Below are 576716 nucleotides of genomic sequence, written 5' to 3'. Positions count from 1 at the left end.
TAGATTAATAAAAATAACCATAATTCATTGAATGCTTAATTATTAACAACTAAAATGAACACTTTTGATACATAACCATATTTAATTTCAAGTACAACCTTGTGGTACATATTATTATTCTCATTACAGAGGTATAAATTGAGGATTAGGAAAATTAAGCAATTTCTAAAATATTATATAACATTAAATATCAATATCACCACCACCACCATAATTCCCTTAAGGATGAAACATTTCCATCTTACTGGTCACTTTATTTACAGCTTCTAGCACAGTCCTTTGTTCATAGCAGGAATTCAATAAATATTCATTAAGTAAATGAATAAATGTTTGGGAAAGTCTCACCCATGTCAAATTCCAAAAGCCACACTCTTAAATTACAAAGGTAAGTAAATACTAACACTCAGAAGTTATTATTATTGAATGTTTAATGTTTGCTAACTGGAAATATAAAATGCTTTCTAAAACAACTAATAGGAAGATGAAGTTTTACTGGCAAAAACAGACAAGAGAAGGAGAAAAGTGAAGAGAAATAGTGATCAGGTAATAGAAATGGTGCCCTAAATTAAATCTGTTGGCAGAAGTGATAGCTAAAAACAGTGTGGCTCATCGGCAGTCAAGGTTCTCAGAAGCAGGGATCAAAGAAAAGATGATCCAGCAATGAATAACCAAAAGTTAGAAATATTTGCATAGAGAAGTAAGGCAAGAGGCCTCTAGGAGAATCAATATTCCACCATAAAGACAAATCAATAATAGAAGACTTCTGTAATATGTGATATGTGGAGTGGGGAGAAGGATGAAGAGGTGATAGAAATGAATTACTCTGACTTTTGGGGAGATATGATATATTACTTGAAAAAAACATACATCAGGATCTTTTTCAGTAAAATAAACTACAGGGCCTCCTCTGTACTTATTTATTTCTCTGTACCTAAAGTTATAATTATAAACATGTCTATAATAGTATGTCTGAGCCATCCAGAAAGTGTGTGTGTGTGTATTTGTTTTTTACCTTGGACCTGAATTTTTGAGGCAGGTATTAAGTTATATTATTTTATGTTGAATAGGTTGAGAAGTCTGAGGCACATATTATATATTTTAGAAAGATTTATATTAAAAATTAAAATAAAAACATTCATGCTCAGAAATTTCAATTAGCATTTAAAAGAGTTCTTGTCCTGTGTCTATAAAACTCAAAAACTCAATTCACTAGACTATTATTGGAGACACACACTTAATAGCTCTGAATATCCTGAATTCCAGGGTGACCTAGAGAAGCCAGAGCCACTCTGTCTGAAAGAAATCTAGATATATTTCTTGAACTTCCAGTGTTCACCAACACCATGGAAGCATTGGATGGAACCGTTAAGTCCAGCCAAGTGAATAAACTGAGACACAGGATAGTGCAAATCACATCTGTTTGACGTTTGAAGTCTTCTTCCAGTTCAGTCTCCATCTCCTTTTTCCATTACAACCTTCATGCCCTAATAAGTAGGGATATTTCATTAGAGATTATATAAAAAGACTGTTTTGACCTTCCCCTCCTTGATTATATGGAGATCTCATCCAATGATTTTTTAGATATTAACATTTCTTGTGTGAATAATTTATAGACTAAGCAATTGCAAATGCTTGAGAGTTATTAATGCACTCTCATTAATGACTTGGGGAATATAGGCCAACCTGGCTAACCACAGACATTGTCCTTCATCTTGGTAAGAAAACTCAGCTCAAATCCAAATCTAAGTCCAAATATATTACCTTTTAAAAATAATTCTGGTGTGATTTGCTAGCTAATTTGATATACTAATATTTCATTGAAGATTTTTTACCACTATGTTCGTGAGGAATATTAGCCTGCAGTTTTCTTTTCTGGTAATGTTCTTATCTGGTTTGAGTATCAAAATAATGCTGGACTCATAAAACAAGTTAGAAAGAGTTCTGTCCTTTCCAGTTTACACAAATGTTTTAAAGAATCCATCAGTGAAGCCATGGATGGGTAGAGCTTTCTTTGTTCAACGTTTAAACTACAAATTCAATTTCTTTAATCAGTGACTCCTATTTGGGTCTCTTCTCCACTTCTCCAGATTTTTACTCCCTTCCACAATCAGCCTATTCTTTTTTTTTTTCTTTACTTTTATATTCAGAGTCTTCAGTTATTTTTCTGCTGGCGCTGCAACCCAGTTTTTGCTGTTACCACAACACACTTTTTAAACTGGAAAAAAATTTAAATGAAAGAAGAACGGAGGCAGAAGTTACATATTATTTTCTGAATTCCTATTATGAATCAAGGCCTTATATAGATTATTTCATTTACTCTACACGAAAAACCGTTTATTTATTTGTTATTATCTCCAATTTGAAGATGATGATGTGGGTTCAAAAAAATCAAATAACTTGACCAAACTCCTTCAGTAAAAAATAAAAAGAATTAGAATTTGAGCACAGGTTTCTGGCCAACAAGGTCCATCTATATTTTTACCAACAATCAGAACCATTGGAAAATGACAATAAACGTTTCATATAATTAGTCTTTAACCACTTTCACATTTTTCAGAATATAAGCTTAAACCAGCAGATATTCTTGAACTGATATATTTGAGAACATCTAAAGAGTTTTCAAATACTATTTGACAATAGTTTTAAAATTCTTACATAGATTAGTAACTAATGTTTTCTCTTGAAAATAATTACTAGCGCATTCCAAATAAAACCTTAACTATCCATAGTAATTTTAGGGTCATGTTGCTTCAAAGACCCCTCATTAACTTCTTTAAAAATCATATGACGGGAACAATATGGCAAAAGGGAAAATTACATAATTTTAATGATACTCATTAATACAGTGATATTTTACCCATCTGGGAGGCTGATATAAATACCAAATTCTTATAAATAAAAATCACTAATTATCACTCAAGTATTCTAAAAACAAAATTTTATAAAGGAGTTTCTTATTTTATGCAACAGATATTTAGTATCTCCAGTCATGTCCAATGTTCTTTATACAACTATATTAGTATAATATCTAAAATAATAGTCAGCATTTAAATTGCATTCCCAACATGTCATATTTTCTTACTGAATTATATGACATGTCTGTAAAAGCTTTAATTTTTTTAGTGGATCTCCGTTAGTAATAATGTCTAAAACATTGTTTCTCTGTGATCAACAAACATGTCAGTGCCTAAATTGAAGAAATCACCATCAATATGTCTCAAATTCCAAAATATGACTTCTGCCCTAAAGAGAAATCTCCTTTTGTAAACAGTATTTTTTTTCATATATTTGCTTTTAAAGTATGCATCTTCTTAAAGTAAGGGTTTTTTTTAAATTTCAAGAAAAACATTCTCATTTCCTCTTATACTCAGGTTGTCAAATACATGTAATATATTTCAGGCTCAGATTCGTAAGGGCAGCACATGAGGTAGTTACTTTTAGCATCTGCTTGTTATAAAGCTCAGTGTACCCTCCAGACATACCCTTCATAATCATTAAACATGAGAAACACTGTTCATATTAAATTGGGCTGCATGAATAATACAGAAGTCATGAATTTAAATTATTACTAGTATCCAGAGGAAATGGTAGAATTTCAGCCTTTAAATAAGAACTCCACTTTATTTCTAGAAACTGAAGTTATTAAGTTGTAAATCAGTACCGTGCCAGGGTTCCGAGCCTCTCCTGATCCTTGAACCACTCTAAGGTATTTCAGAAATACTGTTCTACATTCTATGTCCCCTCAAAAGACTGTTAAGTTTACTTTCACAAGATACTGAAAGCTTTTCAATGATTTGTTTTGCATTTTCTTATTTTTATAAAAAGGCAAAATAAAATATGTAGCAGGTGCTGAAATATGCCCCTGACCTAGAATATGTGAGTAGATGGATTCACAAACTACCATCAAGCACTATAATTCAGCACCGCTTCAGGGCAAACTATGCTTTTTTAATGAAGTTGCCAAATTTAAACAACTTTTTTCTCTACCTCAAATGTTCCCACTATGCTTTTTGCTACCTTGGAACCTGAATAGTACAGGATTCTGTGAGTTGTACTTATAAGAAGTCATCGGGGTCTGGAAAACATGATGTTAGAACCATTGCTTACATGGTTAACCCTGCCGGTAATGTTTTCTTCCTTCTTCTTTTCTATCTGAATTGAAATAACTGCTTAGCAGCTCAGTTCAGTGTGGGAATATGGAAAGCACTGCAGGTTTTTAAAGTCAGAGAAACCTGAGTTTTGATTATCTCTTTGTGATTTGCTTGCAGTAAGTCCAATGCAACCTTTCTCCCCCTTCTATTTCTGTGATAATGAAACATGCTGCATCAGAGAAGTGAGGGCAAGATTGTAGGAAAAATAGTGCAACAAGACAGGTGTCAATTCCCTTACAACTTCTCAGAGCATAGCCAATCAAGAAATAAACTTTTATTTTGCTTAATCCATGAATATTTAAGGTCTGAATGTTGCAGAAATTGAGATTAGATTCTAACGGGTATGCTTATGTTCTTGTATACATTATGTAGATACATACAGTACAAAAAGCTAGTCTTACACATAATAGGAAAAGACTGCAGCAATCTAATTAAAGTCACAAACAAAACAAGAATGTACCCTAGCACCACTTTGTTTTCAGTGTTGTGGTATAATCACCACTGTAATTATGTTAGAGCAATATTTCAAGGTATAAAAATTAAAGAGACAAAATATAGTTATATTTACTTGCCAGTTCTATGATTGTAATGTATAACAGTCAAGACAATAAATTGGAAATATAAGTTTAAAATATATTTTTAATTTAAAAAGATAAACATCAAAGCAAAAGCATTTATTATAGGTTAGTAAGTACTTAATGTCCAGTACTTCTAATGATAATTTAACATTTTATACATGAAATTTAATTTAGAATTATAACTCATATTCTTGTTTTCTTAAGAAACTTAATACTTCTTAAACAGAGTTCTTGAAAATTTATATTAAAAGCCTATTTAATTCTTGAGTGAGCTCGGTTTCATAAAGGAGCCATCAATTCTCATCATTCTTTGTGACAGTTAATATAGTGAAACATTACACTCAGTCAATATCACTCATGTTCTTTACAAGTGGGAATTAGAAGAATTTCAAGAAATGTTTGGTTGAATTTTCTGGCAATCTAATAAATATGCTGTCAGTTTCCAAGTAAATATTCTGGCTGGAGTATTTTACAGGAAGAAAAATTTGATTCATAGAATCATTGGCTTAAATTATACTTTATTACAAAGTATTGGGAGACTAGAGTTGTTATTTCTACATAAAAATTTAATGTAGAATTTAACTGATAGTAATATATTTCTTATACTGAAAGAACATGTATCAAAATTTCTTCTTACACATTTCTTATAAAGAATTTTATTGAGTTTGTTTTGATGATAGCAAGGTAATTACCTTATGAAAATCCAAGACAGCTATGAGAATATATAGTTTAGCTTTTACAATCTCCCACTTACTTTTGCTCCTATTTAATAGGGGACTTCAGTCTGTTTCATGGATTTTATATCAAATAAAACAGTGAATGTAATTGGTGTCATGGAAATAGCAATAATTAATAATAGTACATCTAATTCAGTTCTCAGTATAAAGTTATTTATTTCTATTTACATAGCTAAAACTAATTTAGATTCACCCAAATATAAGACTTCAGAAGATCAGTTATTTATATTTTCAATAACAGGATGACTTACATGGCGGTACAAGTATGCTTTGATAATATAAATTCTAAAATTCCATGGCTAAAAAGTGATTTAAGGTTTACGCTTTCCCTCTTTCCCCAACCCAACCCTTCAGGCAGGTCAATATTTAACACTATCTGTCAGTTATGTTCCTTTCTTTTTTCATTCCCATATAAACTACACATGTATACAATGGACAATTAAAATATTCTTCTAATGTATCTGCTGTATCTTTTTCATTCCATACAAATTGCATGTCCAAACTAATCTCCATAAAACACTTCTTTAATTATATTACTCATCCACTCCAAAACTTTTAATAAATTGTCATTATCCATAGGGTGAAGTCTATACTTTTTACCTTGGCATTTAAAGCTCATTTCATTCTGCCTCTAAACTACTTTTTAGCATTATCTTTAATTATCCTCCAACATGAAGCCTTAGTCTACTCAAAATAGCAGACAGGATTTCAGTAAAACAATTCTTACTACGAAACTTTGTCACTAAACAAGTAAAAAAATCCTTCACATCGTATCAGATGCCATGTAGAAAACTAAATAGGGTAACATAATAAAGAATGAATCAAGCAATGCCAGGCGGAAACATTAGATATCTAATGAAGAGAAGTATCCATATGTAGAGTGTTTGGAACAGTCTTTGCTTCAAAGTCCATGAAAAAAATCTCCCTTTCTTTGCCTTGGTGGAGGTTCTGTTTAGTAAGACTGTCATATTAAGGTAAACAGGAACTTTTACTTTTGACAAAAGAATATTAAAATAAATTATGGATATTTTTCTTGATATTTCTCTAAAATGTAATCTGATCATTTATTTCTCATTGAGATTTTTATAACACTGAGTTAAAGTAAAAGGCTGTTTTAAGATTACTCTTATAATTGTCATGATCATATCTTTCATTAACATTCAATTCAACTCTAAGAATTCTGTGTACTGCAGTCCACATAACTGAAATACTCACTCCCAGGGAACGGAAAAGATAGGTTCTACTGCTATAGAAATCATAGTGACATGCAAAAGGTTTTCAGTATCTTTGCATATGAAAGCAAAGATGACAGCATATGGTAATTTTATCTCCAGATTATTTGATACAATATTAAATCATCTATTTTGGTATTGTCCTTTTGTTCAGAACTGCAATGTATTCGTGAGCTTCACTTTCTTTATAGAAAGATTGAGTTACATATTGGAATGAAATTTTAAAATTCCTTTCCATCTGAGTGCTTTGATCCACCTCTGCAGTGACAAACACCTATTGATAAAGATGAGCTTCGGAGAACAGCCATTTGAAAAAATTAATTATTCTGAATGTTTGTGAATATTCAAGTGATTCTCTTATATGGCTGAGGTGGAGTAATACAGAAAAATTAGAAGCTATTTATAAGAAACTGTAAAAGTATCTTGATGCAACCTTGAATACATTCATTTTTGTGAGTTGAAAATTAGGCTTGAAACATATATAATATCTCCACAAAGTCTGGAAGCACAAAGAATAGAAGTTGTTGATTTTATGCCACACGATCCAACTTATGGTTAAAGAGAAAAGAAGCAATGAATTGTGTTATAGCAGGAAGTATCTCGAATTTGAGTAAGAAGATTTGAATTTTTAGGCCTGGCACTGCCATTCTATAGCTATGTGACTTTGGTGCAAGGCCTTGAATTAATGTCTCTTTATAAGAGTCTCTAAGATTCAGCAACTCATCTGTAAAATGTGTGTGTGTGTCTATGTATGTGTATAAACACGTGCTCGGACTTCGATTCTGGCATCAGCTCCTACATTTAAAGAGAATGGAAGTTGCCATGTCATCCTTACAAGAAAAAGCTTGACAAACTGAAAAAAAAATAACTTCTCTTAGATCCATCAGAAAACTGAGGTTGCAAGCAAACTGCCACACTGAAATCTGGAGGGACAGGTGAATGTAGAGAGTCTAGTCAAGATCTACATATCTTGAGCAGGAGCTGCTGAAATCATAAATTGATAGGAACACTTTCATGGTAAGTTTTACAATTTACTGGAGACTGAGTCAAGACTAACTTGAGACTGAGAAACTCCTCTAAGCCACAATCTTAGAGGAGCCTACAAACTTTTGTTTGTCACTATGAAGATCTGAGAAAGATTTCCTGATGGTTCTGGCTGGGAGGAAATAAACAACCGTTGTGAAATATGTTCAGAACCTCCTCCATAACAAAGGATTACTTTCCAGGAAAAAGACCTTTACCAGAACCTTCTAGAATGGGGAGGAGCACCCTCTAGCTTTGCTGTCTCACCTATAGATGAAAAGAATTCAACAGAAGTCAGGACTTTTCAGTAGACTGAAAATATTACAACCAGATAATGAAGTAGGGACAAGGGAAAGAAAGTTATCCCACTGGAAGAATACTTTGAATGTCACAGCCCAGATACACAGACCCATGAAAACACTGAGATTTAATCTGAAATTACAGAATGCAAAAAGGGAAAAGAACAGAACATAGAGGGAACAGAACAGAACAGAACTGTGGGACAATAACAAAAGTTATAGCAGAAAAAGACTTGAAATAGTAATGGTTAAAAATTTTCTAAAATTAATGACAAACATCAAACCACAAATCCAGGAAACTTAGAGAATGCCAAACAGAATAAACACAAAAAAACTTACCCATATCATGTCATATCAGATTCAAACTGAAGAAAACCAATGAAAAAGAAAAAATCTTGAAGGAAATCAGTAGTGAGGAAGGAGAAAACATCTTACCTGTAGAGGCACAAGGATAAGAACTTCAGTGGATTTCTATCTGAAACCATACGGTAAAGAAGAGAGTAACATAAAATATTTAAAATAATGAAAAGGAAAAAGCAAAAGCCACCAACCTAGAATTATATATCCAGTAAAATTATCCTTCACAAGGAATGAAAGATAAAGACTTTCTTAGACAAACAAAAACTGATGTATTCAATGCCCATGGATGTGCCTTTCAAGGAATGTTAAAAAAAGTTTTTTAGGAAGAAAGAAATGATAACAGGATTCTCATTAAAAAAAGGAAGAGTGTCAGAGAAGGAATAAGTAAAGATAAAACCTTTTGTTTTTCTTATTCTTAATTTAAATGATAACTTTTTATAATAATAAAAATAATAATGTATTATGTGATTATAGCATATGAAAAAACAAGTGTGTGACAGCAATATCACAAGAAATGGGATGGTAAAATTGGGAATACTCTGATATAAGGTACCTGCATCACATGGATGGCAGTACAATGTTATTTGAAGGTGGACTAGACTAGCTTAAAATATTTATTGTAAACTCTAGGGCAACGATTAAATATTTTTAACTAAATTGATACACGAAGAGAGGAGATATAGTAAGATCATATAAATTGTTCAATTAAAACCAGAAAAGACAGAATATGAGAAGGCACAAAAGAAACAAAGAACAAATGCAGCATACAGAAAATAGTTACAAAAATGGTGGATGTTAATCTAACTATACAGATGATCAGTTTAAATTTGAATGATCTAAATGCACCAATTAAAAGGCAGAGAATATCAGAATAGATTTAAGAGCCAAACTATACATTGTCTACAAGAAATCCACTTAAAATAAAAGACTCAAACAGAAAATAAAGGGAAAGAGAGAAGATATACAGTGCTAGCACTAATCAAAAGAAAGCTGGAGTAGCAATATTAATTTCAGACGAAGCAGACTTCAGGATAAAAAGGAACATTATATAATGACAAAGGGGTCAATTCTAAAAGAAGACATGTTAATCTTAAATGTGTATGCACCTAACAACAGAGCATCAAAGAGTATGTGAAGCAAAAACCAACATAACTGAAAGGAGAAATAGATAAATACACTATTATAGTTGGAGTCTTCAAAATATCTCTGTCAGTAATAGATAGATCAAACTTGCAGAAAATCAGTACATGACAGATAGATAGATAGATAGATAGATAGATAGATAGATAGATAGATAGATAGATAGATAGATAGATAGTAAGGATAACTGCTACAGTAGTCAGGCCACTTACTAGTTTTATTGATACTATCTATGTGATCTTATGTTATCTAAATCCAGTACTGCATTCATATAATTGGAATAATAGTAGTCCCTAAGGACTCATAGGGTTGTTTGAGGGTTAAATAGATTTTTATTTTTTATTGCAGGTGAACTTATCAGAGTGTTTGACATATAGTAAATTCACAATGAAATATAACATCATTATTTTACATTTGGATATTAATTTTGGATTAGACTTCTTTATAAATGTTTCCTTAAAACTCATAAAATTCATGAAGCTGTCAGAATGAATTTCTTATTTTTGTACTGCCTGAATAATGTAGTATTCTCACGACATTTTATATTGACAAAATAAGTACATTTTGATAAATACTATAACAATCAAATAATCTGCTTTTAGTAACGTCTACAATGCCTGAAGGTGAAGTAAAAAGCATTGTATATCACTAGATAAATATAACAGTCAACAAGTTGTATTTACTGTTCAGCTGTTAGAGAAATATATTGATTTAGATCTTTTTTCTCCTAAATGCCTTAGTAAACTTTCTTAAGAATAGCAAATTCCATTCACTCTCTCTCTAATCTACCATTTCAAATTATTCATTTGCCTCTCATTTTCTGGCACCATAATGCATAATTTCTTTATACTTTCCCTTGCAATTCTGACAGGCACACCATGATTTTTGTTCAAGATCAAGAATAAAAGGCTAAGAAATGTCATTATAGAGTCAGAGCCCATACAAAAGAATGTAGAAAGGAGTAAGCTTGTGGATGATGGAAATGCCAGTGGGATTTTTGTCTATGATCCAGAATTCTCAAGAAGAAGAATCAAATATTACTTGCCTTTCAAAACTGTTTCCTCCTTTGGGAAGAAAAACAAACCATGTAAATAAAGAGTTCACTGATTTTGATCTTTATTAGTAAATTAAAATGGACAATTTCTATTTTCAACTATATTGAAGAACTGTAATAATGTTATTGAATAGTTACATTTCTGAATAGACATTAGGAGATGTTTGAAATACTATATATTTTATTCCAATGACTGACGCTTTCTCTGCCTGGGAAAGGTGTCTTGACACAAAGTCAAACTATAATGTAAATTTTACAACCAAAAGAATTTTTAGAGTTCTACTAGGCACACAAAACAATACGTATTAATAAGAATATAACATTGACAAAATAGGTAGTGATTTTTGAGCTGAGAGTAGAATTTCTGAGTAAAAAATATGTGCATTTTTCAAATTTACCAGATATTACCAAATTACTTACCAAGTTGTGCTGATTACACTCCCATTGTCATGGTTTAGAAATGTTTGTTTCTCCACAAAAAAACAAAAGCTTGATGTTAGCAAATATTTTCATTTTTCCATTCTGATAAGTGTAAAATAGTACCTTATTATTGTTTGATTTTGCACTTTCCCAAATATTATAAATGATATAATTAAACATGTATTTATATAATTTATTTATATGGTTCACTAGGATCTTCTATTACATATTTTGCTCACTTTTCTATTCTGTTGTTAATTTTTCTTTAATAATTTAGAAACATTGATTACTAGTCCTCTGTCAAATATAATTGTTGTGATTATTTTCTCCCAGTCTGTGGTTTTTCTGTTAATTTTTATTATATATTTTATAAAAACATTTGTTGATATAGTCAAATTATCACAAATTTTATTTTAGGTTTTATGACTTTGAGTCTAGTTTAAGAAATGCTTAACTACCAGGAGGTCATTTATTTTCTTCTAAAAATTTTAAAACTTTGTTTTTATCATTTAGCTCTTTTACCCATCAGGGATTGTTTTTTGTATGTTTGCTATGAGGTAGGATTTTAACATTCTTTTCCACATAGAAAAACATTTCCTGCACCATTGAAGAATCCATCCTTTCTGCACTGATCGGCAGTGCTTCTTAGTTCATGGGATTAAAGTTCCATTTGTCCATGGGTCTGTTTCTGAGGTTTCACTAATTAAATTGTTCTAGCAAACATTTCCCTGTGCCAACACCAGCCTACCTGATTTGATATAGCTTTAGAGTATATCTTGATATCTAAATATCAAACCATTCCTCAAATGCTGGATATATTTCATTTACCCTTCCACTACCACTCTCCACCCTTTTCTGCCCTATTCTATGCTTTTCATACAAATGCATATTGGATTTGTTTTTTCACTTAGCAGACTCATTTGTTAGAATGGTTTTGAATTTACAGAAAAGTTACTAGATAGTACAGTACAGAGAGTTCCCATATATTGCCCTCAGTTTCACTTATTAATAATGTTTTCATACAGTTTCACCTATTACTAATGTTTTCATTAATATGGTATATTTTTATGTTTAATTAACCCAATATTAATACATTATTGTTAACTAAATTCCATAGTTAGCATTAAGGTTCACTCTTTGTGTTATAAAGTTCTATGCGTTTTGACAAATGCATAATGTCATGTATCCACCATACAGTATCATACAGAATAGTTCCATTGTTCTAAAAACCCCCTGTGCTCCACCTAATCCAACCCTCCTCATAGCCCTGAGCCCCTCGAAGCCACTGTTGTTTTTTTACTGTCCCTAGAGTTTTCCCTTTTTCATAATGTCATACAGCGGGAATCATACAGTAGCTTTTACAGACTAGCTTCTATCACTTAGCAGTACACATTTAAGGTTCATCTATTTATTTTGTGTGGCTTTATAGTTAATTTTTTAGATCACTGAAAGCATTCCATTGTATAAATAGAACACAGTATGTTTAGTCACTTACTGAAGGATATTTTGGTTGCTTTCAGTTTGGGGCAATTATGAATAAAACTACTGTAAAGATTGTTGTGCAGGTTTTTGTGTCGACAGTTTTCAACTCAACTGAGTAAATAACCTAAGCAGAATGACTGCTGGATCATACAGCAAGACTACGTTTAGCTTTGTAAGTAACTGCCAAACTGTCTTCCAATGTGCCTGTACCATTTTACATTACTACTGGCAATGGATGAGAATTCCTATGGTTCTGCATTCTTGCCAACACTGGGTATTTTTCAGGTTTGGTGGGGTTTTTTTGTTTGTCTGTTTGTTTTTTTGAATTTTGGCTATTGTAATAAGTGTGTAGTATTGTGGTATCTCGATGTTGTTTTAACTTGCAATTCTTTAATGACATATAATTTAAAACATATTTTCATATGCTTACAAGCCATCTGTGTATCTTTGAAGAGGTGTCTTTTCAGATTCTTGACCATTTTTTAATTGGGTTGTTTGTTTTGTTATTGTGGAGTTTTAACAGTACTTTGTATATTTTGAATACCAATACATTAACAGCTATGTGTTTTGCAAATATTTTCTACCAGTCTGTGTCTTGTTTTTTCATTCTCTTAGCAGTGTCCTTCAGACAGCAGAAGTTTTTAATTTTAATTTTTTTAACTTGTCAATTTTTTCTTCTGTGGCTAGTGCTTCTGGTGTTGTATCTAAAAAATCATCAGCAAAGCCAAGGCCACTTCGATTTTTTCTATGTCATCTTCTAGAAGTTTTATGGTTTTGCATTTTACACTTAGGTCTACAATCCATTTTGAATTAATTTTTGTGAAGGTGTAAAATCTGTGACTAGCTTCATCTGTTTGCATTTTGCATTCCCACCTTTGCAATATATAGTTTTAATGGTTTGTATAGAAAAGACATTATCAGTTCTTTGAAGCTTTCGTAAATTTAACCTGTAAAGTTGCCTGGTTCTGTTGCCTTTGGGGTTAAGTAGTTTATCTTGATTAATAATTAAAATTTTTAGTGCTTAGGGGACTTTAAATCTCTCTTTTCTTGAAATAATTTTGGTTATTAATTTTAGTAAAAGATACATTTCATTGCATAGAATTTTTCAAATTTATTGACGTGAACTTTTTCATGATATATATATATATATACACTTGATCTCTATCATATCCTTTGTAAAGAATCAGCTTTGGTTTTGGTCATCATTTTATGTATGTTGTGTATTTCACTATTTTATATTTTATTAATTTCTGTCATCTTTATCATGTTCATGCTTGTGTTTTCTTTAGGCTACAGTCTTGTCCTTTTACGTTTCCTGCATTAGATTCTTAGTCATGAAATTGCAGTTTTTCTTGATTTAAAACACGATTGAAATTATGGTGGGAAATGTTCCAAAATATTGCCATGCCTTTAATACATTCAACCATTCCGTTTTATTTTGTAATGTCCATTGATTTTTTTTTCCCTCAAAGCCATGGTATTTTTTTTCAAGGCATTTTAAATTTTACAACATATGCAGTTGACCCTTGAACAATGTTGGGGTAGGGATACCAACTCCCCACACAGTTGAAAACTGCATATACCTTTATAGTTGGCTCTCTGTACCTGTGGTTCTGCATCTGTGGATTCAACCAACCATGGATCATGTAGTACTACAGTATGTATTTATTGAAAAAAAACTGGATATAAATGGGCCAGTGCAGTTCAAACCCATGTTGTTCAAGGGTCAACTGTAGGGATTTTGTTTTATTATATTCATTATTCTTGCATGTCTCACTTAACTGCATTACGTCAAAAAATGAGGTCTCTGTAATATTTATTTTTAAATTTCTAGAGACATAATTGTGAAAATGTGCATGTTCTTTTTTGTAAATATATTTTTATGTAAAAATAAATGTATTTTTCATTAAAAATAAATGTATATTAGGCTTTAGGGATTAATATATTTCTATTAGATGAGTCTGTCTTAAAACTTTATTCATAACTTCTTTATTTTTATTAGAAATATACTGAAATCTCTCCAATGACTCTGGATTTAAGAATTTCTCTATTATTTTTTTAGTTTTGTCTTATAAATGTCAAAGCCAAGTTATTAGGTGCAAGCAAATTCAATAGTACTATATCTTCTTTGTATATTCATTGATTACTAAATTGTATTTTCTTTATCATCTTAGTCTGATAGAAATACTGCAACATCAGGTATTTTTTGGCTAATATTTTTCTGTTTACCCTCTCCTTCAACTTGGATTCATTTTCTTCATGCTCAATTAACATCTTTACTAGTTCTTTCTGTGAGAGTCTAAGAGGAGAAAACTTGCCTACTATTTTATGACTCACAAATGCCTTTATTTTTCTGTCTAAGGGATGACAGTTTAGCTATCATAAAATACTAAGTTGTCTAAGTTTCTTAGAACTTAGACAATATCCTGGTAAAGTATTCTGGTATTTATTGTTGTTAATGAGACAAAATCTTTTAATCAAGTTGTCATACTTTTGCAGAAAATGTCATTTCTCTTTGACATATTTTAAAATTTTCATTTCACCTTTAGTATTTTACAATTTCACTCTGATTTGCTGAGTATGGCTTTACTTTAGTTTAATTGGCTTAGTACACAGAGTATACATTTGATTTGGGGACTCATAACTTCCTTCAATTGTGGAAGATTCTAAGTTGTTGTCCATTTATATATTTATTTTTCTCATTTTCTTCTTCTGCAATACCCTGTGTTTAGTGTACTAAATATTCATAACATTCACAATATTCTGTGGAAGGCTTATTTATCTCTACCACATTATAGTCAGGCTTGCCCATGGGACTTGCTTTGGCCAACAACATTTAAGTGGGAGTGTGGCATGTGCCACATTCTGAGCAGATGCATTAAGAGCAATGACATGGTGGCATCGTGCTTTCATGGACATGTTCTGTGAATGAGAACTCAACATTTGTTATTTTTAATGCATTTCAGTCATTTTTACTTAGGTATGTATTAACAGAATCTGCTTTATAAAAACCTATGAAAACAAACATCAAATTTCTCAGTCTACCCTCTTTTAAACCTTCTATTTATATTTTTGATTTTTTTCCCCCCTCTGGGAGTATTTCTCAATACTTACTAATGTTTCAGTGAAAGCTTCTCTAAGAAACTGATGGCTTATTTCAAGTCTTTAACTGAAAAGTATTTAATCGATCAGCTATTTTCAGAAGTGAGGCATGCCTAAGGAAAGTAGGAATGATGAAACACTCAGTGAGCAGTAATAGTGGGAAACATAATTTGAGGCCTGAACAAACAAAGGAAGAGAACGGTTTTAGGAAACAGAAAGTGCTGATGCTGTAAAAGAAGGTAAGGTCTGTAGGAACAATAAGCACAGTCATAGAGAAATGCAGGCATTGCCAGAACTGTCATGAGGCTTAGAAAGAGGAGAGAAAAAAAAATTCCCACTTTGTCTATCCTAATAGCTTACATTCTACTGCCAGAGACTCCTTGTGTCTAGGCCCAACTAGAAGTTAAAATGGAAGAAGCCCAGATGATGCAGTCCACAGAATTCAGTCTGTAAGAGCATAGAATATGGCACAAAATGGCAGGTTTGGGGGAAGAGGAAAAGGAAGAATAATCAAAACACTTTTAAAACCACAAATTTCTCTGTTTCCCTAAGTTCAATAAAGAAGTTATCTCATCTATGGGCATTTTCATTTCATTTTCTTTTTTACTGGATGACATTTTAGGTTGCAAGGAACAGAAGCTGAGTCTGCATAACTAGACTATTATTAAAAGAATGAGTAGACTTTAAATCTGGCTGTTAGAGAATAACTTGTGTAAAAATAACCCGTCTGCCAAAACAACTCTAAAAACAATAAAACACCTATTTGAAGGCTTTGTAGATTAGCCAACACAGTCAGAACTCCAGGGCCTGTAATCCTCGAGAGAAAGGAAATGTGTGGATATGAGCTCCGTGTTCACCTTTGTTTCTAACTTGAGGGCATTTGCCAATTGTCAGTGAAGGACAATACAGCATGAACAGAAAGACCCAGTCCCACTGAGCTAAGGCAGCAGAGATATGAAATCTAGGATTTCCAAAGAGATGAAAATGAAGGTGAGGAAACTGTTGAAAAGTAAACCCAAAAATTTGCATGAAATTTTATTTAGAAAAGTTTGGATGCCAAAGCTGCTCAGGGGAAGGACATGTCTCAAAAAACAAACAGATACACACACAAAAAAAATACCAGAAAGCAGCAGCTGAAATGCTAAAGAGCTGAGAAGTTTTCCGAAGATTTACAGTTCTGGGAAAACAGAAGTTGAAGTTCAAGAGACTCTGGTAAAGACCTCAGGCTTTCAGCAGAGATTCTTGAAGGTTTATGATCCCTTCCTATGATATAGTAAGAGGTAACCAATATCACTTATGCGGTAATTTTGTCAAAAATATCTGAACTAAATCAAGCCATAAACATACTTATTAATATGACAAGACAAAAGGCTTGGAATCTTCAATGAATCAGATATGAAGAATGGCAGGAAACCTAGAATTTTTACAGATGAGAAAAACTGAAGGGACATAACCAATGATAATTCATCAATCTTGACAGAATCCTCAGCGGGGTAAAACAAACCCTTCACAGACATTTTTGCTACAACTGAGGAAATTTTGCATGTTGCATCATGATTTTGAATTAATGCTAATTTTCTTAAGTGTAATATTATTGTGGTTGGGTAGGAAAATGTCCTTGTCTTGGGTGATTCATGCTGAAGTAGTTTGGAGTGAAATGTCTTGATGTTTGCAGCATCCATTTGGACAGAGAAAGGGGAAAATGGAGCAGATGGATAGGATTTTAGTAATTGGTCAACACTGGTGATGATACCACAGGTTTAAATTTTACTCTTCATTCAACTTTTCTGACCTTTTGCAAATTTTCAAAATAAAGGACAAACTTTTTAAAATTTCAAAGCCAACCTCTAAATTAAAGCATGTTTTATTTTTGAAAGCTGATTTCTCACTTAAGTGAATTTGACACAGGTCCAAACTAATTATCAAAGCCTGAGCCTTTTGAAGGGTACCATTAATTGAAATTCAGAGCTGAGATACTAACTATTCAGAGTGAAGTAGCTATCTTATGAGCAACTTGCTTTTTTTCACAAAGTCTGACCCATATTATTTTGAGTGTTTTTCTTTTTTGATTGAAAACACCAAGGTTTTATTTAATTGTATAAATTATGCCCTTGGCTTTAGAAACTCTAACAAAATAGATGCAAAAAATTAATTACAATATTGTCAGAATCAACCATTAAACAGCAGGATACAAGCATCATAAAATTAGCATTTTCATCTAATCATTCTAGTGTCATCTGCTAATTTCAAATAGACCCTATAAACAGACATTATTTTTCAAAGCATCCTTACACAAACCCTTAATTCATATTGAACCTTTGGAGTGACAACACTTGGAGTCAGTCAAAGTTCTGAAAGAGATGATCCTTACTTTTCAAAAAGAAATTAGGAGAATCATGGTTTATTTACTTTCAATCCATATTCACAAAGAAGGTGAATACTATGCAAAACAGATGTTATGTGCCTTAATTCTTATGACTGGGAATGCTTCCAAAGACTAACAACTCAAATTGCTCAATATAGAACTCCTTTAGTGAAATCTTGTTAGAATGTATTTCTTTTCTTTCTTCTCATTCCATTCTCACAAGTATTAAATAAAATGTTTTTGTTATACTAAGAAATGTGTTCAGTTTTCCACCTTTTGTGATGGTGTAGGTTGAATTTTCCTGACAATCTCTCAAATATTCCTTTCCCTAATATGCAGCCTACAAAAAGAGTTTCATCACTTCTTTGTAACCACAATGTCTATCATTTTAGTGGGTGCTTAATAAACATGTGTTATTAAAAATGAATTCTGTACCTGAAATACTTTTCTTAATATATTGTATGTACCTCTTTTAACCTCCGTATGGGCAAAATTTCTCTTGATTGGTTCATGATTCTTTCAATCTCTCCTTCAACAAATATGTATTGAAAATCTGCTACATGTTAGATCCTATGTTAGCATCTGGATTTACAAAAATCATAAAGGCATGTTATCTGCACTTTAGGGGATCTTAAATCTATGGGGGAGAAAAACATGAAAATACAATCTTATAATAGCAATAAAGAAATTATCTGCAAAGTCACAAGACCAAAATGATAAGTGATAATACGTTTGTCCTCATTCCAAATGGTTGATTCCTCTTCTTTTGTATAAGAAGAGAAATATATACTAAGGCAAGAGCAGACAGACCCTTAAAATATACAGCTCTTAATTATTAGAGATCAATCAATGTTTGTTACTCAAGATAAATAGTAGAGCTAGAGGTAGTTGATGAGAAAAAAAGATTATTGCAATCCATCATTTAATAATCTACACTTATCTCAATCTTAGTTAATTTGTTCCTGTTTTTGTCACAGTTTATTAATAGAAATTTCTGTTGAAAATTGTGTTGGAAACTACTGAGTTCCTTTAATCCTTGCATTTTCTTGAAAAGTAGATTTTTTTTTCTATTTTATTTAACCCTGCCAATATTACTGTACTAGTGAGTTCAGGTGTAAAGCAGAGATCTCTGATCATAAAAGTTGTTTAGGACCTGTGAAAACATCAAGTATTCTCATCATAAAGACATACCTCTAGTAGAATAAATAATTGTGAATGTAACATTTACATGAACTGGATACTCAGAAGAGTATATTTAAAAGCTTGGATTAAAAGGAAATTCTTTGGGCTGAAATATTGGGTTGTAGGAGAGAGCTCTGCTATTACAAAACTTTAAGCATTTGAAGAAAGAAAATCGATCATGATTATTAAAGATTCTATGGGAAGGCAGGTGCTCAACTTCTGTCATTGCCTCTAGAATTTTTTTTCTTGTCTCAGAGAATGAAGTATCCATAACTCATCTGAGGACAATCTTCACCTGTGTTTGGAATTCCATCACCACCTGCCCCCTCAGGGACCTTAATTCTAGTAGTTTAAAAGTCAAATACTTATCACGGTGAAATCTACTCTCTTGATCAGGATTTTTTCAAGAACTAAGACCCATGAATCCATACTTCCTATTTGACAATTCTAATTGTATATCCTACAGTCATCTAAATTTAAATTATTTGAGTAAGAATCAGTAGTTGCAAGCCACAGAAGCTGACTCTAGGTCATTAAAATGTCCAACAAATTTTTTGAGAGGGCCAAAGAACCTGGATTGAGACTAAACACCCAGAAATAGTTACCAAAACAGTGGTGTAGAATGATTCCTCTGCCAACACAGCTGAGCACTAAACACCAGACAGTTTTTTTTTTGCACCGGGCAATTGACCTTGCAAGTTTACCCTATATGACGACTACTACTATTACTACTATTACTACTGCTGCTGTTAGTGTTGCTGCTACTACCAGCACTTGAGAGAGGGAAGAGAGACAAGGAGAGAGAGAGATCAACCCCACCACTAACCAGCTTGTGTCACCAGTTTTAGAATCAAAGTCCATTGCAAGAAATCGCTGGAGCCAAGATCACATGTCTGCGTCCTGGTTCACTGAAGCTGGGAAAGTGTCTACTCCAATGTCCAAAGCCGAATTCATTATCTTTCCTCCTATTTTCACCCTATATTTTATTTCTTTACACGCCATCACCTCCCAGTCACTCACTTAAGCTACAAACTTGGAACCCATCTTTGAATCCTTACTCCCCCGTTTCCAGTCATTCCTGGTTGTATATGTCAATCTTCTTAATATCTGTTAAATCTATCTTCTTTTCTACATTACCACTGTTGTCTTAATTCAGGTCCTCATAATTTCTTATTTGGATTATTGCAAAAACTTATTAGCTTGTCTCCCTGTTTAGTTATCCTCAACTATTGGCTCTCCACATGATCAGAATTCTCTTTCTAAAACGAAAATCTTTTCAAGTCTCTCACATGTTCCAATCCTTTAGTTTCTCTACTAGCCTTCAAGACAGAGACTGAAGTAACTAGGATGTCTATATTCAAAGCCATTGCTATCTGGCTCTTACTTGTCTCTTCAACCCTGTTACTAACCTAGTGCATCCAAACCACCACCACCAACAATTTCAGTACCATTTTCATCATCATTACCATTACAGCCATACATTAGTTAAACGCATATGGGAGTACATACAGTTTTATTACCATCATGGGAAAACTATAGCAAAACAGTTTGAAGCTAGATTTAGATTTTTTTAAATGACAAAGTTAAAAATAATAATCACAATTAAATAATTCAGATAACTGTCTATGTCTTAATTCGTTTCTAGAAGGTTAGTGGCTGTAGAAGCCTCAAGCAATGAGCTGGAAAATCCAGAAAAAAAAATTCTGATTTGCTTTGATAGGGGGTTAGGCTCAGCATATATTTTCCATTGTATGTTTGTTTTACTTTTAAATAGAAATTATCAATAAAATAATCTGGCATCCAATCTTGATGAATATAAACTTGAAACTTAAAGCTTCACTAATAAATATGAGAAAATAGTACTGTGGATGGTTTTCTTATATAGAGAACAAATTAAAGGTTAGGGGTCAGAGACACAAAATTTGGAGTTCCAGATTTACTATTTACCAATAATCTTAGAACATTAACTTTCTTGGAGCCTCAACTCTCAGAAAGTTACATAACAATGCCTACCTCAAAGAATAAGATCATGAAAGCATGCTGTATAGTGTTAGACTAATAGTAGAAGCTCAGTAATCGTTAGTTTCCCTATTTTCTATATGTGTCTAGGCATGAAAATTTAATGTGGATGTAATTATAATAATGATAATAATAGTAATCAATATTATTGAACATTTCCCTTGTGCCATTAATCTAAGACCTTTATGCATATGATCTAATTTAATCCTCAATAACATTTCAAAGGTTGAATCAAGGAAAGGACTAGTTACAAATGATCTTTTAAATATATTAGAAGTTTATGTTATTTTCTTATATGTAGTCACAAAATTATAAACTAATTTTGGAAGACTAATTCTGTTCAGTAAAATCAGTTTCCAGTTTGTATATAAATTCACCTCCAATTGTAATATGATAGGCATACCTATACATTTTTAAGGTGTGGTTCTTGTTAAGTGACATGATGTTTCTCCCATCCAGAACATAGGCCAAGACAGACAAATCTCTTTGTAGTCTTATTTTGCAGGCAGGTAGATTTATTCTCATAGTCCTTTTCAATGAGGGAGGTCTGAAAGATCCTAGCTTTATGTAGTGGTCTCAGTTTCAAATTCACCCATCGTTCACAATTAAGAACTAAGACTCTTGATTACTTAAAGAGACCAACAACCTCAGGCTGACAAGTTTAAGAGACTAGGGCTATAATTCTGCTTTCCAAGTTTTTTTCTTTTCTTTTTCTCTATTGTCTATTTTTTTTTTCTTTTTTTTGTCATATGTGTTACATGTTTTCCTTCACTGGTATCTCCTAGCTTTTCATTTTTTTTATAGTGTAATATTTTATTGAGGTATAATTGATATATAATGTTATATTAGATTTGTGTACAACTTATTGATTCAATATTTGTATATATTAAACAATGATTATCACAATAAGTTTAGTTAATATCCATCACCATATACTGTAACAAAAATATTTTCTTGTGATGAGAACTTTTAAGATTTACTCTTAGAAACTTCCAAATATTTGATATAATATTAACTATATTCATCATACTATACATTACATTCCCATGACTTACTTATTTTACAACTGAAAGTTTGTACCTTATGACCCCCTTTACCCATTTTGTCCACCCTCCATCCCCTAGTAATCACCAATATGTTCTCTGTATCTGTGAGCTTATTTCACTTAGCATAATGACTTCAAGGTCCAAACAGGTTGTCACAAATGGCAATAGCAAGATTTTATTCTTTTCTTATGACCGAAATATATATACATATATATATATATATGTATATATATATAAAATATGTCTTCTTTATCTATCCATTCATCAATAATTGATGGTCAATTAGATTGTTTTCATATCTTGGCTATTATAAATAATGCTGTAATAAACATGGCTGTGGTTATATCTTTTTGAGTTAGTGTTTAGATAGATACCCAGAAGTGGAATTGCTGGATCATATTGTAGTTCTATTTTTAATCATTTGAGAAACCTCCATACTGTTTTCCATAGTGACTGCCCCAATTTATATTCCCATCAACAGGGCAGAAGTGTTCCCTTTTCTCCTCATCCTCTTGAACACTTGGTATTTCTTGTCCTTTTGATTATAGTCATTCTAACAAATGAAGGAGACATCTCATTGTGGTTTTGATTTGCATTTCCCTGAAGATTAGATATTGAGCATCTTTTCATGTACCTGTTGGATATCTGTACGTCTTCTTTGGAAAAACGCCTATTCAAATCTTCTGCCCATTTTACATCTAATTGTTAGGACTTTTTGCTATTGAGCTGTATGACATTTTACATCTAATTGTTAGGACTTTTTGCTATTGAGCTGTATGACATCTAATTGTTAGGACTTTTTGCTATTGAGCTGTATGACTTTTGCTATTGAGCTGTAGGACTTTTTTGCTATTGAGCTGTATGAATTTTTTTTAATATATATTTTGAATATTAACCCCTTATCCAGCATATAGTTAGCAAATATTTTCATTTGGTAGGTTGATTTTAATCTTCTTGATGGTTTCCCCTGCTGTGCAGAACATTTTTAGTTTAATGTAGTCCCACTTGCTTATTTTTTTGTTGTTGTTGCCTTTGTTTTGGTGTCAGACCAAAAAATTATCACCAAGTATTAGTGCAATATTTTGATTTTCCATCTGCTATTGTGTATTCCACAATCAGATTGAAAAAAGACAGTAAAGGGGGTTTTATCTTATTAATTCACATAAATCCTGATACTTTTTAATAATCAGTAATTTAGGCAAATAAATGTAATATAATAAGATAGCTCTTAGAGCTATCTAATAACTAAGAGTTAGCTCTTAGAGCTAAATAATCTTCATATGCAATACTTTTGTTTACAATTTGTATTTTTATTAACACAAAGATATTGAAGCTTTAAGCAGTTTTTATCCCATAATTTTCTGTCTCCTCATTTTGTTCCTCCCTTCCTCCTCTTTTCTTTTCTCATTCTCTGTATCAGTCTCTCTTCTTTCTCTCCTTCGGTAAATACCTCTATCCATAATTTTATGAAAGCAGATATAAGTTTTTGGTAGTCAGTTCCTTTGTAATTTCAATTAAAATAATCTTGTGAGGGGATTTTGTTGTTAAGCATTTAAAGACCCTGGATGATTATTTAGTATTTAAGCAAAATTCAGAACAAAATGGCTGCATTCCTTTAAAACAACTATTCAGTTAAAGGATGAGTAAGTTACAATGATCCATTCTGCTGGGCAACAGGACAGAGATGTTATAAATAAACACGAATCTCCCAACCTTTTATGGAAACCACTAGGTTTGGCTTACTCAATCACTTCTCTAGATAAATAACTTGATAAGTAACAATATTGACATAAGCATTTTATTCTTTCTTCTGTTTCTGAGAGATTCTAACAGTCATGCAAAGGTTACTAAAAGTTTGAGAAAAAAGGGATTGAGAGGCAAACACATATGATTATATTTCTGATTTGATCTTTCTGAGTGTGTGTTTAGTTAAATGCATTGGTCTTAGAAACTAAGATCTTTTAGTATTGCTCTAAGTATAAATTAACTTGAAAAATTATTTTATCTTCTCAATCAATTGTTCGGTAAACTCCTGCTCATCAGCTCTTTTTCCCCCATTAATTGATCTTCCCATGGCTAGGGTAAAAGAAGAATAAAAGAAGTATAAGGTAGAATACCTAACTTAAGATTTGTATAATCCAGTTACATGGACCAAAAACACATACATACACAAATACATACATACATAAGCAAGCAAGTAAACAAGGCATTTGTTGTGATGCTCCTCACACTACCACGATCATCAGCTTATCTCTATTATGGGTGTCCCATATTCTTTTTTTTTCTTAAACATCTTTATTGGAGTATAATTTCTTTACAATGGTGTGTTAGTTTCTGCTGTATAACAAAGTGAATCAGCTATATGTATACATATATCCCCACATCCCCTCCCTCTTGTGCCTCCCTCTCACCCCTCTAGGTGGTCAAAAAGCACGGAGCTGATCTCCCTGTGCTATGCAGCGGCTTTCCACTATATATCTATTTTACATTTGGTAGTGTATATATGTCAAAGCTACTGTCTCAATTCGCCCAGCTTTCCCTTCCACCTCCCCAGGAACTTAAGTCCATTCTCTATGTCTGCGTCTTTATTCCTGTACTGCCCCTAGGTTCATCAGAACCATTTTTATTTTTAGACTGCATATATACATGTTAGCATACGGTATTTGTTTTTCTCTTTCTGACTTACTTCACTCTGTATGACAGACTCTAGGTCCATTCACCACACTACAAATACTTCAATTTCATTTCTTTTTATGGGTGAGTAATATTCCATTGTATATGTGTGCCATATCTTCTTTATCCATTCATCTGTCGATGGACACTTAGGTTGCTTCCATGTCCTGGTTATTGTAAATAGTGTTGCAATGAATATTGTGGTACATGTCTCTTTTTGAATTATAGTTTTCTCGGGGTATATGCCCAGTAGTGGGATTGCTGGGTCATATGGCAGTTCTATTTTTAGATTTTTAAGGAACCTCCATACTGTTCTCCAAAGTGGCTGTATTAATTTACATTCCCACCAACAGTGCAAGAGGGTTCCATTTTCTCCTCACCCTCTCCAGCATTTATTGTTTGTAGATTTTTTGATGATGGTCATCTGACTGATGTGAGGTGATACCTCATTGTGGTTTGGATTTGCATTTCTCTAATGATTAGTGATGTTGGGCATTCTTTCATGTGTTTGTTGGCAATCATATACTTTCTTCGGAGAAATGTCCATTTAGGTCTTCCACCCATTTTTGGATTGGGCTGTTTGTTTTTTTGATATTGAGCTGCATGAGCTGCTTGTATATTTTGGAGATTGCACCTTTGTCAGGTGCTTCATTTGCAAATATTTTCTCCCATTCTGAGGGCTGTCTTTTCATTTTGTTTATGGTTTCCTTTGCTGTGCAAAAGCATTTAAGATTCATAAGGCAGCATTCATTTTTGTTTTTATTTCCATTTCTCTAGGAGGTGGGTCAAAGGGATCTTGCTGTGATTTATGTCATAGAGTGTTCTGCCTATGTTTTCCTCTAAGAGTTTTATAGTGTCTGGTCTTACATTTAGGTCTTTAATCCATTTTCAGTTTATTTTTGTGTATGGTGTTAGGGAGGATTCTAATTTCATTCTTTTACATGTAGCTGTCCAGTTTTCCAGCACCAATTATTGAAGAGGATGTCTTTTCTCCATTGTATATTCTTGCCTCCTTTATCAAAGATAAGGTGACCATATGTGCGTGGGTTTATCTCTGGGCTTTCTATCCTGTTCCATTGATCTACATTTCTGTTTTTTGTGCCAGTACCATACTGTCTTGATTACTGTAGCTTTGTAGTAGAGTCTGAAGTCTGATTTCTCCAGCTCCATTTTTCTATCTCAAGATTGCTTTGGCTATTTGGGGTCCTTTGTGCTTCCACACAAATTGTGAAATTTTCTGTTCTCGTTCTGTGAAAAATGCCATTGGTAGTTTGACAGGAATTTCATTTAATCTGTAGATTGCTTTGGGCAGTATAGGTATTTTCACAACGTTGATTTTTCCAATTCACAAACATGGTATATCTCTCAATCTGTTTCTATCATCTTTGTCTTTAATTTCTTTCATCAGTGTCTTATATTTTTGCATACAGGTCTTTTGTCTACCTAGGTAGGTTTATTCTTATTTTCTTTTCTAATTCTGTTGATTTGAGTCTCGTCCTTTTTCTTGATGAATCTGGCTAATAGTTTATCAATTTTGTTTATCTTCCCAAAGAACTAGCTTTTAGTTTTATTGATCTTTGCTATTGTTTCATTTCTTTTTCATTTATTTCTGATCTGATATTTATGATTTCATTCCTTGTGCTAACTTTGCGTTTTCTTTGTTCTTCTCTCTCTAATTGCTTTAGGTGTAAGGTTAGGTTGTTTGAGATGTTTCTTGTTTCTTGAGGTAGGATTGTATTGCTATAAACTTCCCTCTTAGAACTGCTTTTGCTGCATCCCATAGGTTTTGGGTCGTCATGTTTTCATTGTCATTTATTTCTAGGTATTTTTTGATGTCCTCTTTGATTTCTTCAGCGATCTCTGGGTTATCTAGTAGTGTATTGTTTAGCCTCCATGTGTTTGTATTTCTTACAAATTTTTTCCTGTAATTGATATCTAGTCTCATAGCATTGTATTTGGAAAAGATATTTGATACGATTTCAATTTTCTTAAATTTACCAAGGCTTGATTGTGCCCCAAGATGTGATCTATCCTGAAGAGTGTTCCATGAGCACTTGAGATGATGTGTATTCTGTTGTTTTTGGATGGAATGCCCTATAAATATAAATTAAGTCCAACCTGTTTAATGTGTCATTTAAAGCTTGTGTTTCCTTATTTATTTTCATTTTGGATGATCTGTCCATTGGTGAAAAGTGGGGTGTTAAAGTCCCCTACTATTATTGTGTTACTGTTGATTTCCCCTTTTATAGCTGTTAGCATTTGCCTTATGTATTGAGGTGCTCCTATGTTGGGTGCATCAATATTTACAATTGTTGTATCTTCTTCTTGGATTGATCCCTTGATCATTATGTAGTGTCCTTCTTTGTCTCTTATAATAGTCTTTATTTTAAAGTGTATTTTGTCTGATATGAGAATTGCTACTCCAGCTTTCTTTTCATTTCCATTTGAATGGAATATCTTTTTCCTTTCCCTCACTTTCAGGCTGTATGTGTCCCTAGGTGTGAAGTGGGTCTCTTGTAGACAGCATATATATGGGTCTTGTTTTTGTATCCATTCAGCCAGTCTATGTCTTTTGGTTGGAGCATTTAATCCATTTATATTCAAGGTTATTATTGGTATGTATGTTCCTATTACCATTTTCTTAATTGTTATGGGTTTGTTTTTTGTAGGTTTTTTCCTTCTCTTGTGTTTCCTGCCTAGAGAAGTTCCTTTAGCATTTGTTTTAAAGCTGGTTTGGTGGTGCTTTACCACCAAAAGTTAAGGAGTTCTCTTAACTTTTGCTTGTCTGTAAAGGTTTTAATTTCTCTGTCAAGGTTTTAATTTCTCTGTCAAATCTGAATGAGATCCTTGCTGGGTAGAGTAATCTTGGTTGTAGGTTTTTCCCTTTCATCACTTTAAATATGTCCTGCCACTCCCTTCTGGCTTGCAGAGTTTCCTCTGAAATATCACCTGTTTAACCTTATGGAGATTCCCTTGTATGTTATTTGTTCCTTTTTCCTTGCTGCTTTTAATATTTTTTCTTTGTATTTAATTTTTTGATAGTTTGATTTATATGTGTCTTGGCATGTTTCTCCTAGGATTTATACTGTATGGGATTTTCTGTGCTTCCTAGACTTGGGTGACTATTTCCTTTCCCATGTTAGGGAAGTTTCCAAGTATACTCTCTTCAAATATTTTCTCAGACCCTTTCTTTTTCTCTTCTTCTTCTGAGACCCCTATAATTCGAATGTTGGTGCGTTTAATCTTGTCCCAGAGGTCTCAGAGACTGTCTTCAATTCTTTTCATTCTTTTTTCTTTGTTCTGCTCTGTGGTAGTTATTTCCACTATTTTATCTTCCAGGTCACTTATCCCTTCTTCTGCCTCAGTTATTCTCCTATTGATTCCTTCTAGAGAATTTTTAATTTCATTTATTGCATTGTTCATCATCATTTGTTTGCTCTTTAGTTCTTCTCGGTCCTTGTTAAACGTTTCTTGTGTTTTCTCCATTCTATTTCCAAGATTTTGGATCATCTTAACTATCATTTTTCTGAATTCTTTTTCAGGTAGACTGCCTATTTCCTCTTCATTTGTTTGGTCTGGTGGGTTTTTACCTTGCTACTTCATCTGCTACATATTTGTCTGTCTTCTCATTTTGTTTAACTTACTGTGTTTGGGGTCTCCCTTTTGCAGGCTGCAGGTTCATAGTTCCCATTGTTTTTGGTGTCTGTCCCCAGTGGGTGAGGTTGGTTCAGTGGGTTGTGTAGGCTTCCTGGTGGAGGAGTCTGGTAACTATGTTCTAGTGGGTGGGACTGGATATTGTCTTTCTGGTGGGTAGGGCCACATCAGGTGGTGTGTTTTGGGTGTCTGTGAACTTAGTATGATTTTAGGCAGCCTCTCTGCTTATGGGTGGGGTTGTGTTCCTGTCTTGCTAGTTGTTTGGCATGGGGTGTCCAGCACTGGAGCTTGCTGGCCGTTGGGTGGAGCTGGGTCTTAGTGTTGAGATGGAGATGTCTCGAAGAGCTCTCGCCGATTGATATTATGTGGGGCCAGGAGGTCTCTGGTGGCCCAGTATCCTGGACTCGGCTCTCCCACCTCAGATGCTCAGGCCTGACACCTGGCCAGAGCACCAAGACCCTGTCAGCCACATGGCTCAGAAAAAAGGAAGAAATAAAAAAGGAAGAAAAAAATGAATAAATAAAAAATTTTAAAATTAAAAAAAAATAATAAAAATTTTTAAATAAATTTAAAAAAAGAGAGCAACCAACCCAATAAACAAATCAATCAATGATAACAAGCACTAAAATCTAAACTGAGATAAACATAAAAATCAAAGCAAATCAGTCACAGACAGTAAACCCCAAGTCTACAGTTGCTCTCAAAGTCCACTGCCTCAATTTTGAGAACATTCGTTGACTATTCATGTATTCCCCAGATGCTGGGTTCATCAAGTTGATTGTGTAGATTTAATCCGCTGCTCCTGAGGCCGCATGGAGAAATTTCCCTTTCTCTTTGTTTTACAGCTCCTGGGGTTCAGCTTTGGTTTTAGTCCTGCCTCTACATGTATGTCACCCTCAGGCATCTGTTTCCCACCCAGACAGGAGGGGGTTAAAGCATAGGCTGATTAGGGCTCTCTTGCTCACTCAGGCTGGGGAGAGGGAGGGGTACGATTGTCATAATTGGAATGGGGGGTGAGCCTGCGGTAGCAGAGGCTGGCATGACATTGCAACAGCCTAAGGTGCACCGCCTCTTCTGGGGAAGTTGTCCCAGGATCTCGGGACCCTGGCAGTGGCATGCTGCACAGGCTCCCGGCTGGGGGTTGTGGGTAGTGACCTGCATTTGCACACTGGGTTCTTGGAGGGAGTGGCCACAGTGTTAGCGGTTCATGCCCGTCTCTGGGGTCCAAGCTGATAGCCGTGGCTCACTCCTGTCTGTGGAGCTCACTTAGGCGGTGCTCTGGCTTCTGTGGGCACATAGGGAAGGAATCCCCTCTCCTCGCACACCCCAAAACAATGGTCTCTTGCCTCTTTGGCAGGTCCAGATTTTTTCCCTGACTCCCTCCTGGCTAGCTGTGATGCACTAGCCCCCTTCAGGCAGTCTTCAGGCAGACAACCCCAGTCCTCTCCCTGGGGTCTGACCTCCGAAGCCCAAGCCTCAGCTCCCAGCCCCCACCCGCCCTGGCAGGTGAGCAGACAAGCATCTCAGGTGGGTGAGTGCTGGTCGGCACTGATCCTCTGTGTGGGAATCTCTCTGCTTTGCTCTCTGCACCCCTGTTGCTGCTCTCTCCTCCATGGCTCCATAGCTTCCCCCCTTGCCCAGGTCCCGTCCCCGCCAGTGAAGGGGTTTCCTAGTATGTGGAAACTATTCCTCCCTCACAGCTCCCTTCCAGAGATGCAGGTCCCATTCCTATTCTTTTGTCTCTGTTTTTTCTTTTTTCTTTTGCCTTACCCAGGTTATGTGGGGATTTTCTTGCCTTTTGGGAAGTTTGAGGTCTTCTGCCAGCATTCAGTAGGTGTTCTGTAGGAGCTGTTCCACATGTAGATGTATTTTTGATTTATTTGTGGGGAGGAAGGTGATCTCCATATCTTACTCCTCTGCCATCTTGAAGGTCCCCCCCTGGCTTTTCAATTGTCTTCTTGTCTTTGCTAAATCCAGTGACAAATAGATTCCATGACAAATCCCACTCGCAGTGGACTATAATGGCTGTTTGAAGGGCTGTGTAGAGATTGTTCTAAGATCAATTTCAGTGTAATAGAAAAGAGTTCTGGAGTTGATTAGTGATTCTTGCTGTGCTGGAGGAAATGGGTAGTCTGGGGAAACTGCTGTGTGTTTGTTGAAACTGATCCAAACTTTTCACTCCAGACCATAAACTCTTCTCTATTTAACCTTTCCTTATTTTTTATCCCCCATCTGTGATGCTGACTTGTTTATCTAACTAACAACAACTTTCTTTATCTCAAAGTGTAAAGATATGATATTACCTTACTTACAAGACAACTGCATCATGTGTAAAACATGGGACAATACTTCATTTGCCTATTCCAGAAAATATTTGTGAAAATCCAATGAGATAGTATGTATAAAAATGCCATGCAAATTGCATATTGATAAATTATGACATGTTTTTAAAGCCCAAAATATGTTATTAATCTCTACTTTTAAGAGGCAGTACCTAGAGCAAAGGTTTGCATGTAATAGATATACAATAAATGTTTTTTCAAATTGAGTTGTGCTACTCATTTGCTCTTGAAATTCTTTTCCAATTATTTTGACCTGGATATAATGTGTGTGTGTGTGTGTGTGTGTGTGTGTGTGTGTGTGTGTGTGTGTGTGTTGGTAGCACTGGAGGACTATAACTTTACTAGGTCAAAATCAATAAGTTATCATTTTGAAGAGTCACGCATAATTGATAATGGTTTGGGGCACTTCGATTTTGCAATATAACCTCCATGGGGGAAAGGAATTGTGCGTCTTCCTATCCAGCAAATTATGTAATAAAATGTCCTGTACTGTAGATATGAGATAAATAATAATTAATGTTGGTGAAGTAGCCTGATGAAACAGTCCCTAAATAGCATCCTGTAAGACTATGAAATATGACTTGTTCTGAAGTTAAAAGTAAAGGCTGTTAGCTCATTAATTCACCCCCACATTTTGTTTTATCTTGGGGTAACATGGTTTTCAGGACCCTTAACCTATTTTGCAGAGTTCCACTTTGTTATTTGCCAGCTTCTATACCTGGATTTGTTGTAAAGCCATGCTCATTCTACCAAGTTTATAGCATTTCTACCAGAATGCTCACCTTAGGACTTATGATATAATATTAAGAATGATAAAAACAACTTTCCAACTGTTTCACTGGGGAGCATAAAACCACATGCATATTTAAACTATGACTAGATTCCCTGATGTCTCCCTAGCTCAAATCTGCTCCACTTTCTGCATTTTCAAATCACTCACACTTTATTCATTCATTCAAGCAAGAAGGCTTCAAACCATCCTATTTTGCTTCTCCTTGGCTACCATATTCAGTCATGTACTAAGTAAGAGTACTCAGTTTTACCTCCTGTGTGCTTTTGACTCTCTTCTCTTCAACTCCACTGTCATTGACTTCATTAGGTCATTATGAGTTTAGGAGACAATAGTCATAACATCTCAGCTGCTCTCTCTCTCCCTCTCCTCTCTTCAAATTATTGGCAATGCTGTGTCCAACGTCCAACTTATCTTTCAGAAATAATAGTGTCACGCTCCTACATAAGAACCTCTAATAAATTATCACTGCTCACAATATAAACAACACATACCTGCATAAATCTGGCCTTAATCTATTTTATTAACAATACCCATACCTGTTTTCTCTCCTTTCATGATAGCCAGTGTCCCTGCCATGCTGAACATTTCCGCATCTGTCTCTTTTACACTGTTGTTACTTGGCATGGAGTACTCTCTTTTCTTGCAATGCCTTTCCCTTTCCGTATTCATTGTGGAACATCTATTAATCCCTCAGAAGTTTCAAACTGGTAGACACTGAGCAGACACAGTAGATGTTACTTGTTTGGATGGAACAAGTTCAAAAAGAAAACTAAATCTGAAGGCCTTTAGATACACTTTTGCTCTCTAGTGCCTTCAATCCCCACTATTACCAAGCATCTCATTTTATCCTGATTCACACATTTATGCTACCTGATGAGCTTCTATATGCCTGTGTTTCCTTGCAATAGGGAGATAATAATTGTCTTTATAGCACTGGATGGTCACATTAGTTACCATAGAACAATATCTAGCACACAATAAGGCTAATTATTATTAGACAAAATAATACAGTAATTATTACTATTATTATTAAACATTTATTGTCAAATGTATATTCTTACTGAACAATTTTCCAATTTAGGTTGACTCACAGTCCTGATTTATCCAGACTGTCCTGATTTTTAGCACTGAAAGTTCTACATCCAGGGAAATCTCTCAGTCCCAGACAAACCACAACAGTTGTTGGCCCTACCAATATACCCAAACAGAATCAATCATTTCCATCTCAGGGCTCCTTTTGTACAGTATTCACACTTCTTTTTTTATAGAACTTTATACATGTTTGGTGTTGTGTAACATTTGTCTGTTTCCCCAAATTCCAATTACTTACAATTTTTTTGTGCCCTCAATTTCCAAAGCAGTACCCTATTTTAGGGAAAATATAACTAAAGGAACTCCATAGAAGAATTCAAGTACCAAATTATGAGCTGTTGGCCTGGAAAAATATATATTTGTTGAATCAATAGTTACTTTTAATGGGAGGACTTTGACAAGTAATCTGTTGAAAAAATGGGGGAAGTGGAAAATTACTTGGGTTTATGTTCCTCCTGTTGATATGGAGTAAAACTGGATGGACCTAAGACCTGCAGAGCTTTTACTCCAAATTCATACTCTAGGCCCTAATGTATTAAATCCCCCCTAGACATATGAGTCATACATAAACTCTTCTTTCTTTCCTGTGTATTATATATTAATTAAATTTTGCTTTTACTGCAAAGGAACTATACACCGTAAGATGATGTATCCAAATTGTCAGATGCTTTTTCATTACTGATGACATAAGTTTATTAGTTGTGTGGTTGAAAAGATTCCTGGAGAAAAAAATTACATATTTATAATTCATATATGTCAGAAGTATTTGTTAGAAAATATTGTGAAAGACTAATCTGTACAACTCAAGCTGCCAAAATTTGTAATATTAATGAAATACAACAATACTGAAGCTAGGAGTAAGGCACAATAATCATCTTTTTCTGCCAAACTTAGTCTGAGGGCAGAGAAAAATTTCCATACTTTTTTTCTGAGGGCAGGAAAGCACAGGAGTCAGGTCTGGAGATAATCCTGACATGAATGTGAATTTAAAGACTTACAAGCTATGTACCCTTCAAAATTTGATCATCTCAGTAGCTCATTTAGCTGTGAAACAGGAATAACATCTAACTGTACAGATTTCTGTGAATTAAATAAGATATCACTAATTAAGCATTTGATACCTTAAATAACATGTGGCAGATCCTTGATAGATTCCAGTAGTTCTTGCTGTAGTCATTTTATATGAATTTGTATTTCCAGTGTCTGGATAGATGTATGTAACTAAAAGGTCACAAAATGTGCACTATGTTCATATTCCTATATCTGTTTCAAATATCTAAGTCATTAAAGGTATAACATATATTGTCAGATCTAAAATACCTGACAATTTAAATTTAAATTCTGACTAAGTTGTTTAAAATTTTATACATTGGAATGAATTTGATACTTGGGAACAGTGAGGATTGAAAATGCTAGAGAATAGAAAGATGTCTAAGGGCATTCAAATTTAGTTTTTATTTTGCTGTTGAACTTGTTCCATCCAAAAACAACTTAGGTGTTTCCAATTTTTATTCATTAGAATGAATAAACATAACAATGGTGATTGTGGGGAAGTCCCTGGTGGTACAGTGGTTAGGACTCGGTACTTTCACGGGTTTGAAGGAGGTTTCAATCCATGATCTCTGGTTGGGGAACTAAGATTCCGCAAGCCACGTGGCACAGCTAAAAAATAAACTGGTGATTGTGATAACATGTATCATGTTACAGATTAAAAGGTGTATTCGTTAGAACAAATACCACCTTTACTTTCCCTGACACATTTGCAACTGATTGAAAGATACACGAATGAGAGAGACGAAGATCAAGGTACAGTTTTCTTGATAAATTGGTGCATACATCTTCCATGTAGAGCTACAATGCTCTTCCTAATATTTCATTCTAGAATTCACTTACTCTACCAAACTGCAGACCTCAACCTCGTAGGGACAAAGCCCATCCTACTACAGTTATCATACGGCAGGAAAACCAGATCACAGTGTCTCCTCAGTACCTACAGAGCACTAAGTTAATAGCTCACCATTATTCCCTTGGCAGGAGGGAGTGAGAAAGTGTAGCAAAGATGAAGGAGTCCCGTCCAAGCTTTTCCCTCTTGGAAGCAGAATGGAAATTCTCCCCCCTTATGCAGATATAATTACTGGGGAATAAGTGTTTGCCCCTAATAATCTCTATGATATTATTTGTACATCAGTTGATTCAAAAAGGATGTCTTTTTTAGTAATAACAATATTGCATGATTAAAGGCAGTTACTAGCACCAAAAAATATCAATATGATCAATTACTTACACTAATTTTTATACAATCCTAATTACAAAACAAAATAGGAAAACGGGGAGTTTCATAAACGATTTGAGGCTCTGTGCTCACTATAATGTTAAGAAAGTTTATTAAGTTTGTCCAAAAAATACTAGTAGTTTAGATAGCCCATAATTACGGTTTGCTCCCAGGACAAAATATATCAATCCAAAGCATACTGTTTGGGGAATTTGAAGAAATAGTGTGAAAATTTCTATCATCCGGATAAAGGAGAGATAGGATCAGGGGGAGTGGATGAGAGGACTGATGGTCTTAAAGAGGGATGAGAACATCTGCCTTGTGTGCAGTGTGGGTTTCTTATAAGTGCTGACACAGGCAAACACTCCAGGGATCAGGGGAAATTGGTGATCTAGTAAAATACGGTCTTTAGCTAAAGGTCAAATGAAATTATACTGAAAACCTTGGGGATACTTTAAAGTGGGAGCTAAAGATGGGGGCTGCTCATTAGAGCTTGTGCTTAAATACCAGTTTCACTTTATCAGGGAAATTGTTCATTTGTGTGAAAATGTGACCTCTGTCAGTTTGCCAAGCAGGCTGGGCCCGGGGGTGATCTCAGGCTCACATGTGCTGGCAGAAGTTAAAGCTACCCGGGGACTACTTTCAAAGGACATTGCCAAGGTTAGCAGACCCAAAATCTGACCTTCCTCTTCTTTCTTTCCATTTATATCTGTTTGTAAAGTTCAAACAGTTCTTTTTTTTCCCAAAAAAGAAAGCGCTTCAAATGCAATAAAATGATAAAAGATTCCAAGGGGATGAAGCTATAAAAAGAGAAGTTGAAATAAAAATGTTTCATTTAGGAAGCCTGGTTATTTAGGGAAATATAAGTCAGATAGCTTGGTAACAATTACCATATTTCTTAACCTAGACTAGATTTAGCCTTAAAATTTTATGGTGCTACCACCTTTTAACCAGAGGCAAGTATTATTGCTAATGTATTAATGAAGAAAAAGAAGAGAGAGGCTTTTTCACAGGATGTTTGTTATCCAGAGAAGCTAATAATTCAGAATTCTTTGAATTCTCCAAATTTACAGACCATCTTATCACATATCCGTGTAAATTAAGCTACAAAGGAAAGGAATGATGGGCTGAGATTTAATGGTATGGATATGCAATGATTAACAAAAAGTTGAATTGTAAAAATCTATGTTAAGTACCTACTACATGCTAAGATTTTAATTTTTCTTTCATATCTCTATATGCAATTATTAGGTTTTTGAATGTATCTACTTGATTATCGGTCTCCACTTACTAGTGTATATTCCTCCAGAGAGAATGGATTTTGTCATATTAACTGCTGTATTCCCGACATCTAGAACAGTACCTGACACATTTTGTTTGTACTATTTCTACATAATACCTATTTGTACTACTTTACTCTTTCTTTACTGAATAAATACACAACAGATATGCTCATATATACAGTCATTTTAACAATCACATGAACTAGTTTTTTAAGAAATAACAATGTTGATGTTCACTCTCATTGTTAATGAGTGGTAAAAAATGTAACTATGATTTCTAATTGTATAGACTTCTCACCTCAGTAGAGGGTATGTTTATTTGTAATAGAGTGTTTTTATTTATGTTGTTAACATACAGCTCTGAACAATTTTCCTAGTATAATTAAAATTACTTTCAGTCAAGTACTTTATTGGGAGCTTTGCATATATTAATTAGTCATATATATGTGGGAAGGTAAGGCTATTCTTAGCCTGAATCAGAAGAAATTTTCAGTACTCCACTATTTTTAACCTGCATAAATAGCAATTTCATGTGGTTCAGTAGAATATGATCTCCATTTTACAAGGGGTAACTGAGGTTTAGAGAAATTAAATACACTGTACAAAGCCCAATACCAGTAAGCAATAAACGTACGATCTGAACTTATATTTAATTACAAATGCCATTTTCTATCTCTTGCTTCTCAAATATGGCTTTGGCAGTGGAATCTCAAGAGTACTGAAGTCAGAGATAAACATCACACAGTATTTTGGATATTCTCTTTCTTTTAAAACAAAAATGGAATTATATAAAGTACAATGCAAAATTAAATGAATTCTTAAGACTACAAGAGGCTAAGCTCTACATAGCTTTCACACTATGTGGGATCACTCTGTGTTAGGAGTACTCCACTAGAAAATGGTAGGAAGCAGAGCCCACTCACTCCCAGAGCCCCCTCCCATACCACTATCTTAGAGTAAATGCCCACTGATCAGCCACTGATCAGTAGAGTTGTATAATCTGCTAAGGACAAGAAAAAGGTTATTTTCTTTAAAGGAAAAAAATCTACCTCTTATCAATGTCATCTATATGCAATGATTCATTTAAGATAGAGCAGTCAATGTTAAACATTAACATATTTTCTAGTACTTCAGAAATGAATATGAATGGATGTGGAATATACTTAGGTAAAATATACTTTTTTTGGAAAATTAAGAAAGATATTTTCTCCTTTTTAAAAGTACTTTCTAGACCCTGAATGGACTGGCTCAGTTTGGGGCCCATGCCCACCCCTATACCCAGACAGGGCATAACAGATGCAAAACTTCCACCAGGAACACATGATACAAGTGGAGACTGGAGACATTTCCAAAAGGAAGAGGAATACTATTCCAGAAGTAGGGAGGGCAGTGGGGTGGAACTGTATCATCATATTCTAAAACTTGGATATAATAAAAGGAATATTATGCATTTAAAATTAACCTCATGTACTATCCAGGAGATTATATCTGGATTTCAATTTTTTATTTTTTTTTTTGTTTGTTTTGTATTTTGTTTTGATTTTTGTTTTGTTTTGTTGTTTTTTACCATTCTGCTATTAATCCAGGCAATCAAAACACTGCCGACTAAGCACCTTATAAGCACAAAATAGAATCTTTAAAAAGTAAATAAATAAGCACCCCCCCAAGAAAAGAAGAAAATTACTTTCTATATGCATTACTTTCTTAATAGAAAGTATAGTTTCTGCATTTCTATTATACATCATGAAAATGAAAGACAGTATTTCTGAAAACTTTTATCTAGAAGGTAATATTTAATTTCTGATTGTAATTTCAAAACTTATGAAATCTGCAAACACATTTGATTTTCTATTTAAGCAGTTAATGAAAAAGATTCAAAAACACAAAGTATTCAAATATACTAAAAAAAGACTACAAATAGTTCAGTGACCCAGGTGTTATTTATATAGGTACTTATCTCAATTGACTTTAAATGAAATGCATTCCTTTTCAATTAGAATTCTGAGTGGGATCACATAATTATTTAATGAACTGATTATCAAGGTTATAGTCATCAAACACAGCTTTCTGGGCAGACTCACTTTCCTAAAATAACATGCAGTCTCTACAGACATATGAAAACAACTTTGACTTCTGAAGGGTTTTTTCCTTTTTTAATTTGGTTTTACCTTGAATTCTCATTTAGTGAGCAAAAGATTATGTGAAAGAAAATTAAATTTGGATGAGACTTTTTATTTAGCTGATTTCTATACTGTCATTCAAACTCTTATATATCTTTTATTAAAGCAATTAGAAAAAAAATTCCCACACAGAACTCACATTTCACACTAGCACCTCATTAGCTTTCCAGGGTGTTTTATCAAGAAGTAATAAGGAGGGCAGAAATGGTGTTTGTTTTTAAATAGGGTATAATGTGACTGGGGATAACTTCTATAACCCTCAAAAGAGATAGAAGAGTTTATTTTTACCCTTAAGAAGGTGGAAAAGTCAAAGTCATGCTGAAAATTAAGATTTGAAATAGGTAAGCAAAGCACCAGCCAAGATGCAGTGCCATTCCCTGTCACAGCCAGCTGGAGCTAATTGTATTAGTTATGATAATAGTGCCCTCCAGAGGAATTCTGCAGGAATTAGAAAGGCACATGGAAAATGAAAGGCTATGAAAATGAGGAATTTAAATACACACTTGTAAAGTAAATTAACATATTAATCTTACCTAGATAATTAAAATATGCATTAGTTTAAATTTAGTGCTGAAAGACAACACTACATTCATAACAAAAATATGTACAAGCATACACTTTTTAATATTTTAGGCTGTGAATCTTTACTTATATATTATATTCTTGGTGTATGCTAAAATATTGACATGTTAGAGCAAATATAATTTCAAGAACCAGTAAAGGACTGAGATTAAGGAATTTAAATTTATGATCCAGTTGTTACTTTTCTTTCATGGTATTTCTTTTGGCAAGTCTTTAGAATTTAGTGTAAATAGAGTTATATTCTTAACATTAGTATCGCTGAAATGAGACAAAATTATAAACAAGCATTATCAATCACTGAAAGTCAATTAAAATGGGGGACTCCAAAGCACCAGGTTATAGATACTAAACCCCATTTAACACCACAAAATGTTAACAAGTTAAAAATAGGTAGTAAGTACACAAAATGAAAAATAAGAGGCCTCCTTATGTTTGTCATTTAAATATTTACACTTTCTTAATTTTAGAGACTGCATAATGATTATTTCACATGATGATTTATTGTCATTATCATTAAAATTGCCATTTTATCAAGCTAGGCACTGAGGCAAATGCTGGGAAAACGGAATTCATATTTAAGGATTTCACTGCTTTTTACCTCACTCACCATTGTCAGCCACCAACATAATGATTTTCTGCATTTGAAATCTTGGAGGATAAAACAACTCATCAGAAAGCAAATTCCTTTCAGTAATTTACTAAGATAGCTATAAAGAGTTGAAATTTTTCTCTTAAAATTTAATACCAGAAACCACACAAAGAAGAAAAGGAGTGGAAGACAAAAGTAAGAAAAAAGAACAGGGGCAACAAATAGAAAACAGTAACAAATATGGTAGGTAAATTAATCCAACTATATCAACATTCACATTAAATGTCAATGATCTAAATGCACCAATTAAAAGACAGAGATTGTTAGACTGGATCAAAAAACAAGACTCAATTATATGCTCTCTATAAGAAACCCACTTTAAATATAAAGACACATATCAAAAGTAAATGGATTTGTAATGTCACTACAATATATCTGCATATATACTGTCCTATTTGTCTAACCCTGTTCGAACACTGTATCATTTATAATAATTCTAGAGACCTGAAGGGTTAAGTTTTTCTTACACTGCTCTTACTTTTTTAATAGATCTTTATTGGAGTATAATTGCTTCACAATACTGTGTTAGTTTCTGTTGTACAACAAAGTGAGTCAGCCATATGCATACATATGTCCCCATATCCCCTCCCTCTTAAGCCTCCCTCCCATCCTCCCTATCCCACCCCTCTAGGTCATTGCAAAGCACTGAGCTGATCTCCCTGTGCTATGCTGCTGCTTCCCACTAGCTAACTATTTTAAATTCGGTAGTGTATATATGTTGATGCTACTCTCACTTCGCCCCAGCTTCCCCCTCCCAACCTGTGTCCTCAAGTCCATTCTCTATGTCTACATCTTTATTCCTTCCCTGCAACTAGGTTTATCAGTACCTTTTTTTTTTTTTAAGATTTCATATATATGCGTTAGCATACGGTATTTGTTTTTCTCTTTCTGACTTACTTCACTCTGTATGACAGACTCTAGGTCCACCCACCTCACTACAAATAACTCAATTCCATTTCTTTTTATGGCTGAGTAATATTCCACTGTATGTATGTGCCACATCTTCTTTAATCATTCATCTGTCGATGGGCATTTAGGTTGCTTCCATGTCCTGGCTATTGTAAATAGTGCTGCAATGAACATTGTGGTACATGTCTCTTTTTGAATTATGGTTTTCTTAGGGTATATGCCCAGTAGTGGGATTGCTGGGTCATATGGTAGTTCTATTTTCAGTTTCTTAAGGAACCTCCATACTGTTTTCCATAGTGGTTGTATCAATTTACATTCCCACCAACAGTGCAGGAGGGTTCCCTTTTCACCACACCCTTTCCAGCATTTAATATGTCTAGATTTTTTCACAATGGCCATTTTGACTGGCATGAGATGATACCTCATTGTAGTTTTGATTTGCATTTCTCTAATAATTAGTAATGTTGAGCATCTTTTCATGTGCCTCTTGTCCATCTGTATGTCTTCCATGGTGAAATGTCTACTTAGGTCTTCCCCCCATTTTTTAACTGAATTGTTTGTTTTTTTTGATATTGAGCTCCATTAATGTTTGTATATTTTGGAGATTAATCCTTTGCCTGCTGTTTCATTTGCAAATATTTTCTCCCATTCTGAGGGTTGTCTTTTTGTCTTGTTATGGCTTCCTTTGCTGTGCAAAGGCTTTTAAGTTTAATTAAGTCCCATTTGTTTATTTTTGTTTTTATTTCCAGTACTCTAGGAGGTGGGTCAAAAAAGATCTTGCTGTGGTTTATGTCAAAGAGTGTTTTTCCTATGTTTTCCTCTAAGAGTTTTACAGTGTCTGGTCTTACATTTAAGTCTTTAATCCATTTGGAGTTTATTTTTGTGTATGGGGTTAGATAGTGTTCTAATTTCATTCTTTTACATGTAGCTGTCCAGTTTTCCCAGCACCACTTATTGAAGAGGTTGTGTTTTCTCCATTGTATGTTCTTGCTCCTTTGTCATAAGTTAGGTGCCCATATGTGCGTGGGTTTATCTCTGGGCATTCTATCCTGTAACATTGATCTATATTTCTGTTTTTGTGCCAGTACCATATTGTCTTGATTACTGTAGCTTTGTGGTATAGTTTGAAGCTGGGGAGCCTGATTCCTCCAACTCTGCTTCTCTTTCTCAAGATGGCTTTGGTGATTCAGGGTCTTTTGTGTTTCTATACAAATTATGAAATATTTTGTTCTAATTCTGTGAAAAATGTCATTGGTAGTTTGATAGGGATTGCATTGAATTTGTAGATTGCTTTGGGTAGTATAGTCATTTTCACAATATTGATTCTTCCAATCCAAGAACATGGTATATTTCTCCATCTGTTTATATCATCTTTGATTTCTTTCATCAGTGTTTTATAGTTTTCTAAGTACAAGTCTTTCACCTCCTTAGGCAGGTTTACTCCTAGGTATTTTATTCTTTTTGTTGCAATGGTAAATGGGAGTGTTTCCTTAATTTCTCTTTCTGATTTTTCATTGTTTGTGTATAGGAATGCCAAAGATTTCTAAGCATTAATTTTGTATCCTGCAACCTTACCAAATTCACTGACTAGTTCTAGTAGTGTTCCGGTGACATCTTTAGGATTTTCTATGTATAGTATCATGTCATCAGCAAAGAGTGACAGTTTTACTTCTTCTTTTCCTATTTTCATTCCTTTTATTTCTTTTTCTTCTCTGATTGCTGTGGCTAGGACTTCAAAAACTATGTTGAATAAGAGTGGTGAGAGTGGACATCCTTGTCTTGATCCTGTTCTTAGTGGAAATGCTTTCAGTTTTTCACCACTGAGTATGATGCTCACTGTGGGTTTGTCATATATGGCCTTTATTATGTTGAGGTAGGTTCCCTCTATACCCATTTTCTGGAGAGTTTTTATCATAAACGGGTGTTGAATTTTGTCAAAAGCTTTTTCTGCATCTACTGAGATTATCATATGGTTTTTATTCCTTAATTTGTTAATGTGGTGTATCACAGTGATTGATTTGCATATATTGAAGAATCCTATCCTTGGGATAAATCCCACTTGATCGTGGTGTATGATCCTTTTAATATGTTGTTGGATCCCGTTTGCTAGTATTTTGTTCAGGATTTCTGCATCTATATTCATCAGTGATACTGGCCTACAATTTTCTTTTTTTGTGATATCTTTTTTTGGTTTTGGTATAGGGGGATGGTGGCTTCATAGAATGAATTTGGGAATATTTCTCCCTCTGCAATTTTCTGGAAGAGTTTGAGAAGGATTGGTGTTAGCTCTTCTCTAAATATTTAATAGAATTCAACTGTGAAGCCATCTGGTCTTGGAATTTTGTTTGTTGGAAGATTTTTAATTATGCTTTCATTTTCATTACCTGTGATAGGTCTGTTTATATTTTCTAATTCATCCTGGTTCAGTCTTGGAAAATTGTACCTTTCCAAGAATTTGCTCATTTCTTCATGGTTGTCCATTTTATTAGCATATAGTTGTTTGTAGTAGTCTCCTATAATCCTTTGTGTATCTGCAGTGTCAGTTGTGATTTCTCCTTTTTCATTTCTAATTTTATTGATTTGTGCCCTCTCCCTTTTTTTCTTGATGAGTCTGGCTAAGGATTTATCAATTTTGTTTATCTTCTCAAAGAAAGAGCTTTTAGTTTTATTGATCTTTGCTATTGTTTTCTTTGTTCCTATTTCATTTATTTCTGCTCTGATCTTTATCATTTCGTTCCTTCTACTGACTTTGGGTTTTCTTTGTTCTTCTTTTTCTAGTTGTTTTAAGTGTAGGGTAAGATTTTTTATTTGAGATTTTTCTTGTTTATTGAGGTGAGATTGAATTGCTATAGACTTTCCTCTTAGAACTACTTTTGCTGTGTCTCATAGGTTTTGGGTCGTCGTGTTTCGTTGCCATTTGTTTCTATGTATTTTTAAATTCCTTCTTTGATTTCTTCAGTGATCTCTTGGTTATTTAGTAGTGCACTGTTTAGCCTCCATGTATTTGTGGTTTTTACAGTTTTTTTTCCTGTAACAGATTTCCAATATCATAGCATTGTGGTCAGAAAAGATGTTTGATATGATTTCAATTTTCTTAAATTTTCCGAGGCTTGATTTGTGACCCAAGATGTGATCTATACTGGAGAATGTTCCGTGTGCACTTGAGAAGAAACTGTATTCTGCCACTTTTGGGTGGAATGTTCTATAAATACCAATTAAATCTATCTGGTCTATTGTGTCATTTAAAGCTTGTGTTTCTTTATTTATTTTCTGTTTGGATGATCTGTCCAGTGGTGTAAGTGGGGTGTTAAAATCCCCTACTATGATTGTGTTACAGTCGATTTCTCCTTTCATGGCCGTTAGCATTTGCCTTATGTATTGCCTTATGTTCTCCTATGTTGGGTGCATAAACATTTATAATTGTTACATCTTCTTCTTGGATTGATCCTTTGATCATTATGTAGTGTCCCTCCTTATCTCTTGTAACAGTCTTTATTTTAAAGTATTTTATCTGATATAAGTATTGCTACTCTAGCTTTTTTATGATTTCCATTTGCATGGAATATCTTTTTCCATTCCTTCACTTTCCGTCTGTATGTGTCGCTAGGTCTGAAGTGGGTTTCTTGTAGACAGCATATATATGGGTCTTGTTTTCTATCCATTCAGCCAGTCTGTGTCTTTTGGTTGAGGCATTTAATCCATTTATATTGAAGGTTATTATTGGTATGTATGTTCCTATTACCATTTTCTTAATTGTTTTGGGTTTGTTTTTGTGGGTCTTTTTCTTCTTTTTTGTTTCCCACCTAGAGAAGTTTCTCTACCGTGTGTTGTAAAGTTGGTTTGGTGGTGCTGAATTCTCTTAGCTTTTGCTTGTCTGAAAAGCTTTTGACTTCTTCATTGAATCTGAATGAGATCCTTGCTGGGTAGAGAAATCTTGGTTGTAGGATTTTCTCTTTCATTACTTTAAGTATATCCTGCCACTCCCTTCTGGCCTGCAGAGTTTCTGCTGAAAAATCAGCTGATAAACTTATGGGGATTCCTTTGTATATTATTTTTTGTTTTTCCCTTGCTGCTTTTAATATTTTTTCCTTGAATTTAATTTTTGTTAGTTTGATTAATATGTGTCTTGGTGTGTTGCTCCTAGGATTTATCCTATATGGGACTCTCTGTGCTTCCTGGACTTGGATGACTATTTCCTTTCCCATGTCAGGGAAGTTTTCAACTATACTCTCTTCAAATACTTTCTCAGAACCTTTCTTTTTCTCTTCTTCTTCTGGGACCCCTATAATTCGAATGCTGGTGTGTATAGTGTTGTCCCAGAGGTCTCTGAGATTGTCTTCAATTCTTTTTATTCTTTTTTCTTTATTCTGCTCCTCAGCAGTTATTTCCACCATTTTGTCTTCCAGCTCACCTATTAATTCTTCTGCCTCAGTTCTGTTATTGATTCCTTCTAGTGTATTTGCCATTTCAGTTGTGTTGTCAATCTCTGTTTGTTTAATCTTTATTTCTTCTAGATCTTTGTTAAACATTTCTTGTATTTCCTCAATCCGTGCCTCCATTCTGTTTCCAAGATTTGGATCATCTTTACTATCATTACTCCGAATTCTTTTTTAGGTAGATTGTCTATTTCCTCTTCATTTATTTGGTCTTGTAGGTTTTTACCTTACTCCTTCATCTCAAAACATACTTTTTGTTGTCTTTTTTTTTTTTTTTTTAATGAGTGGTATTGTGTTCCTGTCTTACTAGTTGTTTGGCCTAAGGCTTCCAACACTGGAGTTTATAGGCTGCTGGGTAGAGCTGGGTCTTGGCGCTGAGATGAGGACCTCCATGAGACCTCACTCTGATGAATATTCCCTGGGGTCTGAAGTTCTCTGTTAGTGCAGTGGTTCAGACTCAGAGCTCCCACTGCAGGATCTTCGGCCTGACACTGGCTCGTGAACCAATATCCCACAAGCTGAGGAGGGTGGCAAAAAAAAAAAAGAGAGAGAGAGAACAATAACAAAGTAAAAAATAAAATTAGAGTAGGAAACTAACAGATATGTTAGAAAGAATATAAAAATAAAAATATAGATGAGGGCTTCCCTGGTGGCGCGGTGGTTAAGAATCCACCTGCCAATGCAGAGGACATGGGTTCGAGCCCTGGTCAGGGACAATCCCACATGCTGTGGAGCAACTAAGCCCATGTGCCACAACTACTGAGCCTGCACTCTGGAGCCCACGAGCCACAACTACTAAAGCCTGTGTGCCTAGAGCCCATGCTCTACAACAATAGAAGCCACTGCAATAAGAAGCCCACACACAGCAATGAAGAGTAGCCCCCACTCACCGCAACAAGAGAAAGCCTGTGCAGCAATGAAGACCAAACACAGCCAAAAATAAATTACAATACATATATAGATGAATCAACATCCAGAAGGTACATCAGTACCATAATAGTAAAAAAGAGGAGGGAAAAGAAAAAAAAAAAGAGAGAGAAAGAAAAAAAAGGAGGGAAAAGGCCTTGGCTGTGGAGGGCAGGGCCTAAGCAAGGGTGAGGTTTGGGCAGTGGGCAGGGACTACGTTTAGGACCCACAAGGCTGGAAAAGGCACTGGGGGCTATCGGTGGTGGGGTTTAGGCTCAAGGAACAGAAGGGGCCCAGGCATGCCCTGCACCAGTCGTCTCAGAGGGCAGGGGACCTCACCTGGGAGCCCCGCAGGCTTCCTGGGCTCGAATTGCAGGGGTAAACAACCTTCTCTCCTCTCCTGCTCCTCTGGAGCTGGAGGGCCCCTCCTGCCTGTCTCTCCTGATCTCCCCATCCTCCCTCCTATACCCCCAGGACCCATGCAGCCTTAAGGGGGCTTTGGAGGGAGGGTACCGGCCTGGGAGCTCAGCAGGTTCCCCGGACCAGGTGGGCCAGGTGATAACCCTCTGCTCCTATCCTGCTCTTCCCAGAGGGTCCCTCCCACCTGCCTCTTCTGATCTCCCAGGCCTCAGGAGCACTGATCCAGTCTGGCCTCCACTTCTCCTCCCCCTCAGTCCCTCCACTTCCTACCGGTTCACTTGGGGGTCCTCCCATCTCCTTGGATGTCAGGGTCCCCCACCAGTGGCTGGTCGGTGCTCTTTCAAAATTATCTTAGTCAATCTTGTTCCTTTGCCCTTCCAAATGAACTGTAGAAAAGCTTATCAAGTTTCACGAAAGAACATGTTGAGATTTTAAATAAGAATTGCATGCTCTTAATAGTTTAATTTAAGGAGCATTACTATCTTTAAGATATTGTGTGTTGAGAGATAGCTTCAAGATGGCAGAGGAGTAAGAGGTGGAGATCATCTTCCTCCCCACAAATACATCAAAAAAACATCTACATGTGGAACAGCCCCTACAGAACACCTACTGAACGCTGGCAGAAGACCTCAGACTTCCCAAAAGGCAAGAAACTCCCCACGTACCTGGGTAAGGAAGAAGAAAAAAGACAAAACAGAGACAAAAGAATAGGGATGCGACCTGCACCTCTGGGAGGGAGCTGTGAAGGAGGAAAAGGTTCCACACACAAGGAAACCTATTCATTGGCAGAGGTGGGGGGTGGCGGGGGGGAAGCTTCGGAGCCACGGAGGAGAGTGCAGCAACAGGAGTGCAGACGGCAAAGCAGAGAGATTCCCAAACAGAGGCTCGGTGCCAACCAGCACTCACCAGCCTGAGAGGCTTGTCTGCTAACACCCCAAAACACACCACCGGACATGGTCCTGCCCACCAGAAAGACAAGATCCAGTCTCATCCACCAGAACACAGGCACCAGTCCCCTCCACCAGAAGGCCTACACAACCCACTGAACAAACCTTAGCCACTGGGGGCAGACACCAAAAACAACGGGAACTACAAACCTGCAGCCTGCGAAACGGAGACCAAAAACACACTGAATTAAGCAAAGTGAGAAGAGAGAGAAATATACAACAGATGAAGGAGCAAGGTAAAAACCCACCAGATGAAACAAATGAAGAGGAAACAGGCAGTCTACCTGAAAGAGAATTCAGAGTAATGATAGTAAAGATGATCCAAAATCTTGGAAATAGAATGGAGAAAATACAAGAAACGTTTAACAAGGACCTAGAGAACTAAAGAGCAAACAAGCAATGATGAAGAAAGCAATAAATGAAATTTAAAATTCTCTAGAAGGAATCAATAGTAGAATAACAGAGACAGAAGAACGGATAGGTGACCTGGAAAATAAAATAGTGGAAATAAATACCACAGAGCAGAACAAAGAAAAAGAATGAAAAGAATTGAGGAAAGTTTCAGAGACCCCTGGGAAAACACTAAATGCACCAACATTCAAATTATAGGGGTCCCAGAAGAAGAAGAGAAAAAGAAAGGGGCTGAGAAAATATTTGAAGAGATTACAGTTGAAAACTCCCCTAATACGGGAAATGAAATAGTCAACATTCTCCAGGATAGATCATATCTTAGGTCACAAATCAAGCCTTGGTAAATTTAAGAAAATTGAAATCGTATCAAGTATCTTTTCGGACCACAACGCTATGAGACTAGATATCAATTACAGGAAAAGATCTGTAAAAAATACAAACACATGGAGGCTAAACAATACACTACTTAATAACGAAGTGATCACTGAAGAAATCAAAGGGGAAATCAAAAAATACCTAGAAACAAATGACAATGGAGACACGACTACCCAAAACCTATGGGATGCAGCAAAAGCAGTTCTAAGAGGGAAGTGCATAGCAATACAACCTCACCTCAAGAAAGAAGAAACATCTCAAATAAACAACCTAACCTTACAGCTAAAGCAATTAGAGAGAGAAGAAGAAGAAAACCCCAAAGTTAGCAAAAGGAAAGAAATCATAGAGATCAGATCTGAAATAAATGAAAAAGAAATGAAGGAAATGATAGCAAAGATCAATAGAACTAAAAGCTGGTTCTTTGAGAAAATAAACAAAATTGATAAACCATTAGCCAGACTCATCAAGAAAAAAGGGAGAAGACTTAACAGAATTAGAAATAAAAAAGGAGAAGTTACAACTGACACTGAAAAAAATACAAAGGATCATGAGAGATTACCACAAGAAACTATGTGCCAATAAAATGGACAATGTGGAAGAAACGGACAAATTCTTAGAAAAGCAAAACCTTCTGAGACTGAACCAGGAAGAAATAGAAAATATAAACTGACCAATCACAAGCACTGAAATTGAACCTGTGATTAAAAATCTTCCAACAAACAAAAGCCCAGGACCAGATGGCTGCACAGGTGAATTCTATCAAACATTTAGAGGAGACCTAACACCTATCCTTCTCAAACTCTTCCAAAATATAGCAGAGGGAGGAACACTCCCAAACTCATTCTACGAGGCCACCATCACCCTGATACCAAAACCAGACAAAGATGTCACAAAGAAAACTACAGGCCAATATCACTGATGAACATAGATGCAAAAATCCTCAACAAAATACTAGCAAACAGAATCCAACAGCATATTAAAAGGTTCAAACACCATGATCAAGTGGGGTTTATCCAAGGAATGCAAGGATTCTACAATATATGCAAATCAATCAATATGATAAAATATACTAAAAAATTGAAGGAGAAAAACCATATGATCATCTCAATAGGTGCAGAAAAAGCTTTCGACATAATTCAACACACATTTATGATAAAAACCCTCTGGAAAGTAGGCATAGAGGGAACTTACCTCAACATAATAAAGGCCATATATAACAAACACACAGCCAACATCATTCTCAATGGTGACAAATTGAAACCATTTCCACTAAGATTAGGAAGAAGACAGGGTTGCCCACTCTCACCACTATTATTCAACATAGTTTTGGAAGTTTTAGCCACAGCAATCAGAGAAGAAAAAGAAATAAAAGGAATCCAAATTGGAAAGGAAGTAAAGCTGTCACTGTATGCAGATGACATGATACTATACATAGAGAATCCTAAAGATGCTACCAGAAAACTACTAGAGCTAATCAATGAATCTGGTAAAGTAGCAGGATACAAAATTAATGCACAGAAATCTCTTGCATTCCTATACACTAATGATGGAAAATCTGAAAGAGAAATTAAGGAAACACTCCCATTTGCCATTGCAACAAAAAGAATAAAATATCTGGGAATAAACCTACCTAAGGAGACAAAAGACCTGTATGTGGAAAACTATAAGACACTGATGAAAGAAATTAAAGATGATACAAACAGATGGAGAGATATACCATGTTCTTGGATTGGAAGAATCAACACTGTGAAAATAACTATACTGCCCAAAGCAATCTACAGATTCATTTCAATCCCTATCAAACTACCAACGGCATTTTTCATGGAACTAGAACAAAATATTTCACAATTTGTATGGCAACACAAAAGACCTCGAATAGCCAAAGCAATCTTGAGAAAGAAAAACGGAGCTGGAGGAATCAGGCTCTCTGACTTCAGACTATAATACAAAGCTATGGTAATGAAGACAGTACAGTACTGGCACAAAAACAAAAATATAGATCAATGCAACACGATAGAAAGCCGAGGTAAACCCACACATATATGGTCACCTTATCTTTGATAAAGGAGGCAAGAATATACAATGGAGAATAGACAGCCTCTTCAATAAGTCGTGCTGGGAAAACTGGACAGCTACATGTAAAAAAATGAAATTAGAATACTCCCTAACACCATACACACAAAAAAACTCAAAATGGATTAAGGACCTAAATGTAAGGCCTGACACTATAAAACTCTTAGAGGAAAACATAGGCCGAATACTCTGTGACATTAATCACAGCAAGATCCTTTTTGACCCACCTCCTAGAGAAATGGAAATAAAAACTAAAATAATCAAATGGGACCTAATGAAACTTAAAAGCTTTTGTTCAGCAAAGGAAACCATAAACAAGATGAAAACACAACCCTCAGAATGGGAGAAAATATTTGCAAACGAAGCAACTGACAAAGGATTAACCTCTAAAATATACAAGCAACTCATGCAGCTCAATATGAAAAAAACAAACAGTCCAATCCAAAATTGGGCAGAGGACCTAAATAGACATTTCTCCAAAGAAGATATACAGATTGCCATCAAACACATGAAAGGATGCTCAACATCACTAATCATTAGAAAAATGCAAATCAAAACTACATTGAGGTATCACCTCACGCCAGTCGGAATGGCCATCATCAAAAAATCTACAAATGATAAACGCTGGAGAGGGTGTGGAGAAAAGTGAACTCTCTTTCACTGTTGGTGGGAATGTAAATTGATACAGCCACTATGGAGAACAGTATGGGGGTTCCTCAAAAAACTAAAAATAGAACTACCATATGACCCAACAACCCCACTACTGGGCATATACCCTGAGAAAACCATAATTCAAAAAGAGTCGTGTACCACAATGTTCATTGCAGCTCTATTTACAGTAGCCAGGACATGAAGCAACCTAAGTGTCCATCGACAGATGAATGGATAAAGAAGATGTGACACATACATACAATGGAATATTACTCAGCCATAAGAAGAAATGAAATTGAGTTATTTGTAGTGAGGTGGGTGGACCTAGAGACTGTCATACAGAGTGAAGCAAGTCAGAAATAGAATAACTAATACCGTATGCTAACTCATATATATGGAATCTAAAAAAAAAAAAAAAAGTCATGAAGAACCCAGGGGCAGGATGGGAATAAAGACGCAGACCTACTAGAGAATGGACTTGAGGACACGGGGAGGGGGAAGGGTAAGCTGGGACAAAGTGAGAGAGTGGCATGGACATATATACACTACAAAATGTAAAATAGATAGCTAGTGGGAAGCAGCTGCATAGCACAGGGAGGTCAGCTCGGTGCTTTGTGTCCACCTAGAGGGGTGGGATAGGGAGGGTGGGAGGGAGACACAAGAGGGAGGAGATATGGGGATATATGTTTATGTACAGCTGATTCACTTTGTTATACAGCAGAAACTAACACACCATTGTAAAGCAATTATACTCCAATAAGGATGTTTAAAAAAAAGGTATTGAGTGTTTATATCCATGACAGTGATAAGTCTCTCCAGTTACTTATGCCCTGTTTTATGTTCTTCAGTAGTAACTGCTTTCTCTGTAAAGATTACATCTTTTGTTACATTTGTTCCTAGGCATAGTATTGTTTCCATGTTAGCATAAATTGTATCTGTCTTTAAGTTACATTTTTAATTGTTAATTACAAATATTGGAACACTATTCATTTTTAAAATTATTTATTCCATAACCAGAAAATTTGTTGAATTCTCTTATTTGCTCTAAAAGTTTATCTGTAGTCTCCTGGCTTTTCTACATAGACTATCACATCATCAAAATAAAGCTATTCTTCTAATCACTATCATTTATTATTATTATTTTTTATTTCATTGTGCTAGCTAAGACCTCCACTGAAAGTTGAACAGAATTGGTGTTAATAGTTCTTTTGCCTTATGAAAATATAATTGTTCTAAATACATCATATTTGATGAAGAATGATGACGTACATTTCTGTTAGGTACTCTTAATTAGAGTGAGGATTTTCCTATCTAGCCCAAGTTCGTTAGGACTTTTTATCTTGAATCAGTGTAAATTTTTAATTTAAAAATATTCTACATATAATGAGATAATCATATAGTTTTCCTCTATTTGACTGTTAAAATGGAAAGAAATCTTAGTAGATTTCCAATGGTGAAAGAGTCCTAGGTTAAAATCAACTTGGTTATGAGTCAGCGTTTAATTCTAGGTACCTGTTTGCTTTTTAACATACTGTTTTAGGATTTTTGTTCCTATGTTAATAAATAAACTTGGATTATAATATTTTCTTCCCTTATCTGTTTTTCTGAAGTGGGGGTTTGTTTTTCTGGAGGGTGGTTTTGGCAATTCAGGTTATATTAACCTCATAAAAGAGTCAGTAAGTTTTCCATACTCCGATAAAGTTTACGCATAATCAATTACTTGTTTCTTCAAGGTGTTGTATATTCAGGAAAACCAAAGAGAGGAACAAAAAAACTTGTATTCTATGTTGGAGGCATGTTCATTTGATCAAATTTGTTTTCATGATTGTTGTTCAAATATTCTCTATCTTTCTATTTCTTGTTTCCTTTAGTAAATTTTTAAGAGTTGCACTAAAATCTCAAAATATTAGTATTATTGTGGCTTTTTAAATATTAAATTTTAATTATTTTAACTTCTGCTCTGCAAATTTTGAAGTTATGTTGCTAGGTGTGATCAGGTTAAAGATTTTTATGTGTTTCTGTAGAATTTTTGTATCATATCTACAGAATATCTTTATTCACTATAATTGTTCAGCTTTCAGTTTTTCTCATACTAATATAGATATCACAATTTTCTTTCACTAAGTATCTGCTGACATATATTTTATATTATTTACTTTAAACCTTCTCTGTGTTCCTAGTTCATATGTTTCACCTTTTATATAATGTACTTACTTACTGCTTATTTTCCCTTTCCCACTAGAAACTGATTTCATGAGGGCAGGAATATTTGTATGTTTGATTCAATGATGTACTGAAACATCTAGAACAACGCCTGGCACATAATAGGATCTCAAAAGATACTTGTTGAGCAAATTTTATGATGTTGCTTATAATTTATATTTAACTGGACATCTTTCTTTTTTTTGTTGTTGTTTTTTTTTTTTTTTTACTGTATAGCACAGGGAACTATATTCAGTATCCTGGAATAAACCATAATGGAAAAGAATTTGAAAAAGAATATGGAAAATAATATATATATGTAAAACTGAATCACTTTGCTGTATAGCAGAAACTAACACAACATTGTAAATCAACTATACTTTAATAAAAAAATAAACAAATGAAGGCATTTATTGCTTTCATCTTTGAATTTGATCTTGAAGAAGACTATTTAAAATTCATTCACATATATTAATATGTCTTTGCCAGTTGATATACACCACTAAGATATTCTTTTCTCTCTAGTGATTTTCTCTTTCCCTGTGGAAAATAAGAGAATTCAAGACACCACTTCACTGCTAGGAAAACCTTTGTCATCTTTTGTTCTTGTACTTTTTCATCACACACAAGCCCTAATTATTATATTTTTTTTTCACACACACACACTGTATTTTATTTTTACAAGAGATAAACTGACACCAAGCATTGTAAATGGATGACCACATCAAAAGCAACAATGATTGCAATTACCAAACACGAAACACACCCATACTATGTCATAATATTGACATTCGGTCCAGTAATCCTCCACTGTAACAGCTCCTTTACTTTGCAGTGAAAATTGATTTGTATATTTTTTGCCTCTGAGTCCTTGTGGGATTTCTTTTTTTATTCAAACAGAAAGTCACAAAAATTATAACCATCTTCATCAGTTCACTCAGTCCCATGTAATTAATTTTTTTTTCATCTTGATCTTTTGTTAGCACTTTTATGAATTCATCAGTTTTCCATTAGAGTTCTGAAAATGCTTATTCATTCAGTTCAGCAGTATAATCAGTTACCAGAAACCTGTACTTGTCAGAGTCTTTTCCATGAATTCCTTGAAGATGAAACCCTTTTACAGGAACATTTTTGCAAAAGCATCAGAGTACACCCAGAACTGTCTGTAAATGACAAAAGACTTAAAAATGACCACAGTTAAAGATTTGGTGAAAGCTCATAATAATGCAATTGACAAGGAAATTTAGTTATTTCTGATATACATTTTAAAGTAATAACTAGAATTATGACTTATAACATTATACCAGAACATATAAGATTTTTAGAAATTTCGTGTAATATCTGAAACATTTATATTAACATATTTCCATACAAATAACCCAAAGAAAGTTTAGTATTAGTTGTTTGTTTGTTTGTTTGTTTTTTTATACTGCAGGTTCTTATTAGTCATCAATTTTATACACATCAGTGTATACATGTCAATCCCAATCACCCAATTCAGCACACCACCATCCCCACCCCACCGCGGTTTTCCCACCTTGGTGTCCATACGTTTGTTCTCTACATCTGTGTCTCAACTTCTGCCCTGCAAACCGGTTCTTCTATACCATTTTTCTAGGTTCCACATACATGCGTTAATATACGATATTTGTTTTTCTCTTTCTGACTTACTTCATTCTGTATGACAGTCTCTAGATCCATCCACGTCTCAACAAATGACTCAGTTTTGTTCCTTTTTATGGCTGAGTAATATTCCATTGTATATATGTACCACATCTTCTTTATCCATTCGTCTGTCGATGGGCATTTAGGTTGCTTCCATGACCTGGCTATTGTAAATAGTGCTGCAGTGAACATTGGGGTGCATGTGTCTTTCTGAATTATGGTTTTCTCTGGGTATATGCCCAGTAGTGGGATTGCTGGATCATATGGTAATTCTATTTTTAGTTTTTTAAGGAACCTCCATACTGTTCTCCATAGTGGCTGTATCAATTTACATTCCCACCAACAGTGCAAGAGGGTTCCCTTTTCTCCGCACCCTCTCCAGCATTTGTTGTTTGTAGATTTTCTGATGATGCCGATTCTAACTGGTTGGACATCTTTTTACTTTAATCTAAACCAGAGTCTCTGTCTTTTAACTTGAAAGTATCTTCCTTTGTTATGTACCATAATTATCAACATATTTGGATTTATTTCTACATTTTATTTTGTGCTTTCTATGCTTCAAAGCTATTCACTGTGCTTTAAAAAAAAAAATCCTTGCTTTTCTAAACCCATTTTCCTTTCTTCTCTTATTTTACCTGATTTTTCTTTACTTCCTTTTACTAGTTTGGAAATATACATATTATTTCTATTTAATTAAGGATTACAGTAAAAATTTTTTAAACGTATATGTCATTCTTTAAAATTAATTTTATTGGAGTATAGTTGCTTTACAATGTTATATTAGTTTCTACTGTACAGCAAAATGAATCAGCTGTACATATACATATACCCCTTCATTTTTAGATTTCCTTCCCATTTAGGTCACCACAGTGCATTAATTAGATTTCCCTGTGCCACACAGTATGTTCTCATTAGTTTAAAGTCACCAATAAATCAGTCACTCCACCCCAATATCAAACTTTAATCACCTTTTCATCTTTTATTTAACTTTTATCTACTATATTAATTTACCTTGCCTTTAAACCTCCCAAAGTTGGCCCCATTATTATTTTTTACAGTCAATGTTTATTCTTATAGATGTGCACATCACTAATTTATTCTCCCACCTTTTTTTTTTGCATGCTACTCCTTCCTGTGTTTGGTTTTCTTCTTCCTGCAATATACACTTCAATATTTCTTTTGGTGACAGTATTTAGATAGTATATTCCCTCAAAGTTTCTTGAAAATGCCCTTATTTATCCTCTAATTCTATTTTAAATTTAATTTTATTTATTTTTTTATACAGCAGGTTCTTATTAGTTATCTATTTTATACATATTAGTGTATATATGTCAATCCCAATCTCCCAATTCATCATACCACCACCAAGCTCCCCTGCCACTTTCTCCCCTTGGTATCCATATGTTTGTTCTCTATATCTGTGTCTCTATTTCTGCCATGCAAATGGGTTCATCTGTACCATTTTTCTAGATTCCACATATATGTGTTAATATACGATATTTGTTTTTCTCTTTCTGACTTACTTCACTCTGTATGACAGTCTCTAGATCCATCCACGTCTCTACAAATGAGCCAATTTCGTTCCTTTTCATGGCTGAGTAATATTCCATTGTATAAATGTACCACATCTTTATCCATTCATCTGTCGATGGGCATTTAGGTTGCTTCCATGACCTGGCTATTGTAAATAGTGCTGCAATGAACACTGAGGGGCATGTGTCTTTTTGAATTATGGTTTTCTCTGGGTATATGCCCAGTAGTGGGATTGCTGGGTCATATGGTAATTCTATTTTTAGTTTTTTAAGGAACCTCCACACTGTTCTCCATAGTGGCTGTATCAATTTACATTCCCACCAACAGTGCAAGAGGGTTCCCTTTTCTCCGCACCCTCTCCAGCATTTGTTGTTTGTAGATTTTCTGATGATGCCCATTCTAACCTGTGTGAGGTGATACCTCATTGTAGTTTTGATTTGCATTTCTCTAATAATTAGTGATGTTGAGCAGCTTTTCATGTGCTTCTTGGCCATCTGTATGTCTTCTTTGGAGAGATGTCTATTTAGGTCTTCGGCCCATTTTTTGATTGGGTTGTTTTTTTAATATTGAGTTGCATGAGCTGTTTATATATTTTGGAAATTAATCCTTTGTCTGTTGATTCGTTTGCAAATATTTTCTCTCATTCTGAGGGTTGTCCTTTCATCTTGTTTGTAGTTTCCTTTGCTTTGCCAAAGGTTTTAAATTTCATTAGGTCCCATTTGTTTATTTTTGTTTTTATTTCCATTACTCTAGGAGGTGGGTCAAAAAAGATCTTGCTGTGATTTACGTCAAAGAGTGTTCTTCCTATGTTTTCCTCTAAAAGTTTTATAGTGTCCAGTCTTACATTTAGGTCTTTAATCCATTTTGAGTTTATTTCTGTGTATGATGTTAGGAAGTATTCTAATTTCATTCTTTTACATGTAGTTATCCAGTTTTTCCAGTACCACTTATTGAAGAGACTGTCTTTTCTCCATTGTATATCCTTGCCTCCTTTGTCATAGATTAGTTGACCATAGGTGTGTGGGTTTATCTCTGGGCTTTCCACCCTATTCCATTGATCTATATTTCTGTTTTTGTGCCAGTACCATATTGTCTTGATTACTGTAGCTTTGTAGTATAGTCTGAAGACAGGGAGTCTGATTCCTCCAGCTCTGTTTCTTTCTCTCAAGACTGCTTTGGCTATTCAGGGACTTTTCTATCTCCATACAAATTTTAAGATTTTTTGTTCTAGTTCTGTAAAAAATGTCACTGTTAATTTGATAGGGATTGCACTGAACCTGTAGATTGCTCTGGGTAGTATAGTCATTTTCACGATATTGATTCTTCCAACCCAAGAACATGGTATATCTCTCCATCTGTTTGTGTCATCTTTGAGTTTTTTTCATCAGTGTCTTATAGTTTTCTGAATACAGGTCTTTTACCTCCTTAGGTAGGTTTATTCTTAGGTATTTTATTCTTTTTGTTGAAATGGTGAATGGGATTGATTCCTTAATGTCTCTTTCTGATCTTTTGTTGTTAGTGTATAGAATGCAAGAGATTTCTGTGTGTTAATTTTGTATGCTGCAACTTTACCAAATTCATTGATTAGCTCTAGTAGGTTTCTGGTGGTTTCCCCTAATTCTTGAAAGCTAATTTAATTTGCTATAAAATTAAAATTTTCTATTATTTCCCTGAGCAATTTAAGCATATTGTTTCATTAATTATGTGCCTTATTTTGTTACTTTATATAAGTCTTCTGGAAGTTCATTTTTTATTTTATTTAAGATTGCTATTAAGATTTTTCTTCCATTTTGGTATTATATATATCTGGATTCATTTTTATTTATAGTTCTTGGCCCTGATTTGCTTCTACAAAGCCAGATTTCTTACTTTTCATCAAGTCTGGAAAAGATTTGGCTTTATATTTTTGAAAATTTTCTGTCTCTATTCTTTCTTAAGGACTCTAAATGAGTCCTATAATCTCCTGAGATATATTCTAATTTCATATCTCTTAACTGTCTTGAATTTTTCTGTTTTTTTATACATCTGTGCTACCATTCTGGGCTATTCCCTCACAACTACGAATCCAGATTACTAATATTTGCTTTAGCTGAGTTTAAGGTACTATTTAATCCATTTGATAAGTGTTTATATTTTTTCAATTATTTTTTTCTTTTAATTTCAAATATATATATACTCTTTTTAAACCTGTTTCTTCCAGATTATATGTGTGTGTGTAATTTTCTGCTTTTATTTTATTTTGTCTATCCTTACAGTATTTTGTTCTATCCCATTACAGGTTTTATGCTTTCCTTTATTGCTTTAATCATTTTAAACATATTAGCTTTATTATTTTCATTTAGTCCTATTATCTCAAAATTCTGGCTTCTTTTTGCTAGAACTGATGCTTTGTTCATGACACTTTGTTCATTCACTTGTGTTGTGATTTATTTTTAACTGCAAGCTGCTTTTTAGTGAGGCTTGTATTTTTTCCCTACTGAATTCTTTCCAGCTTTGATTATAAGAGGGTGGCTCTAGAGTGGTGCTACAGGTTTTTCAAGGGTAGCTCTGGACCAGGACAACTTATTTTGCTAATCTCTTGGACTGAGGACTTCGGCACACAGTCAGCGCCTTTTATTCATACTTGATATCACCTGAGACATAGACCTCAGGTCTTGATTTCTCACAGGGAAACATTTCTCCTTAACTAACAGGGAAAAGTTTTGATTTTCTTTTCTCCCAAAACTTGTGGGGCAGATGTTTATGGGTTCAAGTCTTATTGCAAGAGTCTGTTTAAAATCACACCTCAAAGTAATCATAGGGTCAGCTTAACCCTAGTGCTCTTAACCCTAGTTTTTCTCCCTTCTCTCTGTGTACCACTGGGGGTTTCTTCTCTTTTGTAAGAAGTCAGATGAGCGATCCACATTATTCAGTACTTCCAATTTTTTGTAGGGATAAAGGATAGGTTTTTTGCATTAGTTTAAGTGGCAAGTTTATGGAAACAGTTTTGTTTCTGTAATTTACTACACTAATACTTGATGTGAGCAGTTAGGAAGCTGCTCAAACATACATCTTGGTTGCCATGGTACAGAAAAGAGAGAGCACTGCAACTGCAGGATTTCGTAAGTGGGAGTATACAAGAATATCACCAATATTTATGAAAATATTGTAGAGTTTTGTATATTCACAAGGTAAATATTGGGAATTCAACCTAATTTTACTTATCAAGACTAATTATAGCTCTATAAAGTGATTTAAAAAAGGCCTCCAAATGATGCTTCTGAATCAATGTGTGTTTTATAATATACTAGAAAGGGAAAAAAATGATTATTAACTAGATCTATGAAAGAGAATGGTAGAGGTGCACTGTTAACAAGGACAGAATTTTTAGGAATTATTTTTTAATAAAAATCCTTACTTAGGAACGGAATTCAATTAACTCAAAAATGATACTACTACTTTTTAAATAGCCTTCAAAGTATTTTAGGTATAAATTTCCCTAATTTTTTAATTAAACAAAAAATGGAAAAATAGAATTGTACCTTAATGTAATCACATTTCTAATTATACTAATATTGAATTAATGTGAAGTTATCATGTAGCTATAACGAACTCACACTATACTAAATTTCATATAACTTTTTAGTATTCTGAGGGACATGAAAAACCATTAACCCTTTAACTTTTATAGATTTTATAGATGAAGAAATGAAAATTAAGAGATTAAGAGTTTAAGAAATTTACCTCAAGTTATAAAATAATTTCAGCAAAGCTGAGCTATCCATTTGGTTTCCTAACTCTGGATGGAAGCTCTTTTCACTAGACCAATAGTCCTCAAAGTATCATCTATAAACCTTGAGGTTCCAGACTCTGAGGAGGTCCATGAGGTCAAAATATTTTCATAAAAATACAAAACGTTATATTCCTTTTACACTTTGTTGGCATTTGCACTGATGGTACAAAAGTAATTGCAGGTAAAACTGCTATCACAAAACAAGGAACTGGTATAAATTGTTCTAGTAGTTACTATGCTCTTTACTGAAACCGAGGGACAATAAAAAAAAAAAAGTCAGTTTCATTAAGAATAAAATCAGTAAAAAATATTTTTTATAAAGTGTGATGAAGCTGTATTCATTTATTTTATAAAACCTCAGCCTTTGGATATGAGTTATTTTCATATTCTGGATAATTAAATGAGAATTACACAAAGCATATTTGTTACATATCAAAGTATAATGATTATCTTGAAGAAAAGCAAATGTGCAATTGTTTGAACTGAAAGGTGAACTACGCCCCTTTCAAAGGAACACCATTTTTACTTATAGGAATTACTGACAGAAACCGTGGCTAGTCAAACTTGGGTATTGGGCATTTGCTATTCTAAAAACTAAATTAAGTGTGATTGTCATTTAAAAAAAAAAAAAAAGAACTATTTGCTGCCAACAACCAAATTCAGTATTTGAAACAAAAATTTAAATTTTCAAAAATTTGTACCCACCACTCAGCTTAGTATATTGCAACACCTGAAGACTTAGGTGAGTGGTGATATTAACAAATGTGATTTGTTTTTGGATATTGTTTAATGAAATGTGTCACCACTTGAAACATACACATAACTCAGTAAATCAGTACTTTCCAAATAAAAAAATGCATGACATTACAAAATCATACATGAGTAAAAGATCCATTGAAAGATAAACTCATCAATTTTAATGTAAATTTTTATTAATAGGGTTTCAGATTCCATATTGCAACTAACATTTAGGAAACTACTACCTGATGAGTTTTGTTTTGGTATCAAAGAATAATGGCCACAATGATGTGAAAGGGCTGTAATTTACTACACTAATACTTGGTGTGAGCAGTGAGGAAGCTGCTCAAACATATATCTCAGTTGCCATGGTACAGAAAAGAGAGAGCACTGCAACAGCAGGATTTCGTAAGTGGAAGTATACAAGAATATCACCAATATTTATGAAAATATTTATATTTTTCCCTTTCCAACTACATATCTGAGTGAGGCTAAGGGAATGCAGAAGCATTTACCAGAGTCCATCAATTTTCTATTGAACCAGACACTAAGAAGTTTTGCAATAATGTTTTTAAAAATGCCAATTTTCTTTTATAGTTTTTGGAAAATATAGTTTTTTAAATTAAAATAAATATGCTATTTGTCATTTAAAAGTATATTATTACTGTTTTAAAATAAATTTATACACTTACAACTGATACCACACAAATATAAAGGATAATAAGAGACAGTTATGAACAATTATACACCAACAAATTGGATGACCTAGAGGAAAAAAACAGATGAATTCTTAGTAATATACAACCTACCAAGAATGAATCATGAAGAAATAGAAAAAATAAGCAGACCAATTATGAGTAAGGAGATTCAATCAGTAATCAAAAACCTCCCAACAAACAAAAGTCCGGGACCAGATGGCTTCACTGGTGAATTATATCAAACGTCTAAAGAAAAGTTAATACCAATAGTTCAGAAACTATTCCAAAAAACTGAAGAGGAAAAAGCATTCCCAAATTCATTCTACAAGGCCAACATTACCCTGATACCAAAACCAGACAAGAAAAGTAAATTATAAGCCCAGAGTAAATTATTACAAGAAAAGTAAATTACAGGCCAATATCTCTGATGTCATAGATGCAAAAATCCTCAACAAAATATTATCAAACTGAATTAAACAATATATTGAAAGAAGCATACATTATGACCAAGTGGGATTTATTTCAGGGATTCAAGGATGGTTCAACATCTGCAAATCAATGTGATACACCTCATTAATTAAAAGGATAAAAATCATATGCTCATCATAATATATGCAGAAAGATTTCTTTCTTTCAAGTGGGTTGACAAATCCACATCCTTTCATGATAAAAACTTCACAAACTGCGAACACACATGGTACAGAGGGAACAAACTTCAGTATAATAAAGGCCATATATGACTAGCCCACAGCTAACATCACACTTAATGGTGAAAATCTGAAAGCTTTCCTCTAAGTTCAGGAACAAGACAAGGATGTTCCCTCTCATCACTTTTATTCAAAATAGTACTAGAAGTCCTATCCAGAGCAATTAAACAAGAAAAATGAGATGGATTATATATAGAGACTCCACCAAAAACTGTTAGAACTAATAAACAAAATAGGTCACTTAGAAGCATACAAAATCAATATACAAAAACCACCTGTGTTTCTATACACTAACAACTATCAGAAAGATAAAAACCAACCCTGTTTATAATAACATCAAAAAGAATAAAATACTTAGGAATATATTTTACCAAGAAGGTGAAAGATCTGTACACTTAAAACAATAAGACATTGATGAACAAAATTGAAGAAGGCATAAATAAATGGAAAGATTCCATTCTCATAGACTGAAAGAATTAATATTGTTAAAATGTCCATACTACTCAAAGCAATCTAGAGATTTAATGCTATCCCTATCAAAATTCTGATGTCCTTTTATACTGAAACTGAACAAAAATCCTAAAATCTATATGGAACCACAAAAAACCCCACATAGCCAAACAATCTTGGAAAGAAAAACAAAGCTAGAGGTATCACACTTCCTGATATCAAACTATATTACAAAGCTATAATAACCAAAACAATGATATTGGAATAAAAACAGACACAGAGATCAATAGAACAGAATAGAGAGCACAGAAATAACCCCATACGTATATGGTCAATTAATTAATGACAAAGAAGCCAAGATATACAATGGGGAAAGGATAGTCTCTTTAATAATTAGTGTTGGGCAAACTGGATAACCATATGCAAAAGAATAAAACTGGACCCCTATCTTACACCACACACAAAAGTCAACTCAAATCGGATTAAAGACTTGAATGTAAGACCTGAAACCATAAAACTCCTTGAAGAAAACTAGGGGGTGAGTCTTGACATTAGTCTTGCCAATGATTTTTTGTATTGACACCAAAGCAAAGGCAACACAAGCAAAAATAAACAAGTGGGACTATATCAAACTAAAACGTTTCTGCACAGCAAAGGAAACAATCAACAAAATAAAAAAACAGCATACCAAATGGGAGAAAATATTTGCAAGTTGTATATCTGATCAGGGTTTAACATCCAAAACACATTAAAAACTCACACAATTAATAGCACAAAAACCAAACAATCTGATTAAAAAATTGACAGAGGAACTAAACATATATTTTTCCAAAGAAGACATACAAATGGCCAACAGGTACATGAAAAGATGCACAACATTACTAAATATCAGGGAAATGCAAATCAAAACTACAATGAGATATTACCTCACACCTGTTAGAATGGTTATTATTAAAAAGACAAGAGATAAGAAGTGCTGGCTAGGATGTGGAGGAAAGGAAATCCTTGTGTACTGTTGTTGAGAATGTAAGTTGGTGCAACCACTATAGAAAACTGTATGGAAGTTCCTCAAAAAATTAAAAATAGAATTACCATATGATCCAGCACGTCCCACTTCTGGGTATATATCCAAAGGAAATGAAAAAAAAAATCTCAAAGAGACGCATGCACTCTCCTCTTTACTGCAGCATTATTCACAATAGGCAAGATACACACACACACACACACAATGGAATATTATTCAGCTGTGAGTAAGGACATCCAGTCATTTGTGCAATATAGATGAGTCTTGAGGGCATTATGCTAAGTGAAGCAAGTCAGACAGAGGAAGACAAATACTGTATGATATCACTTGTATGTGGAATCTAAAAAAGCTCAACTCATAGAAACAGAGAGTAGAGTGGTGGTTACTAGGTCCTGGGGAGGGGGGGTGGGGGGGCAGGGGAATGGGAGATATTGGTCATATGGTACATACTTCTGGTTATAAGATAAATATGTTCTAGAAATCTAATATACAGCACAGTCATGATAGTTAATAATACTGTATTATATACTTGAAAGTAGCTAAGAGATTAAATCTTAAATGTTCTAACCACAAAAAAGAACTAGCAATTAAGTGACATGATGCAGGTGTTAGCTAATACTAGGTGGTTATCATTTTGCAGTGTATGTGTATTAAATCAACTTGTCGCCCACCTTAAACTTGCCCAAAGTTATATGTCAGTTATATCTCAATCAAGCTGGGAAAAATAAATTCAAAGAAAAAATTAATTAATATATATATATTAAATATTTCTCAATTATCATTTCTAATATGATGTTTTAATACACATAAACTATATGAACAAAAGTTATTCAGTGGTTCTTATCTTTAGGAGGATAAAATATTCTTGAGACAAAAAAGTTCTGAGAATTGCTCCATTAGACTGAACTCGATTCTTCAAGAGACAAATGAATCTAGTAATTTCTTTATAGGGAAGAAATACAATTACAAAGCTATAGCACACTTTTAATTCCAACTCCACTAAATTATCAATGGAACTTTTAGATTTTATATGGGTGACAGAAAAATAATAAAATTTCTAAAAAAAGTTTATAGAAGTCCTTTCAAGCCTTGATCCCCCTGTCCAAGCCTTGGGAGTTAGTGAAAGAGGGAGTATTAAACAGCTAGATTGTTACTGGTAACTGTTTAATTATATAAATTAAATGTGTCAACAGTAACAGTTAACGGAAGAGATTGGAGAAAATGATTTTGATAGGGGTCGTGCCAATCATTCAAGGTGCTCAAACAAAGCATGGGAACATGTAATTTTATTTGTGTAGCAACTGATAAGATAAAATCAAGGGTGAACAAAACTCCTTTCATAATGTGTAGTGAATCATTAAACATGAAATGAGCTTCTGAGCTCACCCTGATTGCCTTGAGAGAGAAATAAAATGACGAGAGAAATAAAATTAAAATAAAGAAGAAATGATAAGGTAAGTAATACTGATGTACATTGTGTTGTGAAATATTATCTATATTTATATATTCATAGAAATGCCTAAATAATTATAAAAATTATTAATTCATAAATGGCATTAGAATTCCCATAAGCAAAGTTTTCTACGATGTACATTTATTTAAGTTTCAGGGATAGTTTTTCTGGGTAAAAATAAAACGAAATATAGCAAGAATACTTTGTTTAATCATTTAATTGTTGAGGATTTTGGTTCAAAACTCTTCTTTTAGAGATGGGACTATAAAACCCAGAAAGGTTAAATGATATGGTCAAGGTCAGTATTTGATTTCCACTTGGTCCAAAGAACAATTCAAATTCAAAGAAAAGAGGTAAAATAGAAACTTTAAAAACACAGATAGATCACTCTAGACATTTTAGTCACAAACAGAGTGTGCAGTTGAAGAACAGCAGTGAGAGTGCTGAACCCTTAAGAAACCAGTGGCAAGATAATAAAGTCCTTATTACAGAGCTATCACTTTGGATTATTTTTATCTTCTAGTTTATGAAACTAGCTTTCATTTTTAATGTGTACATTCTTTTCCTACAGTTCTTGCATTTTTAAATAGAATTTCAAATTCGGAAAATCTAAATGTGACACTAGGCTTCACCCTGAATCTCTCATTGTAACAATATTTACAGAGCATTCTCACAAGCTCATTAATGTAATATTCTGAGTATTTTTATTGTTAGATATTACTACAGATAAAAGAAATATTGAGAAAATTATGACTGAATCCCTGCTTTGAAGATCTTATGTTCAGTAGGAGAGAACAAACTGAATTATATTTCAAGGTACCGTGTGCTAATAACTATGAGACACAGAGGCTCTAATACAAGAGTTTAGTGTAAAAACAGCGATAGAAGAGTATTGGCTGCCACAGTGATCTTGGTAAATTAAAGATATGGAATCAAGCAAAATAACTTTATCTGCCAAAGAAAATGTCTGGAAGAAAAGGACATTTTCCCCAAATTCCATAATATATAATAAAGTAGAAAACTAACTGCCAGTAGAGATAACAAGATAATCAGAAGTTAATAACAGAACCTAAGAAGAAAATAAAAGAATATAAAACCTAAGATAATTCCAGTATAATCAGCTCTGGTCAAACCCTTTGTAGAAGGAGACATAGATTCTAATAGTTAGGCAGTATAACACATTGGGATTCTGGAGGTTCTTAGTGGATTGCTAAAAGAGTATAATAAAACAGAGCACTTGGTAGGCATGAATTTTACATTACTTTTGGTGGAATTCTGAGCTTTTGTCATACCTAATTTCTGGGTCTCTGAGAACCACCTTAATCCAGAAGACCCATGAATCAGGTAATTTTCTCTGATATCTTACATTATCATTCTAAAAGTGATTTAAAAAAAAATTTTATAGATCTTTATTGGGGTATAATTGCTTCACGATACTGTGTTAGTTTCTGTTTCACCAAAGTGAATCAGCCATATGCATACATATGTCCCCATATCCCCTCTCTCTTGACCCTCCCTCCCACCCTCCCTTTCCCACCCCTCTAGGTCATCGCAAAGCACCAAGGTGATCTCCCAGTGCTATGCTGCTGCTTCCCACTAGCTAACTATTTTACATTCGGTAGTGTATATATGTCTCTGCTACTCTCACTGCGCCCCAGCTTCCCCCTCCCCACCCGTGTCCTCAAATCCATTCTCTATGCCTATGTCTTTATTCCTGCCCTGCCACTAGGTTCATCCGTACCATAATTAAAGTGTTAACCAAGCCAAAAGAGTACTAGGATTCCCAATCATTATTGGATGAGGTACATCTTAAGCACCTCTAATGCCATCAAGTTGCTTAGAGCTGTGGAGAATAGCTAAGAAGACATAGTCTTGTCCTCAGGACATTTATATAGCTTTTTAACAACAAACATTAATTTAAAAAACAATTCAGAAATGATGTATGAGAAATGGAGTTAAATTCAAAACGTAAGTGTGTAGTATAGATAATACATAATATTGATGGTGTCTGGGAAGGAAGAAAGCAAAATATATTTTAAAATTTAGCAAGGTAGATTATAATAAAAGATTTGTTTTGAAGTCAAAGATTTGGGTGAGATTTCCAGATTTATAGTTTTTCCATGTGCTGTCATAGAAGTGCTACATTCCTTCTGGCTCTCAATTTTTTATAAAGGGAATGTATTTTCATATGCCCAGACTTTTTCAAGAATTTTTGTGAATATCAAGAGATAAAACACAAGAACTGAACAGTACTATAAGACATTAATTGGGCATATGTATTTTAAGGTACTCGATTAAGGAGGTGCTGTGAGCCAAAAAAAATAGGGAAAAGCTTATGGAAGAAGAAAAAAGGCATATTCTATAATATATAGTTCAAGTTTGGGAGTATTTATTACTTAACAAGCACAGTGCTTTATTCTTTATATTTTACTATCACTTATTTCCAACGAATTCTCATTTTAATTCAAAGTTAACATCTGCACTTTATACTTTTTGATATTGGTGTAATATAATCACTGAGAAGAATCCTACTTCACAGTGAAAGATTTACTTACATTTCAGTATTATATCATAAAATAGTTGCAGCATTCCATTACATCATTGATGTATAAAGCGGAGTCCAATTTACTAATTTATCATTAGGAATATGACTGTCACGCAGATTGGAATTCTCTGATGGTCAAAACTAGGACATACTCCCCCCACAGGCTGACCTATATAGAAACTCAAATTATGATTATAATCAATTGTTTGCTTGGCAGAATCTGAAGCAGAAAAAGAGGAATGTTATAGTTTGAATATTTAATGGCAATAGACTAAGATGATGAGAATCATTTATTTTTATGTTGGAGACTGTCTATTCCTGAACTTCCCAAATCATATCACAATGGGCTGATAAAGAAAAATGATATGCTGTGTAAAACATAATGTGTACTCAACAAATTCTAGAAATTCTAAACAAATTAGAATTTGCTTTCCTGGAATTAGTGTTCCAGGAAACCCAGGTTCAGACTATGGAATTGTAATACTGAAAAGGTTCCAGTTTCTTCTCACAAGATGTGTGGACATATCTTTTGTGGCATGCCCAACATCTATAGGGAGGGAGAGCCAGGACAATCAGAATCAGTGAGAATTCAATTTGTGAGAACTGGTGGGAAGCAGAAATTAACTTCCTGGATTGTGAGCTATGGAGGTGGTACCTGACAGCTACCAAGGGCACCTGAAAATAAGGCAGACACAGAGGAAAGCAAACGTGAGACAGGAAAAAAGAAAGACCAAGTTCTGATTATAGTATTGAATTCTTACATCAAGCAGTGTCTGAAGTCAACTGTACCTCTTAATTTTTAAGTTATATAAATTTGTAAATTCTCTCTTTCCTCCCCCCCCCCCACTTCTAAACCAAACTGCAACCAAAACTAGCTTTACTGATTAACATGGGCAATATCTGGATAGGTTCCCCCAATTTTGATTCCACAGCTGCTTTCTGTATGTTCCTATTACTGTACAACCCCTCTTAAGATCATCATGTTCTTTGTATCTATCAAGGTCATACATTATATAAAAGACAATACTTTGGGGCAGCACTTGCCCTTGTTATTAATCTCTTTGATATGATTTATCCCTTCTCTGACTCATTATGTTGGTCTTAAATTTATTTCTCAAGGGAATTTTGTTTTATTTGCAAGTTCTACTCAACTTTTTCCCCCTGTACCACTTGCAGGAATAATAATGAATTCAATGAAATAGTTCCAACCATCTTCTTTTATGTCAATCTCTCTGACTCTATAGGGCACTTTAGGACTCTAGCACATATTCTCTGTATCTTAAGCACCATAACCAGTATCTAGCATCTAATAGGTTTGAAGGTTGTTGGACTTCATCCTAGACAAAATAATCAATCTACTATTTTCTCTTGTTTTGGCTTTTGCTCTCCTTGGACTGCACATGTACTCAAACATTTGGTCTGCCTCTCTATCTTCTCCTCCCCGCAAGAACAGATGTTCCTGTGATGACTGATGTTTTTAAGAATATAGTAAAATTGTTAATGACTGGTATAGTATTATGGTTTTGACTTTTCAATAGTCATTCCTATTGAATAAGAACTACTTTCAAAAGAATGAATATATAGTGGTGAAATTTAATTGAAGATAGTTTAAGACTATTAGCACTATTTGCCTACTCAAATTATATCATTAAAGCAACTGTCTTTCCACCTTTTCCTTAAAATTGATATTTCTCTTGCTCATCTTTTTTTCCCATCCCAACTGCAAGTATTTTACTGTTCATCCTTCTCGTGGTTCCTCTAGGGCCTCAATAATCAGTAAGTTTCATCTCATAAATAACTGTATTCTACTGAGGGTAACCGTCTGGAGCAAAGCATTGTATATACTGTTTCCTGGATTTGTGAAAAATAGGGCTGAGTTTAGTTAGTAAAATCTGCTGTGGGCATGAGTGGTTACTCATGTACGATAAATTTGCTCTTCCAGATTTAGCCAATGTTTGTATGAAACCATTAAGATGATCTGACTACCATATATCTACATAGTCTTCAAGTGGCCAGAATTAGAAATTAAGACAGGAACTAGGAATTTTTAAATCTTCAGCAGATTTTTTTATTTAAAGAGTGAAACCTCAGAAACATATTTTACAAAGTTGAAATTTCAGAAATAAAACTTCCATGTAAAAAAATCTGTTTATACATACCTCTACCCCAATAAGTTTCCAATAGAGAAATACCAATAGTTTCTTTTAAAAGTTTTAATACTATCACAGTGAAAATATCATTTTTTGGAGGTGGCAAATGTGGGATGCCCTGCACTTAAATATGAATTCCAGCTACTTAAAAGTTTAACTAGCTTTAGGTAGTTAGAATTAGTCAGAAAAAGGCTGACTGTCTTGTGTCTTATGGCAAACAAAATGCATATTCATTAACTAGCCTTTAGAACATATTTAACTGGAACCGCTAAGGCTTAGCTCATTCTTAATGGTGTTAACAATGGTGTTACTTATTTCTATGTCCTATTACTACATGTAAAAATGCAACATGTTACAGAAGCAGAACAACTTTGTTTTTGGTTCTAACAAGGGAAAAAAGTAAATAAAATAGAATTTTATTCCTAATACAAGCAGTCAAAAACTTTCACTTATTCTGCAATTGTCATACATCAGTGTCTTTCCCCTGGGCTGGAGGTGGGGAATATTTGGTTGAAAGGAACATATGTTCCTGATGACGCCTGAGTTTTCTCAGTACAAAGTCCTAATTCTACCACAATCACAATGAACTGCTTCTTGACATTTAAAGAAGAATTTCATTTCCAGAAGGTGGCGTTCTAGAACAGTTGGAAACGGGTTTGCTTCCGTTTCAAACAAAGCAGAGGTGCATTCAATTAACATTTAAGTTATCCGAAATTCTGGAAACACAGAGTGGCTATTCAAACCAAAAAAATGTCCTGCTGTCCTTTCTTTGATAGCATTTAAAACTCCAAGTATTTTTCTATGTCCATGACCTAACTTATTGTCTGGGAAAACTAGCAACGCAACAGTTTAGATATTGAAGCATTAAAACAAAATGAATGAACAAACATAACAAAACAGAAAGAGTTATATAAATACAGAGAACAAAGAGGTGGTTGCCAGAAGGGAGGGGAGTTGGAGGAGGAAAGAAATAGGTGAGAAAGATTAAGAGGTACAAACTTTCAATTGCAAAATATATGAGTCACAGGTATGAAATGTACAATGTGGAGAATATAGTCAATAACTATGAAATACCTTTGTATGGTGACAGATCGTAACTAGACTTATTGCGGTGATCATTTTGATATGTATAGAAATTTCGAATTACCATGTTGTGTAACAGGAACTAACATAGTGTTGTAGGTCAATTATACTTCAAAAACAAAACAAACTCATAGAAAAAGAGATCAGATTTGTGGTTACCGGAGACAAGGGGTGGTGGAAGGGGGAGTTGAATGAAGGTGGTCCAAAGGTACAAATTCCCAGTTATAAGATAGGTGAGTGCTGGGGATGTAATGTACAACACGATTAATATAATTAACACTGCTGTACATTATATGTCAAAGTTGTTAGGACAGTGAATCCTAAGAGTTCTCATCGCAAGAAAAAAAATTTTTTTCTATTTCTTTAAATTTGTATCTACATGCGATGATAGATGTTCACTGAACTTGTGATAATCATTTCATGATGAATGTAAATCAAATCATTATGCTGTGTACCTTAGACTTATACAGTGCTGTATGTCAATCATATCTCAATAAAACTGGAAAAAAAATAGACAAAGATATAAAGGGACATAGAAAACTAGGCCAGTTTTACATAAGAGTATACCAGCTTCTGTTTTCACTTTTAATAATATTCATTTATAAATGTATTTGAATAATATTTGATGCCACACAATTATATTATATGAAAAATATATGCAAAACTATATAATTAATTATGGATATTTTTGATTTCCCAGTGATTATTTAAAATATACCTGAAATTATAAAATCCTTGACCTGTAATAAGCATATGGAGAAGCTGAAAAAGAGTAAAAAATTAGAAGAGACATAAAAAAAATTTCTTCAGGGAAGGAGATTTCTGTTAATTCTTGAGTTTTCTAAAGAGAGATTTTAAAAATCTTTGCCTGGTGAGAATGTATGTAGCATCACAGAGGTAATGAAGTTTGACTACATTAAATTAAATAAATACAGTAAATTGATCCATTTTCTATGCAGAGACAATTTGGGAACATTTGTGATCTTGCCTGAAATTATGAATATTTCCAGCACTTTTATTTATTTCTATCAGCAATAAGAATTTATTCAATGGTCAAAGGAAAATTATGTTTAGAGTGTCAAAGTTCATTTAAACTGTCAGCTAATAGTTTTCCGAAAGAATTGGAAGTTTTAATCATAATCATTTATATCCTGAGAACTATTTGTCTCTTTGAGTATTGTTGTTTGCCAGTTGTTACATTACACAAGCCACAAATGCATCATTAATATAACTGTATGTGACCATATTACAGGCTTACTAGAAAGCATATTTGAAATGCATCATGTAAAATGTATTTAGTAAAGCAACTAGTATCACAATGAATTATAGAAGTATACACATCACACCCATTTGTAAAGATAATCCATCTCTGAATATGATAAACTAGAATTTACCTTAAAATAGGGTTGTTCCCAGAAAAATGGATGTAAGAAACATTCAGTTAAAAAGCTATGAAACAAAACTCTTTCAAATATTAACATTTGGAATTAAGTATATCAAATATTCAGATTCAAATCAGTGTTTCCAGTTTTCAGACAAATATGAACACACATTACAACAATTCTCTAGGCAGAGTACAACTACTTATGTACAGGCTACAACTGAAGCTATAGAACTAGTACAGTACAAATTTCTTAATTTTGCTCCAAGATTGAAGTGAGGAGGGAACATTATATTTTCATGAAGTTTAACATAATTATACACTGCATAATACAATTTTAAGATAAAATGTAACACCTTAAATAAATTTTATACTTGCTATAGACCAGTACAGACTCCCTTTGTCAATAAGGTACTTTAATGGAAAAGTTTGAGAGAAATTGATGAGTGTATTTTATTCCCTAAATTATATTATTTTTCAGAATTGCATTCTCTTTCTTTACTTAAGTCAATTTAACATACAGTGTGTATGTTCATAAAGTTATGACATTAATTATATTAAAGAGTTACACTAAGAGTTAAGATTTTAAATACTCTTTAGTTATATCATGTATGGAGAGAGCAGTCTTTTTCAAGAAGTATTTTAGTTGCTCCCCAAACAACTATAGAATATTGATATGGAATGCATTATTTTTACTCTATCTTTAAAAAGAGGCAAATCAATCAAGACAAAATGTCCCCCCCCCCAAAAAAAAAGTAAAAATTAACCTGATACGGGACTTTCACTTCTGGCTATGATAGAGTAATGTTCACCAGCATTACAATTCTGCTGCAAATAACTCTGAAACCGGACAAAACTGGAATACAGAGAACCCAGGGCTATGATCATTGAGAGAAAGGAAATACACAAAATGAGGTCTACATTCATCCTAGCTTTTGTTGGGGATCACTTTCCAATTTAAGAAGTGGAGCCAAACACAGAACAGTAACCTCCCTCAGTAGAAGAAATAAAGACTGGAGTTCTGGGCCACCAAGGTAGCTGTTATTTTCAGGAAAAGGGTACCAGAGAGAAGGCAGCTGGACAGAGAACTTTACAAATCTGAGGAAGTGTCCTCAAGTCTTTGTGTAAATTCTAAGCTGTATGTGCATAGAGAAGAGATCCACAGACCTAGTGCACTGCTACTGTAGAGCTATAAACCCAACAGAGACTGGGCCCGGCAGTGCTAGGATACATTATAGATCTCATTAGCCAGAGGGGAGAGGCATTGTTGAACACGCCAGGAATTCAGTTGAAACTCCAGAATTGCCAGAACTTAGAAGCAGAGCTAGTCTATCCCCCTACTGTAATAAACCCCAAAATGATCAAGTTGAGACACCAGTAAAGTCCCTCGGCTGCCAGAGCAAAATTAAAGACTCTTCACAGTCTTATGGCATAATCCAGAAGATCTATAAAGGTGGAACTAATCTATTGTGATAGAATTTGGGACCGTAATTGTGTCGGGGAGGAGAGGTGGGGATTGTTTTGGAAGGGCCGTGACATAACTTTCCCTGCGATGATGAAAATGTCCTATATCTTGACAGGGCTTTGGGTTAAACAGACCTACCAGTTCTTCAAAACTCATCAAACTGTGCAATTAAGATCTATACATTTCACTGCATGTAAATTATGTCTCAAAAAAGATAATGTTAAACAAGGTAATAGGGAAAAAGAGAGGGCAATTTTTAAAGTTGTGCTAAAAATTGTTATGGGATGGAAAAGGAATTTCCTGCATTGCTGTATTAATTCTGGTTTCAGAAGGTAACAAAATGAATAAAGGAATAAATGTCAGTAACTGAAAAAACACCTTTTTTATGAATGCACATAGTTAGTAGAAATAATACAATAAAAGTATGGAAATACAAAAAGACCCAGAAGCAGGATCAAGATCTATTGACAATGAATTCTTAAAATAAATGTATTGGTGCTTAATATGTTCAAAAACAAGAGGATGTGAATAAGACAGAGACTCTATAATATAGGAGAGTAAATATACATACATACACATTATAATACAAGGCAGAAAGTAGTAAATGCCCCAAAAGTTGATGATATGAGAGCAATGCAATTTCAGAAGAACAAGAGAAGATATCAAGAAGGGTTTGGATGACAAAAAGGTAAATAAATATAGACTCATAAAGGAAACTAGCCACCCTGATGTCCATGGCCACTGTCCTCTGTAGTTGTAGCACAACGATACCCTCGAAGCCCTAAAAGTATCCATGTATTTCCCAAATGCCCACAATGTAATTCCAGTTTGATGATCACTAACCCTTATGCTTCAAATTCTAATCAGCTACCATACAGTAAAAGATAACAATTAGTAAAAAAATTTAGCTAAAACCAGTCTGACAACTTCAACTAATTTACTTTGCTTTCAAAAGAACAGTTTAGCCAAATTTTGTCTTCTGGTCTCCCCTCCTCAGGCTTCATCCTTGAGCTCTGCTCTCACCCTGGCAGCCCTATTAGCCGTAAGGCAGAATTTTCTCAGGCTGCTTCGGAGAGACAAACCCGAGCAACAGAAAAAGAGTGCATATTACGCCCTTTGGTCTTGGATTTAAGAAAACGAGCAATTTACTTTAATTGACAAATTTGGGAATAGAGATGGAATACATGTTTTGGTTTTGTTTTTATTTTTTTTTTAATGTAGAGGAATCTTCTCATCATATTATGCTGAGGGGAAATAAAAGTCTGAATTCCTTTTAAAGTCAATCCACTATTTCTTTTTGTGCACTCTATACATACTCTGAACATTAACTTTACATACACTTAACAAGCTAAGATAGTTTTTCAGTTGTTATTGTTTTATTTTGTTTTTTCCAGAATGGAAATTAGACTTTATAAAATGACATTTCAAGTAGTCCATGTATGGACCATATTTCTCAGCTTTATACCAAGCCACGTGAAAAGTTGTAGTAGTCTAATGTGTGAACCTGTGATAAAATGTTTATTAGAATGAATTTAATGATTATTGGCATCAATATTCAATGGATGAATTCTTCATTGTAAATATTCTCTGGAAATAATAATTCGAGAACAATTAAATTTTTATTCTAAATTTGTGGAATATGAGTACTTTGTGCAATTTTTATTTTAAACATGCACCTAGAAATAGTGTGAATCTCTGATTCGATTTTTCTAAGTAACGTTAAGTAAAATTTTAGGGAAAATAATCATTTCAATCTATGTATACTGTGGTAGTTAATGTAGTATTAACTTAAACTCTATAACAAAGACTCAAAATACAGCAGTATAAACAAGATAGAATGTTCTCTCTTGTGTTTTCTCTCTCTTCTTTATAACTAAGGTAAGAATGAGAACCAGCAATTCAGCTTTACCATTGTCAGGAGCAGGTATCCGTTTCCAAGGTGGCTACTCTATCCATTGTCATCTCCCAGGTGTGTGTGTGTGTGTGTTTTAAGAAGGAGGGGCAGACAGGAAGGTCCACACACCATCCTTTTATGGGCACAACTGGAAGAATCATATATTTCACATTTCATTGAATAGAACCAGTAACTTGCCCACATCTCATTGAAAGGGAGGCTGGGAAATGTGGCCTTTGACTGGCTGGCCGTTTACTATGGGAGCGGAAAAAGACACTGGGACATAACTTGCAACCTGCCACCAAAAATCCAGGCGTGCACTTCTTCCCACTTACCTACCCCCTCTACACACACATACATCCAATATTATAAAGTTCCATTTGAAACAACAAAAAAAAATGGAACAGTACAGTGTTGGAGGTATAGTGGTGAGCACAGCTGCCTTCCAAAAAAATGGAATAGGAAAATAACAGCTGTCATTTTTCAAAGCAATGATCAAATCCTACCAGATATGAATTTTAAACATTCCCTGCTCTGGCAGTTAAATAATTTCCTTGACTAGGTCCTGATTATATTATCTGGAAGAAATTTCTTTGTCCCTTGTCATTTATAGTTCCTGTTTTCTTTACTTTGGGATGTTTTTCTTTGTCCATTATTTCTATTACCATAAGGACTGGTTTGCTTGTGACAGTTCTGATTTATATGCATTGTCCTGGTGTAATATCAATATTGAATGAATGAATTATTTGTTCTAAATATGTGTCCCTTTCTCTCTTGAAAGTGTCTGAATACCTTACAATTATCTCTTTAAGAGAGAATTGCACTCTATTCTCTCCTTGGAGACTGTACAGATTTCTGGGCTATATTCTGCAAGGCCAGTTGGGAGGCTTCTGGATTTGCTTTAAAGGTCAAACATGCATTGGTTTTTGCAGATCAATACAATCCCTAAAAAACTCAGTATGCTTTTGTTCTACTGACAGTCAGATCCACAGGCACATAACCATAACCAGAGATCTAATCTAGAGAATGTTCCTATGCTTACAGACTATCCTCTTATATTTTCCGGTTTCTTTGTTCAGAACATTTTTGCTTTCCCTCAATTTAGTAGTGTCTACTTTGATGCTCTCTGAAAATATTAGCTGAGTTAAGAAAGCATCACCCTTAATCTAACCTTTGAAACTAGAATGGACCCCAATTAACAGAGATGTTTTAATGTAGGCACTTGAGGACACCAGAGGTTATTTACTAGTAAAGCTGCTTCTTTAAAATCACGTCTTATAACCAGCCCAAGTACATCTTGTCACAGAACTTTGCACGACAAGAAAGAGCCAACATATATAAACATTCTGTGTTTTTTAATGTTCTGAGATTTTCAAACAATTCACAGAGGTTACATGTTCTTTTGTCAAGTAGTCTACCTTTTTAAGGATTAGAAGTGACAGTTTTACCAAATGTTTTATCATGACGTAAGGATCACTGTCTTTCCAGCCTGCAATATTGGTATTCTTGCCACCCACTACCCAACTCTTAGACCAATGCCTCATTTTTTTTTATTTTGGTAGAATTCCACTTCTAGTTACCGAATTACGTTTTATTTAAGAATAAGATGTTAGTTTTTAAAAGCAAGAGAGAGTCTAAAATCCAGCATTCTAAACAGGATAGAAATGTGTGTCTCATAAAGTAATTCAAAGGTAGGTGGTTCATTACTGGCAGAACACTCTACACTTTCAACATGTGACTTCTGTCCCTAGATTCAGGGAAGGTATTCAACTTTTGCCATCTCATAGCAACTAGAAAGTATCAGAGTATTGTATAATCTGTCATTTTAAGGACAAAAACCAGAAGTACCAAATATAATACCTGTTTAAATTCTATTATCTAAAAAACAGACACATGGTCATACCTTTCAATAAGGGAGGCTGAGAAAGGCAGTCTTTAATTGTATATGTGACCAGTTGAAACTCTACTATTAGAAAGAGGTGACCAGATATTGGGCAACAACTCACAGTCTGACACACTATTGTGTTATTCAAAAACAAATCTAAATATTTAAAGCAGGGAAGAAAGATTTAATACAGAGAATAAAGTACTTTCAAAATTAATAGCAGGAAGAGCCAAAGTTGTGGGCTCTGGACTGGAACACAACACTACAGAACTGACACATCCAGGGACTGAGGCCACCACTGGAACAACTGAGTACAAACATTCCACTTTAAAAGCAACATTCCACTTTAAAAGCAATTCCATAATCAGAAAGCTGGGAACTAGCTGTCATCACTACTTTTGCAACAGCTGCCTCTCAACATGGAGGGAAGTGGATAATGTACACTGGAGTATTGCTTTAGAAACCAAGATTTTGCTAGTAGAAAAAAAAAAAATCCAAAGCAATGCCAATATTCTTTGCTTCCACCTTCTAAAATGTGTGCAAATACATTTTATTGGTAGAACCTAATTCTCTTCCTGACTCTTGGCTGCAAAGGCACATGGGAAGTATCACTTTAAGCTTTTCAGAAACTTCAGTCAGACACACACACGAAGAAGAAGGTTGGAATGGTGTTTAATGAATCAATCCATGGCACCACCAGTGCTATTAATCAACAACAGGCACTCCAGCAGCGCAGATATTGTTAAAATGTTATTTTATTCCAACTGAATACTCTAAATGAACCTTTCATCTGTGTCTATCCTTTAGTAACTGAATCATCATTTAAAATAAAATAATTGGATTAATTTCTCCAAAAAAATGTCAAGAAACTCAGCTTGTGTAAGGTTTGGACATATCAATATCAATTTCTCACTCCTTTATACTAGATTTTAAACAAATACTATTTTTAAAGGTCTGAAAGTTCTATCTTTATAAAGACTTCATGTTCTATTAATTCACTTTTTCCCTTCTCCCAAGCTAAAGTGAATGAAAGATAAGCAATTTACTTTTAATATAGTAGCAATGCAGCTAGCATTTAATTTCAAAAAAACTTAATAGACATTTCCCTTTATTTGTCAGTTTCCTAATATTTGAACTAGGAATATGCAAATAACTTTATCATATCTGCAACTGCCTTTATTTGTTCTTCAAAGAGGTGCTAGCTAGATTCAGGTCACTCTACTAGGAAACAAAGTGAGGGGTAGAAAGTTGTTCTATACCCTCCATGATAGCAGGGACCTTGCCAGTCTTGTTCATCACACTATACCCAGCACCAAGCACTGCTAAGCACCCACTAGATACTTTTTAAGAATTCTTGACTTAATAAGTGAGGTCCTACTTTCAAACCGGTTTATACAAATAATATTAGGAAGATAATGAGGGGTAAGGAAAACGCTGAGCATATATAAAACACACATGTAGCTAGTCTCAAGGTTCTGGATCATAACTCTTTGTAGTCATTTTCAAGATGACTGTTAAATTTTATCCTGCTGGTAAGGTCACTGTTGAAGATTCTTTCTCAGGTCTGAGGCAAGACTGCAGACTGACCAGCAAGGACACTTACAGAACTTATCTTGGAATGAGTGTTCTGAAAATTAAGTCATTTCCAACAAATAAATTATCTTTACTATAGAGTGGGGGGAAACAATAAATTTAATCAGTTATATGTACTTGGACATTGATTTCTTAATCCAACAAGCAGGAAAGTTTTAGGAGGCTATTCACCAAGCCACTTAAAACTCTTGTTTCTAACATTTTTTAAACTTTGCCTCAAAACAAAATGCATAAACAAAATAACCTAAAGTAATGTTAACACAACACAGAGAAAATGAAATAAACTGACACTGTAAAGATTGTCTTTTTTTCCTGAAAGATGTGCAATTTCAGTTTTGAAGGCTGATCACTTTGTCTTAAATGTTTGTCTAGAAAATGAGTAGACTACTATGTAGAAGAGAAGGCTTTACTTGTTTAAGTAGTAGGCATAGAACAAAGTCATGGAAAAATAAATTGTAGAAATGGCATAGTTGTCCATCTGACTTTATTTTTAATTAAAAGATCTACTAAAATAGGTATGCATACATATTAAGTAAGGACATAGATGGTATTGAAGGGCATATTTTCAAAGAAGTCAAAGTACAGGGAACATTTTGGTACCCTTTCTTGTTAATAAATAATGACTATCAAACTGTGTTAACACTAATCTTTCAGTTTTGCCAAGATTAGATTGTCCCTTTTCAAACAGTCTAGCTATCTTAGCTTCTCCTCCAAAATGCACATGAGTCTACCATAAGAGATTTGTAGGTACAAAAATTTCCGATTTTTCAAGGGTTTATTTTCTTAAAAATTAGTGGTATAGTTTAGGAATTAATTTAAAGAGAGACTAAATGTTTAGCATAAATGTATTGAAAAAACTCACTACATGTAAAGTGATTTTTAAGCCCCTCTACCTCTCCAGAGTTCCAAAGTTAAGAATTACAATCTAGGCTATTATTAAAATATAAAGGTACAAACATTTCCATGTATCACCACTGTCCATTTCTACTTAAGCTTCCACTCTGTCTTGACCTCTCACACCTGTGTTGCACTATAAGGAAAGGAGTGCAAGGGGGAATGTACAATTTTGTGACTTTCATGTTATAAATAGCTTTTCCTAAGCAGCTCTGAAAGTGAATGTAATTTTTAATTTTCTGTTGTCTATCCTTCCATTCAAGATATCAATCTCAAAAAAAAAAACACTAATATAAAATTAAAAGGAAGGAAAAAAGAGAAAAGGATGAGGATCCTATCATTTATCTTAGTAACAAAAAAGTTACCTGATACATTTTTGGTTCCTAAAACTTTCCCCAGTGAAGCAAACACGCTTCTGGCTGAACCTAGTTCCTGGATCCAACTAGGTAATTTTACGTGTTGCCCCGAAATCTCCACACATTGTTCATTTTCAACAGCAACATATCAAAACAACAGCAAACTATCCACATCTGCTTTCTTGCTAACCTTGTAAATATTCCTTTTTATTTCTGTTTATTTCAAATATGTTTAGATAATAAAAATTATTTTTTTTAAGATTTTTTTTGATGTGGACCATTTTTAAAGTCTCTATTGAATTTGTTACAATATTGCTTCTGTTTTAGGTTTTGGCTTTTTGGTCACGAGGCATGTGGGATCCTAGCTCCCCAACCAGGGATTGAACCCACACCTCCTGCATCAGAAGGCAAAGTCCCAACCACTGGACCACCAGGGAAGTTCCCTAAAAATTATTTTTAAGTTGAAATTTACTATGGATTCTGAGCTCCAACCAAAAGAAATTGACATTTTCCTAAACTAGAAAAAAAATGAACATATTAAATCCTAATTAAGTAAAGAAAATAACTTAGCAGTTAAACTCACAGAAGGGCTAGAGTAGCATTTTCAAGGGCTCAACTCTGCTTCTTCTAACTGAAACCACTGGTCCCCCTGTCCCCATCCACTCCCACATTCAAAGGCATGATAACATGAGCAAAAGCACTTTGAGGGGAGATATGTTCACCCTACACAGTTTTTTTCAAATACATATTTTTGTTTGCATATTGATGTTCAATGTCTTCTCGCACAGAATCTGTTTAGCACAGAGAAGCTAATTCATTGTTAGGTTTTTGGCTTAAATCCTGTATTCATTATGTAAACTCCTTTTTTCCACATAACCCTCCAAGGTTTGATGAAAATAGATTCCTAAACATGTCTAACCTGCCAAACAGGAATAAAAGCTTCCAGTGGAAGCATAATGCTCCTTTAAAATAGGAGTGTTGTAGCTTGTATAAGCATATTTCACTCTTGGAAAGAAATGAGATCATGTTTCATTTCAGGAAGATGTATGCTTCAGGTAAGAGACTGAAACAAACTTTCTATACTTAACTCAATACATAGGAGAATATTTGAATTCAAATGTATTGCTGAAGTGAAGTAGCTCTTTAATTATATTGTAAAACTTAAATGGTAGATGAGTTTCAATTCTCAGTAGGTTTGTAAATATTTTCCAGAAGATAGATCTTCCCTGAAGAACTGACTGCACCTTGATTATGCCTTCTCTCCCTCTCTCCTTCCCTCTCTCTCTCCGACTGACCCCACAGACTGCATTGAGATCATTTCCTTTATAACATCTCTTAACTGCTCACTTTCATGTCTGTCTGAGTCTTGGGCCAATTAGTCATGTCTGCTGGGAGATTTTTTCTTTGTGCACATTTTCTTCAATGTCTTGAGCCACTGCCTGTAGTCTATACACTGTGTGCTGCTGATGACTCCAGAAAGAAATTCTTACTAAATGAAGGGTGGATATTCTTAACAAATGGGCTCCAAACTGACAAGAGTTCCTGCTGAGGAAGCAGCTGCTTTCTTTCTGTTCTGTTACTCCATACTGGGCTCCTGCCCTGTTCTGTCTGCCTATCTCTGTACTGGAAGCTTATGAAGACCAATATAAACAGGGTATGGGACCCAACTGTCCCCTTACATTCTTACCTGGCAAACAATTACATTTCTGATACTTGAGTTTGAAGATAGAAATGATAGGCCCCACTTAAAAAAAAAAAATCATAATATACATGTGATACCATTTAACTTTTAAAATGAATTATCTAATTATCTAATTGCAATATTGTATATCCAGTAACAAACAGAGAGAGGTTCAAGAGCACATTGCCTACGTTATAAATAACATCATCTACGTCATTAATAGCATCAAGAGCTTGGATTCGAATCAAGGTTTTCTTATTCCAACTCAAGGGCTCTTTCCATGACGTGTTACTCATACTGCCATTTACACAACGTACAAAGCAAGTTTGTGAAATGAGCATAAGGAAAAGAGTATTGTGACTGAGCTGGGAAAATAAAACAAGATAGCTTTCTTCATCCAGCTCCTATAGAAAAGGATCATATTAAGTAGGTGAGTTCACAGATGGAATGAACAAGCTCTTATGTTGCCAGGATGAAACTTCAGGCCCTGATTTCACGTTATTTTCTGTCGGAGCTGGAATTGCTTTGGTCGTGAGGAGGCCTTCTTTAAGTAAGCAAAAAAGCAGAGTATAATTCTCTTGGAGCTTAGAAAGAAATAGTCATTTCCTATATAGAAAAGCATTGCATTGTATTTCTAACTAAATTACTACCTTTTTTTCTTAATTTATGATCTGATGAAATGATACACCATAATCATAGCAGAAAATGAATAATTATTTAGGTATAAATCAATTTTAACTGTTATCAGCCATTAGCAATAGTCCTTTTATGACACAGTTTTCCATTTTAAGTTATTATCCTTTATTTTTTTGTTGGATGTAATATTTTCAAGAATTATTTTCAGCTACAGAATAAGGGTAATGTGTATCTTTGAACTTCTCTTACACAAAATGCTTTTCTTGACCACTTTATTTTGTATTTCTAAATATTTTCCAACTTTATTGTGATTCTTTTTCTTCTTGAGTTATTTAGAAATGTTTTTGAAGTTGAAAACATGAGTTCTTTTGTAAATTATCTTCTTTTTACTAATATTTAACTACATTAGAGTCAGAGAGAATAGTCTATGTCATACTGACTTTGAATTATGTTAAAAGTAGTCAAATATACCGTCAGTTTTCTTAAGTTATACATGTCCTTGAAAAGAATATGTAATTTCCATTTACTGAATGCAATATTCTATATATGTTCATTACATCAAGCCTGTTAATTTTTTTCAATTTTTTATATGCCTAATGATATTTTTGTCTAATTGATCTATAAATCATGTGGGATTTTTATTAAATCCTTCCATTATGAAGGTGGATTTGTCAGTTTCTCTTGTATTGATAGAACTGTAATGTGTCGTGTTATAAATTTTGAAGGAATTATTTTTAGTACATATCTGAGATACCCATCGGGTGAATTGAATCTTTTACTTCTATAAAATGCTCCTCTTCACCTCCAGATGTTTTTTTTGGGGGTGGGGTTGTTTGGTTGATTGATTTGTGGTTGTTTTTGCCGGTAAGCCTGTTTTAAATATAACTTCACCAGGTTTCTGTTGTTGCTGTTCTTACTATTAATATTTGCCTGGGATATCTTTTTCCATCCTTTTAATTTTAAGCAATACTTATCCTTGTGTTTCTGGTATGTCTCTTTAGCTTTTTCCTCCCTTTTAAAAACAATGTAACAATCCAGAGATTTTATATAATATATTCAGTCTATTTACATTTATGGATTTCTGAAATACACTTTTTCATTCCTACCATCTTAGAGAATGTTTATATTTGTACCATTTCCTATGTTTTTCCTGTCACCATTGGACCTTTTTCCTAATTGATCAAGTGTTGTTGCTGGTTTTTTGGGGTTTTTTTCATTTGTTTTTCTCTTTCTACTTGCAGAAAGATACACCCTCTATTATCTTAGTGGTTATATCTAAAAATTTAACATGAATTCTTGAAAAATCTAGCTATCTATATCTATACTTCCTCCTAGACAATACAAGCAACTTAAGAAATCTGGATCACCCGATCCCAATTTATATAGCCTTGTGGTCTAGTATTTAATTATATCTAATTTATTTTGATCTCTATATTAGAAATTATTACTATTTGTACAGCCAATATTAGTTTAGAATTATCAACATATTTAGCACAATCTGTATTCACCATTCCTTTCTGAGAACATGATCTTATTTTGCTCTGCTTCTTGAAAGACAGGCTTACATTCCTCATCAGATTTTTTTCCCGATCATGCTGGCTTCCTCTTTTGTTGTGATATTTTTGCTTAGTTCGCATTCTAATTACCTTCTTAAAATTATGCATCTTTGAATAGGAGACAAAGATGATTCTGAGACAGCTACTTCTTGAAGGACTGTGTGTGAGGGAAACCAGGAAACTAGCTGTGTGAGCAGTTAGCCTGGATTCAGATCTGTGTTCTACACTTTCTTATTAACAATCTACCTCTTGGGTAGGCATCCTCTGGGACAGAAAGACATCTACCTGTCTCACAGTGAAGGTCGGAATGTCATGGTCAGATGGACCAAAGGCGTTTGTTTGTCTTCAACTGATTGAAATCAGTGTCACCACATTTTTCTCCTCTATCTTTTCAGACTAATATTCTCTAAAAGCATGCATGGTGGCGGGGGGAGGCGGGGTCTGCACACTTGCTCCCTCAGCAACCCTTGTCCTCAATTACTTGGAGAATTCTCTTTCTTAGGGTCTTCAAGATGATGTTCTTCTCCCACAGTATTAATTCTATAAGCATCAGATTGGTTACTTCTTCATTGTGTGTGTGTGTGCACACGGGTGTGTGAGTCTATATGTTTGTGTATACACATACAAGTCTGTCTATTCTACCTTCAAGAAGAAAAAGGTGAGAAATGAGTGATATGTGTGTTTTCCTTTGATCTATCCTCTCACCATTTGGGCTCTGTTTGAACCCCCTCAGATGTGCCTTGACTATTTTCTAGCTTCTAAGGAGCTTTCAATTTATCCAAGTTTAAGGAACTAAAATGGAATAATTCCATACACCCATACCTAGTTTTAGATTATCAAAATACATTATTACACACACATACATGCATGCACACATGACCATGCATGCTCACATATGTGCGCTCACACGTGAGCGTGCGCGCACACACACACACATCCTTAGCAAAATCTTCTGTCAGGAGGTTTTTTCATCTTTGTCTCAAACTTATGGTGATTTTTATATAAGAATTCTGTACGCTCTTCGATGCAATTCACCATTATTAGCCACATTCTGCTACTATTTTATAGCTCATTATTTTCACTTGGTTGGAGCCTCAGACTTGAAGAAGGAAAAAAAGCATCTTTTTCTAACATGCGTATAACATTCAAAATTACCTGCCTATATGGTTTTTAATACTTTCAGCACCATCCACAGACATATCGCCAGTATCTACCATGGTGACTGATCTAGTAGAATATGTATTCAATAATCTTTTATTTTATGAATAAAAGGACACAAACTCTGATTGCCCCAAAAAAGCAGAACACACACACAGAGGCACAATTTTTTTCTGATCTTAGAGACAGAAAGTAAGGTACAGATCTTTCCTATACCTTTCATAAGACTTACCTTAATTTTCCCTTTCACTGAGTGTTCCCATAGCTGGCCTTTTTAAAGGTAGGAAAACAATCAACTTTAGTAAATTGTAATTTTGCTGTTTGTATTAATTTTCATTAATTTGTATTAATTTCCAATGACTTTGCCAACTAAGCATCTTTGCTATTTCAAATTATTTTTAAACTTCTACTTGAGAGTTACCAAATAGTTTTCCACTGCTAAATGTAACAACTGAATAATACATATACTATTTCTTAAAATCATAAAACCATAAGTAGCATCCAAAATAAAAATCAAGACTAAAAACCTTCCTGATATATATTTTGAAAGAACAGTGCTTGGTTTGCTAATCTTTATATTTCAATACCATACAATCAGTTTTCACCCCATGCATTAATTTTACGAGTTACTACAAATCAATAATGTCTTATACTAGTTTTCTAAAAGATTACATCAAAATCATTGGCATCAAGAGTGGCTTGTTGAGTTGATCCTTAAAATATAATAATCTTTTTCTGATGAAAAGAGTTGATTCCAACTCTTCCACTTCCTATTTATATAGCAACTCTGCGAGATGTTTACATTATTTGTGCCTCAATTTCCTCTAAAATGAAGATAATAATAATGCCTATTCAAAAGACTGTCATGAGGCTTATGTTTTGTATGAGGATTAAAGAGGTTAAAAGTAGAAAGCACTTAGAGAGACTAATACTTTGCACATTCTAAGTTAGCACTCAATAAATGTTTGCAAATGTAATTATTAAATTACATTTTTTCTTCCTATTCAGCATTTTCTGGAACATATTCTAAAGGACAATCTTCCAGAAAATATTAATGAGTGTGACTGGAAGAGGTGTGGCCATGTCTGGGCTTTCATTCTTCTGTTAACAGGACATAAAGTTAGGTTCATGGTTCAGTTTGTGCTAATCCTAGTACTTCATCCTCTGCCTACCACCGACCCCTGGGATTTACCCAAAGGATGTGCATACAATTCAAGCTAGTCAATCAAATTCCTGCTTAAAATTTTTAAACGTACGTCATTTGCTATGCAGGAAGAACATGTTTCCCAGAAGCCTCTACCCATATTCCCCATCCTGGAGGAAAAATCCATTTACTGTAGAAAACACAGAAGCCAATATACTGAGAAAGGAAGAGAATCAAGAGAGAGAAAGAGAGGCTTCATTGTGACAGTGTTCATGTCCTCAATTCACATCACATTCCCTCCTGTATTGACTTCTGCCATTTGTGACCAAGAGTCCTTACCAAAACAGAAAAGCTCTTAAAAAGTATCCTGAGTAAATTAGTTTTAAAAGTACTGCAAACTATAGCCCCTTCTTGAAATTCTACAAAGCACACTATGTTATCACAAAGCATAGTAAAACCTCTATATATCAATACTTTTAGAAGAATTTTTTAAAAGGCAGGCCGACCTTAGCATAACTCAGCATCTCTCAAACATACCTGGACATTTTTCCTGACAACTTCTTGTAACAAATGACAAACTTGTGTTTCACAGAATAAACCTGTGTTTCACAGTGGTTTTGAGACCACAGATATAGGAGTCTCATGATTCCACATTATAGATCTTTATTCCCTATATAAAGATAGTTGTGGCGAGCGGGGGCTACTCTTCGTTGCAGTGTGTGGGCTTCTCATTGCAGTGGCTTCTCTTGTTGCGGAGCACGGGCTCTAGGCGAGCGGGCTTCCATAGTTGTGGCACGCAGGCTCAGTAGTTGTGGCTCACGGGCTCTAGAGTGCAGGCTCAGTAGTTGTGGCGCACGGGCTTAGTTGCTCCGCGGCAGGTGGGATCTTCCCGGACCAGGGCTCGAACCCGTGTCCCCTGCATTGGCAGGCGGATTCTTAACCACTGAGCCACCAGGGAAGTCCCCTTGGCAGGTGGATTCTTAACCACTGAGCCACCAGGGAAGTCCCCTTAGCAGGCAGATTCTTAACCACTGCACCACCAGGGAAGTGCCCCTTTATTTTGTTTGTTTTTTGCTGTCAGAAACCAAGAAAGAGCTAAAGAGGATTATCCTTAATAATAAGAAAGTCAGGTGCATATTGTGGGGCTGGACAGGCACACAAGGACAAAGTGGGGGTGTCCTTATGACGGACTGACGAGCCTGGCAAACAGTCCCTTCCTGCTCCTGAGCCTCCCCTGGTGGTTTTGAGGAAGAGGGTGTGCAGGTTCCTCTGAAGTGGTCCTTGGCTGGGAGGATTGTAATTCGTACTTAATGGTGCTAAGATTCTTTTTTATCCAAATGACTAACCAGGTGTGCCTACGCCATCTATTAAGTAACCCAATATTTTCTCCATGTCTAACTTAAACTAAAAGTGATATATGCTAGGGTTTGTTCATGTATTTTCTCTTCTGCTTCTTTGATGTGTAAGTCTAAAACTGCTCAATTTCTACACTGTTTTAATTATTGTGTCTTTAAAAGGTGTATTATTTTTCAAATCCCACCAATATTTTTTCTATCCTTTTCTTTACCAAAAGTGCCTTAGAATCAGCTTGTCAATTTCCCAATTAAGGGTTTTGAATTAAGTTTATAAATTCTTCCAAAGTTTATTTATATTTTTATAACTTTATACCTTCTCATGTTGAATATTATGTCTCCATATATCCTAAGGATTTAACACATTATCCATACATAAATATATCATCTCTACATAATAATGCTATTCTCCTTTCTAATGGTTACATCCTCATATATCTTTTTTATTAGCTAGAAGTCCTAAAATAATTTGATAGAAGGAATAATTATCCTATTCTTGATTTGAAAGAGAACACTCATAAGCGTTTCCTCATTAAACAAAATTTGGTTGTTAGTGTCTACAAATTATTTTTTGTGTTTTTTAAGTATGTTCTATTCATTCATAGTTCACCATTTAAAAAATCATGAATGGATAAAAAAATTAGATCCAAAAAAGTTTTTTGCTGCTATGATTTATTAATGAACTATTTATTAGAAGATTCAATCTTGGAAAGATGAAAAGGAAAAACATATAAAATATAAGTATAAAATTTAATAATAAATTGAGTTGGTTACAAAATCCCAGAGGTGTCCATTAATTCACCATTAAAAAAGTATACATGGGGGGGACCTTCAAGATGGCGGAGGAGTAAGACGTGGAGATCATCTTCCTCCCCACAAATACATCAAAAATACATCTACATGTGGAATAACTCCTACAGAACACCTAGTGAACCCTGGCAGAAGACCTCAGACTTCCCAAAGGCAAGAAACTCCCCACATACCCGGGTAGGGCAAAAGAAAAAAGAAAAAACAGAGACAAAAGAATAGGGACAGGACCTGCACCTCTGGGAGGGAGACGTGAAGGAGGAAAAGTTTCTACACACTAGGAAGCCCCTTCACTGGCGGACGGGGGGTGGCAGGGGGAAGCTTCGGAGTCACGGAGGAGAGCGCAGCAACAGGGGTGCAGAGGGCAAAGTGGAGAGATTCCCACACAGAGGATCACTGCCGACCAGCCCTCACCAGCCCGAGAGGTTTGTCTGCTCACCTGCTGGGGTGGGTGGGGGCTGGGAGCTGAGGCTCAGGCTTCGGAGGTCAGACCCCAGGGAGAGGACTGGGGTTGTCTGTGTGAACACAGCCTGAAGAGGGCTAGTGCGCCACAGCTAGCCAGGAGGGAGTCCGGGAAAAAGTCTGGACCTACCTAAGAGGCAAGAGACCATTGTTTCAAGTGCGCTAGGAGAGGGGATTCAGAGCACCGCCTAAATGAGCTCCAGGGATGGGTGCGAGCCATGGCTATCAGTGCAGACCCCAGAGATGGGCATGAAACCCTACGGTTGCTGCTGCAGCCACCAAGAAGCCTGTGTGCAAGCACAGGTCACTATCCAAACCTCCCCTCCCCAGAGCCTGTGCAGCCCGTCACTGCCAGGGTCCTGAGATCCAAGGACAACTTCCCCAGGAGGACACATGGCAAGCCTCAGGCTGTTGCAACGTCATGCCAGCCTCTGCCGCCAGAGGCTCGCTCCGTGTTCCATACCCCTCCCTTCCCCCGCCTGAGTAAGCCAGAGTCCCCTCTCAGCATCTATTTAACCCTGTCCTTTCTGGGTGGGGAACAGACGCCCTCAGGAGACCTACATGCAGAGGCAGGACGAAATCCAAAGCTGAACCCCAGGACCTGTGAGAACAAAGAAGAGAAAGGGAAATTTCTCCCAGCACCCTCAGAAGCAGCGGATTAAATCTCCACAAAAACTTGAGGTTACCCTGCATCTATGGAATGCCTGAAGAGACAATGAATCATCCCAAAACTGAGGGGGTGGACATTGGGAGCAACTGTAGACTTGGGATTTGCCTTCTGCATCTATTTTTGTTTCTGGTTTTATGTTTATCTTAGTTTAGTATTTACAGCTTATTATCATTGGTAGATTTGTTTATTGATTTCATTGCGCTCTTCCCTTTTTTTCTTAATATATATATATTTTTATCCTTTTTCACTTTTTGTGAGTGTGTATGTATATGCTTCTTTGTGTGATTTTGTCTGTATAGCTTTGGTTTTACCATTTGTCCTGGGTTCTATCTGTCCGTATTTTTTTTTTTTTTTTTTTTAGTATACTTTTTAGTGCTTGTTAACATTGGTGGATTTGTTTTTGGATTGGTTATTCTCTTCTTTCTTTCTTTCTTTCTTTTTTATTACTCTTATTTTTTTTTATTTTTAATGATTTTTAAAAATTTTTTATTTTAATAACAGTTTTATTTTATTTTATTTTATTTCTTTTGTTTTTCCTCCCTTTTCTTCTGAGCCATGTGGCTGACAGGGTCTTGGTACTCCAGCCAGGTGTCAGGCATCAGCTCTGAGGAAGGAGAGCCGAGTTCAGGGCATTTGACCACCAAAGACCTCCCAGCCCCATGTAATCTCAAACAGCGAAATCTCCCAGAGAACTCCATCTCAACACTAAAACCCAGCTCCACTCAACGACCAGCAAGCTACAGTGTTGGACACCCTATGCCAAACAACTAGCAAGACAGGAACACAACCCCACCCATTAGCAGAGAGGCTGCCTAAAATCAGAATAAGGTCACAGAAACCCCAAAACACACCGCCAGATGCAGTCCTGCCCACCAGTAAGACAAGATCCAGCCTCATCCACCAGAACACAGGCACCAGTGCCCTCCACCAGGAAGCCTACACAACCCACTGAACCAACCTTAGCCACTGGGGGCAGACACCACCAACAACAGGAACTATGAACCTGCAGCCTGCGAAAAGGAGACCCCCAAAACAGTAAGTTAAGCAAAATTAGAAGACAGAGAAATACACAACAGATGAAGGAGCAAGGTAAAAACCCAGCAGACCAAACAAATGAAAAGGAAATAGGCAGTCTACCTGAAAAAGAATTCAGAGTAATGATAGTAAAAATGATCCAAAATCTTGTAAATACAATGAAGAACATACAAGAAATGTTTAACAAGGACCTAGAAGAACAAAAGAGCGAACAAACAATGATAAACAACACAATAAATGAAATTAAAAATTCTCTAGAAGGAATCATCAGTAGAATAACTGAGGCAGAAGAACGGATAAGTGACCTGGAAGATAAAATAGTGGAAATAACTATCTCAGAGCAGAATAAAGTAAAAAGAAGGAAGAGAATTGAGGACAGTCTCAGAAACCTCTGGGAAAACATTAAACGCACCAAAATTCAAATTATAGGGGTCCCAGAAGAAGAAGAGAAAAAGCAAGGGACTGAGAAAATATTTGAAGAGATTATATTGAAAACTTCCCGAACATGGGAAAGGAAATAGTCAATCAAGTGCAGGAAGTACAGAGAGTCCCACACAAGATAAATCCAAGGAGAAACATGCCAAGACACATGTTAATCAAACTATCAAAAATTAAATACAAAGAAAAAATATTAAAAGCAGCAAGGGAAAAGCAACAAATAACATACAAGGGAATCCCCATAAAGTTAACAGCTGATCTTTGAGCAGAAACTCTGCAAGCCAGAAGGGAGTGGCAGGACATATTTAAACCGATGAAAGGGAAAAACCTACAACCACGATTACTCTCCCCAGCAAGGATCTCATTCAGATTTGACAAAGAAATTAACCTTTACAGACAAACAAAAGCTAAGAGAATTCAGCACCACCAAACCAGCTTTAAAACACATGCTAAAGGACCTTCTCTAGGCAGGAAACACAAGAGAAGGAAAAGACCTACAATACAAACCCAAAACAATTAAGAAAATGGTAATAGGCACATACATATTGATAATTACCTTAAATGTAAATGGATTAAATGTTCCAACTAAAAGACATAGACTGGCTGAATGGATACAAAAACAAGACATGTATATGCTGTCAACAAGAGACCCACTTCAGACCTAGGGAGACAAACAGACTGAAAGTGAGGGGATGGAAAAAGATATTCCATGCAAATAGAAATCAAAAGAAAGCTGGAGTAGCAATTCTCATTTCAGAACAAATAGACTTTAAAATAAAGAGTATGACAAGAGACAAAGGACACTATACAATGATCAAGAGATCAATCCAAGAAGAAGATATAACAATTGTAAATATTTATGCACCCAACATAGGAGCACGTCAATACATAAGGCAAATGCTAACAGCCATGAAAGGGGAAATCAACAGTAACACAATCATAGTAGGGGACTTTAACACCCCACTTTCACCAATGGACAGATCATCCAAAATGAACATAAATAGGGAAATACAAGCTTTAAATGATACATTAAACAAGATGGACTTAATTGATATTAATACGACATTCCATCCAAAAACAACAGGATACACGTTCTTCTCAAGTGCTCATGGAACATTCTACAAGATAGAACATATCTTGGGTCACAAATCAAGCCTTGGTAAATTTAAGAAAATTGAAATCATATCAAGTATCTTTTCCAACCACAACACTACGAGATTAGATATCAATTACAGGAAAAATCTGTAAAAACTACAAACACATGGAGGCTAAACAATACACTACTAAATAACCAAGAGATCACTGAAGAAATGAAAGAGGAAATCAAAAAATACCTACAAACAAATGACAATGAAAACACGATGACCCAAAACCTATGGGATGCAGCAAAAGCAGTTCTAAGAGGGAAGTTTATAGCAATACAATCCTACCTCAAGAAACAAGAAACGTCTCAAATAAACAACCTAACCTTACACCTAAAGCAAGTAGAGAAAGAAGAAGAAAAAAACCCCAAAGTTAGCAGAAGGAAAGAAATCATAGAGATCAGATCAGAAAGAAATGAAAAAGAAATGAAGGAAATGAGAGCAAAGATCAATAGAACTAAAAGCTGGTTCTTTGAGAAGATAAACGAAATTGATAAACCATTAGCTAGACTCATCAAGAAAAAAAGGGAGAAGCCTTAAATCAACAGAATTAGAAATGAAAAAGGAGAAGTAACAACTGACAATGCAGAAATACAAAGGATCATGAGAGATTACTACAAGCAACTCTATGCCAATAAAATGGAAAACCTGCGAGAAATGGACAAATTCTTAGAAAAGCAGAACCTTCCAAGACTGAACCAGGAAGAAATAGAAAATATAAACAGACCAATCACAAGCACTGAAATTGAGACTGTGATTAAAAATCTTCCAACAAACAAAAGCCCAGGACCAGATGGCTTCAGAGGAGAATTCTATTAAACATTTAGAGAAGAGCTGACAACTATCCTTCTCAAACTCTTCCAAAATATAGCAGAGGGAGGAACACTCCCAAACTCATTCTACAAGGCCACCATCACCATGATACCAAAACCAGACAAAGATGTCACAAAAAGAAAACTACAGGCCAATATCACTGATGAACATAGATGCAAAAATCCTCAACAAAATACTAGCAAACAGAATCCAACAGCACATTAAAAGGATCATACACCATGATCAAGTGGGGTTTACGCCAGGAATGCAAGGATTCTTCAATATATGCAAATCAATTAATGTGATAAACCATATTAACAAATTGGAGAAAAACCATATGATCCTCTCAATAGATGCAGGAAAGGTTTTGACAAAATTCAACACCCATTTATGATAAAAACCCTCCAGAAAGTAGGCATAGAGGGAACTTACCTCAACATAATAAAGGCCATATATGACAAACACGTAGCCAACATTGTTCTCAAAGGTGAAAAACTGAAACCTTTCCACTAAGATCAGGAACAAGACAAGGTTGCCCACTCTCACCACTATTATTCAACATAGTTTTGGAAGTTTTAGCCACAGCAATCAGAGAAGAAAAAGAAAAAAAAGGAATCCAAAATGGAAAAGAAGAAATAAACTTCTCACTGTTTGCAGATGACATGATACTATACATAAAGAATCCTAAAGATGCTACCCGAAAACTACCAGAGCTAATCAATGAATTTCGTAGAGTAGCAGGATACAAAATTAATTCAGAGAAATCTCTTGCATTCCTATACACTAACGATGAAAAATCTGAAAGAGAAATTAAGGAAACACTCCCATTTACCACTGCAACAAAAAGAATAAAACACCTAGTAATAAACCTACCTAAAGAGACAAAAGACCTATATGCAGCAAACTAAAAGACACTGATGAAAGAAATCAAAGATGATACAAACAGATGGAGAGATATACCATGTTCTTGCATTGGAAGAATCAACATTGTGAAAATGACTATACTACCCAAAGCAATCTCCACATTCAATGTAATCCCTATCAAACTACCAATGGCATTTTTCAGAGAACTAGAACAAAAAATTTCACAATTTGTATAGAAACACAAAAGTTCCCGAATAGCCAAAGCAATCTTGAGAAAGAAAAACAGAATTGGAGGAATAAGGCACCAGGACTTCAGACTATACTACAAAGTTACAGTAATCAAGACAGTATGGTATTGGCACAAAAACAGAAATATAGATCAATGGAACAGGAGAGAAAGCCCAGAGATAAATCCACGTACATATGGTCACCTTATTTTTGATAAAGGAAGCAAGAATATACAGTGGAGAAAAGTCAGCCTCTTCAATAAGTGGTGCTGTGTAAACTGGACAGCTACATGTTAAAGAATGGAATTAGAACACTCCCTAACACCATACACAAAAATAAACTGAAAACGGATTAAAGACCTAAATGTAAGGCCAGACACTATAAAACTCTTAGAGGAAAACATAGGTAGAACACTCTATGACATAAATCACTGCAAGATCCTTTTTGATCCACCTCCTAGAGTAATGGAAATAAAAACAAAAATAAACAAATGGGACGTAGTGAAACTTAAAAGCTTTGCACAGCAAAGGAAACCATAAACAAGATGAAAAGACAACCCTCAGAATGGGAGAAAATATTTGCAAATGAAGCAACTGACAAAGGATTAATCTCCAATACTTACAAGCAGCTCATGCAGCTCAATAACAAAAAACAAACAACCCAATCCAAAAATGGGCAGAAGACCTAAATAGACATTTCTCCAAAGAAGATATACAGATTGCCAACAGACACATGAAAGAATGCTCAACATCATTAATCATTAGAGAAATGCAAATCAAAACTACAATGAGGTATCATCTCACACCGGTCAGAATGGCCATCATCAAAAAATCTAGAAACAATAAATGCTGGAGAGGGTGTGGAGAAAAGGGAACACTCTTGCACTGTTGGTGGGAATGTAAATTGATACAGCCACTATGGAGAACAGTATGGAGGTTCCTTAAAAAACTAAAAATAGAACTACCATACGACCCAGCAATCCCACTACTGGGCATATACCCTGAGAAAACCATAATTCGAAACGAGTAATGTACTACAGTGTTCACTCCAGCTCTATTTCCAATAGCCAGGATATGGAAGCAACCTAAGTGTCCATTGACAGATGAATGGATAAAGAAGATGTGGCACATATATACAATGGAATATTACTCAGCCATAAAAGAAACGAAATTGAGTTATTTGTAGTGAGGTGGATGGACCTAGAGTCTGTCATACAAAGTAAAGTCAGAAAGAGAAAAACAAATACCATATTCTAACACATATTCTAACGCAGATGTAGAGAATGGACTTGAGGACACGGGGAGGGGGAAGGGTAAGCTGGAACGAAGTGAGAGAGTGACATGGACATATATACACTACCAAATGTAAAATAGATAGCTAGTGGGAAGCAGCTGCATAGCACAGGGAGATCAGCTCGGTGCTTTGTGTCCACCTAGAGGGGTGGGATAGGGAGGGTGGGAGGGAGATGCAAGAGGGAGGAGATATGGGGATATACGTATATGTATAGCTGATTCACTTTGTTATACAGCAGAAACTAACACACCATTGTAAAGCAATTATACTCCAATAAAGATGTTTTAAAAAAGTATACACACAACACACTTTTATTTAACACATAAATGTCCACATCTATTATAACGTCTCTAGAAATTGCAATAAGATCACCTTGATGCTTTTTTTTTACCCTATATTCTGTTTTCTGATACTAGATACTTACATTGCCTATTCTGCTTCATTGCGTGTGTGTGTGTGAGAGTGTGTGTTTTCTGTGCTTGAGTTATATGCTTGGCAACACTTTTCTCTTAACTTTGCTTTGATACTTTTCACGTTTCTGTTACAAAAACCACACAACTAAAAATTAAATATTTGGATAATGTTTTTTATTCCAATTGACCATTTATACTACTGTCATCAGAAATGCCACTGATCTACAGAGTGAAGTAAGTCAGAAAGAGAAAAACAAATACAGTATGCTAACACATATATATGGAATCTAAGGGAAAAAAAAAAAAAAAAAAAGAGGTCATGAAGAACCTAGTGGCAAGATGGGAATAAAGACACAGACCTACTAGAGAATGGACTTGAGGATATGGGGAGGGGGAGGGGTGAGATGTGACAGGGTGAGAGAGTGTCATGGACATATATACACTACCAAATGTAAAATAGATAACTAGTGGGAAGCAGCCGCATAGCACAGGGAGATCAGCTCGGTGCTTTGTGACCACCTAGAGGGGTGGGATAGGGAGGGTGGGAGGGAGGGAGATGCAAGAGGGAAGAGATATGGCAACATATGTATATGTGTAACTGATTCACTTTGTTGTAAAGCAGAAGCTAGCACACCATTGTAAAGCAATTATACTTCAATAAAGATGTTTTAAAAAAAAAAAAAAAAAAAAAAAAAAAAAAAAGAAATGCCACTGATCTTACTTGTCTCATTCTGGTTTTTATTCTTAAAACATACTTTTCCCATTTTCCTGATGAGTATAATGCAAATGTTACCAAATTTTGATTCTTCTGGTAGTTTGGAAGTTATACACGCTGCTCTTCTTCAACTAATAAGTCTCTGTGACACATTACAATTATATATTTGTACAAATATTATATATGAATTTATTTTTTCTTAATCACTGTTGAAAAGGAAATAGCATACTTAAATCCCCTTTCTTCTTTTAAGGCAGAAAATTTAGCATGCCTTTCAGTTTTGGAATGGTCTATGATTTCTCATCTAGCTTATTAATACCAAATAATTTTTGCAATTATTATATTTAAAATTATGTTTTTAATAATTATTTAGACTAAGTCAATATTAGCTGATTTATTAAAAATTTTTAATAGATCTTTATTGGAGTATAATTGCTTCACAATACTGTTTTAGTTTCTATTGCACGACACAGAGAATCAGCCATATGCATACACATGTCCCCATATCCCCTCCCTCTTGAGCTTCCCTCCTATCCTCCCTATCCCACCCCTCTAGGTCATCGTAAAGTACCGAGCCAATCTCCCCGTGTTAATACCTACTCTTAGGTCCCTAATCTTGAGTTCTTATTTTTGATTAAAATTTTGTCAACTGGTGCACCTTTTCCATTAGAAGGGTACAAAGATTTCTGAGCACTTACATACATGCAAATATGTTTTAGCTGTTTTCACATATAAATGGCAAACTGAATGACTGACACAAAACATATTTACTCTCGAAACTATGTAGCTACTGTCCCCTTGTCCTGGGACAGTTAGTGTTTAAAGGTGAAGTCTATGTCCAGACTAACTTTCCTTTATTTTTCTTCCCTCCTCTTCCCCTCCTCCTTTAAAAAGTTTACATATTTTACATATTTCCTTAATTTTTCCTGGTTGTATGTGTGTCATATACGTATTCAGGTTTGATATGCATATGCAGAGCTTTATTCAGCCCAGTTATATATTTTTTTGGCAATCTTCAATGTTACTTCTGTTTCATTTCAATAATATGATGTCAGATGTCCTTTCTTTGACTTTTGCAATTTCAAGAGTACCTCTCATTCATTTCTATCACTAGTTCCTTTTCCTCTGTATTCATAAAGTGGTTCTCAATGTTCATCTCAAAATTTCATTTTCTGCTTTGTCAATTCTGCTTTTAATGAATATTTGAAACGTGTCACTGAATTTTTAGTTTCTTTACATCTTAGTAGCTCATTAAGCCCCATTTTCGTTAACATATCCCTTTTATCCATTTCCTCCATATCTTTATTCTTCATTTTATTGTTATATTATTTAAAATTTTATTTTTATATCTTATTTCACTGAACACATTTCTTAATTTTATAAAAACAAAAATGCTTATGTTTTTGTAAAATTTACTTAGGTGTACTATAGCATATATTTTTCAAAAATGACTTCTTTTGTGTATTGTTAGTCATTTTACTTCTTGCAGAATATTTTCACATCTCTAATTTGATTTTTTTCCAACTACTCATCCTTTAGGAATGAAGATTCTCTCCACTGATTACTCATAAATAATGTTTGTAGCTTCTTCTGGTTACTCTCGTTTTCCTGGTTGCTGTTAAAACACGTTTCTCAGATTTTTAGCTAGAGCAATGGTAAATGTGAACAGACTTAGTCTAATTACTGGTCAGTGGCAATCACTTAATTTCTCTAAATTCTGTACTTCACCAGTCTTGCTTCTGTGGTCTAGTTGACTACTTTGAGAAGGTAAGCATTTTTCTAGGTAATTCTAAACAATGTATAGTTCTGTTGCCAGAAGTGGTCTACCTTTGTACTTTCTTATGGCACTTTCTTTTCTCACATTCTCAGATGCAGCAAACCAAATGCTTAGCCACTGTAGACTCTGAATATTTTGCATTAATACAAATTTTAGTCTTAGAAAACATGTAGAAAGGGGGATGGTAAAGTGGCCCTGCCTGCAGATACCCTTCTTTGGGTGGTGGGGAGAGTTGATCCGACACTAGGTCTCTGAGTCAGGCAGTAGCAGGGAAATTGGTCATCTCCTTAACACTGTTCAGACTGGGAGATCTATTCTCCTTCAGATAATAAAGCAAGTCATATCCTTAAGATAATAAAGAAAGTGCCATCCAGTTTTTTTTTTTTTTCCTTCTATTTCAGATTGATCTGCTTTGTCTTACATATGGTAGGAATTTGGGTAATCAAATGAATGGTTGCCAGTCTTTGTTGCTGGCAATGTTATACAATGAATAGACTTTGTTTTTTCATTTTTTTAATATTTGGTTAATTTTTTAAGTCACACACTACCAGCCAGATTCCATTTAAAGAAAGTCAACTGGACTGATTTTAAAAACCTCAATGTATTTTATTATTATCATTAAAGATTAGGGAACTGAACTCATTTACTAAGCTCACAGTCTGTCAACCAGCTTTCTTTTTTTATAATTTACAAGCTTTTTCAGGTTGTTTTAAAGTTTTCTGATTTTGCCTGTCTGTTTTTTTCATTCAGCTTTTACACACTAATTCATTTAATTCTTACACTATATTGATATTTAGTTGCATTCCTATTGTTGTAGCTCTTATGCAGTGAATCATATGATGTACACCTTTCAGATGTATGTTTTATTTTATTTTATTTATTTTTTAAATTGAAGTATAGTTGATTTACAATGTGCTAGTTTCAGGTGTACAGTAAAGTGATTCAGTTATACACACATATATCTATATTCTTTTTCATATTCTTTTTCATTATAGGTTATTACAAGATATTGAATATAGTTCCCTGTGCTATACAGTAGGTCCTTGTTGTTTATCTATATTATATACAGTTGTGTGTTTATGTTAATCCCAAACTCCTAATTTATCCCTCCTCCCCTTTCCCCTTTGGTAACTATGAATTTGTTTTCTATGTCGGTGAGTCTGTTTCTGTTTTGTAAATAAGTTCATTTGTATCATTTTTTTAGATTCCACATATAAGTAATATCATGTGATTTGTCTTTGTCTGACTTACTTCACTTAGTATGATAATATCTAGGTCCATCTACATTGCTGCAGATAGCTTTATTTCATTCTTTTCTATGGTTGAGTAATATTACTTTGTGTGTGTGTGTGTATATGTATATGTGTGTATATATATATATATATACACACATATACATATACACACACACACACACACATTTTCTTTATCCATTCACCTGTCGATTGACACTTAGGTTGCTTCCATGTCTTGGCTGTTGTAAATAGTGCTGCTATGAACACTGGGGGGCCTGTGTCTTTTCAAGTTAAGAGTTTTCATCTTCTCTGGATATATATCCAGGAGTGGGATTGCTGGATCATACGGTATCTTAATTTTTAGTTTTTTAAGCAACCTCCATATTGGTCTCCATAGTGGCTGCACCACAGATCTATGTTTTAAATGATGAAAATAAAATATGGTTATTCAAACCATGTATATATGAGCCATATATCTGACAGGAATGCCTTGTCGTATATCTCACTGCATGAGCTGGTACAATAAACATGTCCTTAGAAGCACTGAAGTTACCAATATATTCATATTATCATTGGTTTCTCCTACACTTGGCTTATAAAAAATTTCTGGGATCTTTCTCTCACTCATATTCAAATCAAATTCATCATATCAATGACTTTGTCAAAGATTCAGTTAAAACCTAGATTTCTTGTGAACTTATACCTTGTGCTAATGATTGTTAAGTATCATTAAGCAGAAATCTCTTCGTATCTGTGATATTTTGAATATTTAATTCACCCAGAAGTTTAAATTTATTCAGTGAAGAACACGGACACGTTTCTAGCTACTAGAATAGGATGGATACCACGTGGCGTGCCATGCCTCCTCCCCCTCCTGCATCCACGCCAACTGCAGTAATGGAGCATCACTGCTCCCTGAGTTTTGCTCAGCTGCACAATTCTCAAACCATGTCCTGAAAAGCCACTACCAAGTAATGAGATTTCACTTATGAGATACTATTTACCACTTCAGTTTCAGATCCATATTAGGGTTCCCCCGAAGAAGAAACTGTTATTGACTTGTTTCTGCTACTAATTTCCATTCTCAGTCAAATATAACAGAAAGAATAACCTTTTGCATGTATGGAAAATTTTGTAAATTATATTAGTATAAAACAGTGAAGCATCTCATATTCTAAACCGGTAACTTTGATATGCCTCAAGTTATTTACTAAAAACATACTAATATTTGCTGTTATTTTAAAAAATTAAATATTTAAATTAAACAGATAATTTTAAGAACTAGAGCTGAACTGATTAACTAATGTTTTGTATTCCATATCTCCTCAAAGTAAAAGGAGTGACAGAAATCCCAACTTGTAAAATGTGGGAGGTGTTTGTCCGGTTGAGATTTAATCTATGCAAGACTCATTGTTGATTTCTTTAGCCCTCTTCACTTCCTTTTCTGAAAGGGAACCCTGGCTCTCCAAGGACTCTGCTTCTTTGTAGCTCTCCTGTGGAAGCTGTTCATTCTCCCATGCCCCTCATACCAAGGAACAGGAGGCAAGGACAAGCAGGGTCCAATAACATCTTGCTCTCCTACCGGTGTCCCTTCTACTTACTGACATCCTCTGACCTTGTTCCTCCACATCCATTAAGGACTTTTGCTCCTAGTTGCACCTGGTTCAGCATCTTCATTTCCCATTCCAACTCCAGGCCTCCCAGAGAACTTCAAGTTCTCCATTATTTCTTCCTTTTAGTAATACAACATCCGTGTTTCTTCTGGTCTCCTGGCAACACAATAAGGAACTACATTTCCCAGTCTTCCTTACAGGTATATATTCAGGCCAATGTATGTGAGCAGAAGTGATATGTGCAACTTCATAATCAGGTTCTTGAAAGGAAGCCACTTGCCTTTCACTTCTTTCCCTCTTACCAGGAACAGAAGTGGACAAAGTGAAGTGATAGTGGCTTATAGTTCCTCTTCCTACATTTCAGGTTATTTTGTACTTTTTCTTTTTAGATTCATTCATTAAATATTGGTTTTCTCCCAAACTGGGATTCAAGTGGGATTCACTGGATAGCAAGAAATCAAGCTATCTATTCCTTTTAAAAAATTTATGATATTACCAACTACATAAAACAAATGTACAGCTTAATGTACTATTATAAATTGAACAACCTTCTAACCACCCTCCATGTCAAGAGATAAACCTTTCCTGCCCTCCAAAAGCCCTCCACTCCCCCCTTACAATACCTTTCCTCTCCCCAAGAACAATAGCTCTTCTGATGTCACTTCTATACTTTTCTATATAGTTTCATCATTCAAGTGTGTATCCCTAAAGTGCATGGCTTTGTTTTACCTTCTTTTTTTGGGGGGGGGGGTGTAGGTGTGGGTTTTTACAGTCTTTTTCAATTGATGCATTTCATCCCCATTTCTTTTTTTTCCCTTCTAATTTATTTGTTGAAGAAGCCAGCTTATTTTTCTATATCAATTTCCATCCTGATTTAGTTTAACATGTTTCCTCTACCCTGTGTTTCTTGTGCATGGTGATTGGATCTAGAAGCTTAATCAGATAGATTAAGGTTAGATTTTTTGGCAAGACTTCTTCATCATAGTTTTGAATTCTTTATCAGAAAGCACAAAATGCTGGCTGCTCCACTTTTTGTGATGTTAGCAACCACCAATGCTTGATGCCTAGATTTTACAATTCATGACTTACTGTAAAATATTGATAACCCAACTTCATCATTCTTTCTTTACTTATGTTTTGCAATACTTGTACAAAGAGAAACTTTGCCTCATCTATTACTTAGTTATCCAGAGTTCATTTCATATAAAAAAGACAAAACATGTTTTATTGTGTATTTTATTAACACTGTGTTGTACAAAAGCAATTAATTGTACGTGTGTATGTGTATCATTATGAATTCATGCATTTAACATGTTTGATATGTTTTCATCCATTTCAGTTTATTATACTTTTAGGCCAATGTGAGCCTTTTCAAGCTGGCGCTCAACTTCTATTGGTGCATCATTGTATTCTGTGATAGCTTCCTTATTAACTAAAATAATAGGATATCCTATGCTCATCTTACATTAGCTGTCCTTTTCTCAAAATCAGGTGGTACTCCAAGTAGGCTTCTTTCTTTTAGGAGGAAGTGGTATTTCAAACAGTCTGGATGGTAGGGATGCTCACTGCTATTAAGATGGGCATTATTTCTAGGCCTTTCCAAGGAAAAAAGCTATGGATAGATAATTATAGATTTTTTTTAAAACCTGATGAGTTCATTCTGATACTTTCAGGTATAATTTTATACTACTAAGAATACTGGTTCTTAAGGGCACTGGGGATGCCAGAATTACTCATTTGTTTTACCTAGCATTACATACAAGTATTCTAAGGATAACAATTCTAACACAATCACCCATATGATTAATAAAAAGTTTTCAAAAAATGTGTATATGTTCTCTTCATTTCCCCTGCCTTTTATTAAAGCTGAACCCTATCTACATTTTCAGTGCAGACAGCCATATTAAACTGTCTCCATATCCCTCATCTATTTGAGTTCTTCAAGAAAATATGTATATATTCAATACACATCGATAGTCTTAATGTTGATGTATCTCTGTCATTTTGATTATCTGAAGCTCATTCTCCAGTAGCTGATTAATAAATAGTCCATAAAAACAATATTCCCTAAGTTCTTGTGTGGCCATGGCAGTTTGAGGATTTTAATTTGGAAGTCAGTTTAAGTGAACACATATTCTTGGTTCACAATTTCTTTTCTTGTATATCTTAAATATATAACTCAATTTTCTTCCGGCACAAGGTGTTGCTGCCAAAAAATCTGATGACAATTCTCTTTTCCATTAGGTTACAAGACTATGTTAGTCTTTTCACTGCTCTAACTGAGCAGCTAGTACTCTGTTCCCAGCAGAGTACCTTTTCACGTCTTCACCTTTCTACCATCTTCTTCATCTTGCTTCTTCTGGATTCCACAGTTTCTTTATCTCATTTTTCCTATTCTTGTTTTTCTTTCTTCTTATTTTTCTCCTTGACTTTTAACATATAATAGTCTCTGTCTGGAAAACAAAGGATCTCCTCTTCCTTGTCCCAAACCTGTCCGGAAAATTGCTACTCTTCCTTCTATCAGTTTAGGAATCTTCTCTTCCTGAAACCTTACCCAACTCACTTTGATAAATTGCAATTGTCTTTTCCTAATGCTACTGCTTAAAGGTTTAATGTAAAGGATTTCTCTGAAAACCAAATAAATTATCGAAAATAACTCTCTAACTTACCCATTCATTACTAATAGAAAATTCAATAACAGAAACTCAAATAGGGGATGGGGACCTACATATTGGTTGCAGTAGAAAAAGAAAACAGCAGCCACTACTGCTTCGATCACATAAAAATTCTCATAGTCCTGATTTTTCAGAATAGATTTGTCTGACAATAGGTGAAGCACTGTTGGTTCTTCCCAAATACCACTAGGCTGCGTTTATGGAGCCCCCAGGATTGGGTCTGAGGACCTCCTCCCTTAAGAGTTGATGTCATATTCCTTGACTGTGTGTGTCCTCCCCTGAAACAGGTTTCATTCCCACTATATCATTTCCCCCAAAGTTGTTACATCAGAGCTGGAGGCTGACTTTCCATTGTCATATTTACTCCTAAGACACATTCAGAGGAACTGAATGAATTACTGTTTCAACTGCTTTATCATGTTTGGGGCTGAAAACTTAACAATACTTAGGAATCAAAGTATTCTTGAAACCAGGTTTCAATGACCTGCATAAAATTATCTCTGATATATTGCACATTCTAAACAAGAACATACCCAATACATAAACCTTAAATGTCCTTCATGAATTTTACTTCTGCTTTTTCTAAGGCAAAATAATCTTAACAATGTTCTATATGAAATTCCCCCAAACAAAATGAAGACTGCATCTGTTAAAGTCATTGTCATATAATACCGTATTATAAATTTATGTCTGTGAAGTACTTGAGGTCAAGAGCTGTGCTTTATCATTTTTATATTCCCAGTGTTTTGCACAGTACTTGACACAAAATATTTTAAAATAGGTACTGAATAAATAAATGTGCAAATGAGTAGAGGTATGAATAAATGAATTGATTTATTCAAGTCAATATCTCTCAAACATAAGCATAAGTGACAGCTTCAAATTTTCCATATACCAAGAGCTTTAGGCAGTCTAATAGGAAGTGAGTCTTCTATAGGATTATACATGATTAAGAAAACGTCAATTGTTCACACAAAAAGGCACCTGATAGAGACTCCTTGGAAATTAATGTTTTTTCCAAGCATCTCTTGTTTGCACCTAGGTGAAAATAATTAGAGATCATGAAAATAATATGTTTACCTTACCACTCAATTCCAAATTAGAAATGGAAAAAGTAAGCTAGTGCAAATTTTATACATAATATGGATTAATTATATATACATTTCATTAAATTATATAAACACTATATATATATATATATATATATATATATATATATATATATATATAGTTGTGCTCGTCTCTGTACTCATTCAGCAAATTGAGCTGAAAAAGACCATACTTATGTCTATCTAAAATACGAGTGTCTGCATGATACATAAAATTGGCTCAGAAGATGGAGAGATGGGAATTTCAGGCCATGTGTCCAACTCAGAGTCTTCTCAGGACCCAGCTTAGCTGCTATAGATATATGGACTTACCCTCCACCTTACCGAAATACAGACGGTTTAGTTTGATTAGACTTTGACATGGCTTATGTTGGCATGATCTTTACCTCCCATGACATTAATATATATTGTAAAAACTGGTCAGTTTTCAATGCCTACAACTTGTTATCTGAAGAAAAAGATCACTTTTCTTCAATCTCATAATTTATTCCTTTCACACTCTTCTCATCTCACCCCTGCAGATATACTTATTCAGTAATGTAGCCAGGACTTTTTGGATCAAGAACAGACATTTTCAGAAAAGTTCTTTGTTCTTTTGTAAAATAAACATTCTGAACACTGGGGCTATTTGGATGATATTTGCAACTTAGTAGATTTAGAAAGTGGAAGCAGCTGGCAGGGGCTGCCCTTTCTCTGATAGGTACCCAAATTTTGTCTCTACTTTTTCTTTGAAGACAATTCAGCAATTAACCCTCAATAAAAACAGATCTTTTGAAAGCTGAACTGAATAGAAAGTTATAAGCTATTGCAGAATACTAAGTTGTCATTACTAATACCTTTTAAACATCCCTGTTCGAATTTAGCTGAATTGACCAACGAAGAATGGAGGAGTGTTTTTGTGTGGTCTGCTATCCTTCTACTGGTCCCTGATTTTCCAGTCCATTCAGGAAGTAGATTCCAGTTTTCATGTTGTATTGATTTTCTATTGCCACTGTAACAAATGATCACAAACTTAGTTACTTAAAACAACACAAATTATTATCGTATAATTCTGTAGGCCAGAAATACAACACAAGTCTCACTGTGCTAAAATCAAGGTGCTATAAGGGCTGTGTTCCTTTCTTGATGCTTCTGGGGGAAATCCATTCCCTTGCCCTTTCTAGCTTCTAGAGGCTGCTCACATTCCTTGGCTCATGGCCCCCTTTCTCCATCTTCAAAGCCAGTAAAAGCAGGTTGAGTCCTCCCTGAATATCTCTCTGACCTCTTCTGCCTCCTTTTCTAGTTTTAAGGATCCTTGTGATTATACTGAGCCTATTCAAATAATTTCCTATTTTAAGGTAAGTTGACTAGGAAACTTAATTCCATTTACAACCTCAATTCTTCTTTGTCACTTAATCTAACATAGTCACAGGTTCCAAGGATTAAGATATGGGAATATTTGGGGGGGGGCATTATTCTGCTTACCACACAGATTTTTTTCTATAGTTTTGCAGTCTTATTTAAGTCAGGAACCAATAGCCATGCCCTCTCAATTATGACATATTTGCTACCATGTTGTATGTATAGTTCTGCCTCAAAGTCAAGGTATATGACTTTTACTATTTCATGCATTACTTCATAATGCAGAGTGCACACATTTACCAGCTAGCATTAAATCACATTTTTGTTTGTTTATAAACTAAGAAATAGTCTAGCTTCTAGATTGTGATGGTAAAGAGGAGACGTAAAATTATTAGAAATCCCTTAAAATCACCAAATTTAATATTGAAAAAAATGAATCTGGATTGTTTTATTACATTTTCAATATGAATAAGTATTTCTTATTCATTATAATGAGATTTTTTCAGACAGGCCTCTAACCCATTTCAAGTAACAGTGCTGCAAGAAATGCATGGAAAAATATTATTAATAAAAATTTTAAAGTTTTCAACTCTTTTCAGCAAAGATAGTTTGAGTTGAGTTAATTCTGTGTTTCAGTACCTAAATTCAGGCATGTTCTAGATGTCATATTAGTATGGCGTTATCACCCAAATGCTGTCTTTAATTCCTGTTTAAAACAAATCTGTGAACACAAACCCTCAGACCTTGGGTAAGTTGATTCACCTGTCTGTGCCTCAGTTTCCACATTTGTTAAATGGCAGTAATAATATCACAGGTTGAGATGATATGTGAATATATGTAAACATGTTCATGTATATAGAGCAGTAGCTCAGAGCAGGTGCTCAAAAAATGTTAAGTATCATTATTATTAATAACAAGGTGGTATAGGTTAAGTGAATCTTTAATTTCAGCATTAGACCACTCATACTTCATTTAAAGACCTCCTTTATGGCTCTAGACAATTTTAAAATTAATTTAAAAACGCTCAGTTCTCTTGAAACCACAAAAAATTTAAAAGTCAATATAATATAGCCATATGTACTGTATTTAAGCTAAGCCAGAGCAGGCTAGGCTAAGGAAGACTGGAACAGGATATTAACTATGGTCGTCAGAGTAAAGTCACACCTGCTGACAAATTCTGAGTTCCATGACAGAGATAGATTAGAGTATAATTTGCTACAATGAAGCAGAGCTTTCACTACTAACGTGGAGGGGAAAAAATGGCAATTCCTGAAAAAGGGATTATGGCTAGATAATGTATCTATGTGACCCATGGATTAGAATAGTTTGGAATAACATTTTATACATTAATTTTCTAGTTACCACTTCTTTTTTTAAAAATATCTTTAATGGAGTATAATTGCTTTACAATGGTGTGTTAGATTCTGCTTTATAACAAAGTGAATCAGCTATACATATACATATATCCCCATATCTCCTCCCTCTTGTGTATCCCTCCCACCCTCCCTATCCCACCCCTCTAGGTGGTCACAAAGCACAGAGCTGATCTCCCTGTGCTATGTGGCTGCTTCCCACTAGCTATCTATTTTACATTTGGTAGTGTATATATGTCCATGTCACTCTCTCACTTCGTCCCAGCTTACCCTTCCCCCTTAAGTCCATTCTCTCGTCTGCATCTTTATTCCTGTCCTGCCCCTAGGTTCTTCAAAACTTTTTTTTTTTTTTTAGATTCCAATATATATGTTAGCATACGGTATTTGTTTCTCTCTTTCTGACTTACTTCACTCTGTATGACAGACTCTAGGTCCATCAACCTCACCGCAAATAATGCAATTTCGTTTTTTTTTATGGCTGAGTAATATTCCATTGTATATATGTGCCACATCTTCTTTATCCATTCATCTGTCAATGGACACTTAGGTTGCTTCCATGTCCTGGCTATTGTAAACAGAGCTGCAATGAACATTGTGGTACATGACTCTTTTTGAATTATGGTTTTCTCAGGGTATATGCCCAGTAGTGGGATTGCTGGGTCGTATGGTAGTTCTATTTTTAGTCTGTTTAAGGAACCTCCATACTGTTCTCCATAGTGTCTGTACCAATTTACATTCCCACCAACAGTGCAAGAGGGTTACCTTTTCTCCACACCCACTCCAGCATTTACCGTTTGTAGATTTTTTGATGATGGTCATTCTGACTGGTGTGAGGTGATACCTCATTGTAGTTTTGATTTGCATTTCTCTAATGATTAGTGATGTTGAGCATCCTTTCATGTGTTTGATGGCAATCTGTATATCTCCTTTGGAGAAATGTCTCTTTAGGTCTTCTGCTCATTTTTGGATTGGGTTGTTTGTTTTTTTGATATTGAGCTGCTTATAAATATTGGAGATTAATCCTTTGTCAGTTGCTTCATTGGCAAATATTTTCTCCCATTCTGAGGGTTGTCTTTTTGTCTTGTTTATGATTTCCTTTGCTGTGCAAAAGCTTTTAAGTTTCATTATGTGCCATTTGTTTATTTTTCTTTTTTATTTCCATTTCTCTAGGAGGTGGGTGAAAAAATATCTAGCTGTGAATCATGTCATAGAGTGTTCTGCCTATGTTTTCCTCTAAGAGTTTGATAGTGTCTGGCCTTACACTTAGGTCTTTAATCCGTTTTGAATTTATTTTTGTGTATGGTGTTAGGGAGTATTCTAATTTCATTCTTTTATATGTGGCTGTCCAGTTTTCCCAGCACCACTTATTGAAGAGGCTGTCTTTTCTCCATTGTATATTCTTGCCGCTTTTATCAAATATAGGGTGACCATATGTGCGTGGGTTTATCTCTCGGCTTTCTCTCCTGTTCCATTGATCTATATTTCTGTTTTTGTGCCAGTACTATACTGTCTTGATTACTGTAGCTTTGTAGTATAGTCTGAAGTCAGGAAGCCTGATTCCTCCAGCTCCGTTTTTCTTTCTCAAGATTGCTTTGGCTATTCGGGGTCTTTTGTGTTTCTATACAAATTGTGAAATTTTTTGTTCTAGTTCTGTGAAAAATGCCAGTGGTAGTTTGATAGCGATTGCACTGAATCTGGAGATTGCTTTGGGCAGTATAGTCATTTTCACAATTTTGATTCTTCCATTCCAAGAACATGGTATATCTCTCCATCTGTTTGTATCAACTTTAATTTCTTTCATCAGTGTCTTGTAGTTTTCTGCATACAGGTCTTTTGTCTCCTTAGGTAGGTTTATTCCTAGGTATTTTATTCCCTTTGTTACAATGGTAAATGGGAGTGTTTCCTTAATTTCTATTTCAGATTTTTCACCATTAGTGTATAGGAATGCAAGAGATTTCTGTGCATTAATTTTGTATCCTGTTACTTTACCAGATTCATTGATTAGCTCTAGTAGTTTTCTGGTAGCATCTTTAGGATTCTCTATGAATAGTATCATGTCATCTGCAAACAGTGACAGCTTTACTTCTTCTTTTCCGATTTGGATTCCTTTTTCTTTCTTTTTCTTCTCTGATTGCTGTGGCTAAAACTTCCAAAACTGTGTTAAATAATCGTGGTGAGAGTGGACAGCCTTGTCTTGTTCCTGATCTTAGAGTAAATGGTTTCAGTTTTTCATCATTGAGAATGATGTTGGCTGTGTGTTTGTCATATATGGCCTTTATTATGTTGAGGTAAGTTCCCTCTATGCCTACTTTCTGGAGGGTTTTTATCATAAATGGGTGTTGAATTTTGTCAAAAGCTTTTTCTGCATCTATTGGGATGATCCTACGGTTTTTCTCCTTCAGTTTGTTAATATGGTTTATCACATTGATTGATTTGCATATATTGAAGAATCCTTGCATTCTTGGGATAAATCCCACTTGATCACGGTGTAGTATCCTTTTAATGTGCTGTTGGATTCTGTTTGCTAATATTTTGTTGAGGATTTTTGCATCTATGTTCATCAGTGATATTGGCTTGTAGTTTCCTTCTTTTTGACATCTTTGTCTGGTTTTGGTATCAGGGTGATGGTGGTCTCGTAGAACGTGTTTGGGAGTGTTCCTCCCTCTGCTATATTTCCTTCTATACACATTTTATTTACAGCTCTTGAAAATCTTTCTCAAACCTATCAGTTCAATTTCCTGAGTTAAGTATAATAAATCTAATTCACTTATTTCTCAGGTGATCATGAGTTTTAAGTAAAATTTTGGTGCCAATATAATAAAAATGAATTGCCATTGTAAAACACATTGATAGGAAATAATATTTGATAGGTAACAATTATCATAATTATCCTTTAAAATATTTTTGTCTTTAACATACAATTGTTAAGTGAATTATTAAATCCATAAAATAACACAAATACTTTTCAATTTTATTTTCTTATAATTCTATTATAATTTTTCTAATTTATTAAATCACTTGATCAATAAATATAAATGAGTAGTCTGAGTAAAGCAAAGTACTAGGTACTGAGTTATAAGTGAGAAAAACTAACATGGCCTAATGATCTAATGGGAAAGAGAAATCTTACATATGTAACATCTATACATGTTATCTGAGGCAGTAGGAAACCACTGAAAAGCTATATCCAGGAGCGATACATGGTTAGTCTCTTAAACATAACACTATAATATTAAAAAATGGACTACAGGACACAAGAATGAATTGCAGAAAATGTAGAAGCAGTTTCAGAGACAATGTAACATTGCAGGTAAGAAGATGAAAACTATAGACTAGGATTGTGGCAATGGTAGACAGAGAAAGGAAGAAAGACTTCCTACAGGAACTTGTGGTTTATTGGATATAGAAGAATAAAGGTGTGGGAAGATTCAAAGATAAAACCCTGGTTTCTGGGCTAAACAACTGAGTGAATGGCTGGGTTATTTTCTGTCACAGAGGACACTAGGATAGGAGCAGGTTCTTGGGTGAATTTTGATTTAGGCTTTGGACTTTCTCTTAGAGGTTAAAAAAAAAATTCAAAGTGGAGACACTGAGTAGATAATAATAAGAATGGTCTAGTTTGGAGTCACTGGCATATAGATGGTAATTTAAACCACAGGAGGTATGAAATAACTTACAAGAGGAGAATAATTGAGAAGAAAAGAAGCTCTGACAAGGGTCAGGTAGAAAATGAGTAATAGACAAAGGAGTCTTGAGAAAGAGCTAACAAAGAACTCAGAGAGTACAGCGTCACAGAGAACCAAAGTAGGACACAGCAAGAAATTTTAAAATAAGAAGGATAGTGAATGAACGGACTCAAATTTTGCAGAGAGATAAAACAGAGACTGATAAACATCAGTTGAATTTACCCATTAGTAAACTTAATGAAAGTTGTTCTGGAGAAATGATGAAAGAAGTTTGCAATTATTTAAAGAAGTTTTGGGGAAGAGACAAAAGGATCTAGCCAACCTATAAGATGATTGGTTATGGAGAGAAGAAAGAAGTTAAGACTGTATCTAGGGATGGAATAACTGCTGATCACTAAGAGACTTTTAAGATAATAAAAAGACTTTAGCATACTAGCATGCTGATAGATGACTGAATACTGAGGGAGATAATGCTGCTGTCGGCAAGTGGATTTTCAGTAGGAAAAGGAGTCCAAAGGGGAATATTGTCTTTGGATTGATTCATGAAACTCCTGTCACAATTGAAGTGGACTTATTTTTCTATCACAGGAGTTTCATGAATGTCTCTGAAGTCAATACTCCCCCTCGGACTTTAATATTGTGAGCCCCGATGGAGTTTTATATTACTCATGGAATTATTTCATTTGCTAAGGAGAAACTTCAAAACAATTGTTTGTATTTACTCAACATATTTCTTTTTTGCAAGCTCTTTTATTTCTAATTAAAGTTTTTTTGTTTCCTTGTATGCTTTTTCTAGGAAAATTCCTATCATCTTTTATAATATCATCTAGGAGATATTTGGAGCAGAGTCAACCCTCTCAGTTACATAAAATAAAGAATGGCATATTGTTGGAAAACAGATCTAAATCCCAGTGAATCACATGAAAAGCAGCAAAAACACCAAGAATTTCACTCTGTAAATCAACCTCTTTTTCCTAGCCATACCGGTCTGGGTTTTGATCATGTAGTAGATGAGATCAGTAATAAAATCCCACTCTATCAGCGAGAAATTGAAGAAAACACCATTTTTGTGCCCAGTGCACCACACTGGGACTCAAAAAGGCATTCATTAGATGAAGCAGACCAAATATCCTTGAATGAATTCACTTCTAAAAGCACAGAACTCTCCTGTCACCAAGTTAATAAAGCAGGAGTAATTGGTTTTAGGCATTCCACGCTACCAAATCCTCAAAACATAAATAAAGAAAGCTCTTGGGGAAACCCCATAGGAAAATACCATGGTGCTGATGATTACGGATTCAATATTTTACCTCCATCATCCACTAGTGTGGATGAAATTAATTCACGGAGTGAACTGGACAACTACCATAAAGGATTTGAATGTAGCATTCCTCCTATATATCCATCCTTCTCAACTGACTTGATGCCAAAAGAAGAAAATAAAAGCAGTAGAAATATGAACATTGTGGAACCATCTCTGATGCTCTTTAAAGGTTCTTTTCTACCCAGGACCTGGGAAAGTACATGGCCAAAGAACAAAGAGGTATGTGTCATATATGTCAACTTAAAAATACGAATCTGAAAGAATCATTCAATAATGTGCTGGGTTAATTTGGTAATGAAAGTAACTAATCTTAATTAGGGGAATGTATTAATATTATCAATACTTTTGGGGAAAAAAAAACTTATTCACAAATTCCGTGTTCCTGAATTAATGATTTTTTCTAAAGAAAGAGAAAATTTTTTATAATATTTTTAAAGTTCTGGTTTCATCAAAACTAAATAAAATGTTATAGTATTTACATTTTGTTAGATAAAAATATCATAGTTGGAGGTTTAAATGATAGTATTTTCTATTCTTATTGTGTCATTATGCACACATAGAAACATACATACATTTCATTACATTTATATTTTGAGTTATATTACCATGAATTAAAACTTCATATCATTATTGGTAGGAAAAATGTCCCTTTACTCAGAGGCTACTAAATTATACTGTTGGCAGGCAACTTCTTTTGGGAACATTCCAAGAGTAGGAAATTAAGTAATCATTGTGCAATTCATCCTGATGGTTTCATTAGTAGTTTTCCAATCATTTAGTAACCACAGAGGTTCTTGTATAATATTTGAACATTTCTCTGCTTATACGGAGTCTAGACACAAGTGAAACCAGAATTAAACAGTAAAATGATGAAACATTATTTCAGCTGTAATTTACAGGGTTAGACAAGAGGATTTTTCATTTATTCAACAACTATTTATCATATTCTTAAACTATATATGATTAGGCATAACAAATGCAAAGAAGAAAACGCATAATACCTGATTTCAGCAATAGCATATTGCTTAAATTAACCTGTAAACCAATAATGGCAACACAGTAAAATAATAGAGAGGATGAGTTCATAAGAGAAGAAACAACTAATTGTGTCTGAGGCACTTGCAGAAGAGGTAATACCTCAAATGATCTGAATTAAAAGTGCATGAATTGTAGGAACCTTTACTTCTGATCATGACAATGTAACAAGTATTAAACTTTCCCTTACCACTGAAAACAACTATGAAATTAGACAAAATATATGAAGCAACTGATTTCAGGATTGAACAACAGCCAGTATAGACATCAATCCTTAAGAGAAGGGAAACACCAAAGTGTTGTTATGATCATCCTGGTGTCTTCAGGGCTCTTTCCTGCTGCTAGGCAGACTAGTGGAGCCCAATTTGAGCAGCAGTATCACTAAACTGAGGAGGCAGAGACTGCAGTTCCGGGCTGCAAAGGAAGCTGTAATTCGTAGGGCAGACAGCAGAAGGAACTACGCAATGCATGGGGGTCAGGAGTCTATGTGAGATTTACTGCAGATTGTTGGCCAAGAGGTTGTGTTCACCACACACAAGTAGAAGTTATGCAGTGCCAAAGTTCTGACCCAGCGAGAGAAGACACTGAGCTGAGAACTTCAGGCATTCATTTGAGATCACACAAAGCTATCTCTTAAGAGTAAAAATTCTGCTCTAAAGTAAATGTTCTACCTATTAACTTACATGTGGCCCCACAAAACATAAAATCGAGGCTGACAAGACCAAAACGATCTTAACTGCCTGCCTACTAGAGAAAAATTGCATTTTGTAAAAACAATTCCTAATGTGTCATCTACAATATCCAACATTTAATAACAAACGCACAGATGCATAAAGAACAGGGAATTCTGAACCATAGTCAAGAAAATAACCCAGTGAATAGAGATTCTGTGATAGAACAGATGTTGGAATTAACAGATGGGGACTTTAAGGCGATTATTAAAAGGATGTTCAAGAAGATGAAGTAAAGATGAACATAATGAGTAGACAAATGAGGACTCTCAGAAGGAAATTAGAAACTATGAAAAAACAAACAAAGACTAATGGAAAATTTAGTAATATAAATATATTATCTGTAGTTAAAAAGTCACTGGGTATGCTTAAAAACAGATATAAGATGACAGGGGAAAAACAGTACTTGAAAGAAAAAGAATAGGGCTTCCCTGGTGGTGCAGTGATTAAGAATCCACCTGCCAATGCAGGGGACACGGGTTCAAGCCCTGGTCTGGGAAGATCCCACATGCCACGGAACAACTAAACCCATGTGCCACAACTACTGAGCCCATGAGCCACAACTACTGAGCCCATGTGCCACAACTACTGAAGTCCGTGCACCTAGAGCCCGTGCTCCACAAGAGAAGCCACCGCAATGAGAAGCCCGCACACTGCAACGAAGAGTAGCCCCCGCTCGCCACAACTAGAGAAAGCCCGCACGCAGCAACGAAGACCCAATGCAGCCAAAAATAAATATAAATAAAATAAATAAACTTATTAAAAAAAGAGAGAAAAAAAAGAAAAAGAATAGAAATTACCCAAACTGAAGAAGAGAAAATAAAAGAATTATATAAAAGTGAGCAGGGCCTAAGAAACTTAGGAGATAAGGAGCCTAATATATGGATAATTTTGGAATGCTAGCAGGAGAGGAAAGGAAAGAGAGAAAAATTCATTTGAAGAAATAATGCTCTGAAATTTTCTCCAACTCTGGTATAAAATATCAAATTACAGATTTAAGAAACTCAATAAATCCCAAACAGAATAAATGCAAAGACAACCACATGTAGACATGTTATACTCAAACATATAAAGACCAACGTTGAAAAGAACATCATAAAAGGTGGCAGAGAGGGGGAAAAAAATTTCATGCAGTGGAAAAACAATCTGAATTAAAGCATTATCTCATCAGAAACGATGGAAGCCAGATGACAGTGGAATAGCATTTTTAAAGCTCTATAAAAAAAGAAAAGAATCCATACTTCTATAACTCATTGAGTACATGCTTGAAAATTTAAAATAAATATATTATCATATAAACAAATGTTGAGAGAAATCAGTCAGCTCACATGCACACAAAAAAAACTGAAGTCAGTCTTTGGATGCAAAGAAAATGATACCAGATGGAATCTAGAAAGGAAAAAAGAGCAGCAAAAATGGTAAATATGTTAGTAAATATGAAAAACTACTTTTATCTTAATTTTTTGAAAGACAGCTGACTGTTTAAAGCAAACAAACAGCATTTCATTGTCAGAGTTGTTGTATATGTAAACAAAAGATAAAAGACAACAAGAGAATAAAAGATGAAGGGAGGGTAAATGTTATCTGCTATTGGAAATTCTTACATTTTAAATGCAGTGGCACAATATTAACTCTAAGTAAACTGTGAAATATTTACGATGCATATTGTAAGTTCTAAGCTAGTATAATCACTAAAAATGTAGTACAAAGAAGAAAAACTAAAAATCCAACAGAGAAATTAAATAAAACGGGATAAAAAATCAAACTGCAAAAATCAGGGAAGGAGAAATAGAAGAACAAAATAAAACAGAAGAAACAACTAGAAGCACATATGAACATGGCAGTCTTAAATCTAACAATACCCATAAATATACTAAATATATTCCAAATAAAAGGGAGAAATTGACAAACTAGATAAAAAAGAAAGGCTTTATTTTTTACAAGAGTCAAATTTGAAAAACAAAGGCACAGACAGGTTGAAAGTTTAAAAAAAGTAAAAATATTTAACATTCAACCAGCAAAACAAATCTGTGTGTGGTTATTAATATCAGAAAATGAAGCTTAAGGCAGGGTATTATTAGAGAAAGAAAAGGGTCATTTCATAATAATAAAACAGTCAATCAGGAAGACTTAATAAATTTAAATGTAGATGTACCTAATAATGGCTCCAAAATGCATAAAGCAAAATTATTTCTTTAACTGAGCCGTTTATGGATTTATTCACAAGAAGTGAAGCACATGTCCAAAACACACTTGTATATGAAAATTAGTAGTTTTCTTTACAATACCCCAAAACTACAAACAACACAACTGTTTATCAACAGGAAGACGGATAAACAAACTATGGAATATTCATGCAATAGAATACTACTAATAGGCAATAAAAAAAGATGAACTATTGATACATATGACAACATAAATTTTAAAACATATATCATTTAAATGAAAGAAGCCAGGGGCTTCCCTGGTGGCGCAGTGGTTGAGAATCTGCCTGCCAATGCAGGGGACACGGGTTCGAGCCCTGGTCTGGGAAGATCCCACGTGCCGCGGAGCAGCTGGGCCCGTGAGCCACAATTACTGAGCCTGCGCGTCTGGAGCCTGTGCTCCGCAACAAGAGAGGCCGCGATAGTGAGAGGCCCGCGCACCGCGATGAAGAGTGGCCCCCGCTTGCCACAACTAGAGAAAGCCCTCGCACAGAAACGAAGACCCAACACAGCCATAAAATAAATTTTAAAAAATAAAATAAAATAAATTAAAGAAGCCAGAAACAAAAGAGCACATTCATTAATCTATGGTGATAGAAATCTGAATTAACAGTTACCAAATAGATGTTCAGATTGACAGGAGATATGGGGGAACTTTCTAAAGTGACAGAAATGTTCTATATTTTTTGATTGGATATTAATAGTCACAGTTGCATATATTCCTCAAAACTCAAATTATATATTTAAAATTTATGTATTTTTCCATATGTATTGCTTCAGTAAATTTTTTAAAAATAAAATTAAAAACATAATGGCTTTTTAAAACAAAATAAAAATTTTAGAATTGTATTAATCTTTTCTCCACACCAAGCTATTTTAACAGTTTTTATTTTAAGCTGACAGGTTGTTCCATTCAGCTGGTTGAAGTACCTCAGGGCAGTAATAGAAGTCTGGCCTCCTTTTGCAACAAAGTAAAAAAGTAAGTGTTGCTATTCCATTAAACTTAGAAATTTCTGTACCTGCATAAATTTGTCTATTTTAACATCGCTGAACTGATTAATCTTGCATATAAAATGTTAAAGCTCTATAATTTTTTAACATAGTTAAAAGTATAAATTTATGACAAATTAGTTCATTAATCAACTTCTGGTATTGCTTTTGTTGTTTATAGTCAAATAAATTTTTCCCCTGAAAATTTGGCTACAGACGAATGTTTTATAATTTCAGTCGTGCCCTTGCTGTTTGTTGATAGCTTAGTTTGCAGTGAATTAATTTCTCATTTAATGGCACATAAGTGACTGACTTATTTGGCTCTGTCCCAAATTAGCATAGATTTATCCTTCTTACCTGGGATATACTATTTAGAATGATGAGAATACCTTCTGCTTAATAACTCAATCTTACCCTGAATGGGCTGCCAGAATGTTGAACAAGTGCATGGGTGTTTGTCCACTGAAAAACAAATTTGATCACAAGGGGATCCCAGATCCGCTTTTTGCTAATCTAAAAAAAGAACTTACAAAGGTAGACGCCTCTTTTTTAAAGACCAATCTCTCATTATCAATTAAAATTTATATAATGCCATCTCTTCTATTGCTAAGATTCCTGAAAATTCTGAAAAATTAATGCACTTACATTTTAGTTATCTTGATTTTTATCCTTTTTGGGCTGTTTTAAATATAATAAATATCCATATAAATAAACATTAGCTTATTTATCAGCTATAGCAGCGGCCTGCTAAAGAATCATTTGGGATTAAAGATTTGAATCATTTATTTAATCACTACCTTAAAAGGCTATCTGAATGCCTAATAACTAGTCAATGCATGACAGATATTCAAATGAAGAACAAGCAAGCAAACAAAAAAGCAAAGTCAAGTTAAAAAACTTGTCACCATATTGGAAGAACCGAAAGGCACACATACAAAATACAAAACAAAGCGGTTCAAATCCATGAACCTATATTCAATCTTTAATTAATTTCTTGCTCCAGTTCACAGAAGAATATTTTAAATGGCACTTTGGATTCCTAATTAGGATCTTTACAGATATAAATATTGATTCTGTCAGGAATGAGCTACCCACTGTAACAACCTGACAAGCATTGCCAGGAACTTGACACTTTAAATCTAAGATGTGATAATTTCTACCCTCTAAGTGTAAGAAATAGCTCTCTCAATATCACAAGGTAATACCTGGTATAGCTCCATCAAAAAACACTTATTATTAGCCTCTCCCATCACTTTTTTTTTTTCAAGAGAATGTAATATTCTTTGATGAAATCTTCTTGTGAATGCAATAGTGACATGAAAATATTTTATATGATGGTTTGTCAGTAGCTCATGGTACATTTTTAAATTCTTAAATGGAATTTTTTTCCAATGGTTTCTTTCAAAGTAACCATGAGTACTAAAAAAGACAACCAAACAATAATAAACTTTAAAGTAGTAAAAAGAAGATAATGGTTATATTTATACATTTTTTTGGTTTTCTATAATTTTTGTTGACAAATACTCATATAAAGATAATTAAATTTATATATGCATAATTATTTTGTACACAAACACACTATTCACTCAATAGCAAATATTTTTGAGGACCTAATATGTGCTAGGTGCTATCCAAAGCTCTTAATTCAAAAGAAGACAGAACTGAATTTGAAAGCCAAGCTTCTTAAGAGGGTCTCCAAAATTTCTGGAAAGCCATATAGAATGGATTTATATATCCAATTTCATCAGTGTTTTTTTTTCTAACATTTAAATAACCTTACCTAATTCCCGCCATACACCCTTAAAGAGGCTCTCTAATTTGTGGGATTTGGTTTCTTGTTGTGACATACTTTTAAGGCACATCTCTCAAGAAATATGTCATATTTTTATTAAAAATACAATAAAATGTCATAGCACATGAAAAAAGTTTTTGGCCCACAGTAGATGCTCAGCGAAGGTTTAGGAAAGAATGAGTCATGAATTTACATTTTAAATTTAATTCTCCAAAATGGTAGAAGGTTAAATCATGTATGTATACATTGAGTAGTACCTTATCATATGGTTGAATGCTAGATCATAAAGCTCCTCAATTCAGAACTGGAGTCCAAACCTTTGTTGTAGGGTATAACAAGGAAGAGTGGCCCATACCTTTATCCTAAGCAGTGGTTCTTGAACTGCAGTTCTGGAGCAGCAGTAGTATTGGCTTATCTGGAAAACTGCTAAAAATTGGGTGGGGGGGGGAATCCTCCACATATCTACTGAATCAAAAACTTTGGGGATGGAACCCAGACAAAAAGGTGATTTTGATACATGCCAGACCCATTGGGTGAATACACACTTTTCCATTTGTGAGGACCCTCAAGGAGGGGATGTTTTGGTAGAGTTTAAGGGCATAGAGACAGAGCTACTTCAATGGGCCTACACCACTTTAATGCTGCAAAAATAGTTAGAATAAATGCCAAGGATGTAATATATATGATACATTACATAGAATGCATACACAGAATGCATAATTTTTCATTCAGGAAAAGCACTACAAAGTTTAGAGGTCTGCAAAATTAACAAAAAAAGAAAAAACCCTAGGACTTCATATTCATCATCAAAAACATTTTAAATATCTAGTTACAAATAATTTTATGCTAAATTCTACATGTGGGCATAAAATATGGCTCTACAGGGATTCAGCTGTAATAATATAATGATAATTATGATACATTACATGGATATATTGCTTTACATTCTACAAAAGTCTTTTATATGCCTTTTCTCTCATAAACCTTTAAAGTAGATATAAATATCCTCATTTGTGCAAACAAAGAAACTGGTCATATAACTTGCCTCTGACCATAAAACTACTGAATAAAAGGAGGAGTTATGGGGATATATGTATATGTATAGCTGATTCACTTTGTTATAAAGCAGAAACTAACACACCATTGTAAAGTAATTATATGCCAATAAAGATGTTAAAAAAATTTTTAAAAATTAAAAAAGAGTCAGTATTCAAACTCAAGGCTTCTGACTCCAAGGATAAACTATTTTCCAATTCTCTAACTTTCTGACGCAGTAATTGTTCAGAATGTACAAATGACTTCTGGGCTCAATTATTTACGTAAAAGCCAAAGATTTGTGTAAAACCCCAAATTTAAAGAAAATGGGCTGCCAAGAATGGTATTTACCAATCTGACACAAACAAGAGAATTTATTCATCAATAAATGAATAAATAATAAATGAGTGACTTCTGCCTTGACAAAGGCATGAGCCAAAACCAAGGGGAGGAGTTCATGCTTCAGAAGGCAATGTCAGTGAAGCAAGCAATCACTGTTCAGAGTGAATTTTCATGTTTTATAAGTGACAATGTATTCTTAATTGCTTCAAATGAGGTGTCCCAGGGAAAACGTAAAGACCAGAGCTTTACAGTTGCTTTTGGTTTAATTGTAATCTTCACCAATCTAGCCTAGCTAATAGCACTATACCACAAATCAGCTGCTGGTTATTTTCATATTTCAAATCTTCTATAGCAAACCCTGCATGAAGTTTCTTAAAATCTTGTCCTAAGTATTTTTTCATATATATTTTTCAGAATAAGAGAAACATATCATGCAGCTGACATTAATTCCAATTCGGGGAAGATCTGGAGCATGACTACAGCATTTCCATACAAGTTCTTTTCTAATACTAAGGTTAATATAAATATTTTTACTGATGACTCAACACAACAACTTCATTTTATGCCATATGGTAAGCAATCTTGCAAATAAGTATAAAAATCTACATAAAGCTGGTATAAGCTGCCTTGAGTCCACAGACTGAAGTCATTAAAAGAAGCAGTATTAGCTAGTATTTTGCCCTGAAGTGAAGTAAGAGGAAAACGGCTGGAAATCTTTTAACATTTGTTTGGCTATTGTTTTTTAGAACTCTCTTCAGAGCTCACCCCAGGACACCTTATTTTCCTGCTATGAAATAGCAAGTATAGCAAGTTTTTAGCATATTAAAAATAAAAGCTAAATTTCAAAAAGATTCTAGATAAAGACTATATGTAAGTGAAAATGGCTGTTACACAGACTCTATCTCCACAGTGAGAACTATAATAGCCCTGTACAGCCCAGCATAGTTAGCAGCTCTACTGAATCGAAGTCTCTGGATGGATCCCAGGTACCTGTATTTTATCAAACTCACCAGAAGATTCTCATTTCTCTAAAGTTTTAGAATCTCTTTAAAGTTGTTTAATATTTATTTCACCGTTACCATCAACCATTTTGCAAAACAATATTAGTTCTTCACACATTAGTTGCTACCAAGTTTCTGCGTATCAACTGTTGTTTCTTGACAAATAATGGTCCAATAAATTTTTTTCATTATTATTATTATCACTGTATTTTGCTTTATTTTCTTTCTTACTCTAGCCAAGGCTCCGACTTAGTACAGATGACTGCAAACATAACAATGTTATGTAGGAATATTAGTTAGGACCATCTGGTTTGAAACTAACAGAAACCAACTCCTGCTGATGTAAGCAGAAAAAAAAAATTAAAGATTACAGGGATTTCTTATAGAATTTAAGAGTAGGAATTCAGCAAAGATTTGGGAATAAAACACTGATGTACAGGCAGTCCAAAATTCCAGTATGTCTCTCACCTCATCTCCTCTCTGTGTAATTGCTTCTTATGTTTCTCTTGCTTTCTGCTGACTCATTTCCCTTACTTTTCTGCAACACATGGAAAGCTAAGCTTTCAAGCTTAAATGCTATTTGGCCAGCGATCTAAGAAAGATAGTTCAACCATCCCATTGGATCTGTTACCAAACTCAGGTTTGGCTGCTCCCTGCTCAAAAACCAATAATCAAGAGGCAAACGTCAATACAAAGGAAAGGTGTTTTAATCAGAAAAGCCAGCAATCTGGGGAGAAGGTAGACTCATGTTCCAAGACCAACTCCAAAGATTCTGCTCAGCCATGACAGTTCTTAAAGGGAAAAAAGGGGAGGAAGAATCTCAGTGAATCGTGGAGGCAGGAGATTGGGTTATGCATTGTTCTCCATTCTGTGAAGGCAGGCTGACTCTCTCTTCAGATGTTATCTTGCCTGTGTGATATGCCTGCAGGATTGCTAAGGAGGCCATTGCTGGTAGAGAACTAGTCATTCTTTAACTACTTAATTCTTTATCTTACTTCTTTTTATCTAGGAAAAGAATCAACAGGTTAATTAGGTTCTTTCAAGGTTAGAGGGGAATAGAAATGGGCAAACAGGAAAGGGGCAGAAGAGCTGCTTTCAGATCCACTTTCAAATTTCTAAAACCAGAGTTCTGATTGCACAGCCAAGATCAGTAGTGCTGTACCTTGATCCAATCAGAATGGCATCTGGGTTATGTCGACTTCAGTTGCTGGAGAAGAGGAAATAATTATGAACGAGGGAGACCACTCCTAATCTTCCAATTTATAATATTTAATTTCCAATATTAGATTTGGCAAAACAGAGGCCATTTTTGACTTTTATAAGAAGTTTCAGTAAAGTGATTAGGTCATTGTGTTTACTGTTAGACATGTACAGTGGTAAAGAGGATGTCTGTGGCCTCAAAGATAGTAAAAGGGTCTATAAGAAGACGGGGGAGGAAGGGATGATTAGAGGGGAAGAAGGAAAAAGCAGAGGAGGGGAGAGGACACATTTATGAAAATATACAGAGTAGCATATGCTGCTATTAGGAGGAAAACTTGTCTTCTGCCCATTTAAATTTGAAGAGGGGTTAGGCTGTGACACAACTGACAATAGAGAAATTAACAGGACAAAAGACAAGGTTTCCTTATACATACATGCAGGGGTTACTCAGTAATGAGTAACCTGCTGAAACCCAGAGGTAAAGGTTTACAGAAAAAGTTAATGTAAAAGTGTGTGTGAGGAGGGGGGTGTTTAGAGCTTCAGTAAGGAAATACATAGATATCTTTTTACGCTAATGGATGGGCAGTTGGTCTCCTTCCCAGAAGTTGCAGGAAACTCTCTCAGAAGAAAGTTGATAGCACCTGTATTAGGGAGTCTTGGCTATAGTCAGATAAGAAAAGTGAAGATAAGTTTTCAAATGTTTTCACTTTAAGATAATCTTTATGCCAAAACTGTGATCCCTTCACCACTTTATATGAGTGTTTTACTAATAATATAGATGTGCTCTAGAGAACAAAAGTCTGAAAAGCATTTCAAGAATGACCAATAAGTTGCTAGAAACTTAAGGAATAATGAAATCTAGATAAGCAAAGAGGAGGAGACAATGAGAGGATTTCATCCAAAGAGAATTCTGTTTCTCCCAGAGTGAGAAAATAGAATCCTTCTGGAAGAGCAGGTGTTTTGAACAAGGACTTCTCTGTTCTACAGTCTTCAGCTATCACTTCAGTGAAGATGATTGCCCTGTCCTTTTTTCCAATTCCAAAGTTACTCTAGAGCCAGTGTCTTTATTCTCAACTACCTTCTAGATTTAGATGACACATAGTTGGAACAGTATTAGGAAGCTGTTTGTGACCTGCAAAGTGGTGGAAGTAGAAGTCAGTTTGCAAGATTAAAGAGTAATTGAGAATTATTTGCAGAAGTTATCTACACTTTAAAGAAATCTGGCAGTAATGAGGAGGTAAAAATAAATTAAATAAATAAATAAATAAGATACTATCTTAAGGGAATAGAATGGAAGAGGAGTGATTTTACTGGAATATTAAATAGAAACAAAACATCCTAAAGAAAAGACAAAAGCATCTTTAGAGTGGAGGATATTAAATATATAAAAGAGAGGGGCTTTAAATTGCTGGAACTGGAAACAGTGATGGAAGGATCACATGTGAAGAAGTAAGATGCAGTAAAAAGCAGTGATACTTATGAATCAAGAGGTGTAAAGGGATAGAGAAGGATGCATAAAAAAACTAGATTTAAGGTGTAGAGTAGCATAATTAAAGAATCTCAAATGGGCCTTAGTCTTTTCAGTATGGTAGGCAATACGGTCAACAGATTGAGAAGGATTGTATGAAGTTGGAGACTAGGAGAAACTGGAAAAAGGGTTATATTAGCTGTCAAATTGAAGATACAGGTATAAAGTCTACTTAAAAGAAGCCATAGTACTTGTTGGCTTACAATATGGATGAGAAGTTTAACTCACAGACACTTAATGCTTGGGTTCAAGGAGAAAAATGATAATTTCAGATTTAGACATGCTGAATTTGAAGCAATAATGAGAAAACCAAAAAGTAACATGAAGCAAATAGTAGGAGATATCACACCAAAGCACAGGAGAGGAGTAATAGCTAGAAACTGGATTATGGAGTCTTTCATGTAAACTGCAAAGATGACTGTAGTGAAATAATGAATGCATGCATGCCCCAAATAGCACAGGGGACACAGTCCTGGAAACAGAAAAGTCAAATGAATTAAAATAAACTGGTGTCTTCAGAGATATTTTCCTGCCATCTTATACTGGCAATGCTCTCCCCTTCTTGTCAAAGCCTTTATAGTCATGATTTTGCCTGTGGCCATATTTTCTTCTAGCTTCAATTCATACTATTTCAGTTAATATTCCCAAGCAGTAGCATGTCTAATATACTCTCTTCTGTGTCAGGGCATTTCCACAATCTCTAATTCCTATGATGATCTTTACCATTTGTTTCTCCAACCGTTTTATTGGTAACAACTTGATCTACCGTAAAACCTACACTTTTAAATCAGACATTATAATACTCTTCAGTTTTTTTCTTCATGGCAAGTCCAACAATATCACTTGCACTATTTTTTATGAGCCAGTCTGTGTCAAAAACCTTTCCCAAACAAAAAGGTGTGGCAGTAAAAGAAGTCACAGCAAATTAAACACATAATTGCCAACAAAACGCAACTCAAATAAATGCAAATGAGTGTTTGCAGTATGTTGTTCAAGTCCTCATTAAGGATCATCAGTACAATCTGTTGCACTAACTTTCATTCAAGATCATGTTGAAAGCATGGAGATATAGATAGATAGATAGATAATACATATATAACAGATAATTTCCATTATCACATATGATAATAAATGAATCCCATACGATTTATCATTTACAATTAGAAAAATATTTCACAGACAGATATAATCGTACCAAGTCAGCATGGTTCTGGCCACTATTAAATGGCATATGCATGTAAGAGTTTGGTAGGGGGATATTATGGAATGTGAATATGAGAAGGCAACAAACTTTACCCTATAATATGCTGACACTTTGAGTCCCAGAGAAGGTGGAGAAAGAGAGTACATGTTCTTCAAGGTTATTATAACATTGTCCAAGACAGAACCTGGGGTGATTCCTACACAGGAAAGGAAGAGTGATGAGTTGTGAAAACGTGGAATTATTAAAAGCACAGGCTTTGGAAGATGACAGATTTAGATTCCTGGCTTGCCACTTAGCACTCACTGTGTAATCTCTTTGGCATTTCCCAAATCCCTAAGGGTAATCACAGTAGAATATTTTTTATGCAGAGCTACAATTACCAAAGATTTTAGAATGAGGAATGAAATACCTAGCTCTGTTCGGTTATTTGAAGACAGATTGATCACAGAAAACGCAAAGAATATTTTTTTAAAAATCTCGAAATCTAACCAGACTAATAAATGAGATGCATCTCATTTTAACTCCTCTTGATGGAGCTAGAAACTTATAATAGTTCATAAAGCATGTATCACTTTTTGTGCTCAAAATCTTTCTCCCAGCCAATATATAATATGCTCTTATTAACATTTTGTTATTCAACTTTGTTTTCAGCTAATTATCTTGTCAAAGACCTAATAGCAGAAATTCTACATTTTTGTACAAATGACCAGTTATCACCCCAAAATTATCTTCTAAGTATATGTGGCTATGAAGAATTTTTACAAAAGTAAGTATCTTATTAAGGTAAATTTGGATCATTGTTATAATCTATATTTCTTTTAGCACTTTCTTTTCTTTTAAACAGACTTTGTATAAACACTATACTCTTATAATCAATTTTCCTCCCTTTAAGGTGAATTTAAAATGTCATGTCATATTGACAGTCTTATTCTTCGTTTTCTTTTGTATTTTGTGTATTTATGGCAACACGTATTTAAGTAACCTGTAACTAGGGTGACCAACCATCTCAGTTTGCCCAGGACTGAAGCAGCTCCCAGGACATGGGACTTTCAGTTTTGAAATCAAGAAAATCCTGGGCAACCCAAGTTACCTTACTTGTAACGAAGCTTAGTAGGACTGATCACAATTTAAAAAATAAATTCTTTTGTAATAAGTAGTTTTTTTGACTTGGAATAATATCAGCATGTTGATTAAACACTGATTTTTCAAAATCACAGAGGGTTTGAGTATTATATTTATAACATTTTCATAAAAGTCTAAGTTTTAAAACACCGTCTTCAATTCTTTATTCAGGCAGCTCATTAAAACAATTAGAAAAGTTTGTTCTCATATATGTCAACTGCAAATATTTATTTGATAGAAAACTTACTTAGTGTACCACAATAACTCTTATCCTAAAATTCCTTAAAGACCATCTTTGAAAATATAATACAACTTTAAGAAAGGAAATATTTCTCTCCTGCTATTGCATATTTCTCTCCTGATATTTACATTTCCTCTTTGTGTTTCTACAAGTACCTAAAGATTGCCAACAGTCTTATGAAAGTAAAAATGTATTTCTTTTGAGACATCCATTGTTACTGTCATTGTTATTCCACCATGAATGTGCTTGAAAATATCGTCGGTAATTTTCTTTTATTGTGTAATGTTAACGATGAGTGACTTTTAAGACTGATTTTCTCCTTTTTGTGTTCTCAGTTACAACAAAATCATTTCACTCTTTTTTTCTTGTTAGTATAAACATAATAGATTTCTGAAATGTTTTTATACTCATTTATTTTTATTAACATTCATTTACGTGAGTTTATTAAGTTAGGAAAGTTGCCAAGTATTAGTGTAGATTAATTACAGTCAGTTATTATCTAATGGAAATTGAAGGATATGTACATATCTGGAATTTGCTTACTTTTTAAGAGTAATAGTTTATCAGTATTGATGTATATTAATAAGCAGAATATTCATTACTATTCTTTCTAATATCTAAAGGAATATATATTTTATTCAGATTTTTTTCATTTATTCCTATGTAATTTGTCTTAAAAATATGTCCTTAAAGACTTGGATAATCTGTTCATATTTTTCTTTAGAGGGAACACGGGTAACATGTAATAAGTTAATAATGTAATAAGTAATAATTTAAACTCTAACAGTTACAGTACTACACTTCATCTGAAGTACCCAACTAACTTTGATTGCAATGATAATAATAATAATAGTTGTCACTTATTAAGTGCTAATTATTTCCTAGTCTCAAATTGGGTAAACATCTAAGTTTTACAATATATCAATGAGATAGATACTATAATAACCCATTTTACAGATGGGCCATCTGAGGCTTTGTTCAAGGTGACACATCTAGGAAGCTGGTAGGGTCAAGCCTGAACTCAAACCCAGATTTGGCTGCCTGCATAACCTTGGCTCTTAACTATAAAACAATACTAAAAATCCCGTAAGCAGGATTCAGAAAATAGCAAATGGTTCTTCATGCTGGAGCATGGGGTGGAAATTATACACAGTTGTGCAGGGATTATAACAGTCCAATTCAACACCTACTAAGCGCACACGTGTGCAAGGGATTTGGTTTATCACTGAGAATACAAAGACGATTTAGATATAATCCTTGCCTTTTTCCTTGGCTAAGGAATTCATAAAGCCATGTCATCAGTTATTACAATGCCCTATTGTGAGTGCAGTATTAGTTTTATTATACACCAACTACCTGTAGATCAAAGAGAGAAGGATTAACAGCAAGAATAAGGAAATGGTGCAAAGGAAAGTCAACGACCAATATATATTTAAACTGTAAATACTGAGGAAAGAAATAAGTACTTAATAGCTTAAATGTTAATGTTAATAGCTTTAGAACATATAAAATGTGCATAAATTACAAAAAAATAATTATCAAGATTAAAAAACAGGCTAAGAACGTGAATAGCAATTCAGTGGTCAAGAAATTACTTAAAGAGTTTAACGACAAACATGCAGTTAAAACAATGAGATGCCATCTTTGCCTATCAAATTGTTAAAATATTTATTATGATGAAATTCAGTGGGAAAATGGACAAAATCCAAACAGCTGCTAGCAATTTAAACTGATATAGCATTCTCTAAAGGGAATTTTGTCAAAAATGTGTCAGAAGTCTATAGAAATGTGTCGAAAACATATATGTGTTTCAGCAATTCTACTTCTACAAATATTTCTAAGAAACAATCATAATTTTACAAAAAGACTTAAATACAAAATTCTACATTCACCATAGCATAATTTCTAATACTAAGAAAAAACTAACTCTCCAATAGTACTCAAAAATAGTGGTAAAATTGTGAACATAATTTCATTATAATATGCCACAGAATTTATAAATTAATAAAAATACAATATCATATATCTTGATATGAAAACACGTATCATAGTTTTTAAGGGTGACAAGATATATTTTCAAACCACATTTTAATATATTAATATTTGTTAAAATAAGTATATTACTATTTGGAAAAGAAATAAAAATCCTATACATGAAAATGTAATCCTATACACTAAATGAAATCCTATACACTAAAATGTTGGAGTAGCCAATCCTTGAAAAAGAACTACAGTACAGATAATATTTATTCATTTCTTTTTTTACTTATAAAATGTCTACAATAAATATGTCTTTTTTTGCTATCAGGAGATTAAGGAAATAAATTATTTTGGAGGATGGGAGAAGCATTTAAGTGATCATATGAACAGTAATGTATGCTTAAAAAGAGTTAAAAACTCGAGTTAGGAGACCATAACTGAACATATGAAAGATGACAGAGCTTGCACTAAAGTAGCAGCAGTGGGGCTAAACAGGAAGTATTAAATCCCTGGAGTATTAAAACAGTGGAATTAATGGAACTTGGCAACTAAATATGTGATGTCAACTGAAATAAAAACGCACAACGTGAAAGCTGTGCATTACAATTTTTGGGGGGGACTTGATGAGGACTATAGCCTCTCAGCTATCTCTGAGGAACTGCTCTGAAGAGTTATGGTGGAGAGATCAGCTTATATGTGATTTTGGAGAAAGGGTACATGCAATCAAACACATCTCAGTAGAAGGTTATTGGTAGTCAGGAGGCACAGATATCTTAGTTAATGATTTTCGTGCACTTCTAAGTATGGAAAGATGCAAGAAACTGGAATCATAAAATTTTCTCCTGAAAATATCTAACTATCTGAAAGCCAGCTCTGCCAGTTTTCCCAGAGCACAGAGTGTCTCATTCCTGATCTCTGCCCTGAACTCCTTTCACGGTGTGGAGGTCAGCAACTGCAGTGGCTAATGACTCAATCCTTGTAGAGCCATATGGTGAGCAACATTCTTTAGTTGACAGCGGGATTGCCTGGAGGGAGTAGAAGATGATGACTAGTTTTGATGTGAGTTCAGTAACGACGATACAGTTATCAGAGAAATGGAAGTTTGAGGGTATACAATAATTAATCAAGTTTGAAACACATTGAGTATGTGAGTGCCAAGGGTCATCTGTTATTGAGAAAATAGCTCAGATTTTAGGAAATCTGGTGTGGATTAAGGAACTGTTAGCTCTAAGAAGGAATGGAAGTCTTAGAGACAGATGCAATCACGTAGGGAAAGTGACAAAAGAAAGGATCCTGAGAACATTAACATATAAAAGACAGAAGGAGGAGGAGCAGAAAAAGGAAAATGGAAAAAAGCAATTTAAATTGTAGGACACCTTGGAAAACGTGCCTTTCACAAGGGAACAGAAAGTTTCAATTACTAAGTAAATAGTGTCAAATACTGAAAATAAATTAGATGAGGATTGAAAAATCATCATTAAATATGGCAATTACAAAATGAGTTGGTGATTCAAATAAGAACAAGTTTAGTAAAACGGAGGAGAAAAAAGCAAGATTACAATGAGCTAAGGAGAATGGAAGGTGTTAAACAGAAACACATAAGCAGACTACTCTCTCAGAAGTAATGTGTGGTGATAAAAGCCTGGAGAAAAATGGGGTTTTAGATGCTGAGGAGAATCAGTCTGGAGATTTGGGGAATGTGGATAAGAGAGATTTGAAAATATTCATAAGCTGAAGGGAAAGAACCAATGGAGAGGGAAGTATTGAAGGCAGAGAATATATCAATGGTGAGGAGTTGAGAGAAGATGGGATCAAAAAGACAGATGAAGAAGTTAGCAGTGCCCTGAAGGAGGACCTTTCCTTCCCTGAAAGATCAGCAGGAGTTCAAACAAATATAATTTTTTTTTAATTTTAATAACCAGAAAGATAACTATGCATTTGGAAAACTGGATCTCTGATAAAAGCAGGAATGCTTAAGCAAGTTGCATAGAAATGAAAATAATAATATTATAACAATAAAAACAATAAGAAAATCGATTTTACTTATTAAAAGCCTCTTATGGGCTAGAATTTTCACATGTAATACCACCCATTCTCATATAAGAAAGGCATAATTATTCCCATTTTGCATACGGGAAAATTGAGGCTAAAAGAAATTAAATGACTTGGTAAAGGTCATAAAATTGGAAGCAGCAAAGTCAGGATGGCACAGGTTTATCTGACTCTGAAGCCCACAGTCTTTCCACTCTATTACAAAGCCTCCTTTCATGATAAAGGGCCACTTGAAAACAAAAATTACAGGATAACGCTTCATTAAGAATAATGACCATATATTGTGCAATAAACACAATATATGTTGAGCTTATAATTCAACATACAGCGTTTAGGTCAAACTCAAGGAAAAGATACATAACTTACAGAACACTCATTTTCTGACGTGTATAAAATTTTTTAAAACTTTTAATCAGGAAGTGTTTAGAAATGCTTTGACTAAAATAATGTTAAATCCTAATCACTGAAGATGGACTTTCTGTCATTTCCAAATTTCTGATTAGGTAAAAATTGACTTTCTTTTTGGTATCTTTAGACTGTTTAAGCAAATGAAGAATATGAAAACAAATCCTTCCCACTATTTGTAACACTACTCTCTAACACTGTTGATTTGGCAAAATGAGTTAACCTCCTTTAACTTCAAATTCTTTTCCTGTTAAAAACTGCATTTTTAATATATTTTTCTACTGTAAAAAATAAGCTGTAGGATTATATTTTAGTATTTTTTAATTCCAAGTGTAAAATTTTATTAAGCCTCTACTAGTCCTTTCATTATATATGGATTGCTATGAGCTCCTGTGAATCATAGTTCTAAATCAATTAAAAATATTATATGGTTGTTAAAATATAATAAACTAAAAAATGGATAAGTATTCCCCCTCCAAAAACACCCCACTATTACTGTTGTAGAATGATGTAGAAAGATTTTTCATTTTAAACTCCCTTATGTTATCAGAACTATGTTCCTTAACCTGTTTTATGAAGATAGTGATAAATTATATTTATCTACTTCTGCAGTTTCTCATCTACTTTGGATTAGATAAGGGCAAATCCTTAAAATTTAAACTCCTTGGTTTCTTCCAGAAGGTGTATCAGTCTGTTAAAAGAGTCACAAAAAAGTAACTACTTGAACTAACCAAGTTTTGAGGAAGTAGCTAAGACCTTTCATCATCAAAATTAAATGTCAATGGTCAGGATACTTTTTCATATACTACTACTTTGCTAGTAGTATTTTTGTGATTTTCTATTTTTTAATTTCCTCCTTAAGTCATATTTTGCTATTTTATTGAATTCATCTGTCTTAACCAGGGTTAGTCAAGTAATAAATAAAATCCTGGAAAGGAGGGAAATGTAAATAAAGAGGAAGATAGATAGACATAAATTACACATAAATCTATATTTATATTGATATGTTAAAACAGTGTTCTCAAACTTTAATTTGTATATGAGTCACCTGAGGATCTTGTTAGAAAACAGATTCTGACTCACTTGGTCTGGGATGGGGAGGAGACTGCATTTCTAACAGACTCCTGGGTGATGCTCATGCTAATGGTTCATGGTTGACATTTCAAAGTAGCAAGATATTAGAGACCAGGGATATTAGTGACCTAAGAATTTTGACTCAATGAAAAAAAAATTTACACATTTTTTTAAAACCAGTACCTTGTACAAATATTGAATTTAATCAACAAAATAAGATGTTATACTTCATAGCATATTTAAAAATTAAGAAAGATAACTTTCTTAGCAAGCCAAAATTCCCCTTTTTAAAGGTCAACTATATTATTTTTACAGCTCATTAAATACTCATTTTAATCTAGTACGACAAACTCTTTCTGTCAATTAAAATATTCCATTCTCACTCTGGCTCTTGCTCTGGCACTCCCTCTCCCTGTTAAACGCTTTTATAAATCCAGTAACTCACTCTAATAACACATCTCCATAACTCTTCTCTAAATGAGAAAGTTCCTGACCTCTTATACCTGGATATCATGCTAGTCTTATGAGGTACTTCAATTACCATCAAAAAGAGTTTCATTAAATATCAGTCTTCTCCTCAAAAACAGCTTTACGAACAGGGTTTTTAAATTATAAGCAAAGAGTAAATGAAAGCATTAGAACTTAATCAGTTTTATCACAGGCTGTTGGCAGCTTAAAACAAAGTTGTGAGCAATATGAAGCACGGATACTGAATCAGCAAATCAGAATAAATTAAACTGAGAAATAATAAAAAATATTAGCATCTTCCATTACATTCCTGGTTTTAGCCCCCAAGTTAACTGCCATGGTAGGAGTGTCCTTGGTAATCCCATTTCCCCAGTTCTCATGACCTTACTGAGTAGACACACCCCCTCGGGCTGAGGCAGTGGCAGACGTGAGGACAGGGACTGTAACTTCCTGTCTTTTCCATGAGATGCAGCACAGATACAAAGGCCTAGGGACAGAAAGACTGTTTCCTAGAGTGTTCCTGTGTCTGCTCTCTTTCCAGAGAGTAAGAGTAGTTGTACCTTCTCCTAGACTCATATATTTATAATACATGAAGTATAATGCTACTTCATAATTTTATCCTTTATTATCTAAGAGCCTGATATTTACTAGGAGTGCAGGTTTTTCTGTTTCTTACTCCTAATCTATGTGATTTGAGTAATTTGTTTTCTCAAAAGTCTTGGGCTTCCCTGGTGGCGCAGTGGTTGAGAATCTGCCTGCCAATGCAGGGGACACGGGTTCGAGCCCTGGTCCAGGAAGATCCCACGTGCCGCGGAGCAACTAAGCCTGTGTGCCACAACTACTGAGCCTGTGCTCTAGAGCCTGCGAGCCACAACTACTGAGCCCGTGTGCCATAACTACTGAAGCCCGTGTGCCTAGAGCCCGTGCTCCGCAACAAGAGAAGCCACTGCAATGAGAAGCCCGCGCACCACAACGAAGAGTAGTCCCCACTCACCACAACTAGAGAAAGCCCACGTGCAGCAAGGAAGACCCAACACAACCATAAATAAATATATAAAGAAATAAATTAAAAAAAAAAAAAAGTCTTGCTATAAGTCTTACTTTCTAATTCAACTTAAAAACAATTTTCCTTACCAGCTTCTGTACTGCAGAATAAATAAAATGTACTGCACCTAAAAGCTATAGTTGAATAAATCATGACTGCATTGTCAGTAGTAAGCCGCATAAGGAGAAAGTAAATAATCTTTCTTGAAAATTCTGCTTGGGCCTATTGCTTACAGTTATGGCCACGTTTTACATCCTTGACTTAAACAAGACAAAACAAAACTTTTCTTTATAATTTAATTGACTCTTGTCAAGGAATTCTAGAACTCAAAGAGTACCAAAAAAATGTAAAAGAAAAGAAAAAGAAAACCTATGGTAATTAAAAATCTTACTTTGAAATTGTCATATATATTCTTAAATCTAAATTAAGAAACAGTATCTACCTCTTGATTCACCACCAGCATTGATTAGTCTGATCTGGTTATCTACTCTGGAGTCCCTTTTCTCTCTCCTGACCTCTCCTAGGAGAGAAAATGTTGAATTCCTTTGATTAGAGTAAGAAAATCCTCTTCAAAAATTAAATCTAATTAGAATTTTTAAATAATCTTAAGAAAACTTCTAGGTTAAAAAATGTTTTAGCTAATCCCAATACAATTAGTATTAATTTATTCTTTAAACATTTGATTATAAATTGGAATTGTCTTTTATTCAAAGTAAAAATCAGACTATTAATTACCAGTGAGGAAAAGGCTAGGTAATATTTTATAAAGTTTAAGGTAACAGATTATACTCATTAGCAGTAAAAGCTCAGTTACATATATTCCTGGGGTGGTGTGGAATGAGTCTTTTTATTCTCAATGAAATTAAGGATTTCATTTAGCAAACTTGAACAAATTGATTAGTTCCAGCACATTCAGAACAGCTAAGAATTCCAATATTATAATCTAATCTGTTGTAACTTTTTAGATTTACTTTGAGCAAATAAATAGATTAAGGTGTGTTTCTCTTTTACATAACTTTGCTTTCTTCTTATAAAATCACAGAACCATGTCAGAGCATAGGAAAGAACATCATCACTTTGAGAGCTCTCACACACAATAATGAAAACATGTTCTGCTAATAAATCATTCATTAAGAGTATCTTGAGTTACTTCAGTTTAGTTTTGGATCTCCTTCAAAGTACTCTTCCTAACACTTTAATATTAACTTCGGTTGCTATCTTTAATAAATAGTTAACTAAAAATTAATAATAGTAATATATACAAACTTGCATTTGGTTCTAGCCAATAACTGTACTAGAACTAATGTCCCAGTACGTGAATACTCTATACATATCTTCCTTTGAAAGCAATTCCCCAAAGGGCTTACACTAAATAAAGATGTTTATTATTGAAAGAAACATGTAAAAATTATAGCATATTTCAGCTCCATGCTTTTTTTAAAGCTCTGTGATTGTGCAAGCATCATTAACCAACAGACTTGATAAAAAGAGTCACAAAGCTGTTGCATGATTTTTCCATGAAGACAAGGCAAATCAGAACTAAATGCAGGTATATAATTTAATTTCATTATACCTAAAACTATAGTAGCCAACATGCATCTATCAAGTTATTTTTGCTTACTCAAGTCTTGTTTACTTCTAAAAGCTAAGAATTAATTAATCCCCCTAATTTTGAATTAATTGAGCTTTAAATAGCCTAGTGCTCTATTTATCTTAAATAAGGTAAAGAAATTATTAGCTAAGAATACCTGAATTACATAATATTTCAAATTAGCTAATATCACTTTAATAAGGCCTACATGTGCTATTTTAATCTTAGTTCTTGAATGTTTTGTATTAGGAAAGTCCACAGAATGTTTCTTCACTGGACATTTGTGGGAAAAATAATGAAACTTGAAATGGAATAAAATCTATATTTTTGATCCTCCAAGTTGGTGACTATATTACAAATTTTACATAAAATAACTCAAAAAAAACCTCCCTGGAGCTCAGTATATATTTTTGCAAAAGATACAAAGTTCCAGCTTCACTGCTGTGTTTCTTTCTTATTGACCCTATTTTTTTTTCTTTTTTTTTTTTTTTGCCTGCATTGCGTTTTCATTGCTGCGTGCGGTCTTTCTTTAGTTGCAGCGAGCAGGGGCTACTCTTCGTTGCGGTGAACGGGGCTTCTCATTGTGGTGGCTTCTCTTGTTTTGGAGCACAGGCTCTAGGCACGCAGGCTTCAGTAGTTGTAGCACACGGGCTCAGTAGTTGTGGCTCACGGGCTTAGCTGCTCCGTGGCATGTGGGATCTTCCCGGACCAGGAATCAAACCCGTGTCCCCTGCATTAGGCAAGTGGATTCTTAACCACTGCACCACCAGGGAAGTCCTGACCCTCTGTCTTAATTAACTTCATTTATATAGGTTGTTGTTACTTTTCTTTTTTTTTTTTAATTTTTTTTTTTTTTTTTGGCTGCATTGGGTCTTTGTTGCTGTGCATGGGCTTTCTCTAGTTGTGGCGAGCGGGGGCTACTCTTTGTTGTGGTGCACGGGCTTCTCATTACAGTGGCTTCTCTTGTTGCAGAGCACAGGCTCTAGGTGCGCAGGCTTCAGTAGTTGTGGCTCGCGGGCTCTAGAGCACAGGCTCAGTAGTTGTGGCGCATGGGCTTAGTTGCTCCGCAGCATGTGGGATCTGCCCGGACCAGGGCTCGAATCCGTGTTCCCTGCACTGGCAGACGGATTCTTAACCACTGCACCACCAGGGAAGCCCTACTTTTCTTTTATGCATACATAGCTTAATAGAGAGGGCACTGTAAAATTGGAAGTTGTTATAAAACTTTTCCTCTAGATTAAAAAAAAAAATCCCTTGCAATATGTTCAATTTCATTTTATTTTTGAATTTAAAAAAGTATGTATACTATATATGTAAAGGAATACAGCCATATTCAAGTGAAGAAGCATTAGGGATAGTTGCCTTTTTACAGGCTGGAGGGAATTAAGAAAAATGGGGCAAGATCTTTTAGGTCCAGTTTTCCCTTGAGTAGTTGCTGTTGGTATCCATTTATGCTCCATCGAAGGCCTCTGTTCAAAACCATGACCCTCCTCTACTAACCATCTCATGGCTGTGAGCTATAGTTTTAGAATTTCACCTATGCTTGTCTCTCCAAGTCATGAAGTTTAACTTTCTTACTCAAGGTTCCCCTGAAAGCAAAATAACTATAAATGAGAGGAGCACTGGTTGAGGAAAACAACATATCGCTGATATTTATCTATGCTGAGCCAGCAATAAATACCACTTTAAGCATAAAATCCAGGTCATTTCCGCTAGTTACAAAGCTCACTGGAACTAAAGATATGGTAGATATCAATATAACATCATAGAAATTTTTAAGTGGCAAATACCAAAGGAATGTGTGGGTGTGCATGTGTGTGTGTTCATGTGTGTGTACATAAGTACCTGAAAAATGCTCTGTGGAGTACTATAGTATTATTAATATTTTAATGTCTTGTCGTACTCACCTTACATTTCTTAGTCAACCAAAGTATTAAAAGTCAGCTTAATTACTGAGTTTTCTTAAAGAAACATATTTAATAGCTGTCAGCAATCCTGGCTCTCAATATTTGTAAGATAAAATTAAAATACTTTTTTCGACCAATGACTATAATATTTCACCAAACATCTGTGACTACTTCCTATACATCAGAATGGAGAAAATTTAGATCTAGTGATCCTATAAAATAAGAATATGTATTCATCCTGATGAAAGAGTAATGTTGATAAATGTGAGTTTTCAAGGAGTTCTTAGGCTGAATCAGTATTCATAGGTTGGACATTATTTAGGATGTCTTTTTTGCCTGTAGGACAAATTTAAAGTATCTGCATGCGACTTTTTGGTGTTAATGTTATTAATCTCTTAATATATACATACTGCCATGTATAAACTGCTCATGTGATAAACTTTAAAATAATATGAGCTACTTATGAATAGGAAATAGGAGTAATTATGTGCAAGGATTCAGCCTTTTGGTGTTCATCTTAAATGACAGTCATATTCAGAAAACAGTTCCTAAGATAGCAACAAGCACATAGCTGGAATCAAATATTTGTTGAGAGAATAAATAAATGGATGTGCAGAATTTTTATTTATGAGTATATATGAAGAAAAAACTAAACTTTTGATTGTATCATATTGAGTTCATTTAACAGCTGAAGTTTTTTACATTATTATTAAATAAAACTACTAAGCACCCACATTTGAAATGTTACCAGATTGAGAAAAACACCTGGTGTGTATAATCTGAGATAGAAAATACCAATGTTCACATTATAAGCATAGTAATACCTGCTGTGGCCTGTTCTCTCAGTGCTCGAACTCTGCTCTCCACGTTACCCATCTTAGCAGCAATATTTTTAATATTTTTCATTTCTCCTTCTCTTGGTGTGGTAGTCTTTCTTCCTATATTTTTCCAATACCTAGAGTCCTCAAACAGAAATTTAATTTTCTTTATCCCATTTACTAACTAAATTCTACCTACCACCTTTCTTTCTATTCTTTAATGCTTTATTTTCTTTTTCTCTCTTCTCTTTCATTTTCTGTAGATCAACACTGTCTAATAGAAATATAATGTGGGCCACATAATTGAGTTTTCTACTAGCCACATTAAAAAAAATAATAAAAAGAAACAGGTGGAAATAAATTTCAATGTAATTTTTTGGTTTGTTTTGGCCATGCCACCTGGCCTGCGGGATCTTAGTTCCCAGACCAGGGATTGAACCTGCACCCTTGCCAGTGAAAGCACTGAGTCCTACCCACTGGACAGACAGGGAATTCCCTAATGTAATATTTTATTTAGCTCAATATACCAAACATATTATCATTTAACCATGTAATCAGAATTAAAAACATATTGAGATGTTTTATATTCCTTTTTTATGCTAAGTCTTCAAAATTCAGTGTGTATTTTACGCTTACAGCACATCTTAATTCAGATAGCCACACTGCAAGTGCTCAGTAGCCATAAGTGTCTAAGAGTTACAATACTGGATAGTGTAGCCCTAGATCATCAAAGACAAATTAATCAAAATGGTGGTCTTGCCAAATAGAGTGATGGCAAAGTGGTGAACAGTAGTTTCCAGCTCTTAGAAAGTGTGAGGGTTATTGGAGGATCTGTAGTCCTTTCAATAACATCAGAGACTTAATCTTAAGGGACATAGCACAGTAATAGTTTTTGTTATTGCTAACACACACAAAAAGGACTGTTCAGTATTTTAAACGTGATACCCCCAAAAAAGATGTACCAAATACAAATTCTTCTGCAATATGACATATTTCTGTAACATGAATTAGTTTATTCAGAGTAGTCACCTTCATACAGGTAAATTTTTCTGGCATATGAATGTTTTGCTCCACTAAGTAACAGTGGCTGAATGCAAAGTACACATGAAGCTGCTGAGGGCGACAGTAGTATACCAGTGACCAGTGACCATTCACCCAACATGCATTTTTTTTCTCAACTTGGCCTCAGGCTCTGTCTTGAAAATGTTTATTGAAGAATTCTCCAAAATTTTTGTACATTTTGCCCTCATCTCTATATTCAGCAGCATCAAAAAACTTTCTTATAGCCTCTTCCACCAAGCTAAAGACATTTTTAAAAGCCAGGTCTGTTATTTACTATAGTATGTCTTTAAATTTTTGAAATTAGATGTGTCTTTTTGTACTAAGGGGTGTGTGTGTGTGTGTGTGTGCACAAGCGCACACACTCTGCTTAGAGACCTGTATTAATGTGAGTGGTCTCTTCCAGCCCTATTTTCCCATGAGATCTTTTATTTTTAGTCCACAATTTGCAGAACACCTCAATCCCCCCTTTTACAAGAAGAAACACATGTATCACATTATAACAGGAATGCTTGAATCTATAAATAAACTTCAAGTATGCTATATTTATTCCAAATATTTATGTTCTAATCTCTGATCTTATTTGGTTGAACCCAGTGTCCTTACTTGCAAAATGAGAGAGTTGGACCAGAAAAGTCCTTCCTTTCCAGTTTTTGAGCTCTCTCGTCATGCAAAATTATTCCCATAATTAAAATGATAATTATATATATCTTCAGAACTGGATTAATTCATTAGACTGAAAATGCGAATACACCCACCAGCCCACCAAAATTCTCATGAAATGACAGGAAAAAATATTAATAAAAAACCTTCTGGTAAAACAAGAAAGAGTGATAGCACACAAAGGACAGAATGATTGCAAGCGGATTGTAGAGCTCCCAAGTAAATGTCAGAAGATATTTAAAATAGAAGGGACTTGGGACATCTGTTTGACAGCTTTATAAAAAAATAGACAATTTCCTAAGGAATCATGAATTTCAAAATTAGCTCAAGAAGTATAAATGTGAAATACAACAAAGAGCAGTGGGGAGCAGAAAATGAAGTTTTAGGCAAATTGCACCAAACTTTGAGGGAATAGATAATTCTCAATTATATGAACTGTTCCAGGACTGAGAAAAAGGTGTATGCAGTTTACAAGGCTAGTTTAATTGTAATGCCTAAAACAAAGATTAAACACAAAACATTAAGATTATAGGCCAATCTAAATTTTGCTATGTAGAAAAAAGAAACTTTAAAAACTGCAAATTAAATCTACCAGTGGACGCATCTACCCAAGAATGTAAAGATAATTATACTTGGAAAAATCTACTGATACAATTAATATATTAACATATTCAAAGAAAAAATGATCTTCTCAATATGATGTATCCAGTAGATGCAGAAAACTCATTAAATAAAATCTGAAGCTTATTCATAATTTTAAAAAATCATTAACAAAACAGACAACAAAAGTATGTACCAGGGACACAGTAAATATCGTATTTGTTAATCATTCTATGCATTCTCTATAACGTCAAGAAAAAGAGAAGGATGTCTATTTTCATTACTACTATTCAACAGTGTGCCAAGCATCCTAGACATCACATTAGGATAAGAAAGTTAAAGGAAGCAAAAATATTGGAAAGAAATAGATAAAGTTGTCCAGAAACAGATCAGATATTTATGAAAATTGTTCATGTGATAAATATAATAAGTCAGAGCTGAAAAGATGTCCTCATTAATTAGGGATGTTCAGGCAAATTGTTATTATGTTGAAAAAAATGTCTAAAATTGGAGCTGTATATCCCTCTTTACTCAACAAATGCATTCCAGATAGATCATTAAAAACTACTACTGCCGAATTAAGTGTGGAAGAAACAACTTCAAAAGATTAGAATATTCAGCAATCTAAACCAATTCTCCATTCAGGTTGTTCCTCAACTTCAAGTATATGTTCCTCATTAAAGAAGCTGCAGCTGGAAATTAAAGATAATTACTTATAGGTATGACAGAAAGGCACAAAATTGTAATCAACAGACCCTTCACCTATATCAACAGCTTTCTTTATTCTAGCAACAAAACTTTGCTTACTGACAGGCTATTTAACTATTTTTAGTTTAAAAATAAAGTATATTAAGATATCTGTCTTTTTTATAATTCTCATCTCATAACTTTTTGGATCAACTGATCTACTACTTTTCTCGATTTCATCAGGTAAATTATAAAAGAATCTGGAAAAAAATTGAAATGATTTCTACTTGGGCAATTGTAGCATAATGAAAGAGAACTGAATTAAAGTCATATTAAGCTCTAAGATTTATTTGAGAGTGTGATATAAATAATGATTGAGGTTGCAATGGAAAAGATTTAAGATATGTTTTACTAGAAAAAAATTAGGTAACCAGTAGAAGATTAAAATTAATTATGTCTCCTAAGCCTCTAAAGATAGAGAAAAAAGAGACTCAGGACTCAAATAATCCCAAAAAATGGAGGAAAAAAATTTAAAAACAAATATGGTTAATACAAACCTATAATAACATAGCAGATGGTATTGCTATGAATGGAGTACTTTAAATTTTCTGATTAGGAAGCAAAGTCTCAGAAAATAAGTTAAAAGAAGTTTATCTAAGGTTAGAGACACAGCTAAAATAAAATTGATCTCATTTTTAACATAAATGTATGTGTGGTTGGCCATTTATGTCAGCCTATATAAAAAAGTACAATAAACTCTTGGTAACCGTTATTTTGGAAAAAGGGAAAAAATTTTCAAACCTTTTTTGTTTTGCACAATTTAGTACAATTCAAGTGTTTTCCCTTAGACTATATTCCTATAATGTAACTTAAAAAAAAAAAGAAAATTTATAGAGGAAAAATTCCTTCCAAAGTCTGTTAATTACCCAAAATCTGATAATTACCCAGACCCTACCCCTGCCACACACCCACAAATATAGAGTGAGGCAAAGATAAGGGAAGAACTAGGACCTACTTTTAGAAGGGAGTTGAATTGGCAGATTCAGCAAATAAAAATATAGAATGTTCAGTTAAATTTGAATTTCAAAAATTCCAATTTTTCTTAGTATAAGTATGGATCGAATATTATACAAAACATATTTATACTAAAAATTTTTATTCATTGTTATCTGAAATTCATATCTATTGGACATCTATTTTATCTGGTAAGCCTACTAAGGGACATACATACAGGTGGGTAAAATAAGGTAGTTCAGGAAAGCAGTAGCCATATCTGAGGCTGAATTCACTGTACTGGGGTCCAGAGTCCAGACTTCAACACATTGAAGAAAAGGAAGCTTTGAGAGCAAGGTGGGTCACTGCTCTTAAAGTGGTTCCCAGAATAGGAAGAGGAAAACAGAACTCTAAGCATGGAAAGAAGAATTAGGGTTGGGGGAAATGAAACGAGAGGAACCTGAGTATATGTGATAGAATATGAGAATGGCCCTTGGAGGAAGGCAGGAATCAATGATTCCAGAAACTCAGGGAATACACTGGCCATGTCTTATGTCTGGACCCACAGTAGAAATAACTCAAGGAACCATATAAGAGCCCTATGGATAGCAATGGAACAGGAATCTAGTTTAGACTAATGGAAGGAATGGGAATAGAAGGGGAAACACATGCTGTGAACACTAACACTCACCAAAATGGATAGGTGTTGGATTTTCTTAAAAAATAGCAGTTGTCAAAATAACATTTACAGAGAATATAGTAGATATCAACAGAGTAATGCTCTATTTGTCGGACATTGTTAGAAATAGGTGGTCCCAAACATCTAATGGGTTTTCCAGATAAATGAATACATCACCTGAAGGGCCCCAAATTTTTAATGAGTGGTTTTTTTTTCCCTGAAATCTTTCATGTATTTAACCAAAATCCTTAAAGTGCTACATTAACATAATTCATCCCTTTTAATGACTAAGTCACTATAAATATCAAAATTTAAATCTATAAAGGAGATCATATAATAAAAGCCTTTCATTTAAAAGAAGTAGAATCAGATTGTATTCCAAACACTATGTGGTGAATCAGTAATTCATTCTGCTCATCATTTAATTTGTGATTAGGAAATATTTACAGAGAGAGGAAGGAAGGAAGGAAGGAAGGAAGGGAGGGAGGGAGGAAGGGAGGGAGGGAGGGAGGGAGGGAGGGAGTGGGAAAATATAATTACACCATTAAAATTTCTGAAATGTGTAAGGATATTTTTTGTTTAATCTGCTTGTCAAACCTTTGATGTAGACATTAATATCCCAAATCTAAAAAGGAAAATATTGAGTTTCAGACAGTTTAATTGGCCTAAGGTCACAAAGCTAGTAAATCTGTCTCTAAAGCCAATGACATTTCTACCACACGGCTCTGCTTCCTTGATACAGTGGTCCCCACAAACACTTTGTGGCATCACTTAGACCTCCCAGAAGCATGTTGTCCTCAGCTTTGCGATGGCTGGGTGAAAGTAACTTTGAATATGTTAAGTATTCTTTATTATGTCTATTCTAAATGTGTCTAGTCATTTTCTAATGTAATGCATTTGAAAATACGTGTAATATCTTGTCATTTAAAACAGTATGAGGAAGGATCTTCCTGGTGGTCCAGTGGGTAGGACTCCGAGCTCCCAATGCAGGGGCCCAGGATTCGATCCCTGGTCGGGAAACTAGATCCCGCATGCATGCCACAACTAAGAGTCCACATGCTGCAACTAAGAAGTCCGCATGCCGCCACTAAAGATCCCGCATGCCGCACTTAAGACCCGGTGCAGTCAAAATACATAAATAATAAATAAATAAATAAAATATTAGAAAAACAATATGAAGAGATATATATCTATATACATATATTAGATGATAGATAGATAGATAGGTAGATAGATAGATAGATAGTAGATAGATAGGTAGATAGATAGATATAAATAAAACTAGGGATAGATATAAAACTTTTAACCAGACTAAGTTTCAAAAATAAAAGGAAATGAAGTCAGGGAGGAGAACATATACTTGGGGAAATTATAGGAGGAAGTAACTGTATTTTTTTTTTCTCTTTCAGTGATCACTATTTGGGAAGCCACAGAATATTTCAGAAAAATAAATCTGTTATTCAACTTAATCTACAGAAAAATAGGGAATCTCCAGGAAAGTTATCTCGAAAGGTAAGACTTTCTTAGCTTTGGTTTCAATTAGCAAATGTATTATTTTAAGGACAGTATTCCCATCCTTATGGATTATTGCCATTTTGTGATTAAAATATGTTTAATGAATACATATTTGAGTATATTTACTGAAACATAATGAAATATTTATCTTTATGTCTGTTAACAATTTGGACTGAAGCAATTACATGAACACACTACTGCAACCTCAGTATGATAAATCTACTAGTCTCTTGAAAAATCATTTATGAGTAACTTATTAATGTTATCTTATTCATACTATCCATGAATCCACCAGGAAATGAATGGAATAGAAAAAGTGAAGGGGAAACCACGGAAGGAAGAAAAATAACACAACTCTTGTTCTATCTGAAGACTACGGTGGTATCAACACAGTTTAAATCAGGACAGATTAATATTCATAATATATATAATAAAACTACTTAGAAAGGGATTACTGTGCTTTAATGACAGTTTCATGGTGTTAGATATAAATTTTATTCCCTGTGTGATGTCTTGAGTTACTTCAAACCCAAATTGCACAGTATGCAGTAAACTTTGATATTTTAGCAGTTTTTATCTGTAGACTCTTCCAATTACCTGCTTTAGGCAAAAATCCCATCACCCTGTCATTTACATCAGATAACAGACTTGCAGTGCATGACTTTTTTTTTTCTAGTCTGAGGTGCTTCATCATAAAAAGTGTCAGGTGGTGCATTAGGTTGCAATATATCTATGTGGAACATAGCATAATGAGGCCAAAAGAGGGTTGTTTAGAAATGTCTTTTGGAACTGGTACCCAGCTCAGCCAGTGTTGACAGCTCCAGGGCCATGCATCTGAACTCTCCACAAAGAAACATTATAAAGTACAACTAATACCCTCAGTATTAATAAATCTAAGAGTCTTCAAATTGTCCTCAGTGTTGATGAAAAAGCTGAAATTATCATGTTTCATTTCAATGGGGGGTGGGAGAGAAAATGTATAATTCAAATTTCTACTCTTGTTTAGAAGTTGCATATTGCTAAAGAAAAAACAAACTATCTCATTGGTAGTAATTCACAAATCATACATATTTCAGTTTCATGTAAATTAAGGTTTATTCTGAAATGCATATAACTCCACTACTTTGATGTAATATGTATCCAGCATATATTTTACATCTGAAATTTTAATATTTCTATCATATTTACTCTTTACAACAATTCCATGTGTCAAATATTATTAAAAATAAGGACACTGAATCCCAGGGCGCTCATGACTTTCCTCAGGTCACATTCATGGAACTGGTAAGTAGAGGACCTTGGATTTGAGCCCAGTCAGTGAGTCTTCACATACCTTATGCTACCAATTTATATTACAAAAACACTTAGAACTTATGGGCTACACTCAAAAGTCTTAGATGTGGTTTCCGAGCAATTAGTCAAAATTCTACCTTTATATGTTTTTTTGGTGTTGTTTTGTTTTCCACAGCTTTATCCACATACCCCAAAGTCTGGGCCATGATAGGTATTCAATGATAATTAACCACATTAAGTATATATTAGGTGCCAGGCACTGTTATTAGGGCTTTACATGTATTAATTCATAACAGCACTAAAGCAAAAACAATAGGATGTTAGACTATATGATATTTTAGTCTTTTACTATTAAAAACTCTAAAACTTTATTAATGTTAGTTGAGACACTTAAAATTTCAAAAATTTACTCATGATATTGAAAATATTGAGGAGCATAGACACTGGTGTGTTATGTCAAAATGATGTATATGTTGCAATCTGATGCATCACACTTTTTGTTGTTAGCTTTTAATACCCATTGAGTAGATTAGATTATAATTTCAATTGAAAACCTTGTATTTGAAGAAAATTAAAAAAAATAATAATTGCCTTGTTTTATAAAATATTCTTTCAGGAATAGACATAGTATGCTGATTAATTTAATATAACCGAGAAAGTTTATCAATTTGTGACCCTCCTTCATGGTCTGAATTGCTATATTTAAAATAAATGACCAATGATTTTTTTTCTTTTATATATCTATGATAAGGGAATGGTGAATGGTCTTCTCTCTTATTATTTAAAATAATGTCAAAATTATCTATGATTTTCATAATTTCAGCTGTAAGCTAAACATTTATGAATAATTAAATTTTCTTTCTAGTAAAACAACATAAAATTGGCTTGATAATATTCTTTTTATATAATATTAGGAATATAATGATAGCTATCATTCTATTAAATTTATTGACACCATCAACTTTCAGTAGATATTTCAGAGTACTCTAATTGTAAAAGGCATTGCAAAGCTCAATTCATCTTAGATGGGTTTTCTATTTTAAACTCACTTCTATTACACTGATATATAGTGATTTAATTCATGTTCCATGAGATTATTCATAAAACATGTTGAAAGTCTTTAGAAATCATCCTATATTTCAAAATTTTTAAATTCCTGTCTTGATTAGAAGTGATGTGAATGGCTGAGACTTTTTAAAAATTTTTTTCTTCCTTTCTCTCAAGTTTGATCAAAAGTATTGCCAACATTGTAGACATTAATCGTAAAATTAAGATTTCTTTCTAGTTCAAGAAAACATTCACAAAACATTTACAGCAATAGATTTCTGTATGAAAAAAAGGAAAAAAATACCTTAATGTTTTTCTTAAGACAAAGGTATGGCCCTCACCTTTGGAGAAAAGTAAATTGCACAATATATTCCATGGACAACTGCTCAAACTTTCCTCCAACCCTTTGAGATCCTTTAGATAAAATTTTTTTCTTGTAAGTCACTGTATGACAATGGACAATTCCCCCTCCCCCAAAAGTATCTCTGGAAGCCAAGTAAAGTGGTTTTTAAATGAATATGATTATGTTATTCAGAAAGATGCAAATAAGTCATATTATTTATATGCTGCTTTGGTTTTAACTTCTGAAATAAGGCAAATGCCAAATACTACACCTCAAATCTTACTACCTCTATTCTGGCTCTGGTTTTCACTCTCTATTTTCCCTTCCCTTTCACTGTCCTCTCCATGCCTAAAGTTTTGCTTTCTCTACTGCAAAAAAATTTGTCTTAACCACTATGACACTTTCAGATTTCATCAGCCAGTGACTCTAGACGTAAATTCCTACTGAGTAAGCCTCATGTTTTCAAGTTCCTTAGCATTTCTACAAAGCATTCTTTTTTCATAGCATGCACTCAAGGTATTATAACAATAACCTTATTCTTTCCATGTTACTTAGCTTCCTTCTTCTTTCTCACAATACAACCCAATATAAAAATTAATTCACCTCTGACCTTAAGCCATGTAAAGGTTTTCCTTCTGATGTTTTCTGTCAGAAATTCTAATAGGCAGTTTTAAAAATACATTGTGTGTGTACTGACATACAGGATTACATGCATCCCAGGCATGGAGGAATTCATTCAGCTGTCAAACTTAACGTCACTGTGTGGTGAAAAAGTGCAATTATGATGGAGTATATTTGCATTTTCTGCAGACTTGCATAGGGTTTTCATGGATGCCCATTCCAGAAGAGCTAATCAAGGAGTTATGATGTGAGAGTGTGTGTGTGTGTGTGCATGCATACATGTGGACCAGAGGACTCATATTTTAAGATGAGTAGTTCCTGCTCATCTTGCGAGAAAACTACAGTGCCATCTGATAACTTCTGGAATTTACACCTATCAGTAGTTGTCTTTCATTAGCATAATTGAATATTCATGAGATGGAAGGTTCTCTTACGCTGACGTTTTGGTGGCAAGGTATGGAAAATCTGAAAAAAGGAGGAGTCCATTCTGTGTCTGCCGGCCAATCTGGCAAGCTGTCAAGTCTTATACTGCCACGGATTCGTGGCCTAAATGTAAAGAAAATGTGCACGTATGTGGGAGAACTGGTGTCTGAAAAACTGCCTTCCTGCTGGGAGAAATTAATGTTTGACCTTGGTGATGGCAGTATGTTTTTCAACTATCCTTGGGGTTTATCCTCAACCAAAGCTCAGCTTTCTGTTTTACTTTTGAAAAGAATGCTTATACAGTTGAGGAGAGTCTTATAAGGTCTTTAAAACAAAGTATTAAAATGATAAATGAGAGTTATCAAAAGAGGTGAATAAAATGACAGCAGGAAGTTATGGACCTATTTTTATCTGGTATTCGTTCCTATTCACTCTATAAATATTAATATATTCTGCTGTCTACAGCCTGAAGATGACCACAGTCAGTTTTATCTGAACCAACTTCTAGAATTTATGCATATTTGGAAAGTATCCAGGTAAGACATTTTATTCCTGTTCCAAGACTACTTTCTGACTGAGTTCTCAAGTGCCAAATCACAATATTTTTCAGCCGATTGTAATAACTGTCCTTTCACTAGTACTGTGGAAGCTATTGTACTTTTAATAGATATCTCCCTTTGGCAAATTCTGTTAATAATTATCTATTCTTCGCAGCCATTCAGATACATCTGAAGAGCTGCTAACACCTTCCAGAACAATCTAACATTCATTTAAAAATATCTCTGCTACCGGTTATTACATTTTCAAGGATTTTTTTCCTCATTCATTTCGTAAATTTGATTGTGCATGTGTCACTAAGCTCTTTGTATAACTGAATTCCCATAGTTTGAAAGTCACCATCTCCTGCTTTAAATTCCTTTCTGGAACACCCTGAAAATAATTGGTACATTATAAACAGAGGAGTGTGACTTCAAATTGGAAAACTCAAGTGACAGCAAATGAACATATCCTAATTGAGTCTGATATCTCAACGTATGCATGTATTATTTGAAAGAACAGACCTATCAGGAAGCTAACCTGGGAGAAGATATCAGTGCTACAGGGTGCCTTTATCTGGAATTAAAGTTGTTCTGAGCTGAATGAGCAAAAAATGGAGTGTGGGAGGTATATGTCATAAATCTCTAAAGCACAGCCTGATATAAGAATGAGTTTAAATTGTTTTTAGTGACTATTAATAATAGCTATCACTTCCTGGAGTTCTAATACATTTTGTATACATCGTCGCATCTAATTCTCCCTACAACCCCATAACAATACATATTATCTTACTTCAGAATCAAGGAAACTGAAGTTCTGGAAGGGTAAATAACTTGCCTGGGGTCGGCCACTCAGTATGTTAGCAGTAGGATTCAAATCAGGGCTGTCTGCAATTTGCAAAGGCCACATTCTTTCATTAAACTATCATATCTTTCCATTTTTTTTTCCTTTTTTGTGTCTTTCTCTCCCCCCCTCCCCCCACCCCAGTATTCGGCCTCATACCATAAAATCATAGAATGGGTAAAACTTAGGAGGACTTTTGATATAATTTAATCCAAATTTTTACTGTATTGCTAATTACATGCCTCAGATAGGTCCCCATCAAAATGGCATATTAAACAAAGGTTGTATTCCAAAATAAATTTATAAATCAACAACTACCACAACAACAAACGCAGAGAGAGGCATCAAACCTGACAAATTCTTTAAAAACTCGGGAATCCCTGGGAATCAGAGACCTGTTTTGAACTGTTCTGTGGAGGGCTGTGACTTGTAGGTGGCTGCTACCTGGGGCACAGAGAGACAAAAGGAGGCTGTGAGTCCCATAGGATTTATTCGCTCACTTTTCTTTTTTACTGTATTTTTTTTTTTGAAGTATAGTTGACAGACAACATTTCTTCATTACTTTTCTTCTTTTTATTGTTCCTCCAATTGGGTAATTTCAAGAAATCTGTCTTTGAGTTTACTGAGTCTTCTGCTTGGTCTGGTCTATCAAATTCTTCAGCTCAGTCATTGTATTCTTTAGCGCAAAGATTTCTGTTTGGTTCTTTCTTATGTTTTCTACCTCTTTGCTGAATTTCTCATTCTGTTCTTGTATTGTTATTCTAAGTGCATTAAATTCTTTTTCTGTGTTCTCTTGTGGTCCTCTGAGCATCTTTAGGACAATCATTTTGAATTTTTTGTCAGACAATTCTTGTATCTGGAAGTTTACTGTATTCTTTTGGTGGTGTCATATTTCCCTGATTCACTGTGATCTTGTAGCCTTGCATAGCTGTCTATATACAGGAAGAAGCAGTCACCTCTTCCAGACTTTATGGGCTGGCTTCAGTACGGAAAGACCTTCACCTACAGGCGAGGGCCAACTGGAACGTGCTGTGACCCTGGGCCTAATGATGCCAGGCACCAAGTGCAGGGTTGTGAGACAACGCCAGGTCGGGGGGTCGGGGGGGCACGATGTCTCCTCAGCTCAGGTCACTGGGGTCCACAGCATCGACAACCGTGTGGTCCTTGGTAAGCACTGTGGGGGGATCTGCAGTAGCTGCAAGGGCTGTTGTGATGCTCAGTGGTGCCTCCAGGTCCAGCAGCTAGGGACCAGGGCAGGCAGCACTGCTGCTGGAGCTGGTGGTGTACATACTCACAGCTCTGGGGGCCAGCTGCAGGCGCCTGTGGAGTGGCAGGGGCTGGCTGCAGACACTCATATAGTTGGCGGGTGGGGGGCAGGGCCAGTCTCAAGAGTGAGGACTAACTGTGGGGGCACTGGCAGCTGCAGGGATCCTGGCTGTTGGTGTGCACTTCTGTGGCTGCAGTCTCTCTCCATGGGCACGTGCATGGCAGTGAAAGCCAGTGACGAGAGTCAGGACAAGGGTGTGCAGGTGCACAGCTTGGGGGCTAGCTGCAGATGAGCCCAGTGGTGCAGACCACTGACAGGAGAAAGGGCCAAATCTGCCCCAGACACAGCTGTGGGGATCTTGGCTGTCAGTGTGAACTCTCATAGGTGCCAGATCTCACCACAGATGTGTACATGGCAGCAGACGCCAGTGACAGAGGTCAGGCTAGTGGCATGCAGGTGCACAGTTGGAGGGGCTGTTGGAAGGGGTCAGTCATGGGGAATAGACTTGCACCTTGCACTTGAGCAGCCACTGAGGCCTGGGCTAGCTGCAGGTGTGGATCTCAGGGTCTGGCAGGGGCGGTGCAGTGGAGGAAAACAAAACCAATGAAATCTACGGGGGGTCTGTGGCAGCTGTGTTGGCTGTTGGTTTCTTCAGTAGTGAAAGCTACTGAGACTTTCTGCAGAGCAGGTGGCTGGGAACCATGGTAACTCCCACTGCATGGCTGATGCTGGTAGCCACTGCCCTTCTTCCTTGTTCTAGCCACCTTTATCCGTCTCAGCTTTGCTGGTCTCTGGGTGAGGTGAAAGCAATGCAGGTCCTTCATGCAGTGTCCCAAAAAGCTGGGGAAGCTGCTCGCTCTCCCCACTCCTCTTTTCCAAGAGAGGGGAACTCGTTCTAGCAGGGGATTTCCCTCTTGGCACTGAGCAGTGCTGGCCTGGAGGATGGGATGATGCAGGCAAAATGAAGCTATTCTCTCTTCCCTCTTTATGGAATTATTCTCAGGGGTTTTTGTTTCCCACTGTGTTGTTGAAGTTTCTTGGGTGGTTTCCTGAGCTCTCCCCAGAGCTGTTTTTGTCCGTGGATAGCTATCCGTTGATCTTTGTGAGGAGAGAGAGGCTGGGATCTCTTATTGTGCCATCTTGGTGACCCCCAGGACTTTGCTTTCTGAAATACAATGCTACTCTGCCTGCCTTCCTCAGACCACTTTATGATGTGATGAGACCAAGCACTAGAGGGCACAAGCTTTGATTTCAGTGTCCCTCTTCTCTGACTCGACTTCCTCTTAGAAGTTGGGCAAATCACATACCTTCATTGGTTCCTAGGAGTTTTCTATAAAATAGATATAATACCTAATAGAAAGGTGCTGAAGCAGGTGAATTCTTGAGGGTTTTTTCTTTTTAAATTTTAGGATCAGGTTTTATATAAAAATCCTCCATAGCCAAAATCTTTCACAGTTCCTTTCCTACATCTCCATGGACTTTTACATATTCTATGCATTTTGTCTAACTAAAGTGGTAACTTAATAAAGACTGAGAAAGCAGCTCCTGTAAAATATATTGGTGTGTTTTTAACACTGTGTTTTGTGTTGTATGACTGATTATTCAATTCAATTCAGGAGTTTTCAGGACAAACAGGAAGGGAAAGTTAATAACATTTGGGAAAATAATTTTGAACAGTGAAGCCAAAAGAATCTCTGCTCAACTCACGTCTATTCCACCTAAGTATAGATAAAGCTGAAGCATTAAGAGAAGCTTAGAGAAAAAAGCAAAAATACCAGAAAACACAGAGGTTTGGTGTCAAAGACAACACCATCTATGATAAGTATATGTCATTAATTCTAAAAGCAATTCTCTGAAAAGTTTTGCATATTTAATATTTCTCAATTTATTTGTCATTATCTGCTTATGAATCCCTTTGCAACTTATATTTTAAATTGAGAGTAGTTTGATATAATGAACAGTCTTTCAGAGGTTTGGTTAAGTTGTCATGGATTTCTCTGGAGTTCTAAAGTTTTCAAATACGTTTGTAGTCTATCAAGTTATACCAAGTTTATAAGGCATCCATCTGAAATTACATTTAAAAGTACGTCAACAGTAATCCTTTTTAAACCATATTTGCTATAGAAACATGGACAAAGCAGAACTTGTGATAAATGTGCTAAAGTTAATATAAGTTTTCCTACCCAACTTTAACCAAAGTTCTTTTTTTCTTTCCAGACAATGTCTCTCAACAGTAATCAAAAAATATGACTCCCACCTGAAATACCTATTAAAAACCCAGGTATTAACTTTTGTAACTTCTTTAATTAATTCAATAAGATTTTATTAATTTTCTACTCTTTTTTCTAAAGCTTTGCAAGTTTCTGAAGCTACAAAGATGAATAAAGCAGGGGGTCTACACTTGAGTGACTTTCATTCTATCATGGCAAAACAGACAAGTAAACAGATGTGTGTAATAAAGTGTCATAGGTACTATGAAAGACCTATGTGTATACAGGACACACAAAAGAGGGTTATCAATTTTACTTATTTGATCTGAGTGTTGAAAAATAAGTAAGCCAGCCAGAGAAGCAGCGTGGTAAGGAAAGTGGGAAGTAGGGATAACTTTAAGCATACGACAACATGAACAGAGCAGGTAGCAAACAGCCTGGTGTGATTAGGAAACTGTATGTACTTTGGAATGGCTACAATTAGGGTTCAAGGTGAGAGCCTGGAAAAAAGACCAGATGAAAGGGACAAGCAGGAACCAAGTTACGTAGGGTCTTAAGGACATTTCATGGACAATTTAATGATTTTCTAATTTATCAGCTGATGACATAGAGCCATTATGCAGGGCGGTAGAATGACAGATGGGTGATTATAGGACATTTCATTAACCCAAAGAAATGAGGAGGGCATGGACAAAAGCTCTACTATAGGGAAGGACAGGAGGAGACAGATTCACAACAGGTGAAAATCTGTAATTTACATGACTTGCTGAAAAACTGTGAGCAATGAAAGAACACAGTGTTTAGAATACCTCCAGATTCCTGGCTTCTGACTGACTGCATGGAGATGTCAATTAACTAAAACAGTGAAGATAGGAGAAGCTAGCTTGGCAGGGAACATAATGGATTCAGTCCAAGACTACTGAGATTTGGCCACCTATTGGGCATCCAAGTTGTAGTCACCATTAAGCAGATCATTTCTTATAGCTTGTTCTTCCAGGGAAGGATCAGTCTTCCACAGATAAAACATTGTATGATTACAGAAAATGAGGTAAGAGAATGTATTGAAAACAAGACTCCTTTTTCCATTAAAAAAAATGACCTTGATATATATAAAAGGATACAGATCTTAAGTAACTACTCCTAATATTAAAAAACAGTAAAGGGTTCTGAAAATAATAAGTTATATTTGATGTAGATACCAAACTCATACGTGAATTCCACATAAATATGTAAAGATATGGTGGTGACAAATACACAGCTCATATTCCTTCCCAAATTGTAATCCTCTCACTCTAATTCCATTTTTCTTTCTTGAGCCTGGCCTGAATCTGGAAGTTTAAAATGTGGAATGTGAAAAGAATTCACAATTAAATTAAGTCTCATAAAAGTGTCACAATTACTACTTCTTTGTCATAGTCATTCTTTCTAGCATAGAATTTGAAATTTACCAGGTACCCAGGGCACATTAAGACTTCATTCCTAGATCATTTATGTCTCTTGACTAGACACAGATATACTTTTGAGGTTATCATAACTTACTTATGGATGAATTTTAATTATCTAAATGTCTCAGTACTGCTCATGTATCATAGATATCTTTTTACAAACACACAAACACATGCACAAATTGTTGAGAATCTGTAACAGTTCTTAATTTCCAAATATAGAAGTTTGATCATACCACTTATATATGAAGGCTTCAATGTTTTCACTTTGAAAGAAACCATTTTTGAAAGAAACCAATTGTTCCAAAATGACTGAAAAGTTGGCAAAACATCAAAGAAATACTGTCTTTATATTATCACTGGCAAATAGTTATTATCACCCACATCTGAATTATTTTATAAATAGGCCACAGTGTCTGCAACTTTCCACATGAACTCCCCCCAAAACAATGAACTTTTTAAATGACATTCTTCCTACTAAGCATCAACAGCTAAATATCTAAGAAATGAGGACAGACTGTGATATTATCAATTCACAATTTTGCACTTTCTATTTGTTTGACAAGTGCATTAAGTAGCATTTCATCAGCCTTGAAAACAGTACCAATTTGAAGAATAATTTTTATATTTCTCAAACTTGGATTATTACATGATTTGAAAAAAAATAACAAGCAGGCTAAATAAATATGCCATTAATATTATTGAATAACATGGATAACTTAAATTTCCAAATATTTTATTTCCCCAGCAATGGCTATTAACATATTTTAGGCTTGACTTATTTCAGATTGGGCATCCTAACTATTATGTTTGTTAAATGGCTGATTTTGTAAGTAATGTACATAGAGCTTTTTCTTTGGGCATTTTTTTTCCTCTCTTCTATTCTACTCATAATTAAGGAATGTTTTCTGTATTCATGCTATATTCTGAATTCATCTCTAACATTTAGGAGAAATTAAGAATAGAAGAAAGAGAAAGAATTTTCCCCTAAGGTATTACTTAATGCTTACTTAGTACAAATTACTGAACTATTTATTCACTGGAATCAACAGAAATCAAAGTCAGAACCATGCTCTGAAATTGCTGATGATCTAGTTGGAAAGACAGCATGTTCACATAATGCACATAGAGCAGTGTATGTACAGGACAAAGCAATGTAAAACCAGATTTCAATCTAGATGGAAGAATCAGCTTCTGATTCAAAGTTGCTTTTTCCTAGTGGCCTCTAGTGCATTGTCTCCAAAATTTTATTTAAATGACAAGTAGGACCTTTAGAGACAGTTAGCAATGCCTACCACTGATGACAAACCTACACTAGGATCTAGTAACTGATGAACTAATTGTAAACCAGATGGATCTGGATTGAGAAAAATCTATTCATGCTTCAAAATGTAGTTTGGCTTCATGAAACATCTGCCTGGTGTGAAATGAGCTAAAAGCCTCCAAACCCTTTACCATCAAGCCCATGGCTCAGAGGATGTACCAACTAGATAATCAGAAAAATATGGCATCTCTATTATTCAGGTATAAGTAATTCAATGAGGAAGGCAGAATAATTCTTAACTCACACTTTCCTCTCCTCAAGACAAAAATCCAACAATATTTAGACTCTAGAGAGAGACCAAAAATTCCATTTATAAGGAGAAAGAAAGGGGGCACATAGGGATCTGATAATATATATTTACTTTTTTAGAACTGAAGCTTTCTTAGTAACAAGCAGATCAACTGTTGGATTTTCAGAAGTTTCGATATCAAACATAATTTAATCAGAGTGGCAGTAAAGACAGAATTTAGGAGCAGAGATTCTAAAGTCAGGTAAACGTATTTGCAAACCCTCTGCCACTAGGGAAGCTTTTATTCAGCCATCCTTGAGTTTATATTATTCATCACTAGAGTGAAGATAATAAAATAATGTGATGTTTTTTAAAATTAACTGAACAGTAGATGTAATGTGTTTAATATTATATAGTGGCTGGAAGATAAAAAATGTTCAAGAAAAGATAAGTACAAGTGTTATTTTATTGCTATTAGAGTTGTTATTTTTAACACTATTACTAAAGTAGAGGATTGTATAGGATCTAGAAGAAAAATGTCACAAAACTGATTTGCATTCACAACAGAGTATAAGAGGTGGGAAAGGAGTAAAAAAATCATAAGAAGAAAATAGGGTGAAATGAATTGGTAACAAGGACCAGCTGAAAGGTCACAAAAGGAGAAGTCAAAGACATGAAGGAGATAAAGTCAGGTTACAAGGGAAATAAAACACCTTTGCAGAACTGGAACCTACCTTAGCAGAAATAAAGGGCAGATTGAAACTACTAAAAGTCAAACCTATGTATAGAACACTGCCAGACATGAAGAAGAAGAAAACTGAAAGATCTTCAATAAGGAAGATAATCACTAACCAACATAATCTGCATTCCTAGTGAGATACAGAATTAAAGCTTTTTGTCAAAAGAATAACATGATCTGATGATTTAAGATTTGTGCAGTGAATTATATAATATACGAAGAACATACACACACACACACACACACACATGCACACACACCCATTAAAGAAGAAGAACTAAGCAGACAATCTTATTACACAATAAGTTTGGTACAAAATATTGCCAATATCATAGGATCTGCTTTTACACCACTTCATATCTCTTTTCTTCTACATAAGAGATATCCTTTGGTGAAAAGCCATGTTGTAGCTTTTCTTTGCCATTTCAGCACCAAAGTATGCATCCATTATCAATAAGGACACCTCAAAGATATTTCAGATTCAGTTCCACGCCACCACAATAAAGTAAATATGGCAATAAAGTGAGTCACATGAATTTTTTTGGTTTCCCAGTGCATATAAAAGTTATGTTTACACTATACTGTAGTCTATTAAGTGTGTAATAGCATTATGTCAAAAAAAACACAATGTACATACCTTAGTTAAAAAATAATTTATTGCTAAAAAAATGTCAACCATCATCTGAGCCTGCAGTGAGTTGTAATCGTTTTTGCTGATGGAGGATCCTGCCTTGATGTTGACGGCTGCTGACTGATCAGGGTCGTGGTTGCTGAAGGTTGGAGTGGCAGCAGCAGTTTCTTAAGATAACAATGAAGTTTGCCATATTAATTGACTCTTCCTTTCATGAACGATTTCTCTGCGGCATGCAACGCTGTTTGACAGCATTTTACCCACAGTAGAACTTCTTTCAAAACTGGAGTCAATTCCTCTCAAACCCTACCACCGCTTTATCAACTAAGTTTATTTAATATTCTAAATCCTTCATTGTCAGTTCAACAATCTGCACAACATCTTCACCAGGAGTAGATTCCATCTCAAGAAACCACTTTCTTGGCTCATCCATAAGAAGCAACTCCTCATCTGTTCAGGTTTTATCATGAGATTACAGCAATTTAATCCCACCTTCAGGCTCCACTTCTAATTCTAGTGCTCTTGCTATTTCTATCACATCTGCAGTTACTTCTTCCACTGAAGTCTTGAACTCCTCAAAGTCATCCAGGAGGGTTGGAATCAACTTCTTGATTCCAACTCCTATGAATGTTGGAATCCTATGTTGATATTTTGACCTTTTCTTTTGAGTCACAAATGTTCCTAAGGGCATCTAGAATGGTGAATCCTTTCCTGAATGTTTTCAATTGACCTTGCCCAGATCCATCAAAGGAATCACTATCTATGGCAACTATAGCTTACAGAATGCATTTCTTAAATAATAAGACTTAAAAGTCAAAATTACTCCTTGATCCATGGGCTGCAGAATGGATGTTGTACAAGCAGATATGTAAACAACATTAATCTCACTGTACATCTTCATCAGAGCTCTTGGGTGACCATATGCATAATATCAATATTTTGAAAGGAATCTCTTTTTCTGAGCAGTAGGTCTCAACGGTGGGCTTAAAATATTCAGTAGACCATGTTGTAAATAGATATACTGTCATCCAAGCTTTCTTGTGCCATTTATAGAGCACAGGCAGAGCAGATTTTGCATAATTCCTAAGGGCCCTAGGATTTTCAGCATGGTAAATGAGCATTGGGTTCAACTTAAAAGTCACCAACTGCATTAGCCCCAAACAAGAGAGTCAGCCTGTCCTCTGAAGCTTTGAAACCAGGCATTGACCTCTCCTCTTTAGCCATGAAAGTCCTATGTGGCTTCTTCTTCCAAGAGAAGGCTGTTTTGTCTACATACATTGAAAATCTGTTGTTTAGTGTAGCTACCTTCATTAATTACCTTAACTAGATCTTCTGGATACCTTGCTGCAGCTTCTACATCAGCAATGCTGCTTCATCTTGTACCTTTATGTTATAGAGACAACTTCTTTCCTTAAACCTCATGAACCAAGCTCTGCTAGCTTCAAACTTTTTTTCTGAAACTTCCTCACCTCTCTTAGGCTTCTTAGAATTGAAGAGTTAGGGCCTTGTTCTGGATTAAGCTTTGGCTTGAGGGAATGCCGTGGCTGGTTTGATCTTCTATCCAGACCATTGCAACTTTCTCCATATCAGCAATAAGGCTGTTTCGATTTTTTATCATCCCTATGTTCACTGGAGTAGCACTTTTAATTTCCTTCAAGAACTTTTCCTTTGCATTTACAACTTGGCTAACTGTTTGGTGAAAGAGACCTAGCTTCTAGCGTGTCTCTGCTTTCGACATGCTTAATGTCAAATGATATCCTCACTAAGCGTAATCATTTCTAGCTTTTGATTTAAAGTGGGAGATATGCAACTCTCCCTTTCACGTGAACACTTAGAGGCTATTATAGGGTTATTAATTGGCCTAATTTCAAATTTTTGTGTCTCAGGGAAGAGGGTGGCCCAAGGAGAGGGAGAGAGATGGGGGAACAGCCAGTAAGCAGAGCAGGCAAAACAATATTTATAGATTAAGTTTGCCATCTTATATGGGTGAGGTTCATGGTGTCCCAAAACAATTACAATAGTAACATCAAAGATTACTGATCACAGATCACCATAACAAATACAACAATGAAAAGTTTGAAATATTGCAAGAATTACCAAAATGTGACACAGAGACATGAAGTGAGCAAATGCTGTTGGAAAAATGGCACCGATAGACTTGCTCAACGCCACAAACTTTTAATTTGTAAAAAATGCAATATCTGCAAAGTGCAATAAAGTGAAACATAATAAAATGAGGTATGCCTGTTTAAGGTTTAGGTTTCCTTTTTAATGTACCTAAATGGAATCAAACTATATGTACTTTTTGTGCCCCGTATTTTTCACTCAATATCACTTTTGTGATCTATCCACATTATTCTATATATGCTTTTGAATTATTTTCATTGCTGTACATTACTCAATTAGATTAGCAAACTTCAACTTATCTATTCTACTGTTGATGTACATTCAAGCTAATCTCAGGGGGTTTTCTAGGGTACATAACTAGGGCCATAGACTTACAAGGTAATACCAAACACTTCGTTTGGTCATACACATTTCACAATATATAAGAGTTCCCATTGCTTTATTTTCTCACCAAAGTGTGGTATAGTCCAACTTTTAAAAATTTTGCCTACATGAGGTATATGTAATGAGATATTATTTCAGTTTTAATTTTTATTTTGCTGACTACTAATGCCTTCATAATTCTTCACTCTTTTTAAACATAACATCAAACTGTTTACTTTCTATCTTACTTTCATTATGATGTCACATTTATTAAATCAACTTTCTTGAAGTTTAATTTATATATATAAAATAAAATACACTCATGTAAACTGTATACTTTGACTAGTTTTGAAAATGTATATACCTATATAACACCCATGGAAAACAAGATATAAAACATTTCCGTTACAAAAAAAGTGCCCCAGTACTTACCTGCAGTAAAAACCCTGCCATCCTAGACATCATGGAACTAAAGATTTACTTTCTGTCAATATGTATTTCTTTTACCTGATCTCCAGTATAATTTTACTAGAAGTGACAAGTGGTAAGAGGAGAATCCTTGCCTTCTTGTTAAACTTAGAGAGAAAGTTAGTCTTTCACCACTGAGTATGATGTTATGTGGAAGTTACATGGTTATGGCATGAAATTAGTTGCTCCTTGCTAGGCTGAAGAAGTTTCCTTCTATTCCTAATTCGCTAAGAGTTTATACCATAACGGGGTGATGAATTTTATCAAATGCTTTTTCTGTATCTATACAGATGGGCATATGATTTTTTTCATTTATTCTTCTCAAATTTTAAAAATATCCTTGCATTACTGGGATAAACCACACTTTGTAACAATTTAGAACCCTTTCTACATATTTCTGGCTTCAACTAGCTAATATTTTGTTAAGGATATTTGCATCTGTATTTATGAGAGACATCAGTCTATACTTTTCTTATAATGTTGTGGCTTGATTTTAACATTGGAGTAATGCTGGCTTTATAAAATAAGTAGAGAAATATACCCTCTGACTCTGACTCTGTATTCTGAAATAATATGAGTAGATTTGGTTTTACTTCTTCCTTAAATGTTTGATAAAAATCACCAATGAAACCATCTGTTTGGAGTTTTCCTTATAAGCAGGATTTTATTATAATTTCACTTTGACATAGAATTATTCAAATTTTAAAGCCATAAATTTGCCTCTAAATTTTAGTGGCATCCCACAAATTCTGATATGTTGGCCATCATCTCTTTAAATATCTCTCTGCCCCATTCTTATCTTTCCAGAACTCCAAATGCATGTATGACTATAACAGGTATTAGATGGTATGTTCTGGTTTTTATTCCCACTCTTTTTCCCCTTTGGTTTTGGTTAGGATCATTTCTCTTGACCTACCTTCAATTTCACTGATACTTTCCTTAGCTGTGTTCAATCTGCTGGTGAGTTCATTGAAAGAGTTCCCCATCTCTAATACCAAATATATTTTTATATTTCTATGATTTCCATTTGACTCTTGTATATAGTTTCCATATCTCTGCTGAAATTCCCCACATGTTCATGCATGTCGTCCACATTTTCCACTAGATCCTGTAACATGCTTATCATAGTTACTAAAAGTCCTTGTCTGACTGATTGTTCTAACGTCTGGGTTATATATTCTGCTTATGCTTTTATTATGTAGATAGAGTTGATAAATCTAGTCAAGATTTGAGCTTTGTGCTTTGTTGTTGCTATCATTATCGTCAGGGCACATCAAGCTTCAAACTCCTCCAGTGATTAGTTACTATTACCTGTACTTATATAGGGGGCCTGCAGTACTAGCGTCTTTTTCTCTGTTCCTGCTTCACCCTCAGCTTTCAACAGTCCCCGATTGCCTATGCTGCAGAGAAGATCTCTCGCAATACTTTTTTGTCTCTAAGTTCTGTGGTAATGATCAACCACAGCCTTAGGCAGACTGTTTTTGAGCCTCAAGATTGGAACTTTCTTAGCATTTCTGCCTCAAGATTGGAACTTTCTGGCAGCCAAACTGTACCTTATATCTGCACTTAGTCTTGTACAGGAGAGAGTTTTCTGTCCCTCCTCCATGGTTTCTGACTGCTGACTGGTATCCATGTAGGATCCTGGACTCAAGAGAGGTCTCCTGCCCCTACCCCAGGAGCAAAAGGTTTTTGCTTCTACCATTCTCTCATCAGCAAAGGATCTTAACCCATGTCTTACCTCTCCCCCAGAAAGGTTTTGCTTTTTCTCCCCTGCTCAAAAAGCAAGAGATTTTTGCCTGGGGTCAGGGTCACAGAGGATTTCTCTCTCTTCTAGTATCATCATTTTTTCTAGTATCATAAACCAGCAACTTAGAGCTTTTCCTTCTTATGAGAGAAAGATCTACAGAATGAGATCTTTCATACCTCTCTCCCAGAAAGCTGATCACCTCCCACATACTGCACCGCTGAATGGACCTTCAGCTTCCTGCACTGTCTTCATTATTTCCCCTGAACAACTGGTAGGTGTTCAGAAAAGAGCTTACAAATGATTGGTAACTCACCTTGTGTCTTGGACTCCCAGATATTCCAAACTGACGTGCTTACTCTAGCCTTTAAGAATTTTTAAAATTTTGGCTGATTTATTCTTACCCTCGTATATAGTGGCCGCCTAGTTTTCCTGTGCTCTACCAAAGGTCAAATGTGTGCTCCATCTCCCCTTACCACTCTTTGGAATTCAGTATACTTGGTCACCTTTTGACCTCAGATCTCTAGTGGGGTCAGCAAAAATTATGATTTTTGTATATTATCTGCCTTTTTTCATTGTTACAGTGGCTCCAAAGTTCTACATTTTAAGCTGAAATGAAAATCCAAAGACGATTCTTAATCTTTAAGGAGCAGTTTGTGATAGCACTATTGAACCTGGAATAAAAATAATTCTAAATTCTCAATTTGTCTCTAAATTCATTAACTGAATTTGATAATTTTCAGTATGTAAACAGAAATAGAAATTCATTAAGGTTTATATAAAACTTGGAAAATGGCAAGTTGTTATGTGGCTGTTTTCAACACATATTACTTTGGTCTCCATCACACCTAAATGAAGGGAATGGGGTAGCAGGGGAACCTTACGCTCTTTTGTTTTGTTTTGTTTTCCAGAAAGATGCAGATAAGAAAAGTTTGTTACCAATCTTCACCAATGTTCAAAATATTTTAAAAATATCCTTAATATCTGAAGTATTAGAATGTTGCTCCTTCAGTCTCTATGACACGTCAAATATTTCTAAGATAAGCTTGGAATATAGCACATAAAATAACATCACAGCATTATTGTTAGTTTTTGTTAACCCATAGAGTTAGAAAGAATTTAGAGGTAGTCTAGTCCAAACTCCTATTTAATGCAAAAATTTCCTCTAAACATTCCTGATTGCTTGCATACTTATAATGTGGAAGAACTCTCTACTCACAGGGCAGCCTACTCAATTTTTGGAAAAAATAATTTTTACAAAAATTATTGAGCCAAAATGAATGTCTCTAAATTTGCAACCATTTGTTCTAATTTATCATTCCAGAGCTACTTACAGTAAATCTAATCCCCTTTTCAGTTGAAAGATCATCATATACTTGAAAGTGATTATGTTTCCTTTTTCTTCTTTTTTTCCAAACTGAAATTTCCTAGTACCATCAACTATCTTTCCTTTATGCCCATTAAACTGTAGTTTTATGGCTTATGCCTCAGTACTCTGTGTGCTCCAACTGTGACCCATACTTCCTCCCCCATCATCTAAATATTAAATGTTCTGAAATGTTATATACCCAGGTTTCCATTTTTCTTTCCTCTATCTATATTCTCCTTCTGGACAATCAAATCCAATTTCTTGGCCAGGTATCACCTCTATGAAAATAATGCCCAAATCTAGCTTTGATATCTCTTGAAATCGGGACTAATCCTGTGTTTTGTGTCTGTAGAATATCTCATATGATGGATCAGCCATCATAGGATTTGTAAAGTTTAGGCTGATTATTCCCCACCAAACATGATGTATGTGTATGTGTGGGTGGGTGTGTGCACACATGTGTGTATATTTGGGGGGGAAACCTAATGATGTGGGGTCAGAAAAGTTCTGCATTTGCTTTTGCCTGAGTCCAAAATAGTAACAACACTCTGGCACTATTTCTAGCATAACTTCCTGCTAAGGGTAGTGTAAATTAATACTCCACAACTACACGTAACACGATTTCTCAGGTAATCATTTTCCTCATTCAAAGCCCCAGGGTAGAGAGAGGATTCCTCAAAAGTTCTCTTGATCAGTAGGCATTGTTTTTCTTCTCCCACCTTTTGCAGGTGACAATCTATCCAGTGTCAGGGGTTTATTCCGGGATCTCAGCTCCAGGTCTGCCCCTTCCCTACCTCAACCAATTGGTTTAGGTCTAAAATTTCAGCACTTGTCCCACTGTAAGCAGTAAACACCAATCTCTAAGCCCGCTGACATTTTCTTCAGGCCACTGACATATCAATGTTGAAGCTACTGCTCAGGCTTTAAGCTCCCTCCTTAAATTTCTGTCAGCCAGAGATTTATCCTATCTTTGTTTTGGGCTAAAGTTTGCATTTACATTTTTTTCTATGGTTCAGCTAATGTTTATGTGAGCACACACTGTGTGTGTGTGTGTGTGTGTGTGTGTGTGTGTGTGTGTGTGTGTGTAAGGTGTCTATGTTTTCTCAGTCCAACAATTGCCAGAGCTAGAACCCCACTGCATTTTGGATGAAGGTTGAGTCTACTTGGTTGTCCCAATGGCAACTCAAGCTCTGTGTATCAAAAAATACACGCATCACAATTCCACCAAAACTCTTCTCATTTTGCCTGTGTTTCCAGCCATAATTAATGGCACTCTGTCTTTTGGTTTTCCGAGTATGAAGTTTTGGAATCATCTTAAATCCAGTCTTCTGTTGGTGCTCAATCCAATTAATCACCAAGTTAATTCTACAACTGCAAAATTTCACTTAACATATTCTAGCAAACTCAGTGACTCAAAAATGAAGTAAATATTTATCTTTCAGAATTTTTATGTAGATCAAATGAGATAAAGAGATCAAATAAGAAGCACTGCAAGACTGCAGTAAGAGATGGAGCAAATTAGCTGAGTGACCCAAGTCAACCCAGCATTTGCACTTTAGCAATATTTTACGGATTCCTACAAATTCACATATATCACATATCTACTAAGAATGTACGAATGAACACTAAACTCAGCACCTAATACATACCTCTCTCATAGTTTTAATGATTTTTAAATTTTCATCTTATTTGTTATCTGGGCACGTACAGTGTCTGATTTCTCTTATAAACTGAAAAGTCTGTGTGAATGGATTAAAAGGAATTAATTAAAAATGAATTAACTAAAATTTAGCCCTTATTCTCTGCCAGGCACCTTTTCTATTTTACCTTACTTAATTTTACAACAAACCAAAAATCAATTATTATTGTTCCAATTTTACAGAAGAGGGAATTCAGGCCCATGGAAGTTAAATAATTTGATAATGGTCTTAGGTAGAAATGGGGCAGAATCAGGATTTTATCACACATAACCTTATTGCAGAGCTGGAAACAGAGTTTCCTATGCTGTTGTGAATGAGTATATTAACATTATATTAATAATTGGGTTGCTCTCTTTGGGGAAAGCCCTATTTGTTAACAGTTCAGTCTCAAATGTGGTACTCAACACTAATCTCCAGTTCAGATTATATACATGTGCTGAGCTCTAACTTTCTGGTTATGGAGAGTACATGTCTTCTAATTTAATTTAATAATAAAGTAGCTCTTCTGGCAGCCACGTCACAATGTTGACTCATTGAATTCACACATAAATAAAACAACTGAGCTTTTTCCACATGAATTACTCATAAATTTTTCTTCCCATGTTATAACTGAGTAGTTGTATTTTCTTAATCTGTGAAAGATTTAAAATGTAACCCAATTAAGTTCATTTTTTTTTTACTTTTAGCTCATTAATCAAGTCTGTTGACAATTCTGGAGTCCTGACTGTGTCTTTCAAAGTATTAGTTAGCCATTCTTCGTAGGTTTTGTCATCAGTTTTCAGTGTTTATAAAATCTTATAAAAGGTACTGACAACATATTAAAAAGTTTTTTTTTCCACAAAAGACACAAAATGATGTTCCTTAAATATAATACCTGTTTTCTGTCTTTATATTGATAATGTTTTGCTAAGAAAATGCTCTAGAATAAGTAGAGTTGAATTCTTTTTATGTTATGAATTCATATCTTTGTGTAAAAAAAAGGAAAAATATTTTTCCACCTCTTCTGAAATAAACTCCATTTTGAAATCCTCCATTGGAATGACTGTGATTCTGGAATTGATAGAGCTGATGTGTTTTGAAAAGCCAACATTATTAATGATACAGATAAAATACATTAAAATATTATAGAGTGAAAGGTGATTAGCACAGGATTAAAGAAGAAAGGATACTTCTCAATATAGTTACTGGTAAAACACAAAAAAAGAATAAGGACAAAATAGGGCATTTTTTTTAATGAAAGCTAATTTAAGAACATGTGAAAGCTGAGAAATAAAAAATAAAACGATGAAAAGCTCTTAGAACTGTGACCACAAAATCTGTGTATAACTATCTTAAGCAAAGCCAGCAATTTTGATTTTAAGAATAGCTGGTCATTACTGTAGACCGTACTTGTCATCAGTGATTTTTTTGAAACATCAGTTGCTTAAAAGACAATACAATCAAATGATTACCAAACACCCCAACACCAAACTTCACTGTCCCAAATTTGTTCTGAGATCGGATTTTTAATAATTTTGCCCTCCTGTACACTGCTTACAAACACAGATGCATTCTGAAACTCTACATAGGTCTGCCATCAATTGTCTTGCTTTCAAAGTATTTTGCGGGAGCCACAGACTTTCAATCTCTCTCTCTCTATCTCTCTCTCTCTCCCCCTCCCTCCCATTTTATATCAGATAATGTTAAATTAGAGTTGATATATATAAAATACTAATAGTCCTACTTTCCAGCATTTACTTAATGCAAATTATGGCTTAGGCCACAGGATAATCAGTCTTGAGAACACGCTACATGGAAACAACCACATTGTATTCCATTTCCTCTTCCTGGAAAGAGAGGTAGTTTAAAGATAAATTAGTGTCCCCTTGATTGCAATAAATTCTAAGATGTCAATCTTTTCATCTACAGCAAAATGTGGATAATATTATTGAAGATGTTAAAAATATATGCATTGTTCTGGGATGTGTGGAGACCAAACAAATTACAGATGCTGTAAATGAACTAAATCTTATTCTTCAGAGAAAAGCAGAGGTAAGTACACTCATTTATTACACAGTAATTATTTTAAACCTAAGTTCAATAATTAATTAAAGAGAGTGAAAGACTTTTGACTAACTAGCATATATGTGGTGTGTGAGTGTGTGTGGGTACATGTACATTTCAATCATTTGCGGGTAATAGAAATTTAATTCTATTATACCAAAAGGATTTAATTAAATTAAAAGGAAATTTCTTATACCTTTGAAGTGTAACTACAATATAACCTTCAAGTGAGACTGAAATCAACTCTACAATCCTACCTAGATGAATATGCTTACATAATAATATTCACAGGCAAGCGTCTGTATAGTCTATTAATGGCTCTCATGCACACCAGAGTATGCAGATGTAAGCACCCATGCTTGCATGGACAAGCACATATGCAGGAAAGAAGAGATCAGTTCATGTGGTATTTTTTGCTGAATCTTCAAGGCACACTGCTTCTATGATCTCACATTCTGTGATGATTTCCTGGTTTTTCAGTTTAAAAAATGAGTATTATGTGATTGTTTTTTTAAAATCTCAGAAATATGATGTAGATTACGTGTGATTATTGCCCAAGAAAAAGATTAGGACATCTGGTTACAACAAATCATTCAATCTTGTTATTAGTTTAGCACGTGATAAAGCCAAAAGATATGATGCTGCTGATAATAATAACTAATACTTGATAGTGCATTGCAATAATAGTTTCATTTACGTATTACTTCATTTCACTTAATTTTTATTTTATTTCAATTCATCCTCACAGCAATACCTTGAAGTTGGTATTTTAAAGTTCATTTTAGTATTAAAATCTGATGCTTAGAGTGCTTGTGTACAGAGGATTAATAAGTGGCAAAATAGAGATTTGAATCCAGGCCTCTATACACACTCCAGTACATATGAAACTTCATGAGAGAGTGATTTCATTCATTCCTTATCTGGATGGATAGGAAGAGCAGAGATTATATTACCTTGAATGTGCCAGCCTTGAAATTTCAAAAAGATAGATTTAGAAAGTAGACAATTATACTAATATATATAAATCGCCATGCTTATTTTTTCAAATAGGTGACTGATAAAAATCAGTAATTTCTTAATGTTGGACTTCCTATGTCTTATTATAATTAGAATTGTGGGTTTTTGCGATTAGATGTAATAATGAATATAGAAATTCAAATACCTTATTTGCATTACATGAACAGTGATAGTGATAACTAAGGAGCAATAGAGTTATACCACCAAAAGATTTTCCAACACTTGAAGTTAAGCCAGGATACCAAGGTAGTGAGAATTAACTTTCAACAAGGCATTTGTTTCTCTTAGATTATCACATTTTGGAGATATTACAAATACCTAGAGCTGATAATAAAACACAAAGAGCACAGGGTCACACAAAGATGATTTGAATTCAAGATCTACAACTTTCTAGATGAATATCCTTTGGAAAATTAATTCATTTCTCTAAGTTTCAGTTTTCCTCATCTCTAAAACAGAAAAAGAAAACAGAATTTGAAGGGTTCTTGTGAATATTAGAAATAACGTTAATAAAGGGGCCAGATGATAGTGCATCTTGAATGAGAATCATTATTATTACTGGAAGTTGTAGGGCTGATGGTGGTGGTAGTTTTTTAGACTCTTCCTCATGAGGACAAGATGAAAGTTTTAATTCACACAAGCACCACTTTGGACCCTCTTATCTCAGGGCCATTGGTTACAGCCAGCTTCACAACAAATATGAGCCTTTGCTAGAGTAGGAGACCAGATGTATGAATGTGGACACATGTCTTTCCATCTGTTAAGACCACTTGGTTGTTCTTCAATTGTTATGTCCTGCTCTTGGTGAATCAGTAGAAACAAACTGATCAAAGAAGGAGGAAAATCTAATTTTAGGATGAAGCACTTCAAATGCTGTTAAACTAGTACTAGCTATAAAAAGCTTTACCTTTAAACATTCATTTTCTGAAACTCCCTAAAAGAATGAAAATGACAATTTTCTCAGAAATATCAAACTTTCAATATATCTGAAGCCAAAAGAATCCTTCAAGGAGAAATTAAGTATTGATATTTCCTACGAAAGCTATGAACAATTACAATTATCAAGAGAAGCTCATATTCACATTTCACATTTCTTATATACTTATGAGCAATAAATTGTATGTGATTATTCATGCACAGAAATGAAGAAAAAAGTTGACAATTAACAGTTTTATTCCATATATGTCAATGGTCAAAGTAAATAGTTCAATATCTCCAAATAAATTTCTACTCCAGATTCTACTTATTTTGAGGACACTTTAAAAGTTCACATATGTCACATCATTCAGATTTTTTTCTCCATCCATTTTTCCATCCTATCTTAACTATAGGCCCACCTATATAAGAAAATTGGCAAGAATAATAAGTACCTTTTACAGAATTTGTGCATTAACCAACTGCGGCTAATAATGCCAAAGTAGTTCAATCTATCCACCCACCATAACCTAAGATTAAAGAAATACTGAGAAATATGTCATCTGCCAACAAACTCAAAATTCAGAAGCTTTCCTTTTTTCTTGGCTGCATTTTTTGGTCAACTAGCAAGAGACTATTTCCTGCCATACATGGAAGTAATTAAGTATTTATTAAATGTAAGTTTTGGCAAAATGAAAAATTGTATCACAAATGCAGTTGTACTCTGTCTACTGCATGCTCCCACTCAGCACTGGAAACAATTTTCCATCCTTCAGAATTATATTCCAGAAGCTCACATATTTCCATTAAATACACAATAAATGAACTACAAAATAAAAAATACGGTCTTACGCATTGTGCTGTAGGTGGATGTCATGGTGATCTTAAAATACAAGTTTACATTTCTGAAGAAACTGAATTCTAGTTAAGTCATGCTGACACGTTTAATAGTCGCACCCACATGGCTGGGGTAAAGATCTTATGTGTAGTTGTTAAGCCCTGTGGTTGAAACTATGCTCAGATGAAATATTTTACCTAAGAGAAATGCTTCTGAAAAGGTTCATGTGAATGATGCTTTTAAGTGAAAAGTTGTATATAAATTTAATTACATTCTAAACACTACAGAAGTGTTTTCTCTCTAAAAGGAATACTGTAGCAAGTTCTTTGTTACAGGAAAACGATTATTCCCTAGTTTATTTGTGTGAAAATTCAGCTTTTCATTAATTGGATTTCCTTAAAAGCAAGCTTGTCAAAGCAAAATATTAAAAAAATTTAGTGTCAATTAAAATGGATCTTATTAGAAAACTGAATTTGCTTTTGGACTGAAACGTCATTTCTCATGAACCTGTAAATCACCTACCTTATATAGTTTTCATGATAATAAAGTTATAACCAGTAAATCCTAAACCACTAAAGTAATTCCAGGCCTACAATAGAGATAAACATAAACAAACAAGCAAACAAATAAAACCACCAAGCTAATGTATATGAACTTAAATGACAACAAAAATTTCAGATAGTATTTTTTTAAAATTCAGGATATGATCTCAAGTGTTTGACTATCATTTTTTTTTAATCCTAAAAAATAAAGGAAACTATATAGTGAATCTGTATGATTTTGCACCCTTCCATCCAGCCTTCTTTCTGTGCTGCCCAAAGCGTGTATCTGAAGTGACAGCTAAAATAAGAACTGGACACACTAAACAAAGAGAATTACAAATCTTTTATATTAAAAGTTTAGTCACTGTTGTGGAAGGGGGATTGAGTTTAGGCAATATCTGGAGAACTGTTCTAATAATACTAAGAAAAGGCTGAGCTTATGCTAGAGATTTCTTTTTTTTTTTTTCTGAATCAAATAACCTAGATTGCTGATTACAACAGTCAGAAGGCTTTTCTTTCATGTTACAATTTAGATTTCCTCTGTTTAGCAAGCAACATTGATATATGACACCAAGAAATACATTTCCTTTTTATCATGCCAGAGAAATTTCTGTATGTAGATTTTGGATATTATTGGTTTGGTTTCCCAAATTTGTTTTCTGAATAACAAGTGTATCTTTGGACCTGTTTTTCTTTTTCAGAATTTTCATCAAAATTCAGAAACTTCAGCAAAAGGTAAAACACACATGCATACTAAACAAATTATAAAACCAAAAATAATTTATATTTTTCAATTTTTCTCCAAATATTATAACACACACACACAAAATACTTTTGAGGGAAAAAATGCTTTGTTAAAACTTTATTTACTGATGGAAGTGATTATTCTGCAAGCGAATAAAAATCCACATTCCCTAGACTTTTGGCCTGAGATTTTTTTAACAATAGGGAAAGTCAAGAGAGCTATAAAAATTAAAGGAATACTGAAAATATCCTTACAACAATTCAAAGAAACTATAAAATTTTATTTAGCTAATTATATTTTGAAGTAAGAGAAGTCAGAAATGTAGCAGATGTCTTTCTTCAAAGTCACAAATTTCAAATTTAAATTCAAGCTCTATTTGAAAGACCAATTTAACATAACAGGTAGGAGGATTCGGTTCTGGAATAATTAGTATTCACAGAAGCTCTGAGCCTACAAAACTGCAAGCCACAGGAGGACTTTGCCTCTGTAGAAAAGAGCAGACTGTGACAGTGTGGTGTAGAGCAGTCTGGTTTCTGGAATCAGGCAGAACTGGTTTTGAATTCCCACTCTGCCCACTTTTTGACTCTGATCGTAAAGAAGTAAACTCTTTGATCCCCAGTCTTCCTAATATGCATAAAAGGTAGGATAGTATGTAAAGTGCAGGGTGTGGTCAGGGTTGTTCTTGTTTGCACAGGCAGATGGTATTTGGCTTATGAACACTTATGATTATCTTTAAGGAAATGGTCTGACTCACAGATGTTCAACTAACACCCTTGGATTCAAAGGTGACAGTGAAGCACAAATGATAACCCCAATCTGCCCTCCATACCCTTAGTGGTTTTCAGTAGAAAGATATGTACAGAGCGATACCCCCTCAACTCTATTCTCACCACTGAAAAGAAGACATTCAATTACATAGGAAGAACTCCCCCACTTCACATCATAGAGGAAAATGGGACAGCAAAGGATATGGGACAAAAAAACCTGTGCTAATGCAAAAATCTAGGCATTCATAAAACTCCAGAACACCACAGAATAAGGGGAGAGATAGACACCCCCTAACAATATTTCTAACATAGAGTCCAAGTGAAAGTGTGGAGTGAACAAGCTGGAGGTATGCCTATATGAAACTGGCCCTTTCTTTCTTTCTATTAGGAATGCTGGAACAAAATCCCCTCATCCCATGTTCCTCAGGGGTTGGGATATGAGATCTCACAAAACTGGACAGAAATGTTCCCAGGGACTTATATTCTATGCTAAGTCATCACAGAGAAGGAATTAATTCTATGGATTAAAAATTCCCATCCACAGCTCTCATAAGCTTTTGATAAATCAGAATTCTCATTCTGCAAGATAAATATATTTTTTCTAATATTTTATTATGTAGAAGCACCTTACAGCAGTTTATGGAGCAGAAAGGAAGAGTTTGCTGAAATGACAGCAAAATGAAATGAACATTTGCCAGCATATACATGCAGTTGCTTTCTATTCGGGTACTCTGAAATAAAAGTCTAGAACACTCTTTACACAAAATTTTGATCCAACAATAAGCCACTATTATTGATGATTCTTATACTTAATATTCTTATTGATTAACCTCAATATACCTTGAAGCTGAGAGGTTTGATCATACCTGTGCTCTACACCAGTGGTGAACAAATCTGGCATGCTGCCTGTTCGTGTAAACAAAGTTTTTTTTGGAACATGAAAAAAACCCAGATTTTAATGCAGACCATGTTTGCAAGGAAAGTACAGCCTTCATTGGACACAAGAAGCATTGGACATAGGATGTGACAAACAGCAACGCTGCAGAGACCATTTTCCTTTCAAGTGTACACTAGAATAAAGTCATATACTCTTACCCCTTCATTTCCAAAAAAAACAAAACAGATTCTAATTAATGCATTTTAATTGCCTATATATTGTCATTGTTTCTTTATTTCCTGATAACTATAACTCTTTTCTCATTGCAAAATCAGGTGTGATAAGTATTATTTCTCCATATTTCACCACCAAGCCCAGTACTTTGAGTCCTTAATACATTTCTGATGATATCTGAAATGCATTTTTCACCCAGAGTTCTGGAAGTAAAGCATAATGCATAAGCACACATCCCTATACTACCTCAAAGACGCAAATTATAACCTAAAAGTGTATTTCAGCACAAAAAGTAGAGTAGAGTTTGAGTAATTATCCAAATAATTAAGATTCTCCAAAATGTGTGCTGGAGCTTGAATTAATGAGATCTCTCACTCAAGTTTATGATTTGTGTATTCATTTGCACAAGACTGGGAATTATTAACGAGAAGTTTGTGCTTCCTGCTTCAGAGTACCAACAGTACAATCTGGGGACCAGAGAAACAAGATGTTTCTATAAATTTATAATTCTCTGCCTCCTGTTGTTCAGGAGAATCCCTGTTGGTTGGCCTCCAGAGTCTGAGGAGGCCTCTTTAAAGACTATTTTTATGCTGCTTTACTCTTCTGTTTCATTAATTGCTACTGCTGATTTCTCAGAGAATTTTAATTACAGCTCTTTCACTCTGCTTGTCACCTCAGGGTGTTTCAACAAAGGACACAATTTTAGAAATACAGCAAATAAGGAAAATTTGGCCATCTCATGAATTTTGTACAAATTTATAATAACGGAATAATAGCATGTGTTGAACAACAACATGTTTAATTAGGGGCAGAGCTACTGAGGGACAGGATGTGGGAAGAAGCTTCATGCTGAAGCTGGCCTCTTTCCTGAGTATCCAAACGCCTGGGCACTGGAACACTGCAGACTGTTGGAGGAAACATCAAGCTCTTCCTACTATTTTCTTTTCAAACCAACTAGGAACCGAAAAGCAATTTATGCTTGTAAACTACTTACGAGAAAGTGCACGTGTTTGAAAAAACAGCAGTATCGTGTGACTTGACACTGAACATGACTACGCCAAATCTGTGACCTGTTCCATTCCTAATCTTAATGGACATTTCTGTTTCTATAACTTAAAATATGAAAACCTTTAAATATGGTACAGTGAATAAACACGTTATGTGAATTAAAAAAAAAAAACACAACAGATCTTAAGAACATAAGTTTTAAGGATGTGCTTACTTGTTCTCTCAACGTCTCCTCAGCTTCCCAGGGCTCGGCCACCTCGCTCTCCTGGGCTGTGGCCCCCGGGGGCCTCGGAGCTGCACGTGGCCCAGCCTCCCGCGGGGTTGGGAGCGGAGCGGGGCGGGGCGGCGGAACCCCGTCCCGGGCCTGGCGTCGAGGACCCCACCTGGGACAGGTGAGCACCACCAGCCCTGCTCAACCTGTGGAAGAAGAGCCTGCAATCTGGAGAAGAACTGGTGTTCAGGCTGGACCACTACGAAGCCAAGGCCACGCGGCACATCCTCCTCACCAGACACTCCCAATACTACGCTGACGCCTCCCCGGAAAGAACCGCGCTCTGACCCCCCGAGTCGTGAACCGGAAGAACTAACTGACCTGGGACTCACAAGCTTGGAGTTGAAGTTTAATAAAATCGTCCGTCCGTCTGTGACCAGCGCTATAGAAACCTCCAACATCATCAGCTAACACCTGCCAGGCGTCTGGAAAGTCAGCACAGCCCTGCTGGGTGGGAAGGCGGCCCGTCGAAGCCGACCCGCCCGGGTCTCGCGGGAAACGGAGGCTGCGCGGAATCACGAGACGGAGCTCGGATGCAGGCCGACTTCTGGAGCTGCATCCACGGGCGGACGGCGAGCATCTTCAGCCGCTACTCCTGGAGCGGGGGCGGCCGTTCCCTCCACAGGCGGGCCCCCATCCCTACGCCTCGGCCGCTTTACCCACCCGGTGCTCCCGCCCGAAGGCCGAGGAGCTGTCCGGACGCTCGGGGACACGGGCTTCAGGCCTCCAGACGAAGTGTCTCCCTCTGAGGGCCGCCTCGAGGGGCCGCTCTCCTCCTCAGACCTGCGCCCAGCTACCTGCGTGGGAGCCGCCGATGACACGGTTTCTCCCCTCTGACTTCCCCGCATGGGCTGTACTGCCGTTTCGTTTCATTTCTCCACGACAAGGCGGCGGAAAAGTAGAAATATCTAAAATTCGGCATATCAGTACATATTTCTGGCCCAGGATGGAAAAGGGAACGTTCAGGTCGTATCTTTCGCAGGGTTTTCTGCGTCACTCTCATCTATCAAGACGCACCTGTGGGGTTTAAGGAGGCCTTTCGGGGGGATTGGACGAGGCCTGAGGTATCAAGGGGTCTTGGTCATGACCACAGGAGCCTTGCGACCCCCGACCCTCGAGACTTCGTCAGCAAAGTCAGGCACGGGTGACTCAGAGGAGCAGGAGGGCGCCAGAGCTTCCATTCATGACACTTCGCTTTATACATTCACCTAAGACCCTTTGTCACTTAAATATGTGTCAATTAAAGATTTTCCTCTTCTAGGTTAAAAATAATTTTAAAATATAATTTTTATATTTGAGGTTATTCATTTAACTTCTAAAACATTATAGTTGAATATTAAAAATAATTACAAGTCATGAGCGTATTATGATTATCGGCCTTCACTCATTCACTACTGCATACAAAATACCAGCAGTGAGTGTTATTCACTGGCCCCATTAAGAGTCTGACAGTGACTCCTACCCCAGGATGACGTTCACCATCCTCATAACCTTCTCCATTGTCATGGTGCCATCTTTCCTGACTTGGATCCGAGTCCGCCAGTTCTGCCTGGTCCATTTCATCAGCCTCTTCTGCTTCCTTCCCCTCAGAGAAGAGTTTTTCCAGCAAAGCGTCTATTGGGAGAGAGAACACCATTCTCAGAAAAATTTACCTTAAATTCGATGATTAAGGGACACTTTTCATGTGCTCTACAGTAAATTGGCATGCCTTCATTTAGCAGATGCTTGGAAACTCCTGGCCTCTGTACTTAAACAGTTTTCTTCATTTATTTTTTCCTTCATGACAAGTCACTTCTGGGAATAATCAATAGACTCCCTTTAAATAACTAATGGTAAAACTCAAGTAAGGCTGTGATTTTGAAGAAATGTAGTAAATATCATAAATCTTTCACTTTAAACTTATTTCAGATCCCAGCCATGTACTAATACCATTCTCATTTTATAGCAGCACAATGTGTATGATTAGTGTTCAGTTAATGGCAAACATCATAGCATAATCAAACTTATTATGATTAATTCTTTAGATGGAGTTTGTTTAAAGTACTTATAAGCCATGTAGATAACATGTTCCTTGTCTGAAAATTAATTCTAAACAATAATAATCTAAAACAAAAATATTGCAAATTACAGTTGATCAGAATGCCAAATTAATAACCCAAAACTCTGATTTGTGATTAAAGGTTGTGCTTCCCAAATTTCTGCAACTAAAGATATGAAAGCTTATTAACTATCTGTACTACTAGCAGCTAACCCAGGCTGCATACAGAGGCACAGATGGCTAATTGGCTTCAGTTGGTAGAGGGTCATTTAAAATAAATTTTCTTTAAATTTTGTTATAAAAATTTTCAAAGCTGTAACAGATGATTTTATGATAAATATTGCCCTTCACAGATGACCTGATTTCTATCCCTTTCCCCACCTAGGTTTGATAGAAAACGTGACAACTGAACTATCCACCTCCATCTACCACCTAATTGACATCTATTGCAGCAGCTTTTATGCAGATTTCCAACCTCTAAATGCACCTGTGCGTAGTGTTTCCTGTGTAAATCTTGGGCTCCATTCCCACCTTAGCTTCACAGTGTATGCAGCTCACAATATTCCAGAGACCTGGGTGCACAGGTAAGTAATGATGAGTTTTTTGCAAAAGGGTTAATTAATTTTGTGTAGCTTCTAATTGAGTATAATTTGCCTTGTTCTTATTTGCAGGAGCAAATATTTTATTTTGAAATTTAATCAGCATGGATTTATCCATATTCTTAAAATCATTTACAACTTTATTTCCAGTGCACATTCCTTTTCCCTCAAGTCTTCTCTCATTCTCCATATTAAAAACAACTGCCTGTTGTCCATGTATCATTATGGAAACAGAAAATGCTCATCCTACTTAGTGATTGCCCTAAATTTTTCATTTTTTTTGTTTGAGTTTAAATGACTAATGCCAATTAACACAGAGCAAGATAGCACACACACATACAGGGTGATGGAGAGTATTTAAAAATAGAAAAAAAAAATCACTTTGATCCCTATCAAGTTGTGAGCAGTAAATATTTTGTGAGATTAGTACATTGATAAAGTGGGAATTAGCCAAGAGTTATTTGAGTTACAATAGAAATTAAGCACATTTATGCATGGAACATTGCCAGATTTTAGGTTGACTCTGTTATATAGTATTTTCTTGAATAACATAATTAGAGTAATATTATAATAATTATTTTAAATTCCTTATGGATTAAATCTATAAGAAAATACTGATTAAATCAATTAAAGTTGATAAGAGAATAGTAATTTTCTAATGGATTTATTGTACCCACTGCATTTAGCATTCAAAGAAAGGCTAAAAGAAACAATTTTAGTAAAAAGAGAAATAATTTTTATCTTGGACTGTATTTTTGCAAATAACAACTGTAAGAATATTTATAGAGTTAATTATAAAGGAAATTTTACCTTCATATGTAAAAAAGAAAAACTCTATCATCTATCTGTCTCACATAATGCATTTCTTTAAAACCCATGGGAAGATTGTCTTACGCTTTTTCTTAATTTTATGAAGAATTTTAAGAGGCTGATGTATAATCTAACAAATTGCCACTCTAATGAATGTTCTCATAATTTTTAGATCATTACTGTATCCTTATTAATTTTAATTCACATGGAAAAACTATGTAGCCAGATAAATACAGATAAAGCTATATGCATAGAGCATGTATTCAGTATTTATATATGGTGGGAAATTTAGTTCTGTTTATTTTTTCTATTGTTTTTCTATTCTGTTTTATTTATTTCACATAATCTTTATTATTTTCTTTCTTCTTTTAGCCTCGGGCTGAGTTTGTTCTTCTTTTTCTAGTTCTTTGAGTATAAATTTAGGTTATTTGTGATCTTTCTTCTTTTTAAATTTTTTATTCTTTTTTTAAGACTTTTTAAAAATTTTTATTGAAGTATAGTTGATTTACAATGGTTTGTTAGTTTCTGCCGTACAGCAAAGTGAATGAATTATACATACACATATATCCACTCTTTTTTAGATTATTTTCCCATATAGGTCATTACAGAGTATTGACAAGAGTTCCCTGTGCTATACAGTAGGTCCTTATTAGTTATCTATTTTATATATAGTAGTGTGTATATGCCAATCTCAATCTCCCAATTTATCCCTACCCCCCCCCCCCCAGCTTTCCCTCCTGGTAACCATAAGTTTGTTTTCTACATCTGTTTGTTTTCTACATCTATTTCTGTTTTGTAAATAAGTTCATTTGTACCATTTTTTTAGATTCCACATATAAGCGATATCATATGATATTTGTCTTTCTCTGTCTGACTTACTTCACTCAGTATGACAATCTCTAAATCCATCCATGTTGCTGCAAATGGCATTATTTCGTTATTTTTTATGGCTGAGTAGTATTCATTGTGTATATGTACCACATCTTTATCCATTCATCTGTCAATGGACATTTAGGTTGCTTCCATGTCCTGGCTATTGTAAACAGTGCTGCAATGATCATTGGGGTGCATGTATCTTTTCAAATTATGGTTTTGTCTGGATATATGCCCAGGAGTGGGGTTGCAGGATAATATGGTAGCTCTATTTTTAATTTTTTAAGGAACTTCCATACTGTTCTCCATAGTGGCTGTGCCAATTTACATTCCCAACAATATTCCCTTTTCTCTACACCCTCTCCAGCACTTATTGTTTGTAGATTTTTTGATGATGGCCATTCTGATTGGTGTGAGGTGATACCTCATTGTAGTTTTGATTTGATCTTTCTTCTTTTAATGTAGGCATTTATTGCTTTAAACTTCTTTTTTTAGTACTGCTTTTGCTGTATCTCCTAAGTTTTGGTATGGTGTGTGTTCATTTTCATGTCTCAAGATATTTTCTAATTTCCTTTTTGATTTCTTTTTGACCCATTAGTTGTTCAAAAGTATTCATTTACTTATTCATCTCACTTATGTGGAATCTAAAAAACAAAACAAAACAAAATGAAAACAGACTCTCAGAGAACGAGTGGTTGCCAGAAGGGAGGGGTGGGGATGGGGGTGAAATAGGTGAGGGGGTAAAGTGGCATAAGCCTCCAATTATATAATAAATAAGTCACTGAGATGTAATATACAGCATAAGGAATATGATCAATAACATTGTAATAACTTTGTTACCCATACAGATGGTTACTCAACTTATCATGGTCATCATTTCATAATGTATGCAAATATCAGATCATTATATATTACACCTGTAACTAACATAATATTGTACAACTATATTTCAATAAAATAAAAAAGAGAAACTAAAAAGTGTTAATTCCCATTAATTTGAGAATTTTCCAATTTTCTTTCTGCTACTGATCTCTACTTTTATTTTATTGTGTTCAGAAAATATACTTGGTATGATATCAATTTTCTCAAATTTGTTAAGACTTGTTTTGTGACCTATTTTGTGATCCATGTGCACTTGAGAAGAATGTGTATTGCCCTAAGCTTGGGTGGAATGTTCTATAAATATTTGTTAGGTTCATTTAGGCTATAGTATTATTCAAACCCTCTGTTTCTTTATTGGGCTTCTGTCTGTTTGTTCTATTCATTATAACCAGTATTGAGATCTTCTGTTATTATTTTGTTGTTGTCTATTTCTCCTTTTCATTCTGTCAATGTTTGCTTAATATATTTGCTTCAATTTGGGGTGCATGTATATTTACAACTGTTGTATCCTCTTGATGAGTTGACCCCTTTATCATTATATAATGTCCTTGTCAGTTGTGACAGTTTTAACTTAAAGTCTATTTTGTCTTATATAAGTATGGCCACTGCTGCTCTCTTCTGATTACCATTTACATAGAATATCTTTTTCTGTCCTTTCACTTTCAGGTGTGTCCTTAAATCTAAAGTACATCTCTTGTAGACAGCGTATGGTTGGATCTTGTTTTCTAATTCATTCAGTTATGCTATGTCTTCTGATTGTAGAATTTAATGTATATTTAATGTAATTAATGATAGGGAAGGACTTTCTATTGCCATTTTTTTCATTGTTTTCTATCTTGTAGCATTTTTGTCCCTCTTTTCCTCTCTTGCCGTTTCCCTTTGTGTTCTTCTGAGTTTTTGTAATGGCATACTTCAATTCCTTTCTTATTTTCTTTTATCTTGTATAGGTTGGTGTTTTCTTTGTGGTGACCATGGGCCTCACATAAAACATCTTATATTTAAAACACTGTTTTAAGCTGATAACAACTTCAATCAGATACAAAAACTCTACTCTTTTCTTCTCCCCTCACCACACTTTATGTTACTGATATCACAAATGGCATCTTCTTATATTTTATATATTTTTATAATTAAAGTTTTTCCATACTTTGTCCATTATATTTTATCCAGAGTTAAAAGTTTTTCATGGACCACCATTACAGTCTTACAGTATTCTGTATTTGTCTGTATATTTTCCTTTACCAGTAAGCTTTTATACTTTCATATGCTTTTGTGTTGCTGTTTAGCATCCTTTCATTTCAACTTGAAGGACTCCCTTTAGCATTTCATGTAAGTCAGGTCTAGTGCTGATGAACTCCCTCAGCTTTTTACCTGAGGAAGTATTTATTTCTCCTTCATTTTTGCAGGACAGCTTTGCCAGATATAATTACATTTTTTTCTTGCAGAACTTTGAATATATCATTTCCACTCCATCTGGCCTTTAAGGTTTCTGCTGAGAAATCTGCTGAAAAACTGATGAGATCTCTTTTATGTGGCAGATCACTTTTCTCTTGCTGCTTTCAAAATTCTCTCTATGTCTTTGACTTTTGATGTTTGATTTTAATGTGTTTTAGTGTGGTCTTTTTTGGGCTCATCCTAGTTTGGTCTGTTGGGCTTCTTGAAACTGAGTGTCCATTTCCTTCCCCACAATTAATAAGTTTTCAGCCATTATTTCTTCATATCAGCTTTCTGCCTCTTTCAGTCGTTTCCTCCTGGGACTCATATAATGTGTATATTTGTCCTGTGTGTCCCATAAGTCCCTTAGACTTTCTTCACTCTTCTTCATTTTTTTTCTTTTTGCTTCCCTAACTGAATAATTTCAAATACCTATCTTTGAGCTCACTGATTTTTTTCTTCTGCTTGATCAAGTCTGCCCTTGAACCTCTCTACTGATTTTTTTCAATTCAGTTATTGTATTCTTCAGCTCCAAAATTTCTGTGTGGTTCTTTTTAATATGTTTATCTCTTTCTTGATGTTCTCATTTTGTTATATATAAAATTCTTTGTCAGGTAGTTCATATACTTCCATTTCTTTAAGATTAGTTTCTGGAGATTTATTTTGTTCCTTTGGTTGGACCACGTTTTCCTCTTTCTTCGTATACCTTTGTTTTACTTTGTATTGGGATTCGAGCATTTGAAAAAAACAGCTACCTCTCCCAGTCTTTATGGAGTGGTTTCATACAGGGGAAGAATGTTACCAATCAGTCCAGCTAGAGATTTGGGGGGCTTTTCAAATCTTTTCTGTAGATGCATATTCCCTGGGCTTCTGTGTGTAAATTCCCAATCAGAGAGGTTTTTCTTCTTTCTTCAAGATGTTATATTTCTTGTTTCATCTAGGGTTGACCTGTGGTACTGCTGGTTCTTTGGTGCTCCATAAGCTGCCCAGCTCTTTTTTGTTCTCAGTTGCTCCCAGGCATCCATAATATGCCAGGTCCCATCAGTGCTCTGTTGCATAAGACATAAACCAGTTCCTCATACAGCCCCCTGAAAAAGCCAAAATGTTGGATGCACACTACACTTTCCCTGCTCCCCTCTCTTCCTGCCAATGCAGAGACCATCAAGCTGCATCAACCTCTGTCTGCTGCCCCACATATCCTCTGGAGTGGCAGCAAGCCTCCCAGCTCTTCTTTGTTCTCCTAAGTCCATGGTCCCCAGGCATCTAGAGTGTATCATACCCTGTCAGCATTCTGAGACAGAAACCAGTCCCTCAGGCAGCACCCCCCAAAAAAGCTGCAACATTGGAATCACAATCCAAATCTTTCCCAAGGGAGAAGCTGGGAGTTGGGGGTTTTCTCCTATTCATTTTGCACTGAGCTGGGGGGAAGTGGTGAGTGAGTTTGTGCTAGTTCAAACCATTGCCTTTGTTCTCAGAGTCCTCCAAACTGACACCCATTCCTATTCTGCACTTAGATGCAGCAAGAGAGAAACCAGTCCCTTGGATAGACCCCTAAAAAGTCTAAATGTTAGGCATATGTTCCAGTCTTCTCTTTCCCAGCCAAAGGAGAAGCTGGGAGTTGGGAGTTTCCTCCTGATCCCACAACACTCTGCTGTGAGGAGGAGCTCTGGAAAATGAGTGCCATGAATTTTCCTACTGATTTTTATGTGGCTGGTTTTGCACTTGCCTGTGGTGCAAGAGCCTTTTAACATGTTTCTGGATTTCTCTCAAAGGAAATTGAATTGGTGTCTCCAGGGGGGAAGGAGGGTCTAGGGCTTCTTATTCTGCAATCTTGCTGAAGTCACCAAACATAAATTCTTAGTAATTTTTAAAGTACACTCTATACAAGCAAATAACACTTTACCATTTCATTTGACTTTTAACTATAAAAGTAATTGACCCATATAGAAAACTGGTTCCTTTATAGCATTCAGCTTATTGAATCAGTGTTGTTTCTTTTTAGGTATAAAGCATTTTCTTTTTCCTGTTGGCTTACATATGCTGGAAAGAAACTGTGCCAAGTGAGAAACTGCAGAAATATTCCAGTCAAAAAATTGTTTTTTTTCTTGGTCAACTGGAATGAAACGTAAGTTTAATCTTTATTCTGGCAGGATCATTTGTCTAATAAAGATCAGGATTTTTTTCCCCCTATTCTTAAGTGAAGGGTATGATTTTTTTTAAATGTTGCCAGTTGATTTGATTCAGTGATGTGATAAATATGCTAGGCATAATAGATAACTGATTTCAATTCAGCAGATTAAAGGTCCATTTAAAAATCTAGATAAGTGTCCAATCTACGTGTGTTGAACTGCTCAAAGAGGGAAATTGGGAAAGGGAGAATTATTAATCATTCACAGACTGTGGATAAAAGGAATGGCCTCTACTTGGGGTTAGAGGGAGGTAGAGTCCAGATATAACAAAGAAGAAAGAAATCACCTAATAACATATGTAATCTCCATTTTTCCCCAAAAGCCAGTTATAAATTTGTTTAAACAATCAAGTTTTTGAACAGTAATTATCTATGCATTGTGTAAACTGTCACCTAATTTGGGGTAATCAACTCCTACTTCTTCATTTTATAGAGATTTGTTAAATCAAGAAGGAAGAGTACCTTCTTGACACTATCCATGCCTTCCTCCTCTTCTCTGCCTCCCACCTCAAGCCTTTGCTTTACTCAGAATCTCAGGGGGCTCCTAGGCTCCATCTATGGCTTTTATATGGTTACCGTTGCTTTTCCTTGCTATTCCCATGACACTGCTCTGCTCTCCTTTCTCTGGGGTCTCCACTGATCCACTGAGAGCCAATTTTCTTCCCACCACAAGTAGAAGAAAACTCCCCAACCTACTATCCATCAGCCCTTTCAGAAGGTCAGGCTTTCTTAGGAGATAATTTGACTCCCAATATTGTACTGTCCTATTGATATATATGAGCCAAAATTTCTGGGACTCTGAAGATGGTGTTAGAATAGTACCATCTATCCCACTCTTAGTGTTACCACAATCAATGGAGACTGAGTCCTGAGACATAACATGTGTTCCTCAATTCTTACATACTCCAAAGCAAATCCTCCTTCTTCTAGGACTGTGACAACCTTTATCTCTTCTTGAAAACCTGACCTTCAATTACAAAATCCCCTTCCATTGCACAGAATCATTTCTGCTTGTAAAATTCTTTAGTGGCTCCCCAATTCCTGTAAGGTAAAATACAAGTAATTTAGCATAGCACACAAGGCCCTCTGTGGTTTGGTCCCTGCCTATCTCTGCACTTTCATCTCTGGAGTTAGCCCCACTGTCTGCCCGTGCACCCAGCCACTCTCTGCATCTAATCTACTTACCCTATGAACTGAGAAATCACGCCTCTGCTAGGGGTCATCCATCTGTCAGGAGAACATTGTCTTCACTGCCTACTTTGGGAACTCCCAATTATCTTCCAGAACACTCCTCCACCTTCTCTATAAACCCTTTCCTGTATCATTCTTTAAAAATTGGCCACCTTTTCTTTTTTCGTTTGGTCTGAACCTCAAAGTACTGTCTTATGGTCTCTTACTGAATGTGTTTGTTTACATTTCTGTTTGCTTCTGCTAAAGGATACAAAGATTTTTATTTTTTTATTTTCAAATTTTCAAATTTTATCCCTAGCAGCACCAGACAGAGTAAGAGTCCAGGAAGTGTAGCTTGGCAAGTGAATGAATTTTGTATAATAAGTGATTCCTCAAAAATGCATTAACCAGCTCAATTACTAGAATTATTCTTCTGACTTAATTAAAACTTATTCCTGGTTGTTTCAAAAAGTCAGATTCATTTTCAACTGACAGATATGTGCTATTATTTAAACAATTCAAGGGAAAAATCTACTAATTCTAAAGTCAAAGAAAAAAAATCTCAAAATAAATTGAAAATCATTAGTGTTGTTGGAATAACTTCATTGATATACTTTTCTTCTCTTCCTTCAAGAGTGCATGAGTGTCTCTCTCCCACCCTCCCTATCCCACCCCTCTAGGTGGTCACAAAGCACTGAGCTGATCGCCAAGAGGGAGGAGATATGGGGACATATGTATATGTATAGCTGATTCACTTTGTTATAAAGCAGAAACTAACACACCATTGTAAAGCAATTATACCAATAAAGATGTTAAAAAAATAAAAATAAAAATAAAAAATAAAATAAAATATAAGTAAAAAATTTTAAAAATAAATTAAAAAAAGAGAGTGCATGATTGTTATCTTTCCTATGAGAGTTTCTTTGATTCCCTCAAGAGTTAGTTACTTTAACCCAGAGTTCTTCTCATTTTATTTCCATTAAAAATATTTATTTACCATTTTTCTAGGTGCTTGGCCTGTAGCATTCTTTATATACTTTATTAACATGTACCCATTACTCTACAGTTGATCATACATTTTATTACTAGACTGTAAACTTAAGGACAGAAACTTCATTTAACAATAATATGTTACATAGATTTTGACCACTTATTGTATTCCAGTCATCAGAGTATACCCCCCAAATATATTATCTCATCTAAACTTAATAACAAAAATCCAGAACAGATACTGTCGTCTCCATTTTACAGATCAGAATATTAATGTTTATGAAATTTAATTAACTTGCCCCAGGTCCCACAACCAGTAAGTGGCAGAACTAGTGCTCAGACCCACTCTGACTCCAAAGCTGAGGTTTTTACTGTGATTTTCATACTGTTTCTTATAACATATAAAATCTTGGGCTGAGTATTTATATTCTACAAATAGTTCTCACATCTTAAATTAAAAAACAAAACAAACTCTACTTCATTTTTTCAACAGCAACCATGCCATTTTTCCCTCTACTTTGCAGCAAAACCCTTCCGAAGAGTCGTCTGTATTCATGTTCTTCCATTTTTTTCCTCTGCTCTCATGCATTCTCCAATCAGGCTTTCATCATCTCTGCTCCACTGAAATTGACCATTAGAGTCACTCATGACCTGCAAAGCTAAATCTGATGTTTGTTTCTCAGTCTTCATCTTACATGATCTGGTAGGAGCTGGCTCCCACATTCTTTAAGCTTTTCTCCTCCCTCACTGGGCATTCCTTCTCCATATTCTTTTCTTCTCCCAAACTGGTCATAGTCTTAACCTAAAGCCTCTTCTGTTGTATCTATCTTTACTCCTTAGTTTTCTCTTATAGTCACATAGCTTTAAATGCCATCTATATGCCAACAACTCCCAAATTTATATCGCCAACACAGGCATCAGTCACAAACTTCACACGTACTCACTCAACATGTCTAAAACTAAACTCTTGATCTTACACTCCAAACTTGTTCCACCCATGGATGGCCACTCTGGATGATCATTTCCAGTATCGGTTGTTCAGGTCAAATCCTTAGCCTGAATTTCCTTCTCTCAGAACCCAATGCCCAGGAATCCTACTGTCTCTCTCCTCAGAATATTTCCAGAACATTACTTCTTATCACTTTCACTGGTCTAGGCCACCATCATATCTCCCCTGTATTCCTACAGTAGCCTTGTAATAGTCACCCTACTTCCCTTGCACCTTTAGAATCCTTCTCACACAGCAGTTAAAGTAACCTCTTTTAAAATGTAAGTCAGGCCACATCATTCTTCTGTTTTATAATCCTTCAATGGCTCCCTTTTTCACTCAGATAAAAGTCAAAGTCCTTACAATGGTCTGTTATTTTATATTAGTGTTAATAAGGGAGTTCTATACAATGTGACTTTTTAAATCTTCCATTTTCACTATCAAAAACTTATTCTGATTTTAGAAAAGCTGTCTCATATAGAAGAAAAGAATGTTTAAGAAAAATTTCAGTGTTTACTCATTTTTAACAGCAGAGTAAGGCAAACATCTGGTTAAAACTTGAGGTCTGTGCCAACAGCTTGGATATAAAGAAGCAATCTGACTTCACTTATTGAATTGTCTCTTAAAGTATTTTTTTCCTTTTTTTGTGTAAAAGTTCATTCCTTTGATTTTTCAATAGCCATGTAGAAGTTAATAAAAAAAGATTTCTCAGTGACTCAGATTATTCTGGCTTCAAAAATCCATATCTATTCAAGAAATGAATAAATAACTATTTGTAAAGCATATATTCTTACCCTAGAAGAATTTATCTTTATTAATAAAAATGACAGAATGGAGATTGGCAGTAACTACCCACTGTAACTTATCGAATTTTTTGTCATTCTTGATATGAAAAGCTCACTAATAAGTGAAGTTATACATGAAGAAGCCAGACTCAATGGGAAAAAGAACATTCCAGATTATGTGAGAAATAAAGTGAAATTATAGCTTCCATCCTACCACAGCAATATGAAAACTGAATAGAAAGTCATTTACAGGTAAAAGAGAGAATATTCAAGAAATTACTGTGCATTCCACATTCTATGTTGAGTTTCACAGCTTCTTTTAAGCCGAGAAATATGCTCACATTACATTGAATGAATATTATGACCATGAAGGAATATGAAAGAAAAGAGACTTGTAGTTTTAGATATCTAAATGTGTAATAATTTAATTTTCAATAGTCTAAATTTCGCTAATCTTGAAAAATATTTTTTTTTACTCTAGTCTTTATTTCCCTTCCTTACTTTTAACTAGAATTATATTTTATCTGTCTACAATGGCTAATATAAGTTATTACATTGTTGATAGAATACTGAATATAAGGCTGATATACAACCTACCATTTGCCACATACTGTGTTATGTAATATTCGTTCCATTTATGGATAAGAAAAACAAGGCTTAGAAAGGTTAAATTCATCACTCAAAGAAGAACATCTGTTCAGTCATGGGGCCAATATTTGAATGCACATGTATGCAAATCCAAACCTCTGATTCATCTCCACTCATAGCTTACATATTGACATCTCTGAGTTATTATTAACTCAATGACATCATGCCCTAAACTGCACATATATCCCCTATCCCATACTCCTCCTCTGTGTTTTCTATCTGTTAAAGGTAATCCACTACAACATAATCTGGAAGCCTGGAATTCATCTTTAATTCTTTATTGTCCTATTCCATTAATATGCTGTTAGTCAAATATCCATTCAAACTCTAAAATAGCCCTTCTGTCTTTCCTTTTGTTAGATGTCTTACTACCACCTGGGTCTGGACCTCTCCATCTCAGAGAACAGCATGTTGAGGGGAGAGATGTGTACTTCCTCAAAATCAGTTATGATCACTGGGCTGAATTAACTCCTCCTCATTCCTAAGGCTGAATGCTGCCTAGCCACACACAAAAGGAGGTCACCAAAGTCTTATTTTACACCCTGAGTAAGGACTGCTCCCCATATCCAGATTAGACAGCCAACTTCTTGTGTGAGAAGACACTCGATACTACCTGAGGCCTCACCTGGGCCAACCTCAGTAAGCACTTTCCAGTTGGATAATAGACTTTGGTCACAATCAGTCCTCTAATAATCACCCACTGCTAAAACAACTTGACTTCAAAGTTCAACTGGGAATTACAAGGCCAGTGGATTCTGTTCATACTCCTCATACCTAACGGCATCAGATATTATCCAATACAAACTGCGCATTTGCTCTTCCAGTCACTTTCCTTTTACTTCTTCCCATTTCTTGGTGAATCAGTTCCCATTAATCGTCCCCTACATGCTAACGTCTGTTCCAGTTTTCCCATTTCTTCATAGCATTCTCATCTTCTAGTAAACATATTCCCCCCATCTCAACTTTTTGAAAAATGTCTTCTTGTCTCATAAATAGATCTCTCCTAAACCCCATACTTCTCTTGAGGCTCTTGTATCCTTCTTCCTGTCCATGATTAGGGACCTCAGATCACACTCTCAACTTTCTGTCAAAAGCCCTTTCTTCTTAGATACTTCTACCACCCAGGTGTACCCCTCCCAATCTTACAGTATCATTTATAACCTTCTAAGCAGTCTCATATATATTGATGGATTCAATGCCCCAATTCAAGTTTTTTTCCACTATTAACAATCTTGTGTTTATACTTAGCCACTTTTTTTGTCCATATCTACAATCCATCCAGGGTCTGAGTTTGATTCACCTTGACATATCCAGGAATTGTATTGTCTATTACATCTCAGCAATCAGCCCCAAATTCCTGGAATCTCATTATCACCCAGAATAGTCCACATTTAAAATTATAAACAACTTTCTATGCTTTTAGCTCTTTCATTTAAACATTTCCTTTTGCCATTAGGAAAAATCTCAGATCCCTTTGCCTAGCATACAGAGTTCTTAAACATCCTGGCAACCACCTGTCTTTCTAATTGCATCCTCCATAACTTTCCAGATCAGCTTGACTACATTCTGTGTTCTAGCCACAATGAGCCGCTCACCACTCCTCAGCTACATGCATATATGCCCTTGTCTATGCACTTTTCTCTTCTTGGAATATTCTTTTGCAAATCTCCATCTGATTGTAACCAACTTACTCTTTAAGACCCATTATGAGTTATTTCCTGCCCTCCCCCCATTCCCTAAGACAATGTTAATCATTCTTTTATTATGCTCAAGTTATTGTAATTTAAAAAATAAGCTTATATATCAAAATTACAGCAATCCCCATAGAGTAATCAATCTCATTACTCTATGTACTTCTGCTATATTTCTACTTTTACAAGATACAACACAAAATTTAAGAGGATGCCTCGAGTCAAATGGTTAAAATATTTTTGTCACATGACATTATATTACAAGGAAATATTTATGAAAACATCGTTGCAATTGGGTAGATAACCTACTTCTTTCTTTTATTTTAAGAATCAATTTTCCTCTTGAAATAAAGTCACTTCCAAGGGAATCCATGCTCACTATAAAACTGTTTGGGATTACCTGTGCAACGAACAATGCAGATTTATTGGCCTGGACTTGTCTTCCACTGTTTCCAAAACAGTAAGTATATCATTTGTGATTAATAAAACTTCCATCTCAATAAAAACCTCCTTGGAACTGGATAGTGAGCCGTATATGGCATAATGAGAAAATCAAGAAGACGTTTTATTCTAAAATTGAGGTAGCTCAATATAAATCATGACTATTGAAAGCGGGACTGAAAAGCAAAATGTAGAAGTGGCTTTAGAAACAGGCCTCATGCTCAGCTTGTCAACTGGGTCATGAAAAGGTATTGGCATGACCAATCTCAATTTCTTTTCCTTATGTGACCAGCCAGTTTCTCTGGAATTACTAATTTAAAATGATTTAGATCAGTACTGTCATTTAGAAACAATATAAGTCATGAAATTCTGGCTGAAGTAAAATTATTCAATGTAATTGGTTTACTGACCTTTTATTGCCAAGAAGAAATATATGTCAACTTTAAGAGGATATTTTTCAGAAAAGTAAGCCAAATAGGAGTTCTGATATTCTATCAGAACTAATTGCCATTGAAAAATTAACTGTTGATTTAACCATAAGGATTTGGAATTATTAATACTTAGAATATTTGATAAAGTCAATTACATGATTTTTCAGTGTTATTAAGGAAAAAATATTTTAAATAAAACATCTTAGTTACTTTTCCATGGCAAGACTTGCTTTAGAATCAAATTGTAAAATACATGACTTTCGAAGAAATAGAACCTATATTGTTATTTTAATATTATTATAAAGGATGTTTCTGCCCCTGCTCTTTTAGAAAGATTTGGTAATATAAAAATGTTAGGAAAATTCATCAGCTTTTAGTTCCCACATTTAGTCAATATAAATAAATTATCATCAAAGCAACTGTGATACATTTTTAAAATCATTTTTTAGTAGGTTAATTATGACATGGTGTGTGTGTGTGTGTGTGTGTGTGTTGCTCTTTTAATAGTTTTCATGTTATAGCCAATTTCCACATGTATGAGGACAGGGAATGTATTTTCTTTGTAATTTCTATCATCTAACATGGTACCTCTTATAAACAGGCAATCAGTACAGGTTTGTTTATTAAAGTGAATTGGAAAAAATATCAATCTCTGTAGGAGATTTAGAATGAAATAAAATTTCAAAAGTCTATAAGAAACAGTTCAGCCCTAAAAGGAATACCAACTGCTGTTAGCAGATATTTCAAAAATCTGATTTGTGGGCTAAGAACTTTCATTACTTTCTCACTAGGAGCAGCTATGCAGGTGCCCTTCCATCTCATGAGTGAGTTTCTTTAAAGTTTCAACTGCAGTATTTGTAAGATCTAGCATGTTTGTAGAATATATTTCCAGCTATTCACTGAAAAAGAATTTAATCCATTTTATGCTCTCTCATCATCTAACATACTACTTTTTCACATAACAGGTAATCAAAAAATGTTAAACATATAAAAAGTTCGGAATATTTTTGTCTTTCAAGCTATTCTTCAAAGCTTTTTTCTACATGGTTATGATAGTAAAACACTGCCTCCATGTTGTTTTGTCATCTGTCACTTAATCTCTGATAAACATTTTATATGCGAGTGATCGTGGACAATGGGCATCTTTAAGAAATGCCATATGGGACTGATACTAAATGGTTTTCCTAAGAGAAAGTGGCAAAATTGTGGATGATGAGACATCACAGAAACACAACTTACTTCAAAGAGAGCTTCAATAAGGATTTGTAAATGTATTTCCAAAAGACTATTTCTTATGAAAATCAGAAAATCTGCCTCTCTCCTGGGCTAAACAACTTAAATCCAGATCTTTTTAAGACATCAGAAATCCATCATGTGGGCCGGTTGGGGAGATGTAAAAACTCCCACTGTGCTCATTGCTTTGAGTTACAGAGATTCTAACCCAATTTATTTGATGGAGATATTTCCAGATCACAGCAAATAAGTCACTTAATTTCATTTTCTTTCACGGAATGACCCCTGCCCATAAACATTTGGTATTGAATCTATCATTTATTACAGCTTGAATTTCTCATACCCAGCCATGTGGAGCTGTAATGAGCATTTATGTCTCTATTTTTTCCAAGATACACACAACCTGAAAATATGCAGAATTAAAGGTTTCCTATCTATTTGTGGTTTCCAGAAGTGGTTTTCAGAAGAACCAATGAAGATTAAACTCAGATATATTGGTCATAGCTGCATCGAGAGTGTGTACAAATAAAAATAAACTTCAACATTTTCAAGCACACAAATTCACCTTCAACCCTATTAAAAAATATGTTTCAAAAACAAAGGTAAAATTTTGCCCACGAAAGTTTTATAATCCTCTCCTTTGCAGATAGGACTTATACCATATCTATATTCACAGTGCCTCCACACTGCAGCAAGAAAGTGTTATTCTCACCTCAATAATTTCTATGACCTACCTTCCCTACTTAAATTCAAAACAAATAGTATGGTAGTTACTTAGCATTTCTAAATTGTGGTAAACTCCTTCAGTGCAGAGATTATCAACCTTTATTGAACAATGGAATCTCCTGGGGAGATTTAAAAATAAACCCATGTGTTCCCAAAGATTCTAATTTAACTGGTCTGTGGAGGGGCCAGGCATCAGTATTTTCAGAGCCCCTGAGATGCGTTAAAGCCCAGGAAAATCAGAATCTTTAGCGGAATTTCAAAAGAGGCCTAAATAAATCTTAATCTTAATAAAATTTTATTCCTTAGACTGTTGTCTGAGTAACCAACCCTGATCCCACTATAAATGATCATTTCAGGTATATCCTTAAAATCAAATAATAGAAGCAAGTTGTGGATGAAAATTCCTTATCATTCTTCCATCCTGTATAAGAAAGACCCTCAGAGCTCAACTAATTCAAATATCTCATTTATATGTGAACATCTTTATGATGAAGGAAGGTTAAAGGGGCTGGCTAGAGGTCACTGGGCTACTTAGGAATAGAACAAGAACCAGAATGAAGGGCTGACTTCTCTCCTCTTCACACATGTTACTACATCAAGCTGCCTCCCTTCCTGCCCTTATGTGTCATGCCCTGCTCCATGAATGCACTGTGAAAACCTCACTGCCTGTCTCAGCCTTACCTGGGCTCTGCTCTTGGGCATGAAACCTGTTAGACCTATGAGAGTCAGAGTCCCAAAGAGTTTTACAGTATGAGATCTTCTGGAAGTGCTGGTTCCAGAATGCCAAGCCATGGTTGTATAGAATCCTAGCTAAAAATGACAATAATTAATGTATTCAAACCACTTTTTTATTGTCTGAGGAAACAGGGACCCAGAGAGGGTAAACCAACCCATCTGTTCTCCTGGTGCCACAGATTTTGGTTTGGTTTTTCTAGGCATAGGAATTTGTACAATATTGAAATTAAAAGGATCCTTAAGAATAGAAATGCTATATTTATCAGCGTGGTCCTTTTCTAATGACATCTTATTCAAAATCTCCACGTATAAGATCAATGAACAGTCTATATACATGCTAGATGAGGGGGGGGGCAGGGTGGCATTTGAAATTCTGGAGTCAAATCTATTTGCCATCTCCTCAACACCTTTCTAAAGTCTACTCCCCCAACCACCAAGCCATATAAAAACAAATATAAAACTCTTGAAAACCACTGATTTTGTGCAAGAAGCTCAAAGAACTTAAGGTAATTAAGGCTAGTTAATGAAGACAGGGTACAGATGTTCTGATATAACGTCTGGTGCTCTTTCCACTATATGAAACTGTTTCTGGCATGTTTTGCTTTTGCCATGTTTTTGTTTGTTTGCTTAATTTCAACTGACTTAATAAACCTTTTCACAACATTGTAAGCATAGGAAGCTCAGCTCGGTGCTCTGTGATGACCTAGATGGGTGGGATGGGGGGCAGGGTGGTGGGAGGGAGGTCCAAGAGGGAGGGGATATAGGTATACATATAGCTGATTCACTTCATTGTACAGCAGAAACTAAGACAACATTGTAAAGCAATTATACTCCAATAAAAAAAAAAACTACTGGTGAACCCCACCAACTTGAGTATTAAAAGTTTCCATTTTCATCCTCTTTCTGAGACCATCAACACTCTTAGATGCATCCTTTTAACATCTTAATTCCACTGATCATCTTCCTTATCCTCGTGTTTTCTATTCACAGAAGTCTATGGAAATTTAGTCCCCATCATGCTTACAATATCGAAAAAGATGTTTAGATATAGTCCCTTATCAGAATATAAATTAGCTAATATCCAACACACAGAGAACCCAAAGAATGGTGCCAAACATCCTTTCCCCCAAATTGCCTTAAAGTATGTATTATGTCAACCTCAGTTGGACAGCTAGAAGCTCATTCTCTCTATGCCCTATTGCTTGATACATCCTTTCATACACATACTTGAATCAAGAGTTCTGACTTCACTCTGCCCTGTATGCTTCAGGGTTAAGGCCAGGGTGACTGTTGATCCAGACTCCATCAAAGGAGAGAAATGAGTCCCTTCATTTTTGTAGGAATCAGCTTAGGTCATTCAGATTTTCAGAGTGAAATATGGCCAAGACGTATAAATATAGTAAGGCCATAAATATAACTCATTACACAACTTAAATGTGAAGAAAAATGCACTTAATATATCACACTTTTCCTCATGAGCTCCTACCCTGTAACTAATGAGAAGAAAAAAACTTTACATCAATTACAAAAAATTAGTCAATTCAATAATTTAAATAGTCCTTTTAGAATTATGCAGTCTCCCTCCTTCGGATAAAATGCTCAGTCACTCAGATAGCTTCCCAGCACCTTCTCTTTCTAAGAGGATATCTGGATACAAAGGATCAGAAAAGAAACAGATTATTTGAACTAGTTACTTATGATATCCAAATCGAAGGCATTTTTAAGCTGGTGGTTATTTGTTATATCTTGTGTAGCTTGTGATTGGTGCTCTCCCACCTTCACCAGGGCTTACTGACACTCCCTGGGTGACTTGGGCTCTCGCAGGCACCGTAGACCCATATGGGACATCCAGCTGACCTCAGCTCAGATGGTTCAATCAGATGCCCTTATTACAGAGGCCCTTTGTCCCCACCATGTGACCCCCTTTATGAAAACGCCCTCACACAGATATTTTTAGCTGTGCCTAGACTCCATCTCTTCTGTACAGAAACCAAAGAAGACCCAATAAAGCTAAACACAGGAGTTCCTTTTGCCTGTATGTCACAGGGCCCGAAGTTTAAGGTCACTCCACAAGTTGGTACAAGAGCAGCTCAATAGGTGACTTTCTTCCAGGATCTGAAGCATGGGGTACAGAATGGAGTCCCCTCTGCCTTCATCATTAGGCTATGCTCACTTATCTAACACTCCTCCCCATGGGTCTTCTTATAGGCAGAAGAGGGGGAAATTGGGATACCTCTGTCTACCATACTCACTCTGTCCCTCTTTCTCTGTCTTCTGCTTCCCACAATCTCAAATTGCCAGAAAGTAGTGGCTTTTTCTTTTGCCACATTCCCCTTCCAATATGCCACATCCTCCCTCCTCACTCCTGTTGATTCTACTGTGGATAGGAATATTTTCTGTAAATACTGTGGAGGACATTAACATCTGAGCCCTCCAAACTTAGTGTTAGACCTTCTTTTCGCATTCTGGCTGAAACTAGGCCAAAACTTTTCCCAAGAGGATGGATGCTTCAGACCATTTAGGGCAAGGTTATATACTCTGAAAAGTAAAAGAGAAAATCACAATCATAATTTTCTAATCTCTACCTCATTGAGTTAACTTTTAGCTTGCTAATACTGGTCCCTGGTATTGTTATACCAAAAAACAAAACAAAACAAAAACAACTTTCTCCAGATGAGGAGGGAATAGAACAAAGGGGAAAAAAATGACTTAAAATTCATTCTGCTAAAAGAATATTCTTGGGTTATTTAAAGATATCTGCCCAGAATGTTTAAAATTATAAATGTTTAAAATGTTTAAAATATATCCCTTGGGCAGATACTTTTTAATAATATCTTTAGATATGAAAAATAAAGAAGCCAAGCCTCAGGAAGCCTCAGGATTTAAAAACTTTATTTGTTGGATTTTTTCTTTCATATTTTGCATATTTGTCCATTAAATGGCAAGGTAGAATTCTATGTTATTTTCAAAAAGGCTTATTTTGCTTTAAAGTTCTTTATAAACTTAATTTTATTGACTTTAAGTTCTACAGTTTTAATTTGGTATGTTGATCAAAGACTGTTCTTAGTGATCATGGAACATTTTGCCAATAATCTTATTCATATATACAGGCCAGGTGTAGCTTGTTTTTTAATTCCTATAAGCCTCTGTGGATCTGGATGTTACTGAAGCTGTTAAAAGTATCCATGAATTCTTCCTGTCTAAAGTCTTTCCTGTATTCACTCTCATTTACTATGGTAATTTACAGCATAGTTTTAAATATTCAAAATATGAATAATCTTTCTATTTATGCTTAAAGAATCATTTCCTCTATGAAGTCCCACAACTATTTTGATTCTGCAAATCATACGCTAATTTAAATCTTTTCTTTCTATAAGTTTAGAGCTCATATCTTTAAAGATGCCCAATGAATTTAGTCACCCCGGAGCAAAACAATGTGCTTAAGAGTTAACATCTTTATTGATTTAAGGGAGTCATAACTCCAAGAATATAAATTTGAGATTCTTAGTCCCATCTTATAATCAACATTGTTGGAAATTAAGAGTAAATGCTACCTGTTAGAAACCATTGTGGAAACAATTTTCTTATGTGGAAAATAAATGTAGGTGTCTATGGACATAGCCATGCATGCAGTATATTAGAAATGAACCACTGATCAGTACCTAGGCTTGAGGAATATTGTATTTATCTTTTAGCTACTGAATGAAGCTACTGAAATAGCTGATTATGTTTATACTCCAAAAGAAATTTATAGATAATAATAGCTTCCCTTTTGAAGTGACTTCTGCCTGTCCATATGTGTTGTCTTTTGCAGCAAATCAATTCTCAGGTCTATGTTATTCAGCACAACATTACAGAGTGAGCCTCCCAAAGAACTGATAGCTCCAGGAGTGTGGGATATAAGTCAGCCATCCCCAGTGATCCTGCAGGTAAGTGTCAGGCTATGAGATTAAAGTACACACAGCAAGTACTGGTTGATAAGTAGCTTGTTGTCAATTATAGAAACAATTTTCTTCCAGGATCACACATTTTAATAGTCTTCTCTTTCTCCAGCCTTCTGGGATTTGTAAAATCTCTATTGCTTTTATTTTGCATTCAGTATTCTCAAAGCACTTTTCTCTCAGCTTACATAATAGCAATTTCAAGCCATTCTCTATCAAACACAATCATGAAGGAGAGGGATGGAGTGTTGCCATGAATCTACTCATTATACGTATTCATTTTTCTTTCCATTGTCTAAAAACAGTCATTAGTATATATTATTAACTTGGTACCTTATTCACACCTGCCTCTTCATTGTGTCATGTTTCCTTAAAATTTCTTTTGTTGTGTGTTTCCTAAATGACTAGCAATTAGCTGGATAGTGGGAGAGAAACTGCAGACAAAAATCCTTTCCTTTTCCTTAAAGGCTCTCTACTTTCTGCTATTTGTAATCATGAATGAAAGGTGGTTAATGATTCCAGGCTTTGGTCCTTTCTACTCAGAGGATTTTTTTCTCACTTTCCTCATTTTTTCATGATTATAAGTGATCAGATTCATCAGATACCTGAAGCATGGACACTCCCATACATGGCAATACAGGGAATATGGACTTTCCATCTCCATAGGGAAAACTGGGCAGCATTCTGTAGAACAGGATTTTTCAACCTCGGTACTATTGACATTTTGGACAGGATAAGTCTTTGTTGTGGGGACTGTCCTGTGCATTGTAGGATACTTGGCAGCATCTTTGACTTTTACCCACTAGGTGCCAGTAGCACTTCCCCAGTTCTGACAATCAAAAATGCCTCCAAATATTGTCAGATGATCTCTAGGGGTAAATTTGCCTTCAGTGAGGATCACTACACTAGAGGGAACTAGTGAAGTCCGGAGGTTCGTAAAATTTCCAGGTTTGGGGTGAGGGGTGTGAGGGACAAAGTTTAGCAAAATGGACAGCAAGATGTTAAAAACGGTAAAGAAAAATAACACTAATAAAAATGTGGCTTTCACTCTGAAGGATGGAGGATGTCCCCCCCAGACAGTAGCCAAAAATCCACTTCGAATCCATGGACATGATGATAAAAAAGAGTGGTTGTTCAGGGTGGATCTCGGCACAACATCCTAACACTCAGCATGTGATGGCTTACTGATTAGCAGATGTTTCCTCGTAACAGGACAGCTACCTTTCTTTGAGAGGATGAATGCATTTCTTATCAGACTATTTCTTGTCAGATCCAAACCACCTGAGCTTAACCAAAATCTTCCAAGTCTGACCATTGCCAGAGCTTTGTGCATATAAATTTATGAGTATCTGGGCCTTTAGCAGCAGCGGTGGGGTGGAGGATGTAAGGGAGACTATCAGATGAGACTCGCCTTGATTCTTCTCAGATGAGGGGAACAGCTGCTTTAGGAACACAGATCTTGGAAGTGGAATCTGAAGCAAAGTTTCGAGCATTCGACAGCAGCATAGATTTCGAAGCAGAGACCTGGAGCCAGGACAGAATTTATCTTACAAAAAAAGGAGAGAGGGCATGGAAATAATTCAACAGTATGCAAAAACATTAAATTATCTGCTTTTACAAAATAATTTCAAATGGTATAGACATAGAGGGAAACGTCTCAGATGTTTTTAATTGATGATGAAATATACACAATAAAATAGGAGTTACTAAAGTATTAAAAGCCTTAATAACCAGCATCACTCTAATTACACACAGCTAAATTTAGAGCAGAATTTTCAACCTAAAGATTATGAGATGGTAAGGAAATTAGAAGCAAGTTCTGCAACCAGTGTTGTTAAGGAGTCAGGGTGGGTCTCAAGGGAAAGAGGTCAGGCTGAGAGTTAGGAAATCTGGAGTCTAGTCTTAGCTCTTTAACAGTAAACTTTATGACTGTGAACAAGTCATTTAACCTTCTATTTTCACCTACGTGCAATGAAAGAATTGTACAGTACTATGCCTGTCCAACTTCTTTCAGGTCTGTACTTTGCTGACTGTCTACATTAGATGGACAATTACTGCCACACTGTTGCCACCACAGTATGATAAGGGATATATGTTACAGAACTTGATTCCTTCAAGTCAGTCTTGTTTTTTTCATGCTGTGCTGCTGACTGGAAGCAGTGGATAGAGTGAAGTAGATCTGAGTTCAGACATGGAGGCAAATTGTTATATGATTCCATCAACCTGTATCTCCCTCAACTTCCTCCCTCTCTCTGTATACAATCTAGTAGAGTGACTCATAATTTAAGCCCTAAGAGCAGAGCTGTTTTAGTTAATGTTGCTCTTGTTTTGTTTTTTGATTCTCTACTTATTCATCTTCTCATTCATGTCTAAATTCACTATATTTTGGTTTATTTGTCCTCACCACACTGAACTATTGTCAGGCAAGCCGCTAATTTCTAGTTGCCAAATCCAGTGCTTGTTCTCATTCCTCTTCATACTAGCCCTCTCTCTGCAATTTTTGGCACTGTCTCTTCCCCATTACAGAACACTCTTCCCCTCTGTTGCTGCCCTAGGTTTCTCTTCACACTCTCTCTGGTTATTCTTTCTCTGTCTTCTTCAGCTAGTCCGCACTGTTGCCAGTTCTCAAGGATTCCATCTGCTGCCCATTGCTATTCTCAGTAGACATATTCTCCCTGAGAGAATTTCTTTAAAGCTGTATTGAGATATACTTCACATACCATACAATCCTCCCATTTAAAGTGTGCAATTCAGTGTTTTCTAGTATTTTCGCAGATATGTGCAACTAATCTCACCAACGTCAATTTTAGAGCATTTTCATTTTTATAAAGAAATCTCATAACTTTTAGCTATCACTTCCTAGTGCCAACTCTAAGCAACTACTAATGCACTTTCTGTCTCTGTAGATTCACCTATTCTGCCCATTTCATATAAATGGAATCATACAATGTGTGTTCTTTTGTGGCTAGATTCTTTTACTTAGCATAATGTTTCAAAATTCATCCACTTTGTAGCATATATCAGTATTTATTTCTTTTTTTATTGTTGAATAATATTACATTATATAGATATACCACACTTTATCCACTTATTAGTTGATATGCATTTACATTGTTTCCACCTTTGGCTATTAAGCATAGTGCTGCCATGAACATTCATATACAAATTTGTGTGTGAACATACGTTTTCATTTATCTTGGGTGTATACCCAGCAGTGGAACTGCTGGGTCTCATTCATTCTTAAGGTTTAATTTACAGTATCTTGCAGGTTCACTGCTAAGTCTGTATCTTTAGTTCAGACTCCTTTACACCACATGCTTCAGAGAAATATAAGCACGTGCCTGCCTAGCTTCTCACCTGGATATTCTGTAGACAGCTTCAAAGACAACACATCCCAAACTGAGCTCACCATCCTCTTAAAGTGCTTTCACTCCCTGAATTATTTATGTCTGTTCATGCCCCAGATACACCGAGCTGTTTCACTTGTCTCCTCCTTCTTTCTCGCTACTCATATTCAGTCCACACTATATTCTGCCAACTTATCTCCATGTGTTCCTCATGTCTGTCCTCACAATTCCCCACCTCATCTGCCCTAGTTCAACAGTTCCCTCCTAGGTTACAACGGTTTAGATGTTTTTTTTTTCTTGTCTTTAGTTTTGTTATTCTCTAATCCAAAATCCACAAGTGTGATCCTTCTAAAACGTAAATCTGAACCTGTCACTCTCCCATTTATACTCTTCAATAACTCAGCGCTACCTAGAGAATTAAGGACGAGCAATACAACGTAGCCCCCTCCACTGTTTCCCTTGCCACTCCTTGACTGACAATGTTGCTCCAGCAACACTGAAAGAGTTATAGTTTCTGACATGCACTGTCCTGCTTTTACCTTATGTGCATTTATGAATACTATTCCCTGCCTGCAATGTATCTACCGTCTTCCCTTCACCGTCTACTGCCCACCTCTGAGGCTTAGTGTCTGTAATTGTTATTACCTTTTAGGATCCATGGACCCTTCTCTAGGGATCTCTCCCTTACCCCCTCCTCTCTTTCCACTCCAAGCAGGGTTAAGTGCCCTTCCTCTATATTCACATAATAGCCAATAAGATTTTTATCAACACATTTACATTATATTTCTTTCTCAAGAACTTCTTTCCCATTGACTTCTTGATTTTTGAGGACATTGACAGTGTTTTATCCCCAGAATCTAGCATAGCACCAGGAATACAGTATTTGTAAATTACTGATATGTGTCCATACATCTGATCACTACAATAATCAAACCTACAGATATTTCTAAACTTAGCACTTTGGCCGCTTGTTAGAATTCTGGTAGATACCACTATGTTCAGTTTTTCTTCTTGTGTGAGCAGTCCTTCTCTTTAAACCATAGTTCTTACCTACTCATTCATGCAAAGTATTTTCCTTTGCCTAACATTTCATTACCTGCTTATCCTTAATTATCAGCAATGTCATGGGGAGGCAACAGTCTTATTATTGGTACCTGGTCCTTAGACCACAGTACATTTTGTGTCCTAATGTAGCATAGGTTCTTTTCACTCCTGAACCACTATATGGGTCCCTCTTTTACAACTCCTTCCTTGAGACTCACAGCAATTGCCATCCAGTTAGTAGGCATCCTTCCCTCCCTTGAACTGCATAGAACTTATGGTCCAATATTTGTGTGCCTTATAATATCCAAGCTACATCTACAGTCAGGCTGCATCTCTTTGAACAAACTGACAGAATCATGGGAGTCTGAGCAAGCCCATGGACACCTTATTGGCATGGTTGTGGATCACGGACACTAGGGACATTCACAGCAGCTCCTTCAAGGAATTCCAAGACATGAAGTCATAGTAGAAACCTTGGTGGCCAAGTGTAAGTGGAAAAGGATGAGGGAGGAAGTAAGGTAAGATGGATAAATGGAACACAAGAAGATAATATTCAAATGTTTAAGGAGGTATGAATTAGAAGTTTGGATGACTGGGTCTGAGTATTTGCCTGTACCCCAGAAGAAAGAGCCTCATAATTTTTTTTGCTTGAAAACAGGAGTCTATCTTCAACACTTAACAAATAGGTGTCATGGCACATGCAGTGCACACATTAAAAGAAGGCTCCTGGAGCACTCCATTAAAAAAAAAAGACTGAGGCCAAGGCCAGACTTAGTGGGTCATGACCACAGAAGGAGAAGAGTCACATGTTTGCCATTAATAACTTGAAACACAGCTTTGGGGTGCTATATACATATTGTACCCTATTTTAATTGTTAATGTTTACCTTTCTCCTCCTCCATAATGCATAGTACTCAAAAGAATTCTAGGGCAGCTGTCGGCGAACTGTCAGGGCAGGAGGAGCCGTGAGCACGAGCTGCACGCAGCGGCCCGCACGGCAAAGCAGAAAGCCAGCTGAACAGAGTGTGCAGAGTGGCACTGGCAGCCGTGACGCAGGCAACCCAGGCAACCCAGGCGGCCCCAACAGCCTCACAGGAAGCCTTCGTGACTCCAACTGCTCCGCGGACTGTGAGCTGTGGCGGCACGGCCCCGCTACAGCAGTCGCAGTCTCTGTGGGGCTAGCAGAAGCCTTTTCACTTCTTTAATTACCACCTCATTTCTACTCTAGTGGCTTGGACAACAAGCTGTGTGACTGACAGGGTTTTGGTGCTCCGGCTGGGTGTCAAGCCTGTGCCTCTGAGGTGTGAGAGCCAAGTTCAGGACACTGGTCCACCAGAGACCTCCAGGCTCCACTTAATATCAAATGGTGAAAGCTCTCCCAGAGATCTCCATCTCAACGCTAAGACCCAGCTCCACTCAACGACCAGCAAGCAACAGTGCAGGACACCCCATGGCAAACAACTAGCAAGACAGGAGCACAACCCCACCCATTAGCAGAGAGGCTGCCTAAAATCATAATAAGGTCACAGACACCCCAAAACACACCACTGGATGCGGTCCTGCCCACCAGAAAGACAAGATCCAGCCTTATCCACCAGAACACAAGCACCACTCCCCTCCACCAGGAAGCCTACACAACCCACTGAACTAAGCTTAGCCACTGGGGACAGACACCAAAAACAACAGGAACTACGAACCTGCAGGCTGCGAAATGGAGACCCCCAAACACAGTAAGTTAAGCAAAATGAAAAGACAGAGAAACACACAGCAGATGAAGGAACAAGGTAAAAACCCAGCAGACCAAACAAATGAAGAGGAAATAGGCAGTCTACCTGAAAAAGAATTCACAGTAATGATAGTAAAGATGATCCAAAATCTTGGAAATAGAAAGGAGAAAATACAAGAAACGTTTAACAAAGACCCAGAAGAACTAAAGAGCAAACAAACGATGAACAACACAATAAATAAAATTTAAAATTCGCTGGAAGGGATCAATAGCAGAATAACTGAGGCAGAAGAACGGATAAGTGACCTGGAAGATAAAATAGTGGAAATAACTACCACAGAGCAGAATAAAGAAAAAAGAATGAAAAGAATTGAGAACAGTCTCAGAAACTCTGGGACAACATTAAATGCACCAACATTCCAATTATAAGGGTCCCAGAAGAAGAAGAGAAAGAGAAAGGGACTGAGAAAATATTTGAAGAGATTATAGTTGAAAACTTCCCTAATATGGGAAAGGAAATAGTCAATCAAGTCCAGGAAGTGCAGAGAGTCCCATACAGGATAAATCCAAGCAGAAACACACCAAGACACATATTAATCAAACTATCAAAAATTAAATACAAGGAAACAATATTAAAAGCAGCAAGGGAAAAACAACAAATAATATACAAGGAAATCCCCATAAAGTTAGCAGCTGATCTTTCAGCAGAAACTCTGCAAGCCAGAAGGGACTGGCAGGACATATTTAAAGTGATGAAAGGGAAAAACCTACAACCAAGATTACTCTACCCAACAAGGATCTCATTCAGATTTGACGGAGAAATTAAAACCTTTATAGACAAGCAAAAGCTAAGAGAATTCAGCACCACCAAACCAGCTTTACAACAAATGCTAAAGGAACTTCTCTAGGCAGGAAACACAAGAGAAGGAAAAGACCTACAATAGTAAACCCAAAACAATTAAGAAAATGGTAATACTAACATACATATTGATAACTACCTTAAATGTAAATGGATTAAATGCTCCAACTAAAACACATAGACTGGCTGACTGGATACAAAAACAAGACCTGTGTATATGCTGTCTACAAGAGACCCACTTCAGACCTAGGGAGACACACAGGCTGAAAGTGAGGGGATGGAAAAAGATGTTCCGTGCAAATGGAAATCAAAAGAAAGCTGGAGTAGCAATACTCAGATCAGACAAAATAGACTTTAAAATAAAGACTATTACAGGAGGCAACGAAGGACACTGCATAATGATCAAGGAATCAATCCAAGAAGAAGATATAACGATTATAAATATTTATGCACCTAACATAGGAGCACCTCAATACCTAAGTCAAATGCTAACAGCCATAAAAGGGGAAATCAACAGTAGCACAATACTAGTAGGGGACTTTAACACCCCACTTTTACCAATGGACAGATCATCCAAAATGAACATAAATAAGGAAACACAAGCTTTAAATGATATATTAAACAAGATGGACTTAATTGATATTTATAGGACATTCCATCCAAAAACAGCAGAATACACTTTCTTCTCAAGTGCTCATGGAACATTCTCCAGGGTAGTTCATATCTTGGGTCACAAATCAAGCCTTGGTAAATTTAAGAAAATTGAAGTGATATCAAGTATCTTTTCCGACCACAGTGCTATGAGACTAGATATCAATTACATTAAAAAATCTGTAAAAAATACAAACACATGGAGGCTAAACAATACACTACTAAATAACCAAGAGATCACTGAATAAATCAAAGAGGAAATCAAAAAATACCTAGAAAAAAAATGACAATGAAAACACGATGACCCAAAACCTATGGGATGCAGCAAAAGCAGTTCTAAGAGAGAAGTTTATAACAATACAATCCTACCGCAAGAAACAAGAAACATCTCAAATAAACAACCTAACCTCACACCTAAATAAATTAGAGAAAGAAGAACAAAAAAAACCCCCAAAATTAGTAGAAGGAGAGAAATCATAAAGAACAGATCAGAAATAAATGAAAAAGAAATGCAGGAAACAATAGCAAAGATCAATAAAACTAAAAGCTGGTTCTTTCAGAAGATAAATAAAATTGATAAACCATTAGCCAGACTCATCAAGAAAAAAAGGGAGAAGACTCAAATCAACAGAATTAGAAATGAAAAAGAAGACGTAACAACTGACACTGCAGAAATACAAAGGATCATGAGAGATTACTACAAGCAACTATATGCCAATAAAATGGAAAACCTGGAAGAAATGGACAAATTTTTCGAAATGCACAATCTTCCGAGACTGAACCACGAAAAAATAGAAAATATAAACAGATCAATCACAAGGACTGAGATTGAGACTGTGATGAATAATCTTCCAACAAACAAAAGTCCAGGACCAGATGGCTTCACAGGCGAATTCTGTCAAACATTAGGGAAGAGCTACACCTATCCTTCTCAAACTCTTCCAAGATATAGCAGAGGGAGGAACACTCCCAAACTCATTCTATGCGGCCACCATCACCCTGATACCAAGACAAGACAAAGATGTCACAAAGAAAACTACAGGCCAATATCACTGAAGAACATAGATGCAAAAATCCTCAACAAGATACTAGCAAACAGAGTCCAACAGCACATTAAAAGGATCACACACCATGATGAAGTGAGGTTCATCCCAGGAATGCAAGGATTCTTCAGTATACGCAAATCAGTCAATGTGATAAACTATATTAACAAACTGAAGGAGAAAAACCATAGGATCATCTCAATAGATGCAGAAAAAGCTTTTGACACAATTCAATACCCATTTATGACAAAAACCTTCCAGAAAGTAGGCATAGAGGGAACTTACCTCAACATAATAAAGGCCATATATGAGAAACCTACAGCCAACATCATTCTCAGTGGTGAAAAACTGAAACTATTTCCTCTAAGATCAGGAACAAGACAAGGTTGTCCACTCTCACCACTATTATTCAACATAGTTTTGGAAGTTTTTGCCACAGCAATCAGAGAAGAAAAAGAAAGAAAAGGAATCCAAATTGGAAAAGAAGAAGTAAAACTGTCACTGTTTGCAGATGACATGATACTATACATAGAGAATCCTAAAGATGCTACTAGAAAAGTACTAGAGCTAATCACTGAATTTGGTGAAGTAGCAGGATACAAAATTAATGCACAGAAATCTCTCGCATTCCTATATACTAATGATGAAAAGTGTGAAAGAGAAATTAAGGAAACACTCCCATTTACCATTGCAACAAAAAGAATAAAATACCTAGGTATAAATCTACCTAAGGAGACAAAAGACCAGTATGCAGAAAACTATAAGACACTGATGAAAGAAATTAACGATGATACCAACACATGGAGAGATATACCATGTTCTTGGATTGGAAGAATCAGCATTGTGAAAATGACTATACTACCCAAAGCAATCTACATATTCAGTGCAATCCCTATCAAACTACCAATGACATTTTTCACAAAACTAGAACAAAAAATTTCACAATTTGTATGGAAACACAAAAGACCCCGAATAGCCAGCAATCTTGAGAAAGAAAAACAGAGCTGGAGGAATCAGGCTCCCGGACTTCAGACTATACAAAAAGCTACAGTAATCAAGACAGTATGGTACTGGCAGAAAAACAGAAATATAGATCAATGGAACAGGATAGAAAGCCCAGAGATAAACCCTCACACATATGGTCACCTTATTTTTGATAAAGGAGGCAAGAATATACAATGGAGAAAAGACAGCCTCTTCAATAAGTGGTGCTGGGAAAACTGGACAGCTACATGTAAAAGAATGAAATTAGAACACTCCCTAACACCATACACAAAAATAAACTCAAAATGGATTAAAGGCCTTAATGTAAGGGCAGACATTATAAAACTCTTAGAGGAAAACGTAGGCAGAACACTCTATGACATAAATCACAGCAAGATCCTTTTTGACCCACCTCCTACAGAAATGGAAATAAAAACAAAAGTAAACAAAGGGACCTAATGAAACTTAAAAGCCTTTGCACAGCAAAGGAAACCATAAACAAGACCAAAAGACAACCCTCAGAATGGGAGAAAATATTTGCAAATGAAGCAACTGACAAAGGATTAATCTCCAGAATTTACAAGCAGCTCACGCAGCTCAATATCAAAAAAACAAACAACCCAATTTAAAAATGGGCAGAAGCCCTAAATAGACCTTTCTCCAAAGAAGATATACAGATTGCCAGCAAACACATTAAAGGATTCTCAACGTCACTAATCGTTAGAGAAATGCAAATCAAAACTACAAGGAGGTATCACCTCCCACCAGTCAGAATGGCCATCATCAAAAAATCTACAAACAATAAATGCTGGAGAGAGTGTGGAGAAAAGGGAACCCTTTTGCCCTGTTGGTGGGAATGTAAATTGATACAGCCACTATGGAGATCAGTATGGAGGTTCCTTAAAAAACTAAAAGTAGAACTATCATACGACCCAGCAATCCCACTACTGGGTATATACCCTGAGAAAACCAGGCTATTATCAAAAAAATAGCTGATTCACTTTGCTGTAAAGCAGAAACTAACACACCGTTGTAAAACAATTATACTCCAATAAAGGTGTTAAAAAAAAAAAGAATTCTAGTGCAAATACATTAACACATACTTTGGGGGATTTTCTCTTTTGTGAAAAATTAGAACGAGAGACAATTGGGGAAAATCCTAATATTTTCTATAAGTGGCTCAAGAATCAGTAACTGTTTGCCTTCATAATATATGAAGATATGCAGTTTGTATAGGGCCTCATTCCTGTATCAGAAATGAAAAAAATTTTTCATAATTGAAATATATCAAATAATTTATTATGGATTGTTCACAGGGAACTCCTGTATTCTCATCTACTACCTTTAGTTTCTCATCTACCCTGCCTTTACTTAGGACCAATATAAAATTGAATTAGCTCATTAAATACTATTTCTAGTATTTTTGTTTTATGTGTTTAAAATATTTGGATACATAAAGAGTAAAGTGTAACATGCTAATACTGCAGGCACTTCCCTCCAAGGCATCAAAATTACTCTTTCTGTCAAGAGGCAAAATTTACTGTAATATTGCTTTGGTTTAGCATTTCTGTTACTCAACTCTTTTTTCATGTTGGAATAATAAGTGATAATTATAACAAATTTATATTGATAATTATAACAAATTTATAATAAGTGATAATTATAACAAATTTATACCAAAATTATAACAAATTTGTTTTTATTTATATCAAAACAAATTTTGCAACAAATTTCAAAGGTTACAGAATAAAATTGCTAAGACTTTTTCAAATAAGAGCCCAAATAGATTAAACTGCATCTCACATTCTACCTTATAATATTCTTCCATTTTTCTCGGAGATCACAACCTAAGATAGTTCAGCAGGGAAAAATAAATTCTTTAGATTTTCCAATATGAAAATGAAAAATAATATATGATACTCTTAAGCAAATATTTTGGGCCGTAAAATATTTAGCTCATTTACATACTTGGAAACTATTTTTTGTTAACAATTATTTTATTTACAAGAATCAGATTATCACTTAAACATGGTTTAGTGGAAAGCATGTTGAGCCAGGAAAAAAGAAGGCCTGCATTCTACTTCTGTCTATAAAGCTGAACTATAGAGCCACAGCAAAAATATTCTATTTGGTTTTATACTCGTGAAACAGATCTTTACCAGAGAAGATTTCACTATCATGTCTACAGAGTGGTTCACAGACTTACAGATTTCAGGTAGTAGAGACCAACATAAAGTAACTCTTTTTATTTTATCAAGTGATTATATGAAAAAAGTGTAATTACCATCTATAATTTTCATCATTTAATAATAGAAAGACATTTTAGTAATGAAAATTGGAAAGGATGTAATTTCAGCACTAAACAAAAATGTAACATTTAACTGTATGAAAAGTTCATATGTTATTATTTTTCTCATTTTTTCTAAGATAATGTTACAGTCTACTAATTTATATACCATTTATATAAATAATTGAGGATTTGCCAAATATCATGTATATTTAAACACCAAGTCCAAACCGTAATGATTCTTTTAAAATTATTTTTAAATAATAAAAAGCACAGAAAATATAGGGTATTTATTTTACTTTAGTTTCTATAAATCTAAGATAGAAATCATTAAATTAATAATGCATTTTTCAGGCATTTGATACATGGCAAACCATTTTATTTATTTCAGATTGATTTTCCAGCTACTGAGTGGGAATATATGAAACTTGATTCTGAAGAGAATAGAAGTGATCTTGAAGAACCACCAAAAGAATGTTTAAAGCATATTGCCAGACTTTCACAGAAACAGTCTCCCTTGCTGTAAGTGACCCAGTTCTTGGGAGGGAATTTTGCCTGCTGTTCATGATACCAGCAGTCATACTAGAAGCACTCATATCTTTCAAGAGTGAACCTTCCTTCCCACGTAACTCCTTTCATTTCCTAAAATCATGCCTGTTGGATGATCAACTAATGTTTAGGAACTAAATTAGTAATTTTTCATGTTTTTTTAAAGATTTTTTTTTTCCCTTGGGGCATTTAGCAACTTTAAGTTTGGTCAAAGGAAAAATAAAAGGATTGGAGATCATTCAGTTCAAAACAACAAAGCAGAGACTGATATAGATCAGCATTTAACAGTGATAAACCATTGCTCAGTCCTTCAAGTAGGTAGTAAACAGGAAAATGCAAAATTTAATTATAATGGCAGATTAAAAAAGAACAGAAATAAATCGTGTTTTAATAGCACTAAATTAGTAACTAAGGAGTACTTAAATTTTGTCAAACAGTAATTCTCTGGGGAAAAAAAAATACCAGGAAGAATTATAAGAGAATACTAATTCTCTCTTTGTAATTACTGCTTGACTTTAATATTTGGTAATATCTAAGCCACAGCTTATGGTTCTCATTACTAACATGGCAAAAGCATAAAACTAAGAAAGCAACTCTTTATGTGTGTGTGTGTGTATATATATATATATATATATATACATATATTTATGGTGATAATATATATATAACATAATAAAGCATTTTATTCCAAGAATAAGAAATTATTTAAAGGTTTTGAATGGGATAGTCATGTGATCTGAATAATCTTTTTGAGTGATTCTTTTGACTGCAAGTTGAAGAATGGATTGGAGAGGAAGAAAGAGTGGAAGCAAGCAGTACAGCAGAGTAGCTTATGTAATATTTTAGGCAGGAGGTCATGGTCACTAGAACTAGGGAGATGGCAGTGGACACTGGTAGTAATGGCTAGATTTGGAGCATATTTGGAAGTTGAGAAGATGTGACTTCATGATTATTAGTAAATAGGAGTTAAGTCAATCGAAAAACCAAATAATCAAGTTAAGTCCATGGAGAATCTAAGGGTTTTGAATTGATGAACTGGGCAGATGTTAGAGTCATTTTCTGGAGGAGGAATAAGTTTGAGACCGTCCAGACTGAGGTGTTGAATGTGATCAAGCATTCCATTTTGGGTAATCTTGTTACTCCCCTGATCCCTAATTTCAACTTGTCTTACTCTTTTCCTCATTCACTTCAAGCCGGTGACATCAGTTTGCTTCACATACTTCACATGTGCTATATTTCCTCTCCCATCTCAAGGCCTTCTTATTTGGTGTTTCCTCTACATGAAATACTCCTTCCTAGTTCTTCACATGACTGAATCATCTCACCCTGTAGGTCTTCACTTAATTGTGATCTTCTCAAAGAGCCCTTCTTTGATCACCCTACCTAATGGAGTTTTTCTCTCTTTACAATCAGTCTTATTACCTTTTATGTTATCACACTTAGCAAAATCTATTATCATCTTGTTTATTAATGTGTTTTTTCTTATTAGCTTGTAAGAACTGAGAGAACAAGGAACCTATCTATCTTGTTTATCACTACATTTCCAGTGTTCTACACTGTGCCTGATAAATAATATATGTGAAATAAATGTTATAATGAATAAAGTTCCTTTGCATAGAATTTGGTATAAAAATTACCTTAAGGATTGAAAATGTTGAAAGACTCTCTTAGTCCTCAAGACACATATTTTGATGATCCATTTTTATACTAGACTATTGTCATCTTAACTAGGTGAAGCATCTTTTTATACTCCTTAATCAAAAATATAAAACCTTGCATTTAACAAGTGTGTCACATATCAGAGGCTAATATATTTGTAATGAGAGATTTTTAATATATAAAAAAGATACTATACATTGAAATTTTAAAATATTCAAACAAAAAATATCAAAACCAACAAATAATAATCACAGTAACTGCCTTTAAATATTAAAGGTTTGTGTTTTTAAATTAACCCCAGTGATTTCTAACTGGTTTTATACTTCAGTTTCTATTTAAGAGAATAACTTATACTATAAAATAAGTAACATTTTCCTCTGTTTCACCCACTCAAATACAATTATCAATGCTCAGTAGAGTACAATTTCATTCTGGACTATGAAAACAGATGGAGACCAGCCTTCAGTGTGATAAAACTTGTGTTAGAAACAGATTAAATTCATTTTCAAAATACCACATTTTATCATTTAGTTGGTGACTTAATTATTCCTTCTTTCAAATTGATCAAATGTAATCAGTCAAAAAGTTCAGACTCAATGAAATTCAATGAAAATGTGCCTATAATATTTGTAAAAATAAGAAAAACACCTTCTTGATGACAGCTAAAAGAATATGTCAAATATAAAGAAAATCCTGGAACATAAGGTATAAAATAATTTGGTATGAAAGAAATTATGCTTCCACTTCTAGCCATGAAGATTACCTATTACTAGACTAATCCTCCTGAATTAAAGAAATATGACACAAGAAAAATACATATGAAACAACTGCTCTCAGAAATTGAACAGACAGGCCTTGAGGTGAACCCATTAATAAAGTGACTTTCAGCCCAGAGGCATTTTCTGTACCATAGATCTGGGAGATATAATTCAAGAAGAGCATGCAGGTCTTGCTGAGATTTAAAAAAAAAAAAAAAAAGACAGAGATCGGAGTTTAATGATGCTGAGGCAGCTGGAATTTACAGAGCATAATAGTAGAGAAAAGGAAGGTGTACAGGATAGAAGCTATAGAAATATGTATTGGTGTCCCCTTATATATTTAGCTGAGTACTAAGCTACTCTTGAGCAGATAGAGATTTTGTAGGGACTGCAAAAGAACTGCTACAGGGAGATGTGAAATAAATGCAGATTCTAGAGGTTGCCCAATTCTGGGAGACATAGAAATTCCGACTAGTAATAATAGAGAAAGATCACCACACCCCAGCATTCAATAAAGAAATCAGAAAGGTGCATATTAGGAGTAAGTGTGCCCTAGCCCAAGATTAAGGACTATACTTGGCCTAGCCTAACAAATCGTAAAAACAAGCCTCAAAAGGATCAAGCTGATCTGCTAGTAATTAAACGGACTACTAAAAAAATTGAAACATTCAACACTCAAAAGATAGCAAAAAGCAGAATTTTAAAGGTTTAGTGTACAATCAATAATTGCTAGACATAGGAAGAGTCAGGAATATATAACCATAGCCCAAGATGGGGGAAAGCAGTTAACAGAAACAGATCCAAATATTTTACAACTATTATAAAGACTTCTGTGGATTTAAATAAAAAGATATGTATGAGTGAACAAATGAAGTCTCAGCAGAAAAATGGAAACTTAGGAACTGAAAAGCACAATATCTAAATTTTTAAAAATCACTGGAAAAGCTTAATAGATTGCATAATGAAGAAAAAAAGAACAGTGAGCTTGAAGAATGGGCTATAGAAATTATCCATGTTGAAGTACAGAAAGAACAAAACCTGAAAATAGTGATAGAGCCTTGTGACCTGTGGGGCAATATCAAGTAATATAATATGTGTGTATTGGACACACAGGAGAGAAGAGAGAGATTGAAGTAAAAAAAAAAAAAAAACTGAAAGAAATAATAGCCAAAATTTTACAACTTTGATTAAAAAAAAAATCAACCCACAGATATAAGAAGCTTAGCAAATCCCAAGCGTGTGTGCATGTGCACACACACACACCACCTAAGCACATTATAGTCAAATTTCTGAAAACTAAAGATAAAGATAAATTTTTTCTAAAGCATCAGAGAAAATCAACAAATTGCATCCATGGGAACAACTATAATTCAGCAGATTACTCATTAACTGAGGATTTCTCATTAGAAGCAATGGAAGCCAAAAGACATTATAACATTATCTTGCATTTTGAAAGGGGAAAAGAAAAAACATCAACTTAAAATTATATAACCAGTAAAATTACATTTCAAAAATTAAGGCAAAATTAAAACATTTTCAACTAAGCACAGCTGAGTTAGTTATAAGCTCATCTGTACTATAAGAAATCTTAAAGAAAATATTGCATGCTAAAAGAAGTGATAAGTAGATGGACACTCAAATCTACAAGAATAAATGAAAAGCACCACAAAGGGAAAATAGGTAGATAATAAAAATACACATTTTTTACACATTTATTAATTTATTTTAAAAAATAATTGTTTAAACAAAAATAATCACAATATACAGCTGGGTTTGCAATATATGAAAGTAAAATGTGTAACAACTACAATAAGAATGAGAAATAGAAAAATAAAAGCATAGTGTTCTAAGATTCTTATACATAAGGTAGTGTAACATTAATTGTGGTTGGCTGTGATATGCTAAAAAAGAATATTATAATCTTGAAAGAAACCACACCCCCCAAATTTTAAGAGTACATTTAAAAGTCAAAAAGATGACAAAAATTAAATTTAAAAAAATCCAAAAGAAAGCAGGAAAAAAGGAGAAATAGTTTGGACAAAAAAATTAGTAACAATATGGTTGATTTAAACCCAATCATGTCAATATTCTGTTAAATATAAATTAATAAAAACCCCAATTAAAAGGCAGAAATTGTTAGCCTACATTACAAAAGTAATATCCAACTTTATGCTGTTTACAGGCATATATTTTAAATATAAGAATTCAGCTTGATTATAGTTGAAAGAATGGAAAAAGATATACAAGGAAAATCATACCATCTTGAAATATTTGGAAAAAAACATTTGACAACATTCAACACCCATTTTGATAAAAACTCACAAAACTAGGAGTAGAATGGAACTTCTTCAGACTTCAACTCCTGAGTTGAGTCTAGATCTATGGAAAAATCTAGAGTTAACATCGTATTAAGTGGTGCAAGAATGAATGCTTTCCCTCTAAATTGGGAACAAAGCAAAGATGTTTGTCTAAATATTCCTCTTCAGTGTTGTACTGGAAATCCTAGCCAGTGCACTATGGCAAGATAAATAAGTGTTAAATGTATAGAAATTGGAAAGAAAGAAAGAAAACTGACTCTATTTTCATGAGTGATTATGTAAGATCATAGCATTTGAGGTTAATGTGCAAAATGCAATTGTATTCCAGTAAAAAATAGAAAATAAATTTTATTTTTCAAAATTCTATTTATAATATCAACATCTCTACATTAAAAAGTACAAAACTTTGCTAAGAGAAATTAAAGAAAATCTCAGTAAATGGAAGGATATATCATGTCATTGATTAAAATAACCCCTTTTGTTAAGATGACAGTTCTAGTCCTCCCCAAATTAGTGATAAAGATACAGTTGCACACCCATTAGGATGTATATTTTTTTTTCAAATTATCAGTATGCTTTTAATTAAACTCTGAAGACTTGGATAATATTTTTAAATGGGCAAAAATCAAGTGTGGGCAAGAATGCCATGCAGTTGGTTCTATCATACCCTACACATGATAATGTAAAATATTACAACCACTTCAGAGAATAGTTTGACAGTTTCTTCAAAAGTTAAACAAAAATGTGACATACAACCAACTCATTCCCCTCCTTGGTACTTTCTAGGAGAAATGAAAAATACACCCATATGAACACATGCACACAAATGTTCTCAGCAGCTTTATTCATAATATCCCAAAACAGGAAACAACACAAATGTCCATCAAATATGAGAAAGGATAAGAAATTGTGATATATTCATACAAAGGAAGAGTACTCATTAATTAAAAGGAATAATCTACTGATACACTCAACAATATGGGTAATTTAAAAAACATTATACTGAGTGAAAGAAGCTATAACTAAAAGAATATTTACTCTATGATTCCATTTATATGAAGTTTGAAAATAGGTAATATTAGTCTAAAGTGAAAGAAATCATACTAGTGCTTGCCTTTGGTGGCATAAGAAAACTGTTTTATATCTTGAAAAGCGTGTAGTTTTTACTTGATATATGCATTTGGCAAAATTTAATTAACTGAATCCATGCATTCTCTTTTATGTAAATTATGCTTCAATAAAAGAAGGTAAAAGAGAAAAAAATCACTGTTCAATATTGAAAAAATGAATTCAGTTAGGAAAAAATAACTTGTTTTAATACCATAGAAATAATTTGGTTATGGAATTTTTTCTTCCAGGACTTTCTGGTGAGGAAGGTAGTGACAAAACAGAAAAGGAGCCTAAATGTACCTCAAAAATCATCCTCTATAATCCAGTTCTTTCACTTTGCAGATGAAGATGGCTTCAGAAGAAATTGTAGAGAAATATCGATATTTAAAATCTTTCAATAATTCTTATTATCCTGCTTGGGAGTTTTAGTTAATTTAAGCTGAGCAACAGAGTATCAGTTTGGAGGAGACAGTGTTGAAAAGCTGTCATTGTCATGTGAGAAATGCTGTCCTTCAGCTGAACCATGGTCTTGAATGCTTTTGGTCGAGTGTAAGCAAAACATGGTAAACTGTCAGTGAATCAATGGCCCTTGTCCTAGACTTAAATCTTCTGTTAGGACCACTCTCCAGAGGGAAACACTTGAGCACTTAAGGAAGTCCTATTCACTGGCATTTTAACCCCAAACTTCCAGCAAACTCTGAGAATTTAAAGCCAGAATCCAGGGATAAATTGAGATCTTTGTTTTTGAAGTTCAGAGCAAAAAGTTTTCTGAACTCTGATTGAAACTTGCTTTGAAATGAAGGAATATGGTCTTCAAAATATGCCATTTCTCCACAGGCCCACTTGGGTCTAAGTTAATTTATAAAGAATGTAAGAAAGTAAATAGTTAAGCAACTTTGTTCTAAGTAGTACACGCTGCAGGATTCGGATAAACTTGGTCTGCCTTAAAGGAGACAGAGACATTGCCAACCAAAATGACGTTTTTTAAAAAGTGGCAAGCATAAGAGTGAGGAAAAATAAATGTGAATTATCTGAACTGAAGTTTATTTCATTTTATTTTTCTATAAAAAAATAAATTTAGTGGGAAATAAGCTGATAAAATAACCTATCAAACTGTCCCAAAAAGATAAAGGACTTGTTTTCCAAAATAAACTAAAATAAAAGTCAAAGAACTAGACTAACATTTTGTACTGTGTATTTACAGCAAACATTTGTTAGTGTAGCAAACTCCAGTAAATTATAGTTTCCAATCTGGTTTTGCAGACTCTCTGAGGAAAAGAGAAGATACTTATGGTTTTATCGCCTCTACTGCAATAATGAAAATTGCTCCCTTCCTTTGGTCCTGGGTAGTGCCCCTGGATGGGATGAAACAACTGTTTCAGAAATGCATACCATTTTGAGAAGATGGAAATTTTCTCACCCTTTGGAGGCACTTGGACTTTTGACTTCCAGGTAAGAATTGCATGACAGGCATGACATTACTAATGAGAAAAATTTGAAGAGAAAAGCTGTAGGACTATATGATTAATTCAATAGTAATTCCGTTTGTTTCCAATTTCAGTAGCTATGAATATTAAATTTAGATAAATGTAAACTATGAATACAAATTTTAAACAAATCTAAACTATAATTGTGTCTTCTGTACTAAACTTGAAGTATAATTAATGGCCATAGTATCTTAAATGGAGAGTCTAGTTGCTCTTAGAGAAATAACAACAAAAAATATTGAATAGGGAAAAATAAAATTCTCTACTTGTCCCCCTCTCAAAAGAAAAGTCCTTAAAAATTAAAACAATATCTTTTACTACTGAAACATGCAAAGCCTGGCAAAATACCCTGCTTACAGTAGGTTTTCAGTTAATAAGCCAATGATGATGACAAGAATAAAAGGAAAAGCTATCCCTTATATATTCTCCAGATCTTCCCTCAGAATAAAATGCATGGGGGTAGGGGATCGGGTGGGGCAATGATGTCATCTTCTAGTTAAGGAGAAGCATGAGGGAACAAGTGTGGTGTCTGGCTCTGGTTTGGGGAAGCAGCTCTTCCTTGGCTTCTGTTTCATATTCAAAGCCAAGAAGAGATATTTTAAGTCTGTCTTGATGGCATCAGCTCACTGATGCCATGAAGAAAGTCTGCAATCTCTAGAGTCAGAGAAGAATTGTGACACCCAGTTCTATTCTAAATTCTCTCTCAAGATCCTGATGAAGGAGAAAGGAGGGAGAGAAAGTGACACAAAGGACTTTTCAAAGGATTTATTTAGGTTTATTTTAAAATTTGTGTCTTTTATAAAACTTCTAGCATGGGAAAGGAAGAGAAAGTGTTTTCTTTTTCTATTATTTGTAAGAGTTAATAGGTTCCTCTCAATCTTCCAAGCTCAAAATTCACAAATTATCTTAAAACCCTACATGTTTTGTGCCTCTCACGTTGAATATTTTATTCAGTTTTCTGATGTCTTCCATTAATTACTGCATGCCCAGATGCCCACTCTTCCTTGATAGATGATAGATTGATAGATAGATAGATAGATAGATAGATAGATAGATAGATAGATAGATAGATAGATAGATAGAGAATTTTTCTTTTAGTTGAGCTTGCAGCTTTTCCCCTTTTTATAAGGCTTCTAAGTGGATCCTTCCTTGATCTTGCCAAGTAAAATTGACCACATCTTCCTAATACAGTGCTTTGTTTCTTTATGAATTACATTTTATTGCAATGTGTTTACATGCAACATGTGAAACATGTAATTTGCCCATATTGGACTGAGAGCTAGTTAAGGCAAAACAGTTCATCATAGTGTTTCTGTTTCCCAAGGGCTTAATAATACCTGGGACATAGTAATTACTCAGTATTGACTCAATCACTCTCAAAAATACATTATGATTATTTATACTACTTTATTTTAATATTTAAATTATATTATTTGAGGGAATCATCAATTATCTTTATTTCCTACATCTCCTTGTACAGGTGAATGAATTAATGAAATAATGCTATGATAAGAAAATCAATTAACAATTGATTGGTTTCATTGGAATTATTTACAGTTCATACTTGTATTTCAAGAAACTTCTGGAAAAAAATAAGTTCTCATTTCCACCTTACTCCTAACATCTTTTTCTGATTTAGATAGATAAGAATGGCCAATATCTACCAAAATTTTTTGCTAAATTCTAGTTGTTTTTGGCTCAAGTAAGACTTAGAATATTAGCACAATTATTATTTTGTCATTCCTGAACTGATTAGCTCTTAGAAATTTGGCTCAAAATGTGAAGGTTAAAAAAAAAAAGTGAAGGTAACAATTCACAGAGTAAGAGAAGATTTAGCAAATCATATATCCGATAAGGGAATTGTATTCAGAATATATAAATACTCTTACAACTCAATAACAAAACAATTAATAACCCAATTTTTAAATGGTCAGAGGGGGACTTCCCTGGTGGTCCAGTGGCTAAGACTCCCACTCCCAATGCAGGGAGCCCGGGTTCGATCCCTGGTTAGGGAACTAGATTCCACATGCGGCAACTAAGAGTTTGCATGCCATAACTAAAACATCCCACGTGCCGCAACAAAGATCCCGCACACGGCAACGAAGATCCCATGTGCTGCAACTAAGACCAGGCGCAGCCAAATAAATAAATATTTTTTTAAATAAATAAATAGTCAGAGGATCCAACATTTCCCCAAAGAAAATATACAAATGCCCAGTAAGCACATGAAAAGATGCTCAACATCATTAACCACTAGGGAAATATAAATGAAAACCACAATGAGATACCACTTCACACTAACTAGGATGGCTATAATCAAAAAGACAATAAGCATTGGCAAGGATGTGAAGAAATTGGAAATCTCATATGTTGCTCAAGGGAATGTAAAATGGGGCAGCCACTTTGGAAAACAATTTGTCAGTTTGTTAAATATTAAACATCAAGTTACCATATGACCCAACAATTCCACTCCTAGCTAATACTCAAGATAAATAAAAAGTAGGTTCACTCAAAAACTCCTACATGAATGTTCAGACCAGCATTATTTATAATAGCCAAAAAGTAGAAACAACTCAAATGGCCATCAGCTAATGAATGGATAGATAAAATGTGGTCTATCCATGCAATGTAGCAGTATTCAATAATAAGAAAGAACGAATATTAATATATGTTACAACATGAATGAACCTTGAAAACATGCTAAGCAAAAGAAGCTAGTCACAAAAGACCACATATTGTATGATCCATATATAAGAGATGCCCAGAATAGGCAAATGGATAGAGACAGAAAGTAGATTAGTGATCACCTAGGGCTAGAGGAGGGGGAAAATAGGGAATGAGTGCCAATGGATATGAGGTTTCTTTTTGTGGTTATGGTTCCACAACTCTGGAAACATGCTAAAAATCATTACATTGTACACTCTGAGTGAATTGTATGGTATTTATATCTCTATAAAACTATTAAAAATATTTAAAGAGTAATTGTAAAGGTAAAAACTATGACTATATCTCTAAAGCATAATTTTCTTACGGGACAACTTTCTAAAGTTTCTAAAGCATTAACTGGTGGGGTTTTTTTTGGTTTTTTTTTTTTTTTGGTAACTTATTGTTTTATTAAGATGTACCTTGGTCTATTTTAAAGACATTTAAATGTGTTAACTAATATTTTTTGTTAAGTTCATGTAATATTTCTTACAAAAATCTTTGTCAGAATGAAGCCTGTAAGACTGATTAGTTTTCTTGCTTATAAAATAAGAGGATTCACTAGATGGACTTCAAAATTCTGATTCCTGATAACTAAGCATAATTCTGTTTATAGGAGCCTTCTCTACTTAAAGAGATGCTGAACATCTATTTGATTCACTTAATGTTTTAAATATAAAGATCAGATTTTTCCTTAGTGCTCCTTAATACTACCTCATTTTATTATCTACAATAACCTTAAGGCAAATGCTATTATTATTCCAATTTTACCATTGAGGAAACTGAGGCTTACTGGGGTTAAGTTGCCCAACTGACATTAGTAAGTTAAGGAGCTAGAGTTAAATCCAGAGATTTGGAGCTTGCAATCTTAACACTATTGACTTACAGCCTTCCTACATAAATACATACTATTTGTTTACATACTAAATATGTAAATAAAACTATCCTAAAGTAGTTTGATTATAGTAAATAGCAGTACTTACCGTCTTATGCTTGGATGTTTCTACTTCACTGTGTAATTTCTTTTTTTCTGAATAACCAGATTTTTAGAGGTTATAGGGACTGGTTTCAAAGTAGAGTGCTGTTTATTAAGTGTCATTCAGGGAACTTAGTAGAAACTGGATTTATTTGCACATTGAACAGTTCCTTATCATGCATCAAAACAGGTCACTGCAAAGGTTGGAGTATTTCCATTGTACTTATCCTATGACTCCCACTCTCAGTTTAACTGAACTATTAAAAAACTTGAGGACAAGCTGTTTCCAGAAATGAACCTTTCAACTTCTCTAAATTCAAAAGCTGACTTCTCTGAGAACAAACAGTTTGTGCTTGTTAAGTGAGTTGTCAGGGTGAGTTCTTCAGAGGTCTGTATTTTTTCTCCTTTGAATAGTCTTATTTTTTCAATGGCTTAACCTCCTGAGAACTGGTGTGCTCCATTTCTAGCTTGAATAATTTTTACTATTGTTGATTACTTAATCCTGTTTGAAGGTTCACCACCTCCTTTTGGCTTATTTTTAGCAAGAGACATGTTGAGATTTGATTTAGCTCATGTGGGCCATAGGGTGTTAATATTTCCATGACTGAGTGTTAGCAGTGTGTTCACCAGGTACTGATACTTCCATTAGAGAAGGCAGTACTGTCAGAATACCAGAGACCAAGGGCTAACTAAGGTCTGTAGTTCTTGGCAGATGGTTGCTGTTTTCTTGAACCCTGGTGCCCAGGTGCAACTATTCAACTACTAATAATAAGCAGAAATTACCCAAGGAATTAGAAGGCAGTTCAAGGGAAGTATTCATTTAAAAATAGTAACTCTAAATTGGCATCAGAGGATTACATCAGAAGCTTAAATAAAAATTTGACAAGGTACCAGAACTTGCCATCCTACATGATGTGAAATTATTGTTTTGCAGGAAAAAGAGCAATACTTAATAGGCAGTGCCTTAGCTTTCAAAATCAGTTTCCTTGGAAAAATGTTCCACAAAAATGTTTGCACTAAACCACTATATTCTTTATTGTAAAGATTAATTAATGTATGCTAAAACCATTCTTAACTAGCATTGTAAGCAGGCAGAATAGAATATGGAAAAGGTAGACAGTTATAACTTACACATCTGACTAAGTAATCAAGTGATGGACGATGGTGTATCCTTTCTATTTATTTATTGAGCAAAAATATGTGTACATGAAAATTGGCATGCAATGAATCAAAGAAGCCGAATAGGTCATAATGACTGTCTCTAAACAGTTTAGAGGGAAAGACTCAAACTGAAGATCACACAATATACTCTATACTATAATCAAAGTATTAAGTGCTGTATGCCCCCAAGGAAGAGAGAGGCAAATTCTCTCAGGGAAAGTAAGAAAAGCTTCACAAAGGAATAAAATTCTGACTTGAAACATTCATAGGAATTTCCTGAACAGAGAAGAGAGAAAATGGCATTCCAGGAAGAAAGACTAGCATGGTCACAGTTATGGAGGTTCAGAGAATAGTAATTTAATATAATATTAGAAGGGAATTGTACTGGGAGACAAGGTTGAAAAGAGTGGTTCAGTTTAGGTCATTTGGGGCCTCATGAGTCAGGTAATTACTAGGAACTAACTTTACTGCAGCCCATGGAATTTTAAGAATGGGAGTCATACAATCAGATTTATTTTATACAAGGATAATTCTGTGAATTATTGTGAAGGGTGGACTGAAAAAAGAATAGAATAAGAGCAAGGATATTAGATAGATGCAAGTATTGAAATAGTCTACTTGAAAAATGGTCTGGGCCTGATCAAGGCATCAGTAGAAATTTACAGAACAGATTTGAGAAACATTTCAGAGGAAAGTGAAAAAGAGAGAGGAAATAAGGAAGACTTTGAGCTTTCTGATTTGGGTAAATGATAAATAATTATATCATTAACCAAGACGAATTATAGAAGAAAGAGCAGATTTGGGTAGTGAAGTTGGATGCCATACTTCAAGGCTTGAAGAGGAAATGGAGAAAAATAAATCGTGCCTCTTGGAATAGGATTGCTAGTAAAGGCAAGAAGATCACTAAAGTTGGAGGAGGTAAGAAAAAGATTTTGATGTTTGGGGTTCATATGTTTGTTGAAATAAAAGAGCTTCAAGCATGTTTAAAAACTGAGATGAAAGATGCATGAAGGGAAGATCAGAAAACAGGGATGGGTGAACTGACAAAATGAGATGGCACCAACAGCCAACAACCTGGACCAAAAATACAAATGGAAATTTTATCAAGGAGAGGAAGAGAGTAACTTGTTCCTCTCAGTTGGGAGGGAAGGAAAAATATGAATATGATTTTAGATAACTATGGATATGGAAGAGAAAAATGTGAAAGTTTCAGTATTCTCCATGAAGGGAGAGTCAAGGTGATATACTAAAAATGAAGAACATAGACGTGCATAAACCCAAAGATATGTATCTTGCCTTTGTGTACTTTTGAAGAGTTTCTGGAGTTGCGTCCATATTTCATGGTTGATAATATAAGCTTTGAAATCAAACATATCTGTCTCTGTCACTTATTACTTGAATGACCTTGGACAAGTTTTGGGAGTAATAAGCATCATGTACCTTACAGGATAAAGTACTTATGAGAGCTTTCAGTAAATGCTGATAATCATTCTTATCATCATTATCCTCTTCATCATAACTATACTTTTAAGAGAGTTTAGAGTTTTCAGATTTTTTCAGTGTCAAATTGTAAATATCAATAAATTCATGGGAACAATTTCATTTCTAGTAAGCTTCAGTAAGCTTAAATTCACTTGTCAAAATGTATATGTTAAAAGAGTTAGCAACTTAATAAATATTTGACAATGGAATAATGACTTATAGCTTACTTATTAAGCTCTTTTACAATATGTTATGTGATTCGACCTATAAAACAATCTCTTTAATATTGTTACCATCATCTACAAATTCCATTTTACTGATCCCCATTTTACAGATGAAGAAATTGAAACCCAATTTGTCTATTCATTCACTCAATATGTACTTATTGATGGCCTACTTATGCTTGGCCCTGAAGCAAGCATATTAAGCAAAAAGATACATAATCTTGCCTTTATGGAGTTGCAGTCTACTGGAGGTGGGGAGAAATAGGCCACTACCAAATTATAAATGTAAAATAACAGGTGTTATAACAGCTCTGAGTGAAAAGCACATGGTTCCATGATAACATAAAGGAACCAAATCTTTTCTCCAGAGTGGGAAAATTCTTCCCTGAGGAAGTTATGTTTGATTTCAGATCAAAGATGAGTGGGAATGAATTGGTGAAAAAGGAGAGTAAGAGAAGAGCTTCCTGGGAAGAGGGAATCTATGAAATGCAGAAACTCTGTTTAAGAAACGGGAAGACAGCCAGTGTGCCTGGAATCCAGGGAAGGAGTGTGTGATATAAGATGAACAGATATGTTCAGATGGAACTAGAAGATCATGTTAAGGTCTTCTAAACAGGACCATGTTAAGCAACTTGGTCTTTATTCTGATAGCAACAGGAAGGCCATAAATGATTCTCAGTGAGAGAATATTTTGAATTGATCTTCATCTTTCAAAGATTCCTCTGGTTTCTGAGTGAAACATGGATTTGGTGAGGGAAGCAAAAGTAGATGAGAGAAGATGAGCTAGGAAGCTACAGAAGTAGTCCAGGTGTCTGAGAATGGCAAGTCAGCCTTAGAAGGTGGTGGTGGTGGTGACATAATAAAATGAAGAGAATCAGAACATTTAGAAGTAAAAATGACAGGATTGAATGGGGAGGAGTAGTGAAAAAGAGGGGTGTCAAGGATTACTTTTAGGTTTCTGTCTTATGTAAGTAGGAGGATAATAGAAGCATTCCCTAAGATGGGGCACGCTGGGTGACAAATAGATTATAGAAGAACAAGAACCCTGCAGTTCAGGCTTTGTATGTTGGCTTTGAGGTGTGCTTGAGATGACTGGTGGTGGTTCAACAAAGATATCTAAGCTAGAGACCCCGATCTGGAAATCATCCAGAGAAGAATGGGAATTAAGTTAAGGGTGCAGATAAATTTGTTTAGAGAGAGAGGGTGTAAGATAAGAAGAACCTTTATATTTAGATTCAAAATCCCTATTTTTTTTCTTAACATCATGCTGCTTTTGCATGTAACGTCTAATGCATCCAAACACAAAATCTCTCCATTGTGCTTTCAATGCACCACTTGCTTAAGATAGGACCTTTCTAAGCTTGTCTATAAGTAAAATCAAAATGCAATCATAAAGAGGAACAAAATCAATAACTATTCTTTAATTTTAAATAATAATTTTAATTAATACCATGACTATATAGTTAATTCCCAATATCCATGCATAAGACCATAGACTATCCATCAGGAAATGTCTGTACAGTTCCTATGTCCCTTTGGGCCTATGATACATTCTTATTCCTTTTGGTTCATGACTGGATCAATGCCCCGATCCAAACAGACAAATTACACTGCTCACTATTATATGTCTCTTTGATCCACTTAGAATGAAATAAAATTAAAAATACACCCAAATTAGTCTTGTGCATATCATATAAGCATATATGATAATATCTAGTCAAAAGATTAGAAGCCCTTGCTAGAAAAACTGACCTAGTATTCTGGATATTTGGAGTCTAGTTGCAGTGTCACCATGAATGACCTTAGGAAAACAGCTCAGACTCTCTTGAATTTCAGTTTCTTCATCTGTACAATCACGAGGTTGAACCAGGTCTCCAAGTTACCTTGAATTCTAATATTTTGTAATCATGTGAAAATTTTTGAAGGAACATGAATTATTCAGTAGATAGAAGTTGACGATCATCTTAAAGAAGCCTTATTCACCATTTTTCCCAGAAAAAAATTTCTTCTGTCACTTCTGATTGTTTTTTGAAAAATAGCAAAGATATTCATATTGACATATTTCTTCCAAGTTGATGCTGAGTGTGTCATCAGACTCAAAACCTGTTGGAAAAACAGTTCTGTACTTCTGATGGTTTTCTAATTCTAACCTGACATTGGGGTTTTTAACTGTGAATAGCCTCATGGCGTTCTGCCTGAATTCTTAGTGTGTTTTCAGAAGTCTGACATTTCTGTTACACTTAAATTTGACCTCAGATTTCTTTGCTTTTCAGTTTACTCCAAGCTGCTTTTTTTAAAGGTCATTTGTTACATTGCATTTGGCTTTCACCTGTCACTTCAAAAGTTCTTTGAGTAAGGTATTGACCCTATATCGTTTTTCAAACTAGAAAAAGAACGAAAGAGAAAAAGAAAGAAAATAAGAAAGAAGTAGAAATGACAAAATAACAAGTCAAATGGAAAAAGTTGAAAGATGTATTTTTCTGTTGAAATTTCACTTCACAATTCCACTGGTCCTGTTGAAGCTTGTCTGAATCCTTTGTGATATTCCTATAGCCCTCTGAGATGAGAGAAATTATAAATGTTTGAGGGAAAAGAGGAGGAATGACAATTCCCAAGTCAGATGACTGCAAAGCCAATTTTTCATTCAGGGAAGACATAAGTTGATGTGCTGCTATCTTAGAAACAGGGCACAAGTGCTGATTCCTTGACTTATGGCCCCACTACAATAACACATGCCAAAACTATGTTGTATATCCAAAGTTTTCAAAGTGATGTCTATAGTCCTAAGGATGTTTACAGCGATGTCACAAGATTGAAATTATTTCCATAATAATTCTAAGATGTCATTTCTCTTTGTCACACTCATTCACTCATGAGTGTAGAGTGGGATTTTCCAGAGACTACATGACATGCGATATTGCAACAAAGTTAACGCTGAAGCAGGTAGAGAATTCAGCTGTCTTCCATTAAGCCAGACATTAGAGACAAAAATGTTAAACAAGATCATTCTTCTCACTAAATTTTTTCTTTGTGAAAATATAGACATATTTCATAGAAACATAATGTTCATGTTAGCCAGTAATGGGTTTATTAATGTCATATAAAATGAATTGATAAATATTTCTTAAATGTCCTGGTTTTATTTCTAATTGGTTATTGTTGATAGACATAACTCACATAAACAAAAACTCTTTGGAATCTTCCGTAATTTTTAAGAGTGTAAAAGGGTCCGGATACCAAAAAATAAATTGGAGAACTTTTATTGTACAGCAAATTCTAACCACTGGTCAGTTTCTGCTTCTACCTTGAGCCAAAAAATTACCTAAGTACTTGATACTCTTCCTTTCCTGCCCATGTAAAGATTCAATTCCAACTTATTTCTCTGCTTGACTTTAAACTTTGTGTTTACCCTACATTGTTGGCAAAATATAGAGTTGATATTTCACTGAAGTTTCTTTGAAAAATGTTTATCTTGAAGTTGTTTTAATTTTACTTAATTTTTTCACATTTTGAAGGTTTTTGCCACATCTTAGATTCTATCAACTTTTACAGTCAGTCTTCAAGGAGTATTTTTTCTTTGTGTCCAAATGTCGTCATTGGACAGTAAGCTATTTTTAGGTAATTCCTTAACAATTACCATACACAGTTATATTTACCTTAGCTATGGTATCTTGTCCTTTTAGAAATCCCAGAGATGCAATTGTTAGCTCAATTCGGAAGCAACTAAACCCTGAATATATAGAATCACTGCTCACAAAACTCATATAAAACTGAATAGTAAGCCAGTCTTGATGTTTTTGCTTTTGACCATAATTGTTTTTTTGCTCCTCTATTCAGAGATGCTTGGGAAACTAAATTAGATAGCGTAAAGTTACTTAAATGGACATTTAAAAAATTATGAATAACCTTAAATAAGTGATTATTTCACTGGACTCTTGTTATGCCTAATTTTTTTAAATTTCATAATAAATGAAAATATGTTTCACCTTACATTATCTCCTCCCCAACAAGTAATGGAATTTTACTGATCTTGTATCCTTTTAATACCTCAAAACAGATCTCCATTTATTACATTTTAAATTATCTATTTTCTTATTGATTATAAGGAAGTTTCTTATAAATATAAACAAGGACCTAATTGACATAAGCCTGATGAATCTTCTAACGAGACTTTTGTTTATTCCCCAGACTCAAGGTGTTATGTCCATGCCTACAGTAATTAGTAATCCCAAGGTTAGCAGGGTCACTAGAGAGTGGCTCCGGTTTATTATCAGCAAAAATTATACTTATTTTTCAAGCAAATCAGGTCATTGGAAAGTACAACAACCTGGCTTGTGGAAAATTCAAAATAGGTTGCAGTTCTTCTGATACATATGACATTTCAGTGTGTAAATATCACACCACAGTCAGAGAACTAATATGGGTAGCCCTCACCTCATTGAGGAGCGAGTTACTGAGCATGAAATGCCAACAACTATATCCCCAAAGAATGTTTAAATAGTTTCAGACAACATCACAGGAAAGAAATGCCAGGATTTGTGGAACATGTTTGTCCATTGATCTGTGGCTAAGTTCATGGCCCTGAAAAGGTATTAAGCATAAATTCTTCAGGGGCAGAGATCCCTATTTGGGCCTATCATGTTAAAAGAATATTCTCAATCAACTACAAGATATGAGGCTTGTTCTTTTACTCAACAATGTGCACTCTTAAAAGGACATATGATTTGGATCTTTTTTCTAGTGGTAATATATTTGCAATTATTAATATATTTTCATAGTTAATTGAATGAGACTTACTTTAAAAATTATTATTTTTTAGTAACCAATAGAACTTTCATATAGAAAACTTGAAAAACTAAGCATAAAAAAGAAAACTAAAGCCATCCATGACATTTCCATTCAGAAATTTTGTATTCATATTTTGCTCCTTCCTTTTCCATCTTTTTTGTTAAGCATATGGAAAAATGCACACATTTTTCTAAATGGTATTATACTGCACAAATTGCACAATTTTTTCATAATATTCTCATTATTAAATATTATTTTAATATTTTAATGACAGCATGTATTTTATCATATGGTCATAGCACATTTAACTTAACTGCTTATTTTTAGATATTTATATTATTTCCAATTTTGTTTGCATACATATATCCTCACACACACCTTTGATTATTTTCTTAGGAAAAATTCCCAAAGTAGAATTGCTATATCCAGGAGTAAGCACGTTTTAAAGATTCTTTTCAAATACATGTTCCCGTATATTGCCAGCAATATATGAAAGAGCCCATTTCCCAGGAACTTCACCAACACTGCCAGCGTCTCTTTTAATGTGGCCAACTCTTCCTAAAATAGTCAAATTCAAGTTATATTTGGATATGTTTTAATGTCGTTAGGCCTTAGTCACATCTCAAGATGTCTTGTGGTTCATTTCCAGGCAATTTCTCTTCCAATTTCTTCCTGAACTTCAAGTAACAGTAATGAATAAAAAGAGACATTCCTTTCTATGAAGGTGCAAAAACATTCTTCCCAGCATTTGCACATGTTAATACAATATATAATTTTCCTTTTGGACTATACTATACAGATATTACTAGTTTTTTGTTCTCCTGTTCCTGAGGAGCCTGAAAAAAAAGAAAATAAACCCTTCTTTTCCATTACCTTCAGATTTGTTTTTCTCTTACTGTTTGAGAGGAAAAAAAAAATCTGGAATTTGTATGAGTGGTGTTTGTGGAATTAAGCCTATTGCTACCAATGTAAATTATCTCAGAGCACAAGAAATAAGATGGGCTCCATAGTATGATTTTCTTCATTATTATCTTCATGGCCAATGCATTTTTATTAATCACTCAACATGTATGGAGCATGGTGCTAAATTCTAGAAATAAAAAAAAGATAGAACAATCTTTATCTTCAGTTTATATATTCACTAGCTGAGGAATGAAGATACATATATATAAAATGATAAATCCTAATACACACTAGCATATCCTAATTGCCCTGTGGATTTAACCACTCAAGGCCCTTGGAGTTCAGAGAAGTGATTGCTAAAGATTGGCGTAGTGGCCTTCAAGGGGATTTGATCCACATTTTGAAGGAGGACTAAAACTTTAAGAAGAGAAGGGAGGGTGTTCCAAGCAGAGGTTACAGTGCTCACAAAGGTGAGAATGAGCATAGCATTTTCAAAATAAAAATAACATGCAATGAGCCAGAGCAGTTTATTCAGTATTACAGTAGTAGAAAAATCTGGAGTGTTCAGCCAGCCTTGAATATCTAAATGAATAGTATGGGCCTGAGAGGTCCTTTGAAAATAGAAAACCATTTAATGGTTTATGAGAAATGAACTTACAAAATAATTCAGGAAATTTTATGAGGTATTGCTATGAAAAATGCTAATACCAGCATCAGATAATTATGGCCTAGCATAGACAGTTGCAGAAGAAATTGAAACAAGTGTAGATGCTAGAGCCATTGGGATAGAAAAATCAACAGAACTTGGCAACTGATGAGATATAAAGATAAGAGACTACTAGGAATTCCACAAATATATTCAGTTATGCTTGGACTAGGGATATAAATGATTGAGCCTATCCTCAACCATGCGTATAGAATCCCATAAGGAAGGGTGTGATGAACTCAACAGGGGGCTAGAAAGTGGCTGGGACAGCTTCACCAGTAAATTGATGCTTGAGCTTTGACTTCAAGGATGAATAGAATTTCACCAGATGGAAAGGGGGAAGAATTCAACGAAGAGGGCAAAGAGGGAGAAAATATAACCATTAAAATTTCAGGCCTACATGACTGGAGAAAGGTGATAACACAGACTGCAAGACAGAAGTCTGATAGTAGAGATGTTTTAGGTGGAATGATAATTAATTCAATTTAGATATTTCTCAAATATGTGGAGAGTGTCCACCAATCTAGAGGCAATGGGGACACATATATGAATGAAACAGGCAAAATTTTTCTGCTTTCAGAGTGTTTACCTTCTAGTGTTTGGAAATAAATACATAATTACCAGTATAGTGTTCACCAAAGGTTTTTGTTTTGTTGTGATGTTTGTTTTCTGTTTTTCCTTCTTTGTTGTCATTCACATCAATAAGGTAAAATAGGCACACAGGAAAGCATGGATGACTAGTATCGGACCTAAGTCATCACTGAGGCAACAAAATATACCAACTAACTATTCCCTCTAAGACTTCAAACTGTCCTCAAACTGACCTTGACATCTACAAGCCACAGACAAATGGTTTAGTAATTGAGAATAATAAATTAGTCAATCACATTTCGTTAGGAGAAAATAAAGTCTTAGTGTGCTAAAACAAGCTGACCTTCTTCCAGCTTTGCATTTTTATTACACCATTTCTACTCTCCATCTGTGCTTGATGCTATGCTAAGATCTTCTGACCTTAGCGGTACTTCTTGAGATGTGCCTGGACTACATTCTCACTAGGTCTTATTGCTAGAATGTTCATAGGGAGAAAATTATTGGAAAAGTATTTGCAGGTCAGAAATAAGGGTTTTGGATGACTAACCTGGGAAGTGAAATTCTTGTTGCAATTAAAATGCTCAGTTTAAATGAAGAAAAAATATGTAACCTGTTTAAGCAGTGCATTTCAAACTGCTATCAAGGACAGTTGGGAGATACTGAGTAATGCCATTTTTTCCTTTACACTGTAGCTGCGTAGTATTCATTTCACCCTTCAGTAACCTGACATGTTGAAAAGAGACTGGGCATTGGAGACTTTAAAGTTTTCTGACCGCCACAGTATTGAGAGCCAGTCTTTAGAGCTCTCACCTGACTGGTTGAAAAGCATTTTGTTTGTTCCCATACAAAAGGATTTGGGGGTTTTGTTCATTCATGTCTTTGTTTTTAAGTGAATTACTATAAAAAGTTTCCTTCAAGTTTTAAATTATACATACTAATTTTTTGACTTGTTTAAAATTAATTGCTCTTATCAATACCCTTGTTATATCTACTAATCTACATCTAAGTATGGTGTCAAAGTTATATCTAGGCACTTCCCAGGAGCTAGAGATAATTGAATCTAATTCTACTGATGGAGCAAGAGAATGGCAGTCGGAGGAGCCCATCGGAGGAGCACAGTCGTCCCTCAGTATCCTCAGGAGATTAGTTCCAGGACCCCTGCGGATGCCAAAATGCAGAAGCTTAAGTCCCTTATTTAAAATGGTGTAGTACAGTCAACCCTATGTACCCACAGATGAGAGACCTGCCAATATGAAGAGCGACTACAGGGTTTCAAATGCTAACTAAATTTAGTTCAGTAACAAACTTTTATTGTGTCTAATTGGTGCTAAATCTTACAACAGGCATTTGCAGTCCAAAAATGAGTAAGGCATAGTTACCCTCAAGAACTTAACCATCTAGTAAGATTTAACTGTATTAAGTTATTTGTGCTTATTTATTGTAAGATACTTTAGATTTCTGGTTTTCATAAATACATGGCTAAATAATAAGCAAAGATTTTCATATATTTTAGAAAATATCTTTTATATTCTATAATCCACATTTTATAGGCAGGAAAGCTGGCAGGGATCTGAAAGTCAAAACAACTTTCTACTGCAGTTCATAGGAGAATACAGAATATGAAAAAAGAATGATTATTTGGTGCTAATGAACATCTTAATTGATTGTGAGATTATTATTTTATCTAATGCATTGGGGGTGAAATTAATTCTCTGTTTTCTTGATATTTCTCATGTATTATTTTATACTGTTAACAGCTTAGTAGATATATTTACTTTGTATTAGTTTTCCAGATCAAGAAATTCGTAAAGTGGCAGTTCAACAGTTAGACAACCTCTTGAATGATGAACTACTGGAATATCTCCCACAGCTAGTTCAGGTAAGAACAGCAGAGTTGCCAAGGAATTCCAGGATTTTAACCAAGAATTCTCTAAAACAGTTCCCAGTGAATCAACAGTAGACTACATAAAAGTGATAATTGCAATTTGGCCAGCCAGGGGGCTAAAAAATTATAGATCATATGTCAATATGGGTACAGCAGACATTCTCTAGCCAAAATTGGTTACAGTTACAAAAAAGGTATATAAACACCAAAAGGGAAAATTTTTAGAAAACGACTTCACTTATTAATTAGAAAAAAATAGAAATGCTTGTGATAAAATATTTGTATCCAACTGTATATATAAAACAATTAAAAATTAACCAAATAAATATTATGTAAAAAATAGTCATTTACTAGGCATCTGCTCATAATATTTTTCTTGCTTTTCCCATATTCTAATATTAATTATAGATTTTATAAAAGTAATTTCTAATAACCAAATTCTGCTGCCAGATAGTACACTTTTATGACATCAAATATCACAATATTGGAGTAATTTTGGAAAATAATATAAATTTATCTAGAAATATGATCAAGGATTGATTTAGTCTGAATATGTTGAAATATAAACAATTACACAAATGGGCATGTATTGATATATGATTGAATATCCAAAATATAAGCAATGATTTTTTTTCTAAGTTAACTGTATACTGAATGCTGAATAGGTCTAAAAATAGTGGTCTTTATGTTTTTCTTTTGTCTTGCTTTTAACACAGGTATTTTCTTATCTGAAATGTCAGGTTGTAGTTACAAGCTATTTTAAATGCCAGGTGCCTCAGGTTTTGAATTTAAGACAGGAGACCCTAAGACTGAAGTGGGGAGCTTCTATGAATAGACTTGAATACCATGTTACTTTACAAACAGAATATGCACTTCTCTAAAGGCCTCCTAAAGAGAGAGCTGGTTTAGAAATATATATACCATACAGTTGCTTCTACCACTCCTTATAGTTGTGACTTCCCTAGGCTTGCCAGGATAGTGTAGTGAAAATGAAGATTAATGCAACTTGCAGGAACACTATTCATCTCATGCCTCATGAATATGGGCAACCTGCTATATCTAACCCAACTCAAAAAAGTAAGTTTTTACAAAAGTTTATATAGATTAAATCCATTTAAAAACCCCAATCTGAATCAATAACACTTGGCACCAGGAATGTCGCTGAGAGCCATATGCCTGTAAATGCAAATTCGTAGACAAGGTGCACACAGGATCCAACATAGCGGATACACAGAGGTAAAGATAAGTAACGTTGCAACTATTCCCTAATTAAAAATGATGATTATAAACTCATGTGAGATGGAAAAAAATCTATAATGTGACTGGAAAATAAATGAAAGTTGGGAAGAATTTTCAAAACATTCATTGTGGGGTTTGCCCTTACACTTCGGTGCTCCACCCTGACTTTAAAACTTTCCAAGCATGAGAGACCTTCAAGATGGCGGAAGAGTAAGACGTAGAGATCACCTTCCTCCCCACAAATACATCAGAAATACATCTACATGTGGAACAACTCCTACAGAACACCTACTGAACGCTGGCAGAAGACGTCAGACTTCCCAAAAGGCAAGAAACTGAGTAGGGCAAAAGAAAAAAGAAAAAACAGAGACAAAAGAATACGGATGGGACCTGCACCTATGGAAGGGAGCTGTGAAGGAGGAAAAGATTCCACACACTAGGAAGCCCCTTCACTGGCAGAGACGGGGTGTGGCAGGGGGGAAGCTTCGGAGCCATGGAGGAGAGCGCAGCAACAGGGGTGCGGAGGGCAAAGCGGAGAGATTCCCGCACAGAGGAATGGTGCCGACCAGCACTCACCAGCCCGAGAGGCTTGTCTGCTCCCCCGCCGGGGCGGGCGGGGGCTGGGAGCTGAGGCTCGGGCTTTGGAGGTCGGATCCCAGGAAGAGGACTGGGGTTGGCTGCATGAGCACAGCCTGAAGGGGGCCAGTGCGCCACAGCTAGCCGGGAGGGAGTCCGGGAAAAAGTCTGGAGCTGCCAAAGAGGCAAGAGACCATTGTTTCAGGGTGCGTGAGGAGAGGAGATTCAGAGCACCCCCTAAACGAGCTCCAGAGACAGGCACGAGCCGCGGCTATCAATGCAGACCCCAGAGACGGGCATGAGACGCTAAGGCTGCTGCCACAGCCACCAAGAAGCCTGTGTGCAAGCACAGGTCACTCTCCACACCTCCCCTCCTGGGAGCCTGTGCAGCCCGCCACTGCCAGGGTCCCGTGATCCAGGGACAACTTCCCCTGGAGAACACACGGCGCCTCAGGCTGGTGCAACATCACGCCGGCCTCTGCCGCCAGCAGGCTCGCCCCGCATTCCATACCCCTCCCTCGCCCCGGCCTGAGTGAGCCAGAGCCCCTGAATCAGCTGCTCCTTTAACCCCATCCTGTCTGAGCAAAGAACAGATGCCCTCAGGCGACCTACATGCAGAAGCAGGGCTAAATCCAAAGCTGAACCCCAGGAGCTGTGCGAGCAAAGAAGAGAAAGGGAAATCTCTCCCAGCAGCCTTAGGAGCAGCGTATTAAATCTCCACAATCAACTTGATGTACCCTGCGTCTCTGGAATACCTGGATAGACAAGACATCATCCCAAAATTGAGGTGGTGGACTAAGGGAACAACAACATATATATATTTTCTTCTTTATTCTCTTTTTGTGAGTGTGTATGTGTATGCTACTTCGGGTGATTTTGTCTCTATAGCTTTGCTTTTACCATTTGTCCTAGGGTTCTGTCTGTCCTTTTTTTTTTTTTTAATTACTTTACAATTTTTTTATTTTTAAAAATTATTTTTTAATTGGTATGTTAATAAATTTATTTTATTTTATTTTTCTTTCTTTCTTTTTTTCTCCCCTTTCTTCTGAGCCATGTGGCTGACAAGGTCTTGATGCTCCGGCTGGCTGTCAGCCATGTACCGCTGAGGTGGGAGAGCAGAGTTCAGTACATTGGTCTACCAGAGACCTCCCGGCTCCACATAATATCAAATCGTGAAAGCTCTCCCAGAGATTTCCATCTCAACGCCAAGACCCAGCTCCACTCAACGACCAGCAAACTACAGTGCTGGAAAACCTATACCAAAAAACTAACAAGACAGGAACACAACCCCACCCATTAGCAGAGAGGCTGTCTAAAATCAGAATAAGGTCACAGACACCCCAAAACACACCACCGGATGCAATGCTGCCCACCAGAAAGACAAGATCCAGCCTCATCCACCAGAACACAGGCACTAGTCCCCTCCACCAGGAAACCTACACAACCCACTGAACCAACCTTAGCCACTGGGGGCAGACATCAAAAACAAGGAGAACTACAAACCTGCAGCCTGTGAAAAGGAGACCCCAAACACAGTAAGTTAAACACAATGACAAGATAGAGAAACAAACAGCAGATGAAGGAGCAAGGTAAAAACCCTCCAGACCAAACAAATGAAGAGAAAATATGCAGTCTATCTGAAAAAGAATTCAGAATAATGATAGTAAAGATGATCCAAAATCTTGGAAATAGAATGGAGAAAATACAAGAAACATTTAACAAGGACCTAGAAGAACTAAAGAGAAAAACAAACTGATGAACAACACAATAAATGAAATTAAAAATTCTCTAGAAAGAATCAATAGCAGAATAACTGAGGCAGAAGAACAGATAAGTGACCGGGAAGATAAAATAGTGGAAATAACTACAGAGCAGAATAAAGAAAAAATAATGAAAAGAATTGAGGACAGTCTCAGGGACTTCTGGGACAACATTAAACACACGAACATTCCAAGTATAGGGGTCCCAGAAGCAGAAGAGAAAAAGAAAGGGACTGAGAAAATATTTGAAGAGATTATAGTTGAAAACTTCCCTAATATGGGAAAGGAAATAATTAATCAAGTCCAGGAAGCGCAGAGAGTCCCATACAGGATAAATCCAAGGAGAAACATGCCAAGACACATATTAATCACATTATCAAAAATTAAATGCAAAGAAAAAATATTAAAAGCAGCAAGGGAAAAACAACAAATAACACACAAGGGAATCCCAATAAGGTTAACAGCTGGCCTTTCAGCAGAAACTCTGCAAGCCAGAATGGAGTGGCAGGAAATATTTAAAGTGATGAAAGGGAAAAACCTACAACAAAGATTACTCTACCCAGCAAGGAACTCTTTCAGATTTGATGGAGAAATTAAAACCTTTAAAGACAAGCAAAAGCTAAGAGAATTCACACCACCACACTAGCTTTACAACAAATGCTAAAGGAACTTCTCTAGGCAGGAAACACAAGAGAAGGAAAATACCTACAATAACAAACCCAAAACAATTACAAAAATGGTAATAGGAAAATACATATCGATAATTACCTTAAATGTCAATGGATAAAATGCTCCAACCAAAAGGCACAGACTGGCTGAATGGATACAAAAACAAGACCCATATATATGCTGTCTACAAGAGACACACTTCAGACCTAGGGACACAAACAGACTGAAAGTGAGTAATGGAAAAAGATATTCCATTAAAATGGAAATCAAAAGAAAGCTGGAATAGCAATTCTCATATCAGACAATATAGACTTTAAAACAAAGACTATTACAAGAGACAAAGAGGGACTCTACATACTGATCAAAGGATCAATCCAAGAAGAAGATATAACAACTGTAAATATTTATGCACCCAACATAGGAGCACCTCAATACCTAAGTCAAATGCTAACAGCCATAAAAGGGGAAATCGACAGTAACACAATACTAGTAGGGGACTTTAACACCCGACTTTCACCAATGGAGAGATCATCCAAAATGAACATAAAAAAGGAAACACAAGCTTTAAATGATACATTTAACACGTTGGAATTAATTGATATTTATAGGACATTCCATCTCAAAACAACAGAATACACTTTCTTCTCAAGTGCTCATGGAACATTCTCCAGGATAGATCATATCTTGGGTCACAAATCAAGCCTCAGTAAATTTAAGAAAATTGAAATCATATCAAGTATCTTTTCCGACCACAACGCTATGAGACTAGATATCAATTACAGGAAAAAAATCTATAAAAAATACCAACACATGGAGGCTAAACAATACGCTACTTAATAACCAAGAGATCACTGAAGAAACCTAAGAGGAAATCAGAAAATACCCAGAAACAAATGACAATGAAAACACGACGACACCAAACCTATGGGATGCAGCAAAAGCAGTTCTAAGAGGGAAGTTTATAGCAATACAATCATACCTCAAGAAACAAGAAACATCTCAAATAAACAAGCTAACCTTACACCTAAAGCAATTAGAGAAAGAAGAAGACAAAAACCCCAAAGTTAGCAGAAGGAAAGAAATCATAAAGATCAGATCAGAGAGAAATGACAAAGAAATGAAGAAAACTACCAAAGATCAATAAAACTAAAAGCTGTTTCTTTGAGAAGATAAATAAAATTGATAAACCAATAGCCAGACTCATCAAGAAAAAAGGGAGAAGACTCAAATCAACTGAATTAGAAATGAAAAAGGAGATGTAACAACTGACACTGCAGAAATATAAAGGATCATGAGAGATTACTACAAGCAAATATATGCCAATAAAAAGGACAACCTGGAATTAATGGACAAATTCTTAGAAAAGCACAACCTTCCGGGACTGAACCAGGAAGAAACAGAAAATATAAACAGACCAATCACAAGCACTGAAATTGAGACTGTGATTTAAAATCTTCCAACACACAAAAGCCCAGGACCAGATGGCTTCACAGGCAAATTCTATCAAACATTTAGAGAAGAGCTGACACCTATCCTTCTCAAACTCTTCCAAAATATAGCAGAGGGGGGAACACTTCCAAACTCATTCTGCAAGGCCACCATCACCCTGATACCAAAACCAGACAACGATGTCACAAAGAAAGAAAACTACAGGCCAATATCACTGATGAACATAGATGCAAAAATCCTCAGCAAAATACTAGCAAGCAGAATCCAACAGCACATTAAAAGCATCACACACCATGATCAAGTGGGGTTTATCCCAGGAATGCAAGAATTCTTCAATATATGCAAATCAGTCAATGTGATACACCATATTAACAAATTGAAGGAGAAAAACCATATGATCATCTCAATAGATGAAGAAAAAGCTTTTGACAAAATTCAACACCCATTTATGACAAAGCCCTCCAGAAAGTAAACATAGAGGGAACTTACCTCAACATACTAAAGGCCATATATGACAAACCCACAGCCAACATCATTCCCAATGGTGAAAAACTGAAACCATTTCCACTAAGATCAGGAGCAAGACAAGGTTGTCCACTCTCACCACTGTCATTCAACATAGTTTTGGAAGTTTTAGCCACAGCAATCAGAGAAAAAAAAGAAATAAAAGGAATCCAAATTGGAAAAGAAGTAAAACTCTCACTGTTTGCAGATGACATGATACTATACATAGAGAGTCCTAAAGACTCTACCAGAAAACTACTAGAGCTAATCAATGAATTTGGTAAAGTAGTAGGAAACAAAATTAATGCACAGAAATCTCTTGCATTCCTGTACCCTAATGATGAAAAATCTAAAAGAGAAATTAAGGAAACACTCCCATTTACCATTGCAACAAAAAGGAATAAACCTACATAAGGAGACAAAAGACCTGTATGCAGAAAACTATAAGACACTGATGCAAGATATTAAAGATGTTACAAAGAGATGGACAGATATACCATGTTCTTGGATTGGAAGAATCAACATTGTGAAAATTACTCTACTACCCAAAGTAATCTACAGATTCAATGCAATCCCTATCAAACTACCAATGGAATTTTTCACATAACCAGAACAAAAAATTTCACAATTTGTATGGAAACACGAAAAACCCCAAATAGCCAAAGCAATCTTGTCAAAGAAAAACGGAGCTAGAGGAATCATGCTCCCGGACTTCAGACTATACAAAAAGCTACAGTAATCAAGACAGTATGGTACTGCCAGAAAAACAGAAATATAGATCAATGGAACAGGATAGAAAGCCCAGAGATAAACCCACACACATGTGGTCACCTTACCTTTGATAAAGGAGGCAAGAATATACAATTGAGAAAAGACTGCCTCTTCAATAAGTGGTGCTGGGAAAACTGGACAGCTATATATAAAAGAATGAAATTAGAACACTTCCTAACACCATACACAAAAATAAACTCAAAATGGATTAAAGACCTAAATGTAAGGCCAGACACAATAAAACTCTTAGAGGAAAACATAGGCAGAACACTCTATGACATAAATCACAGCAAGATCTTTTTGACCCACCTCCTAGAGAAATGGAAATAAAAACAAAAATAAATAAATGGGACCTAATGAAACTTAAAAGCTTTTGCACAGCGAAGGAAACCATAAATGAGATGAAAAGACAACCCTCAGAATGGGAAAAAACATTTGCATTGAAGCAACTGACAAAGGATTAATCTCCAAAATTTACAAACAGCTCATGCAGCTCAATATCAAGAAAACAAACAACCCAATTCAGACATGGGCAGAAGACCCAAACAGACATTTCTCCAAAGAAGACATACAGATTGCCAACTAACACATGAAAGAATGCTCAACATCACTAATCATTAGAGAAATGCAAATCAAAACTACAATGAGGTATCATCTCACACCAATCAGAATGGCCATCATCAAAAAATCTACAAGCGATAAATGCCTGGGAGGGTGTGGAGAAAAGGGAACCCTATTCACCGTTGGTGGGAATGTAAATTGATACAGCCAGTATGGAGAACAGTTTGGAGGTTCCTTAAAAAACTAAAAATAGAACTACCATATGACCCAGCAATCCCACTACTGGGCATATACCCTGAGAAAACCATAATTCAAAAAGAGTCATGTACCACAATGTTCATTGCAGCTCTGTTTACAATAGCCAAGACATGGAAGCAACCTAAGTGTCAATCGACAGATGAATGGATAAAGAAGATGTGGCACATATATACAATGGAATATTTCTCAGCCATAAAAAGAAATGAAATTGTTATTTGTAGTGAGGTGGATGGACCTAGAGTCTGTTGTACAGAGTGAAGTAAGTCAGAAAGAGAAAAACAAGTACCATATACTAACACATATATATGGAATCTAAAAAAAAAAAAAGGTCTGATGAACCTAGTGGCAGGATAGCAATGAAGACGCAGACATAGAGAATGGACTTGAGGACAGGGGAAGGGGAAGGGTAAGCTGGGACGAAGTGAGAGAGTGACATGGACTTATGCATACTACCAAATATAAAATAGATAGCTAGTGGGAATCAGCCGCATAGCACAGGGAGATCAGCTCGGTGCTCTGTGACCACCTAGAGGGGTGGGATAAGGAGGGTGGGAGGGAGACGCAAAAGGGAGGAGATATGGGTATATATGTATATGTATAGTTGATTCACTTTGTTATAAAGCAGAAACTAACACACCATTTTAAAGCAATTATACTCCAATAAATATGTTAAAAAAAAAAAAAACTTTCCAAGACATAAAAAAATCCTACCCTGCTGATTATTTTCTGGAATAATGTAATTTTTGTTATGCATTGTTTTATTAGAATTAAACAGGCTATATTAAAGAGCAATAAGAATGGACTTTAAGACCATAATGAAAACAGAAGGTATGGCTTATAGCTAGAAATCAAATAAGACACAGACCCAGAGGTACTGCAAACCACAGGCCGTAACAATGCAGGTAGGTTTCCAGAAGAGAGTTCAAAATAATGCAGTATGCACCAAAAATATTGCCTACCTCCTAGATGGTGAGGCAGGATGCAGGTGGAAATTGTAGCAGTAGACAGAGTGAGCAGGGAGTTTGGAAGCAAGGACGGCAATTCAAGATCAATAAGTAGTTACTGGGTTCAGAAAGAAACCACAGGGAAATCTGAAAAGAAAGCTAAAAGACAAGCACAGAAGTAAATTCTGAGACATCTCTCCTGGTCATATGCTCATAGGATATGTTCACTATAAGGGCATGAACACAACCCGTGGTCTAGTCAGTCCAGTATTAGCATGTAAATTAAAGAAGCCTGCAACTGCAGTTTAAGACAACACACATTATGGTCTTTATATATTCAGACAACATTGAGAGTTTATGCAAATTTTCTGAAATCATCTTTGACATTCTCACACTTTGGGAATTCATAAACGTTCCCATCCTTGCGGATGGTTAGCATACTGAGGTGTTTCTTCAGGTGTGCGTTAAATGAATGTTGTACCCACTTTTTTCTGCTGTCTATACTGTGATATAAAACCTGGCTTAAACTCTGTGTGTGTGTGTCTGTGTGTTTGTGTGTTTGTGTGTGTGTGTGTGTGAGAGACTTAAATGGCTTACTGGGCAACAAACCGTAGAAGCTTTGCTTCTCAAGCAGGAATAAGCATTTTTAGAAAGATAGGAAGAAAACCTGACTTTCATTTTCACAACTTATTCAGATTCCTGAGATGATGGGGGCCCAGATACTGACTGCCGATGGTAAAGTCCCTATAGAATGTGGGTGGAGGTCTGAATTAGGTCCCTAAGGAGATCAAAGGTTGCTATTGATGATTGTGTTTCCCACCAGGTTGGGTATACTAGAAAACATTAGAAAGTTGTTCCCAGTGCAGATGAAGGCATGGGAGATTAGGGGATGGGTGAATTATGGTGGCAACAGTCAGCTTTGAAACCCATAAGGAAAGCTTCAAAGCCTGCAGATTAATACTCAGTTGGTGATTTCAGTTAAGGCTTTGAGTGTGTATTAATTTCATCTCCAAAAGAAGAGAAACATCTACTGCTTAATAATGCCATTTTTATATCCAAGACACTGTTCATGATATTATTTTTTGTGCCAAGATTCTCTTCCTAGGCATGGTTGAACTCCACCAACAACCTGCTCCTATTTATTATCCTGTGATACTAAAGCAAAAATAAGGAAAGGAAGCAGACTACACAACCCCAGTTGTGTGTTGTGTGTATGCTCTGTTATTAGTTATACACCAGCTAATAAAGCTATCAAATATAAACATTTTGTTAAAACGTTGATGCTGTTTTCCCTGTCTTTCTCAAGACTCTTAGGTCCCTTTGTATTCTGCTATAATTTTGTTACTGAGAAAAAAAAAAAAAAAAGGAAACTAATTGTATCTCTTATTTCAGGCTGTCAAGTTTGAATGGAACCTTGAAAGTTCTCTAGTGCAACTTCTGTTACACCGCTCACTGCAAAGCATCCAGATTGCCCATCGTCTTTACTGGTAAGATTAACCAAAATAGGTTAGGATGCCTTTTTTTATTGTCAACTTTTCTCTGTGGGGCAGCTTTCCCTTGTAATTGATACAAACTTCCACTTAAAATTCAGCCAAATTTGAGTCTTTGTCAAGGTTATTTTTATCTATGAGTATAATTTAACTGTCATCATCTTCAAAATCTTCCTTTCGTATCGTTGCTGCTCTTTAAATCCAACCAGAATTTTAAATCTGGATGATACCTTTCCTATAGCTTTAAATCACAAGGTCTACGTGTGATCACATCTACTTGCTGAATATTTCAATATAAAATCTAGTTATAAGACTGTGTATGTTTTGGAAGAATGTATGCTTTAAAAGCAATTTCTGTACAATATTAGTTATAAACAGTGGGGTCTAAAGACCAATATGTGCTCTTTAAGGTAAAAATTCCTACAGCACTAAACTTTTCCCAAAGCATAAATTTTGAATATTATTAGTGGAGAAGTCAGACTTATTTAAGAGGTACCAGAATTCCTCCCATCATAACCTGCTCCTGATCCTACTGGACAAGATATTCTTTGGATGCTGTTCTCCCTACTTTTATTATAACATTGTAAATTCACACAAAAATGTTAACAATTACAAATGTCAGTGACCTAAGGATGAAATTGAATCTATCCTTTGTCCTCACATATGTATAACAAGCATCATTTATTGGCTTCAATTGCTAGTGGAGAACTTTAATAAGAAAAAAAGGAAGTCAATATCATTTTTGAATATCATGTTTTTCTGCTTCAAAAAACATTACTCATGTTGACATCACTCTTCCCATGAAAATGACTCAAGGATTTCATAGCAAAATAGAAATACAAGGAATTGTCAAGCACTAATATTTGATTTGATGCTGAATTTCATTTCAAATTCCTAATAGAAATGCTAGGACATTTTCCTCTAGTATGTCAGTATAATTAGGCATCAGATACATTGGCCAACAGTGGCCTTTCACTAAATAGACTCTCTTATCCAGCTCTGAATTAAGTCTTATTCCCTACCATTTTTCGATCAGCTACTTTGGTGGGAAGTTAAGTGGATACACTTGTTGGTGTTTCACTGTCATAAAAAAGCTAGAACTCCATTAACCTCAATGTTTATTTCCCTTAAAACTTCACTTTTTTTCACTTTTCACTTTTTTTAGCATATGTTTATTCAAATGAAGGCATATTAAAAAATAACATGACCACCTAACAATCTTGATTTAAATATTTGAACCAAAACATAATATAAAATATATAAAGTAAAAAAGCATATAGAAAGATAATTTTTAAAAAATAGAATAAAATATTAAGGACTTATCCTAATACATTGATTGTTATAATACTAATTCTAGAGCCACCTTAGTAAGTTCTTCATCTGCTAAAAGGGTGTGAAAAGTGGAGTAATTTGAAAGACAACAATGAGTGCAAAGTTGTCAATGTCATACTTGCAGATTCACAATAAATACAATAATGTCACTGTTTCCAAAGAAGTTAGGAGGAAAGACTTTCTAAGTATAGTTCTCACCCTTATAAAAAAGAGAAAAACCAATAACAAAGCCCGTTTCTCTTCTCACTGATTTAAGAGAGTGAGTAAGTTAGAAGGGCTAGGAAAGAATATAAGTAATGAGTAAGAAGGGCTAGAAAAGAATATAAGTTATAAATGGACTGCTTGTTTCTGAATGCTTAATTTGTGAAAATATGGAAAAGGAAAACATGGAGGGAAATTTTAAAATACCCACATTCTTTTAAAACTTAAATAAAAATTAAGAATCAGGCAAAATATCCTAAGCATCAAAGAACATTACATATATTTAGAATATATCTTGGAGTTAAAAAATAATAGCTGCTGGTGCATATCATCATATTTAGGGGACATTTGTTTGTAGAATATTGATTTTTTGTGTGTAGAATGTTGAGTTAAAACTTTAAAGATGCAGCTCAGACCCTGCATGATAGACTTAAAAATATTCTCAATATATCTTTCCTTATAAAACAAAACAGCAACAACAACAACAAAAGCCAATACCCTGTAATTTTAAAAAAAAGGTAGAGATCCATCAGACATCAGTTTAATGATTTTTTTCCACTCGGGTGAGCTCCTGCTTCCTCATATTCAGCATTTTCAACACTGAACGCAACAACTTACCCTGCTCACTCAGGTCTTGGAGGCTTTTCTGGATCTTCCCCGTTTCTCACGAATATGCCCAGTTGTTTACCAAGCCCTATAATCCTATACCTCCTAAATAGCTCTCCCCCCATCCACTGCTTCCACCTGTCACTGCCACTGATCAGAAGGTTGCCTCATCAGATACTGAGTTATGAATAAACAGGCTTGCACAGAAACCATCTTGACTACTTGCCATCACTGTGGGTAGCCTTCCTGAAAAGGGAAATTGACTTGGAGTTACTGTTGGAAGGGTGATGTAGGATGAGTATCCCGTATTTTTAATGGAACGGGAGTTAACAGTAAGCTTTGGATTGGGAAGGTTTAAAAGCTTTCAATCACAATTTGCACCCTAAAAGGTGACTGTAAATGGGTACAGTAGCATTTGGAGTTCACAACTAGGAGGCCCCTCCCCCATCATATAACAATTATAGAAACTTAAACTCAGTGCCCCTTTCCGTTTTGAATAAGAAACAAACAGCTGCCACTAGCTGATAGTGAGATATTGGGTTGAATGGGGCTCCCCAAAAGATATACCTACATCTTAACTCCAGGAACCTGTAACTAAGACCTTATTCGGAAAAAGGGTATTTGAAGATGTAATTAAATTTAAAATCTTGAGATTAAATCATCCTTTATTATCGGGGTGGGTCCTAAATCCAATGACAAGTGTCCTTATAAGAGACAGAGGAGAAGATGCACACAAACAGAAAAGGCCATGCAGAGATGGAGTCAATACAGCCCAGAGCCAAGGATTGTCCCGAGTCACCAGAAGCTGGAAGAGGCAAGGAAGGATTCTCCCCTAGAGCCTTGAAAGGGAGTACAGCCTATCTTGATTTCAAACTTCTGGTGTCCAGAACTGTGAGATTAACTTCTATTGTTTAAGCCATCAGCTAGTATTAATTTGTTATGGCAGCCACAGGAAATATACAGCAAGGAAAGGACTGTATGAAGGGCTCTGACTAGATTGGCTCTGCTGTCACATCATGCAGGAAGCTTTCCCTGACCCTCTCCGCAGCCACTCTCCAGGGTTGGTTGAGTATTGCTCCCATGTTGTGTCCCGGAGTATACTCTGCATGACGCAGCCGATGTCGTGTCACACGACCTTAACGCTTCTGTTCCCCTGTCTGCTTCCACTCCTAGTCCGTATAGTGGCTAACGATGCAGTCATGTCATACTCGTCAGCACACTAATCACACCAATGTCGGGGACTCAAGAGGTGCCGAAAAAAATGTTCTTAAAATCATGAAACCATAGAAATTTCTTTAAGGCTGTCAATATTTTCACATGCTGGGAATTCAGTGCATTCTCAAAGGCACTGTTAGTGCTCTAGCCAAATCCCCTTTACCTGGCTGGTGGACCCATCTTGCAGTTTCTGTGAATATTGACTGCCAACTGACAACTGCCTCTTCTCTGGAGAGTTGTTCTCTGCTAACATAGCTACCTGGCCTGGGAAGTGGGAAATCTTTAAGGTACAATTTACATTCCAGAACCTCCCCAGGGATGAATCAAAGCTAGATTTGACCTGACCTCCTGGTTAACTCCTTCCCCTCCCCTACAATGCTTCTCTTACTTCCTTAAAGGTTTTTTCCTAAAGAGCACTCCTTCAGTAAATCACATACACCTTAATTCCTGTCTCATAGTCTGTTCTAGGGAAGCTTACCTAAGACAAGCATTTCTTTATTGAAGAAAAAGAATTTAAATATGTGTTTTTTAAAAATTGGAGCATCAGTGTGCTAGGGATGTGTCACAAATGGAACAGCAATATTGCAGTCTTTCATACTCCTAATACTAGTTTGATTGAATGAGCTCCAAGAGAACCATTTTGAATCGAAATCTGTATAAATTGTTTTTTAAGGCCTATCCTACAAAACTCTGAAAGCATTCCCTTCAAAGTGTGGGGATAACCTGAGATGAAACACGCATTTGCAAACTCTCTAAGTGCAGCGATTTTTTTCTGTTTTATTCACTGATATAGCACAAGCACCTAGGACAGTACTTGGCACTTGACAAATATTAAATAAATTTTTACTGAATGAATGAATAGGACAAAGTTGCCCAACTGGGTACATGCAGACTTGTGACATAAGAGGGCTGTTTGAGCAGTCAGTGCGTCTTGATGCCAAACAAATTTGGCAAGACTAGAACGATGTCAGGACATTGGCCCAATCAGGTACAAGGCAATGCATATCACTAGTGAAGTCAAAACTGGATTGGAGGGAGAATGTGAGCAGAAGTCAGGGACTAACCTGAGTCGGGAATTAAGGCCTGAAAAACAAGCTGATGCAATGTCTGCTGGACCAGTTGGGAGAACCACGGAGTGAATTAAGGCCGTGGTGTCTCTGGGATCACGAGGACTTTCCGAGGTGCCCCATGGTATTAAAGGACTACGTGAGCTGTAATATACTATGCATAAAATTGAGATGATGCGAAATCTGCCCATTCATTTTCTCAACAATCTAAACTTATCTAGAATTTTGGGGCAATTTCTGAAATCAGGGACTACTCTAAATAAAGCAAAATAATGTGGAAATTTTGCATCATGTGATTTGAAGTCCTATGTTCCCCTCACCTCCTCTCCTAAATATGTCTCCCCAGTGCCTGAAATCCTCTCATTAGCAAGTCACTCCTTTAGGTTAATGTTGTTCCCTCCCAGAATTTCTCTTCTCATGTAAAAAGTATATATATTCAGAACATAATGCTTATGATGAATTAGTTTATCATTTGTTCATTTATGTGACAAATGTTGAGACGTTAGACATTGTTGAACTATTAAGGATATGGGAATAGAATCTAAAGAAGAGTGGATATATGTATATGTATAACTGATTCACTTTGCTGTACAGCAGAAACTAACACAACATTGTAAATCAACTATACTCCAATAAAAATTAATTTTAAACAAAAGGATAGACTAGAATGGTCCTTGCCTAAAGAAGCTCACAAGCTAACAACACATTAGCATCCAGGCAGCAGGTAAAAGCCCACAGGCTGTGTGGCAGGGACAGAGTAGAAGGAGGAAGCTGACAACAGATTCTGTCCATTTTACAGTTTTGCCCATGACCTGTTCCAAATATAAGCACAAGGCAGAGAGGCAAGTCTGGCCATCAGGTAAATAAAAAAGCCTCAACTGCGCTCCCATTCTGTCAGAGTTAAATACTGATAAAGGCATACAAATGAATATATAAAGGAGGTAAATGCTCTCTCTGCTTTGATGTCTGGAACACTCCCTGAAGTGAGAGTAAAGAGCTGTACTTCAGGGAGTTACTGCGGTGTAATAGGGCACGCATGATACAGAATCAATAGGAGGTTTTAAAGCCTCAATCCTTTACCTTCTAGAATCATTATATTGCTACTAATTCACCTTTTTACCTTTACAGTGTAATAAATAATAAATTATTGCTTCACTTTTTTGTAAGGGGAAGATATGTCTTGTTGTCATTTAATATTGATCTGTTATACTCATCATTCTCAGAAAAGTATACACCAGATAAAATCCCTACAATGAGCAATTCACTAAACTAACGACAGCTTTTCTGTACTCCAACCAACCTGAAAAAAATAGTGATGGCTATTTGTAAGAAAGTTTACATTTTACTTAATAAAATTAAGTAACTTAGTAAAATTCATTAGCACAGTTTTCTAGTTAAGGTGTAATGTAAGAACAATTGTTTTTGTCTGTTTTATTTTTATTTCATATAATAGAGGTTATATGTAGTTCCTTTAGTAAAAAATATTTATTAAAAAACAATACAATTTTTAAGTTATTTTCTAGTATCATTTAAGTCTTATTACTCCTATTAAATGTATATGAAAATAGAATCTGATACAAAGCTCTTCCATAGATCCATGCAAAAACCAGGAACAGAGCTCCACCTTAAATGTATACCTAGTTTAAATTATTTTCCCTTTAAGTTCTTCTATTTTGTTAAATAAGTGAAGAGTTGTAAAAATGCACATTTTGTATATACGTACTGACCTCAAAAGTTGGAACTCAGACATCTGGCCTTTGGGAACTAAACTTTCTAATCCAGTCTCTCGCAATTTTTCGTTATAATAGCCACATGCAATTACATCATTGCTTCCTTAGGTAGTAATCTGGTTTCCTTATAATAATATCAGCTCCTCTCTGTCATAGTTTATGTTACAGATTTGGGTTAAGACCTTGAAAAACATCATTATACTGCTTAACTTTTGTTGTTTCTCAATGAAGAAGAGCAGGAAAAAGATCTGGATTGGTGACAAGGAATAGGAATGTATCAGCACGTTGATGCTGCTGGACCCAGATAAAGAAAGGGAGAGAATCAGAGCACATGTCGAAGATGTTTTTAGGTGCCAAGTCTAGAAGTAGCACACACCACTTTGGCCTATATTCCATAGGTGGGAAGTCAGTAAGAAGGCCCCACCCACTGCAAGGAAAGCAGACCAGGTGTACATCTATATACAGAAGCAAAATGCTGTTGGATCTGGTAAACCCAGAGCAGGGTCTGCCACAGAGGTAAAAGCCATATAGATGACTCAAGAAATTTGGCCATTAAGTGATAAAGAGGACTTGAAAAGAAAACCAGTACTCCCCTTTACATGTATTAATTGGCTTTCTTTTCAAAAACTGAAATTGTCTCAACAGATAAAAAATACTACTACCTAACTACTTGATTAAGAATCATCATTTTGACAGACATCCTCTAAAAGTAGCTTTTCTCTAACAATTCTATAATATTTCCAAGAGATTTAACCTATAGGTACATTTTGTAACCATTTTACCTGGAGGGCTCATTATTAAGATATTTATGTAGCTTGGTGGGTACTGGTATCTTAGCTCAAGAGGTCCAAAATTGAATCAAACATTTCTACTCTCTACTCTTTCAATCCTTGCCCCTACCATTCCCAAACTGTCTTTTTTTATATGCAGTGTCCTGGTTTATGCTCACCAGCAAATCATCCAACATAGAAAATCTGGGAGGCATTTTTCTTACCCAGCAATCTTCCTCATTCAGCAGTCCTTAAGTCCTAACTGTTGTTCTCAAAAATATATTTTGATTTGTCCTTTTTCTGTCTCCATGGCCAGCACCTTATCTCAAGCCTTCAGTGTTACCTACTTGGACTACAGCCTCCTAATTGTTTTTCTTCCCTTCCATTCTTTCCTGTTTTCAGCCCATCCATCCTTCACATTGCTCTGAGAAAAATATTTGTGTAATACCGCTTGATCCCTAACTCATAAAGTAGGCTGTAGTTCCTAGGGAACCCCCAGCTGGCTAGCATAATTCCATAATTCCAGTCACCTTTTTCTGCTTACAGGGTTTAGAATTATTAGACTATGACATTAATCTCTTCTCCCTTAATATGACCTTGCAGTAGATTTTCATGATCTCAACTCCATCTACCTCCCATCCCATCTTGTATGGTTTTCTACAACCAAACATAGTCTTTTCTATTCTCAAGTAGTTACTCAAATTTTCAGAGGTCTTTCATGCCTTGATGACTATGCGTATTGCATTTCCCTCTGCTTGAAATGCAACTGTCCTGTTGTTTACAGAGTCTTTTAGGACTCAACTCAAATTTTTATCCTCTTTGAAAATGTCTCCAACCTCAGCGCTTATACACACTGCCAATGCGCTTATTAACATTTTGCATACTTTCATTTACTTCACCGTTTCCCTTTTCTTTAAGACACTTTGGGCTGCAAGAAACAGAAAATCCTGATTCAACTGGTTTAAATGATATGAAAAATTAATTATCTCACATAACAAGAAGTTTGCTAGTAGGGTGGTTCTGGAGTTTATTATTGCAGCAGCTGCCTGATTTTGTGTTAAACTCAGTTTCTTTGGTCTTTCTGCTCTGTCATCCTTAGTGTGTTGACTTGTCTTTAGTTAGTTCATTTCACATCATGGTTACAAGAAGACTGCCATAGTTGGTATCACATGCATACATGACACCATACAGCTAAAGAAAAGGCACTGATCCCTCTCCAACAAGAAAAGTTTTCTATAAATCCCATAGTAGAGTTAACTTCCTATATGATTTGCCAGAATTGGGCTGCATGTCATCCTGAACCAGTAACCTAATTAGATGGCAACTGAGTGAGTTGGCTTACCCAGTTGATTTAGAATATTGAGAATCTATCTGTAAACTGGTCATCTTCTCTGAAGGTTATGATATCTGAACAAAATCAGATTCTTTATTCAGGTGTGAAGGGGAGAATAGATTTGGTATAGATAAAGCCCTATGTTCCCTTTCTGGAGTGTGAGGCTCTATCCTGACCATACATCCTTAACACAGAACATTGCACATAGTACATATTATTGGCACTCAGTAAGTACTTGAATGAAGTTTAAAAAATAATCATACCACATACATTTGTACTGCCTACAGGTTAACTTATCTGGACCACTGCCTTTTAAAACAGCAAGCAATCAGCACAAGTCATACTATACTAAACATATAGAGTTGGCCATTGGTATTCTGATAATCACCTTTGCTCCCTTTAAATAATAGACTCCCCTATTGCTCTGGAATTGGGGGAAGTTGAGCTAAATGACTTATGGAAAAATATGAGAGTCTGGAATAAATTTTTTGAAGAGGTATCAGGTGTTACTGATTGGGTTCATAGTGTGAGGTGCTTTTACTGACTTAACTATGCTGTTTCTTAAAACCCTGATTGAAAATGAAAGGCTATATCTAGTGATTTGGCAAGAAGTGTTTTATGGGGAGACCCTGCCAAGCAGCCAATTACAAACTTTTAAAATATAATTTTCTGTATTGAGACTTTCTATGAGGTTTGGGGAATTACTGAACAGTTTCTGATTTTTGCTGGCTCCTATATTCTCTAGGTTTTTTTTTGTTTGATTGTTTGTTTATTTGTTTTTCTGGACTGTGAAGATTCTTAGTTCTTTTTGTTTTGTGTCAGTTACTGAGTAAGTCCTTTCTTATCAGGCTCTATTTTACTTCCTATCTTTGCTCATCAAAGATCACTCTTTGAAAAAGTTGAATGGAGATTTTTCTTGCTTTTCTTCTAACTCAATTTTCTACTTCATTTGTGTACAATTATTGTAGTTACAACAGAAAGACAGTTACTTTATTTTCCTTGTCTAAAGAGCTTCATGTGTGTTGCTTTTATCTGTAAGAAAATCTAGACTTGGATACTTCAATTAAATATTTGTCATGTTTAATAACTTAGAATTCTTGTTCTTGTTTTGGCATGTATGATTCATTTTTGACCAAAGATGAGTGAACAGCTTGCACAAATAGTGTTTGTCTTCAGATTTGACAGTCTGCCTGGTACACTAACCAGTCTTGACAGAATGTCAAATAATTGGTGTATCTTGCTTGAGTTTAGTCATCTGAAGTTGTTAAAGGAAGGAATCCTAATGTATGCATCACTTTCCTTTTTAAATTGGGCACTGTGTATATATGTTTCCTAAGGTACTGTAAATGTCATTAATTTACCAAAATGATGGAACTTTTATTATTTTCTTCTAAGTAAAATTTAACATCACTTTTAGAGAGGCTGCTGCTCATAAATTGATTGATTGACATAAATTGATTGATGGCTGAAAATATCTCAAGACTCAGTCTAGAGCTTCAGTTACTAGATGTTGTAGCAGCAGCTGAACAAGTAGACAAGGGAACTTCAGGGAACAGAGACAGGAAAGTGCATAAGAAGTATACTGAGGAAAGAGAGTATTATGTTAGTTATCCATTCTTTCATTCATCTATTCTCCAAGGTTTTTTTTGAGGGTCTATTATATACAAAATTTATAGCTATTTTGTGAAAGGAATGGAAAGTATAAACAAATTATAATAAACATGGTTTAAGTAATGTGATTTCTTAAACCCTCCTAGCTATTTCAGGCAGTTACTAGAGATGCTGGAGTTTATTTTTCAACTCTGTTGTCTCGACAAATTAATTATAAACATTTCACTCAACGATTTTTAAGTCCTCTTTGACTGGATTATGAAACCAAATTCAGTGTGTTCATTCACACTTATTCATTCTTGGGAAGAGTTGTGCTAAGTGTCCAGAGAACCCCGTCCCAGGATCAAGGAGCTTCATGAACTGAATTGGTGACCAGATGGTGACTTGGATAATCCTTCGGAATATTTTACTGTCATTTCTCTGCTATGGAGACTAGAATACTAAGGTTTATCAGCTCTAGTATGGCTCTGACTTGGAGAGTATTACTAAAAATTCTCATCATTCAACTCTCTGTTTTCAATACTCGTTCTTGTCATGACAGCATTGCCTTATGGTAGACATGGTATAATATGATTAATGCTAAATAATATGCTAGTCGTTTCAAATACTCTTTCATTAATTCAAACAACTCTGTTATCTCCACTTTTCAGATGAAAAAAATACCACTCAAAAGGCTAAATATGCAAAGCTACTAAGTAGAAGAGCCAAAATTTGACCCTGCACCTCATCCATTATGATCTGCCAAGCCACTTAAATATTATGAAAGATATAACAATAACAATAAAAGGCAGAATAATGTCATAGTAAGAGAACAAGATTTGGAGGAAAATGTACTTGAATAGAAATTCCAACTCAGGTCTCTACTAGCTGAATGGTCTCGGAAAAATTACTTAACCTGCCTGATCTTTTTCGTAATCTGTAAAAGAAATATAATTGTGCCTGATAGTTGTTAAAATTAATTGAGATCATATATATCAAGATCCTTAATATATAGTTAGTACATCTAAAGGGTGTATTTTTTGAGTCATTTAGAACACATAAGAATTCATTTAGAAACATAAAATTACAGTTCCCAAGGCTATATCACTAATTAATAATTGCATTGAATTTAGATCTTGGATTGTTGTCATTTGACTCCTCACTCCTACCATTGTTCTTTCTTTCTTTTTTTCCATTTCAAATTTATAACTGAAGTTTAATAATAGAATTTGAAATGCATGGAAGTGGGACAAGAAAAATCACTGTGTAGACAAATTAGTTTAGAGACCTGTTGAGAAAAGTATCTTGAAACATTTTAAGTGTCAGAAAAAGTTGGGAGTATGTGCATCATTTATTTTCAGAGAAATTTAGCAGACAAAGGAATCTAGCAACATTCACAGATTGCCTGTTGATACATGCTTTTACGTTTCAACAGCCAACATCTATATCATTCACATCACTCAACCGCCTGCTAGCACAATTCAGAAGAAGAAGATATGAGTAAAAATTTTCATCAATCCTTTGGTTATTTTAAAGGGTTATGACTGTGAACTGCAAATGCAAAATTGTACCCACTTAAGAAGTTGGGAATTTCAAAGGCAAAGAACTAAAGAACCCTTTACAACAGCAGGAGAATGGATCACTAAAACGTTGCTAAACCTTCCACACTAGGAAAGCATTGTAGACTATCCAAGAAAAGATAGGAAATCACTGAAACATCTCATGAAATGGGGAAGAAAATGTGATTGGTGGTTGTCATGGACTTTTTCATAATTTAGTCAGATTTTTAAATCTTGAATGACTTATTCATTTGGTATAAAATGTCTATAATAAACCTTATTACTGAGCCTGTGACAAAAATGAGATAATTTGTTCTAGAGGTAAAATAGCACCATTTATACAGGTATCACTTTCAGGGTTATAGCTGGCAATTCTTTCCAATTGGTTAGTGACAAGTGAAGATTGGATATTTCTCTTTTCTCTTTCCTGTAACCAGGAGCCTTAGCAATGACTATCCTGAAGAAATTATTGTTATTCCTATACATAGATTAAAGTTAGGTCCAACAGGTGCTCCAAATTCTGCGTGACACTGTACCTATCATTTCTGGTGTTTTATGTTGAAGCACCTGGGGATCTCTGATATGACATATCAAGCATTTTTGGTCCTGGGCAATTGACTTAAAATTTCTGAGCTTCCATTTCCTCATCTGCAAAATAAGAATAAAATACTTACCATAAGTAAGTAAATAAAATACTTACCATAGTACAGGACCTGTCATTATAGCTACTTAATAAATATATGTTGAATAAGTCAATAATTGAAAGAATTGAGATTTTTGAGGGTGAAATGACATAAAATTATGCAATATTCCTTGTACAGCTCCTAGCCTTAACAAATATTTCTTCTTCTGGCTTCCCTTCTTTGCCTTTTTTTTAAATCAAATGATGATATTTTATTTGTTGGAATATAGCACTCCCCAGCTGAAGTATTTTATCAGATAAGTGGGCATATATCTGTAACTCTGTGGTCTAGTTCACGCACATTTCACCTAAGTGTAAATGGGAAAACTATGTATGTGGGAAAACATCTGGGGCACCATTCCTTGTGTTTCTCACTATCCCACATCTTACCACCATTCTGGATGGTTTCGTTTCTAAATGGATGATTCAGCTAAAAACCCCGAGCCTCAAGAACCCTTGACATCCTTTTTCACCAATAAAATTTAGCACCTTCACACTTCAGTAACTCCTTTCCATGGCTACATATTAAATCTTGTCATCACTAGGAATGGCACCTCATATTAACCTTTTCACATTTTGACTTTACTGCACATACTAAACCTGGTGTTCAGTGTCAATAGAAACTCTACTCCCTTCTTCAGGCTCATCCAACCACTCATAGTTTGACTGACCTATCAATTTTCCTATCCACTCATTCTGTATCTGTGTTGATTTCCTCCAACACCCTCTATATCTACCAAGTCACTTAAAAAATGTCTCATGAATTAGTACACTTCTCTCCATCTCCACTAAAACCTTAGCTTAGGACATCATCATTTCCTTACTAATAGTGCTATTGTTTATTATTTCATCCACCCAATTCAGTGATTCAAAAATGTCTGTAAGATAAAGATCAAATTCATTAATCCTAAGCTATATATAATGACCCATAAGATAAATTTTATTTTATTATCAATATCAGGAAAGCTTGTGCTTCTCCAAAACAACCAGTTTGTTTTCAACATATGAAAATGTTGGCTCTCTTAACTCACAGGGTAATACTTAATAGTTTAGGATCTACATCAATATACCTGGATGCAAAACCTGGTTTCTACTATTTTCTAGGTGTCTGACTTCCAGCACGTACTTCAATTTTATGAGACCAGTTTTTCTCAGGCATTAAAAATGATAATAATAATATTTACTTTCAGAAGGTTGTTGTGAGAATTAATGTAATATCAGATTTGGGAAGACAGAGTTGGGGAGCCTTGTGATACAGAGAATCCAACCAGGTGTCAGGCTTATATCTGTAAGAAATGTGATCCTCTCCCATAGGAAGACTTACTCATTAAATAGGTAATTATTAAGCACCTTCCATTAGTTAGGTCATGCTGTAGTCTTCAGGGATACAGCAATGGATAAAACAAACAAAAATCCCTGCCCTTCCTTATGTAGCATTTGAGAGAAATAAGATATATGCTTAAAAGATGTTGATATGAGCTAGGGAGAAAAATGAAACAATCAGGAGATACAGGAATACAAGAGTCAGGGGAATTGCAATTTTAAGGTAGAGTAGCAAGGAAAGGCCTTATTAAAAAGGTGGTATTTGGAAAAAGACCTCAATGAAGTACAAGAATGGATTATCTAAGTATCTAAAAGGAGAGGATAGCAGGAAGAGGAAATAGCATACTCAAAGTGTACTTGGGGTGTTAGAGAAAAAACAATGAGGCCAGTGTGGCTGGATTAACTTGAAAAGGGGGAAGAACAGTGGGAAATGAGGTCAGCTGGGAAAAAGGTGAAGGTGGGGGCAGGTTATGTAAAAATTTCTGCTGCACTGTTATAAGAATATTGGCTTTAAGTGAGATGAAAAGTCATCAGAGGGTTCTGAGAAGATGAAAGACATGATTTGGCTTATATATTAACAGAATTATTCTGGGTGTTGTGTTGAAGATCGCCTGAGGAAAAGTAATGGCAAGAACAAGAAACCAATTAAGAGACTAATGCAGTAATCCAGATGAGAGATCATAGTGTCTTAGACTAGGATATAGTAGCAGAAGGAGTGAGAAATGGTTGAATTCTAGATATATTTTTGAAAATAAAGCCAACAGAATTTTCTGATGGATTGGATGAGGAGTATAAGAGACACAATTGAATTATGATACCAAGGCTGTTGCTTGAACAACTGAAAGAATAGAGTTTCAAGAGGGCATATTTCTAAGGGTGGGAAAAAGATATCAAAAGATCAATCTGGACCTATTAAAATCTGAAATAACTGCTGGACGTCTTTATCTGGACTACAGATAAAAATGAGGGAATTATCAACACAAAGATGAGGTTTAAAGCTATTAGCAGACATGATGTCATGGTCAAGCCAACATTTAAAAGTCAAAGAGATAAGGCAGAAGCAGAAATGAAGACTAAAAAAAAGCAGAAGCAGGGCGAGAGGTAAAAGATAAGCCAAGTGAGCATGGACTCCTGCAACATTAAATAAAGTATAGAAATAAAAGTGGTATGACCAACTTTGTCAAGTGCTACTAATAGGTTAAGTAGCACTGAGATCAGAGTAGTACCATGGAGGTCATTGCAGGTCACTGAAAAAGCAGTTTGCAGTGCAGTGGAGATAAAAGCCATAGGAATAGATTCAAGAAATAATGGAAGGAGAGATATCAAAGATAATGATTTTAGGAGTTTTGCTGGGAAGGGGGAAGAGAAATGGGATAACAAAAATGAGCATTGTGGTTTTTCTTAGAATGTGAGAAACAACAGCTTTTTTATATACTGATGGGAAAAATCAAATAGAGAGGGCAACATGTATGAGACAAGAGAAAGTGGGAAATTTTCTGATGCGACATCATTAAGTAATGATAAGGAACAGAATCTATGGCACAAGAGGATTAATACACAGAGTTCATACAAAGTAACAGGAAAAAAAATGAGGAGTAGATAGGAACAGGTAGGTGGGTAGAGGTAGTGGTACTTGCTTGTGGAATGAAGGAAACAAGACCGTCTTTGAATGGGGTAGTTGGTGTTGGAGGTTTGAGGAATGGGCCTACTTGAAATTACAGCTTATAATTAAAAAGAGGGACAACCAGCATGCTTGTGTGTTTTTCTCCCTGTCCAAGAAATAGGTGGAGAGCTGGATTTAACCAGCAATATTGTTTATCATAACATATGATGAAGCAAGAGAGGCAAGGAAATTGAAGGTATATGCAAGAGAATGTTTCCCAAAAACTGGGTTTTCCTCTTGGTGGGTGTTGAGCCAAAAGACACAACCAAGCCAAAGATCAGGAAAAGGAAGGATTTATTATTACTTGCAGCAGGTAAGGAGAACACCGGGGATCTTGCCCAAAGCAGTGTCTTCTTGAACAGTTGAAGAAGTATTAAGCTAAGGGTACATGCATATTCAAGAAGGGGCTTGGGTGAACAGAGTCTAAGCTTTAGTTGATTGAAGTCATGAGGGTCAGAAAAGGTCAACATCATCATCCCTTAGGGTCCAGTTAATCTGGTGGTTGAGTGCTTCAGGCTAATCTTTACCATTAAAAGAGAACTGGGAGTCTTTACAACTAATATATTGTCTTTGCTATTGTTACTTCACTTGCCTGATAACAGTCATTTGTTTCTGGATTCTTTTGCTCCCTTAAGATCATTAATTACTGAGCCCTGTTTAACAGCAAGCATCGTGGCCAGGCTTAGGTCACAAAATGGCTTAGGCCAAAAATGGCTTGTCTTATGTCAAGAAAGCCATGCCTGGTTCTCTTTCTCTGGGGACCCCCTACCCTGTCTGCTTACAATAGATGATAATGATAAACCATGAAATATAAACTGTATAAGGAAGGAAGTGAGGACATGACCTAGGTTAAGGAGAGTAAAAAGAATTGACAAAGAATAGGGGCCTTGCAGACAAAAGATTGTAAGCACTCGGGTAATAGAAGTGATGCCGCAAACTCAGCCTCTGTGCACCAGTGCCAAATCGAATCTCTGAGACAGAGTTTTGAGTGAAGTAGAAAAGAATAGCTTTATTGCTTTGCCAGGCAAAGGGGGACACAGCAGGCTCATGCCATCAAAAACTGTGTATCTCAACCTGGGAGGATTTGGTGAGGAGTTTTATAGCAACGGTTCAGTGCGGGGTTGCTGATAAGATTAGGGTGTATGCAGGGCCTGCACTCCTTTAATCTGCTCTCAGGTAATCTCATTTTTTTTTTTTAACATCTTTATTGGAGTATAATTGCTTTACAATGGTGTGTTAGTTTCTGCCTTATAACAAAGTGAATCAGTTATACATATACATATATCCCCATATCTCTTCCCTCTTGCGTCTCCCTCCCTCCCACCCTCCCTACCCCACCCATCTAGGTGGTCACAAAGCACCGAGCTGATCTCCCTGTGCTATGCGGCTGCTTCCCACTAGCTATCTATTTTACATTTGGTAGTGTATATATGTCCATGCCACTCTCTCATTTGTCCCAGCTCACCCGTCCTCCTCCCCATTATCCTCAAGTCCATTCTCTAATAGGTCTGCGTCTTTATTCCAGTCTTTCCCCTAGGTTCTTCAGAACCTTTTTTTTTTTTTTTTAACATTCCATATATATGTGTTAGCATACGGTATTGGTTTTTCTCTTTCTAACTTACTTCATTCTGTACAACAGACTCTACGTCCATCCACCTCACTACAAATAACTCAATTTCGTTTCTTTTTATGGCTGAGTAATATTCCATTGTATATATGTGCCACATCTTCTTTATCCATTCATCTGTCGATGGACACTTAGGTTGCTTCCATGTCCTGGCTATTGTAAATAGAGCTGCAATGAACATTGTGGTACATGACTCTTTTTGAATTATGGTTTTCTCAGGGTATATGCCCAGTAGTGGGATTGCTGGGTCGTATGGTAGTTCTATTTTTACTTTTTTAAGGAACCTCCATACTGTTCTCCATAGGGACTGTATCAATTTACATTCCCACCAACAGTGCAAGAGGGTTCCCTTTTCTCCACACCCTCTCCAACATTTATTGTTTGTAGATTTTTTCATGATGGCCATTCTGAGTGGTGTGAGATGTCTCATTGTAGTTTTGATTTGCATTTCTCTAATAATTAATGATGTTGAGCATTCTTTCATGTGTTTGTTGGCAAACTGTATATCTTCTTTGGAGAAATGTCTGTGTAGGTCTTCTGCCCATTTTTGAATTGGGTTGTTTGTTTTTTTGATATTGAGCTGCATGAGCTGCTTGTAAATTTTGGAGATTAATCCTTTGTCAGTTGCTTCATTTGCAAATATTTTCTCCCATTCTGAAAGTTGTCTTTTCGTCTTGCTTATGGTTTCCTTTGCTGTGCAAAAGCTTTTAAGTTTCATTAGGTCCCACTTGTTTATTTTTGTTTTTATTTCCATTTCTCTAGGAGGTGGGTCAAAAAGGATCTTGCTGTGATTTATGCCATAGAGTGTTCTGCCTATGTTTTCCTCTAAGAGTTTGACAGTGTCTCGCCTTACATTTAGGTTTTTAATCCATTTTGAGTTTATTTTTGTGTATGGTGTTAGGGAGTGTTCTAATTTCATTCTTTTACATGTAGCTGTCCAGTTTTCCCAGCACCACTTATTGAAGAGGCTATCTTTTCTCCATTGTATATTCTTGCCTCCTTTATCAAAGATAAGGTGACCATATGTGTGTGGGTTTATCTCTGGCTTTCTATCCTGTTCCATTCTGTTTTTCTGCCAGTACCATACTGTCTTGATTACTGTAGCTTTGTAGTATAGTCTGAAGTCAGGGAGCCTGATTCCTCCAGCTCCGTTTTTTTTTCTCAAGATTGCTTTGGCTATTTGGGGTCTTTTGTGTTTCCATACAAATCGTGAAATTTTTTGTTCTAGTTCTGTGAAAAATGCCAGTGGTAGTTTGATAGGGATTGCATTGAACCTGCAGATTGCTTTGGGTAGTATAGTCATTTTCACAACGTTGATTCTTCCAATCCAAGAACATGGTGTACCTCTCCATCTATTTGTGTCATCTTTATTTCTTTCATCAGTGTCTTATAATTTTCTACATACAGGTCTTTTGTCTCCTTAGGTAGGTTTATTCCTAAGTATTTTATTCTTTTTGTTGCAATGGTAAATGGGAGTGTTTTCTTAATTTCACTTTCATATTTTTCATCATTAGTATATAGGAATGCAAGAGATTTCTGTGCATTAATTTTGTACCCTGCTACTTTACCAAATTCATTGATTAGCTATAGTAGTTTTCTGGTAGCATCTTTAGGATTCACTATGTATAGTATCATGTCATCTGCAAACAGTGGCAGCTTTACTTCTTCTTTTGCAAAATGGATTCCTTTTATTTCTTTTTCTTCTCTGATTGCTGTGGCTAAAACTTCCAACACTATGTTGAATAATAGTGGTGAGAGTGGGCAACCTTGTCTTGTTCCTTATTTTAGTGGAAATGGTTTCACTTTTTCACCATTGAGGACGATGTTGGCTGTCAGCTTGTCATATATGGCCTTTATTATGTTGAGGTAAGTTCCCTCTATGCCAACTGTCTGGAGGGTTTTTATCATAAATCGGTGTTGAATTTTATCAAAAGCTTTTTCTTCATCTATTGAGATGATCATATGGTTTTTCTCCTTCAATTTGTTAATATGGTGTATCACATTGATTGATTTGCGTATATTGAAGAATCCTTGCATTCCTGGGATAAACCCCACTTGATCATGGTGTATGATCCTTTTAATGTGCTGTTGAATTCTGTTTGCTAGTATTTTGTTGAGGATTTTTACATCTATGTTCATCAGTGATATTGGCCTGTAGTTTTCTTTGTTTGTGACATCATTGTCTGGTTTTGGTATCAGAGTGATGGCCTCGTAGAATGAATTTGGGAGTGTTCCTCCCTCTGCAATATTTTGGAAGAGTTTGAGAAGGATAGGTGTTAGCTCTTCTCTAAATGTTTGATACAATTCACCTGTGAAGTCATCTGGTTCTGCGTTTTTGTTTGTTGGAAGATTTTTAATCACAGTCTCAATTTCAGTGCTTGTGATTGGTCTGTTCATATTTTCTGTTTCTTCCTGGTTCAGTCTCGGAAGGTTGTGCTTTTCTAAGAATTTGTCCATTTCTTCTATGTTGTCCATTTTATTGTCATATAGTTGCTTTTAGTAATCTCTCATGATCCTTTGTATTTCTGCTGTGTCAGTTGTTACTTCTCCTTTTTCATTTCTAATTCTATTGATTTGAGTCTTCTCCCTTTTCTTCTTGATGAGTCCGGCTAATGGTTTTTCAATTTTGTTTATCTTCTCAAAGAATCAGCTTTTAGTTTTATTGATCTTTGCTATCATTTCCTTCATTTCTTTTTCATTTATTTCTAATGTAATCTTTATGATTTCTTTCCTTCTGCTAACTTTGGTTTTTTTGTTGTTGTTCTTCTTCTTTCTCTAATTGCTTTAGGTGTAAGGTTAGGTTGTTTATTTGAGATGTTTCTTGTTTCTTGAGGTATGATTGTATTGCTATAAGCTTCCCTCTTAAAACTGCTTTTACTGCATCCCATAGGTTTTGGGTCATGGTGTTTTCATTGTCATTTATTTCTAGGTATTTTTTGATTTCCTCTTTGATTTCTTCAGTAATGTCTTGGTTATTAAGTAGTGTATTGTTTCACCTCCATGTGTTTGTATTTTTTACAGATTTTTTCCTGTAATTGATATCTAGACTCATAGCGTTGTGGTTGGAAAAGATGCTTGATATGATTTCAATTTTCTTAAATTTACTGAGGCTTGATTTGTGACCCAAGATATGATCTATCCTGGAGAATGTTCCATGAATACTTGAGAAGAAAGTGTATTCTGTTGTTTTGGGTTGGAATGTCCTATAAATATCAATTAAGTCCATCTTTTTTAATGTATCATTTAAAGCTTGTGTTTCCCTATTTATTTTCATTTTGGATTATCTGTCCATTGGTGAAAGTGGGCTGTTAAAGTCCCGTACTGTGATTGTGTTACTGTCGGTTTCCCCTTTTATGGCTGTTAGTATTTGCCTTATGTATTGAGGTGCTCCTATGTTGGGTGCATAAATAGTTACAATTGTTATATCTTCTTCTTGATTGATCCCTTTATCATCATGTAGTGTCCTTCTTTGTCTCTTGTAATAGTCTTTATTTTAAAGTCTATTTTGTCTAATATGAGAATTGCTACTCCAGCTTTCTTTTGATTTCCATTTGCATGGAATATCTTTTTCCATCCCCTCACTTTCAGTCTGTATGTGTCTCTAGGTCTGAAGTGGGTCTCTTGTAGACAGCATATATACGGGTCTTGTTTTTGTATCCATTCAGCCAGTCTTTGTCTTTTGGTGGGAGCATTTAATCCATTTACATTTATGGTAATTATTGATATGTATGTTCCTATTCCCATTTTCTTAATTGTTTTGGGTTTACTATTGTAGGTCTTTTCCTTCTCTTGAGTTTCCTGCCTAGAGAAGTTCCTTTAGCATTTGTTGTAAAGCTGGTTTGGTGGTGCTGAATTCTCTTAGCTTTTGCTTGTCTGTAAAGGTTTTAATTTCTCTGTCAAATCTCAATGAGATCCTTGCTGGGGAGAGTAATCTTGGTTGTAGGTTTTTCTCCTTCATCACTTTAAATATGTCCTACCACTCCCTTCTGGCTTGCAGAGTTTCTGCTGAAAGATCAGCTGTTAACCTTGTGGGGATTCCCTTGTATGTTATTTGTTGTTTTTCCCTTATTGCTTTTAATATTTTTTCTTTGTATTGAATTTTTGATAGTTTGATTAATATTTGTCTTGGCGTCTTTCTCCTTGGCTTTATCCTGTATGGGACTCTCTGTGCTTCATGAACTTGATTAACTATTTCCTTTCCCATATTAGGGACGTTTTCAACTATAATCACTTCAAATATTTTCTCAGTCCCTTTCTTTTTCTCTTCTGCTTCTGGGACCCCTATACTTGGACTGTTCGTGTGTTTATTGTTGTCCCAGAAGTCTCTGAGACTGTCCTCAATTCTTTTCATTCGTTTTTCTTTATTTTGCTCTGCAGTAGTTCTTTCCACTATTTTATCTTCCAGGTCAGTTATCCGTTCTTCTGCCTCAGTTATTCTGCTATTGATCCCTTCTAGAGAATTTGTAATTTCATTTATTGTGCTGTTCATCATTGTTTGTTTGCTCTTTAGTTCTTCTAGGTCCTTGTTAAACGTTTCTTGTATTTTTTCCATTATATTTCCAAGATTTTGGATCATCTTTACTATCATTATTCTGAATTCTTTTTCAGGTAGACTGCCTATTTCCTCTTCATTTGTTAGGTCTGGTGGGTTTTTACCTTGTTCCTTCATCTGCTGTGTGCTTCTCTGTCTTCTCATGTTGCTTAGCTTACTGTATTTGAGGTCTCCTTTTCTCAGGCTGCCAGTTTGTAGTTCCCGTTGTTTTTGGTGTCTGCCCCCAGTGGCTAAGGTTTGTTCTGTGGGTTGTGTAGGCTTCCTGGTGGAGGGGACTAGTGCCTGTGTTCTGGTGGATGAGGCTGGATCTTTTCTTTCTGGTCGGCAGGTCCACGTCTGGTGGTGTGTTTTGGGGTGTCTGTGGCCTTATTTTGATTTTAGGCAGCCTCTCTGCTAATGGGTGGGGTTGTGTTCCTGTCTTGCTAGTTGTTTGGCATAGAGTATCCAGCACTGTAGCTTGCTGGTTGTTGAGTGGAGCTAGGTCTTGGCGTTGAGATGGAGATCTCTGGGAGATTTTTGCCATTTGATGTTACGTGGAGCTGGGAGGTCTCTTGTGGACCAATGTCCTGAACTTGGCTCTCCCTCCTCAGAGGCAGAGCCCTGACACCTGGCTGTAGCAACAAGAGCCTGTCATCCACACGGCTCAGAATAACAGGGAGAAAAAAAAGAAAGAAAGAAAGAATAAGATAAAATAAAATAAAATAAAATGAAATTATTAAAATAAAAAATAATTCTTAAAAAAATTTTTTTTAAAAAGTAATAAAAAAAAAAGAAAGAAGAGAGCAACCAAACCCAAAAACAAATCCACCAATGATAGCAAGCGCTAGAAAGTATACTAAAAACAAAAAAACAAACAACAAAGAAAAACGGACAGACAGAACCCAAGGACAAATTGTAAAATCAAAGCTATACAGACAAAATCACACACAGAAGCATACACATACACACTCACAAAAAGAGAAAAAGGGAAAAATATGTATATATCATTGCTTCCAAAGTCAACCTCCTCAACTTGGGATGATTCGTTGTCTATTTAGGTATTCCACAGATGCAGGGTACATCAAGTTGACTGTGGAGATTTAATTCGCTGCTCCTGAGGCTTCTGGGAGAAATTTCCCTTTCTCTTCTTTGTTCGCACAGCTCCTGGGGTTCAGCTTTCGATTTGGCCCTGCCTCTGCCTGTAGGTCGCCTGTGGGCATCTGTTCTTCACTCAGACAGGACAGGGTTAAAGGAGCAGCTGATTCAGGGCCTCTGGCTCACTCAGGCCGGGGGGAGGGAGGGATACGGAGTGCGGGGCGAGCCTGCTGCGGCAGAGGCCGGCGTGACGTTGCACCAGCGTGAGGCGTGCCATGTGTTCTCCCAGGGTAGTTGTCCCTGGATCACGGGATCCTGGCAGTGGCAGGCTGCAAAGACTCCCGGGAGGGGAGGTATGGATAGTGACCTGTGCTTGCACACAGGCTTCTTGGTGGCTGCAGCAGAAGCCTTAGCGTCTCATGCCCGTCTCTGGGATCCGCGCTGATAGCTTTGGCTCGTGCCCGTCTCTGGAGCTCCTTTAAGTGGCACTCTTAATCCCCTCTCTTCGCGCACCAGGAAACAAAGAGGCAAGAAAAAGTCTCTTGCCTCTTTGTCAGGTCCAGACTTTTTCCCGGACTCCCTCCCGGCTAGCTGTGGCGCACTAACCCCTTCAGGCTGTGTTCACGCAGCCAACCCCAGTCCTCTCCCTGGGATCCGACCTCCGAAACCCGAGCCTCAGCTCCCAGCCCCCGCCTGCCCTGGCGGGGGAGCAGACAAGCCTCTCGGGTTGGTGAGTGCAGGTCGGCACCGCTCCTCTGTGCGGGAATCTCTCGGCTTTGCCCTCCGCACCCCCGTTGCTGCGCTCTCCTCCATGGCTCCGAAGCTTCCCCCCTCTGCCACCCCCAGTCTCCGCCCGCGAAGGGGCTTCCTAGTGTGTGGAAACCTTTCCTCCTTCACAGCTCCCTCCCACTGGTGCAGGTCCCGTCCCTATTCTTTTGCCTCTGTTTTTTTCTTTTTTCTTTTGCCCTACCCAGGTAGGTGCGGAGTTTCTTGCCTTTTAGGAGGTCTGAGGTCTTCTGCCAGCATTCAGTGGGTGTTCTATAGGAGCAGCTCCACGTGTAGATGTATTTCTGATGTATTTGTGGAGAGGAAGTTGATCTCCACGTCTTACTCTTCCTCCATCTTGAAGCTCCTCCTCTCGTCTCAGGTAATCTCTTCATGAGCTTCTTTTGTTCCTTTAATCTGGCCTCAGGTTGTCTTCTCTGGAATGAAGAATGCTAACGCCTTCCATTTGTTTGGGGTTTTAGTTCTGTAAAGAGCTCAGAGACATTGTTATGTGTATCCCTTGAGGCGGAACCAGGACCCTGCCCCAAGGCTGCACTGTTGTTTCTTGGCTGCTCCTCCTTTGTCTCTGCACCCCCTCCCTTACCTGATTAGCAACTGTTTGAATCTGCCCTTTGGAATTCAGGGAAGGTCTTGGAGGCTGGAGTCTGTTCCCTACGAAAGAGAAACGGGACACAGGAAGTCTTCCGTGCCCAGGAGCCCCACAGGGTCCTGCTCAGTTTCAGAAGCAGTGAACTGAAAAAATAGGAGGTGGTCGGTGGAGAGTGAGATGCCTGAAATTGAAATTAAGGAGAGTTTGCAACTTTTGATATTAACAATGTCAAGTATATGACAAGGGGTCGACTGATACTGAAGATAAAATCATTAAAGAAAAGGAGATTAAGGAATTGAGAGTCCAGGATATTGAACAAATCATCTACATGGATAGTGAAATCACCCAAAATTATGATATAAGTGGTATTGGAGGGAGTGATGGTGACGTAGTGTTGCCAAACAGAAGTTCCTGTGCCCCATGTGCAGTGAGGCCAAACAAACTCCGAAACATTGGAGTTTGGAGCAGAGACAGGCTTATTGCAGGGCCAAGGAAGGAGAACTGGTGGCTTATGCTCAAAAGACCAGAACTCCCCCCATGGTTTTGGGGCAAGAGATTTTTAAAGGCAAAGTATGGGGTGTGGGCTGCTGGGTGTGTGACTTTCTTCTAATTGGTTGGTGGTGAGGTAACAGGGTGGTATTCTAGGACTCTTGTGCTCAGCCTGAAGTTCCCATGCTCCACCTGGGTGGGGGTCTTAGTTCCTGCAGAAGGACTCATATATACATATTGTTATGTATATCCCTTGAGGAGGAACCAAGACCCTACTGCACTATTGTTTATTGCCTGCTCCTCCTCTGTTTCTGTATTCCCTCCCTTCCCTAATTAGTAACTGTTTGAATCAGCCCTTTGGAACTCAGGGAAGGTCTAGAACGCTAAAGCCTTCTTCCTACAAACAAGAAACTGAGGACTCGGAAAGACTTTTGTACCCAGGAGGGCCCAAGAGTGTCCTGCTCGGGTTCACCAGTAATGGTCATTGGACCCAAAAGGAAAGTCCTTTAAATATTTTAAGATCCAGAGAAAAGCAAAGTTTATTTAAGTGGCAAAGCAGCTTGTGGGAGCAGAGGTGAGGAGTGGAGAGGGAGCTGTCAGGGCAGGAATGGCAGGGAGAGGCAGGTATGAGAGGATGTAGTAGAATGCCAATGTCAGTTTGAAAAATTATGTAATTTCTAATGTGCATCTACGGAGCATGGGTTTAAAGACTCCCTCAATTGGAAGCTATTGACCTAGAAATTACAAAATAAGCCTCAACTGGCCAGCGTTCTACCCCAAAACCACTCTGGTAGTTAGGAAATCTCACTGAGCTGAGAAAGCAACACAAAAATTGCTTTAAAAGGTATCCCAAGATTGTTTGGAATAACACGCTTGCATCTTTAATGACAAAGCATTTTAATATTTTTGTTTTGAAAATGTTCAGATATTTATAAAAATAGAATAGTACCATAACCATGCCCCTACACACATATACATCGCCAGGTTTCAACAATTACCAAGATTTTGGTACATTTAAGAAAGCATTATTTAATTCTTAGATTTATAACCAAATTTGGAAATATTTGAATTGCACTGTAGTAATTATTATTACATGTATACATATGCCATTTTAATTTCCTTTTAATATTTAAGAGAATGTAGCCTTTAGAGTAACAGATTAGCCAAGTAATCAAATAGGCTTGTGATTTTTAAAGTTGAAATGGTACTATATAAATAATATGAAATATTTGAGTAAACAGTGCACTATATTTATAATATTATGTACAAGATATATTGGGAAATGTTTCTCTCTCAAGACAGATTACTGAGCTATTCAACAAGAAAGTTAAATATACTAAATTTATAAATGAAGTTCAAAATGTTTAAGAGCATTAGGTTTCTAACTGGGAAAACATTAATCACAGACGCCCCCCCGCCCCCCATCAAAAGTGATTGTTAAAATTTACTACATTTGTAAATAGTATAAGAAATGTAAACTAAACTTAAAAGCTTAAGAAAAACTGGCTTTTTAAAATAAAAAGTTAATAAAATAAATATTACTTTTTAAAGCCAAATTAATTTTTGAAAAATCTTTGCAAGACTAAAAACTGTTTGAAGACACCAGAAGACTGATACTGTTAAGAGCAGTGCTTGGCACATAGTAAACATTCATTAAATGTCCTTACTCCCCTTTGGCTGCATACACATTTGGGGTCAAAAATTTAGCAGACCTTTAACAAGAGCGCGTAGCATGAATTCTGAATACTAACCTGACTCCTGGGTCCATCTTTCCTATCTGTACCTTCCCTTTGCATCATGCTTCATATTTAATTTAAATTTTCATTTTATATTACAGACATACATAGCACATACATAAGTAGAAAAGCATATAAGCCCTTTACATTTGGTCCTTCACGTGCCTTTTCAGCCTCATTTTCTACTATTTGCTCAATGCACTGTTGGTCAGACCGTACCAGCATACTTGCTGCTGCTGCCTGGAGATACCCCGACCTTCACATCTCTCTGCTGTCTGAAGATACTAAAAATGCTTTTCTTCCCTTTTGCCTGGAAAACTCCTTGGCATTTCTCAATACCCATTTTAAATATCTTCTCTAAATCTTCTCCATCCTTTGCTAGAGTCGGTTAAGCCTTGGATTCCCAAAGGCCTTCTGTTTACGTTACTTATCAAATTGTCTGGGAATTAATTGTTTAAAGTCTGTCCTTCTGACAGGTCCTTGAAGGCAAGGGCTGTATCTTACCCTCCTTAAATCCTCCTAAAAGTAACCAGTTCAACATGATTTCCTTGAATTGTTTTAGTCAGGAGCTGGTAAATATGAAATATAATCAATGCCCTTAACACTTAAATTGCTATTATTTTTATGATGATGATGATGATGTTATTATTTGCTATTATTATTATTTAACTGCTATGTATTCTCATATCTGTGACTTCTGTTTCCCTGGCTAAAATCGTAAATTACATGTCTTGGTTTGTCCTGAACTCTCTGGGTTTTTACACTCAAAGTCTCATATCCCAGGAAACCCCTCAGTTCCAGGCAAAGTGGGACTGTGGTTCACCCTAAACCACAGTCATAACTAGCATGTATCCAGGGCTTATATTGATGGTGTCTGGCACTATGTTAAATATTTTACCAGTATTAACTCATTTAATCCATGTAATAGCTCCACTACTAGATACTATTGTTATAAGAAAATTGAGACATTAAGTAATATGCTGGAATCCCACTACTGGGCATATACCCTGAGAAAACCATAATTCAAAAAGAGTCATGTACCACAATGTTCACTGCAGCTCTATTTACAATAGCCAGAACATGGAAGCAACCTAAGTGTCCATCGAGAGATGAATGAATAAAGAAGATGTGGCACATATATACAATGGAATATTACTCAGCCATAAAAAGAAACAAAATTGAGTTATTTGTAGTGAGGGGGATGGACCTAGAGTCTGTCATACAGAGTGAAGTAAGTCAGAAAGAGAAAAAAATACCTTACGCTAAAACAAATATATGGAATCTAAAAAAATGGTTCTGAAGAACCTAGGGTCAGGACAGGAATAAAGACGCAGACGTAGAGAATGGACTTGACACGGGGAGGGGCAGGGGTAAGCTGGGACGAAGTGGGAGAGTGGCATGGACATGTACACACTACCAAATGTAAAATAGATAGCAGTGGGAAGCAACCGCATAGCACAGGGACATCAGCTCAGTGCTTTGTGACCACCTAGAGGAGTAGGATAAGGATGGTGGGAGGGAGACGCAAGAGGGAGGAGATATGGGGATATATGTATATGTATAGCTGATTCACTTTGTTATAAAGCAAAAACTAACACACCATTGTAAAGCAATTATACTCCAATAAAGATGTTAAAAAAAAAAAAGTAATATGCTGGAACTCACAAACAGTTAGTGGGACAATGAGATTTGAATCAGTCTGACTCCAGAGCTCCCACTCTGAATACTAATTAAACTATGTTGCCTCTCACAATCACAGAAGTATTATCATCCAATACCTTCACCACCTCTTACCATTATCTAGCATGTACCAAGTACCAAGTACTTAGCATGTCATCTCTGAGTAGGGTTACCAGATTCACAGTTAAATTTGAATTTCAGATAAACAAGGAATAATTTTTAGTACAAGTATATCCTATGCAATATTTATGAGATACCTATGCTAAAAAATATTTATTGTTTATCTGAAATTCAAATTTAACTGGGTGTCGTGTACATTCATTTGCTAGACCTGGCAACTCTTTGGCTACTCTATCTGCAAGGTGTTATTTTTACACATGAAAAAAATTAAGCCTCCAAAAAGCTAAATAACTTATTCAAAGATAAAAAGCTTTGGGGTGAGGCCATGAACTTGGTACGTTTATTTCAATTAATATATATATGAACGTTGACTCTTCCAATTACACTATGGTTTCTTTATTGAATTTCTGACCTATATATTAAATAACCACCTCTATCTAAGACTACAATTCAAAATTTTTATTTCCCCAGAATGCTTAGTTGGCTTGTTCATTCATTCACCTACTCATTTGCAAAAATACTGTCTCTGGGCCTATTTATTTCCTGTATGCTACAAACTCTAAAATCATGTGTGGTAATAGGAGAAGTCCAAGATTTTTCAATGATACGGCAAAGGACAAACTAGTGGAGCAGATGATAAAGACAAAATGAAAGTACGAGAACAGTGTGCTAAAGACAGAAGTACATTCTAGAGGCATGAATGCCAAGTGTAGCAATGCAGATTGTTCTACTTAAGCCCCTGACTTAGCTATTCTTTAAGCTTTGCTTTCTTTTAATCTCCTACTTGTATCTGTGTATTTTATTATTCAAATGAAGTTATAAAAATGTAAAACTTTAAGTAAACAAAATTTTAATTCAGTCGTGGGACTGAATACCAGTTTCCATTACGGAGAAAAAAAAAATTTTGACCACGTATCAGCAGCATTTAAGATCTGTACTCTATCATTTTAGGAACATCAGATTAGGATTTAATGTATGATACATTTTAGCACAATAACGTTTAAGTAAAAGCTATATTAAAATGAATGGTCATGGTTGCTTTGTTTTAAGTGATAATATTAACCCCCAAACTATGAGAAACAACTATATTCATCTCACTCAGAGACATTTAATGATACTGAGTGTGGAGCACTGTAAAATATGCAGTGGGCCAATTTAAAAAATAAACTAAGTATTATTGCCTGTCCTCAAAAAGTTTACATTCTTTCTTAAACGAACAAGTATAAACAAGCAATTAAATCTGAAACAATATAAGAACATTTATAAAGGAATATCACAATAATTGTAAGATAATTACAATAACCGTCAAGGGAATGGAAAATAAAAGTGTCTCTGGGTTAAGTGAGCTTAGTTAAGATGAATTCTTGGAAGCGAGGTTTTGACACTGTGTTTCAAGGAGGCTATGGATAAGGATTAACTGAGTAGATTCCAAGAACCTGATAGAAAGACACAGGCTGAAATGAGAAAGGAGTGGCCAGATTAACTTTCTGAAACTGGGCTCATTGTAGGAAAGAAAGAGAGGAAGAGTACCAAGTTATAGCATTATAATTCTTCAGCTGTTACCAACTACATTCACAATTTATTAAACTATCTAGGAGTACTTCTTTTAAAATGACAAGAAAAGCTACGTGTTTTTTTGTACCTACCATTTTCAAATAGAAGTGAGTTAGAACTGAATAATACAGGCTACAAGTTTCTCTGTATGCTCAATGTGTTAATTTTTAGTTTGGAATGACTACCTAGAACCTGATCTCACAAATTAAGAAATAGAATTAGTATTCAGAAATCAATAGGGTACTCTGTGTTGTGCTGTCTCTGTGTTTGTTTGTGAGTGTGTGTATATATATGTATGTGAGTGTATATGTATATATGTATTTTTCATAAGTAATAAAAGGAAATGTATACTTGTATATTAAATATTTTTACTTTTGTTCAATACTACGTGAATATATTTTACTTGTATTTCACGTGCTGTTATGATTTGGAAAAGCGTTTCTGTTCATTACACAGCACATAGGAAATAAAAAACCATTTATTGGGTTGTTTCCTTGTTTAATTAAAGGAACCTCTGAAAAATGTGTTTACCCTTTTGTTCCCATAATCGTTGGAAAATTCCATATGTAGTAGTAAAAATTATATTGTCAAAAGTTGAAATTTTGGTTAAAAAACAAGGAAAGAAGCAAATCAGAGGCAGAATGAACAGAAAACTATTTCATGGCAAAAGTGAATTACATTGTATTATGATTATAATAAGACAATGAAGAATTGCTAAATCAAAATGTATAACTACTCAAGTCTGTTCCTAACCTCTTACTATTCAATAATTCTAATAATTGTATGTGTCATCTCTAATCATTTAGTCATAAGAAAGATCCAAGGATTATCTTAAAATAGGACAGTAAAGTTTTGATGGAAAACATTTTAGAATGTAATGACCTTCTCCTGGCCACCCAAGAGCTGTTTATTTACACAGTTGCCACTTCAGCATTCCCAGCTCATGAGCATTATATAACCATGCAGATATTCATACCAGGCCTGACTCCTATTCATAACTCTCATATGTATTGAATGTATTTCATTTGATAGAAACAAATATCGGCTTTCATCCTGTCCATCAGAGAGTACCAAAGCACTATTCTCTTACAAAATGAATACATAAATGAATAAATGAATATAAAAGCTCCCGTTCTGCTAAAATCTATACACCTATTCTCCAAACATTATGTTTCACCTTCATTCCCCCTTCCTGGAGTGACTTCTTGAGTCATAATCTTTACTTCCTGAATCATCCTCTTTACCAGTTCCATCAGTAATATGAAGTCTTACTTGAACAACTCCAATCTCGAGAATTTCTAACTGCTGAAATCCTATGTCATATTTTGTCTTTATCAATCATTTGATATTTATGTTACTCTTGTATATAGGCCTGAATCTTATGAATACTCACAGTTAGCCTAATATTTGTAGCAAACACTCATCAACATTTTTATTGAGGTGGGGTGGTGGTTCTGATGTTTCCTAGCTGCATAATCTTAAATTCTCCCGACCTCAGTTTCCACAGTGTAGAATGGGGATAATCATGGCCATGTCCTGCATATAATAGTCAATAAATGCTGATGTTTCTATTGCCACTGCTGATGACAATGACAAACATGACAATGTCAACAATGACTATTTTTTCTTTTATTATTTTCAGTGTGCTTAAATTGATCTGACCTTTTAGCCAACACAGTATGAATATTTTTATTTTTTATTTTTATTAAAAATACTTCTCTGAGGCCACTTGTTTCATCCAAAATCCAAAAACTCATTCAGGTTATATTCCAAGTTTGATATGTTCATGAACACTCTCCAGCACAGTGGATGATTTTGTTATAATTTTAGTACATTTATGATCAAAATGAATTATTATCCATAATTAAAACTGTATAGTACTGCCCAAAACAAAAATACCAAATTATCTTCAATAATTTAGTAGGTTTTTTTTTTAAATAAAAAGAATTTTAAATCAGTGGAGGAAAGATAGATCATTCAGTAAATGGTGCTTGGATAACCAACTGGGCCATAAAAGCTGTATCTTACATAATGCACTTAAATAAATTCCAAGTATATCAAAGATTTTTAAGGAGAGAGAGAGAAAAAGAGGGTAAAAAAGAAAGAGACCATAAAATTTCTAGGACAAAAGATAGAGTTTCTTTTAAATAGAAAAACACTTTTTTAATAAATCAAAGTGTTTTATAAATCTGCTCTTTTCAGTGGCAAAGAACTAATTTTCCTAATGAATATGGAACCCCTACAAATCCATAAAACTGGTTAAAGGAAATAAACAAATAATCCATTAAAAAATAAATATACATGGTCCCTAGTCACCTGAATTGGTGCTCAACCTAAGTCATAACAATAGAAATTAAAATAAAATCATATGCCACTTGAACCTGTCAAATTAGCAACAATAAAAAATGTGGTGGCACTCTACTGGTGAAAATGTAGAAAAACAGACTCTCAAACTGCAGCTGGAAGTTTAATTGTTATGACCTTTGTGGAGATTTATTTATCAATATAATTTAAAATTTTAAATGCACTAACCTTTTAACAAAGCAATTTTGCTTTTAAGTACTTGTTATAAATATAGTAGAACCTGTGAAAAATGATGTATATATGATAATATTCACTATATCTTTGGTTGTAGGAAAAAAATCAGAAACAAATACTCATCAATAGAGAACTAATAAAGGAGGTTTTGTTTCCCCCCTACAAATAAAATCCTACATACTGTAGAAAGCACTCTATGTACTGATTTAAAACTATCTAAAGATGTACTATTACATTTCAAAAGGAACATGCATTCTGTGTGTATAATATGCTACTATTCTTGTAAACAATAAGAAATATATATTTATTTACTTACCCTTGATTACAAATGCATGGAAAAATCTCTGCAAGTATACAAAAGAGACTAGTAGCCATGGTTTTGTGTAAGGAGGAAAAATGAGGACAAGGAAAGGAGAATTGGAGACTTAATTTTCACTGTAGTCCCATTTACATCTTTCAGATTTTGTAAAGTAGAAACATCACCTATTCAAAATGGTAAAAGAAGTAGGTAATTTTTTAAAAACCTATAATTAGTCATGCTTTAGGGCAACAGCAACAGACTGTGTAATCTCCCCATATCTTCTTTTTTTTAATTGACCTCATATCTTTTTCATATTCACATTTTTTAACATAGAATTTAGTGCCAGTCTGTCATTTAATTATTTTATCCTAAGAAGGGAATAAACTCGAAGAAGATCTGGCCTTGTGTCTTGTGTTTGCCTCTCCAGACCCACTCTCCACCCTCCACCCTGCTCTCTGCCCTGTGAGGCTGACCGGCATGGACAGCTTCCAGAGTCTCTTTTGCCTTTGGTTGGATACAGCCAATGAGCAGCCCCAGCAGGCTATTACAGGGAAAGAAGAAAGTGAAGTTGGGGTATATGTTCATTCCCTGTCTCCCTCTGTGAGGCTCTCCTTCAGTTGCTCCTCGCATGGTCACTGACTCTCTCCTGAGGTCCCATAACTGCTCCCACACCTCAGGCCTAAGAGTGTTAATAATTCCACTGTTAGTGGCCGCAACTTATTGCCTGTTCAAAGTGGTTTCCCATCATCCCACTCATATCTTTTTCAGTAGTCTCATAACACTTTCCTTAAATTATTTAAATGGGCATTGTTCCCTGTTTGGACCCTGACTGTTACAGCGAAGGAAGTAGGCTTTGTTGTTGCTTGTTGTTGTTTTGTTACAATTAATATATAGGAATGAGCAAAAGTAAATATTTAATTGTTGTCATGAACCATGTACCATGAATCATCACAGTCAGAGACGTTTATGTTAACTTCAAAAGTAAATATGTGTTAAGATAGTCTTTGCTCAAAATAAAGTACACTCTGTTTAGTCTGCTGGTTTTCACAGGCCTTGTTTTCTCTTTTTTTTTTTTTTTATTTGATTGCTAGATGTTTTTGCTATTTAATAGTACATATATGTAATAATGAGTAGATGAAGTTGAATGAAATTCTTTCACTTAGAAGGGACAAAAATTATATGAATATCTCCTTGTAGGTAGAGATCTTAAACCTCTTCAGTTTCTTCCCAGTGCTCCATGGTGCTTCACCTTGGTTCAGTGATTAAATACAGATATTGAACTACATACTGCAGTAACTGTTGCATTATAATATAAGGGTACTCATTGGTACCCTCACTTGATTTGAGTATCAGGTGATCATTTTTCTCTTATGACCACATAACATCATAAAAGAAGAATGAATTCCACAACATATAGCAATTGTCAATGGCACTTTTTACTTGTGCCTGGTTAAGTAGATTTATGTTATTTTGGATAGCAGAATCCTATCATTACAATTCTTTGTAATAATATAGGAAGTAACCATGAAGAATTTTTGTCCAGACAGATGGTCCAGACAGACAGTGGTTATCTGGTGACAGAACACTTTAAAAAGCTGGCAAACATAAAAATGTGTTGTGCATTTTCATTTATGAAAATATGAGTTCCAAATTTTCAGCTTTTTCTGTGATGTCTAGTATGTTACGTGGCAGATATTTCCTCAAAATACACACACACACGCACACACCTCATTTTATGTGTCTCTTCAAGATAAAGGTAATTTTTTAAGGTAATGGAAAAGCAGATGTTATTCTTTTAAATGTGCTACAGGGGGAGTATTTTGAAAATGCTGTGTTTGTTTGGATATGTTTTCAAAACTAAGTGGATTTGTTGCCAAAAATTATATAAAAGTATTACCTGCAAAATCTCTCATATCTGTGTACTTTTAAAACTTGGGGATAGAGTTTTCTAACTTGCATTAAAATTTTCCAAATAAAGAATTTAAAAGTATAAAAGTGCAACAACTTCCACTAACTTGTAAGAATAACTAGCAACTATCAGGTAATATTAAAAATCTCTAGCAAAATTTTAAAAATGTTTGCTTAGCTGTTAGATAGTATTATTATAAATTATTATTATTAAAATACACCTATGATAGTGCAGACTCTGATGTCTTTCCCCCACTTGGATCTATGCATCTTTGTGATGGGTCTTTCCCAGTAATGAACCCAAGTAGACCAGATATTGAAGCCAGACCTCGGCACCATAAAGCAGTAAACTTTAAGACCTTAAAATATATATACAATGGAATATTACTCAGCCATAAAAAGAAACAAAATTGAGTTATTTGTAGTGAGGTGGATGGACCTAGAGTCTGTCATACAGAGTGAAGTAAGTCAGAAAGAGAAAAACAAATACCATATGCTAACACATATATATGGAATCTTAAAAAAAAAAAAAAACTGGTACTAATGAACCTAGTGGCAGGGCAGGAGTAAAGACGTAGACATAGAGAATGGACTTGAGAACACGGTGGGGCGGGGGAAGCTGGGGCGAAGTGAGAGTAGCCTCGACACATATACACTACTGAATGTAAAACAGATAGCTAGTGGGAAGCAGCAGCATAGCACAGGGAGATGAGCTCGGTGTTTTGCAATGATCTAGAGACGTAGGATAGGGAGGGTGGGAGGGAGGCTCAAGAGGGAGGGGATATGGGGACATGTGTATGCATATGACTGATTCACTTTGTTGTACAACAGAAACTAACACAGTATTGTGAAGCAATTATACTCCAATAAAGATCTATTAAAAAAATATAATGCAGAATATTCAATAATATAATTCTCACCAATTAGTATTAGTAATAATGTTTAGAAAGAGCAAAAAATGCAATTTGGTTGATACATACAATGGAATTAAAATTATTTTTAAATACTATTTTCTTTTTATCCTATTCTAATATATCTTTTGTATGTTTTATAATGTAACATATTAGTATGGAAGAATATGCATGTAACTCTTAAATGAACTTATATATCTGAGAGTTGCTCCACAATTTTTTTTTTATGAGAAGTGTATGAAGTAAAAGTTTGGTGACCTGTGGTTGTAATACTTGGCTTATAGGTCCTGAGTGTTGGGGTTAGGGCCTAAAGTTCAACACAGTAGTTCAAGGTAACACCCTTATCTTGAGTTAATGGCAATACTGAACATTGGAAACTGCCCTTAGGACTTTTCTTACAGGTGTTGATTCTGAAGAACAATTGTGAAGCAACAAAGAGAGACCTTCTGTCATCTTTGTTTTATTCTTTTTAATTAAAAAAAGAAAGAGGAAGTAATTTGCTATTGAAATAATTTGTGCAAGTAAACACAGGTCAGTTAGCTTTTAATGTAAATTTTAATTAGTGTTCTGACTCAGTGCCTAATTTGAATGTTGTCAGTTGTCTGTGGTTTGGAGTATTCCATGCCAAGGTTTACTCCTGTTTGTTAGGAAGAGCCAAGAGTTGGCTTAACTCCACCCCAGTGCTTAGCTTATTAATGCAAAGCTCCTTGTGGCCTTAAGTGCCATAAAAATGCCATTGCATACTTATATGATACACATCTTCTTTTCAAAACAGTTTTTGTACTAATTTCTTCTAGCAAGTGAAAATTAGTAGTATTCATTCACTCATTCATTCATTCAATTAACACATGAATTAATGAATGCCTACCATATATTAAGCACTATTTCATGTGCCAGAGATAACAGTAGTAAACAAATTAAAAACTCTGTCCCTCATAGGGCTTACATGCTAGTGGAGGAGACAGACAATAAACAAGATAAAGTATATAAAATATTCTATTGTGATAAATACTAAAATGGAACCATGTTGAGAAGTTGCAATTTTAAGTGGGGTATCCAGGTAAGACCTCTCTGAGAAGAAGACTTTTGAGTTAAAGATCTTTGAGGGAACCAGCCATGAAGCTATTGGGTGCAGCGCATTCTATGCTGAGAAAACAAAATACAAATGTATCGCAGTGTGAATGGCAGGTATCAAAGTGTGATGGCATGTTAGGGAACTCTGAGAAGCTGGTGTGGTCATGCTAGGTGTGCACAGGAAAAGGAAACAGACCAGGCAGGCCCTTATAGGTCTCTGTAAGGTGGCTGAGTATCTGAATTAGAGTAACTCCATTAATAGGATCATTTTGTCGCTGTTTTGAAATAGAATCAAGGGGGAAAGGGCAAAAGCAGAAAAGTCACATATTCTTAGGAGGCTACCGCAATAATCAGGTGAGAAATTGTACTGCATTAGATGAAGGTGTAGCAGTAAAGTGCTAAGATTATATTCTAATTTTGAATTTAGAATTCAGAAAATTTTAGAATTTTCTATTCTAAATGTGAACGTAGAGCCAACAGAATGTACTGATGAATTGAAAGTGAGGTATGTTCATTATCTAATACTGGGTAACAAATTACTCCAACATCTTCCTGGCTTAAAAACCATATTTATTATCTTACTCTTTCTGGGGATCAGGAATTCAGGCAGAGCTTAGCTGGACCTTTTGCTTCAGGGTTTCTTTCTCAAGAGGCTGTAATCAAGGTGTCAGCCTGGGATGCATAGTCATCTCAAGATTTAGCTGGAACAGAATTTACTTCCAAGTTGACTCAAAGTAATTGTTGACAAGATTCAGCTCCTTGCCGGGAGACCTTCTTCATCAGAGCAGTCATAAAAAAATGGCCAGAGAAAATACCAGCAACACAAAAGTCAGAGTTTTATAATATAATCATAGAAGTGACATCCCATCACCTTTGTCATATTCTATCAGTTGGGAGCAAGTCACTAGGTTCAGCCAACATTCAAGGGAGAGGATTCCACAAGGGCATGGACACCAGAAGGGCATCATTGAGAACCATATCAGAAGATGCCTCCCACTAGAGGTATGAGGGGGGAAAAAAGAGCCAGGAGCCAGGAATGGCTTCAATGTAAATAATAGTCAATAAGATCATCTTATTTGACAAAGTTTATTTTGGAGTTTAAAATCTTGCGTGTTTTTTTTTTCCTTGAATTGCAGAGTTTGAATTGCAATTGATTTTAAGTTCAAAATCTTCATGATACCTTTTTATTTAAGGACTTTCTGCCTCCATTCATAATATGTCAGAGACATTTGCCTTGTGCCATCTTTTCTTCACCATTTTTTTTAACCATTGTGGAGTTCCCAGAAGTGGCCCAGAAATCTTGATTGAGGTTCAAATGTGCTCATTATTGGGTTACAGGGCAGTAACACAGTCATTGATCTCAAAAAGAACTCAACAGAGGCAATTGTTTACTAGTCAGAGATTTAAGGAAAGCTAGACACAAGTTTAGGAAGAAATTAAGTTCTTAAAAGGTTAAATAATTTGTCCAAGGCCATACTGCTGGTAAGGCAGATCTGGATTTGAGCCTGTACGTCTGTGCCTTTCTTATTTTATAGTCCATCCTCTTTACACAGCAATATTCAGTTTTTAAGAGTTTTGTATTCCTGAGAGACAAAACCAACACCCTTGAAGCCATCGAAAAGTGGTTACTTGCAATGCATTTTAATGTGAAATGAGAATAAAATTGAAACCAAGAAAAAGGAGCAAGCAAGGTGGATTGGAGTAGAGAAATTGGCTGGAAGGAAACAAGACAAAATGGAGCCTTGAAAAATGGATAGGATAAAATATGCATATTATATTGTCCTTTGTGGTTTGTGCATAGGAAATTATTAGATAAATGTGAAAGTAAGATTAATATCAGCAGAGAATAGTTAAATGCTTTTGCTTGATTCTGCAAAGTTACATATTACCTCTCTCTTTCTGAATTTACTTTTATTTATGGTGGTAACTGAGGGAGTAGAAAAAACAGATATGAACACAGTGTATTCCTGCATCATCCCTTCAATACAGAAAAATAATTTAACAATCCTTCTTTATTGGCCATCAGGAAATTATACTGTTGATGGCTTTTGGCCATCGGGAAATTATACTATTATGTAGACTATCAATGATAGAGCTCATTCTTCAGTGCTATTAGCATTGGCCTCAGTTCTGTGTGAGCCCGTTTCTACCTGACGAAACCACATACATCATTGATTTTGGAAAAGGTATGTATCTTCATATAGTTCCAAAAAACTTCCCCAGTGTTTTATGTTGCAAGTATAGGGTCCCAAACTCTCCTTCTTTGTAATGTGTTTATCTGTGCTGATTCTAAAGCTTTTCAATCTCTATTAAGTAAGAATAAGGTGCGCTGAATTTTTTTTAATGGAAGGCCACATCTTCTATTTGAGACTGTCTTTCAGTCAGAATGAATCTAGTGATACTCATGGCAGAGCTGCCAATTCTTGGACTTTCTAACATGAAAAATGGCAAATTGGACTTTGTACGTGGATCTAGAGTTGTGTTAATTATTTAGATAGTAAATAAAACCTAATCAGAAGCTTAGCATTATTTAACTCGAATCAATATACGATATGGTATTTTTTGTTTGGTTGCTTGGTTGGTCGGTTTTCGTCAAGTTAAAAAAAAAAACTATACCACGCATTCCTTTTACAATCTTTTTTTCCTTTTTAATGTTAACAATTTATTTTATATCAGTGTTCAAAAGATAAGATTTAAACATCTTAAATTTTATGGGCTAGCCCCTTCCATTTACTACCTTCATCTTATCCACCGTAATCAAGGTTAATTTTATAGAGATGAAAGGATAGAAAATTTTTAGGGATAGATCTTCCAATTGCTTTTAATTTTCAGAAGTGGATTGAACATTTTAATATATTACATCTTTTAAGGAATGAAAGAAATGTTAACATGAATTAACAGCTGTCCAGCCATACTGTATTATTTAGAACAAATTTCCATCCCTCCAAACAATTTGCCTATATAACGAGCAATGGATTAAATCAAGAGAATAAGTAAATTTCACCGTTAGTCTTGTTACATCAAATGCTTAGTACTGTGCCTGGCATGTTGTAGATGCTTATTATGTATAAATGTTGAATGAATTTTTCAAATAGATCAGTGACAAGTACTCAGTAGATGTAGTAGGCAGAATTCTAAGATGACCCGCAATGACCCCTGCCCTTGTAAGATCCCCTGCCTTTCAATGGGAAGAAGTTGTGAATATGATATCATTCCTGTGATTATGTTACATTACAGGCATATCTCAGAGATACTGAAGGTTCAGTTCCAGACAACCACAATAACGCGAATATCACAATAAACAAGTCACACAAACTTTTTGGTTTCCCAGTACGTATAAAAGTATGTTTACTTTATACTGTAGTCTATTAAGTATGCAATAGCCTTATGTCTAAAAAACAGAGTACATATCTTAATTTAAAAATACTTTATTGGTAAAACTTGTTACCAATCATCTGAGCCTTCAGTGAGTTGTAATCTGTTTACTGGTGGAGGTTCTTGCCTCGATGCTGACGGCTGCTGACTGATCAGGGTGGTAGCTGCTGAAGGCTGGGGTGGCCGTGGCAGTTTCTCAAAATAAGACAACAATGAAGTTTGCAGCATGGATTGACCCTTCTTTTCATGAATAATTTCTCTGTAGCACACAATGTTGTTTGATAGCATTTTACCCACAGCAGAACTTCTTTCAAAATTAAAGTCAATCCTCTCAAACCCTGCCACTGCTTGATCAACTAAGTTTATGTAATATTCTAAATCCTTTGTTGTCATTTCAACAATCCATTAAGTTCACCACCTTAGGTAGGCACGGTCATGGTGCCCCAAAACAATTACAATGGTAACATCAAACATTACTGATCACAGACCACTATAACAAATATATAATAATGAAAAAGTCTAAAATATTGTGAGAATTACCAGAATGTGACACAGAGACACGAAGTGAGCAAATGCTGTTGCAAAAATGGCGCCGATAGACTTATTCAAAGCGGGGTTGCCACAGATTTTGAATTTGTAAAAAAATGCAGTACCTGGGAAGCACAATAAAGCAAAGCACAATAAAAGGAAGTATGCCTGTATATGGCAAAAGGGAGATTATCCTGAGTGGGCCTGACCAATCAGTTGAGCCCTTATTAGCAGAGAGTTTCCCGTAGCTAGCAGAAGATGAAGTCACTACAACAATTCCAAGTGTGAGAGGGAATCAGTGTGAGGAGATGCTCTATAGCTAACTTTGAAGGTGGAGGGGGCCATGTGCCAAGAAATGATAATGACCTCTACTTGCTGAGAGTGACCCCAACTGACAGCCAGTAAGGGAATGGAGACTTCAGTTCTACAACCACGAGGATCTGAATTCTGACAGCGATCTGAATGAGCTTGGAGGCAAATTGTTCCCCAGAGTCTCTAGCGGAGTACTCAGTCTGGCCAATGCATGGATTTCAGCATTATGATACCCTGAACAGACTACCCAGCCACACCATGCTCGGACTGCTGATCCATAGCTAATACGTGGCCATTGTCTTAAGCCGCTAAGTGTGTAGCCTATCAGCTCTCATTCTCATTAAAATCTGAGAAAAAGAATCCTTGGGGAAAGAGAGTTTGAAGAAGTTTATCACCTGGAAACCCTCAGCTAATCTGTTTTTAATAATATGTAACTGCTTCTCAGACAATCCTTAAATCTTATAATATAGATCCCCATAAATAATTGTATGTAGAAGTGCATATGTTTGGCACAAGTCAGTCCAATGTGAGTTGTTTTAGCCATTCACCTAATTCTAAAGCATTTAGAAAAAGGAAAAGGAGACTAGCCTACATGAGGAACTAATTAATAAAGTAACCTACATTAGGAAGCAGTTATTTTGTTGAAAACTTCTTTTACTACAGCAGAAGCCTCAAGGAAATGTTCATGGGAAAGGGTGAGAGGTAAATTTCTACTATTTAGGTATTGATCCCTATGAATGTGTAGACTGCTTCACTCCTTTATATTATGTAGTGGGTATTTTTCCTATTAGGAACCATTAAATTCAAATCTCAATACTTGGATTTTATATTGGAAATGCATTAGTTTTGTTGAGATTCATTTCTAGTCTGTTGAATGTTTAACCTGTGCCTAAATTGAACTCTTTTTTAATGAAATATACTTAATATAACCAAGTCTATAGTGTGTAGAGAATCACTGTTATTAAGCTACATCAGATGCTATATTGAAGCTCTGAACCTAAGGCCAGAAAGGGAGGGTTTCTTTTCTTTTAATGAATTTTCTACAATGTTATATTTATTCAGGCAGCATGACTGTAGTTAAAAACAGAGGCTTTGGATTCAGGTAGATGTGAACTTCAATCTGACACTCAGTAGTTTTGTGACTGTGAAAATGTATCTTAACCTCTCTAAGATCTAGTTACTTAATATGCAAAACAGGATGATTAAAAATATTGCTTCATAAGATGTTAATTAGGATTAATTGAGATCATGCATATAAAGCACTTAGCACAATGCCTAGAATAATTAAAGCTCTCAATATATCTTAATCTTTTTTATTATTTTTGTTGTTGTTATGTCAAAACTAGAAAATGTAGATCAGCAAAAATATTTTTTTCAAGTGTCACTAATCCCAGCATTTAAGGCTACCCCTATGGGAGAAGGCAGAATTTCCAGTGGTTAGGCACATAGATCCTGCACATTGATTACCAGGGTAGAATTACCAGATCTCCCACTCACTATTTATATCACACTGAACAAATTAAACTTTCTAGGCCTTGATTTCCTCAGGTGTAGAATAGAAACTGATAATAGTACTTACTCTCTAGGTTTGGTGGGAGAATCAAACGAGTTAATATATGTAGAATGCTTAGAATAGATGCTGCAATTCAATTGTGATCTGTAAATGTTAGCCATTAGTAGGCCTTGCTGGCAAATATTCTCCTAAATTTGTGTGTTTATGTGTATTATATGTATAATCTGTGTGTAGTATATACACTCTAAAAATAATATTATATTGCAGATATTGTGTTGTACATAGCTTTATTTTAAAAATACAACTTGCCCTGAGCATCTTTCCAAAAAATAAGTACACATTCACAATGTTATTTTTACAACTGACCAGTATTCCGTTGTTAATTAATATTGTTAATTTATTATATAAAATTTATTATGATACAATTAGCTAACCCCCTATTATTGGAAATTCAGATTGTTTCCTGTATTTTCCTATTATAGTCACATTGAGTTGAACTCCCTTGTGCTTAAATGCTTGCATAGGTCCTTAGTTATTTCTGTGGGCTATTTTCCAAGAGTGAAATTGCTGGAATAGAGATTGTAAATGTTTATACTTCTTTTGATCTACATTGCAAGATTACCCTTTATTAAGTAAGATTGTAGGAATTTACACTGTCACTAGCAGTGCACAAGAATGACTGTTTCCTGGACCCTCACCCATACTTGTACTCTAACTGGTTTGATAATAACGTCTAACTGTTCAGTTCATCGTATTACAAAGGAACTTGGGTGTGGTTTTCTGTTAATTTTTCTTTAGTATTTCTTAATTTTTGAATGGTATATTTATTTTACGAGGGATGTTATACAACTTGCATTACAAAAAATTCCATTTTTCTGTAAGGCCCAACAGCAAGTGTATTAGTTTACTATTGCTGCTGTAACAAATTACCACCAATTTAGTTCTGGATATTAAAAATCAGAAAATGGGTCTTATCAGGCTAAAATCAAGGTATTAGCAGAACTGCATTCCTTCCAGAGGTTCTAGGGGAGAATCTACTTCCTTGCCTTTTCTGGCTTCTAGAGGCTGCCCTTTGGCTCATGACCCTTTTCTAGCAATGGCCTCACTCTTACCTCTGTTTCCATATCTCCTTCTCTTCACTCTGACTCTCTAACCTCCCGTTTGTAAGGACCCTGTGATTACATTGGGTCCAGCCAGATAATCCAGAATAATCTCTCCATCTCAAAATCTTTATTTAATCATAACACGTCTCTTTTACCATTTAAGGTAACATATTCACAGATTCTGGGGATAAGGACACAGACATAATAGGGGGAAGGAGTGCATTATTCAGCTTACCATAGGAAATTACCTTCATTTTTTCCCTGGGTAGCCTTTAGTTTAACCCACCATGTATTAGCTAATCCTTAGAAAATGCTGAAGAGATTTAATTCTAATATTAAACTTGATAAATGGTCTACAGAATATTGGCCACTCAGAGATAGTATTCAAATTGAAACACAGCCCTTTTGCAAAAGATAAATAACACACTTTGGAGAACTACAGAACAATAACAACAACAACAATAAAAAAAAAAACAAAAAACCTGGCTTTCCCTTAAGGATATTGCATGCATATTATAGCTGATAGTAGGGTAAACTAGAGTGAAATCAAGTAAGCAGTCCTTTTCCCTCTCATTCCCTTCTGTTTGCATTATCTCCACTATAATTCAGACCTGTTTTGTAGATCACTGACAGAGGATAAGTCAAAAGGCATTGATGATTCTGAAATCTGGACCAGCACCCATGGGAAAGCTGAATGAAACAACTGCATTTTTTTCTTAACCTGTGAGAAAAATCTAAAAACTTAACCAAGTTTACAAGAGAAGTCATAAATATGGATCCTCTGTTTTTTTCCCAAGTAATGTCATTTTTTTTTTTGCAAGTTGAATTTCTGTCTCAGGAATTTCCTCTCACTGATTAAATTGGCCTCATTTCAACACATAATATTGGCTGCTTTCTAAAGACCAACTTGCTTACCAACAATAAAATCTATTCTCTTTACTAATAAAACTAAATTATCCAGCATTGCATTATTTTCAATGGTTTGGAAACAGCTTTTAAAAGAATAAATAAATGCTGTCATTTATAAAATGTTCTTTTGGCATAGTATCATTACTTGTACAAGAATACCACAGCCTTTATCAACTATGCTTAAAGATACAGTTTTTCTATACAGCATAGGAAAATTCAGTAATTGATAAGGATATATTTGATTTTGACTCAGTTAATTATTGTTAATAGTCACCATCATCAACACTGATTGCTGTGGTCTGATTTCTAACATTCTTTTAGAGTCATAAGATTTGCCTTAGCTATTCATTGTCATGGTATACCTTATATACCAAAATTTGATAACATACAGAATAGTTTATTTCACCATGTGATTTTCAAGCATACTTATAGTAGAGCACAACAGTTTTTAATAACATATCTAAGGGAAATTAAATATAAGGCAACAAGAAACCAAAGCATTATCTCCCTTAGACAACGACAGCTCAGCAGTTTAATAAAATGCTTCAAAAAGAAATTGTTTGCCACCGCTCCCCATAATAAAATCTTTCTTCTTTAATACTTCAGTCCAGGTTTCTCCTCTCACAGATAAATTTGGCATAGGCCACAGAGAGGATTCTTGCTAAATGTTTACACGAGGGGATGAATGCTCCCTAATTAGTCACCCGTGGACTGCACTGGTGATTATGTGTTGGTTGTGTTTCTGATGCAGGTGTTCATAATTTGAAAGGAATTTAATGAGCAGAGGTAGTTTAGCAGCTTTTATTCTCTGGTGCAAACCAAGGCAATTAAGAGTTTTCGTGTTTGTGGAATCACAGAAGCATAGAACATGAGAAATGGAAGAGACCTTATATGTCTTTATGACCTAGTCTCTCATTTTACAAATGAGGAAACAAACCCAGAGAGACACAATGTCTTCCTACCTCAGACCCCCTTGTGTTAGCCCTAAGTGAGTTTATTGATGGTCTCAGAGCTGACAGTATGCAAATTGATGACGATCATAGGGCTCTTTGCTTCTCCAGCCTCTCCACTCTGCCCTTTACCTGGTCTCACTTCCTCCCTGCCCATTTGCTTTCCCCTCTTCCCCAAATCAAAGTCAGTCACAGGTCTGATCTCAGACCTTTACACTTTGCTGTGTACTTAATTCCATTATTACCTTCCCCAGAATTATTTGCATTAACAAATCATAAACTGTGAAATTGTGGAGCGAAGAATTGTCTGACATTAGTGTATGTATGAGGCAATGAAACTTGAAAATTGGCTGCCTCTGCAGTGTAAAGCTGGCCCCATATGCCCTTAAGCAATGAAAAAAAAAAAAGAGTTGGCCTCAGAAACCTAGAGTGGATCAGCAAGCACCATTTAGAGGTTCCACAAACATTTTGTATAGACTTGATTTTAATTGTTTTATATTAACTAGATAAAATGAGGTATTATAAGACAGGTCTAAACTATAAATGACAATACAACAAACACTCATATACCCACCATCAAGTTAAAGATATATCAGAATATGAACCTTAACACCCCTGTGTGACCTATTCCAATCACATCCACTTAATCTTTCCTATCAGAAGGAATGCCTTTGAAGTTAATTATTCAAATTCACTTACTCTTCTGTGTGATTTTACCACTTACCTTAGCCTTACAAAAATAAATTTAGTTTTATGTGTTTTAAACCCTGTGTAAATGGAATCATTGTGTGCATCTCCTGCAAATTGCTTTTTTGGTACAATATTATGATTTTGAAATTCATGCATGCTTGTAATTCTAGTTTATTAAATTTCACTACTTTGCAGTACTCTATTGTATAAATGTATCACAACTTATTTATTCTACTTTGGATGCCATGGATAGTTATTGTAAATATGCATAGATACATAATTTATTTTTACCTTTTTATTTTGTGTTTTTTAAGTGCTTTCATCTTCTGTTTATTTCTCTCTCCTTTTTTGCCTTCTTCTGAATGATTTTTTTTAATTCTATTATTCCCCCTTAAGTAGTTTGACACTTTTAAACTCTGTCAAATCTTATAACAGCTACATTGGAAATTATAACATCCATATTAAACTTAGACTCTAAGATTGAAAAATAAGGAACTTCATTCATGTATTTATCCCTTCAAAGCATTGATACAGCTCTTGAAATAGCTCAGTAAAACAAACAAACAGACAGAAGCCATGCCCTATTGGAACTACATTCTGGTTCTGTGGAAACTTACATCTAGTGACCTTAGCACACTTTATATCCAAACAATGTGCCTCCTAATTTACATGCTATTGTTGTTATATATTATAGTTCTATTTGTTTTATATCTAGCTCTAAATATGTTATTATTTGTTCAATAAATATATTTTCTACTTTATTGTTCATCAGTCCTTCTCACGTCTTTTACTTTTCACGTGGAATCACTTTCTATCTAAAGGGAATTCTTTGTGGAGATGTATTGATGCAAACTCTGACCATTTTTATTTTCTAAAATAACTTTAGTTTACCTTCATGTTTGAAAGACATATTTGCTAAATATACAACTCTAGGTTGACAACTGTTTTCTTTCAGAAGTTCCAAGATATTCTACCATCTTCTGACTTCAACTGTTGCTGTTGAGAAATCATTCATCATTCTAGTTTTTTCTTTGTAGTTTTATTTTTCCTTTCTGGTCATTTTTAAGATCTTCTCTTTATCTTTAGACTTACTATGATGTGTCTAGATGTTGACTTGTTTTTATTTATCCTGCTTGGAATTTGGGCCTTTTGACTTGAAGATTAATGTTTTTCATCAGTTCTGGAAATTCCTCAATCTTCATTTCTTTGAATATTGTCTTTCCCCCATTCTTTCTCTACTTTCCTCCTGAAATCCAATTAAACATACATTACATCCTCTCACTCTATTTTATTTGTATTTTTTATTGCTTTTCCACATTTTTCGTTTATCTCTCTGTACGGGACACTAAATAATGTTTTTCAAATTTTTCCTTCTGTTCATTAATTCTCTCTTTAGCTATTTCTAATGTTTTGCAGAGTGTGTGTGTGTGTGTGTGTGTGTGTGTGGAGAGAGAGAGCTTTAAATTTATTTTAATTACATTTTTATTTCTGAAAATTATTTTTATTATTTATCTATTATACCATCTTTCTCCTATTCATCATTTTTATTATTTTTAGTTCTTTAAACATATGAGATATAAACATTTCTATAGTATGTCTGATAATTCTAATAGCTGAAGTCTTTATGGGTCTGATTTTTCTGTTTTTTATTGCTGCTGACTCTGATTCATGGTGTCCTGTTTCCTTATGTATATTAGGGTATTTGATTAAGAGATCATACTTTCTGGAAACTTATCTGTAAGAATTCTATCCATTGGTATAAGGCCTGCCTGGATGGAAGTTAGTTTCCTTCAAAGAGGATTTGCATTTGCTTCTGCTATGTGGCTGAAAGCTCTCTCAATCCAGAATGATATTAACTAAGTTATTTGCTTAAGGATTTTTTGAACACTGGGGTATATATGTATGAGATATATACTCAGATAGGAGCCAAAAGAATTCTCCACCCAGCACCAAGTTTTCAGAAAGTTAATTTTCCTTGCAGTGCTCTGGAAAATGTCTAATTGATTTTAGTTCACTCCTACACTAAAGGCCTACCCCCTTTGGGCTCCAAGACTTATGTGTAAATCTCTTATTAAATTCCTCTTCTTAGTGTACAATCTTTGTTCCTTATCTCCCCATGTGAAAAATAAAATTCCATGTTGCTCAGGTTCAGCAAATGCCAGGCAAAATCTGGCTTCAGAATCCTGTTTACTTCTCCATATTTCTGCTTTCTCTTATTTTTTGGCATCTGAAAAATCTTTACCTTCCTGCTGGCTATCAATGCATTTAATACATTTAAAAATAAATATTTTAATTATAATCTAGCATTGGGGTTTTCTTTTGCAATAAACTTGGTCAGGATATTTAAACTGCTGCACTGCCAGAAACAGAAGTCAATGATCAATTTTAAAATATATCTTTAATACTGTTATAAGAAGCAATATGCATATGATAAATCATTACTTATCTGTGCATTTCCAGTGTTTAGCAATTTAGTAGTCTCTCAACAAAATTTATACATACACATACACACACACACACACACACACACACACACATCAAGAGTGTGGGACAGGCATTCTTTTTTGAATATTTACTAGATGCCACACACTCCAGTAAGTTTCATATGGATTATCTCATGTAATCCTCACCACAGCCATATGCATTCCTAAAGAAAACTCACATTCTGCAGAACAATTTACTAAAAGGAAATAAGGATTATGGGGGAAAAAGTGTTGAGGCTGACCATTCAAAATTTCTATGAATATTGTTGTTAGAGAACTAGACAAAACAATAACAATCTTAGTAATAAATACCAGAACAGTTTTAAAAGATGTTAAATTCCTAATAACGAAATAATAAAGTCAGTATAATATTTTAACTTAAAAATATAAGTTAAAATTACCTTGATAGAAGCAAGTGTAAGGCTCTTTCATGAGAAAGCTTGTGGCCACTTTGAGCAGAGAACTTGGATACTACTCGAAACTACTAGAATACTACTGTTATTCCTCCATGGTTTATTGTATTCAACTCTTTTGCTATACATTGCATTCAGTTGCTTCTTAGTGGCACAAAATATTAATGTGCTGGAAAAAATTGCTTATGAACCAATGTGACTTCTGCATTATGTTAACATCATTCCCCCATATGCTAATCTAATATGAGTTAGTTCACATTACAGAAATATGTGCTATTGTAGAACGGACTATATTAATATCCTCTTCTTCCAGAAAAAGAAAGTGGGTCTGAGAGAAACTAAGTAACTTGCCCAAAGTTATCCAGCTAATACCTGCTGAACCTGGGACTTGAGCAGTGTGATTCCAGACACTCCTAACGACTATGTCTCTTTGGTATGATAGACAAAAAAAATTGAAGATCTACCTGATACAGAATAAATTATGATAAATACTGTTGCCGCATGAGACTTATTATAGACTGTCTTTGAAGAAGTATACAGTTTAACAATTCCTTATCATAGAATTAGACTGAAAATAATCTTAGATGGGTCAATGTTTCTAAAATTTTGATTTCTAATTGCTTTAACCTTGAATTCACATCTCAAGAAAATCACCATGTCAGAGTTGTAAAGATATTCCAGGATTAAATAGTGTAAAATAGTAAGCATTATTTCTATGGCTTACTTTGGAGTTAGTTAGTCCATATCAGCAAGATAAGAGAAAGGGCATGCACATTCATTTGGTTATCTATTCATTCACTTAATCTTTATTGAGTACTTCATAGTTGCTGGGATGTATCAGTGAACAAAACAAAATTTGTGCTTTTAGGGGTGTACGTTCTAGAAGGGAAAAAATGCAAATAAATCTATGATGTCAAGTGGTGACAAGTGTTATTAGGACAAATAGAACAGTGTTCAGGATGCTGCTGGTAGGGATAGTAAGATATTCTGCAAACATCTGAACGAAATGAAGGAGGGATCCATTTGAATGCCTAGGGGATGACCCTTAGGAATGAGGGCTGGGACTATACATGGTTACTAGAGAAGGCCAGGTGTTAGAGTGGAGTGAGCCAGGGTAGTTGGAAGTGAGGCCACGGTGGTCAGTAGAGGTCAAATCATCATAGGCCATGGCAAGAATTTTAGATTTTATTATAGATGAGGTTGAAATCCCTTGGTGGATTTTGAACAGGAAAGGATATAAACTGATTTAGTTTAGAAGCCTAACAGCTGTTGTGCAGTAACAGATTTTGTTGGTGTCTGTGTGTGTGCACGCACGTGCATGTGTGGTTGGAGAAAGCAATGGGAATGTAAAGATGAAAACAGGCAGAACAGTTCAAATAGCCCAAATTTGGAGTACAGTAATAGTGATGAAAGAGGCACAAAGCAGTCAGATTCAGGATATACATTAAAGGTAGAAACAACACAATTTATTAAAGTGGATTTCTCATGTGAACATGAAACCAAGCGAAATTTCCATAAACAGTGGAAGCAGACAAAGAAATAGTGGGCTTAATGAACTTTTTTTTAAAAGCAAAAATGTCAATCAAAACTGGAATAATATCCTTAAGCATTATTACATTCCATCTTGAAATATTTGAATTTCTGCTTCTAACACCAATTATCTTTAGGGTTGGAACCAAAGTATTGGTTTCAAGCTTCTTTATTTGTAGAACTTTTATAAATGATGTCCTATACCATACCACAATATTTTAAATACATAGCTGTATTTTATTTGTATAAATGTTTTACATAAATACAAGCTTGTAACACTTATAATAAATTTAATCAGTTAACTAATAAAAAGCTATTTTAAGAATAGACTTGAAAAATGTTAGTGCCTTCATGAAGTTTAAACATTTATTTGGATGGCACGATGACTGAATGGATGGATGAATTTATTTAGAGAAGCTTGAAAAGTTCAAGAACTAGCACATGGGAAAAAGTGAATACCAAACCACTTGACTTTAACATAGAAAGGAGAAAGCTCTGTTAAGATAACGCAGGGTCAGATAATCAACATTACCCTTCCCTAACCTTCATCTGTTGCAAACTTCTAATTCAATCACACATGAACACAGTATTAACATTTGACACAAATAGAATTAATAACCTCTTTTTTCACTTTGTATGTTCCTAATTTAATAGAAATAATATGATAATGCAAGAAAGTTCTTAAAAACAAAACACAATCAATAGGACTCTTCATTTTTACCTTTCATTACTATTTTTACTGCATTCACTTTTGGAGCTTACCATGTTTTAGAAGAACAAGTACTGAATGACCTTACATTTGTCATTCATAGTGTACTATTTTTGAAATGCTGAAAGATAGGAAGCCATATACAAATGACTTGATATTGTAAACTGAACTGTCCAGTTATTCATTGATTCACCAGTTCAGTCAAACAAGTTATGACTATGTCAGTTTGCTCAAAGCTAGCAAACAGATTTTAAATACATAGACACTGTTTCAGAGAATTGATTCTACTCCTATTCTTAGGATCTTTCCTGGTGCTTTCCTATTACTCTGGTAGGAAATCTGACACACAAAATGCTGACCTCTAAAACCAAGAAGCATGGGAGCAAGGGAGCGACATTTCTCATTTCAAAAATTTATCCTTGATTGGCTTCCTTGTTGATTCTGGAATGCTCTCCCCCACCAGAATCTTTAAAATATTGTTTGGTTTATAAAGTTTCATTTATAGAGAATTTTTCAAAAAATTTTCAACTATGTCAAGCAAAGGAGACCTGGATCAGGAGCCAGTGTAAGACAAGATTTACCTGACAAGAATCCTGACAACATTTCACGTTTGATAAATAAGGTTCTTCCCTGGGAATCTGCGGAAACAGTCTCCTCACTTCCCATCATCAAATGTTCAGCCTATCACCCTCTCACAAGGATCACTGCCCCTTTTCTTATTCATCTTTCTGCCAGGTTCTACTCACTACCTCACAACTGCCAGCTATTCTTCCTTCTTGCTTTCAGGAATGCCTCATCTTTAAATTCATGGGCCTGTTCTTTAAATGCTAAAAGGAAATTCTTGGACATCTTGGATCATTTGATTGTTCAATTGATCTGACTGACATGGTTTCCTTAGGTTCGGTGTGAGGTAAGGTCATGGATTATGCGACCACAGGGAACAAATCATTATTGTGACATCTTCTCCCTTTATCGACTGTAAGTAATACATTGTGATTAATTGTTGTGCCTTATGATCTTTGAGCAGTAATATTCTGTTGATTAAAGAACAATTTTCAACCATTTGTGATTCAAAATTGGTTTCTCAAGGATTGAGTTTCATAAAAAATAATGAATGTAAGTGCTTCTGTGAATTCCTTTTTTAAAAAATATTTTAATCTTACGCTTGTTGCTGTGAACAAAAAAGCCATGTGCTTAACAACCAGAACATGAGTCAGTGTATTCATGTGAAACTGAGCAGCTTAATTTCATTGGCTGAAGGTAAATAATGCATAAGATAAAGCAATGACTGAAATGTATCTTAGGGAGAGAAAAAAGCCAACGTGGTTTTATTTCCCTGAAATTATAACATCCTAAACCTGTAATCCGTCTTTTCAGCAAAAGGGTCTCTAGAAACTGTTGAATATATTCTTTGATGATACACCTAGATTGTTTCAATCAACTATTCAGATAAAGCCTTTGTATTGTATTTTCAAACTTTCTTTCCAAATCAGAGTTAAATGTGCTTCATACGGAAATGTGACTAGAGGCTCCTCTGTTCCCCTCAGTCCCTAAACTACTGCTCCTAATTTGGAGCTGCCTGAGAGGCCCATTTCTGATAAGGAGGCTCTTACCTGCAAAGCAGTATGTAGCTTCTTTGTTACCAGTGCAATGAAGCTTTTGACTCTGCATAAAATGTAAATAATCATTTCTTATGGGAAATAAAGGAGTAACGCCCACAGGAGAAGGAGAGAAGGGGAACGTTTTCTTAGAAATACTTTCATAAACTTGGTAATTGATGGCAATAAATTGCTTATTTTAACTATGACCTTTTCAAAGACATGCTCAATTTATATATTCAAAGAATATGCTCAAATTATACTATACTTATAATCACATTTCAGATTGTAGTTGAGGTTTTATTTGAACTAGCCATTATAAATATATACATATATATATATATATAAAAAACTCTGACTTTTATTCTATAGTTGCTCATCTCTTATTTAACACCTTAGCCCCTTTAAATACTTTCTAATAATCCATTTTCCCCAAATTTCCTCTACTCTCCAAATCATTCTCTCTCTCTCTCTCTCTCTCTCTCTCCCTCTCTTCCCTCCAACCCTTCCTACCTTCCATATTTGGTTTTTTATATTATTTTCTGATATTTCATTTTATTTTTTCTTTAAAAAATTTTAAAATAAATTTAAAATTTACTTGCATGCTTAATTCACCTATGGAGTTTCTTTTTTAAAAAAACTTACTAGACCAACTAGTTATTGTAATATTAAATATGAGCACTTTTTACCTTCTAGCTATATTTCCTACGTGCTTAAAATTTTTTAAGTATGAAAAAACATAGCGTAGTGACCTGCTACTCTTTTTTTTTTCCCTTTAGGCTTTATGAGACCTGGCACTGCCAACTTAGTTAGACGATTTGGAGCCACATAGAGTTGACCTGAGTTATAGCCCAACATCCATTCCTTCTTTATTACATTCTACTGTTACATCTCATCTTTTACTCCATTCATCTTCTGTTTCTGACCATTGTGGGAAGTGGACTTCCACTTTAAGGCATAATAGGGTAAAAATCAATTTGGAAGATTATTATTTATAATGGTATATTATTTATAATAACATTATAGATTGGGAAATTATTAATTATAATAATATAAGCATGAGTAAAGGTAGGTGACTGGCAGGGGGGCAGTTAAAATCATAATAGAAATGGATCCAGACCAGCATTTGGGGTGGGAATTAGTCAAGGCCAAGATTTTTGTCAAAGTTTCTGATTGGTAGAAGTGTTAAAATTAGGGCACAAGGTCAAGGTAGGAAGACACAGAGACCCTCATCTCTGCCACTTGGTCAGAGAGCCTTAAGGTAGAAACTTTCTGGTAACATAGAGGTGTAGACACCAAAATGTCTTCCAAGGAATCACAGTCCCACACAGGTAAAGCTCAGAGGTCAGGTAAATTTTCAAAGGGCCGAATGCTCTGTTCCAATCCTGGAAAGTCATGGTGCACTTCAAGATGTTTAAGGCTCTGAAAAATCCTGTGCTTTAGAACAATTTTGTTTATGTAGCTTTTCCCCAGATTATTTGACCTGTTGACATTCCTTGAATGAACACTCTTTGGAAACTAAAGCCTTGGACGCATCCTTACCATCTCCTCTGTTAGCTTCATATCCAGTCACCCAGTTCTGTAAGGCCCAGGAATTCTTTCCTCAAAGAATCTCTTGCAGCTCTTTCTTCCTTCCTGCTACCACTTGTGCTCAGGTTAGAGGTTCTCAGTGTCAGTATGAATGAGGAGAAAGAGACATAGCTCATATCAACAGGATTATGCATAGTTTCAAAACTCAAATTGAACTTTATATTTAATTGCTCATCATTAAAATAATTTACTTGGTTTCAAAATTTCCAAAAAAGAATTAAAGAAGGGCATGAGATTGGTTTTATTTATCAAAAGAGCAAATAGGTTTTTAGAAATCAAGAAACACCGTTGTGAGGCCACAAGCATTGTATCAGACTTAGCCTAATCTGTTTCTCTGCCCCTCCCATGTACCATAGCCACTCTCAGCAATGCAGTTATCTGAAAAGAAATAAACAAAAACTTGTCCTCATCTTGAGAAGCTATAAAAATGCACTGGAAACCAAGGGACTGCTACAGAAGAACAGGTTGCCTGACCTCAGGCAAGACAATTACTCCCTATGGACTTTAGTCTCCTCCCCTGCAAAATGAGTGCACAGGATAAGACAAATTTCAACCTATATGAATATAACATCTCTTCCCTACTCATAAATCTTGAATACACATACTACTGTCCCTGATGTTAATTATAGAACAAATCTCACCTTCTTAGCTAGGTATTTAAGATCTTCCATAATCTATCACAAAACTATCTTTACAACTTCGTTTCCACTAGTCTCCTCCATAAACTCTGTTCTTGTCAGATTTTTCAGGTTACTAGTTCCTGAATAATCCTTGCTTATTCCCATCACAGAGTCATTGCTTATAAATGACCCATCCCTGGAAACTTCCTACTTTTCCAACAGGTACCCCATCCATGTCTTACTTATTTCTTACGGTTTAATTTACATCTGACCTTTCTGCAATCATTCTGAACAACAGTTATTTTTTTCTAATCAATTTTCTATACCAGAAATTTGTATGCCATTATTTGATCCTCATAGTGTAAGATCTTATGTTTTTAAGTGTATATTAATAACCCATGTTAAGCTAGATGTGCCCCCTTGGGCAAGGAATTCTTATAGTTTAATGGCTTTCTGACAGTTCCTAATAAAATATATTACCCATGGTCAGTAATTAATATTTATGAATATTTGGATACTAATTAATTATGGAAGATCTCTAAATCCATAAGAAAGCCTATATCAAATTCAAAGCTGCATCACAAAAATCAAAATGGCATATCCTTAAAAAGCTGTGAGAAATGTGATTCTATTACTTTATACTGCTACAGTGAACTTTCTCAGTCACTAACTTATTCAAAATAGAAACTAATTCAACTTCCCCTTATGTTCAAATTTGAAAGAACATTCTGCATTTCTTGATTCAAAAAGTATGTTCAAATGTATAAAAATATGAAACAGATTAAGCAGTTGATTTAGTTCAAGAAGTGGTTGTAATTATATGTTTGTAATTCTTTCACTTTTGCTTAAAGTATCTTTCTTTAAAGTGTATCCCCATCTTAGAAATTAAACATCTGCAGATATTTTAATTGTATTTTGGGGGCTCTGGATTTGTGTCTAAAGATGTTCTTTCACTGGCTGTACTTATCACCTATCTAAAGGTCTGCATTCCAGTCACTTTATTTGACATCTTAAAATTATCTTGCTAATCCATTTTCATATTTGTTTAACATCTGTCTTTCCCCACTATAATGTTAACTCCATGGCCATAAGAATTTTAGTCATCATGATCACCACTATGTCTTGGTCACTGTTGCACTGTCATGTTTTGGTCACTACTGTATTATCAGAGTATGTGTAGATGCTTAGTATCTATCTTTTGAATATAATAAATAAGGTAGTTGCATAAACTAGAACAAATCACTTTTTCTCTCTTGGCCTCAACCATTAAATCTATAAAAATAGAAAAGTTTATCTATTCCAGTATGTTTTAGACAAGTGTTCTTTCAAACCACAGAATTCCCTGGAGCTATCTCAGAGTGTGAAAGGGGAGACCAAAACCAACCATTGGTCTAGGCAGCTGCCTACCTCATTCTCAATTGGGCAAATCTCTTTTTATCTGTTTTCCTAATAAGAGAGAGGTGGGAGGAAGAAGATGGTTCTAAATAAGATTTTGTTTAAAAATGTGTGCTGCTTAAAAAAAAAAAAAAACTTCCAAATAAAATTATTTCCATTACAGCTTATGTTTTTGGGGTATTTTTTATTGGGCAAACACTGAAAGAAATACTTATTTTCTCACTACTGTGCAAATGTTAACCTACAAGTGATAGGTTGTGTCTTATGAAAAGACAAAATGCCCTTGCGTATCTGGGCCAGTCTAGCCATTTATATGATGTGGGAGTTGCCAAAGTTGATTTCTATCTTATGCTCGACTGCTACTTCTTTGCATGCTCAACCAATTCAGATCAAATATCAAAAACAACAAGCACAGCTATGTGGGTCAAGTGGAAATATGTCTAGAGCAACTACTCAGTATATGTTTTGAAACTAAGAAAAATACTCACATATATTGAGTCTTATCAGTAATAATGGTCACTTTAGAGTGCCTGCTGAATCAGTTACATTACTGTTCGTACATTGATGCCTTGACTTAAGTGATTGTTGTTGTTATTATATGTTTATTCTCTTTGTTATTCCAGTGGTTGTTTTGCTAGTACTTTTGATAATGATATAAAACAAACTGAGGATACTGAACTTGAATATCCTTGGGACCAGACTTGTCTTGAACAGCGGAGAAAGCTCTCCACCATTCTTCCTAATTGTTTTTGTTAAACTGAGCATGTTGGCTAAGTAGCATTCAAATAAGAAATATCTTTAATTCAGCAGCTATTCTGATTGAGAAAAGCTTAAGTTTTCAATTAGGTCATGTTTAGAAAAACATTTGTTGTAAAATGAGCCACATTGTAACCAAAAATATTTATGAAATCTAGAGAAATATAAACTAGAATTCAAACTGCATATTTCTAGGAATAACAAGAACAACTACTGTTACTATTGAGCTGATAGTAATGTCAGATTTTCACTAGATACTTTCCTGAATTGTGTCATTTAGTCCTCATAGCAGTCATTAGATACTGTTGAGGCTCAGAGAGGTTAAATCAGAGACCAAAAGTCACACAGCAATTAAATGGCCTAACGACGTTACACTCTCAGATATGTCTGACTTCTTGGCTTGTTTTTTGCTTATATTTCAAAGCCTTCAAACTGAAATTACAACTTCTTAATTGATTACCAATGGTATTACCAATCCGAGAGAGAAATGAGACCATGAATGAGGTTCCCTGAAGCAGAATTTATCATGCAAAAATAATAAACTTTCTCTTGCTGGATTCTTTGTCTATTTATACTTTTCCAGAATTCTTAGGAAAGGAAATGAGCAAAATTCATTACCAACTTATCCTCTCATCAGCCTGTTTTCCTCATTTGTGAAAAAATCATTACACTGTAAACAGAAAAATCATTAAAATAAATCAGTTATTTTGTTCTGCTGCTAATTGAAATAGAGGGAAACAGAAAAAAATGTTAAAGCATAAAAAAAGGAAAATAAGAAGTTAAGCATTATTGGATTTGGCTAACATAAAATACTATTTTAGGGAAGAACACCTCCAAAAATAGAGCATGTAAATATTTGATTCAGAATTCAAATGAATAGTTTTTAAATCCTGGCTAAGAGTAAATGTTATTTCCTAAGAAATGTGAACAGTAAACTACTTGTTCTTTTTTTTAATGTGTGTATCATTAAAAAAAAAAAATAGAAAATTCCTAACTAATTTATTCCAAAGCAATTTCAGTTATCAGCCCTTTGAGCACTATCATCCAAGCTCCACTGTTGATTTCTGAGACAAATAGAGAGTCTCATTAAAGTAAGCTCCTGAAACTTTTCTTAAAGGATGAGTTATGAAGGGAGAGTCCCATAAAAGACTAGATGATTTGGTTGTCCAAAGTGGAAAAGACTTGGAGGCCCCCCCCAAAAAAATAACAATAGGAATAAAAACCACCCTTAGGTTGTTACAGCCCATTTTAATTTGGGTAGATAAACATTTTTTTAATTATTATAACTGCTCACATCTTAAGACTAAATTTTATAGTCTGACTTTTTTTGTACCAATGTTATTTTTAACATCCAATCTAAATATCATACAGCAAGCTTTTGGAAATTCTTTGGAAATAAATGCTCTGATTACTCACCTAAATAGATCCACTCTCCCACACAGACACATTCTTGCTCACAAACATACAGTACTTTTTTCTTACATTTGTAATTATTTTCCCTCTGCGATACAGGAAAATCCAATTCTAAAATGGCATGGTTTATCTAACAGAAAAGTGCTTTGGAAGATAGCTTCTCTACAAATTACCTGCCTCGTAGCTCACATACCTTTGCCACTGAAGTACTTTCAATATGACCATCCTCAACTAAGTCCATTTAATTAGGTAAAGTCCCCTACATACAAACCTTCAAGTTGCGAGCTTTCAAAGATGTGAACCTGCATTCGCATGTCCAATCATGTAAGTTAGTTCACGTGTCTGGCGTACATTGTCACAAGCGTGCATCCTCTACAAGTGGTTGTGCTTTTGTGTACTTTACTGTACAGTACTGTGTAGAGTACAGTAGTACAGTATCTTTGAAATCAAACCCAGGACGTCTGGAAGCAAGCGTAAAAGCAGCGGTGATGTAGCTGGTACTACTGTACTTTTCAAGGTACTGTACTGTAAGATAAAAAATGTTTTCTTTATTTTTTGTGTTTGTTTTTTATGTATTATTTGTGTGAAAAGTATTATAAACCTATTACAGTACAGTACCATATAGCCGATTCTGTTAGTTGGGTACCTAGACTAACTTCGTTGGACTTACGAACAAATTGGACTTACAAACTTGCTCTCAGGAACGAAACTCATTCATGTGTAGAGGACTTAGTTGTTTCTGCTGAGTAGAAATTCCTCCAATATTTTTTCCCCATGACCTGAGCTCTCAAATCACAATATGATGGAGAATCTCTAGTAATTGCTTGGAATGTTTCAAAATTCTCAAATATATGTTAATTAATGTGTAGGTTAATAAATATAATTTAAATACATGTGTATATATGTGTAATATTAAACTTTTTGGAGATTAGAGGAAATAGCACATGAAAACATAATTTAAAAGGATGCTATAATTCCAGAGTTATTAACAAATTAGTTCACATCCTAAAATTTTAATCAAGAAATAGAAGAAACCAATTTTAAGACAAAGTTTATTTAATTTAGTAGTCAATTTATTTTTTCAACAAATATTGACTGGCTAGTGTCATGATCGGAAACTCTGTTAGGACACAAGAGTGTAAAATCATAATCCTTCCCTTAAAGAATTTAAAGTCTATTCCAATAAAATTTTTTAAAAAAGAAAAAGAATTTAAAGTCTAGTAGGAGAGAGATCAAAAAAAACAAGCAATTAAAACACCCTTTTAAAAAACACAGTAAGTGTTGTAAGAATAATGGATACAGGAAAATACTTCACCCTTACAGAGAGGATGCTGCACACATGCCCAAGATTGGAAAAAATTAAGAAAGACTTTCTAGAAAAAGTGCTAATTAAGTTAAATATTAAAGGATAAACAGATGTTGGCATATTGAAATATCATTTCAGACACGGGATGGGCCAATACAAAAGCATTATAGCCTGTGAAAGCAGAGGAGATAACTTTTTATAAGTAGTACTTTGTGCTTGGGATGGAAAAACATGAATGGGAATAAGAGATAAGACTTTAAGATGTAGATGCACTAAATCATCAAGTGCCCTGTTACACTAAGGATTTTATATTTTATCCTGAGGCTATATGGATTTTAATCACTAGAACAGGACTTATTAGACTAAGAGAACTAATTTAAGTCAGAAAAAAAGTAAAAATGCAAGTGGTAGGAAAATCAAGTACCAGTAGATTCAGGTAATACCTTCAAGAAATTAAGGCCTCAATTAAATCCTGTCACTATGTGCAGAGAGAAGAAATTAGATTTGAGAGCTATTTAGATGATAAACATAATGGGACATGGTAACAAATTTGATATTGTGATGAAGGTGAGAGAAGAATCATGTCTCATTTTTAGTTAGCGTGATGGAAAGCTGGCGGTTATATTCATGGAGATCAGTAATTCAGGTAAAGAGGCAGGTATTGGGGGGAATGATGATGAAATTAGTCATGTTAAGGTTAAGATAGATGCCTTAAGAAAATCCAAGAATGATATCTTGTAGACAGATGAACATGTAGGTCTGGATTGGAAAAATGAGCTCTAGGTTGGAAACTTTATTAGTCTGCTAGGGCTGCCATATCAGAGTACCACAGACTGGGTGGCTGAAACAGTAAAAATTTATTTTCTTCCAATTCTGGAAGCTAGAAGTCCAAGATCAAGGTGCCGAAGGGTTGGTTACTGGTAAGACCTGAAAACAGACTTCCTGTCTTACTGACAGCCCACCTTCTCACTGGGTCCCCACATGGCCTTTTTTCTGTGTGCACGCTTACCTGGTGTCTCTTCCTCTTCTTACGTGAACACTAGTCCTGTTGGATTATGTCCACACCCTTATGGCCTCATTTCATCTTAATTACCTCCTTAAAGGCCTATCTCCAAATACAGTCACTTTGGGAGTTAGGGCTTCAACAGAAGAATCTGGGAAACACAATTCAGTCCATAACAGAAACATAGATCTGATGATAGGACAATCATTATTATCATTTTAGAAACAGAAAAACTGAGGTTGGAACTGCTAAGTTACTTGTGCATACAGAGAGCACTGGAGATGGAATAGGCTTAGTCCTCTTTCCACATTCATACAATATAGTGGATAGGGCGATTATCCCTGCCTGGCAAGTACAACCTGAACAACAGCCAAAACAACAACAACATCATCACAGAAATCGACAGAAAATTAACCAGATAGGTTATAGAGGCTTTCTAGAACATCTGTAAGGCTGTATTGAATTTCTAAAAGGAGAGGGATTAAATGGTGCTTGCTGACTTCAGGAGACACGCTGCTTCATGACGGTGAGCAGGAATGTCCCAGAAATTTTCTCAGGACATCAAACACAGCTCCAGATCTTATGGAGAGTATCTCAGGGAATCTTTAATATCCTCGCAGAATAAACCACGCTATCCGTGCCTCTGAAGAATGAAGAGTGAAACGGCCGCCCCAGCTGTGATTTGAAACTGAGGTTCTGATGCGACCGGGTTCTGGGGAAGCTAGGTATTTCAAAGCAAGCTTTGCCTTAGCCCTGTACACCTGCCCCTCCGGCTGTGTTCAAACACATGACTTGTTCACTGCACAGTGTAATGATTATCCAACTTTCACCAGAGAGCTGTGCAAGAACAAAAGGCCGAGGGGTAAAGAGGATTTTTATTATTAGGTTGCTGTTCTTATGAGACATTCATATAGCAAAGGAATTGCTTTGCCGTTAAAAGAAATTTTGTTAAGGAAACTTTATGAAAAAGGTGCTTACACTGCTTTTAAAGTAACTATATATGTATTCAGAAAAAAATATATATATATAAAAAAAAAAGGCTGAGTTTAGGAACTCAGTTCAGAACCATATTTTCAAACGTAAGTAAGGGAAAATGTAGACATCTATTGGACTAGTTTAAAATTCCACAAGCATGGATTTGAACATTAATTAGATGTCAAGCAGAATTAATTTTATTTTGGCACACGTGCTGTTGTTAATGACTCCGTATTTCTCTCCTGCCACAACCTGGAGTTATCTGGAACCACAGGCCCAGTTAAGGTGGGTAGCTCAAGGCACATCTGTTGTGTGTGCACAGCTCAACAGGGTTTTTAGGTTCCCAAGTGCAATCAGGCTGTTACTTTCAATTCAGCATCTTCTCCCTCCACTCTCCTAGCCCCACTCAGCACCACCACTTGTATAAAGAAACCACAAAAGTCCAGATCCTTTGAAGTTGTGGGGTTGGTCTCACTTTTTAAAGTGAGGAAGGACAGAGCAGAGGTGAATGTATTACTTGCATTATCAAAGTAGATCCACATATTCTATTCTTTTTACAGGCAAGGTAGGGGAGAGAAAAGTATTCCTGCTTATAAGTATTTTACACAAAAATATATTTAGGTTAACAAGCTCTTCTTTAAAAGTTCAAAAAAATGTTAAAAGCAGAAAGGAAAACATTATTAGCATTTGTTGGTGGTTTTGGCAGGGAATTTGTAGGTAGCAGGACAAAATTAAATGAACTTTGGAAAGAAAGAAGTCAGGAGAGCATGAGATTTCTGAGGGTTAGGAAACAGGAAGTAAGAGAAAGATATTAAAGAGAAACATAATAAGAAAGTAGCAAAAAGAGAATTTCTGGATTGTGTGTTAGTCTTGGGCTAAATCGTCAGCTGGTATCTGTGTTAGGATATCAGGAGGTGGTACAGCATGATGGTGAACAGCAAGGGCTTTGGAGTCAGATAAACTTGCATTTGAATCCCTGGTCCACAGATTGGGTGACTCTGGACAAGTTATTTGACCTCTATAAACCATAATATCCTCGTCTGTAAAATGGAAGGAATCACGTTACCTGGAGCGGATGTGAGGATTACCTAACACAGCTACGTAAAATGCTTGGAAAATGCCTGGCATAAATGCTGGATAAGTTCATTAAGTATTACCGTCATGGAGCCCTAGAGCTGGAAGGTATCTTACCGAACCTCACAAACTCCAACATTTTACAGAGTAGGCAAGTGAAGAGCTAAAGCATTACGTTTCTTGCCAGAGGTGATGCAAGTGGAAAATCATCTTCCAAGTCATGTTTTACTGGTTTTTAGGACACTGTGTTAATCAGCTCAGGCTGCAATAAAAAATAACATAGATTGTGTGCCTTAAACAACAGGAATTTATTTTTCACAGTTCTGGAGGCTGGGAAGTCTAAGACTGAGGTGCCGGCCAGTTTGAATTCCCTGTGAGGGCCCTCTTCCTGGCTCAGGGATGGACGCTGGATGCCTTCTCCGTGTCCTCACCTGGCAGAGCTCCAGTCTCTTCTTCTTATAAGGGCAATAATCTAATTATAGGACCCCACTGTCATGGCCTTATCTAAACTTAATCACCTCCCAAAGGTTCTAACTCCAATATCATCACATTGGGAATTAGAGCTTCAACACACAAATTTTGGGGGGGACACAAACATTTGGTCCATAACAGACACAAAATATGGTGCTGTGGAAAGTGCCTGGAGCAATGGTTAAGAACTGAGGGTTCTAGTCCTAAGGACCTTAGGCAGGTCTCTTAATCTTTCAGTTTCCTCACCTAATAAATGTGACGGGTGGGAGGGATTATCTCAAAATGGGGTTCAGCTCTATGCTAATGGAATATAATTCTCTGAGAATATGAGTGTAATTTACAGTGAGAGACATGTGTTTGACTGGAGTAAGAAAAACAAGGACTAACCGGGATCCCAGGACACAACAGGAGAGAGCAGAGCTAGGTGTTTTTGGCAAAGGAAGAGTGGCAGGATCTGAGGGATTCTTGGGGATCAGGGAGGGGATAAAACCAGAATGAGAAAAAAGCGAAAGGCATTACAGGAGGGTCTCATAGAAAGCTATCTCTTCTAAAGTGTGCTCAGGGCCAAAATTCCACCTGTTTTTTTTTGTTTTGTTTTGTTTTAGGGTTAGTAAGCACGTAAGGAGTATAACAGTGGGGGCTGAGAGAGGTCACTGATAGCCATTCACAGCTTGGTGCTAAGCTAAGGAAAATGATTTGAATAAAATAACTTACCCTAAAGCAGAAATGTGTGTTGGAATGAGAGGAGGAGGAGAGTTTCTGCTCTCTGATATCACATCATTCAGTATATTAAACATGTGAACATTCGAATACATATGAGTGGATTGGAAGGAGTTTTATTTATTTACCTGTATCTCCCAAATTGACTATATCCCTCAGCAAGATGAGTGGGAACAGGCTCTGAATCCTAATTATAGATTTAAGAATCTTATTCAGGGAAACTTACCTGCTCAGCATAGTTTTGTTTTTTTTTTCCTTCATAGCTTCCAGATGATCCTAAGAGAGGAATATTGCAGGGTAACAGTCACCCTGATTACAAGTGTGTACGCAAACTGGGTACCATCTATGGCTAATTTTCATTCAGAAAAATACCATTTAAGCTTATAATTAACTATGCAACTGGTCATAACTGTTAAAGATTTTGATATGATGATAAAGTATCAATTATAACAGTAAATATACACCTATATATCCACATATATTCAGTGTTAATAACCTATTTCTTGACGAAACAACTTTGATTTCTTGAACACAGTTCTGTGCTTAACAATGATCATCCACAAATGAAGCCAGAATCGGCAATGCTCTATAAGAGCGGCGAGTGGCTGCACGGGGATGAAGAAAGGCAAAAACACAAATCTCAGCCAACTCTCTGAAGATTTGGGGGGCAAGATTCCCCAGTTTTCGTTCTGCATGTTGAGGCTTTTTCTCTCGTGCAGTGCAATCAGTGCATTTTCCGAAGCTATATTTCTTCCTGCACTGACTTGTAGATGTTTAACGGTCTCGCCTAGTTTTCTTTAAACTGGCTGAGCTTGGTATTGGTAGGTCTCCAATAAAAGTTTTTATTATTTTAAAACTACTACTTTTGCCCTTTTACATTCTCTAATTAAAACCAGGGTAGATTCCATAGTTTCCTGATCACTTTTAGATAACAAAAAACTCTTCACCACTTTCGTCCAATTTAAAACTCTGTTTTCTTCTCCAATTTGACACATACCTCCTCCCCATTCTCCAGCACCAGCCAAGCTTTAGCTTGGGGGACTTGTGGTGGGGAGAATATTGTCTGCTGTTTCACTCCTCTTCTCTCTGTCTTCTAGTTCTAGCTTTTCTTGACTTTGGAGTGGGAAAAAAAGAGAAAGAGGAAAGTGACCCTCACACTTGTTGAGGCAAGCCAGTACAATCCCCTGTCTGTGGTCTCTGACTTTCCATCAAGGCCCGCTCTGGGTTCACTGTCAAAGCCGGCTACCTCATCTGAGTGGTAGCCTTGCAGGGCTTCCCACCAGGAGATCTGCCTTTGGCTCAACCTCTTCCTACACAGGAGTGGATCACATTTAATTACCTTCCATGTGTTTATTTGAACCTTGAGAAATTCACACATCCTTGCTTGGCCAGTTAAGGTGCAAAAATGCAGGCTGCTCCTTTGCTATCCTGTCTTTCAACAAACCCTCTTTTAGAGCAGAAATCTAACCTGGGAATGAGGCAATAGTCTCCCATTCTTGCACACATCTGAATCAATGGGTATCTTTGAGCTTCCCTCCTCACTGGACTTTGCAAGGATGAGTGGGGATAGCGGATCCACTCTATCCCTCACTAAGCTGATGACTCATGACTCTCAAACAGCCCTTTCCTTTACTCCCACTTGCAAATATATACTAAGGTCCAGGAGGGGAGATAACACTTGGTGTATCATAGCCATTTTGGCCATCTCCCAATAAACCTCGAAGAGTTCTCTGACTTCCAGTTGTTTCTTTGGCTATTCTTAAAACATAGGATACTCTCTTTTCTTTAATCTTGGGTCTTGGTCGCCAACTCCAGGGCAATAAAGGGAGTTCCATTAAACATGCTGATATAGATAGATGCTTCCTTGTCCAAAACCGTTGATCCCCTCCCTATTTAGCCATCTTAGTCTTCCAGCTGTTACCATTAGAGCAGAGCTCAGTTTCCCAAACTGCCAGGTGTACTGCCTCCCTCACTGCCCTCAGCCATCAGACCCTTTGTCTGGTAATGTGTTAGATTTGTCTAGTCCTGTGTTATGTAAGTCTTTAAAAAAAGACTTGCCATTGCCCTATTGCACTCATTAGTGCATTTTTACTCAGAGAGAATTTCCTATTAGATACTCAAACACTTGGCTGGACAGACAGCAGATGGTACATAAGCCTATTCACACTTTTAAATGAGCCAAACAGTATGTTAGTGTAATATAATAACAATAAAATTTTAGCAGTATAACATAATATACATGTCCAAATGAACCAGATCAAATCGTTTTTGAAATACACTTTGGGGCTTTTTAGGATCCATAGAAGAAAGCCATTTTTATTACTTTTATAGTTTTTTTGATCTAAAATGTTATACTCAAATTGATCACCCATCTAATTCGCCAGACTTGTCTCCAGATGACTTTTGTTTATTTTCAGTAATTAGGTTTGCCCCAAAGTATCCTCAGGGCTAACACTGGGGAGGTTTAAAAAATATGCTCCATATTCTAAAGGCAATACAAACAAACAAATGAAAACAAAAACAAAGAAAGGGGAAAAAGAAATAATATGAAACTTGGCATATTCATTAATTTTTACCATAGCAACAAATAGGCCCAAAGTTTCAGTGGCTTACAGCAAAAAAAACTTATTTCTCACTTATGCAGCATGCAGGCTGCAGACTTGCTGTACTTCCACTTGGCTGCACTGGACTCCTCACAGCAATGCTCAGCTCTGCTCTCTCATTCCAGCACTGAAGGAACATCCCCCAGCGGGGACACACTGTTCTTGTGACAGATAACAGAAGTACAAGAGAGCAGACCAATCCATGATAGCACATTTAAAGCATCCCCATGGACTTGGGCATACATTTTATCTAGTCACATCCTGTTGGCTAAAGTGAGTCGCATGGCCAATCCAGACAAGGGGTGGAGAAGTAGATGCTGCCTCTGGGAAGGCACTGGAAGTTACAGAGCAAAGAGTGTGGTTGTATAAGCTTCAGGGAAGAAAGCATGGAGTTGGGAAAAATAAACCTACCACATAATGTGAACACAATGGAAAAATCATAAGTATGAACTGTAGCATTCTGAATGACTGTTTTTGAGGTGGTAATAAATATTAGATATATTAATTGAAATATCGGGATAAAATTAAGTCAGTTACATACCTTAAGGGCCCTTCTCATATATTTAAGTGTTCTAAAAATGTATAAAATCTCTAGAGTATGGATTCCATTATTTTCTGAATTTATTCCCATTTAATAGTTTTATATTCAAGTTGTTTCAAAGTGGCTTATTGACAAACATATGTTGCAAAATAACTATTGATTGGAAATCACATTTCTGCAGACTTGGACCGTGTAATGCTCCTTATATACAAAATTCAAAATAAGTTCATTGCTATATTTCTGAAAGAGCAAATCAGTATTCTAAAAATGAGCTAGTCATAGGAAACAGTTATCTTTGCAAGACAATAAAATGTATGAAGTTCTTCAGTTTAGGGAAATATTAAATAAATCTCTCAACCAATGAGAAGTAAAATAAAGTTGTAAAGGCTAAAGAGATATATGCTTTTCACTTCGTAACACACTATTGAAACCTTAAAATTAAAAATTCCATATCAAGTATTGGATTTCAGCCTTTATATGTCCCAGGGTTATAAATACACTTGAAGAAGTCACATTTTAAAATCCACCTGTGCTCACTAAGACCTGGTCTACTGAGTCACACATCTTACTCCCCATAAAGTAGCCACCAATAGAGGAAATGGAAAGGGGAGGTCCTGGAGTGACCTGAAATCACTCATCTTCATGTGTAGCTCAGTTTTCTTCTGGATGTTGTTTCCCCTCTTCACTCACCAGAAATACACAAGTGGGTAAAAAATTTAAGGCAACCCCTAATTTGTGGGATATTGTGCTGTTGAGAACAAAAATTAAGACCTACACTGAAGGGAGTCATGAGGCAAGGAGGGCTGGGTTGGCATGATTAGTCTGTTCTGTCCTGCTGGTAGACTGATGAAATGAGAACTATCTATACTTTTCCTGAGCCTCCAGCAAGTCACTCACCATGGGATCAGAAGTACTTTGTGCATGAAGAAATGGAGAAAAGCTCTAATTTCCAAGGAAAATCTCCATTTCATGCTAGCTGGGGTTTGTGTATCTGAGTCCACCACTAGCTCCTTAATTTAGGTAAATGCCTTTATGATATCCTATAACAAATATGCTCAGTCACCTGGGTTATGTTTGCTTCTCTTCTTGCTTTTTGCCTCTCTTCTTGCTTTTTGCCTCTCATACTCAACACTACCCAAACCTTTAATCAGCTAGATTTTATGCATTTATTCTCATTTTAATGTTGTCATTACTTACAGTCCATAAGACACCTATACAAAATAATATCAAGTTGAACCATTCCTGGATCTCGCATGCACTAGGATAAACAGGTCTCTGACATTTTGAGATTTACCTCACAGTTTGTACGTGGTCACATTGTCTGCATCTTAAAAGCCCAATCTTTCAACACCGAGTCTTACTTCATATTTCTCAGTCCCTTGACCTGAACTTAAAAAAAAAAATTTTTTTTTTGAATTTGGCATAAGCAATTCTGTGTCTCCCAGTGACAGTGCCTTATGAAAAGGGTTTCTGTAATGCTCAAGGGAAAGTGGCTAGCTGTTTTCCACAGTCTTAACAAACAGAGGCAATGGGTAAAAACTACCACATGAGGGTTTTAACCACTTCCTGATGGTGAAGGTCATTGACGTAGAATTGGCTAACTCTCCACCCAAAACTGTATAGTCCAACTTTCTCTAAATTGATTAAAATTAAAGGACATGTTAATTTCTCTCATCAGTTAAAGTGACTGTGCCTAAAAACACAGGAATAGACTAACTGACCTCTCGTGGTCATCTATAACACAGTATGATTTCAATTCTGCAATTTGTAAAAAACTTTAAAGTTGGATAAAAAGCCATAGAGCTTGAACCAAATCTCACCAGGAGAGCATGTCATCATGGCAGGAATGAGAGTTGGCATGAGGTATGTTCTATAAGGAAAATAATCACAGTGGAATACACTGAGTTATCTTCACTTTTAAATTTTTTAAAACACAGTCACATATTCTCTCTGCAAATCTCCCCTGCTCTGTTTTATTTTGAGCAAGGAATCAAACTGATTTTTTTTCCCTCCTTGAATCAGCTGCTCATGAGAGAAGCAAATACATTTCTCATAGAATAAGAATTGAGTATTAGGAATACTAATTATATAATTTTGACAATTCCTATGACTCCCCACCCCTAAAATATATATTTTCTTTAATAATTTTAGTAAAAAGTTGACTTTGTGCAGAATAACCTTTCCTTTTATCATGTATATAGCAGTCAGGTGGTTATAGAGTTATATTTATGTACCAGAACAGGTTTTAAATATCTTTAAAAACGAGTAACTCAATATTCAAAGTGTATGAAAATGCTGGCAAGCATTGATACGGGATATAGAAATACTCTACCCATCAATTTCCTACCTCCACTGAAAACCAAGTAGACTGTACAATGGTATATTACCAAAGTCCTCAAAATACTGTGAAAATCTCTGAGGTATAATTCTGCATAAAATATCTTGAAGTTTCAGATGTGGATGCTTTCTTTGGGGCTTTCCAATTCATACTCACATAACACTCATTTTCTTAGAGCCTCCAAATAATGATGTGATACATTTATTACATCTGACATTTCAAAAATCTCACCATAGAGGTGGGTTGGAAAACTTTTCATTGTCAACTATTCTTCTTACATTGAAGGTATAAGTATAGATGGATTATATTTTCCATCAATACATCTTTAGACCCTTGAGGTTTTTTTTGTTTTTTAATGCTTTCCAGCATTATTTCCAGCATTATTATATTTCCTTTGGTAAAGTAAAAGAGGTGCTAGGAGATAAGTTGGCTTTGTAACAATGACAAGGGAACAAGCCCTTACCTAAAAAAAAAAAAAAAAAAAAAGCCAGGTTCATTGAATTAATTTTTTAACTCAGATGTGTAGGAACAGAGAACATAGAACAAATGAAAATAATGTGTTTCTTAGAGTCTCTGTAGCACAATACATATTGGGCAGAGATGCAAAATTAGGAATGCAGAATGAAACTCATCTATATATATTTTGGCTGCTAGGCATTTAATCCTTTTTTTTTTTCAGTATTTCATTCTCACAATAACTTTCTTCTAGTTCTTTGAATGATAATTATTTTTCAGAAGAGAAGAAGATTAGAGACAAGTTAAGAATTAAAGAATCAATCAAAGAGAGGTTAACATGCAAGGGAACCAGTCTTTTATTTCAGTGTTTTAGGGCATAATAAAAAGTAAAGTTTAAGTATGTTGGAATTAATTTCAAAGCAATAGAAATTGTCACATGGCAGAAAGCGTAATCAAATAATTGTCACTGCTCCATTATCTAGCGAAGTATCCTTCCCTTTTTTTGTTCTATGCCTCCCGTGTTCGTGATACAAGCAGACTGCCAGACAGTGACAGAAGTTGGCTTGGGGAGGCTGCAGGATACAGATAAACTGATGTTTTTGACTACTAGTATATACTTTGTGCTAAGCCCTTTCAAATTAGAATAACATTAGCTTATTCTATATTCCATACAGTTCTATGGAGTCAGAGTTATTTCTTTATTTTAACCTCAGCCCGGTTAAATAACTGGCCTAACTTACATCTAAGTTGTAGGGCTGAGATTTGAATCCAGAAATGCCTGAAAACAAAAACCATGCTCTTGCCTTTACAATATCTTCCTCCAGGTAATCAAAGGGAGGTGTTGGAAGAAAGAGCAATACTTACGTATGTGACAGTGTGGAGACATTATCTTTTGAAGAAAAGCAGAAAAATGTGGGGTTGATGGTTGAGTTGCCATATAGTGTAGTGACTAATAAATACCATTTCTAAAATGCTTTGTCTGTATTTTAATAAGAAGTCAAATATATGCTCTTAAGATAAGTATTTGCTATAGAATTTAAGAAGCCTGAAAGAGGAAAAAGTGCACTGTGAACTGAAATGAGAAAAGGCAGGTCTCTTATTGATTCTTCACTCTTGGAATCTCATTAACTATCAGGTGAAATGATGACTGCCAACAAATAAACAGCATTTTCCCCAGCCTGGCCTGTTAAACTGCCCAAAGCCACCACATACAGATTAGTCTGAAACACACTTATTGTTCCTGCTAGAGGTGTTTTAAAAATCAGCTTTAGATACAAGAATTTGTTTTCTCTCTTTCCTTCAGGCTGCTAAAGGATGCACAGAATGAAGCTTATTTTAAAAGCTGGTATCAGAAGCTATTGGCTGCTCTCCAATTCTGTGCAGGAAAAGCCTTGAGTGATGAGTTTTCCAAGGAAAAGAAACTCATCAAAATTCTGGGAGACATTGGTGAAAAAGTCAAATCTGCCAGTGACCCTCAAAGACAGGTTTGTTTCGAAATCAATCTTCATGTAATAAAGTTTTGTTTTATTTCTTAAACCTGGTTCAATTAAGTTTGAATTTCATAACACAGAAGGTAAATTCCTTGACTACACTTTGTCTTAAGACACTTAAATCAATTCTTTTGATCAAGTTTTTTTCAATTTACTATCCTAATGTTAATGATAATATCTATCACCAGGACATGATTTTTTGATCTAAATAGCCATGTAGCATAGACAGTACCTGACAAGAGGCCAATTTAAAGGCAATTTGATTAAAATGACCAGATGAAGTAATTTACTCAGAAAGGCAGCACAATTCAGACTCATGGAAGAAGTACACAAGGGGACTTTTCAGAGCACCCTTGTCCAAGGTACAAAATCTAGGTCTAGATTTTTCTCACACTGCACTAATCAAAGTCACATTTTTAAAGACTTTTTTCTTTTTTCCACAACAAATTAAATGAATTAAATGAAAGAAATCAATAGTGGTGTGGATAGTATTGAATGATACTTTTATTCTAACATCCATGGATGATAGTCAAAATATTGTGCCTCTTTCATCACTGATTATAATAATGGATCTGGCTGTTCTTTTCCTTGCTCTAATGGAAGAACACTTGCTCTTCTTAATTAACTGCATTACTAGTTCCCTTCACTGATATAGATCATTAAGTAGGTTCTCTTAAGTTCAACATTCTAGATGCAGGGAGATAGTGGACATCCATTCACTGTATTAAGAATTTCATTCAATAACAAGTACTTACTACAGACTAGGAGTTAAGGATAGAAAGATGCCTAAAACACGAATCTTGTCCTCAAGGGAGCTCATAGTTTCTCTCCACCCACTGTTTAAAATCAACAAGACTTTTCAACAAAATGATATGAAAATAGGCAAAGGGTCCCAGAATTTTTTCCTAGCACAAGATTTTTCTTGCTGGAAGTCACTTCATTTGGCAGTAATTCCAGAAGCTATGCTACTTCACCTACCTAGGAGAAATTGGAAAATAAAAAGCATAAGCAGGGACTTTATTTTTAAATGGGAGACATATAAACTCTGTATGCGCAGAAGAGCCTTAAGGCTAGTAACATGATAGGCAATGCAAAAAAAAAAGTTCTATGATTTCTCCACATTACTGCAAAATCATTAATTATTTTCTAATGGTAGACAAAAAGTTGAAAGCAAGTAAAATAAATTTGGCTTAAAATTTACAAAATTTGTGTATAGGTTTGGTCTTTATTTCTTATGTTTCAAAATCCCTCATGTATTTAAGATGCATGATACAGTTAATACAGTGCCTTTCTGACTATTTACATCACGTTCCAGTGATACTGACATTATTCTCTCAGATAAATGCATTTCTCTCACCGTGACTGGCTGCTCTTGTGATAACACCTCTTCACGTGAAAATAGAAAGAGAAAAAGAAAGAGGTGGGAGAAGCATTTATAATTTCTCACAAGTTACTGTAAGCTTTTTTTCTTTTCTTTTTTTTTTTTAAAGCCCAGTTAAACCTAACTATATGAAGTGAAGAGATTTTAGTTAAAGAGAGCAGAGGTTCCCCTCCATGGTGTTCTTCAGGCAAATCCAGGTATAGAAAAGACAAAAGAGGAAGACAAAAAGAATGCCATTGTGGAGCTTTGCCTCATTTCTCCACCTTGTTTTGCTGGATTCTGGGAGCAGTAGATTCTGTTATTTGGCAGTGAACCCGGAGTAAGAGCTAAGAAACTTTTGAGAATTAGTTAAACACTATTAATCTGATATCCTCATTTTTAGAATTGGGCTTAAACAGTTTTCAAAGTAGGCTAAAAGGAGTTTTTTTAAAATTTTGAATTATTATTATTTCTGAATTATTGTTTTTCTCCTTTTTGTGTCAGGGGATACACAATTCTAAAGGTATCGTTTGTGGTCTCAGACCTTCCACATGTACAGAGGACTATGGAAGGCAGTGAGTCAAGTATCAGAAATACACTTACTGGCATTTAGTAAACTATTTGTTCATATGTATTACTGCTTCTGACATTTAGCAATGGTCTATAATTATCTTTTTTGTCATTATTTTGTCTCCTACTCTATGTAAATTTTTTTCTAAAAAGTATTAAACTATTAAGTGTAAACCTTGAGAGTTACAAACTAAGATTTCAGGGAATTATGATAAATGGATCATGTTAATAATTACTTAAAGCAGGGGTTGCAAGTTGGTGGGTTACAGGTCAAGTCCAACCCATCGTGTTTCGTTTGAACAGAACAGTGCTTTGTTTTGGTTTTGTTTTTAATTGAATTTAAAGTTCTTCAGAAAGGACATGCAATCTTTACTTCCCCATTTTCCCCAGTACTCCCTATTGTCTTTAGCCCGCTGCCCCCTCATATGTGGCTACATCACCCACCTGACCCCAAAGCACCCAAGTGTGCAACCCCTGAACTAAGGAGTTCATTTAATCAACAAAAGAAATTATAACTTGAAGGAAAAGTCCAGTTCTTTTCAGTTTCGAAAATGCTTCTTCTAATGATTTTTCACAGGAGGTCCTGAAGAAAGAACTTGGCAGACTAGAAGAATTCTTTCAGTGTACAAATACCTGCCACCTTCCTCTGAACCCTGCCCTATGCATAAAGGGAATTGATGGAGATGTAAGTCAACGTATTCAGTAGATAAGTTGAGTATTTTTATTGTGTATTGTTTAGTTCATTGGATGTTTTTGAAATGGCAAAAACAATTTATAAATTGTTATTGCAATTATTTAAGAAAAAAGTAATTGAGTCCCATCCAAACTGTGTGTGCTCTATTTGATGCACTGTGACCAGCTGGTATCACATTAACCTCATCAGATATTTCGTTGGTTTAGAAACACACTAACCACAGTTCAGTGGGAAAAAATGAAGACACTTCTCACTGAATTGATTTCTTGACTTATTCAAAATGGTTGATTTGGCGACCCCATGCAGGCTAGTTTAATTTCATGCTTATTTAGATTATGTGCATGCCCATGCCTAGGACGCTGGTATATCATTAGCTATAACATCTCAGTTTTGATTCAATTTAAAATTCATTGATGCTTATGAGTCACTGTGCCATATGATATGTTTGTGATTTTACTCATGCCTGGAAAGCCCTTCCTGGCATTGTTGTACTCACAAACTCCTTCTCTTCTTAAGTCTCTATCAGCCACCCTTCTCTGACTTAGAATCATTCTTTCTCCATGAGCTTTATTATATTCCTTCTCAAAAGTCCAAGAGTAGAAGACTCTAATAAAGAGGATTGATAAGTGATATTTAAAAATGAAGAGGTTAAACTCTCATGCACGCACAATAAGTGTTACTTAACTAAAGTCGGAATACAGTCAAGAAAAACAGATTTAATAATTAGGAGAAAAATCAGACCATTAGTATGAATAGAAAAAGTTTTACTAGAAGCTTAATACTGTCACCTTTACAATTTTGCTGCTGCAAAGACACCCTACAAATTTTCCAAATGTGCTGCATAGACGTATTTTGAATAATAACAAAATAAGGCATCAATTTTATAAGCTGAGATATGTCTATCTGGGCTAAAATCCAAATCATCACTGATTTTAAAAAATTGTGTAACCTTTTAATGATTAGCAGTATGCACTGATTGATGCTAAAGATACATGGAAACATTTCAAAAACACAGAGTATCTTAATGTAGAAAGAACAATATATCAATAGTTCATTGAGTCCAGATGTTATTTTTTATTTCTGCTTTCTTGGTTTGTCATTGTTGTTTAAGGAATAGAAAGATTGTTTTCAATTAAAATTACATATGCGTTGTGGCTTGTGCAGGCCTTGGTGAAAATTACATATGTGTTGTGGCTTGTTCAGGCCTTGGTGATGTGGGGCACCAGCTCTAGTGGATCGTTGCTGTGAGTGTCCAGGTGAGCAGACCATGCCGGGGGCATCACCAGTTCAGGAGTCATCACCCATAGTGCTGTGGCTGGGACCACACTCCTTCCCTACAGCAACCTGCAGCCATCGTCACTTTCCCTGAGGCTGGGAAGCGCCCCAAGTAGAGCCACCTCATTGTCCCATTTGCTCTAGTCAGCTGTGCCTGAGCGTACAGCAATGAACAGGGCGGATGTGGAGGATGGTGCTCTCACCTGCAGAACATGTTAGTCTGTCCTCCAGTCCTGCTGAACAACGAGGAGGTCTGAAGGGACACGCATCACATAGGAAGTGCAGTAAATGCAGCAGAGTTCTAGTCAGAGCCCGCATCTGGTTGGCCATCAGAGGATCCATACTGGAAAGAACCTCTGGGAGTGTAATGAGTGTAGTAAGACCTTCAGACAAACCCCTCAGCCAGTGGTTCATCTGAAAAACCAATGAGGGTACAAACCCTATGAATGTGAGAGTGTGGGAAGACTTGTCATCACTCCTCCCATCTCAATAAATACCAGAGACTCCATCACTGGGAGAAACCTCATCAAGGTGACGAATGTGTTAGAGCCTTCACTCCGCGTTCCCTGCTCATTGCTCATCGGGTAGCCTGTACTGGGGAGGGGCCTTCTGAGTGTAATGAGTGTGAGGCCTTCATGCAGAGTAGAACCCTTTTCCAGCATCAGACACTTCACACAAGTGAGAAACGTCATGTTCAAGCGAGTGTGAGAATGCTCTCTGTTCCGTTAGAGACCGTACTGACCATCAGAGAGTTCACACTGGGGAGAAGCCTTACGGTGGTAAGGAATGTAGTAAGGCCTTCAGTCAGAGTATATGTCTTATTTGACACTGGATCCTCCATGCCAGGGAACAAGCACATACATGTCAGCAGTGTAGAAAAGCCTTCAGTCAGACCTCTCAACTAGTTGACTATGAGCAAATTCATACCAGAGAAAAGCCTTTTGAATGCGGCATGGCAAAACGTTCAGTCTAGTAAATGTCTTATTTTATATCACAGACTTCACACAAGCAAAAGCCCTGTAAATGTGGAAAATATGCCGTCAAAGCTCATACCTCATTACACATCAGAGAATTCACACTGGTTAGAAGTCCTATGAATGTAGTAGTGAGTATGGGAAGGTCTTTGTTTATAGCACCAATCTTACAGTACATCAGAGAGCCCATCTGGGGAGAAACCTGATAAATGCAGTGATTTTGGGAAAGTCATTACTGAGCTTATCGTGCATTAGAGTTCACTCTGGAGAGAAGTCCCATGAATGTAGTGAGTGTAGGAAAGCCTGCATGTATAGTCAGCATTCTATTTTAATCACCATCAGTAAACTACACTAGGGAGAAGTACTCAGGCCTGGCTCAATCCATTCTTTAAAGCATGGGTCTCCAAGACAGAGAGCAAAGGTCTTAGGTTTGGTTAAACTTTCTTTATAAGAAGAATTCTTACCCCTGTCTCTCCTTGGAACCACTAATCACAATGGACCATTTCCTGTTTCACTAAGGGGTAGATCATATGAGAGAGTGGGAATAACTGAATGCAATCCTTCTCCCCTCCTGGGAAAGTAAAGACCAGACATTTCATTTACTAATGTTTCTTTTCCTTTTTAAAAACTGTTTTAAGTCTATTTCACTAATTTTCACTTTTCAAGACCAGAGGTCCTATCTTCCTTTCTCCATTCTAGCTTTTCTTATCTTCCTTTCTCTATTCCAGATCTTTTATCTCACCATTTACATAAAATATCCTCCAAGATTTTGATTCATTCTTTGCTATCTCTTGGTTATGGCCCTCCCAATCCACTTTTAACTTCTACTCTAATCTAAGGTGTCCTTGTTTACCTTTTTCTACCTAGCAAACCTTTTCTTTTACCTGTTTGCCAATCTATGTCTTTCACAATCTTCAAATTCAGCTCATCTCTGAAAGACTCTCTTCTTCAAATGCTTCTTCATTCAGCTGTGAAATGCATGCGTGTATACATTCATACCAACTTTTGCAGGCTCTATGAGAGGTGGATATGGTGTCTCTTTCTATTAGCATATAGATAATGCTTTGTGCATACTAGCTGTCAAATGTATAGTATTTTTGCCATGACTCTCAAAAAATATACTGCATGTGAAAACCAAAATATTAAGCAATGAAAGCAATATAGCTCTGAGTGATATAATTAAGAAGAGGGGCTAAACCTTGCCCTCAGCCTTTCTTAGCCCTTTGTCTCTTCCCTGGACTTGGCATACCTCAGAGAGATCATCACTCTCCCACCCCAGCCCCCAGAATTGAATGAGGAGAATTTGAAAACCACTGATCTAGACTCTGGCCTAATACAGGGTTTCCTAATTCAATACCGTGACAGAAGGTCATATGTTCCCTGATTGACTGATTCTTGCAGTGAGAATTCATTACTTAACAAGCAGCCTCATCCTTTTACTATAAAACTCAAATTGATTCAGTAAACAAGGGTTTCTGTTTGCTTAGGGATTAGGTTAGATTTATGTTGATAGATTAAGAAATAGATCCTTTCCTCTCAACTTCTACTGATTTCAGACTTATCAGAAATAATGATATTCAAACTGATCCTTCAAAATATATTGATGTCATATTTTACTAAGTTGATGAATTGAAAGTATCAAGTCGTTTTCCTTTCTTTAGTATTGATTTAATTCTTCGCTGTCAACATGAACTCTCTAATAACCTAAAGACATACAGCCTTTTAACACTCAAACAGTTGTAAGCACATAAAAGGAAAATAATGGACAGTAGTCAACATCATAAAACTGAAAATAGAAATGTAAAGTATAATTGAAAGAAACGAGAATAGGAAATATATGTTGTACTGTTACTTGTAAAGATAAGAAAATGTTCATTAGCAAAAAGTGAAGAAGAATGCGTTAATCTTTTTGAAGTACCCAATTAGTGTCAGACACTGTAAAAGGTATTTTATATCCATTAGCTCATATACCTATTACAAAAATGTGTGACGTATGAGTTTTATCCCTATTTTACAGTGGGATACAAACATTTAAGTAACTTGTCCAAGGTCTTACAGCTGATAAGTTACAGAGTCCAAATTTGAACTCAGGTCTTTGTTAATTCTATATGCATGTTTCCTTAAAGTATGCTGCAGGGCAGAAAGAATGAAAAGGAAATATATTTTTTTAAATAGCAATTCCATCTTTTAGGTATTAACTAACTAGCATAAGCACAATACCTACATACTACTTAGTTTATTTAAACTCCCTACACATCATCACTGTTTAGTGAGAAAAAAAAGTAGTTGAAGATTTACAACCTGCCGAAAAGCTGGCATTTTTAGTTTACAAATAAAGGCTTTGGTTGGTAGACTAAAGTCTTTTTTTTAATAAATATGTTTCTTTGTTCCAAAGTGTGAGAATTATTCATATGTGTTACATATGCTCATATAACAAATTCTGCAGGGGGCCATGATTGCAAGGAAGCTGTTCTTTTTGCTTTGTTTTGCTCACCATTTTTCTCTTCTTTTTGTCCCATAGGCATGTTCATATTTCACATCTAATGCTTTGCCGTTGAAGATTACTTTCATTAATGCTAATCCAATGGGCAAAAACATCAGCGTCATTTTTAAGGTACAGTAGCCCTCCTGAAACATCAAATTGATTCCATTGGTAGAACTATTGATTTATTACTCACAAAAAGAAATTATTATAGCTCTTTTCCTCTGGCAGCAGCACAGAAGATTCCAGTTATTTTTGATTCTGCATTTTTACAGAATTATAGTACATGCCAAACTATGATTAGCAATAAATCAAACATTACTGGCTCACAGCCAATGAATCTTCAGTGCAAAACTCCGGGAGGTATGTTTCAATAAATGAAATAATGCAATCACTTTTGAGTAATACAGAAAGCAGAATTGTGGTAAAGTTCCTAGGGGGAGAGTCTTCCTTTGGCCTAGATACTAAGTTCGAATCAAAATTAGCTGAAACTCAAATGATATGATTTAGCCTAAAATTCTTATCTGTGAGCACTTGCTTATTTTAGTAATTTGGGTTGTTGTCTTCTCTTTAAATAAAATATAAATAAGGGCCATATCAGTCTTTGTCATGAATCCCATGGGACAATAGAGTAAAAGGTTAAGAGTAAAAGTCAAGTAGGAAAAAGGGACAGAAAAAGGAGCTGTAAGTAAAAAGTAAGCATTTGCCAGTTGTTCAGTTAAATTTGATAAGTTATTCAGCCAAACCAGACAACAAGGTCGCAGAGTGGAATTTTTGTTAGATTTTGACTAGTTTTGAAGATAATGATTAACACACCTATACTTTTGCTGTTTTCTGTGTAAACCTCAAGCATTAATGTTACCCCGGCACTGCATTTTTGGTGAAGAAAAAAGAAGAACACAAAATCTCATCTTGGCATAGTTTTCTATAATTTAGAAAGCATTTTCAAAACCAAGCCTCTTATTAGTTAAAAGCACAGAACTGTCCTTCCCCTTTGGACATATTCCATGTCCTTCACCTATGCTAGAAAAACACCCCTTTATCATTTCTTATTATTATCAAAGGCTGTTTACTCTGAAAACTTTTTAACTGCCTTCATAACAAGAGAAGTCAATGATTCAAAGTCTGATGAATTATATGTGTGCTATTTATACTCCCAGTCAAGAAGCTCTTGGTAGGCTAACTGTATATCAGTGCATAAATTTATGGCACATCAAATAATGTTTCCCTTAGAAAGAGATTTCACTTGGCTGAGTTTGAAATTTGCATAAACATTCGTCCAACCTCTCTTCACCAGACTTTGAGGTTAAGACATTGCACATGGATAATAAATTGAAAGATTATTATCAGGGAACAACATTCCAAGCAGCTTCTAATTTAATGGCTAAAGCTTCTGTAATCATTTAAAAGAAAGTTCTCATTTTCTTTGATCTTCTATCAGAAACACAAGGTATTCTTAGTGCTAATAAAACAATTGAAACCACCCTAAGTCAGGCTGGAAAATTATTCAAGGAAGGAAATGACATGTACCATATTTGAAAGCGTTTAATGGAATTCAAGGAGAAACCCGGAGTCTATAATTTTGTTTTTAACAGGCTGGAGATGATCTTCGTCAGGATATGCTTGTTCTGCAGATTATTCATGTGATGGACAATATTTGGCTGCAGGAGGGCCTGGATATGCAAATGATCATTTATAGATGTCTATCCACAGGAAAAGGCCAAGGTCGGTATAGATTAGAAAGTTGGTTGACTTACATTATTGATCTCACGCATTCATCAATAATATGCCCCCAGAGTTGCCACAGCTTTCATTTTAGATTACAAATTTTAAAATCCAAAGAACTAAACCTGGTCATTCTTCTTTTTTACAAAGAATTATTTTCAAAAACAATAAGCCAAAATGATTTATGTAAAGCATAATGTCCTTCTAGATATTAATTAGGACTCTTGACAACTCAAATGTTAACTGTAATATCCTTTTGTGTGTCCTTAAGGGTTAGTTACATTAATGATTAACACATATTTTTTTCTCTTTTTCTAAGCTGATAATAGAAAAGTCTACTCATTCAAAAAAATATAATTGTTGCCTATTAACACAAAATTTACAAAGTTGCAAATGCTTAAAGGGGTTCTGAAAATTCTAAATACATTATAAACATGCATTCAGTTTCTAAAAGACTTTTGAGTAAAGTGTAATATCAACAGTCAAAGATGACCATTCATGCAAACTTTGAGCATACTTCAGCATTTCTCTTCCTTGATAAAAGCCAAGCCACTAATATGGAAATATAATTACACTTATACACATTTTCAATGAAAATAATGTTGAAGATCCACCCTAATAATTACTCAAACATCAGAGGTAAAAGTTGTACTTAATTACAGTCATGCTAAATTGAAGAAATAATTTCTAGGATATCATATAATTTTTTTTACATGGGGCCATTGCCACTTAGCATTTCATTAAATTAATTAGTATGAATTATAGCAGATGCATCTGCATAAACAAAGGGATAAAAAAAACCATAGAACTGGAAAGGGGACCTAGAACTATGTTGTCTTTTTTTTTTTTCTTTTTTAATTCAGACAGAACTACAGTTTAAACCCATCATCTCAAAAGAGAGACTGTCATTGCCTGGCCCTCCAGTTCCTGAGGTCCCACTGCTAGGCTCAGTACCCCAGCCAACTGTGACTCAAGATTTTGGAAACTAAGCATGGAAGCACCTCCTAGTTAGCTTAACTTGCAATTGGATACTTCAGGACTACTGTTACAAGTCATACTGCCCAATTATTTTTATTCTGATAATAGGGCCCTTGTTTCCATGCCAAGTATCCCACTCCCGAACTCCTTCTAAAGTTCTAGTTCCTAAAAGTCTTTTATTACTGCTACTCTGAGATCATTATTCCTTGAGTTTTTCTCTCCCTTTTCTCACGTAAATGACCTAATTCTTTCATATCCTAATATGTTGAAAGGGTAAGAGTAAACCTTAGCTGAACCAAGCTGAGCTTTTTGGTGTCACATGGATTACTTTTTCTTCAGAAATTGAATACAACACCAACCTCAGTGGAATTCTTCAATTCCATCTACTCATTTCTCTGTGTATAATCATAAGAAGTAATGGAGGCTAAGACTTTTAAAGTTAATAAAATAATCCAGCAGAAATAACTCTAGACTTGCCCAAAGTTACAGATGTCATAAGACAAACAAATTATTCTTTCCCACTATCTACCAACAATTTCTTTTGGTTGTACAGTTGTACTGGAAAAATACTTCTTCAAGAAAAATGGAGATCATTAAAGCAAATGTCTTCTTTTAAGAGATTAGGTTCCATTTTTAATCAGGTTCCAAGGCTTATTGAATATCTACTGTTCTCAAGAAATGTCACAAAGTAAGATAGGGAATACTAAAACAACCTAAACAGGGCTGCTGCCCTTAAGGAGAGTATACTCCAGGCCACAAGTTTACATGGCTTTATCAACATTATTGTTGACTATAATTCTCATGACTACTTTGTATATGATGTTGTAGGAACTTTGGGAGAGATTATCAGAGCAGATAAAAATTCTTTAGGATTTATTTCATTGCTCTAAATTTGCTCCAGGTTTGATGGACATAAAAATTACTTAGGAGAGTTGGAGCAACTATATCTAGGACCCAAGCAGGATGCTATATCAGGCTCTTCATTGGGGAGGGGTGGGGAGGAGACGGAGGGTGGGGGACTGAGGCTCAAGTCTCAGTGATTGCAAAAAGCTGCTCTGGAGCTTCTCATGCACACCTTTTTGAGACCCACTGCTTTGTGTGATACCATCTTGAAAAATTTTGTCCCTAAGAACCTTGCTACTTAAAGTATGACCTGTGGACCAGGAGCATTGACATCACCTGGGAGCTTGTTAGAAACTCAGAATCTCAGACCCCACTCCCACCCTACTAAATCAGAACCTACATTTTAACAAGATCCCCAAGTAATACATATGGGCATTAAATTTTGAGGAATCTGCATTAGAGAACTATGGGAATGGAGCCACACATATTACTGTGCACAGAATTATGCTAGAAGTATTTTAAAAGTATATGATACATACTAGCTTAAAATGTATAAAATGTAATTTATGGTTTTAATTAATGAGCAGAATTTAGCCACCATGATTGTTATAAATTAGGTGCAAAGTTTTCTGGGTAGTCAACAATGAAAGACATGACAAATGGCTTGGGATTTAGCAATGATTAACTCCCTGAAGACAAATGTGGTCTGAAGAGTAACTGACATTGCTACAGCACCCTATCTAAAGGGTGCAGTAATCTAAGTCCTAATTTGGAGCATGGTCAGATGCAAGGTGGCAATGAGGCACACAGGAACCAGGTAGAAGGTGGTTTTCTGTTAGGAAGTGTTAAATGGAGGAACTGGAAAAATGAGGGAAAATTTCAGGATTAGAAAGTGGAATTATATTACTCTTTTTAGAGTAATTATATTACTGTTAAATGCAGTGCTTTACATTTGCTATCTCACTTAATAAGCACAAGAAAACTAGCACAAGAACCTAATACTGTTGGGGGAGAAGGGAGAAGTGTTATGATATTAAAGATATGCCCAGGATTTATCTCTGGGATGTTACATCTCCTTCTTTCTTTTTGTTTTTAACAAATAGATTTTAATAGGTTATTTTTGCAGCATTGAATTCCCACTCTCCATGTTTAAGTTTCTTTCTGATGAGGCAATGTATCAATAGATGCCTAACGGTCATGATTGGGCTGGGCTGGGCTATTGGATATTAAGAGATTAAGGCTGCAAAAAAAGAGAGACAGAGAGCGAGAGAGAGAGAGAGATTAAGCCTGCAACCAGCTGCCACTGGCCAAATTCAGCACAGAGAAATGTTTCGTTTACCATTACTGTGATCTTCTTGTTTGTTGTTTAATTTGAATATTTTTAAGGTAGACCATGAAATAGTCAATTTTTAAAACTTAATCTTCTCTCTTTTCATATAGTTACATTTATGTCCCTGGTCCCTTTGGGCATTTGTGTTTACAACTCTTGCAGTTGTCAAGATTGTGGAAATCAGAAATTCTAGACTTTAATTTCTTTCAATGACTTGATTTACAGAACTGTACATTACAGGTTGTTTTGTGGACATTAGTCCTGGGAGAATTTTAAATACCGGGTTTAAATTGCTGTTCTGTACAGAATAAAAATCAGAAGGCTTGAAAATATTTACATTCCAATAACCTTAGGAACACAATGAAAAGAAGCCTTGATGGATGCATGGCTAGCGGGGCAAAGCTCCTATTGAAGTTCAATCAATATATGCTCCCTTAAAAAGATTGTTATCATAGTTTCACTTTAATGCGGACTGAGAAGGAAGAAGCAGGTGGTTCTGTACATGTTCACTGCAGAGTTACTCTGTTCACTCCTAGAAATGAAACATTGAACAGTGAAGCTTTTATTAACCTGAACATTGATTTTTATAATATATCTGAAATATTTGTCACGGAGGTTGTATTTGATTCACTTACATCATAAATATGCTTGTTACACAAGTTTGAATGTCCTCCCTTAAACTGTAAATGAATGCACAAGCCATATGTTAATTAATTCACTGCTCTATTGACTCAGTGAGGTCTCTGGGAGACCATCTAGATTTGCTCTCTACTGTAGTTCTAGAAAAAATATTAAAGCTGCTCTGATACATCTGATCCAAACACAAGTAGCCTCATCGCTCCCTAGGATTTAGGAAAAATTAGAAGCAATACCATCTAGGTAAGACTCCTTCAGAGAAGAAGATTGGGAAATAAAAAGGGTAATCCGAGTAGTGCTGGCAACTATTGATGTTGTTACCTATATCAAGATGCCTTTCCTAAGTATCCCTCATCCTGTAAAGAAAGACGTATTTCCATAATCTCTTTTTTATCAACCAGGATTGGTGCAGATGGTGCCCGATGCTATAACCCTCGCGAAAATCCATCGCCATTCTGGACTGATAGGACCACTGAAAGAAAATACAATCAAAAAATGGTTCAGTCAGCACAACCATTTAAAGGTGGATTATGAAAAGGTTTGTCCTTCTGCAGCAAATTTTAAATAATGTACTTAAATAAGGATATACTCTGGCTCATTAGATATTCTGATTTATGAAAAAGTAAATTAAGTACATCTTGAGGTCTAATTCATTCAGTCATCAGCATAGTAATCATGACAGAGTTTAAATGGTATATTACCTACATAACAATTTCTGTGTCTGGTTTTCCCTCTGGGAAAACCCTTACAGCAATATCACCTGAGATGATGCTCCTGAAAACTACCTCCTTCAAGTTACCTGTGCCTATTTGTACACAACCTATAATTTCTATAAATCTCCCTCCTTCCATTGCAATATATTTCTTCTTCCAAGTTCTGTTTTTTCATGCCTCACTCTTTCAATGTTTGCAGAATGCCTAATAGAGTTTTTATTTTTTTGTATCTCAGAACTTTACAAAATGTATACTATTCCATTTGACTGCCAACATTTTTTCCCACTTTACCCTGGCATCTAGCCTGCAGTCTACAATCGTACAGGTTCCACCCTCTACCAGGCCTCCCAGATTAGGGGATGAGTTGGCTAGAGCCAGGCCTTGTTTCACTTGCCAAGGCATGAACTGGTACAGCTGCCCCAGAGGCAGGGACACCTTTATGCTAATTCACACAAAGATGCAATATGGGCCAGCATTAGATTTGCTCAGAACTGTCCTGAGCACTAAACATCCCTCATTCTAGGCAACTCCTCAGTCCTGGGCAAACTGGCAGGCTTGGTCACCCTAGCTGGCCTGGGCCATGAAGGAGAGATCCAAGAGTTCATCTACTCCAGAGTTCTGTGAGATTGGAATAGAGCAAAATACAGGTTTTGGAGGCCAAGTAACAGGGAATTAGATGCGATTATCTAGAAATCTATTTTTTAGCCTTTCCCCAAATTGTAGCTTGAGTTAGGCACAAACCCCTGGGGTTATATTGTTTGGGGTGTTTCCATGTACATTTGATGTTCTTAACCACCATGTGAAGGACATATTTTATTATCTTCACTTTACAAGTAGAGAAAATCTAGACAGACAAATTAAAGACTTGCTCAGGCACCTGGGATACCAGGAAATAAGGTGTCCTGGCATGTAGTCCAGCCACGTGGTCTTCCACTCACTAGTTGAGGAGGCCCATACCTGTGGCTCAGCCAGTCACTCGTGCTTACACTCATCGTTGCATCATCGATCAAAACGATGAACACCCAGGAGACAGTTTTTTTGAAAAAAGAGTAATTTTGGCAAGAAACCTCTGTCTATTAAAGAAACATAAGCCACAACTAACTTAGTGGAATCTGCTTCTACCCGCACAAGCGTTCACTGGTATATACTGTACCAAAACCCTTTGGGGCATTAACTGGATGACGTATTTGTAGGATAAACATAAAATGTTACAGATATCTCAGTGTAGTTTTTTCTGTGTTAAAAATTTCAAGTATTCAAAAATTGGTATTTTAAATTTCTATGGGAATAGGCAATACTGGACCATATTGTTCCTTCTTCTTTTACCTTGAAAAAAGCTATCCACTATTGTATATTTGTGACATTAAAAAATAACACTAAGAATCCTCTCTAATAAACTGTGAAAATTAGCTTTAACTGAATGAAAGTTACTTTCTCCCATTTCAACAAAAACACTCATTAGGCTAAAGAACAGATTGCTTCATGTTCTTCTGTAGCATATCAAGAACCAACCATTTAATCATATCCACTCAACTGAGATGTAGAATTGGTTCTTGATTATATAATTTTGCTTTTTATCGTATTTTTACCATTACCTCTGCGTTTGCTCATTTTTTGTGTGTGTCATTGTTGTGTTATTATTTTTCAACCGATTAGGCCTTGAGGAACTTTTTCTATTCCTGTGCTGGCTGGTGTGTGGTAACGTTCATCCTGGGAGTCTGTGACCGTCACAACGACAATATCATGCTGACAAAGTCAGGCCACATGTTTCATATTGACTTTGGAAAATTCCTGGGTCATGCACAAACATTTGGAGGGATAAAAAGGTCAGTGCTCAAATAATGTTTATTAATGTAATTAAGCAATCTCCCGGAGTGATATATAACATGTAATGGCGTAGAAACCCAGCAGATGACTTGTTCCCCATCTCTCAAATTCCCCAAGATAACATAAACATGACTATGTATCTAATAATATTGAAGGAAAGATTTTTTTTGATAGACTGTTAATGGAACAAATTAGATTTCCTCAAATTGTTAGTAGACTAAATTGGCCTTCTCCCACAGGATACTAATACTGCTCCAGTCTGAATTGTATGAAATATGATATGTTCATTTTCTTATAAGCCTTGAATGGACAACGAGGCCTGAGTTCATGGTCTCAATACATCTAGTATATTGCCCATAACAATCACCAGCCTGGTCTACATGTAAAATGAGCACACTTCCTGCACTGAATTAGGCTTGAATTATTCCAAAAATATTTAGTAAGCATCTACCATTCAAGACTCTGGGGCTACAACAGTGGACAAAGCAGATACAAACCGTGATGTCTTTCTAGTAGGGATGACAGACATTAAAAAAGATAACACGAGGAAATGAGGAGTTTCATTTCTTACTAAGAAACTAAAGCAGAGAAATGGGATAGAAATTAACAGGGGCAGGGATGCTATTTTAAAGAGGCCTCCTTAAAGAAATGAGAGATAGCTGTATGGTGAGTAATCACCTTGTGGAGATCCATGAGAAGAGTATTCCAGGAAGAGAGAACAGCAAAAATAACAGCCATGAGCATGGACTAAGCAGGCATGTTCCAGTGACAGCAAGAAGGCCTGGGGCCTGGAGGTGGAATAAAGAGGGGTGGGTAGTAGGAGGGAAAGATAAAGGGTTTGGTGGAGGCCAGATCAAGTAGGGCACTGAGGACATGGTGTAGAGGTTGGCTTTTACTTTACGTTCAGAGGCAAACCATTGATGGATTTCAGTGGATTTCAAAGCTCTCTCCTGCTGTCCTGTCAAGTAATGAGACCAGTTCGAAGGCTATTGCAATAGTTAAGGCAAGACCTTAATGGTAAAGAAGTGGCAGAAACTGACAGATTCAGAATATATTTTGGAATCTGAACCACAGGACCTGCTAATTGATTGGCATTGGCAGTCATTAATGGGCTAGGAAAATGGGCCCGGTGGGTAGAAGAAGAAAGGAAAATATTCAAGGATGACTCCTGGATTTTTGTTCTTAGCAAACAATTATATCATTTACTGAAAAGGAAAAGACTGGTGGTTGAATAGGTTTTTGTTTTATTTTATTTGAGCTGGGGGCAAGGGAAGCAGAAATCTAAGACTAAAAGTCCCTTGCTCCAAAAGGATACTTCATATTAAAGTAGAAATGGGATCAGACCATTCCAAAGACTAATCAGTCACTTTTAGCTAAAAATAGCTCTTCAACAGAGGAAATAAAAGTCTCCTACAATATAACAAGATGAATTTTCACCAGATTGTCATAATCTGGTATTAAAATACCAATATAAACTACATAATAAGGTTTAATTCTTATAAACTGATAGCTTCTATTTTGTGGAGGCATACAGATGGAATTGTCTCACTTTTTATTATTTTCAGTACATTGCCTTCTATAATGAATAAGCTCAGGAAGAGGCACCACATATTCATTCATTCCTTACACATCTGTTGAGGATGGTCTGTGTGCCAAGGACTGTGATAAACCTTGGGGATACAAAGATGAATAATACACATTTACCACCTCAGTGGGGCTTACTCTTTCTTTAAAATACTGGGAAGACAGACGCATAAATAATTACTCCAGAATGTGGTGAGGGCAGAGATAGATGTATAGACAATTAGAACATCACAGAGGAGGGATATCTGGTCTATAAAGGACAAATGTTAATTAACATATACGAGCATATTGCATAATTTACTCATGTAACACTTTCCCTAAATCCACTCTTTCCTAGAAATTTAAAGATTAGATTAAAACTGTAACATCTTTATTTATTTTGCTGTATTGTCCACTGAGAATTCGGGTTAACCCCCTTATTCATTTATTCGACCAGCATCTGTGTTGACCATGGGGGTGGTTAAAAGATGCATAAAGATATTCCAGCTCTACAGAAAAAGTTTCAATTGGGGAAACATACAAAGTAAAGAACAAGTTACTAAACAATATAGTAAGTGCTATAATAAAGATATCCACCAAGGTCTGTAGAAAAGATGGAGCCCAATTGTTTGTTTGTTGATGTTACAGCAGCTACTGCTACTTCTGAAGTGCAGCAATTTAAATCTTTTTTATGCAACCGTTATGGAGGTCATGAAAATGTGCCCAGCAAAGAGCCTCACTTATAGTAGGTTCTTAATATTGTTTTCTGAATTAGCCAGCCAATAAACTATTCACAGGTCAGCCTTCAACCTTTCAATAATTATTAATTGGATGAAAGAAAATGAAGTTGGCCCTGTCTTCCCTTGAGATTATTGATTATTGAGCACCAGCTAAGGAGGCCAACTGCAGCATTATGACCCATTTGGATTATTGTTTGCAGGATTCTATCTCCACCAATGGCTATGTAAGACTCATTGGCAATGTATCCTTGGATTTCTTTCTTGATACTGATACTTCTGCCCTGAGTTTCTTTAATGGTTAAACTGAACTATGTCTACTCCCTATTACTCACTATATATTTTGAATTATAGGCAGCATCTAATAATTTTCTTCAAAGTCTCTTTCAGTTGTTTCTGGAGTTCATTTGATTGTTGTTTCATTAGGCAACTGATGTCTTCCATCCTAGGTCCACTGGTTGTTCTTCTTGGTTGCTAGGTGGACAAAGGTCTCATAAATCAGGCCTCTGAATCCCCCTAGGATAAATGAACATTCTTATTTGTACTACACTTATTACATATAAAACTGATCTCTAGAGAAAAGCCAGCTCCACCTAGCCTCTTCTGCACACATACTAGATATATTAATAAACACTCCCTAATGTACAAAGCCAGGTTTGTAAATCATGCCCTATGACTATCCTAATCTCCCGTAGCCTCGCAAGGCCATATAAATGCCCCAGTAATAAACAGCAATAAGCCAGGATCATACTCCTTAACATAAAACGCAGCACCCACAGGGAGTAAAGAGCATATGTATCCCAGACACGTGTTTCTCCTATTGTCTACTCCTTAAAAACATGGGGAAGGAAAGTATTTGTGTGACTTTTTATGGTTTACAAAGTGTCACTAACATACATTAACTGATTTTACTTCATAATACAATTGCTCAGCCTCACATAAATACAGTTTCCAGTTGTGGATAAGTTTGGGGTTGACAAAAAGAAATCACATACATAACATAAAATCCCTCTCTAAGATTTAACCCTTAGCCAAGGATACAGAACTTAATAATGGAAATTAGCAGGCCAACAAAGCGAAAGCAAATGCAGTATATCTGGGGAGAGATTTTCCCTTGGTTTCCTTAAGAGGAAGCAGCAATGAAGTGATATTCTCCTTACAAGGAAGATCTTGAGAAATAAAGGGATTTCTTGCTGGGCCATTGCCCTTTTGTACTCATGCTTTGTACTGATGCTTATATCATCATTCCAGAACATCTTACACTAATCATCCGTGTGATTCTGTTTAAGACATGTTTATAAACATTGGGCTGTCCTGATTTTTGAATTATGTGGAGTCATCCCAGCAACACTCTCATTAGGAGTCTTTGCTCAGGTTTCCCTGAACCACTGCTCTTAATTCAGTTTTCCAGAAATCTGGAAAGCCCATCTTCATGCTTAGACCAAATATGAAGCTCTAACTTTCTAACTTTGAAGAAAGAAAAAAAATTACATCTCGGTTATGAATCTGAAGGATTTCACATCTTGTATATAAACAAGAAGTTCTTCCTTATCGGTTTTAATTATGAGATTAGATGAAGAGGATTTACACCAGCAGATTAAATCACAGGACAATTCAGCCCCAGCATTATTTAATGATTCTGAGGAAAAAAATGGCTAATCCCTACAATGAAAACAATGAGAAATTTCACCAACTTTCTGAAACCAGTTGGTTTTTCTTTTGAAGTATTGCCTAATTATTATCTTCATTTCTTTATTTTCTCTTACAGAGATTCAAATTAAAGTGGTTAACAAATTATACATCCACAATTTTTCACTCAAAGTTCCCCTATAACAATGATTTCCATATAGTAATTTTTTCATTGCATAAAAGATATTATTGTAATAAACTCTAAATTTCCACTCAATAATTTCTTGATGGTGACTTTCTTTTACAGAGGAGGAGAAATTAAGGAAGGCCTTTATTGGTGATGTTTATCATTCTCCTAACTCATTGTTTCATACTTTTATTTTTTCAGACTATATTTCCAGTCTGTATGGTCTTTCACTTTGTAATGCCAGACTTGCATGAAGTCTTTCTTGCAGCCTTATTTCTAGATAATTTTAGAGGCTGTATGAGCAGTAGTTAAAGGCAGGTACCCTGGAGATAGACTATGCTTTTTTTTTTTAATCCCTTACTATCATTTACTAATGATGTGACTTTAACAAATGGCTCTGTATGCTTCAGTTTAATCTTTTATAAAAAACAGATTTGTTTTGAAGATTAAATTAATTGATATATGTAAAATGCTTGGAAGGGTTCCTAGCACTGAGTAAAGGCTCTATAAATGTTTGTTGGAATTAATTATAATGTAAGTATTCCAAATGAAGTGACAAGAAATGAGATTGCATCTTTAGGTAATTATTGTTTCTTTTTGTTCAAAGTTATCTAAATATCTTATTTTGGTACTTTTTAAAGTACTTTTTTGGTACTTTTTAAATTGATAAATTGAACTTCTCTGACTTTGAAGTTTGTTGACTGATAGATTAGATTGCACTATTAGGTTTATTTGGATTGTAATCTTTTTCACCAAGTCACTTTTGACTTCTGATATAATTTTAGACATGAGCAGAGGTGTGCTGGAGCTGGCTCACACTGGCTTGGAAGAGCCTATTATGTGTATTCTTTCTCAACTCCACATTCAATGACATTCCACTGGTAGCCTGAAATCAGCCATGGTGGGAGAATATACACCATGGAAATTGGCAAATGTCACAAATCAGAGCTTTTTTTTTTTCCTAAAAAAAATAAGTGAGCTGGTTATTAAATATTTACCACCACACTCTAGGACATAAATCCATTTAAAACAGATGAAAAATCATTCCAGAACTCAACAAAAGTCAAACTCTGTTCTTTTCCTATTAAAATATATACACCTGGGTGATCAAAATATTATATATCTGTCTTTTTAACAACATGATTTATACCCGATTTTCAAGTTTTATCCCAACAGATCAACAATCACCTAATATAATTGATCTCAGAATTTTCATCTCAATATTAGTCATAAAAATTATCTATATCTATAATCGTTTTGACACTGTCTTCCATATTTAATTACCACTAATTTAAAAATGTTTAATGTTTAAGCTCTAATTTGAGTATTATATTATTTATATTCTAAATATCCTCAATATAACCATCTTTGGGAAAAAACTCCCTTAGCAGATTAAAAGATTAATTTTTGTCTTACTCCAGTCATTCTGGTTTAGTACAATATTCATAGTAATCCAAATGCCATATAGTTATTAATGATCTCCCACATGCTTTAATTACTACCTTAGTGTTCTTTGAAATTAGATGTTTCACTGGTCTGTTTTCACAAGATTGTTTATTAAGAAACACTCTGGTTCCTTTAACTCAAAGCAGGTTTCAATTTCATCTGAACTTTCTAGAAGAAAACACACTATCTAATACCTCTCCAACTGTGAGTGCCATAAGAACATCTTTGTATCTTAAGCGCCTAGCTAGTGCCTGACATTTAGCAGAGGCTCAATTTTGGTTAATTGAAGGATCACTACAAAAATGCCGTACAATTTACTTTTCTTGACCTGAGAAGCAGCAGTTTTTCTGAAGATAAAATTATTAAGAATTTGCCATATTCTGTTATTCTAACTGGAAATTTACCCAGGGATTTTCTTACCTGATGGTCACTTTACATGTGGGAGTCTGGGGGATGAGACTCAAAATTTGATACATACTACCTCATAACCATTTAGGATGGCTACTATCAAAAAACAGAAAATAAGTTTTGACAAGGATGTGGAGAAATTGGAACCCCTGTGCAATGTCAGTGGGAATATAAAATAGTACAGCTACTGTGGAAAACAGTATGTCTGTTACTCACAAAATTAAAAATGGAATTACCAAATGATCCAGCAATTCTGCTTCTGGGAATATACCCAAAGGAATTGAAAGCAGAGTATCAAAGAGATATTTGTACAACCATGTTTATGACAGCATTATTCACAATAACTGAAATGTGGAAGCAATCCAAATGTTCATCAACAGATGAATGGATTAGCAGAATATGGAGTATACGTACCGTAGACTATTATTCATTCTTGAAAGGAATAATTCTGACACACGCCACAGCATGGTTGAATCCTGAGGACATTGCACTAAGCAAAATAAGCCAGTCTCAAAAAGACAAATGACTGTATGATTCCACTTACATGATGTCCAAATCATAGCTACAGAGATACAGAAACTAAGGTGGTGGTGACCAGGAGCCTTGGGGAGGGGGGAATGGGGAGTTATTGTTTAATGGGTATAGAATTTCAGTGTTAAGAGATGAAAAGAATTGTGGAGGTGAATGGTGGTGATGGTTGCACAACATGATGAATATATTTAATACCACTGAACTGTACACTTAACAATGGTTTAAGATGGTACATTTTATGTTATATATATTTTACTACAGCGAAATAACTGAAAAAACAATTTGGTACGCTGTAATTTTCACAAAGGCCTTCTCCAGTCACAAAGTCAATCTCAGGCAAACTACACCTAGCATTTGAATAGGGCTTTGGATGTTCCAAAGCACTCTCACTATTTCAAGAAATGAAGTTTATTTTGTCATTCCCATCTTCTCGCTGTTGTTTTTCCCTCTTCTACTTCAATTTATCATTCCACTATGCTTTATCACCTGCTTTCTTTTGAGCAACTTCCTTTATATTTACCTCCCTCCCATTATAAGTAAAAAAAAAACAGTTTCTCTAATTAAAAAACCCAACCACCCAACCATGAGTTTTCTTCAAAAAGAGACTTGCAGATTTTCAGATGGAAAGAGTGAAGGGTGCTTGAGAAAGGAAGAAAAGTTTGTGACACAGAGGGGAACAAAGAGAGGGAAGGAGGGAAGGGGAGAGAGAAAACAATTTAAATAGTGTAAGGATTCTGCTTTCCTGCACCCAATGAGAACAAAGCATGCTTAAGATGGCAGACATGAGTGCTGACTCCTTAGCTGGTCTAAGGTACAATGTGCCTGTCAATATAAGCATCTCATAGCCCTGAGACTGAGTCTAGTTTTTGAAGAAAGACTACAGATACCTCCTAAACATGAGCCTAGTATTAGAACTTCTTCTGGTACCCAAATGAAGAAACAGTACCTGCTTCTGTGCTGGGGGAGACACTCCTGATGTTAAACTTAGTAAGAGATAAAAGGTCCATTTCAAGCTTTATACATAAATATTGATCATGCATATGGTAACTTTAAGAGTGATTTAAATGTTTTCAGAGGTAACTTGGGCTATTCTTGATTTACACCTTCAACCTGATTTTAAAACCTTATCGTATTTAAAATGTGATACTACCATTCATTGTCACCCAAGCATTATAGCATTAATAATCTTTTCCCTATATCCAGACTAATTTCTGTTCCAAGCATACACTGGAATTCCATGCAAAGCATAACTATGCACTTTCCCTTGAACTCAAGCTCAAGGTGGGGGAAACATGGGAATTTGGAGGAGCTGACCATTCTGTTGCCATTCTCATAAAATCCTGATCTACTATAAACTCACACCCAAAATATCAGACTTAGGAAAGTAGGCCTTGTGAAGAGGTAGTTGTTTTAACTACCCTCTTCAAATAAGAGAGACAGTGTACCTGAGCCTGGGAGGAACTCCAGAGTCAGTATCTAAAGTTATTAAGCAGTTAAAGATCAGGGACCTCCCAGAGTCTAACTTAGGACCCACAGTGTATTTATAAAAGAGGCTAGACCAGGGAAAAAACATGTTTTACACTTAAGAGATTATTGGTGAGGGTCTCCTTAGCTAATAATTGCTGAGAGCTTGGAGCTCTCACAGGGTGTTAAATGTTCTTTTTGTAATAGTACATGCACCCTTATGTTCTTATTATATTGCACATATGAGGTTTCTTGTGTTGTCTAATTATACAAGGTTCTATCCTATCCAATGGAGATTCCAAATCTGCCTTCTCAATTAACTCATGGATATGAGACAAGAGACTTGTGTTCTTTCTGTTGGACAGCAAAATGTGCTCTCTGAAATGTAGGTCATTTGTGATATCAGGAAAAGTGTAGGCTTAAACATTGCCCAATGTACTCTGTAGTCATTTATTTGTATGCTAATATCGCCATTCACTATGATGGGAGTCTGCAGCTTTTAGGAATCTTTAAAACAATATATTTTAATGTTACTATGATATTTCCTGGGGACAAAACATTTTTAATTCATGAAATTAATAATAATTTCAATAATAAACATAAAATGCGCCTCATTACTGAGTCCCACATTTCAGTTCAAGGTACAAATACATATTCAGCCCTCGAGCCTTTCAATGTCCATTTGTATGTGTCCATTTACAGGCTTTATCCGTTGCTCGAGTAAATATTAGATGAACTATCCTATAAAAGGAAGAAATAAGTATGTTCACAGAGCACAGAAGACAGATTCTATCATCATGAATCCTTGCTTGAGTTCTCTGTCTTTCCAGTCCTCTCTCCATATCCCCTGCCTACATCACCACTACTGAAACACATAGCTTTTCTCAGATGGTGGTGAAATGTCACTGGGAGTGGCAGAAAGCAGTGCTCCTTAGGGTGGTGCTGTGTCATCCAGTATATGGGATCAGATTCTAAAAGGAAAAGTCAAAATTACCCTTTAAAGCCTTATCAATACTTGGTGTGCATTAGCTTAATTAATCCTCACAAGACCTCTTTGCGGTAGCTACTGTTATTTTCTCTAATTTACGAATCACAAACTAAGACACAAGTCTTCATTGCTATAGTCCACCTTGGGAAGGTGCCATGTGGGAATCTGGTAATTCCATTTCTCAGTAATTCCAACACACTGTTTCCTCTTCAGCATTGGGAAAGATGGCTGTTTCTTTAGTTAGTACCAGATGACATAGTTATCCGCATTTATGACCATGATATATATTAAATTCATGTCTTTAACAACTATAATCAAATGTGTTGCAAGATGTTTGCATGATGGGAGGCATTCAGACATTAAAACCAGGTCTTACAATAGCAGGGCCACTCTCCCATCTATGGGCAATATGCTCTTTTATGACTGAAAAATCAGGCACAATTGCTCACTCTCTTTTAATTTTTTTCTTACATTAAAAAAAAAAAAAGTCTAATAGGAATCATTAATCTAATAGAAGAAGTTAAATGCTCATGGGATGTGACTCCAGTTTTCCGAGCTCGCCAGGGACTGTTTTGTTGAACTCAGTATGGCCAAAGACCACCCTGAACTGTTGGGATGAAGCCCAGTGGTACTATTGAGACTGCATAATTCACATATAAGGAAGTTGCTTCTGTGAATAATTATGTCCTCAAATAGCTTATGTGCTCGATACTTTAAAATCAAACATCATTCATTTTTCAAGTATGTACATATTTGTTTAAGGAATAGTTCAATAAATGAAAGAATGCTCATTTTAAGGATACAGCACCTCTGCTATTTCAGAGCGCATCTATTACAGTTAGCATGCTTGGTCCATTGACTTAATAATGTATTTCAGAATAGGGCAGTCTCCACTGTGAGGGCTAGTGACACTGAGCAGCCTAGCACTGCAAGAAAGCATTGACACAACAGGGCAGATGTTGTCCTCAGTTTCAAATGGGCCATCCTCATGGCCCAGCAATCCCACAATACTTATCCTCACAGGCTAAACCTCAGATCTCTCCAACCCATTATTTACTACTACTTATTTTAGACAGACAACCACACCTCCTACTTTTTTGGGGAAAAATAAAAAGAAACAGAACAGAGCCTGCTTTTGTACTCAATACAAAACTCACAAACTTATATCTGCATATAAACTTCTTTCTTGTGATAATAGAAGATTAGTTTTTCATTTCTAAAGCCAATACCTCCATCTGTGCTTTGGAGCCATTTCCCTCCCATCTTCTTACATGCATTATGCTATCAATAATTCATTTTTCCTTGCATTCCTCTCCCATTTATTTATTTATTTATTAGCCATGCTGTGTGGCTTGTGGGATCTTAGTTCTCCGACCAGGGACTGAACCTGGGCCACAGCAGTGAAAGCTCCAAGTCCTAACCACTGGACCACCAGGGAATTCCCTCCTCTCTCTTTTAAATAATCCTGTTAAATATGCTTATCGCTCCAAAGTTTAGCCTTGCCTCAAAAAAATAGTTTCTGTGCCATTTTGCTCACCTTCCCAAATTTCCTGAAGGAGGTTCTAAACTCCTGGTCTCCTTTTCTTACCTCCTATTCCATAACCACTTCAATCTGGCTTTATTCTTCATTACCTGATAAAATCAATGATGACCATAATGCTAAACCCAACAATATTTATTCCTCATTTTACCTAATTTAGCAGCAGATTTCAACAGTGTTGACTATTTCTTCCTCAGAATACCCTCTTTGCTTGCCTTCTATGATGCATCATCACCCTCTAGTTTTTCTCCCCTACTCAGTGTCCAAGGCAGGATGATTCCCTTCTACCAAGCCACTAGATGTCAGATTCCTGAAGATTTATCATAGTCCTTTTCTCTTCTCACTGTACTGTCTCCAGCAAACTGGTATCAGTTACATCCAAGGCTTCTATCAATATTTATATCCAGATGTCTTATACAAATTTTAATTAAACATTTTATTTTGAGATAATTGTAGATTCACATGCAGTTTTAAGATGTAATACAAAGAGATCCCATGTGCCCTTTACCAGTTCTTCCCAATGGTAACATCTTATAAAATTACAGTACAATATCATGACCAGCTTATTAATATTGATACCATCCAGATACAGAACAGCTCCATCACCCCCAGGATGCTTCATGTTACCCCACTGCCCTCTCACCCCCCAATCCCCCTCTATCCTTAACCCCTGGCAACCACTAATTTGTTCTCCGTTTCAATAATTTTGTCATTTCATATATTCATTAATGCAAACACATATTTAATTGTCCTAAAATGAAATTATATACCATTTAGAAAGGAATAAATGCATAGCCTTTGGGATTAAAAAAATAAAGAAGTAGACTTCTTAAAAGAAAAAATTTTTGATCCTGATCCCTTAATATTACGACATCAGGTGAGAGAGAGTGAGAAATAGAAAAGATGTCCAGAAGTGGGAAACTATACAGGTAAAAGGTACAGAAGCATGAATAGTTAGGACTTAGGCAGGTAATAGTAAAACCACTTATCTGGAAAAGAAAAAAAAAAAGGTAGGATAGTCACAACAAGAAATTTCTGGTTTATTTGCACAGCTATAAATGAGAGATTTTCAACATTTTATTCAGAATGCAACACAGTATAGATTCTAAGAGATCAAATCGTTTCCAATCTTCCCTCTTGCCACAGCCAGTTTATATCTCAGGTTTATAAGTCCTGCTTAAACTTCAGACACAGGCTCCAGTACACTAATTCTGCAACCTAGGATTAGGTTCACATTTGAGTAGATTGATAAATCACGTACCAGCTACAGCTCTTACAGCCTGTAGGGATGGGATAGGATTCTGTTTCACACGTGAGGCTTCTTTCCATTTCTAGAAAAATTTTAGTCTAATTCTGAGTTATTTTTTTAAATTGCTCAGAAGTGAGCCATGCAAATCATATAGAAAAGATGCAGCATTTTAAACTATGGTAATAATTTAAACACAGCTAAACTTGGGTTCTTCAGTATTATTATTAGTTTATATTTTCTCTAACGGATATGTTTCCTTTGTGTATTTGACTCTGCTATAATGTTTCTTCATCTGATTTATAATGGTGGTTACCATGGAAGAAGGAAATGTGTTATCACATGAACTTAAGCATAACTACAAAAACTTTCCAAGAGAAATCACTTTGGTCAAACATACTTTTCTCTATTGAAAAGAAAAGCGTATATATCACGTTAGAAAAGAAAATTTCAGGAAGTTGTAAAATTTAGTGCTCTTTCAAAATTATTTCAAAAGTTTCATTCAATATAGCAAATATACAACAGTATAGAGAGTAAGAAAAAAGAATTGGATAACTTTTATATACAAAATTAAGATTTTATTCTGATTATGGAAGTCTAGGATATTTCTAAAACTCACTAAAATGTTAGCAGTAGTGATGACTCTGTGGGTGAGTGATATGTAAAAAATGCTACCAAATTCAAAGGTCCACTTAAGGGCTTATGCAACCAAAGAGGTTACATGGAAGAGCTGGGAGTAAATTAAACCTTGAAGGAAAGATGGGATTCTACAGATGTCATTTTTGAAGAGAAAGGGAGATTTAGCTTTGACTAGGTTCAGCTCTAGAACATTTTTATTAGCTTGGGGACTAATTAGAGTATTTAAAATTTATTGAGTGTTTACTATGTGCCAGGCTATGTTCTAAGTACTTTTACATGCTTTATCTCATTTAATCCTCTCAGCAATCCCAGTAGTCAAGTGCTCTTATCCCCATTTTACAGAGGAAGAGATTGAGGCACACAGAGGATAAGTAACTTGCTGAGGGTTGCAGAACTACTAAGTGGTAGAACATGGTTTGAAGCCTGGCTGGCAGGCCTGCAGTCTGTGCCCTCTGCATAGAACCTCATATAGCCATTCACAAGTGTGTAGTCCTCTCTGTGTCAGGCCTTTGTGTATATGTTCTTAGTTAATCCTCGCAGCAATTCTAAGAGCTAGGTATTGCTTGTCCATTTCAGAGATGAGGAAACTAAGATACAGCAGGTCCAGGATTAGAACCCATGCTGTATCGCATGTTTTCAACATCTGCGCTTGACCAAAGTAAAGGGCTGTAAAGTAAATTCATAGCATACAGGCTAGATAAGTCAATGTAGGCCAAATATAAAAGGATTTTGAGCAAAAATTTTTAAATTTGGACTTGATTCTTAAGAAATTCCTCAGTGTCTAGGTGATCAATAAATTTTCTTGAATGAATGAATGAATGATTGAATGAATGAATGAATATAAAGCTAAGTGGGGAAATTATTACATCAGCTTCTCCTCCAGACATTTAGTGGTAGCATGGATCACACAATAAAATTTAAAAACCACAACCAGACAGAGGTAGCTTACTTATTTTCATTAAAATACTTCGCCTGCAATTAGATTCCACTGCCCCAGATCAGCTACAAAATACCTGAGTTGTGGCTTTCTGATTTGAATATACACACTTCTGGAAGGTCTGGTTAACTAAGTTCAATTAGTGAGATTTCCAGCTCTACTGAAACAGGAGGGAAGGGGGCAGGGCACAACCTTTGAAAGAATGACATAGCCCAAGGACATGACATAAACTGATTAGAACCAAATGGGTCCAAGATGGCATAGAAGTAGATTTCTACTAGACCTTGAACCTCAGTATGCGCTCATTGTAACACATCAGCAAGCTAAATGACACACCCACAGGCACCATGACAGTTCCAAGGCCAACCATAAGGATCAAAAAGTGGGCAGTGGCCCAATTCCTGGAAATCCCCACCCATTCCCAAAATAGCTGGAATACTCCTCCCACTCATTAGCCTATGAAATTACCCACCCCTATAAAAACTAACCACCCCCTACCCTGGTGCCGCTCTCACCTTCTGAGATGGCCCATGCTCTGTCTGTGGAGTGTGTTTCTCTCTAAATAAATCCACTTCTTACGTATCACCTGTCTCTCACTGAATTCTTTCTGCAATGAGACATCAAGAACCTGAGCTTCCTTAAGTCCTGAAACCAGGTGTGTGATCTCAGTTGGAAGACCCTGGGTTTTGGCCGGGTTCGAGTCCCGGTCACATGGGTTCATGTCCCAACCAGGATTTTGGCCAGGTTCAAGTTCCGGCCTCGGGGGTTCAAGTCCCAATCTGGGTTTAGGCTGGGTTCAAGTCCCAGCAAGTGGGTTCAAGACCCAATCTGAGGTGCAGTTTCACTACTATGTTTTTATTAAAATAGCTAAGCATAGCAACAATAAAGAACACAATTATCCTGGCAGTTCCCTGGTGGCCTAAGTTAGGACTCCAGGCTTTCACTGCCGAGGCTCAGGTTCAATCCCTGGTCAGGGAACTGAGATCCTGCAAGCCCCACAGCATGGCCAAAAAACAAACAACTATATACAAATATATATATACATATACATATATACATAAAATTAACCAAAAAAATTAAGAGGATTCCTCAATAATCCTTGACTTTTCTCAGTTACTGCTTGAACTGAACTTAGTTATATCTAGGCTGCTAGGCTCAAATTTTAAAATGTCTTCAATTCATTCAAAAATCTTTATGTTTTAAACAACGTTTTACTCAAAACTGTATTCGCATTTCAAATGCTTCTAGATCAGGGGTCCCCAACCCCCAGGCCACAGACCGGTACCAGTCCGTGGCCTGTTAGGAACCAGGCCGCACAGCAGGAGGTGAGCAGCAGGTGAGCAAGCGAAGCTTCATCTGTATTTACAGCCGCTCCTCATCTCTCGCATTACCGCCTGAGCTCCGCCTCCTGTCAGACCAGCGGCGGCACTAGATTCTCATAGGAGGGCGAACCCTACTGTGAACTGTGCATGCGAGGGATCTAGGTTGTGTGCTTCTTATGAGAATTAATGCCTGATGCTCTGAGGGGGAGCTGAGGCGGTGATGCTAGTTCTGGGGAGCGGCTGCAAATACAGATTATCATTAGCAGAGAAGTTTGACTGCACAGAGACCATAATAAATCAATTGCTTGCAGACTCATATCAAACCCCTATCAGTGAGCGGCAAGTGAAAACAAGCTCAGGGCTCCCACTGATTCTGCATTATGGTGAGTTGTATAATTATTTATTATATGTTACAATGTAATAATAATAGGAATAAAGTGCACAGTAAATGTAATGCGCTTGAGTCATCCCAAAACCATCCCCTCCCACCACCACCACCCCCGGTCCGTGGAAAAATTCTCTTCCATGAAACTGGTCCCTGGTGCCAAAAAGGTTGGGGCCTGCTGTTCTAGATGACCTTTGGCCAAATCAGTATTGAAACTCTGTCTCATTCTTGCTCTTATTCAGTGAGGGAGACCTCATCACAGAGCGGGTGAGCAGCCCTCTCTCTGCTCTCTCTATTAGAAGCACTAACACTTCATCTCAGGTCTCTTCGTGTTTCAAATAACATGAGAAAAAACTGACAAATAAAGGGAAAACAGGATCTTCTGGTCCTTCTTTCTGGTCCTTTGTTTTTCTGTTTTTCCAGAAATGAAATATAGTTACCTCTTTTTTCCCTTACTAAGCATATCACAGTGAGCTGGTAACATCTGTTTTTTTCAGATTACCTTCTGAAAGAACTTGTCATTACATATCTTAGCTTTTCTTTTTTTTTTTTGAACTATAACTGGCTTACAGCATCATAATTAGTTTCAGCTGTAGAACATAGTGATTCAATATTTTATACATTACAAAATGGTCACTGTGATAAGTCTAGTTACCATCTGTCACCATACAGAGTTATTACAATATTTTTGTCTATATTCTCTATGCTATACATTACATCCCTGTGAGTTATTTATTTTATAACAGGAAGTTTGTAACTCTTAATTTCCCTCACCTATTTCACTAATCCCCCCACCTCCCTCCCCTCTGGCAACCACCACTTTGTTCTCTGATTCTGAGTCTGTTTCTGTTTTGCTATGTTTGTTTGTTTTGTTTTTTAAATTCTACATGTGAGTGAAACCATGTGGTATGTATGTCTCTCTCTGTCTGACTCATTTCATTTAGTGTAATATCCTCTAGGTCCATCCATGTTGTTGCAAATGGCAAGATTTCATTATTTTTTATGGTTGAATAATATTCCATTATATATACACCACATCTTCTTTATCCATTCATCTATCGATAGACACTTAGGTTGCTTCCATATCTTGGCTATTGTAAATAATGCTCCCCAATTTGTTGAGCATTTGTACAATCATTACCTTGAACTCTTTATGGGATAGATTGCTTATCTCCACTTCCTAAGTTCTTCTGGGGTTTTGTTCCTTCTTTGCAACATATTTCTTTGTCTCCTCATTTTGCCTAATTCTCTGTGTTTATTTCTAAGTATTAGGTAAGTCAGTTATGTTTCCTGACCTTGGAGAAATGGCCTTACGTAGGAGATGTCCTCTGGGGCCCAGCAGCACACTACCCTCTGGTCGGCAGAGCTGTATGCTCTAGGGGTGCCCTTTATGTGGGCTGAGTGGGCCCTTCTTTTGTGATGAGGCAGACTACTGTGGGTGCACAAGGGTCAGCATACCATCTAAGGGAAAAAGAAAGGTTTAAAAAAAAAAAAAAAGCACCATGAGGTTAAATACATGATCTGTTCTATCATTTCAAAATTTAGCAATAAATATACTTTCCGTAAAATCACCTTAATTGTTAATTGGGCCTTACATTAATTTTAATGAATAATATTCACATCAAATATAACTTGGAATTAACTATTTGAGCCAGTATAGGTCAACTTTGTAAAATAACTTATGCTTCCTTCTCTGTTGCAGTTCAGCTACATTATTCAAAGTCTGCAGTTAGCAAGTTTCTCCAGCTGTCCTACAATGAAGGAGGTTCATGCATTAGAGAGAAAATAACAAAAAATTTCAAATGGAAATAAGTTGTTGTCACTGCCTAATTTAACCCTCCAAACCATTTCTCTTCCTGCTTATGGTTGGTGTTGTTTTTTGGTTTATAGGGACAGAGCCCCTTTTATTTTTACTTCAGAGATGGAGTACTTTATTACAGAGGGTGGGAAAAACCCACAGCATTTCCAAGATTTTGTGGAGCTTTGCTGTCGAGCTTATAATATTGTCAGAAGACACAGCCGCCTGCTCTTGAACCTGCTAGAAATGGTAAGTCCCTTGGGGAAATAACAGAAATAATAAGCTTCCTTTATGGCTCTCTTTCAGTAGTCTATCTTTGCTAATGGCTTGGAGTTCCCCAAAGAGCTATTCAAAACAGAATGGAATGAACAAACTAAAAGTACCATTGTACAGCTTATAAATACATTTCTTAATAATTCATAACATTTGTTCACAGTTATTGTCTCAAACCTTTCTCTTCACAATAATATTGATGTATTCAGGGGTTATCTCAGTATATTTTGATTTAAGGTCAAGGACAGTAATTTAGAATATTATACCAATTGCACTGTGCTTTAGAATTTTTTCAAAAGTATTTTTAAAATACTATCTTATTTTTACATTATGTCAACCCGATGATGTAGAACAATCAAGGAGTTTTCCTGGTTTCCCTCCCAATCTCTGCCTTTGATCACTTGCTTATTTTCCAGATTAAGAAACTGAGAGCCAAAAATGTAAGGTGACTTCCTAGCAACTTAACTCGAGGGTAGTACATTTACTACATTGAGTCTACTGAGTCATGGTCCTGGGTGCTCTCTGTTGACCAACAGGGGAATTTTTGATGTTTCATTCCACCGTCCAATGGACAGACCAGATAGTCAGGGTGAGAGGAGAAGGATCTGATAGACATATCTTCTGGGAGGAAAATGTGGTGGTTCCTTTGGGCACATACATACACTAGTAATTGCAGCAAATTGTAGGAGAGAAATACATCTTTTGTAAATCAGCATGGTGTTTGTAGTCAATACAATCATCAAAAATAACTGGTTTAGAGCCTTCAGATGACAATTCTACTAGATGCTGTTAAGGGCACAGACTTGGTGCAGGGCCTTCCTGGGTTTGAATTCTAGCTTGGCATTTTACTGACTACATTCCTCAGGTATGTTACTTAACTCCAGTAGGACTCATGTTTCCTCATCTATTAAATGAAGGTAATAACATCTGCCTTGTAGGACTGATAAATGACCTAATAGTGAATACTTTGCATGGGCATTATGCTAAGTGCTTTATGTGTATTAACTGATTTACATTTCATAATAACCCTATTAGATAATTAATATAAACACTTAGCACAGTACCTGTCACATAGTAGAATCCAATTAATTTATTATACTAGATCCTTGTTAACCTATAAGAGCACTGTCCATACAGTATCCCCGAATCACTTGGTTATTTAAATTTAAGTTAATTAACATTGAATAAAATTTAAAATTCAGCTTCTAAGTCTCACTAGCCACATTTCAAGTGCTCAATAGCCACATCTGGCTCATGGTACCATATTGGACAGCACAGATATAAAACATTTCCATCATAGCAGAAAAGTTCTATTGGGTAGTGCTAAATAAATGTTGACCTTGTTGCAGTGAAGATTTGATTTTGATCTTTGTTTCATTTTTCAAACAACATACGCACCTTCTTTCCTCTCTGTCTTGAAAAATATGGATTTCTAAATATACTATATACATGTAGTCCTTCATTTAGAAAGACACTTTGGTCACTTCACATGTAAACTGGATATATAAGGTCCTGCCCATCTCCAGAGTCTTCAAGTTGGCTTTCCAGTAACGGCCAATGATTCATATTGGTAGAATTTCATTCTATCTCCCAATTCTATTAGGTCATATTGCAATTATGAGATGGTTTATAGTTCATAATCTGCATTCATACCAAGGGTAAAACCATACAAAGACTGAGTCCATGACCTTGACTCCATTTCATAATAAATATCCAGGTAGTTATCAACTCTAATATCCTTTTGGGCTCTAGCAGGGTCTAACTCATGAATCCATGAGCTCTTGAGTACTTAATATGTGCCAGAAGCTGTGGAGGATACATTAACATATGAGACCAGTCGGTCCTAAAATTTTTAATTTAATAAGGAAGGTAAAATTCATGTACACAGGCAAATGAGGTATCCAGCGTTTCTAAATGTCTAAAATGCTATAAATAACTGCATACTAGGAGTAAGTACCATATTCTAACAACAACTTCAACAAGTGACAGACGTTTCAAAAATAAACTCAAAGCAGAAAAGCACAAATATCGTTTCATACTCTTTCTCAGGTGACAGTAAAATTATGCTGAATGACAAGTAAGCATGTTAAAATAATGTGAAAGGACAGCTTTTTGAAAAAAAAATGATTCTAAAAGCTATTGGTGGGCTTTTTTCTTTTGTTTAATAAATGTTTCTACCTACCTAAAAAGAAAACTTTTAGCATGTGAGTCATAATATATTAAATAGTCATTGAAGAGTTTGTATGATGTTATTTCATTTAAAAGAAGTAGATATATGGTATTTTAATCAAGTATTGAAATAATTTCTCATAAAGTAATATTAAAATCAGATGTTGAAGGCTTCTGATATATAGTGTTTGCAAAAAATGTCCCTATGTTTTAACTATTCAAGCATGACTTTTAGGCTAATGAAGAAATTTTGGCAGTGAAGGGTACTAATTCAGATTAATCTTATAATCTTAGATTTAAACTTTTACAGAAATTGAAACAGAGCTAAGCAGCAATGTGGACCAATTAGACCAGTGAATAAAGATATGTAAAACAGCAGTGTGTTATTATCTCTCTTTCTGGTTATTTACCTCTTGATTCTCTTCTCTTCACATTTTTTTCCTATGGGATTATGTAGATAACCAAAGCATCAGTAAAGGTTTCAAGACCACACCTTCTCTGGTAGAGCTTCTTATAAAATAAAAACCAAATTTAAATTTACAAAAGATTATTTTCTACCTATGTGGGAAATCTATATTTCCCTCAATCTCTCTCAAATTAACTCTTTTTGTGTTAACTTACTTAAAAAGAAGTTAATCTACTGTGCCATAACCTAGTTACAACTTGAGAAATACTTGATATGGGTCATAAATTCTACCTTCCATGAATGGTCACTAACAAAGGATTATGAGCCACAAGTGTTTGGTGAGTCTGCTATGGAGTTAATTGTTCATCCTTGGTTGAGAGCAGCATGTTTCCACATATTCACAGTCCTTTTTGTTTACTCCTGGGAAAAGCTGGGGAAAATAATCCATGAAATTCCCATCTTGCTTAAAAGCAAAACATCTGTAGAGACCGAAGAATGTTGCTAGCTGAATTCACTAACTTAAAAGCCTGTATTTCATCAGCTTTTCTCTTATTAAAAAATCAATAGCAATTATTATGGAAGTCTCCCAAAGAACATAGGGACCATTCACCCAGTTTAAAATGTTTATCACACCCATTATTATATCAGATATTTCCAAGCACAAATTTTTCTAACTTCTCTACGTGGTGGCAAAGGGTGTCTGCTTCCCTAAGCATAACTATCAAAATAGATTTGGATTTAGTAGGGGAAGAGCAAAAGTAAAAAAAAAAAGTTAATGTTCCTATCCTTTAAAAAAGAACTTATCTGTTTATTATCTGTACTAGCCATGCTTTTTCTTTCTTACTGCCCCAATTAAAGTTATAACCCATGTAATCTAAGCCAGGGAGGCACTTGAACCACATCTCTGTGGGTCAGTGAACAGACCTGACTAAGTGGACCCAGGTATGAGGCCATCCATACTCTGATGTGCAGAGTCACATCACTCAAAGCCTCCTCTCTAAGGAATGAAGCACATCAACAAGGGCAAAGTTAGCACTTGTTACCTTTAATCAGCCACATGAAAGGGAGAGAACTTGGGTTTGAAGCCATATGCACTTGGCACCTGGTGTGTAGTGTGTGTGTGTGTGTGTGTGTGTGTGTGTGTGTGTGTAGGAAGGGATAAGTATAGGGTCTACTTCCCAAGGAAATGTTTGACAGCGTCCTAAATGAGCAGGTGTGAATTCAGAATATCCAGAGAAACTAGAAAGCAATTCATATCTAGGGAAGAAGCTTGTTCATAGTAAATGGACAGTCATAGTGTGATAACGGGGGAAACTGCCACAATAAATACACACATGTCTCTAGAACTCTAAGTACAGAACTGATAAGATAAAACCTAATTTAGACTGTAGTTGCTGTTGGCAATGTATCTCCCTATGGTTGATTTTAAGTTTATTAGTTGGGGTTGAACTTGCTATCTATAGGTTTTAAATGCCTGACAGATATATTTTCATTCATTTACTCATGCATTCATTATTTCACAGACATTCATTAAGTTCTAACTACTTACAAAGCACCATGTTAACAATATAGACAATTCAACATGGAATAAAAACCTAATTTATGTTCTCAAAGAACTTAAAATCTAACGTGACAAACATACACATGACAAAACGTAGTTAAAGCTAGGCAGAAATAAATACTATGAAAGACATGTAACCAAAATAGGATTACTGTACAAAGAAAGCAAGTTATAAAATCTTATCAAGAGGATCTGTGGTGCTTTCAAGGAGGAAGACGTATTTGAGATGAGCCTTCAAAAAGAATTTCAATAGACAAGGAAGGAGAGGAAAGGGATCCTGGCTGAAAGAAAAGTATAAGTGTCTGTGGAGGCTTAAAGAGCATGGGCATGACATGTGTGGGAAATGGGGGGAATCAAGTGCACCCAGTCTGTGGCACAGATGGAGACCTATGTAGACGGTGAGGTTGAAGTGATAGATCGCAGGTAGATTAAGAAAGGCATTTAGAACAGAATGAACATTTTGGACTTTTATATATAGTCACCTGAGAACCTAGAAGTTTCTTTGTTTTTGATGAAGGGAGTACCATCATCTAGCTTGGATTTTAGACAGATAACTCGGAAATTATGTAATTAGAGAGATAACAATTGAAGAACTAGAAAAGCGCTATTCAAGTTATCTAAGCAAATGAAGATGAGGAGCTGAACTAGGACAATAATTGCAGTGGAAAAGGGAATGAATACATGAGACTGTTGAGGCGGTTTTTATAGAATTAAGTGATTGACATTGGGAATCAAGAAAAAGAGAATCAAAGAAGAGATGAATTTCTTGTTATTTGGACAATGATGGCAGTGAAATATGAAACAGGAAAAAGGAGGAAGAGTTTATGGGAGAAGAAAATTTGCTCAAATTTAGATATCATGAATCTGATATCATCCATTGGAAAGACATCCATGAGGAAAGACAGCTGACAACTTCCCAGGACTACCTAATCCATTCCCATGGTTTCAATTACTATCTGCGTGCTAATGACTCCCAAATCTATATTCATGCTTTAGACCCCACCCAGCCCTCCAAATATATCCAATCACCCAGCTTTCTCAATTCTACTTCCTACGTATATTTAAAATGTAATAACTTTTCTTCATTCCTAAACAGTCTACTAGTCCAGCCTCTTATTTGGCCGCACTTTCATCTATTTTTCACATATAACCATGATGATCTTTCTCGAACACAATTCATTCTTTTAATGCTCATCTTAAAACACTAAAAGAACTTTCCTTGCCATTGGGACAAAGTACAAAACCTTTCCGATTGCTAAAACATCCTGCACTACTTGCCTTTTCAGCCCCATCTCTTGTCGCTCACCCACAAGATACCCAATGTTCCAGAAAGCTATCCTGGATCTCTTCTGCAAACAAATGGAAGGTATCTTGCTCTCCTCTGTCCACCTATATATGCTATCCCCTCAGTCTGGGTGGGAAGAGTAGGAAAGGAAAACAGTTTCAAACCCATTTTTCTCACTTGAACTTCATCAAGTCAATCACAACTTCACCCATCCTCCATAGCTGTATTCTCAGTTTATCTGTTATTTTTAGGATCAACAGCATTGTTCTTAACTTCCCACTGCTGTAAAAGTGCCTCTGTTCCCAGAGTAGGAAATAATTTATTTTAGTCATGAGATACACTGATGATAGTCTTCTGTTTTTTCTCAGAGTTCAAATTTATCTCAGAAAGATCTAATTTTTTTCTAAGATGTTTGCCTATAACTAAAGAGAATATTATCCCTTCAATCTACACTGTAATTTAAGCGAAGTATTTTTCCAAAGTTTGGCAGAAAAAATACCTGAGTCTCTGTACAATTTAATCTTTAATTGTTTCATTGTTTTAATAACTTTTAGTAAATTCAATCACCACTTAACTAGGGAAAATTGTGTTCTTGTAGTATGAGTCATAGAGTCATGAAAGAACATAAGATTAAAAAGCAAAGGAATGGAGCCTAAGATTAAGAACCAGAAAGATGAGTTTTATTCTCTGTCCTTACACACCATTTGACCTGGACACTTCACTTACAGGTTTTAGGGCATTAAGTTTTTCTTCTTGAAAATAGGTATTGTGATATAATTTTTCTGTTATAATTTATATGTATAGAGCTCTTTCTTAATCATTAGCATTTGATTCTCCCAGAACATGTTGGATATTTTTTTGGATATTTTTATATCTACTTTAAAAATGAGAAAATAGAGGTTCAAACAGGTTAAGAGACTTTTTCAAGATCATTTAGATTTTAAATGATGGGTCCAGAAATTCTGACATTAGAGCTCTTATTATTTCTATTCTCCCATGCTGAATATGTCTCTTCAACAAGAAGACAAGATGGAGATTTGATTTACATTTATTCTGAGGTTTTTTGTTTCTGTTTTATTTATCTTGTTTTGTTTGTGTGTTTGCTTGTGTTGCTAAGATGCTACATGCAGGATTGCCTGAGCTAAGTGGAATCCAAGACCTGAAATATGTGTATAATAATCTTCGTCCACAAGACACAGACCTGGAAGCGACAAGTCATTTTACCAAGTAAGATTAGCAGTGAATGTGTGAGTATGCATGAATACAGACACATGTTTCACAATTGAGATGATTTTAGGGTGAACAGCCATTGGTATGAAGCTGTCATTTCTACAACAAGTTTGTGTCTTTTTCCCAAGGGATAGAAAAGGAGCAATGTGAATGTCTAGCAGAAGGCCTGAGTCAGTGTTTCTGGAGCAAGCTATTGTTTGCTAACCAGCCTCCTCATATAATACATTACTCAATAAGAGGCCATTGAAAAGAGCAAGAGCTGACATAAATAAATTGGTTGTTCTACTTGAACTATGTCCAGAAAAACAATTTGGAAAAAAGAGATTTATGATGAGATATGGACTCACTAATTTCATCTCTAAGATGATACAAATATTGGAATATTTGGTGACTATCTTCTATTTTTAATATAGTTTTTATTAAGCAAGTCTGGGGCAACACTAGTGTACATCAAGTTCAGAGTCTGGGCACAGCACAGTGATGATCGGTTAGACTCAAAATTATTGTCAGAAGGGTGGTGCATTTTATAATATAAGATTCTTTTGAACTTCAGTTTTTGAATGGATAGCATAATTGCTAGCAAATTTTAGGTGCTCAATAAATGTTAGCTGTAATTATTATCCTAGTAAATATTTTAAGTAGAGAAATACAGTGCTCTTTCCTATAATTTCTTGATATTGAAACTTATTTGAGTCTAATTTTTAATTTTTCTAATATTTTCAACTGGAAATTTGGAAACACAAATTATATTTTTTAATAGATATATGCTCTGTCCTTTTGAAGAAAACAGTACTTATAGTTCCCACACAGGTATTACTTTTCTCTCCTTTTTCCAGAATGTATAGTGCAGAATCTGTCTCCATTCCAAGGGAGTCAGGGGAGTTCATGGGGATGCATGTCCTAAACACTTGGAGAATTTCACTTTTGCAAGGAATCTCTGTTTCATGAACTTGAATGTATAGGCTGCTCTTGTGGTTGAGTAGAAGCAATATGACAGAATCACAGAATATTAGAGCAGGAAGAACCCTTATAGTTAATTTATTCTGACAATAAATATGCAAACTAGAAAACCGAGATCCAAAGAATTAAGAGGCTTGCCCACGATTAAAAGAAGTAGTAAGAAATAGAGCTAGGACTAGGGCCCAAAGCTAAGAATTTGATCGCATGCTCTAGGGTTTTTTCAACATTTACCGTTGGAAAGTATATATGATTAAGGAACTCCAGGCAGAGCCCCTGCCAAAAATATTCCTTCCTGCTATCTGGTTTGTTTCTGAAATTCTACCATTAGAAATTCTTTCGGTGAGTCTGATAGGTTTTTTGAGTCTTGAAAATGCCCTTTAATAGTAAAGTTACCTCTGAAAGAAGCTTTTGTTTATATCCACTTAGAAAACTACAAATATTAGTTGACAACTGTCTGTGGCCAAAGACACTAGCTTGAAGACTGGCAGAGCTGTTTCAGATCCTTGGTTTCAAGGATGAGGGACTCTCAAGTTGCCTCAACTAATGGGGACAAGGGACTTGTATGAGAAATCCCAAGGAAGGGCTGACAGCCTGCCTCAGGAAAAGCAGAAGGACATCTATCACAGAGCCTGGAAGGTCCTCCGGAGTTCAAGAGAGCTCTGGGGATCTCATGAGTAGGAATCAGCCTTTCAGTCTAGCTACCATCCCTTGTCCCGTTAACTATACCCGAGGTGGGTGGGTTAACATGGTACCAAAAATAGTCCCCTCAGGCTATCCCATCAGGGTCTGACCGGGATGCCTTTCTTTAAGGTGGGCGGCAGTAAGGCAGGCACAATTATTGACATGTCATTGAGACAGGGTGGGGAGATAGGGGAGGAGCATAGAGAGGGCCAGGAAAGGTGGAGGTTAAAAACGTGATTGGGCTGCAACCTGTGTTTGATATGTCATTGCTTGGACAAAGCAATTATAGTGCTGCAGTTCACAAATTATCCCTCCTACAATTTAAAACAAAGGAAAAAACTATATATTGGATGAAAAAAGCTCTTTCAGGCCATGGCCACAGGAAAAAGATAAATAGGCTTGATTTGTCTGCCGGAGTCCCATCCCTCCACATCCTCCAACTTCATCTGACACACTCAGATCTGTAAGGGGCAGAATCTTAGAGATGGGTGAGCTTGACTCTGTTGACTCATGCTTCCCTTCCTGTTTAAGAGGATGTGAACTAATACAGGAAGTAGAGCTGAAGCCAGTAACTTCCTAGCAGTGAGCTAGACCTCATTATCCTGCCTGCATATCTCTGCCAGGCTAATTTTCTCACTTTCAGATGTTATGTAGTATGTTCTGTTAATTAAACTTCTTTCTACAACTTTATGGTAAATAATTTGTTCTCCGTGGCAGACTTAAAAGGCATCTAGTCATCTAAATTAGGGCACGTCATTTCTCTTCAATAATTGTCTTTGACTTGCCATTTCTTACCTCTTACTTTTGAGGACCTTATAAATTTGATTGTCTTTATCAAGGTTCATCCACACCACCTCTATTATTCCCAGATGCATTCTTGTCAGGGTAGATCACGTTGTCAATATACATTCATTCCTGCTTTGTCTATTTAACTCACATGCATAGCCTCATCAAAATCGCTCCCTAAGAATTATAAAATTACTAGAATAGAGGGGGGGGTCTGATCTAACTTTCAGTCCTACCCATCCCTTGAGACTCTGGACCTCGTCCACAAAATCTTCTCAGATTATTCTAGTACCAACTACTCTTTTCTTCTTTAATTCTACAGAACATGTATTATTTCATGATATGCTTCATTTATTACTGAATTACATACTGTCTAGTATATCACCTAAGTAAATATGCTTGTTGGTTATATCAGTATGTCCCAAGTAAAGCAGGGGATATATTCCCTCTTCCCCACTTCCAAAGTCCAAAAGTATCTGAATGTGAAACAAGTTCTAGTCCCTTAAAATATATTAAAAAATTTAACAGAAAATACAATTTAAACATGAAACATTAAGTGTATAGAAGTCATATAACAATGGCTAACATTTAATACAGTGCTTCTTATATTTCAAGCCTTACTCTAAGTACTTTTCATACAGTAACTTATTTAATCATCATAACAAGTCTATGAGGTAGTATCACTTTTATCTACATTTTTAGATTAGGAAATTGAGACCCCAGAGAAATAAAATAATTTGCCAGAGGATGCAGCCGGCAGAAGACAAAGCCACAATTCAAATCCAGGAGTCATGCTCCAGAGTGTGGGGTTTTAAATTCTACCCTGTGTGCTCAAATCCACCCCTCTCATATGCAGGCTTCCGGGGATGTGCTGCTTCATAATTCAGACCACAGTTTTCTCAAGGTTCCTCAGAGCCCATGTTGGCTGCAGTTTCACCAAGGTGACCCTATAACCTTCCTTGGGCACTAATCCTCCTTCCTGAATATCCCGAGCCTTGGTGGACAGAGTCCCTTCCCAGAACTATTATCTCTGTGCTACCACCAAGTGTCCCCTGGGTGTTTGGTTCAGGATCTGCTATAACGACTGCCCTGGGAGACCCCCATGGGATAATTTGACTAATGATGCCAAGGCCGTCACCTTCTTTCTTTTTTCTGTTTTGGCCCATTACCAGGTGCCTTGAACCTCTCTATATTGTTTTCCACTTTTCTTCTCAGAGAAATCTCCCATGAGACTCACCCTACCATTAATTTCCAAGAGCCTGTCTCAGTAGTATCTTTTATCCTAAAATCTCAATTATGTACCTTTATTTTTTAGATATGATTTAATATGTTTTGAGATTTCCTTTTCAACTCTTCTCTAAGTTCCTCGGTCAGCATATGTAGATCACATGTTGAGGATCTATTCTATCACACATTCCATCCAGCACTTTGAAGAACCTATTATCGAGGTTCAAGAAGCCTCAGTTGAATGTGACTGTGATTCTTTACCATTTAAAAAAGTTACTTAAACTCTCTGTTATTTAGATATTTAAAATTCTAAAGAAAATTATACAATATTCCTTTTGTTAATACTTAATGTATAGAGTGAATTTATAAAAGTAGGCTGGTGAATTAAAAATAATAAGGGAGCCTTAAAAATTATGTGCACTTGTTTACTTTTCTGTGTAAATAATACTGTTATCTTAAGCTATGTTCTCTGACATTATATGGATATCAAAACTTAAGGAAAAACTTGAAGTGTAGATGTCAGTGCACATAATTTACCAAAAAAGAAATCAAGTTCATTAATGGATCCAACGTTGGTCTTGGTGCTTCAATGAGTGTCATTAACTCGGATATACTTTTGAGAGGCCCTGTATATTTAAATACCTTGCTCTCTTTGTTCTGAAAAGCTTAAAGTGTTTCATGCCACTTTTTATTCGGGTACTACTAAGATACAGATAAAAATAAGACGAAAATCCACCCACTCCCACCACCGCCACTAAGCTCACAGATCTGGGTCATGAATAAGGACTAAGCCATCTGAGACACAGCATGTGTGGATACCTTAAGTGCCCTAGTCCTGACCACAGTATTAGCATTAAGAGGCTGCCCCTCTTGACCCTGTTTGAGACTTGAAAGAAAGAAATGGCTTTTCCTGCCTCTCTGAGGGAGTCCTCTATTTATGAACAATACAGGATCTTACTTCACTCTTGGGTATTCACATTCTGGGTTAAGAGCTGATCATAAGAGTTTCAGAGGATGCTGTACTCTGCGTGGCATTAAACAATTATATTACAATGAATGGCATTTAGAGAAAAATGAAAATAAAATTGGTTTACTGGACACAAAGGTTTTTCACATCATTGCCAACTCCTCTCTCTGCTTCCCTTACTTTTTTTTACTCCCCTTGCAGCTGAGTTCTGTTGAATAGAGTCAAGAAAGTATCATGACTCAGTCCCTGCAAATCGATATTCTCATGTAATATCTCTGCTGAGCCCACTGCTAGGCAACAAAGGCAACCATCCATTAAAATGCCGTCCAAATGGATTATTTCAGAATTTTCAATCACTCTCACACCTCGGGTTAGCTGTCTTTAGAAACAGATAACCTATTTCACAGACCAGACTCAGATCATTAAGCATAAATTTCCTGGCCTACCTCCCCTCCCACATGCAGATTATGCTTTTTACGTTACCCATTTCCTCCTCCAGAAATGTGAGAAGAAATTTTCCATGTATTTCCATATATTCCATTTGGCCTGCCAGGCAGATTCTTTGGTTTAGTAAGTATAAGATCCCCTGCTGTTCAGCTAAAGAGAAGAGCAGCTTGAAGACAGCTTGAAGCAAAACAAAACTCCAGACTTCAGAATAACAAATTATTTGCATTAGTGAGGTATTTTGATAGCAAGAACTAGATTCTATCTGGTATCCTTGGGGAACAGGGTATACGTGGACTCAAACTGTAACGTAACAAGCTCCAGAAACCAATATGGCCTGGCCAGTTTCTAAAGGAAATGAAGACCTTCTCCTCTGCTTATCTCTACCTAGCATATTCTACTTCTTTTTCCCTACTGGCCAGTATTCTCTGATATAAATTCCAGAGAGAGACAGTCTAATTGACTTAACTAGTTGCCTTTGACCCTACTGGACAGGGTCCTTCATGCCAAGCCATCATGGATTCTGTTGTCCATTCTTATTCTTAACATGGGCCACCCCTTCACAAAGAACAGCCTGGAGCTTCTTCTCTGAACTTTGAGCTTTAGAAAGAACAGTCTTAATTATGAGGGGCCATTGGGAAGAGCAGACACAATGACTGTCCCAACAAGTACAACTGTGAAGCTGCTGAAAATGTAGATAGCATCCAGAGAGAGTGCTTCTGGACTTCTTCACAAAGACAGGAGTCAGAGTCTCTGAGCCACCTAGAGAGTGCAGACACAATGCCAGAAATTCCCAGTTTTCCCTGCATTCCTTCTTGTTTATTTCTCACGGCTATAGGGTGAGACAAGACTCTTTATGCTCAAATGTCTCAAAACATAATTCAATGGCTTTCTATCTGGTTTCTCTTCAGAATTGAGAAACAGAGTATAGGACAGGAATGCAGATCCCTGGGTTCTTTTATCATTAAAGTTTCTTGATTTTTTTTTAGTACTTTGCAAATTGTCATCTCATGGATTGTTGTAATTCCATAAATATGGGTCAAAGTTTTTCTTTGCCTTAGCTTAACCGTTGATACCTACAGAAATAAATGCTCATAAGGTAAAACAAACAAACAAAAAAACAGAACCTAGAGGAAGTGACAATCATGATGTCCAACTTTCCTTAAATGAAGAAAGCAGATTCAAAGGGAAATGCAAGTTAAAATAAGTGGCATTTCTCCTTTCGTTGTGAAAGTTTCCCATTTTAAAAAATTTAATTATAAGCACTAATCTGAACTAAATTGACTTTTTAAACTACGTTTTTTAAACTGCAGGTATGACAGCTTTTACAATACATCAATAAAATAAGGTAGCTTTTGGAGAGGAGGTGAGGATAGAAGCCTGGAATGTCATTTCACTGGCATAGTACTTATACATAGTAAGACCAGCCCATCAATATTTCCCTAGTTTCTTTATTCCATTTGCTCTGATTTGGCTAAATTTTGTAAGGAGCCTCCATAAGAAAGTGTAAGAATTACTTATTGTATTCAAAGCCATGGAGCCTGGAATTCTTGTTTGTATGCAGTTAGGGGCCTGTGATGACATTTGCGTAAGACTTGCTGACCTTGTAGATGAATTATGAAGACTTGAAACTTCAACTTGGAAAACAGCAAAATCTTTCATTTTTTAAGCCAAGTTCTAAACTATGAAGCAGGAGAAAAAGTGAAAAGAAAAGAGAAAAAGATAAGAAACTCTAAAGTTGCCTCTTGTCTTAATCCCTAACATCTCTTTCAAAAGGATTTGAAAGAGGATTTCAAAAGAGTTTACCACAAGTCAGTTTCCACAGAACCATAAATCTGTACATGTGTTTTGCTTTGTATCTCTCTATCTGTAGTTTACTACCTTTTGGGCTCATATATATATTCATTTTTTTACTTATTTGGTAATAAGCTTTCTGAAATAATATTTGCATAATATTATTCTATTTCCAATAACTTTTTATATGTTACTTCCTTTGATTCTATCGATAATCCCAGGGAATGGCATGGTCTAGTCATCAACTATGTTTCCTAGATGAAACGATTTTTTTTTTCTTTAAAGATAACTTTAATTAATTTATTTATTTATTTATTTATTTATTTATTTATGGCTGTGTTGGGCCTTCGTTTCTGTGCCGGGGCTTTCTCCATTTGCAGCAAGCGGGGGCCACTCTTCATCGCGGTGCGCGGGCCTCTCACTATCGCGGCCTCTCTTGTTGCGGAGCACAGGCTCCAGACTCGCAGGCTCAGTAGTTGTGGCTCACAGGCCTAGTTGCTCCACAGCATGTGGGATCTTCCCAGACCAGGGCTCGAACCCGTGTCCCCTGCATTAGCAGGCAGATTCTCAACCACTGCGCCACCAGGGAAGCCCACGATTGAAAACTAATTGAATTTCTTGGATCACGGGCAGAACTGATGAGTTCAAAAGGGAACAAAATTGATTTCTTGCATAATGGGTGCTCTTCCCAGGACCCTAAACAAAATCAGATGGAAAAAAAAGTCCTACATACAAAACTGATAATCTCAGATAATATAGATGTTCTTTAACTGTAGTATCTTTGGATTAGTTGAAAGAATATAGTAAAAAAAATCTAAATGCTTAAAGTTGTGTTTCCCAAATTAGGCTACAAGGATTAACATGAGATACCCTTTTTTAGTATCTATTTTATTTAAAAGGTTAGAACATGAAGCTTAAATTTTTATCTTCACACAAATGTACATACATGTTACGTAAATATGCAACCAAAATCATCAGGTGCTCTCTTTTCCATGTCAGACAACCTTGAATTTTTTTAAATAAAAGTGCATAGAGAGGAACTTTTTTAAAAATTGTGTACCAAGACTGCATCAGCAATGATTATTCATTGAATTCATTTAAAATGTTAATTTTTTGGTTCAAAAATATTTTGAGTACTTCTGAATACTTATTGGTCCAATATAAATTTGTAACAAAATAGGAATTATCTTGATAGCATATTTTATTGGTTTAGCTATGAGAAAGTGCTGGTCAGATATATTATAGATTACAAATTCAACACTGAACCATTATTTTTCTTCATGGAATAAAAGAAATTATGACAAAGTTGTATTAATTCATTGTTCCCTCTGAATAGTTAAGAATGACTCTCAGAGCTAGACACTCAGTAACTCCAATACAAAAAAGAAAAGGAAAAGTAATGTCTTCTTTACATGTGCCCAAATCACTGCAGCAAAAATGAAGTTTGAGAGTTAGATGAAGAAATTTGTTCATGGGGAGTGTGAGTCACTTGAAACTCTTCCATTTATATATCATAAAATTACAGTGTCAATGGTAAAATAAGAATATTCTCATGCAAATTCCTTCACAGAAAAAGTCACTTGAGAAATATTTCCCTGTGACTCTTAAAGAGACTGACCAGTGAAATAGGTCAGTGTTCTATCAAACCGCAAAATGATATCAACGACTTCAGCAATAGAAATATGCTCTTGTTGAAATTCCTGTCAAGGGTTGCCCGAGAACCTTCTCTTGATCGCCACTCCACACATTTAGGCATCTCTCTTCAATAGTTACTCTGATGTAGCTCATGAAGCAGTTGGAAACATTTGCCAATCATACTCTAATAAAGGTGTTAAAAAAAAAAGAAAAGAAACATTTACCATTTGTAGTCACATATTAATATAAATGTGAGTTCAAAAAATATAATATTTAACCTGAGGAAACAAATCTGCCTATAGGCTAAACCTGACGTGAAAGATTAGACCTCTTGGATTTAACCCAGTTTTCTGAGACTGATAAACTCCATTGCCCATTCACACACACATAGCTAGGAAACCTATTAGTAGCAGTTTCTGATGATAAGCAATTTAAAATATTTGTATCCTATAAAAAGGTACATCTGTTCTGAAGTAGAATACAATTTGTACACATGTTTAAGATGGGACCTATGGCTTAAGAAATTTTATCTTAATGTATGCCCCTTTGGACTGTGTTCCCTAGATGCAAGAAATACTGTTAATTTTTTTTTTTTTTTCCGTCTAAGGGTTATTCCTATGTAAAAATTAAAGAATCGTTGTTTTAGTGACTTTGTTCCACCTGGGAATTCCATACTCATTTATTGGCTTATTTCTCAAAGACAAAGTTGGAAGACTGTTCATTATAAATAATCCACAATGAGAGCAAAGACTTTCTAAATGTGTTAGAATTTTTCCTTGCTACTTTCTAAATGATGTCACCTTTGGTATGCATTTAACCTCTCCAGGTCTTTTTCTTATCTGTTGCCAAAATAATTTTACTGCTCACCTCTAAGGATGAAAAGATTAACATAAGGCGTTTAGTGCAGTGCCTGCCAAAGGATATATACTCCCTGAGGGCAGAAATCTGATTTCTCTCCTTCACCTCTATGTCCCAGTACAAAGAACAGTGCCTAGCAGGAAGTTAGAAGTGTTTATCAAGACTGCCTGGAGGATTTCCTTAGGAAATTTGAGAACTGAATCCTTCTACATGCTGCTTTGGATTTATAACATAAGGATACTCCAAAGCATAATCCAGCTGAAGCTGCCATTAAAATAGATAAATCAGAGAGCTGCCACTTGGATAAATCAGATCCTCATAGAGGCCTGAAACTTACTGCTTTCAGGTCCCCAGTCCTAAATTGGGTCATATTTAACAACATTATTTTATCTGACCTGTTAAATCTGCCACTTGAGAAACTGGAGATGCATTTAGATGAAAGTCTGCATTAAAACTCTAAGTTTATCGTAAAAGTTCATCCTTCATCTCCAGTCTTCTTGCATCTTAACTGCTGGGCAATGTAAGAATAAGGCCTAGACATAGTTGAGATTATGTGAGTGTGAGTATATCAGAACTTAAGATTTATGGTTCATAAGCCTACCTTCATGAAAAGTGAGTACATGCTATCATCCTAGAGCTTTCCACCTCAACACATAAAATATGCTCAGTAACTATTTGTTGAATGAGTGAGAGAATTGTAGGGTCTCTGTACATCATGATTAGTATTATACTCTTACTGCTATTATTACCTTCATGTCTTTGAACTACTGATGAAGAAAGAAATGAATGTTTTATACTGCACTATGTACCCATAAATTCATAAAGTCAAAGGACATCTTTAAAAATAATGAACACTGTGGAAATGAATAATGATCAGGGTCATATTTTAACCTTTGTAGCAAATTATGTCCAATATTGATGTATAATAATGGAAAATTTTGGATTTTTTTTTTAAGTCTAATACCAGAACAAGATAAATGGGCTTGAAGTTTTATAAAAATGAGGGGGAAATTATTAAACATTATTGAACTACATTTTTAACTTTGAGGACATGGCTGATTTGTTGTAAAGAAGGCATTGCTTGGTAACTTTGATAGATGCCAACCAAGAAAAGCAGTGTTTGATTACATTCAACATCTGTTCCTCATGGAAATATTTTAGTAAGCTCAGAATAGAAGGAAACTTAGATAAACATACTTTTTTAAGTGAAAAATTATAAGCATTCCCATTAATGTCAGGAAAAATATAATAATGCCTCTATCTTGTTAGTAAAGCTCTATATTTAAGCTTTGTTATATTGTTATTTTCCACTTGAATAAGAAAACAAATAAAACAATTCCATATAATTTTTTTAAATTTTTGAAATAAGAATTTAGTACAGTAAGTGGTTACAAGATAAACATTCAACACTCAGTAATGAAAAAATTAGAGAGGGAATATTATATGATCACCTAAATAGATACAGAAAATTCAGTTATTAAAATTTAGAATCACTCATTATTTTAAAACTCTCTAGAAATAGAAAGGAATATCCTTAAACCTGTAGCTAAAGACCTACAGAAAACATTATACTTAGTGGTAAAACATTAAAAGCTTTTCCCTGTAATCAAACAAATGAAAAATGCCTGCTATCACCACTTCCATTTAACATTGAACTGGAGGTCTTAGCAGTGCAAAGGGTGACAGAAAACTCTGTCATTATTTGCAGATAACATGACTGTGTCCATGCAAATTTCAAAAGAATATACAGTGTATTGTTAGAATTAATGACTTAAAAATCGACTCATATATTAACAAATATTAGTTAAAATAAAATTTAGAAAAAGCTAGAATTTACAATTCACAATAAATCCAACAAAAGATATGGAAAACAGCCACAGAAAAAAATTCTAAAATTATACAGAAAGATGTAAAATAAGACCCAACTAAATGGAGAAATATGCCATGTTTAGTAGTTGCGTGTCTCAATACTGCAGAGATGTTGATTCTCCCCAAATTAATTTATAGTTTAATGAAATGTCACACAAATCCTTACACATTTATTTTGTGTATTGGTAAGCTTGATAAGGTGAGCCTAAAATATATTCGGGAAGTCAAAGGACCTAAAATCATGAAAAAAAACACCTGAAAAAGAACAAGGTAAAAGAATTTTCAAGATTTATTATAAGTTCTAGCTATTTAAGAAAGTGTTGTATTAACACAGAGACAGACAAATTGAAAAGTACAACAGAATGAAGAGGCCAGAAACAAGCCTATGTATATACATACCCTTGGTACTGGACAAAGTTGAATCAGTAAGGAAAGAATGGTCTTTGCAATGAAAAAACAAAATTGGTTAAATTAATCATTGTACATCTATACTTCCAGATAGATCATTAAAAAAAACAAGTTAACTCTATTTTCTGAATTAGATTGTTCATTCAACATATATTTTGGGGCCACTTACTATGCATGAGTTACTATAAAGTTTTTCTTCCAGAACATATTACTAAGTTAAAAAAGCAAATTACAACATTTCATGTAATTGTGATTTTTGACTCCTGTCTTTTTTACTTCCATCTCACACAACTTCAAAATTCTTACAAAATCATGCTCCCTTTATCTGTCTGTTTCCCTTCTTCTGCTCCTCACTCTGTCAGCCACTCTGCTGTTCTTTGCTGTCTGTTAATCACCAGTCATCCATCTACCTCTGAGCTTCTGGATGAGCTGTTGTTTCTGCTTAGAATTTCCTCTATCAGAAATTTCCGTGGCCTATGCTCTTGGCAAATTAAGGTTTTTGTCAAATCATTCAACTCATCTTTTTAGTGAGACTATCCCTGACCATCCTACTTAAAATTGCAACACTGTTCCCTACCCCATACTCCCTCTCCCCAATTTCTATTTTAGTTTCCTCTATGGTATATATTACTTTCTCAAATCCTATATTTTTACATGTTTATTTCATTATGGTGTGAATTCCACATTATATAATCTCTCTAAGGGGAGACATTTGTGTCTGTTTTTGTTTTCATTGCTATATCCCAACATGCACCTGGCATGTAACAGGAGTAAGAATAGTGTGTCTGGCTGTGTGTCTGTTGGTTTGTGCAAGTGTATAGAGAAAGCTCAGAAGAATACTGCCAGCTTGTTCGTAGTAGTTATTTTGGGGGAGGAGAGTGACAACGGAAGATGGATGAAGGGAACTTTTCACATTTTACTTAATATTTTACTGTATGGCTTGAATTATATATTATTTTTAAAAAATCAAGTTTTTTAGTGTCCCTGGAATTTCTTCCATAAAACAGATCAAACAGGGTAGCAAAACCCCAAAACTATGGGCAACATCTACAACAAAACTAAGTAACAAGGTATTCCTAAGAACCCTAAAATACAAGCAGATGGGGCAAATCAAGTTACAAGACTTTTGTAACAGCATCTTATGGGAGGAAGCTAAGGAAGCAACATGTTAATCTGATTGACCTGAGAACAGGACTCCACAGAGCCCACAGGTACTCACTGGAAACCTGAGCAGGCCCATTTGATAAGCTGTTTAGCAGCTGAAACTGGGAAGGATTTTTACACACTTCAATTCACAAGGAAGGGCAAGGGTCCATGGCAAATCTGAAAAGGTTGGAGAAATCTATACACTCTCAAAGGTAACTGGTGATTCCTGCCTAGAAAAAGTTGTATGCTGAAGAGAAACTGCTGGAACTATAATCCAAATGAAAGGAGAAAGATCATAGGAGCAAAGGAAAACCACAATCCAGAAAAAATTGGGGGCAAAGAGAGAAGCCAAAGAGGAATATCTCAGAAAGTATGAAACAGTGTTTTTACCACTGTGATAGCAACAGAAAAGAAAGCTTCAGACCCTTGAAAACCCTCTACTCCTTCCTGAAAGTTTAATTTTATATTAAAATGAGTAAGTAATATGGATCATATCTGAATGTCATACAGAATTATAATTTTAAAAAAGAAATAAGATGCAAAATAAAATCTCTTCAATGAAAATATGCCAGAAAGACATTCCTAACAAGGGATAAACTGTATCCTTATATTTCAAATTGATCTAAAAGAAATTAAGAAAATGATAAAATATGCTGGAACAATATAGATTACAATTAGAGAAAACTCAGAAATGAAGTGATTGAACCCCCCAAAAATTAGAAAATAAAAGAAAGCATACTTTTAAAAATAGTTAACTAGAAAGAACACAGAAGAAAATAAAAACAGCACAATAGATAATACCTCCAGAGAAAAAAAGATGAAAAAAAACAAAGGAGGACCTTTAAAACAAAAAGAAATGAAGTCAATAAAGATCCAGTATACATAAAATGAACTTCCTGAAAAATAAAACCAAAGTAATATATCAAAACAGTATCAAGAAAGGCCTAAAGTTCAGCATATGCTATGAGCCATGTGGCTGACAGGGTCTTGGTGCTCCGGCTAGGTGTCGGGCCTGTGCCTCTGAAGCGGGAGAGCCGAGTTCAGGACACTGGTCCACCAGAGACCTCCCAGCTCCACGTAATATCAAATGGCGAAAGCTCTCCCAGAGATCTCCATCTGAACGCTAAGACGCAGCTCCACTCAATGATCAGCAAGCTACAATGCTGGACACCTTATGACAAACAACTAGCAAGACAGGAACACAGCCCCACCCATTAGCAGAGAGGCTTCCAAAAATCATCATAAGTTCACAGACACCCCATAACACACCACTGGACACGGTCCTGCCCACCAGAAAGACAAGAACCAGCCTCATCCACCAGAGCACAGGCACCAGTCCCCTCCACCAGTAAGACTACACAACCCACTGAACCAACCTTAGCCACTGAGAGCAGACAACAAAAACAACAAGAACTACGAACCTGCAACCTGCGAAAAGGAGATGCCAAATACAGTAAGTTAAACAAAATGAGAAGACAGAGAAACACACAGCAGATGAAGGAGCAAGGTAAAAACCCAGCAGACCAAACAAATGAAGAGGAAATAGGCAGTCTACCTGAAAAAGAATTCAGAGTAATGATAGTAAAGATATCCAAAATCTTGGAAATAGAATGGAGAAAATACAAGAAACATTTAATAAGGACTTAGAAGAACTAAAGAGCAAACAAACAATGATGAACAACACAATAAATGAAATTTAAAATTCTCTAGAAGGAATCAATAGCAGAATAACTGAGGCAGAAGAAGGGATAAGTGATCTGGAAGATAAAACAGTGGAAATAACTGCTGCAGAGCAGAACAAAGAAAAAAGAATGAAAAGAATTGAAGACAGTCTCAGAGACCGCTGGGAAAATATTAAACGCACCAACATTCGAATTATAGGGGTCCCAGAAGAAGAAGAGAAAAAGAAAGGGACTGAGAAAATATTTGAAGAGATTACAGTTGAAAACTTCACTAATATGGGAAAGGAAATAGTCAAACAAGTCCAGGAAGCACAGAGAGTCCCATACAGTATAAATCCAAGGAGAAACATGCCAAGACACGTATTAATCAAACTATCGAAAATTAAATATAAAGAAAAAATATTAAAAGCAGCAAGGGAAAAACAACAAATAACATACAAGGGAATCCACATAAGGTTAACACCTGGTCCTTCAGCAGAAACTCTGCAAGACAGAAGGGAGGGGCAGGACATATTTAAAGTGATGAAAGGGAAAAACCTACAGCAAAGATTACTCTACCCAGCAAGGATCTCATTCACATTCGACAGAGAAATTAAAACGTTTACAGACAAGCAAAGGCTAAGAGAATTCACACCACCAAACCAGCTTTACAACAAATGCTAAAGGAACTGCTCTAGGCAGGAAACACAAGAGAAGGAAAAGACCTACAATAACAAACCCAAAACAATTAAGAAAATGGTAATAGGAACATACATAATGATAATACCTTAAATATAAATGGATGAAATGCTCCCTCCAAAAGACATAGACGGGTTGAATAGATACAAAAACAAGACCCGTATATATGTTGTCTACAAGAAACCTACTTCAGACCTCGAGACACATACAGGATGAAAGTGAGAGGATGAAAATAGATATTCCATGCAGATGGAAAACAAAAGAAAGCTGAGGTAGCAATTCTCACGTCAGACAACACAGACTTTAAAATAAAGACTATTACAAGAGGCAAAATAAGGACACTACATAAAGATCAAGGGATGAATCCAAGAAGAAGATATAACAATTGAAAATACTTATGCACTCAACATAAGAGCACCTCAATACATAAAGCAAATGCTAACAGCCATAAAAGGGGAAATCGACAGTAACACAATGCTAGTAGGGGACTTTAACACCCCACTTTCAACAATGGAAAGATCATCCAAAATGAAAATAAATAAGGAAACACAAGCTTTAAATGACACATTAAACAAGATGGACTTAATTGATATTTATAGGACATTCCATCTAAGTACAGCAGATTACACTTTCTTCTCAAGTGCTCATGGAACATTCTCCAGGATAGATCATATCTTGGGTCACAAATCACACCTCAGTAAATTTAAGAAAATTGAAATCACATCAAGCTTCTTTTCTGACCACAACGTTATGAGATTAGAAATGAATTACAGGGAAAAAAATGTAAGAAACACAAACACAAGGAGGCTAAACAATACGTTACTAAGTAACCAAGAGATCACTGAAGAAATCAAAAAGGAAATCAAAAAATACCTAGAGACAAATGACAATGAAAACACGATGATCCAAAACCTATGGGATGCAGCAAAAGAAGTTCTAAGAGGGAAGTTTATAGCTATACAAGCCTACCTCAAGAAACAAGAAAAATCTCAAACAATCTAACCTTACACCTAAAGGAACTAGAGAAAGAAGAACAAACAAAACCCAAAGTTAGCAGAAGGAAAGAAATCATAAAGATCAGAACAGAAATAAATGAAATAGAAACAAAGAAAACAGTAGCAAAGATCAATAAAACTAAAAGCTGGTTCTTTGAGAAGATAAACAAAATTGATAAACCATAGCCAGACTGATCAAGAAAAAGAGAGAGAGGACTCAAATCAATAAAATTAGAAATGAAAAAGGAGAAGTTACAACAGACACTGCCAAAATACAAAGCATCCTAAGAGACTACTACAAGCAACTCTATGCCAATAAAATGGACAACCTGGAAGAAGTGGACAGATTCTTAGAAAGGTATAACCTTCCAAGACTGAAACAGGAAGAAATAGAAAATATGAACAGACCAATCACAAGTAATGAAATTGAAACTGTGATTAAAAATCTTCCAACAAACAAAAGTCCAGGACCAGATGGCTTCAAAGGTGAATTCTATCAAACATTTAGAGAAGAGCTAACACCCATCTTTCTCAAACTCTTCCAAAAAATTGCAGAGGAAGGAAAATTCCCAAAACTCATTCTATGAGGCCACCATCATCCTGATACCAAAACCAGACAAAGATACTACAAAGAAAGAAAATTACAGACCAATATCACTGATGAATATAGATGCAAAAATCCTCAACAAAATACTAGCAAACAGAATCCAACAGCACATTAAAAGGATCACACACCATGATGAAGTGAGGTTCATCCCAGGAATGCAAGGATTCTTCAGTATACGCAAATCAATCAATGTGATACACCATATTAACAAATTGAAGAATAAAAACCATATGATCATCTCAATAGACGCAGAAAAAGCTTTTGACAAAATTCAACACCCATTTATGATAAAAACTCTCCATAAAGTGGGCATAGAGGGAACCTACCTCAACATAATAAAGGCCATATATGACAAACCCACAGCAAACATCATTCTCAATGGTGAAAAACTGAAAGCATTTCCTCTAAGATCAGGAACAAGACAAGGATGTCCACTCTCACCACTATTATTCAACATAGTTTTGGAAGTCCTAGCCATGGCAATCAGAGAAGAAAAAGAAATAAAAGGAATACAAATTGGAAAAGAAGAAGTAAAACTGTCACTGTTTGCAGATGACATGATACTATACATAGAGAATCCTAAAGATGCCACCAGAAAATTACAAGAGCTAATCAATGAATTTGGTAAAGTTGCAGAATACAAAATTAAGGCACAGAAATCTCCTGCATTCCTATACACTAATGATGAAAAATCTTAAAGAGAAATTAAGGAATCACTCCCATTTTCGACTGCAACAAAAAGAATAAAATACCTAGGAATATACCTACCTAGGGAAACAAAAGACCTGTATGCAGAAAACTATAAGACACTGATGAAAGAAATTAAAGATGATACCGACAGATGGAGAGATATACCATGTTCCTGGATTGGAAGAATCAATATTGTGATAATGACTATATTACCCAAAGCAATCTACAGATTCAACGCAATCCCTATCAAATTACCAGTGGCATTTTTTACATAACTAGAACAAAAAATCTTAAAATTTGTATGGAGACACAAAAGACCCTGAATAGCCAAAGCAGTCTTGAGGGAAAAAAAGGAGCTGAAGAAATCAGACTCCCTGACTTCAGACTATACTATAAAGCTACAGTAATCAAGACAATATGGTACTGGCACAAAAACAGAAACATAGATCAACGGAACAGGATAGAAAGCCCAGAGATAAACTCACGCACCTATGGTCAACTAATCTATGACAAAGGAGGCAAGGATATACAATGGAGAAAAGACAGTCTCTTCAATAAGTGGTGCTGGGAAAACCAGACAGCTACATGTAAAAGAATGAAATTAGAACACTCCCTAACACCATGCACAAAAATAAACTCAAAATGGATTAAAGACCTAAATGTTAGACTGGACACTATAAAACTCTTAGAGGCAAACATAGGAAGAACACTCTATGACATAAATCACAGCAAGATCTTTTTTGATCCACCTCCTAGAGTAATGGAAATAAAAACAAAAGTAAACAGATGGGACCTAATGAAACTTCAAAGCTTTTGCACAGCAAAGGAAACCATAAACAAGACGAAAAGACAACCCTCAGAATGGGAGAAAATATTTGCAAACGAATCAACGGACAAAGGATTAATCTCCAAAATATATAAACAGCTCATGCAGCTCAATATTAAAAGAACAAACAACCCAATCAAAAAATGGGCAGAAGACCTAAATAGACATTTCTCCAAAGAAGACATACAGATGGCCAAGGACCACATGAAAAGCTGCTCAACATCACTAATTATTAGAGAAATGCAAATCAAAACTACCATGAGGTATCACCTCACACCAGTGAGAATGGGCATCATCAGAAAATCTACAAACAACAAATGCTGGAGAAGATGTGGAGAAAAGGGAACCCTCTTGCACTGTTGGTGGGAATGTAAATTGATACATCCACTATGGAGAACAGTATGGAGGTTCCTTAAAAAACTAAAAATAGAATTACCATATGATCCAACAATCCCACTACTGGGCATATACCCTAAGAAAACCATAATTCAAAAAGAGTCATGTACCACAATGTTCATTGTAGCTCTATTTACAATAGCCAGGATGTGGAAACAACCTAAACGTCCATTGACAGATGAATGGATAAAGAAGATGTGGCACATATATACAATGGGATTGTACTCAGCCATAAAAAGAAACGAAATTGAGTTATTTGTAGTGAGGTGGACCTAGTCTGTCATACAGAGTGAAGTAAGTCAGAAAGAGAAAAACAAATACCGTATACTAACACACATATATGGAATTTTTTTAAAAAAATGGTTCTGAAGAATCTGGGGGCAGGAAAGGAATAAAGATGCAGATGTAGAGAATGGACTTGAGGACATGCGGAGGGGGCAGGGGAAGCTGGAATGAAGTGAGAGAGTGGCATGGACATATATACACTACCAAATGTAAAATAGATATCTAGTGGGAAGCAGCCGCATAGCACAGGGAGATCAGCTCGGTGCTTTGCGACCACCTGGAGGGGTGGGATAGGGAGGGTGGAAGGGAGACGCAAGAGGGAGGGGATATGGGAACATATGTATATGTATAGCTGATTCACTTTGTTATAAAGCAGAAACTAACACACCAATTTAAAGCAATTATACTCCAATAAAGATGTTAAAAAAAACTATCAAAACTGAATTGTATATTTAGTATTTTAATAAATACTAACATCATAATTCAAGAAGTTTTCTGGAAAATGAAAAGTCTTGAAATTACATATTGAAAGGACACTTTGCATATTGAGAAAAGTGACCCTGAGTAACAAACCTGAAACATATTTTTGGAAAAACTGTTCGACTTTTAGGGGGAAAAAAACTTCCTTTAAGCATCTAAGCAAAAAGTTCAAGTCATTTGTAAGGGAAAGAAGTTCAGTATGTCATCAGAGTTTTGGACAGTAATCCTTTATTCCAAAAGAAAGTTAAATAATATTTTTATGACCCTCAAAAAAGAAAATGTGAGCCAAGGGCGTTTTAGCCAGCAAAATTGACTTTCAAGTATAAAGGCCACAGAAAAACTGTTATCAACACCCAGAACTCAGAAACTTATTTCCTTGAGCACTTCCTGAGGAATGTATCGGAAAATGACCATCAGGTAGTCAAAGTGACTGGAGGGATGTGACATAAAGACTTGTAGAGCAGATAATATTTAATGATAGCTAGAAGAGAGACTGTATAATATGTATACTATAAATACCATATGATGTGGATAGAATAGCTCTATAAAAAATGGAAGTGGAATAGGAAGCACATATGAAAAGTAGAATGAGCATAATGTTTGCTTTATTGTATTAACTGGGATAAAAAGGATAACACTGCAAGTCATATACTGGACCAGATGGTGCAGAGGGGATAAAGGATATTATCTAAAGGTATTTATTATACCATTAGGACACAATTGCAAACCTTCTTAAATACAAATAATAATAATAAAGCAGAGACAAACCAAAACCAAACCAAAAAAAAAGAAAAAGAAAAACCAGAGTGAAAAGCATTTCATATAAAATATGTGTATATTAAATATAGTATTATATTATACAACTTTTTTGTAAGATAGTTGACAGAGGAACACAAACACAAAAATAAAATTAAAAATAAAACAATGAAAGTTAAATCATAATTTTTAAAAAATGTTTACGTATGGGGGAAGAAGGGAGTAGTGTAAAGAGTTCAAGGATAAATGTTGGGCTTCTTGGAATATACACTGTTTTGTAGATTTAACTTTTGGAATTGTGTAAATATTTTAAATAATTATAAACAAATTGATTTTTTAAAAAATCATCCCTAAAAATCGAAAACAAACTTAAAAGAAGTCAAAATACAAATATTGCAATTACAGTTTTATATTTCACCACAAAAGTTTCTTTTATATTTGCTAACAGCTCAAGATGTGAATTTGAAGTTTATAAAAATAATGTTTAATAGTTGGACTCCAAATAAATAGGCATGGTCCTTGACTTCTTCTTCCACATCTAACATAAGGAAACAACTCAAGTGAAATGAGTCAACTCAGGGGAATGTTACTCACTATCTTTTCTTTTTCATTTCTCTAGGAAAATAAAGGAAAGTCTGGAGTGTTTCCCTGTTAAATTGAATAACTTGATCCACACGCTCGCACAAATGACAGCCATAAATCCTGCCAAATCTACTTCGCAGACTTTTTCCCGGGAATCCTGTACGATGAGTGCAACCAGGTCAATCCAAAGAGCAACAATTTTAGGGTTCAGCAAGAAAACTAGGCATGTAAGTCTCAAGTCTGTCATCTTGACTTAAATATCATTTGACTACATCTCACACTTCCCTTCACTGTGCTACACATTCCTCCTTATACCATGATTTTTTTTTTTTTTTTTGCTATACAACTGAAAAATCAGTCACAGTGTGAACAGAAGAGCGATTAAGGCGGATATTCCAAGGAGAAATCATAATAACCAGAGCTACTAGTAGAGAACCACCAAAGAGAACAGTTTCTGCCCTGTGGTAGACTATAAATCCAGACCTAATTAAAATGTCCACAAGAAAAGAAGATCAGAAATTAGGCAGTCTGTTCCCAGCACCTAAGATTATGATATTTTTATATACTGTGTTTATAGGTAATTTTGCCTTTACAAATTGCATCTCTTATCTTTTGTGATGATTTTTTTTTTTTTTTTTTGCAGAGAGGTTCTTACTTTGCTTGGTTTACATGAAACAGAATTTTAGAATGTATTGAAGGTTGATATTGCCATCTTCTGATTTTGTCTCTTTATTTTCTGCAGCTTTATCTAATCCAGGTGACTCACAGTAACAATGAAACAAGCCTGACAGAAAAATCATTTGACCAGTTTTCAAAACTTCACAGCCAACTTCAAAAGCAGTTTGCATCATTGGCCCTCCCAGAGTAAGGACTGTCCTCCACAGTGTTTTGCCTTTAGTACTTGTCCCTGATCGTAAGCAAAAATTATGGTTATGGGATTTTCTATTTGTGGGCAACACAACACAGCATTCTGATTCCAGTGCCACTGAACCTATCCCAGCAGAGTCTCTATTGCTCTCAGAATAAAGAACCTTTTGTCTCATAAAACAGAATAAAGGTTTTCAATTTTGTTTGCTTTCAGCCATTGATTTTGTAGACAAAAATATCAGAACCAATTTTATTTTTCATTGATTATCAGGGAAATTGTTTTATTTGCCTGTTTTTAAATTTAATTGTTTTAGTGTTTTCTATAAAAATAAAATTGAAACTGCAGAACAAAATTGGATATATCTTCTCTTTCAACAGATAACTGCAATAAAAAGCTCTGATATATTTATTTGCTGTACCAGAAAAATTTATCAATATCAATTAGTATACAAGTAAAACTTATTAACATCAACTCACTTTTGTTATCATTAATTATTAACTTGGACTTGGGTTATCCAAATTTAATTTGTCATTATCTTCATTTTGCAGTCTTGAAAACCATTGCTCAGTTCATGTTATAATGAAAAAATATTAAGCATAAATAATATAATTGAAAATGCTTCTGTTCAAATAAACCTTCTAAAATTCATTATTTAGAACTAGCCCAATTTATGTTATAGACTTGAGCGTGTATCTTGACCAGAGGTGTACCTTGAGTTTAAAAAGGTGAACTTCTTAGAAATTACGGTATTTGCACTTAGGCAAATCAAATGTTATCTTATCTATAGAGTAGTTTCTTGGTATCCACAGGATTGGTTCCAGGACCCCTCCCACAGATACCAAAATCCTTGCATGCCCACGTTCTATACATAAAATGGCGTAGTATTTACAAATAACCTACCCACATTCTCCTGTATACTTTAAATCACCTCCAGATTACTTATAATATCTAATACAATATAAATGCTATGTAAACAGTTATAAATAACAACGTAAATGCTATGTAAATAGTTGCTGGCATGCAGCAAATTCAAATTTTGCTTTTTGGAACTTTCTGGACTTTTTTTTTTAACATTTCAATCCACAGTTGGTTCAATCTGCAGGTGTAGAACCTGCAGACAGGGAGAGCCAGCTGTACCAGAATTTTTGTTGAGTAAATGGTCCTTTAACAATATGAAAGTTCATACCAGACCTGACATACTTTGTACATGTGGATTTTTGTTAGACTTTCAGGATTTAGTCACTTACCAAAATGTAAATCTAAACAACGTTGCCAATGGATGGAGAGATAGTGTGCATTATTTTGAAGACTGTGTAGTTCACATTCATGAAAAACTATACTTGCAGATGTCACAGAGATTTTGAAATACAGATGCTTTAAACATCAGAAAGTCATCAGAGTAAGAGCACGTTCAAGAGACTAAGAGGGAAGGATGTCACTGTGGAAACTTAAAGACAACATCAGCTTTAAGAGTTATCAGAAAACATCTAATGTAATAACTGAGGAAAAGGAAATACTGGCAAAAATATTCAGTTTGATTGCAAATATTGAATTCAACATTAGTGGTTTCCATTGTACCCTAATAATTAATGATTTAAAAATATGTTCATTCTTGTTAAATGGCTGTCCTTTTATGTTTCAAAAATGTCTCTGTTTTACTCTTTTCTCTCCCCAATACATATTAGTAAAACTTGTAAAACTTTAAAGTGCCAATAATCTCTCTCCATATGCCTCTTCTCGATTTTCAGCTTTAGTTAGGATTCTGTTTTGTTCAACAACTCCTGCCTGGTAATGGGACCTAAATTGATTTTAAAACCATTCAAGCAATGTGTGGAGAGGAGGAATATTTAGTCCTTTGTGTGAACAATATTTGTATGGTAACAGTCCCAAAGGAGCTCTGGCTTATAGCAATGCATACAGATTAAGGATGAGGGCAAGATTTCCTCTGACTCCTCAATTTACTAAGAGAAGCTCTATGAGAATTATGTAAACCCAATCTGGAAAGTATGATCAGAAAGTTAGAGCCATAAAGAATAAAATTCAAATTAGTCATAGCATGTAACAGTGGTCTTCAAATCAGGCTGTTTGTACCTCTTCCAGCTTCTGAGAATACACAAGCATAGGAATCTTCCTTGAAATTAATGGTCTTCTTTAAAAGTCACCTGCTTGAGAAAGGTTGATTTCCTTTCCCTCTCCTAATTTCACCATTGCTCTTCTCCCAGCCATCCAGAATTTTATTTTGGTACACTGTCCCAGGGAGTAAAAAATCTCTAAGGATTAAATAAAGGGCAAATCAAAATACTGGTGTTGGTATTGAGAAAATGAATTACTCTAATAACCAGGTATCAAATCTGTTTGCAGGTCGTGTGTTTCTTAATCTTTGGTGTGAACAAAATTGAGGGAGGGCATGGTAGCACCGTCAGATAAAATATCCTAAAAAATCATTTTCAAGAACTGATTACTATGTTATATTTGACATGTAACTCAAAAGCATTTTAAACAACTGAATGACATTACTAGAGCTGAATTCCTTAATTCTTATGTACTTATTTACACACAAGACTTTTTTAGTACGTACATCTATAAAAAAAGGAATAGAACTAATGTTGAACTTCATTTTATTCTAACAATAAAGAAAATTAACCCACAGATATACAAGTTAATATTTAAAACCAGCAAAATCCACCTATTTATCAAATGTATTTCTATGTTTTGATTAATTATAAATGGTAATAATTTTTATGATAATTAAATCTGGATGAAAATTTTTAACACTTTAAGCCTTAGTAAGAGTAAAGCAAGAGTAAAAAAGTAAAATGTCAGTTATTTAAATACACAGAAATATTATTTTGGACTTCCCTGACACTTCCAACAGGAAGCAATGGATGGGATGTCCTGCAGTTGTCACATACTTCTGTGTGTTTGCTAACAGCCCTTCACCATCCCCCATGCTCCTTTGCCCAGAGGAAGGTCTGTACCAAAGAAGCAGAAGAGGAAGGAAGCAACAGCAAGACTGCAGTCAGAGGAAGCTGCTAGATAGTTCCTAAAAAGATACATTTAACCAGCAAAATGTGTTGCCAAATGCTTCCCATTAACAGGTCATGCCACCAATAATTGGTCTTAATCAACGTCTAGCCCTTCAAGATGAATCATAAGATAGTGAAGAGGAAATTCTGCAAGCTAGACCCCTGGGGAAAGTGATACTTTGTTCCAAAAGACTAAGACCAGATGGAAGCATATGCTTGGTAAAATGTTTAATCTACTTAGTGTAGCAATGTCCCTCGTGAACCCAGAGGAAACAATACCACATGACCTTTTTGAAAAATTATGAATCATTAAACTTCAGAAAGTATTTATTAACTCCCCACATGTATTTAAAGGACAAATTGTGTGGTCTGCCATAAATACAGTAAGAAGGGAAATATATATTAATTTAGTATGTTAAGTTAAATTAAATTAGTATTAATATTAATGATAGTTAAAATAGCACAAGTGACCACAGCCATGTTAATAAAACTCTCAGAATTAATCATGCGTTCTATGGTTTTTAAAAAACGTTTTCAGTGGCCCTTCCATCAGATGCAGCTTTAACTTTATGAACAATTCTAAGATGCAGATGCCAATTTTCAAACTAATGAAGATGTACTTTTTTCTTTTAAAACAGGTTTCCTCATTGGTGGCACTTACCTTTTACAAATTCAGATCACAAGAGATTCAGAGATCTAAATCATTACATGGAACAGATATTAAATGGATCATATGAAGTTGCAAACGTATGTTACAATTTACTTTTATATTTTTACATAAAATATGGACTGTTTTATGTATTATTACTGGGAATATTTTTTAAATACTTTATGATAACATTTTTAGTCCTACATTTATTCAACAAATGTACAAATTAAAATTATCTTGTCAATTCCATGCAAAAACCAACCGGGACTTTAGTTGAAATTGCATCTTAATATCTTTCAATCCATTATCATATACCTATTCAAGTATTTTTAGAATGTTTTCTCAATAATTGTTTATTGTTCTGTGCATAGAGGGCTTCGAAGTATTTTGTTATACTAGATATAGTACTTTTTATAAAAATCCTTTTCCTGTTTTTTCACCAGTATATAGATAGGACTGATTTTGTATATTGACATTTTACCCAACAATCTTACTAACTTCACTTTTAATTCTAATAATTATCTGTATTGTTTTTGAATTTTCAACTTACAATCATATTGTCTGTGGATAACAAGAGTTTATTTTTTCTTTCCAATATTCATATATTGTATTTCTTTTCCTTGCTATTTTGTACTCTCTAGGGCTTTCAATAGATATTGAATTGAAGTGGTAATGGTGGATATACCTACATTATTCTTGAATCCAGGGAAGAAGTGTCTAATATTTCCTTATTAAGTATGTAGATTTTGTAGGTACCCTTTATTATTTTGTTTCCTTCTATTCCTAGGTTGCCAATAGTTTTTACAAAGAAGGTTGAATGTATCAAATTTTTTTTCTGAATCTACTGGGATGAACAATGATCACCAATAATCCTAGTTTTCTCCTTTATTCTGCTAATGTGGTGAATTACACTGAAGAACTTTCTAATTTTAAACAAATTTGCATTACTAGGATAAACTCTACATGGACGTAATGTATTATACTTTTTATGTATTATTGGATTTGATTTAACATTTTCGTTAGCATTTGTTTTCATCTTTATTTATGACAGAGATTGGCCTGGAGTTTTTCTTTCTTATAAAGTCATTACCAGGTTTCAGAATCAAGAGCATGCTGGACTCATAATATTAGTTGCAAAGAGTTACTGCTTTTTTCCCTACTCCCTGGAACAGTTTGTATAAAATTGGTTTTATTTCTGGAGATTCAATTTATTTAGGAGCTATAAGACATTTCACATTTCCTATTTCTTCTTGGGTCTCTTTGTTAAGTTACATTTCTATAGGAATTTGTGCTAATTTATTGTCATAAAGTTACTCATAATATCCTATCATAATCTTTTTAACATTTATAGGATCTGAAAAGGTATTCACTCTTCAATTTCTCACACATATTTCCTGATCCATACTTCCAGAGGATTATGAATTTTACCAATCTTTGTAAAGAATGAAATGTGGGATTTATTGACCCTCTCTATTATATTATTTCTCTGTTTCACTTATTTTTTATCTTTATTATTTCCTTCCTTCTGCTTCCTTTCTATTTATAACATCCTCAGATAGTTAATTTAACTTGTTTATTTTCAACTTATCTTCACTTACCCATTTAAAACTCTAAATCCTCTCTCCTAATCAAGATTTAATAGCACCCCACAAGTTTTTATATACAGTATTGTATTTTCTGTATCATTCCTTAAAAATATTTATAAAATTTTCACTGTGAATTTTCCTGGACCATGGATTAAGTCTGTTTCACCCACTTGAGTTTTATATGCTGTACTAAAAATATATATCTGTATCTGTATCCATAAACTTCATAAGTAATTATTATTGTTGTTTTTGCAATCAATATTTAATATTACTCACATATCTCATTTTCATTGCTTCCTGTAGCTCTGAATTTCCGTCTGGGATTGTTCTCCCTCTACCTGAAGAACACCATCTACTATTCCCCTTAATATGAATTTGCTGCTAAAAAAACCCTCTAAATTTGCATTTGTCTGAAAAGTTTTTATTTTACCTTCATTCTTGGAGGATATTTTTGCTGACTATTTGGTATTTGAGCATTTGGATAGCAATGATATTATTCTAAAAACTTTAAGGCTATCATTTCGTTGTCTTTTAGCTTCCATTGATTTTGTTTAGAATCCATCTGTTATATTTGTTGCTTCTTTGAAAAAGTTTTTTTATTCTTTATAATATTGTTCTTTTTACTGTTGGTTTTCTGCCGTTTTACTTTAATTTGCTCAGATATGACTTTGTTTCTACTGATGATGCTTGAGCTTCAGCACTTCTTCAATTTGTGCCATGATGTCTTTCATCACTTTTGGAAAGTTCTCAGTCGTTATCACTTCACATATTGTTCATACCATTTCCTCTCCCCTCTTTTTCTGGGACTGTAATCACATATATGTCTATCCTTTTCATTGTACCCTCTATGTCTCATACTTTTACTCCTGTATTTTTAATTCTTTGTCCTCTATGACTTAGTTTCTGAATAGCTTCTTCTAACTTATCTTTTGGGTTGTTTATTCTCTAATGATCTGTGTTTAACATACTGTTAAGTCCATTCTTTGAGTTCTTAATTTCGATTATTCTTCAGTTTCAGAATTTCCTTTTTTTTTTTTCAGTTCCTAGTTCTTTGCTGAAAATCTGTCCTTTTTATTATTTCTTCAAAAATCGTAAGCACAGTTATTTAAAATCTTCCTAAAAACTCCAATATTGGGACCTACTGCATGTACATTTTTATTTTCTAATGTTTCTGCTGGTTTTTAATCATGTAGTCTTGTTCCATTGTGAGCCTGGTTATTTTCCTTTTTATTGTGGCCACATATTGTACTGCAATGTCCTTTGTAGAAATTGGATGCCTATGTTACTGTTATCCTGGTCTAGAGAATTATAATATCTGAGTACATTAACAGTCTAGGGTTGCTGAAATTCAGTTGCAGGGATTCAGATTATTCAAAACTGAACTGTAGCTCTTGTGAGGCACTATTACTGGTTCATCCTTATTCCTTAGATGTAGCCACTTTGGATCTAAACCCAGGGTAAGGCAGACTCACCAAGAATCTACTTGGCAGCTCTGGATTCCCTTCCTTTTCCTCTTAACTCTGCAAGGTGGTCAAAAGTACTGCTCTACCTCCCAGCCATTCCACTGCTCCAACCTATATCAATAAAAACCCACAACAGAAAAGCTGTGCCAAAACCCAAGCTCACTTCCCCAAGACTGTCTTGCCCCAGATCCTAGCCTGGTAATTCTTCACTATCTTGTTAGCTCTCTGATGCCTTCAAGCGAAGTTTAAAAACAAATTGTTTAATTATTCCAGTTATTCTCCGTAGGAAGTCTGGACTAAATGACCAAATCTAATATCACTAAAAATAGGAGCTTACAGCTGCAGTCATGCTACCCCTCAGCTTTCAGAAATATCTGCTGTTCTGCCTCCTCTCCCCCATCCTGTGTTCTGATGAACCTTGTCTCTCATAGGTAACTATTTCAGAGGATCTAAATCTATGGTCAATTCCCATCTGAAAAAAAGTATTTAAGGATTTCTTGGTGAGGTTTTGGTACTACTCATCAGTGATTCTGAGTGGCCTAGAAAATTGAAGAGACATGCCAGACCCCAGTTTTGCTCCCCTCGGTAATATGCATCAAAAAAAGACTCTTAAGATCCTTCCCCATACACACATGTGCATACAACCTACACATGCACACAGCTGTTCCAACTCCTTCTGAGGACTCAAGGAAGGATTAGCTCCCTTTACTATTAAATTCCTATCACCGTCTTGCTTGCAAGGTCCTGTGAGACAAATGTAAGTTACAAAGGCAGGTACCAAGCTAACAATCCTCCAGAGTTCTTGGCTAGACATAGGATCTTTTAGGGATTTATCTAAAACATCATCTCTAAGGGTAAAAAGTACAAGGCCTGTTAGGTTTTTTGCCTTTTGATGCAAGAATGGAGACTATTTATGGAATATCTTTAGCTAATCCACATGTCTGGAATAACTTTAATGTCACCAGTGAGAGCCCATTTCTAATATTAATCATGCTAGTCAACAAGCTACCATTTTTATGAACAAAATCCTTTGACATTCAGTATGCTAATTAATAATGTCCATTTTTTTAAAGGTGTTCAGCACGATGGCTTGATTTACATATATTGTGAAATGATTACCACAGTAGATTTAGTTAACATCTATCATCTCATATAGATACAATAAAAAGAAAAGAAAAAAGCAACTTTTAAATTTATAAATGTCATAAGATGAAGATTTAATAGCTCTACTTCTTCTTCCTCGTCCTCTCCCCCAAATTTAGCATGCTTTTAATTATATCAATAATTAGCATTTGTAAAATGTCTATTGTTGATTGAGTTGTGAGAGTTTAACAGAACTACTTACACTGACTGCTTCTAGTATGGGTTGCCTGATTAAAATATTGAGAACCTCTTATTTCCTCCTGCTCTATCCAGGCACCCCGATAGTGCAGCCTTGATTAGGACATTAACAGACCATTCCTGGACTCTAGTCTTTTTTCCTTTTATTGAAGTATAGTTGACTTGCAATATTATATTAGTTTCAGGTGTACAACATAGTGATTTGATCATTTTTCTGCAGTCTTGATTAAATCCTACCAGCACTCCGGTTATACTTTGACCTAAGAAACGCATATATAATATCATGCTGTATATACAGACATACTTTGAACTTCAGTAAGTTACAGGCACTGTAACAGGAGGACTACAACCGACCCCATAACCAGGACTTAATTGAGTCAAAGAACCCTATTTTTCTCAGTGGTCAATTCAACAACCTTCCTTCTCCATGTGGAGCTTGGGAAAGACATTAGATGAGATTACTTTCCAGTCAGAGTGTGAATTGTTTTAATTACATGTTGTATAGTAGATTAAGTCAGTATATATCAAGGAAACCTTACTGAAATTTAAAAATAAAATATATTAATGAATGTATTCAAAATTGTCTCCTAACTGTAGGTTTGCTGATTCAGGATGTTGGCTTATTGCTATACCTCCCAGTTGGGTAATATTGTGGTTTGATGATGAATAGACCCACTTAAGAAAATTCCACAATTCAGATCACAAGCATCCTAAGGCTATTAGAAAAAAATCACAATTGTCAATAATGACTGCTTTAGATTGCATATAGTCAGGGTCAAGAGGAGAAACTTTTAAATCCCTATCACCAGCTCCTAAGACTAGTGGTTCTCAAAGCTCAGCTCCTGGACTGTGGTTGGAACCTCATCTGGGAATTTATGAGAATGCAAAATTTCAGTCCCATCCTAGACCTATTAAATCAGAAACTTTGGGGATGAGGTCCAGCAATGTGTTTTAACAAGCCCTCCAGGGTGTTCTAATCGATGACAATGTTTGAGAACCATTATTTCAGACTCTGGTCATCTTTCCTTTTTTTTTTCCCCCAGTTTGGACATGATCAGACATTTGGTTTCCAATGTAGTAGGTACTAAGGTACCCTACTATATCATTGATTTTTTTGCAAATCTGGACTCAAGCACATTGTGCTACAATATTATTTCCGGGCTGGTAGCTCAGCTAGAGATGCTGTTTTGTATCAAAGGACAAGTGCCTGAGCACTTAAGAAGGTATACTTAACCCAGTTCCCAGTGAAGTAGAGAAGCCATCCCAGGGAGTATGGCATTCAAGTTGTTATTAAAGGGCAGATAGAAGTTAGTAAATGGAAACTAGGGAAAAATTGTTCTAAACAAGGGGAACTACAAGGACAAAGCATGCATTATGGTTACATGCTTTTCTCTTGTTTGGAAGCTTAAAGAACTCAATGATTATATTCATTTAATTTTTACCCATGTGTATAGCAAACTTATAATCTCATCAACATTTAATATATATTTTAAATGGAAAATAACAGAATTATTAACATATATTAACCTATAGGATTTATGTTGTTTTTCAAAACCTAGGAGAGTGAAACTTTGCATCCGGAAAGTATTTAGCAGTCTCTTAACTTATTTATTCTTTTTTTTTTTTTTTATATGAATGGCTGGATTTTATTTATTTATTTATTTATTTTGTCTGTGTTGGGTCTTCGTTTCTATGTGAGGGCTTTCTCTAGTTGTGGCAAGCGGGGGCCACTCTTCATCGCGGTGCACGGGCCCCTCACTGTCGCGGCCTCTCTTGTTGCGGGGCACAGGCTCCAGACGCGCAGGCTCAGTAGTTGTGGCTCACGGGCCTAGTTGCTCCGCGGCATGTGGGATCCTCCCAGACCAGGGCTCGAACCCGTGTCCCCTGCATTGGCAGGCAGATTCTCAACCACTGCGCCACCAGGGAAGCCCAACTTATTTATTCTTATACCTTACCAGTTTTATTTTAGATTAGCACATGTTTCCAAAACATACAATTTATTTATTTTTAATATATAAACTACTACACTAATAAGTGATAAATGCTTTAAAATTTGTAGAAAAATAATGCAAAATTTGGAAAAAATTTTGGATGATACTATAAAGTAAATATGAATGTAATTTTGATTTTTTTTTTCTCACCCCACTGTATAATCCCACATGAACCCCATGAACAGAGACCTCTGGCTTGGTAGAGAATGATCTTGAGAATCCTGCTAGCTGCAAGCTTGAGGACAGGCTCCATAGGTTACCTAGTGCCAAGCCCAGGAACACTGCCTGGCCATGCTCTAAATGATAAGCATTAATAGTGCACTGGTTCATGATTTTACCCTTCAGAAAGATCACTCAGAGCATATCTGTAATATATCTGTTATGAACAAAGAGAAAAAATGAACAGTATCTGTTCATCATGGGAACAGAACCATGTATAATAATAGGATAACTGAAAACAAAGATGTAAAATGATTGTTGAAAACAGCATTAGACAATAGGAAAGCTACAGTATACTAAATAATTATGTGTAGGTATCTTGCATATTCATGAATTTATCTATTGTATTAGCATGCTCAATATAAATTGTATTATATCTTTTGAATATATTCAGTATTTAGGTCTCAATCAGTGAGTAATGGGAAATGAGTTATAAGATAAGCTTCTGTCCTATAGGATCAAGGCAACTGAATTTACTTCATTGGATTTCAAGTGCTTTTTTGCATATTCAGGAATGTAGTATGTTGAAATCTTAATGTTCTTTACTAACTCTGACATTCTCTGAAGGTCATGTCCATTCACTTTGCTATAGTGAAGGGCACTTGGATATGGCAACTGTCTGTAAGGGAAAGTGCTGAGGGGATAGTGGATGGGATTGTCATCTTTCTTGTTGAGAGCTGCCTTACTGATTATATTAAAGCTGTTTTAAAGATTGTGCCTTTTCAGGATAATTGACAAAATATCTAGTAACCATTGAAAGTGTTAGGCTTTGGCCTATTTAAGCAGAGGCAAGTAAGTGCAAAGTGGAGAGGCTTCTGATTTCTGGTCCTAGTGTGAATAGGATAAATATTGAGATCTGTCTTCAGATGGCAGCAGGCTTTCAATAGGGAACTCCTAAGTATATCTGCCTAGAGTATGGGTTCATATAGAACTGTTAGCAGAGGATTGTTATGAAAGGGGAAAAGCAAAGGGGTCAGACATATACAGGTAGGGAAGACTTGCAAAGTGCAGTTTATCACAACAAGGTTTAATGAATATTGTTGCTTATCATAATCACAGCTGCATAGAGAAAGCTGAACAAGACCACCAAACGTGTACCTCACAGTTTTCATCACATTCACATTTGCTAATGTGCTAATAAGTACTACTGTAGAGGCCCCAAGAAGAGATGTTTTTATATTGTTCTTAAACTCTATTGGTCAATATTTAGGGAAAAGAAGGTTGAAGAAATTTCAAACACCTCATTGTTTTTATCTTGGATGAATTAAGATCTAGGATTTGAGTGAGGGGAAAAAAAGGAGAAGAAATAGGAGAAAAAAGAAGAGATATTTATATCATCAAACATGAGATATGACTGTGAAATCACAGATTCCAGAAATGCTCCAAGTGAGAATACATCAACCATCTTCTAACACTGGACTCCCAAAGAGAGCAATCCCATTTTGTCCCATAATAGTATCAAACAAAAGGAAGCTGCTATTATAGGAGTTTCTCCCAAAGTAACACCCTCCTAATAATTTAATTGAATTTTGTACAATGAGTATTTGGAGTACAAGAAAATATCTTCCTAAGATGTAAATCCTACATCTGTTTATTAGTCGTCCTTTCTATCCTACAAAGTAAATAAGTTAGTGCTATATTAACAAAGATAAAATCAACAAAAATTAAACGTGGGCACTGGCACAATAGGGACCACTTTCAAAATCTACTGTCTCCGTCATTCAACAAATGTTTATTGATTGCCTACATTGTATACTTTCTGGCCAAGGGTGCAAAAATAGTACCTAGTGATCAATTGCTTCAGAATAACGTGAGGAGGTTTTAAAAAGTATGTTCTGAGGCCCATCCTTAGAGATGCTCGTCATATCAGTAAAGGGAGATACAGGCATACTTCGTTTCATTGTACTTCACTTTATTTGCCATTCACAGGCATTACGCTTTTTTTTACAAATTGAAGGTTTGTGGCAACCCTGCTTTGAGCAAGTCTATTGGCGCCATTTTTCCAACACCATTTGCTCACTTTGTGTCTCTGTGTCACATTGTGGTAATTCTCACAATATTTCAAACTTTTTCACTATTATTATATTTGTTTCGGTGATCTGTGATGAATGATCTTTGATGTTACTATTGTCATCGTTTTGAGGTGCCTCAAACTGCACCCATATAAGACTCTGAACTTACTTGATAAGTGTTGTGCATTCTGGTCCACATCACTGATTGGCCTTTTCCTCATCTCTCTCCCTCTCCTTGGGCCTCCCTATATTCCCTGAGACAGAAAAATATTGAATTTAGGCCAATTAATAACCCTACAGTGGCCTCTAAATGTTCAAGTGAAATGAAGAGTTGCACATCTCTCAATTTAAAGCAAAAGCTAGAAATGATCAAACTTAGTGAGAAAGGCATGTTGAAAGATGAGATAGTCACAAAGCTGGGCATCTTGAACCAAACACTTAGTAAAGTTGTGAATGCAAAGTAAAAGTTCTTGAAGGAAATTAAAAGTACTACTCCAGTGAACACATGAATCATCAGAAAGAGAAATAGGCTTATTGCTGATAAAAGAGAGTTGTAGTGGTCTGGATAGAAAACCAACCACACATTCCCTTAAACGAAAGCCTAATCCAGAGCAAGGCCCTAACTCTCTTCAGTTATATGAAGGTTAAGAGAGATGAGGAAGCTGCAGAAGAAAAATTTGAAGCCAGCAGAGGTTGGTAGATGAGGTTTAAGGAAAGTCTCTATAACATCAAAGTGCAAGGTGAAGCGTCAAGTGCTGATGTAGAAGCTGAAACAAGTTATCCAAAAGATCTAGCTCAGATAATTGATGAAGGTGGCTATACTCAACAACAGATTTTCAATTTAAACAAAGCAGGCTTCTATTGGAAGAAGATGCCATGTAGGACTTTCATACCTTCAGAGGAGAAGTCAATGCCTGGCTTCAAAATTTCAAAGGACTAGCTGACTTTCTTGTCAGGGCTAATACAGCTGGTGTTTAAGTTGAAGCCAATGCTCATTTACCATTCCAAAAAACTTAGGGCCCTTAAGAATTATGCTAAATCTACTGTGCCGTATGCTCTATAAATGAAACAACAAAACCTGGATGAGAGCACATCTGTTTACTACATGGTTTACTAAATATTTTAAGCCCATTGTTGTGAGCTACTGCCTAGATAAAAGGTTCTTTTCAAAATATTACTGCTCATTGACAATGCACCTGATGGAGATGTACAATATTAATGTTTTTTTCATGCCTGCTTATACAACATCCATTCTGCAGCCCATGGATCAAGGAGTAATTTTGACTTTCAAGTCTTATTATTTAAGAAATACATTTTTTAAGGCTATAGTTGCCATAGATAGTGATTCCTCTGAGGATCTGGGCAAAGTCAATTGAAGCCCTCCTGGAAAGGATTCACCATTCTAGATGCCATTAAGAATATTCATGACTCATGGGAAGAGGTCAAAATATCAACATTCACAGGAATTTGGCAGAAGTTGATTCTAACCCTCACGGACGACTGAGGAGTTCAAGACTTCGGTGGAAGAAGTAACTACAGATGTGATAGGCAAGATAATTAGAATTGGAAGTGGTGTCTGAAGATAGGACTGAATTGCTGTAATCTCATGATGAAACTTTAACAGATGAGGAAGAGTTGCTTCTTATGGATGAGCAAATAAAGTGGTTTCTTGAGGTGGAATCTACTCCTGGTGAAGATGCTGTGAAGATTGTTGAAATGACAACAAAAAAATTAGTTGATAAAGTAACAGCACAGCTTGAAAGGATTGACTGCAATTTCAAAATACATTCTACTGTGGGTAAACACTATCAAACAGCATTGCCTGCTACAGAGAACTCGTTTGTCAAAAAGAGTCATCAATGGGTCAGACTTCACTGCTGTCTCATTTTCACAAGTTGCTGCAACCACTCCGACCTTCAGCAACCACCACCCTGACTAGTCAGCAGCATCAGCATCAGGGTTAGGCCCTCCCCCATCAAAAAGATTCTGACTCGCTGAAGGCTCAGATGATAGGTAGCATTTTTTTAGCAGTAAAGTATTTTTAAATAAGTTATAAACATTGGTTTTCTTTAGACATAATGCTATTGCCCACTTAACAGACTACAGTATATTGTAAACATCCCTTTTATATGTACCGGGAAACCAAAGGTTCATGTGACTGGCTTTATTGCGATATTCGCTTTATTGTGGTGGTCTGGAATTGAACCTATAATATCTCCAAGGTATGACTGCATCTAGGTATCTGTGTTGGGTTTTTTTATTTGTTTTAACATACTTATTGGAGTATAATTGCTTTAAAATGTTGTGTTAGTTTCTGCTGTATAACAAAGTGAATCAGCTATACATATACATATATCCCCATATCCCCTCCCTCTTGCGCCTCCCTCCCACCCTCCCTATCCCACCCCTCTAGGTGGTCACAAAGCACAAAGCTGATCTCCCTGTGCTATGCAGCTGCTTCCCACTAGCTACCTATTTTACATTTGGTAGTGTATATATGTCAGTGCTACACTCTCACTTCCTCCCAGCTTACCCTTCCCCCTCCCCATGTCCTCAAGTCCGTTCTCTACATCTGCGTCTTTATTTCTTTCCTGCCCCTAGGTTCAACAGACCACTTTTTTTAGATTCCATATATATGTTTCAGCATACATTATTTGCTTTTCTCTTTCTGTTTTCTCTTACATCACTCTGTATGACAGACTAAAGGTCCATCCACCTCACTACAAATAAATCAGTTTCATTTCTTTTTATGGCTGAGTAATATTCCATTGTATATATGTGCCACATCTTCTTTATCCATTCATCTATCGATGGACACTTAGGTTGCTTCAATGTCCTGGCTATTGTAAATAGGGCTGCAATGAATATTGTGGTACATGACTCTTTTTGAATTATGGTTTTCTCAGGGTATATGCCCAGTAGTGGGGTTGCTGGGTCGTATGGTAGTTCTATTTTTAGTTTTTTGAGGAACCTCCAAACTGTTCTCCATTGGGGCTGTATCAATTTACATTCCCACCAACAGTGCAAGAGGGTTCCCTTTTCCCCCCACCCTCTCCAGCATTTATTGTTTGTAGGTTTTTTGATGATGGCCATTCTGATTGGTGTGGGGTGATACCTCATTGTAGTTTTGATTTGCATCTCTCTAATGATTAGTGATGTTGAGCACCCTTTCATGTGTTTGTTGGCAATTTGTGTATCTTCTTTGGAGAAATGTCTATTTAGGTCTCTGCCCATTTTTGGATTGGGTTGTTTTTTTTTTGATATTGAGCTGCATGAGCTGCTTGTATATTTTGGAGATTAATCCCTTGTCAGTTGCTTCATTTGCAAATATTTTCTCCCATTCTGAGGGTTGTCTTTTTGTCTTGTATATGGTTTCCTTTGCTGTGCAAAAGATTTTAAGTTTCATTAGGTCCCACATGTTTATTTTTGTTTTTATTTCCATTTCTCTAGGAGGTGGGTCAAAAAGGATCTTGCTGTGATTTATATCATAGAGTGTTCTGCCTGTTTTCCTCTAAGAGTTTTATAGTGCCTGGACTTACATTTAGGGCTTTAATCCATTTTGAGTTTATTTTTGTGTATGGTGTTAGGGAGTGTTCTAATTTCATTCTTTTACAGGTAGCTGTCCAGTTTTCCCAGCACCACTTATTGAAGAGGCTGTCTTTTCTCCATTGTATATTCTTGCCTCCTTTTTCAAAGATAAGGTGACCATATGTGTGTGGGTTTACCTCTGGGCTTTCTATCCTGTTCCATTGATCTATATTTCTGTTTTTGTGCCAGTACCATACTGTCTTGATTACTGTAGATTTGTAGTATAGTCTGAAGTCAGGGAGCCTGATTCCTCCAGCTCCGTTTTTCTTTCTCAAGATTGCTTTGGCCATTTGGGGTCTTTTGTGTTTCCATACAAATTGTAAAATTTTTTGTTCTAGTTCTGTGAAAAACGCCATTGGTAGTTTGATAGGGATTGCATTGGATCTGTAGATTGCTTTGGGTAGTATAGTCATTTTCACAATGTTGATTCTTCCAATCCAAGAACATGATATATCTCTCCATCTGCTTGTATCATCTTTAATTTCTTTCATCAGTGTCTTATAGTTTTCTGCATACAGGTCTTTTGTCTCCTTAGGTAGGTTTATTCCTAGGTATTTTATTCTTTTTGTTGCAGTGGTAAATGGGAGTGTTTCCTTAATTTCACTTTCAGATTTTTCATCGTCAGTGTATAGGAATGCAAGAGATTTCTGTGCATTAATTTTGTATCCTGCTACTTTACCAAATACATTGATTAGCTCTGGTAGTTTTCTGGTAGCATCTTTAGGATTCTCTATGTATAGTATCATGTCACCTGCAAACAGTGACAGCTTTACTTCTTCTTTTCCTATTTGGATTCCTTTTATTTCTTTTTCTTCTCTGATGATGTAGCCAAAACTTCCAAAACTATGTTGAACAATAGTGGTGAGAGTGGGCAACTTTTTCTTTTTCCTGGTCTTAGAGGAAATGCTTTCAGTTTTTCACCATTGAGAATGATGTTTGCTGTGGGTTTGTCATATATGGCCTTTATTATGTTGAGGTAGGTTCCCTCTATGCCCACTTTCTGGAGAGTTTTTATCATAAATCGATATTGAATTCTGTTGAAAGCTTTTTCTGCATCTATTGAGATGATCATATGGTTTTTATCCTTCAATTTGTTAATATGGTGTATCACATTGATTGATTTGCATATATTGAAGAATCCTTGCATTCCGAGGATAAACCCTACTTGGTCATGGCGTATGATCCTTTTAATGTGCTGTTGGATTCTGTTTGCTAGTATTTTGTTGAGGATTTTTGCATCTAAATTCATCAGTGGTATTGGCCTGTAATTTTCTTTTTTTGTAACATCTTTGTTTGGTTTTGGTATCAGGGTAATGGTGGCCTCGTAGAATGAGTTTAGGAGTGTTCCTCCCTCTGCTATATTTTGGAAGAGTTTGAGAAGGATAGGTGTTCTCTAAATGTTTGATAGAATTCGCCTGTGAAGCCATCTGGTCCTGGACTTTTGTTTGTTGGAAGATTTTTAATCACAGTTTCAATTTCAGTGCTTGTGATTGGTCTGTTTATATATTCTATTTCTTCCTGGTTCAGTCTTGGAAGGTTGTGCTTTTCTAAGAATTTGTCCATTACTTCCAGGTTGTCCATTTTATTGGCATATAGTTGCTTGTAGTAATAATCTCTCATGATCCTTTGTATTTCTGCAGTGTCAGTTGTTACTTCTCCTTTTTCATTCCTAATTCTGTTGATTTGAGTTTTCTCCCTTTTTTTCTTGATGAGTTGGCTAATGGTTTATCAATTTCGTTTATCTTCTCAAAGAACCACCTTTTAGTTTTATTGATCTTTGCTATTATTTCCTTCATTTCTTTTTCACTTATTTCTGATCTTATCTTTATGATTTCTCTCCTTCTGCTAACTTTGGGTTTTGTTTGTTCTTCTTTCTCTAATTGCTTTAGGTGTAAGGTTAGGTTGTTTACTTGTGATTTTTCTTGTTTCTTGAGGTAGGATTGTATTGCTATAATCTTTCCTCTTAGAACTGCTTTTGCTGCCTCCCAAAGGTTTTGGGTCATTGTGTTTCATTGTCATTTGTTTCTAGGTATTTTTTGATTTCCTCTTTTATTTCTTCAGTGATCTCTTGGTTATTTAGTAGCGTATTGTTTAACCTCCATGTGTTTGTATTATTTACATTTTTTTTTCCTGTAATTGATATCTAGTCTCATAGCGTTGTGGTTAGAAAAGATACTTGGTATGATTTCAATTTTCATAAATTTACCAAGGCTTGATTTGTGACCCAAGATATGTTCTATCCTGGAGAATGTTCCACGAGCACTTGAGAGGAAAGTGTATTCGGTTGTTTCTGGATGGAATGTCCTATAAATATCAATTAAGTCCGTCTTGTTTAATGTGTCATTTAAAGCTTGTGTTTCCTTATTTATTTTCATTTTGGATGATCTGTCCATTGTTGAAAGTGGGGTGTTAAAGTCCCCTACTTTTATTGTGTTACTGTCGATTTCCCCTTTTATGGCTGTTAGCATTTTCCTTATGTATTGAGGTGCTCTTATGTTGAGTGCACAAGTATTTTCAATTGTTATATCTTCTTCTTGGATTGATCCCTTGATCATTGTGTAGTGTCCTTCTTTGTCTCTTGTAATATTTTAAAGTCTGTTTTGTCTGATGTGAGAATTGCTACCTCAGCTTTCTTTTGTTTTCCATCTGCATGGAATATCTATTTTCATCCCCTCACTTTCATTCTGTATGTGTCTCGAGGTCTGAAGTAGGTTTTTTGTTGACAACATATATACGGGTCTTGTTTTTGTATCCATTCAACCCGTCTATGTCTTTTGGTTGGAGCATTTAATCCATTTACATTTAAGGTAATTATTGATATGTATGTTCCTATTACCATTTTCTTAATTGTTTGGGGCTTGTTTTTTGTAGGTTTTTTCCTTCTCTTGTGTTTCCTGCCTAGAGAAGTACCTTTAGCATTTGTTGTAAAGCTGGTTTGGTGGTGCTGAATTCTCTTAACTTTTGCTTTTCTGTAAAGGTTTTAATTTCTCTGTTGAATCTGAATGAGATCCTTGTTGGGTAGAGTAATCTTTGTTGTAGGTTTTTCCCTTTCATCATTTTAGATATGTCCTGCCACTCCCTTTTAGCTTTCAGAGCTTCTGCTGAAAGATCCGCTGTTAACCTTATGGGGATTCCCTTGTATGTGTTGTTTTTTAAGAACATAAGTGATTCCAATACACAGCCAGGTTTGGGAAATTCTATTCTCGAAATTCAAAAGCTGAATCGCATATGTACACTGCTCTGAGAAGCTTACAATCTTTGTCAGTATTCTATGTTGATGTGTTCCAGTGGCTTCATAAAGCCTTTCACAACTTCACACATTGGGTTTTTCTTTCCTTTCTTCCTAAGGAACTTTATGGGTCTTGATACAATACTCACTATACATATGACACAGTGATTGAACAGTAATAATTTGACAGGGACATAAGCAGATGCTGACTAGCCTTAATAATGTGACCTGACTAATCACCCTGGTTCTCCTTGATGCATAATGTCATCAATTTTCAATTATCTTCAGATGGATTGACCACAGTGAAAGCTTTGTCTCCATATGCTGGTGGATGCTTCCCTGATTCAGTTTGTTTATATTCAAGGAATAAAAACTTATGTTAAGATCAACTAAATAAAACTTTATTGGCCTAAAAATCACATAAATAATCCCAAAATAATTCACATTATTTTGAGCTTTTTTAAAATTTTATATTATTGATGAAGTTCTCTTCCCTCATATGTTTTAACAGTTATGTCTATAAACACTAAAATATATAAAACCAGGTATGTAACATAAATATTGTAATTATTTTAAATGATATGAACAACTTAGAGGAAATTTTTAAACACACATAAGCTTTTTCCTCTTCTAATAAAATAAGAGATTTAAAGTAAATTTATTATATTTGTGCTCAATACTCCTGTGATAGGTTAATCCTCGTCTCTGACCCTAGAAAAATCCTTATAAAAACACTTTTCTTCTTCCATAGCTGCTTGTCGTATGACAGTATAGGAAAGACAAATAATCCTATTATGTCTATACATTAAAACTCACATTCTTTTTTAGTTACGTGATACATTTATTTGTAACTTTTAAAAAATATTTTTTATCACTGTACATAACTTTGTAACGATTTTTAAATTTTTACTGATCACTTACTATGTATAACACTCTAGATTGAAAGCTTTAAATTAGTTGTAGAGAACAAATTGGAAAGATTAAAGTAATGCAATATACACTTTACTTTCAGTGAGTTTATAATATGGTGATAAATACAGACATGAACATAAATAATACATAGCAGTGAGTGGAAAAGTGAGAGAAAAGAAAGTAGAAGATGCAGCTTGAATATGAAATTGAACAACCTTACCTTACTAAAATCAAATATTATATACCCTTCTGAGGCATACTCAGTTGTAAGCAGTCTTGCTTTTTGTCAAGGAAATGAGATGCAGAGTCTGTTTGTAGTCCAGTCTCAGGTATCAGAGTTAAGTTAGGTGGGAGAGATGTCTCTGGGGGTTCGATCTAAAAACACAAGAGCAGCCCAAATAGAGGGATGGCTGTAAATCCCTGAGACCATCTCTCTCTTCTCCTCATCTCTCTTCGCTCCCCTTTCATCCCCACACACAAATTGGTTGATAAAAGAAAACAGATATAAATGAGGACTACAAATTGGTTGATAAAAGAAAACAGATATAAATGAGGACTATACTATAAAACAGTATACACTGTTTTTATATCTCTTCTAATGAGGTTGCAAGCATCAGTTTAGACATCCTAGTCCTATATCTACCTGGTTTTTGTTTGTTTAGCTTGACTCCCTTCTCCCAAACTCATTGAAACTTCTTTTTTTCTTGAAGTGTTTGTAGTTTCATTCCACAAGCTGTGATAACAGGAATTCCTTTTGCTTTTTTAAATTTTGCTCTGTTTTAGTTGAATTGTGTTGTGAACTAAATTAAGATCTTTATAAAGGGCAATATAAATATGTAATAAAAGTTATAGCAAATGATTGCAGTACCTAAGGAAATGTGTACCCACATTTGAGTTTAGCTGAGACATACAAACAGCAGTTGCTTTAAAACTTTTTAAAGCCATGTATTCATTGTGATTTTTAGCTCTTCTCAGTATTGTTGCTTATTTCTAGAAGTCCCTTAAAATAAGGAATGCTGTCATGGCTTAAGCAATATTATTTTTTTAAGCAGAAATCATATGTCAAAATAAATCCAAACGGGTAAATCCTACCTTAATAATGAACATATGTTTCTTGTTCCCTGCTTGCTAAACCCAGATGTTAATTACTACATTTGTCAGTACATTGCTCTTTTCCTATTTGGAGCTGGCTGAGATTACGATGCAGGCAGGATAAATGTCATATGTGTATCATCAGTAAAACCAAGATTATTTTTCAGAGTCTGGTAAAATGCTGATGACATTTGAGAACCAGAATTATAAAAGATTCCTTAAAAGTTCACTATTTTTCATAGCGTCATTCTTACATGAAACTCCAATACAAATACAGTGGGTTGAACTACATTAAAGACTGGACATTATGACAAGCTGCTTTATGAAAAAAGCAATAAAATACAATTACTGTTCAACTTTGATTTAAAACGCTTATGGGAATTCATTTTTAAATTCACATTTTTACGGCGCTTCATGGAGTTTGAGAGAGATTTAGCTTATTGTTTTAACTCACTGAAACTAAATCTTGCAGTCAGTTCTAGATGTTGGCTGGTCTGTTAATAAATGGGAATTCTTAATGTGTTATTTTAAAGAAAGAAAAAATTGATTTCAGTGTTATATTACATCATTTCTTATCTTTGCAAGGACTTTAACTCTCTGTAGTCTTTGAGAATAAGAATATGTTCATAGGATACTGGAAAAACACTTAGGTTTTGAGCAACTTTGAATTGATCAACTGTCTCAAAAATCAATGATTTTAAATTACCAATGTCTTAATAATATAATTGGTAAACAAAATATTAATGTGAGCTCTGAATTTAAAATATAAGCTGATGCAGATTTTGATTTAAAATTGCTCACTTGGCTTTCAAGTTTGGTCTTTATTGACTGAATTTCTAATTTAAGAACACATTATTAGACATTAAGAATCCTATATTAGTTAGATAAACATCTACTCTAGCAAAAAAATGTATATGTATGACCTCATAGAGTGTTTAATATAACCTAATGTGTTTACATGGATCATTGATATCAAAGTCCGATAACTTCAGAGTCCTTAAGACAAATACCCACCATGTATTAATTTATTCACCAAATATATAATGTTTTACATAGGAGGGATGTTCCAAATATTTAACAACTGTTAGGGCACAGGAACTGATTAATCAGAATAAGTGCAGGCCACCAACCCACCTTTATGGCCATACAAGCTTGCATTGGTTGAATGTTTGCTGTGATGGATGGAGAAAACTGTAGTAAGAGCAGTGCAGAATGAGGGTTTTCAGGAGCTTGGATCAAAATATGTTAAGTTTGAGTTGCCTGTGAGACTTCTAAGTAGAGGTGTCAAGTGGAAAGTTGAATGTCTTGAGTTGAGGGAAAAAGAGAGACTGGAAATATAAATATTGGAGTTTCAACTAATAATTGGTTTTCATTGCCATGAGACTGGATGTTACTTAGGGTGAAAATGTAAATATAAAAGAGAAGAGGTCTGAAGATGAGACCATGCAGCACACCAATTTTAAAGTTTGAGAAGATGGAAGAGAATCAACAAAAGAGACTGAGAAAGAGCAATCTGTTGGAAACCAAAAGAATATGGTGCCTGGGAATTCCCTGGTGGTCCAGTGATTAGGACTGCACGCTTCACTGTAGGGGGCACAGGCTCAATCCCTGGTCGGGGAACTAAGATCCTGCATGCCATGTGGTGCAGCCAAATAAATAAATAAATAAATAAATGACTCGTGGAGGTAATTAATTAAAAAAAAAAAAGAACGTGGTGCCTGAAATCCAAGATAAGAAATTATTTCAAAGAAGAAGGAATGACAAGCTGTTTCAAATGCTACTAATGGGTCAAAAATTGAGAATTGACCACTGGATTTAGCAGAATGGATGTCATTGGTGAATTTAACAAAAACAGTTTGGTGAGAGTGCTGGGAACAAAAACCTTATTAGAATGGGTTCAAAAGAGAATGTGAAGAGAGAAATTTGGGATAGAAAGTGGAAAACAATCCTTGCAGAATCTTTACTAAAGATGAATAGGAAAAAAACAGTGTGCAGGGAAATGTAAGTCAAGAATTTTGTTTGCTGAGATGAATTATAGCATATGTGTATGCTGGTAGGAAAATCCACTGAAGAAGCCAAAATTGGTGATGCAGTTAGCCAGATACCAGAGCGATGACCTTGACTAGAGAAGAGGGCATGCGATCTAGTGCCCAAATCAGTCTCAAATTAAAGCACAGGCAGTCCACCTATGTATTGGACGAAATGGCAGAGGTAAGGTAAGATGATAGACATTGGGCGCTTATAGAAATTCTTTTCTGCTTCTGTTTTTTCTGTAAACAAGAAGACAGCCATAGGAGTTCCTGGTGACCTAGTGGTTAAGATTCCCTTCAATTGCCATGATCTGGGTTCAACCCCTGGTCAGGGAACTGAGATCCCTCAAGCCTGTACAGTGCAGCCAATAAAAAAAAGACAGCCTTGAGCAGATTGAAAGAAGGGAAAAGCATGTTGGCATTTTGAGGAGTGAGGCTACGGTATTAAATAGTCCTATAGGTGAATGGAAGAATAAATGGGGTAGTGATGTGAAAAATTGCCAGAAAATTGAGCACCAACTTGTGGGTAGTGGGCATGAGGTGAAAGTAAGATCGGTAAGCACGGTTGAGTGCTTTTCTCCAGCAACATTCAGCACACCTGTTACAGTTGCAGAGTTGGCAGAGAGGAACCAGAGTTGTTTTGTTTTCGTTTTTGTTATTTGCCAAGTGAATAATAAAATAACGGGAGAAAGGGTCAAAGGAGTTAAAAGGAGTATATGAGAGAGTTATTATAAGTATTGACCGTGAGATCCATATTGGCCAAGGAGGGATATGAAAATAATGAGAGGAGTTAGGGTCAGTGAAAAGGTCAACAGATTGTTCGAGTTATATAACTAGAGGAAGAGAGCTGAAAAGGAGGGAGCGGGTGGCTGTAGACTCAGAGGCTAGAAATCAAGACAATGGAAGAACTTCAGTCACCGATCCAGATAAGATCAAGAGAACAGGAGTGAGTGATGGAGTAAGATGCAGAACAAGATTATTGGATGAGATGAGTTAAAAACAAAGAATCTACCATAAAGAAGGATGCTTTGTGTCAATGTTAAAATAAGTGTGAATTATGACAAGTATTATTGGAGAAAATGACAATGTTCCAGTGTTTAAAATGTTGTAGGAATGAAGGTCTGTGACCTAGAGATCAGTAGACAAGTGCAACAACAAGAGGGAGAGGGCTGTATAGTCAGTAGACATGGATATTCAAAGCAGGGCATTTTTATACGGAAAGAAAGTGTGGAGATCGGAAGATCAAGGAGATGCAAGGAGGCTACCTACCCCATCCCCAGGACCAGGGTTATAAAGGGAATGTGAGACGGCACTACTACCATTTCAGAAACTTAAAAGCAAAGCAGAAGGGACTGTTCAGAGAATATAATATGTTGAGCTTATAAGGAGCTTTGCTGATGACATTCTCCAAGGCTGACTGCTGTTTTTTCTTTCCTCCACAATGCTACACTGTCAACTTTCTAAGAAATATCTGATCACGATGTTTTTCTGTTTAAAATTCATCAATAGGTCCCAGTACATTTAAGCTGGTGCAGAAGACCAGCATGCTCTAGGACTCTTACAAAACTCTCCCTAGGCACATCTCCCACCTATCCCCATATATAGTCTTCACGTCTATAGGTCATTGGCAGTGGTAACACAGGTGGGCCTGGGCTTACTGATTACACTCTACATTCTTTTTTTTATACTAATCTCAATCAGTCAACCACTTATGCTATCTGGCATTCTCATTTCTAGAATGAAGTAGTTAAATTCAGAGCTTTTCCTCCAGAAAACTATTACCATTTGAAGAATTAAACAGAAAAGCAACATTCTTTTTTTTAAATATTTACTTATTTGGCTGCGCCAGGTCTTAGTTGCAGCATGTAGGATCTAGTTCCCTGACCAGGGATCGAGCCCAGGCCTCCTGCATTGGGAGCGCAAGCCACTGGACCACCAGGGAAGTCCCCAGAAAAACAACATGCTTAATAATGGGAGAATATTGTAGGTATTTCAGAATATTTAAGATAAGTGGCCTTGCTCATTAATTGCCAATTGTACCCTCCAGTCACTGAGACAACCAAAAGTGTGCCCATACATCTTTAAGCATCTCAAATTGTCAGATAGCTAGATAAAATGCAGGCTGCCCAGTTAACTTTGAATTTGAGATAAACAAATAAATTTTTTTAGTGTAAGTATATTGCAAATATTGCATGGGCATCATCTGTTTTTATTTGTTATATCTGGCAGCTCTACATATGGAAAGCCCTGCAGACTAGGATTATATCTATAGTCAATGTAAAAATGGCACCCCTAGAGTTGCTCAGTATACAACCTACACAACTAAATATAGCCACACTGCTTGGTGGTCAGTACAAACCCAACTGAAAACACTGGTTCAGGTTATCAGTGAAAGCAACTGTAGCACTAACATTTCTATAATTCTCCAAACTATCCAATAGTGCAATGTGCTAAAAAGCTGTGGGATACATGTACATAAGTAAAACCAAATCTGAGGAAAAACTTTAATTGATTATTTTGAAATCAAGCAATACTACTTTTTCTATCTTCTTAATTATTTTTATTGATTTCTTCCTTCCATTGACACTGGATCATGCTTCTCCTCAAGAATGAAAACAATATTGCTACAATAAGAAATTAGTATTCAGCATGTCACCCACACCTGGAATTACAAATGTAGGTTTCAAGGATATGACAGTGTAAATACAAGGGGATAATTAGCTATTGGTGACATTTCAGACACTAATTGGGAAGATATTCTGCCTACTCTTGAAGTTTAATAACCATTAGGAGGTGAGGTCAAAATGTTGCCAGAGAATAATAATTGACTGGTTGTCAAGAGCCAAAGAAGGTCAAATTTCCTTCAACAAATTCTGAAATTTGATTTCAGACTTTCAAACTAAAAAACCTGATTTGGTCAGCTTCCTGAAGATGGATATATTCTTCAGGATAGATTATTATACAAGTTAACAAGAGATCAATATGTAGAGATAAAAATTGCTAATTAACTAGTTTACAATGATGCATAAAACTGCTACATAGATAAAAATATTTGCATTAGAAGACCAATGTATTCTATATCTGAAGACAGATCTCAGTTTCTGTTAATAAATAGTTATTGAGTAAAAATACTATATTAAATATGAGTGAATAAATGATCTCTGCTCTTGATATCTCACTGACTAGGCTAAAAGAGTAGAGAAGAGAGAATGTGATAAAACTTGGGCAAATGCGTGGATAGAGGTGGAAAGGACGGAGAAAGGAGCATGTAGAAAAACAGAGAGATAAGAGAGCATGACACACTTGAGGAAATATAATTCAGTATAGTTAATATACTAGAAGAGAAATGGTGAGAGATGAAGATAGGGAAATGAGCAAGATCTCATTCAAGAAAGGTCTTACAAGCCTTGTTAAGCAGTTGATCTTTTTGCTTAAGAGCAATGGGGAGTCACTTCTGGGTTTTAAGCAGTAAATTATTAGATTTTTATTTTGTAAGATCAGTTTGGCAATTGTGTGACGAATAGACTGGATGAAAGGGTAGCAAGATAAGAGTTGGGAACACTTGCTGTAACTTAGGTGAGAAGTGATGATACTAGAACAAGGAAGACGACAGTATACCTGGAAGGAAGAAATGGATAAGTGAGATATTTAGGAGGTGAAATTAATAAGACTTATCATTTAACTTTTTGTGTGGGGTAGGGAGAATGGAGAGTCCAAAACGACATACCTTATTTTGAGCCTGGATACAGGAAGAAGTAGCAAATCGAGGGGAAAGAAAATGCATGTAGTTGTGTAGTTTGGGGGTTTTAATTATCTTTAGGTCAAAGAAGCCAACAAAAAGACATTTTGATGTAGAGGGCTGAGACTCAAGACATAGATCTGAGATAAAGGTCTAGATTTGTTCATCATTATAGAAGCCACCAAAAGGGATAACATCACACGGAAAGAACGTGTTAGAGTAATGAGAGAGATGGGCCTAGAAGTGAGGGATGCTAGAATTTAAGTTATAAGCAAAAGGAAAAGGAGCCTGAAAAAAGTCTAAGAAGAGATGGCAGGACAAATGGAAGAAAAACTGGGAGAACTTACTATCAAGAAAGCAAGTGAAAGAGAATTTTTCACTAAAAATGGAGTAGCTATATAAGGGCCAAGAAAATCTCCACTGGATTTAGGGGAAAAAATGACCTTAAAAAAGAGAAATGATGGTAAGAACATTTTCAGAGGACGATTAATGACAGAAACCTGAGTGTGATAGATCATAAAGTGAGTGGAAGTTGAAGAAGAGGAACCAGTGTGAGTGCTGACAACTCTTCCCATAAGTTTGTGTCAAAGAGGAGATAAATAATAGGACTCGAAAGGAGCACTAGTGACAAGACATTATTTTTGTGTGAGTGTACTTTGTGTGGTTTGACTCATCTGTTTGTTAGTTGTTAAAATGGAGAGAGTTGGCCATACTTTATATTGGAGGGAGGGAGGGAGGGAGGGAGGGAGGGAGGAAGGAAGGAAGGAAGGAAGGAAGGAAGGAAGGAAGGAAGGAAGGAAGGAAGGAAGGAAGAAAGGAAGGAAGAAAGAAAGAAAAGGAAGGGAGGGAGAAAGAAAGAAGGAAGGAAGGAAAGAGAGAAAGAGGGAGAGAGGAAGGGAGGAAGGGAGGAAGAAAAAGACACTAAAGTATAGATTGGGATATTCTACAAGGTTCTTGAGGAGGAAGGAATAGAATCTAGGACACAGAAAGACGTGATCAGCATTGGATGATGTCTTAGTTTGCTAGGGCTGCCATAGCAAAGTATCACAAACTGGGTGATGTAAACAACAGAAATGCATTGTCTCACAGTTCTGGAAGCTGGAAGTCTGAAATCAAGGTGTCGACAGGGTTGGTTCCTTCTGACTGCTGTGAGGAAGAGTCTATTTCAGGCCTCTGTCCATGGCTTACAGATGGTAGATGGCCATCTCTTCCCTATGTCTCTTCACATCATCTTTGCTACATGAATGTGTCTAAATTTTCCCTTTTTATATTGGATTAGAGGTCCACCCTCCACCAGTACGACCTCATCCTAACTTAACTAACTACATCTGCGATTACCCTATTTCCAAATAAGATCACATTCTGAGCTACTGTGGGTTAGCACTTCAACATATAAATTTTCGGAGGGTAGAATTCAACTTATAATAGATGAGAAGAGAGACACTTCTTCCTGTGTAGCAGGAAAAAAAGAGAAAAAGTGGCTTTGTGCAGCTGTAGATTTTGTAGCAGGAAATGTAGGAGTTTCCATCTGCCTTTTATGTTCTCTAGAGTGGAGACAAAATCGTCAGCAAAGAAGGAGTCAGAGTTGGAAGTTTAAGTTTCTGGAAGAGGTTTTAAAGAGCCATTGCACAGAATGAAGGCTAACTGGGTAGAATGTCAGGCAGCTTTGCAGGTACTATGGCATCAGCTTATGATAGTCAAAAGAAATAATCAATTATTTAGTGGTGCCCTTCAGATAATAATATAGGAAGGGCTGCTTTGGTCACATAATGGCTTAAAACAAAATGTGTGTCAGTGTCACTAAGGAAAAGTTATTCTGATTCACCAGTTAGCCCATTTATTTGGAGCCCAGGTTAAATGTCAGTTTGTTTGTGACAATCTCAGTTTAAAAGAGAAGCACACTCACTTCTTTGTTCTAAAATTAAACAGAACTAGAATTTCTATTAAAGCATTCAATACAATCTGTTTCCTCCACTAGACTGTGTTCTAAAGAGAGGGGTCACCTTTTGCATCTTTCTGTTTCTAAATATCCCCTAACATTCCTCTATGGCATTGGTGTAGCTGGTAATTAGTGAGCATTTCTAGAATTGAACCTTGAGGAGTAATGGGTTTTCACTGAGTACCTGTGTCCTACTGAGAGTAATTTTTCTTCAAAAGCTTTGTCCAATGGTACACATTTTCTAGAAAAAGGAGGTGTGAGATTCATGCATAATTGTAAAGTTCAAGAATGTAAACATTATGGTGAGCTCTAAAAGCAGAGCACACCTGAGCCTCTTAAAAAAATATAAAATAACCAGATATCTAATCTCATGAAAGTTAAGTTTAACTTGGGGTGAAATTATAGCATTGACTTAATAAACTTCCCAGTATATATTTTTCTATTTATGGAATCTGTAAATATAGATATATCTATAAATAAAACAGGTATCTATAAACATTATATATTAGGGTCAATGTTTTTAAATACTAGGGAACAGGAACAATAAATAAATGTAAGGTATGAAAAAATATTTTATTTTGCCTTATTTTTCAGAGTGATTGTGTACTTAGTTTTTTCCTCTCTGAGCCTGTGGAACAAACAATGGAAGAATCATCACCTGTGGACCTAGGCAAGTAATTTTATCATTATTTCTATGTACAATTATTGTTTCAATATAATTGTACAAAAAATCATAACTATAATTTTTTATTCTTCAAATTAAAATCTCTTTTTAAGAATAAGGCCTTAAGAGTCTTTTCTAACCACTTCAAAAGCTTTTTAACTCCTTAGAATATGTCTATCAAGTTAAATTAAACCCGGATATATTTGTCCAATTATAATAACTACATGGTATCACACTATTAACTCATTTCAATTAATTGTGCATTGAGATGGAATTGCATTTCAGAGGCAGAAGTCCTGTTTTCCCCTGCAGGTAAGTCTTACAGTTTACTCAACATATTTGGAAGCAACAAAAATAAATATTAGGCAATAATAATGATCATGAGTTATCTGACAGTTTCACTCTTATCTTTTAAAGCTCAATAATTATTCCACCTCCCTCATGAAGTCTTCTTTTATTACCAGGATCCCAAACTAGACCAGCACAATTATCCACCCTATTCTCTGCCAAATGTATGTTAATTCTAATTAATTTTTCTATCATCTCTCCTAGATTGGCAGAGACTCTTTTTGAATGTCCTATCAATCTTTTTTTTTTTTTTTTTGACAGTTTAAAATATTATTTACTTTTTTGAGAGGCCTAGGTTTAATTCCATGCTTGGGGATGGGTCTTTACCCATTTGTTCATCTCCATTTTTGCTTAAGTTATCTCTAGTTTTCCCTTATGTGAAGCCAAGAGCATCTCAGCTGTTAAAATATTAGAATGTCCTATCAATCTTAAGCATTCGTAATATAATTCCATTGCCAGTGGCCATCTAATACTGATATTGGTTTTTATCTCACATAAAATTTGCAAACCCATAATTTGCTAGGGCTCACCCCCCTTTCCTTTGCAACTCCCAGTCTTAGTTTTATCCACGTCCACCTTCCGATTCTCTGCCTTTAATATTAGGCCCATCTGCTCATTACCTCTGCCTGTATCTGACATCCTAGATATTTAACCCTCAGGTGTACAGTTCTGTACAGCCAGGTCAGGTCTTATAATGTGACTGTTTATTGTTACATATTTATTTTTGTGTCTGCCTTGTTTCTCCTGTTAGACTGAGAGTAACTTTAAATCAAGGACTCACTTCCCTACTATGCATTGCTCTATACTAACAAATCTTAATTTAATATATGAGAATTGTACCACTTTTATTCCCCACATTTTACTCACGTAACGTTACTCTCTAAGTTGCTTTATATAGCCAAACCATAAACAATATGGTAAGGTAATTTCTTACATTTTATAGCATGTATCTAAAGAAGAATGATGCCCACAATATAAAATATTTTTATTGTCATAATTTACAAATTATACAACAAATATCTTTTTTTAAAAAATAGTATTCGCTGGGGAGATTTTTACAATCAATATTTATAAACTTGCATTAAACAGATTAAAAAAACCAATAATAATAAAGTTGCCAGTTTCTAGAGATGTCAAACTTTAAGAAAAAGCTACTAGATTGGCCTCTATTTTGTCATTAAATGCCTTAAAGAAAATTCTTTCTCTGTGTTTCAAAAAGTAAACTGTAGATCACTATCAAGTTTTTAAATTTGGTGATTATTATAAGGTGTTTTAAAATACATACACACAAAAAATTTAAGATTCTTATTGTAAAAACTAAAATGGTTGCTTGAGAATTCTTTTTTGTCTGGTTTGCTTATATCTTACTACATCATACAATACTCAGGATTTGTTTCGTCAATGGTAATGAGCAAAAGATTTGATTCTCAATATTTTTAAATACAGGCTGCCTATGAAATACAGCTTGTTATCTTAAAACAACAGAACACACCTTCTAAATCATTCTAACACACCTTCTAAATCATTCTAACGTACCTTCTAAATCATTCTAACACACCTTCTAAATCATTACAACAAACAAGGATTAGCAGGAAGTTGTTCCTTCTTGTATTCTTTAAATTATTTCCTCTTTCATACTTATGAATTCTTAATGTTAATACTTTTGTCACAGAATATCAGTTGATTCTAAACAAGGAGCACAATATTATTTTAAGCATAATTCTTGTCAACTAGTTGAAACTTTGAGCTTATGTTGTTAAATGATTAGAGGATAAAATTATTCAAGTGTATTAAAATAATGGTTTAAATAGGATGACCTTAAGCAAAAATCCCAGACTTTACCATTTTACTACCGTTTTACTACCGCAACTAATGAATTGAGAGTGGATTCTGGACATCTATGTATCTAGGCACATGACTTATAAAGATCATATTAGAAATCATTTGTAGTCCTGCATCTGGGAGATACTCATATTCCTTTGCCTTTACTCACTAACTAAATGTGCCTCGGTAGAACAACAGAAGAATTTATCTTTTTCAAGTGCCAGCCAATCACTTCTCTCCTCTACTTAACACTTTTCCTTGGCTTCTCATTGCCTTTAGGCAGGGGCAACGTCATGGGCTTGTAACCTATGCAGTCACACAAAGCACAGTGCTTAGAACAATCCTGCTGTCACTGTACTGAAATTCTTAATAATTTCTGTAAAAAGGGCTCTGAATTTTCATTTTGCATTTTTATTTCACTGAGCCCCACAAATTATGTAGCTGGCCCAGCTCTTTGGAAAAAGACCAAAATCCTCCTGATGCATCTCAGCAGAATCTGGCACCCACCAATTTCCCTTTCCAGTCTATCAGGTCCTTCCCCATCTTGATTCCTGTCTTTTTCCAATTCTTCAACTAAGACAAGATCCTCAGTACCTCACAGGTTCAGTTTTCTCTGCCTAGATCACTTGACTCCTGTTCCACCTTCCCCATCATTTTATTTTTTTAATAAGGAAGTTTCTGCTATTTGTCACATATTTATTTATTTATTTATTTATTTAAATTTATTTATTTATTTATATTTTGGCTGCGTTGGGTCTTCATTGCTGTGCATGGGCTTTCTCTAGTTGCAGCAAGCAGGGGCTACTCTTAGTTGTAGTGCATGGGCTTCTCATTGTGGTGGCTTCTCTTGTTGCAGAGCAGGGGCTCTAGGCGCGCGAACTTCAGTAGCTGTGGCACACAGGCTCAGTAGTTGTGGCTCGCGGGCTCTAGAGCGCAGGTTCAGTAGTTGTGGCGCACAGGCTTAGTTGCTCCCCAGCATGTGGGATCTTCCAGGACCAGGGCTCGAACCCATGTCCCCTGCACTGGCAGGCAGATTCTTAAGCACTGCGCCACCAAGGAAGTCCTCCCCATCATTTTTTTTTTTAACATCTTTATTGGAGTATAATTGCTTTACAATGGTGTGTTAGTTTCTGTTGTATAACAAAGTGAATCAGCCATAGGTGTACATATATCCCCATACCTCCTCCCTCTTACGTCTCCCACCCACCCTCCCTATCCCACCCCTCTAGGTAGATACAAAGCAACAGGCTGATCTCCCTGTGCTATGTGGCTGCTTCCCACGAGCTATCTATTTAATATTTGATAGTGTATATATGTCCATGCCACTGTTTCATTTCGTCCCAGCTTACCCTTCCCCCTCCCCGTGTCCTCAAGTCCATTCTCTACGTCTGCGTCTTTATTCTTGTCCTGCCCCTAGGTTCTTCAGAACCATTTTTGGTTTTTTTTTTTAGATTCCATATATATGTGTTAGCATACGGTATTTGTTTTTCTCTTTCTGACTTACTTCACTCTGTATGACAGTCTCTAGGTCCATCCACCTCATTACAAATAACTCAATTTCGTTTCTTTTTGTGGCTGAGTAATATTCCATTGTATATATGTGCCACATTTTCTTTATCCATTCATCTGTTGGTGGACACTTAGGTTGCTTCCATGTCCTGGCTATTGTAAATAGGGCTGCAATGAACATTGTGGTACATGACTATTTTTGAATTATGGTTTTCTCAGGGTATATGCCCAGTAGTGGGTTTGCTGGGTCGTCTGGTAGTTCTATTTTTAGTTTTATAAGGAACCTCCAAACTGTTCTCCATAGGGGCTGTATCAATTTACATTCCCACCAACAGTGCAAGAGGGTTCCCTTTTCTCCACACCCTCTCCAGCATTTATTGTTTGTAGATTTTTTGATGATGGTCATTCTGACTGGTGTGAGATGATACCTCATTGTAGTTTTGATTTGCATTTCTCTAATGATTAGTGATGTTGAACATCCTTTCATGTGTTTGTTGGCAATATATATATCTTCTTTGGAGAAATGTCTGTTTAGGTCTTCTGCCCATTTTTGGATTGGGTTGTTTGTTTTTTTGATATTGAGCTGCATGAGCTGCTTGTATATTTTGGAGATTAATCCTTTGTCAGTTGCTTCATTCCCAAATATTTTCTCCCATTCTGAGGGCTGTCTTTTCGTCTTGTTTATGGGTTCCTTTGCTGTACAAAAGCTTTGAAGTTTCATTAGGTCCCATTTGTTTATTTTTGTTTTTATTTCCATTTCTCTAGGAGGTGGGTCAAAAAGGATCTTGCTGTGATTTATGCCATAGAGTGTTCTGCCTATGTTTTCCTCTAAGAGTTTGATGGTGTCTGGCCTTACATTTAGGTCTTTAATCCATTTTGAGTTTATTTTTGTGTATGGTGTTAAGGAGTGTTTTAATTTCATTCTTTTACATGCAGCTGTCCAGTTTTCCCAGCACCACTTATTGAAGAGGCTGTCTTTTCTGCATTGTATATTCTTGCCTCCTTTATCAAAGATAAGGTGACCATATGTGCATGGGTTTATCTCTGGGCTTTCTATCGTGTTCCATTGATCTATATTTCTGTTTTTTGTGCCAGTACCATACTGTCTTGATTAGTGTAGCTTTGTAATATAGTCTGAAGTCAGGGAGCCTGATTCCTCCAGCTCCATTTTTCTTTCTCAAGATTGCTTTGCCTATTCAGGGTCTTTTGTGTTTCCACACAAATTGTGAAATTTTTTGTTCTAGTTCTGTGATAAATGCCATTGGTAATTTGATAGTGATTGCACTGAATCTGTAGATTGCTTTGGGTAGTATAGTCATTTTCACAATGTTGATTCTTCCAATCCAAGAACATCCCCATCATTTTTTGCATCCTTCAGATTTCATCTCAATTGCCTTTGCTATATAGTCATATAATGTTTTTTCCTCAAAATATGTATTGCAATGATAACTATGTTATGTGCTTCTTTGTAGGCTAAAAATCCATGAATACATAATCCATGTCTGTATGGCTCAATATTGTAACCCCAGTGCATAGCAGTGTCTGGCCTTCTCTACATGCTCATAAAGAATTACTGAACAAATAACTGATGATAGAAAGAACAATAATGGGAGATATGTTAATATTCTCTGCCAAGGTAGCTTGCCATTTTTCTAAAAAGGACAAGAGAGAAGAAATCAAAACCCAAATTTATGCTACTTCTCTCACACTCACCATTTTATGTGGAAAAGCCGTGGCACAAGGAATTCAGTGCTTCCCAACCACTAGAATTCTCTTGAAGTATCACCTGGAAAAAAATCTATAAGTTACTGCATTAAATATTACAGACACCAGACCCAACCAGGGCACTAACCAGAAAGTTGATAGATTTTATCTTGTATATTCTTTAATGACAGACTGTTTAAACTCCCCACAAATTGATATAGCCCTCGTGCCAAACAATACCTCCAGAAAAATAAAAATTATCCACCAGTACACAACTCTGACACACAGAAGATTGATTTTTGTCAAGATATAGAAACAATGTCATAGGTAATGGAGTAGAACATGATCAAAGACAACAGTTGCCAGCGTTAAGAGGATGAATTAATGAGCTTATTTAGACTCCATTGATAATGACAAATGATGGCAAACAGGAGTTTTCAATCATTACCTCACATCACTACCTCTCCTTTGAGATGTTAATTTAAAAGGGAGCTTGAAGCCATGCAGTCTCCATGGCAGGGTCTCTCTGGTTAATGTTCTAGCTACTTGCTGTGGCAAAGCCCAGACCAATTATCTGTAGGTTGAAGTATCTTATCCAGGTTTTCAATTTAAATTTTAGTGATATGGAAGGACAAGAGGTGAAGGGTTAGGACTACTTGGAAATAAATGCTTGTATTAAGTTGTATTTCAAATTTTCAACTGAAAGCTTTAAAATATGCATTTTGCTATACTATATCATATAATCTCATGTTTTTAATTAGAAGATTATTTTAGATTTTTACTTGTGGCTGATGTGAGAAGGAAAAGATGGAAAAAAGATGAGAGTTAGAGGACTTTCTCTAATTACCCCATGTCTAATAGCTGGGTGTCAAAAGATATCACTTAAAATCTAACAAATCAAGCAGTAAAAAAATCTTAGCATATATAATATTAGTGTTAGAGAAACACTGAGAAAGATCACAACATTGAATATATCAATAATTGGGTGGTAGATCAAAGTAGATGAGAAAGATTATGCACACTAATTTTATCTTTGTTTCTATTAGGAAACAAATATTGTGAAAAGAATATTAAATAAAAGTAACCACTAGAACAAAAATTAAAACTTCCCTAAGTATCATAAGTACATAAAAATAAAAACAAATTACTTTGTGAAAGACTTTCTTTAAAAACCATGAAAACAAAAATGTTCTATTTCTTTAATAGCTTAAAACAATAAAAACAAAGGGAAAACATATCTATTATATCAATAAGTATAAATAGGCTTAACTCATCTATTAAGAAATTCCAATTGGAGTGAAAATGAAAACCGTAACTCTATATTTAATGTAAAAACACACTTAAAAGAAATCACTTTAAAGTGATCTTAAAAGATTGAAAATTAAAATAAAGGCATAGGTATATTAGGCAATGCAAGGACATGGAAACCAGAAGTCACAGTCTTATATAATAAAGGCGGAATTTAGTCCAAGAAGCCTTGAATTAAACAGGAATGGAACTTAACTATAACAAGTACAATTCTCAATAAAGATGTAAGCAGTTAGGACAACATATCAAATATGACAGCAACATGTATAAAACAGAAATTATGGAACATACAAGGAGAAACACAAAAACAAACTAGTAATAGGATATTCTAATTTGCTTCTCTTGATTTATGAAAGACTGAGTAGAAAAACATAAGTGACACATAGAAAAACTAAATAGTAAAATTAATAAGGCAAATTTTGTTAATTTGTATCAAACTCTTTATCCTAAAAATAGAGAATATATCTTCTTTTCAAGTGCCCATGGAACATTCATGAAAAGAGATTATATATTAGGTCACAAAGGAAATTTCAATATATCCTCAAAAGTAGAAATAGTATGACATATTCTCTAATCATGAGACAATACAGTGAGAAATCAATGGAAAAATTCAGAAAGCTAAGAGATACTTAAATTTGGAGATATAAAAAATTAAGCTCTCTTGAACATCTCTTGGGTCAAAAGGACTTATAAATCAAAATTGCAAAATTTCCAAAGAAGGGCAATAATGAAATACCACATCTCAGAAACCATGAGAGAAAGATAAAGCAATGCTCAGAGGGAAATTGGAACAAGAGGCACAAAACAAACTAAAGGACGACAAAAAGAAAAACATGGATAAAGATAAAAGTAGATTTATGATTTAGAACACAGAAAACAGTAGATTAAATAAATCTGGAAGTTAAAAGTAAACAATAAAATAAATAAGCCACTAGCTAATCTAATCAAAAGAATGGAGGCAAATGCAAATACACAAAATACAAAAGGAGAAGCAAGAAGTAACCATAAGAGATGAAATTGAAGAGTAGTACGAGACTCTGTTCAACTTTACAAAAATAAATTTGTAAATGTCTGAAATAGGTAGTGTTCTAGGAAAACACAGTTTACCCCAGAAAAGATCAAATTAGATAGAATAAATAGAAAAAGTTTCAAAAAGCAACCTTTAAAACAGTACCAAGTTCCGATGATTTCCAGAGGGACTATGCCAAACTTTTAAAAAGCAGATAATTCCACTGCTATTTAAACAATTCCAGAACAGAGAAAAGTTAGGAAAAATTTCTATATTACTTTTATGAAGCAAATAAAGTAGTTATTCCAGTAGCTTCAAGGATTACAAGGATTGCAAAAAAAAAAAAAAGGAATCACAGGTTAACCTCACTTCTGAATATAATGGAAAATTCTAAATAAAATATTAGCCAAAATAATCCATCAGCACACTAAAGGAGTATAATTCACCATGACCATAAATGCCAGAACATTTCAATGCTGGTAATGCACATAGTATATAATACACATTATCATATTAATAGATTTAAGGAGAAAATAGCATGGTCATCATTACAGACACTGAAAAGGCTTTTGATAAATTTCAATAAACTTTCCTGATAAAACACTCAAATAAAAATAAATGGGTAATGCCTTAACAGGAGAAAATGTATCTATCTTGGCTATCCAAAGCCCACATAAGGAATGCAGAGAAATAGTGGAAAAATATTTCCACTAGAGTATAAAATAAGGCACTATGCCCTTGAGCATCACAATTACATTACATTGTGCTGAAAGTATTAGCCAACATGTGATTCCTCCGTCCCCTCTTTTGAAGGTCTTTGCTCTAAATTTGCCTTCTCAATGAGAAGTACCCTGATCATCCCATCTAATACTGCAATCTGCCTCATATTCTGGAAGCTCCCAGTGCCTTCATCCTGTTGTGGTTTTTTTCTTATCATTAATCATATTCAGCATATTATAAATTCTACTTATTTATTATGTTTATTGGTTTTTTTACATCTCCCCCAATACTATAGAATTGCGAAGAGAGGGATTTTGTCTAATATGTTCCAAAGGCCTAGAACAGTGCCTTGTCCGTAATAGGTCAATAAATATCTGTGAACTGGCTAAGCTATTTTAAATAGAAAAAAAATTAGAAGCATAAACTTTGGCAAAGAGAAGACAAAATTAATTACTGTTTGCCAGTAATATGATCACATACCTAGAAAAATGAGAATCAACTAAAAATCTATCACAAATGATGAAATTCAACAAAGGTATCAGGTACCAACTTCATATATAGATATCTATTGCATATATATATATATTATATTGTTACATATATGTAATAACTAGTTAGAATATATAATAGAAGAAAGACCCCCATTACAATGGCAGCAAAAAACAACCCAGAAAACCAAACCAAAACAAAACAAAAAAACCCTAGGAATAAATTTAACAGGAAAAGTGCCATATCAAATGAAGATAACTTTAAAACACTATTGAAAGATGCCTTGAACAAATGGAAAGACATAGCATACCTTGGGTAGGAAGATTCAACATCATAAAGATGTCAGATATTTCCAATTTAATTTTGAAATATAAAATTTTAAACTACAAACAGATTTAAGTATTTTTTTATTGAAGTATAGTTGATTTAAAATATTATATTAGTTTCATGTGTATGGCATAATGGTTCAATATTTTTATAGATTATACTCCATTAAAAGTTATTACAAGATAATGGCTTTAAGTCCCTGAGCTATATAATGTATCTTTGTCGCTTCTCTATTTTATACATAATAGTTTGTATCTCTTATCTCGTACTCGTATCTTGCCCCTCCCCTTTTCCCCCTCCCCACTGGTAACCACTAGTTTATTTTCTGTATCTGTGAGTCTGTTTCTGTTTTGCTATATACATTCTTTTGTTTTACTTTTTAGACTCCACATATGAGTGGTATCATACAATATTTGTCTTTATCTGACTTATTTCACTAAGTATAATATTGTCTATGTCCATCCATGTTGCTGCAAATGGCAGAATTTCATTCATTTTATGGCTGAGTAGTATTCCATTGTGTGTGTGTGTGTATATATATATATATATATATATATATATATATATATATATATACACCACATTGTCTTTATCTTCTTTATCCATTCATATGTTGATGGACAGTTGAGTTGCTTCCATGTGTTGGCTCACGTACTACTGCCAAGAACATTGGGGTGCATGTATCTTTTTGAATTAGTGTTTTTGTTTTCTCTGGTTATATACCCAGGAGTGGAATACTGGATCATATGATAGTTCCATTTTCAGTTTTTTGATGAATCTCCACAGTTTGCCATAGTGGCTGCACCAATTTATGTTCCCACCGACAGTGTATGAGGGTTCCCTTTTCTCCATGTCCTTGCCAACATTTATTATTTGTAGACCTTATGATGATAGCCATTCTCTCAGGTGTGAGGTGATGATATCTCATTGTGGTTTTAATTTGCATATCGCTAATGATTAATGATGTTGAGCATCTTTTCATGTGCCTGTTTTCCATCTGTGTGTCTTCTTTGGAAAAATGTCTATTCAGACCTTCTGCCCATTTTTTAATCAGGTTGTTTGTTTTTCTGATGTTGAGTTGTGTGAGCTGTTTATATTATTTTGGGTATTAACCCCTTATCAGTCATATCATTTGCAAATATTTTCTCCCATTCAGTAGGCTGCCTTTTCGTTCTGTCGATGGTTTCCTTTGCTGTGCAAAAGCTTTTAAGTTTAATTAGGTCCCATTTGTTTATTTTATTTCTTTTGGCTTAGGAAACAGATCCAAAAAAATATTACTACACTTTATGTCAAAGAGTGTTCTGCCTACGTTCTCTTCTATGAGATTTATTGTTTCACATCTTACATTTAGGTATTTAATCCATTTTGAGTTTATTTTTGTATATGGTGTGAGGAAATGTTCTAATCTCATTCTTTAACATGTATCTGTCCAGTTTTCCCAGCACCACTTATTGAAGACAATGTCTTTTCTCCATTGTATATTCTTGCTTCCTTTGTCGTGGATTAATTGATCACAGGTGCATGGATTTATTTCTAGGCTCTCTATTCTGTTCCATTTATCTATGTGCCTGTTTTTGTGCCAGTACCATGCTGTTTTCATTACTGTAGTTTTGCAGTATAGTCTGAAGTCAGGAAGTATGATTCCTCCAGCTTTGTTCTTTTTTCTCAAGATTGCTTTAGCAATTCAGGGTCTGTTGGGGTTCCATATGAATTTTAAGATTATTTGTTCTAGTGCTGGGGAAAATGTCATGGGTGTTTTAATAAGGATCACATTAAATCTCTAGATTGCTTTGGATAGTACAGCCATTGTAACAATATTAATTCTTCCAATCCAAGAGCATGAGATATCTTTCCACTTCTTTGTATCACCTTCAATTTCCTTCATCAGTGTTTTATAGTTTTCAGAGTATAGGTCTTTCACCTCCTTGGTTAACCTTATTCCTAGGCGTTTCATTCTTTTTGATGCAACTGTAAATGGGATTTTTTTTTTTTTAACTTTCATAGTTCATTTTTACTATATAGAAAAGTAACAGATTTCTGTATATTAATCTTATATCCTGCAACTTTGCTGGATTCATTTATTAATTCTAATAGTTTGTGGCTGTAGACTTTGGGTTTTTCTATATAAAGTATCATATTATCTGCAAATAGTGACAGATGTACTTCTTCCCTTCCAATTTGGATGTCTTTTATTTCTTTTTCTTGTCTGATTGCTGTGTCTAGGGCTTCCAACGCTATGTTAAATAGAAGTGATGAGAGTGTCTTGTTCCTGATTTTAGAAGAATAGTTTTTAGCTTTTCACCATTGAGTATGATGTTACTTGTGGGTTTGTCATAAATGGACTTTATTATGTTGAGATATGTTCCCTCTCTACCCACTTTGATGAAAGTTTTATCATGAATTGATGTTGAATTTTGTGAAATGTTTTTTCTGCATCTATTAAGATGCTCATGTGATTATTATCCTTCCTTTTGTTAATGTGGTGTATCACATTGATTGATTTGTGAATGTTGAACCATCTTTGTATCCCTGGAATAAACCCAACTTGATCGTGGTGTATCATCCTTTTCATAGATTGTTGGATTCACTTTCCTAGTATTTTGTTGATTTTTGCATCTACAGTCATCAAAGAAATTGGCCTGTAATTTTCTTTTATTGTAGTGTCCTTGTCTGGTTTTCATATCAGGGTAATGGTAGCCTCATAGAATGAATTTGGGAGTTTTCTGTCCTCTTCAATTTTTTGGAATAGTTTGAGAAAGATAGGTAGTAGTCGTTCTTTATATGTTTTGTAGAATTCCCCTGTGAAGCCATCTGGGACTTTTGTTTTCTGGGAGATTTTTAATTACAAATTCAATTTCACTGCAGTGATTGGTTTGTTCAAATTGTCTATTTTTCTTGATTCAGTCTTGACAGGTTGTATGTTTCTAGAAATTTGTCCATTTCTGCTAAGTTATCCAATTAGTTGGCATATGACTGTTGGTAGTATTTTCTTATGATTTTTTAAAAATCTGTGGTATCAGTTGCTATTTCTCTTCTTTCATTTCTTATTTTGTTTATTTGGGTCCTCCCTCTTTCCTTCTTGGTGAGCCTGGCTAAATGTTTATCAATTTTGTTTATCTTTTAAAAAAACTAAGTCTTGGTTTCATTGATCACTTATGCTTTCTTCTGTATCACTTAATCTGCTATTCATTCCTTCTAGTGTGTTTTTTAATTTAAGCTATTGAATTCTTCATTTCTGATTTTTTAAAAAATATTTTCTAGTTACTTGTTAAAATTTTCACTGTGTACATGTATTCTTTACCCTAATTCAATTAACATTTTTATTGCCAATGCTTTGAATTCTTTATCTAGTAAATTGTTTATTTCTGTTTCATTATTTGTTTCTTCAACCGTTTTCTCTTGCTGTTTCAATTGAGAGCAGTTCCTTTGCCTTTTCATTTGCTTAACTTTCTCTGCCTCTATGAATTTAGATGAAACAGTTACCTGTTGCAGTCTTGAAGGGGTGTTCCTATATGGGAACATCCCTAAACATACTGTATGTGCCCAGTGCCTTTAGTGGGAGAGCTGGATTTGACATGGATGCAAATCACATCTTTCCTCAGGGTGTGCTGACAGCTACCACCTTGGTAGAGGGTGGGGCTGGAAATGGAGGGTCTTAGAGCTGGAGTCAAGTGTGAAAAAAAATTACAGGTGCCTTTAAGTGTGGGTTTTCCCCTAGCCCCACACTGGAACCCTTGCCCCAGAGTGAGGGAATGTTGAAGCAAGGGGGTCCACGCAGGCTGTCAGCTTGTGTCGGCCACAGCAGAGGTCCTAGCTGTCTCTGCTGCACTGCCTGTGCAGGCACCTGCAATTTTTTCCCTCACTCAGCTCAGGTGCAGCCTTAGGTGCAAGTCTTCGTCATCCTTCTCAATCAGTCACTGTCACCGGCCTCCACCACCCTCCTTTCCACTGTGGAGCCACAGCACAGGACAGGCAGGGCCTGCGTGGACTCTCAACATGTACCAGGGCATGAGCTGTGGTGGAGTGGCTGCTCTCAGAGATCTGGGCTGCTTGTGATGTGCTTCTTGAGGAAGCACAAATGATGGCCTCTGCCATTCCACCCAGGCTTGCCCAAGCTCTGGGTAGTCTCTGTACCCCTCAGTTGTGTCTTATCCCCAGTATTGGTTGCCCCAGATCAAATACCACACCGTGATGTGAAGTGAATGGGGCTGGAGTGTTCACTCAACATGGGCTGGGGCATGCACCAAGGTGATTGCAGGAAACCCAGCAACCACTAGATCTTTCTGCCCTTCCTGGGGTCAAGCCAGCATGCATGTGCTCCTCAGGAGCAGAATTCAGGCTTCTCACAGCTCCCCTGTTAGTTCCAGTGGTCCTCCAACCAGCCAAGGGGACGCTTCTCCCCTGTATAGGACCCCAGGACTGGGGTGCCCAATCTGGCTCTCACTGCTCACTCCCAAGGGCAGGTGTCTGCCCAAGAATCCTCCCTTTTCCTCTGGGCCCCTCTCAGGGACAAAGATCCCAACCCAATTGCTTTTCTTTCCTTCGTACCTGATTACATATATATCTTTCTTACAGCCTTGGTTGTACAGGAGTCCTCTGCCAATTAGTTGTTTTCAGTGAGAATTGTTCCACATATAGATGTATTTTTGATGTGTTCATGTCAGGAGGTGAGTGCCACATCCTCTTACTCCACCATTTTGACTGATCTCCAACAGATTTATTTTTAATTACATAAGCTAATTCTATAGTTCATAAACAAAAATTAACAAAGAAAAGCCAGGAAAATTAGCAAAACAAAGAGGTGAGTTTAGCCTTATCAGATATAAAAACACATTACAAAGCATCAATAATTAAACAGTGCGGTGTCAGTGCATAAGTAGATAAGCAAGTAAAACATAATGGAATGTCCATAAATAGAGTCAGATATATTCAGGAATTTAATAGTTGCCCAAACAAATAAGAGAAAATTCAACAAATAATGTTGGCATAGTACACTTCACACCATATGCCAGGATATATACCAAATGAGTGAAAGATTTTAAATGTAAATAATGAAACCATATATATAACGAAGAAAAAATGGAAAAAATCCTTTTTAATCTTGGGATGAGCTGCTGTAGCTATGACTACAAATTCAGAAGCTATAACAATTCTGCATGATATAAAACACTGTAGCAAAGCTCAAGAAAAGCAAAGGTAAGTGACAAAATGGGGGAAATATTTGCAATTTATCACATATGAAGGGTTAATTATTTAACATGTAACAATCTCCTATAAATTGGTGAGAAACAGACCAATGACCAAATAGAAAACTGTGTAAAGAATACGAAAAAATAATCCACACACACACCAAAAAAAAAATACAAGTGGCTCTTAACCAAATGAAAGAATCCTCAAGGTCACTCATAAGAAAAATGCAAATTACAACAACACTGATACCATTTTAACTCATCAGATGGGCAAAAATTCAAAAATTTAATTAACAAGCTTGGTTATAAATCAGCAGACACTCATACACTGCTGGTGATAATGCAAATTGCTACAATCTCCATGGAAGACAATTTGGGAATGTTTACCAAAATTAAAATGCTACTACCCTATGACCCAGCAATTCTGCTGTTGAAATCTATCCTATGGTATTTGTGCACAGGTACAAAACGATACACATTCAAGGCTATTTATTGCAGCATGGTTTGTAACATCTGGAAAGCATTTGGAACAACCCACTTGCCCATCAATGGGTAAAGTGTTAAATAAATTATGCTATTTCCTCATGATGGAATAATGTGAAAGTATATTTAAAAAATAAAGAAGCTTTGTATTATTGACATGAAAGTATCTCCAAGACTGTTGTGTAGAATAGTAAATATGCTATTCCTTTTTGGAAAAATGGGGAAGAATAAAAATACTTATTCATATTTACTTATATGGAGAAATTCTGGAAGAATATGTGTCCATCTGGAGAAATATATGGAAAACAAATAAAATAATAATGGGGAGGCAGACCTTCAAATGGCAGAGTAGTAAGACATGGAGATCACCATACTCCCCACAAATGCATCAGAAACACACCTACATGTGGAACAACTCCTACAGAACACTGACTGAACGCTGGCACAAGACCTCAGACTTCCCAAAACGCAAGAAACTCCCCACACACCTGGCTGTGTGGCTGACAGAGTCTTGGTGCTCCGGGCAGGTGTCAGGCCTGTGCCTCTGAGGTAGGAGAGCTGAGTTCAGGACATTGGTCCACCAGAGACCTCCCAGCTCCATGTAATATCAAACGGTGAAAGCTCTCCCAGAGATCTCCATCTCAACACTAAGACCCAGCTCCACTCAAGGACCAGCAAGCAACAGTGCGGGACACCTTGCCAAACAACTAGCAACAGAGGAACACCACCCCACCCATTACCAGAGAGGGTGCCTAAAATAATAATAAGGTCACAGACACCCCAAAACACACCACCAGGCGTGGTCCTGCCCACCAGAAAGACAAGATCCAGCCTTATCCACCAGAACACAGGCACCAGTCCTCTCTACCAGGAAGCCTACACAACCCACTAAACCAACCTTAGCCGCTGGGGGCAGAAACCAAAAACAATGGGAACTACGAACCTGCAGCCTGTGAAAAGGAGACCCCAAACACAGTAACTTAAGCACAAGAGAAGACAGAGAAACACACAGCAAATGAAGGAGCAAGGTAAAAACCCAGCAGACCAAACAAATGAAGAGGAAATAGGCAGTCTACCTGAAAAAGAATTCAGAGTAATGATAGTAAAGATATCCAAAATCTTGGAAATAGAATGGAGAAAATACAAGAAACATTTAACAAGGACTTAGAAGAACTAAAGAGCAAACAAACAATGATGAACAACACAATAAATGAAATTAAAATTTCTCTAGAAGGAATCAATAGCAAAATAACTGAGGCAGAAGAATGGATAAGTGACCCGGAAGATAAAATAGTGGAAATAACTACCACAGAGCAGAATAAAGAAAAAAGAATGAAAAGAATTGAGGACAATCTCAGAGTCCTCTGGGACATCATTAAACGCACCAACATTCGAATTATAGGGGTCCCAGAAGAAAAAGAGAAAAAGAGAAAAAGAAAGGGACTGAGAAAATATTTGAAGAGATTATAGTTGAAAGCTTCGCTAATATGGGAAAGGAAATAGTCAAACAAGTCCAGGAAGCACAGAGAGTCCAATACAGGATAAATCCAAGGAGAAACACGCCAAGACACATATTAATCAAACTACCAAAAATTAAATACAAGGAAAAAATATTAAAAGCAGCAAGGGAAAAGCAACAAATAACATACAAGGGAATTCCCATAAAGTTAACAGCTGATCTTTGAGCAGAAACTCTGTAAGCCAGAAGGGAGTGGCAGGACATATTTAAAGTGATGAAAGGGAAAAACCTACAACAAAGGTGACTCTACCCAGAAAGGATCTCATTCAGATTTGGTGGAGAAATTAAAACCTTTACAGACAAGCAAAAGCTAAGAGAATTCAACACCACCAAACCAGCTTTACAACAAATGCTAAAGGAAATTCTCTAGGCAGGAAACACAAGAGAAGGAAGAGACCTACAATAACAAACCCAAAACAATTAAGAAATGGTAATAGGAACATACGTATCGATAACTACGTTAAATGTAAATGGTTAAATGCTCCAACCAAAAGACATAGACTGGCTGAATGGATACAAAAACAAGACCCGTATATATGCTGTCTACAAGAGACCCACTTCAGACCTAGGGGCACATACAGACTGAAAGTGAGGGGAAGGAAAAAGATATTCCATGTAAATGGAAATCAAAAGAAAGCTGGAGTAGCAATTCTCATATCAGACAAAATAGACTTTAAAATAAAGACTATTACAAGAGACAAAGAAGGACACTACATAATGATCAAGGGATCAATCCAAGAAGAAGATATAACAATTGTAAATATTTATGCACCCGTCATAGGAGCACCTCAATACCCAAGGCAAATGCTAACAGCCATAAAAGGGGAAATCGACAGTAACACAATACTAGTAGGGGATTTTAACACCCCCTTTCACCAATGGACAGATCACTCAAAGTGAAAATAAATAAGGAAACACAAGCTTTAAATGACACATTAAATCAGATGAACTTAATTGATATTTATAGGACATTCCATCCAAAAACAACAGAATACACTTTCTTCTCAAGTGCTCATGGAACATTCTCCAGGATAGATCATATCTTGGGTCACAAATCAAGCCTTGGTAAATTTAAGAAAATTGAAATCGTTTCAAGTATCTTTTCCAACCACAATGCTATGAGACTAGATATCAATTACAGGAAAAAAACTGTAAAAAATACAAACACATGGAGGCTACACAATACGCTACTAAATAACCAAGAGATCACTGAAGAAATCAAAGGGGAAATCAAAAAATACCTAGAAACACATGACAATGAAAACACAATGACCCAAAACCTATGGGATGCAGCAAAAGCAGTTCTAAGAGGGAAGTTTATAGCAATACAATCCTACCACAAGAAACAAGAAACATCTCAAGTAAACAACCTAACTTTACACCTAAAGCAATTGAGAAAGAACAACAAAAAAAACCCCAAGTTAGCAGAAGGAAAGAAATCATGAAGATCAGATCAGAAAGAAATGAAAAAGAAATGAAGGAAACAACAGCAAAGATCAATAAAACTAAAAGCTGGTTCTTTGAGAAGATAAACAAAATTGATAAACCATTAGCCAACTCATCAAGAAAAAAAGGGAGAAGACTCAAATCAATAGAATTAGAAATGAAAAAGGAGAAGTAACAACTGACCCTGCAGAAATACAAAGGATCATGAGAGATTACTACAAGCAACTCTATGCCGATGAAATGGACAACCTGTGAGAAATGGACAAATTCTTAGAAAAGCAGAACCTTCCAAGACTGAACCAGGAAGAAATAGAAAATATAAACAGACCAATCACAAGCACTGAAATTGAGACTGTGATTAAAAATCTTCCAACACACAAAAGCCCAGGACCAGATGGCTTCACCAGCGAATTTTATCAAACATTTAGAGAAGAGCTAACACCTATCCTTCTCAAAGTCTTCCAAAATATAGCAGAGGGAGGAACACTCCCAAACTCATTCTACGAGGCCACCATCACCCTGACACCAAAACCAGACAAATATGTCACAAAGAAAGAAAACTATAGGCCAATATCCCTGATGAACATAGGTGCAAAAATCCTCAACAAAATACTAGCAAACAGAATCCACCAGCTCATTAAAAGGATCATACACCATGATCAAGTGGGTTTTATCCCAGGAATGCAAGGATTCTTCAGTATACACAAATCAATCAATGTGATAAACCATATATAACAAATTGAAGGAGAAAAACATATGATCATCTCAATAGATGCAGAAAGAGCTTTGGACAAAATTCAACACCCATTTATGATAAAAACCCTCCAGAAAGTAGGCTTAGACGGAACTTACCTCAACATAATAAAGGCCATATATGACAAACACACAGCCAACATCGTTCTCAATGGTGAAAAACTGAAACCATTTCCTCTAAGATCAGGAACAAGACAAGGTGGTCCACTCTCACCCCTATAATTCAACATAGTTTTGGAAGTTTTAGTCACAGCAATCAGAGAAGAAAAAGAAATAAAAGGAATCCAAATCAGAAAAGAAGTAAAGCTGTCACTGTTTGCAGATGACATGATACTATGTAAAGAGAGCATCTTAAAGATGCTACCAGAAAACTACTAGAGCTAATCAATGAATTTTGTAAAGTAGCAGGATACAAAATTAATGCACAGAAATATCTTGCATTCCTATACACTAAAGATGAAAAATCTGAAAGGGAAATTAAGGAAACACTCCCATTTACCATTGCAACAAATAGAAAGAAATACCTAGGAAAAACCTACCTAAGGAGATAAAAGACCTGTATGCAGAAAACTATGACACTGATGAAAGAAATTAAAGATTTTACAAACAAATGGAGAGATATACCATGTTCTTGGATTGGAAGAATCAACATTGTGAAAATGACTATACTACCCAAGGCAATCTACAGATTCAATGCAATCCCTATCAAACTACGAATGGCATTTTTCACAGAACTAGAACAAAAAATTTTACAATTTGTATGGAAACACAAAAGACCCTGAATAGCCAAAGCAATCTTGAGAAAGAAAAACGGAGCTGGAGGAATCAGGCTCCTGGACTTCAGACTATACTACAAATCTACAGTAATCAAGACAGTATGGTACTGGCACAAAAACAGAAATATAGATCAATGGAACGCACATATGGTCACCTTATTTTTGATAAAGGAGGCAAGGATATACAATGGAGAAAAGACAGTCTCTTCAATAAATGGTGCTGGGAAAACTGGACAGCTACATGTAAAAGAATGAAATTAGAACACTCCCTAACACCATACACAAAAATAAACTCAAAATGGATTAAAGACCTGACTGTAAGGCCAGGCACTATCAAACTCTTAGAGGAAAACATAGGCAGAACACTCTATGGCATAAATCACAGCAAGATCCTTTTTGACCCACCTCCTAGAGAAATGGAAATAAGAACAAAAATAAACAAATAGGACCTAATGAAACTTAAAAGCTTTTGCACAGCAAAGGAAACCATAAACAAGACCAAAAGACAACCCTCAGAATGGGAGAAAATATTTGCAAATGAAGCAACAGACAAAGGATTAATCTCTAGAATTTACAAGCAGCTCATGCAGCTCAATATCAAAAAAACAAACAACCGAATCCAAAAATGGGCAGAAGCCCTAAATAGAAATTTCTCCAAAAAGACATACAGATTGCCAACAACACATGGAAGGATGCTCAGCATCACTAATCATTAGAGAAATGCAAATCAAAACTACGAGGTATCACCTCACACCAGTCAGAATGGCCATCATCAAAAAATCTACAAACAATAAATGCTGGAGAGGGTATGGAGACACGGGAACCCTCTTGCCCTGTTGGTGGGAATGTAAATTGATACAGCCACTATGGAGAACAGTAGGGGGGTTCCTTAAAATACTAAATATAGAACTACCATACGACCCAGCAATCCCACTACTGGGCATATACCCTGAGAAAACCATAATTCAAAAAGAGTCATGCCAAATGTAAAATAGATAGCTAGTGGAAGCAGCCGCATAGCACAGGGAGATCAGCTCGTGCTTTGTGACCACCTAGAGGGTTGGGACAGGGAGGGTAGGAGGGAGACACAAGAGTTTTGTTATAAAGCAGAAACTAACACACCATTGTAAAGCAATTATAGTCCAATAAAGATGTTAAAAACAAAAAAGAGTTATGTACCACAGTGTTTATTACAGCTCTATTTACAATAGCCAGGACATGGAAGCAACCTAAGTGTCCGTCAACAGCTGAATGGATAAAGAAAATTTGGCACATATATACAATGGAATATTACTCGGCCATAAAAAGAAACAAAATTGAGTTATTTGTAGTGAGGTGGATGGACCTAGAGTCTGTCATACAGAGTGAAGTAAGTCAGAAATAGAAAAACAAATACGTATGCTAGCACATATATATGGAATCTAAAAAAAAAAAAAAAATGGTTCTGAAGAACCTAGGGGCAGGACAGGAATAAAGATGCAGATGTAGAGAATGGACTTGAGGACACAGGGAGGGGGAAGGGTAAGCTGGGACAAAGTGAGAGAGTGGCATGGACATATATACACTACCAAATGTAAAATAGATAGCTAGTGGGAAGCAGCCACATAGCACAGGGAGATCAGCTCGGTGTTTTGTGACCACCTAGAGGGGTGGGATGGGGAGGATGGGAGGGAGACGCAAGAGGGAGGAGATATGAGGATATATGTATATGTATAGCTGATTCACTTTGTTATAAAGCAGAAACTAACACACCATTGTAAAGCAATTATACTCCAATAAAGATGTTAAAAAAACATAATGATAATAATGGGAGGAGTGGGTGAATAGGTGTTAGGAGTTTGAGGAAGGCTTTTTACTGTATGCTTTAAAAATAAATTTTCATTTTTGAATCATATGAATATATTATATCTGAAAGGAAGTTAAATTTTGAAATGATATTTTTTAACATTAATGGACACATTATGCATAATAAGCCTGTATTAGCTGCTGTAGTACCATGCATTCAAGCGTTTCAACACAGTCATTCTTTGGATCAATAATATTTTAACAGTTCTTGGGGTTACTATAAATGGTTAGATTAAGCATGATTAGATCCCCCAGAATAACCTGAAGCAGAAAAATCAAGATATTCTAGCATCTTCTTGTCCCTGTGAAGCTATTCTCAAAAGTCTCCCTCTCTGGGCTCTTCATTTAAATTCTTTCCCTTAGGTTATTGACCCCTTGTTGCCCCTTACAGCATGATGTTCAAAAACATAATCTTTAGAGATCATTTGACCCTGCCTAAACTTGGACCAAAATACCTCAGTTTCCTCATGTGTAAAATGGAGGTAACACAAACTTTGTAGGTTTGCTGTGGGGATTTAGTGAGTTTATGTACGTGAAACTCTTAGCCCAACATTTGGCACACAATAAGAATTCTAAAAATCCTAAGTACCTCTACTATTACTACATTGACTACTAAGACTTCCTAGTGGCCTATATTTTCAGTGGGTTCTAAAGTCTGACATGTTTTGATGGATACTGTGATTACTAATCTTGCATGAAAGGTTTAGGGTGGAATATCATCTTCAGTCAATTCAAGTAACAGTTGTATGATTATCATTTAGACACTCACCCATAAATTTATGCTAATTTCCTGTCTGAATTAAAGCTCCTCTAATTAAACACATTAAGTTTCTAATTAATAATCCTTTCACTCTTTAATTCAAAAATTATGTTCATTGTGCATCAAAAAGTATCAGCATTTTTAGCATACTCATACCAAAAGTTCAACTACATTTTTGTATTATGAAATACAATTTACCCAAGTACTACAGTCAAAATTATCTCGTAGTGTCTCAAACTCACAGCGTCACTCAGTCATTAAAATCAAGATATTTTAAGGAAGAATGTTTTTATTATATTTACGTAATTACCATTTCAGTTGTAAGAAACACTCAATGTGAATTTTAATTATTTCAATGTCAATAATCCACATTAACAATAAAATTAATTAATATTACCTATTTAGAATGTGTAAACTATTCTAATAAACATGTAAAAGGCTTTGGGAGAAGAAACATAATGCTCAGGTTTAATTTTCAAATGTTAGGATTAGAGAGCTAAAACTGACTATCAGAAAACAATGTGGACCCCAATGAGCCCACCACAAAACATTGCCAAATTCCTTATTAGTAGTAAATTTCTTCTTTCTGAATTCCCTCAGAAAACATACAATCAGAGATTACCAAGGGAAATATTAGAAAACTGTGAATTATGCTTAATCCTTGGGCTATAAACTGGAAATTTTTAATTAAAAAACTAAAGCCTTCGTTTAAATGTTGGAATGATATAACTTGAAAGGAAAATTGAGATTACTTTTGTCATTAAGTAAACGTTTAGTGCAACTTTATGGAGCAAGCACTGATTTATATATCCCTTGGGGAAATAGGAAAAAAAAGTAAGCCCTAGGGAGATTATAATCCACTAAGCAAATTGAGACATGTAAGGTAATAATTACAATATAAATATTAAGTGATAAGGGCTGTGCTAGGGGAGTTCAGAGGGTGGTGACCACAGAAACTCTTTTGCATTTTAATTAGGCCTTGTAGATAGGTAAAAATTCAATAGCCAAAAATGGTGGAAGAGATCATTTTAAATAAAGGGAATAATATGAGCAATGTCTGGAAGGAAATAGCAGAGCATGTCTGTAGAACTGAACATACGGACTGCAGTATGAAATAATAATAATGGGAAATAAGACAGATTCAATAAGAAGCAGTACTACAAAGCTGCAAAATTCAGACTTTTTCATAAGCTATGGAAAGCTATGAACAGTACTTTGATCGAAGAGTAATTTTATAAAAGTTGCCCTAGGAAGATTATACTGGTAATTGTGTACAAATACATTTGGGTTCTGGAGGAGGGGAAGAGAATGTTCTAGTAGTTCAGGCAAAAGATCCATATGCATCTGAACTAGGCACAGCAGAACTGGAAAGGAAGAGCTGAGTGTAAATATATGGAGTAATTGCAAACATTCATTGAGAGATTACATTGTGAGAACTTTTGAATGTTATCAGTTAATCATCTCAACTGTCCTGAAGTAGATAACTATTATCTCCATTTTACAGAAGTCGATTAACTTAGTCATGTTGACACAGTCTTTAGTATAGTGCTGGGACCTGCACCCCAGACTTCACTGACTTCTAAAGCCAACACTTTCAACCCCCATGTTCTCTAATACTTTAAGCACATTGTACTGAATGTTGAGGAGAAAATTGCAGCCAAAAATGACACTGAGGTCTCAGGCTTAAATAATCGGGAAAATAATGGTATTGATTGAAACAAAATATAGAATATGAGGAGGTAGAATAGATTCAGGAAGATTAGACACAAATCCTATCTTAACCAACCCAGTTTCCTGAAGAGTATTGTGTTTTCAGTGTGATATGAAGAATGTTTCTTTTTCATATTATTCATTGGTCCTGTTTTAGTCTTTGAATGTTCAGTTTATCCTGTGATCAGCCACTTCCAATTTAACCCACTGAAACTCTACTGTTTCATCAGGTGAGAAGTTTCCTGACAAGAAGCCTAAGGTGCAGTTAGTCATAACATACGAGGATGCGAAGCTGACCATACTTGTGAAGCACATGAAAAACATTGTGAGTTTATCTTATCTAATAAGAAACATGTAAACCTACATTTAGAAATCGCTTTCTTCCTTTAAGCAATTAATGTCAGCATTCGTGAGAGAAATGGGCCCAGCCACCGAGTGTAAGTAAGGAACAATGGACCAGTTACAGTGTTCTGCCTCAGCGTGATTGTGATCCTTGGGGGAAGGCTATAAAATATTTCACAGGGAAAGTCCTAGAATGAAACCCAGGCTTTATTCAAAATGAAGTGTCAGGACAAATCTAATGAAAAAGCTTTGAAAAAGCAGGACTAGCTAGAGTATTAAGAGCCAAAAGAAAAAAAGCTATGTCCCAAGAACTTACACCTCTTTCATCACGCTGAGCTTTGTGGAAGACTGACTCATCTCTTTGAATAGTGCCAGCACCTTCTCTGGGAAGCCAGGAGCTCTTAGTGTTTTCCCACAGATTGCCATTGAGTATCAGTTATCATATTCTGATGTAATTGCTCAAGGATATTTCTTTTCCCTCAAAAAGTAATAATTTCTTTGATGACAGGGACCCCATCTTTGCATCCCCAGAACCAAGAACGTCTAATGGTAGTTAGCCTCTAAGGAAAACTAAAAGCTGCTTTCTCTATTATACCCCATTCCTTCCTGAAGATTGGTCGAGTCAGAGAGGCAAGGATGGCAACTGGGCCATGTCGTTAAGTAAGAGAGGGAGCTTTCTTTGTCACAAGGTAATTGATTAAAGGTCTGAATCTGGGTGCAACAAACAGAAAAGGGTAACTCTAAGCCTCACCCATTTCTCTGGTCTTTTGCTAGCCTAGCAAAACAGTTCCTCCACATGGTGAAACTCCCCAGGAGACTCCACCAACGTGGAGAAAGTCAGAAGCACGACTTTAGCTCTCTCCTTTATGCATATAAATTTCTAAGGATGCACTTTGAAGGACTTAAAGGAGCAAACTCTTCTCAACATGACGTGCATTTGGAACACACTAGAACTTAATAAATATTTGTTCATTGAACAAATATTTGGCATAACTTTCAGGGATTGCATCCTTTACAAATTTAGTATTAGCCAGATATCCAAGGATGCTTGTTTGTAAATCTGTGGTGTTTGCAATGAGCAATTTTTGTAAGAGCTGGGCAAATATTATTAAATGTTTTTTTGTAGAACTTTTACTCATTAAAATAATTATTTTCAATTGCTTTTGATAAGTTAATCAGCTTAGCTGAGAATAGCAGTTGTTTAAGAAATTGTTGGGCTGGGAAAAGAAGATTAAGTTAGATATTTTTTATAGCTGTATGCGTGTTCGTGGACTTTACGCATCTGTATAAATATACATGATAAAATAATAGACTATTAAGAAATAGTGTTAATCAAGTTAACAGAACTTATATATGTGTATGATATATAATTGTCAATTGAAAACAGTCCTCTTGGAAACTATACATATATTTCAGTAATGCCATTGCTCAAAACATTTTAGGACATGCCTGTTGACATTGCTTTTAGATCTGCATATAAATCACACAATAAACTTGTTGATACTATTCAATAGTCATGCCTAATGTTTGATCAAAAACAGTATTAACCAACTTGGTCACCCATTTTATTCATCAGCTAAATCCCCAAATTACTTTTGACAGTTTTCAAAAATGCATTTTACACTCAGATGAAGTTGCACTACCAATAAGTATATTCAAAACCAGTGTGATGCAGGCATAAAGGTGGGGAGTAAGTGACTAAGAGCAAGAGTTTAAGATTTAGATCAAGTTATGGGTAAATGGAAAATGAGCAGGTGAATCCTATAAAAATTTGAAAACCACTTAGGGCCGCTAGAGCCTGTACATTGCCAATGCCCTCGGAAGGAAAGTTGTTAATAATGAAGTCATGCTCCCTACTAGTTCTTCTCTCCTCCCCAATCTCTTAACATAGCCCTGGAACTCTTCTCTTTTTTTATTTCCAGGCTTGTGGCTTTAAATATCACTTACATGTCTTTTTCTTCCATATTTTATAATTTTAGCTTGAAAGTCTCCCTAAAATCCAGAATTATATGTACAACTGATTATTCAACAACTCTAGTAGAAATTCAATAGGCAGCACAAATTTAATATACATCCAATCAAACTTCTGATTATCACCCCCCTAAACCTGCTTCTTTGGCAGCCTGTCTCACCTCTTAATGGCACATTCATCCTACTAGTTGCTCAGGTTAAAATCCTTAGAGTCTTTTTGACTGCTCTCACAAATTATATCCAAATTTATCAACAAATTCTGTGAGCTCAGCTTTCAAAATAAATCCAGAATCCCACCGTGTTTCACCTCCACTGCTTACCACCGTTGGTTCAAGCTACCATCATCTCTCACTTGAATTATTGCTGTAGCCTCTTAACAGGTCTCCCTGCTTCTGCCTTTATATCTTTTTAGTCTCTTCCTAACCTAGCATCCAGAATACTCCTTTGAGAATAAAAGTCAAATCCTGTCGTTCCTCTCTCATACGCCTCTGGGGAAGGAATCTAATACCACTTACAATGAAAGCCAAGTATTGGCGCCCTTGACCTCTCCTACCTCACCTCGTGCTACAGACTCCCTGAATCACTCCACTCCAGCCTCAGTGATTTTCTTCCTATGCCTTGAATGTTTCTGCATGTTTCTGCCCCAGGACATTTGTACCTGCTACTCAGCTTATCGGGACTGCTCTTTCCCAGGCCCATGACTCAAATTCTCCATGGTTCAATCTCACATGTCCTAAACAACTGTTTAACTGTCACCTTTTCTGTGAGGTCCTCTCTGACTCCCATATGTAAAACTGCAAAACCACCCCTGTTGGTTGGCGCTTCCAAACTTCCTCTCCTACTTTATTTTCTCCACTGCCCTGTATCATTGCTGTAAACCCAGAGGCTAAAGCAGGGCCAAGTATATAGTAGGTGCTCAATGAATACTTTGTTAAATGAAAGAATGTTAAGTTACTTCTAATGTGAACAACCAAGAACTAAGACTTTTTTCACCTTCCCCAAATCATCACAACAAAGCTCTCACACTTTGCATTTTTCACAGCTTCTCTTAAATGACTATTTTATTTCTTCTGCTTATCTGAAGACAGAGATAACATTATAATGTAAATGACAGAAAAATCTATCTGTAAATTCTCAACATATTTTCTTTCTCATTTCAAGTTTTAACTAATTGTTTATTTTTTTAGACTTTAGTATTTTCACATGCTTGAGTAATCAGACTAAAGACGTTGTGCTTGATTTTAATATTAAAATGAATTATTCTGCCTGCAGTTCTGTTATATTTAATAGTGAGTTTGATGAAAAGAATTGTTTATCTTATATTAAATCCTTGAAGCTTTCTCTAAGAATTACTTCCCTCCTGTGAATTCACAAGCTAAAAAAAAATTGCTAAAATTTTTTCCTTTCAAAGCAGCACAATATGATTTATCCTAGTGAACAGAGACTGACAAAGTAATGCAGGTATTTAGAAACTTGGCCAAGATTATTTTCAATAATTTTTCAGTTTATATAACAGAGAAACATAGAAAAATCATTTAGATTTGAAATATGTTTTTAAATCTTTCTAGTGTTTTCCCATGTAGCCCACTTTAAAATGATCTCTTCCATTGACTTCTGCAATGTCTCTCTATATATTACAATGTCTCTCCTGGTCTCATGGATTCCCCTAGTTTTGTGTCATTTCTAGACTGTTTTCTTCTACCTGCTCCAGAATAAGCCCATTCCAGAAGGCTCTAAAAGTAATCAATAAGGATGCCAGACTCCCTTCTGATATTGAATACGCTCACATTATGAGAGTCTCTTACTCTGTAACAGAATAATAAGTCATTTCAAATGAGGAGCAAGTCATGTCAGGGAAATCAGGATATATCTCAAATGGAGTGCTGTTTAATCCTTTCATAAGACACAAAATTGCAGAAAATCATTACTGTATGGAAATTAACAGAAGAGAGAGAGAAGTAGTCAAACACAACAAGAACCCAGGCTAAACACACACACACACACACGTTAAAATTTTATTACATTTTATTTTAAAGAATTCTTGCAATTTTACTATGTATGTATAGTCTGGGGGTTCTTGTTTTTAAAATCCACATTCCTGGATGCAACTCCCAGTGACTATGATTCTGTAGTTTGGGTTGGAATTTCTACATCTGCCTTTTACAGTCTTCTCCTGGTCTCATGGATTCCTCTACTCTTTCATGTCTAGACTTGTTTTCTTCTCTCCTCCTCCCAAATACGAGCATTTCAGAAGGTTCTCTGACACAAGTGGTCCATGGACACACTTTGAGAAACATTTCTCATGGCTAATTACCCCATAAATGGCACTCTGCATACAGTGGGAGTTCTGTACTTAGCACCAAGTGACTTGTCCACTGGTGTAAAAGAGGCAACACGTGGATTTGGTGAAGGTAAAAAAAGAGGGCTGTGAAAATAAATCACAGACGATGGCAATATTCGACATGTAAAAATAACAATGTTCTATGTATCCTTTTAAAAACTTCTAACTTCTCACTCTGTGCATTCATTCTTATCCTGAGTTCTTTAAAAGATGTTTACAATCATTACCCTGAACTCTTTCTCAGGTAGACTGACTATCTCCATTTCACTTAGTGCTTCTTTTGGGGCTTTATCTTGTTCCTTCATTTGGAACATGTTCCTCTGCTACCTCATTTTGCCTAACTTGCCGTTTTTATTTCTCATTTTGCCTAACTTGCCGTTTTTATTTCTATGTATCTGGTAGGTTAGTTATGTTTCCTGACCTTGGAGAAGTGGCCTTTTGTAGGAGACGTCCTATGCATCCTGGCAGTGCACTCTCCTCTTGTCACCAGAGCAATATGTTCTAAGGGTGCCCCCTATGTGGGCTATGTGGGTCCTTCTGTTGTGGTGGGCTGACTACTGAGGGTGGTCTGGTGGGCTTGGTTGGCCCCCAGTCTGGTTGGTTGCCAGGCCCTGCCTTGTGCAGAGGCTGCCAACCACTGGTTTACAGGGCCTGTCACAAGGCAGCCAGCTGCAGCACCCCAGGGCCCTGAGGCTAGTGCTGGCTCACTGATGGCTGAAGCCAGGTCCTGGGGTTAGTGCTGGACGACTGTCAAGCAGAGCCGGCTTCTGGAGTCTGGTTGTAGCGCCCAGGAATCCCAGAGTTGATGTCAGATTGCTGGGAAGGAAGGGGGGTAATGGGGTAGAGGCCTCCTGACACAGTTGGGTACAGGGTCTGGGCCGTCCCGAAGCTTCTGTTGGCCTGTTAGTTGGCAGGGCCAGGGCCCAGCTGGTCTCCAGGCAGGTTCTGGCCTTGGTGGGCACACTAGGTTTGTAGGCTGTGGAGCTGCCATTGTCCTGTGGCTAGAGTCCACCTGCTGGTGGGTGAGGCTGGTCCTGAGGCTAGTGCAGGCTCGCTGGTGGGTGGAGCCAAAGATTCTGGTGTTGGTTTCTGCCCACTGGTGTGTGGGGCTGGTTCCTGTGTCCTCTGGTGGGAAGGGCTGTGTCCAGGGGAGGCTATGGGCTCAGGAGGTCTTAAGGCAGCTGTCTGCTGGTGGGTGGGACTGTGTCCCTGCCTAGTTAGTTGCTTGGCCTGAGGCGTTCCAGTGCTGGCGCCTACAGGCTGTGAGTGCGGGCGGGGCTGGGTCCTGAGACTAATAAGCTAGAGGGAGGATTCCAGATTGGCACTTGCCAGCACTAGTGTCCACTGCTGCCAGTGTCTGTGTCATCAGGGAGAGCTGCCGTTGCCTCCTGCTTCTCTGGGAGACTTTCCAGATCAGCAAGTAGGTCTGACCCAGGCTCCTTTCAAATCACTTTTGCCCTGGGTCCCAGAGCTTGTGAGATTTTGTGTGCACCCTTTAAGCATAGAGTCTATTTCCCTCAGCCCTCTGGGACTCCCAAAAGTAAGACCTGCTGGCCTTCCGGGGCTTGTCTTCCCGATACAGGAATCCCAGGCTGGGGAGCTGATGTGGGGCTCAGACCTCTTACTCCTTTGGGAGAACTTCTGCAATTTTAACACATTATTGACCGGTGGATTTTTGCAGAAACTGACGCCTGTGGCTGGCGATTTTTTACCTAAGTGAATATCGAAACACCTGCATTTGAGTAAATATCAACAACTTTTTTTGCACTTAATGTATTTACTTGAAACTTTGTACATGTCTTACTAAAGCATATTCTAATATTTCGTTAGAGTGTGATAGGCAGTATAGCAGGCACCTCTGTGCAGGGGAACAGAACATCTATTACAAATATACCGTGTTTCACTGCTCTTTCCCCTGGAAGAGCAGACTCTACACTTGCTGGCGGCAATTTTTTTTTTTTTTTTTTTTTTAGTCCTGTGGGTATTATTCCCTCTAGAATATGTTCTTTATTTTACTTGATAGTTGACAAGGTGGGTCTTTGCGGGAGGCTCTTTTAGAAACACCACAAGAAGGACCAGGTGCAGGACTACCACTTCATTCACCAGGATGGTCAGTTACCCATTCTCTAGCTACTGCTAACAAAAATTGCGTGTAAGTCATTTTATTCTGTGCATTAAGGCTACAATAAATTTTAAATGCATTGAATAAACCACAGTTACTCAAATAGAAACCCACTTTTTTATACCATTTTCTAGTTTTCCAGAGGACACTGAAGTTTGCCAGATATTGATCAGATCGATCAACTCCTTTCATATATTTATTATACTCTAATATACAAGTGGGCTTAGTTATCTGATGGCCAGTCCTCCTGTCTTCCTTTCCTGTAGATGCTATAGAGGCGTCATGAATAGTTGTCACCATGCGAACTAGCCTCTTGTCTTTCCGTATAAGAAGAATCACTTCTTCCTTCTGTAAGAATGTCATTTCTCCCCTCCGTAGATTTTTAGATTTCTCCTTAATTGGTTTGGTAGACCACGATTCTCCCTTATAGTCCCACGAACTCTGGTTTTATTTTTCAACAGTATTTCAGATGTGGACACACTGTTGTAAAAATTGTCTCAGTAAATATGGTGCCATGAACCAAGGTAAAGTTGTAGGACCAATAATATTGTTTCTTGCAGTTTCTTTCCTTCACCTGTGTAAATCTCAAGGTTGCATATATATCCAGTTTCACTTTCGCTAACCATCCTGGCCAAAATTCCATATTTTGTAAGTTTTCTGGCATTATAGGTTTTGAATCTGAGGCATCCTCACCACTTTATCATTGCCTCGTCAAGTGATAGCTCTTGTTTGGGTATATAGATAGATTGAAATTTTGGTAGAAAATAATCCAAAAGAGGTTTAACATTTGAAATTCTGTCTGCAGGAAGTGGAGTTTCCGAGTTATCGTTAAAGTGAAGAAATTTCATTATGTGTTTGAATCTTCTTCTTGTCATAATCTTTGGAAAGATAGGTGTTTCAAGTAAGGGATCAGTCAACCAATATTCTTTCCAGTGTGACTTTCTTATTTGTCCCATCAAAATTATTAATCCAAGAAACATCTTCCTGTCACTATTGGTTACATCAGTCCATTTTAAAGCCTTATCATACTTTTTATATGGTTTTTTATTCTGTCGGGGATACAAGTTTGTTTGAGAAGCGACCAACTCGAAAAAGTCGTTACCAAAAATTAATTCTGTTATTTCACTAACACTTTGCGGGTTATTTTTTTTTTTTTTTTAAACATCTTTATTGAAGTATAATTGCTTTACAATGGTGTGTTAGCTTCTGCTTTATAACAAAGTGAATCAGTTATACATATACATATGTTCCCATATCTCTTCCCTCTTGCATCTCCCTCCCTCCCACCCTCCCTATCCCACCCCTCTAGGTGGTCACAAAGCACCGAGCTGATCTCCTTGTGCTATGCGGCTGCTTCCCACTAGCTATCTATTTTACATTTGGTAGTGTATATATGTCCATGACACTCTCTCACCCTGTCACATCTCACCCCACCCCCTCCCCATATCCTCAAGTCCATTCTCTAGTAGGTCTGTGTCTTTATTCCCATCTTGCCACTAGGTTCTTCATGACCTTTTTTTTTTTTTCTTAGATTCCATATATATGTGTTAGCATACTGTATTTCTTTTTCTCTTTCTGACTTACTTCACTCTGTATGACAGACTCTAACTCCATCCACCTCATTACAAACACCTCCATTTCATTTCTTTTTATGGCTGAGTAATATTCCATTGTATATATGTGCCACATCTTCTTTATCCATTCATCCGATGATGGACACCTAGGTTGCTTCCATGTCCTGGCTATTGTAAACAGAGCTGCAATGAATATTTTGGTACATGACTCTTTCTGAATTATCGTTTTCTCAGGGTATATGCCCAGTAGTGGGATTGCTGGGTTGTATGGTAGTTCTATTTTTAGTTTTTTAAGGAACCTCCATACTGTTCTCCATAGTGGCTGTATCAATTTACATTCCCACCAACAGTGCAAGAGTGTTCCCTTTTCTCTACACCCTCTCCAGCATTTATTGTTTCTAGATTTTTTGATGATGGCCATTCTGACTGGTGTGAGATGATACCTCATTGTAGTTTTGATTTGCATTTCTCTAATGATTAATGATGTTGAGCATTCTTTCATGTGTCTGTTGGCAATCTGTATATCTTCTTTGGAGAAATGTCTCTTTAGGTCTTCTGCCCATTTTTGGATTGGGTTGTTTGTTTTTTTGTTATTGAGCTGCATGAGCTGCTTGTAAATCTTGGAGATTAATCCTTTGTCAGTTGCTTCATTGGCAAATATTTTCTCCCATTCTGAGGGTTGTCTTTTGGTCTTGTTTATGGTTTCCTTTGCTGTGCAAAAGCTTTTAAGTTTCATTAAGTCCCATTTGTTTATTTTTGTTTTTATTTCCGTTTCTCTAGGACCTGGGTCAAAAAGGATCTTGCTGTGATTTATGTCACAGAGTGTTCTGCCTATGTTTTCCTCTAAGAGTTTGATAGTGTCTGGCCTTACACTTAGGTCTTTAATCCATTTTGAGTTTATTTTTGTGTATGGTGTCAGGGAGTGTTCTAATTTCATACTTTTACATGTACCTGTCCAATTTTCCCAGCACCACTTACTGAAGAGGCTGTCTTTTCTCCACTGTATATGCTTGCCTCCTTTATCAAAGATAAGGTGACCATATGTGCGTGGGTTTATCTCTGGGCTTTCTATCCTGTTCCATTGATCTATATTTCTGTTTTTGTGCCAGTACCAAACTGTCTTGATTACTGTAGCTTTGTAATATAGTCTGAAGTCAGGGAGCCTGATTCCGCCAGCTCCATTTTTCGTTCTCAAGATTGCTTTGGCTATTCGGGGTCTTTTGTGTTTCCATACAAATTGTGAAATTTTTTGTTCTAGTTCTGTGAAAAATGCCAGTGGTAGTTTGATAGGGATTACATTGAATCTGTAGATTGCTTTGGGTAGCAGAGTCATTTTCACAATGTTGATTCTTCCAATCCAAGAACATGGTATATCTCTCCATCTATTTGTATCATCTTTAATTTCTTTCATCAGTGTCCTATAATTTTCTGCATACAGGTCTTTTGTCTCCTTAGGTAGGTTTATTCCTAGATATTTTATTCTTTTTATTGCAATGGTAAACGGGAGTGTTTTCTTAATTTCACTTTCAGATTTTTCATCATTAGTATACAGGAATGCAAGAGATTTCTGTGCATTAATTTTGTATCCTGCTACTTTACCAAATTCATTGATTAGCTCTAGTAGTTTTCTGGTAGCATCTTTTGGATTCTCTATGTATAGTATCATGTCATCTGCAAACAGTGACAGCTTTACTTCTTCTTTTCCGATTTGGATTCCTTTTATTTCTTTTTCTTCTCTGATTGCTGTGGCTAACACTTCCAAAACTATGTTGAATAATAGTGGTGAGAGTGGGCAACCTTGTCTTGTTCCTGATCTTAGTGGAAATGGCTTCAGTTTTTCACCATTGAGGACAATGTTGGCTGTGGGTTTGTCATATACGGCCTTTATTATGTTGAGGAAAGTTCCCTCTATGCCTACTTTCTGCAGGACTTTTATCATAAATGGGTGTTGAATTTTGTCGAAAGCTTTCTCTGCATCTATTGAGATGATCATATGGTTTTTCTCCTTCAATTTGTTAATATGATGTATCATGTTGATTGATTTGCGTATATTGAAGAATTCTTGCATTCCTGGAATAAACCCCACTTGATCATGGTGTATAATCCTTTTAATGTGCTGTTGGATTCTGTTTGCTAGTATTTTGTTGAGGATTTTTGCATCTATGTTCATCAGTGATATTGGCCTGTAGTTTTCTTTCTTTGTGACATCTTTGTCTGGTTTTGGTATCAGGGTGATGGTGGCCTCGTAGAATGAGTTGGGGAGTGTTCCTCCCTCTGCAATATTTTGGAAGAGTTTGAGAAGGATAGGTGTTAGCTCTTCTCTAAATGTTTGATAGAATTCGCCTGTGAAGCCATCTGGTCCTGGGCTTTTGTGTGTTGGAAGATTTTTAATCACAGTTTCAATTTCAGTGCTTGTGATTGGTCTGTTCATATTTTCTATTTCTTCCTGGTTCAGTCTTGGCAGGTTGTGCATTTCTAAGAATCTGTCCATTTCTTCCAGGTTGTCCATTTTATTGGCATAGAGTTGCTTGTAGTAATCTCTCATGATCGTTTGTATTTCTGCAGTGTCAGTGGTTACTTCTCCTTTTTCATTTCTAATTCTATTAATTTGAGTCTTCTCCCTTTTTCTCTTGATGAGTCTGGCTAATGGTTTATCAATTTTGTTTATCTTCTCAAAGAACCAGCTTTTAGTTTCATTGATTTTTGCTATTGTTTCCTTCATTTCTTTTTCATTTATTTCTGATCTGATCTTTATGATTTCTTTCCTTCTGCTAGCTTTGGGGTTTTTTTGTTCTTCTTTCTCTAATTGCTTTAGGTGCAAGGTTAGGTTGTTTATTCGAGATGTTTCCTGTTTCTTGATGTAGGCTTGTATTGCTATAAACTTCCCTCTTAGAACTGCTTTTGCTGCATCCCATAGGTTTTGGATCGTCGTGTCTCCATTGTCATTTGTTTCTAGGTATTTTTTGATTTCCCCTTTGATTTCTTCAGTGATCACTTCGTTATTAAGTAGTGTATTGTGTAGCCTTCATGTGTTTGTATTTTTTACAGATCTTTTCCTGTAATTGATATCTAGTCTCATAGCATTGTGGTCGGAAAAGATACTTGATATGATTTCAATTTTTTTAAATTTACCAAGGCTTGATTTGTGCCCCAAGATATGATCTATCCTGGAGAATGTTCCATGAGCACTTGAGAAAAATGTGTATTCTGTTGTTTTTGGGTGGAATGTCCTATAAATATCAATTAAGTCCATCTTGTTTAATGTATCATTTAAAGCTTGTGTTTCCTTATTTATTTTCATTTTGGATGATCTGTCCATTGGTGAAAGTGGGGTGTTAAAGTCCCCTACTATGATTGTGTTGCTGTCGATTTCCCCTTTTATGGCTGTTAGTATTTGCCTTATGTATTGAGGTGCTCCTATGTTGGGTGCATAAATATTTACAATTGTTATACCTTCCTCTTGGATCGATCCCTTGATCATTATATAGTGTCCTTCTTTGTCTCTTGTAATAGTCTTTATTTTAAAGTCTATTTTGTCTGATATGAGAATTGCTACTCCAGCTTTCTTTTGATTTCCATTTGCATGGAATATCTTTTTCCATCCCCTCACTTTCAGTCTGTATGTGTCTCTAGGTCTGAAGTGGGTCTCTTGCAGACAGCATATATATGGGTCTTGTTTTTGTATCCATTCAGCCAGTCTGTGTCTTTTGGTGGGAGCATTTAATCCATTTACATTTAAGGTAATTATCGATATGTATGTTCCTATTCCCATTTTCTTAAATGTTTTGGGTTTGTTATTGTAGGTGTTTTCCTTCTCTTGTGTTTCTTGCCTAGAAAAGTTCCTTTAGCATTTGTTGTAAAGCTGGTTTGGTGGTGCTGAACTCTCTCAGCTTTTGCTTGTCTGTAAATGTTTTAATTTCTCCATCAAATCTGAATGAGATCCTTGCTGGGTAGAGTCATCTTGGTTGTAGGTTTTTCTCCTTCATCACTTTAAGTATATCCTGCCACTCCCTTCTGGCTTGCAGAGTTTCTGCTGAAAGATCAGCTGTTAACCTTATGGGGATGCCCTTGTGTGTTATTTGTTGTTTTTCCCTTGCTGCTTTTAATATGTTTTCTTTATATTTAATTTTTGATACTTTGATTAATATGTGTCTTGGTGTGTTTCTCTTTGGATTTATCCTGTATGGGACTCTCTGTGCTTCCAGGACTTGATTAACTATTTCCTTTCCCATATTAGGGAAGTTTTCAACTATAATCTCTTCAAATATTTTCTCAGTCCCTTTCTTTTTCTCTTCTTCTTCTGGGACCCCTATAATTCGAATGTTGGTGCGTTTAATGTTGTCCCAGAGGTCTCTGAGACTGTCCTCAGTTCTTTTCATTCTTTTTTCTTTATTCTGCTCTGCAGTAGTTATTTCCACTATTTTATCTTCCAGGTCACTTATCCGTTCTTCTGCCTCAGTTATTCTGCTATTGATCCCATCTAGAGTATTTTTAATTTCATTTATTGTGCTTTTCATCGTTGCTTGGTTCCTCTTTAGTTCTTCTACGTCCTTGTTAAATGTTTCTTGCATTTTGTCTATTCTATTTCCAAGATTTTGGATCATCCTTACTATCATTATTCTGAATTCTTTTTCAGGTAGACTACCTATTTCCTCTTCATTTGTTAGGTCTGGTGTGTTTTGACCCTGCTTCTTCATCTGCTGTGTGTTTTTCTGTCTTCTCATTTTGCTTATCTTACTGTGTTTGGGGTCTCCTTTTCACAGGCTGCAGGTTCGTAGTTCCCATTGTTTTTGGTATCTGTCCCCAGTGGCTAAGGTTGGTTCAGTGGGTTGTGTAGGTTTCCTGGTGGAGGGAACTAGTGCCTGTGTTCTGGTGGATGAGGCTGGATGTTGTCTTTCTGGTGGGCTCGTCCACATCTGGTGGTGTGTTTTGGGGTGTCTGTGGCCTTATTATGATTTTAGGCAGCCTCTCTGTTAATGGATGGGGCTGTGTTCCTGTCTTGCTAGTTGTTTGGCATAGGGTGTCCAGCACTGTAGCTTGCTGGTCGTTGAGTGAAGCTGGGTCTTGATGGTGAGATGGAGATCTCTGAGAGATTTTCGCCGTTTGGTATTACGTGGAGCTGGGAGGGCTCTTGTGGACCAGTGTCCTGAAGTTGGCTCTCCCACCTCAGAGGCACAGCCCTGATGCCTGGCTGGAGCACCAAGAGCCTTTCATCCACACGGCTCAGAATAAAAGGGAGAAAAAATGGAAAGAAAGAAAGAAAGAGGATAAAATAAAATAAAATAAAGCAATTATAATAAAAAATAAGAAAAAAATTATTAAGAATAAATTTATTAAGAAAAAAATTTTTTTTTAATTTTTAAAAATAGATTTATTAATTTTTTATACTAAAAATAAGAAAAAAATTATTAAGAAAAAATTTATTAAGAAAAAAATTTTTTTAATTTTTTAAAATAAAAAATATGAAAAACTTATTAAAAAAATTTTTTTTTATTTTTTAAAAATAGAAAATAAGGAAAAAATTATTAAGAAAACATTTATTAGGGGAAAAAAATTTTTTTTAAGTAAAAAAAAAAAAAAAAAGGACAGACCTAACCCTAGGACTAACGGTGAGAGCAAAGCTATACAGACAAAATCTCACCCAGAAGCATACACATATACACTCACAAAAAAAGGAAAAGGGGAAAAGTTAATATATCCTGCTCCCAAAGTCCACCTCCTAAATTTGGGATGATTCGTTGTCTATTCAGGTATTCAACAGATGCAGGCACATCAAGTTGTTTGTGGAGCTTTAATCCGCTGCTTCTGAGGCTGCTGGGAGAGATTTCCCTTTCTCTTCTTTGTTCGTACAGCTCCCGGGGTTCAGCTTTGGATTTGGACCCGCCTCTGCATGTAGGTCGCCTGAGGGCGTCTGTTCCCCGCCCAGACAGAACGGGGTTAAAGGAGCAGCTGATTGGGGGGCTCTGGCTCAGTCAGGCCGGGGGGAGGGAGCGGTACGGAGGAGGCGGGGCGAGCCTGCGGCGGCAGAAGCCGGCGTGACGTTGCAGCAGCCTGAGGCGCGCCGTGCGCTCTCCTGGGGAAGTTGTACCCAGATCACGGGAGCCTGGCCGTGGCGGGCTGCACAGGCTCCCGGGAGGGGCGGTGTGGAGAATGACCTGTGCTCGCCCACAGGCTTTTTGGTGGCGGCAGCAGCAGCCCTAGCGTCTCATGCCCGTCTCTGGGGTCCGCGCTGACAGCCGCGGCTCGCGCCCGTCTCTGGAGTCCGCCCAAGCGGCGCTCTGAATACCCTCTCCTTGCACGCCGCAAAACAAAGAGGCAAGAAAAAGTCTCTTGCCTCTTCGGCAGCTGCAGACTTTCTCTCGGGCACCCTCCCGGCCAGTTGTGGTGCGCTAGCCCCTTCAGGCTGTGTTCACGCAGCCAAGCCCAGTCCTCTCCCTGCGATCCGACCGAAGCCCGCGCCTCAGCTCCCAGCCCCCGCCCGCCCCGGCGGGTGAGCAGACAAGCCTCTTGGGCTGGTGAGTGCTGCTCGGCGCCGAGCCTCTGTGCGGGAATCTCTCGTTTTTCCCTCTGCGTCCCTGTTGCTGTGGGATCCGCGCTGATAGCCGCGGCTCGTGCCCGTCCCTGGAGCTCGTTTAGGCGGCGCTCTGAATCCCCTCTCCTTGCGCGCCGCGAAACAAAGAGGCAAGAAAAAGTCTCTTGCCTCTTCGGCAGCTGCAGTCTTTTTCCCGGACTCCCTCCCGGCTAGCACCGAAGCCCGAGCCCCAGCTCCCAGCCCCCGCCCGCCCCGGCGGCTGAGCGGACAAGCCTCTCGGGCTGGTGAGTGCTGGTCGGCACCGATCCTCTGTGCGGGAATCTCTCCGCTTTGCCCTCCGCACCACTGTGGCTGCGCTCTCCTCCGTGGCTCCGAAGCCTCCCCCCTCTGCTACCCGCAGTCTCTGCCCACGAAGGGGCTTCCTAGTGTGTGGAAACCTTTCCTCCTTCACAGCTCCCTCCCACTGGTGCAGGTCCCATCCCTATTCTTTTGTCTCTGTTATTTCTTTTTTCTTTTGCCCTACCCAAGTACGTGGGGATTTTCTTGCCTTTTGGGAGGTCTGACGTCTTCTGCCAGCGTTCAGTGGGTGTTCTGTAGGAGCAGTTCCACGTGTAGATGTATTTCTCATGTATCTGTGGGGAGGAAGGTGATCTCCGCGTCTTACTCTTCCGCCATCTTGCCCCTCCCTCCCACTTTGCGGGTTATTACATTCAGTAGTTACACCTGACATATCTGTAAAGTCATCTAATTTTCCTGAAATGTTGTCTTCAATCCACTCTTCTGTAGAAGCAAAGGAGCATTCTCCAGCACCGTTTCATTTTCACTTTCCGTATCAGAATAAATCACTAAGGTTTTTTGTCTTTTTATTGGTCTAATATTCACATTGTCTGAATCAGAACTATATTCTGAAGAACTGTCATCTCCTGAGACAATAGTATATATGTCGCTCGGACAATCAGAGAAAGTATCTGCATAAAATTCACCGGAAAATTCTTCTTCGCTCAAACGTTTGCTATGTGTCATTTTTGAAAATTTTATGGTAATAAACTTGAATTTATAATATACACAAGTTTGGAACAAAAACCTAATGGGGCAAAATGTGAATGATAATGACAGTCATAAATTGTATAATGAACCCTTGATCAATTTTAAGCTCTAACAACTTCACATGGTGATATTAATTGTATCACTCTCTGAAAACGTATTGATACATCTCTGGTCAATAAGTTGTTAATTTTCTCCTGTTTGTGGATTGCTCACCCAGGAGTATAGGACTAGACTATATTGTGACTCCTACCCTCCTACCTGTCTCACTGTGGTTGTAGAAAATCTTTTCTGGTAGGTTTCAGTCTTTTTTGTTGATCGTTGTTCTGTAAATAGTGGTAATTTTGGTGTGTCTGTGATGGGGTGTGAGCTTAGGGTCTTTCTACTCTGCTGTCTTGGCCCATCAATCTTGTGCATCTTTTTAAACTAACTTGGCTAAGTTCTCTGACTATCCCAATTCTTTTCAATTTTTTAAAATCTAGATTTGTAAAAGAAATTTGTCACTGCCCCATCCTAGATTCACTTTATATAAATAAATGTCAGTTTCTTGATAAAGGGCAATTTTCTAATAATAATTATCTCATGGATTGTATTTGGTTTATATTCCATGAATAAAAAATTGTTCTTCCAGAGTTGGCCCATTACAACATTGATTTCCTGTTTCAAAGAATAAGATGCAAAGCAATGGATAGTGAAGAGTACCCAGCCCAGATATAGATATTTTATTGTGTTTCATGATTTTTTTAACCAAAGAAACATTAACCCTCAAAGATTACCAATTATTTCTTAATAAAACAAACCATAAATTGTTCTATAAACCTATGATAATTGGTATGATAATGGTCATTGATCTCTTTCCAATAGCCAACATCTTTAGTTCTTCTTTCTTGAACTTTTCTATTCTCAGGCTCTCCATAAAACTTCACTGTCTGTACATTCTCTAAATCTCTTTCTGAGGCTTCCTTAGCACTTATAAATTTAAACTAGATAAGGTACATAGTGCTTTAATAGATGTTGACTTCATCTTTAGCCCTTAAATGTGAAGATTTTGCAGTGTTCAGGGCTTTAACTCTTCAAACTAATTTCCTAAGAAATTTTATTCAGTTTTGAAACTTCAAAGATTACGTGAATTACTCCTAAATTTATGTCTCTGCTTTTAATATTTCTCTGAACTCAATTTACATATTTCCAACTGCCTGATAGGCATTTACATTCTGATATCTTGACATCTCTTTAAACTCAACAATCCTTAATTATAGTCCTCTACTTTCCACTAAAACCAACTCTCACTCAGAACTACTTGCACCATCCCCAAGTAACTCTTGATGAAAACTTCTCTATAATTTATTTTCTATATTTTAACTTATTCCAGTACTCCTATATGTAATCATCAACAAATCATTTTAGTTTCCTTTTACTTTTATTATTGTTAAAATTTGACTCTATAGTCTCTGTTAATTCATCTATAGATTATTTTGGTTGACTCCTGTTGTATTCCTTTCCTTGTTTCCTACTTCTCTATTCTGCCTAAAACATCCTAAAACTCCATTTTAATCATATCAATAAAAAGTTTTAATAGAGTCTCTGTAAATTTAAAATTCTTTAGCCTAATATTTAAGATACTATGCAGTCTAGCTATAACCTGCCTTTTATATCCACCATCCACAGTACAAAACTTGTGTTATATTCTAGATGGTACATTCACTGTTGACTAGACACACATCAGTCATTCTAGCTCACTATATCATACTTCTGCTTACCTTCTATTTACCTTCTACGTCCAACTCAACTTCAAGGCTCAGCTCAAACCTCTTACTCTCTCTGAAGCTCCTGGGCCACTCTTGTTCCTAGTTATCCTTCCTTCTTTGGCCTCCTGTTATATTTACTCTATATACCATCCATTTGATATTCACTGCCTTATCTCAGCTCTTGAAACTTATCATCTTGGCTCATCCTGTAGTTTCAATTGTATTGAAAATTTACTGATTGTAAAAGCTGTGGGAAATATATTTTGTATACTTCATAGTGCTAGCACAATACTATGCCCTTAAGACATGTTTGTTAAATAAGTAAATGTTTGCTTAAGTGTATGTCACTGTGAAAAATAACCACAATCCACAGCAGTTTAGTTTAAGCTGTATTTACAATTGAATAGATTTTCTCTGTGAATTTTGCTCTCTATAATACTTGATACTAAACTGAGAATGGTCAAGTGACAAATATTTGATCATCACATCTGTCTCACTTAAGAATAAAGTGATTTCCTGCTGAGAATTATTGCTCTAAATATTCAACAGCTCTGGACACTCACCATCTCCCCAGATGACATAGCCATCAATGTATAGGACACCACATGATGTAAATTTTATTTAATCAGTCTCTCTTCTTATTGAAAGCCTTTTACCCTAATCTCTATCCTTTATCCAAAATCTCCCTTAATTCTACATTCTAACTTTAAGAAAACAAACAAACAAAAAAACATAAGCTAAGGCCCTGACATTGGTTCTCATAATTTGGTTCCTTCCTGACTTTTCTGAAGTCCCTTTAGGAGTGACATCAGCATAATAGTGGGAAAAGACATCCCTCATTTTGTCTCCTACTCAACAACAAAAATTCAGCATCCATCCACAGACAAAAGTGAGACCCAGCACCATCCACCAAGGGATCAAGGAGGAGTCTCACCTACCTATGCTTCACGTAATAGACACACAGACCTCAGTCCCAGCTGAGGACCCTGCAGTGGCCTGTGAACTGACTCCTGCTCCTCTCAGCCATGGTGCAGGAGCTCCTGGAAAGCATTGTCTTAGACAATCATCCATGGATAAAAGAGCCTTTGTGGAAGTGCAGGTATGCAGAGAAGAAGTTCCACCACACTGTGGTAGCAAAAAATATGAATTTGGATACATTGAAATGGGCAGAGAGTAAAGATTGGAGGAGGTGACTGCCACTTTAAATAGGAAGACAACAATGCAAAATTTCAAGGAACATGAAAATCAAGGTAACAAGACACCACCAAAGGATGACAATAATCTTCCAGTAACTGAACTCAAAGACCTGAAGATCTGTGATTTACCTGATATAAAGAATTCAAAATGGCTATTTAAAGGAAATTTGATGAGCTACAGAAAACACAGAAAGACAATTCAAAAAGATCAGGAAAATAATACATGAACAAAATGAGAAATTTAACAAAGAGATAGAAATTTTTTATGAAAGAAACCAAACAGAAATTTTACAGCTAAAGAATATGATGAATGAAATGAAAAATGCAACAGAGAGCATCACCAGGAGAATGGATCAAGCAGAAAATGCATCTGTGAGATAGGAGACAGGAACTTTGAAATTATCCTGTCAGGGGAGAACAAAGGAAAAAAAAAGGAGAGTGAAGAAAGCCTATGTGATATATTGGAGTTCCAGAAAAAGAGAGGAAAAAGGGAGCAGAAAGTATATTTAAAGAAATAATGGCTGACAGCTTCCCAAATCTGAGGGAAGATTTGGATATTCATGTTCACGAAGCTCATAGGTCACCAAACTCAACTTTAAAGAGATCCTCTCCAGAGCACATGATAATAAAACTGTCAAAATTCAAAGATAAAGAGAGAATCTTGAAGGCAACAAGAGGATAAAAGGCTTGTACCTTACAAGGGAGCCCCCGTAGAGTTATCAGCAGATTTCTCAGCAAAAACCTTATAGACCAGGAGAGAGTGAGATGATATATTCAAAGTACTGAACTAAAATAAATGCCAATCAAGAATACTTTACCTGGCAAGCCTGTCTTTCAGAAATGAAGAAGGGATAAAGAGTTTTCCAGACAAACAAAAGTTGAAGAAATTTGCCACCACTAGACCTGCCTTACGAGAAATGCTGAAAGGAGTTCTTCAAGCTGAAAGGAAAAGATACTAATTGGTAATATGTATATATGAAAATGTATAAACCCTGGTAAAGTATATAGTCAAAGTTAGATTAATACTATAATATGGTGGAGTGTTAACCACTTAATTCTAGTATAAAGGTTAAAGGACAAGAGTACTAAAAATAAGTATAGCTACAATAACCTGTTAATGAACAAACAACATAAAAAGAGGTAAATCGTGACTTTAATAACATAAAATGGGGGGAATAAAGGGGTAGAGTTTTTGTATATGATTGAAGTAAAGCTATCAGCATAAATAGATTATTATATCTATAAGATGTTTTTTGTAAGCCTCATGGTAACCACAAAGCAAAAACCTACAGTAGATTCCCAAAGGATAAAGATAAAGGAATCAAAGCATACCACTACAGAAAATCATCAATTTACAAAAGAAGACTCCAAGAGAGGAAGAGAGGAACAAAAGAATAGCAAGAAAACAGTAAGATGACATGGGTAAGTCCTTACCTGTCAGTAATTACTCTTCATGCAAATTGATTGAATTATCCAATCAAAAGACATAGAATGGCTGGTTGGATAAAAAAGAAAAACAAACCATGATCCAACTATATGCCACCTATAAGACACTTTCAGCTTTAAGGACACACATAATCTCAAAGTAAAGTGATGAAAGAAGATATTCCGTGTAATTGGAAACCAAAAGAGAGCGAGGTAGTTTTATCAGACAAAGTAGACTTTAAGCCAAAAAGTGGTAACAAGAGACAAATTCATTATATAATGATAAAGGGATCAATTCATCAAGAAGGTATAAGAAATATAAATATATACACACCCAACATCGGGGCACCAAAATATATTAAGCAAATACTAACAGATCTGAAGGGAGAAATAGACAACAATATAATAATAGTATGGACTTCAATAGCCCACTTACAACAATGCATAGATCACCCAGAAAGAAAATCAATATGAAAATCTTGGGTTTAAACCATACTTTAGGTCAAATATACCTAACAGACATATATATACAGAATATTCCATCCAACAGCAGCAGAATACACATTCTTTTCAAGCAAACACAGAACGTAATCCAGGATAGAACATATTATATTTCACACACACAAAAAAAAACCTCAGCAAATTTAAGAAGATAGAATTCATACCAACAATCTCTTCCAGCCACAATGGTATAAAATATTTTTTAAAAAGATCTCAAATGAACAACCTAACTCTACATCTCAACAAACTAGAAAAAGAAGAACAAACTAAACCCAACGTTAGCAGAAAGGAAGAAATAACAAAGATCAAAGCAGGGGTAAATAAAGAGGAGAAAATAATAGAAACGATCAATGAAACTAAGAGCTGGTTTTTTGAAAAGATAAATAAAACTGACAAACGTTTGCCTAGACTAAAAAAAAGAGAGAGACTCAAATAAAATCAGAAATGAAAGAAGAGATATTAAAAGTGATACCAAAGAAATGCATAATCAGAAATTATGAAAATTATACACCAACAAATTGAACAATGTAGAGGAAATGAATAAATTTCTAGAAATATACAACCTACCAAGACTGAATCATGAAGAAACAGAATATCTTAACAGACCACTAACAAGTAAGGAGATCGCATAAGTAATTAAAAACCTCCCAACAAAGAAAACACCAGGACTAGAAAGTTTCACAGGTGAATTTTACCAAACATTAGCACCAATTACTATCAATCCTTCTCAAACTCTTACAAAAAATGGAAGAGGTGAGAACACTTCTGAATTCATTTCATGAGGCCAGCATTACCTTGATACCAAAACTAGACAAGAACACTACAAGAAAAGAAAATTACAAGTCAGTATCCCTCATGAACATAAATGAAGCAATCCTCAACAAAATATTAGTAAACTGAATTCAACAATACGTTAAAAAAGTCATACACCATGATCAACTGGGATTTATTTCAGAGGTGAAAGAAGGGTTCAACATCCAGAAAACAATCAATGTGATAGATCACATTAACAAAATGAAGGCTAAAGGTCATATGAGCATCCCAAAAGATGCAGAAAAGACATTTGACAAAACTCAATATCCATTCATGATAAAACTCTCAATAGGGAGGATAGAGAGAGAGTGTACCTCAACATAATAAAGGACATGTATGACAAGCTCACAGCTAACATCATACTCAATGGTAAAAACTTGAAAGCTTTTCCTCAAAGATCAGCAACAAGGATACCCACTCTCACCACTTTTATTCAATTAGGCAAGAAAAAGATATTAAAGGCATCCAAATTGGAAAGGAAAATGTAAAACTGTCCCTATTTATAGGTGACATGATATTACACATAGAAAACCCTAAAGACTTCACAAAAAACTAATAGAATTAATAAATGAATTCAGTAAAATTGCAAGATACAAAATCAATACGTTTCCCTCGATATCCAAAAATAGAGCATTCCTACAAAATCTTTAGTAAGCCAAAATGACAAAAATGAAGAAGCAATTACCTTAGGCCACATCTTGCTAACAAATTCACAGAATAAATCGAGATAAAGCACACATGCTCACAGACACAGGTCAAAGCTATGGCGGCTTGATGCTGAGATGCTGAGTGTAGCTCTTGGGAAAAGAGCTTAGCAGTGCCACTCTCACTGCTCAGGGTTCATGCTACCTCTATAACAGCTTGCTGCCCCCCAAAAAATGCTGAACACTGTTTTTGCTTTTCACCTTTACTTGTAAAAGTGAAAATCCTCTTCGGATTTTGTTCAATTAGCAAAAACAGGTGCTAATGTAAGTCTTTCTTAAAAGCAAAGTGGCCTAAAGCAAACTTCCAAAAAAGCAGAGAATACCTATATATAAAAATCACTTGCATGTCTATACACTAATAGTGAACAATCAGAAAGAGAAATTAGGAAAACAATTCCACTTATAACTGCATTTAGAAGAATTAAATACCTAGGAATACATTTAACCAAGGAGGTGAAAGACCTGTACACAGAAAGCCATAAGACACCAACATAAATTGAAGAAACAAAAGTAAATGGAAAGATATTCCCTACTCATGGATTGGAAGAATTAACATTGTTTAAATGTCCATACTACCCAAAGCAATCTGCAGATTCAATCAATATTGAATCAATATTGAATCAATCCCTATCAATATTCCAATGGCATTTCCAGAGAAACAGAACCTACAATCCTAAAATTTGTATGGAACCACAAAAGAGGACAAATAGCCAAAGCAATCTTGAGAAAGAACAAATTTATGGCAAATGAGCCAAAAATATACAATGGGGAAAAACAGTCTCTTCAATAAATGGTGCTGGGAAAACTGGACAGCCACATGCTAAAAAAAGGAACTGGACCACTATCTTATACCATACACAAATATTAAGTCAAAATGGATTAAGGACTTTGATATAAGACTTGAAACCATAAAACTCCTAGAAGAAACATAGGAAAAAGGATCCCTGACATTGAGCTTAGTGATGATTTTTGGATTTGACACCAAAAATAAAGGCAACAAAAGCAAAAATAAACAACTGGGACTATATCAACCTACAAAGCTTCTGCACAACAAAGCAAACCATCAACAAAATGAAAAGGCAGCTTACTGAATGGGAGAAAGTATTAACAAATCATATATCTAGTAAAGGACTAATATCCAAAATATACAAAGACGTCATACAACTCAACAAAGAAACCAAACAAGCCAATTAAAAACTGGACAGATGATCTGAAAAGACATTTTTCCAAAGAAAACATCCAGATGGCCAACAGGTACATGAAAAGGTGTTCCACATCACTAATCATCAGGAAAATGCTAATCAAAACCACAGTGAGATATCACTTCACATATAGAATGGCTGTTATCAAAAAGACAAGAAATAACAAGGGTGGCAAGGATGTGGAGAAAAGGGAACACTTGTACACTATTGGTGGAAATGTAAATTGGTGTTGCCATTATGGAAAATAGTATGGAGGTTCCTCAAGAAATTAAAAATAGAACTACCATATGAGCCAACAATTCTAATTCTGAGTATTTATTCAAAGAAAATGAAAATACTAATTCAAAATGGTATGTGTACCTCTATGTTTATTGCAGCATTATTTGCTATAGCCAAGATGTGGAAGCAACCTAAGTGTCCATCAAAAGATGAATGAATAAAGAAAATGTTGTATAGACCCACAATGGAATATTATTCATCCATAAAAAGAAGAAAATCTTGTCATTAGTGACATCATGGATGGATGGACCTTAAGGGCATTATGCTTAGTGAAATAAGTCAGGCAGAGAAAGACAAATACCTCTAGATTTCACTTGTATGTGGAATCTAGACAAAATGAAACCAAACTCATAGATACAGAGAACAGATTGGTGACGGCCAGAGGTCGGGGGAGGGGTGAAATGGGTAAAAGTGGTCAAAAAGTAAAATCTATCAGTTATAAAATACATAAGTCACGAGGATATAGTGTACAGCAGGCTGACTATAGTTAACAATACTGTGTTGTGTATTTGAAAGTTGGTGAGAGTAGATCTTAAAAGTACTCGTCATAAGAAAAAAAATTTGGAACTCTGTGTGGTGATGGATGTAAACTAGACTTCATAATCAAATCATTATGTTGTACACCTGAAACTAATATAATGTTATATTAATATTATGTTATTTTAATGTTCTATTAATTATATTAAAGTTAATTATAAACTTCAGTTTAAAAGTACTAATGTACTTTTAAGGACTGAAATATAAAATATCTAATATTTAAAATCTTGCTTGAGGGACTCAGGAAAAGAATGGAGATGATGGGGGGAATGATTGGTGAACTGGAAGATAGATCAAGGGAAATGATCCAATTTAAAGAACATGGAGAAAAAAGATTGGAAAAAAAGAATAGAATTTTAGGGGTCTGTGGGAAAATACCCAAAGATCTAACATTAGGCCACATTTGTTTTCTGGACTCCCAGGACAGAAGAAAGAGATAGAGGCAGAAAAATATTTGAAGAAATAATGGCCAAAAACTTCCAAAGTTTAGTGAAGGACATGAATTTATAAATTTAAGTAACTTAGTGAGTACCAAATGGAAAAACTCAAAGTAAAGCATGCATTTATATATTGTTCTCAAACTGCTAAAAACCAAGGACAAAGAAAAAATAGTGAAACAGCTAGAGAAAAATACTTGGCATATAGGAGAACAATGAAACAATGTAGGCAAGAAAAAATTGAAGTGAGAAGACAGTGGAACATCATTAAAGTGTTGAAAGAAAAGAATTGTCAACTTAGAATTCTATAGCCAGGGAATATACTGTTCAGCAACAAAAGAAAAATACATATTCCAATGAAGGAAAGCAACAAGAATTTCATACCCTGGATTTGCAGAGTGAGTTTTCCCAAAAGAAGAACCTGACATTCAGTCTATTGTTTTCAACTTTGTTAGATACAGTTCATCCTTCCAGCCCCTCATAACTCAGTCCTGATGATCTGTTCCAGCATATTGGCCATAACACTCAGATTATTAACACCTGTACATCATATATCTATATCTTTATTTAAATCATGATAAAACTGTTTAGTTGGACAGGATCAAGACAAATATTTGAGGTATATGGGTAAAAAACTCATATTTTACCTCTAAATTACTAGTTTCTGCTTTTTGTAATCCATCTTTTTCCCATACTATCAAATTTAATATCATAAAGCTAATCTTCCAGTATTTCATCTGTTCTTCACAATTCCTCAGCAATCTCTAACAAAACATATTCTGTCTCTTATCTGTACAATTTTCTCAGCACTTGTGGATAGAGGCTAAGGGTTAGGAAATTTGCAATTATTTAGAGTGGTTCAGTGCAATTGTAAAAAAAAAAAAAAGAAAAAGTAAAAAGAAAAAAAATGTAATTACCAGTTAACTTACAAACAGTTCTTCAGGATTTGCTATTGAGTAGACTGTGAAAAATAAATGAGGTTTAATGCCTTACTTGTTACATGTTATTAAGAAATGGAAAAACTTTTCAAACAAGACATTTCAGTGATAAATTCTGGAGCCATAATTAGAATTCTGGACTTTTAGAAGCAATTCAATCTGTATGTATTGAGTCAGAAAAGGAATTCTATCTACTAGACTGTGACTTCTGTCTGGTTGTTAACTACATCAAGTTGAGGATTAAAATTTAAATATATATATATATATATACATATATATATATAAAACACCAGATGATCATGCCAAAGAGTTTGTTCTTTGAAAGCAGAAACTATTTTGATCACTTTTCTGTGTCCTCTCCCAGACCATCCAAAGTGCTAGACACATGGCAGTTTGATTTTTGAGCTGATTTTTTAAAAAATTATTGGAAATCACCTATTGATGATAAAAGTTCTATTAAAGGCTTAAATTGGTGTGAAATGAAGCAGACCACCCTAATTGAATTCATGAATACCTTAAATCATCCCATTCTATACGAATTAACACACAGAAAGATTGGAAAGACCATTCCACCATTTCTTTAACTGAAGCATACAGCAAACCACATATCAGAAGCACTTTTATTGTACTTCCGTACTTTTGTTGTACATTGTCATTTTATAAAAAGACCCTCTTCATGATGGCTAGCCTCAGTTTCAGAACTGAAATTTGGCAGGCACATAGATGAGGAAAATGCTTTTTTATTATGTTGTTTTGTTTCTGGCATAGACCTCAGGTTTTGATAGTCCCATCATATTTTAATCATTGTTGGTTGAGTTCTTCCAAAGCCTATATTATCCTATGATTGGAAACATTTAAGTTAAAAAAAACTTGATGGAAAATTCTCATAAATTATTCATAAAAAAGATAACGTATTAAATACAATTAAACTTTGAATTAATCTACAGACGTTTCCAAAGTGTCTGATATTTTTAAACCATGTACCTTCATCACGTTCCTGATAAAATTTGATCTAGAAGTGCTCTTAATTTGAATCTGACAGTTTCCTTTGCATTCTTTGTAGAGAGTCTGTATAGGGTAGTGGTTAAGAGCATAGGCTTTACAGAAAAAGCTCTTAAATAAAATAAAGACAATACTGGCTCAAGGATTATTTTAAGAGAGTGCTTTAAATAAGTTAAATATTCAGTATGTGGTAGCTATTATTACTATGTATGAAAAATAAATATATTTCTCATATACTCATATGAAAATACCAAAGAGTTGCTGGCATACCCTACAATGTGAGATGGTTTTATTTACTTTACAAACAACTTATATTCTGCTTTGTCTTTATACCAACATGTTACTGCTTACTTTTTTTTTCTCAATTTTGATAAATTAACCATATTTTCAAGATACTTTCATTCACTGATCATAAAAAAAAAGCATTGAAAACCATTTGAAATGCTGTGTGCAATCTGAGGCAAGAAATGAAGGTAGAAAATTGGTATATTTAATTATTAACAATATTATTTAGAAGTCAATATCGTGAATAAAGATTTACTAATATACATAATTTTAATGTTTATAACCTAAAATAATAACCTAGCTAAGAATCCCCTATATTTCATTCTTCAGTTAAGAAAGAAGTCTCTTCCACCAGTGAATGCTAAGAATATCCTAAGGCTTTTCAACTAGAGGGACCTCTCTTTAAACAAACAAACAAATGAAAAAAAATTTGATTTCTCAGATGTCATTAAAGTCCTTTTGCTATCTGATAAATTTAAGAAATACATAATAATTTTTAAAACTACTATAAATGCAGTAGTGTTTTTAAATTATAAAATTGTATTGACAAAAGCACCTATGGATATGTGAAAAAAATAGTATAGTAGTAAACATGTATGAGACATATTTATTTCCTCTGCAGGGAGTGCTTGGTGCTAATGTGGGTCCAGCTCCCTGCCTCCACACAAAGGTCCCCATAAGGCACTCCTCCAATTAAATTGAATGTACCTCTTTCTGTTTCTTCCATGTACTCCACAAAGCAGGACATGGAGGGGAAAACTTATAGGAGGTTGAGAGAGGGCATAGGAATGTAGCACAGAAATATGACTTTAGTTCACACTTCACCATATATTAAGCCCCCAAGAAATTGTCAGGTCATCATTAGCTCCTAGAAGGAGATTTAAATAACCCATTGTGCTTATTGTTAAGGAGATTTTTAATGAGTTAGTGGGAGAAGTCTGGAGAGGTGGAGAGGACTATCACAGAAGAGTAAACACGGTCTCAGGAAGAGGACAGCAATTACAGATCAAGTCTCCAGGTGGAAGAAATGGTGACCAAGGATTCGTTCTGAGAAGGAGTACAAGTAATTACGTTACAAATTCAGTCTAGCTCCAGTTGGAGAAAAAAGGAGTAAGAAAAGGTAGTAAGCATCTAATTGTGTAACATGATCTGAGAGGTGAGATAAAGTCAAAGTTTTCAAAGTGGAGCATTAAGATATTGGACATAACAAACAGAACTTAACACATATATTCCTGATGCAATGATGTGCTTGAGAAGATCAGCTCTAGCAGAGAGATGCCTTCAAACAGCTTAGAGTTCAGGGTAAACACCTAGGACAGACCTTGGAAATAGACCCCAAGATACATCTTTTTTACCCTGCAGTGGGCTTTTTATTGTTTGGTTACAATAAGAAATATTGCAATAGGTAAGAGAAATTGCTTAAATCTTAGGAAGTTAGGAAGACTTCTGGTTTTTATATTGCATTATAAATAATGATTCAGCAAATACTTATGAAGTGGTTTCAAAGAGCTAGGCACTATGAATATATAGCTCATTTAATCAGTCATTTGATAACTGTTTATTGAGTATTCACTATATGCCAAGTACTGTGTTAGGGACAGGACTCCTATAAAAGAAAAGAATGCTGTGAGGAAGACATAGCTATGAAAAGAAAGAAACGAATAAGGTAAAGGAAAGCCCAATCTCAAGTGAGGATTTAAAATTTTTAGTTGGAGATTCAGAAACATACTGAAAGCTTAGGAAGAAAGAAATGAGGGTGGGGTTAAGGTAGTAGAGTACAGTAACCAATGGAGCAAAACCCAAAGCAAATATGGGGGGAGGGGAGGTATGGAACAACAAGACATGGATTTTCCTTTTAAATAATTTCTCATCTCATAAGGAAGCTAACACATATATAAAACCATTTTTAAACATAGAAAATGATAAGCATTTTAACAGGAAATCTAGAATATATAAAATTCTGAGCTAGTCTGAGCAAAAAAAATCAAATTTGGATGACTTCACATCATCTGAGCACAGTAAAAATATTATCCAGAATTCTAAAAAAAGTTGTAGTGCTGCTTGACTTCAATCCACCATGAATAAAAACATCCTCTGGGTGACACAAGGAAACTTCTCATTGTTTAGATTGAGCCTCAGACTAAGAACTCTGTAACCCCAAGCCTTATGACTCTTCAAGTCAAAGTGTTAAGTCTTTGTGAAGGTCTAAAACACAACCAGAGTAAAAATTCTGGGGTAAGATGGACAAGTAGGAGCTATTTAATCATTTTAAAATAAAATTTAATTCACATGAACATAAGGGCAAACAGTAAACTGAGAAGTATTGATGAAAAGACACCTAGTGATCTCTTTAATAAATCAGATGAGATCTTTAAGGAGCAGGATACAGTGCCAGTAAGAAGAGGAAAAAAAAAAAGTGTCGATAAGACAGCTGCTATAGGGGGAGAAAGGATTCTCTTCAAAAGAAATCCATGTCTGCATTTACAGCTGCGGAGGACAGACTAAGTGTGCTGCTCAGATCAAATGCATCCCTGACTTAAATTGTTCTATTATTCTGAAAACAACAGGATGTTCAAGGATCTTGTCAGACACTAATTGGAAACAGAAGCCCAAACCTTTAATTGCTAAATGCTTGGTGAAGGCTGGTATACAAAATACTTTTTCCCTTCTGTGATTGGGAGTTTGTTCCTCAGTGGAGACTCCTTGAATGTTTTGAGAAGGAAAGTGACAGGATCAAAGCAGCTTTACAGGAAGGTTAAATGCAACAGTGATATACAGGATGAATGAAGGAATGAAGTGGGAAGACTGGGGCATAAAAAAATAATTAAAATCTAATTATAAGTTAGGAAATAAAGATCTGTGGTGGCAGATGAACTAGGGCAAAAAGGGGGGATGTTGATCTTGGTACATACTTGGATTTGAAAATGACAAGGGAGACACTGGAGAAATGAAATTGTATCATTTAATGCAATTTTAACAAGTTGAAAAAATCTGTTTTGGAGTGGTGAGGAAAGGTAGAAGATAGATTTTGGTTAGAGTATAAGGTACTTGTAGAACTCTTTACAGGTCACTAGGCTGGGATCCTAAGGATGAATTACAGATTCTTATTTGGGAGTCATCAGTGGTTCTCAACTGGAGTCAGTTTTGCTCCCCAGGGGACATTTAGCAATGGCTGGGGACATTTCTGGTGTCACAACTGGGAGGATGGTGCTATTGCAGTCTGGTAGGTAGAGGTCAGTAATGCTGTTAAACATCCTCAATGCACAGAACAGCCCCCTACAACAAAGAATCATTTGGCCCCAAATGCCACTAGTGCCAAGATTGAGAAACCCTGCTCATAAATGTCATAGTACATTAGGCATATCTTGTCTAATCAATGCATGTAGTGTATTCTTGTTCAATTTATAGAAAATAAAAATAGTAACAAGCATTTATTGAATCTTACTCTATTTCAGGCACTATACTCACATTACATGGTTTATTTTATTTAATTTTTTGAATGCTTTGAGACGGATATCACCTTTATCCTCATGTAACAGGTTAGGAAACTGATCCACAGAAAAGTTATCTACCAAAAGCCACATAGCTGGGAAATTTGGAGGCCCAGATTGCAACCAAAATGTCCTTTTCCAGAACCATGATTCTAACCACTAAGATGAAACATACAATGATTATAGGTATGGTATCCTCAAGCCCAGTGCCCAATGGTAGAAAAGAGAGACAATTACACAGAGCAAAAACACTTTTCTCCCTTAATTTTTCTCACACACATACACACACACACACAAATCAACTCTCAAATATTAATAGCAATGTTTTTTTCTGTGTCACAGAAAATTCCATTGTGCCATTGATACATTTCAGAGCTCCTCCTGCGGGAGGGTTTCGCGTGGGACAGGGATACCTTGAGCACCATCTAAAGCAGCAGGTTTGACAATCAGCATTTTGACATGTGGGTGTGTCCAGATGTATTTTATCTAATTTGCAAATAATAATAAAGAGCCAGATTTTCCTAATGACATAATTTTTACCATGTAAATTAGAACGGAATAAAAGTTAGTCCTATAATAATATATGTCACGTTTTCTTACTTTCCAGTATGCTTTTTTGAATGCCAAAGAAAGATGTAAAATTAAAGCTAACGACATTGGGGGTAGCACTGGTTGTTTACATGTGAATGGCGCTGTGATTCAGAATATAAAAATATTTGTTGGAAATTACTAATTTAATAGAATGTATTCACCAAGAGAACCATTTAATTCCTCAATTGTGACTTTCAAATCATCCACTTAAATATAAATTACACAAGCATTTCTCATTTTATCAAACTAGATATGCATAGTTTTTTAGTACAATTTGTTCTCCATTTGGTCACAAAGATAGAACCCATTTCTCTGAAGTACAATGGTTTCCAAATTTTTAAAACAGTGTACTCATTCTTCAAATTTATTAAGAAATAAAAATATCCATAAGAAAAAAGTGGAAAAGGAAGAGAGACATTCTGAAACGAGGATGGGGGAGCAGGGGTGTTAGGATAAACTAGAGAGAGGGGGTCCAGAGATCTACTCATTTGGCATCATTGATCTACCCATCAGGCAGCAACTTAGGCAACTTTGGGAGCTCCACAGAACACAATTTTAAAAGAATTATCCAATATATTTTAGGATAATTTAGATAATAAAATTATTATAACTCAAAGTCTTATAAATATATTAAACTTGTAGGTTTAATTGATATTTTTCTGTTTGAAAAAGTGATATTATATAATATGCATTTACATATCATTAAATGCTATATATTATGTGCTAAACTTGAATTATTTATTTTCAAGTGGTGTACAGTCTCCTGAGGCACTCAGTTCCTGTCTGTGCCTGTGGGTTATATTCATCTCTTGACCATTTCTGTCAAAAATGCAAATTTAGCTAGTGGGAACATGCTATAAAGCACAGGAAGCTTAGCTCGGTGCTCTGTGATGACCTAGATGGGTAGGAGGGAGGTCCAAGAGGGAGGGGATATAGGTATACATATAGCTGATTCACTTCATTGTACAGCAGAAACTAACACAACATTGTAAAGCAATTATACTCCAATAAAAAATAATGCAAATTTAGTTTTTACTATAAAAAGCTAAAGCCAATCACATTTAATGGACTTCTAAATGTAGTTCTCTGACACAACACTTAATTTAAGATGGACAGTTTTACTCTTTTAAACTGTATTTTGGGATTATTTTTGAGCAATGATGTATTTCTTTTGATCTCTTATTTTCTGATAAACAGTGACTGTAATAAATCTTGATCCTGCCTTTGGTCTAGATAAATTTAGTAGCTGTGTACTTGTTTTCTTTAATAGTGATGCACATTAATATTTATAACCATTTTCCTTTGCAGCATCTCCCAGATGGCTCCACGCCCAGTGCACATGTTGAATTTTATCTTTTACCGTATCCCAGTGAAGTTCGGATGAGGAAAACAAAATCTGTTCCAAAATGTACCGACCCCACTTACAATGAAATTGTAAGTATGAGTCAACTCTTGTCCAGTCGTTTTGTATTTTTCTTACCATTTTTCAGCTTGACCAAATATGGAAAATTTACAGTAATTGGCAGCATTATTCCATAAAGGGAAGACATTTCCCAAAATAGCCACTGTCTGCCGATCACTGTTCTTGATGCTATAGGAACTGGAAAATACAGATACTGCTTTCAAAGTGCTTATGAACCAATTTTCAAATTGTGGCTAGCCTCCAGCAAGAGCCCAAGACTTTACAGCATTTGTTTCACCTACTAACATTATCCCTGACTCCACCTTATTTTCTCTAACAAGTTTTTCTTTACCTGGTTTTCCTTACCTAATAACTTTATCATAGTCTAACCTGTGTATAGCAATAAACTTTGTAAAATCTCTTTTGAAACACTGAAAAAAATAAAGAAGTACAAAGTACAAATTATATTGAAGTTAATTTATATTTTATATAGCTCTCTAATTCATTTGTAGTATATGATTTGAACATCTGATCCCCTAAGTCTTTCTAAGGCAAACCCTACATTTATTCTCTTGATTCCATCCTTTCCCATCTCCTCTGTACCTTGCTCACTTAATTATTTGCTCACCTTTTCTTAAGGCTATCTCATCCACTGGATCCTCAACTCAGAAATCTTAAAAAAAACAAAACAAATAAACCCTTCAAGTCAGCCTTTCTAAAGCATCCAAATTTTCTTTCCCTCGCTATCACCTCCAAACTTTTTCAAAATTAACACATTTCCTGCTCTCGGTTCATCACTTCCTTCTCACCCTTTAATCCTCTGCAGTGTGGATTCTGACCTTGACTGATGCTGTTTTATTCAAATGGTATCAAAAGACTCCTAATTGCTCAATCCAATGAGCCATCAGGCTCTCCTCTCCGGAACAGTTAGACGGCAGCACTGTTAACTGCTTCCTCTTTCTTTACACCTCCCTTTTGCTTCTTAAGCTCTACCTTTTCTCTTTTTTTAATCAACATAATTAATTTTTATTGGAGTATAGTTGCTTTACAATGTTGTGTTAGTTTCTGCTGTACAGCAAAGTGAATCAGCTATAGGTATTACATATATGCCCTCTTTTTTGGATTTCTTTCCCATTTAGGTCACCACAGAGCATTGAGTAGAGTTCCCTGTGTTATACAGTAGGTTCTCATTAGTTATCTATTTTATACATAGTAGTGTATACATGTCAGTCCCAATCTCCCAGTTCATCCCACCTGTCCTTACCCGCCTTGGTGTCCATACGTTTGTTCTCTACATCAGTGTCTCTATTTCTGCTTTGGAAATAAGTTCATCTGTACCATTTTTCTAGATTCCACATATAAGCAATATTATACAGTATTTGTTTTTCTCTTTCTGACTTACTTCATTGAGTTCTACCTTTTCTTAATTGCCTTCTATCTTCTCTAACCACTCTCTCACTTTCCTTCATTGCCATTCTTCCTCTGAAAATATTTATTTGCTGGAGTTCCATGACCTACCCTCATCTCTTGATATATACACTCAAAAGCATCTTATGTATCTACAAATTTTCATTTGTTGATAAATTTTCATTTATCACTTGAAGGTTGCATCTGAATTTATTCCTCAAACCCTGGCTTCTCTCCCAAGCTTTAAACCTCTACTTCTACCTGATTATTAAAGAGCCCCTTTAGGATGCCTCCTACGCACTTTTAAACCAGGCTTTCCTCCTCTGTTTGCCATCTCCTCGGAAGAAACTTTCTAATGACATCACCCTCTCCCTCACTCACAAGTCCAGTTAATCCCCAAGTTTTGTCAATTCTACTTGTGCAGCCACCTGCCTCTTCAATCCATCTTCTCCTCTGTGTCCCATCGCTACTTCTTTGTTTGAAGGCCTTGCAACTTTCGCTAATATAATAGCCTCCTATCAGCCTCCTATCTTGTGTTTTTCAATTAAATCATTCAAATGTCTATCTAAGGTGTCAAAAACTACTCATATTTATTATTCTCCTACTTAACTTTTTCAAATGTTCCTTACTGCCTACTGAATAATATCCAAAATCCCAAGTGTGGCATTCACAGCCTTTCAAATTTGACTCAGTAATTTTCCTGAGTTGTCTCTGGACCAATATCATCCTTATATACTTTTTCAAAAAAATTTTTGTTTTGAGGTAATTGTAGATTCACAAGCAGTTGGAAGAAATAATATATAGAGAATTCATATACCCTTTAACCACTTTCCTGCAATGGTAACACTTTGCCTGACTGCTGACAATATCACTACCAGGAAATTGACATTGATACAATCCACTGACCTTATTCCGATTTCTCCAGTTTTATATGTGTTCTTATGTATATGTGTGCATGTTTAGTTCTGTGCATTTATGTCACTCGTGTAGGTTTGTGTGATCACCCCCACAGTCAAGGTACAGAACATTACATCACAGTGATTCCTGGTGCTACCCTATTATAGCCGCAGACACTCTTCTCCCTCTAACGCCCCATCCCCAAACCCTGGCAACGATTAATCTATTCTCTATCTCTATAACCTTGTCATTTCAAATGTTATGTAAATGGAATCATACAGTTTGTTACATTTTCACTTACCATAGTTCCCTAGAGATCCATCCAAGTAGCTGCATGTATCAATAGTTTGCTCATTTTCACTGCTAAGTAGTAGTCATGGCATGGAGGTATGACAGTTTCTTTAACTGTTTACCAATTAAAGGACATCTGGGTTATTTCTGGCTTGGGGCTATTGCACACAAAGCTGCTGTGCACATTGATATATAGGTTTTTGTGTAAACATAAGCAAACGCTCAAGATGTAATTACTGGGGTATATGGTATATGGTAATGCCGTACATAGTTTTTCAAGAGACTGTCAAACTCCTTTTCTATACCATTTTACACTCCCACCAACAATGTTTGTGCCAATTTCTCTACATCTTTGCCAGCATTTAGTGTTATCACTATATTTAATTTTAGTTCTTTTGAAAGGTATAGAGTAATAGCTCATTGTGGTTTTAATTTGCATTTATCTAGTAGCGAATGATGCTGAATTTTTTTCATGTGCTTATTTACCATCTGCATACCCTCTTTCATGAAATGTCTCTTCGTGTCTTTGTTCATTTTCTAATTAGATAGTTTGCATTTTTACTCATTTTTACTGTTGACTTTTGAGATTCTTTATATACTATGGATAATAGTCCTTTGTCAGATGTGTGGTTTGCAAATATTTTCTCCCAGTCTGTAGTTTGACTTTTCCTCCTTTTCTCAGGGGTTTTCACAGAGTAAAAATTTTCAATTTTGATGAGACCCAGTTTATCAATTTTTTTCTTTTGTAGACTGCATATTTGGTGGCAAGTCTAAGAACTCTTCACCTAGCACTAAGTTCTAAAGATTTTCTCCTATATTTTTTCTAAATGTTTTATAGTTTTACATTTTACATCTAAGTCCATTATTCATTTTTAGTTGATTTTTGAAGAAAGTGTGAGGTTTAGGTTGAGGTTCACTTTTTTTGCCTATGAATGCCAGTTATTTCAGCACCATTTATTGAAAAAGCAATTCTTCCTATGTTAAATGTCTTTTGCACCTTTGACAACAATAAGTAAGGAAGATTTGTTTGCTCATGCCCTTCCATTGCCCCATACTTAGTCATATTCTCAAGTCACATCAGACAGCTTGTCATTCCCTGAATAATCCCTATGACCTCTGTGATAGAGCTCATGTAGCTGTTCACCCTCCTGCCCTTCTCTGCCAACTTTGAGGTTTACCTCAAATATGGACTCTGTGAACCAGTCTCTCTTCCCTGTCTCTTACGCCACATTTACCATCTCTTATTTATTCCTACACAGACTTTTTTCTTCTAGTACATGGAAAACTTCTTGAGGACAAGGAAAATGTCTTATCTTTCTTAGTATCTTTGAAACTTAGCTACTTCTAAAAAGATTTGTGGAATTAAATGTTTGGGATAGCTTTATAAGTGACACTTTATGTGTACTGTATAAAATGTAAAACTATCAAACATTTATATATATTCAAATAATAGATACTTTAGTAAGGAAATATATTTTGACATTTTATTATTTGTCATGATGTCAACAGCTAGAGGTATACACCTCCCAACTCTATATCCCTAGTTTCCATACGTTCTGGGTATAAGACCCCCTACATGAATATCAAGAAACTTCTCAGAGTGCATGCTGTACTTCAGCATTTGTATCTAAGGAAACACATAATGATGAAAAGCCACTAACAATCCAGGAGTTTAAATAAATTTGTGTTTTATTTATCTCAAGCTATATGTACTATAAAAACCAGTAGTAAATGCACATGTGTGGAGATTATTTTATGATGCTTGCTGTGTCCATAAATTGTCTCACGGCTTGCAATAATTCTGAGTCCTCACACATTCATGGCCCATTGATTAGAAATCACTGCAATACTTTTCTCCATCAGCCCATACTTGTAGCTTGGACACACACTCTTTATACATTGAACACATTTAAAATTGTTTCAAAAACAATAGTTCATAGTCTATGCGTAGCAAACTCCAATTTATACATAACCCAAATGAGAGGAAATGTGAATTAGTGTATGGATAAGTGACTAATAGTAATGATCATCATATAAACAAATTTGACAGGGAAGCTGGTTGAATTTAGAAAGCCATGAGAAGAAAAACACTAACAGTATTTTAATTTTTCTCCCATTATGCTGTGTATCAATATAAAAATCCTTATTTATAAGAAATGCAAAAAAAGTGCACCAGTTTTAACTGTGGTTTTACTTTCTCTCCCCCTCAGCTGTGCTATAGACCCCCATCTCTGTGCCAAATCCCTCAATTATTTCTGTGCATTCTTAGCAACACCTTATACAGTCGCCCCTCATCCCTTTTTATCTGCAGGGAGATTGGTTCCAGGAGCCCCGAGGATACCAAAATTCATGGGTGCCCAAGTGCTTTATATAAAACGGCATAATATTTGCATATAACCTATGCACATCCTCCCGTATACTTTAAATCATCTCTAGATTACTCATAATACTTGATACAATGTAAATGCTATGTAAATAGTTGCTGGAAATTCAACTTTTCCTTTTTGGAACTTTCTGGAATTTTTTCCCTGAATATTTTTGATTTGTGGTTGACTGAATCCATGGATGCAGAACCCATGGATACAGAGGGCCAACTGTATGTGCTTTCTAAGGAGCCCAGTAAGTTATCACATGGCACCTACCTTGTTTTTAACTTCTCCCCCTGCTTTGCTTCCTGTGTACTGCTACATCAGCCACTCTGGGATTTCTCAAACTGCCAAAGCCAGGCAATGGTCTGGGAAGTGGGAGAGAACAACCTCACTCCCCTTCTTATATAAATCTCTTAGAGGAATACAAAGTGAATATTACATCGCATCACCTTAAAAAGCTTTTCATGAAAATAGTCCGTTCAATTGTTATTCATAACCCTCTTTCTCCCTAATATTCTGAGAGAGGCTGGGTCAGGACCACTGCCAAGTTGTCCCTTTAGTATCCACCCTGCAGATACTAAAGCTCTAATACAGGGCCAGACTTGTCACCTTAACACTTCCCAGAGTGATTCCCAACAGGATTGCCAGCAGTCTTCCTAAAAACCCCTCTCACATGCAAATCCCTGTGGTAGACATGACTGGGCTCAGGATGGGGCAGGGCTGATGGTCAGAGCACTGCTGGAATTGCCCTACAGCCTTTAATAAGCAGAGCTGGGATTCTGACTCCAGTGCCATTGCTCTTTCTACTCTACGACATTTGGCATCTGGTTAAGAACCATTATTTTTTTAATGATTCATTAGAAATACAGATTCTATTTTAAAACAGAATTATATTGTTATAGTCAATGTATGTTGTACATTGTATTCCTTCCTTTTTTTCTATTGAAGTATAGCCAGTTTACAATGTTCTGCGAATCTCTGCTGTACAGCAAAGTGACTCAGTTATACACATATAGGCATTCTTTTTTTTTATATTCTTTTCCATTATGGTTTATCACAGGATATTGAATATAGTTCCCTGTACTATACAGTAGGACCTTATTGTTTAACCATTCTATATATAATAGTTTACATTGTATTTCTTTCTTAGATATTATCCTACTTAATTAAATTACCCTAAACAGTGTTTTTCTACTTGATGTGACAATTTCAAACCTACAAATTCAATGTTTGTCAGAAGGCAATGAAGACTTGACACATGCCTATGGGTAAAAAGTATTATAAAGTGAAATTAAAAGAGCTGTGCATTTTTGGTTCTGTTTATGTTAAGGCACAATACATATTAAATCATTTGGTGAAAAGGCTCAAAGAATATAATCATCTGTGTACTTCTTTAGCATTACCCACTAATTATTCATTGCATTGGAAGAAAAAAGCGCTTATTTTTTTAAACAACGTTATGGATGCAGTAAAGCAATTAGAACAGATATATATATATATCTTCTATAATGTACAATGATTACATGTTTATAAAACCTCAGTCACTTTCAAGAAAATAGCTTTTGCATAATGAAGCACGGGGGAAAAAAATCCATAAAGTAATATAAACTTTGGAGTTCAAATGTTTGTATTTTAACCAGGAAGGCAATTAATTCCTGTAATTTATTAAAGAATTTCAGCTTGTTAAATACCTGGGAGACTCAATTTTGTGTACAACTGTTATCTCCAGTCAGAGAAGGCAAAATACCAAGAAACAACTGTTCTTTTTTTGCGTATTTGATGGATCTTTTTCAGCTGTAATTCATTAGTGTTTACTATGTATCAGGCTTTGTAAGAAGGCTTATATTTATTATCTCATTTTATTCTTTCTCACAATGCCAGAAGGTAAATATTATTATCACCATATTCAAATGAGAAAACACATTCAGATGGCCCCCAACTTAGGATGGCTCAACCTGAAATTTTTTTTACTTTATGATGGTACAAAAGAGATATACATTCAGTAGAAACCATACTTCGAATTTTGAATTTTGCTCTTTTCCCAGGTTATCGATATGTGGTAGGATACTCTTTCCTGATGCTGAGCCACAGCTCCCAGTCAGCCACGAGAGTAAACAATCAATACGCTTACAACCATTTGGTACCCAGACAACCATTCCGTTTTTCACTTTCAGTACAGTATTCAATAAATTACATGAGACATTCTGAGCATGTTTAAGGTAGTTAGGCTAAGCTATGATGTTTGGTGGGTTAGGTATATTAAATGCATTTTCGGCTACAATATTTTCAATTTACCATGGGTTTATCAGGATGTAACCCCATTGTAAATGGAGGAAGAGCTGGAGTTGACAACAGATTTATATAAATATGAATCATTGATACTGATATGTTTCTTAGAAAGTTATATCTTTAGCACTAATTTATATGATTCACAGAGTTCTTAAGCCAGACTTTTCCAAAGGCCTAATGCTTAGAATTATTCCATTTTTCTTCACACACACTAACACTTCGAGGGCCCTTTCATCTATTTTCTTTTTAAAATAGGAGATGAGTTCATCTGCTGAACGTGTTGTGGGGAGGAAAATGGAGGATAATTTAGACAGTTCAAAATAACCACTGTAGAGAAAAGGAAAGGAGCTTACTCTGAAGTCCTGGGAAGATAAGCATTCAGGAGACAAGAGTGGTTCACGGAGTCCACGTTGAGCATCCCTTTGTGATGAAAGATGAATTACATTGGTAGGCTTTTGAAATTTTTAAGGCAGCCCTTAAAATCCTTTACTATCCAGGGGAACTCAATAAATTAAATGGAATAATTTGAATAAGCTGTCCTAAGAAACTTAAAAGGTAATCTCCTGTCTGGAATGGGAGCAGGATTCTAGAAGAGTTGGTAGCAGGAGATGTCACACGAAGCAGGGTAGACTGGATTAGCATATTATATTGTATCTCATTCCCTTGATTGAATTATTATTTACTTGATAAGTAAATCATTGTTCAGAGCAGCTAACAGATTGATCTTGAATGGAATTTCATTGATAAATTAATGGGTTCGTAAATGGTAGGCAAATGCGGTACGATGGGCTAGAAATTGCATCCATACACACCGAGCAGGCCTCCCAGTGGATTCCAAAGCCTTTCCTCTCAATTTGTTTCCTCTGATTCCTTTTTGCATATATAGAGAACGCTTCTTTCTATCTTGTAGTTTAGCTGTAAAAAGCAAGCATGTTTGTATCATCATATGAAACTCCTCCAAATGTGTTATAAGGAGTTTCCTTGGCAACCATGTTGGGTCTATACACAGCTCTCCCCTCCTCTGATGTATAACTAATTTCTTGATAGTACTACACTTTTAAAGCTTCTTTACCACTGCAGGCACCCAGTGGTAATGCCTGTGACTTACTTCTTGGATATTATAAAACACACAGTTGAACAGCTCTCTTTTTTAAAACTAGTTACATGACTAGTAAGTGAAAAAGAGAAAAACACAAAACTATACACACAACATAATTACAGCTCAGATTCTTAAAAAGTAATTATATATAGAAAACAAAAAACACATCAAAATGTTAACTGTAATTATCTCCTAATGGTAGAAATAGAAATCTTTCCTTTCTTTTTTATTCTTTTTTTTGTTTCATCCCCATATTTTATTTAATGAGCATATATTTTCATAACTAAAAATTAAACAATTTTAAATAAATTAAAGTAACCATAGAGCGACTGCTTCACATGTAGAAGGAAATACTATACTACATTAAATTAACACAAGGAAATCATGGAGATTGGTCTGCTTTCCTCATTAGCCTTCAACAAAGAAAGATAGTGTTCAAGGTCCCATGTTGAACAATAAATCCAAGGACAGTTGAAAGGTGACAGGTATTTAAATTTATTCCTAGAGAATGATTTACAGTCTTATTAAATTTGGGATAGACAATTTTTAATGGAATCAGAGTAAATTCTAAGCTTCTTAGAGAAATATTCTGTCATTAAACTCCTTTATGTTAGCAGAACCTTTTTAGCTCTTCAGAATTAGAGTTAGAAATGGAAGATTCTAACATTAACCTATCCATTCCAAGGTACAAGATATCAGTGTGCAAATATTTTTGTTAAAAGCAGTATTTTTTTAAAGATGCATTTAAGCGTATTTGATTTATATTCTCATTATTCTCTCCCTTTTTAGGTAGTATATGATGAAGTCACAGAGCTCCAAGGACATGTCTTAATGCTTATTGTAAAGAGCAAAACCACCTTTGTAGGAGCAATTAATATCCAACTCTGTAGTGTCCCACTCAAGGAAGAAAAATGGTATCCACTAGGAAACAGTATCATTTAAGCATTGCTATGAACATACGCATTCATTACTCGTATTTCTTTCACTTTGGGGCCTCTCTATCACAAGATCAGGACATTTTTGTTATCAAAGATAGCATGGTGGGGACTTCCCTGGTGGCGCAGTGGTTAAGAATCCACCTGCCAATGCAGGGGACACGGGTTTGATCCGTGGTCCGGGAAGATCCCACATGCCGCGGAGCAACTAAACCCACGCGCCACAGTTACTGAAGCCCGCGCGTCTAGAGCCTGTGCTCCGCAAAGAGAAGGCACCGCAATGAGAAACCCACGCACTGCAACGAAGAGTAGCCCCCGCTTGCAGCAACTAGAGAAAGCCCTCTCGCAGCAACGAAGACCCAGCGCAGCCAAAAATAAATAAATTTTAAAAAAAAAAAGGTAGCATGATGGTGTACTAAGGACACAAAGAAAATAAATCAGAATCAGTCTTTTATAGTTATTTATTCTCTACCTGTGTTTCATTGTTTTCTTAGAACCTTTTTTCCAATTGATTGTGTAAAATTCAATGTATAAAATTTAAAAAAGGACATTTAATGTGTCTTTTAAATCAAACATGTGTTCACGTTTTATGTGCCTACAGTTAAAAGCAATACTTTAAATGTATTTTCCAAAAAAAGACAAGCAAATAAATAAATCTCATCAATTACTTCAAGACCTAAGTATATCTGTAACAAATTTTTAAAATTTGAATTAAATATATATACCTACATATCTACTTATAATCTTATTTATTGAGGGGATTAGTAAGTTTTAGAAGAATGCTGTATTAATTTCTGTCAGAAAAAACAAACATAAATGCCTGAAATTCTTAAATCCAATTTTTGGAAGAAACTTTGTAGCTTTTCACCCTCTTCAGCACCAATCAATTCATCATCACTGGATTTCACCCAAACAGAGGCATTATCACATTTTAAACTTCATTATCCGCTAATTCAAAGATCTCAAACTCTGAAACTCTCCCCTCTGATCAAAACCTCTTCTCTGCACAACAAAAAGTTTTCTTACTTCTGAACCTACTTTCACATTCATCATGACCAGAGTAAACAATCCTGCAGATTTCCACCTGCAAAGTAGGTGTAACTCAAGGCACTATGCCACATTCTTTAAGAGAATCATATCATTTTTTAAAAATTTCTTCCAATTAAATTACTAAAACCCTTGCTTTACTCAGTGTTTTCCTGTGTGTGGATAAAAAAGTAATTTAAGCTCTTTTTATATGGTCATCTGCATAACCATGTAAACATGTAAAAGACTGTACACTTATTCATTGAAAATATTTGAGTGCCTGGTATGGGTTGATGTAGTCTCGTTTCAAACACATGATCATGTGAGTCAAGTAAGCCATAATGCTCTGGACAATGGTTCTATGTTTCAGGTCCACTCACTCTCCCTTTTCTAACAGATAGTGATTCCGCACCCTTCTCTCTGCTGAAACCTCATCACCCTCTACTGTAATCCTCACTCTCAGCTGATGACTTTGTTTCCTACTTCACTTAGAAATTGGAATCAGTCAAAAGAAAACCTCTACATATTCCACTAGCACATCTACCTGCCCAGCAGATTCTATGTTCCTCCTTCCTACTTATTATCATGGAAAAATGACCCAAGCTCCTAACCATAACCAATCTCTCAACTTGTACATTTGATCCCAGCCCCTCTCACCTACTCACAAGCATTACTGAAACTCTCCTCTATTCAAAAGCATCATTTCTTTATTCTCTACTGGATAATTCACTTCGGCATACAACCATGATGTTACATGGTTACATGATGGCACAAGCATCATAAAAAACTTCTTGGCACCTCCATCTCCCTTCGAAATACTCATCCAATTGGCCTGATCTTCTTTATAGCAAAACTCTTCAAAACTGTTGTCTCTAATCTCTGCTTCCAGTTTCTCTCCTCTCATTTTCTCTCAGACCATTCCAAGGAGGTGTTTGTCCCAAACACTTCAACAAAACTGCTTTTGTCAAGGTCCCTTCTGACCTCCACATAGCTAAATCCAAAGGTCAATTTCCAGCCCTGATCTGAGCTTATCCATCAGCAGTATTTGACACAATCAATAACTCTCTTTCTCAATACTCTTCATTTGGCTTCCAGAACACAACACCCTCTTGTGCTTTCCTTCTATATAACATCAGTCCCTCCTTCTCAGTCTTCTGTGAAGGAGCATCCTCTTTTCCACAGTCTCCAGTGTTGGAGTGTCCAGGACTTACTCCTTGGTCCTCTTCTCCATCAGCTTTCACTCCCTAGTGACCTCATCTATTTTGATGGCTTTAAGTATCATCTGTATGCTGATTATTCCCAGTTTCCCAGTTTTATAACTTCAGCCCAAGATGGTGGAGTAGGTAGACTCTGAACTCAACTCCTCCCACAGGCACACCAAAATTACAACCACATACAGAGCAACTATTAATGAGAACAATCTGAAGACTAGCAGAAAATATCTACAACTAGAGATAGAAAAAAGGAATCACAATGAGATGAATAGGAGGAATGAACACACAGTATAGTCAACACCCACACCCATGGGTAGGTGATCCACAAGTGGGAGGATAATCACAATTGCAGACATTCCCCCCAAAGATCAAGGAGTCTGAGCCCCACATTAAGCTCCCCAGACCAGGGGCCCTGCACTGGAAAGATGAGCCCCCCAAAACATCTGACTTTGAAGGCCAGCAGGACTTGTATTCAGGAGAATTGGAGGGCTGTAGGAAAGAGACTTTGCTCTTAAAGGGCCCACACAAACTCTCACATGCCCTGAGACCTAGAGCTGAAGCAGTGATTTGAAAGGAGCCCAGGTCAGACCTACCAGTTGATTTTGGAGAGCCTCCTGGAAAGGCAAGCTATAACTGGAACTCACCCTGGGGGCATAGATGCTGGTGGCAGCCTTTGAGAGTTTGTACTACCACAAGGACACTGGTGCTGGCAAGAGCCATTTTGGAGCACTCCCTCTAGCTTGTTAGCACCAGGACCTGGGCCCACCCACCAGCAGCTGGCAGCCACTGCACTAGGCAGGGCTGACACCAATCAGGCTGCGGGCTGGTCACGCCTACCAACACTCTCACAGTAGATGGCCCCACAACAACAGAAGGGCCCATTCAGCCCTCACAGGGGGCACTCCTAGAGTATATAGCTCTGGTGATAGAAGGGAGTGTGCTTCTGGACCCAATAGGATGTCTCCTACATAAGGCCACTTTTCCAAGATCAGGAAATATATCTGACTTATGGAATACATAGAAATAAAAACAGAGAGTCAGACAAAATGAGGTGGCAGAGGAATATTGTTGAAATGAGGGAACAAGATAAAACCTTAGAAGAAGAGCCAAGTGAAGTAGAGATAAACAATCAACCCAGTAAAGAGTTCAAGGTAATGATTATAAACAACTCAGGTGAAGAATGGATGAACACAGTAAGAATTTCAACAAAGAGTTAGAAAATGTAAAAAACTAAACAGAACTGAAGAATACAATAATTGAAACAAAAAAATACACTAGGAGGAATCAACAGTAGATTACATGATACAGAGGAACGAATCAATGAACTGGAAGACAGAGTAGTGGAACTCAATCAATGTGATACACCACATTAACAAACTGAGGAATAAAAATCATATGATCATCTCAGTAGATGTGGAAAAAGCTTTTGACACAATTCGACATCCATTTATGATAAAAAACTTACAACAAAGTGGGTATACAGGAAACATACCTCAACATAATAAAGACCGTATACGACAAGCCCACAGCTAACGTAACAGTAAAAGCTGAAAGCATTTTCTCTAAGATCAGGAACAAGACAAGGATGCCCATTCTCACCTTTTTATTTAACATAATATTGGAAGTCCTAGGCACAAGTAATCAGAAAAGACAAAGAAATGAAAGGAATCCAAATTGGAAAGGAAGAAGTAAAACTGTCACTGTTTGCAGTTAAGATGATACTGCATATTGAAAATCCTAAAGATACCATCAAAAAACTATTAGAACTCATCAATGGATTCTCTGAAGTTGCAGGATACAAAATTAACATAGAGATCTGTTGCATTTCTATACACTAACAATGAACTATCAGAAAGAGAAATTAAGAAGACAATCCCATTTGCAGTTGCATCAAAAATAATAAAATACCAAGGAATAAATCTTACCAAGGATGTAAAAGACCTGTACTCAGAAAATGATATGATATTGATGAAAGAAATTGAAGATGACACAAACAAATGGAAAAATATATTGTGCTCATAGATTGGAAGATTTAATATTGTTAAAATAACCATATTGCCCAAAGCAATCTACAGATTCAATGCAATTCCTATCAAAATACCAATGGCATTTTTCACAGAATTAGAATAAATAATTTTAAAATTTGTTTGGAAACATAAAAGACCTCAAGTAGCCAAAACAATCTTGAGAAAAAAGAACAAAGCTGGAGGTATCATGCTCTACAAAGGTACAGTAATCAAAATAGTATGGTAGTAGTGACTCAAAAAAAAAAAAAACCCACATCAATCAATGGAACAGAATAGAGAGCCCTGAAATGAACCCACACTTATACGGGCAATTCATCTACAATGAAGGAGGCAAGAATATATAATGGGGAAAAGACAGCCTCTTCAATAAGTGATGTTGGGAAAACTGGATAGCCACATGCAAAAGAATCAAGCTGGACTACTTTCTCATACCATGTACAAGGATAAACTCAAAATGGATTAAAGACTTAAGTGTAAGACCTAAAACCATAAATATCCTAGAAGAAAACATAGGTAGTATGCTCTTTGACATTGGTCTTAGGCTTATTGTTTTGAATCTGTCTCCTCAGGCAAGGGAAACAAAAGCAAAAGTAAACAAATGGGACTACATCAAATTAAAAAGTTTTTCACAGTGAAGGAACTATCAACAGAACAAAAAGCCCACTTACTGAATGGAGGAAGATATTTGCAAATGATATATCTGATAAGGGGTTAAAATCCAAAATATACAAAGAACACATACAACTCAACATCAAAAAAACAAACAACCCATTTAAAAAATGGTCAGAAGAACTTTAAGACATTTTTCCCATTTAAAAAATGGTCAGAAGAACTTTTTTAAAGACATTTTTCCCAAGAAGACATACAGATAGGCAAAAGACACATGAAAAGATGCTCAACATCACTAATCATCAGGGAAATTCAAATTAAAACCACAAAGAGGTATCACCTCACACGTGTCAGGATAGTTGCTATCAAAAAGACAACAAATAACAAGTGTGGGCAAGGATGTGGAGAAAAGGGAACCTTCATAGACTGTTGGTGGGAATGTAAATTGGTGCAGTCACTATGGAAAACAGTATGGAGGTTCCTCAAAAAATTAAAAATAGAACTACACAATCCATCAATTCCACTTCTGGGTATTTTCCAGAGAAAACAAAAACACTAATTAGAAAAGATATATGCACCCCTATGTTTATTTCAGCATTATTTACAATAGCCAAGATATGGAAATAACCTAGGTGCCCAATCAGAGAGTGAATAAAGAAGATGTGGTGTATACCTACAACGGAATATGACTCAGTCTAAAAAAATAATGAAATCTTGCCATTTGCAACAACGTGGATGGACCTGGAGGGTATTATACTAAGTGAAATAAGTCAGACAGAGAAAGACAAATACCATACCCTGTGATTTTCACTTACATGTGGAATCTAACAAACAAAGAAAATGAACAAACAAACGTAACAAAACAGAACAAACTCGTAAAAACAGAGCAAATAGGCAGTTACCAGAGGGGAGGAAGTTGCGGGAAGAATGAAAGCGGTGAGGGAGATTAAAAGGTACAAACTTCCAGTTACAAAATAGATGAGTCACGGGTATGAAATGTACAGCATGAGGAATATAGCCAATTATAATATCTCTGTATAGTGACAGATGATAACTAAACATATCATGGTGATCATTTTGTAATGTATAGAAATATCGATCGAATCACTATGTTGTGCACCTGGAACTAACGTAGAGATCTAGGTCAATTACACCTCAATTTGAAAAAGGTACGTAGACACTGAAAGGAAATACATCAAAATGTTAACAATGGTTATCTCTGTGGGTTGGGGATTATGGGTGATTGTTAATTTTCATACTGCTATGTACTTCTAGTTGTCCACAATGAACATGTTTTGCTTGTAAAATTAGAAAGAAAACAATACCATTAAAATAAATATCATTTAAAAATAATAACTCCCGCCCAGAACCCCTCCCAAATTCTAGAGTGCCATATCCAACTGCCTACACAGCATCCCCCTCGAATATCTATCATCGCAAACTCAGCATGTTTAAAACTAGACTCCTGATCAGTTTTAAATAGCAAAAAACTTGAAGTCATCCTTGATACCCACTTCCTTGCTCTTTCTCTGAGTATAATTCAGTCCATAAGAAACTCCTGTAGCTCTGCCTTCAAAACTTTTCCCAAATCCACCCACTTACCACTCTCCATCTGCTTCCTCTCCAGTTCAAGGTACTCCTATTAAATTTGTCCCAAATTACTACAATTGCCTTCTCCTTGTTTCTGTTTACCCTGTGTCCCATACTGTCTATTCTCAACACAGAAATTGGAGTGAGCTTGTCTCTCTTCTGCTCAAAACTCTGCAGGGGCTTCTACTCTCAGAGTAAAAGCACAAACCTTTAAAATAACCTAAAAAGCCCAATGTGATCTGGCCTCCCATCGGCCATCTCCCTGATTTTCACTCCCATTATATCCTCCTATACTCAAAACACTCAAGAAACACTGGCCTTTCCTTTCCCTGAACATTCATTCCAGGCATGCTTCTTCTCTGAAATCTTTATCAGACAGCTCCTTCTTTCCAAAATGTGCTTTTGTCCCATACATCCACTTGCCTATTCTCTCACCTCTTTCAAGTCTTGGTCAAATGTTTCCATCTCTGACAGGCCTGCCTGGACCAGTCTGTGTCATATTGTAACCTGCCCTGTCCCCAGACACATGCCAGATCCTTCCCACTCTGCTCTACTTTTTTGTCTTATATACTTACCACCTTTGAACATTCTATATGATTTACTTATTTCTTTTGCTTATTATTTATGTTTTGTATCCTTTCACTAAAACACAAGGCTCTAAAGAAGTTTTGTTCACTGACAGTACAGCATTGGATCCAGGCAAGAGGAGTCCTTGCCCTGGCGCCCTCGCCTTGGAGAAGCCTACTTCCTCCAGGTGTGACTCAGCCACACCCAAAAGCCTCATTCTAGACCACATTCTAGGTACACATGACCCCTGAATTCCCTGCCTGAACAGCGTTTGCAGGCCTTCTAAGGGTCCACTGACCTGAAGTCAGACACCACTACCAGGGTGAACAATGCCTAGGCTCCAGTGGTGGCCGAGGGCAGGCTGCTTGCAGTGTGTATGGATGCAGCTTGAATGTGTCAGCTGGAATGTCCACAAATGTGCATGAGGCCACTGACAGTGCAGGAAGGACCCAGGGGTAGGAAGAAAAAGCAGGGCATATAGAGGGCTCAGGAGAGGAGACAGCCCTCTTTAGGTCACCATAATCCAACATGGATCTCCAAGACATCCAAGAATTCTCAATTAAAAGCTGTCCTCCCAGGTGTTTATGAAGGAGAACAAATCATATTGTATTTAATGGCTTCTTAGCTTTATTTATAACTTTTAAATTTAGGCAGATGGTATGTAGGTGTTATGGATTGAACTGTGTCCTCCAAATTTATAAGTCCTAACCACCTGTAACCTCAAAATGTGGCTTTATTTGGAAATAGGGTCACTGTAGATGTAGTTAGTTAAGATGAGGTCATACTAGAGTAGAATGGGCTCCTAATCCAATATGACTGGTGTCCTTATGAAAGGAGGAAATTTGGACACAGACCCAAACCTAGAGGGAACACCATATGAAAACATGACATAGAGATTGAAGTGATGCATCTATAAGCCAAGGAACACCAGCAAACTACCCAAAGCTAGGAGAGATGAATGGAACAGATTGTCAGAAGGAACTAACCCCTTAATTTCAGACTTTTAGCTTCCAGAACTGTGGGACAAAAAAATTTATATTGTTTAAGTCACCCAGTTTGTGGTACTTTGTTTCGGCAGCCCTACCAAACTAATTTAACACTGAATCTTCATTTGTTTTGTTGTTCCAGCCCTGACAAATATCTGGTATGTAGTAGATGCTCAATAAGCCTTTATAAATTAATGCCTGAACAAATGATTGAATGACACACCAGTGAACAAGAAAAACAAGGCTCCTAGTCTTAACTCTCATTCATATCATGTTTTACACTTCTCTTAGCCTTTTTATATCTATATTTTATTTGCTTTTTATAAGAAGTCTAATGAGATAGGGAAAGGGGAGATTATTACAGTTTTACAGAGTAATAACATTCAAATGCCTCCTAGCAGCATAAACTTTCCACTCAGATGAATTCTTGAATGGAATGTATACACACACATCCGGGGAGGAGGGGAGATTTTTAAGTTAAGCGGATGTGAGGGACCGGAAGCATTGGACAGTTGGCCACCCCATCAACCCCCGCCCCTCCATTCTCATCTTCAAAATCCCTGAGAAACTTCCACAGAAAACTAAGACATCACAAAACGCACAGGCTAAAAGAAACTGACGATCACAGATATGATGTGGCTACTGCTATCAAACAATGAAGGGGTTGTGGTGACAGACTCATTTCTAGCAAATATGGTTGAAGGTCAGGACTTGAGTCCTAGAGGAAATGGATTATTGAAGAGCTACCACTATTGACACATTATCAAGGCCCAAAGTGAAGATTTAATAGCACATGGGAGAAATTCTAGTGATTAAAGCAATTGCCCAGCAACTTTAACCCTCATATTGTAACACGTGTCACAAAAAAGATATATTTTATTTCTTAGCATAGGATCCTGTATGCTGTCAATATATTTTAGGTAAACCAATTAAACCTAACTAATGCTTTTTCTTCTAAATAAAATGTTGGGGCAAACACAGCATTAACACAGAAGTTTCAGCGGACCAAGAGACACTGCTTAGACTTTAGGCTTTGGTAAGAATGGGCCAGGTGGATTTATTAACCTTGGTTATAATGGCTTAGATTGCACCAACTGACTGGTTTTTATCATTAAAGGGATGTAACATTAAACCTTAGGCATTAATGAGTACAGACCTCGTAAGATTTAGTTCTTAGAACAAAATAGACTATAAGAAAAAGATAACCTTTTTAAAATTTCCTTAAATAAGCTTTTTAAGCATTAGGTGATTAAAAAAAAAAATTGGCTGCTTTCTTTAATGGATTTCTCAGCTACATCTCAAAATAACTAGGCCAGAAATCTTGAACAGTGGCTGAATTCAAAGTGTGCTACAAGCTCTAGTAAAGTTAAAGCTTAAAATTCTTAACTCCAGAGACATGTATGCTTGCCTACTATATCCACTTCCTCAAACTGTGTTCATGTTCGTGTGTGTGTGTGTGTGTGTGTGTGTGTGTGTGTGTTATTTTGAAGTGACCTTAGGGTAACAGCAGTGGAGGAAACAAGACCAAACTTGAATTCGTGTGTCATGTCCACAGCCTTAGGTTACAGAAACAACACAGTCTCAAGGAGACTCTGTATTTGAAAATTAAAGAAACTAATTATTAGAGTTTGGATGTTTGAACCATGCATCCAATCATAGAAGGGATGTGGATTTTATTAATATTTAAATAAAAAAGAATGGGGATTCTTTTTATAAAGAGAATATGCCCTCTTCCTAGGCTGAGGTCAAAATATAACTGACTGAGATTATTAAATGCCCCAAAACTGGGAAAGCAATTTAAAGGTCTGTGCCCGTCAGCCTCTGGCTCTGAAATTCTGATTTACCCCAGGAATCAAGAAGGAACTGGAATTTCTTACCATCAGAACAAAAGTAGTAGAAGAAGGAAAATAAAATAAAAGACGTCAAACAGAGTAGTAATGAGAATGATATTTCCTTGAAAGAAATATTGGGCTCTTAAAACATAAGCTGGGCAGATATGAAGGGGAAATGAGATGTTAAGAGCCAGGAGAAAGAACTATAAAGTTAAAAAGGTGATGGACTTAAATCCAGTTTCTCTTGAAAAAGGTAACAGAAAAGGGCAATACATTTCAGTTGTTACTAGTTCAGAAGGGAGGATGGGTACCTAAGAAAATCAATCAGATAAAAAGAGGAAAGGCCTTGGAGAGCAGATATAATGACATCCTGGAGAGAACTAAAATTAGAAAAATTTTAAAAGATCCCTCATAAAGCAGCAGCATTTTGTAAGAACAACTGGGAAACCATCCCTTAAAAACTGAGACAGGGCTTCCCTGGTGGTGCAGTGGTTGAGAATCTGCCTGCCAATGCAGGGGACACGGGTTCGAGCCCTGGTCTGGGAAGATCCCACATGCCACGGAGCGCCTAAACCCACGCGCGCGCAGTTACTGAGCCTGCGCGTCTGGAGCCTGTGCTCCGCAGCAAGAGAGGCCGCGACAGTGAGAGGCCCGCGCACCGCGAAGAGTGGCCCCCACTTGCCGCAACTGGAGAAAGCCCTCACACAGAAACGAAGACCCAACACAGCCATAAATAAATAAATAAATAAATAAAAATTAAAAAAAAAAAGAATTTGGTCAACAACCTTTAATTTGGAAAAAAAAAAAAACTGAGACAGAGTGACTAAGTGATTAAGAAAATCTGGTCATATTTGAGAGGGAGACCCAGGAAAACAGGTGTAAAAGATTCCAAGAATTATTACGTAACTTTCAAAGGAACAGAAGTATTGCCAAGGGGGTCTAGGGAAACATATTTGGAAAATCTCTGGAACTGGTACTCGAAGGGAAAATGAAACAAAGAGAGGACTTACTGAAGGGAAATCAGACAGGATGGTTACAGGTCAAGACTTGGTATGGAGCAAACGTTGGTCTGAAAGGAATATTATCTTTTAGGTGGGACTAACCTACTCAAGAGGATCAAGATGGTCAAGGCTTGTTTGAACAAGGGATGTGCAACAAACATGGAATTCACTGACTTCATCTTTCTCAAGACAAAACTTTGAGAGTAGAAAGAAAAACAAATGCCTGAGCCAGAGAGCAAAGGGAAAGGAAAAGTAAAAAAGGCACTCAGGTCCAGGAAACAATGTTATCCTATGTGAGCTATGGGAGTAAAGAGACCAAAAGATGAAGCTGAATAAAAAGTCAGAAATACAGCTCAAACGATCTGAAAAGAATATGGAAACAATAAGAGGGAAATAAATAGCAAAGCCTAACCTCATATCATCAGAAAAAAAAGACTTTAACTGAAGAAAATACTATTCAAGACTTGGGAAGTTTTAAAAGTGAGATATGAAAGTGTTTTGAAGATCAGATGGCAAAAATATTAATTATCGCTAGACTCTTACTGTTCACATATGTCAACTGCAACTTCAGGTAAGGAATATGCTGCCAGTTATCCTCCAATTAAAACAAATGAAGTGATGGGGGTGAAAAATATTCCCTAGGACACAGGTGCCAACTGGAAGAGCTCTCACTGATGAAGGCTGGACCAAGTTGGGCAAGGAGTATTAGATTATAATTCAAAGTATAAAATAGTTATCCATAAACCCATACTGATATAAATGACTGATTAAATAAATAAATGGGGGGGGGAGGTTTGAATCTACCATGTAGAAGAATTCCAAACAATTTATATAGATACTCTGCCTTCTAGAAGATAAAACATAACTACCAACTCTTTAAGTGTGGGCTGCACATAGTGACTTCCTCCCAAAGACTATGGCATGAAAAGCAGGGAAAACAGAACTTTACAGAGGAGAAACTTAACAAACTCTACTTCAATCAGGTAATAAAGGTCCATATCAACAGTGAAAAGTCATGTTGATAGAATGTACCTTTGATAAGATTTTATGAAAGTGGCACTTTACCTCTGAGGTCTTCCTTCCAAAAACTTGTAGCCTTGTTCTAAGCATGAGAAAAGTATTATTCAAACCCAACTGACAGACATTCTACCAAATACATGACTAGGAGTTCTCAAAACCATCAAGTTCATCACAAACAAAGAATGTGTGAGAAACTGTCACAACTGAGAGCAGCCTCGGGAAATATGACTAGTAAGTGTAATGTGAATCGTAGGTGGGACCCAGGAACAGAAAAGTGACATTAGGTAAAAAGTAAGGAAATGTGACTAAAGTATGGACTTCAGTTAATAATAATGTAGCAATATTGGTTCATTCATTGTTATAAAAGTATTATACTAATTGAATATGTTAATAATATTGGTAGAAAATGACATCAGCAAAAATGATGGAGTAGGAAACTCCAAAGGTCTATCCCTACACAAAAAGCAGCAAATAAGCTGGTAAACACTATCATTCAACATTTAAGTCTAATATCCATTTGAGCTAATTTTTGTATATTGTGTAACTTAGTCAACTTTTTTTTTTTCCAGATTGCCTTGGGTCAATAACCGTGTTTCTGTCATTTACTATAGACCTTAGGCAACTCAATGTTTCTTAGCCTGTTACATTAACAATAAAATGTAGGATTGCTGCAAGGATTTAGGTTATTTTCTATTTGTTTATTTATTTATTTGTTTGTTTATTTATTTATTTAGGCTGTGCCGTGCAGCTTGCTGGATCTTAGTTCCTTGACCTGGTCGGGCCCTCAGCAGTGAAAGTGGGGAGTCCTAACCACTGGACTTCCAGGGAATTCCCTAATTTCTGTTTGATATCAGGCACATGTTAGGCACTGCTAACATTGCAGAGATGGAACTCTCATGTTAGAAAAGGGACTGTCCTGGGAGAAGAATAGGAATAGTGACTGAAAGTGTGAAAGTTAAATTGTATACAAATGGGAAGTAGAAAGAGGGCACTAGTCCCTGAAAATGTGTAGGTTTTTAAGGAATTTAACACCAACTCCCACCACTACCACCATCACCACCACGTGCTCAGCTGGTGTGTAAGAATGCAAGACACGGAGAAGACCAATCTCTCATAAGCTCAAATTCCACTTTAATCTACCCCTTTGATGTTTTAAATGGAAATTTCTAGTGGCTGGTAAAAGTGGCTTAACTCTGAATACTACAGAGGGCTCAAACTTCATGGCCTAAGAATCCAGAATGCATCATAAGAATGTTTTCTTTGCTGGTACAAATATTTCCAGAGGGTTATTACTTTAAAAGAAATGTAATTCAACAAATGCTTATGCACTACCCAAAAATATGGACTTTTAATAACTCCTGAAAAATGGAATCCAGTTCATATATTCTCCCAATAAAATGTTCATTGTTCAAACCCATAAGGGCTTCACTAAATGTAAGCGATTCCATTTTCTGGATCCTAATCCACAACATGAGCTTTTTGCCATTGTGGCTCCCAAATAACCCCTGAAATTTGCATAAAGGTTTTGAGTGGAACCCCTGGAGGCACTATCTAGGGTGCATGTGTCTGCATCCCTCAAAATCACCATACACTCCCCCCTACCCAAAATTAAAATAAAGACCTCCTTTTTACAGCTACAGGGAGTTTCTCCACTCTTCTTTTCAAAAATAGGGCAACTTTATGTCTCAGCAATCAGCATCAGTGGCCTCCCGTGGTCACCATCCCCCAAACAAAAGTCAGGGTAAGTCTAGATTGTGCTCTGCATGTTTTCTATTTGAAGCTCTAAACAACCAGAAGCAGAAAAAAAGTAAAGGTCAAAATTAACAACATAACAAAACTTTCCTGTCACTGATCACTACAAGGTAATGAGAGTAACAAAAGGAAGAGTCCAGGTTTATGTTAACGCCTTCCAGCCAAAGACCACCAGAAACACACACAGTAGGTCGATTCTTCATTGCAATGAGGGAGACACACAAATGAAGAACCATGGGGTGTCTCAGTGAAAGGGTGTTGGAAAGGACTTACTGTTGGATTCAGACTTGTGTCAGATGATTTGGGAGAGGGTTCAAGGAAGTAGGTGAAGAATCCGACAGTCATTCATGTTTCCTGGGGACTGTTTGGCACTTTTGTGTTTGGACAATATTCATGCTTTTGTCAGATGCTCTGTCATGATTACAGACTGGTTCTGTTTTTCTCCTTACCCATTGTGGTCACAGAGTGGCCTTGTCGGGTGCTGATGTGAAACTGTTCAGGTTTGGCAGACGAACACCATGGCCTGACTGTGAGTGTCAGGCCAGCTCTTAGCAACACCAAGGCCTCCCTGACAGCACAAAGTCACTTCCTAGCTGTCACTTTAATCAGTTGTATGGAAACATAAACCAAGGAATGTAACCTAATCTAGGAGATCATGGATGGCTTCCCTGAGGAACTGACATTTAAACTAAGAGCTTAAAAGTTAAAAGATCTTCTGTTACCACAGCCCAGGGGTTCATTTTAGCTGTTTCTTAGGTTTTCTTCTTCTCCTCAACACTATTATTTTTCTACAAGTGAATTAGGAATATTTAAAAAAGATAGATTTTGTCTTCACAGTTAGTGAGCTGAGTTTGAGTGGTACCTGAAGAAAAATGAGAAAAGGAAATACATCTTTTTTCCTTCCTTATTTCAAATCTTATTGGCATAAATGAGAAATAAGTTTTTCCTGCTGCAAGAATTAATGAACTCTTTTGCAAAACTCATGTGATCAAAGTCTTTAAACCTCATGAAATTCCAGATCTTCAAAAGGCTTTAGGGCTTTAGAGAAGATTAAATCCTTGGGTTAATGGGTTGAACATCCCACCTGCTATTAGGTTGAACAATGGATATTATAAATAAGATCCTTCTGAAATGGGTCACACTTAAAAAAACAACTTATAGGGATCCTACTGATCTAACAGGAACTTGGGAAACTGGGAAGCATACAACCATGTAAGGACAGTCGGCTGATGGGGTGGTGGTCACCCCAGTGCTGCAAACAACCCTTCGTTTACCAATGTATCCATCTGGTGAAGCAGTTCCAACCACCAATGGGAGGTTGTTGCCTTGAATTCCCCATAGGTCTCATCCATGCCAACAAAAGCCCAGAAGCAGCTGCTCTTTGGGAGCTTGAGGAAGAAACTGGCCATGAGGGTGATGTTGCTGAATGTTCTCCACCTGTACGTATGGATCCAGGTTTGTCAAATTGTACCACACACATCGTGACAGTAACTATCAATGGAGATGATGCTGAACGCGTAAGGCCTAAGCCAAAGCCAGGAGATGGGGATTTTGCAGAAGTAATTTCCTTACCAAAGAATGACCTGCTGAAGAGACGTGATGCTCTGGTAGCTGATGAACATCTGACAGTGGACACCAGAGCCTATTCCTACCCTCTGGCACTGAAACATGCAAACACGAAGCCGTTTGAAGGGCCCTTCCTGAAGTTTTAAGGCCAAAGGACAGTGGCCACGTTTTTGTAAACAGAACCACCAGGCCTCCTTCGCTAAGAGTTTGTATTCAGCTTAGTTTTAATGTAGATTTGAAATTAGCTTTTTCATAAAATAAAAGCAATATAAATAAATTAATAAGTAAAGATCTTCCTGTAATCTGGCAAAATAGAAGCAGGGCCTCTGAGAACTGGCTGTGCGTCCCTCCTGGGAAGACTGTACCCTAATCTTAAATCCAGAGAGCCCATGAGTGAGGATCTGAACGACTATGCACTGAGTAATCTGGGACATCTGACTCCTTATGGGTTGGATATTTGAATTCCCAGTGACATTTTTATTTTAAATATTTAGTTCTGAGGCTAAACCATGATAATAGTAAAACATGGTAGATGTGATTTTTTTGTATATTTTTTCGGCCATCAACTGATAATGCATTAGTAAACATCTCAAACAAAGAATCATTTTTGTTATTTTAGTTTTAAATTCAGATTTAATTTCAACAAATACCTATGAGGGCCCCCTAATTTGTCAAAAATTGTACTGGTGATTTCATCTCACTACCATGCAACAATGTGGTAGAACAAGTATTAGTATGCCTGGTTTTTTGAAAAACAGTTAATAATGAACCATATTCTTCTACATATGACATTTAGTAAAGCAAAGTCCTGCTGATGGTGAGAAGCCCAGCATATGAAACAGCACAGGAATCTCATCTCTGACCAAGAGGCAACCCTCAATGTGCATTTAGTGCAGATTCAGAAACACTGAAAATTCATTCAGAGATCCAAGCATGTAAGTCCCCATAGTAGATCTTTTTTATAGATACGGAGTCTGGAGGCAGTTCGAATGCAAATCAAAATCATATGCACTCATAAGAATGTCTGTATAATTACAGGGTACCCAATCCAGTACACAGCATCTGAGAACCAGTCTGAGAATGCAGGGGCTAATTGCTCTCCAGGATTCAAAAGGGCACCAAGCACCCGGGTATCTAATTCCTTCCCACTGCAATATGCAGTAGTGGGTGTCTAGAAATTAAAACACTCCTAGATTTCACATTTCTTTTATACTGCCAAATACTTGCCAACCTATCTTATACAATCAGACATATTTTAGCGTCTTGTAAATTCTACTAATTAAACATGATACAAGCACGTTGAAAGAGTAGCCTCAGCAGCAGAGGGGCAGGAGAAATTGGCTGACGAGAATGCCATACTGTTGGGACCCTCTGAAGTTTCTGTTTTGTTTCCACTGTTCTATTTTGCATATTTAAAAGTGCACTGGCTCAATATCTCAAAATAATTATTTTGCTTTATGTTAGAAAAAAAGGGAAAGATATGGACACCCATTCTGGCTGTTTTATTGCGACGTACAGCTAACGCTGTGTCCGGCACCATTAGTTGCTATCTGACATACCAAACATAAATAAACAGGGAAGCAGGCTCAAGACTCTCACCCATTTTGGAAAACAGAGGAACACGACGGTAACCTGCAAAAAGAATCACATTTGATTAGAACAATAAAAATAAATTCATCAACAGTGGCCCCAGTAGTGCTCCTGAGAAATAATACAGTAAGCACATATAAAAGCTAGGACTATGTAGTTATATTCCATCCTATATATTAATTTTCCCCCAAAGTAAAATATTTGAAGTTTCTATCCCGACTTCCTACTAAACACCACACAGCTCACACTTCTCCTCCCTCAAAGTGCAGCGTCTCCAAAATCAGGCACCACCCTTCTGCTTCAGAAAGACTGTTTCCTAGGTACATCTCAGATGGTGGTAGAAAAGTAAAAATAAGGATAGAATTGGGAGCACAGTGTAAGTCACCCCTGAAAGGTGACTGCAAGGCAGCCCTGGAAAGAGTCAAGAAAAGAGAGTCTTGGGCTCCCAGTATCCTCAGGTGGGAAGGAGGACTCACTGCTTCTCCCTTCTGTGCAGTTCCCATCCTTCATTCCTTCAAGGTAGTCATACCTACTCTTAACTGAAACAAGAGAGCTATGTCCATGTAGAGAAATTCTCATACAAGTCAAGTTTGTCTAATTAGTCTTCCTAGAAATCCCACTCCCCAACCCCACCTTTTGTATCAGAACACATCTCTATAATTCCACTGGGAGAAAATATGTGTCAATACATAAATTTTCCATTACATCTGACTGTCGTGGAGAGAGCTATTTGGTATATAAAAGCGTGTCTTTGGTAAACTCAAATTATATATAAACATTAGCAAAATCATCTTACTTTTAGGAATATTACCTTTGTTCATGCATAGAACTGGTAGAGTATATTGCCCAAGAAATTCATTTCCAGCTATTAAACCTTGATTTTCAACAACAAAACGTATCAATGCCAATTCTGGCACCTGAATAGTAAATGTGAATGTTTCATTCCATCTTGGACTAAAAGCTGAAATATAAAGAAAGGGATACAACTAAAAAAAAAAAATCAAACACCATCCCTAGAGAAAAATGCATAATATCTGTTCTCTAAAATTCTTATTTTCAACACTTTTAATAGTAATAATAAAAACTTGGGGTTTAGAGCACTTAAATTTTTAATGCACCCAATGAGAAAGGAATAATAATGACAATAATAACACTTATTAGGTGTCTACAATTTCTGGGCAATATCCTAAAAACTTTAAGCAGATAATCTCATTTAATCCTCACAAAAACCCTATCAGGGTTATTTCTATCCACACTTACAGATGAGAAAACTGAGCCACAAAGATGTTTCATAAGCTCCGAAGGGTTTCACATAAATAGCCATTAAGTGCTCATGCAGGAAGTCAAACAAATGGAGTCTGATTTCAGAATGGAAACGTTTCACTATTATACAATATGACTGTTGTGTTCCAGCACTTTATTAACAAAGAAACTGAGACATGAGGAAGTTAAATAACATCATTTTTCTATATCAGGTTCTGTTATGAGAAGAGCTCTATAGACAGTTGTTGGAATGAAAGCTCACTAATGTTTGCTCTCAAGTCAGCTCCTGATCCTTCCTTTGACTAACTGCTCATTTTAAAATCCAAAGTCAAGGAGGAGCTTCAAGATGGCGGAAGAGTAAGACTAGAGACCACCTTCCTCCCCACAAATATATCAGAAATACATCTACATGTGGAAACAACCCATACAGAACACCTACTGAATGCTGGCAGAAGAACTCAGACCTCCCAAAAGGGAAGAGATGCCCTCAGGTGACCTACACGTAAAGGCGGGGCCAAATCCAAAGCTGAACCCCAGAAGCTGTGCGAACAAAGAAGAGAAAGGGAACTCTCTCCCAGCAGCCTCAGGAGCAGTGGATTAAATCTGCACAATCAACTTGACTTACCCTGCATCTGTGGCATACCTGAATAGACAACAAATCATCCCAAATTGAGGCGGTGGACTTTGGGAGCAATGACATATATATATATTTTTTCTTTTTCTCTTTTTGTGAGTGTGTATGTGTATGCTTCTGTGTGTGATTTTGTCTGTATAGCTTTGCTTTTACCATTTGTCCTAGGATTCTATCTGTGTTTTTTTTTTTCTTTCTTTAGTATAGTTTTTAGTGCTTGTTATCATTGGGGGATTTGTTTTTCGGTTTGGTGGCTCTCTTTTTTCTTTCTTTCTTTCTTTTTTTTATTACTATAAAAACTTTTTTTAATAATTATTTTTTATTTTTTATTGTAATAACCTTATTTTATTTTATTTTTCTTTCTTTCTTTTTTTTTCCCTTTTATTCTGAGCGGTGTGGTGGACAGGGTCGGTGCTCTGGCAGGGTGTCAGGCCTGTGCCTCTGAGGTGGGAGAGCCAAGGTCAGGACATTGGTCTACCAGAGACCTCCCAGCACAACGTAATATTAAGCGGTGAAAATCTCCCAGGGATTGCCATCTCAAAGCCAACACCCAGCTGCACTCAACGACTAGCAAGCTACAGTGCTGGACACCCTATGCCAAACTACTAGCAAGAAAGAAACACAACCCCACCCATTAGCAGAGAGGCTGCCTAAAATCATAATAAGTTCACAGACACCCCAAAACACACCACCGGACATGGTCCTGCCCACCAGAAAGACAAGATCCAGCCTCATCCAGCAGAACACAGGCACCAGTCCCCTCCACTGGGAAGCATACACAACCTACTGAACCAACCTTACCCCGGGCAGACACCAAAAACAATGGAAACTACGGACCTGCAGCCTGCAAAAAGGAGATCCCAAACACAGTAAGTTAAGCAAAATGAGAAGACAGGGAAATACACAGCAGATGAAGGAGCAAGGTAAAAACCCACCAGACCAAACAAATGAAGAGGAAATAGGCAGTCTACCTGAAAAAGAATTCAGAATAATGAGAGTAAAGATGATCCAAAATCTTGGAAATAGAATGGAGAAAATACAAGAAACATTTAACCAGGACTTAGAAAAACTAAAGAGCAAATAAACAATGATGAACAACACAAGAAATGAAATTAAAAATTCTCTAGAAGGAAACAATAGCAGAATAACTGAGGCAGAAGAACGGATAACTGACCTGGAAGATAAAATAGTGGAAATAACTACTGCAGAGCAGAATAAAGAAAAAAGAATGAAGAGAATTGAGGACAATCTCAGAGTCCTCTGAGACAACATTAAAGGCACCAACATTCAAATTATAGGGGTCCAAGAAGAAGAAGAGAAAAAGAAAGGGACTGAGAAAATATTTGAAGAGATTATATTTGAATACTTCCCTAATATGGGAAAGGAGATAATCAAGTCCAGGAAGCACAGAGAGTGCCATACAGGATAAATCCAAGGAGAAACACGCCAAGACACATATTAATCAAACTATCAAAAATTAATTACAAAGAAAAAATATTAAAGGCAGCAAGGAAAAAAACAAAAACATACAAGGGAATCCCAGTAAGGTTAACAGCTGATCTTTCAGCAGAAACTCTGCAAGCCAGAAGGGAGTGGCAGGACATATTTAAAGTGATGAAAGGGAAAAAACCTACAACAAAGATTACTCTACCCAGCAAGGATCTCATTCAGATTCGACGGACAAATTAAAACCTTTAGAGACAAGCAAAAGCTAAGAGAATTCAGCACCACCAAACCAGCTTTACAACAAATGCTAATGGAACTTCTCTAGGCAGGAAACACAGGAGAAGGAAAAGACCTACAATAACAAACTCAAAACAATTAAGAAAATGGTAATAAGAACATTCATATTGGTAATTACCTTAAATGTAAGTGGATTAAATGCTCCAACCAAAAGACATAGACTGGCTGAATCATTTGTTTCAGAGACAAGAGACCCATTTCAGACCTAGGGACACTACAGACTGAAAGTGAGGGGTTGGAAAAAGATATTCCATGCAAAAGGAAATCAAAAGAAAGCTGGAGTAGCAATTCTCATATCAGAAAAAATAGACTTTAAAATAAAGACTGTTATAAGAGACAAAGAAGGACACTCCATAATGATGAAGGGATGAATCCAAGAAGATATAACAATTGTAAATATCTATGCACCCAACATAGGAGCACCTCAATATATAAGGAAAATACTAACAGCCATAAAAGGGCAAATCGACAGTAACACAATTATAGTAGGAGACTTTAACACCTCACTTTTACCAATGGACAGATCACCCAAAATGAAAATAAATAAGGAAACACAAGCTTTAAGTGATACATTAAACAAGATGGACTTACTTGATATTTATAGGACATTCCATCCAAAAACAACAGAATACACTTTCTTCTCAAGTGCTCATGGAACATTCTCCAGGATAGATCATATCTTGGGTCACAAATCAAGCCTTGGTAAATTTAAGAAAATTGAAATTGTATCAAGTATCTTTTCTGACCACAACGCTATGAGACTAGATATCAATTACAGGAAAAAAACTATAAAAAATACAAACACATGGAGGCTAAACAATACACTACTTAATAACCAAGAGATTGTTGAAGAAATCAAAGAGGAAATTAAAAAACACCTAGAAATAAATGACAATGAATACACGATGACCTAAAACCTATGGGATGCAGCAAAAGCAGTTCTAAGAGGGAAGTTTATAGCAATACAATTCTACCTCAAGAAACAAGAAACATCTCAAATAAACAACCTAACCTTACACCTAAAGCAATTAGAGAAAGAAGAACAAAAAAACCACAGAGTTAGCAGAAGGAAAGAAATCATGAAGACCAAGTCAGAAGGAAATGAAAAAGAAATGAAGGAAACAATAGCAAAGATCAATAAAACTAAAAGCTGCTTCCTTGAGAAGATAAACAAAATGATAAACCATTAGCCAGACTCAAGAAAAAAAGGGAGAAGACTCAAATCAATAGAATTAGGCATGAAAAAGGAGAAGTAACAACTGACACTGCAGAAATACAAAGGATCATGAGAGATTACTACAAACAACTGTATGCCAAAAAAATGGACAACCTAGAAGAAATGGACAAATTCTTAGAAAAGCACAACCTTCAGAGACTGAACCAGGAAGAAATAGAAAATATGAACAGACTGATCACAAGCATTGAAACTGTAACTGTGATTTAAAATCTTCCAACAAACAAAAGCCCAGGACCAGATGGCTTCACAGATGAATTCTATCAAACATTTAGAGAAGAGCTAACACCTATCCTTCTCAAAGTCTTCCAAAATATAGCAGAGGGAGGAACACTCCCCAACTCATTCTACGAGGCCACCGTCACCCTGATAACAAAACCAGACAAAGACGTCACAAAGAAAGAAAACTACAGGCCAATATCCCTGATGAACATAGATGCGAAAATCCTCAACAAAATACTAGCAAACAGAATCCAACAACACACTAAAAGGACCATACACCACGATCGAGTGGGGTTTATCCCAGGAATGCAAGGATTCTTCAATATATGCAAATCAATCGATGTGATACACCATATTAACAAATTGAAGAATAAAAACCACATGATCATATCAATAGATGCAGAAAAATCTTTTGACAAAATTCAACACCCATTTATGATAAAAACCCTCCAGAAAGTAAGCATAGAGGGAACTTACCTCAACATAATAAAGGTCATATATGACAAACCCACAGCCAACATTGTCCTCAATGGTGAAAAACTGAAACCATTTCCACTAAGATCAGGAGCAAGACAAGGTTGCCCACTCGCACCACTTTTATTTGTCATTGTTTTGGAAGTTTTAGCCACAGCAATCAGAGAAGAAAAAGAAATAAAAGGAATCCAAATCGGAAAAGAAGAAGTAAAGCTGTCACTGTTTGCAGGTGACATGATACTATACATAGAGAATCCTAAAGATGCTTCCAGAAAACTACTAGAGCTAATCAATGAATCTGGTAAAGTAGCAGGATACAAAATTAATGCACAGAAATCTCTTGCATTCCTATACACTGACGATGAAAAATCTGAAAGTGAAATTAAGGAAACACTCCCATTTACCATTGCAACAAAAAGAATAAAATACCTGGGAATAAGCCTACCTAAGGAGACAAAAGACCTGTATGCAGAAAACTATAAAACACTGATGAAAGAAATTAAAGACGGTACAAACAGATGGAGAGATATATCATGTTCTTGGATTGGAAGAATCAACATTGTGAAAATGACTATACTACCCAAAGCAATCTACAGATTCAATGCAATCCCTATCAAACTACCAATGACATTTTTCACAGAACTAGAACAAAAAATTTCACAATTTGTATGGAAACACAAAAGACCCCGAATAGCAAAAGCAACCTTGGTAAAGAACAACGGAGCTGGAGGAATCAGGCTCCCTGACTTCAGACTATACTACAAAGCTGCAGTATGGTACTGGCACAAAAACAGAAATATAGGTCAATGAAACTGGATCAAAAGCCCAGAGAGAAACCCACGCACATATGGTCACTTTATTTTTGATAAAGGAGGTAAGAATATACAATGCAGAAAAGACAGCCTCTTCAATAAGTGCTGCTGGGAAAACTGGACAGCTACATGTAAAAGAATGAAATTAGAACCCTCCTTAACACCATACACAAAAATAAACTCAAAATGATTTAAAGACCTAAATGTAAGGCCAGACACTCTAAAACTCTTAGAGGAAAACATAGGCAGAACACTCTATGACATAAATCACAGCAAGATGCTTTTTCACCCACCTCCTAGAGAAATGGAAATAAAAACAAAAATAAACAAATTGGACCTAATGAAACTTAAAAGCTTTTGCACAGTGAAGGAAACCATATACAAGACGAAAAGACAACCCTCAGAATGGGAGAAAATATTTACATTGAAGCAACTGACAAAGGATTAATCTCCAAAATTTAAAAGCAGCTCATTCAGCTTCATATCAAAAAAATAAACAACCCAATCCAAACATGGGCAGAAGACCTAAATAGACATTTCTCCAAAGAAGACGTACAGATTGCCAACAAACACATGAAAGAATGCTCAACATCACTAATCATTAGAAAAATGCAAATCAAAACTACAATGAGGTATCACCTCACACCAGTCAGAATGGCCATCATCAAAAAATCTACAAACCATAAATGCTGGAGAGGGTGTAGAGAAAAGAGAACCCTCTTGCACTGTGGGTGGAAATGTAAATTGATACAGCCACTATGGAAAACAGTATGGAGGTTCCTTAAAAAGCTAAAAATACAACTACCATACGACCCAGCAATCCCACTACTGGGCATATACCCTGAGAAAACCATAATTCAAAGAGTCATGTACCACAATGTTCACTGCAGCTCTATTTACAGTAGCCAGGACATGGAAGCTACCTAAGTGTCCATCGACAGATGAATGGATAAAGAAGATGTGGCACATACATACAATGGAATATTACTCAGCCATAAAAAGAAACGAAACTGATTTATTTGTAGTGAGGTGGATGGACTTAGAGTCTGTCATAAAGAGTGAAGTAAGTCAGAAAAAGAAAAACAAATACCATATGCTAACACATATATATGGAATGTAAAAAAAAAAAGGTGGTCATGAAGAACCTAGTGGCAGGACAGGAATAAAGATGCAGACCTACTAGAGAATGGACTTGCAGACACAGCAAGGGGGAAGGGTAAGCTGGGACGAAGTGAGAGAGTGGCATGGACATATATACACTACCAAATGTAAAATAGATAGCTAGTGGGAAGCAGCCGCATAGCACAGGGAGATCAGCTCAGTGCTTTGTGACCACCTAGACAGCTGGGATATGGAGGGTGCGAGGGAGGGAGACGCAAGAGGAAGAGATATGGGGATATATGTATATGTATAGCTGATTCACTTTGTTTTAAAGAGAAACTAACACACACACAAACCAATAAACAGAAGCTTATTGCCCATGTGTGATGGACTGTATGAGCGCTATGGAATGAATGTTTTTGCCCCTCATTCAGATGTTGAAGTCCTTATCCCCAACGTGATGCTATTTTGAGGTGGGGCCTCGGGGAATTAATTGGGTCATGAGGTTGGAGCCCCCAAGAATGGGATTAATGCCCTCATAAGGAGAGACATAAGAGAAATAATCTGGCTCTGCCATGTGAGGAGGATACAGCAAGAAAACAGCTGCGTACAAACCAGGAAGAGTACCCTCATCAGAATGTGACCATGGATTTCTAACCTCTAGAACTGTGAGAAAATTAATTCCTATGTTTTAAGCCAACCAGTCTGTTTTTGTTGCTGCTGTAGCAGCCTGAACTAAGACATTGAGTAAGCATGAGTTAGAACTAAATTTGTGTTATCTTTGTATGGGTTGTTTGATCTAACCCAACCTGTCTGATATAATCTCCCCATGAACTTGAACTACTTCTATTCAATTTCAACTCATTGAGCTTCATCAAAACAACATGATGAGGACACGGAGAGGGGGAAGGGTAAGCTGGGGCAAAGTGAGAGAGTGTCATGGACATATATACACTACCAAATGTAAAATAGATAGCTAGTGGGAAGCAGCCGCATAGCACAGGGAGATCAGCTCGGTGCTTTGTGACCACCTAGATGGGTGGGGTAGGGAGGGTGGGAGAGAGGGAGACCCAAGAGGGAAGAGATATGGGAATATATGTATATGTATAGCTGATTCACTTTGTTATAAAGCAGAAACTAACACACCATTGTAAAGCAATTATACTCCAATAAAGATGTTAAAAAAAAAATACAAAGTCAATGAGTAATTTATGTCCTTAGCAAAATAGATTATCCCAAACACTCTCTTGCCAAACAAGAAATCCAAATTGTATCACAATGTGAACCAAATCAGAAAAAAATTAAGCATAATTGAATGGAATCAAGAAATTCACATCCAGATCAAATATACACTCTTATTTAATAAAAACTCAAAAGTTCAGAGAAAAATAATGTATTATTTTTCATTGTACAAAGGCAAGCTACACCTACTACTTCAATAGATCTGTCCTTTGAGTTACATTTCAAGAAATATTGAAGCATTTATGACTAATTATACCATATCTATGTTTTCTATGATGCATCTGTGGTCACAAGAGCACATTTACTAGGAAGTAATCCAGAATGCAGTCTCTGCCCGTAAAAATATTAAACAAATTGACTCACACTGGAATAATAACCATCTTACCTTGCCCTAAGAAAAGAAATAATTCAATGGAGTACAGGGGCAGGTTTAAGAGTCAATTCTTTATAGACACTGAAAAATGTCTGCACAAAATTCTTATACTAATTTATTCTTCCTCCTCCAACCCTCCTTCACCGTACTGTCTTTCACTCTTTCATACACACACACACACACACACACACACACACAATCATATATAGATATATATGAAAGTCCTTTTAGTGTCAAAATAAAATAAATAAATAAAAAATAAACCAGAATACCAAATTTGATTAGTTACAAATATAGTTAAAAATCACTTCTCCACCTTACCCAAATGTGATCGTCTTCCTCCCAGACTCTCATGTCTTTCATTACACTACCATTACCCTAGTAGCTAAGTGATCTCAGAATCCCTCCTGTCCAGTTATCTACATCCTTAGTCTTCTAGTGTTCCTCACATGCATCCTCCATTCCTTTTCTGATGCCACAGCCCTTCTTTGGGACCTGACTTCTACATACTCTAACCGTGAGATCACATCTAACTCTATTCTGTATTTCTCATCTCTCTCTCACACACTTTGTCCTCTCTACTCTGCAGAAACGATCTCCGGAATGCTCAACTCTCTTAGTGTTTTATATCCCTGTTTAAAAGTTTTAATTTTATTCATTTTATACAGAAAAGAAAGTTTCTACTGCCTTATCATGGCTTTCACTATTTTCCATGACCATACCCAAGGTAAATTTCTCATTTTATCTCACACTAATCTTTCTTAAGTACATTGCATTTGAACTTCTTTACTTTTCCCTAACATGTTTGAATTTTGTTTTCTCCATGTTTTAGCACTCATATTATTACTTTTGCCTTAAATTTCCTTATCCTTGGGAATTGCCTGGCGGCCCAGTGGTTAGGATTTGGCTCTTTCACTGCCGTGGCCCAGGTTCAATCCCTGATCAGGGAACTAAGATCATGCAAGCCTCTCAGCATGGCCAAAAAAGGAAAGAAAGAGAAAAAGAAAAAGGAAAAAATTCCCTTATCCTCAATCTCTATAAAAAATTCTACTCATTTGCCAAGAACCATCTCCAAATTTGCCCCTTCCATACTATTCTTTGTACTTTCTTTAAAGCACTAATGACTGTTTCATAACAGTTTTACTTATATCTCATATTCCACTCTGAACTGTAAACTATCTACAATAGAATTAGTTGGGACATACATAAGAATGCAGTTAATAAACAGAGATTTGAAGTTTTTTTGATACTTAGAACCAGGTTTTTAATATAATGGGCCCAGAAATGTCTGATGAACCAAACTGAACTTCTGTAGGGATATTCTCATAAAACCCAGGGATGCAATCAAATTTCTAATGGGAGCTAGAATCATAGTATTATATAAGGGTTGCATTGAATAAATTAATGTTCTGTACATTTTGTCATGAAGATTCAAATAAGGGGATGGAGAAAACAAGGGATAGGTTACTAGAAGCTTCCTGATAGCAGTTACCATTTCTTTACACTGCCATTTCAACTCTAAGGGGTGCCAAATAAAGCAGGAAGTCATCACTAATATCCCTTCCCACTGATAACATAGGATGAGGTAGCAAAACTTCCCAAACCTTTTTTCATGCCTTTTGCACTAGGGGCCATGCTGGAGGAATATTCTGGATTTGGGAAGAGTTGAACATTGGACATTTGTGGGGGGGGATTATCACCGAAGAAGAAGAAGACTACTAAGACTGCACCTGCTTCTCTGTCTGTGCCATTTAGCCTGGAGCATATTTCCAGACTCTGAAATGAAGTCCACTATATTTTGGGAATATCTACTCATAGAAGATTCTAGACTCAAAGGATCAGTTGCAAGCTCTCTTCCCAGGTGATTCTAAGAGTCAACCCCAAGAATCTATACTTTTCTAATTTCATTCATGATTTCAACTTCAGAGAAGAAATAACAATGTCAGTACTGTATTACCTAAACTATCATGGGATGCTGGAACACTGAAAATCTTACCAAAGTCATTTCTTCCATTCCTACATTTCCCTTCTGGCAAAAATGACTGAATTTTTTATCCAAATACTGTACGAGTAGGTTTCTATGGCATCCTTAGCCTGAGTCAGAAGCCACAGACCTCTGATCTAAAATAATTCAAGTAGTGAAGTAAAACTACGTAACATGCTGTATCAGAGAAATCTTAAGTTCTTTATTTTACACAGAGGCTAGAAGCTAAGTAGATTTGCAGCTGTCAAAATGTCGCTCTTAATTCAGTCATACAAGGAAACATAAAAAGGAAGTAAAAATGGAAAAAGCACTAATTTTTCAGGTCAGATACATTTTTGTATCTATAATCTGAAAATACATCTAGCCAAAATTAAGTCATTGTCAAATTGTTTTTGCTGCATATAACACTTTGGTCATCTTGAACATAATGCAAAACCTTTCCCTTATGAATAATAAATATGTATCAAAACTCTATCAATATATAATTTTTAAGCTTTTCAACAAGAAGTCTAATAGATGTTCGATAAAATATATTAGGAGCTCACCATTTTTTTTAATTACACGACTCTGCTGTTTCATTTGATCATTTGGAACCCCCAAAATTTCTACAATCACTAATGTGTCAGCTTTGTTAGATGATGAATGATAACTGGGAGGCAACTGGATCCCACTGATGAGCTGCACAAAAATAAGGGAATTCAAGAATTTAGCAGAATGTCAAACTGCATCACTGCTTAATTTCAAAATAAAATAGGTTTTCCAAAAATCATGATTGACTAAGTCATTTCCCACCAAAACAAACAAACAAACAAACTGAAAGTAGAAAATAGTGCCAATTTTTAATTTTAACTCTTTTATCCTCAAGTATCAATAGATGATGACCAGGAACATGTCTAAATTATTCCATTTTACCAATGTGTGATTATAATAGATTCCACATTCTCCAAGATTGATGGTCCAACAAATATTTTTATTTTAAAAGCATTGTTATGGTCCCCTTCTACTGTAATTCAGGCTGAGTCACTCCAAAAACATGAACTCTTTTCAAATTCATATTGTATATATACAACAAAAAAATTGTACACTATAAATACGACTTCTGAAATATAAGAAAAAACACATAATTTCCTATGATAGCATTTTCTGACAGTATAATTTATATGTTTGGATAATTTATCATGAAATTTTACCTTAACCATTGTTTTCTATATTATCATAAGTAACCTGAGTTTGACAAAATCGATTATTTCATATATATATTAGGGACTGGATAGCAGAAAAATGCTTAACAAAGTAACTAATAATAGTTTTATTTAGTCTTCTATTAGTCAAGCTAATTGTTGAAGCACAGATTTGTTTTACTTTAAGGAACAAAGTCAGAATTTTAAAAAAACCCAGTATTTGAAGTGTACTAGTTTATTTATAGAGTGTACTAATGTAAAAAATTGAGACATGATTTCAATTTCTGAAGATTATAATAAAGAGGAACAAATAAATAATTGTGAAAAAAGAAAGAAAAAGAGAAGGAAAAGAAAAGAAAAAAGTGCCAGTGTGTAATTTTTTCTTTCCTACATCCACAAATTATGGCATCAGCTAGAAACCAGAGTAACTGTGCAAATATTTAACAACCAGTATGGAACGGGCATTTATCAATAAGCATAATTAGATATCAAGGTAACTTGAAAGAACATTGACTGTGAAAAACTAGTACACTGATACCAGAGCCTATCAGCTGAATATAGGCCCTTCAGGTAATAAACCCTTGTCAATATGGAGAAGGTGCATCTCATGCCAAAAAAAATTTATAACTAAATAATAATAGAATATGAGCACTGAAATAGAATTTAGAGATTTATTGTTCAAATAATTTGTACACTCTGATTCACAAAGCCCTTCCAGGGGCCGCTGCAGAGGATGGATGTCAAACAGAAAACCCTTAGTGGTCAACCAGATAGTTCTGCTTTCATCTATTGGTCTTACATACGAGATTTTAAACTTAGAAAATGATACCTTAGTTTTTATAAGCTTGAAAATAACTGATTTAATCCAAAGTTCTCTGTTTACAGTTGACAAAGAGTAAACCAGAAATGTTAAATGGCTTCATCAAGGACATAAGAAAGCAAATGGCAAAACTAGGTATTTTATTCCCAAATCATGCTCTCCACAATTTGATTATGCAAGTCATAATGTAATCACAAAGCTCCCTAGAACAATCAGGACAAGAGGGGAAGACACACATGGCTATGGCAGCAACTTCCTAGGAAAATCATCAACCCTGCCTCTTTCACACCATGTCACTTACACCCCTACATTAGACCTCTCAGAATACAAACAGGTGGCATTTGTAAACATCTACGCATACCAGCTATCCTCCATCTTCACTTTCGCAATAAAAGAGCACATATATTCTCTTTAGTATTCTCAACTTGAAAAAGAAATCATTCATTCAATTAACCTACATGTATTGAGCATATACTTTGTGTCAGTCACTGTGGATAAGGGTTGAACAAAACACAGTCCTTATCCTTAAAGGACCTTCAGACAAGTGGGGGGAGAAAGACAAGTATAACAAGTAGATAGTTATAGTTTACAGTGTGGTAAGTGCCATAATGTATGCATGTATAGGGTGTTATGGAAAAACAGAAGAATTCAAAAGAAGCACAACTTAGCACAGGAAAAAGCTTCCAAAAAGAAGTGACAAAGTATTGAAAAATGAGTCAGAATGCAATAGGCAGATGAAGAATGGAAGAGCAGTCCAATCAAAGGAAATAGCATATGCAATACATAGAAGAGTCATTGTGGACAAAAAAGAAGGCTTCCATACAGTTTCAGAATGGGTTGAAAGGCTGGAAGAAGTGAGAGATGAGGCTAGAGGAGTAGGACAAAGCCAGACTAAGAAAACGATCAGGAGACACAAATAGATATTAAGTAGGCATGATAAGATTAGCACTGCAGCAAAATCTCTCTGGTTGACTTGTGGAAGATGGATCAGGACAACTGAGACAAGGCTACCTGAAAACCCCTTAGGAAGCCAAAGGAATGGAGGTGATGACAGGTAACAGATTCCTAAAAAAAAGACAGTAACAAATGACATCAGATCAAGGGGATGGACAAGGAAGACATTTAAAGTGAGATCTACAGAACTTAGAAATGGATCAGACATGGGAAGTGAAGGAGATGTGGAAGACCAGAATAGCTCCCACTTTTCTTGCCTGAGTTAATTGAGTCAAGGAATTTGACTCAATTCCCTGAGATTTAAATAAAATAGAAGTAGATTTGACGAGGAAGGGATGTTCAGGCTTTAATATTTTAAGTTTGACAGAATATTGGTAAGGATGCTAAGTAGGCTATTAAAAATAAGCCTTTATAGTCCAAAAATGAGGTCAGATTTGGGCATTGTTTGTGGTTGAAACAGTGAATGTGTATAAAAGAATACAAGGAGAATGTTTAGTTTGAGATGAGGATTAAGAAATTCTTTCTCACTCACAAATGAAAGTGAGAAAGAATCGTTTGCATATAGATTAAAAAAGAAAGAAGAAATCCACAGAAGCGCATCAATGAGATTTGTGTGGATTAGGAAGGGATCTGAAGAAGTGGCTGAAACACCCCATCTTCTCACTAGAACAACAATTAGAACAACTAGACTAGTTCCTCTAAGTAGAACTATGCAATTTTTTTCATTCATGCAAAAAGGCAATGGAAAGACATTTTTCAGATTCGGAAGGATGTTGAAATACCACCCACCTACATTACCTGAAAAGATTAACAGAAATTTAAAAGGCATTAAAGAAAATCAATAGAACTAAAAATATTAATGCATACTATCTAGCTTATATCATAACCAATAAAGGTAAAAGAAAAAGAAATTAATCTTACCCTTATCATAAGTATGATTGGATTTCTGTCCATTAGTGCTTTATTTGGATTGAACTTTGTTTTACTATCTCTTAGGAAGTGTGGTTTCAAAATATATCCAGAACCACCATTATCCAAAAATTTCCCATTTTGAAGATCCATAGGCAGACCAGGGGTCTGGAAATTTAAGGCCACTGTGAGGGAAAAAGACTATTTTGACATGGTCAGGAAATAGAGGGTATATCTAAAGAAACGCAATTAAACAGTTTACTGAAACCTAATCATGAATTATATATCTTCGAACATTTTAAGAGTAAGCATTAGTCAAATAAATCATGATTTTTAAACCTTTCCTTTTGCCATGTCTTTGTTAACATATGAAGGTGAGTTTCAAAATTTAATCTGCAAATTATTTTACAGCTTTGAGTTAAAAAATCAAAATGGCATACAGCATAGATTATAGAATAGCAATGTACATGTCAGAAAACATTCAGGAAATATGAGAGTAAAGAAAATCAGTACATTAAATGCTGGAAGGGAAGACACCAACTGTATCATAAACTTTCGGGTCTAAAGAGGTACTGTAATCACTTGAGGAGAAAGCGAGGAACAGGCAGAGCAATAATTGTTGTTAAAATACAGAAACAACTCCATATAGGCTGGTAAATAGCCACTATATGCAGTACCACCATCTACACCCCACTGCCCTCCCTACCATCCTGACCCCGCTCCCTCCCTCTCTGAAAACCTATGGGCCTTGTCACAATTCAGCAGCAGAAGGGTTAACACCTGGCACTTTCTGACTGGTTCGTCCCACTGGTACACCAGTTGATCAATTTGGAATAAGGAGAGTCAGTCAAGGACAAATAACAAAGCTATGCAGATTTACTTTTCAACACTATGAATGCAGAAGTGATTAAAGTACAAAAAGCAGAGGTCACTTGATTTGAAGAGGCCTTTAGCAAATCTTTCAGGCAAAGGACTTGACCTTCACTGTCCTCTTACATCTCTTTTTGGTTTCTTTTTCCCATTCCTACAATTCCCATGCAAACTCTTCATGAATTTAACCTCCATGCTTCTACCCTCACCTAGATTTACCCTTTTCAACCTATTTAGGAATAACTTCAACCCTTGAAGCCAATGATTCATCATTGCTTGACTCCAAAACACCCAGGGTCGAAAATTCTTCAAAGGAAGCTCTTTTCATGAATCTTTTAATTCACAAAATGAATTTATTTTATCTTATTTTTGCAAAAAACTCAATATCCTATGTAACATACCCATTTGACAACCTACATTCCAAAATTCTTGAGGATTAAAATTAGAAGAGTCCGTTCTTGTTGCTTTGGGATATATTCTGGTAATGAACTTCGTGGTGTGAAGAATAAATTCATTGGCTAAAAAAAGAAATGTATTAAAACATTGCAAAGATTTCAAATAAACTACTATGTCTATATATTTATTTAATTCTACTACAGTTTCAATAATGTTGATGTCTATTGTCCTGGCAGAAATATTTGCAATTCATGGAAATCAAAATAAATTCATGCCTTTGTTTGGCAGTGTAATTCACTGTTATTGAAAAGTTAATAATTATTTTTTATTAAACAATTTTATGTAATTATTCACTCGAAGAAAGAAACAATTGGATACTATATTTCTTTTTGTTCACATCCAAATTAATTTCACTTTGACATAGAGTATATAAAATTCCAAAATAAAGTGCATCCATTTTTGGAAACAAAAGTATCTTTACCCATTTTGGTTTTTTTCACTTTGGTTTTCACATTAGGACAGAATCGCACAGAAGTCATATAAAACTATGTGATGTCATCCAAGTTAATCAAGTTGAATATTTAACAGATCCTCAGGGCTGAAAGGGACCTTAAAGTTACTCAACTCAGCTTCCAGCTGACCTTCTAACCACCATAGTATCTTTCCCCAAAATTCATTCAATTTCTGTTTGCATCCCTCCATTGAAAGTGAACTTGCAGGACTTCCCTGGTGGCACAGTGGTTAAGAACCCGCCTGCCAATGCAGGGGACACTGGTTCGTGACCTGGTCCAGGAAGATCACACATGCCGTGGAGCAACTAAGCCCGTGTGCCACAACTACTGAGCCCGCATGCCACAACTACTGAAGCCCTCACTCCTAGAGCCCATGCTCCTCAGCAAGAGAAGCCACCGCAATGAGAAGCCCGCACACCACAAAGAAGAGTAGCCCCTGCTCACCGCAACTAGAGAAAGCTAGCGTGCAGCAACAAAGTCCCAACGCAGCCAAAAATAAATAAATAAATAGTTATTAAAAAATAAAATAGAGGGAGTCTGGGCAAGATGGCGGACGAGTAAGACGCGGAGATCACCTTCCTTCCCACAGATACAGTAGAAACACATCTACACGTGGAACTGCTCCTACAGAACACCCACTGAACGCTGGCAGAAGACGTCAGACCTCCCAAAAGGCAAGAAAATCCCCACGTACTTGGGTAGGGCAAAAGAAAAAAGAAATAACACAGACAAAAGAATAGGGACGGGACCTGCAACAGTGGGAGGGAGCTGTGAAGGAGGAAAGGTTTCCACACACTAGGAAGCCCCTTCGCGGGCAGAGACTGCGGGTGGTGGAGGGGGGAAGCTTCGGAGCCACGGAGGAGAGCGCAGCCACAGAGGTGCGGAGGGCAGAGCGGAGAGATTCCCGCACAGAGGATCGGTGCCGACCAGCACTCACCAGCCCGAGAGGCTTGTCTGCTCGGCCGCCGGGGCGGGCCGGGGCTGGGAGCTGAGGCTCGGGTTTCGGAGGTTGGATCCCAGGGAGAGGACTGGGGTTGGTGGCGTGGACACAGCCTGAAGGGGCTAGTGCGCCACAGCTAGCTGGGAGGGAGTCCGGGAAAAGGTCTGGAGCTGCCAAACAGGCAAGAGACTTTTTCTTGCCTCTTTGTTTCCTGGTGCGCGAGGAGAGAGGATTAAGAGCGCCACTTAAAGGAGCTCCAGAGACGGGCGCGAGCCGCGGTTATCAGCGCGGACCCCAGAGACGGGCATGAGACGCTAAGGCTGCTGCTGCCGCCACCAAGAAGCCTGTGTGCGAGCACAGGTCACTATCCACACCTCCCCTCCCGGGAGCCTGTGCAGCCCGGCACTGCCAGGGTCCCGTGATCCAGGGACAACTTTCCTGGGAGAACACACGGCGCGCCTCAGGCTGCTGCAACGTCACGCCGGCCTCTGCCGCCGCAGGCTCGCCCCGCCTCCTCCGTACCGCTCCCTCCCCCCGGCCTGACTGAGCCAGAGCCCCCGAAGCAGCTGCTCCTTTAACCCCGTCCTGTCTGAGCGAAGAACGGACGCCCTCAGGCGCCCTACATGCAGAGGCGGGTCCAAATCCAAAGCTGAACCCCAGGAGCTGTGCGAACAAAGAAGAGAAAGGAAAATCTCTCCCAGCAGCCTCAGGAGCAGCGGATTAAATCTCCACAGTCAACTTGATGTACCTGCATCTGTGGAATACCTGAATAGACAACGAATCATCCCAAATTCAGGAGGTGGACTTTGGGAGCAGGATATATTAATTTTTCCCCTTTTCCTTTTTTTGTGAGTGTATATGTGTGTGCTTCTGGGTGAGATTTTGTCTGTATAGCTTTGCTCTCACCATTAGTCCTAGGGTTAGGTCCGTCCGTTTTTTTTTTTTTTACTTAAAAAAATTTTTTTCCCTAATAAATGTTTTCTTAATAATTTTTTCCTTATTTTCTATTTTTAAAAAATTTAAAAAATTTTTTTAATAAGCTTTTTAACATTTTTTATTTTAAAAAATTAAAAATTTTTTTTCTTAATAAATTTTTTTCTTAATAATTTTTTTCTTATTTTCTATTATAAAAAATTAATAAATCTATTTTTTAAAATTAAAAAATATTTTTTTCTTAATAAATTTATTTTTAATAATTTTTTCTTATTTTTTATTATAATAGCTTTATTTTATTTTGTTTTATCCTCTTTCTTTCTTTCTTTCTATTTTTTCTCCCTTTTATTCTGAGCCGTGTGGATGAAAGGCTCTTGGTGCTCCAGCCAGGAATCAGGGCTGTGCCTCTGAGGTGGGAGAGCCAACTTCAGGACACTGGTCTACAAGAGACCTCCCAGCTCCACGCAATACCAAACGGCGAAAATCTCTCAGAGATCTCCTTCTCAACATCAAGACCCAGCTTCACTCAACGACCAGCAAGCTCCAGTGCTGGACACCCTATGCCAAACAACTAGCAAGACAGGAACACAGCCCCATCCATTAGCAGACAGGCTGCCTAAAATCATAATAAGGCCACAGACACCCCAAAACACACCACCAGACGTGGACGTGCCCACCAGAAAGAAAAGATCCAACCTCATCCACCAGAACACAGGCAATAGTCCCCTCCACTGGGAAGCCTACACAACCCACTGAACCAACCTTAGCCACTGGGGACAGATACCAAAAACAACGGGAACTACGAACCTGCATCCTGTGAAAAGGAGACCCCAAACACAGTAAGATAAGCAAAATGAGAAGACAAAAAAACACACAGCAGGTGAAGGAGCAGGGTCAAAACACACCAGACCTAACAAATGAAGAGGAAATAGGCAGTCTACCTGAAAAAGAATTCAGAATAATGATAGTAAAGATGATCCAAAATCTTGCAAATAGAATAGACAAAATGCAAGAAACATTTAACAAGAACATAGAAGAACTAAAGAGGAACCAAGCAATGATGAAAAACACAATAAATGAAATTAAAAATACTCTAGACGGGATCAATAGCAGAATAACTGAGGCAGAAGAACGGATAAGTGACCTGGAAGATAAAATAGTGGAAATAACTACTGCGGAGCAGAATAAAGAAAAAAGAATGAAAAGAACTGAGGACAGTCTCAGAGACCTCTGGGACAACATTTAACGCACCAACATTCGAATCATAGGGGTCCCAGAAGAAGAAGAGAAAAAGAAAGGGACTGAGAAAATATTTGAAGAGATTATAGTTGAAAACTTCCCTAATATGGGAAAGGAAATAGTTAATCAAGTCCTGGAAGCACAGAGAGTCCCATACAGGATAAATCCAAGGAGAAACACGCCAAGACACATATTAATCAAACTGTCAAAAATTAAATATAAAGAAAACATATTAAAAGCAGCAAGGGAAAAACAACAAATAACACACAAGGGCATCCCCATAAGGTTAACAGCTGATCTTTCAGCAGAAACTCTGCAAGCCAGAAGGGAGTGGCAGGATATACTTAAAGTGATGAAGGAGAAAAACCTACAACCAAGGTTACTCTACCCAGCAAGGATCTCATTCAGATTTGATGGAGAAATTAAAACCTTTACAGACAAGCAAAGGCTGAGAGAGTTCAGCACCACCAAACCAGCTTTACAACAAATGCTAAAGGAACTTCTCTAGGCAAGAAACACAAGAGAAGGAAAACACCTACAATAACAAACCCAAAACATTTAAGAAAATGGGAATAGGAAAATACATATCAATAATTACCTTAAATGTAAATGGATTAAATGCTCCCACCAAAAGACACAGACTGGCTGAATGGATAAAAAAACGAGACCCATATATATGCTGTCTACAAGAGACCCACTTCAGACCTAGAGACACATACAGACTGAAAGTGAGGGGATGGAAAAAGATATTCCATGCAAATGGAAATCAAAAGAAAGCTGGAGTAGCAATTCTCATATCAGACAAAATAGACTTTAAAATAAAGACTATTACAAGAGACAAATAAGGACACTATATAATGATCAAGGGATCGATCCAAGAGGAAGGTATAACAATTGTAAATATTTATGCACCCAACATAGGAGCACCTCAATACATAAGGCAAATACTAACAGCCATAAAAGGGGAAATCGACAGTAACACAATCATAGTAGGGGACTTTAACACCCCACTTTCACCAATGGACAGATCATCCAAAATGAAAATAAATAAGGAAACACAAGCTTTAAATGATACATTAAACAAGATGGACTTAATTGATATTTATAGGACATTCCACCCAAAAACAACAGAATACACATTTTTCTCAAGTGCTCATGGAACATTCTCCAGGATAGATCATATCTTGGGTCACAAATCAAGCCTTGGTAAATTAAAAATATTGAAATCATATCAAGTATTTTTTCCGACCACAACGCTATGAGACTAGATATCAATTACAGGAAAAGATCTGTAAAAAATACAAACACATGGAGGCTACACAATACACTACTTAATAACGAAGTGATCACTGAAGAAATCAAAGGGGAAATCAAAAAATACCTAGAAACAAATGACAATGGAGACACGACGACCCAAAACCTATGGGATGCAGCAAAAGCAGTTCTAAGAGGGAAGTTTATAGCAATACAAGCCTACATCAAGAAACAGGAAACATCTCGAATAAATAACCTAACCTTGCACCTAAAGCAATTAGAGAAAGAAGAACAAAAAAACCCCAAAGCTAGCAGAAGGAAAGAAATCATAAAGATCAGATCAGAAATAAATGAAAAAGAAATGAAGGAAACAATAGCAAAAATCAATGAAACTAAAAGCTGGTTCTTTGAGAAGATAAACAAAATTGATAAACCATTAGCCAGACTCATCAAGAGGAAAAGGGAGAAGACTCAAATCAATAGAATTAGAAATGAAAAAGGAGAAGTAACCACTGACACTGCAGAAATACAAACAATCATGAGAGATTACTACAAGCAACTCTATGCCAATAAAATGGACAACCTGGAAGAAATGGACAGATTCTTAGAAATGCACAACCTGCCCAGACTGAACAAGGAAGAAATAGAAAATATGAACAGACCAATCACAAGCACTGAAATTGAAACTGTGATTAAAAATCTTCCAACAAACAAAAGCCCAGGACCAGATGGCTTCACAGGCGAATTCTATCAAACATTTAGAGAAGAGCTAACACCTATCCTTCTCAAACTCTTCCAAAATATTGTAGAGGGAGGAACACTCCCCAACTCATTCTACGAGGCCACCATCACCTTGATACCAAAACCAGACAAAGATGTCACAAAGAAAGAAAACTACAGGCCAATATCACTGATGAACATAGATGCAAAAATCCTCAACAAAATACTAGCAAACAGAATCCAACAGCACATTAAAAGGATTATACACCATGATCAAGTGGGGTTTATTCCAGGAATGCAAGGATTCTTCAATATACACAAATCAATCAACGTGATACATCATATTAACAAATTGAAGGAGAAAAACCATATGATCATCTCAATAGATGCAGAGAAAGCTTTTGACAAAATTCAACACCAATTTATGATAAAAGCCCTGCAGAAAGTAGGCACAGAGGGAACTTTCCTCAACATAATAAAGGCCATATATGACAAACCCACAGCCAACATTGTCCTCAATGGTGAAAAACTGAAACCATTTCCACTAAGATCAGGAACAAGACAAGGTTGCCCACTCTCACCACTATTATTCAACATAGTTTTGGAAGTGTTAGCCACAGCAATCAGAGAAGAAAAAGAAATAAAAGGAATCCAAATCGGAAAAGAAGAAGTAAAGCTGTCACTGTTTGCAGATGACATGATACTATACATAGAGAATCCTAAAGATGCTACCAGAAAACTACTAGAGCTAATCAATGAATTTTGTAAAGTAGCAGGATACAAAATTAATGCACAGAAATCTCTTGCATTCCTATATACTAATGATGAAAAATCTGAAAGTGAAATTAAGAAAACACTCCCGTTTACCATTGCAACAAAAAGAATAAAATATCTAGGAATAAACCTACCTAAGGAGACAAAAGACCTGTATGCAGAAAATTATAGGACACTGATGAAAGAAATTAAAGATGATACAAATAGATGGAGAGATATACCATGTTCTTGGATTGGAAGAATCAACATTGTGAAAATGACTATACTACCCAAAGCAATCTACAGATTCAATGCAATCCCTATCAAACTACCACTGGCATTTTTCACAGAACTAGAACAAAAAATTTCACAATTTGTATGGAAACACAAAAGACCCCGAATAGCCAAAGCAATCTTGAGAACGAAAAATGGAGCTGGAGGTATCAGGCTCCCTGACTTCAGACTATATTACAAAGCTACAGTAATCAAGACAGTTTGGTACTGGCACAAAAACAGAAATATAGATCAATGGAACAGGATAGAAAGCCCAGAGATAAACCCACGCACATATGGTCACCTTATCTTTGATAAAGGAGGCAAGCATATACAGTGGAGAAAAGACAGCCTCTTCAATAAGTGGTGCTGGGAAAATTGGACAGGTACATGTAAAAGTATGAAATTAGAACACTCCCTGACACCATACACAAAAATAAACTCAAAATGGATTAAAGACCTAAGTGTAAGGCCAGACACTATCAAACTCTTAGAGGAAAACATAGGCAGAACACTCTATGGCATAAATCACAGCAAGATCCTTTTTGACCCACCTCCTAGAGAAATGGAAATAAAAACACAAATAAACAAATGGGGCCTAATGAAACTTAAAAGCTTTTGCACAGCAAAGGAAACCATAAACAAGACCAAAAGACAACCCTCAGAATGGGAGAAAATATTTGCAAATGAAGCAACTGACAAAGGATTAATCTCCAAGATTTACAAGTAGCTCATGCAGCTCAATAACAAAAAAACAAACAACCCAATCCAAAAATGGGCAGAAGACCTAAAGAGACATTTCTCCAAAGAAGATATACAGATTGCCAACACACACATGAAGGAATGCTCAACATCATTAATCATTAGAGAAATGCAAATCAAAACTACAATGAGGTATCATCTCACACCGGTCAGAATGGCCATCATCAAAAAATCTAGAAACAATAAATGCTGGAGAGGGTGTGGAGGAAAGGGAACACTCTTGCACTGTTGGTGGGAATGTAAATTGATACAGCCACTATGGAGAACAGTATGGAGGTTCCTTAAAAAAGTAAAAATAGAACTACCATACGACCCAGCAATCCCACTACTGGGCATATACCCTGAGAAAACCATAATTCAAAAAGAGTCATGTACCAAAATGTTCATTGCAGCTCTATTTACAATAGCCAGGACATGGAAGCAACCTAAGTGTCCATCAACAGATGAATGGATAAAGAAGATGTGGCACATATATACGATGGAATATTACTCAGCCATAAAAAGAAATGAAATGGAGGTATTTGTAATGAGGTGGATGGAGTTAGAGTCTGTCATACAGAGTGAAGTAGGTCAGAAAGAGAAAAACAAATACAGTATGCTAACACACATATATATGGAATCTAAGGAAAAAAAAAAAGGTCATGAAGTACCTAGGGGTAAGACGGGAATAAAGACACAGATCTACTAGAGAATGGACTTGAGGATATGGGGAGGGGGAGGGGTGAGATGTGACAGGGTGAGAGAGTGTCATGGACATATATACACTACCAAATGTAAAATAGATAGCTAGTAGGAAGCAGCCGCATAGCACAGGGAGATCAGCTAGGTGCTTTGTGACCACCTAGAGGGGTGGGATGGGGAGGGTGGGAGGAAGGGGGATGCAAGGGGGAGGAGATGTGGGAACATATGTATATGTATGACTGATTCACTTTGTTATAAAGCAGAAACTAACACACAATTGTAAAGCAATTATACTTCAATAAAGATGTTTAAAAAATAAATAAATAAAATAAAATAAAATAAAATAAAATAAAAAATAAAAGGCATTTGTTCTTCAAAAAAAAAAAAGAAAGAGAACTTGCTACCTCCCAATACTTCTGATTATTTCAAATGTTTTCCTTACAAGGAAAGTAAGACAATGTCTATACTTGAAGCACACACACACACACACACACACACACACCCACACACAGAGTCTGTTTCAGTTTCTATACATATTCTTTATGTTTCTACTTATATATTTTTACACATTTCTAGTAATTCTATTTAAATCACTTAAGATTCAAAACTAATTTACACCGTTTACCATTGGACACCCCTCAAATTTTTGAACATAGATTTTATGTTTCTCCAAGGTTTTTATTCTTTCACTAAGCAGATCCTGTTCCCACAACTATTTCTGCTAATATGGTGACCAGTCATGGAAGAAATGGTTATTGCCTATGTCCACTCTATTTGCTATTCAGGCTAGAACAGAATCATTGCCACCCTCATCCTAAAAACTGTTCTTTAGGAAGCATTGTCAGGTAAAAAATTACAGTTACTGAAGTTAATAGTAATTACAGTTAATTTAATTAACACTCAATTTTAGAAGTTATCCTCTCCTTGAGGAAAAGTTCACTTTGAAGCTACTCATGTACAAATGCACTTTGTGTGCCCACGTGTCATGATCCCTTATCCAGTCCTAAACTAGATGTCTATCTGTTGATAAAATACATACTCTTCTGGGTCTTAATTTTTTTCATCTACAAAGCGATAAACATGAATGATCACTATGCATCCTTAACATGATTTTGTTACTTCTGAGATTTAGAAATTAAACATGCTATGTTTTCACATAGCATGAGAAATGTGAAAATTAAATAAGAAAAAATAAGAAAACAACATATAATCTCACCACTCAATTAATAACCCTGTTAAACTCTTGGTATATATATATTTCCATTCTTTTGTCATATGTATATACTTATTTTTAATTGAATCTTATTGTTTATTCCCTTTTATAAACTTCCACTTTTTAACTTACTAAGATAACATGAAAATCATTCCATTTCAATAATATTCACCTACGACATTATTTTTAAATGACTGAAAAGCATTCACACATATGAAAATTTCTGTTTCTGATTTTTCCCTATTATAAACTTAATGATGTTTATTATGTTTTTAATAATGATAGACATCCTTGCAGAACATCTTTGCCCAATCATTAATTATTTACTATTAACTTTTGGCACAAGAAAAATGTTCTATACTCTTTCCAAAGAAAGGCTGATGCTATATTTTATGACTCTTCTCTGAACTACCCAGTCCCTTTTCAGATTTTGAGCAAGTGTTTAATATGATGAGAGTGAGAGAATTATAACGACTTTAGCTGTGCCCAGACGTCCTGTCTCCATGAACAACAACAAAAACCATCCAATAGTTTGAAACGATGGAGGCTAGTAAAGTAGGTCATTCAAATTCAAACTCTGTTGACAATAGTTCACAGTAAAAAATATGCTTTATATCACAACCCAACACCACACACACACACACACAAAATTGTTTCATAAAACAATACTTATTCTTCCTGCCTACAATACATCTTCTCCATTCTATTATTTTGTTCTATTCCATTCCATTTTATTATATTCCATTCCATTCTACTCTATTCTATTCTTTTAACTGTCATTTAGATATACTGAATTGATTTTTGGTCACAAGCCTCAGTTTAAAAAAAAGAAAAGCCCTATAATATAGGATCTTTCTAATAGGCAGTTTGAGGAGATAAGCTAAAGCATGCCTCAAAACCCTAGGGTACTGATGGCGAACCCAATGAGGTTAACCAACAAATATACCAGAATCTGTATTTCCTAATAGCCAACAGCTTTTCTCAAGTCAGTTGCAGGTGCTGATTTCTCTGCCATGGTGCTTCTACATAAGATGGTAGATTGCAATTTTTAAAAAGGATATGGAGAGTCACCTGATTCTGATTACTAAGTTAATTGACTGCTGAGGCACAGGGTAGGCTGCCCCTAAAATGTGCTTCAGTGACATATTGATTATTTTGAATTAAAGTGACTTAAGAAATGGCCAATGCAAGAGGGACACTCTATCCCTCCTTTCTGTCTCCTTCAAAGCAGGAAATAAATGTCTCACATGAAAGATGCACTCCCTGCGTCTGAACGTAGGACACCCTTCCCACCAAAGACAGGGAACTCAGGGCTGAGAAGACTGTGAAAACAAACTTTGTGACTTCTTTAATTTACTACCCCAAGCCCAAATTCTGTTTGACTTCTTCACTAATTGGTCACCCAAAACCTAAGTTTCTTTGTCCTGTCAATTCCTCACAAATTTATTGTTTCTTTGTCTAAAAAGTATAAAACCTGCCTACTTTGGTCACTTCTTAGGTCCCATTTCTATGAATTAAATTTTTTTCTTTTCTCCTGTCAATATGACTTGCGTCAGTTTTATTAGTAGTCCAGCCACAAGAACTCAAGAAGGATAGAGGGAAAAAATTTCCCCTCCCAACAGACCATCCCTTTTTAAGTTGATGATATTCCCTGCCATATAAGTCTGAGAAGAAGGTAGCGTCTTCTTCCCATTCTCTTTCCCTGTTGTGTCTCGGGCTCTACCAAGCAGAATAAACCCACCTCAGATGTAGAGTCAGGAGACAGTGAAAAGAATATGCAGAGACACATGGTCCCTCTGCAGGTACACAGCCATCTGGCAGTCTGGCCTGGGTACCATTTTTTCCCTCTTCTTCACCTGAGAGATACAGCCTCCCAGTCTATTTAACTCTACCTCTTAGATGCCCACCGAGTCCACAAAGTTCACCCTGGCTCCAATCTCCCTGCCATAAGCCTTTATCATCTCCTCCCTGCAGGCAGTGTCACCCTTATGCTGCTAACAGAGGCATCTTTCAGAAACACACAGGGGATCATGTGACTCCTGAGATTTCAATCTTTTCCTACTCACTTTGGATTGTAGGACAAAGTTCAAGTTCCTTGTAATTTGGCTTTGCCTACCTCTGTAGCCTTGTCACTCGCTGCTCTCCCATGTAAACTGTTCACCACAGCCCCTCCCAACAAAGTGTCCATACTGGACATTCTCAATCAAAATTTCATGACTTAAGTAATGGTTGAGTTCTGTGAAATAAAACTTAATGTGACCTGAGGCATATAACCCTTTTTAAAATATGTTAAATATGTTGAAATTGTACTAGAATATAGTTTTTGTAAACATCATTGACCGATTTTGACACCTTAAAAGTGAATATAACTTGTTTAAACACTTCATCTATTTGAATCATAAGAATTTACCTCTCAGCTTTGAAAGTTTTCGGGCTTGTGACTCCCCAATAGAGTTACTTTCATTAAATTGTTGATAGAGTCTTGAATGGTGAAAACTTCTGAACTTCTCCGCTTTAGTATAAATAACAAGATCAGATAGGGCCATAGCTATTTTTAACTTTGCGGTGAAAAAAAAAAGGCAATAATTTCACATTTTTGCACTAATCATTTGAAAAATTTTTTTTTCAATAAAGAAAATATGCTTTCAAATCAATGATCTTAGTCTTTTCATAAGATTATATCCTCAAAAACTATTTGGATTGGGTCAATGTGAATATGTTCTATTATGATAACATTAAATGTTAATTATGAGACAACCTAAACCTAAAATCCCAATTAATGTAATAAGTATTGAGGATGGCAATTATTTCTATTTTCTTTTTCCCAAAGGTCTTAGTTTAGTTTCATGAATTCTACAAATTCAAGAATTTTAGTCATAAGTAAGTATATTTCCAATGTGATCTAACATTTTGGAATAACTTCTGTTGTATAGTACTGTATTGCTTTTCTATAGCCCAGTATCTATACCCTCTGCACTTCTGTTAGCCCCTTCCAAAGTGTTCTTTTTTTTTTTTTTTTTTTTTTGGAAAACACTTTTTGCACATGCTCAATCCATGTGCTTAAGTGTCGGTAACGTGCACTGGGCCTGGCTAACCAGAGCTCTGCATTCCCCACAGTAAGTGGCTCAGGGATGCGCGCAGCTTGGATCATAGCCAATGTACTAAAAGAATCTGCTTGGTCAGCTGAGAGATAGCTAGGCCTTCCACTGGATTTGAATCTGAAAGCATGTAAAACTGAAGCTTTGCAAAGGCTTGCACCAATATAGGAAAAGTAGGGCCAAAGTTGCAGAAAGAAATTTCTGTGGACTTTGCTTGATACACTTCAACCAAGTCATTCCTGAAATTAGAATCCCTTTCCCTAAACTTTTCATTTCTGTGGACCAATTGAATTAATTCACATTTTACTTCAACCAGCTGAATTAGTTTTGTATCCCTTGCAACCGTGTATACCTTCCTTTGTCATGCTAACTTGTATACTTAAAATACTATATAATATAAACAGTGCTTTTCTTGTCTCTGACAGTATGATCTCCTTCAGAGCAGTTACACTATCTTTTGTACACTGCACAGTGTCTAATACATAAGAAGGCATAATATTTGTTGGCTGTAGAGAAAAAAATAATTACAAACAGCTAATACAGGAAGAGATGACTTCTAAAACTTCTTGCCCACTGCTAGTTTTTTCCAAACAAATTTTATATAATAGACTGAAGTTATTATAAGTAAGAAAAAGATGTTTTCCTCCATAATGTTTTAAAACTACTCAACAAAAAATAAGACAACTTTTCAATCACTTGTAAGGCTTTCGCAAAGCCTCATCTCACCTTCTTTTTCTTGAAGAGTGGAATTCCGACTGCCCTTTTTGACTCTGCCTCCTTTTCCAAATTGTCTTGAAAAGCATCCGATGGTTCTGGTCCTTTGGCCTCATTTTCCTCCTCCTCTTGCTCTGCCTCCTCTTCTTCTTCACATTCCTCTACCTGACCATGCTTATCAGAACCTCTCCTTTCACGGGTTTCCCTTAAAGTTCCTATTTTCTTGTTTCTGACTAATATTTTGAATTTTAATGCCTACAGAAACAATTTGAAAGAAAGATACAATTACACATGCACAGGTAAATTTGCACTTGTCATTGTCATCGAAAAGTCTTTCATCATATTTTCAATTTGCCCACAGTAGTAAGATATGTAAAAGCTCCATCTTTTTTCCATATTCCTAAAAACCTAATAGAAACCAGTGATATTATTGTATTGACCAAAATTCACCAAAAAATACGCCTGTAATGATTGGGGCTTTCTTTTCTTTTCTATTTCTTCTACATTCAATAAATTATTACTATGCACAAATTTGAAGTACATGAAAATTATATATATATAATTTTATATAAATTATTATTTATATAACTATATATATATAAATATATATTTTTTCAGTGTTACAGAAGTTAGAATGTTACAACTTCTGGTAGTGAATGCTTCAGGTCATCACTCTCTTATCCAACATTAAAAAGTATTATATGAGATCAGGTATATAAAAATGTCTATTATAGTATTTGCAATCTAGTAAAGACTAAATTTAAGCTAAAGATTTATAAATCTTCACATTTCAACTGTATTGCATACGAGCATCATCAACTTAATATTTCCTGCCCATCAAAACTAAGAGCATGGCAAAATTCACCATCTGGGTCACTCATTCTAAATCCAAAGCCTTCTGGTTCTTTTCTTTCACTTACTTATTTCTGCCCTTTCCAAATATTCATTAATTTAACAAACATACTTATTAAGTGCCTGCTACATTGTATATAATGTTGCTGGGATCTGGACTGTGAAGAAAAATTTTTTTCTTTTTTTATTATAATGTTTTTATTTATTTATTTATTTATTTATTTTTGGCTGTGTTGGGTCTTAGTTGTGACACGTGGGATCATTGTTGCAGCATGCGGGACCTTTGGTTGCGGCGGGCGGGCTTCTCTCTAGCTGTGGCGGGTGGACTCCAGAGTGCATGGGCTCTGTAGTTGTGGTGCATGGGCTCCAGAGCACGTGGGCTCTGTAGTTTGTGGCATGCAGGCTCTCTAGCTGAGGCATGCAAGCTCAGTAGTTGTAGCACGTGGGCTTAGTTGCCCCACAGCATGTGGGATCTTAGTTCCCCAACCAGGGATCAAACCCCTGTCCCCTGCACTGGAAGGCAGATGCTTTACCACTGGACCACCAGGGAAGTCCCTAAAGTTCTTTTCTTTGAGGAGCTTTGATTGCCCTTCTCTTTGTCATCCCCAGGTACCCACTCAAATTATTCCATCATCTTGGGTCTTCTCTCTTTTACTATGACCCTCATGTTACTAATACAGAGTTTACCAAAGTGCACTCTGCAACCGCATGTATCAAAAGCATCACCTGGGGTGCTTGTTAAAAAACAGATTTCTGCAATCTACTTTAAAATTAGAGAACCAGAATCTTGAATTGTGGGACAGAATCATGTCTCTTTAACAAGTCTCCAGGCAATTCTTTTGTATACTGAGAGCTAAGTGCAGTATGAGAAAATGACTTTATCTCTAATTTCTCATTTACTCATTGGAAAGCATCTCCTTACTTTAGTGTGGAAGCAAAAGCTTTAATGGAAACTATATATCTGAATACTAAAAAATAGATTTATAAATAATAAGAGGAGGAATTCTATTCCTAGAAAACTGAAATTATTATTATTATTTCCTGAATTAGACCATGACTCTTAGATTCAATCTCTGATGATGTGTTTACAGCACTCTGCACAAGTGGTTTAACCTTTCTTTTCTGTCATAATTGAACACATTTAGCCTGTGAGCATTCTCATCAGGTGAAAGAGTCACAGTTTGTCCATTTGTTCAATTTATTTTTGTCTGTCTTAATTCTATCATGAGTCCTATACTTCTTGTCCTTAGTGTCATAACACTTTCATCTTTAAATTTTCTACTCATCTAAATAAAATAAAGAAAAATGTAAAGGGGGATATTCAAATATTACAAATATATACTATATCTACCAAAATGATGACATGTCAAAATTAAACTATTGGTTGTTAAAAAATACTGTCATTCAAAAAAGAAAAAAATTCATCACCTGATAAAATTTGGGGTGAGGAGAATGGACCAGCAGAGGAAAGTGAAGAGTGGCCAGAGAGGAATGAGGAAAGCCTGAAGAATGTGGTGTTACAGAAGGAAGTGTTTCACGGAAAGGAAGGAGGCATCCATAGCATTGAATGTTGTCAAGGCAACAAGTCAGAGGAAGGCTGAAATAGGTCCGTTAGAATCTACTGGTAAAGGGTACTTCTCTGGTGGTCCAGTGGTAAAGAATCCGCCTTTCAGTGCAGGGGACACAGGTTCAATCCCTGGTTGGGAAACTGAGATCCCATATGACACAGGGCAACTAAGCGCCACAACTACAGGACCCACGTGACCTGGAGCCTGCACTCCACAACTAGAGAAGCCCACGCGCTGCAATGAAAGATCCCACAAGCCTCAACAAAGATCCCACGTGCTGCAACTAAGACCCGATGCAGCCAAAAAAAAAAAAAGATAAAGAAAATAAATATTAAAAAAAAAAAAAGAATTTACTGGCAAGAAAGTGATGAGCACACTGAAATACTTACTTGGTGCACGTGGAAGAGGAAACCTGATTAGGTAGGTTGTGAGGAGACAAGGAAATGAAAATTTGGGTTGAGAAAGGAAATAATAAAATAAAAAGATAGCTGGAGTAGAAATTGCAATCCTGAGGGTAGGGTGTGGGTGCTTTTTTTAAACCAAATACTTAAGTATGCTCAAATGAAGAGGGTAAGACGCCTGTAGAGACAGGGACATTGCAAAGAGCAGATTAAAAAAGGGGGAACCTGCCACCCACATGCTGAGGTATTGGGCATGAAGTCTATTTACAGCCTAGATCTTTGCCTCTTTCGTAGCCTTTGGCCTGTAAAACATACCAAATTCCTGTGGTCGAATGTTAACTGACTTGAAATTTTGGACACATGGGATATGACGCACAATTAAAATGTGAATTTTTAGGTGTATCTCTATATATTCTCTTTATCAAAATGTATTCACCTAAATGCTCACGGGACTATTTCTTAGGAAACACATTGCAAAGATACACCTCTATAAATAATCAAAACTAAGCATTTGTCATTGATCTCTAGCCCAGTTTCATGGGGCAATACAATAGTAGCATGTTTTTTTCTTTTTCTTAACCTGCGCTTCTCAGACAAAGTGTTACCTCTGGTGAAGGTAATTTGTCTGGAAAATCATCAAGCATATCAGAAAGCAAGGCGTCTCCAAAAGTAGACTGCAAACTGTCTGCCATCACTTCTTGTTGGGAAGGGGAGCAGTGATTTTCTAAAGAGAGCACCACTGGGTAGTCAGATGTCTAAAAAATTAACCATTACTACAGTTATTAATCAAAACTCCTCAATAACTTTAATGCAATTTATAGAAGCACTTAATTTTAAAACATTTCTAATGTTCAGTACCTTCGCAAAATAATTACATTTTCTTTAAACTGAAAATAGTTTTGAGTCTGACAAAACAGGGAACATTAAATCTGTATAAAAAGGAAAATTATTACTATTTGCATTAGAAGTATAGGAAAAAAACTGAAGCACCCAACAGTGGGTACTTGTTTAAATAAATTATGGCATATCCTTTTAAAGGAATGATATAACTCTGTCACAAAAGAGGTAGAGCTATACATACTCTACAGAAAGTTATCTATGATCTAGTCTTATGAAGAAAAACAAGTTGCCAAAGAGTAAGATTCTACATTTTTTTTTAAACTACATATATATGTTTAGATATTTTTAGGAAAAACTTTAACCCTGGTAAGTTAAAAAAAAGGTTAATTTTCTACTTTTTCAATTTTAAGTTCTATAATCAAAACTCATTGCTTTATAATTAAAAACAAAGATAAAGATATTTCCAATTTTTAATAATAAAGAGTATCTAGTAAGTAAAAGTGACTCTACAAAGATATTTTCTGCCTTTAGTCACCATTGTAACTTTTAAATTTGTCACAAAATAGTGAACAGCACTCCTTTTGGGATCTTATTCAAAATTATTTTCTTTATTTTGTTTCCACGTATAATTATCAGGACACAAATTTACCAATTTAGAATAACAAGAAAAGGAATTGCAAGGTCTGCTGCATTATTACAGACCTTTGATATATATGTCGTATGTTATATATCACATATAATATTATGCCTTATTAATGTATGAGTATATTAATTTCTTATGGCTGTTGTAACAAATTGCCATAAACTTGGTCACATGAAACAACAGATATTCATCTTTTCACAATTCTGGAGGCCAAGATTTTGAAATCAGTTTCACTGGTTAAAGTGAAATCAGTTTCACTGGCTAAAGTTTCAGCAGCTCTAGGTGAGATCTGTTCTTTGCCTTTTCCAGCTGCTGGTGGTTGCCAACATTCCTTGGCTTGTGGCCACATCACTCCAATCTCTGCCCTTCATCTTCACATTGCCTCCTCTTCTGTGTGTATTAAATCTCCCTCTACCTCCCACTAATAAGGATACATATGATGGCATTTAGGGCCCACCCAGATAATTCAGGATAATCTCTCATCTCAAGATTCTTAACTTCATCACATCTGCAAAGACCCTTTTTCCAAATAAAGTAACATTTACAAGTTCCAGGAATTAGAACCTAATATCTTTGGGGTTCAGCCTAAAAAATGACCTTCTCGTAAATACCCATGTACATATATATTGACTCAGTCTAATATTAAGAGAATAGTGTAAAATTCTTTTCCCAAACATAATAAGTGATTTTGAGACTAGGCAAAGTGAAGGCCTAGCAAATGGATTTCTTGATTAGGCCCTGACTTCACTCACTGGGAAGAACTCATTTTTTTTTGTCTTCTGTGGTTCTTGGCTCCACCCTCTGGGAAGATCCTCTGGCGTTATCCTCCTTGTTCATATCTAAAGCATGTGCTGAGGAGTTGGTTTTCCTTAAAGCCAAGCCACTTTTGCAGCTTACTTCCTGACCAAGGGTTGTTTTAAGGTTCACCTAACAAGTCAGACTTATGTTTGGTTTTGTTTTTAGCAATACAACTTCCTCAAAAACTTCAATTTCGTATGTTTGTTTCTAGTAAGTCACATGTGTCAGTAACTATATCCAAAGTTCTTTCCAAGCCACAGTTATCAAGTTTATTTTATTTCATTGTTCTCTCTTCCCCAAATTAATGGTGACTATATTGAGTAAAAAGTTCAACCTTCGATCTAATCTTTTCTGCAAAACTGTGTCACGTTGTCCAACTGAGAAGTCTCACTGAGTCTGTTGTTCAAAGCCTTTTTTTTATTCCATCGCTTACTCTTTGGAGACTTGGAAGCTGTAGGGGTTTGTCCATCTTTGCAAGGCATTTTAATTTTAAGATTGTCTCTGTTTCCTTTTATTCCCTTAGTTACCCACCCTGAATGAAGTGAGAGAGTTTGCTACTCAAATATTTGGGAAGAGTATTTCAGATGAAGGGAATAGCAAGTGCAAACGCTTTCAGATATGTCTGAAAAAGGCTAAGGAAGCCAGAATGGTCACAAGAACAAGGGAGAGGTCAGAGAGGTAATGGAAAACAGGTCATGTAGGGCCTTGGGAGTCAAGGTATGGACTTTAGCTTTTGAGTGGGATTGAAGGGTTTGAAAAGGGGAATGACATAACTTGACTTACCAAAAAGTCACTCTGGCTGATATATTGAGATGAAACCACAGGGGAGGAGGGAGAGAAGCAGGAATCCTGGATAAGAAGCCTTTGTAATAATCCAAGTGAGAGGTGATGGTAGTTGACCAGTACAGTGACAGTGAGAATGGGGAAAGGGATTAAATTGAGTGTATATTTTGAAAGTAGAGTTAAGAGGATTTGCTGAAGAACTTATTGAGGGGTTAGAGAGAAAAGAAGGGACTATTAACGTTGACAACAATGATTTAGGCCTAACACATAAAAGCTTAACATTAACTGAGATGGGAAAGACCACGGGAAAAGTGGGACTAGGAAAAAGAGGAATATTATCTGGAGCTCAAGTCTAAACATGTTAAGTTAATTATACCTATTAAATACGCAAGTGGAAATGTCAAATCTGGAGTTGTCTACATTGGTGTAAAGTTCAAGGGAGAAGTTTGGATAGAGATATAAATTTAGAAATCATCAGAAATTAGTTGTTTAAGAGAATTAATGCCATATATCAAGGTTTTATACTAAGATAAATTTTTAAATAATTTATATTTATTTTGTGAATATTTAGTATTTTAGACTCTATTTCTAATAAATAATGGAGCAATTGATTTAACTGTGTGATTTTAAGTTATGCTTATGTTTACAGATAATACATTGACTTATTTAGGAGTACTTTAGGTTTTTTGAATTTGTAAGTTTAATTTATTAGATATACATTAAGTACTCAGTAAGATTTTGTCAATTAAATCTCTTCAATTGCACTATGGTTGAAGTACTTAAGAAAGAAATCACATATACTAAGTTTAAAAAAACAATTTAAAATGTCTGAAGGTACTGAATTAGCCAAGCTTGTCAATGGAATCAAGTATTATTCAGAATTCAATGACTGTTAAAACAGGCTCAATTTATAGAGGAGGATTTTTAAGCTGAATTAAGAAGCTCTAGAAAGAATTAAATCTTTGAATCTGTAACTTAATACATTTAACAAGGATTTTGAAATCCAAAGTAAACTTCTAAACATTCTTTTCTGTATAAATAGCTGACATCATAGTAGAAAAAATGCCAAAAGTTGAGATAATACTTTTTTGACATTTGTGTCTTGAAAGTAAAATATTCGAATGTTGGTAAAATATTTACTATTACATAGGCCAGTATTTCTCAAACTTTTTTGGCCATTAACTCATGGTAAGAAATATAATTTATATTATGACACAATACACATGTGTACACACATATACACACACATATAATGTATATTACATAATTAAACAAAAAGTTCCATGAAACTCAAGGGGGGAAAGTATGGGGGGTGGTGGTGGGATGAACTGGGAGATCGGGATTGACATATATACACTAATATGTATAAAATAGATAACTAATAAGAACCTGCTGTATACAAAATTTTTAAATTTTTTTTTAAAAGTTCCATGAAACCACATGTACCTTACTACCTGAGATTAACTTTGATAAATCTACCTTTAATGATATACTACATGGATTTCACTGCCTACTAATTGATCATAACCCACAATTGGAAATACCACTGATCTAAACTAAGGCCAAGCATTATAGGATTTTGAAACAAGTAAATTATCTTATGTTTACATAACTGTAATTTAACAAATATATGCACGTACTATGAATGCGTATTTGTGTATCGCTCGGATAACAGTTTTAAACAGAAGCTTGCTGGTGAATGTATAACCATGGTATACAACAGGTTCATTTTGTGATCCATCCCAGCAGTCAATTTCCAGACAACGGCATCCTTTCACAAGGGCACTAGTAAAATTTAAACAAAATAAATGGTCATTCCTAGATTATGGATTATACCTTTAACAAAATACTACATGAATTTCATTCCCTACTAATAGATCAAAACCCTCTATAGTTTTGTGGGAAAAAAATTTTTCATGGAGGACAACCTAAATAATACTGATTCTTGCTACATCTCTAGATAGGTTTAATTTTATCCTTAGATCAAGCCAACCTTTACCAAGCTGCTTATTTTAACTACATGGTTTGGTCCCCGGCAAAAATGTTTTGAGTGGATTGCACTGTGTCATGCCAACCCTTTTACTCAGAAGCATGCAAAAGAAAGTTGTCTCTCTCCCAGCGGTGGTGTGGAGGGCACTTTTCACTGTCTCACACTGAGTGAAATGAATGAATAATGACGTGGGAACGAATAATGAAAATTTGTCTCTCACTCAGGAAAGAAATTCTCCACTTAAATAAGTTTAAGGGGCTTTTTGTGGATTAAAATATTTAATGTAGTTAATATTAGTTTTCCTTTTTTAAAGAGGAGGAAACTGAGACACAAAAAAGTTATATCTATCATATAATTAACAAATGGGAGAAAGGGAGGAAAGATTAGCACCAGAAACTTAAACATTAATAGGTAAACATTGCATTACACCACCTCTCATAAGTAGAGAAATTTTGAAAGACTTGCATTTTGAGTGTATCTTCCACAAGTGTGTAAGGAAATAGAGGAAGAAATACAATTAAACTTAACTTTAAATTTTCACATGGGTGGAACACTTTCTTGGAATTCAAAAGTAATTTTCTGTATTTCTAAGTCAAACTTTAAATGTGTTTAAAATGTGTAGTTTCTCTCTTTAAAAAATTAATATAATGAGGTATGAATAGAAATTTCTGTAATAAAAGTAGAGCTATGAATGGGGCAATCTTTACAAGATTCTAAATAGATATATTTCTGAGTTTGTGGATTTATGTATTTACCTAGATTTTAAACTGGAGAAGCAATATTAATTTCTAAGTTTGATGTTATCATGGGATTATAAGATATCTTTTCTATGATTTTTCCTAAGTAATATCACCCAATCACATAGCTTTGAATATCACCTATATACCAATGGCTTCCAATCCTATTTTTCCAGTCTGGATACTTCTTCTAAATCCCAGACACATACACTCAACTGCCTATCTGACCTAGCCCTTTGATAACTAATTGATATCTCAAACTGAACACGGCCATCACAGAACTTTTGCTTTTGCCTCACAACCTACAATGGCCTCCTCTCTCAGGCTTCACCATCTCTGTCCATAATGTCATCATATCCTAGGTTATCAGGTCCAAAATCCTGATACTCTCTTTCCCTCTTACCTCTCTTCAAATCACCTCGTAAATCACCTTGTTGGCTCTGCCTCCTTAAAATATTTCAAATTCAGCCCTCTATCTCGGCTGCTGCCTCATGAATTCACCATCTAAATGATCATCATCACCTGACTGCTACAATGTCTTCCCAAAGCATCTTCTACCTCCACTCTTGCACCATCAGTCCTTCCTCCACAGTAAAAAGTAAATCAAATTATGATATTATCCCAAGGAAAGCCCCGCCAATGGCTTCCCAATGCAACTAGAATAAATCCATTCTCCCTACCATGGTCTCTAAGACCCTCATAAATGCATCCTGTCTACCTCCTCAAACTCACCTCCCTTCATTCTCCATTTACTTGTTTCCACCCACACTTGCTGTCTTTCTCTCATGTGAACATGCCAAGCACTGATTATTTCTTCTACTTAGCATGCCCTTCCACTAGACCTGAAACTTCCTCTTTATCATCACTCAGACCACAACTATATCCTCTTGAGAAGCCTTTCCTGACCCTTCAATTAAAGTAACACCCTTCACCCCACAATTACCTTAGTTCATCTTCTCCATATGAATCAGTCCCTGGAAATATCGATTTGTTTATCTGCTTATTAGCTGCCTATTCTCATGAACAAATGAGTGTAGCAACTTTGAAAATCTTGCTCACCACTGTATCTTCAGGTGACTGACTAAACTGAAGCTGAAACTAAACTGGTATTAACAGTATGATACATTGTAGAACGCAAAATTAATGGTGCAGCGTAGACTGCCTTTAATCTATGTAAATCGTCTGACATATAAGTATATATATTATCTATAAATGCCACATTATATAATTTATGTGTTGGTTTTCCTTATAGCACTGAGATATCTGAGAATTAATTTTAACCCTATTATTTTAGAAACCCCGGATGTTCTAATTAGCTAAATAAGATTTTTGAAGTCTTCTTCACATATTTTCCTATACGAAGTATCCAAATTGCTCAGGAAACTTCCGAGGGCCAATAACTGGGGAGAGGAGGTTGGCAGACAGGATTAGAAGGGAAGTGTATGATAATAATATATTGAATAAATTATACAACCACCCAAAGATTGGATATCCAAGATATGCACGAATCAAAATTCCTCTTCCCTATGTGTTTTTATAACAAGCATAGCCTTCTTTTACTGTGAATTATTACCTACTGAGGTAGACACCACCAGGAACTTTCAAACGTTTTTAAAATGTAATGGATTTAAAAATCGAAATACCTTACATATCCCCAAAGGTCACTTGGTCCCACTAATTGGTCAGATATCAAGTACGTATTATGTGAACTTGAAATAAAATAATCACTCAGTGGATGAGTCATATCTTGATAAACACTTTCATACTTATTATTAAATAGTAGACATTCAGATGAATCCATGTATCTTGTAAAACCTTCAAATGACATCTGGTGTGCTTGTTTAACTATGAAAATAAATAAAAAGAGTGCAGAAATATCATTAGTAGTATGTAAATTACATCTCACTTTAAAACTTAGTAGCAGAGTGTGTTTCTAAAATATTCATTTAGAATTAATATTAATACTATTTTTAATGTTTCTTTGGAAACAAATTTTTCTAAGGTTCTTATATTTAGTTCTTTTATATCAACATTCAAGTAGATTATATATTATTTAATCATCTCTGATTTTTAACATTTTAAAAATACATACAAGAAAAGTACATATGTCATAGATCCATTCATTTCCACAAGCTAAACATCTACGTAACTGGCACCAAGGTGAAAGAGCAGAACAGAGCAGCACCCCCGAAGACCGCCTCCTGCTAACTTTCTAGTCTTCCTCCACACTCCCCCACCCCCAAGTGTATTCAACGGTCTGGCTTCTAGCAGCATAGATTCCGTTTTCCCTGGTTTTTGTGTTTTATATAAATGGACTCACACAATATGTATTTTTTGTGACCGGTTTATTTTGCTTGACATTGTTTATAGGATTTATTCTTGTAGTTGCACACAGTTAGACATTTTTTATTCCCATTTTTGTATAGCTTTCCATTGTGTGAGTACACCACAATTTGTTTATCAATTCTATTCTTGATGGGCATTTAGATTATTTCCCAGTTTGGGGTTATTATAAAAAGTTCTGCTATAAACAACCAGGACATGTCTTTTGGTGCAAATATGTACATGTTTCTGTTGGGTGCATGCCTATAAATGCAATTGCTGAGTCATTTGCATATTACCATCTTCAGCAAATGACCTCTGAACTTTTATACTCAGTATCATATAAACCAAAATGATCTATTTAAGCAGAACACTGGCTCTGGAATGAGACAGCTTGGGTTAAATCCATTTATTTGTTATATGAGGAGCCTATTAACTTCTCCCTATCTTTGGAATGGTGGTACAGTAAGTCCCCTACATACGAATCTTCAGGTTGCGACTTTCAAAGATGCGAACCTGCATTTGCATGTCCAATCACGTAAGTTAGTTCACGTGTCTGGCGTACATTGTCACGTGCATGCATCCTCTACAAGTGGTTGTGCTTCTGTATACTTTACTGTACAGTACTGTATAAAGTAGTACAGTATCTTTACTGCAAGCCCAGGATGTCCAGAAGCAAGCGTAAAAGCAGCAGTGATGTAGCTGGTACTACTGTACTTTTCAAGGTACTGTACTGTAAGATTAAAAATGTTGTCTTTATTTTTTGTGTTTGTTTGTTTTTTATGTATTATTTGTGTGAAAAGTATTATAAACCTATTACAGTACAGTACTATATAGCAGATTGTGTTAGTTGGGTACCTAGGCTAACTTTGTTGGACTTGCAAACAAATTGGACTTACAAATTCGCTCTCGGAACGGAACTTGTTCGTATGTAGGGGACTTACTGTAATCATAACACCCATCCCTGCATACTAACTTTATATATTAGCTCTATAAAGGTTAGTTACTGTTGCTTTTGTTGTTGATTACTCAGTTTGCCTCAAATTAAAAGTTGGTGTGAGTATTCACTTTAGAATAGAGAGTGGTGATCCTTGGCAAAGAATTTTATTTCTGGGAATTTATACTACAGAAATAGAGCCTCAGACTAAGATGGATGTGCAAGAATGCTCACACTAGCATTATTTATAAAAGCAAACTAAATGGGGGGAGGAAACAAATTAAATCTCAAGCTATGATACAATACTAAGCAGCCATTACAAATAATGTATCAGAAAAAAAATATATAGTGACATAAGTAAATATTTATGACATCATAAAAATGAAAAAGCCAGCATTCAAAATGCTCTTACAATTTTGGTTTTAAAAATGAAAGCTAGAAGAAAATACATAAAATGTTTACAGTCATGCAAACTATTTCAAAGTTATGCAAATTTAGAAACGTGAGTGTATGGGGCAAAGGCATCATATATTGTAATAGTAATGATTTGCATGAATTTATTCTTTTTCCCAGTGCAATTAGCAGTGATTGGCCTATAGCCCTTTTGAACTATTAACTAATTAAGTAACTATCTTTGGTAATGGAACAGAAAACAAACTCCTCTTGTGCCTTTAAAAACTACCAGACTGAGATGAGAGTTAATCTCATGGATTTTTATTTTTAAAATAAAATGAGGTTTTCCTTATTTGGTATTGACATATGTCAAGTATCAATGTGGGATGAGACTGAGAAACTTGGCAGCATTTGGGACTGTAAGATCATAATTCAAATTGACCTTAATAAGTCTCTAAAGTGATCAATAGCCATGTAAATGAAATGCAAGGTCTTGGCTGTGTGAAACTATCTGAATGGAAGCCGAGTAAGGCCCAAAAGATGAAATAGATGAGCAGTGTAATATTATGGTTAAAATACAAACACAATTCCAAGATGTCACTGGCACCATCCCATTATCCCTTTGTATCTTTTAATTTACCACCTGCAGGTAACAGTGGCAATTTTTTTTTTGAATATTGACTGGAATAATGCTACTAAAAGTGCTTGTCTGTGAACTGGTTGTTTCCAGGTGGCAATGACATAAAGAGCTTGAACCAGAGCCTAAATCAATTCACTACTTTCTTAGAGAAAGTCTTTGCTATTGAAAGGAAAGAAGTCGTCAGCTGGACTCATCAGATGTGCTTAGAGATGTACTTGTTTTACGTTCTGATGCAAGCTCTTTATCTTGTTGCAAACCTGCAAAGTTTTAATGGTGATCAGACCAAACTCTTACTACCACTATCTTCAGTCTTACCACCATGATACTTAAAAGCCTCCAAGATCTTTACGTGGCACTGAGTCATGAGCCAAAATCTTAATTATGGTCAACAAGACCAACATGACTTAATCCCTGTCCAAACGCTTTTTGCCCTCATTCTCCAGGTTCCAACCACACTGTCCTCCTCTTGTTCCTCGATTCTCCAACTCAGGGCCAACACCTCTCTTCCCCCATTTTGTTACATGTCTAGTTCTTTCTCACCACTTAAGTCTCAGCACAAATATCACATCCCCATCGAGGACTCTCCTAAACAACAAACCTATGGGGACATATGTATATGTATAATTGATTCACTTTGTTATAAAGCAGAAACTGACACACCATTGTAAAGCAATTATACTCTAATAAAGATGTTTAAAAAAAATTTTTTTTTAATTTTTAAGAATAAAATAAATAAAAAATTTTAAAAAACAACCAACCTGAGCTAGACCTCGTGCTTGTCTACTCCCTATTTTATTTTTTTCACAGTACGTAGCACTCCCTGAAATTATCCATTTGTATGTTTAATTATTTATTGTCAATCTCCCTCCAACCCCTATTAGGAATATGAGACCTAGTTTGCCTTGTTCTCCACTGTATCCCCAACTCCTAGAACCATACTCGGTGGCCACAGATAAATATTTGAATAAATTATGAATGTACGAGCCCATGAAGGAATAAGTTTTGTTTTGTTAGGACCCATATTATCATATGTTAAGCATTGGTGGCCATAAACCAGTTTTCAAAGGCAGAACTTGGGCTTTCATATATCCCTTGTTAATAAATATTTTGAGCTATTCTATTAATTTCTGTAGGGTTAAACAGCATGCTTTAATAGTGTTTTTTGTGCATATTTTATTACATTATTATTTATTATTTAATTTAAAAATGAACATAAATAGAAAAAATTGAAATATTTTAACCAATGAAAGATGAGACAGAGATCAAAAACTATATGACAAAAAAAAAAAAAACTATACAACAGCTCACTAGCCAAAATGGTCATTGAACTTAAACCAGATGACTTCATTCAAAAAATGAAAGAAAAGCAAAAATGTTTTAATGTTTATGAAATGTTGTAGACAATTATGTGTATAAACAACAGGAAAATTAGTGATTTTATAATGTTTTATTCTTTCTTGAATTGTTTTCATTTAGCTAATTTAATATTCATATATTTTTTCAATAAGGTAGTGTATAAAAATGGAAAAGTGCCTATACCTGGGTTTTTATCTTATTAATGAATATCAAGAGTACTTGTAATAGAATCCTCATCTTGCTTTCCCTGCATAAGCTAATCTCTGAACACTTGAGAGATACACAGAAGCAGCTAAAAGAAAGGAACTGGACAATGAAAGAATGTTACACTACATAGCTTTCTAAAAGATACATCTGCTGTCTGTAAAATATGAAATTAAAACAGCCAACATATAATATTACCCATAAGAAATCTGACCCAATCAAAAATTTGAATTTAATAAGTGCAATTCCTAAAAAATAGTTTGCATATAAATATTTGATAAAACTTTGAAATACAAGCATACCTTCTTCAATAGGCTCATATTTTTGAATGATCTCAGAAGCAGTACTTTTATTAATGTCAAGTGTATACTGCTCTTGTGTCAAAAATTGGGCCAGATTCTTTTCAAAAAGAAATTTCTGGTTTTCAGAATACGTGTTGAAAATCTCAATAATTTCTTCTCTGTGTGCAATAATTCGATAAATTCTTCTAAATTCTTCTATGGTGATTCTTCCTTGCTTCAGCCTGTCATTATCCTACTAAAAAAAATGACTGGTGGGCTCACATTGTGAATATAAAAAGTACACAAAATGAAGACGTTAGAGTATTTGTGTAACATATATACCAACTTATACTGGAAAGAAGTTACATTGGATTCTTATTTCAGATAAAATACATAAAACTGCATGAAATGGTGCCAAAGTTGGGGAAAGGTTAGTGGATCATCACCACTTAAAACCCAGTGGCCAGAGCTGCCCAGTTTAAGTGAAGAAGTGTATCCTGCCCCTGGGAAGAGTTAGAGCCCTTACGCAGTTCTTTACCCGGAAAGACTTGCCCAAATTCAGGCTAAGCTGCTAGAGATTCTTCCAGACTTAGGACATCCCAGAACCATTTGGATTTGCCTCAGATCTTCTCCTCACTGTGGTGATGACATATGCCATCCCATAGAGCTCATTATAGTCTGCTGTTTTGTCCCTGCCTAGTTGGTTTCCTCTATCAAAAGCTTTGTTTTGGGCACTTGGAAACTGAAATCTAGGACATGGGTCCATCATGAAGGGAAAACAGACCTGTGGTTTCAGATCTGCTCAGTCTGACTGGGAAAAGGAAAGGTGATCCAGCAGGGGTGCAGGATTGCAGAGGGAAATGTTGACTCTGAGAGGTCATGGAACTTTCAGGGACATGTGTTCTATAGAGTCAGAAATATGAATCTAAATATCTGGAGGGGGATACAGGCTTGAGATGAACATGTTGGAGTTATTCCTGGGTGGATGTTTGCAAAGAAATGGTCAGAAATAAGAAGACCCTCTGTGTAAAAAACAAAACAAAACAAAACAAAAACAACCCGATATCCATAGTTGGAATGGAAGGAAGTATGGGAGAAGATGAGGATTCTAGGTTATCTTTCAATTACACATTTCATTTTTCTATTCTACTCTATTTGAGTAGCTTCTTGAAACCATCCAAACAGTATGTAACCCCATGTCACCAATAGGCACCATGCACCATAAATGTCAGAATAAATCAGTCATTCAAGATCATTGTAAATACAGAAGCTGCAATAGGTGGTAATACTTTGAGGAAGTGGAATCTGCATAATCACTGAAGGAACTGGGAGAGGGACAAACAAGGTCAGTTTCGATGAGAAAGAGTAGCTTCACCTGGTTGTTCTGGAAAATTCACGTTTGAACTTTATGAGATAAGAGACAGGAAAGTGGGCTGGGTCCAGTTATTTAAAGTAACAGAATCACTGTGAGGTTCTGAGTAGGAAAATGACTAGCAAAGGAGAGGTTTAGTTGTGATTAGTTGTGTATTACCGATGGGAGGAGAAGGAGAACTGCAGGTAAGGGAAGAGAGAAGATGCCATCCAGGTGGGAGGTGGTGAGTAGAAACTAAAGAACAGGTGTCAGTAAAATTATGAAGAGAGAAGTCAGAAGGATTCAACACATTAACATTTTAGATGCATGAGGGAGAGAAGTCAAGAAAGTCTGGAGTTGGGGAGAGTTAGAATAACTAGTAGAATTAGAGTATCACTTACAAATAAAAAACTGAGGTATAGGAAGTGCACCTTAGAAGGACATTTAATTTCCAAAGAGGCTATTTATATTTTAATTTTCTCAGTACATTGCAAAGTACTTAAGCTTAAGTACAAAAATCTCGTGTTAAAGGGCCACTGTATTGTGGTAAAAAGCTGACAATCTGTAGACAGTCGGAGCTGACATTATATTCCTAGCTCCAAAGTATGTGGGATTTTGAACGTCTAAATTAACTGTGAGCTTCATACTCTTCATCTGCAAAATGGGGATAGATAACACTACTTATGTCAACAGGTTGCTATGAGGATGGAGATATCAGTGTATTGTTAGGTCTGTTTCCCTCACACCCTCCAGCTTAGTGTCTCATCTTTTGACAAATTTAACTATAAAACAACCCTAAGGTACAACAGAGGATAAACATGCTGGAAATGATCTCTTCACTTTTTTAGGAAAAGTTCACTGCTGGTTACCAGAGAGTTTGATCTGAGGAATCCAAGAAACAGTCTGAGCTGGGAATCAAGTAGGAAGAGCACCAGCTTAGTTCAAGGAGGAGCATTAATCTACACGTACAGAGCAGCTTGAAGAAGCAGGGGCTGGAATGGAGCCCCAGTGGGAATGAGACGGTGATAAGCTTGGGAAGAAGGTTGGAATCGGTGGTCGTCAAATGAGAAGTTGGGTCTCCAGAGCTCATTAAACAATAATAGCACCTTAAAATTACATAATCTTAAAAATAATTCATATTATCAATAATCTCAGTAGACTATGAAGTTCAACTTACTGTTTTGAAATTCTGGATTTTGAGGTCCACATAAGTCAGTGTTACAGAATTAATTTTTTTTTTAATTTAGCTCCATTTTGCTCATAATTTGTCATAAGATCTTAAGCAAGTCAATAAAAATCAAAGTGTGCCTGTAATTCCCGAAACATTTTGTCATGTAAAATTGTATGAATTAAAAACTTCTGTCTTACTGAATAGCAGCATAAAATAAGATATACTTTATCCACTAAGCAATGAACATTTTGTTTCTTTCAAGCAGGATATAAACTTGACCATCTGAAATGTCCTCTGGAAACTCGTTCTGTTTTGTTTTTCCCTAAAGATTGAAGTTGTTATCTGATACTAGAAAGAATTAGAGATATAAAGTTGAAACAAAATTCCACAAATCCAAATAATTGCTACAGTTGATCAAACCCAAAGGAAATGAAGGGTCAAAAATTAATCAGATTACCAAAAAAGGAAAACCACATACAAGAGGTGAGAATCGTATCACTGAAGATGGGAAGTTCTAATTTTGATAGAAAGAGAAAAGGAAAAGGAAAGCAACAAAGGGTAAGTAATAAGGAGAAGAAAGATGACAGAGTGTCAGCAGAAGGGAAGCAAGAAGAAGAAAAGTGATAAGCAAGGAAGGTTCCAATCTGAGTACTGAGGCACATAACAGCAGCCACAACTTGTAGGGTACCAATGTATTAATATCTCCCCTGTAGGAGGGAACTGAAGGTCAAAAATCTTATGTAAATTGTCTCCAGTCTCACAGGCATGGTAGACCAGGACTTGAACTAACTCCAAAACAATAAGGACAAGCGACCGGAGGAAAGAAAAAGCAATACACCATCGCACATATTGAGAGTATATGTGCAGAAATAAATTGTGTCAAATACAAGTCTGATCTCTTTAACTCTCTTAAATTTCTCAGTGTTTCTCCTTTGTCTTCAGGACAGAATCCAAACTATTGTGTGGAATCCAAGACCCTTGAAGACATCACTGTTGGTTTCTGCCCTCACCCTCTTCTCCCTTGCACTTCACACTGCCTGTGCTCTGAATTAGTTGCAGTATAAACATCAAGCTGTCTCTTGCTATTGTAAAGGCTGTTTCTTCTGTCTGGAATGCCCTTCTTTATTGTACTTCTTAACTTACGAATTTGTACTAATCCTCGAAAAAGTGTCCTTCTCTAGAAGTCTTCCCTTATGTCCCTCTGTGTCTCTTCCTCAGGCCATGTTAGGAGTCCTACTCAGGATTCTTATACGATTCTGTACCTTCTTCTCTCCTAGGGCTTATTACACTGGAATTAAAGCCTTTTTTTCTACTTCTCTTCTAGAATTGCCGAATTGTCTCAGACAGGAAGTCTGTCATCTGTTTCTTGTATCCTAAGTACTTATAAGAGTGCCTGACTGAGGTCTTCAGAACTTGGTCCAGCACTTAAACAATTTTATGATCCTGGTGAAATATGTTCATTTAATTGGATAAAAGAGCTAAATATCTCCCTAAAGCTAGGGAGGGTAGGAAAACTATTTTTAAAAACATATTACAGAAAATATGCAAAATCTCAGGCCCCACTGCAGGGAATACTATAGTTTTTTAAAATGTTACATATTAATCATTTACAGTTTACAACATAAAATAAGAGTAATGAAGCCATCTTTCTCCTGTTTACAAAAAAAAAAACAAACAAAGCTCATTAAGTGGTTATTCTTTGCAAACGTTATAAAAAGAACTTTCCCAAACAACTCTTTCATTATTTATGTATAATTTTAAAATATATCTTTTACCTTAAGATGATGAACCCCGTGAAGGTAGATATTTTATTCTTATTTTTATTCCCAGTACCTGGTACTGGACCTACCCTAAAGTAGGAGGCTAGTGATTATATGTTTAAATGAATGACTGAACACAGGAGGATAAAAGAACATATTAAAATAATTCTAGGGCTTCCCTGGTGGCGCAGTGGTTGAGAATCTGCCTGCCAATGCAGGGGACACGGGTTCGAGCCCTGGTCTGGGAGGATCCCACGTGCCGCGGAGCAGCTGGCCCCGTGAGCCACAACGACTGAGCCTGCGCGTCTGGAGCCTGTGCTCCGCAACAAGAGAGGCCGCGGTAGTGAGAGGCCCGCGCACCGCGATGAAGAGTGGCCCCCGCTCGCCGCAACTAGAGAAAGCCCTCGCACAGAAACGAAGACCCAACACAGCCATAAATAAATAAACAAATACTTAAAAAAAAAAAAATTCTATTGTTAATCATTCTGATAGTACACTTTAGAAAATAGAATTAAGCCTTTTCATTTTGTTACCATTCTCTGTTGCTCAGTTTGTTAGTAAAAAGATGAAATGTTGCTTTAAAAAGGACATCATGAGAAAGCTGATCTATCAAAACAAGAACTTTTAAAATAAAATGTAACGTTTAAAATTATCTCTGAAATTACACTAAAAACAAAATATTCAGAATATATTCTAGGAAATCATATGACTCGCAACTTTCTTCCCAAACTCTGACATACTTGTTTAAACTACCTGGCAAACTTGTTTTTTTCTCTTTTTTCATTCTGTTTCCTTCTGCTTCTATTGCACAGATACAGCAGCCAGAGGCACCCAAGTCCCAGTCTTTCCTGAAGAAGGCCTATCTGCATACCTTGGAGACTGTAGCCTAAGGCCAGGAGCTTGTGCCCACAAGCTGTTTCCCAGAGGACACGCCCCTTGATAGCCTGGCTCTGGCAGCCAGTGGGGCTTGTGTTCACGGGTTCAGGAGAACCCTGCCAAACAAAGAGAAAGTTCTTGGCTGGCAGTCCCTCTGGGGCTCTGCTCAGAGGGGATGGACTGTTGCCCCCATCTTCCAGTCTTTCCCTGAAAGATGTCTATTTGCACACTTTACAAGCTGCTGCCTGAGGGTCCAGCTTCCAATCAGCCTGCATCTAGATGCTGCCTGATCCTCCGTTATGAGACACTGCCAGGTCCTGGTACACCCTCAATGGCCGGGAGCCATTAAGAATGAAGTAGGCTGCTTGGACTGTCACAGAGGTTGAGAGACAAACCAGAACCAGGGCTGAACTGAGTGATAAGTTTCATCTCCTACATGAGACCACCCCTTCAAGACTGGCACAGGGGGCTGTTCCATCTAAGGCACAGAAACCGACAGAGAGTAAAAGAAAATGAAGAAACAGAGGAACATGTTCCGAACAAAAGAACAAGATAAAACCCCAGAAACAGACCTCATTAAAACAGAAATAAGTGAATTACTTGATAAAGAGTTGAAATAATGGTCATAAACAATATGGAAGTTCCTCAAACAACTAAAAATAGAACTACCATAACATTCAACAAGTTCACTTCTTGGCACTCATTCAAAGGAAACGAAATCACTATCTTGAAAAGCTATCTGCACACCCCCATGTTCATTGTAGCATTATTCACAATAGTCAAGGCATGGAAACAACCTACACGGATAAAGAGAATATGAGATATATATGTGTGTGTGTATATATATATCATATAAACATATATAATATTTTTCATCCATAAAAAAGAAGGAAATTCTGTAATTTGTGATGTCATGCATGGACCTTGAGGGCATTATGCTAAGTGAAATAAGTCAGACGGGCAAAGACAAATACTGTATGATCTCATGTACATGTGGAATCTAAAAAAAAAATGAACTCATAGCTAGAGAACAGATTAGTGGTTCTCTAGCTATGGTGGGGTGGATGAGAACAGCTAGGGCATAGAAGAGGGGCAGGATGGATGAAGGTGGTCAAAAAGTACAAACTTCCAGTTATAAGATAAATCATTCTGGGATGTACTGTACAGCGTGGTAACTATAGATAATACTGCTATATCATATATTTGAAAGTTGCTAAGAAAGTACTCTTAAAGGTTCTCATCACAAGAAAAAAATTTGTACCTATGTGAAGAGATAAATATCTACTAAACTTATCATGGTAATCACTTCATAATATATACATATATCAAATCATCATGCTGTTACACCTAAAGCTAATACAATACTATATGTCAATTATGTCTCAATAAAATTGGGGGTGGGAGCAGAGAAAGACTCATTAAGATTGCTCAGGAAGAGTTTGTTAAGTAAAAAGAAAGAAAATTAAGAACTCAACTTTAAGAGGAGAACAGAAGAGGAATGCTAGCAGGACAGATGGAGGAACGGTATGAAATTTTAAAGAAAAACTTGGAGAGAGTGATGTCATAGGAGTTAGAATAGAGAGAACTTTAAGAAAAGAGGAATAAATAAAATGCATGGAGAAGCTAACCATTGAATTTAGCATTTTCGAAATAAAGAGGTTTTCAAAATAGCTATGAAGGCAAAATTGATTGCAATGAAACATTGAAGAAGTTGGAGGAAGAAATGTAAAGGATTCTTTCAGTTTATCTGCTAAAAGAGAGACTGTAACATTTAGAAGAGGATATGGTGCAATTTATTTTTCAGATAAGATTAAAAATAAACTTAGACTCTGGAGAACCAACTAAGGTAGGAAATCATAAACTAGAGGTGGAACAAAACACAAATGTAAGTGCCTGAATTGACCCAAGTTGCAGATTTGTAGGGCAGAGGCAACAGAGGAATATCCTACCTCATCTCTCTGCTTTCTAACTCCCAATCCGTTCTATACTGCTGCCAGATTTATCCTAAAATATGCAATATTTCCCTGCTCAAAAAATGCCAATGGCTACCCATTGCCTACAAAAGTAAGTCCAAATTCCACGGCCTACCAGTCAGGATTTCTATCATCTGGCCATAACTTGCGTTTGCAGCTATTTCTCACCACTCGCCTTGGAGCATCCTACACTCAAGTCATGGCTGCTTACCTTTGAGTCTTCAACCACTTCTAGCAATGTGATCTACACATACTGCTTTTCACTCCTCAAGGTCCAGCAAGAATGCCACCTCCACCATGGAATCTTTTATAAAAACCCAAGTTAGAGTCTCTGTCTTCTCAGATTCCCTGTTAGTATTACCTAGGAAATTTATTATAATCTACTTCTGAAACAGTAATTTCTGTATCTCTTTTCTCCTTAAAAGAGACATACAGTTTATTTTTTACAATCCACAGTTTCTAACAGAGTGCCATGCACATACTGTAGATTTAATAATGGTTGCTAACTGCTTAGAGAATTTGAAGACTTAAGGTTAGTCCCATAATAATAAAAATTCTTGAAATGGAAGAGGATACTATTTCATACTCAGCAAAAATCAAGAGTGTAATCTAAGACTAGCTATATGTATTGAAATGGCACATAATATTTCCTAAAAATAGCTGACATGCTACAAATTAAAGATAATAATAAAGCAATCAAAAAAATTTTAGTAAAGGGATAAAAAAGAAGCTTAGAGAACTGCTGCTCAAGCCATGACTCAATAATTAATTTTGTAAAAAGAAGTTTACAATATTTTGACAGGGTCATAAATTTACATGTTCTTTACTCAAATTTTATAACAAAATTTCACCTTAGAAAATAAATTCATGTCAGAATTTATGTCAGCTTCTTAGGAAATCAATGAATGTAACATGATTTTCTATATTTTTTTGAATGATCATGAAGTAGCTTCAACTAATATTTATCGAGTGCCTACTTTATGCCTAGCCTGGTACTAGGTACATTCACAAACGATATCTTATTTAATATTCAGAACCATCCTGCAAAATAACTATATTAGTATCCCCATGCTGCAGTTTAAGACATTTGCTCAGAGATTTCTGGCTTGCCAAGTACTATACAACTAGAATCTAATAGATTCAACAATCTCCACATCCATTGAGCTTGCTAATGACAACAGCTGAGCATTTTTTTTTTTTTTTTTTTTGTGGCCACCAAAAACAAAGATTCATTATGATTCATTTTATTTGCTCTGGCTAAAATGTGTACCCTGAAATGTGGAAAGATTAGCAACAAAAGTTAAAGCAAAAGAGTCAGATGTTTAAACTTAGTCTTCACCTTTCCAGAAAATTCAGTTAGCCAATACATTTTCCCTGAGCATACTACTTAATCAACATTTTAATGCATACACAGCAATTTAGCCTAAGGCAACAAAGTATTTTCTATTAGAGGGCCTAGGGGAATTATTTTAATAGAAGAGAATGGTTTATCATAATCGTCAGCCTTGTTTATATGTAATTTATGCTTCTAATGTATTTGAGGTCATTTTAAAGGGTTTTTTGAAGTATTCTAAGCAAACTCTGCCCCTCTAATTTCTATAATTAACATTGTTTTCATAGCTACTTTAAAAAGGTTTTGCTAAACAAAATAGACCTTCAGTCTTGCTATGTCCAAATAATCATAAATTTCAATTAATGAGCTATTTATTTACTTGTTATAACTGTTGAGCATTCTACATGACGCTTTTCAATATGGCATGCATTTTACTCAAGTGCATTTCAAACAGCTATCTCTATCTTGCAGATAATTCAAAGCAACTTGATAATCACTAAATAAGATTTTCAATATTTCACATTTGATACAGATTTAGCATATTACTACCTCTATATTGTGTTGAATGTGAATTTCATTAAACCTGAAAGCACATAGCTGTTTCTCCCTTTGGGCAATACCACTGGGGGAAAATTCTATGTGTAAAGGTCTTTCACAGATACTTGTGTTCTTCACTTGTGGTATGAGACATGAATTGATTAAAATTCTGTTAGCTTATTGCAGCACAAGCTACTTGGATTCATAGAAACAGCTCTGAATTCTTTGTCTTTTACTGCAGCCTCCTGAGAAGTACAGCTTTTCTTTTTCGAGCCTCCTGTTTTGGTTAGTAAACATGAGGGCTAAATCTTATTGAGAAAAATGCTTGTTGGGTCTGCTGTGTGTTTCTGCTTATTTTCTAAGCAGAGGCACCAACCACCTTTCTTCAGGACTAGCTCTTCAAGGATGTTTACGTAATGAAGAGATAGTATCTCCCTCCAGAGGAAAACGCAGGTTTGTTTACTGTCCAGGATAATAATGATAATGACAGCCTCCAGGGCAAAGATCAGACAGGCCTACAGCCCATAATAAAAGCTCTGGCTTTCTAAACTTGAGGTCCCTCTCAGGTAATGCCACCCACCGCCCATGCACGTGTCACCTGACCCTCCTCACATCACACTTTGGGAACAGGGCTAGGAGAAATGGCACCAAAATGTTGATACTCTGGCAGTTGCTATTTTTGTGAGTGCCAAGCCGTCTTTTTTCTCTGAACTGGAGACCTGCATCTGCCAACATCCTTAAAACTATATCAGGCTAACTGAGTAGCTCGCAGGTAAGGTAACACAAGCTTCCCAGTTTGTGTTAGTTGGTAACAATTTCAACCTAGATTGTGTTATCTGGCTACTCACTTTCAAGAAACAAAATCATATTCAGGATGCCTATCTTCCTAACTATCTGAGCTGGCCAGTCTAGTATTCTTGCCTGACTCGCCAAGAAATTTGCCATCTTCTTAGTGCAAAACTCAGCTAACACTTGGCTTTTTCTTTTTTTTTTTTCATGATCTTTCCCTTTGTCCTCTACTGACAGACTTGATCCAGGTTCCCTTCCTAGTAATTCTTCTTTAAACAAAGAGAATTTACGGCATGATTGTCTGCTTTGAGGTGAGAAAAATGCCATTTTTCTGAAGATTGCCCATTCCTTCTATAAATCACTAACATTCAATCCATTTACCCATTTCATCATTTATATGATTTGATCTAATCAGATGACCAATCCTAATCTGATGTGAACATTCCTGCATTCTCAGCAGATTGTTCTAAACTAATAACTTGGCATGATTTCAAATTTTATCAACAACTCATTTTACGTCTTACCTAAACTCTTTGTCTTGATTATAAATATATTTAGCATAATTAATTGCTTTAGTTCTTAAGAGACTAATCTTTCATATGTATTTTCTTCAGAAAGCATCCAAGTAGTTATCGACATTTTCCAATATTGGATTAAGTCCTTCCTAGGGTGGGGTGTTCAGAAGGCAGATATTATCTCACCTTAAAAATATACTTCACATGAATAGTATTGCACCGAATATCTAATTTTTCAAGTAATTTCAGAGTTTTTTCTAGGGTAATTTTTCCACATTTAAAGTCATCCCGAACCATGGACAAAAACCATGTACGAAGCACACCAAAAAAAGAAGTTAAGGAAATTCTCACAGAAAGTCATTAAGTACTTAAAATGACTAAGGAATATTTTACCTCTCTTCAGTTCAACGTTTTTATTTTCAGAGGAGAGTCTATCTCAGGCTTAAATGAGAAAACAATTTTATGATACATAATATTTAAAAAAAACTAAGTAGGCACTACTCTGTGGTAAAGGTATGAAAGGGTATAACACAATGAAAATTACAGGAAAACAATAAAAATTAACATTTGAGAAATCAAGCTATTACTTGGGAAATACAGTCTATTTTCTGAAGACGTGAACTTGGGAGACAGCTGAACATCAACACTTGATCTCTCTCAGCACTAGTTTCCTCATCTGAAAAGTGGTCCAATTAATACTTCCAGAAGGTGGGGGCATTAAATGAGTTCAAACCATGGCTGATATGATGATTACCGCTACATTAGCCAAATGTCAGGCTACACGCATGCCCCAAAAAACAACATTTTAAGGACCATAAAAAAGAGTAAAAAAAAAAATGCCATGATGAGTGTCTATTTAGTATGAAAGAGAAGGCGAAAATAATCAAGCTTGCTTATTATCTACAGAGAAACTACAAAAATTAGGACACTTCAAATTGAAAAACTAAGGTTAGGAAGAATTAATACGACAGTCTATAAAATCGTGAAAGGTATTGGTAAAAATTGTTCAACAACACACTCAATTTCAGATTGTTAGAACTAACTGGAAATCCTTCAAACTAATGGCAATGACTTAATATGGCAAAGCTCAAGTTATTATAAAAAAAAGATACAGGAAGCTAGGGAAACTCAGAAAAACTCAGGGCAGAAAGGGAAGGAAGCAGTTTTTGCTTAAATGAGAGAAACTTAAGTTCAGGACTCTTCAAAAAGAATGAGAAAAGAATCAAGGAAAGGGGATAAATCAAAAGAAAGAGGAAAGAGGAACAGAAAGCACTCTGAGTGGATATTTGTTCTCCATATTTTCATGACCTGTAGTTCCTGTAGTTTCTCCTCGCTTAGAAGTTTCTCCCCATTATGAGTTGCCACAAGTTCCAAATATAATTAACTCTGCCCCTTTGCAGGAGAGGGATTTCTTGAAACTCATCCACTGATGCCACTGCCCCTTTTCTAGAAAGAAAGCAGAAAACACAGTGGTTTGTTGCCTTTGTTCTTTGGAGTTAGCTCAACACTTAAATCCCACAGAAACCATATGTAACATGTGGTCTCTTCACTTCACTGCCCTTAAAACTTTCTGGTTTCTTGCTCATGTTCTGACCATTTCCAAACCCACAATGTTTATACATGAGGCATCTCTTGCTGTCTGGCATTTTCCCATGAACTACCATCGCACCTCATTTTATTTTTATTATTTTGTTTAAACCCCTCAAACCTTTCAGCATAGCGTGCTTCCATTGGGTTGGGGACAGTTATTCTGAGGGCCTGATTATACATCAATGCCATTGTGGTCCCCAAAAGGTGCAAAGGGTTGCCAGACACTCTCTAGAAACTCTGGGCTGCTTCTCTAGATCCCTGACAACATATAATGCACACAGAGACACACCACTTTTGAAGAAGGCTGTTCTGGAGGCTAAGTTCTTAAAATCTTCAAAGTTCTTATAGCTGGTTGGCTGGGCACCACGCTGTCAGGTGACTATCATGTTTTTCTTTTGGTCTGAACACCTAATGTGATATCATTGAAAGTTCCATACGTCATAGAGAAAGCTTCTTTATGACTTCATCAGGAGACTCAGAGCTTGCCAGACAACCTGTTTTTTCATGGTCAGACATGGTAATCTTAAGCTGAATGTGTAACACCTTGATGGGAAGGTTGTCCCATGGAATGTTTTCTCATCTTTGAACACTCTTTATTTCAGAAGCTCTGCTTCTGCTACAACCAAACATGTCACTTAGCGATCTGAGTAAGAAAGAGAAAGAAAAAATAATTCTCAGACTGTTAATACAGGCTCCTCCAGGGGAATTTGTAAATGCCTTTGATGATCTCTGTCTGCTTATCCATGATGAAAAACTCATGCACCATCTAGGTGAGTGTGCAGGCCACCAACACTGCCAAAAATATTACATCCCACTCTCCATCGATGGGAATGCGGTCCTCCTGTCTCACCACAACGTAGTGGGTGACTACCGGTTTTTTGACTACCAGAGCAAACTTTCTTTCAAATTCGACCTGCTTCAAAACCAGTTAAAAGACATCCAAAGTCACGGCATCATTCGGAATGAGACGGAGTACCTGAGGACTGTTGTTCTGTGCGCCTTAAAACTGTATGTGAATGACCACTATCCAACGGGGAACTGCAATGTGCTGAGAAAAACAGTGAAAAATAAAGAGTTCTTGATCGCTTGCATTGAAGATCACAGCTACGAAACAGGAGATTACTGGAATGGCCTTTGGAAATCGAAATGGATTTTCCAAGTCAATCCATTTCTAACCCAGGTAACAGGGAGAATTTTTGTGCAAGCTCACTTCTTCAGGGGTGTCAACCTTCATGTCGAAATCTCCAAGGACCTGAAAGAAAGCTTGGAAGTAGTTAACCAAGCTCAACTGGCTCTAAATTTCGCGAGGCTTGTGGAAGAGCAAGAGAATAAATTTCAAGCTGCAGTCTTAGAAGAATTACAGGAGTTATCAAACGAAGCCCTAAGAAGAATTCTACGAAGAGATCTTCCAGTGACCCGCACTCATATTGACTGGCAGAGGATACTCTCTGACTTGAATCTGGTGATGTATCCTAAATTAGGATACGTCATTTATTCAAGAAGTGTGTTATGCAACTGGATTATATAAAGGATTGCTCATGGTAACTGTCTTGACCTGATTACTTTGTTTCAGGGGGGCGGGGAAGGTCAGAGGTTATTTTCCTAAAGTTGAGAAGCCACTAGACATGCCTGTCACTTTGCAGATGCAAGTTTCTGGGGTTTTTCTTTTTGTTTTTTTGAGGGGGTGATGGTTGGTCACATCGCGCAGCTTGTGGGAACTTGGTTCGCCGACCAGGGATTGAACCTGAGCCTTCGGCAGTGAAAGCGCAGAGTCCTAACCACTGGACCTCCAGGGAATTCCAGATGCAAGTTTAAATTAGGGACAAGTCTACCAAATCATTTTATTCAAGAAATATTTACCAGTAAGTCAAGAAAATGATGATGGAAATGTATTTCATGGTAGGGACCATCATAAAGCCAGAAACACTTTTAGAACCTAAAATGGCTTTATAGAATGTGGCACCCCAGAAGTATGAATAGAGGTGGCCAGGGTTAAGGCTGTGTATGTGTGTGTGTTTGTGTGTGTGTGCAGGAATGACTTTTGACTTTCTTTGTAACTGGAGAAGGTATGCAAATGAAAGTCATTCTGCGAATGATACTTCACCTAACTCAGTTCAGTCCTACACCAACCCTGAGGGGGTAGATTTCAATAAGTAACATTAGGGTTGGATGTTCCATGAAACCAACAGATATCAAAAGTCTAGCTCATATGAAGGATTATTGGATCCATAGCCATGCCCCCCCACACAATAATCTGGAATTACTCCAATCCCCAGGCTTTTCTGATACCTAACATGGTCTTCAAAGAATCAACTGGAAAAGCTTGGCTCCCAAGATTATATAGTCCAGCTCTTGTGAAGTCATCACTACAAGCATATATAAGTGCTTATTTCATGCTGGACCTTGTGCTAGATGATTTACACACAATTTTTCATCATTAGGCTGCTACCAGTAGTAACCCCATTTTACATGAGAAGAATCTAAGACCTGAGTTGGTTAATTCACCCAGGCACATAGTAGGTGGTGGGTGTGACTACCTCTAACACTGTTAACCTCTAGGGTATTGCAGCTCTCTGTGGAGGCCTGTTTCCTTAAGACTTGTGAACTCTACCCTGCAACGACTTAAATGCCCTAGGCAAGCATTTCACCCACAGGAGACCCCCAAAGGAACTGGAACTGGTGGGCTGCTGTTTTCTAGCCAAGCTGTCCCCTATCACTAGTCCCAGCAATGTTACTGACCACTTGTGTCTCTTCTCAAAGAAATCCAAATCTAAACCTCTCTAATAAGACTGCAGTCGAGCAGTAGATGGGCCCCAGCCCCCAAATCCAACTTATCAAGGAAGCAAAGTGCTATATAGTTTGGATCCATGCAATTGAAAAAAGGTCTAATTTTACTTAATAAACATTGGAGCAAGTGTTTATTAAGGGTCCTAGGCAAAAATGTCTAAATCTCAAACTTCTCTTCCTCAACTTGTAGATCTTAGAGAATCTCAGGAGGATTACCTAGGGTGTATCACTAAAACTATAACTTTCCAGTACCCATCCTCAGATTCTGATTTAATAGGTCAGAAAAATCTACATTTTAAACAATTATTGGTGATGATTCCAAAGAGAGGGATTCTAGGACCACATTTTAAGATATATTGTTCTAATCTTAAACTAACACACCTTTGATTGCTATTCATTGAAATCATTTCCTATTGTCCATTAAAGGTCATTTCTACTACTTCACTGGGTTCACCATGCACAGACCAAGGACAGGCCTTCATCTGTCAAGTTAAAAAATTAAGAAAAATCTTTCTAAAGAAAAACAGCAAAGAAAATTGCTCTCACTGCCCTAAAATATACCCATCTGACAAATTCTTTTGCAAAAATTTGAATTGATATTATGGTTATATATGTGTTGCTTTTCCAGATCATTCCAGAGTAAGGCGTAATGTTTTATGGAACAATCACAGAAGCATTTAACACCCACTCTAACACAGGGTTTTTAAAATAATATTTATTGGTATTTCTGGATATAAAAGTCACATGTACAAATCATAGAAAATGCTTAAAGTATAAAGCATGTTGGCCAATTTCCTTCCATCCAATTTTATGGAATTGTTTTAAATATTAAGGGTATACAGCATATAAAAATTTGTATCCTGTTCTTTTTATATAACCTCCTATATCATAAATATTGTCCCTTGTCATTAAAACCCCTTGAGCACATAATTTTAATTATTTACATGATATTCATACTATTCATGCACAATAACAAGACAACCATTTCTCTATTCATGCATAATTTAAAATTTTAGCATTTTATTTTTGTTATTAATTAGGCTATAGTATCTCTGTGCATAAAGCTTTGCCCACATTATACATTATTTCCCTTAAGATAAATTCCCTATAATCACATATTGAAAACATATGAACATATTAATGCTCTTAATACATATTGCCAAATTGCTTTCCAGAAAGATTTAACAATTTATAATCCAGTTGGTAGCATAAAAGTATCTAGCTCACCACAGTAATCTTGACAATATTGAATATCAAATTTTTTCTTTGATAGGCAACAAACTTTAAAACAAAATGAGTAAAAAAGGTATTTCACTAGCTTATGCTACCCTATACCTAAAAGCATTCCCACAACGATATTATTTGGTAGTTACTTTCTTTATATGGAGGCTGGCATAGCCAGGAAAATCTACAGTTACTACCTTTGCTCTGAACCTTTATCTCACACACACACACACACACACACACACACACACTTACATTTAAACCTGCACTATGTGCCCAGGCATATACACACATGCACACAAAATACACATGTGCCCAGGCATATACACATATACACACAAAATCCTTCAGATTCTGAAGACTCAGTGCAATATTTTTTTAATATTCCAGTATTCTCTCCCGCCAATCCTATTTCCAGCTGGAATGTTAGCTCCATCAGAATACGGACCTTGTCTATCCCAAGTATCTAGTCCATTATTGTCTGTCATATGGTAGGTACTCAGTGAATTAATGAGCAAATGAACAAATAAATCATGATAATAGGTGCATAAAGCATGTAGGCTTAATTAGCCTTAAGACTTTGTAAACCATAAATACTTGCTGTCTCTTTAGGAACGATGTATTCCTCTGCCGATTCCCAAGGCTGAGGTTGGGACTCTTCATTATAAGGCAGTTGATTGCATTCTGAAGCTGCTATTGGCTGTCTCCTGCTCTGATGAAAACCTTTGCTCTTTTCCCACTCCAAATGGAGAGAGATGTTTCCTCCAACAAGTTGAAGAAAATCAAGTTCTCCAAAAGTCATGTACAGTATTTTTTGTCAATTTTCCATGATCCTTTGTCAAAGATATTTTGCCCTTCCCTTTGGGGCGCTAGTCCAGAGCGTTAGTCAAATGACCATCTCATGTTCTGCTCAGAGGTCCGTGGAGGGGTGTACACCCTGCAACTTCCCCCTATGTCAGGGTGAGTCCCAGCTGTTCTGGGATGTGCCTTAGCCTCAGGCTTGCCTTGAAGTTAAAACAGGCTTCAATCTTCCTTCTTTGTTGGGACCTTCACCACAGTGTACAAGACCCAACTACTCCCTTTGTTATCTGAAAACTGGGTTAGCCTCTTGGTGGGTATCAAGCCAATAGACACAACCAAGCCAAAGATCTGGATAAGGAAGGATTTATTATTACTTTCAGCAAGTAAGGAGAACACCAGGGATCTTTCCCAAAGCAGTGTCTCCCTGGACAGCAAAATTGGGAAGTTTTAAGCTAATGGTACATGCATATTCATGAAGGGGCTTGAGCAGAGGAGAATTCAGCATAGAATTGGGGCAGAGGTCCACTGAGTCCAAGCTTTAGTTGATTGAAGTAATGCCAGGAGGGTCAGAAAAGGTTGACCTCATCATCCCTTAGATTCCAGTTGATCTGATGGTTGAGGGGGGATTTAAATTCTGCAAACAGCTCAAGACAGTGCTTTAGGCTAGTCTTTACCGTTGAAAGAGAACTAGGTGTCTAATAAGTTATCGCTGCGATTGTTACTTCTCTTGTCTGATAACAATCGCTTGTTTCTGCATTCTTCTGTTCCCTTAAGATCATGAATTGCTGAGACAAGGGCAAGCATGTGGCCAGGCTTAGATCACAAAATGCCTTAGGCCAAATATGACTTCTCTTATGTCAAGAAAGCTACACCTGGTTTTCTTTCCCCGGGGACCCCCTACCCTGTCTGCTTACAAATCCTATCTATCTCAACTCCACATCAGTCACTGATCTCTCATTCCTGATGAGCAATCAATTTATTCTTTCCTATTGACTCTCGTGGCCTTCTTCATGATACGCTTTCAAATTTTTCTGCTCTACTCAAGCTCTACTTCATCATTCTTTCACTTAGTAAATGACTTTGTTCTTTACTAAGAACACACATGCTTTCAAAAGGAGCTCCTACAGCTTCTTTTCTCTGCACTTAAAAACATATTTATTGTCTTCTCCCTCCAAATAGTCACCAAAGCAGTGTGTGTTCCTTTCTGAGACTACTTCTTCTTCCTGTGCTCCTGATCCTAAATCCTTAATCTTCTGTCATCCAGGCTCTTGATTCATCAGCTATTTTTTATTCTTGACTCCTCACTTTCTTTATCCCCTCTTGGTTCCTCTCCTCTATAAGCAAACACACTCAGTTCCAATCATCCTAAAAAAATCTTCCCCATGAATCTCTCAGGTCCTTTCACCATGAAACTTTTCAAAAGATTATCCTATCTTAACTTTTTTCTGCTTCCTGACCACTTAATATTTTCTTAAAGGAATGGATTTAATTAAGAGTTTTCTATGTTCTAGGCATTCTAACAAGCAACTTCACCTGCCTCATTGAATCCTTATAAGAATCATACAACTGGGAATTATTGTTTACAGCTTAGGAAACGAAGAATATTCTTGAGTAATTTTGGCAAATTGACACAGCTAGCAAGTGACAGAACTGGGCTTCCAATTCAGGTCTGTCACACTTCAGAACTCCTGCCCTTTACACCACATCGTGCTGCCTTAACTCTGCACCTTCTGCCTTCCAGTCCAACAGTATATTGAAAATCCATTCTCGAAAGTTTTCAATATCATCATGGTTCATTTCAATGACCTTCCGTCAGTTAGCATCATGGGAACTTGACTATTTCTTTATCCTGAAAAACTTTTCTTTCCTCAGTTGTAACTGCATCTTAGTCTCCTCCTTCTCTGATTCTTTTCATTTTTCCTCCTCCACTGTACCCCACGCTCAAACATAGGCATCCTCCAAACTTAAGTTCTCCATCCTCTTCTTTTTACATGATCACCCTCATTCACCAAGGTTTTCAGCAACCACCCTATTCTTCACAATATTCAACACAATATTCAGGTACAACAGTACTGGATACTCACTATCCATACCTATGACTAAGTAGCTCTTCAAAACAGTATTTTTTATAGCATATGCATCTTTTTCTCTTCCCTCTTAGCTACCAAACTTGTTGATTATTTTTCTATTTTTATGTTATTATTGAACTTGTTACTAAGCAGTATATTCTAAGATACAACCTTGACCACACTCTGCCAGAGCAGCTTTGCATAAACACATCTCCCAGTTTGACTTGACCTCCAAGAATATCCTGTCTTGACACTGCTCCCCCTTGATCCACACTCCCTCCCACCATCTCTCCAACCCTGACCACCCATGTTCTATAAATGAAGACATCTACTAAATAATCATACAGATGACTCCAATCAACTTGACTTTGTGCTTCATTTCTACATTCCAATATTACCTACAAGTTCTACCTTACAGTGTCAAAATCAACATTTTCAGAACTGTTTTTATTCTTTCTACCTCTCTCTCCTTTAAGAAAATTACTTTCTTTTATCTTTTTTTTTTTCCTGCTCTTAGAAGCACTATCTTACCATTAATTCAAGGTCAAAACTTCAGGCATCTTTAACTTCTTTCCTATTTCCTAAAATCCAATTAGTCATTGCATCTTTTTATTTCTGTTCCTGCATTTTTCTTATTTATTCCCTTTGTCACCTTATCATTAATTTTTGTCACTTCTCATGTATCAAGTTTTCTAACTGGACTGCCTTTATTTTCTTTTTTAAATCTCCAATCTATTCTCTGAAGTTCTGCCAAATTAATTTTCATAAACCTTAACTGATTATTCATTGATGTTACAATCTTGATCAAATACTTTTAAACAATACCTATTGACTAGGGGATCCATTTCAAATTCCCTGGCTTAGCATCCCAAGGTCCCCCATGACCTGAGTGCCCCTATATCTTCCCTGTATCTAACATGGCTAAACTGGACTTTAGGACTGGACTTAACCACCTTTTCCAAAAAGCCCAAGAGAAGCTTCACCAAAAGTGCTCTCTACATTTCCTATATGTAAACACCTTCTAGCTCTAATTTTGCCTTGAAACTTTTCCATCCTAATTTGAAGATTAGACATATGTGTTTGTCCTTTTACTCTTAATATATTAGGGAAGGGATTTTTTGTTTTATTCATACACGGTGTAATGGAAATCTATGAAATTTTAAGTTAGAATATCCAAGTTCAAGTCCTGATTCTACCAATTACTACTTTTGTGACATAAGACAAGGATAAAATATATGACTTCTGTGATACCTAATTGTTCCATTTGTTAAATAGGGGTTAAATGCATGATGTTTTACATACAATGTGTGAGCAATAAATCGTTCATGAATAAATAAATGTTGAAGAGAGGAGAGCTTCCGTAAGTCTCTCAGGTTGGCCAGAGCTTCACAAGCAACATTTCCTAAAGATAAGAGAGAGTATCTGAAGCATCATTCCTCAATCCAACCAAAGCTCTCTATCTTTCAGGAATTCTAATTTACAAATATCTCTGATTTGGAAATACAGTTTTGCATTTTAAAGATCTTTCATAGTGTCTGGCATACAATAAGAATATAATTCGTACACTGTATTTTCCTGGCAATACATTCTTGAGATCTTATTATATTTCAAATGAAGATAGATCCCTTAAGGAGGCTCCAGGGACAAGATTTATTTTCAGATTTAATCAATCAATGTCCCAACAGGAAACGGATGACAAATACAGATATGATAGTTCAAAGAGAGTATAATGAAGGGATTATCCACAAAGATGTGGGAACACAAGGGACAGCGAAATACCATGAGAGCAGTTTACATCTTTAGGTCAAGGTTAGGGAGCAGTCACTAGAACCTGAATGGAGGCGTCAATATAATGGGTCAACAGAAGAAGGGCTATACCCTCTGTGGAGGAACGTTCCAGCCCAAGGAAACCCCCCAGAAAGAGAGTCAAGGGCATAAATATTCTTCTCCTGCTTCTGTCTTCTGTCAGAGCTCTCCATTGGCAAACCCAATCAAAAATGAGAGGGCAAGGGAGTCCATTAATAGTCTATGCACATCTGCCTCCCAAGGCCAATAGTAGGGGGGTGAAGGGAAGAGAACAGATCTGGAAGGGCAAGTGGAAGATACATGTTCATTCATCTGAAGGCGATTTCTGATACCAGGCAGGACTTTTGTTTTAGTATGATGAACATCTGGCATTTACTCAGTATATGCTTTTGTTCACTTAGATAAGTCATTATTTTAAATAAATATTTTGTAGAGCTACATAAAAAATGTGTTTGGAAGGATTTCAAGTAATTTTTCTATATATTTTAGTCCATTTTAACTCCCTTGAAAAAGGACAAACTCTTCTACGTTATAAATGCAACGGGTTTCCTGAATTAATTTTATTACATAAATGTAATGCTTATCATACTGTTCTTATCTCCCTAGTCACTTTTTATTCTTATTTTAGACTATGTAAAGTGCCCTCACTTTGCAAGCACCATGTTCATGCTCCAAACTCATATGAATAAAAAAGAATTTATGGTGTGAATAGGATTTACTAATTCGACAGATCCATTTTTTTTTATTCCCTAGGAACGTGATCTGTGACCCTAACAGCATGCAAATGCAGCCCTCTGTTCAGAGGGAGTCATGGCATGAGAGAATGAAGTAAGGGGAAAATTCCATAAACATTATATTGTTTAGTAGAGATACCTGAACAGTATCCCAATGTTTCCTAATGAGTATTTCCTATGTTCACATCAGTACTTCTTTTTATACCTCATTCTTGGATAAACAATCTTCAACAAAGCTCAAATTCTTCTGGATTTATTAGAAAATAACAATAAAGGAAAATCAGGACACTTTTGCCAAACTACTATTATAGCATAACACTGCCTAAAGTTCAAGAAGGGTCCGTAGCGTTTGTTTGGAATTAAATTCGCCATGTCTAGCGCTGAAACTCATAGGTCAAACTGATCTCTTCAGAATTTCTAGAAATTCTTGCAGTGCACCATAACTTCTAATGGCAAGACCTCACAATATAGAAGAAGATATGATGACAGTGGCTCTTTATAGTTATATGGTACCATTCAATACATTGTGTTGGGACCACCATTGACTCTCAGCACACATCTATTCACAGGGAATTTGACTGGAAATTTTGAGTTAAGTTGCATTAACTTAGCTTGGCCTAGGATGTACTTCTAACCACTTGCCAACATCCATAGTCACACTATTCATTTCACCCAAGAACACCGCGTATGAAACCCTTCTGGACTTTGTAGAACAATCTGACCTGGCCGAGCCCATCCATATATATGTCTCAACTTCCTCCTTTCCAAGGGACTGAAGTCCCAAGATCCTCCCTTATGTTACTGCAAATTTATTTAACTCTCTTCCAAAATTCTTTTGCAAAATATTTTCATGGACCTATTACTAACTCTGCTTCCTTTTTATCTTCCCGTCACTCAATTCCTTCTTTTAAATTTATTTATTTATTATATTTATTTTTGGCTGTGTTGGGTCTTCATTTCTGTGCGAGGGTTTTCTCCAGTTGCGGCGAGCGGGGGCCACTCTTCATCGCGGTGCGCGGGCCTCTCACTGTCGCGGCCTCTCTTGTTGCGGAGCACAGGCTCCAGATGCGCAGGCTCAGTAGCTGTAGCTCACGGGCCTAGTTGCTCCGCTGCATGTGGGATCTTCCCAGACCAGGGCTCGAACCCGTGTCCCCTGCATTGGCAGGCAGATTCTTAACCACTGCGCCACCAGGGAAGCCCTCAATTCCTTCTTTTAAATTAATCTTCAAAAAATAGTTCTTTATAGATGTAACATCAAGAATCCTATCTTACTGACTTTGGTGATCCCATTACAGAGTCTGAAACATAATGAGTGCTTAGTAGATATTTGCTGAATGTGTAGATGGATGGTTAAATGAATGAATACATTGAAGGAAGAAAATAAACTCTATTAATCTTTCTTTTAAATAGATACCTTTTCCACTAGATTAATTTTCAAGGCATCAAGAGGTGAATGTCAATCTAAAAACGCAGGGACAAAGGATGTGCCTGGGATTTCATGGACAAAGAAGTTCGAATATGCTGTGTATGCCCCACTTGGAGAGTCTCGATGTACGTTAAACGCTCAGAGATAGTCTGCCACTAAAAAAAGTACTTAGTTGAGTATTTTCTGGAATTATTTTTGATTCCTCCCTTTTCCCCTCACCATCCATATCTAACCTATCTGCAAGGTCTATGAGTTTGACCTCTAAAAGAATATCTGTCTACTTCCCTCCACCACGGCTGCTACTACTGTAGCCCATGGCGCCATCCTGTCTCGCAGGAGTACTGCAATATCCTCCTAATTGACATCTCTCCTTCCACTCTTGGACTCATAACCATTCCAACAAAGTAGCCAAAATGAGCTTTTAAAAACATAAATTGATTCCCTGTTTATCCCTAAAGCATACCAATGGGTTTAATGTTCTTAAAGTCCAGTCTTCATATATTGGTCCACAAGGCCTTAGGACCTCTAGCCTGAGCCGCGCTCTCAAACCTTATCAACCACCACTCTCCTCCTTGCCCATCACTCTTTTGTTCACTAGGCTTCCTTCTCTGCCTTTTCCTTTCCAAACCCTTTCCTACATGAAGGACTGTGTACTTGACATTTCCTCTGCTTAAAAACATGCCCTTCAGCTCTTCTTGTCATTAGCTTCTCTTCATCCTTCAAGCCTCAGCTCAAATATCTTCTTTCTGAAACCCTTCTCGAGAACTGAGCCTTCCCAGTTGTCCCACATCACCAGCTTTATTTCCTTCATAGTAACCGTCACAATTTGAATTTTTAAGATTCTGATTTCCTACACTAGAATACCAACCCTTGTTTATATTATTTACCAGAACATAGTTAGCACCTAAATAATACCTGACACATGGTAGGGAATAAATATTTGCTGAACAAATATGTTTATTCAGGGGGTCCTCTTTCAAGTAAAACTTACTAACATTCCACCGAACACAGAAAGTCTAGTGTAGGCTAAAAAGTAACCATTTTACATAAGAGGTCCATACATACCCTCAGGGAGTTAAGAATTTCTCTTCGTATATAATGGGCTTTAGAATTCTGACATAAAAATATGACACGTGCTCAAAAATCCATTACAGAGTAATATCAAGGCTATTAGGTAATGGTTATTTATCTACAGTGTTAATATATTTTCGTTAGTCATTATATGCTCTACAAAGAACTCTCCCTTACACTGGGTGTTTCCTTACAACTGATTCCATTCTTGTCTTGAAAAATTCATGTTAAAGGCTTCTGCTGGTAAGCCCTTATAAGTTTGGAAATAATTTGAAGAGTTCAATAATATTTTTGACTTTGGTTTTGGTTTTTGGCGAAGAGACTGTTACCATCATACAGCTTTATTTCTTCCTTTATAGATTGGGACACTGAAATGAGGCCCTGAGAATTTGAGTGCCTTTCTCAAAATCATGCAGCATTAATTAACACTGTAGTCCTGGTCCAGGTTATTTTCACATTTTGTTCTATTTTCCCTATTATTCCTAAGTCCATAAGACAGAAATTAGAAGGAGTATATATGAGGGGCTGGATCCAAAGGATGAGCTTGAGCAACACCTAATTTCAGAGAGGATGCTTGGAAAGACCCACTTCCATTCCTATCACAGTGGAGCAGATGATTAGCCGTTCATTATGCAGAAGTGGGATCAGATGCCAATTTTATTTTCCCTTTACCTTCTGATAATTGAAGGAACTTGTCCTAACAAAGAAAGTCTTAACAGCTCCATTCCTATTTATATTGCCAAGTTGCCTACAAGTGGATAGTATCAAAAAAAAAAAAGAAGAAGAAGAAGAAACAACTGTACAACTTCTTAATAAATCAACTTAACACTAATGCTCATAATTTTAACAGATCTTTAAAAATTATCTTCACGTGGTTGATGAATGGTAAAATTACACAGGTCTTGAGTGGGAAGCTATAAAGAAGAGAAGTAAATCTTATCCTTCTTCTGCTAATACACTCAGTTTGACAGAAGAAGCTGCTTAAGTCAGCCAGAAGACAGCAATCCTAATTTAAAAATGGGCAAAGTATATAAACAGGCAATCTACAGTACAGGAAATCCAAAACAAATATGAAGAAAAACATATGCAGCAATCAAAGAAACGCAAATTAAAACCACCATTAGTTTTATGTTACAGCTATTAAAAAAAGGCAAAAAATTAGAAGTTAGTTTAAGTAAATTCTGGTAAAGATGTGTATGTGTACAAGTGTGCAAGTCCATATGTGCATGTACATGTGTGTATATGCCTGTGTGTGTGTGTGTGTGTGTGTGTGTGTAGGAACTCTCATACATTATTGCTGGTGGGAGATTAAACAAAAGCTGCTGTTCTCAAGAGCAGTCTGGCACTATTTAGTCAAATTAGACGTATGCATACCATATGTCTTAGCAATTCCATTCCTAGGTGTATTTCCCTCCAAACTTCTCATACTTGTCTGGAAGGAAGCATGTACAAGGATGTTCACTGTGGTGGTGTTTGTCTCAGCAGGAAGCTAATCTCAATTTAGAAGTCCACCACTGACGGATTAAAAGTTAATTGTGGTAAATGCACACCAAGTAGTACCATGAATGGCTGGAAGTACAGAGCAAATGTACACAGAACAATATGGGTGGATGGTAAAAGCACACTGCTGGATAACAGAGAGTAAGATACAATGTGATTTGTATCATAACACACGCAGAAATTAAACAGAGGCTCCAAATAATACACATTTTTCAAGAACACATTTTTTTTTTAAACACACATTAAATGTATTAGAATGGTTTCCTGTGCAGGAAACAAATTAAAAAGTAATAATAAACAAACCACAAATAAACAACTACAAGCACAAAAAGAGGAAAGTAAAGAGAAAATAAACAGAAGTAAAAAGAATTGTACTTATTTAGAAGCAGCACGAACTTAAAGCCCCCAAAGATGAACTGAAATACCTCCCGCCAAATTTCCCTCACCGCCCCTCACTCCTCAGGGATTAGAAGGCACTACACTTTGTCTCCAGCACACATAACTGTGAAAAGTCTGCAGTAGTAAGACTGAGGCCAAGGACAGGGGAAGGCTGTGCCCTGAACAAAGTCAGAAATGCCATTCAAGTGTCTGAGGTTGAATTCCTCAAGATAAGTATGAACTGGGGTTGGAAAAGAAAGTCCATCTCTGTTTTTGTCTAGGGGATGATAGGAAAAGGTGAGTTTGGCTGCATAGACTGCCATGGGTACCATTGTTTAGGAAAGATCAAAAGAGGCCAGGACTTGTAAGAGATGTAGGGTTCTAACAAGAAAATTGGAAAGTCAGGGTACTTCTTGCCAGGTCAAAAGGTTATAAAAGTCTGATCATAAAGATAGAGCACAGCTTTACTGTGACTGGCACAAAATTGTAACAATTTTCTGTGTAATGAAAGTGCTTTGTCGAGTACATAAATTACCTGCTTCTCCAGTTTCCCTCATTCTGATCCTCAATTTTATTCACCTCTATCTTGTTGCCTCATGTAGCTTCCTGACGGTGAAGAAAATTAGCAGAAAGAAGTGGCTGAACTATTCATTTAAAAATTTTTACTTATTAGAGTTCAATGAATATGTTAGAAAAAGCAAAACCACAAAGATAAAATCCATTTATCTTTAAGCAGAGTGCTGCATTCGAAGGAATTTAGCTGTAAAATTATTAGTGATATTTTTCTGGGAAATGACATTATAACAGAAAAGGAGTTGACGCTTTTCAAATAGGTATTGGAGACGCTTTGATGCTCTCCCCACGCAATCACGTATTCTTGGGATGCCCTGGAGTTTCTGGCACAAAGAACAGACAGCACAAGACTTGATATTAGACACAGGCAATTTACATCTACCCCAAGATACATGGTTCGGGGGAATACAGTGCATTTTTACAGTTAACATGGTAGCAATGGAAAATATTATGGGCATCCCTATAGCCAAACTCAAAATATGTACAATAACTTTTTAATTGTATTATTAAAATATGTCTCTTATGCACTGAAGCCAAAAGGTGTTTGGAATGGCTGTGGTGAGAAAATACCTCGTGGAGTCAGTAGAATGCAAGAAACTCCCTTGCAATCCCTCTGTCATTGCCATCTCTCTAAATCCCGAGTTAGAAATCTGTGCATGCTATCCATCAAATAAAACTATGCCCCTCTTCTGCATTCCCACCCTATTAGCTTTCTCCTGGGAAAGTGACCGTGGAGAAGCTTCTGCTGATGCCAACAGTAAACTCCTTCCAAAGGTCTACAGAACATGAGAATATCTAAATCACACTGAATTCATCTGCCATTGGTGAAACAAAGTATAAACCATACCTTATAATGTTAGACTATGGGTAATTGTCCTGAAAACACCCCTGTCCCAGAACTCTTGAATTTGAAAGGCAATATGGTTCCTGCTCTCCAGGAGTTCAAAATCTTGATGGTGCAGTGCTACAGAAACAGAGAAATAACTGTATGTCAAATAAGAAGCATCCTTATAAAGAGTGATAGTTACTATTATTTAATGATAAAATCTTGGCTTTCCTACCATTTGGAGATAATAATTTTAACAGAGAAAGTCATTGAGAAATTAGTATCTCTCCCTTTGCTCCAACAGACCCCAAAAATAAAAAGCAGAGTTTTTTTATTTTTACTCTGTGGGAAGCAGAGTTTTGAATTCTGGAATCCTTTGTCCTAGAATTAACAGGTTGTTTTGTTTTGTTTTATTTTTTTTCTGATTCAGATCCAGTGGAAGCGAATTAAGTTGGCTTATTCCCAAGTGACAAGAGATGGTGAATTTTGCGTTTAGAAGGTAGGGACAAGTGAGGCTAATGGAAGTTTGGCAGAGATATCACACTATTTCTGCCACAAGCAGGAAACATCAGGAACACTGAGAGGGCTGCTTCTGCAAGCAAAGGAGGAATTACTCCCAAACCCAACTATGAGATTCAAATTAGACATTCTACTTTTCTTGCATTCAAGTGTCATGAATCCATGCATATCCACTTCATGAACATAAACTAAGGTCTGGCTTTCAAGAAATAAGACTATTTTTTTTAATAGATCTTTATTGGAGTATAATTCTTCACAATACCGTGTTAGTTTCTGTTGCACAGCAAAGCGAATCAACCATATGCATACACGTTCCCATATCCCCTCCCTCTTGCGTCTCCCTCCCACCGTCCCTATCCCACCCCTCTAGGTGGTCACAAAGCACCGAGCCAATCTCCCTGTGCTATGCGGCTGCTTCCCACAAGCCAACTATTTTACATTCGGTAGTGTATATATGTCGATGCTACTCTCTCACTTTGCCCCAGCTTCCCCCTCCCACCCCATGTCTTCAGGTCCATTCTCTATGTCTACCTCTTTATTCCTGCCCTGCAACTAGGTTCATCAGTACCATTTTTTTTTTTTTTTTTTTTAGATTCCATATATTTGCGTTAGCATACTGTATTTGTTTTTCTCTTTCTGACTTACTTCACTCTGTATGACAGACTCTAGGTCCATCCACCTCACTACAAATAACTCAATTTCATTTCTTTTTATGGCTGAGTAATATTCCATTGTATGTATGTGCCACATCTTCTTTATCCATTCATCTATTGATGGACACTTAGGTTGCTCCCATGTCCTGGCTATTGTAAATAGAGCTGCAGTGAACACTGTGGTACATGACTCTTTTTGAATTATGGTTTTCTCAGGGTAAATGCCCAGTAGTGGGATTGCTGGGTCATATGGTAGTTCTATTGAAACAATTAATGCTGGCTGGAAAGGGTGTGGTGAAAAGGGAACCCTCCTATGCTGTTGGTGGGAATGTAAATTGATACAGCCACCACGGAGAACAGTATGGAGGTTCCTTAAAGAAATATAACTTTTAAAGGGCCCTTCCAATGACTGATTGTATGAACTCCTGGACAGCATATTTTCTATTTTTCAGTCTTATGAAAAGCAAGACTATTTCTTCATTCAGTTCGTATTTATTGAGCCCATTCTTTGTGCCAAACCCTGCGTTAGACACCAGAAGCACAAAAGGAAATAGGACACTATTCCTGCTCCTGAGTAAGTCCCAGCTGAGTAAGAGATGTTGGCGTGTAAAGAACTGATTACATAATAAGTAGTCATAAGCTCTCCGGGAAGAAGTTCGGGAACACTTGCATAGTGGATGCTGCCATCGCCCTGACCAGGATGCTCCTTGCCCAGGACTGATTGGCGCTGGGAGACCCCACCCCTTCGCACTAAGTCAGGACAAGTCTGCAGTTATCCAGCTTCTGAGCGCCCTGTAAGATTGGCTAGGTAGGGCCTTTGTTATGACGGCATCTGCAGTTCACTCACCCTTCCTAACCCAGCAGTAAGCAAACTTTTTCTGAAAAGACTGGATCATAGATGTTTTAGGCTTTGCAAGCCACAGAAGGTCGACCTCTATCTGGTACTCTTTTTTTTTTTTAAACCGTTAGAAATATAAGAACCATTCTTACTTAACTCAGGGTCATATACAAACAGGCTGTGAGCCCGGTTTGGTTTGCTGAACTTGCTCCAGCCATAACTGCTTTCCTTGCCTGTTCCCCACAGGTGTTGATTTCAAGAGGACTCCCCAGCAAACATCCTGCAAGCAAATCTCTGTCTCAGAGTTTGCTTCCTGGGAACCTGACTCTGACAGCTTGACAAAGGAAGAACTAACTGAGACTGAGTGGTTTAACAAGAGTTTATTAGGAGAGGTGGTGACAGTGTTGATTTTACCTAAACTCTATGGTCCTAGAAAATAGAGACGGTTAATCCTCCCAACCTTTTGTTTTCCAAAAACCCCGACCCTATTGTGTTCCAAGGAAGGGCTTCCTGCGAAGAACCACCTCCCCACACGACTTAGATCACCCTCTTCTTTCTCCTGACTCCCATGAGACTCTCAGTTGACTCCCTTGTTTACATATAAGGCCAGATACCAACCCTCAGAATTCTCATTCTTTGTCTCATAAATGATTAGCTGAACTGTTTGTGCCCACAAAACTAGCTGGACAAGGAAATAAACATTTCCTGTTCGTCTAACTGACTGAGGCTCCTTCTGACGACAAAAACTGTAAAATCATTCCACCTGCAACTTGTCAGTTCTTCCTTATATAATCTACAAAACCACCCTGCTGAGACACTCTGATCCTCAGATCTGGGGTGCTCCCTCTATTGCAATATACTGGATAAATTCAATCTCATTACTTGTTCTGGGTTTTTTGCCTTGAACAGTGAGATGACCACAGGCACAAGAAACATACTATACAAAGGCACCAAAGTATGAAAGGACATGATGTTGTCAGAGAGATACTGGGAAGTCTGATGTGGAAGGAATGTAGAGTTGCGTTTGGGACCAGAGTGGATTGCAGTGAGGCGGGGCGGGGAGAGGGGGGCGGTGCCGTTTAGATTGAATCGCCTCGCATGTTAAACCAAGCATTCGATGCTTGATGCAGGGAAATTCCCGAGGCCTTTGTACAGTTCCCTCTTGGAGGTAAAGAGTCTTGGCCACTAGACAGGGAGACTAGTTCCTACAATGGACAAAAAGAGAGACTTTAAAGTTGTCATCAAGAGAGCATGGTCCCTGAACCCCAATGTTCATTGCAGCACTATTGACAATAGCCAGGACATGGAAGCAACCTAAATGTCCATTGACAGAAGAATGGATAAAGAAGATGTGGTACATATATACATTGGAATATTACTCAGCCATAAAAAAGAAGAAAATAATGCCATTTGCAGCAACATGGATGGACCTAGAGATTGTCATACTGAGTGAAGTAAGTCAGACAAATATCATATGACATCACTTATATGTGGAATCTTAAAAAATGGTGCAAATGAACCTATTTACAAAACAGAGTCAGAGATGTAGAAAACAAACTTATGGTTACCAAGGGGGAAAGCAGGGTAGGGATAAATTGGGAGATTGGGATTGACATATATGCACTACCATATATAAAATAGAAAACTTATAAGGACCTACTGTATAGCACAGGGAACTCTACTCAATACTCTGTAATGACCTATACGGGAATAGAATCTAAAGAAGAGTGGTGTATATGTATAATTGATTCACTTTGCTGTACAGCAGAAACTAACACAACATTGTAAATCAACTATACTCCAATTAATTTAAAAAAAAAGAAAGAGAGAGCATGGTCCCTTGATGAGCAGAGGTCTTCAGCTGACAAATCCTTAAATGCTCAAAATAATTTTGGGAAACTGTATATCCACTTGTACATTTACAAGTTACCCTTAAGATTTTTCCTAAAAAGTTTAAATTGCATATAATTTCAGACATATTATAAATATTGACATCTTGAAATAAAATATTCATATCAAGTTCTTTCTCTTTTCTTATATCAGGTTTTAGAAAGTATCCAGTAGAATCTAAATACCCTAGATTTATCTATTTAAAAAATAAGTGAACACTTTAGTTTATATAGTTCCTTTATCTCCTTGAACTTTTCCATTTCATTTCACCAACATATTTTACGCTAATGTAATATAGTTTTATGCTGGAAAGGTTTTTACTGGAGTTACAAGTCTTTTATGCTAGAAAGTATAATACATCTGTGCTCAAAAATATGTATGTAATTTTCTCTTGTGCCTATAGGGTTTAAGTTTAAAAATGTTTTTTTCTTCTATAAACATTTGTTCAACATAAATATATTACAAATTGGTGATTGATTATTAAATAAAAAATAAAACTTATTGAAGATGTACCTCATAATGTATGGATCAAGCTAATTTATTTGCATTTAGCTTATATATCTATGAATGAATATTATTAATTACTAGAAAGAGAAAGGGTTCAGCATCAAATCTATTTTTCTTTTTATTTCATAGATATAAGCAATGAGCAAATTATCAGATAAATAAGTGGATATTAATAAAAAGAGTTTTCTTATAACAATGTCACTCTGTTCTTTAAATTCTTCTGAACTTTATACTAAAAATCACACCGTAATCTGTTATCAAAAATTATTGCTAATGATGTATCAATTCACAAACTTGTTAGGTAGCCCTTTTATTGTATTGAGAGCAAAGAATTAGAAACCAACTTATGTGCAAAGGGCTTTATTATAGGCCCTGGCATTTTCTGTTTCTTGGAAGAGCACAAAGGCTTTACCAAGACTCATCCAATGACTTGCCTTATGCCTGCAACTCTGTCACTTAAAGACATTTTTATTTATCCACTATTCTCAGACAGGGAGGAGAAAAATAAAGTATTAAATTCAATACACCTATGTTAATGTAAAAATCTTTTTTAACAGTACATTTTTATCTTATCAAAGTCCGGGAGATGCAGAGTTAGCTCATGTAATTAGTGGAAAACATCCAGCACACAACCTAATTAGCAAAACCAACCCACATTATCAAACCAATCAGCCAGATCAAAAAAACACTGGACTTCAAGTTTTACTTTCAATAAAAGTGTTAATACGTACTTTTAGAAATATAAAAGTCACTGTGAAACAAATTGGAAATCAGATCTTGTAACGTAGATTACTAAAAGCAGTCATTAAGACTAAAATTTTTCATGTCTAATAAAATTTAATTTATCCATATTCTAATAAGTTGAAAGTATGATAAAACACCATTTTTATTTCTTCATTTGCAAGACTGTTATGTGTAAAATTACAAGTTATTTATGAAGTGAGGAGTATATCAGCATAGTACTCCTTTGGTAAATGTATACTTGCATGTTTTAATCTCTGATGTTCAGCTTTAGTGTATAATTAAATAAGAACTATGTATAAAATATAATCAATCCAGAATAAAAATGCCCCATGTATTTTATGAAAGAAATGATATGCACTGCTAAAAATTACTTAGTCCAAAAATTAGCATACCGTTGTATTTCTTGCTAATAGGTAGTAGAAAATATTAAATATTTTATAGATGAGAAAGATTAGGCTGACTGAAATCAGAATAAATATTTTATGAAATGATTTGAGAAAATAAGTTTAACCACGTTAGCAAATAGTGAATTCCAGTCTAAAAGAAAGCACATAAAATGTACTTCTACAGTTTTCATCCTGTGCCTTAAGAAATTAGACAGTGTCAGAATGATTTCCAGTTACATGCAAAAGAATGTTTAATCTTTTGGCTCTTCATTCTGAGCTAATGACATAAGTTGAGGATGACTATTGGAAATGGCTGAAAAGAATCAGTTACCTTTAAAAGGAAAAACTCGTGCTCAAGACATTCTCTCCAGATCAGTGCTTCTACAGCACTGGAGGCCATAGAAGAGGCAAAGTCACTCCCTGATTCCACTCTACAACGTATCTGGATTCCGAACATGACAACCTTCAACCAACGTTCAAATGTCTTTTTGCTTATTGCCCTAGAACTTTTTACACCCTGGTAACATGTTCCATAGCAAGATTTGGGTGAGGGGTGTGCCTTTGTTTTACAGAGTGGAGGTAAAACTATTAAGAAAAACAGGTGGCAAATGTAAAATAGATAGCTAGTAGGAAGCAGCCACATAGCACAGGGAGATCAGCTCGGTGCTTTGTGACCACCTAGAGGGGTGGGATAGGGAGGGTGGGAAGGAGACGCAAGAGGGAGGAGATATGAGGATATATGTATATGTATAGCTGATTCACTTTGTTATAAAGCAGAAACTAACACACCATTGTAAAGCAATTATATTCTAATAAAGATGTAAAAAAAAAAAAATGGTTCTGAAGAACCTAGGAGCAGGACAGGAATAAAGATGCAGACGTAGAGAATGGACTTGAGGACACGGGGAGGGGGAAGGGTAAGCTGGGACAAAGTGAGAGAGTGGCATGGACATATATACACTACCAAACATAAAATAGATAGCTAGTGGGGAGCAGCCACATAGCACAGATAGATCAGCTCGGTGCTTTGACCACCTAGAGGGGTGGCATAGGGAGAGTGTGAGGGAGATGCAAGAGGGAGGAGATATGGGGATATATGTATATGTATAGCTGATTCACTTTGTTATACAGCAGAAACTAACACACCATTGTAAAGCAATTATACTCCAATAAAGATGTTTAAAAAAAAAAAGAAAGAAAGAAAGAAAAATAGGTGGCAAAAGAACATCTGCTTGAACATGCAGGAGAGTTCTCAGTAGATACGTTTTAAGAAAAGTATATACAGAAATTGAGGATCCAGAAAATAATTCCCTTGACTTTCTTTGCAAACTCCCAAAAGTATTCACAGCCCAGTCGGAAGACTGCCATCATAAGGCCTGTGCAATCTAGTTTTAGACTGCTAGAAATAGAAAGCTAATAATAAGGAAATGAACAAAAGCATGCGATATCTCGCAAAGTGGTCATGTACTGCTCTGCGTCACAAGAGATTTTGTATACTTGCTTCTTCATAATATTTCTATAAAAGAACATAAAGAGCTCACTTCTTTATGTCACAAACAAAAACAGAAGAAGTTGTGATTGGGGGCCATTACTCCCAATCATCTCAGGTGTATTAAAGAGGGTCACCTCAGTCCCAGGTAAGTTGTGACAACCTGTTTCACAGAGTTTGCCTCTTAAGATAGGGATGGGATGGGGTAGGGGATGGGGGTTAAGAGGAAGCCTAGTAGGGCAGAGCAGAGGGGACACCTTCATGTTCAATCATTTGAAAGAACTCCAGGAAAGTAAACTGTCCCATTGTAGAGATGAAAAACCAGTACAAACAATATCTTTTTACGATTTAATATTTTTGACAGGAAAATAAAAGGCACTTTATTGAAAAATTCTTTAGTTTGCTGTCTGCTTCATAGACTTCTGAGTATTTCACTGACTGCCATATAAAGGAAGCCATTAATTCATTTAGAGCCTACAAAGTAGAAGAAAGTCCCTCTTTGACTAATGATTTATCTAAATTAGGTGATACATAATTTTATACTTTAAAAATTGTTATATATACAAAACGTACAAGTCAAAAAGAAAGAGGTTTGTTTTTCAAACCTAAACACTTACATATTATTCATATTTATGATGATAAAAAAAATTGAAGGAACATCTTTCTACAGGAAGCCTAGTAGGAATACTGCTTGAGTGCTTTAATTTCCATTTCACAAATTAATCTTGCAACATTTTATACAAAATCTTATAATTGGTTCTATAGTTAATTAAAATTTCAATAGCAAGCAGATATGAAAGTGCAGCTTATTGGAAGTATTTATTATTCACTCTTGGATTGCTAATGAATTAAAGTCTCAAGTGTATCTGTATTAAAGTCACCTTCCTGCTCATCTATCTACATTCTCAGAAAGTAATACATTAAAACCAAGAGGGTTCCATATATTTGGTGTTATTATTTTCTCTGCCTAACTTGTGAATGTAAGTTTATTCCGTGGTACTTTCTGAAAAATTAACTACTCTTTCAGCTAACAGTCTTTTCCAGTCCAGTTATTTTAATAATTAGGATTCTATTTGAAGTTCATTTTCATTTAAGCATATTATAACTTTTGTCAACATTTTTCTCTTCACCAGAAGGTTGGTTTGAAGTCACGTCAACAACATTAACTGTTCTAATCTGTAGAATTTTCATGAAATAAGATGCTATCTTACCCTCTGGAGCTTGGTTTGTATTCCTTAAACTGGTTAAAACAGATTTATCATGGTGATCATTGCATAATTTATAAAAATATTAAAGTATCATGTTGTATACCTGAAACTAATATATTTTAAGTCAATTATACTTCAGTTCAAAAAATAAAGGAAAACAGAAAAAAATAAAAATCCTCCTAAAAAGACAGATTTAAAAGAACCCAACCATTGATACAAATATCAGTGTTTTTGAAGATGCTTTGGATATTTCTTAATTACAAAGGTCCTGCTATGAAATTGATTAAATTATATACAAAGTAAAATGCATATATACAGATATTTTTATTAGTAGTGAATATTATTAAGATCTGTTTCTGTATTCAGAAAACCATGAAAAACATAACTTAAGGTTTAAAATATTTCCTACTGTGAAAATTTCTCAATTTATTACAAACCCATTAAAGAAAGTTTATTATTATTATAGACATTACTGCAGACTCTCTACTATAAATATACATTTTTCCCACTGCTATCACAAGATGAATTTTTCCCACCTTAAGTGGGAATAAGATTTTTTAATGAAGGGTATGAAGTTTTTGGAATTCTCCTTTTTCTGCAACAAGCAACTATATAGGTCTCAAAGCCTAAATTTGTTTAGCAGACAGACACAAAGGTCAGAAAGAGGAAGGTTATAACCCCACTCAGACTCTGTATTAGGAGGAACCACATGAAATTTATTCGACCATTGTGGAGGCACAAAATCGGTGATTTCACATCGTTCAGCCTATAAAGTCGATGTCAATCTTTTTTTTTTTTTTTTTTTGTTTTGTTTTGTTTTGTTTTGTTTTGTTTTTTTTAAACATCTTTATTGAAGTATAATTGCTTTACAATGGTGTGCTAGCTTCTGCTTTACAACAAAGTGAATCAGTTACACATATACATATGTTGCCATATCTCTTCCCTCTTGCATCTCCCTCCCTCCCACCCTCCCTATCCCACCCCTCTAGGTGGTCACAAAGCACCGAGCTGATCTCCCTGTGCTATGCGGCTGCTTCCCACTAGTTATCTATTTTACATTTGGTAGTGTATATATGTCCATGACACTCTCTCACCCTGTCACATCTCACCCCTCCCCCTCCCCATATCCTCAAGTCCATTCTCTAGTAGGTCTGTGTCTTTATTCCCATCTTGCCACTAGGTTCTTCATGACCTCTTTTTTTTTTTCCCTTAGATTCCATATATATGTCTTAGCATACTGTATTTGTTTTTCTCTTTCTGACTTACTTCACTCTGTATGACAGACTCTAACTCCATCCACCTCATTACAAACACCTCCATTTCATTTCTTTTTATGGCTGAGTAATATTCCATTGTATATATGTGCCACATCTTCTTTATCCATTCAGCCGATGATGGACACCTAGGTTGCTTCCATGTCCTGGCTATTGTAAACAGAGCTGCAATGAATATTTTGGTACATGACTCTTTCTGAATTATGGTTTTCTCAGGGTATATGCCCAGTAGTGGGATTGCTGGGTCATATGGTAGTTCTATTTTTAGTTTTTTAAGGAACCTCCATACTGTTCTCCATAATGGCTGTATCAATTTACATTCCCACCAACAGTGCAAGAGTGTTCCCTTTTCTCCACACCCTCTCCAGCATTTATTGTTTCTAGATTTTTTAATGATGGCCATTCTGACCGGTGTGAGATGATACCTCATTGTAGTTTTGATTTGCATTTCTCTAATGATTAATGATGTTGAGCATTCTTTCATGTGTCTGTTGGCCGATGTCAATCTTTAATCCAATTTTTCTGTGTATTTATTCTGTGTTCTCCATAGAGAAGGTCTGTAGAAGTGTCTACACTGCTACTCAAGAGGAGTGGCAGGGGTAGTGCCACACAGAGATAGGGCTCGAGGACTTTGTCATTGATTCAACCAGACAAGCTCTGTTTTTTGTCTTTGTTTTTACATAATGGGGTTCCCAGTAAACATTGTTTAAAAAGAAAGAGATTCACATTTCTTAAAAATGATGTTGAAAAATCATGGGTAGATTCCAGTATTATGAAAAGATAATGAAATGATAGTATTAGAAAAATGCAGAGGTGATCTCATCCAATACCCTCAACTTGTAGGAGATACCAAGGTCCTGAGACAGCAAGTGCTTTCCCCAGGGCCACAGGGGTATTCAATGGCAAAGCCACTACAGAACCCAACTCACATTAATTCAAGTCCAGTGTTCTCTTCAGTATATCATTTTATAATATTACTGCCCTATAACTACCTAACCCAAGCCTTCCATTTTCTAGGCTATATTTCTCTAGTTCCTTCATCTATACTTTGGGTTCTATGCTCTCTAGACACTTCATGATCTTCATTTCTTCCACTGACATTCTAATTTCTCAAGTTTCCTACAAACCAAAGGTATCCAGTGTCAAACATAAGATAACCTGATGTATTTTGACCTGTACCAAGCACAGTGGGACCATGCCCCATTTGTTCTAGGCACTAGAGTTATATTTTTGGTCCAGCATTTCATTAGTTACTTTATGGTGGAAATAAAAGTGTCAGATGCTACTTTCCAGACTGTCCCCAAGCTTCTGCCACTTTAAGAATTAAAGGGGGAAAGGCTATGAAATGTCACCTCTCAGCCAGGAAAAGAAAACCTTAGTGAGAGTGAAATGGAGCATTCTAGACAGAAAAATGGATTGTATCATCATAACAAAACTCTGTAGGAAGACCTAGTTGTCCTGCAGTAAAGCACAGCCAATCTATGCAGCATGAAAGAAATAGCAGGTAATTTCCGTAAGGAAGAAAACCCCTCTTCTTACTGCTTGTGAGACAGCCTCTTTATGGGGGAAAAAAAAAGTACTGTCGTTAACTAAGTAGACTACTCTAAGAATAGGGGGGAAACAGTTATAAGGTCTAATTTTAAAGTCTGTGAAATATGGAGATAGGAAAAACCCTCTGATCTCCCAAACTCACTTTTTACATGAGTATATACTTTGTTAGTCCTAATATCAAGATTTTAAATGTGAATCAAAGCCAGATCTTACTATCTGCCTGGAAGAATGGAGGTAACTGGTCTAAAACACAAAATAGTAATGACTTCACACGTGAACATACAGCTATTGTAGAAAATTTGGAGTAGAATGTATCCAAATTTAAAATTAAATTTTAAAAATGGAGCAATCACAGGAAGTGCCCAAGCAAACAAATTTGTTCTATAAGATAGAAGAAGGTTTTTTTAAGACCTGGAGAACTGAAATAATCCATCAATAAAGTTAAATTACACTTATCAATCAATGTACAGCAAGGCACACTTCAATAGGAATTTAAATCAAATTACACATATTTTCCCCTGTGATTTGATGGTGTGATGATACATCTTTAAACTTTTAAAACTATCTGGATTTTATTTTGCCAATTTGTGTGAAATTGTTATTAAACTGATATTTTTTCTCTGCCAAGAGTGCCAATGCCATTTGGATGAATATACTTGTCTCTACCATTAATTAATGGACCCTCTTTAGGAGATATTAAGTCCTCACATATACTTACGCATGTTGCCATTTTTCTGTTTTTCTTCCCTTAAGTCCTTATTCCATATTTTCAAACATGTCACTTTAGGACATTGTCATAGCTCTTCTTTGTCAAAAGGTTTTGACCATTCTTACCTCATTATTTTCTTCTAGATTAACATCAGAATTTCTGTCAGTTGCCCCTAAAAATTACTTTTTAATTTGATCGGGAGTCTGTTAAACCTATTATGGAATTTGGGAAAATTACCAGTCATTCTGACATTTTCAAGCTCTTATAATTTTCAAGATGCTGTGGTAGAGCCTTACAAAAATTTGTGACTTAATATACTCATATGAACCCTAGAAAGTATCATTGTTATTCCTAAGTTACAGATAGTGAAACTAAATCTTAGGAATTTTAGGCAGCTAGCATGTGGAGGAACCAGAATCCAAGCCTGGGCCAGTTTGAATCCAAACCCACGATGTTAATCATCATGATATACTCTTCTCATCAAGTATTATGATATGTCTCTCTATCCATTCAAGAATTCTTACATATACAGCAGTAAAATGTTAAGGTTTTCTTTATATTTCTTTACATTTCTTAAGTTAATTCCTACTATTATAATTTCTTCTGTTACAATTGTGAATAAAATTACCGACTGTTTCATTTAAATGGTCATATTAATAATTATTGCTTTTGGATAATCTTCTTGAATCTGTCACTTCAATGAGATTTCTTAATTCTAGGACAGCTACATCTAAAAAATTATGTCATCTGCAAATAATGATAATTTGTCTCAGTCTTTCAAAATATTCTGGTTTTTACTCTTTCATGTCTAATTACATTGACCCTCTGGAATACTACTGAATAATGTGGTGTAAAAAATAATTCACTGGTAAGAAAAGATCTTTGGCTTCGTTATTAAGAATGATATAGCTCTTAGTTTGAGACAAATTTATTATTAATTATTTTTAAGTATTGATTGTTTTTTATCATAAATACATTAGATTTTATGAAATACCTTTTTGGTATCTGTTAATATTATTTTTTCTTATTTAAATTATTGATATGAAATAAATGTATTAATATCAAAACATCTTTGCATTTTTAAAATAAAAACAACTTACGCATGGTGAAGTGTTTTCCATCATGAGGGAGTATTTCAATTTATTATTATTTCATTTAGAATTTCCTTCTTAATGAAAGGTGAGATTAGTTTGTAATTCTCTCGTGCACTATCTTTTTTCAGGTTTTGGTATCATATGTGGTGCTTTATTAAATGATTTGCTTATTGTTTCAATCAAAGCACCAGTAAAGTCTTTTGTCTCCTTAGGTAGGTTTATTCCTAGGTATTTTAGTCTTTTTGTTGCAATGGTAAATGGGAGTGTTTTCTTAATTTCACTTTCAGATTTTTCATCATTAGTGTATAGGAATGCAAGAGATTTCTGTGCATTAATTTTGTATCCTGCTACTTTACCAAATTCATTGATTAGCTCTAGTAGTTTTCTGGTAGCATCTTTAGGATTCTCTATGTATACTATCATGTCATCTGCAAACAGTGACAGTTTTACTTCTTCTTTTCCAATTTGGATTCCTTTTATTTCTTTTTCTTCTCTGATTGCTGTGGCTTCCAAAACTTCCAAAACTATGTTGAATAATAGTGGTGAGAGTGGACAACCTTGTCTTGTTCCTGATCTTAGTGGAAATGGTTTCAGTTTTTCACCATTGAGGATGATGTTGGCTGTGGGTTTGTCAATTATAAGACACTGATGAAAGAAATTAAAGATGATACAAATAGATGGAGAGATATACCATGTTCTTGGATTGGAAGAATCAGCATTGTGAAAAAGACTCTACTCCCAAAGCAATCTACAGATTCAATGCAATCCCTGTCAAACTACCACTGGCATTTTTCACAGAACTAGAAGAAAAAGTTCACAATTTGTATGGAAACACAAAAGACCCCAAATAGCCAAAGCAATCTTGAGAAAGAAAAACGGAGCTGGAGGAATCAGGCTTCCAGACTTCAGACTATACTACAAAGCTACAGTAATCAAGACAGTATGGTACTGGCACAAAAACAGAAATATAGATCAATGGAACAGGATAGAAAGCCCAGAGATAAACCCACGCACATATGGTCACCTTATCTTTGATAAAGGAGGCAAGAATATACAATGGAGAAAAGAGAGCATCTTCAATAAGTGGTGCTGGGAAAATTGGACAGCTACATGTAAAAGAATGAAATTAGAAAACTCCCTAACACCATACACAAAAATAAACTCAAAATGGATTAAAGACCTAAATGTAAGGCCAGACACTATCAAACTCGTAGAGGAAAACATAGGCAGAACACTCTATGACATAAATCACAGCAAGATCCTTTTTGACCCACTTCCTAGAGAAATGGAAATAAAAACAAAAATAAACAAATGGGACCTAATGAAACTTAAAAGATTTTGCACAGCAAAGGAAACCATAAACAAGACGAAAAGACAACCCTCAGAATGGGAGAAAATATTTGCAAATGAAGCAACTGACAAAGGATTAATCTCCAAACTTTACAAGCAGCTCATGCAGCTCAATATCAAAAAAACAAACAACCCAATCCAAACATGGGCAGAAGACCTAAATAGACATTTCTCCAAAGAAGATATACAGATTGCCAACAGACACATGAAAGAATGCTCAACATCATTAATCATTAGAGAAATGCAGATCAAAACTACAATGAGGTATCATCTCACACCGGTCAGAGTGGCCATAATCAAAAAATCTACAAACAGTAAATGCTGGAGAGGGTGTGGAGAAAAGGGAACTCTCTTGCACTGTTGGTGGGAATGTAAATTGATACAGCCACTATGGAGAACAGTATGGAGGTTCCTTAAATAACTAAAAATAGAACTACCATATGACCCAGCAATCCCACTACTGGGCATATACTCTGAGAAACCATAAACACTCATGAGAAAACCATAATTCAAAAAGAGTCATGTTCACTGCAGCTCTATTTACAGTAGCCAGGACATGGAAACCACCTAAGTGTCCATCGACAGATGAATGGATAAAGAAGATGTGGCACATATATACAATGGAATATTACTCAGCCATATAAAGAAACGAAATTGAGTTATCTGTAGTGAGGTGGATGGACCTAGAGTCTGTCATACAGAGTGAAGTAAGTCAGAAAGAGAAAAACAAATACCGTATGCTAACACATATATAGGGAATCTAAAAAAAAAAAAAAAATGTCACGAAGAACCTAGGGGCAAGACGGGAATAAAGACGCAGACCTACTACAGAATGGGCTTGAGGACATGGGGAGGGTGAAGGGTTAGGTGGGACAAAGTGAGAGAGTGGTAGTGTATATATGGAGATATATACACTACCAAGTGTAAAATAGATAGCTAGTGGGAAGCAGTCGCATAGCACAGGGAGATCAGCTCGGTGTTTTGTGACCAGATAGAAGGGTGGGATAGGGAGGGTGGGAGGGAGGGAGATGCAAGAGGGAAGAGATATGGGGATATAGGTATATGTGTACCTGATTCACTTTGTTATAAAGCAGAAACTAACACACCATTGTAAAGCAATTATACTCCAATAAAAATGTTAAAAAAAAAACAAAAAAAAAACCACAAAGTACCAGTAAGGAACAAATAGCATATGGCCAAATTAAGGTAATTCCAAAGAAGATTAATAAAGTTATGAGAGAGGTGAGCAGGGAGTAGAGGAAAACCACACACTATACTGCAATACCTTAAGGCTGCTAGATCTGAAGGAAAAAATCTAACACACCTAGATCATAGGTAGGAGTGGTTACCAGACCTGGAATGAGAGAATAACTTGAAAATGGTCACCTTGAGAAAACTTGTGAGCTGCATTTCAGTTCTCAAACAGGTATCTACTCAGGTAGGGAGCCAAGGGAATAAATAGTGCATGCTTCCTTTCCTCCCTCCTTCCGGTCTCCTGCTGGGTTTCCAATTTGGCTGAGCTCAATCCAAAAGCAGAGGGCATGGAGTCTTTTGATGTAGTGGTCTGGTACAGAGGGAAGGGTGGAGAAGGGGAGTTGACCCAGAGGGGCACATGAAGGACACACAGCACACAGGTTTTCAATGCTCTGGAGCAAAGAATAGACTGTTGAAATGAACTAATCCTTTAAATTTTAAATACATGATTTTTAAAGACTTTGTGACTCTGGAGTATATAATTTTAGATAATCGGCATGTTTTTAAATTTCTTTCTAATTATTATATTAGAAAGGTTTTCTACATCTTGAGTTAATTTTAATACTTTTTCTTCAAAAAGCTATTCATGCCATTGAAATGTTCAAATTGTATGCTTTAATAAGCATAAAATCTCTTATGATTTTATCTACTCTTCATTTATTGTTAAATCATCTCTAATTTCAAACTGAGTTTATATATTCTTTTTCAGACTTTCCATTGGTTTGGCTTATTTTTAAATACTAGTTTTTGTGTATACTTATCAATTTGATTGTCATTCCTTTTTTAATTCTGTCCTATTTTTAATTATCTATCTTATATGTATGTACATATATAAAATCTCCACTTGAATTACTTAAATTAATTTTTCTTTTGTTTCTATCTTTTTGAATTGAATGCTTGATTCATTTCTTTCTTTTTTTAAATTTTTAAAACATGTGAAAGTGTTCACTTCTGAATATATCCTTGGCTAAATCACATAAGTTTTTATATGACATTTATTTTTTCTTTGCTAAGCTGTTGAAATTTTACTTGTTCTTGAGCCTATGGTAATTTGTGGAGATGCTTCAAATATCAAAGTGATCAAAGAATTTTTATTAAAATTGTGTTATTAATTCAAATTTTACCTTAGGGAACCAAAGAATATGGTCCATACGGTCCCCACCTTCCAGAAGGTAACCATTATACTGCATGTGTTATTTGTCATTTCCATTTTAAAAAATTTTATGATGTACATTGTGTGCCTCTTTACAAAATATATTGTTATATGTTTTTAAGTTTATATAAATAGGTACCATACTGTATCCTTTTCAAACTTGCTCTTTCTTAGCTAAATTTAATTTTTTTAATTTATTTATTTTTTGGCCACGCTGCACAGTTTGTGGGATCTTAGTTCCCCAACCAGGGATTGAACCTAGGCCCTTGGCAGTGAAAGCGCAAGTCCTTACCACTGGACCACCAGGGAATTCCCCAATTTTATATTTTTTAGATCCACCCATGGTTGTATAGAATCATAGGTTATTCATTTGAACCCTGTAGAAATTTATAGTGCATGTATAATCCACAGTCATGCGTCTATTCTTCTGTAGATGGACAGTTAACTTTGCTCTAGGTTTTTGCAAGTATGAACAGTGGTACCATAAACATTCTTGTGTTGATCTTCTCATGCCCATGAGGAAGAATTCTTGTAGGGTACTTAGGACTATAACTGCCAAATGACTGACTACACACATCTTCAACCTGGAAAGATATTCCAAACTATGTTCCAAATTGATGGTAACAATCTCTGTATACTTTCTACCTTTAAAATTTATTGACTTTTTTTGGGGGGGGATGACTAGTTAAGATTTCATGTTAATAAATGCTCCCTTCACATTTGAAAAATAAAAAAGATTTTCTGTTTGTGGGTTATAAAGTCAGATACAAAACTATTAATTTAAAATTATTAATCATATTATTCAAGTATAATAATGTGCTTTCTGTCTTCTTGCTCTAGTATAAGTATATGAAGGAGTGTTAAAAACTTCCACTATATTTTCTGTGCATTTCATTTTATACTTCTAATAGATCTTGGCCTATAAATTGTAAAATCTTATTATTTCAAGATTTTTTTTCTCAATTTTGTATTGTAACTTTCAACATTATTAAATCGCTGTCTTTTTAAAAAAAATAACTGTCTTGTTCAAAGTGTTTTCTCTTTATTTCTACCTATTTGATATGAATAATGCCATCTTTACTTTTTAAAAGTTTTAAACATTTTTGCCTAGTATACATCTCTTTGATCCTGTTTCATTTTATAATGGTGTACTCTGGTGTAAAGCCAGTCCCTTTGCAAAACAAAAAAAAGCCATCAGATGGAATGTATTGATTAATATTAGATTTAACCCATTTACATTAAATGCCGTAATTGTTAAGTTTGCTTTGGCTTCAGTACACTTATTCCCTGCATTCTACTCATACGATTTCCTTCATTATTCTAATATTTGTTATTATTCTCTCAAGAAATTCTAAAGAGGAAGAATCAATTGTTCCTACTTATGAATCCCATAAAATTTTGCAATGATCTGTATTAAATTAACTACCACATTCAATAACAAAGCAATATTATTTTACTTCATTTTTTGGAAAGTAAGGGTTCCTACTCTTTTTTTTTTTTTTGAGGTATAGTTGATGTACAATATTATATAAATTTCAGGTGTACAACATAGTGATTCACAATTTTTAAAGGTTATAATCCATTTATAATTATTATGACAAGGGTTCCTACTCTTATCTGCATCACTCTTTCCAATCTGTGTAGATTTAACGTGATTAATAATACTGGTCACAATAATAACAGCTAATGCTTACTGAGTACTTATCATGTACCTATCACTGTTTTAAGCACTTTCTGTATTAATTCATCTCATCCTTCCCCCAACCCTAAGAGTATTACTCTTGTCCACAATTACAGATAGGAAAATTGAGTGGCTGAGATTTTAACTTGCCCTCGGTCATAGAATTTGTATATGATGGAGCTGGACTTTGAACCCAGTAACTCTACAGTCAGAGCCCAGACACATGACTACTACACTAAAGCACTTCTCTGAAATTTAATAATGTATTATTCTGTCTTATTGTGTAGATTATAACTTGAAAAGAAAAACAGTGGATTTGATTTTTAATGTATTTAAATAATTATTAAAACCTACCTTGGTCTAGCACCTTCTTCATGTTTTTATTCAAATGTCATCTTCTCAGCCCCAACTATCATATTTAAAATTACAATACTCCACACACTCCTGTCCTACCGCCTCCCTGATTTAATTTTCTCATCATACTTATCACCATCCAGCAGAGTATGTATTATGCTTATTTAATTGGCCTGTTTCTCTCCTCAACTAGAATGTAAACTCTAAAGGGAAGGTCTGTTGACAGCTGTCTCCCCAGCACCTAGGACAGTAATCAAGGCATAATAATCATTCAATAAATATTTGTCAAGTGAATGAGTAAATGAAGAAATAATTTGGGTTCAGTGGTCACTAGTTCTTTCCAATTGCTATTTCATCATAGCAAAGATCTTGTCTTTGACTCATTTTTCATTTTTCCTTGCATATCTGGGAAAGACTTTCTGTGTCCTCACCATGAATAAAAATTTGCCTGGTTACAGTATTATTTATTTTAAACAATTTTCCCCCAGAATTCTATAAGTTTCCTCCATTATCTTATAGTAGACACTGCCACAGAAAAAAAAATTCTCAGGACAACTTGATTTTTATCTCCTTATGTGAAATCTGAAATTTTCTTTTAATTATTATTGCAATGGGAATTTTGGAGATAGGGAAGTATATTCTAATATCAATATTTTACCTTGAAAT

The 576716-nt window shown here is 35.8% G+C and overlaps 3 protein-coding genes and 1 pseudogene across 5 annotated transcripts; 3 read left to right on the top strand and 1 right to left on the bottom strand.

The window, feature by feature from the left end:
* The first annotated feature begins 112419 nt into the window (after positions 1–112419).
* PIK3C2G (phosphatidylinositol-4-phosphate 3-kinase catalytic subunit type 2 gamma) lies at positions 112420–469551 on the top strand. Of its 3 annotated transcripts, none has more exons than XM_061204610.1 (32): positions 112420–113085; positions 117733–117815; positions 121410–121567; positions 126580–126694; positions 144722–144824; positions 149020–149090; positions 153419–153482; positions 167459–167581; positions 171607–171640; positions 177231–177429; positions 183446–183568; positions 190232–190363; positions 197284–197398; positions 209743–209873; positions 217009–217197; positions 232552–232645; positions 242775–242869; positions 313560–313740; positions 316254–316361; positions 321141–321233; positions 322697–322826; positions 327015–327151; positions 328983–329152; positions 346066–346222; positions 352785–352894; positions 373687–373876; positions 374392–374513; positions 378182–378290; positions 403928–404003; positions 427947–428041; positions 460100–460225; positions 469335–469551. In XM_061204610.1, exons 1-32 carry the CDS (start codon positions 112420–112422, stop codon positions 469485–469487), a joined length of 4452 nt encoding a protein of 1483 aa, XP_061060593.1. In that variant the 3' UTR covers positions 469488–469551. The 3 variants fall into 3 exon arrangements, with proteins under 3 accessions (XP_061060593.1, XP_061060594.1, XP_061060595.1); XM_061204612.1 differs by having other exon boundaries at positions 113067–113085; positions 117740–117815; XM_061204611.1 differs by lacking the exon at positions 183446–183568.
* Positions 469552–484206: 14655 nt separating this feature from the next.
* On the top strand, positions 484207–484816 carry LOC133101740 (ADP-sugar pyrophosphatase-like; annotated as a pseudogene).
* A 1400-nt stretch (positions 484817–486216) lies between these two features.
* Positions 486217–526001, bottom strand: PLCZ1 (phospholipase C zeta 1). Its single transcript, XM_061205361.1, has 10 exons — positions 525940–526001; positions 523087–523231; positions 518988–519137; positions 515574–515816; positions 514160–514307; positions 502475–502591; positions 501216–501388; positions 497885–498017; positions 487072–487221; positions 486217–486302 (listed from the first exon to the last, which is right to left on the bottom strand). The coding sequence occupies exons 1-10, from the start codon at positions 525999–526001 to the stop codon at positions 486217–486219; spliced, it is 1407 nt and encodes a 468-aa protein (XP_061061344.1).
* Positions 526002–542829: 16828 nt separating this feature from the next.
* On the top strand, positions 542830–543729 carry CAPZA3 (capping actin protein of muscle Z-line subunit alpha 3). The gene has a single exon (XM_061205978.1). It carries the CDS (start codon positions 542830–542832, stop codon positions 543727–543729), a length of 900 nt encoding a protein of 299 aa, XP_061061961.1.
* Positions 543730–576716: the final 32987 nt, after the last annotated feature.

This window comes from Eubalaena glacialis, chromosome 11 (assembly GCF_028564815.1).
Source record: "Eubalaena glacialis isolate mEubGla1 chromosome 11, mEubGla1.1.hap2.+ XY, whole genome shotgun sequence".
Lineage (NCBI taxonomy): Eukaryota > Metazoa > Chordata > Mammalia > Artiodactyla > Balaenidae > Eubalaena > Eubalaena glacialis.
Note: the sequence above shows the minus strand (reverse complement) of the source record. Positions and strands in the feature narration are given on the sequence as shown.

What these genes read in the sequence shown, in the direction of transcription:
- PLCZ1 (XM_061205361.1), bottom strand. Translation starts at nt 526,001, where the DNA reads ATGTCATTTGAAGGTTTTACAAGATACATGGATTCATCTGAATGTCTA. An exon ending in AAAACTTTCAAAGCTGAGAG is followed by an intron (nt 502,592 to 514,159) that starts GTAAATTCTTAT and finishes TTCTTTTTTTAG; the next exon opens with CCAATGAATTTATTCTTCAC. An exon ending in GAATGTAGGTTGTCAAATGG is followed by an intron (nt 501,389 to 502,474) that starts GTATGTTACATA and finishes TTTCCCTCACAG; the next exon opens with TGGCCTTAAATTTCCAGACC.
- PIK3C2G (XM_061204610.1), top strand. Translation starts at nt 112,420, where the DNA reads ATGGCATATTGTTGGAAAACAGATCTAAATCCCAGTGAATCACATGAA. An exon ending in TTGGTCAACTGGAATGAAAC is followed by an intron (nt 183,569 to 190,231) that starts GTAAGTTTAATC and finishes TTTTATTTTAAG; the next exon opens with AATCAATTTTCCTCTTGAAA. An exon ending in ATCATCACCTGTGGACCTAG is followed by an intron (nt 404,004 to 427,946) that starts GCAAGTAATTTT and finishes CTGTTTCATCAG; the next exon opens with GTGAGAAGTTTCCTGACAAG.
- CAPZA3 (XM_061205978.1), top strand. Translation starts at nt 542,830, where the DNA reads ATGTCACTTAGCGATCTGAGTAAGAAAGAGAAAGAAAAAATAATTCTC.